This window comes from Lathamus discolor, chromosome 6 (assembly GCF_037157495.1).
Source record: "Lathamus discolor isolate bLatDis1 chromosome 6, bLatDis1.hap1, whole genome shotgun sequence".
Classification (NCBI taxonomy): Eukaryota; Metazoa; Chordata; class Aves; order Psittaciformes; family Psittacidae; genus Lathamus; species Lathamus discolor.
The window spans coordinates 76,065,479-76,642,194 of record NC_088889.1 but is presented as its reverse complement, the minus strand read 5'-3'; the positions used below and the strand labels follow the sequence as shown (position 1 = coordinate 76,642,194).

Below are 576,716 nucleotides of genomic sequence, written 5' to 3'. Positions count from 1 at the left end.
TCCCTCCTTACTTCTGCTCTCACTAGCCTTCTCTTTCTTCTTGTCCTTCTGAGGTATGGTCATGAGCAAGAGAATTAACAGGACTGCGACCGTATAATTTCACCCACATCTTAACCAGCAAAGATTTTGCGCAGTAAATGTATTGCATTTTCCTTTCCTTTGACAACACTGGGTTCCTCCTCAGCAGCATATGCAGTTTTCTCATCCTCTAGCATTTTGTTATTCTGACATAACTACATTACTACGGAGTTTGTGATGAGTGAAGTATCTCTGCCTTGTATGCGCTGACTAGTGGCTCAGTAGTAACAGCAGCATTAGTTCTTAAAGTGCAGTCTTATTTGATACTTTTTTTTTTTATCCATGTATATAGTACAAACTAATTACTCTTTACACAAATGACTAAAGTTTCTCCTGATAGCTTATTACTGCTATTTAATGGTGTGACAGTACAGGGACATAAATATTGGGTTTCCCATTCTGTACCGGTTGTCAAAAGTCAGGTCAGTGTCAGCTGGACTCCATGGCAAAATCCCTGCTCATACGTACTTTGTGATTCCGTATGTGCACCCTGTGCTGCCCTGTGCTACAAGTTCTTTCATAAAAGAGGCACTTAAAAGCATTAGAAAAAGTCAATGAAAAATGTGAAGCGGATGTTCATAGATTTAAATCCAGGAGAAACTTGGGCGGATGGGCAATTCAGGGATAAAATTCTGTAGCTGGCTAGATCATATACGGTCTGAAACACACAGAAACCTGCATTCAACATCTTTCATGCTTTACAAGCTGGGCGGGGGGAGGGGGAGAGAGAAAATGAGAATTTATGTGCTGTGGCTTAATGCATATTTAGCTGGTTACTTGACACTTTCCTAAAAGTCCCTAAAAATAACCTGAAAACATCTTAAACTACTTATGGCAAATAGAATGGCAGGAAAACTCTATTGTTTCCACATGCACAGTGAAAAAAAATGAGCAGACGTGAGGCTCCTCTATAAGAGAAAGAATCTTCATGGAAGAACTTACTGAACTCTGACTGAAGTCATATCAAAGTAGCACAGTGAGTCCTGCTAGCTTAACAAGAATTTATCTGTCAGTACAAAGGCTGTACCCCCTGTTAACTTCAAAAAATGTATTTCAAAATTCAGCTACCTCTTCTTAACTTCAAAATACGTATTTCAAAATTCAACTAACACACTCCAACACGTCATTTATTTCAGCGAAAACTTACTAAAAAGGCAAAACGGCCAGAGACTGATACAGGTCTGTCCTCTGTGCCATTTCTGCTTTGTACAATATGAAGACAAAGGCAGAACAAATACTGAAAAAGTTCACTGTCTGACCTGCTCTGAAATATCAGGGTTTTTTCAGGCCAAAATTCAGGCTAAAGGTGTGGAAATGTATCAAAAGGGAAGGAAAACGGAACTTCAGTGTCAAAGGTAGACTAATGACAGTCTGCATGTAAATACTTTTAAATTTTAGCTGATTTAGGACTCTTCCCTTGCTGCTGCAAATGAAACTGTAAAATCTTAAGGTCTTCTCCTTCCTCTAAATCTGAAAAACATGCTGCTCTTTGTGGACCTTTTTCTTTGCACACTTTCCAAAGTTAGTTCATTGTTGGGGGGACAAACAAACAACAAGCAATTAATGCAAAATTTCTGTGTCAGGCAATGGCCAGGGAGTATCATCCAGAAATGTAAAATAGGACCAAATACCATCCAAGGTACCTTTCCCTACTTAAAACATGTAAATTGAGAATGAACATAACCAATGTGTGATCATGGACAGTTGTTGCATGGTTCTTCATTGTGAATCTTACCCTGGCCAGTTGTGCTTGGAGTTTGTTCTTTGCATCAGCCACTTCAGCAATCCGCTTATTAAAGGCCAGGCTGGTACTGATGAACGGACTCCACATCTCCTCAGAGGTGCTCTCCAGTGCAACCTCTGCATCCTCCCGCAGCTTGACAGAGTTGGCCCTGGCATGCTGAGAGTACCTGATACTGTCTTCACTGAATTTAGCCCATGTTGCAGGAACTGAAACACTAGTAAGGAATTGAAAACAAGAGGAAAATTTTACAAACAGAAGCTTAGGTGAGCTGCTTTCTTTCAGTGAATAACACCAAGCGTTAATCCATTGCAACCCCTGCAATCACATGCATCAGGTGATTCAATGGGTTTCATAACCACTTTTTATTTTTTTTTTTTTTATTTTTCCTCTATAAACCAAAGATTGGGCAACAATGAGCAAATATTTTTGGAGAGCTGTTGCTTCAACAGTGTTTCTGTGGCTTGCTTAAAGATTGTAACTGCTAACTGAAGGTCTGAGTGGCCCTGGCATCAACTCCAAAAAAGTAGTTTTATGTTCTGTTGTATAAAGAATGGGCTTCTCTTGCATACCTTTTGTTTATTGAGGCTTAAAGGTGGTTTTTCAGTCTTTAATAGGCTAGGTGACGGTCTGAGTTCATACGTGCTTGTCGTGGTTTAAACAAAGTCACACAGCTCGTCCACTCACTCCCCCCCTTCTTTCCCTCCCTCTACACCCGGAGGGACGCAGAGGAGAATCGAAAAGAATGCAGCTCCCAGGGGTTGAGATAAGAACAGTTTAGTAACTAAGGTATAACACAAACCACTACTGCTGCCACCAATAATAATAATGATGAAGGAAATAACAAGAGGAGGAGAATACAACACCTCAGCACCAGCCGACCAATAACTCCCCCATCCCATCTGACTGAGCACCGACCAGTAACTCATCCAACCCCACAGTCCAAGCCCTTGCGGGTCACTCCCTGTTACATCCCTGGGCGTGACGTGCTGTGGTATGGAATACCTCTTTGGTCAGTTTGGGTCAGGTGTCCTGTCTCTGCTTCCTCCCGGCTTCCCCTCCTCCCTGGCAGAGCATGAGGCTCAGAAAGTCCTTGGCCAGAATAAACATTTGAGCAGTAACTGAAAACATGGGTGTTATCAGTGCTGTTCCCAGGCCGAAAGTCAAAACACAGCACTGCACCAGCTGCTAAGAAGGAGAAAAACAACTGCTACTGCTGAACCCAGGACACTGCTGTATCTCAGCCTGAAATTTGCCTCATTTCTCTGTGTCCAGCTTCAAAGGGCTTGTGGCTATGATGATTATTAGGTTATTCGGCATGATCTCCTGTACATTACGCACCATCAAATTACACTCAAATACCATCTACTTTTGTGAACTCAAATATTTATCTTGGGGAGGCAGAGTTGTGTGTCACCAGCCATGAGAGAACATGAGAGCCCAGCCTAGCTTAGAGAAAAGGAGCAAGAAGCATTCCACAGCTCTTCAGCCAGCTCTGGTCTGCTATCAGAGCAGCCCTGCCTCATGTATGACTTGCATAATAAAGCGTGTGGCTCCAACCTCGTAGAAGCCTTCATCACGATGCACAATAGCAGGAAAATGGATACAGCACTGACTTACAAGTAAGGAGGACAAGTTTCTCCCAGCCCCAGCACTGTCCCGCTCTGTCATTTGGATAGAGCTCTGTAGCCCAAGAAACAGAGACTCCTTCTTTGAGAATACAGTTGAAAGACCGTGGTTGTTATTTAATAGAATCTATGAAGGTTTGAGCATGTGGGTTCCAAAGCTAACTCCAACTCTGCCTTTTCGTATGCTTCCGTAAAATAGCCACGGCCTGAGGTGTAGTAGCCAGAGGTATTTGTGATAGATTGTCTTGTGGATGCGTTATGAGAAGAGAGTGTCCTTAAATGGCCTACCCTTTTCAAACTGCAGTTACAGGGTCTTCTGTGAAATGCACAAATTAGGTTTATTTCAGGACGTTAGCAATTCTGCAAAGATTGGTCTTTTGACAAAGCCTGTTTTTATTAAAAGCATTTTATGCTGTTCATTTTTAATGTAATGCTCCCCTGTTTCTAGATGGTCTCTGGCTCTCATATCCACTAGGAGGCAAACTTGAAAACTTGTTTTAAGCTGTGGAAGGAACCAGTCATCAAAGCCACTGTTGTGCACTTTTTTTCCCCTTTTTTTAAGTGAAGGTCTTATTCCCGTTTAAAAAGAGAAGTAGTGGTCAGCCAGATGTGACCTCTACTGCAGAAGATCCCGTCCTGAGCCAGGACATCTCTGGAGTTAGAAATCACGATTTATTTCAAATAAACCACGGGCACGCTGCGGGCAAAAAGTCTCCTGGGTGGTTTTTCTGCCCCTTTCCAGTGCCTATGAAGGAAAGTGAGGGGCAGCAGCACTCCGCTGGGGTCACCCCCAGCCCGGAGCAAGGGAAGGCATTCCCAGAACAAGTGCTACATTTAAAAATGAAGCTCTATTTTTTCACTTTTTCCCCCGCTCCTGCTTAAAATGTCTTAAAATTTGAGAGTGCAAGACTACAGTAGAGAAACCTCCTGCGGCCCCGACCCCGCACGGGCAGGAGCGGCAGTCATGCAGTCTGCGGCACCCATAGGAGACGTTTTGGTACAGCCTGGGAAGCCTGAGGATTCTTAGAGATGAGGCAGCCAATGCACTAATATGAGTGAAGCTGAAATAAAAAGAGGATGGAGGTGTCAGGCTGGTGTGGGGACTAAAAACGGGAGGGAAAACTAAAAGAGAGCAAACATTGCACATCTGCAGCAGTAATGCACCAAAGAGAAGCTTGTACCTTGGAATTAACAGCTCCTGAGACACCATCTACTCACCTACATCCGTAGAATTGCAGAAGAGTTTGGGTTGGAAGGGACCTTAAAGTTCATCCAGCTCCAACCCCCTGCCACAGGCAAGGCCACCTTCCACTAGAGCAGCTTGCTTCAAGCCCCATCCAACCTGGCCTTGAACACTGCCAGGGATGGGGCAGTCACAGCTTCTCTGGGCACCCTGTGCCAGCGCCTCAGCGCGCCCAGAGGGAAGAACTTCTGCCTAATATCTAATCTAAATCTACCCTCTTTCAGCTTAAAGCCATTCCCCTTGTCCTGTCACTACATGCTGTTGTAAACCTCAAGTAAACTCAATGACTCGAGAAGAGCCATGTAACTATTAGAGGGGAAACCTTGGCCTCCTCTTTCGGTGTTGAGAATTCCAGTCCCCTCCTCGTCACCCGCCTCGCTGGCAGTGTCAGCCACTCCACACAAAGAGCCAACAGTCCCTGTGCTCTGCAGATTTCGTCCTGGAGCCTAAGACTTTCAGGATGACACCACAACAGCAGTCACTCTGCCTGGGCTGCAAAAGCAAGTCAGTGTTGTTGCCTTCCAGAGTACATAAACAGGATCTGTTCATGGAAAGCAGGACTTTCAGCACCTTCAGAAAGGGCCTTTTCGAAAAAATGGAAGTGCTGACAAAGTTCAGGAAATTTAGAAGAATTACAGAACATACTCTGCAATATTTACCACTGCTCCTCAGCCAAGCATCTCTGCAGCCTGTTGAGAAAGTCTAGCCGGAGCTGTATGGTTAGGCTTGTCTACAAACAAGGATTCATAGCAAAGCATTTTGTGGGGGCATGGGAGAGGGAGGGATGGCAGGAGGCAGGGAGGGAGAGAGGCAAAACCCCATTCTCATCTAGCTGAAAGCTGGACATAACAGCAGGGAGAGTTCTTTGGGATTAGGAAACTCCACAGACCTGTTTAGTGAAGAGATTTGGTGTTGTGCTAGTTACTTCGACACAAGAAGAACAGCAGCTTTTACCCTGATTAGTACTCTGCACAGATGTGACACTGAACTGAACTCTTAACGGAACACCAGCTTTGCCCCTCTGCCACCACGCTCACTAACCTAGGCGATGAGGATAGGATATTGCCTATAGCCTTGTCCAGAGGGAAACAGAGCTGAAGCGTGTCAGAAGTCACTGGCAGCGGAGCGCATGATTTTGGGGGTGAGCCGTGAGGGCCAGGCCGGCTGGGTGGGTGGGTGCAGGAGGTCGGTCTGCAGGAGGTGCTGCTGACCTCTAGGGTAAGGACAATGCTCTGGGCCCAGGCCCTGATGCTGCCCCTTGAGAAAGGCAGAGGAGGAAGAAGCCAACCAAGGAGCCTGGAATCTCCCAGTCCAGAGACGAAGGGCCACCTTTATTGCGCCGGTAGAGGGGGGTCACAGCGGTCGCTCAGAGATGAAACACGGTTGGTCCCACTGAGGTGTCCAGGCTGTGCGTTGGGAGTTTGGGCCCGGTGTTGCGAGCGAGAGCGGTCTCGCACCCGCACGGGCCCGGTGGATCTTGAGGCGCTGGCTCTTTGTCGTGCTCCGGCGCCACGGGATGATGCTGACGGCCGCTGCCTCGTGGTGTGGCGGCTGCGGCTGCGGCTGCGGCTCGCACGCGCTGGTGAGCCCTGGGACAGCCTGGGCGGAGCCTGTCTGCGGGGGCTCCTCCCAGCTCGAGCTGCTGCTGTGCGGCTGCCCTGGGAGCGTCTTCTGGGCCGCGCATAGGGAGCTTGGGCCCGACGCTGCAAGCGGGAGCGGTCGCGCACCCGCATGGGCCCACCGGGCCTGTTGCTCCGGCTTCTTCGCAGTGGTGCGGAGCCACGGGATGCCGCCGATGGCTGCTGCCTGTTGGTGCTGCGCCTGCGGGTCTCACGTGATGCGGAGCACTGGGACAGTCTTGGCACCGCCTGGCGGCGGGTACTGCTCGCAGTGCGCGTTGCTGGCGGTCGGCCTCTCTCCCGCAGCCTTCTCGGCCACGTGTAGGGCGTCTGGGTCTGACGGGTGCACTGGGTTTGGCGTCGCCGTCGGTCAGGCCCAGGGTGGCTGGAGAGGCTGCTGCCCACACATATTGGGCAACTGTAGCATGGTGCTGATGGCATCTGTTCACTGCTGCTGGGGCTGCTGGACTCCTGTGCCTGAGGCTCCAGACTGTGCCCCGATGCTGCTGGGCTGGCAGTGCTGGGGCTGCTGGACTCCTGTGCCTGAGGCTCCAGACTGTGCCCCGATGCTGCTGGGCTGGCAGTGCTGGGGCTGCTGGACTCCTGTGCCTGAGGCTCCAGAGTGTGCCCCAATGCTGCTGGGCTGGCAGTGCTGGGGCTGCTGGACTCCTGTGCTGCGTGTCCAACAGTCTGCCCCGATGCTGCCTGGCTGCTGGGGCTGGGGATGCTGGACTCCAGTTCCAGAGATCCAGGAGACTGCCCCGATGCTGCTGGGCTGGCAGTGCTGGGACCAGCGAGCTCTGAGCTAGCACTGGGGTCTGCAAGGGAAAGCAGGAACATTAAGGGCTTGTCTCCCAGGCCTGGGGCAGGGTAGGCCAGAGAGGTGCCCCAGCCCTCCTGGAGCAGACAGGCTCTGCCAACCCACTGCCAGGGCTTGCCTGGCCCCTGGCCCCAGCCCAGGAGCACCCAGGTGCTTTGACACTTACAGGTGACCAAGCCAGCACAGCTGTCACACTCCCATGTCCATGTGTCCTCAGGCCTGTTCCCCAGGTTAGAGCAGTGTCTGTGAGTGCCCACAGCAGCGCAGGACTGGCACAGGATCAGCTTCCAGGGCCTGGGGAAAGAAATGGGTTCATGTCTCTAAGGATAAAGTGCCCACAGCATGGGATTGTCCAGCAGAGCTCTTGTTCTCAGCCCTTCTGCTTCGAGCCCCTGCTGAGACAGAGATCCCGTGCCGAGCCTTGGGGTGCATCTTTGGCAACTTACCCCTCTGACTCGTTTTCCTCCCTTCCTCCTGGACAAAGGCACTCCCTGGCATCGCAGCTCCCGTGCCTCTGGTACAGGTCTGCATATGCATTGTCATCTTCCCATGACGCTTGTCTGACGGAGAAAGGAAAATTGATGAGCCCCTGCTGCCACAGCCTAAGGCATATGCAGGGCCTCCCCGCTCTTCTTTCCCCCACACCCTGTTTCCAACGCCTGCATGGAGCTAAAGCCTGGACTTGGGGATCAGCGGAGGGCCACAACTGCACGGGCAGCTCCAGGCGTGGCACAGTGCTAGCCAGGAGGACACCAACCTTACAGGGATTCGGATCCCCATGCAGAGCATTTCTGTTAGGAACAGTTTTGTATTTTGACACAGAGGGCACTGCAAGCAAAAAGCGCCAGCTCGCGTAGCCTGCCCCTGCAGGAGAAACAGAAAGAGCGTGAGTGAGGCTCTGGTGCTGCTGAGAGCCTGCCGTGCCCGGAGCAAGGGAACGGCTCCTACCTGGATGCACGCCCTGTGGAACCAGGCATGTTTGCATGCTGGGCACACCATGGTCCCATAGGTCGTTCTGCCTTCAACAGGGTCCATGCAGATGAGGCAGTTGGTGTCCTCTGGAGCCGCCAGCTCTTGCTGTTGTGGGCGGTGCTCCCAGCAGAAGGAACTAGGGGGACAGGGAAGGGACGGGTGAGATGAGAAGCGCTGGGTCCTGCCCTGGTGACGAGGAGAAGGGTAGAGGGGGTACCTGTACGGCAGGAAGTAACGGGTGACGCATCCACCCTCCACGGCACAGGGGAGATGGAACCTGCGGCCGCAGCCGACCTCGTTGCAGGCGACGGTGGCCCCCGTCTCGCCACACACAAAGCAGACCTGGAAAGAGCAGAGCAGCTCCCATCAGCGGCAGCCTCAGGGTCTCCACAGCCAGAGCCACACCTCGGGGCAGGGCGCAGGATGTGGCCCCAGCTGGATCACAGGCCACAGATCCACCTGGCAGAGCAGGCTCCTGTGCTGGAGCCTGTGTGGAGCCGCTGGGAGCAAGACTGCTGTCCCAGAGCTGGGTGGAAAGGCTGGGATTCTGTGCTTGGCATCTGCTCTAAGCTCCCGCAAACCTCTCCTGGCACGAATCACCCTGATCATCTCAGATCCTCACCATCTCGGCTGCCAGCTGGATTGCATATAGAATATCCACAGGAAGAAATGCCATCTGTTCTTCCTCTTCGGTCCCTTGCGGTTGAAGGTCACTGGCAAAGAGCTACAGAAGAGCAGAGACAAGGAGCAGATGAGGGGCATGTGGCAGGGCAGGTGCGTTGCAAAGATGAAACCAGCCCCAGGGGAACTCACCAGGCAAAAGCGATGGGCACAGATCCATTGATGATCCTGTTTTGGCCCGCAGATGTCCGGGTCTGCCTCTGCGCGGCGACACAGCAGGCATGCTGGAGGGGAGAGAGCAAATGCCACTGAGAATGAGCACCTCTGTGGGGCCAGGGATGCGTCCCGGAGGGATTGCCCCCAAGGGCTGCTCTGTCCCTGCCTAGCTGGCTGCTGAGCAGGGCTGGAAGCCTTGGAGAGGAAAGGGCCCTGCAGGCATGGGTGTCCTGGAGGGTGCGCACTGCCCGGCCCCGGTCCCGCTTGCCAAGCAGAGGAGCGGCCCTCCTGCAGGGTGGCTTTGGAGCTCCTGCCTCCCCCCGCCAACTCTCCCGGTCCACGCCGACAGCCTCAGGAGTCCCTCTGCCTGGCTGTAGGAGGGGGACTTTGCTCTCACCCTGCACCATCGAGTCGCGTCTCCTACGCCTCCTTGCGGATGTGGCAGACATGAATGGTGGGCGTTTGGAGAGTCCCTGTCCCAGCAGCGCTGGGGCTTCTTCTCCAAATGCTCCTCTGCTACCTCTGAGGGAGAAGAGAGACGCGGGTGAGCTTGCAGCACAGGCCCAGAGCCCTGCGGTGTGGAGCCCCCTCCTCCCTCGGCAGGCCCCCAACAGCCCTGTCCCTGCCCTCTACTCCCCGTACCTCACCGGGTCGCAGCGATGATGCACTGTGCCCGGCGTTCCTGCTTTTATAGGCCTGCCCCCGCCACCAGTCACAGTGGCCTCTGTGACGTGAGCACCGCTGGCCTGCGTGCGCCCCAAATATGGGCAGGGCACCCTCGGCCACACGGCACCCACTGTGACACGGGCACTGCATCACAGGGCTGGATGTGGAGCGCACAGGCAGGGACCCGAGCCCTTGGCACCCGGGTCAGCCGGGCAGCTGCTCCACCTGCAAGCGCAGAGTCAAGGGCCAGCTCAGGGACATGGTTTCCTGGTGAACTTGGCACTGTTTGCCTAACGGTTGGACTCGATGACCTTCATGGCCTTCTCCAACCTAAATGATTCCTGTGACTCTCATTGCCATTCCGCTATTACTGTATCACCATTTGCTTACACTATGATTTTCCTTCAATCGTCGATTCCTTACCATTTGATCACCGCTTCATCATGAAGAAAGCCCTTTTAGTTAACCCACCAAGGATGACTTCCCTGAATAATTCACCTGCGACACCAGGACAAACACCAGACCGTGTCTGGAGCACAACCAGAGTAGAAGAAAAGGAATGATGGAATAGTTTGGGTTGGATGGACCTTCAAAGGTCCACTTAGGGGCTGGGGTATTGTTTATCCATAAAAATAGAGAAGCCGCTGTTGGTTGTGGCAGTCATCAGGACTCCGATAAACTCATGCGGTGAGCGCAGCTGAAAGAGGCAGCTAACAGATGAGTAGTTTCTCTGCTTTCCTTTGAGACCTCCTGGGAACTTCTAGGGCTGCCGGAGAACTGGGAACTCTTCAAGGGTTTTCAGGGTGAAGAAGCAAAGCACATGCAAAAGGAAAAAAACACCACAGACTCCTCAACAGAATGTGCCATCAGCAGGTAATGAGCTCAGATAGCTTAACAGTACTGAAGCAGAGTTAGAATCATTGGGAAGAGTAACTTTAGTGCGTTTGTTGTGTATACTGATACGGGACGACTGAGTTTTGGACTGAGGAGAAGTACTGATTTAGTTTGTGCCCAGAGAAAATATCTTCATTGCACAATTCATCAAGCATATCAGAAGAGGAGAGATTGGGTTCAGATCTGGGAATATTGTAAGCTTTTATATAAAACACTTTGTAACAATGGGAACAGCGCTGGCATAAATACAGCCAACAGATCTGAAAGCGAAAGCATTCACAAAAAAATCACAAGTTCTGTCTGTGCTAAAGGATGCCTCAAAATTCCCCAGCATTTTCAACTATCTTAAACATGACATTGCCATAGAAAAGAGGAAAACATCACAATGTCAATACCGTACTTTTAAAACAAAGGTTTTAAGTATACATCTGCACATTTAATCTGTGTCCTAAAGAGGTTGCTCTGATCTGCATCGACTGAAACGGAAGATGCAGGAACTCTGGGCCTGCCTTAACCAAAAGGTTAAGTGTAACAAGTTACAATCATACAAAAATCCTCCTACCACGGAATTCCAGTATGCATTTTTTTTTTTTTACTTTAATCTCTGAAAAGAATCAAAGCAATTTCACATTTATATGGAATCACTTTCTATTTAACTTTTCCGTGGGTGCTAAAAATGTACAAGGTGTTTGTTTTATAGAATCATAGAACAGTTAGGGTCGGAAAGGACCTTAAGATCATCAAGTTCCAACCCCCCTGCCGTGGGCAGGGACATCTCGCAGTAAACCGTGTCACCAAAGACTCCATCCAGCCTGGCCTTGAACACCGCCAGGGATGGAGCATTCACAGCTTCCTTGGGCAACCCATTCCATCTAAAGCAGCTTTATTAAAACCGTGGGGTCATTTAATTTGGCCTGGATTTTCTAAAATATTTTCAAAATAACAGAGGAACCCATAACTATACACAGGAAGATGCTCGCTGCATACTGTCTTGCTCCACTTTTGACTGCTGAGGAACAAGAATAAGCCTCAAGAGTTGTTACAGTTCTTCTCCAGTTTACACTCTATCACACGTTCAGGTGCTGCAGGACCAGCAATTTCAGAGTGCACCACGATGTAGGAGAACAAAGTAAATTACCATGTCATTAATGTGCTTTTGCTAAACCTAGTCAAAATAACAACGAAAGAGGCAGTCTGGGCCTTGGGCGTGCTCGTCTTGGGCGTCCAAGTTCCCATCTAAGAGGAGGGTATGCATCTCTCAACAGAGAGATGTCTCTAGAAAAACATGGTGCCAGAGCAAAACAGCTGTGGCTCCATACAGCTGCTTGGCAATTCTGTTTCTTGTCAGCAATGAAATCCTTTCTAGTCACTAATGAAATCTCAACCCAGTCACGGTAAGCTAACTTTGCCCTGGCTTTAGAGTCAATGAGATGTGTTTCTCTCGCGACTCTTCAGAGCCTGAAAATGCTTCCTTTCTAGAAAAGCTGCTGCAGATGATATCCATCTCTGTTTTCTGCAAGACAGTCTTATCTGAGAGCAAGGAACAGTTTTATAAATACTTACGGGCACTGCTGCCTTGAATTGAATCGTGTTTGCTCTGCCAAGCCCATGTGAATTGCCTCAGGGCAGATGGGTTGCAGGGGAAGGAGCAGTAAAAGTAGCAACCACCTCAGTTTCTCACCCATGGATGCTGTGGCAGACAGAAGTTACCTTCTCTACCAGTGACAGCAGTCTCTCACATCCAGGCTGCCTTTACTTAGCGCTATGTGTCTCAGTGTGAGAAGACATTAAGGTTATTTTACAAATGAAGACTCTTGGTTTCATGACAACCTGAATACATCCTGATGTGCAGTGGCTGTTACTGGGCGATGACAGCTCTAGCCTTCCCCATTTCATGTTCCCCTCAGGCTAATCCAGGAAGTGGAGCGTTGCTGCACGGCATGCTGAGGAGCCAGGCTTCTCCTACATGGTTTTGCTACATGACCGTAGTGAGTACTCTGATGTAGTTAGTCTATGCAGGTCTTTATGATTTCATGGGATCTGAGACAAGGGGGACACAAAATCGCAAAATGGAATATATAAATCTTTAGAATCAGTTTTAAGTAATGTTAAGTTTGATGGCTTTGTAACAGTAGCAATGGAAAATTACTAAAGTGCACGATACATAGAAAAAAACCCCAGAACGCAGCTAGAGAACACACTGAGCATTCTTGTACAAGATAAATTGTTATAGTTGACACAGTTTTAAGAAAAACAGTCTAGAAGAACAGGACACAGGGATAAGGAGTATCTGGGAATGGCAGGTGTCCAGGATGGGCTACAGTTAAACTAACTGATAAGTAGGAGGATAGGAGGATTATTATGTCTCTGGTGCTAACGAACCAATTAAACTGGTATGAGTATCTACTGCGCGTGCTCCAAAGGCTGCCAGAAGTGATGAAGATTGTTGGAAGAAGTAAACGACCCTCAGAGACCACCACCACAATGCTGTCCGCATGCGGGGCACTTTCTAGGAAATGACGTAATGTATGTATGCCCAGGGACTATATAAGGATGGCTTGTGTAGCAACGGGGAGACACACGGTAGGAGGAGCTATCCCCCGTGTCTCCCGGCACCGCAATAAAGAATACCTGCTTGTCAGCTTGAAAACTTTGTTGGCAAGTTTGTTCCTGGAGTTTTCTCCGAATCAGATCAAGCAGCAATTTTAGGAGAGAGAAATCTAGTTTTGGCTTCAAGTGAGTGTCTTGGATTTCATCTGTAATTTTGCTTGGTTTCTAGGTGAAAGTCTGTTCCTAGCTTAAGTAACTATTTCCTCCTTCAAACAGGTTCATCTAGGGAAGTTCGAGCTACCTACACCAACCAGCACACACCTTGCCAACCACTTCTGTGTCGGTCTCCATTAATCATCTGAAAGCTTAACTCTCAAGCAGGTTCCAATATTGAATGATAAGATTAACTGTATACCCAGCCGCCGTGAATGGGCACGAAATACTGTAAAGAACTGAAATTTTGAGGCATAAGGGAAAAAAGCAATCAACAAGACTGAGTTTAAAAAAGTCATGTGAGGATACACTGCGGTCTGAGATGAAAGCCTTTAATGGGGCAAGTGCCAGGGGGAAAGTACTCCCGCTGTTACACACATACCCTTCCCGCAACTCGCAGCATTGCTGCACCCTGCACCCCTCCTACAGGCTTCTTGCATGGGCACCTCCCATCAGATTTCAGTATCTCTTTGAGTTTCTGTTCATAGGAACAGGCTCTGTGCTTTCCAACGGCCGTAGGAGGGATCTGTTCAGCACTTCTCAGATAAAGAGTTTGAAAACTATTGGAGAGGCTGGTGGGCACTTTCTGGTTTTATTGCCACAGTTTTCCTGGCTTTTGCTCTATATTTTATGCAAGTTGTGAAATTAAATAGGTTTATCCCTTGAATTAGAAGAAAGCTCTGTAAATAAGATGTATTCAATTATTCTAGCCACTATATAAACGTAAGAGTTGCTAAGATAGGGAAGGTTTTTTTCCATACATTTATAAAAAAAATTAAGAAAAATGTGTGAGAGATGGAGACTCTCAGGGAGCAACTTATTTAAGAGATGGAGTAACTTACTGAAGCAATATACTGCGGGCTCTTCAGGTATTGACTACAAGTCAATATTCAGGTATAGCTTAAGAGTAGAAATACTCTTAGAATCATGGCGACTCATTTACTGGAGTGCATTGCTATTTTTTAATGGTTTTTACTAAACATGTACCTGTTTTTTTAGTCTCTTTCTGATCCCTGTGCTCTCAGGGGGTGTCCCTGGGCAGAGAGCTGATAACACCGATTGTTTTTAATTGTTGTTAAGTAATGTTTATTCTGGCCAAGGACTTTGTGAGTCTCATGCTCTGCTGGGGACGAGGGGAGGCCGCGAGGAAGCAGAGACAGGACACCTGACCCAAGCTAGCCAAAGAGGTATTCCTTACCACAGCACGTCATGCCCAGGGAGGTAACTGGGAGTTACCTGCAAGGGGACACTCTCTCTTCGGGGGGGTCGAACTCGTTCGGCGGTGGTATCGTATTCTCTTGTTATTTTCTCTTATCAATATTATCATTGGTGGTAGCAGCAGTGATTTGCGTTATACCTTAGTTGCTGGGCTGTTCTTATCTCAACCCGTGGGAGTTACATTCTCTTGATTCTCCTCCCCATCCCTCCGGGAGCGGGGAGGGTCGAGGCGGGGGGGTAAGTGGACGAGCTGTGTGGATCGGTTTAAATCACGACAGGGGTGGAACAGCAAGACCTGCAGGAAGGGTGGTGTCGGGCACACTTCTGAGCATGGCACAGGTGTTGGAGCTGGCAGGGATAATCTGCTATTGAGGTAGGGTACAAATACTGGACTATGCAAACATGTCACTTGCTGTCTGGTCTGACTGATTCCCAGAGCTGATGTACATAAACATCCTGCCCTATTGGTTATTTCCAGGAGATTGGAGCCAAGGTAACTATTTACATTAATAGTAACTTCACGGAAAAGAGATGCAAACATGTAACTGAGGGGCTGGCACCTTGATTAAAGGTTTTCCTTCTTTTCCTGAAGATCTGTGTACTTTTACAGCAGATGTAAAATATCTTTACCATAACATCTCTTGGCATGATTCGAGTGTTTCCGGAGGTATACTGAAGACAACATACCACCCTCTTCTACACTGAACTGCCTACACTGTATTTTCTGCTCACCTGCCTAAAAATCTGGTCCTACAGCAGCTCTGAGCCTGAGCAGAGTTATAACACTGTGATTAGACTCTTGCAGAATATTTGCGTCCCCAAACAACCACATGCTCTGTGAGGCCAGTGATGATGAAGCGTAGTGGAGCTGTAGTGCTGCCTTTGGTTTGTGATCCTTGCCACATACCTAGCTAGGGCTTCTGGGTTTCTGTCTCCAGCACCTCGTATTTCCAGAGTTCTGCTATCCAAATTCTGGATGAATCTCGCGTTGTTATGACCAAGATTAATCCCAGAATCAAGTATAATAAATTAAATCATAGACTTGTGCAGTTGGGACAGAAATGGAAATGAGGTATTTTTGATCTTAGGGTCAGAAAGAAGTCTTGGTTATGCACTAAGTCTGCACTGCCTGCAGGTCACTAGCCTATCCTGTAGAAATTCCTCTTTGTAAGCCAGTGCCTATAGAGATCAGAGCTTTCAAGGAGAACAGTGGTCTTGATTTGGAGTTCCTGATGCTAATGAAACCATCTATCTGTATGAAGCTGATTCTTTTTCCTTCTCTATAGGTACTTGTGGATTTAGCAAGTTCTCTGTCCCTTTACCATTTAAGTACAGCAATGCCAGAATGTTCCAGTAGATTGTTACTAGAACACTGCCCACATTCCCTTTGGATTTTTAGTGGATTCCCCTAAACAAATTTGAAGCAATGACACTCTTGGACAGCAAGTCAGGACTGTAAACCTGTGGCCACAAAGCCATTACACATGCAGCCATATGTAACAATATAAAATATATACCTATATGCGCCCATATAAAATAAATTAAAAAAAAAAGGCCAGAAGAAACATTTGAAGTATATATATGATGAATTCTAACCACAGGACACAGCACAGTCACCACCACAGTATCGGTGACGGACACTAGTAGAGCATACTTTGTCAGGGTACTGACTTCAGAAACAAACGGTTGCAGGAGATTCCCTGTAGGATTTTAGGGGTTTGGTCGGTTTTCAGGGTTTGGTTTTTTGGGGGTCTGGAAGGTATTTTGCTGTTTCACGAATCAGAAAATTATTTTTCATTCCAAAAAGGGCTCCAGACCTCATTAAAAGGATAGCTTTTCACGGTTCCAAGATAGCAAATCTTTTCTATGCTCATTTTCCTCTCATTTCATAGAGCTAGCCTGCTTAGCTAGGAAAATAATTTGCCAGAAAGAAGGATATCTCTGAGAGTAGCATTCACTGCTTGAGAAGTCAGTGCAAAAACAGTTAAATGAGCACTCCCTCCTTACTTCTGCTCTCACTAGCCTTCTCTTTCTTCTTGTCCTTCTGAGGTATGGTCATGAGCAAGAGAATTAACAGGACTGCGACCGTATAATTTCACCCACATCTTAACCAGCAAAGATTTTGCGCAGTAAATGTATTGCATTTTCCTTTCCTTTGACAACACTGGGTTCCTCCTCAGCAGCATATGCAGTTTTCTCATCCTCTAGCATTTTGTTATTCTGACATAACTACATTACTACGGAGTTTGTGATGAGTGAAGTATCTCTGCCTTGTATGCGCTGACTAGTGGCTCAGTAGTAACAGCAGCATTAGTTCTTAAAGTGCAGTCTTATTTGATACTTTTTTTTTTTATCCATGTATATAGTACAAACTAATTACTCTTTACACAAATGACTAAAGTTTCTCCTGATAGCTTATTACTGCTATTTAATGGTGTGACAGTACAGGGACATAAATATTGGGTTTCCCATTCTGTACCGGTTGTCAAAAGTCAGGTCAGTGTCAGCTGGACTCCATGGCAAAATCCCTGCTCATACGTACTTTGTGATTCCGTATGTGCACCCTGTGCTGCCCTGTGCTACAAGTTCTTTCATAAAAGAGGCACTTAAAAGCATTAGAAAAAGTCAATGAAAAATGTGAAGCGGATGTTCATAGATTTAAATCCAGGAGAAACTTGGGCGGATGGGCAATTCAGGGATAAAATTCTGTAGCTGGCTAGATCATATACGGTCTGAAACACACAGAAACCTGCATTCAACATCTTTCATGCTTTACAAGCTGGGCGGGCGGAGGGGGAGAGAGAAAATGAGAATTTATGTGCTGTGGCTTAATGCATATTTAGCTGGTTACTTGACACTTTCCTAAAAGTCCCTAAAAATAACCTGAAAACATCTTAAACTACTTATGGCAAATAGAATGGCAGGAAAACTCTATTGTTTCCACATGCACAGTGAAAAAAAATGAGCAGACGTGAGGCTCCTCTATAAGAGAAAGAATCTTCATGGAAGAACTTACTGAACTCTGACTGAAGTCATATCAAAGTAGCACAGTGAGTCCTGCTAGCTTAACAAGAATTTATCTGTCAGTACAAAGGCTGTACCCCCTGTTAACTTCAAAAAATGTATTTCAAAATTCAACTACCTCTTCTTAACTTCAAAATACGTATTTCAAAATTCAACTAACACACTCCAACACGTCATTTATTTCAGCGAAAACTTACTAAAAAGGCAAAACGGCCAGAGACTGATACAGGTCTGTCCTCTGTGCCATTTCTGCTTTGTACAATATGAAGACAAAGGCAGAACAAATACTGAAAAAGTTCACTGTCTGACCTGCTCTGAAATATCAGGGTTTTTTCAGGCCAAAATTCAGGCTAAAGGTGTGGAAATGTATCAAAAGGGAAGGAAAACGGAACTTCAGTGTCAAAGGTAGACTAATGACAGTCTGCATGTAAATACTTTTAAATTTTAGCTGATTTAGGACTCTTCCCTTGCTGCTGCAAATGAAACTGTAAAATCTTAAGGTCTTCTCCTTCCTCTAAATCTGAAAAACATGCTGCTCTTTGTGGACCTTTTTCTTTGCACACTTTCCAAAGTTAGTTCATTGTTGGGGGGACAAACAAACAACAAGCAATTAATGCAAAATTTCTGTGTCAGGCAATGGCCAGGGAGTATCATCCAGAAATGTAAAATAGGACCAAATACCATCCAAGGTACCTTTCCCTACTTAAACCATGTAAATTGAGAATGAACATAACCAATGTGTGATCATGGACAGTTGTTGTTGCATGGTTCTTCATTGTGAATCTTACCCTGGCCAGTTGTGCTTGGAGTTTGTTCTTTGCATCAGCCACTTCAGCAATCCGCTTATTAAAGGCCAGGCTGGTACTGATGAACGGACTCCACATCTCCTCAGAGGTGCTCTCCAGTGCAACCTCTGCATCCTCCCGCAGCTTGACAGAGTTGGCCCTGGCATGCTGAGAGTACCTGATACTGTCTTCACTGAATTTAGCCCATGTTGCAGGAACTGAAACACTAGTAAGGAATCGAAAACAAGAGGAAAATTTTACAAACAGAAGCTTAGGTGAGCTGCTTTCTTTCAGTGAATAACACCAAGCGTTAATCCATTGCAACCCCTGCAATCACATGCATCAGGTGATTCAATGGGTTTCATACCCACTTTTTTTTTTCTATTTTTCCTCTATAAGCCAAAGATTGGGCAACAATGAGCAAATATTTTTGGAGAGCTGTTGCTTCAACAGTGTTTCTGTGGCTTGCTTAAAGATTGTAACTGCTAACTGAAGGTCTGAGTGGCCCTGGCATCAACTCCAAAAAAGTAGTTTTATGTTCTGTTGTATAAAGAATGGGCTTCTCTTGCATACCTTTTGTTTATTGAGGCTTAAAGGTGGTTTTTCAGTCTTTAATAGGCTAGGTGACGGTCTGAGTTCATACGTGCTTGTCGTGGTTTAAACCAAAAGTCACACAGCTCGTCCACTCACTCCCCCCCTTCTTTCCCTCCCTCTACACCCGGAGGGACGCAGAGGAGAATCGAAAAGAATGCAGCTCCCAGGGGTTGAGATAAGAACAGTTTAGTAACTAAGGTATAACACAAACCACTACTGCTGCCACCAATAATAATAATGATGAAGGAAATAACAAGAGGAGGAGAATACAACACCTCAGCACCAGCCGACCAATAACTCCCCCATCCCATCTGACCGAGCACCGACCAGTAACTCATCCAACCCCACAGTCCAAGCCCTTGCGGGTCACTCCCTGTTACATCCCTGGGCGTGACGTGCTGTGGTATGGAATACCTCTTTGGTCAGTTTGGGTCAGGTGTCCTGTCTCTGCTTCCTCCCGGCTTCCCCTCCTCCCTGGCAGAGCATGAGGCTCAGAAAGTCCTTGGCCAGAATAAACATTTGAGCAGTAACTGAAAACATGGGTGTTATCAGTGCTGTTCCCAGGCCGAAAGTCAAAACACAGCACTGCACCAGCTGCTAAGAAGGAGAAAAACAACTGCTACTGCTGAACCCAGGACACTGCTGTATCTCAGCCTGAAATTTGCCTCATTTCTCTGTGTCCAGCTTCAAAGGGCTTGTGGCTATGATGATTATTAGGTTATTCGGCATGATCTCCTGTACATTACGCACCATCAAATTACACTCAAATACCATCTACTTTTGTGAACTCAAATATTTATCTTGGGGAGGCAGAGTTGTGTGTCACCAGCCATGAGAGAACATGAGAGCCCAGCCTAGCTTAGAGAAAAGGAGCAAGAAGCATTCCACAGCTCTTCAGCCAGCTCTGGTCTGCTATCAGAGCAGCCCTGCCTCATGTATGACTTGCATAATAAAGCGTGTGGCTCCAACCTCGTAGAAGCCTTCATCACGATGCACAATAGCAGGAAAATGGATACAGCACTGACTTACAAGTAAGGAGGACAAGTTTCTCCCAGCCCCAGCACTGTCCCGCTCTGTCATTTGGATAGAGCTCTGTAGCCCAAGAAACAGAGACTCCTTCTTTGAGAATACAGTTGAAAGACCGTGGTTGTTATTTAATAGAATCTATGAAGGTTTGAGCATGTGGGTTCCAAAGCTAACTCCAACTCTGCCTTTTCGTATGCTTCCGTAAAATAGCCACGGCCTGAGGTGTAGTAGCCAGAGGTATTTGTGATAGATTGTCTTGTGGATGCGTTATGAGAAGAGAGTGTCCTTAAATGGCCTACCCTTTTCAAACTGCAGTTACAGGGTCTTCTGTGAAATGCACAAATTAGGTTTATTTCAGGACGTTAGCAATTCTGCAAAGATTGGTCTTTTGACAAAGCCTGTTTTTATTAAAAGCATTTTATGCTGTTCATTTTTAATGTAATGCTCCCCTGTTTCTAGATGGTCTCTGGCTCTCATATCCACTAGGAGGCAAACTTGAAAACTTGTTTTAAGCTGTGGAAGGAACCAGTCATCAAAGCCACTGTTGTGCACTTTTTTTCCCCTTTTTTTAAGTGAAGGTCTTATTCCCGTTTAAAAAGAGAAGTAGTGGTCAGCCAGATGTGACCTCTACTGCAGAAGATCCCGTCCTGAGCCAGGACATCTCTGGAGTTAGAAATCACGATTTATTTCAAATAAACCACGGGCACGCTGCGGGCAAAAAGTCTCCTGGGTGGTTTTCCTGCCCCTTTCCAGTGCCTATGAAGGAAAGTGAGGGGCAGCAGCACTCCGCTGGGGTCACCCCCAGCCCGGAGCAAGGGAAGGCATTCCCAGAACAAGTGCTACATTTAAAAATGAAGCTCTATTTTTTCACTTTTTCCCCCGCTCCTGCTTAAAATGTCTTAAAATTTGAGAGTGCAAGACTACAGTAGAGAAACCTCCTGCGGCCCCGACCCCGCACGGGCAGGAGCGGCAGTCATGCAGTCTGCGGCACCCATAGGAGACGTTTTGGTACAGCCTGGGAAGCCTGAGGATTCTTAGAGATGAGGCAGCCAATGCACTAATATGAGTGAAGCTGAAATAAAAAGAGGATGGAGGTGTCAGGCTGGTGTGGGGACTAAAAACGGGAGGGAAAACTAAAAGAGAGCAAACATTGCACATCTGCAGCAGTAATGCACCAAAGAGAAGCTTGTACCTTGGAATTAACAGCTCCTGAGACACCATCTACTCACCTACATCCGTAGAATTGCAGAAGAGTTTGGGTTGGAAGGGACCTTAAAGTTCATCCAGCTCCAACCCCCTGCCACAGGCAAGGCCACCTTCCACTAGAGCAGCTTGCTTCAAGCCCCATCCAACCTGGCCTTGAACACTGCCAGGGATGGGGCAGTCACAGCTTCTCTGGGCACCCTGTGCCAGCGCCTCAGCGCACCCAGAGGGAAGAACTTCTGCCTAATATCTAATCTAAATCTACCCTCTTTCAGCTTAAAGCCATTCCCCTTGTCCTGTCACTACATGCTGTTGTAAACCTCAATGACTCAATGCGCCTCAATGTTGTAAAACTCAATGACTCGAGAAGAGCCATGTAACTATTAGAGGGGAAACCTTGGCCTCCTCTTTCGGTGTTGAGAATTCCAGTCCCCTCCTCATCACCCGCCTCGCTGGCAGTGTCAGCCACTCCACACAAAGAGCCAACAGTCCCTGTGCTCTGCAGATTTCATCCTGGAGCCTAAGACTTTCAGGATGACACCACAACAGCAGTCACTCTGCCTGGGCTGCAAAAGCAAGTCAGTGTTGTTGCCTTCCAGAGTACATAAACAGGATCTGTTCATGGAAAGCAGGACTTTCAGCACCTTCAGAAAGGGCCTTTTCGAAAAAATGGAAGTGCTGACAAAGTTCAGGAAATTTAGAAGAATTACAGAACATACTCTGCAATATTTACCACTGCTCCTCAGCCAAGCATCTCTGCAGCCTGTTGAGAAAGTCTAGCCGGAGCTGTATGGTTAGGCTTGTCTACAAACAAGGATTCATAGCAAAGCATTTTGTGGGGGCATGGGAGAGGGAGGGATGGCAGGAGGCAGGGAGGGAGAGAGGCAAAACCCCATTCTCATCTAGCTGAAAGCTGGACATAACAGCAGGGAGAGTTCTTTGGGATTAGGAAACTCCACAGACCTGTTTAGTGAAGAGATTTGGTGTTGTGCTAGTTACTTCGACACAAGAAGAACAGCAGCTTTTACCCTGATTAGTACTCTGCACAGATGTGACACTGAACTGAACTCTTAACGGAACACCAGCTTTGCCCCTCTGCCACCATGCTCACTAACCTAGATGAGGATAGGATATTGCCTATAGCCTTGTCCAGAGGGAAACAGAGCTGAAGCGTGTCAGAAGTCACTGGCAGCGGAGCGCATGATTTTGGGGGTGAGCCGTGAGGGCCAGGCCGGCTGGGTGGGTGGGTGCAGGAGGTCGGTCTGCAGGAGGTGCTGCTGACCTCTAGGGTAAGGACAATGCTCTGGGCCCAGGCCCTGATGCTGCCCCTTGAGAAAGGCAGAGGAGGAAGAAGCCAACCAAGGAGCCTGGAATCTCCCAGTCCAGAGACGAAGGGCCACCTTTATTGCACCGGTAGAGGGGGGTCACAGCGGTCGCTCAGAGATGAAACACGGTTGGTCCCACTGAGGTGTCCAGGCTGTGCGTTGGGAGTTTGGGCCCGGTGTTGCGAGCGAGAGCGGTCTCGCACCCGCACGGGCCCGGTGGATCTTGAGGCGCTGGCTCTTTGTCGTGCTCCGGCGCCACGGGATGATGCTGACGGCCGCTGCCTCGTGGTGTGGCGGCTGCGGCTGCGGCTGCGGCTCGCACGTGCTGGTGAGCCCTGGGACAGCCTGGGCGGAGCCTGTCTGCGGGGGCTCCTCCCAGCTCGAGCTGCTGCTGTGCGGCTGCCCTGGGAGCGTCTTCTGGGCCGCGCATAGGGAGCTTGGGCCCGACGCTGCAAGCGGGAGCGGTCGCGCACCCGCATGGGCCCACCGGGCCTGTTGCTCCGGCTTCTTCGCAGTGGTGCGGAGCCACGGGATGCCGCCGATGGCTGCTGCCTGTTGGTGCTGCGCCTGCGGGTCTCACGTGATGCGGAGCACTGGGACAGTCTTGGCACCGCCTGGCGGCGGGTACTGCTCGCAGTGCGCGTTGCTGGCGGTCGGCCTCTCTCCCGCAGCCTTCTCGGCCACGTGTAGGGCGTCTGGGTCTGACGGGTGCACTGGGTTTGGCGTCGCCGTCGGTCAGGCCCAGGGTGGCTGGAGAGGCTGCTGCCCACACATATTGGGCAACTGTAGCATGGTGCTGATGGCATCTGTTCACTGCTGCTGGGGCTGCTGGACTCCTGTGCCTGAGGCTCCAGACTGTGCCCCGATGCTGCTGGGCTGGCAGTGCTGGGGCTGCTGGACTCCTGTGCCTGAGGCTCCAGACTGTGCCCCGATGCTGCTGGGCTGGCAGTGCTGGGGCTGCTGGACTCCTGTGCCTGAGGCTCCAGACTGTGCCCCGATGCTGCTGGGCTGGCAGTGCTGGGGCTGCTGGACTCCTGTGCCTGAGGCTCCAGAGTGTGCCCCAATGCTGCTGGGCTGGCAGTGCTGGGGCTGCTGGACTCCTGTGCTGCGTGTCCAACAGTCTGCCCCGATGCTGCCTGGCTGCTGGGGCTGGGGCTGCTGGACTCCAGTTCCAGAGATCCAGGAGACTGCCCCGATGCTGCTGGGCTGGCAGTGCTGGGACCAGCGAGCTCTGAGCTAGCACTGGGGTCTACAAGGGAAAGCAGGAACATTAAGGGCTTGTCTCCCAGGCCTGGGGCAGGGTAGGCCAGAGAGGTGCCCCAGCCCTCCTGGAGCAGACAGGCTCTGCCAACCCACTGCCAGGGCTTGCCTGGCCCCTGGCCCCAGCCCAGGAGCACCCAGGTGCTTTGACACTTACAGGTGACCAAGCCAGCACAGCTGTCACACTCCCATGTCCATGTGTCCTCAGGCCTGTTCCCCAGGTTAGAGCAGTGTCTGTGAGTGCCCACAGCAGCGCAGGACTGGCACAGGATCAGCTTCCAGGGCCTGGGGAAAGAAATGGGTTCATGTCTCTAAGGATAAAGTGCCCACAGCATGGGATTGTCCAGCAGAGCTCTTGTTCTCAGCCCTTCTGCTTCGAGCCCCTGCTGAGACAGAGATCCCGTGCCGAGCCTTGGGGTGCATCTTTGGCAACTTACCCCTCTGACTCGTTTTCCTCCCTTCCTCCTGGACAAAGGCACTCCCTGGCATCGCAGCTCCCGTGCCTCTGGTACAGGTCTGCATATGCATTGTCATCTTCCCATGACGCTTGTCTGATGGAGAAAGGAAAATTGATGAGCCCCTGCTGCCACAGCCTAAGGCATATGCAGGGCCTCCCCGCTCTTCTTTCCCCCACACCCTGTTTCCAACGCCTGCATGGAGCTAAAGCCTGGACTTGGGGATCAGCGGAGGGCCACAACTGCACGGGCAGCTCCAGGCGTGGCACAGTGCTAGCCAGGAGGACACCAACCTTACAGGGATTCGGATCCCCATCCAGAGCATTTCTGTTAGGAACACTTTTATATTTTGACACAGAGGGCACTGCAAGCAAAAAGCGGCAGCTCGCATAGCCTGCCCCTGCAGGAGAAACAGAAAGAGCGTGAGTGAGGCTCTGGTGCTGCTGAGAGCCTGCCGTGCCCGGAGCAAGGGAACGGCTCCTACCTGGATGCACGCCCTGTGGAACCAGGCATGTTTGCATGCTGGGCACACCATGGTCCCATAGGTCGTTCTGCCTTCAACAGGGTCCATGCAGATGAGGCAGTTGGTGTCCTCTGGAGCCGCCAGCTCTTGCTGTTGTGGGCGGTGCTCCCAGCAGAAGGAACTAGGGGGACAGGGAAGGGACGGGTGAGATGAGAAGCGCTGGGTCCTGCCCTGGTGACGGGGAGAAGGGTAGAGGGGGTACCTGTACGGCAGGAAGTAACGGGTGACGCATCCACCCTCCACGGCACAGGGGAGATGGAACCTGCGGCCGCAGCCAAACTCGTTGCAGGCGACGGTGGCCCCCGTCTCGCCACACACAAAGCAGACCTGGAAAGAGCAGAGCAGCCCCCATCAGCGGCAGCCTCAGGGTCTCCACAGCCAGAGCCACACCTCGGGGCAGGGCGCAGGATGTGGCCCCAGCTGGATCACAGGCCACAGATCCACCTGGCAGAGCAGGCTCCTGTGCTGGAGCCTGTGTGGAGCCGCTGGGAGCAAGACTGCTGTCCCAGAGCTGGGTGGAAAGGCTGGGATTCTGTGCTTGGCATCTGCTCTAAGCTCCCGCAAACCTCTCCTGGCACGAATCACCCTGATCATCTCAGATCCTCACCATCTCGGCTGCCAGCTGGATTGCATATAGAATATCAATAGAAAGAAAGTCCATCTGTTCTTCCTCTTCGGTCCCTTGCGGTTGAAGGTCACTGGCAAAGAGCTACAGAAGAGCAGAGACAAGGAGCAGATGAGGGGCATGTGGCAGGGCAGGTGCGTTGCAAAGATGAAACCAGCCCCAGGGGAACTCACCAGGCAAAAGCGATGGGCACAGATCCATTGATGATCCTGTTTTGGCCCGCAGATGTCCGGGTCTGCCTCTGCGCGGCGACACAGCAGGCATGCTGGAGGGGAGAGAGCAAATGCCACTGAGAATGAGCACCTCTGTGGGGCCAGGGATGCGTCCCGGAGGGATTGCCCCCAAGGGCTGCTCTGTCCCTGCCTAGCTGGCTGCTGAGCAGGGCTGGAAGCCTTGGAGAGGAAAGGGCCCTGCAGGCATGGGTGTCCCGGAGGGTGCGCACTGCCCGGCCCCGGTCCCGCTTGCCAAGCAGAGGAGCGGCCCTCCTGCAGGGTGGCTTTGGAGCTCCTGCCTCCCCCCGCCAACTCTCCCGGTCCACGCCGACAGCCTCAGGAGTCCCTCTGCCTGGCTGTAGGAGGGGGACTTTGCTCTCACCCCGCTCCATCGAGTCGCGTCTCCTACGCCTCCTTGCGGATGTGGCAGACATGAATGGTGGGCGTTTGGAGAGTCCCTGTCCCAGCAGCGCTGGGGCTTCTTCTCCGAGTGCTCCTCTGCTACCTCTGAGGGAGAAGAGAGACGCGGGTGAGCTTGCAGCACAGGCCCAGAGCCCTGCGGTGTGGAGCCCCCTCCTCCCTCGGCAGGCCCCCAACAGCCCTGTCCCTGCCCTCTCCTCCCCGTACCTCACCGGGTCGCAGCGATGATGCACTGTGCCCGGCGTTCCTGCTTTTATAGGCCTGCCCCCGCCACCAGTCACAGTGGCCTCTGTGACGTGAGCACTGCTGGCCTGCGTGCGCCCCAAATATGGGCAGGGCACCCTCGGCCACACGGCACCCACTGTGACACGGGCACTGCATCACAGGGCTGGATGTGGAGTGCACAGGCAGGGACCCGAGCCCTTGGCACCTGGGTCAGCCGGGCAGCTGCTCCACCTGCAAGCGCAGAGTCAAGGGCCAGCTCAGGGACATGGTTTCCTGGTGAACTTGGCACTGTTTGCCTAACGGTTGGACTCGATGACCTTCATGGCCTTCTCCAACCTAAATGATTCCTGTGACTCTCATTGCCATTCCGCTATTACTGTATCACCATTTGCTTACACTATGATTTTCCTTCAATCGTCGATTCCTTACCATTTGATCACCGCTTCATCATGAAGAAAGCCCTTTTAGTTAACCCACCAAGGATGACTTCCCTGAATAATTCACCTGCGACAGCAGGACAAACACCAGACCGTGTCTGGAGCACAACCAGAGTAGAAGAAAAGGAATGATGGAATAGTTTGGGTTGGATGGACCTTCAAAGGTCCACTTAGGGGCTGGGGTATTGTTTATCCATAAAAATAGAGAAGCCGCTGTTGGTTGTGGCAGTCATCAGGACTCCGATAAACTCATGCGGTGAGCGCAGCTGAAAGAGGCAGCTAACAGATGAGTAGTTTCTCTGCTTTCCTTTGAGACCTCCTGGGAACTTGTAGGGCTGCCGGAGAACTGGGAACTCTTCAAGGGTTTTCAGGGTGAAGAAGCAAAGCACATGCAAAAGGAAAAAAACACCACAGACTCCTCAACAGAATGTGCCATCAGCAGGTAATGAGCTCAGATAGCTTAACAGTACTGAAGCAGAGTTAGAATCATTGGGAAGAGTAACTTTAGTGCGTTTGTTGTGTATACTGATACGGGACGACTGAGTTTTGGACTGAGGAGAAGTACTGATTTAGTTTGTGCCCAGAGAAAATATCTTCATTGCACAATTCATCAAGCATATCAGAAGAGGAGAGATTGGGTTCAGATCTGGGAATATTGTAAGCTTTTATATAAAACACTTTGTAACAATGGGAACAGCGCTGGCATAAATACAGCCAACAGATCTGAAAGCGAAAGCATTCACAAAAAAATCACAAGTTCTGTCTGTGCTAAAGGATGCCTCAAAATTCCCCAGCATTTTCAACTATCTTAAACATGACATTGCCATAGAAAAGAGGAAAACATCACAATGTCAATACCGTACTTTTAAAACAAAGGTTTTAAGTATACATCTGCACATTTAATCTGTGTCCTAAAGACGTTGCTCTGATCTGCATCGACTGAAACGGAAGATGCAGGAACTCTGGGCCTGCCTTAACCAAAAGGTTAAGTGTAACAAGTTACAATCATACAAAAATCCTCCTACCACGGAATTCCAGTATGCATTTTTTTTTTTTTACTTTAATCTCTGAAAAGAATCAAAGCAATTTCACATTTATATGGAATCACTTTCTATTTAACTTTTCCGTGGGTGCTAAAAATGTACAAGGTGTTTGTTTTATAGAATCATAGAACAGTTAGGGTCGGAAAGGACCTTAAGATCATCAAGTTCCAACCCCCCTGCCGTGGGCAGGGACATCTCGCAGTAAACCGTGTCACCAAAGACTCCATCCAGCCTGGCCTTGAACACCGCCAGGGATGGAGCATTCACAGCTTCCTTGGGCAACCCATTCCATCTAAAGCAGCTTTATTAAAACCGTGGGGTCATTTAATTTGGCCTGGATTTTCTAAAATATTTTCAAAATAACAGAGGAACCCATAACTATACACAGGAAGATGCTCGCTGCATACTGTCTTGCTCCACTTTTGACTGCTGAGGAACAAGAATAAGCCTCAAGAGTTGTTACAGTTCTTCTCCAGTTTACACTCTATCACACGTTCAGGTGCTGCAGGACCAGCAATTTCAGAGTGCACCACGATGTAGGAGAACAAAGTAAATTACCATGTCATTAATGTGCTTTTGCTAAACCTAGTCAAAATAACAACGAAAGAGGCAGTCTGGGCCTTGGGCGTGCTCGTCTTGGGCGTCCAAGTTCCCATCTAAGAGGAGGGTATGCATCTCTCAACAGAGAGATGTCTCTAGAAAAACATGGTGCCAGAGCAAAACAGCTGTGGCTCCATACAGCTGCTTGGCAATTCTGTTTCTTGTCAGCAATGAAATCCTTTCTAGTCACTAATGAAATCTCAACCCAGTCACGGTAAGCTAACTTTGCCCTGGCTTTAGAGTCAATGAGATGTGTTTCTCTCGCGACTCTTCAGAGCCTGAAAATGCTTCCTTTCTAGAAAAGCTGCTGCAGATGATATCCATCTCTGTTTTCTGCAAGACAGTCTTATCTGAGAGCAAGGAACAGTTTTATAAACACTTACGGGCACTGCTGCCTTGAATTGAATCGTGTTTGCTCTGCCAAGCCCATGTGAATTGCCTCAGGGCAGATGGGTTGCAGGGGAAGGAGCAGTAAAAGTAGCAACCACCTCAGTTTCTCACCCATGGATGCTGTGGCAGACAGAAGTTACCTTCTCTACCAGTGACAGCAGTCTCTCACATCCAGGCTGCCTTTACTTAGCGCTATGTGTCTCAGTGTGAGAAGACATTAAGGTTATTTTACAAATGAAGACTCTTGGTTTCATGACAACCTGAATACATCCTGATGTGCAGTGGCTGTTACTGGGCGATGACAGCTCTAGCCTTCCCCATTTCATGTTCCCCTCAGGCTAATCCAGGAAGTGGAGCGTTGCTGCACGGCATGCTGAGGAGCCAGGCTTCTCCTACATGGTTTTGCTACATGACCGTAGTGAGTACTCTGATGTAGTTAGTCTATGCAGGTCTTTATGATTTCATGGGATCTGAGACAAGGGGGACACAAAATCGCAAAATGGAATATATAAATCTTTAGAATCAGTTTTAAGTAATGTTAAGTTTGATGGCTTTGTAACAGTAGCAATGGAAAATTACTAAAGTGCACGATACATAGAAAAAAACCCCAGAACGCAGCTAGAGAACACACTGAGCATTCTTGTACAAGATAAATTGTTATAGTTGACACAGTTTTAAGAAAAACAGTCTAGAAGAACAGGACACAGGGATAAGGAGTATCTGGGAATGGCAGGTGTCCAGGATGGGCTACAGTTAAACTAACTGATAAGTAGGAGGATAGGAGGATTATTATGTCTCTGGTGCTAACGAACCAATTAAACTGGTATGAGTATCTACTGCGCGTGCTCCAAAGGCTGCCAGAAGTGATGAAGATTGTTGGAAGAAGTAAACGACCCTCAGAGACCACCACCACAATGCTGTCCGCATGCGGGGCACTTTCTAGGAAATGACGTAATGTATGTATGCCCAGGGACTATATAAGGATGGCTTGTGTAGCAACGGGGAGACACACGGTAGGAGGAGCTATCCCCCGTGTCTCCCGGCACCGCAATAAAGAATACCTGCTTGTCAGCTTGAAAACTTTGTTGGCAAGTTTGTTCCTGGAGTTTTCTCCGAATCAGATCAAGCAGCAATTTTAGGAGAGAGAAATCTAGTTTTGGCTTCAAGTGAGTGTCTTGGATTTCATCTGTAATTTTGCTTGGTTTCTAGGTGAAAGTCTGTTCCTAGCTTAAGTAACTATTTCCTCCTTCAAACAGGTTCATCTAGGGAAGTTCGAGCTACCTACACCAACCAGCACACACCTTGCCAACCACTTCTGTGTCGGTCTCCATTAATCATCTGAAAGCTTAACTCTCAAGCAGGTTCCAATATTGAATGATAAGATTAACTGTATACCCAGCCGCCGTGAATGGGCACGAAATACTGTAAAGAACTGAAATTTTGAGGCATAAGGGAAAAAAGCAATCAACGAGACTGAGTTTAAAAAAGTCATGTGAGGATACACTGCGGTCTGAGATGAAAGCCTTTAATGGGGCAAGTGCCAGGGGGAAAGTACTCCCGCTGTTACACACATACCCTTCCCGCAACTCGCAGCATTGCTGCACCCTGCACCCCTCCTACAGGCTTCTTGCATGGGCACCTCCCATCAGATTTCAGTATCTCTTTGAGTTTCTGTTCATAGGAACAGGCTCTGTGCTTTCCAACGGCCGTAGGAGGGATCTGTTCAGCACTTCTCAGATAAAGAGTTTGAAAACTATTGGAGAGGCTGGTGGGCACTTTCTGGTTTTATTGCCACAGTTTTCCTGGCTTTTGCTCTATATTTTATGCAAGTTGTGAAATTAAATAGGTTTATCCCTTGAATTAGAAGAAAGCTCTGTAAATAAGATGTATTCAATTATTCTAGCCACTATATAAACGTAAGAGTTGCTAAGATAGGGAAGGTTTTTTTCCATACATTTATAAAAAAAATTAAGAAAAATGTGTGAGAGATGGAGACTCTCAGGGAGCAACTTATTTAAGAGATGGAGTAACTTACTGAAGCAATATACTGCGGGCTCTTCAGGTATTGACTACAAGTCAATATTCAGGTATAGCTTAAGAGTAGAAATACTCTTAGAATCATGGCGACTCATTTACTGGAGTGCATTGCTATTTTTTAATGGTTTTTACTAAACATGTACCTGTTTTTTTAGTCTCTTTCTGATCCCTGTGCTCTCAGGGGGTGTCCCTGGGCAGAGAGCTGATAACACCGATTGTTTTTAATTGTTGTTAAGTAATGTTTATTCTGGCCAAGGACTTTGTGAGTCTCATGCTCTGCTGGGGACGAGGGGAGGCCGCGAGGAAGCAGAGACAGGACACCTGACCCAAGCTAGCCAAAGAGGTATTCCTTACCACAGCACGTCATGCCCAGGGAGGTAACTGGGAGTTACCTGCAAGGGGACACTCTCTCTTCGGGGGGGTCGAACTCGTTCGGCGGTGGTATCGTATTCTCTTGTTATTTTCTCTTATCAATATTATCATTGGTGGTAGCAGCAGTGATTTGCGTTATACCTTAGTTACTGGGCTGTTCTTATCTCAACCCGTGGGAGTTACATTCTCTTGATTCTCCTCCCCATCCCTCCGGGAGCGGGGAGGGTCGAGGCGGGGGGGTAAGTGGACGAGCTGTGTGGATCGGTTTAAACCACGACAGGGGTGGAACAGCAAGACCTGCAGGAAGGGTGGTGTCGGGCACACTTCTGAGCATGGCACAGGTGTTGGAGCTGGCAGGGATAATCTGCTATTGAGGTAGGGTACAAATACTGGACTATGCAAACATGTCACTTGCTGTCTGGTCTGACTGATTCCCAGAGCTGATGTACATAAACATCCTGCCCTATTGGTTATTTCCAGGAGATTGGAGCCAAGGTAACTATTTACATTAATAGTAACTTCACGGAAAAGAGATGCAAACATGTAACTGAGGAGCTGGCACCTTGATTAAAGGTTTTCCTTCTTTTCCTGAAGATCTGTGTACTTTTACAGCAGATGTAAAATATCTTTACCATAACATCTCTTGGCATGATTCGAGTGTTTCCGGAGGTATACTGAAGACAACATACCACCCTCTTCTACACTGAACTGCCTACACTGTATTTTCTGCTCACCTGCCTAAAAATCTGGTCCTACAGCAGCTCTGAGCCTGAGCAGAGTTATAACACTGTGATTAGACTCTTGCAGAATATTTGCGTCCCCAAACAACCACATGCTCTGTGAGGCCAGTGATGATGAAGCGTAGTGGAGCTGTAGTGCTGCCTTTGGTTTGTGATCCTTGCCACATACCTAGCTAGGGCTTCTGGGTTTCTGTCTCCAGCACCTCGTATTTCCAGAGTTCTGCTATCCAAATTCTGGATGAATCTCGCGTTGTTATGACCAAGATTAATCCCAGAATCAAGTATAATAAATTAAATCATAGACTTGTGCAGTTGGGACAGAAATGGAAATGAGGTATTTTTGATCTTAGGGTCAGAAAGAAGTCTTGGTTATGCACTAAGTCTGCACTGCCTGCAGGTCACTAGCCTATCCTGTAGAAATTCCTCTTTGTAAGCCAGTGCCTATAGAGATCAGAGCTTTCAAGGAGAACAGTGGTCTTGATTTGGAGTTCCTGATGCTAATGAAACCATCTATCTGTATGAAGCTGATTCTTTTTCCTTCTCTATAGGTACTTGTGGATTTAGCAAGTTCTCTGTCCCTTTACCATTTAAGTACAGCAATGCCAGAATGTTCCAGTAGATTGTTACTAGAACACTGCCCACATTCCCTTTGGATTTTTAGTGGATTCCCCTAAACAAATTTGAAGCAATGACACTCTTGTACAGCAAGTCAGGACTGTAAACCTGTGGCCACAAAGCCATTACACATGCAGCCATATGTAACAATATAAAATATGTACCTATATGCGCCCATATAAAATAAATTAAAAAAAAAAGGCCAGAAGAAACATTTGAAGTATATATATGATGAATTCTAACCACAGGACACAGCACAGTCACCACCACAGTATCGGTGACGGACACTAGTAGAGCATACTTTGTCAGGGTACTGACTTCAGAAACAAACGGTTGCAGGAGATTCCCTGTAGGATTTTAGGGGTTTGGTCGGTTTTCAGGGTTTGGTTTTTTGGGGGTCTGGAAGGTATTTTGCTGTTTCACGAATCAGAAAATTATTTTTCATTCCAAAAAGGGCTCCAGACCTCATTAAAAGGATAGCTTTTCACGGTTCCAAGATAGCAAATCTTTTCTATGCTCATTTTCCTCTCATTTCATAGAGCTAGCCTGCTTAGCTAGGAAAATAATTTGCCAGAAAGAAGGATATCTCTGAGAGTAGCATTCACTGCTTGAGAAGTCAGTGCAAAAACAGTTAAATGAGCACTCCCTCCTTACTTCTGCTCTCACTAGCCTTCTCTTTCTTCTTGTCCTTCTGAGGTATGGTCATGAGCAAGAGAATTAACAGGACTGCGACCGTATAATTTCACCCACATCTTAACCAGCAAAGATTTTGCGCAGTAAATGTATTGCATTTTCCTTTCCTTTGACAACACTGGGTTCCTCCTCAGCAGCATATGCAGTTTTCTCATCCTCTAGCATTTTGTTATTCTGACATAACTACATTACTACGGAGTTTGTGATGAGTGAAGTATCTCTGCCTTGTATGCGCTGACTAGTGGCTCAGTAGTAACAGCAGCATTAGTTCTTAAAGTGCAGTCTTATTTGATACTTTTTTTTTTTATCCATGTATATAGTACAAACTAATTACTCTTTACACAAATGACTAAAGTTTCTCCTGATAGCTTATTACTGCTATTTAATGGTGTGACAGTACAGGGACATAAATATTGGGTTTCCCATTCTGTACCGGTTGTCAAAAGTCAGGTCAGTGTCAGCTGGACTCCATGGCAAAATCCCTGCTCATACGTACTTTGTGATTCCGTATGTGCACCCTGTGCTGCCCTGTGCTACAAGTTCTTTCATAAAAGAGGCACTTAAAAGCATTAGAAAAAGTCAATGAAAAATGTGAAGCGGATGTTCATAGATTTAAATCCAGGAGAAACTTGGGCGGATGGGCAATTCAGGGATAAAATTCTGTAGCTGGCTAGATCATATACGGTCTGAAACACACAGAAACCTGCATTCAACATTTTTCATGCTTTACAAGCTGGGCGGGGGGAGGGGGAGAGAGAAAATGAGAATTTATGTGCTGTGGCTTAATGCATATTTAGCTGGTTACTTGACACTTTCCTAAAAGTCCCTAAAAATAACCTGAAAGCATCTTAAACTACTTATGGCGAATAGAATGGCAGGAAAACTCTATTGTTTCCACATGCACAGTGAAAAAAAATGAGCAGACGTGAGGCTCCTCTATAAGAGAAAGAATCTTCATGGAAGAACTTACTGAACTCTGACTGAAGTCATATCAAAGTAGCACAGTGAGTCCTGCTAGCTTAACAAGAATTTATCTGTCAGTACAAAGGCTGTACCCCCTGTTAACTTCAAAAAATGTATTTCAAAATTCAGCTACCTCTTCTTAACTTCAAAATACGTATTTCAAAATTCAACTAACACACTCCAACACGTCATTTATTTCAGCGAAAACTTACTAAAAAGGCAAAACGGCCAGAGACTGATACAGGTCTGTCCTCTGTGCCATTTCTGCTTTGTACAATATGAAGACAAGTCAGAACAAATACTGAAAAAGTTCACTGTCTGACCTGCTCTGAAATATCAGGGTTTTTTCAGGCCAAAATTCAGGCTAAAGGTGTGGAAATGTATCAAAAGGGAAGGAAAACGGAACTTCAGTGTCAAAGGTAGACTAATGACAGTCTGCATGTAAATACTTTTAAATTTTAGCTGATTTAGGACTCTTCCCTTGCTGCTGCAAATGAAACTGTAAAATCTTAAGGTCTTCTCCTTCCTCTAAATCTGAAAAACATGCTGCTCTTTGTGGACCTTTTTCTTTGCACACTTTCCAAAGTTAGTTCATTGTTGGGGGGACAAACAAACAACAAGCAATTAATGCAAAATTTCTGTGTCAGGCAATGGCCAGGGAGTATCATCCAGAAATGTAAAATAGGACCAAATACCATCCAAGGTACCTTTCCCTACTTAAAACATGTAAATTGAGAATGAACATAACCAATGTGTGATCATGGACAGTTGTTGCATGGTTCTTCATTGTGAATCTTACCCTGGCCAGTTGTGCTTGGAGTTTGTTCTTTGCATCAGCCACTTCAGCAATCCGCTTATTAAAGGCCAGGCTGGTACTGATGAACGGACTCCACATCTCCTCAGAGGTGCTCTCCAGTGCAACCTCTGCATCCTCCCGCAGCTTGACAGAGTTGGCCCTGGCATGCTGAGAGTACCTGATACTGTCTTCACTGAATTTACAGAATCACAGAATCCCAAGGGTTGGAAGGGACCTCAAAAGATCATCTAGTCCAACCCCCCTGCAAGAGCAGGGTAACCTACAGTACATCACACAGGAACTTGTCCAGGCGGGCCTTGAATATCTCCAGTGTAGGAGACTCCACAACCCCCCTGGGCAACCTGTTCCAGTGCTCTGTCACTCTTACAGTAAAGAAGTTCTTCCTGATGTTAACGTGGAACTTCCTATGTTCCAGTTTACACCCATTGCCCCTTGTCCTATCACTGGATATCACTGAAAAAAGCCTAGCTCCATCATCCTGACACCCACCCTTCACATATTTGTAAACATTGATGAGGTCACCCCTCAGTCTCCTCTTTTGCAAGCTAAAGAGACCCAGCTCCCTCAGCCTCTCCTCATAAGGGAGATGTTCCACTCCCTTAATCATCTTTGTGGCTCTGCGCTGGACTCCTTCAAGCAATTCCCTGTCCTTCTTGAACAGAGGGGCCCAGAACTGGACGCAATATTCCAGATGCGGCCTCACCAAGGCTGAGTAGAGGGGGAGGAGAACCTCTCTTGACCTACTAACCACTCCCTTTCTAATGCACCCTAAGATGCCATTTGCCTTCTTGGCCACAAGAGCACATTGCTGGCTCATGGTCATCCTCCTATCCACCAGGACCCCCAGGTCCCTTTCCCGTTCACTACTTTCCAGCAGGTCAACCCCCAACCTGTACTGGTACATGGGGTTGTTCTTCCCCAGATGCAAGACTCTACACTTGCCCTTGTTAAATTTCATCAAGTTTCTCCCCGCCCAACTCTCCAGCCTGTCCAGGTCTCGCTGAATGGCAGCACAGTCCTCTGGTGTGTCAGCCACTCCTCCCAGTTTTGTGTCATCAGCAAACTTGCTGAGGGTGCACTCAGTTCCCTCATCCAGGTCATTGATGAAAATATTAAACAGCACCGGTCCCAGCACCGACCCCTGAGGAACTCCACTAGTCACAGACCTCCAGCTAGATTCTGCGCCATTGACCACAACTCTCTGCCTTCTTCCTTTCAACCAGTTCTCGATCCACCTCACTACTTGATCGTCAAGCCCACACTTCCTTAGCTTATCTATGAGGATGCTGTGGGAGACAGTATCAAATGCCTTACTGAAATCAAGAAAAACTACATCTACCGCTCTACCATCATCCCTCCACCTAGTCACTTCCTCATAGAAGGCTATAAGGTTGGTCATACATGACTTCCCCCTCATAAAACCATGTTGGCTGTTCTTAATGACCCCCTCATCCTTGATATGCCTAGTGATGGAGTCAAGAATAAGTTGTTCCATCATCTTTCCAGGGATGGAGGTAAGGCTGACCGGTCTATAATTACCCGGGTCCTCCTTCTTGCCCTTCTTATAGATTGGTGTGACCTTTGCCATCCGCCAATCCTCAGGCACCTCGCCCATTTCCCACGACTTACCAAAGATGATGGAAAGTGGCCTAGCAATGACCTCCGCCAGCTCCCTCAGCACCCGTGGGTGCATTCCATCCGGACCCATCGATTTACAGATGTCCAGTTTGCATAGCTGATCCCTAACCCAATCCTCATCTACCAAAGCAAACTCCTCCTTTGTCCTGACTCCTTCTGGGGCTATAGAAATCCGGGGCCCTCGGGGAGAGTCTGCAGGAGTAAAGACAGAGGCAAAGAAGGCATTCAGCACCTCTGCCTTCTTTATATCCTCTGCCTCCAGGGTACCCACTTCGTTCAGCAGTGGGCCTATATTGCCTCTTGTTTTAGTTTTATTTGCTATGTATTTGAAGAAGCCCTTTCTGTTGTCTTTAACCCGACTAGCAAGATTGAGTTCCAAGGAGGCCTTAGCTGTCCTAATTGCCTCCCTACATCCTCTAACAACTGTCCTATATTCCTCCCAAGCGGCCAGCCCCTCCTTCCATAATCCATAGATTCTCCTTTTCCACTTGAGTTTGCCCAGCAGCTCCTTGTTTAACCACGCCGGTCTCCTAGATCCCTTACTTGACTTCCTACTCATTGGGACGCTCCGATCCTGAGCTTGGAAGAAGCGGTCCTTGAATGCTAACCAACTATCTTGAGCCCCTTTACCGCCTAGTACACTTTCCCATGAGACTTCCCTTAGCAGTTGACTGAAGAGGCCAAAGTTGGCCCTTCGGAAATCCAGAACTGTGGCTTTGCTAGGTATTCTATTCCTCCCACACAGGATCCTAAACTCCACCATCTCATGGTCACTGCAGCCAAGGCTGCCATTGACCGTCACCACTTCGACCAAACCCTCCTTGTTGGCGAGTACTAAATCTAGCAGCGCTGCTCCCCTAGTTGGTACATCCACCATTTGCATTAAGAAATTATCATCAATGCACTCGAGGAACCTCCTAGACTGTGAATGACTGGCTGTGTGAGTCTTCCAGCAAATATCGGGGTAATTAAAGTCCCCCACGACGACTAAGGCATGTAGTCGCGAGGCTACTTCCAGTTGCCTGTAGAAAGCCTCATCAACTCCTTCGTCCTGATCAGGAGGTCTGTAATAGACCCCCACAACTGTATCACCCGTGCCAGTCAGCCCCTTGATTCGTACCCACAGACATTCCACTTGCTCCTCATCCGACCCCGGACAGAACTCAATACATTCTAGTTGCTCTCTCACGTAAAGAGCAACTCCACCACCTCGCTTTGCTGACCTATCTTTCCTAAAAAGGACATAGCCATCCATGACCACATTCCAGTCATGTGAACTGTCCCACCATGTCTCTGTAATCGCCACTAGATCATAACCTTTAGCCCGCACACAGACTTCTAACTCCTCCTGTTTATTCCCCATGCTGCGTGCATTGGTGTACAGGCATTTCAGGGAGCCAGTCCTAGTACCCTTTTTCCCCTGCGGGACAGGGTCTAAAGAGCTATCCTTTCCCACAAGTGAAACAAGAGATTGATAGTCCTCCTTAGCCCGCCATCCTTCAATCCCTAGCCTGTTCCTCTTGGGCTTGTCCCCAACAGGCCCAGTTAAATCCCCTCCCCCCTTCATAACTAGTTTAAAGCCCTGTCAATAAGCCCTGCTAACTCCTGCCCCAAAACCCTTTTTCTTCTCTGGGACTGGTGTATCCCGCCTGTCACCAGCAAACCAGGTGTCCCATACAGCAGCCCGTGACTGAAAAACCCAAACCCCTGCCTTTGGCACCAGTCACGTAGCCATACATTAACCTGCAGAGTCTTCTTACATATCCCTTCACCCTCGCTTGCAACAGGTATGGAGGCAAACACCACTTGCGCTCCAGACCCTTTAACCAGCCGTCCCAGGGCCCTGTAGTCTCTCTTCATCGCCCTTACGTTCCTCGTAATAATTTCGTCACTGCCAACCTGAAAAACCAGCAGTGGGTAGTAGTCAGACGGCTGCACCAGTTCAGAGAGCTTCTTTTTAACATCTCTAATCCGAGCCCCAGGCAGGCAGCAGACCTCCCTGTGGGGTGGATCCGGTCGACAAATGGGCCCTTCTGTTCCCCTCAGAAGGGAGTCACCCACCACAATTACTCTTCTTTTCTTCTTGGTTGGGGAAGTTCTGAGGTATGTGGGTGAGTGACTAGCCCTGGGTGACTCACTAGATAGATTTGCCTCACCATCTCCATTCACCTGGCCCTGAATTTCCAAGACCTCGTACCTGTTATTCAAGGGCAACTGGGAGGGAGGAAGGGATTGTGAGGGTTTTCGCTTACCTCTCCGAGGAGGAACCTCCCTCCATCCATCCTTGTCCATTAAGCTCTCTCCTTCTGTCTGATGGTAGGAGGGAAGGGGATCCATAGCTTGTTGAACCACTTCCCTCTGCCCTTGCCTTAGGGTGCGGTTCCACCAATCTATTTCACTTTCACACTCTCTAATGGCTCTCAACCTTTCTACCTCCTCCCTCAGTTCAGCCACCTGCCTGAGCAGGTCATTTATTTGCTCACAGCGAACACAAGCAGTGTCACTGGCTCCCTCCAATACAAGTGCCAGGCTCAGGCATTAGCTGCAGCCAGAGACCTGCACAGCTGCATGTCTGCAGGAAGGCTCAGTCTGGATACCCACATTAGTACTCACTACATGTTGCAGGAACTGAAACACTAGTAAGGAATTGAAAACAAGAGGAAAATTTTACAAACAGAAGCTTAGGTGAGCTGCTTTCTTTCAGTGAATAACACCAAGCGTTAATCCATTGCAACCCCTGCAATCACATGCATCAGGTGATTCAACGGGTTTCATAACCACTTTTTATTTTTTTTTTTTCTATTTTTCCTCTATAAACCAAAGATTGGGCAACAATGAGCAAATATTTTTGGAGAGCTGTTGCTTCAACAGTGTTTCTGTGGCTTGCTTAAAGGTTGTAACTGCTAACTGAAGGTCTGAGTGGCCCTGGCATCAACTCCAAAAAAGTAGTTTTATGTTCTGTTGTATAAAGAATGGGCTTCTCTTGCATACCTTTTGTTTATTGAGGCTTAAAGGTGGTTTTTCAGTCTTTAATAGGCTAGGTGACGGTCTGAGTTCATACGTGCTTGTCGTGGTTTAAACCAAAAGTCACACAGCTCATCCACTCACTCCCCCCCTTCTTTCCCTCCCTCTACACCCGGAGGGACGCAGAGGAGAATCGAAAAGAATGCAGCTCCCAGGGGTTGAGATAAGAACAGTTTAGTAACTAAGGTATAACACAAACCACTACTGCTGCCACCAATAATAATAATGATGAAGGAAATAACAAGAGGAGGAGAATACAACACCTCAGCACCAGCCGACCAATAACTCCCCCATCCCATCTGACCGAGCACCGACCAGTAACTCATCCAACCCCACAGTCCAAGCCCTTGCGGGTCACTCCCTGTTACATCCCTGGGCGTGACGTGCTGTGGTATGGAATACCTCTTTGGTCAGTTTGGGTCAGGTGTCCTGTCTCTGCTTCCTCCCGGCTTCCCCTCCTCCCTGGCAGAGCATGAGGCTCAGAAAGTCCTTGGCCACAATAAACATTTGAGCAGTAACTGAAAACATGGGTGTTATCAGTGCTGTTCCCAGGCCGAAAGTCAAAACACAGCACTGCACCAGCTGCTAAGAAGGAGAAAAACAACTGCTACTGCTGAACCCAGGACACTGCTGTATCTCAGCCTGAAATTTGCCTCATTTCTCTGTGTCCAGCTTCAAAGGGCTTGTGGCTATGATGATTATTAGGTTATTCGGCATGATCTCCTGTACATTACGCACCATCAAATTACACTCAAATACCATCTACTTTTGTGAACTCAAATATTTATCTTGGGGAGGCAGAGTTGTGTGTCACCAGCCATGAGAGAACATGAGAGCCCAGCCTAGCTTAGAGAAAAGGAGCAAGAAGCATTCCACAGCTCTTCAGCCAGCTCTGGTCTGCTATCAGAGCAGCCCTGCCTCATGTATGACTTGCATAATAAAGCGTGTGGCTCCAACCTCGTAGAAGCCTTCATCACGATGCACAACAGCAGGAAAATGGATACAGCACTGACTTACAAGTAAGGAGGACAAGTTTCTCCCAGCCCCAGCACTGTCCCGCTCTGTCATTTGGATAGAGCTCTGTAGCCCAAGAAACAGAGACTCCTTCTTTGAGAATACAGTTGAAAGACCGTGGTTGTTATTTAATAGAATCTATGAAGGTTTGAGCATGTGGGTTCCAAAGCTAACTCCAACTCTGCCTTTTCGTATGCTTCCGTAAAATAGCCACGGCCTGAGGTGTAGTAGCCAGAGGTATTTGTGATAGATTGTCTTGTGGATGCGTTATGAGAAGAGAGTGTCCTTAAATGGCCTACCCTTTTCAAACTGCAGTTACAGGGTCTTCTGTGAAATGCACAAATTAGGTTTATTTCAGGACGTTAGCAATTCTGCAAAGATTGGTCTTTTGACAAAGCCTGTTTTTATTAAAAGCATTTTATGCTGTTCATTTTTAATGTAATGCTCCCCTGTTTCTAGATGGTCTCTGGCTCTCATATCCACTAGGAGGCAAACTTGAAAACTTGTTTTAAGCTGTGGAAGGAACCAGTCATCAAAGCCACTGTTGTGCACTTTTTTTCCCCTTTTTTTAAGTGAAGGTCTTATTCCCGTTTAAAAAGAGAAGTAGTGGTCAGCCAGATGTGACCTCTACTGCAGAAGATCCCGTCCTGAGCCAGGACATCTCTGGAGTTAGAAATCACGATTTATTTCAAATAAACCACGGGCACGCTGCGGGCAAAAAGTCTCCTGGGTGGTTTTTCTGCCCCTTTCCAGTGCCTATGAAGGAAAGTGAGGGGCAGCAGCACTCCGCTGGGGTCACCCCCAGCCCGGAGCAAGGGAAGGCATTCCCAGAACAAGTGCTACATTTAAAAATGAAGCTCTATTTTTTCACTTTTTCCCCCGCTCCTGCTTAAAATGTCTTAAAATTTGAGAGTGCAAGACTACAGTAGAGAAACCTCCTGCGGCCCCGACCCCGCACGGGCAGGAGCGGCAGTCATGCAGTCTGCGGCACCCATAGGAGACGTTTTGGTACAGCCTGGGAAGCCTGAGGATTCTTAGAGATGAGGCAGCCAATGCACTAATATGAGTGAAGCTGAAATAAAAAGAGGATGGAGGTGTCAGGCTGGTGTGGGGACTAAAAACGGGAGGGAAAACTAAAAGAGAGCAAACATTGCACATCTGCAGCAGTAATGCACCAAAGAGAAGCTTGTACCTTGGAATTAACAGCTCCTGAGACACCATCTACTCACCTACATCCGTAGAATTGCAGAAGAGTTTGGGTTGGAAGGGACCTTAAAGTTCATCCAGCTCCAACCCCCTGCCACAGGCAAGGCCACCTTCCACTAGAGCAGCTTGCTTCAAGCCCCATCCAACCTGGCCTTGAACACTGCCAGGGATGGGGCAGTCACAGCTTCTCTGGGCACCCTGTGCCAGCGCCTCAGCGCGCCCAGAGGGAAGAACTTCTGCCTAATATCTAATCTAAATCTACCCTCTTTCAGCTTAAAGCCATTCCCCTTGTCCTGTCACTACATGCTGTTGTAAACCTCAAGTAAACTCAATGACTCGAGAAGAGCCATGTAACTATTAGAGGGGAAACCTTGGCCTCCTCTTTCGGTGTTGAGAATTCCAGTCCCCTCCTCGTCACCCGCCTCGCTGGCAGTGTCAGCCACTCCACACAAAGAGCCAACAGTCCCTGTGCTCTGCAGATTTCGTCCTGGAGCCTAAGACTTTCAGGATGACACCACAACAGCAGTCACTCTGCCTGGGCTGCAAAAGCAAGTCAGTGTTGTTGCCTTCCAGAGTACATAAACAGGATCTGTTCATGGAAAGCAGGACTTTCAGCACCTTCAGAAAGGGCCTTTTCGAAAAAATGGAAGTGCTGACAAAGTTCAGGAAATTTAGAAGAATTACAGAACATACTCTGCAATATTTACCACTGCTCCTCAGCCAAGCATCTCTGCAGCCTGTTGAGAAAGTCTAGCCGGAGCTGTATGGTTAGGCTTGTCTACAAACAAGGATTCATAGCAAAGCATTTTGTGGGGGCATGGGAGAGGGAGGGATGGCAGGAGGCAGGGAGGGAGAGAGGCAAAACCCCATTCTCATCTAGCTGAAAGCTGGACATAACAGCAGGGAGAGTTCTTTGGGATTAGGAAACTCCACAGACCTGTTTAGTGAAGAGATTTGGTGTTGTGCTAGTTACTTCGACACAAGAAGAACAGCAGCTTTTACCCTGATTAGTACTCTGCACAGATGTGACACTGAACTGAACTCTTAACGGAACACCAGCTTTGCCCCTCTGCCACCACGCTCACTAACCTAGGCGATGAGGATAGGATATTGCCTATAGCCTTGTCCAGAGGGAAACAGAGCTGAAGCGTGTCAGAAGTCACTGGCAGCGGAGCGCATGATTTTGGGGGTGAGCCGTGAGGGCCAGGCCGGCTGGGTGGGTGGGTGCAGGAGGTCGGTCTGCAGGAGGTGCTGCTGACCTCTAGGGTAAGGACAATGCTCTGGGCCCAGGCCCTGATGCTGCCCCTTGAGAAAGGCAGAGGAGGAAGAAGCCAACCAAGGAGCCTGGAATCTCCCAGTCCAGAGACGAAGGGCCACCTTTATTGCGCCGGTAGAGGGGGGTCACAGCGGTCGCTCAGAGATGAAACACGGTTGGTCCCACTGAGGTGTCCAGGCTGTGCGTTGGGAGTTTGGGCCCGGTGTTGCGAGCGAGAGCGGTCTCGCACCCGCACGGGCCCGGTGGATCTTGAGGCGCTGGCTCTTTGTCGTGCTCCGGCGCCACGGGATGATGCTGACGGCCGCTGCCTCGTGGTGTGGCGGCTGCGGCTGCGGCTGCGGCTCGCACGCGCTGGTGAGCCCTGGGACAGCCTGGGCGGAGCCTGTCTGCGGGGGCTCCTCCCAGCTCGAGCTGCTGCTGTGCGGCTGCCCTGGGAGCGTCTTCTGGGCCGCGCATAGGGAGCTTGGGCCCGACGCTGCAAGCGGGAGCGGTCGCGCACCCGCATGGGCCCACCGGGCCTGTTGCTCCGGCTTCTTCGCAGTGGTGCGGAGCCACGGGATGCCGCCGATGGCTGCTGCCTGTTGGTGCTGCGCCTGCGGGTCTCACGTGATGCGGAGCACTGGGACAGTCTTGGCACCGCCTGGCGGCGGGTACTGCTCGCAGTGCGCGTTGCTGGCGGTCGGCCTCTCTCCCGCAGCCTTCTCGGCCACGTGTAGGGCGTCTGGGTCTGACGGGTGCACTGGGTTTGGCGTCGCCGTCGGTCAGGCCCAGGGTGGCTGGAGAGGCTGCTGCCCACACATATTGGGCAACTGTAGCATGGTGCTGATGGCATCTGTTCACTGCTGCTGGGGCTGCTGGACTCCTGTGCCTGAGGCTCCAGACTGTGCCCCGATGCTGCTGGGCTGGCAGTGCTGGGGCTGCTGGACTCCTGTGCCTGAGGCTCCAGACTGTGCCCCGATGCTGCTGGGCTGGCAGTGCTGGGGCTGCTGGACTCCTGTGCCTGAGGCTCCAGAGTGTGCCCCAATGCTGCTGGGCTGGCAGTGCTGGGGCTGCTGGACTCCTGTGCTGCGTGTCCAACAGTCTGCCCCGATGCTGCCTGGCTGCTGGGGCTGGGGATGCTGGACTCCAGTTCCAGAGATCCAGGAGACTGCCCCGATGCTGCTGGGCTGGCAGTGCTGGGACCAGCGAGCTCTGAGCTAGCACTGGGGTCTACAAGGGAAAGCAGGAACATTAAGGGCTTGTCTCCCAGGCCTGGGGCAGGGTAGGCCAGAGAGGTGCCCCAGCCCTCCTGGAGCAGACAGGCTCTGCCAAGCCACTGCCAGGGCTTGCCTGGCCCCTGGCCCCAGCCCAGGAGCACCCAGGTGCTTTGACACTTACAGGTGACCAAGCCAGCACAGCTGTCACACTCCCATGTCCATGTGTCCTCAGGCCTGTTCCCCAGGTTAGAGCAGTGTCTGTGAGTGCCCACAGCAGCGCAGGACTGGCACAGGATCAGCTTCCAGGGCCTGGGGAAAGAAATGGGTTCATGTCTCTAAGGATAAAGTGCCCACAGCATGGGATTGTCCAGCAGAGCTCTTGTTCTCAGCCCTTCTGCTTCGAGCCCCTGCTGAGACAGAGATCCCGTGCCGAGCCTTGGGGTGCATCTTTGGCAACTTACCCCTCTGACTCGTTTTCCTCCCTTCCTCCTGGACAAAGGCACTCCCTGGCATCGCAGCTCCCGTGCCTCTGGTACAGGTCTGCATATGCATTGTCATCTTCCCATGACGCTTGTCTGATGGAGAAAGGAAAATTGATGAGCCCCTGCTGCCACAGCATAAGGCATATGCAGGGCCTCCCCGCTCTTCTTTCCACCACACCCTGTTTCCAACGCCTGCATGGAGCTAAAGCCTGGACTTGGGGATCAGCGGAGGGCCACAACTGCACGGGCAGCTCCAGGCGTGGCACAGTGCTAGCCAGGAGGACACCAACCTTACAGGGATTCGGATCCCCATCCAGAGCATTTCTGTTAGGAACACTTTTATATTTTGACACAGAGGGCACTGCAAGCAAAAAGCGGCAGCTCGCATAGCCTGCCCCTGCAGGAGAAACAGAAAGAGCGTGAGTGAGGCTCTGGTGCTGCTGAGAGCCTGCCGTGCCCGGAGCAAGGGAACGGCTCCTACCTGGATGCACGCCCTGTGGAACCAGGCATGTTTGCATGCTGGGCACACCATGGTCCCATAGGTCGTTCTGCCTTCAACAGGGTCCATGCAGATGAGGCAGTTGGTGTCCTCTGGAGCCGCCAGCTCTTGCTGTTGTGGGCGGTGCTCCCAGCAGAAGGAACTAGAGGGGCAGGGAAGGGACGGGTGAGATGAGAAGCGCTGGGTCCTGCCCTGGTGACGGGGAGAAGGGTAGAGGGGGTACCTGTACGGCAGGAAGTAACGGGTGACGCATCCACCCTCCACGGCACAGGGGAGATGGAACCTGCGGCCGCAGCCGACCTCGTTGCAGGCGACGGTGGCCCCCGTCTCGCCACACACAAAGCAGACCTGGAAAGAGCAGAGCAGCTCCCATCAGCGGCAGCCTCAGGGTCTCCACAGCCAGAGCCACACCTCGGGGCAGGGCGCAGGATGTGGCCCCAGCTGGATCACAGGCCACAGATCCACCTGGCAGAGCAGGCTCCTGTGCTGGAGCCTGTGTGGAGCCGCTGGGAGCAAGACTGCTGTCCCAGAGCTGGGTGGAAAGGCTGGGATTCTGTGCTTGGCATCTGCTCTAAGCTCCCGCAAACCTCTCCTGGCACGAATCACCCTGATCATCTCAGATCCTCACCATCTCGGCTGCCAGCTGGATTGCATATAGAATATCAATAGAAAGAAAGTCCATCTGTTCTTCCTCTTCGGTCCCTTGCGGTTGAAGGTCACTGGCAAAGAGCTACAGAAGAGCAGAGACAAGGAGCAGATGAGGGGCATGTGGCAGGGCAGGTGCGTTGCAAAGATGAAACCAGCCCCAGGGGAACTCACCAGGCAAAAGCGATGGGCACAGATCCATTGATGATCCTGTTTTGGCCCGCAGATGTCCGGGTCTGCCTCTGCGCGGCGACACAGCAGGCATGCTGGAGGGGAGAGAGCAAATGCCACTGAGAATGAGCACCTCTGTGGGGCCAGGGATGCGTCCCGGAGGGATTGCCCCCAAGGGCTGCTCTGTCCCTGCCTAGCTGGCTGCTGAGCAGGGCTGGAAGCCTTGGAGAGGAAAGGGCCCTGCAGGCATGGGTGTCCCGGAGGGTGCGCACTGCCCGGCCCCGGTCCCGCTTGCCAAGCAGAGGAGCGGCCCTCCTGCAGGGTGGCTTTGGAGCTCCTGCCTCCCCCCGCCAACTCTCCCGGTCCACGCCGACAGCCTCAGGAGTCCCTCTGCCTGGCTGTAGGAGGGGGACTTTGCTCTCACCCCGCTCCATCGAGTCGCGTCTCCTACGCCTCCTTGCGGATGTGGCAGACCTGAACGGTGGGCGTTTGGAGAGTCCCTGTCCCAGCAGCGCTGGGGCTTCTTCTCCAAATGCTCCTCTGCTACCTCTGAGGGAGAAGAGAGACGCGGGTGAGCTTGCAGCACAGGCCCAGAGCCCTGCGGTGTGGAGCCCCCTCCTCCCTCGGCAGGCCCCCAACAGCCCTGTCCCTGCCCTCTCCTCCCCGTACCTCACCGGGTCGCAGCGATGATGCACTGTGCCCGGCGTTCCTGCTTTTATAGGCCTGCCCCCGCCACCAGTCACAGTGGCCTCTGTGACGTGAGCGCCGCTGGCCTGCGTGCGCCCCAAATATGGGCAGGGCACCCTCGGCCACACGGCACCCACTGTGACACGGGCACTGCATCACAGGGCTGGATGTGGAGCGCACAGGCAGGGACCCGAGCCCTTGGCACCCGGGTCAGCCGGGCAGCTGCTCCACCTGCAAGCGCAGAGTCAAGGGCCAGCTCAGGGACATGGTTTCCTGGTGAACTTGGCACTGTTTGCCTAACGGTTGGACTCAATGACCTTCATGGCCTTCTCCAACCTAAATGATTCCTGTGACTCTCATTGCCATTCCGCTATTACTTTATCACCATTTGCTTACACTATGATTTTCCTTCAATCGTCGATTCCTTACCATTTGATCACCGCTTCATCATGAAGAAAGCCCTTTTAGTTAACCCACCAAGGATGACTTCCCTGAATAATTCACCTGCGACAGCAGGACAAACACCAGACCGTGTCTGGAGCACAACCAGAGTAGAAGAAAAGGAATGATGGAATAGTTTGGGTTGGATGGACCTTCAAAGGTCCACTTAGGGGCTGGGGTATTGTTTATCCATAAAAATAGAGAAGCCGCTGTTGGTTGTGGCAGTCATCAGGACTCCGATAAACTCATGCGGTGAGCGCAGCTGAAAGAGGCAGCTAACAGATGAGTAGTTTCTCTGCTTTCCTTTGAGACCTCCTGGGAACTTGTAGGGCTGCCGGAGAACTGGGAACTCTTCAAGGGTTTTCAGGGTGAAGAAGCAAAGCACATGCAAAAGGAAAAAAACACCACAGACTCCTCAACAGAATGTGCCATCAGCAGGTAATGAGCTCAGATAGCTTAACAGTACTGAAGCAGAGTTAGAATCATTGGGAAGAGTAACTTTAGTGCGTTTGTTGTGTATACTGATACGGGACGACTGAGTTTTGGACTGAGGAGAAGTACTGATTTAGTTTGTGCCCAGAGAAAATATCTTCATTGCACAATTCATCAAGCATATCAGAAGAGGAGAGATTGGGTTCAGATCTGGGAATATTGTAAGCTTTTATATAAAACACTTTGTAACAATGGGAACAGCGCTGGCATAAATACAGCCAACAGATCTGAAAGCGAAAGCATTCACAAAAAAATCACAAGTTCTGTCTGTGCTAAAGGATGCCTCAAAATTCCCCAGCATTTTCAACTATCTTAAACATGACATTGCCATAGAAAAGAGGAAAACATCACAATGTCAATACCGTACTTTTAAAACAAAGGTTTTAAGTATACATCTGCACATTTAATCTGTGTCCTAAAGACGTTGCTCTGATCTGCATCGACTGAAACGGAAGATGCAGGAACTCTGGGCCTGCCTTAACCAAAAGGTTAAGTGTAACAAGTTACAATCATACAAAAATCCTCCTACCACGGAATTCCAGTATGCATTTTTTTTTTTTTACTTTAATCTCTGAAAAGAATCAAAGCAATTTCACATTTATATGGAATCACTTTCTATTTAACTTTTCCGTGGGTGCTAAAAATGTACAAGGTGTTTGTTTTATAGAATCATAGAACAGTTAGGGTCGGAAAGGACCTTAAGATCATCAAGTTCCAACCCCCCTGCCGTGGGCAGGGACATCTCGCAGTAAACCGTGTCACCAAAGACTCCATCCAGCCTGGCCTTGAACACCGCCAGGGATGGAGCATTCACAGCTTCCTTGGGCAACCCATTCCATCTAAAGCAGCTTTATTAAAACCGTGGGGTCATTTAATTTGGCCTGGATTTTCTAAAATATTTTCAAAATAACAGAGGAACCCATAACTATACACAGGAAGATGCTCGCTGCATACTGTCTTGCTCCACTTTTGACTGCTGAGGAACAAGAATAAGCCTCAAGAGTTGTTACAGTTCTTCTCCAGTTTACACTCTATCACACGTTCAGGTGCTGCAGGACCAGCAATTTCAGAGTGCACCACGATGTAGGAGAACAAAGTAAATTACCATGTCATTAATGTGCTTTTGCTAAACCTAGTCAAAATAACAACGAAAGAGGCAGTCTGGGCCTTGGGCGTGCTCGTCTTGGGCGTCCAAGTTCCCATCTAAGAGGAGGGTATGCATCTCTCAACAGAGAGATGTCTCTAGAAAAACATGGTGCCAGAGCAAAACAGCTGTGGCTCCATACAGCTGCTTGGCAATTCTGTTTCTTGTCAGCAATGAAATCCTTTCTAGTCACTAATGAAATCTCAACCCAGTCACGGTAAGCTAACTTTGCCCTGGCTTTAGAGTCAATGAGATGTGTTTCTCTCGCGACTCTTCAGAGCCTGAAAATGCTTCCTTTCTAGAAAAGCTGCTGCAGATGATATCCATCTCTGTTTTCTGCAAGACAGTCTTATCTGAGAGCAAGGAACAGTTTTATAAATACTTACGGGCACTGCTGCCTTGAATTGAATCGTGTTTGCTCTGCCAAGCCCATGTGAATTGCCTCAGGGCAGATGGGTTGCAGGGGAAGGAGCAGTAAAAGTAGCAACCACCTCAGTTTCTCACCCATGGATGCTGTGGCAGACAGAAGTTACCTTCTCTACCAGTGACAGCAGTATCTCACATCCAGGCTGCCTTTACTTAGCGCTATGTGTCTCAGTGTGAGAAGACATTAAGGTTATTTTACAAATGAAGACTCTTGGTTTCATGATAACCTGAATACATCCTGATGTGCAGTGGCTGTTACTGGGCGATGACAGCTCTAGCCTTCCCCATTTCATGTTCCCCTCAGGCTAATCCAGGAAGTGGAGCGTTGCTGCGCGGCATGCTGAGGAGCCAGGCTTCTCCTACATGGTTTTGCTACATGACCGTAGTGAGTACTCTGATGTAGTTAGTCTATGCAGGTCTTTATGATTTCATGGGATCTGAGACAAGGGGGACACAAAATCGCAAAATGGAATATATAAACCTTTAGAATCAGTTTTAAGTAATGTTAAGTTTGATGGCTTTGTAACAGTAGCAATGGAAAATTACTAAAGTGCACGATACATAGAAAAAAACCCCAGAACGCAGCTAGAGAACACACTGAGCATTCTTGTACAAGATAAATTGTTATAGTTGACACAGTTTTAAGAAAAACAGTCTAGAAGAACAGGACACAGGGATAAGGAGTATCTGGGAATGGCAGGTGTCCAGGGTGGGCTACAGTTAAACTAACTGATAAGTAGGAGGATAGGAGGATTATTATGTCTCTGGTGCTAACGAACCAATTAAACTGGTATGAGTATCTACTGCGCGTGCTCCAAAGGCTGCCAGAAGTGATGAAGATTGTTGGAAGAAGTAAACGACCCTCAGAGACCACCACCACAATGCTGTCCGCATGCGGGGCACTTTCTAGGAAATGACGTAATGTATGTATGCCCAGGGACTATATAAGGATGGCTTGTGTAGCAACGGGGAGACACACGGTAGGAGGAGCTATCCCCCGTGTCTCCCGGCACCGCAATAAAGAATACCTGCTTGTCAGCTTGAAAACTTTGTTGGCAAGTTTGTTCCTGGAGTTTTCTCCGAATCAGATCAAGCAGCAATTTTAGGAGAGAGAAATCTAGTTTTGGCTTCAAGTGAGTGTCTTGGATTTCATCTGTAATTTTGCTTGGTTTCTAGGTGAAAGTCTGTTCCTAGCTTAAGTAACTATTTCCTCCTTCAAACAGGTTCATCTAGGGAAGTTCGAGCTACCTACACCAACCAGCACACACCTTGCCAACCACTTCTGTGTCGGTCTCCATTAATCATCTGAAAGCTTAACTCTCAAGCAGGTTCCAATATTGAATGATAAGATTAACTGTATACCCAGCCGCCGTGAATGGGCACGAAATACTGTAAAGAACTGAAATTTTGAGGCATAAGGGAAAAAAGCAATCAACAAGACTGAGTTTAAAAAAGTCATGTGAGGATACACTGCGGTCTGAGATGAAAGCCTTTAATGGGGCAAGTGCCAGGGGGAAAGTACTCCCGCTGTTACACACATACCCTTCCCGCAACTCGCAGCATTGCTGCACCCTGCACCCCTCCTACAGGCTTCTTGCATGGGCACCTCCCATCAGATTTCAGTATCTCTTTGAGTTTCTGTTCATAGGAACAGGCTCTGTGCTTTCCAACGGCCGTAGGAGGGATCTGTTCAGCACTTCTCAGATAAAGAGTTTGAAAACTATTGGAGAGGCTGGTGGGCACTTTCTGGTTTTATTGCCACAGTTTTCCTGGCTTTTGCTCTATATTTTATGCAAGTTGTGAAATTAAATAGGTTTATCCCTTGAATTAGAAGAAAGCTCTGTAAATAAGATGTATTCAATTATTCTAGCCACTATATAAACGTAAGAGTTGCTAAGATAGGGAAGGTTTTTTTCCATACATTTATAAAAAAAATTAAGAAAAATGTGTGAGAGATGGAGACTCTCAGGGAGCAACTTATTTAAGAGATGGAGTAACTTACTGAAGCAATATACTGCGGGCTCTTCAGGTATTGACTACAAGTCAATATTCAGGTATAGGTTAAGAGTAGAAATACTCTTAGAATCATGGCGACTCATTTACTGGAGTGCATTGCTATTTTTTAATGGTTTTTACTAAACATGTACCTGTTTTTTTAGTCTCTTTCTGATCCCTGTGCTCTCAGGGGGTGTCCCTGGGCAGAGAGCTGATAACACCGATTGTTTTTAATTGTTGTTAAGTAATGTTTATTCTGGCCAAGGACTTTGTGAGTCTCATGCTCTGCTGGGGACGAGGGGAGGCCGCGAGGAAGCAGAGACAGGACACCTGACCCAAGCTAGCCAAAGAGGTATTCCTTACCACAGCACGTCATGCCCAGGGAGGTAACTGGGAGTTACCTGCAAGGGGACACTCTCTCTTCGGGGGGGTCGAACTCGTTCGGCGGTGGTATCGTATTCTCTTGTTATTTTCTCTTATCAATATTATCATTGGTGGTAGCAGCAGTGATTTGCGTTATACCTTAGTTACTGGGCTGTTCTTATCTCAACCCGTGGAAGTTACATTCTCTTGATTCTCCTGCCCATCCCTCCGGGAGCGGGGAGGGTCGAGGCGGGGGGGTAAGTGGACGAGCTGTGTGGATCGGTTTAAACCACGACAGGGGTGGAACAGCAAGACCTGCAGGAAGGGTGGTGTCGGGCACACTTCTGAGCATGGCACAGGTGCTGGAGCTGGCAGGGATAATCTGCTATTGAGGTAGGGTACAAATACTGGACTATGCAAACATGTCACTTGCTGTCTGGTCTGACTGATTCCCAGAGCTGATGTACATAAACATCCTGCCCTATTGGTTATTTCCAGGAGATTGGAGCCAAGGTAACTATTTACATTAATAGTAACTTCACGGAAAAGAGATGCAAACATGTAACTGAGGAGCTGGCACCTTGATTAAAGGTTTTCCTTCTTTTCCTGAAGATCTGTGTACTTTTACAGCAGATGTAAAATATCTTTACCATAACATCTCTTGGCATGATTCGAGTGTTTCCGGAGGTATACTGAAGACAACATACCACCCTCTTCTACACTGAACTGCCTACACTGTATTTTCTGCTCACCTGCCTAAAAATCTGGTCCTACAGCAGCTCTGAGCCTGAGCAGAGTTATAACACTGTGATTAGACTCTTGCAGAATATTTGCGTCCCCAAACAACCACATGCTCTGTGAGGCCAGTGATGATGAAGCGTAGTGGAGCTGTAGTGCTGCCTTTGGTTTGTGATCCTTGCCACATACCTAGCTAGGGCTTCTGGGTTTCTGTCTCCAGCACCTCGTATTTCCAGAGTTCTGCTGTCCAAATTCTGGATGAATCTCGCGTTGTTATGACCAAGATTAATCCCAGAATCAAGTATAATAAATTAAATCATAGACTTGTGCAGTTGGGACAGAAATGGAAATGAGGTATTTTTGATCTTAGGGTCAGAAAGAAGTCTTGGTTATGCACTAAGTCTGCACTGCCTGCAGGTCACTAGCCTATCCTGTAGAAATTCCTCTTTGTAAGCCAGTGCCTATAGAGATCAGAGCTTTCAAGGAGAACAGTGGTCTTGATTTGGAGTTCCTGATGCTAATGAAACCATCTATCTGTATGAAGCTGATTCTTTTTCCTTCTCTATAGGTACTTGTGGATTTAGCAAGTTCTCTGTCCCTTTACCATTTAAGTACAGCAATGCCAGAATGTTCCAGTAGATTGTTACTAGAACACTGCCCACATTCCCTTTGGATTTTTAGTGGATTCCCCTAAACAAATTTGAAGCAATGACACTCTTGTACAGCAAGTCAGGACTGTAAACCTGTGGCCACAAAGCCATTACACATGCAGCCATATGTAACAATATAAAATATGTACCTATATGCGCCCATATAAAATAAATTAAAAAAAAAAGGCCAGAAGAAACATTTGAAGTATATATATGATGAATTCTAACCACAGGACACAGCACAGTCACCACCACAGTATCGGTGACGGACACTAGTAGAGCATACTTTGTCAGGGTACTGACTTCAGAAACAAACGGTTGCAGGAGATTCCCTGTAGGATTTTAGGGGTTTGGTCGGTTTTCAGGGTTTGGTTTTTTGGGGGTCTGGAAGGTATTTTGCTGTTTCACGAATCAGAAAATTATTTTTCATTCCAAAAAGGGCTCCAGACCTCATTAAAAGGATAGCTTTTCACGGTTCCAAGATAGCAAATCTTTTCTATGCTCATTTTCCTCTCATTTCATAGAGCTAGCCTGCTTAGCTAGGAAAATAATTTGCCAGAAAGAAGGATATCTCTGAGAGTAGCATTCACTGCTTGAGAAGTCAGTGCAAAAACAGTTAAATGAGCACTCCCTCCTTACTTCTGCTCTCACTAGCCTTCTCTTTCTTCTTGTCCTTCTGAGGTATGGTCATGAGCAAGAGAATTAACAGGACTGCGACCGTATAATTTCACCCACATCTTAACCAGCAAAGATTTTGCGCAGTAAATGTATTGCATTTTCCTTTCCTTTGACAACACTGGGTTCCTCCTCAGCAGCATATGCAGTTTTCTCATCCTCTAGCATTTTGTTATTCTGACATAACTACATTACTACGGAGTTTGTGATGAGTGAAGTATCTCTGCCTTGTATGCGCTGACTAGTGGCTCAGTAGTAACAGCAGCATTAGTTCTTAAAGTGCAGTCTTATTTGATACTTTTTTTTTTTATCCATGTATATAGTACAAACTAATTACTCTTTACACAAATGACTAAAGTTTCTCCTGATAGCTTATTACTGCTATTTAATGGTGTGACAGTACAGGGACATAAATATTGGGTTTCCCATTCTGTACCGGTTGTCAAAAGTCAGGTCAGTGTCAGCTGGACTCCATGGCAAAATCCCTGCTCATACGTACTTTGTGATTCCGTATGTGCACCCTGTGCTGCCCTGTGCTACAAGTTCTTTCATAAAAGAGGCACTTAAAAGCATTAGAAAAAGTCAATGAAAAATGTGAAGCGGATGTTCATAGATTTAAATCCAGGAGAAACTTGGGCGGATGGGCAATTCAGGGATAAAATTCTGTAGCTGGCTAGATCATATACGGTCTGAAACACACAGAAACCTGCATTCAACATCTTTCATGCTTTACAAGCTGGGCGGGGGGAGGGGGAGAGAGAAAATGAGAATTTATGTGCTGTGGCTTAATGCATATTTAGCTGGTTACTTGACACTTTCCTAAAAGTCCCTAAAAATAACCTGAAAACATCTTAAACTACTTATGGCAAATAGAATGGCAGGAAAACTCTATTGTTTCCACATGCACAGTGAAAAAAAATGAGCAGACGTGAGGCTCCTCTATAAGAGAAAGAATCTTCATGGAAGAACTTACTGAACTCTGACTGAAGTCATATCAAAGTAGCACAGTGAGTCCTGCTAGCTTAACAAGAATTTATCTGTCAGTACAAAGGCTGTACCCCCTGTTAACTTCAAAAAATGTATTTCAAAATTCAGCTACCTCTTCTTAACTTCAAAATACGTATTTCAAAATTCAACTAACACACTCCAACACGTCATTTATTTCAGCGAAAACTTACTAAAAAGGCAAAACGGCCAGAGACTGATACAGGTCTGTCCTCTGTGCCATTTCTGCTTTGTACAATATGAAGACAAAGGCAGAACAAATACTGAAAAAGTTCACTGTCTGACCTGCTCTGAAATATCAGGGTTTTTTCAGGCCAAAATTCAGGCTAAAGGTGTGGAAATGTATCAAAAGGGAAGGAAAACGGAACTTCAGTGTCAAAGGTAGACTAATGACAGTCTGCATGTAAATACTTTTAAATTTTAGCTGATTTAGGACTCTTCCCTTGCTGCTGCAAATGAAACTGTAAAATCTTAAGGTCTTCTCCTTCCTCTAAATCTGAAAAACATGCTGCTCTTTGTGGACCTTTTTCTTTGCACACTTTCCAAAGTTAGTTCATTGTTGGGGGGACAAACAAACAACAAGCAATTAATGCAAAATTTCTGTGTCAGGCAATGGCCAGGGAGTATCATCCAGAAATGTAAAATAGGACCAAATACCATCCAAGGTACCTTTCCCTACTTAAAACATGTAAATTGAGAATGAACATAACCAATGTGTGATCATGGACAGTTGTTGCATGGTTCTTCATTGTGAATCTTACCCTGGCCAGTTGTGCTTGGAGTTTGTTCTTTGCATCAGCCACTTCAGCAATCCGCTTATTAAAGGCCAGGCTGGTACTGATGAACGGACTCCACATCTCCTCAGAGGTGCTCTCCAGTGCAACCTCTGCATCCTCCCGCAGCTTGACAGAGTTGGCCCTGGCATGCTGAGAGTACCTGATACTGTCTTCACTGAATTTACAGAATCACAGAATCCCAAGGGTTGGAAGGGACCTAAAAAGATCATCTAGTCCAACCCCCCTGCAAGAGCAGGGTAACCTACAGTACATCACACAGGAACTTGTCCAGGCGGGCCTTGAATATTTCCAGTGTAGGAGACTCCACAACCCCCCTGGGCAACCTGTTCCAGTGCTCTGTCACTCTTACAGTAAAGAAGTTCTTCCTGATGTTAACGTGGAACTTCCTATGTTCCAGTTTACACCCATTGCCCCTTGTCCTATCACTGGATATCACTGAAAAAAGCCTAGCTCCATCATCCTGACACCTACCCTTCACATATTTGTAAACATTGATGAGGTCACCCCTCAGTCTCCTCTTTTGCAAGCTAAAGAGACCCAGCTCCCTCAGCCTCTCCTCATAAGGGAGATGTTCCACTCCCTTAATCATCTTTGTGGCTCTGCGCTGGACTCCTTCAAGCAATTCCCTGTCCTTCTTGAACAGAGGGGCCCAGAACTGGACGCAATATTCCAGATGCGGCCTCACCAAGGCTGAGTAGAGGGGGAGGAGAACCTCTCTTGACCTACTAACCACTCCCTTTCTAATGCACCCTAAGATGCCATTTGCCTTCTTGGCCACAAGAGCACATTGCTGGCTCATGGTCATCCTCCTATCCACCAGGACCCCCAGGTCCCTTTCCCGTTCACTACTTTCCAGCAGGTCAACCCCCAACCTGTACTGGTACATGGGGTTGTTCTTCCCCAGATGCAAGACTCTACACTTGCCCTTGTTAAATTTCATCAAGTTTCTCCCCGCCCAACTCTCCAGCCTGTCCAGGTCTCGCTGAATGGCAGCACAGCCTTCTGGTGTGTCAGCCACTCCTCCCAGTTTTGTGTCATCAGCAAACTTGCTGAGGGTGCACTCAGTTCCCTCATCCAGGTCATTGATGAAAATATTAAACAGCACCGGTCCCAGCACCGACCCCTGGGGAACTCCACTAGTCACAGACCTCCAGCTAGATTCTGCGCCATTGACCACAACTCTCTGCCTTCTTCCTTTCAACCAGTTCTCGATCCACCTCACTACTTGATCGTCAAGCCCACACTTCCTTAGCTTATCTATGAGGATGCTGTGGGAGACAGTATCAAATGCCTTACTGAAATCAAGAAAAACTACATCTACCGCTCTACCATCATCCCTCCACCTAGTCACTTCCTCATAGAAGGCTATAAGGTTGGTCATACATGACTTCCCCCTCATAAAACCATGTTGGCTGTTCTTAATGACCCCCTCATCCTTGATATGCCAAGTGATGGAGTCAAGAATAAGTTGTTCCATCACCTTTCCAGGGATGGAGGTAAGGCTGACCGGTCTATAATTACCCGGGTCCTCCTTCTTGCCCTTCTTATAGATTGGTGTGACCTTTGCCATCCGCCAATCCTCAGGCACCTCGCCCATTTCCCACGACTTACCAAAGATGATGGAAAGTGGCCTAGCAATGACCTCCGCCAGCTCCCTCAGCACCCGTGGGTGCATTCCATCCGGACCCATCGATTTACAGATGTCCAGTTTGCATAGCTGATCCCTAACCCAATCCTCATCTACCAAAGCAAACTCCTCCTTTGTCCTGACTCCTTCTGGGGCTATAGAAATCCGGGGCCCTCGGGGAGAGTCTGCAGGAGTAAAGACAGAGGCAAAGAAGGCATTCAGCACCTCTGCCTTCTTTATATCCTCTGTCTCCAGGGTACCCACTTCGTTCAGCAGTGGGCCTATATTGCCTCTTGTTTTAGTTTTATTTGCTATGTATTTGAAGAAGCCCTTTCTATTGTCTTTAACCCGACTAGCAAGATTGAGTTCCAAGGAGGCCTTAGCTGTCCTAATTGCCTCCCTACATCCTCTAACAACTGTCCTATATTCCTCCCAAGCGGCCAGCCCCTCCTTCCATAATCCATAGATTCTCCTTTTCCACTTGAGTTTGCCCAGCAGCTCCTTGTTTAACCACGCCGGTCTCCTAGATCCCTTACTTGACTTCCTACTCATTGGGACGCTCCGATCCTGAGCTTGGAAGAAGCGGTCCTTGAATGCTAACCAACTATCTTGAGCCCCTTTACCGCCTAGTACACTTTCCCATGAGACTTCCCTTAGCAGTTGACTGAAGAGGCCAAAGTTGGCCCTTCGGAAATCCAGAACTGTGGCTTTGCTAGGTATTCTATTCCTCCCACACAGGATCCTAAACTCCACCATCTCATGGTCACTGCAGCCAAGGCTGCCATTGACCGTCACCACTTCGACCAAACCCTCCTTGTTGGCGAGTACTAAATCTAGCAGCGCTGCTCCCCTAGTTGGTACATCCACCATTTGCATTAAGAAATTATCATCAATGCACTCGAGGAACCTCCTAGACTGTGAATGACTGGCTGTGTGAGTCTTCCAGCAAATATCGGGGTAATTAAAGTCCCCCACGACGACTAAGGCATGTAGTCGCGAGGCTACTTCCAGTTGCCTGTAGAAAGCCTCATCAACTCCTTCGTCCTGATCAGGAGGTCTGTAATAGACCCCCACAACTGTATCACCCGTGCCAGTCAGCCCCTTGATTCGTACCCACAGACATTCCACTTGCTCCTCATCCGACCCCGGACAGAACTCAATACATTCTAGTTGCTCTCTCACGTAAAGAGCAACTCCACCACCTCGCTTTGCTGACCTATCTTTCCTAAAAAGGACATAGCCATCCATGACCACATTCCAGTCATGTGAACTGTCCCACCATGTCTCTGTAATCGCCACTAGATCATAACCTTTAGCCCGCACACAGACTTCTAACTCCTCCTGTTTATTCCCCATGCTGCGTGCATTGGTGTACAGGCATTTCAGGGAGCCAGTCCTAGTACCCTTTTTCCCCTGCGGGACAGGGTCTAAAGAGCTATCCTTTCCCACAAGTGAAACAAGAGATTGATAGTCCTCCTTAGCCCGCCATCCTTCAATCCCTAGCCTGTTCCTCTTGGGCTTGTCCCCAACAGGCCCAGTTAAATCCCCTCCCCCCTTCATAACTAGTTTAAAGCCCTGTCAATAAGCCCTGCTAACTCCTGCCCCAAAACCCTTTTTCTTCTCTGGGACTGGTGTATCCCGCCTGTCACCAGCAAACCAGGTGTCCCATACAGCAGCCCGTGACTGAAAAACCCAAACCCCTGCCTTTGGCACCAGTCACGTAGCCATACATTAACCTGCAGAGTCTTCTTATATATCCCTTCACCCTCGCTTGCAACAGGTATGGAGGCAAACACCACTTGCGCTCCAGACCCTTTAACCAGCCGTCCCAGGGCCCTGTAGTCTCTCTTCATCGCCCTTACGTTCCTCGTAATAATTTCGTCACTGCCAACCTGAAAAACCAGCAGTGGGTAGTAGTCAGACGGCTGCACCAGTTCAGAGAGCTTCTTTTTAACATCTCTAATCCGAGCCCCAGGCAGGCAGCAGACCTCCCTGTGGGGTGGATCCGGTTGACAAATGGGCCCTTCTGTTCCCCTCAGAAGGGAGTCACCCACCACAATTACTCTTCTTTTCTTCTTGGTTGGGGAAGTTCTGAGGTATGTGGGTGAGTGACTAGCCCTGGGTGACTCACTAGATAGATTTGCCTCACCATCTCCATTCACCTGGCCCTGAATTTCCAAGACCTCGTACCTGTTATTCAAGGGCAACTGGGAGGGAGGAAGGGATTGTGAGGGTTTTCGCTTACCTCTCCGAGGAGGAACCTCCCTCCATCCATCCTTGTCCATTAAGCTCTCTCCTTCTGTCTGATGGTAGGAGGGAAGGGGATCCATAGCTTGTTGAACCACTTCCCTCTGCCCTTGCCTTAGGGTGCGGTTCCACCAATCTATTTCACTTTCACACTCTCTAATGGCTCTCAACCTTTCTACCTCCTCCCTCAGTTCAGCCACCTGCCTGAGCAGGTCATTTATTTGCTCACAGCGAACACAAGCAGTATCACTGGCTCCCTCCAATACAAGTGCCAGGCTCAGGCATTAGCTGCAGCCAGAGACCTGCACAGCTGCATGTCTGCAGGAAGGCTCAGTCTGGATACCCACATTAGTACTCACTACATGTTGCAGGAACTGAAACACTAGTAAGGAATTGAAAACAAGAGGAAAATTTTACAAACAGAAGCTTAGGTGAGCTGCTTTCTTTCAGTGAATAACACCAAGCGTTAATCCATTGCAACCCCTGCAATCACATGCATCAGGTGATTCAATGGGTTTCATAACCACTTTTTATTTTTTTTTTTTCTATTTTTCCTCTATAAACCAAAGATTGGGCAACAATGAGCAAATATTTTTGGAGAGCTGTTGCTTCAACAGTGTTTCTGTGGCTTGCTTAAAGATTGTAACTGCTAACTGAAGGTCTGAGTGGCCCTGGCATCAACTCCAAAAAAGTAGTTTTATGTTCTGTTGTATAAAGAATGGGCTTCTCTTGCATACCTTTTGTTTATTGAGGCTTAAAGGTGGTTTTTCAGTCTTTAATAGGCTAGGTGACGGTCTGAGTTCATACGTGCTTGTCGTGGTTTAAACCAAAAGTCACACAGCTCGTCCACTCACTCCCCCCCTTCTTTCCCTCCCTCTACACCCGGAGGGACGCAGAGGAGAATCGAAAAGAATGCAGCTCCCAGGGGTTGAGATAAGAACAGTTTAGTAACTAAGGTATAACACAAACCACTACTGCTGCCACCAATAATAATAATGATGAAGGAAATAACAAGAGGAGGAGAATACAACACCTCAGCACCAGCCGACCAATAACTCCCCCATCCCATCTGACCGAGCACCGACCAGTAACTCATCCAACCCCACAGTCCAAGCCCTTGCGGGTCACTCCCTGTTACATCCCTGGGCGTGACGTGCTGTGGTATGGAATACCTCTTTGGTCAGTTTGGGTCAGGTGTCCTGTCTCTGCTTCCTCCCGGCTTCCCCTCCTCCCTGGCAGAGCATGAGGCTCAGAAAGTCCTTGGCCACAATAAACATTTGAGCAGTAACTGAAAACATGGGTGTTATCAGTGCTGTTCCCAGGCCGAAAGTCAAAACACAGCACTGCACCAGCTGCTAAGAAGGAGAAAAACAACTGCTACTGCTGAACCCAGGACACTGCTGTATCTCAGCCTGAAATTTGCCTCATTTCTCTGTGTCCAGCTTCAAAGGGCTTGTGGCTATGATGATTATTAGGTTATTCGGCATGATCTCCTGTACATTACGCACCATCAAATTACACTCAAATACCATCTACTTTTGTGAACTCAAATATTTACCTTGGGGAGGCAGAGTTGTGTGTCACCAGCCATGAGAGAACATGAGAGCCCAGCCTAGCTTAGAGAAAAGGAGCAAGAAGCATTCCACAGCTCTTCAGCCAGCTCTGGTCTGCTATCAGAGCAGCCCTGCCTCATGTATGACTTGCATAATAAAGCGTGTGGCTCCAACCTCGTAGAAGCCTTCATCACGATGCACAACAGCAGGAAAATGGATACAGCACTGACTTACAAGTAAGGAGGACAAGTTTCTCCCAGCCCCAGCACTGTCCCGCTCTGTCATTTGGATAGAGCTCTGTAGCCCAAGAAACAGAGACTCCTTCTTTGAGAATACAGTTGAAAGACCGTGGTTGTTATTTAATAGAATCTATGAAGGTTTGAGCATGTGGGTTCCAAAGCTAACTCCAACTCTGCCTTTTCGTATGCTTCCGTAAAATAGCCACGGCCTGAGGTGTAGTAGCCAGAGGTATTTGTGATAGATTGTCTTGTGGATGCGTTATGAGAAGAGAGTGTCCTTAAATGGCCTACCCTTTTCAAACTGCAGTTACAGGGTCTTCTGTGAAATGCACAAATTAGGTTTATTTCAGGACGTTAGCAATTCTGCAAAGATTGGTCTTTTGACAAAGCCTGTTTTTATTAAAAGCATTTTATGCTGTTCATTTTTAATGTAATGCTCCCCTGTTTCTAGATGGTCTCTGGCTCTCATATCCACTAGGAGGCAAACTTGAAAACTTGTTTTAAGCTGTGGAAGGAACCAGTCATCAAAGCCACTGTTGTGCACTTTTTTTCCCCTTTTTTTAAGTGAAGGTCTTATTCCCGTTTAAAAAGAGAAGTAGTGGTCAGCCAGATGTGACCTCTACTGCAGAAGATCCCGTCCTGAGCCAGGACATCTCTGGAGTTAGAAATCACGATTTATTTCAAATAAACCACGGGCACGCTGCGGGCAAAAAGTCTCCTGGGTGGTTTTTCTGCCCCTTTCCAGTGCCTATGAAGGAAAGTGAGGGGCAGCAGCACTCCGCTGGGGTCACCCCCAGCCCGGAGCAAGGGAAGGCATTCCCAGAACAAGTGCTACATTTAAAAATGAAGCTCTATTTTTTCACTTTTTCCCCCGCTCCTGCTTAAAATGTCTTAAAATTTGAGAGTGCAAGACTACAGTAGAGAAACCTCCTGCGGCCCCGACCCCGCACGGGCAGGAGCGGCAGTCATGCAGTCTGCGGCACCCATAGGAGACGTTTTGGTACAGCCTGGGAAGCCTGAGGATTCTTAGAGATGAGGCAGCCAATGCACTAATATGAGTGAAGCTGAAATAAAAAGAGGATGGAGGTGTCAGGCTGGTGTGGGGACTAAAAACGGGAGGGAAAACTAAAAGAGAGCAAACATTGCACATCTGCAGCAGTAATGCACCAAAGAGAAGCTTGTACCTTGGAATTAACAGCTCCTGAGACACCATCTACTCACCTACATCCGTAGAATTGCAGAAGAGTTTGGGTTGGAAGGGACCTTAAAGTTCATCCAGCTCCAACCCCCTGCCACAGGCAAGGCCACCTTCCACTAGAGCAGCTTGCTTCAAGCCCCATCCAACCTGGCCTTGAACACTGCCAGGGATGGGGCAGTCACAGCTTCTCTGGGCACCCTGTGCCAGCGCCTCAGCGCACCCAGAGGGAAGAACTTCTGCCTAATATCTAATCTAAATCTACCCTCTTTCAGCTTAAAGCCATTCCCCTTGTCCTGTCACTACATGCTGTTGTAAACCTCAAGTAAACTCAATGACTCGAGAAGAGCCATGTAACTATTAGAGGGGAAACCTTGGCCTCCTCTTTCGGTGTTGAGAATTCCAGTCCCCTCCTCGTCACCCGCCTCGCTGGCAGTGTCAGCCACTCCACACAAAGAGCCAACAGTCCCTGTGCTCTGCAGATTTCGTCCTGGAGCCTAAGACTTTCAGGATGACACCACAACAGCAGTCACTCTGCCTGGGCTGCAAAAGCAAGTCAGTGTTGTTGCCTTCCAGAGTACATAAACAGGATCTGTTCATGGAAAGCAGGACTTTCAGCACCTTCAGAAAGGGCCTTTTCGAAAAAATGGAAGTGCTGACAAAGTTCAGGAAATTTAGAAGAATTACAGAACATACTCTGCAATATTTACCACTGCTCCTCAGCCAAGCATCTCTGCAGCCTGTTGAGAAAGTCTAGCCGGAGCTGTATGGTTAGGCTTGTCTACAAACAAGGATTCATAGCAAAGCATTTTGTGGGGGCATGGGAGAGGGAGGGATGGCAGGAGGCAGGGAGGGAGAGAGGCAAAACCCCATTCTCATCTAGCTGAAAGCTGGACATAACAGCAGGGAGAGTTCTTTGGGATTAGGAAACTCCACAGACCTGTTTAGTGAAGAGATTTGGTGTTGTGCTAGTTACTTCGACACAAGAAGAACAGCAGCTTTTACCCTGATTAGTACTCTGCACAGATGTGACACTGAACTGAACTCTTAACGGAACACCAGCTTTGCCCCTCTGCCACCATGCTCACTAACCTAGATGAGGATAGGATATTGCCTATAGCCTTGTCCAGAGGGAAACAGAGCTGAAGCGTGTCAGAAGTCACTGGCAGCGGAGCGCATGATTTTGGGGGTGAGCCGTGAGGGCCAGGCCGGCTGGGTGGGTGGGTGCAGGAGGTCGGTCTGCAGGAGGTGCTGCTGACCTCTAGGGTAAGGACAATGCTCTGGGCCCAGGCCCTGATGCTGCCCCTTGAGAAAGGCAGAGGAGGAAGAAGCCAACCAAGGAGCCTGGAATCTCCCAGTCCAGAGACGAAGGGCCACCTTTATTGCACCGGTAGAGGGGGGTCACAGCGGTCGCTCAGAGATGAAACACGGTTGGTCCCACTGAGGTGTCCAGGCTGTGCGTTGGGAGTTTGGGCCCGGTGTTGCGAGCGAGAGCGGTCTCGCACCCGCACGGGCCCGGTGGATCTTGAGGCGCTGGCTCTTTGTCGTGCTCCGGCGCCACGGGATGATGCTGACGGCCGCTGCCTCGTGGTGTGGCGGCTGCGGCTGCGGCTGCGGCTCGCACGTGCTGGTGAGCCCTGGGACAGCCTGGGCGGAGCCTGTCTGCGGGGGCTCCTCCCAGCTCGAGCTGCTGCTGTGCGGCTGCCCTGGGAGCGTCTTCTGGGCCGCGCATAGGGAGCTTGGGCCCGACGCTGCAAGCGGGAGCGGTCGCGCACCCGCATGGGCCCACCGGGCCTGTTGCTCCGGCTTCTTCGCAGTGGTGCGGAGCCACGGGATGCCGCCGATGGCTGCTGCCTGTTGGTGCTGCGCCTGCGGGTCTCACGTGATGCGGAGCACTGGGACAGTCTTGGCACCGCCTGGCGGCGGGTACTGCTCGCAGTGCGCGTTGCTGGCGGTCGGCCTCTCTCCCGCAGCCTTCTCGGCCACGTGTAGGGCGTCTGGGTCTGACGGGTGCACTGGGTTTGGCGTCGCCGTCGGTCAGGCCCAGGGTGGCTGGAGAGGCTGCTGCCCACACATATTGGGCAACTGTAGCATGGTGCTGATGGCATCTGTTCACTGCTGCTGGGGCTGCTGGACTCCTGTGCCTGAGGCTCCAGACTGTGCCCCGATGCTGCTGGGCTGGCAGTGCTGGGGCTGCTGGACTCCTGTGCCTGAGGCTCCAGACTGTGCCCCGATGCTGCTGGGCTGGCAGTGCTGGGGCTGCTGGACTCCTGTGCCTGAGGCTCCAGACTGTGCCCCGATGCTGCTGGGCTGGCAGTGCTGGGGCTGCTGGACTCCTGTGCCTGAGGCTCCAGACTGTGCCCCGATGCTGCTGGGCTGGCAGTGCTGGGGCTGCTGGACTCCTGTGCTGCGTGTCCAACAGTCTGCCCCGATGCTGCCTGGCTGCTGGGGCTGGGGATGCTGGACTCCAGTTCCAGAGATCCAGGAGACTGCCCCGATGCTGCTGGGCTGGCAGTGCTGGGACCAGCGAGCTCTGAGCTAGCACTGGGGTCTACAAGGGAAAGCAGGAACATTAAGGGCTTGTCTCCCAGGCCTGGGGCAGGGTAGGCCAGAGAGGTGCCCCAGCCCTCCTGGAGCAGACAGGCTCTGCCAAGCCACTGCCAGGGCTTGCCTGGCCCCTGGCCCCAGCCCAGGAGCACCCAGGTGCTTTGACACTTACAGGTGACCAAGCCAGCACAGCTGTCACACTCCCATGTCCATGTGTCCTCAGGCCTGTTCCCCAGGTTAGAGCAGTGTCTGTGAGTGCCCACAGCAGCGCAGGACTGGCACAGGATCAGCTTCCAGGGCCTGGGGAAAGAAATGGGTTCATGTCTCTAAGGATAAAGTGCCCACAGCATGGGATTGTCCAGCAGAGCTCTTGTTCTCAGCCCTTCTGCTTCGAGCCCCTGCTGAGACAGAGATCCCGTGCCGAGCCTTGGGGTGCATCTTTGGCAACTTACCCCTCTGACTCGTTTTCCTCCCTTCCTCCTGGACAAAGGCACTCCCTGGCATCGCAGCTCCCGTGCCTCTGGTACAGGTCTGCATATGCATTGTCATCTTCCCATGACGCTTGTCTGATGGAGAAAGGAAAATTGATGAGCCCCTGCTGCCACAGCATAATGCATATGCAGGGCCTCCCCGCTCTTCTTTCCCCCACACCCTGTTTCCAACGCCTGCATGGAGCTAAAGCCTGGACTTGGGGATCAGCGGAGGGCCACAACTGCACGGGCAGCTCCAGGCGTGGCACAGTGCTAGCCAGGAGGACACCAACCTTACAGGGATTCGGATCCCCATCCAGAGCATTTCTGTTAGGAACACTTTTATATTTTGACACAGAGGGCACTGCAAGCAAAAAGCGGCAGCTCGCATAGCCTGCCCCTGCAGGAGAAACAGAAAGAGCGTGAGTGAGGCTCTGGTGCTGCTGAGAGCCTGCCGTGCCCGGAGCAAGGGAACGGCTCCTACCTGGATGCACGCCCTGTGGAACCAGGCATGTTTGCATGCTGGGCACACCATGGTCCCATAGGTCGTTCTGCCTTCAACAGGGTCCATGCAGATGAGGCAGTTGGTGTCCTCTGGAGCCGCCAGCTCTTGCTGTTGTGGGCGGTGCTCCCAGCAGAAGGAACTAGGGGGACAGGGAAGGGACGGGTGAGATGAGAAGCGCTGGGTCCTGCCCTGGTGACGGGGAGAAGGGTAGAGGGGGTACCTGTACGGCAGGAAGTAACGGGTGACGCATCCACCCTCCACGGCACAGGGGAGATGGAACCTGCGGCCGCAGCCGAACTCGTTGCAGGCGACGGTGGCCCCCGTCTCGCCACACACAAAGCAGACCTGGAAAGAGCAGAGCAGCCCCCATCAGTGGCAGCCTCAGGGTCTCCACAGCCAGAGCCACACCTCGGGGCAGGGCGCAGGATGTGGCCCCAGCTGGATCACAGGCCACAGATCCACCTGGCAGAGCAGGCTCCTGTGCTGGAGCCTGTGTGGAGCCGCTGGGAGCAAGACTGCCGTCCCAGAGCTGGGTGGAAAGGCTGGGATTCTGTGCTTGGCATCTGCTCTAAGCTCCCGCAAACCTCTCCTGGCACGAATCACCCTGATCATCTCAGATCCTCACCATCTCGGCTGCCAGCTGGATTGCATATAGAATATCAATAGAAAGAAATTCCATCTGTTCTTCCTCTTCGGCCCCTTGCGGTTGAAGGTCACTGGCAAAGAGCTACAGAAGAGCAGAGACAAGGAGCAGATGAGGGGCATGTGGCAGGGCAGGTGCGTTGCAAAGATGAAACCAGCCCCAGGGGAACTCACCAGGCAAAAGCGATGGGCACAGATCCATTGATGATCCTGTTTTGGCCCGCAGATGTCCGGGTCTGCCTCTGCGCGGCGACACAGCAGGCATGCTGGAGGGGAGAGAGCAAATGCCACTGAGAATGAGCACCTCTGTGGGGCCAGGGATGCGTCCCGGAGGGATTGCCCCCAAGGGCTGCTCTGTCCCTGCCTAGCTGGCTGCTGAGCAGGGCTGGAAGCCTTGGAGAGGAAAGGGCCCTGCAGGCATGGGTGTCCCGGAGGGTGCGCACTGCCCGGCCCCGGTCCCGCTTGCCAAGCAGAGGAGCGGCCCTCCTGCAGGGTGGCTTTGGAGCTCCTGCCTCCCCCCGCCAACTCTCCCGGTCCACGCCGACAGCCTCAGGAGTCCCTCTGCCTGGCTGTAGGAGGGGGACTTTGCTCTCACCCCGCTCCATCGAGTCGCGTCTCCTACGCCTCCTTGCGGATGTGGCAGACCTGAACGGTGGGCGTTTGGAGAGTCCCTGTCCCAGCAGCGCTGGGGCTTCTTCTCCAAATGCTCCTCTGCTACCTCTGAGGGAGAAGAGAGACGCGGGTGAGCTTGCAGCACAGGCCCAGAGCCCTGCGGTGTGGAGCCCCCTCCTCCCTCGGCAGGCCCCCAACAGCCCTGTCCCTGCCCTCTACTCCCCGTACCTCACCGGGTCGCAGCGATGATGCACTGTGCCCGGCGTTCCTGCTTTTATAGGCCTGCCCCCGCCACCAGTCACAGTGGCCTCTGTGACGTGAGCGCCGCTGGCCTGCGTGCGCCCCAAATATGGGCAGGGCACCCTCGGCCACACGGCACCCACTGTGACACGGGCACTGCATCACAGGGCTGGATGTGGAGCGCACAGGCAGGGACCCGAGCCCTTGGCACCCGGGTCAGCCGGGCAGCTGCTCCACCTGCAAGCGCAGAGTCAAGGGCCAGCTCAGGGACATGGTTTCCTGGTGAACTTGGCACTGTTTGCCTAACGGTTGGACTCAATGACCTTCATGGCCTTCTCCAACCTAAATGATTCCTGTGACTCTCATTGCCATTCCGCTATTACTTTATCACCATTTGCTTACACTATGATTTTCCTTCAATCGTCGATTCCTTACCATTTGATCACCGCTTCATCATGAAGAAAGCCCTTTTAGTTAACCCACCAAGGATGACTTCCCTGAATAATTCACCTGCGACACCAGGACAAACACCAGACCGTGTCTGGAGCACAACCAGAGTAGAAGAAAAGGAATGATGGAATAGTTTGGGTTGGATGGACCTTCAAAGGTCCACTTAGGGGCTGGGGTATTGTTTATCCATAAAAATAGAGAAGCCGCTGTTGGTTGTGGCAGTCATCAGGACTCCGATAAACTCATGCGGTGAGCGCAGCTGAAAGAGGCAGCTAACAGATGAGTAGTTTCTCTGCTTTCCTTTGAGACCTCCTGGGAACTTGTAGGGCTGCCGGAGAACTGGGAACTCTTCAAGGGTTTTCAGGGTGAAGAAGCAAAGCACATGCAAAAGGAAAAAAACACCACAGACTCCTCAACAGAATGTGCCATCAGCAGGTAATGAGCTCAGATAGCTTAACAGTACTGAAGCAGAGTTAGAATCATTGGGAAGAGTAACTTTAGTGCGTTTGTTGTGTATACTGATACGGGACGACTGAGTTTTGGACTGAGGAGAAGTACTGATTTAGTTTGTGCCCAGAGAAAATATCTTCATTGCACAATTCATCAAGCATATCAGAAGAGGAGAGATTGGGTTCAGATCTGGGAATATTGTAAGCTTTTATATAAAACACTTTGTAACAATGGGAACAGCGCTGGCATAAATACAGCCAACAGATCTGAAAGCGAAAGCATTCACAAAAAAATCACAAGTTCTGTCTGTGCTAAAGGATGCCTCAAAATTCCCCAGCATTTTCAACTATCTTAAACATGACATTGCCATAGAAAAGAGGAAAACATCACAATGTCAATACCGTACTTTTAAAACAAAGGTTTTAAGTATACATCTGCACATTTAATCTGTGTCCTAAAGACGTTGCTCTGATCTGCATCGACTGAAACGGAAGATGCAGGAACTCTGGGCCTGCCTTAACCAAAAGGTTAAGTGTAACAAGTTACAATCATACAAAAATCCTCCTACCACGGAATTCCAGTATGCATTTTTTTTTTTTTTACTTTAATCTCTGAAAAGAATCAAAGCAATTTCACATTTATATGGAATCACTTTCTATTTAACTTTTCCGTGGGTGCTAAAAATGTACAAGGTGTTTGTTTTATAGAATCATAGAATAGTTAGGGTCGGAAAGGACCTTAAGATCATCAAGTTCCAACCCCCCTGCCGTGGGCAGGGACATCTCGCAGTAAACCGTGTCACCAAAGACTCCATCCAGCCTGGCCTTGAACACCGCCAGGGATGGAGCATTCACAGCTTCCTTGGGCAACCCATTCCATCTAAAGCAGCTTTATTAAAACCGTGGGGTCATTTAATTTGGCCTGGATTTTCTAAAATATTTTCAAAATAACAGAGGAACCCATAACTATACACAGGAAGATGCTCGCTGCATACTGTCTTGCTCCACTTTTGACTGCTGAGGAACAAGAATAAGCCTCAAGAGTTGTTACAGTTCTTCTCCAGTTTACACTCTATCACACGTTCAGGTGCTGCAGGACCAGCAATTTCAGAGTGCACCACGATGTAGGAGAACAAAGTAAATTACCATGTCATTAATGTGCTTTTGCTAAACCTAGTCAAAATAACAACGAAAGAGGCAGTCTGGGCCTTGGGCGTGCTCGTCTTGGGCGTCCAAGTTCCCATCTAAGAGGAGGGTATGCATCTCTCAACAGAGAGATGTCTCTAGAAAAACATGGTGCCAGAGCAAAACAGCTGTGGCTCCATACAGCTGCTTGGCAATTCTGTTTCTTGTCAGCAATGAAATCCTTTCTAGTCACTAATGAAATCTCAACCCAGTCATGGTAAGCTAACTTTGCCCTGGCTTTAGAGTCAATGAGATGTGTTTCTCTCGCGACTCTTCAGAGCCTGAAAATGCTTCCTTTCTAGAAAAGCTGCTGCAGATGATATCCATCTCTGTTTTCTGCAAGACAGTCTTATCTGAGAGCAAGGAACAGTTTTATAAATACTTACGGGCACTGCTGCCTTGAATTGAATCGTGTTTGCTCTGCCAAGCCCATGTGAATTGCCTCAGGGCAGATGGGTTGCAGGGGAAGGAGCAGTAAAAGTAGCAACCACCTCAGTTTCTCACCCATGGATGCTGTGGCAGACAGAAGTTACCTTCTCTATCAGTGACAGCAGTATCTCACATCCAGGCTGCATTTACTTAGCGCTATGTGTCTCAGTGTGAGAAGACATTAAGGTTATTTTACAAATGAAGACTCTTGGTTTCATGACAACCTGAATACATCCTGATGTGCAGTGGCTGTTACTGGGCGATGACAGCTCTAGCCTTCCCCATTTCATGTTCCCCTCAGGCTAATCCAGGAAGTGGAGCGTTGCTGCACGGCATGCTGAGGAGCCAGGCTTCTCCTACATGGTTTTGCTACATGACCGTAGTGAGTACTCTGATGTAGTTAGTCTATGCAGGTCTTTATGATTTCATGGGATCTGAGACAAGGGGGACACAAAATCGCAAAATGGAATATATAAATCTTTAGAATCAGTTTTAAGTAATGTTAAGTTTGATGGCTTTGTAACAGTAGCAATGGAAAATTACTAAAGTGCACGATACATAGAAAAAAACCCCAGAACGCAGCTAGAGAACACACTGAGCATTCTTGTACAAGATAAATTGTTATAGTTGACACAGTTTTAAGAAAAACAGTCTAGAAGAACAGGACACAGGGATAAGGAGTATCTGGGAATGGCAGGTGTCCAGGATGGGCTACAGTTAAACTAACTGATAAGTAGGAGGATAGGAGGATTATTATGTCTCTGGTGCTAACGAACCAATTAAACTGGTATGAGTATCTACTGCGCGTGCTCCAAAGGCTGCCAGAAGTGATGAAGATTGTTGGAAGAAGTAAACGACCCTCAGAGACCACCACCACAATGCTGTCCGCATGCGGGGCACTTTCTAGGAAATGACGTAATGTATGTATGCCCAGGGACTATATAAGGATGGCTTGTGTAGCAACGGGGAGACACACGGTAGGAGGAGCTATCCCCCGTGTCTCCCGGCACCGCAATAAAGAATACCTGCTTGTCAGCTTGAAAACTTTGTTGGCAAGTTTGTTCCTGGAGTTTTCTCCGAATCAGATCAAGCAGCAATTTTAGGAGAGAGAAATCTAGTTTTGGCTTCAAGTGAGTGTCTTGGATTTCATCTGTAATTTTGCTTGGTTTCTAGGTGAAAGTCTGTTCCTAGCTTAAGTAACTATTTCCTCCTTCAAACAGGTTCATCTAGGGAAGTTCGAGCTACCTACACCAACCAGCACACACCTTGCCAACCACTTCTGTGTCGGTCTCCATTAATCATCTGAAAGCTTAACTCTCAAGCAGGTTCCAATATTGAATGATAAGATTAACTGTATACCCAGCCGCCGTGAATGGGCATGAAATACTGTAAAGAACTGAAATTTTGAGGCATAAGGGAAAAAAGCAATCAACGAGACTGAGTTTAAAAAAGTCATGTGAGGATACACTGCGGTCTGAGATGAAAGCCTTTAATGGGGCAAGTGCCAGGGGGAAAGTACTCCCGCTGTTACACACATACCCTTCCCGCAACTCGCAGCATTGCTGCACCCTGCACCCCTCCTACAGGCTTCTTGCATGGGCACCTCCCATCAGATTTCAGTATCTCTTTGAGTTTCTGTTCATAGGAACAGGCTCTGTGCTTTCCAACGGCCGTAGGAGGGATCTGTTCAGCACTTCTCAGATAAAGAGTTTGAAAACTATTGGAGAGGCTGGTGGGCACTTTCTGGTTTTATTGCCACAGTTTTCCTGGCTTTTGCTCTATATTTTATGCAAGTTGTGAAATTAAATAGGTTTATCCCTTGAATTAGAAGAAAGCTCTGTAAATAAGATGTATTCAATTATTCTAGCCACTATATAAACGTAAGAGTTGCTAAGATAGGGAAGGTTTTTTTCCATACATTTATAAAAAAAATTAAGAAAAATGTGTGAGAGATGGAGACTCTCAGGGAGCAACTTATTTAAGAGATGGAGTAACTTACTGAAGCAATATACTGCGGGCTCTTCAGGTATTGACTACAAGTCAATATTCAGGTATAGCTTAAGAGTAGAAATACTCTTAGAATCATGGCGACTCATTTACTGGAGTGCATTGCTATTTTTTAATGGTTTTTACTAAACATGTACCTGTTTTTTTAGTCTCTTTCTGATCCCTGTGCTCTCAGGGGGTGTCCCTGGGCAGAGAGCTGATAACACCGATTGTTTTTAATTGTTGTTAAGTAATGTTTATTCTGGCCAAGGACTTTGTGAGTCTCATGCTCTGCTGGGGACGAGGGGAGGCCGCGAGGAAGCAGAGACAGGACACCTGACCCAAGCTAGCCAAAGAGGTATTCCTTACCACAGCACGTCATGCCCAGGGAGGTAACTGGGAGTTACCTGCAAGGGGACACTCTCTCTTCGGGGGGGTCGAACTCGTTCGGCGGTGGTATCATATTCTCTTGTTATTTTCTCTTATCAATATTATCACTGGTGGTAGCAGCAGTGATTTGCGTTATACCTTAGTTACTGGGCTGTTCTTATCTCAACCCGTGGAAGTTACATTCTCTTGATTCTCCTCCCCATCCCTCCGGGAGCGGGGAGGGTCGAGGCGGGGGGGTAAGTGGACGAGCTGTGCGGATCGGTTTAAATCACGACAGGGGTGGAACAGCAAGACCTGCAGGAAGGGTGGTGTCGGGCACACTTCTGAGCATGGCACAGGTGTTGGAGCTGGCAGGGATAATCTGCTATTGAGGTAGGGTACAAATACTGGACTATGCAAACATGTCACTTGCTGTCTGGTCTGACTGATTCCCAGAGCTGATGTACATAAACATCCTGCCCTATTGGTTATTTCCAGGAGATTGGAGCCAAGGTAACTATTTACATTAATAGTAACTTCACGGAAAAGAGATGCAAACATGTAACTGAGGAGCTGGCACCTTGATTAAAGGTTTTCCTTCTTTTCCTGAAGATCTGTGTACTTTTACAGCAGATGTAAAATATCTTTACCATAACATCTCTTGGCATGATTCGAGTGTTTCCGGAGGTATACTGAAGACAACATACCACCCTCTTCTACACTGAACTGCCTACACTGTATTTTCTGCTCACCTGCCTAAAAATCTGGTCCTACAGCAGCTCTGAGCCTGAGCAGAGTTATAACACTGTGATTAGACTCTTGCAGAATATTTGCGTCCCCAAACAACCACATGCTCTGTGAGGCCAGTGATGATGAAGCGTAGTGGAGCTGTAGTGCTGCCTTTGGTTTGTGATCCTTGCCACATACCTAGCTAGGGCTTCTGGGTTTCTGTCTCCAGCACCTCGTATTTCCAGAGTTCTGCTGTCCAAATTCTGGATGAATCTCGCGTTGTTATGACCAAGATTAATCCCAGAATCAAGTATAATAAATTAAATCATAGACTTGTGCAGTTGGGACAGAAATGGAAATGAGGTATTTTTGATCTTAGGGTCAGAAAGAAGTCTTGGTTATGCACTAAGTCTGCACTGCCTGCAGGTCACTAGCCTATCCTGTAGAAATTCCTCTTTGTAAGCCAGTGCCTATAGAGATCAGAGCTTTCAAGGAGAACAGTGGTCTTGATTTGGAGTTCCTGATGCTAATGAAACCATCTATCTGTATGAAGCTGATTCTTTTTCCTTCTCTATAGGTACTTGTGGATTTAGCAAGTTCTCTGTCCCTTTACCATTTAAGTACAGCAATGCCAGAATGTTCCAGTAGATTGTTACTAGAACACTGCCCACATTCCCTTTGGATTTTTAGTGGATTCCCCTAAACAAATTTGAAGCAATGACACTCTTGTACAGCAAGTCAGGACTGTAAACCTGTGGCCACAAAGCCATTACACATGCAGCCATATGTAACAATATAAAATATATACCTATATGCGCCCATATAAAATAAATTAAAAAAAAAAGGCCAGAAGAAACATTTGAAGTATATATATGATGAATTCTAACCACAGGACACAGCACAGTCACCACCACAGTATCGGTGACGGACACTAGTAGAGCATACTTTGTCAGGGTACTGACTTCAGAAACAAACGGTTGCAGGAGATTCCCTGTAGGATTTTAGGGGTTTGGTCGGTTTTCAGGGTTTGGTTTTTTGGGGGTCTGGAAGGTATTTTGCTGTTTCACGAATCAGAAAATTATTTTTCATTCCAAAAAGGGCTCCAGACCTCATTAAAAGGATAGCTTTTCACGGTTCCAAGATAGCAAATCTTTTCTATGCTCATTTTCCTCTCATTTCATAGAGCTAGCCTGCTTAGCTAGGAAAATAATTTGCCAGAAAGAAGGATATCTCTGAGAGTAGCATTCACTGCTTGAGAAGTCAGTGCAAAAACAGTTAAATGAGCACTCCCTCCTTACTTCTGCTCTCACTAGCCTTCTCTTTCTTCTTGTCCTTCTGAGGTATGGTCATGAGCAAGAGAATTAACAGGACTGCGACCGTATAATTTCACCCACATCTTAACCAGCAAAGATTTTGCGCAGTAAATGTATTGCATTTTCCTTTCCTTTGACAACACTGGGTTCCTCCTCAGCAGCATATGCAGTTTTCTCATCCTCTAGCATTTTGTTATTCTGACATAACTACATTACTACGGAGTTTGTGATGAGTGAAGTATCTCTGCCTTGTATGCGCTGACTAGTGGCTCAGTAGTAACAGCAGCATTAGTTCTTAAAGTGCAGTCTTATTTGATACTTTTTTTTTTTATCCATGTATATAGTACAAACTAATTACTCTTTACACAAATGACTAAAGTTTCTCCTGATAGCTTATTACTGCTATTTAATGGTGTGACAGTACAGGGACATAAATATTGGGTTTCCCATTCTGTACCGGTTGTCAAAAGTCAGGTCAGTGTCAGCTGGACTCCATGGCAAAATCCCTGCTCATACGTACTTTGTGATTCCGTATGTGCACCCTGTGCTGCCCTGTGCTACAAGTTCTTTCATAAAAGAGGCACTTAAAAGCATTAGAAAAAGTCAATGAAAAATGTGAAGCGGATGTTCATAGATTTAAATCCAGGAGAAACTTGGGCGGATGGGCAATTCAGGGATAAAATTCTGTAGCTGGCTAGATCATATACGGTCTGAAACACACAGAAACCTGCATTCAACATCTTTCATGCTTTACAAGCTGGGCGGGCGGAGGGGGAGAGAGAAAATGAGAATTTATGTGCTGTGGCTTAATGCATATTTAGCTGGTTACTTGACACTTTCCTAAAAGTCCCTAAAAATAACCTGAAAACATCTTAAACTACTTATGGCAAATAGAATGGCAGGAAAACTCTATTGTTTCCACATGCACAGTGAAAAAAAATGAGCAGACGTGAGGCTCCTCTATAAGAGAAAGAATCTTCATGGAAGAACTTACTGAACTCTGACTGAAGTCATATCAAAGTAGCACAGTGAGTCCTGCTAGCTTAACAAGAATTTATCTGTCAGTACAAAGGCTGTACCCCCTGTTAACTTCAAAAAATGTATTTCAAAATTCAGCTACCTCTTCTTAACTTCAAAATACGTATTTCAAAATTCAACTAACACACTCCAACACGTCATTTATTTCAGCGAAAACTTACTAAAAAGGCAAAACGGCCAGAGACTGATACAGGTCTGTCCTCTGTGCCATTTCTGCTTTGTACAATATGAAGACAAAGGCAGAACAAATACTGAAAAAGTTCACTGTCTGACCTGCTCTGAAATATCAGGGTTTTTTCAGGCCAAAATTCAGGCTAAAGGTGTGGAAATGTATCAAAAGGGAAGGAAAACGGAACTTCAGTGTCAAAGGTAGACTAATGACAGTCTGCATGTAAATACTTTTAAATTTTAGCTGATTTAGGACTCTTCCCTTGCTGCTGCAAATGAAACTGTAAAATCTTAAGGTCTTCTCCTTCCTCTAAATCTGAAAAACATGCTGCTCTTTGTGGACCTTTTTCTTTGCACACTTTCCAAAGTTAGTTCATTGTTGGGGGGACAAACAAACAACAAGCAATTAATGCAAAATTTCTGTGTCAGGCAATGGCCAGGGAGTATCATCCAGAAATGTAAAATAGGACCAAATACCATCCAAGGTACCTTTCCCTACTTAAAACATGTAAATTGAGAATGAACATAACCAATGTGTGATCATGGACAGTTGTTGCATGGTTCTTCATTGTGAATCTTACCCTGGCCAGTTGTGCTTGGAGTTTGTTCTTTGCATCAGCCACTTCAGCAATCCGCTTATTAAAGGCCAGGCTGGTACTGATGAACGGACTCCACATCTCCTCAGAGGTGCTCTCCAGTGCAACCTCTGCATCCTCCCGCAGCTTGACAGAGTTGGCCCTGGCATGCTGAGAGTACCTGATACTGTCTTCACTGAATTTAGCCCATGTTGCAGGAACTGAAACACTAGTAAGGAATTGAAAACAAGAGGAAAATTTTACAAACAGAAGCTTAGGTGAGCTGCTTTCTTTCAGTGAATAACACCAAGCGTTAATCCATTGCAACCCCTGCAATCACATGCATCAGGTGATTCAATGGGTTTCATAACCACTTTTTATTTTTTTTTTTTCTATTTTTCCTCTATAAACCAAAGATTGGGCAACAATGAGCAAATATTTTTGGAGAGCTGTTGCTTCAACAGTGTTTCTGTGGCTTGCTTAAAGATTGTAACTGCTAACTGAAGGTCTGAGTGGCCCTGGCATCAACTCCAAAAAAGTAGTTTTATGTTCTGTTGTACAAAGAATGGGCTTCTCTTGCATACCTTTTGTTTATTGAGGCTTAAAGGTGGTTTTTCAGTCTTTAATAGGCTAGGTGACGGTCTGAGTTCATACGTGCTTGTCGTGGTTTAAACCAAAAGTCACACAGCTCGTCCACTCACTCCCCCCCTTCTTTCCCTCCCTCTACACCCGGAGGGACGCAGAGGAGAATCGAAAAGAATGCAGCTCCCAGGGGTTGAGATAAGAACAGTTTAGTAACTAAGGTATAACACAAACCACTACTGCTGCCACCAATAATAATAATGATGAAGGAAATAACAAGAGGAGGAGAATACAACACCTCAGCACCAGCCGACCAATAACTCCCCCATCCCATCTGACCGAGTACCGACCAGTAACTCATCCAACCCCACAGTCCAAGCCCTTGCGGGTCACTCCCTGTTACATCCCTGGGCGTGACGTGCTGTGGTATGGAATACCTCTTTGGTCAGTTTGGGTCAGGTGTCCTGTCTCTGCTTCCTCCCGGCTTCCCCTCCTCCCTGGCAGAGCATGAGGCTCAGAAAGTCCTTGGCCACAATAAACATTTGAGCAGTAACTGAAAACATGGGTGTTATCAGTGCTGTTCCCAGGCCGAAAGTCAAAACACAGCACTGCACCAGCTGCTAAGAAGGAGAAAAACAACTGCTACTGCTGAACCCAGGACACTGCTGTATCTCAGCCTGAAATTTGCCTCATTTCTCTGTGTCCAGCTTCAAAGGGCTTGTGGCTATGATGATTATTAGGTTATTCGGCATGGTCTCCTGTACATTACGCACCATCAAATTACACTCAAATACCATCTACTTTTGTGAACTCAAATATTTATCTTGGGGAGGCAGAGTTGTGTGTCACCAGCCATGAGAGAACATGAGAGCCCAGCCTAGCTTAGAGAAAAGGAGCAAGAAGCATTCCACAGCTCTTCAGCCAGCTCTGGTCTGCTATCAGAGCAGCCCTGCCTCATGTATGACTTGCATAATAAAGCGTGTGGCTCCAACCTCGTAGAAGCCTTCATCACGATGCACAATAGCAGGAAAATGGATACAGCACTGACTTACAAGTAAGGAGGACAAGTTTCTCCCAGCCCCAGCACTGTCCCGCTCTGTCATTTGGATAGAGCTCTGTAGCCCAAGAAACAGAGACTCCTTCTTTGAGAATACAGTTGAAAGACCGTGGTTGTTATTTAATAGAATCTATGAAGGTTTGAGCATGTGGGTTCCAAAGCTAACTCCAACTCTGCCTTTTCGTATGCTTCCGTAAAATAGCCACGGCCTGAGGTGTAGTAGCCAGAGGTATTTGTGATAGATTGTCTTGTGGATGCGTTATGAGAAGAGAGTGTCCTTAAATGGCCTACCCTTTTCAAACTGCAGTTACAGGGTCTTCTGTGAAATGCACAAATTAGGTTTATTTCAGGACGTTAGCAATTCTGCAAAGATTGGTCTTTTGACAAAGCCTGTTTTTATTAAAAGCATTTTATGCTGTTCATTTTTAATGTAATGCTCCCCTGTTTCTAGATGGTCTCTGGCTCTCATATCCACTAGGAGGCAAACTTGAAAACTTGTTTTAAGCTGTGGAAGGAACCAGTCATCAAAGCCACTGTTGTGCACTTTTTTTCCCCTTTTTTTAAGTGAAGGTCTTATTCCCGTTTAAAAAGAGAAGTAGTGGTCAGCCAGATGTGACCTCTACTGCAGAAGATCCCGTCCTGAGCCAGGACATCTCTGGAGTTAGAAATCACGATTTATTTCAAATAAACCACGGGCACGCTGCGGGCAAAAAGTCTCCTGGGTGGTTTTCCTGCCCCTTTCCAGTGCCTATGAAGGAAAGTGAGGGGCAGCAGCACTCCGCTGGGGTCACCCCCAGCCCGGAGCAAGGGAAGGCATTCCCAGAACAAGTGCTACATTTAAAAATGAAGCTCTATTTTTTCACTTTTTCCCCCGCTCCTGCTTAAAATGTCTTAAAATTTGAGAGTGCAAGACTACAGTAGAGAAACCTCCTGCGGCCCCGACCCCGCACGGGCAGGAGCGGCAGTCATGCAGTCTGCGGCACCCATAGGAGACGTTTTGGTACAGCCTGGGAAGCCTGAGGATTCTTAGAGATGAGGCAGCCAATGCACTAATATGAGTGAAGCTGAAATAAAAAGAGGATGGAGGTGTCAGGCTGGTGTGGGGACTAAAAACGGGAGGGAAAACTAAAAGAGAGCAAACATTGCACATCTGCAGCAGTAATGCACCAAAGAGAAGCTTGTACCTTGGAATTAACAGCTCCTGAGACACCATCTACTCACCTACATCCGTAGAATTGCAGAAGAGTTTGGGTTGGAAGGGACCTTAAAGTTCATCCAGCTCCAACCCCCTGCCACAGGCAAGGCCACCTTCCACTAGAGCAGCTTGCTTCAAGCCCCATCCAACCTGGCCTTGAACACTGCCAGGGATGGGGCAGTCACAGCTTCTCTGGGCACCCTGTGCCAGCGCCTCAGCGCGCCCAGAGGGAAGAACTTCTGCCTAATATCTAATCTAAATCTACCCTCTTTCAGCTTAAAGCCATTCCCCTTGTCCTGTCACTACATGCTGTTGTAAACCTCAAGTAAACTCAATGACTCGAGAAGAGCCATGTAACTATTAGAGGGGAAACCTTGGCCTCCTCTTTCGGTGTTGAGAATTCCAGTCCCCTCCTCGTCACCCGCCTCGCTGGCAGTGTCAGCCACTCCACACAAAGAGCCAACAGTCCCTGTGCTCTGCAGATTTCGTCCTGGAGCCTAAGACTTTCAGGATGACACCACAACAGCAGTCACTCTGCCTGGGCTGCAAAAGCAAGTCAGTGTTGTTGCCTTCCAGAGTACATAAACAGGATCTGTTCATGGAAAGCAGGACTTTCAGCACCTTCAGAAAGGGCCTTTTCGAAAAAATGGAAGTGCTGACAAAGTTCAGGAAATTTAGAAGAATTACAGAACATACTCTGCAATATTTACCACTGCTCCTCAGCCAAGCATCTCTGCAGCCTGTTGAGAAAGTCTAGCCGGAGCTGTATGGTTAGGCTTGTCTACAAACAAGGATTCATAGCAAAGCATTTTGTGGGGGCATGGGAGAGGGAGGGATGGCAGGAGGCAGGGAGGGAGAGAGGCAAAACCCCATTCTCATCTAGCTGAAAGCTGGACATAACAGCAGGGAGAGTTCTTTGGGATTAGGAAACTCCACAGACCTGTTTAGTGAAGAGATTTGGTGTTGTGCTAGTTACTTCGACACAAGAAGAACAGCAGCTTTTACCCTGATTAGTACTCTGCACAGATGTGACACTGAACTGAACTCTTAACGGAACACCAGCTTTGCCCCTCTGCCACCATGCTCACTAACCTAGATGAGGATAGGATATTGCCTATAGCCTTGTCCAGAGGGAAACAGAGCTGAAGCGTGTCAGAAGTCACTGGCAGCGGAGCGCATGATTTTGGGGGTGAGCCGTGAGGGCCAGGCCGGCTGGGTGGGTGGGTGCAGGAGGTCGGTCTGCAGGAGGTGCTGCTGACCTCTAGGGTAAGGACAATGCTCTGGGCCCAGGCCCTGATGCTGCCCCTTGAGAAAGGCAGAGGAGGAAGAAGCCAACCAAGGAGCCTGGAATCTCCCAGTCCAGAGACGAAGGGCCACCTTTATTGTGCCGGTAGAGGGGGGTCACAGCGGTCGCTCAGAGATGAAACACGGTTGGTCCCACTGAGGTGTCCAGGCTGTGCGTTGGGAGTTTGGGCCCGGTGTTGCGAGCGAGAGCGGTCTCGCACCCGCACGGGCCCGGTGGATCTTGAGGCGCTGGCTCTATGTCGTGCTCCGGCGCCACGGGATGATGCTGACGGCCGCTGCCTCGTGGTGTGGCGGCTGCGGCTGCGGCTGCGGCTCGCACGTGCTGGTGAGCCCTGGGACAGCCTGGGCGGAGCCTGTCTGCGGGGGCTCCTCCCAGCTCGAGCTGCTGCTGTGCGGCTGCCCTGGGAGCGTCTTCTGGGCCGCGCATAGGGAGCTTGGGCCCGACGCTGCAAGCGGGAGCGGTCGCGCACCCGCATGGGCCCACCGGGCCTGTTGCTCCGGCTTCTTCGCAGTGGTGCGGAGCCACGGGATGCCGCCGATGGCTGCTGCCTGTTGGTGCTGCGCCTGCGGGTCTCACGTGATGCGGAGCACTGGGACAGTCTTGGCACCGCCTGGCGGCGGGTACTGCTCGCAGTGCGCGTTGCTGGCGGTCGGCCTCTCTCCCGCAGCCTTCTCGGCCACGTGTAGGGCGTCTGGGTCTGACGGGTGCACTGGGTTTGGCGTCGCCGTCGGTCAGGCCCAGGGTGGCTGGAGAGGCTGCTGCCCACACATATTGGGCAACTGTAGCATGGTGCTGATGGCATCTGTTCACTGCTGCTGGGGCTGCTGGACTCCTGTGCCTGAGGCTCCAGACTGTGCCACGATGCTGCTGGACTGGCAGTGCTGGGGCTGCTGGACTCCTGTGCCTGAGGCTCCAGACTGTGCCCCGATGCTGCTGGGCTGGCAGTGCTGGGGCTGCTGGACTCCTGTGCCTGAGGCTCCAGACTGTGCCCCGATGCTGCTGGGCTGGCAGTGCTGGGGCTGCTGGACTCCTGTGCCTGAGGCTCCAGAGTGTGCCCCAATGCTGCTGGGCTGGCAGTGCTGGGGCTGCTGGACTCCTGTGCTGCGTGTCCAACAGTCTGCCCCGATGCTGCCTGGCTGCTGGGGCTGGGGATGCTGGACTCCAGTTCCAGAGATCCAGGAGACTGCCCCAATGCTGCTGGGCTGGCAGTGCTGGGACCAGCGAGCTCTGAGCTAGCACTGGGGTCTACAAGGGAAAGCAGGAACATTAAGGGCTTGTCTCCCAGGCCTGGGGCAGGGTAGGCCAGAGAGGTGCCCCAGCCCTCCTGGAGCAGACAGGCTCTGCCAACCCACTGCCAGGGCTTGCCTGGCCCCTGGCCCCAGCCCAGGAGCACCCAGGTGCTTTGACACTTACAGGTGACCAAGCCAGCACAGCTGTCACACTCCCATGTCCATGTGTCCTCAGGCCTGTTCCCCAGGTTAGAGCAGTGTCTGTGAGTGCCCACAGCAGCGCAGGACTGGCACAGGATCAGCTTCCAGGGCCTGGGGAAAGAAATGGGTTCATGTCTCTAAGGATAAAGTGCCCACAGCATGGGATTGTCCAGCAGAGCTCTTGTTCTCAGCCCTTCTGCTTCGAGCCCCTGCTGAGACAGAGATCCCGTGCCGAGCCTTGGGGTGCATCTTTGGCAACTTACCCCTCTGACTCGTTTTCCTCCCTTCCTCCTGGACAAAGGCACTCCCTGGCATCGCAGCTCCCGTGCCTCTGGTACAGGTCTGCATATGCATTGTCATCTTCCCATGACGCTTGTCTGATGGAGAAAGGAAAATTGATGAGCCCCTGCTGCCACAGCCTAAGGCATATGCAGGGCCTCCCCGCTCTTCTTTCCCCCACACCCTGTTTCCAACGCCTGCATGGAGCTAAAGCCTGGACTTGGGGATCAGCGGAGGGCCACAACTGCACGGGCAGCTCCAGGCGTGGCACAGTGCTAGCCAGGAGGACACCAACCTTACAGGGATTCGGATCCCCATCCAGAGCATTTCTGTTAGGAACACTTTTATATTTTGACACAGAGGGCACTGCAAGCAAAAAGCGGCAGCTCGCATAGCCTGCCCCTGCAGGAGAAACAGAAAGAGCGTGAGTGAGGCTCTGGTGCTGCTGAGAGCCTGCCGTGCCCGGAGCAAGGGAACGGCTCCTACCTGGATGCACGCCCTGTGGAACCAGGCATGTTTGCATGCTGGGCACACCATGGTCCCATAGGTCGTTCTGCCTTCAACAGGGTCCATGCAGATGAGGCAGTTGGTGTCCTCTGGAGCCGCCAGCTCTTGCTGTTGTGGGCGGTGCTCCCAGCAGAAGGAACTAGGGGGACAGGGAAGGGACGGGTGAGATGAGAAGTGCTGGGTCCTGCCCTGGTGACGGGGAGAAGGGTAGAGGGGGTACCTGTACGGCAGGAAGTAACGGGTGACGCATCCACCCTCCACGGCACAGGGGAGATGGAACCTGCGGCCGCAGCCGAACTCGTTGCAGGCGACGGTGGCCCCCGTCTCGCCACACACAAAGCAGACCTGGAAAGAGCAGAGCAGCCCCCATCAGCGGCAGCCTCAGGGTCTCCACAGCCAGAGCCACACCTCGGGGCAGGGCGCAGGATGTGGCCCCAGCTGGATCACAGGCCACAGATCCACCTGGCAGAGCAGGCTCCTGTGCTGGAGCCTGTGTGGAGCCGCTGGGAGCAAGACTGCTGTCCCAGAGCTGGGTGGAAAGGCTGGGATTCTGTGCTTGGCATCTGCTCTAAGCTCCCGCAAACCTCTCCTGGCACGAATCACCCTGATCATCTCAGATCCTCACCATCTCGGCTGCCAGCTGGATTGCATATAGAATATCAATAGAAAGAAAGTCCATCTGTTCTTCCTCTTCGGTCCCTTGCGGTTGAAGGTCACTGGCAAAGAGCTACAGAAGAGCAGAGACAAGGAGCAGATGAGGGGCATGTGGCAGGGCAGGTGCGTTGCAAAGATGAAACCAGCCCCAGGGGAACTCACCAGGCAAAAGCGATGGGCACAGATCCATTGATGATCCTGTTTTGGCCCGCAGATGTCCGGGTCTGCCTCTGCGCGGCGACACAGCAGGCATGCTGGAGGGGAGAGAGCAAATGCCACTGAGAATGAGCACCTCTGTGGGGCCAGGGATGCGTCCCGGAGGGATTGCCCCCAAGGGCTGCTCTGTCCCTGCCTAGCTGGCTGCTGAGCAGGGCTGGAAGCCTTGGAGAGGAAAGGGCCCTGCAGGCATGGGTGTCCCGGAGGGTGCGCACTGCCCGGCCCCGGTCCCGCTTGCCAAGCAGAGGAGCGGCCCTCCTGCAGGGTGGCTTTGGAGCTCCTGCCTCCCCCCGCCAACTCTCCCGGTCCACGCCGACAGCCTCAGGAGTCCCTCTGCCTGGCTGTAGGAGGGGGACTTTGCTCTCACCCCGCTCCATCGAGTCGCGTCTCCTACGCCTCCTTGCGGATGTGGCAGACCTGAACGGTGGGCGTCTGGAGAGTCCCTGTCCCAGCAGCGCTGGGGCTTCTTCTCCGAGTGCTCCTCTGCTACCTCTGAGGGAGAAGAGAGACGCGGGTGAGCTTGCAGCACAGGCCCAGAGCCCTGCGGTGTGGAGCCCCCTCCTCCCTCGGCAGGCCCCCAACAGCCCTGTCCCTGCCCTCTACTCCCCGTACCTCACCGGGTCGCAGCGATGATGCACTGTGCCCGGCGTTCCTGCTTTTATAGGCCTGCCCCCGCCACCAGTCACAGTGGCCTCTGTGACGTGAGCGCCGCTGGCCTGCGTGCGCCCCAAATATGGGCAGGGCACCCTCGGCCACACGGCACCCACTGTGACACGGGCACTGCATCACAGGGCTGGATGTGGAGCGCACAGGCAGGGACCCGAGCCCTTGGCACCCGGGTCAGCCGGGCAGCTGCTCCACCTGCAAGCGCAGAGTCAAGGGCCAGCTCAGGGACATGGTTTCCTGGTGAACTTGGCACTGTTTGCCTAACGGTTGGACTCAATGACCTTCATGGCCTTCTCCAACCTAAATGATTCCTGTGACTCTCATTGCCATTCCGCTATTACTGTATCACCATTTGCTTACACTATGATTTTCCTTCAATCGTCGATTCCTTACCATTTGATCACCGCTTCATCATGAAGAAAGCCCTTTTAGTTAACCCACCAAGGATGACTTCCCTGAATAATTCACCTGCGACACCAGGACAAACACCAGACCGTGTCTGGAGCACAACCAGAGTAGAAGAAAAGGAATGATGGAATAGTTTGGGTTGGATGGACCTTCAAAGGTCCACTTAGGGGCTGGGGTATTGTTTATCCATAAAAATAGAGAAGCCGCTGTTGGTTGTGGCAGTCATCAGGACTCCGATAAACTCATGCGGTGAGCGCAGCTGAAAGAGGCAGCTAACAGATGAGTAGTTTCTCTGCTTTCCTTTGAGACCTCCTGGGAACTTGTAGGGCTGCCGGAGAACTGGGAACTCTTCAAGGGTTTTCAGGGTGAAGAAGCAAAGCACATGCAAAAGGAAAAAAACACCACAGACTCCTCAACAGAATGTGCCATCAGCAGGTAATGAGCTCAGATAGCTTAACAGTACTGAAGCAGAGTTAGAATCATTGGGAAGAGTAACTTTAGTGCGTTTGTTGTGTATACTGATACGGGACGACTGAGTTTTGGACTGAGGAGAAGTACTGATTTAGTTTGTGCCCAGAGAAAATATCTTCATTGCACAATTCATCAAGCATATCAGAAGAGGAGAGATTGGGTTCAGATCTGGGAATATTGTAAGCTTTTATATAAAACACTTTGTAACAATGGGAACAGCGCTGGCATAAATACAGCCAACAGATCTGAAAGCGAAAGCATTCACAAAAAAATCACAAGTTCTGTCTGTGCTAAAGGATGCCTCAAAATTCCCCAGCATTTTCAACTATCTTAAACATGACATTGCCATAGAAAAGAGGAAAACATCACAATGTCAATACCGTACTTTTAAAACAAAGGTTTTAAGTATACATCTGCACATTTAATCTGTGTCCTAAAGACGTTGCTCTGATCTGCATCGACTGAAACGGAAGATGCAGGAACTCTGGGCCTGCCTTAACCAAAAGGTTAAGTGTAACAAGTTACAATCATACAAAAATCCTCCTACCACGGAATTCCAGTATGCATTTTTTTTTTTTTACTTTAATCTCTGAAAAGAATCAAAGCAATTTCACATTTATATGGAATCACTTTCTATTTAACTTTTCCGTGGGTGCTAAAAATGTACAAGGTGTTTGTTTTATAGAATCATAGAACAGTTAGGGTCGGAAAGGACCTTAAGATCATCAAGTTCCAACCCCCCTGCCGTGGGCAGGGACATCTCGCAGTAAACCGTGTCACCAAAGACTCCATCCAGCCTGGCCTTGAACACCGCCAGGGATGGAGCATTCACAGCTTCCTTGGGCAACCCATTCCATCTAAAGCAGCTTTATTAAAACCGTGGGGTCATTTAATTTGGCCTGGATTTTCTAAAATATTTTCAAAATAACAGAGGAACCCATAACTATACACAGGAAGATGCTCGCTGCATACTGTCTTGCTCCACTTTTGACTGCTGAGGAACAAGAATAAGCCTCAAGAGTTGTTACAGTTCTTCTCCAGTTTACACTCTATCACACGTTCAGGTGCTGCAGGACCAGCAATTTCAGAGTGCACCACGATGTAGGAGAACAAAGTAAATTACCATGTCATTAATGTGCTTTTGCTAAACCTAGTCAAAATAACAACGAAAGAGGCAGTCTGGGCCTTGGGCGTGCTCGTCTTGGGCGTCCAAGTTCCCATCTAAGAGGAGGGTATGCATCTCTCAACAGAGAGATGTCTCTAGAAAAACATGGTGCCAGAGCAAAACAGCTGTGGCTCCATACAGCTGCTTGGCAATTCTGTTTCTTGTCAGCAATGAAATCCTTTCTAGTCACTAATGAAATCTCAACCCAGTCATGGTAAGCTAACTTTGCCCTGGCTTTAGAGTCAATGAGATGTGTTTCTCTCGCGACTCTTCAGAGCCTGAAAATGCTTCCTTTCTAGAAAAGCTGCTGCAGATGATATCCATCTCTGTTTTCTGCAAGACAGTCTTATCTGAGAGCAAGGAACAGTTTTATAAATACTTACGGGCACTGCTGCCTTGAATTGAATCGTGTTTGCTCTGCCAAGCCCATGTGAATTGCCTCAGGGCAGATGGGTTGCAGGGGAAGGAGCAGTAAAAGTAGCAACCACCTCAGTTTCTCACCCATGGATGCTGTGGCAGACAGAAGTTACCTTCTCTATCAGTGACAGCAGTATCTCACATCCAGGCTGCATTTACTTAGCGCTATGTGTCTCAGTGTGAGAAGACATTAAGGTTATTTTACAAATGAAGACTCTTGGTTTCATGACAACCTGAATACATCCTGATGTGCAGTGGCTGTTACTGGGCGATGACAGCTCTAGCCTTCCCCATTTCATGTTCCCCTCAGGCTAATCCAGGAAGTGGAGCGTTGCTGCACGGCATGCTGAGGAGCCAGGCTTCTCCTACATGGTTTTGCTACATGACCGTAGTGAGTACTCTGATGTAGTTAGTCTATGCAGGTCTTTATGATTTCATGGGATCTGAGACAAGGGGGACACAAAATCGCAAAATGGAATATATAAATCTTTAGAATCAGTTTTAAGTAATGTTAAGTTTGATGGCTTTGTAACAGTAGCAATGGAAAATTACTAAAGTGCACGATACATAGAAAAAAACCCCAGAACGCAGCTAGAGAACACACTGAGCATTCTTGTACAAGATAAATTGTTATAGTTGACACAGTTTTAAGAAAAACAGTCTAGAAGAACAGGACACAGGGATAAGGAGTATCTGGGAATGGCAGGTGTCCAGGATGGGCTACAGTTAAACTAACTGATAAGTAGGAGGATAGGAGGATTATTATGTCTCTGGTGCTAACGAACCAATTAAACTGGTATGAGTATCTACTGCGCGTGCTCCAAAGGCTGCCAGAAGTGATGAAGATTGTTGGAAGAAGTAAACGACCCTCAGAGACCACCACCACAATGCTGTCCGCATGCGGGGCACTTTCTAGGAAATGACGTAATGTATGTATGCCCAGGGACTATATAAGGATGGCTTGTGTAGCAACGGGGAGACACACGGTAGGAGGAGCTATCCCCCGTGTCTCCCGGCACCGCAATAAAGAATACCTGCTTGTCAGCTTGAAAACTTTGTTGGCAAGTTTGTTCCTGGAGTTTTCTCCGAATCAGATCAAGCAGCAATTTTAGGAGAGAGAAATCTAGTTTTGGCTTCAAGTGAGTGTCTTGGATTTCATCTGTAATTTTGCTTGGTTTCTAGGTGAAAGTCTGTTCCTAGCTTAAGTAACTATTTCCTCCTTCAAACAGGTTCATCTAGGGAAGTTCGAGCTACCTACACCAACCAGCACACACCTTGCCAACCACTTCTGTGTCGGTCTCCATTAATCATCTGAAAGCTTAACTCTCAAGCAGGTTCCAATATTGAATGATAAGATTAACTGTATACCCAGCCGCCGTGAATGGGCACGAAATACTGTAAAGAACTGAAATTTTGAGGCATAAGGGAAAAAAGCAATCAACGAGACTGAGTTTAAAAAAGTCATGTGAGGATACACTGCGGTCTGAGATGAAAGCCTTTAATGGGGCAAGTGCCAGGGGGAAAGTACTCCCGCTGTTACACACATACCCTTCCCGCAACTCGCAGCATTGCTGCACCCTGCACCCCTCCTACAGGCTTCTTGCATGGGCACCTCCCATCAGATTTCAGTATCTCTTTGAGTTTCTGTTCATAGGAACAGGCTCTGTGCTTTCCAACGGCCGTAGGAGGGATCTGTTCAGCACTTCTCAGATAAAGAGTTTGAAAACTATTGGAGAGGCTGGTGGGCACTTTCTGGTTTTATTGCCACAGTTTTCCTGGCTTTTGCTCTATATTTTATGCAAGTTGTGAAATTAAATAGGTTTATCCCTTGAATTAGAAGAAAGCTCTGTAAATAAGATGTATTCAATTATTCTAGCCACTATATAAACGTAAGAGTTGCTAAGATAGGGAAGGTTTTTTTCCATACATTTATAAAAAAAATTAAGAAAAATGTGTGAGAGATGGAGACTCTCAGGGAGCAACTTATTTAAGAGATGGAGTAACTTACTGAAGCAATATACTGCGGGCTCTTCAGGTATTGACTACAAGTCAATATTCAGGTATAGCTTAAGAGTAGAAATACTCTTAGAATCATGGCGACTCATTTACTGGAGTGCATTGCTATTTTTTAATGGTTTTTACTAAACATGTACCTGTTTTTTTAGTCTCTTTCTGATCCCTGTGCTCTCAGGGGGTGTCCCTGGGCAGAGAGCTGATAACACCGATTGTTTTTAATTGTTGTTAAGTAATGTTTATTCTGGCCAAGGACTTTGTGAGTCTCATGCTCTGCTGGGGACGAGGGGAGGCCGCGAGGAAGCAGAGACAGGACACCTGACCCAAGCTAGCCAAAGAGGTATTCCTTACCACAGCACGTCATGCCCAGGGAGGTAACTGGGAGTTACCTGCAAGGGGACACTCTCTCTTCGGGGGGGTCGAACTCGTTCGGCGGTGGTATCGTATTCTCTTGTTATTTTCTCTTATCAATATTATCATTGGTGGTAGCAGCAGTGATTTGCGTTATACCTTAGTTACTGGGCTGTTCTTATCTCAACCCGTGGGAGTTACATTCTCTTGATTCTCCTCCCCATCCCTCCGGGAGCGGGGAGGGTCGAGGCGGGGGGGTAAGTGGACGAGCTGTGTGGATCGGTTTAAATCACGACAGGGGTGGAACAGCAAGACCTGCAGGAAGGGTGGTGTCGGGCACACTTCTGAGCATGGCACAGGTGTTGGAGCTGGCAGGGATAATCTGCTATTGAGGTAGGGTACAAATACTGGACTATGCAAACATGTCACTTGCTGTCTGGTCTGACTGATTCCCAGAGCTGATGTACATAAACATCCTGCCCTATTGGTTATTTCCAGGAGATTGGAGCCAAGGTAACTATTTACATTAATAGTAACTTCACGGAAAAGAGATGCAAACATGTAACTGAGGGGCTGGCACCTTGATTAAAGGTTTTCCTTCTTTTCCTGAAGATCTGTGTACTTTTACAGCAGATGTAAAATATCTTTACCATAACATCTCTTGGCATGATTCGAGTGTTTCCGGAGGTATACTGAAGACAACATACCACCCTCTTCTACACTGAACTGCCTACACTGTATTTTCTGCTCACCTGCCTAAAAATCTGGTCCTACAGCAGCTCTGAGCCTGAGCAGAGTTATAACACTGTGATTAGACTCTTGCAGAATATTTGCGTCCCCAAACAACCACATGCTCTGTGAGGCCAGTGATGATGAAGCGTAGTGGAGCTGTAGTGCTGCCTTTGGTTTGTGATCCTTGCCACATACCTAGCTAGGGCTTCTGGGTTTCTGTCTCCAGCACCTCGTATTTCCAGAGTTCTGCTATCCAAATTCTGGATGAATCTCGCGTTGTTATGACCAAGATTAATCCCAGAATCAAGTATAATAAATTAAATCATAGACTTGTGCAGTTGGGACAGAAATGGAAATGAGGTATTTTTGATCTTAGGGTCAGAAAGAAGTCTTGGTTATGCACTAAGTCTGCACTGCCTGCAGGTCACTAGCCTATCCTGTAGAAATTCCTCTTTGTAAGCCAGTGCCTATAGAGATCAGAGCTTTCAAGGAGAACAGTGGTCTTGATTTGGAGTTCCTGATGCTAATGAAACCATCTATCTGTATGAAGCTGATTCTTTTTCCTTCTCTATAGGTACTTGTGGATTTAGCAAGTTCTCTGTCCCTTTACCATTTAAGTACAGCAATGCCAGAATGTTCCAGTAGATTGTTACTAGAACACTGCCCACATTCCCTTTGGATTTTTAGTGGATTCCCCTAAACAAATTTGAAGCAATGACACTCTTGTACAGCAAGTCAGGACTGTAAACCTGTGGCCACAAAGCCATTACACATGCAGCCATATGTAACAATATAAAATATATACCTATATGCGCCCATATAAAATAAATTAAAAAAAAAAGGCCAGAAGAAACATTTGAAGTATATATATGATGAATTCTAACCACAGGACACAGCACAGTCACCACCACAGTATCGGTGACGGACACTAGTAGAGCATACTTTGTCAGGGTACTGACTTCAGAAACAAACGGTTGCAGGAGATTCCCTGTAGGATTTTAGGGGTTTGGTCGGTTTTCAGGGTTTGGTTTTTTGGGGGTCTGGAAGGTATTTTGCTGTTTCACGAATCAGAAAATTATTTTTCATTCCAAAAAGGGCTCCAGACCTCATTAAAAGGATAGCTTTTCACGGTTCCAAGATAGCAAATCTTTTCTATGCTCATTTTCCTCTCATTTCATAGAGCTAGCCTGCTTAGCTAGGAAAATAATTTGCCAGAAAGAAGGATATCTCTGAGAGTAGCATTCACTGCTTGAGAAGTCAGTGCAAAAACAGTTAAATGAGCACTCCCTCCTTACTTCTGCTCTCACTAGCCTTCTCTTTCTTCTTGTCCTTCTGAGGTATGGTCATGAGCAAGAGAATTAACAGGACTGCGACCGTATAATTTCACCCACATCTTAACCAGCAAAGATTTTGCGCAGTAAATGTATTGCATTTTCCTTTCCTTTGACAACACTGGGTTCCTCCTCAGCAGCATATGCAGTTTTCTCATCCTCTAGCATTTTGTTATTCTGACATAACTACATTACTACGGAGTTTGTGATGAGTGAAGTATCTCTGCCTTGTATGCGCTGACTAGTGGCTCAGTAGTAACAGCAGCATTAGTTCTTAAAGTGCAGTCTTATTTGATACTTTTTTTTTTTATCCATGTATATAGTACAAACTAATTACTCTTTACACAAATGACTAAAGTTTCTCCTGATAGCTTATTACTGCTATTTAATGGTGTGACAGTACAGGGACATAAATATTGGGTTTCCCATTCTGTACCGGTTGTCAAAAGTCAGGTCAGTGTCAGCTGGACTCCATGGCAAAATCCCTGCTCATACGTACTTTGTGATTCCGTATGTGCACCCTGTGCTGCCCTGTGCTACAAGTTCTTTCATAAAAGAGGCACTTAAAAGCATTAGAAAAAGTCAATGAAAAATGTGAAGCGGATGTTCATAGATTTAAATCCAGGAGAAACTTGGGCGGATGGGCAATTCAGGGATAAAATTCTGTAGCTGGCTAGATCATATACGGTCTGAAACACACAGAAACCTGCATTCAACATCTTTCATGCTTTACAAGCTGGGCGGGGGGAGGGGGAGAGAGAAAATGAGAATTTATGTGCTGTGGCTTAATGCATATTTAGCTGGTTACTTGACACTTTCCTAAAAGTCCCTAAAAATAACCTGAAAACATCTTAAACTACTTATGGCAAATAGAATGGCAGGAAAACTCTATTGTTTCCACATGCACAGTGAAAAAAAATGAGCAGACGTGAGGCTCCTCTATAAGAGAAAGAATCTTCATGGAAGAACTTACTGAACTCTGACTGAAGTCATATCAAAGTAGCACAGTGAGTCCTGCTAGCTTAACAAGAATTTATCTGTCAGTACAAAGGCTGTACCCCCTGTTAACTTCAAAAAATGTATTTCAAAATTCAGCTACCTCTTCTTAACTTCAAAATACGTATTTCAAAATTCAACTAACACACTCCAACACGTCATTTATTTCAGCGAAAACTTACTAAAAAGGCAAAACGGCCAGAGACTGATACAGGTCTGTCCTCTGTGCCATTTCTGCTTTGTACAATATGAAGACAAAGGCAGAACAAATACTGAAAAAGTTCACTGTCTGACCTGCTCTGAAATATCAGGGTTTTTTCAGGCCAAAATTCAGGCTAAAGGTGTGGAAATGTATCAAAAGGGAAGGAAAACGGAACTTCAGTGTCAAAGGTAGACTAATGACAGTCTGCATGTAAATACTTTTAAATTTTAGCTGATTTAGGACTCTTCCCTTGCTGCTGCAAATGAAACTGTAAAATCTTAAGGTCTTCTCCTTCCTCTAAATCTGAAAAACATGCTGCTCTTTGTGGACCTTTTTCTTTGCACACTTTCCAAAGTTAGTTCATTGTTGGGGGGACAAACAAACAACAAGCAATTAATGCAAAATTTCTGTGTCAGGCAATGGCCAGGGAGTATCATCCAGAAATGTAAAATAGGACCAAATACCATCCAAGGTACCTTTCCCTACTTAAAACATGTAAATTGAGAATGAACATAACCAATGTGTGATCATGGACAGTTGTTGCATGGTTCTTCATTGTGAATCTTACCCTGGCCAGTTGTGCTTGGAGTTTGTTCTTTGCATCAGCCACTTCAGCAATCCGCTTATTAAAGGCCAGGCTGGTACTGATGAACGGACTCCACATCTCCTCAGAGGTGCTCTCCAGTGCAACCTCTGCATCCTCCCGCAGCTTGACAGAGTTGGCCCTGGCATGCTGAGAGTACCTGATACTGTCTTCACTGAATTTAGCCCATGTTGCAGGAACTGAAACACTAGTAAGGAATTGAAAACAAGAGGAAAATTTTACAAACAGAAGCTTAGGTGAGCTGCTTTCTTTCAGTGAATAACACCAAGCGTTAATCCATTGCAACCCCTGCAATCACATGCATCAGGTGATTCAATGGGTTTCATAACCACTTTTTATTTTTTTTTTTCTATTTTTCCTCTATAAACCAAAGATTGGGCAACAATGAGCAAATATTTTTGGAGAGCTGTTGCTTCAACAGTGTTTCTGTGGCTTGCTTAAAGATTGTAACTGCTAACTGAAGGTCTGAGTGGCCCTGGCATCAACTCCAAAAAAGTAGTTTTATGTTCTGTTGTATAAAGAATGGGCTTCTCTTGCATACCTTTTGTTTATTGAGGCTTAAAGGTGGTTTTTCAGTCTTTAATAGGCTAGGTGACGGTCTGAGTTCATACGTGCTTGTCGTGGTTTAAACCAAAAGTCACACAGCTCGTCCACTCACTCCCCCACTTCTTTCCCTCCCTCTACACCCGGAGGGACGCAGAGGAGAATCGAAAAGAATGCAGCTCCCAGGGGTTGAGATAAGAACAGTTTAGTAACTAAGGTATAACACAAACCACTACTGCTGCCACCAATAATAATAATGATGAAGGAAATAACAAGAGGAGGAGAATACAACACCTCAGCACCAGCCGACCAATAACTCCCCCATCCCATCTGACCGAGTACCGACCAGTAACTCATCCAACCCCACAGTCCAAGCCCTTGCGGGTCACTCCCTGTTACATCCCTGGGCGTGACGTGCTGTGGTATGGAATACCTCTTTGGTCAGTTTGGGTCAGGTGTCCTGTCTCTGCTTCCTCCCGGCTTCCCCTCCTCCCTGGCAGAGCATGAGGCTCAGAAAGTCCTTGGCCACAATAAACATTTGAGCAGTAACTGAAAACATGGGTGTTATCAGTGCTGTTCCCAGGCCGAAAGTCAAAACACAGCACTGCACCAGCTGCTAAGAAGGAGAAAAACAACTGCTACTGCTGAACCCAGGACACTGCTGTATCTCAGCCTGAAATTTGCCTCATTTCTCTGTGTCCAGCTTCAAAGGGCTTGTGGCTATGATGATTATTAGGTTATTCGGCATGGTCTCCTGTACATTACGCACCATCAAATTACACTCAAATACCATCTACTTTTGTGAACTCAAATATTTATCTTGGGGAGGCAGAGTTGTGTGTCACCAGCCATGAGAGAACATGAGAGCCCAGCCTAGCTTAGAGAAAAGGAGCAAGAAGCATTCCACAGCTCTTCAGCCAGCTCTGGTCTGCTATCAGAGCAGCCCTGCCTCATGTATGACTTGCATAATAAAGCGTGTGGCTCCAACCTCGTAGAAGCCTTCATCACGATGCACAATAGCAGGAAAATGGATACAGCACTGACTTACAAGTAAGGAGGACAAGTTTCTCCCAGCCCCAGCACTGTCCCGCTCTGTCATTTGGATAGAGCTCTGTAGCCCAAGAAACAGAGACTCCTTCTTTGAGAATACAGTTGAAAGACCGTGGTTGTTATTTAATAGAATCTATGAAGGTTTGAGCATGTGGGTTCCAAAGCTAACTCCAACTCTGCCTTTTCGTATGCTTCCGTAAAATAGCCACGGCCTGAGGTGTAGTAGCCAGAGGTATTTGTGATAGATTGTCTTGTGGATGCGTTATGAGAAGAGAGTGTCCTTAAATGGCCTACCCTTTTCAAACTGCAGTTACAGGGTCTTCTGTGAAATGCACAAATTAGGTTTATTTCAGGACGTTAGCAATTCTGCAAAGATTGGTCTTTTGACAAAGCCTGTTTTTATTAAAAGCATTTTATGCTGTTCGTTTTTAATGTAATGCTCCCCTGTTTCTAGATGGTCTCTGGCTCTCATATCCACTAGGAGGCAAACTTGAAAACTTGTTTTAAGCTGTGGAAGGAACCAGTCATCAAAGCCACTGTTGTGCACTTTTTTTCCCCTTTTTTTAAGTGAAGGTCTTATTCCCGTTTAAAAAGAGAAGTAGTGGTCAGCCAGATGTGACCTCTACTGCAGAAGATCCCGTCCTGAGCCAGGACATCTCTGGAGTTAGAAATCACGATTTATTTCAAATAAACCACGGGCACGCTGCGGGCAAAAAGTCTCCTGGGTGGTTTTCCTGCCCCTTTCCAGTGCCTATGAAGGAAAGTGAGGGGCAGCAGCACTCCGCTGGGGTCACCCCCATCCCGGAGCAAGGGAAGGCATTCCCAGAACAAGTGCTACATTTAAAAATGAAGCTCTATTTTTTCACTTTTTCCCCCGCTCCTGCTTAAAATGTCTTAAAATTTGAGAGTGCAAGACTACAGTAGAGAAACCTCCTGCGGCCCCGACCCCGCACGGGCAGGAGCGGCAGTCATGCAGTCTGCGGCACCCATAGGAGACGTTTTGGTACAGCCTGGGAAGCCTGAGGATTCTTAGAGATGAGGCAGCCAATGCACTAATATGAGTGAAGCTGAAATAAAAAGAGGATGGAGGTGTCAGGCTGGTGTGGGGACTAAAAACGGGAGGGAAAACTAAAAGAGAGCAAACATTGCACATCTGCAGCAGTAATGCACCAAAGAGAAGCTTGTACCTTGGAATTAACAGCTCCTGAGACACCATCTACTCACCTACATCCGTAGAATTGCAGAAGAGTTTGGGTTGGAAGGGACCTTAAAGTTCATCCAGCTCCAACCCCCTGCCACAGGCAAGGCCACCTTCCACTAGAGCAGCTTGCTTCAAGCCCCATCCAACCTGGCCTTGAACACTGCCAGGGATGGGGCAGTCACAGCTTCTCTGGGCACCCTGTGCCAGCGCCTCAGCGCGCCCAGAGGGAAGAACTTCTGCCTAATATCTAATCTAAATCTACCCTCTTTCAGCTTAAAGCCATTCCCCTTGTCCTGTCACTACATGCTGTTGTAAACCTCAAGTAAACTCAATGACTCGAGAAGAGCCATGTAACTATTAGAGGGGAAACCTTGGCCTCCTCTTTCGGTGTTGAGAATTCCAGTCCCCTCCTCGTCACCCGCCTCGCTGGCAGTGTCAGCCACTCCACACAAAGAGCCAACAGTCCCTGTGCTCTGCAGATTTCGTCCTGGAGCCTAAGACTTTCAGGATGACACCACAACAGCAGTCACTCTGCCTGGGCTGCAAAAGCAAGTCAGTGTTGTTGCCTTCCAGAGTACATAAACAGGATCTGTTCATGGAAAGCAGGACTTTCAGCACCTTCAGAAAGGGCCTTTTCGAAAAAATGGAAGTGCTGACAAAGTTCAGGAAATTTAGAAGAATTACAGAACATACTCTGCAATATTTACCACTGCTCCTCAGCCAAGCATCTCTGCAGCCTGTTGAGAAAGTCTAGCCGGAGCTGTATGGTTAGGCTTGTCTACAAACAAGGATTCATAGCAAAGCATTTTGTGGGGGCATGGGAGAGGGAGGGATGGCAGGAGGCAGGGAGGGAGAGAGGCAAAACCCCATTCTCATCTAGCTGAAAGCTGGACATAACAGCAGGGAGAGTTCTTTGGGATTAGGAAACTCCACAGACCTGTTTAGTGAAGAGATTTGGTGTTGTGCTAGTTACTTCGACACAAGAAGAACAGCAGCTTTTACCCTGATTAGTACTCTGCACAGATGTGACACTGAACTGAACTCTTAACGGAACACCAGCTTTGCCCCTCTGCCACCATGCTCACTAACCTAGATGAGGATAGGATATTGCCTATAGCCTTGTCCAGAGGGAAACAGAGCTGAAGCGTGTCAGAAGTCACTGGCAGCGGAGCGCATGATTTTGGGGGTGAGCCGTGAGGGCCAGGCCGGCTGGGTGGGTGGGTGCAGGAGGTCGGTCTGCAGGAGGTGCTGCTGACCTCTAGGGTAAGGACAATGCTCTGGGCCCAGGCCCTGATGCTGCCCCTTGAGAAAGGCAGAGGAGGAAGAAGCCAACCAAGGAGCCTGGAATCTCCCAGTCCAGAGACGAAGGGCCACCTTTATTGTGCCGGTAGAGGGGGGTCACAGCGGTCGCTCAGAGATGAAACACGGTTGGTCCCACTGAGGTGTCCAGGCTGTGCGTTGGGAGTTTGGGCCCGGTGTTGCGAGCGAGAGCGGTCTCGCACCCGCACGGGCCCGGTGGATCTTGAGGCGCTGGCTCTATGTCGTGCTCCGGCGCCACGGGATGATGCTGACGGCCGCTGCCTCGTGGTGTGGCGGCTGCGGCTGCGGCTGCGGCTCGCACGTGCTGGTGAGCCCTGGGACAGCCTGGGCGGAGCCTGTCTGCGGGGGCTCCTCCCAGCTCGAGCTGCTGCTGTGCGGCTGCCCTGGGAGCGTCTTCTGGGCCGCGCATAGGGAGCTTGGGCCCGACGCTGCAAGCGGGAGCGGTCGCGCACCCGCATGGGCCCACCGGGCCTGTTGCTCCGGCTTCTTCGCAGTGGTGCGGAGCCACGGGATGCCGCCGATGGCTGCTGCCTGTTGGTGCTGCGCCTGCGGGTCTCACGTGATGCGGAGCACTGGGACAGTCTTGGCACCGCCTGGCGGCGGGTACTGCTCGCAGTGCGCGTTGCTGGCGGTCGGCCTCTCTCCCGCAGCCTTCTCGGCCACGTGTAGGGCGTCTGGGTCTGACGGGTGCACTGGGTTTGGCGTCGCCGTCGGTCAGGCCCAGGGTGGCTGGAGAGGCTGCTGCCCACACATATTGGGCAACTGTAGCATGGTGCTGATGGCATCTGTTCACTGCTGCTGGGGCTGCTGGACTCCTGTGCCTGAGGCTCCAGACTGTGCCACGATGCTGCTGGACTGGCAGTGCTGGGGCTGCTGGACTCCTGTGCCTGAGGCTCCAGACTGTGCCCCGATGCTGCTGGGCTGGCAGTGCTGGGGCTGCTGGACTCCTGTGCCTGAGGCTCCAGAGTGTGCCCCAATGCTGCTGGGCTGGCAGTGCTGGGGCTGCTGGACTCCTGTGCTGCGTGTCCAACAGTCTGCCCCGATGCTGCCTGGCTGCTGGGGCTGGGGATGCTGGACTCCAGTTCCAGAGATCCAGGAGACTGCCCCAATGCTGCTGGGCTGGCAGTGCTGGGACCAGCGAGCTCTGAGCTAGCACTGGGGTCTACAAGGGAAAGCAGGAACATTAAGGGCTTGTCTCCCAGGCCTGGGGCAGGGTAGGCCAGAGAGGTGCCCCAGCCCTCCTGGAGCAGACAGGCTCTGCCAACCCACTGCCAGGGCTTGCCTGGCCCCTGGCCCCAGCCCAGGAGCACCCAGGTGCTTTGACACTTACAGGTGACCAAGCCAGCACAGCTGTCACACTCCCATGTCCATGTGTCCTCAGGCCTGTTCCCCAGGTTAGAGCAGTGTCTGTGAGTGCCCACAGCAGCGCAGGACTGGCACAGGATCAGCTTCCAGGGCCTGGGGAAAGAAATGGGTTCATGTCTCTAAGGATAAAGTGCCCACAGCATGGGATTGTCCAGCAGAGCTCTTGTTCTCAGCCCTTCTGCTTCGAGCCCCTGCTGAGACAGAGATCCCGTGCCGAGCCTTGGGGTGCATCTTTGGCAACTTACCCCTCTGACTCGTTTTCCTCCCTTCCTCCTGGACAAAGGCACTCCCTGGCATCGCAGCTCCCGTGCCTCTGGTACAGGTCTGCATATGCATTGTCATCTTCCCATGACGCTTGTCTGATGGAGAAAGGAAAATTGATGAGCCCCTGCTGCCACAGCCTAAGGCATATGCAGGGCCTCCCCGCTCTTCTTTCCCCCACACCCTGTTTCCAACGCCTGCATGGAGCTAAAGCCTGGACTTGGGGATCAGCGGAGGGCCACAACTGCACGGGCAGCTCCAGGCGTGGCACAGTGCTAGCCAGGAGGACACCAACCTTACAGGGATTCGGATCCCCATCCAGAGCATTTCTGTTAGGAACACTTTTATATTTTGACACAGAGGGCACTGCAAGCAAAAAGCGGCAGCTCGCATAGCCTGCCCCTGCAGGAGAAACAGAAAGAGCGTGAGTGAGGCTCTGGTGCTGCTGAGAGCCTGCCGTGCCCGGAGCAAGGGAACGGCTCCTACCTGGATGCACGCCCTGTGGAACCAGGCATGTTTGCATGCTGGGCACACCATGGTCCCATAGGTCGTTCTGCCTTCAACAGGGTCCATGCAGATGAGGCAGTTGGTGTCCTCTGGAGCCGCCAGCTCTTGCTGTTGTGGGCGGTGCTCCCAGCAGAAGGAACTAGGGGGACAGGGAAGGGACGGGTGAGATGAGAAGTGCTGGGTCCTGCCCTGGTGACGGGGAGAAGGGTAGAGGGGGTACCTGTACGGCAGGAAGTAACGGGTGACGCATCCACCCTCCACGGCACAGGGGAGATGGAACCTGCGGCCGCAGCCGAACTCGTTGCAGGCGACGGTGGCCCCCGTCTCGCCACACACAAAGCAGACCTGGAAAGAGCAGAGCAGCCCCCATCAGCGGCAGCCTCAGGGTCTCCACAGCCAGAGCCACACCTCGGGGCAGGGCGCAGGATGTGGCCCCAGCTGGATCACAGGCCACAGATCCACCTGGCAGAGCAGGCTCCTGTGCTGGAGCCTGTGTGGAGCCGCTGGGAGCAAGACTGCTGTCCCAGAGCTGGGTGGAAAGGCTGGGATTCTGTGCTTGGCATCTGCTCTAAGCTCCCGCAAACCTCTCCTGGCACGAATCACCCTGATCATCTCAGATCCTCACCATCTCGGCTGCCAGCTGGATTGCATATAGAATATCAATAGAAAGAAAGTCCATCTGTTCTTCCTCTTCGGTCCCTTGCGGTTGAAGGTCACTGGCAAAGAGCTACAGAAGAGCAGAGACAAGGAGCAGATGAGGGGCATGTGGCAGGGCAGGTGCGTTGCAAAGATGAAACCAGCCCCAGGGGAACTCACCAGGCAAAAGCGATGGGCACAGATCCATTGATGATCCTGTTTTGGCCCGCAGATGTCCGGGTCTGCCTCTGCGCGGCGACACAGCAGGCATGCTGGAGGGGAGAGAGCAAATGCCACTGAGAATGAGCACCTCTGTGGGGCCAGGGATGCGTCCCGGAGGGATTGCCCCCAAGGGCTGCTCTGTCCCTGCCTAGCTGGCTGCTGAGCAGGGCTGGAAGCCTTGGAGAGGAAAGGGCCCTGCAGGCATGGGTGTCCCGGAGGGTGCGCACTGCCCGGCCCCGGTCCCGCTTGCCAAGCAGAGGAGCGGCCCTCCTGCAGGGTGGCTTTGGAGCTCCTGCCTCCCCCCGCCAACTCTCCCGGTCCACGCCGACAGCCTCAGGAGTCCCTCTGCCTGGCTGTAGGAGGGGGACTTTGCTCTCACCCCGCTCCATCGAGTCGCGTCTCCTACGCCTCCTTGCGGATGTGGCAGACCTGAACGGTGGGCGTCTGGAGAGTCCCTGTCCCAGCAGCGCTGGGGCTTCTTCTCCGAGTGCTCCTCTGCTACCTCTGAGGGAGAAGAGAGACGCGGGTGAGCTTGCAGCACAGGCCCAGAGCCCTGCGGTGTGGAGCCCCCTCCTCCCTCGGCAGGCCCCCAACAGCCCTGTCCCTGCCCTCTACTCCCCGTACCTCACCGGGTCGCAGCGATGATGCACTGTGCCCGGCGTTCCTGCTTTTATAGGCCTGCCCCCGCCACCAGTCACAGTGGCCTCTGTGACGTGAGCACCGCTGGCCTGCGTGCGCCCCAAATATGGGCAGGGCACCCTCGGCCACACGGCACCCACTGTGACACGGGCACTGCATCACAGGGCTGGATGTGGAGCGCACAGGCAGGGACCCGAGCCCTTGGCACCCGGGTCAGCCGGGCAGCTGCTCCACCTGCAAGCGCAGAGTCAAGGGCCAGCTCAGGGACATGGTTTCCTGGTGAACTTGGCACTGTTTGCCTAACGGTTGGACTCAATGACCTTCATGGCCTTCTCCAACCTAAATGATTCCTGTGACTCTCATTGCCATTCCGCTATTACTGTATCACCATTTGCTTACACTATGATTTTCCTTCAATCGTCGATTCCTTACCATTTGATCACCGCTTCATCATGAAGAAAGCCCTTTTAGTTAACCCACCAAGGATGACTTCCCTGAATAATTCACCTGCGACACCAGGACAAACACCAGACCGTGTCTGGAGCACAACCAGAGTAGAAGAAAAGGAATGATGGAATAGTTTGGGTTGGATGGACCTTCAAAGGTCCACTTAGGGGCTGGGGTATTGTTTATCCATAAAAATAGAGAAGCCGCTGTTGGTTGTGGCAGTCATCAGGACTCCGATAAACTCATGCGGTGAGCGCAGCTGAAAGAGGCAGCTAACAGATGAGTAGTTTCTCTGCTTTCCTTTGAGACCTCCTGGGAACTTGTAGGGCTGCCGGAGAACTGGGAACTCTTCAAGGGTTTTCAGGGTGAAGAAGCAAAGCACATGCAAAAGGAAAAAAACACCACAGACTCCTCAACAGAATGTGCCATCAGCAGGTAATGAGCTCAGATAGCTTAACAGTACTGAAGCAGAGTTAGAATCATTGGGAAGAGTAACTTTAGTGCGTTTGTTGTGTATACTGATACGGGACGACTGAGTTTTGGACTGAGGAGAAGTACTGATTTAGTTTGTGCCCAGAGAAAATATCTTCATTGCACAATTCATCAAGCATATCAGAAGAGGAGAGATTGGGTTCAGATCTGGGAATATTGTAAGCTTTTATATAAAACACTTTGTAACAATGGGAACAGCGCTGGCATAAATACAGCCAACAGATCTGAAAGCGAAAGCATTCACAAAAAAATCACAAGTTCTGTCTGTGCTAAAGGATGCCTCAAAATTCCCCAGCATTTTCAACTATCTTAAACATGACATTGCCATAGAAAAGAGGAAAACATCACAATGTCAATACCGTACTTTTAAAACAAAGGTTTTAAGTATACATCTGCACATTTAATCTGTGTCCTAAAGAGGTTGCTCTGATCTGCATCGACTGAAACGGAAGATGCAGGAACTCTGGGCCTGCCTTAACCAAAAGGTTAAGTGTAACAAGTTACAATCATACAAAAATCCTCCTACCACGGAATTCCAGTATGCATTTTTTTTTTTTTTACTTTAATCTCTGAAAAGAATCAAAGCAATTTCACATTTATATGGAATCACTTTCTATTTAACTTTTCCGTGGGTGCTAAAAATGTACAAGGTGTTTGTTTTATAGAATCATAGAATAGTTAGGGTCGGAAAGGACCTTAAGATCATCAAGTTCCAACCCCCCTGCCGTGGGCAGGGACATCTCGCAGTAAACCGTGTCACCAAAGACTCCATCCAGCCTGGCCTTGAACACCGCCAGGGATGGAGCATTCACAGCTTCCTTGGGCAACCCATTCCATCTAAAGCAGCTTTATTAAAACCGTGGGGTCATTTAATTTGGCCTGGATTTTCTAAAATATTTTCAAAATAACAGAGGAACCCATAACTATACACAGGAAGATGCTCGCTGCATACTGTCTTGCTCCACTTTTGACTGCTGAGGAACAAGAATAAGCCTCAAGAGTTGTTACAGTTCTTCTCCAGTTTACACTCTATCACACGTTCAGGTGCTGCAGGACCAGCAATTTCAGAGTGCACCACGATGTAGGAGAACAAAGTAAATTACCATGTCATTAATGTGCTTTTGCTAAACCTAGTCAAAATAACAACGAAAGAGGCAGTCTGGGCCTTGGGCGTGCTCGTCTTGGGCGTCCAAGTTCCCATCTAAGAGGAGGGTATGCATCTCTCAACAGAGAGATGTCTCTAGAAAAACATGGTGCCAGAGCAAAACAGCTGTGGCTCCATACAGCTGCTTGGCAATTCTGTTTCTTGTCAGCAATGAAATCCTTTCTAGTCACTAATGAAATCTCAACCCAGTCATGGTAAGCTAACTTTGCCCTGGCTTTAGAGTCAATGAGATGTGTTTCTCTCGCGACTCTTCAGAGCCTGAAAATGCTTCCTTTCTAGAAAAGCTGCTGCAGATGATATCCATCTCTGTTTTCTGCAAGACAGTCTTATCTGAGAGCAAGGAACAGTTTTATAAATACTTACGGGCACTGCTGCCTTGAATTGAATCGTGTTTGCTCTGCCAAGCCCATGTGAATTGCCTCAGGGCAGATGGGTTGCAGGGGAAGGAGCAGTAAAAGTAGCAACCACCTCAGTTTCTCACCCATGGATGCTGTGGCAGACAGAAGTTACCTTCTCTATCAGTGACAGCAGTATCTCACATCCAGGCTGCATTTACTTAGCGCTATGTGTCTCAGTGTGAGAAGACATTAAGGTTATTTTACAAATGAAGACTCTTGGTTTCATGACAACCTGAATACATCCTGATGTGCAGTGGCTGTTACTGGGCGATGACAGCTCTAGCCTTCCCCATTTCATGTTCCCCTCAGGCTAATCCAGGAAGTGGAGCGTTGCTGCACGGCATGCTGAGGAGCCAGGCTTCTCCTACATGGTTTTGCTACATGACCGTAGTGAGTACTCTGATGTAGTTAGTCTATGCAGGTCTTTATGATTTCATGGGATCTGAGACAAGGGGGACACAAAATCGCAAAATGGAATATATAAATCTTTAGAATCAGTTTTAAGTAATGTTAAGTTTGATGGCTTTGTAACAGTAGCAATGGAAAATTACTAAAGTGCACGATACATAGAAAAAAACCCCAGAACGCAGCTAGAGAACACACTGAGCATTCTTGTACAAGATAAATTGTTATAGTTGACACAGTTTTAAGAAAAACAGTCTAGAAGAACAGGACACAGGGATAAGGAGTATCTGGGAATGGCAGGTGTCCAGGATGGGCTACAGTTAAACTAACTGATAAGTAGGAGGATAGGAGGATTATTATGTCTCTGGTGCTAACGAACCAATTAAACTGGTATGAGTATCTACTGCGCGTGCTCCAAAGGCTGCCAGAAGTGATGAAGATTGTTGGAAGAAGTAAACGACCCTCAGAGACCACCACCACAATGCTGTCCGCATGCGGGGCACTTTCTAGGAAATGACGTAATGTATGTATGCCCAGGGACTATATAAGGATGGCTTGTGTAGCAACGGGGAGACACACGGTAGGAGGAGCTATCCCCCGTGTCTCCCGGCACCGCAATAAAGAATACCTGCTTGTCAGCTTGAAAACTTTGTTGGCAAGTTTGTTCCTGGAGTTTTCTCCGAATCAGATCAAGCAGCAATTTTAGGAGAGAGAAATCTAGTTTTGGCTTCAAGTGAGTGTCTTGGATTTCATCTGTAATTTTGCTTGGTTTCTAGGTGAAAGTCTGTTCCTAGCTTAAGTAACTATTTCCTCCTTCAAACAGGTTCATCTAGGGAAGTTCGAGCTACCTACACCAACCAGCACACACCTTGCCAACCACTTCTGTGTCGGTCTCCATTAATCATCTGAAAGCTTAACTCTCAAGCAGGTTCCAATATTGAATGATAAGATTAACTGTATACCCAGCCGCCGTGAATGGGCACGAAATACTGTAAAGAACTGAAATTTTGAGGCATAAGGGAAAAAAGCAATCAACAAGACTGAGTTTAAAAAAGTCATGTGAGGATACACTGCGGTCTGAGATGAAAGCCTTTAATGGGGCAAGTGCCAGGGGGAAAGTACTCCCGCTGTTACACACATACCCTTCCCGCAACTCGCAGCATTGCTGCACCCTGCACCCCTCCTACAGGCTTCTTGCATGGGCACCTCCCATCAGATTTCAGTATCTCTTTGAGTTTCTGTTCATAGGAACAGGCTCTGTGCTTTCCAACGGCCGTAGGAGGGATCTGTTCAGCACTTCTCAGATAAAGAGTTTGAAAACTATTGGAGAGGCTGGTGGGCACTTTCTGGTTTTATTGCCACAGTTTTCCTGGCTTTTGCTCTATATTTTATGCAAGTTGTGAAATTAAATAGGTTTATCCCTTGAATTAGAAGAAAGCTCTGTAAATAAGATGTATTCAATTATTCTAGCCACTATATAAACGTAAGAGTTGCTAAGATAGGGAAGGTTTTTTTCCATACATTTATAAAAAAAATTAAGAAAAATGTGTGAGAGATGGAGACTCTCAGGGAGCAACTTATTTAAGAGATGGAGTAACTTACTGAAGCAATATACTGCGGGCTCTTCAGGTATTGACTACAAGTCAATATTCAGGTATAGCTTAAGAGTAGAAATACTCTTAGAATCATGGCGACTCATTTACTGGAGTGCATTGCTATTTTTTAATGGTTTTTACTAAACATGTACCTGTTTTTTCAGTCTCTTTCTGATCCCTGTGCTCTCAGGGGGTGTCCCTGGGCAGAGAGCTGATAACACCGATTGTTTTTAATTGTTGTTAAGTAATGTTTATTCTGGCCAAGGACTTTGTGAGTCTCATGCTCTGCTGGGGACGAGGGGAGGCCGCGAGGAAGCAGAGACAGGACACCTGACCCAAGCTAGCCAAAGAGGTATTCCTTACCACAGCACGTCATGCCCAGGGAGGTAACTGGGAGTTACCTGCAAGGGGACACTCTCTCTTCGGGGGGGTCGAACTCGTTCGGCGGTGGTATCGTATTCTCTTGTTATTTTCTCTTATCAATATTATCATTGGTGGTAGCAGCAGTGATTTGCGTTATACCTTAGTAGCTGGGCTATTCTTATCTCAACCCGTGGGAGTTACATTCTCTTGATTCTCCTCCCCATCCCTCCGGGAGCGGGGAGGGTCGAGGCGGGGGGGTAAGTGGACGAGCTGTGTGGATCGGTTTAAATCACGACAGGGGTGGAACAGCAAGACCTGCAGGAAGGGTGGTGTCGGGCACACTTCTGAGCATGGCACAGGTGTTGGAGCTGGCAGGGATAATCTGCTATTGAGGTAGGGTACAAATACTGGACTATGCAAACATGTCACTTGCTGTCTGGTCTGACTGATTCCCAGAGCTGATGTACATAAACATCCTGCCCTATTGGTTATTTCCAGGAGATTGGAGCCAAGGGAACTATTTACATTAATAGTAACTTCACGGAAAAGAGATGCAAACATGTAACTGAGGAGCTGGCACCTTGATTAAAGGTTTTCCTTCTTTTCCTGAAGATCTGTGTACTTTTACAGCAGATGTAAAATATCTTTACCATAACATCTCTTGGCATGATTCGAGTGTTTCCGGAGGTATACTGAAGACAACATACCACCCTCTTCTACACTGAACTGCCTACACTGTATTTTCTGCTCACCTGCCTAAAAATCTGGTCCTACAGCAGCTCTGAGCCTGAGCAGAGTTATAACACTGTGATTAGACTCTTGCAGAATATTTGCGTCCCCAAACAACCACATGCTCTGTGAGGCCAGTGATGATGAAGCGTAGTGGAGCTGTAGTGCTGCCTTTGGTTTGTGATCCTTGCCACATACCTAGCTAGGGCTTCTGGGTTTCTGTCTCCAGCACCTCGTATTTCCAGAGTTCTGCTATCCAAATTCTGGATGAATCTCGCGTTGTTATGACCAAGATTAATCCCAGAATCAAGTATAATAAATTAAATCATAGACTTGTGCAGTTGGGACAGAAATGGAAATGAGGTATTTTTGATCTTAGGGTCAGAAAGAAGTCTTGGTTATGCACTAAGTCTGCACTGCCTGCAGGTCACTAGCCTATCCTGTAGAAATTCCTCTTTGTAAGCCAGTGCCTATAGAGATCAGAGCTTTCAAGGAGAACAGTGGTCTTGATTTGGAGTTCCTGATGCTAATGAAACCATCTATCTGTATGAAGCTGATTCTTTTTCCTTCTCTATAGGTACTTGTGGATTTAGCAAGTTCTCTGTCCCTTTACCATTTAAGTACAGCAATGCCAGAATGTTCCAGTAGATTGTTACTAGAACACTGCCCACATTCCCTTTGGATTTTTAGTGGATTCCCCTAAACAAATTTGAAGCAATGACACTCTTGTACAGCAAGTCAGGACTGTAAACCTGTGGCCACAAAGCCATTACACATGCAGCCATATGTAACAATATAAAATATATACCTATATGCGCCCATATAAAATAAATTAAAAAAAAAAGGCCAGAAGAAACATTTGAAGTATATATATGATGAATTCTAACCACAGGACACAGCACAGTCACCACCACAGTATCGGTGACGGACACTAGTAGAGCATACTTTGTCAGGGTACTGACTTCAGAAACAAACGGTTGCAGGAGATTCCCTGTAGGATTTTAGGGGTTTGGTCGGTTTTCAGGGTTTGGTTTTTTGGGGGTCTGGAAGGTATTTTGCTGTTTCACGAATCAGAAAATTATTTTTCATTCCAAAAAGGGCTCCAGACCTCATTAAAAGGATAGCTTTTCACGGTTCCAAGATAGCAAATCTTTTCTATGCTCATTTTCCTCTCATTTCATAGAGCTAGCCTGCTTAGCTAGGAAAATAATTTGCCAGAAAGAAGGATATCTCTGAGAGTAGCATTCACTGCTTGAGAAGTCAGTGCAAAAACAGTTAAATGAGCACTCCCTCCTTACTTCTGCTCTCACTAGCCTTCTCTTTCTTCTTGTCCTTCTGAGGTATGGTCATGAGCAAGAGAATTAACAGGACTGCGACCGTATAATTTCACCCACATCTTAACCAGCAAAGATTTTGCGCAGTAAATGTATTGCATTTTCCTTTCCTTTGACAACACTGGGTTCCTCCTCAGCAGCATATGCAGTTTTCTCATCCTCTAGCATTTTGTTATTCTGACATAACTACATTACTACGGAGTTTGTGATGAGTGAAGTATCTCTGCCTTGTATGCGCTGACTAGTGGCTCAGTAGTAACAGCAGCATTAGTTCTTAAAGTGCAGTCTTATTTGATACTTTTTTTTTTTATCCATGTATATAGTACAAACTAATTACTCTTTACACAAATGACTAAAGTTTCTCCTGATAGCTTATTACTGCTATTTAATGGTGTGACAGTACAGGGACATAAATATTGGGTTTCCCATTCTGTACCGGTTGTCAAAAGTCAGGTCAGTGTCAGCTGGACTCCATGGCAAAATCCCTGCTCATACGTACTTTGTGATTCCGTATGTGCACCCTGTGCTGCCCTGTGCTACAAGTTCTTTCATAAAAGAGGCACTTAAAAGCATTAGAAAAAGTCAATGAAAAATGTGAAGCGGATGTTCATAGATTTAAATCCAGGAGAAACTTGGGCGGATGGGCAATTCAGGGATAAAATTCTGTAGCTGGCTAGATCATATACGGTCTGAAACACACAGAAACCTGCATTCAACATCTTTCATGCTTTACAAGCTGGGCGGGGGGAGGGGGAGAGAGAAAATGAGAATTTATGTGCTGTGGCTTAATGCATATTTAGCTGGTTACTTGACACTTTCCTAAAAGTCCCTAAAAATAACCTGAAAACATCTTAAACTACTTATGGCAAATAGAATGGCAGGAAAACTCTATTGTTTCCACATGCACAGTGAAAAAAAATGAGCAGACGTGAGGCTCCTCTATAAGAGAAAGAATCTTCATGGAAGAACTTACTGAACTCTGACTGAAGTCATATCAAAGTAGCACAGTGAGTCCTGCTAGCTTAACAAGAATTTATCTGTCAGTACAAAGGCTGTACCCCCTGTTAACTTCAAAAAATGTATTTCAAAATTCAGCTACCTCTTCTTAACTTCAAAATACGTATTTCAAAATTCAACTAACACACTCCAACACGTCATTTATTTCAGCGAAAACTTACTAAAAAGGCAAAACGGCCAGAGACTGATACAGGTCTGTCCTCTGTGCCATTTCTGCTTTGTACAATATGAAGACAAAGGCAGAACAAATACTGAAAAAGTTCACTGTCTGACCTGCTCTGAAATATCAGGGTTTTTTCAGGCCAAAATTCAGGCTAAAGGTGTGGAAATGTATCAAAAGGGAAGGAAAACGGAACTTCAGTGTCAAAGGTAGACTAATGACAGTCTGCATGTAAATACTTTTAAATTTTAGCTGATTTAGGACTCTTCCCTTGCTGCTGCAAATGAAACTGTAAAATCTTAAGGTCTTCTCCTTCCTCTAAATCTGAAAAACATGCTGCTCTTTGTGGACCTTTTTCTTTGCACACTTTCCAAAGTTAGTTCATTGTTGGGGGGACAAACAAACAACAAGCAATTAATGCAAAATTTCTGTGTCAGGCAATGGCCAGGGAGTATCATCCAGAAATGTAAAATAGGACCAAATACCATCCAAGGTACCTTTCCCTACTTAAAACATGTAAATTGAGAATGAACATAACCAATGTGTGATCATGGACAGTTGTTGCATGGTTCTTCATTGTGAATCTTACCCTGGCCAGTTGTGCTTGGAGTTTGTTCTTTGCATCAGCCACTTCAGCAATCCGCTTATTAAAGGCCAGGCTGGTACTGATGAACGGACTCCACATCTCCTCAGAGGTGCTCTCCAGTGCAACCTCTGCATCCTCCCGCAGCTTGACAGAGTTGGCCCTGGCATGCTGAGAGTACCTGATACTGTCTTCACTGAATTTACAGAATCACAGAATCCCAAGGGTTGGAAGGGACCTTAAAAGATCATCTAGTCCAACCCCCCTGCAAGAGCAGGGTAACCTACAGTACATCACACAGGAACTTGTCCAGGCGGGCCTTGAATATCTCCAGTGTAGGAGACTCCACAACCCCCCTGGGCAACCTGTTCCAGTGCTCTGTCACTCTTACAGTAAAGAAGTTCTTCCTGATGTTAACGTGGAACTTCCTATGTTCCAGTTTACACCCATTGCCCCTTGTCCTATCACTGGATATCACTGAAAAAAGCCTAGCTCCATCATCCTGACACCCACCCTTCACATATTTGTAAACATTGATGAGGTCACCCCTCAGTCTCCTCTTTTGCAAGCTAAAGAGACCCAGCTCCCTCAGCCTCTCCTCATAAGGGAGATGTTCCACTCCCTTAATCATCTTTGTGGCTCTGCGCTGGACTCCTTCAAGCAATTCCCTGTCCTTCTTGAACAGAGGGGCCCAGAACTGGACGCAATATTCCAGATGCGGCCTCACCAAGGCTGAGTAGAGGGGGAGGAGAACCTCTCTTGACCTACTAACCACTCCCTTTCTAATGCACCCTAAGATGCCATTTGCCTTCTTGGCCACAAGAGCACATTGCGGGCTCATGGTCATCCTCCTATCCACCAGGACCCCCAGGTCCCTTTCCCGTTCACTACTTTCCAGCAGGTCAACCCCCAACCTGTACTGGTACATGGGGTTGTTCTTCCCCAGATGCAAGACTCTACACTTGCCCTTGTTAAATTTCATCAAGTTTCTCCCCGCCCAACTCTCCAGCCTGTCCAGGTCTCGCTGAATGGCAGCACAGTCCTCTGGTGTGTCAGCCACTCCTCCCAGTTTTGTGTCATCAGCAAACTTGCTGAGGGTGCACTCAGTTCCCTCATCCAGGTCATTGATGAAAATATTAAACAGCACCGGTCCCAGCACCGACCCCTGAGGAACTCCACTAGTCACAGACCTCCAGCTAGATTCTGCGCCATTGACCACAACTCTCTGCCTTCTTCCTTTCAACCAGTTCTCGATCCACCTCACTACTTGATCGTCAAGCCCACACTTCCTTAGCTTATCTATGAGGATGCTGTGGGAGACAGTATCAAATGCCTTACTGAAATCAAGAAAAACTACATCTAGCGCTCTACCATCATCCCTCCACCTAGTCACTTCCTCATAGAAGGCTATAAGGTTGGTCATACATGACTTCCCCCTCATAAAACCATGTTGGCTGTTCTTAATGACCCCCTCATCCTTGATATGCCTAGTGATGGAGTCAAGAATAAGTTGTTCCATCATCTTTCCAGGGATGGAGGTAAGGCTGACCGGTCTATAATTACCCGGGTCCTCCTTCTTGCCCTTCTTATAGATTGGTGTGACCTTTGCCATCCGCCAATCCTCAGGCACCTCGCCCATTTCCCACGACTTACCAAAGATGATGGAAAGTGGCCTAGCAATGACCTCCGCCAGCTCCCTCAGCACCCGTGGGTGCATTCCATCCGGACCCATCGATTTACAGATGTCCAGTTTGCATAGCTGATCCCTAACCCAATCCTCATCTACCAAAGCAAACTCCTCCTTTGTCCTGACTCCTTCTGGGGCTATAGAAATCCGGGGCCCTCGGGGAGAGTCTGCAGGAGTAAAGACAGAGGCAAAGAAGGCATTCAGCACCTCTGCCTTCTTTATATCCTCTGCCTCCAGGGTACCCACTTCGTTCAGCAGTGGGCCTATATTGCCTCTTGTTTTAGTTTTATTTGCTATGTATTTGAAGAAGCCCTTTCTGTTGTCTTTAACCCGACTAGCAAGATTGAGTTCCAAGGAGGCCTTAGCTGTCCTAATTGCCTCCCTACATCCTCTAACAACTGTCCTATATTCCTCCCAAGCGGCCAGCCCCTCCTTCCATAATCCATAGATTCTCCTTTTCCACTTGAGTTTGCCCAGCAGCTCCTTGTTTAACCACGCCGGTCTCCTAGATCCCTTACTTGACTTCCTACTCATTGGGACGCTCCGATCCTGAGCTTGGAAGAAGCGGTCCTTGAATGCTAACCAACTATCTTGAGCCCCTTTAACGCCTAGTACACTTTCCCATGAGACTTCCCTTAGCAGTTGACTGAAGAGGCCAAAGTTGGCCCTTCGGAAATCCAGAACTGTGGCTTTGCTAGGTATTCTATTCCTCCCACACAGGATCCTAAACTCCACCATCTCATGGTCACTGCAGCCAAGGCTGCCATTGACCGTCACCACTTCGACCAAACCCTCCTTGTTGGCGAGTACTAAATCTAGCAGCGCTGCTCCCCTAGTTGGTACATCCACCATTTGCATTAAGAAATTATCATCAATGCACTCGAGGAACCTCCTAGACTGTGAATGACTGGCTGTGTGAGTCTTCCAGCAAATATCGGGGTAATTAAAGTCCCCCACGACGACTAAGGCATGTAGTCGCGAGGCTACTTCCAGTTGCCTGTAGAAAGCCTCATCAACTCCTTCGTCCTGATCAGGAGGTCTGTAATAGACCCCCACAACTGTATCACCCGTGCCAGTCAGCCCCTTGATTCGTACCCACAGACATTCCACTTGCTCCTCATCCGACCCCGGACAGAACTCAATACATTCTAGTTGCTCTCTCACGTAAAGAGCAACTCCACCACCTCGCTTTGCTGACCTATCTTTCCTAAAAAGGACATAGCCATCCATGACCACATTCCAGTCATGTGAACTGTCCCACCATGTCTCTGTAATCGCCACTAGATCATAACCTTTAGCCCGCACACAGACTTCTAACTCCTCCTGTTTATTCCCCATGCTGCGTGCATTGGTGTACAGGCATTTCAGGGAGCCAGTCCTAGTACCCTTTTTCCCCTGCGGGACAGGGTCTAAAGAGCTATCCTTTCCCACAAGTGAAACAAGAGATTGATAGTCCTCCTTAGCCCGCCATCCTTCAATCCCTAGCCTGTTCCTCTTGGGCTTGTCCCCAACAGGCCCAGTTAAATCCCCTCCCCCCTTCATAACTAGTTTAAAGCCCTGTCAATAAGCCCTGCTAACTCCTGCCCCAAAACCCTTTTTCTTCTCTGGGACTGGTGTATCCCGCCTGTCACCAGCAAACCAGGTGTCCCATACAGCAGCCCGTGACTGAAAAACCCAAACCCCTGCCTTTGGCACCAGTCACGTAGCCATACATTAACCTGCAGAGTCTTCTTACATATCCCTTCACCCTCGCTTGCAACAGGTATGGAGGCAAACACCACTTGCGCTCCAGACCCTTTAACCAGCCGTCCCAGGGCCCTGTAGTCTCTCTTCATCGCCCTTACGTTCCTCGTAATAATTTCGTCACTGCCAACCTGAAAAACCAGCAGTGGGTAGTAGTCAGACGGCTGCACCAGTTCAGAGAGCTTCTTTTTAACATCTCTAATCCGAGCCCCAGGCAGGCAGCAGACCTCCCTGTGGGGTGGATCCGGTCGACAAATGGGCCCTTCTGTTCCCCTCAGAAGGGAGTCACCCACCACAATTACTCTTCTTTTCTTCTTGGTTGGGGAAGTTCTGAGGTATGTGGGTGAGTGACTAGCCCTGGGTGACTCACTAGATAGATTTGCCTCACCATCTCCATTCACCTGGCCCTGAATTTCCAAGACCTCGTACCTGTTATTCAAGGGCAACTGGGAGGGAGGAAGGGATTGTGAGGGTTTTCGCTTACCTCTCCGAGGAGGAACCTCCCTCCATCCATCCTTGTCCATTAAGCTCTCTCCTTCTGTCTGATGGTAGGAGGGAAGGGGATCCATAGCTTGTTGAACCACTTCCCTCTGCCTTTGCCTTAGGGTGCGGTTCCACCAATCTATTTCACTTTCACACTCTCTAATGGCTCTCAACCTTTCTACCTCCTCCCTCAGTTCAGCCACCTGCCTGAGCAGGTCATTTATTTGCTCACAGCGAACACAAGCAGTGTCACTGGCTCCCTCCAATACAAGTGCCAGGCTCAGGCATTAGCTGAAGCCAGAGACCTGCACAGCTGCATGTCTGCAGGAAGGCTCAGTCTGGATACCCACATTAGTACTCACTACATGTTGCAGGAACTGAAACACTAGTAAGGAATTGAAAACAAGAGGAAAATTTTACAAACAGAAGCTTAGGTGAGCTGCTTTCTTTCAGTGAATAACACCAAGCGTTAATCCATTGCAACCCCTGCAATCACATGCATCAGGTGATTCAATGGGTTTCATAACCACTTTTTATTTTTTTTTTTTCTATTTTTCCTCTATAAACCAAAGATTGGGCAACAATGAGCAAATATTTTTGGAGAGCTGTTGCTTCAACAGTGTTTCTGTGGCTTGCTTAAAGATTGTAACTGCTAACTGAAGGTCTGAGTGGCCCTGGCATCAACTCCAAAAAAGTAGTTTTATGTTCTGTTGTATAAAGAATGGGCTTCTCTTGCATACCTTTTGTTTATTGAGGCTTAAAGGTGGTTTTTCAGTCTTTAATAGGCTAGGTGACGGTCTGAGTTCATACGTGCTTGTCGTGGTTTAAACCAAAAGTCACACAGCTCATCCACTCACTCCCCCCCTTCTTTCCCTCCCTCTACACCCGGAGGGACGCAGAGGAGAATCGAAAAGAATGCAGCTCCCAGGGGTTGAGATAAGAACAGTTTAGTAACTAAGGTATAACACAAACCACTACTGCTGCCACCAATAATAATAATGATGAAGGAAATAACAAGAGGAGGAGAATACAACACCTCAGCACCAGCCGACCAATAACTCCCCCATCCCATCTGACCGAGCACCAACCAGTAACTCATCCAACCCCACAGTCCAAGCCCTTGCGGGTCACTCCCTGTTACATCCCTGGGCGTGACGTGCTGTGGTATGGAATACCTCTTTGGTCAGTTTGGGTCAGGTGTCCTGTCTCTGCTTCCTCCCGGCTTCCCCTCCTCCCTGGCAGAGCATGAGGCTCAGAAAGTCCTTGGCCACAATAAACATTTGAGCAGTAACTGAAAACATGGGTGTTATCAGTGCTGTTCCCAGGCCGAAAGTCAAAACACAGCACTGCACCAGCTGCTAAGAAGGAGAAAAACAACTGCTACTGCTGAACCCAGGACACTGCTGAATCTCAGCCTGAAATTTGCCTCATTTCTCTGTGTCCAGCTTCAAAGGGCTTGTGGCTATGATGATTATTAGGTTATTCGGCATGATCTCCTGTACATTACGCACCATCAAATTACACTCAAATACCATCTACTTTTGTGAACTCAAATATTTATCTTGGGGAGGCAGAGTTGTGTGTCACCAGCCATGAGAGAACATGAGAGCCCAGCCTAGCTTAGAGAAAAGGAGCAAGAAGCATTCCACAGCTCTTCAGCCAGCTCTGGTCTGCTATCAGAGCAGCCCTGCCTCATGTATGACTTGCATAATAAAGCGTGTGGCTCCAACCTCGTAGAAGCCTTCATCACGATGCACAACAGCAGGAAAATGGATACAGCACTGACTTACAAGTAAGGAGGACAAGTTTCTCCCAGCCCCAGCACTGTCCCGCTCTGTCATTTGGATAGAGCTCTGTAGCCCAAGAAACAGAGACTCCTTCTTTGAGAATACAGTTGAAAGACCGTGGTTGTTATTTAATAGAATCTATGAAGGTTTGAGCATGTGGGTTCCAAAGCTAACTCCAACTCTGCCTTTTCGTATGCTTCCGTAAAATAGCCACGGCCTGAGGTGTAGTAGCCAGAGGTATTTGTGATAGATTGTCTTGTGGATGCGTTATGAGAAGAGAGTGTCCTTAAATGGCCTACCCTTTTCAAACTGCAGTTACAGGGTCTTCTGTGAAATGCACAAATTAGGTTTATTTCAGGACGTTAGCAATTCTGCAAAGATTGGTCTTTTGACAAAGCCTGTTTTTATTAAAAGCATTTTATGCTGTTCATTTTTAATGTAATGCTCCCCTGTTTCTAGATGGTCTCTGGCTCTCATATCCACTAGGAGGCAAACTTGAAAACTTGTTTTAAGCTGTGGAAGGAACCAGTCATCAAAGCCACTGTTGTGCACTTTTTTTCCCCTTTTTTTAAGTGAAGGTCTTATTCCCGTTTAAAAAGAGAAGTAGTGGTCAGCCAGATGTGACCTCTACTGCAGAAGATCCCGTCCTGAGCCAGGACATCTCTGGAGTTAGAAATCACGATTTATTTCAAATAAACCACGGGCACGCTGCGGGCAAAAAGTCTCCTGGGTGGTTTTTCTGCCCCTTTCCAGTGCCTATGAAGGAAAGTGAGGGGCAGCAGCACTCCGCTGGGGTCACCCCCAGCCCGGAGCAAGGGAAGGCATTCCCAGAACAAGTGCTACATTTAAAAATGAAGCTCTATTTTTTCACTTTTTCCCCCGCTCCTGCTTAAAATGTCTTAAAATTTGAGAGTGCAAGACTACAGTAGAGAAACCTCCTGCGGCCCCGACCCCGCACGGGCAGGAGCGGCAGTCATGCAGTCTGCGGCACCCATAGGAGACGTTTTGGTACAGCCTGGGAAGCCTGAGGATTCTTAGAGATGAGGCAGCCAATGCACTAATATGAGTGAAGCTGAAATAAAAAGAGGATGGAGGTGTCAGGCTGGTGTGGGGACTAAAAACGGGAGGGAAAACTAAAAGAGAGCAAACATTGCACATCTGCAGCAGTAATGCACCAAAGAGAAGCTTGTACCTTGGAATTAACAGCTCCTGAGACACCATCTACTCACCTACATCCGTAGAATTGCAGAAGAGTTTGGGTTGGAAGGGACCTTAAAGTTCATCCAGCTCCAACCCCCTGCCACAGGCAAGGCCACCTTCCACTAGAGCAGCTTGCTTCAAGCCCCATCCAACCTGGCCTTGAACACTGCCAGGGATGGGGCAGTCACAGCTTCTCTGGGCACCCTGTGCCAGCGCCTCAGCGCGCCCAGAGGGAAGAACTTCTGCCTAATATCTAATCTAAATCTACCCTCTTTCAGCTTAAAGCCATTCCCCTTGTCCTGTCACTACATGCTGTTGTAAACCTCAAGTAAACTCAATGACTCGAGAAGAGCCATGTAACTATTAGAGGGGAAACCTTGGCCTCCTCTTTCGGTGTTGAGAATTCCAGTCCCCTCCTCGTCACCCGCCTCGCTGGCAGTGTCAGCCACTCCACACAAAGAGCCAACAGTCCCTGTGCTCTGCAGATTTCGTCCTGGAGCCTAAGACTTTCAGGATGACACCACAACAGCAGTCACTCTGCCTGGGCTGCAAAAGCAAGTCAGTGTTGTTGCCTTCCAGAGTACATAAACAGGATCTGTTCATGGAAAGCAGGACTTTCAGCACCTTCAGAAAGGGCCTTTTCGAAAAAATGGAAGTGCTGACAAAGTTCAGGAAATTTAGAAGAATTACAGAACATACTCTGCAATATTTACCACTGCTCCTCAGCCAAGCATCTCTGCAGCCTGTTGAGAAAGTCTAGCCGGAGCTGTATGGTTAGGCTTGTCTACAAACAAGGATTCATAGCAAAGCATTTTGTGGGGGCATGGGAGAGGGAGGGATGGCAGGAGGCAGGGAGGGAGAGAGGCAAAACCCCATTCTCATCTAGCTGAAAGCTGGACATAACAGCAGGGAGAGTTCTTTGGGATTAGGAAACTCCACAGACCTGTTTAGTGAAGAGATTTGGTGTTGTGCTAGTTACTTCGACACAAGAAGAACAGCAGCTTTTACCCTGATTAGTACTCTGCACAGATGTGACACTGAACTGAACTCTTAACGGAACACCAGCTTTGCCCCTCTGCCACCATGCTCACTAACCTAGATGAGGATAGGATATTGCCTATAGCCTTGTCCAGAGGGAAACAGAGCTGAAGCGTGTCAGAAGTCACTGGCAGCGGAGCGCATGATTTTGGGGGTGAGCCGTGAGGGCCAGGCCGGCTGGGTGGGTGGGTGCAGGAGGTCGGTCTGCAGGAGGTGCTGCTGACCTCTAGGGTAAGGACAATGCTCTGGGCCCAGGCCCTGATGCTGCCCCTTGAGAAAGGCAGAGGAGGAAGAAGCCAACCAAGGAGCCTGGAATCTCCCAGTCCAGAGACGAAGGGCCACCTTTATTGTGCCGGTAGAGGGGGGTCACAGCGGTCGCTCAGAGATGAAACACGGTTGGTCCCACTGAGGTGTCCAGGCTGTGCGTTGGGAGTTTGGGCCCGGTGTTGCGAGCGAGAGCGGTCTCGCACCCGCACGGGCCCGGTGGATCTTGAGGCGCTGGCTCTATGTCGTGCTCCGGCGCCACGGGATGATGCTGACGGCCGCTGCCTCGTGGTGTGGCGGCTGCGGCTGCGGCTGCGGCTCGCACGTGCTGGTGAGCCCTGGGACAGCCTGGGCGGAGCCTGTCTGCGGGGGCTCCTCCCAGCTCGAGCTGCTGCTGTGCGGCTGCCCTGGGAGCGTCTTCTGGGCCGCGCATAGGGAGCTTGGGCCCGACGCTGCAAGCGGGAGCGGTCGCGCACCCGCATGGGCCCACCGGGCCTGTTGCTCCGGCTTCTTCGCAGTGGTGCGGAGCCACGGGATGCCGCCGATGGCTGCTGCCTGTTGGTGCTGCGCCTGCGGGTCTCACGTGATGCGGAGCACTGGGACAGTCTTGGCACCGCCTGGCGGCGGGTACTGCTCGCAGTGCGCGTTGCTGGCGGTCGGCCTCTCTCCCGCAGCCTTCTCGGCCACGTGTAGGGCGTCTGGGTCTGACGGGTGCACTGGGTTTGGCGTCGCCGTCGGTCAGGCCCAGGGTGGCTGGAGAGGCTGCTGCCCACACATATTGGGCAACTGTAGCATGGTGCTGATGGCATCTGTTCACTGCTGCTGGGGCTGCTGGACTCCTGTGCCTGAGGCTCCAGACTGTGCCCCGATGCTGCTGGGCTGGCAGTGCTGGGGCTGCTGGACTCCTGTGCCTGAGGCTCCAGACTGTGCCCCGATGCTGCTGGGCTGGCAGTGCTGGGGCTGCTGGACTCCTGTGCCTGAGGCTCCAGACTGTGCCCCGATGCTGCTGGGCTGGCAGTGCTGGGGCTGCTGGACTCCTGTGCCTGAGGCTCCAGAGTGTGCCCCAATGCTGCTGGGCTGGCAGTGCTGGGGCTGCTGGACTCCTGTGCTGCGTGTCCAACAGTCTGCCCCGATGCTGCCTGGCTGCTGGGGCTGGGGATGCTGGACTCCAGTTCCAGAGATCCAGGAGACTGCCCCAATGCTGCTGGGCTGGCAGTGCTGGGACCAGCGAGCTCTGAGCTAGCACTGGGGTCTACAAGGGAAAGCAGGAACATTAAGGGCTTGTCTCCCAGGCCTGGGGCAGGGTAGGCCAGAGAGGTGCCCCAGCCCTCCTGGAGCAGACAGGCTCTGCCAACCCACTGCCAGGGCTTGCCTGGCCCCTGGCCCCAGCCCAGGAGCACCCAGGTGCTTTGACACTTACAGGTGACCAAGCCAGCACAGCTGTCACACTCCCATGTCCATGTGTCCTCAGGCCTGTTCCCCAGGTTAGAGCAGTGTCTGTGAGTGCCCACAGCAGCGCAGGACTGGCACAGGATCAGCTTCCAGGGCCTGGGGAAAGAAATGGGTTCATGTCTCTAAGGATAAAGTGCCCACAGCATGGGATTGTCCAGCAGAGCTCTTGTTCTCAGCCCTTCTGCTTCGAGCCCCTGCTGAGACAGAGATCCCGTGCCGAGCCTTGGGGTGCATCTTTGGCAACTTACCCCTCTGACTCGTTTTCCTCCCTTCCTCCTGGACAAAGGCACTCCCTGGCATCGCAGCTCCCGTGACTCTGGTACAGGTCTGCATATGCATTGTCATCTTCCCATGACGCTTGTCTGATGGAGAAAGGAAAATTGATGAGCCCCTGCTGCCACAGCATAAGGCATATGCAGGGCCTCCCCGCTCTTCTTTCCACCACACCCTGTTTCCAACGCCTGCATGGAGCTAAAGCCTGGACTTGGGGATCAGCGGAGGGCCACAACTGCACGGGCAGCTCCAGGCGTGGCACAGTGCTAGCCAGGAGGACACCAACCTTACAGGGATTCGGATCCCCATCCAGAGCATTTCTGTTAGGAACACTTTTATATTTTGACACAGAGGGCACTGCAAGCAAAAAGCGGCAGCTCGCATAGCCTGCCCCTGCAGGAGAAACAGAAAGAGCGTGAGTGAGGCTCTGGTGCTGCTGAGAGCCTGCCGTGCCCGGAGCAAGGGAACGGCTCCTACCTGGATGCACGCCCTGTGGAACCAGGCATGTTTGCATGCTGGGCACACCATGGTCCCATAGGTCGTTCTGCCTTCAACAGGGTCCATGCAGATGAGGCAGTTGGTGTCCTCTGGAGCCGCCAGCTCTTGCTGTTGTGGGCGGTGCTCCCAGCAGAAGGAACTAGGGGGACAGGGAAGGGACGGGTGAGATGAGAAGCGCTGGGTCCTGCCCTGGTGACGGGGAGAAGGGTAGAGGGGGTACCTGTACGGCAGGAAGTAACGGGTGACGCATCCACCCTCCACGGCACAGGGGAGATGGAACCTGCGGCCGCAGCCGAACTCGTTGCAGGCGACGGTGGCCCCCGTCTCGCCACACACAAAGCAGACCTGGAAAGAGCAGAGCAGCCCCCATCAGCGGCAGCCTCAGGGTCTCCACAGCCAGAGCCACACCTCGGGGCAGGGCGCAGGATGTGGCCCCAGCTGGATCACAGGCCACAGATCCACCTGGCAGAGCAGGCTCCTGTGCTGGAGCCTGTGTGGAGCCGCTGGGAGCAAGACTGCCGTCCCAGAGCTGGGTGGAAAGGCTGGGATTCTGTGCTTGGCATCTGCTCTAAGCTCCCGCAAACCTCTCCTGGCACGAATCACCCTGATCATCTCAGATCCTCACCATCTCGGCTGCCAGCTGGATTGCATATAGAATATCAATAGAAAGAAATTCCATCTGTTCTTCCTCTTCGGCCCCTTGCGGTTGAAGGTCACTGGCAAAGAGCTACAGAAGAGCAGAGACAAGGAGCAGATGAGGGGCATGTGGCAGGGCAGGTGCGTTGCAAAGATGAAACCAGCCCCAGGGGAACTCACCAGGCAAAAGCGATGGGCACAGATCCATTGATGATCCTGTTTTGGCCCGCAGATGTCCGGGTCTGCCTCTGCGCGGCGACACAGCAGGCATGCTGGAGGGGAGAGAGCAAATGCCACTGAGAATGAGCACCTCTGTGGGGCCAGGGATGCGTCCCGGAGGGATTGCCCCCAAGGGCTGCTCTGTCCCTGCCTAGCTGGCTGCTGAGCAGGGCTGGAAGCCTTGGAGAGGAAAGGGCCCTGCAGGCATGGGTGTCCCGGAGGGTGCGCACTGCCCGGCCCCGGTCCCGCTTGCCAAGCAGAGGAGCGGCCCTCCTGCAGGGTGGCTTTGGAGCTCCTGCCTCCCCCCGCCAACTCTCCCGGTCCACGCCGACAGCCTCAGGAGTCCCTCTGCCTGGCTGTAGGAGGGGGACTTTGCTCTCACCCCGCTCCATCGAGTCGCGTCTCCTACGCCTCCTTGCGGATGTGGCAGACCTGAACGGTGGGCGTTTGGAGAGTCCCTGTCCCAGCAGCGCTGGGGCTTCTTCTCCAAATGCTCCTCTGCTACCTCTGAGGGAGAAGAGAGACGCGGGTGAGCTTGCAGCACAGGCCCAGAGCCCTGCGGTGTGGAGCCCCCTCCTCCCTCGGCAGGCCCCCAACAGCCCTGTCCCTGCCCTCTCCTCCCCGTACCTCACCGGGTCGCAGCGATGATGCACTGTGCCCGGCGTTCCTGCTTTTATAGGCCTGCCCCCGCCACCAGTCACAGTGGCCTCTGTGACGTGAGCGCCGCTGGCCTGCGTGCGCCCCAAATATGGGCAGGGCACCCTCGGCCACACGGCACCCACTGTGACACGGGCACTGCATCACAGGGCTGGATGTGGAGCGCACAGGCAGGGACCCGAGCCCTTGGCACCCGGGTCAGCCAGGCAGCTGCTCCACCTGCAAGCGCAGAGTCAAGGGCCAGCTCAGGGACATGGTTTCCTGGTGAACTTGGCACTGTTTGCCTAACGGTTGGACTCAATGACCTTCATGGCCTTCTCCAACCTAAATGATTCCTGTGACTCTCATTGCCATTCCGCTATTACTGTATCACCATTTGCTTACACTATGATTTTCCTTCAATCGTCGATTCCTTACCATTTGATCACCGCTTCATCATGAAGAAAGCCCTTTTAGTTAACCCACCAAGGATGACTTCCCTGAATAATTCACCTGCGACACCAGGACAAACACCAGACCGTGTCTGGAGCACAACCAGAGTAGAAGAAAAGGAATGATGGAATAGTTTGGGTTGGATGGACCTTCAAAGGTCCACTTAGGGGCTGGGGTATTGTTTATCCATAAAAATAGAGAAGCCGCTGTTGGTTGTGGCAGTCATCAGGACTCCGATAAACTCATGCGGTGAGCGCAGCTGAAAGAGGCAGCTAACAGATGAGTAGTTTCTCTGCTTTCCTTTGAGACCTCCTGGGAACTTGTAGGGCTGCCGGAGAACTGGGAACTCTTCAAGGGTTTTCAGGGTGAAGAAGCAAAGCACATGCAAAAGGAAAAAAACACCACAGACTCCTCAACAGAATGTGCCATCAGCAGGTAATGAGCTCAGATAGCTTAACAGTACTGAAGCAGAGTTAGAATCATTGGGAAGAGTAACTTTAGTGCGTTTGTTGTGTATACTGATACGGGACGACTGAGTTTTGGACTGAGGAGAAGTACTGATTTAGTTTGTGCCCAGAGAAAATATCTTCATTGCACAATTCATCAAGCATATCAGAAGAGGAGAGATTGGGTTCAGATCTGGGAATATTGTAAGCTTTTATATAAAACACTTTGTAACAATGGGAACAGCGCTGGCATAAATACAGCCAACAGATCTGAAAGCGAAAGCATTCACAAAAAAATCACAAGTTCTGTCTGTGCTAAAGGATGCCTCAAAATTCCCCAGCATTTTCAACTATCTTAAACATGACATTGCCATAGAAAAGAGGAAAACATCACAATGTCAATACCGTACTTTTAAAACAAAGGTTTTAAGTATACATCTGCACATTTAATCTGTGTCCTAAAGACGTTGCTCTGATCTGCATCGACTGAAACGGAAGATGCAGGAACTCTGGGCCTGCCTTAACCAAAAGGTTAAGTGTAACAAGTTACAATCATACAAAAATCCTCCTACCACGGAATTCCAGTATGCATTTTTTTTTTTTTTTACTTTAATCTCTGAAAAGAATCAAAGCAATTTCACATTTATATGGAATCACTTTCTATTTAACTTTTCCGTGGGTGCTAAAAATGTACAAGGTGTTTGTTTTATAGAATCATAGAATAGTTAGGGTCGGAAAGGACCTTAAGATCATCAAGTTCCAACCCCCCTGCCGTGGGCAGGGACATCTCGCAGTAAACCGTGTCACCAAAGACTCCATCCAGCCTGGCCTTGAACACCGCCAGGGATGGAGCATTCACAGCTTCCTTGGGCAACCCATTCCATCTAAAGCAGCTTTATTAAAACCGTGGGGTCATTTAATTTGGCCTGGATTTTCTAAAATATTTTCAAAATAACAGAGGAACCCATAACTATACACAGGAAGATGCTCGCTGCATACTGTCTTGCTCCACTTTTGACTGCTGAGGAACAAGAATAAGCCTCAAGAGTTGTTACAGTTCTTCTCCAGTTTACACTCTATCACACGTTCAGGTGCTGCAGGACCAGCAATTTCAGAGTGCACCACGATGTAGGAGAACAAAGTAAATTACCATGTCATTAATGTGCTTTTGCTAAACCTAGTCAAAATAACAACGAAAGAGGCAGTCTGGGCCTTGGGCGTGCTCGTCTTGGGCGTCCAAGTTCCCATCTAAGAGGAGGGTATGCATCTCTCAACAGAGAGATGTCTCTAGAAAAACATGGTGCCAGAGCAAAACAGCTGTGGCTCCATACAGCTGCTTGGCAATTCTGTTTCTTGTCAGCAATGAAATCCTTTCTAGTCACTAATGAAATCTCAACCCAGTCACGGTAAGCTAACTTTGCCCTGGCTTTAGAGTCAATGAGATGTGTTTCTCTCGCGACTCTTCAGAGCCTGAAAATGCTTCCTTTCTAGAAAAGCTGCTGCAGATGATATCCATCTCTGTTTTCTGCAAGACAGTCTTATCTGAGAGCAAGGAACAGTTTTATAAACACTTACGGGCACTGCTGCCTTGAATTGAATCGTGTTTGCTCTGCCAAGCCCATGTGAATTGCCTCAGGGCAGATGGGTTGCAGGGGAAGGAGCAGTAAAAGTAGCAACCACCTCAGTTTCTCACCCATGGATGCTGTGGCAGACAGAAGTTACCTTCTCTACCAGTGACAGCAGTCTCTCACATCCAGGCTGCCTTTACTTAGCGCTATGTGTCTCAGTGTGAGAAGACATTAAGGTTATTTTACAAATGAAGACTCTTGGTTTCATGACAACCTGAATACATCCTGATGTGCAGTGGCTGTTACTGGGCGATGACAGCTCTAGCCTTCCCCATTTCATGTTCCCCTCAGGCTAATCCAGGAAGTGGAGCGTTGCTGCACGGCATGCTGAGGAGCCAGGCTTCTCCTACATGGTGTTGCTACATGACCGTAGTGAGTACTCTGATGTAGTTAGTCTATGCAGGTCTTTATGATTTCATGGGATCTGAGACAAGGGGGACACAAAATCACAAAATGGAATATATAAACCTTTAGAATCAGTTTTAAGTAATGTTAAGTTTGATGGCTTTGTAACAGTAGCAATGGAAAATTACTAAAGTGCACGATACATAGAAAAAAACCCCAGAACGCAGCTAGAGAACACACTGAGCATTCTTGTACAAGATAAATTGTTATAGTTGACACAGTTTTAAGAAAAACAGTCTAGAAGAACAGGACACAGGGATAAGGAGTATCTGGGAATGGCAGGTGTCCAGGATGGGCTACAGTTAAACTAACTGATAAGTAGGAGGATAGGAGGATTATTATGTCTCTGGTGCTAACGAACCAATTAAACTGGTATGAGTATCTACTGCGCGTGCTCCAAAGGCTGCCAGAAGTGATGAAGATTGTTGGAAGAAGTAAACGACCCTCAGAGACCACCACCACAATGCTGTCCGCATGCGGGGCACTTTCTAGGAAATGACGTAATGTATGTATGCCCAGGGACTATATAAGGATGGCTTGTGTAGCAACGGGGAGACACACGGTAGGAGGAGCTATCCCCCGTGTCTCCCGGCACCGCAATAAAGAATACCTGCTTGTCAGCTTGAAAACTTTGTTGGCAAGTTTGTTCCTGGAGTTTTCTCCGAATCAGATCAAGCAGCAATTTTAGGAGAGAGAAATCTAGTTTTGGCTTCAAGTGAGTGTCTTGGATTTCATCTGTAATTTTGCTTGGTTTCTAGGTGAAAGTCTGTTCCTAGCTTAAGTAACTATTTCCTCCTTCAAACAGGTTCATCTAGGGAAGTTCGAGCTACCTACACCAACCAGCACACACCTTGCCAACCACTTCTGTGTCGGTCTCCATTAATCATCTGAAAGCTTAACTCTCAAGCAGGTTCCAATATTGAATGATAAGATTAACTGTATACCCAGCCGCCGTGAATGGGCACGAAATACTGTAAAGAACTGAAATTTTGAGGCATAAGGGAAAAAAGCAATCAACGAGACTGAGTTTAAAAAAGTCATGTGAGGATACACTGCGGTCTGAGATGAAAGCCTTTAATGGGGCAAGTGCCAGGGGGAAAGTACTCCCGCTGTTACACACATACCCTTCCCGCAACTCGCAGCATTGCTGCACCCTGCACCCCTCCTACAGGCTTCTTGCATGGGCACCTCCCATCAGATTTCAGTATCTCTTTGAGTTTCTGTTCATAGGAACAGGCTCTGTGCTTTCCAACGGCCGTAGGAGGGATCTGTTCAGCACTTCTCAGATAAAGAGTTTGAAAACTATTGGAGAGGCTGGTGGGCACTTTCTGGTTTTATTGCCACAGTTTTCCTGGCTTTTGCTCTATATTTTATGCAAGTTGTGAAATTAAATAGGTTTATCCCTTGAATTAGAAGAAAGCTCTGTAAATAAGATGTATTCAATTATTCTAGCCACTATATAAACGTAAGAGTTGCTAAGATAGGGAAGGTTTTTTTCCATACATTTATAAAAAAAATTAAGAAAAATGTGTGAGAGATGGAGACTCTCAGGGAGAAACTTATTTAAGAGATGGAGTAACTTACTGAAGCAATATACTGCGGGCTCTTCAGGTATTGACTACAAGTCAATATTCAGGTATAGGTTAAGAGTAGAAATACTCTTAGAATCATGGCGACTCATTTACTGGAGTGCATTGCTATTTTTTAATGGTTTTTACTAAACATGTACCTGTTTTTTTAGTCTCTTTCTGATCCCTGTGCTCTCAGGGGGTGTCCCTGGGCAGAGAGCTGATAACACCGATTGTTTTTAATTGTTGTTAAGTAATGTTTATTCTGGCCAAGGACTTTGTGAGTCTCATGCTCTGCTGGGGACGAGGGGAGGCCGCGAGGAAGCAGAGACAGGACACCTGACCCAAGCTAGCCAAAGAGGTATTCCTTACCACAGCACGTCATGCCCAGGGAGGTAACTGGGAGTTACCTGCAAGGGGACACTCTCTCTTCGGGGGGGTCGAACTCGTTCGGCGGTGGTATCGTATTCTCTTGTTATTTTCTCTTATCAATATTATCATTGGTGGTAGCAGCAGTGATTTGCGTTATACCTTAGTTACTGGGCTGTTCTTATCTCAACCCGTGGGAGTTACATTCTCTTGATTCTCCTCCCCATCCCTCCGGGAGCGGGGAGGGTCGAGGCGGGGGGGTAAGTGGACGAGCTGTGTGGATCGGTTTAAACCACGACAGTTCTTTTTGGCGCCCAGCGTGGGGCCCGAAGGGTTGAGATAACGACAGTTCTGACCGGATTAATAGTCACTCATCACAATGCTGATTTATTGGCTCTCAAAGCTGTTCCTCTTGATCTCACAGGTTCAGAACTCTGTACATTACATACAGCCGGTATTTGCTGTGTTGGTGTTTTTCAAGTGTGGGGCTTGGGCTAAGGTTTTTGTCTCATTGTACTTTCTTATAATGATTTGTAATACAATAGAATCATTGATCATGAAACTGATCGGTCTTATGTTCCCAGTGTGGTCACTACCTTTATACTTTGGGAGGTATATAATAAAGGTGATTAGCAATTTCACATCTTTTTTCTCCTTCTCGGGTGGTCAACCTGTGAAGGAGACATTCTTTTACCCTCCTAGCCCCCCTCTCAGACCATTTACAGCATCATTTGAGAGTTTTGAAGTTCTTGAATGGCCTTTTAATATTGTTGAGACCTGTTTGCTGATTGTGATGGGGATCACCATGTTGGCACACATACAGAGTGTGTTTTGCCCACAACCATTTTGTCTGATTTCAAGAGTTAAGCACAGTCAGGTTTGAGCCTTGTCTGGGTTAAACGACGACATAGGAGGACCAAGAGATTTTCCCCGGGGCTGGACAGCCATGAGTGGCAGGGTGTGTGGGATAGTATGGGCAAGTATCTAGGTCAGTGGGCTCCTCCAGTACTTTGGAATTTCACCACCGAACAAGTGCAAAATCCAGAAGAATTAGTAAAACACTTAAATGAGGTGTGTGGTCAGTCTGGCCATACCAGAGACGGACAAATCATGGCAACGTGCTGGGGCTTGGCCTATGCTTACAGGGCCTTGTTCAACACTATCCAGCACCTTCAAAAGAAAAAAAAATGCCCCTGCATCTGAGGGCAAAGCAACAGTCAGCACAGCTACTCCAGCTCCAAGCACAGCAGCTACACCACCCCCAGCGACAAGTACAGTTGTTACACAAACTCTGGCTGCAACAGACAGCACGGCTACCCCAGCTCCAAGCACAGCAGCTACACCACCCCCAGCGACAAGTACAATTGCTACTCAAACCACAGTGATAATCACTGCAGCTAAACCAGAGGACCAATTTGTGCCAATATCAGTTGCCCCTGTATGCAAGAGAAAAAGCAAAAAGGAGGCAAGAAGGGTGAAGCAAGATGAAGAAACAATGTATTCACCACCTGGTCCAGTATCTGAGGAGGAGTCATCATCACATGATGACGAAGAAGAAGAAGAGGTGACTTCTCGACCTCGGACCTCAACTGAGCTACAGAATATGTGAAAAGATTTTACCCATCAACCAGGGGAGCACATCATCACCTGGTTGCTCCAATGCTGGGACAATGGGGCCGATGGTCACGAACTAGAAGGTAGGGAAGCCAAGCAGCTGGGATCACTTGCTAGAGAAGGGGGAACTGACAAAGCAATTGCAAGAGAGAAAAAGTCCCTCAGTCTTTGGAGGCGGCTCTTGGCATTTGTGAAAGAAAAGTTTCCATACAAGGACGATGTTATGAGTCGTTCGGCCAAGTGGACTACTTTAGACAAAGGCATCCAGTCTCTGAGGGAATCAGCCATCGTAGAGATGATCTATCACATCGTAGAGATGATCTATCACATCGTAAAGATGATCTATCACATCAAGCCAAAAAATAGGGATGTACCCATAGACTCAGATGAAGTTGAATGTACACGACCCATGTGGCGAAAACTAACACGGAATGCACCGTCATCATATGCCCATTCATTGGCAACAGTAACCTGGAATGATATAGTACCACTAACAGTGGATGAAATGATTCATAAACTCTGAGAGTTTGAAGACAACTTCACCCCTTCCATCATCTCAGCTGTGGAAAAACTGTCCCAGGATCTCAAACAATTGAGGGACGATCTATCTGATTTATCCAGCTCCTTATGTGTACCAACACACGTCTCAGCTATTAACAAAAGGTGTCCTACTCTTTGAGAGAGAAGATACAGGAGGTATACGCCATGGGCCACCCTATGGTTTTATCTGCGGGATCACGGAGAAGACATGACGAAGTGGGATGGAAAACCTACTTCAGCTTTGGAGGAATGGGTGGGTGAATTGAAGAGGGGAGCAAGGCCCAAGACTCATCATCCCATGAGAGCTGCGGCTTCAGTCTCTGGTGAGCAGGCCCCCAGATGGAGTGGAAGAGCTGACTTTACTCCAGCTCCTCTGAGAACGAAGAATAATCCCTTTCAATATGACTTAAGTGTTCAAAGTTGTGGTAACTATTAGAGGGGCCCCGCCTTCAGCCAGGTGGAGGTAGGGGATAATCAGATTTACTGGACTGTGTGGGTCAAATGGCCTGGCACATCAGTCCCACAGAAGTATAAGGTTCTAGTAGATACCGGTACACAGTGTACCCTGATGCCGTCAAGCTGTCAAGGGGTGGAACCCATCTATATTTCTGGAGTGACAGGAGGATCCCAAGAGTTGACTGTACTGGAGGCTGAAATCAGCCTAACTGGGAGGAAAGGCAAAAACACCCCATTGTGACTGGTCCAGAGGCTCCATGCATCCTCAGCATAGACTACCTCAGGAGAGGGTACTTCAAAGACCCGAAAGGGTACTGATGGGCTTTTGGTATTGCTGCTTTGGAGACTGAGGAAATTGAGCAGCTGTCCACCTTGCCTGGTCTCTCAGAGGATCCTTCTGTTGTGGGGTTGCTGAAAGTCGAAGAACAACAAGTGCCAATCGCGACCACAACAGCACACCGGCGGCAATATCGCACCAACCGAGACTCCCTGATTCCTATCCATCAGCTGATTCGTAGACTGGAGAGTCAGGGAGTGATCAGCAGGACTCGCTCACCCTTTAATAGCCCCATATGGCCAGTGCGAAAGTCTAACGGAGAGTGGAGACTAACAGTAGACTATCGTGGCCTGAATGAAGTCACACCGCCATTGAGTGCTGCCGTACCGGACATGCTAGAACTTCAGTATGAATTAGAGTCAAAGGCAACCAAGTGGTATGCCACGATTGATACTGCCAATGCATTTTTCTCAATTCCCTTGGCAGCAGAGTGCAGGCCACAGTTTGCTTTTACTTGGAGGGGTGTCCAGTTCACTTGGAACCGACTGCCCATGGGTGAAAACACAGCCCTACCATTTGCCATGGATTGATCCAGACTGCACTGGAACAGGGGCAAGCTCCGGAACACCTGCAATACACTGATGACATTATCGTGTGGGGTGATACAGCGGAAGAAGTCTTTGAGAAAGGGAGGAAAATAATCCAAATCCTGCTGAAAGCCGGTTTTGCCATAAAACGGAGTAAGGTCAAGGGACCTGCACAAGAGATTCAATTTTGGGGAATAAAGTGGCAAGATGGATGTAGGCAGATTCCCACAGATGTGATCAACAAGATAACAGCAATGTCTCCACCAACTAATAAGAAAGAAACACAAGCTTTCTTGGGTGCTGTGGGGTTCTGGAGAATGCACATCCCAAATTACAGTTCGATTGTAAGCCCTCTCTATCATGTGACCCGGAAGAAGAATGATTTTAAATGGGGTCCTGAGCAACAACAAGCCTTTGAGCAAATTAAATGCGAGATAGTTCATGCAGTAGCCCTCGGACCAGTCCGGACCGGGCCAGATGTTAAAAATGTACTGTACACCACAGCTGGGGAAAATGGTCCTGCCTGGAGCCTCTGGCAGAAAGCTCCAGGGGAGACTGGAGGTTGACCCCTTGGTTTTTGGAGCCGGCGGTACAAAGGATCTGAGGCCAGCTATACCCCAACTGAGAAAGAGATACTGGCAGCCTATGAAGGGGTTTGAGCTGCTTCGGAAGTGATTGGCACTGAAGCACAGCTCCTCCTGGCACCCCGGTTGCCTGTACTGGGCTGGATGTTCAAAGGCAGGGTCTCCTCTACACACCATGCAACTGATGCTACATGGAGTAAATGGGCTGCATTTATTACACAACGAGCTCGAATCGGAAATCCCAGTCGTCCAGGCATTCTAGAAGTCATCATGGACTGCCCAGAGGGCAAAGATTTTGGAATGTCACCAGAGGAGGAGGTGATGCGTGCTGAAGAGGCCTCACCATATAATGAACTGTCAGAAAGTGAAAAACAGTATGCCTTGTTTACTGATGGGTCCTGCCGTATTGTGGGAAAGCATCGGAGATGGAAGGCAGCCGTATGGAGTCCTCGGCGACAAGTTGCAGAAACTGCTGAAGGAGAGGGCGAATCGAGTCAGTTTGCCGAGGTGAAAGCCATCCAATGGCCCTGGACATTGCTGAACGAGAGAAGTGGCCAGTACTTTATCTCTACACTGACTCATGGATGGTGGCAAATGCCCTGTGGGGGTGGTTGCAGCAATGGAAGCGAAGCAACTGGCAACGCAGAGGTAAACCCATCTGGGCTGCTGCACTGTGGCAAGATATCGCTGCCCGGGTGCAGAACCTGGTGGTGAAGGTACGCCATGTAGATGCACATGTACCCAAGAGTCGGGCCACTGACGAACACCAGAACAACCAACAAGTGGATAAAGCTGCTAAGATTGGAGTCAATGAGTCAATGATTTAGAGTCAATGAGATGTGTTTCTCTCGTGACTCTTCAGAGCCTGAAAACGCTTCCTTTCTAGAAAAGCTGCTGCAGATGATATCCATCTCTGTTTTCTGCAAGACAGTCTTATCTGAGAGCAAGGAACAGTTTTATAAATACTTATGGGCACTGCTGCCTTGAACTGAATCCCGTTTGCGCGCCCCAGGACCGCAGCAGCGGCGGGTTCAGCGAAGGGGCATTTGGGAAGCGGCTGAGCAGCGCCCCCGAGTCCGGCTTCTCACAGGGCCGACACCCGGCCACAGCGCGCCCTGCCGGCAGCGCGTATCGCCTGCGCATGCGCGCGCGGTACAAGGCGCCCTTTTGGAGCCCCGCCTCTTTGGCGCCGGGTGGAAGTGACGCGTTGTGGGCGCTATGGCGGATGCGGCGGGTGGGCCGCAGCCGGAGGGTGAGGGGATCGGTCGGTCGGTCGGTCGGTCGGTCGGTGTGACCGGCAGCACCCATGCTCTAGCCTCCTTGTCCGTTGCAGACTGCCCAGGGAGCAGCAGCGCCCAGGCGGGCAGGGCCGCCGCCTGCCAGGCCTGCCCCAATCAGGGGCTCTGCGCTGCTGGCGCCGCCCCGGACCCGGGTGAGCTGGGGCTGGACGGGCGGGGTGGGCCCTGTGTGTAGAGGGGCCTGTGCAGGGGGCGGGGTCTGTGTAGCAAGCGGAGGCTGCGGGAGCTGGTGGGAGTGGGGTCGCGGCTCGGGTGAGGGCCGTTGTTTGTGCTGGCGGAGTTCACGGGGGCTTGGCCAGGGGCGGGGTTTGAGCTGGTTGTGTCTGCGCGTTGCTGAGCCTTGTGGCTGCCGCAGCGGAGCTGTCGGAGCTGCGGTCGCGGCTGCGGTCGGTGAAGCACACGGTGCTGGTGCTCTCGGGGAAGGGCGGCGTGGGCAAGAGCACCTTCAGCGCACTCCTGGCTCACGGGCTGGCGGCGGACGAGGCCAAGCAGGTGCGCGGGGCGGGCGGGCGGGCGGCACGGGGTAGGGCTCCGGCGGCCGCCCTCCGCTTGGACGCGCGGACCCGCTGTGGGTGCGCCGGAGCGTTCCCGGCGGCTGCCAGCGGGGGGGGGCTGTGTTCCAGGTTGCTCTGCTGGACATCGATATCTGCGGGCCATCTATCCCTAAAATGATGGGTCTGGAAGGAGAACAGGTAAGTGAACGCTCAAATGTGTTGATTAAAGGATGTCTGCCCAATTTTTCATTAACGTTTTAGGGTCTTGTAGGGTTTATTAGAATGTATAAAAGGACAGTTTATTGGGAAATGGATGTGGCAGTGGGCAGGGAAGTACAGGCAAGGTGGACAAGTTCAGCATGATGTGGTCTGTAAAAGAGTGGTCTCCTTTCAGGATGACCAGCTTTGCAAGCCAACTTTTGCTGTATATTGGCCATATGTTCATGGCTACATAGAACTTAAGTGATGTCAGCATGGTCAGCCCTAAAATATTTTATATCAATCTATAAAGTCATGGGTAAACTTCTTGCAGGTGGATTGAACAGTTGTTATTCACTTGCTAATGGAGATCTGGCTCTCCTGCAGTTTTTAGCTCAGCTGCTGCAGCACAAGCATCACTGCATCTATTGGCAGGGTAGCGCTTTATGTGTTTTGTGTGACATCTGTACTCATTTGCAACATCACTTGATGGCTCTTGTCCGTTTTCAGGTTCATCAGAGTGGATCTGGCTGGTCTCCAGTGGTGAGCTGGGGGATAACCCTTGCAGAGAGGCCATTGGGTTTGTTTGGGTTAGGCGCTGCCTGTTAGGGGGGGAAACTAATGAGGCAGGGTTACATGGGGTGCTGCTGTTGGTTCTTTTTCTAATGACATAAATTCCTAGACCCTATAGAACTTATAGACTATATATAAATCAATGTATGATTTCTTAATAATACTGTATTTCTTGAATAGTTTATGATTTTAAGTGTGTCTTGTTTACTAAATTTCTTACTATACTATGACTACTGTGCATATGCTGTTAAATACCACTGTAAATCTTACTACAACTGGATTTTTTCAGTCAGTGAATGTAGCTGGTCAGCATTTTGCAAAAGGTGCAGTTTCTAGTGCCCTTTGATCAGACATGTGTAGGTTCTCTACCTTTATTTTCTTCATGGTTCCCCTCCCCAGCTGCTTTTTCTACAAGGTCTGGTTTCAGAGTTCGTTTCACTAGTCTGTCTTTACTGTTCTGTATGTTCTAACTGAGTGTTTCTACTTCTCCTAAGTTCGTTGAAGAAAACTTAGGTGTCATGTCAGTGGGGTTCTTGCTAAGTAGTCCTGATGATGCTGTCATTTGGAGAGGACCCAAAAAGAATGGTATGTATCAAGTGGTTTTAATGGTAATTTATGTACTTGAAAGATTTCATGTCATAAGCACGTTTAATTAGGAACGTAAATAGTATGGTAAGCTGTAGGAACAATGAGTGAATAGTTACTTATTTTCTTTAGTTGAACATTCATTTGATGAAAGTCAAGCGCTGTATTTTTGTAAATTATAGAATCACAGATCAGTTTGGGTTGGAAAAGACCTTAAAGCTCATCCAATTCCAACTGGATCCATCCTGTCCATGGACAGGCACACCTTCTACTAGAGCAAGTTGCTCTAAGCCCCATCCAACCTGGCCTTAAACACTGCCAGGGATGGGGAAGCCACAGCTTCTCTGGGCACCCTGTGCCAGTGCCTCACCACCCCTCTCAGAGAAGAACTTCTGCCTAAGAGCTCATCTCAATCTCCCCTCTGTCAGGTTAAAGCCATTCCCTTTTCTGTCAGCACTGGCTTGTCAGAAGCCTTAGCAAAATAAATGTTCCTGTAGTTAAGCTGACATGTCAGCAGAATCTGCAGACCTGGACTGTAAAAGTTGAAAAAGACTCTAAACTTTTAACTACGGGGAGAATTTTTTTCTCTTCCACATTTTTTATCCTTTGTTTTAGGGTTGATCAAACAATTTCTTCGTGACGTGGACTGGGGTGAAGTCGACTACCTGATTGTAGATACACCTCCAGGAACATCAGATGAACATCTGTCTGTTGTGCAGTACCTCAGTGCAACGCACGTCGATGGGGCTGTTATAATCACTACCCCTCAGGTAGGAGAACTTGGTTTCTGTTGGTGGAAGCCTCGTGACAGTTACAGCTGATCCTTGGGTTAGAGGTGCACTGCAAAGAAATGACAGTCCAGAACCAAAGGGAATTGTCATTCCTGGTTTGTCCTACAGCTGGCTGGTTTGTGAGATATGGGTGTCTTGGGGGAGAGGGGGGGGATCTGAGCAGGTCACTAAATCACTAGGCAGTTCACAGTCAAAAGGTGTTGGGTTGTGCATGAAGGCAGGATTTTGCTTTGTTCTTTGAGCAAGATCAGAGTTCACGTCATCAGTCTGTAATCTGCTCACCAATGGCCTAGTGCGCAGGAATCAGGGGGAAGTATAATTTTTAAGTGGTGAGATGTGCACTGTTTGAGACCACATGAAGTAGCCTGTTGCCTCCAGTAGGCAACATTATGATGTGCATTTTTAAAAGAGAAAAGTCAGCTCCTGGAGAGCTGAAAGTCAGCAAACATGTTTTAGTGCTTGGTTTGGCAAGGAAGAGGAGATCAAAGTGGCAAAAGACATGTAGCATTTCCACAACAGCTGAAAGAATAAAACATGAAGGAAGCGAAGTGGTGAAGGCAGTACTGGATAGGTGGTGAGGGAAGGAGAGGGGAGCAGGAGAACTGAAAGAGGTCATACATATATCTGAAAAGTCATACATATATCTGAAAAGTCTGAGGGGATGATGAACTGTTTCCAATTGAATTTGGTGGTTCTTGTCCTTGCCTGCTCTACTGAGAATCCCAGGGGTCTTCCTGTAAACTGAAAATGTGAGAAAGTTACCTTTAAGGAACTAAAGATAGGAGATTAATACAGGAGATGAACATGGCTGAATCTCTGCTAGAGTCCAGTCAGATTTCAAAACAGAACCACGTTCAGTGAGCTAGAACTGCTGAACCTGTTCTACTGCTACGTTCAGAATTGTTGCTGGAGCACATAACAGAGGTTCATGGTCTTCAAAATACAAAGAGAACCGTAATAATTCATCATAAACTTACCTTAAAAATGCTCTAAGTGAGTTCAGCATCCAAATGTTACAGTCACAGTAGCAGTGTTTCCCAATGGTTGCAGGAAGTAGCGCTTCAGGATGTTCGGAAGGAGATCAACTTCTGCCATAAAGTGAAACTGCCAGTCATAGGTGTTGTGGAAAATATGAGTGGCTTTGTATGTCCAAAGTGTAAGGTAAGGCTGCCTGCATGCTACAATGGTTTTACCATGGCCCCAAATCCACCTTGCTCTCAAAAATTGCAGTATTTAACTCTGATTTTCATGTTGTCCCAGAAAGAGTCTCAGATCTTTCCGCCGACTACTGGAGGTGCAGAGAAGATGTGTCAGAATTTAAATGTTTCCCTCCTGGGCAAAGTGCCTCTAGATCCTCGAATAGGTAAAGCTACTGTAGTGCACTATGCTTAAAACAAGTTTTTTTTTTCTCCTGTACTGACATTGTTACTGGAAAACCCTGACTTGGACACTGATAAATTAGAATATGAAATATTTTGTCTTAGGTAAATATTTCCTTTTAGCTAGGACATTTTTATTTATTTTTTTTTCAGTCAGAAGTTCCTGGAACTGCAGCAGAGTGTGGTGTGAAAGGGGAAAGTGCTCAGATGACTCCCTTAGCCTGAAACATAATCTTGTTTAAGATTAGATTATGCGTCTTTTCAGCTGCATAATCATATCTGAAGAACAACATGTCTTTTTCTTTGGTTTCATCACCTGGAAGCGCAGACTGAACAAAATTGACACCACTACAAAGAATAGTATCTTGTGAGTGTTAAGTGTTAAAACTAGTGCTTTTAACTTCAGAGTTCCTGAACTTAACTTCCAGGTTCCCTTGTAGAGAGTAGGAAGGCTTGGTTCCTTGCCCACTAGCTGTTACCAATTAATACTTGATTTAATGACATCCAGGAACATGTCAGTACTCCAGACTGAAGTGAAGGTTCCTGCTGATAGTATTCCTTCATAGAACTGTAAGCTGTAGTTCTCAGTTATATTACTGACATAAGGAAGACATGCAGGTGGCTCTTTGGAGAGAGATAACTAGCAGTGGAATAAAGGATAAAATAAATTTCATCTTTTCCCATTGCTTTGCTTTTGTGTTTTTCCCTGTCCTTCAAGGAAAATGTTGTGACAAAGGCCAGTCTTTCTTGTCTGAAGCACCTGAGTCTCCAGCTACATCATCATACAGGAACATCATTCAGAGTAAGTCTGAAAATCACTGTGTTGAATGAGTCCTCCCAGCTCTGAGCAGTTCTGCAATAAGTATCTGTGTTAAGCAGAATTACGTTGGTTTGCCCCTAATAATAACAACAATAGACATGTGTAGTAGTTATGAAAGTAACACATGCAAATACTAATTCACATTTCTGGTCATCAGTTACAACAGGCTTTTCAAGCAGAAACAAAACTGTATTTAATAACTGGTTTCAACATTTGGCTTCAGTCATTAGTTTAGTTTTCAGAAAAAATGTGTGTGTACTTGTCCTCACAGAAACATCCCAGGATTCTTGATCAGGCCTGTTGCGGCTGAGTGTGACACAGCTGGCAAAGTATTGCCTCCACTTCTAACTGTAATGGCACAAAATCCCCATATGAAAGCTACCCGAAGAGCCAGGGATGGGCAGTTTGAAAAAATACAATGGCTGGGAAATTCGTAAAGCCATTTTCACTGTGATAAAGGCCCAGCTAGTGGTGTTTGTATTAACAGGGGACAGAGTAAGGCAGCAGTAATTAACTTGTGAAGTGCAACTGAAATATTATTTATATTACTTAATCCCTGTCTTTGCAGGAATTCAGGAGTACTGTGATCAACACCATCTTCCAGAAGAAAAGATTATTTAATCTAGGAATGGAATATAAATGTAATTCCTGTTTAATTATAGAAAAATAACTTAGGCCGTGATATAATAGAAGGAATGTATTCTTTTTTGTATATTGCAAATAAATTCTTAGTATAAATGTTCTTGCCTTAGGTTCTTTCCATAGTTGAAGACTCCTATAGTTCATAGGTGGTCTCAAACCTTGCTACAGTGCTGTAAAACTTGAGTCTTCAGCTGGGTTGCATAGGTGCAGTCTGCATCCTGTCTCATCGTATTAACAGCCTGAACATGCAGTTGGCATTTGAAGACATGCGTGCATGAGATTTTATTTAGAAAAGTGAATATAAAATACACTTCATTGGTACGGGGGTGTTGTATCTAATGTATCTGCTACACACACGGTAGCATGAGCTGTGACACCTGCTCTCTTGTGCTTTCACTGGATAACACCATTTCAGTGGAAAAGATTATATTTTGAGTGAGATTCAGTGCAGCAGTGTCTCTTCTTTTTACAATTGCCATCAGTTTTAAAGTAAAAACCTATTGGAATTTAGGTGAGTTAATTATAGTACAGTATTTTATTTATTATGGGTATCAGAATAGGGTTAACGGACCGTAACTACACGTAACTGGCTGCTCCGCACAAGTACTCTGTGAACTTGCTGAGTGACTTTTGTTTTTCCTTCTACATGACTGTAAGCCCGAACACTTAAAAATAATCATTTAGTATCTTTGAGAGGCCATTTGTGATTATAATTCCTCTCTGCTTTTATTGAGGAGTCAAAGGTTTGAGAAACAAGCATTGTGTTCCGGGGGGAAAGGCAGTTTGGTTTTGTTTATTGTAGTTCTAAAATAAAACAAATGAGCATTGTTTTCTGATTCCATGCTAATTCTTGGTTAAGATAATCCAGCAGTTTGGGGTTAGTTGACAGATGTGTTAATGTGCTCTGTATGAACTGTAAGCATTGGGTTTGTGACTATGTAAACCACTTTTTGATGAAGCTTGTAGGCTCTAAACCTTTCAGAATCTGAAGACTTGAACACAAATAACAAAATCATGATTTCATGCAGGTATAATTCTAGAAGAGCTTTACTTAAATACTTTCCTATGAAGAACAGTTTTCACAAATGAGTGTTTTTACTATTCATGTTTTTACTGTTCATCTTCCTTGTTCTTCCTTATTTGATTATCTAGTGCCTGTCTTCCCATATTCCTCAGTGTGGTCTCCTGACATTCTCCTCATCTGTCCTGTAGGATGAACACAGGACATGAGTGTGTCAGCACCCCTAGTATGTAGGAATCTTATATAAGAATCAGGGAAGAGCCAGGTGGAAGCCTTAGGGTTGAAGATGGGTCCTCAGCTGTACCTAACCAGAGGTACTATGAGACCTCAGGAGGCACCTCTCCAAAGGCTTAACTTGGAGGACATTCTTCATGAGGTTTGGAAACAGCTCAGCTGGGAAGCTTCAGCAGGCCTCCAAACACAGAGCAGAGTGAAATGGAGTAAGGCTTAGTGGATGGTCAGGACGTCCCTGCCAGGGTTATTGCAGGAACTACGACCTGGGAAGAGCCAAACCCAACAGTGTGGGGCAGGTTGGTATGTGGTACTTCATGGGTTGTAGCTGACAGACCAACTTGGTACTTACTCTTGGGAACATCTGCTGTCACAAAACATCTTGAGGTTACTCTGCTGATGCTTTTTTGTCCCCCTAATTTGCAGTGGATGTAGCCATATAAATTAGCAGTCTGAAGGGAGATCCCAGCTATCACAAGAGCCTGTGGACAAACAAAAGTTGAGCTGGGATAAATATACCACTATATAGAGACTGTATGTGTAGAGAATATATATATACAGGTGTGTACATATGTGCACATACTATATAGATGTACATAAATGCTACAAGAGGGGGATAGTCCTTCCAATAATAAAAGATCTTCAAACAGATCCAATCATATCAAACACAATAGTTCCTTTCTACAAAATGTCTCTTTATCAAAACACTGATACATATTTATTTTGTCACTGTATCTTGAAATATTTCATTACTTTCCTAAAAGCACTTAACCAAAAAGCACCTACTGAACAGATTCCATTTTTCCATATTCATTCCACTTTTGTTAAGCCCGATTTGTATCTGTAAGTTTCACATCCAGATACATAGCAAACCTGCAGTCTCGTTTAGCTGACAAATGCCTTATTAAATACAAATAAGATCCTGTAATTTGCATATTTCCAAAGAGGATCGATAGATAGGCATCAATATATAGCATTATCAGGCAGTGAAAATGATGTGATCCTTTTGTGGTACTGTAGGTTTTGCAGCAGGCAGAATCCATTTGATTGATTGACTAATGAAATAAGTTGTTTTTCTTGGAGCTATCATATTTTCATCTGTGTAACTTGCCTTTTGCAACCACCTGAACAACCTGCATCCAGTGCCAGTTAGGGTTCCACCTCCAACCAGCTCCTAATTTAGCAAACAAACTAGTCCTAAAGATAAAGCTGGAGTGGTGGAGAAAGGCTGTGGTTTAATTCAACTATTGTTTGTTTGGCTGTGCCATTCAGGGCAGCAGAAAGTGGTTAATGATTTGCAATTGATTCATACGCATAGCTAAATTTCCTGTTTTCATTTCATAAAATGTAATCTGTTACTGCTTATGTAGCTGCACATCTCCAAGACGCTTTGTATCTTTTCAAACTGAATTAAGAAGTGTACTGAGCAAGGCTAGGAACTTGACAAAATGAGTTCTATGGGGATTACCCAGGCACTTCATGTCTACAGCGGAGAATATGAAGATTTCATAGAAAAAGATAATACAGTTTATGGAGCAAATTTCCTTTTGTAGTTAGACAAATGCGTCAGATACTTTTTTCTTTTTTTTTGGTAGAGTAGGTTGCTTATTAAATACAGTAATTATACATACTGACAGCTCAATTTATCAAGGTTTTAAGCACTATGGTATTGATTCTTTCAAAAAGGAATGGCATCAGAGACTTATTTTTAAGAGCAAGTAACATTCCAGTCCCAAGGATATTTAAAAACCTGAACACCAGCATCACTGGTTTGCTTTTTGTCCTACCCTATTCGCTTTCGTTGACTGAATTAAGTTGGGGAAGGTAGGTTGCTACACTTAAAAAGAAGTCCACAATTTCACCAGCCACTTCAGGTTCTCAAGTTAGATGAAGGAGCTGACATCTGACAACCTGGCAGAAGTGGGGCTAAAAATTAATCTGTTCCAGTGTGCAGGGCTTGACTGCAGAAAACTTCTTGTGATCTCACAAAGCTGTTGTTACTAGAATTTTTGTACTGTTACAAGTTCTGTACTGGTTCAAAGACTGTTGTAAAACTAACAGATCTGGGGTTTTCTCTCTATCAACACTTTCTGTCAGCCACAGGTCTGTCAGTACCCCCAGACTTACCAGCCATTTCAGCTTCAAGGAGAACAACGTGCTAAAGAAAAACATGGTCCAAATCACTGGACAGATAATGAGACCAAGCCAAAAGATTCGAGCTTCAGCTTCGGTTGAGGCAGCTATTGAAGGCACCTAGAAGAAAAATTTTTGAAACCACTAGTCAAAAAGACAAAAGCCACAATAAATAATAAATCAGCAGCGGAGGAGAAATAGGTAAGATTACATCTTTACCTAAATTTCACTTATTATATGCACAGAAGGAAGACTGAATAAGCAGAGAAGTAGCTAATGCCAGGTTTTCTGCCTGCTTCCCTACCGTATGTTGACAGCTTTTTCTTTTCAAAATGTTCTGGTCTTTGTTCACATTTCAGTTAGAGAATTATTCCTTTTGTCACTGATAGCTCCCACTAACACTATGGATCAGTAGTATTTTAAGGTCAAAGCTCTGTTACACTGACAATTCCTTTTTAAACTTCAGAAATACTAAGTTAACTGTGACATTAGGTTCAAACTTTACCAAGGCCTTAGAGAAGTGTGAAACAAAATAGTGTTACAAGCAGAAGAACTTCAGTTCCAGTACTTCACTGTCTGTAGTGTAAATTCATGACAGGTGCCCTGTACACAAATCAAAAGCATGAGGGGGAAGGGCAGAAAGTCTGCAAAAAAACCTCAAAGCAGACTGTAAAAAACCCTGGTTGCAGGTATCTTCAGGTCAACACAACTCCTATGTCTTTATATACACTGAAAGGCTCACTGTTAACTCCTATTACCTAAGGGATACTAAAGAAATTGTACAGAAGGTTCTGATCTTTTCTAGGAGACCAGAATTCGAAATCTCACTCCAAACCTCAGACCACTCAACCACCACTTGTGCCAGCTTCTGAAATACAAGCTTCACAGCTGGATAAGAAAACCCTGGGGACTCTTCCACTCTGAAAACCAAAAAGCTTGTTAGTTCATTTTCAGTATCTTGAATTCTCATGTAAAAATAAGACTCATCCATCCATCTTGAGGCAGACAGTGGCATCCAACTTGTAAATACAATTAAGTTACTCTACCTCGCCTAAGAAAACCCTGAAAGATACAATAATTGCAAGGTGTCTTTAATTTTCTCATGTACCCTCCCAGCCAGTGATGTTGCAGAGGTCCAGAGAATAATGTTCTATGACTTCATAGTTACAGAAGAAGACAGATGTTCTGGATCAATAAACCAGTTTAATCACCTGTGTCCCAAACTATTGACAAATTACCCAACAGGACACTGGACTAGCACTGACTATTTAGGAGGAAAAAATGTCAGTAAACCTGAGGACTCTGCACCTAAAAGACCTAATTAACTTGATTGAGCAAGATTACAAAAGGCTGCAATCATCCTAAAAGAAAGGAGAGAGGAACTGTGGTAGCTGGAATTTAAGTGTAAGAATTACTTTTCTTCTAGCTAAATCTCAGCAGAAGGTAGGATTTCAAGGGTGAGCCCCTCTTGTACCAACATCACCCCAGGAATTAGCTGCCTGTTGTTGCTAAGTGATTTGGAATATTTCTAAGCAAATATACCTGTAAAGCAAGAGAACTTAAAGTTGCTAGAGAAGTAGCAAAGAAGGTGGGGAATGCCTGACTCTGAAAATTAAGAGAATTGCACGTAGTCCAGGACCTTGCCAAGACAATGTATTTCCTACCAATAAGCCATGACAAAAATACAATCCACTCTAATGATATGTCCCTTCTGGGTGCTGATTTTACATTAATCAAGCTACCATTTGCCAGAAGGCTTTAGCTCATACAGCTGAGTCAACTTTGTACTTCTAGGCTAGAACTAAGGAACTGTAGGAAGTGAATTAGGCTGGCTCATCTCAGTAATTTTGAGGTCAGCTCTTTTCATGGATGCTGCTGCTTTTAACTGCTAAGAAAGCTCTTGTCTTGACAGAACTAAGAAACTCTGAAGGTGCTCTACTTTCTTTGCTTCCATGCAGGCTAGCCTATGTTTCAGGGTTTCAGTTGCAGTACGTTAACATCTCCACACCCTGAAAGGTGCGCAGCCCTACTGCGGGTTGCGGTTTTGCTCATCCACAGGGCTACTAGAGGGCACTCCAGGCCTGCACACGGAGGGTGCCCACTCCACACTGTGCTGCTAAACAGGCTCTGTGTGCAGCTGGACTGGCTGCAAAGAATTCTCCTAGTGAGTAGCACCTGAAGTGGTGTTCTGCCAGGCTCTTGCCTGAATGGGGTTGTGGGGAGCACGATAGCAAGTGAAAGCAAAAGCCTGCAGTCTTGACTGTGGCAGCGATGCCCCGCCATTTCAGAGCATCTTTGCTCAGGGTGTTTGCGGGAGCACTGGCAGTATCAGAGTCCTCTGCGATCCAGGTTCTATTCCCCAGTATATTCCATGAGCATGAATAAAGTATTAATTTTACCAACCGGGATACAAACTATTCAGCATTGCTTTCAACATAGATCTTTCCTAAAGAGGCTTCTGCATAGGGATTGACTATGGGAAGATATGTTTATTACAAGATATTCTCACTGGAAAACAGAACTACCAAAGCCATTTCATACCAGTAGTGCCATGCTATGAATATTTATTCTGCTGATGCAAATGGTGACGATGTTATGAGTCTGGTTCTGTCCTAAATGTTTCCAGGATGTGACAATCCAGGGGCTTGCAACTGAATACTTAGAGTATATTCTATAGAGGCTGGATAAACATAACTACTACAAAGGTGCTCCTTGGTTACTTTATTTCTGGATAAACATAACTATTACAAAGGTGCTCCTTGGTTACTTTATTTGACTTGGTATCAGCTTTACAAGCTTTCCTATGGATTCTGTTTGTCCTGTGCCTACTTTTGTTAGCAGACTTACCCTTTTTGCTTCAAACACCCAGTGGCTTTTTCCATCTTCATCAATCTGGTTCCACCAATGCAAACCAACCAAGAGTCTTCCTGTCACATTCTAGTGACAGAAACAATTATTTACATTAATCAGTACATAATTTACTTTTCAGACTAACAAAAAAGAAATGCATGTCTGAAAATCATGTTATTTTGGAGCTAATTTTAGTATTTTATAAAAGCTGTGTCAGCTTGTGCACAACAGTCAGTAAGGATGGATGAGTTCCCACAAATTTAGAGGCTGCTCTTTTCTAACAAGATAATTAGTACAATAATATTGATTTAGATAAGAAATTATAGGGTGTATCTTTTCTAAGTCAGTTAGTTGGAGAAACCCCCAGTAAACAAATTTCCTCAGTAGGAGAGGAGGACTGCAAACAAAACCACAGTGGAAAAATGGATGATTAAGCTTGAGGAATCAAGCAAACAAGAAAATATTTCTGCACCTGGCTGAATACTAGGTTTCAGTATATTGAATATACATCAATGCTTCAGTCCCATACAACTTGTTCACATGTGTCTCTCGGAGTTTGGTGTTGGGACTGAATCAGTTCCACATCTTTGTCAGTAACATGGACAGTGGGATTGAGTGTGCCCTCAGCAAGTCTGCCAATGACACCAAGCTGTGTAGTTTGGTTGACAGCTGGAGGGTAGGGATGGGATCCAGACGGATCTTGACATGCATGTGAGGTCCAATGCCAATCTCATGGAGTTCAACCAAGCCAAGTGCAAGGTCCTGCATGTGGGTCGGGGCAATCCCAGGCACAGCTACAGGTTGGGCAGAGAAGAGACTCAGAGCAGCCCTGTGGAGAAGGACTTGAGGGTGCTGGGGAGCCTGCTTAGTCAGGTTCCATGGGATATAGCCCTGGAGGGCAGGAGGGCCCAAGACTGTTGGTTGATATTCAAGGATCACCTGCTACAAGCTCAGGAGTGCTGCATCCCAACTAGAAGGAAGTGCAGCAGAAGGGCCAGGAGACCTCCTTGGGTGGATAAGGAGCTGCTGAGGAAAATTCAAAGGAAAAAAGAGGTTTATAAAAAATGGTAGCAAGGACAGGTGGCCTGGGTAGAGTACAGGGATGTTGTCCAGGAAGCTAGGGACCAGGTTAGGAAGGCTAAGGCCCAGTTAGAATTAAACCTAGCCAGGGATGTTAAGGATAACAGGAAGGGATTCTACAGGTACATAGCAAACAAAAAACAGACTAGGGACAAGATAGGCCCCATGAGGAAGCTTTTGGGAGAACTGGCTACACAGGATTTGGAGAAGGCTGAGGTTCTGAATGACTTCTTTGCCTCGGTCTTCACTGGCAAAGGCTCTGACTGCACCACCCAGGTCTTAGAAGGTAGACGCAGGGACTGTGAGAATGAAGACCTTGGGCCCACTGTAGAAGAGGATCTGGTTCAAGACCATCTTAAAAATCTGAACGCACACAAGTCCGTGGGACCTGATGAAATCCATCTGCAGGTCCTGAAGGAGCTGGCAAATGAAGTTGCTAAGCCACTGGCCATCATATTTGAAAAATCATGGCAGTCAGGTGAAGTTCCCAAGGACTGGAAAAAGGGAAATATAACCCCCATTTTCAAGAAGGGAAAATGGAAGACCCAAGGAACTACAGACCAGTCAGTCTCACCTCTGTGCCTTGTAAAATGTTGGAGCACATTCTCCTGGAAGGCATGCTAAGGCACATGAATAACAACAAGGTGCTTGGTGACAGCCAGCATGGCTTCACTAAGGGGAAATCCTGCCTGACCAATTTGGTGGCCTTCTATGATGGGGCTACAGAACTGATGGACAAGGGTAGAGCAGCTGACATCATCTACCTGGACTTGTGCAAAGCGTTTGACACTGTCCCACACGACATCCTTCTCTCTAAATTGGAGAGATATCAATTTGATGGATGGACCACTCGGTGGATAAAGAACTGGCTGGATGGCCACACACAAAGAGTTGTGGTCAATGGCTCAATGTCCGGCTGGAGACCCGTAACAAGTGGTGTCCCTCAGGGATCAGTGTTGGGACCAGTCTTGTTTAACATCTTCATCACTGACATGGACAGTGGGATTGAGTGCGCCCTCAGCAAGTTTGCCGATGCCACCAAGCTGTGTGGTCTGGTTGATATGCTGGAGGGAAGGGATGCCATCCAGAGGGACCTTGACACGCTTGTGAGGTGGGCTGATGCCAACCTCATGAAGTTCAAGCATGACAAGTGCAAGGTCCTACACCTGGGTCGGAGCAATCCCAGGCACAGCTACAGACTGGGCAAAGAAGAGACTCAGAGTGGCACTGCGGAGAAGGACTTGGGGGTGCTGGTCGACGAGAAAATGAACATGGGCCGGCAGTGTGTGCTCACAGCCCAGAAAGCCAACCATATCCTAGGCTGCATCAAAAGGAGCATGACCAGCAGGTCGAAAGAGGTGATCCTGCCCCTCTACTCTGTTCTTGTGAGACCTCACTTGGAGTATTGTGTGCAGTTCTGGTGTCCTCAACATAAAAAGGACATGGAACTGTTGGAACAAGTGCAGAGGAGGGCCACGAGGATGATCAGGGGACTGGAGCACCTCCCGTATTAAGATAGGCTGAGGAAGTTGGGGCTGTTCAGCCTGGAGAAGAGAAGGCTGCGTGGAGACCTCATAGCAGCCTTCCAGTACCTGAAGGGGGCCTATAGGGATGCTGGGGAGGGTCTCTTCGTCAGGGATTGTAGTGACAGGACAAGGGGTAATGGGTTAAAACTTAAACAGGGGAAGTTTAGACTGGATATAAGGAGGAAATTCTTTCCTGTCAGGGTGGTGAGGCACTGGAATGGATTGCCCAGGGGGGTTGTGAGTGCTCCATCCCTGGCAGTGTTCAAGGCCAGGTTGGATGAAGCCTTGGGTGGGATGGTTTAGTGTGAGGTGTCCCTGCCTATGGCAGGGGGGTTGGAACTAGATGATCTTGAGGTCCTTTCCAACCCTAACTATTCTATGATTCTATGATTCTATGATGAGAAACTTAACATGAGCCGGCTCCAGTGTTCGCTTGCAGCCCAGAAAGCCAACCATATCCTGGGCTGCATCAAAAGCAGCATGACCAGCAGGTCAAAGGAGGTGATCCTGCCCCTCTACTCTGCTCTCGTGAGACCTTACTTGGAGTACTGGGTACAGTTCTGATGTCCGTAACATAAGAAGGACATGGAACTGTTGGAGCAAGCCCAGAGGAGGCCACGAGGATGATCAGGGGACTGGAGCACCTCCTGTATGAAGACAGGCTGAGGAAGTTGGAGCTGTTCAGCCTGGAGAAGAGAAGGCTGCATGGGGACTTCATAGCAGCCTTCCAGTATCTGAAGGGGGCCTACAAGGATGCTGGAGAAGGACTCTTCATTAGAAACTGTAGTGACAGGACAAGGAGTAATGGGTTTAAACTTAAACAGGGGAAGTTTAGATTAGATATAAGGAAGTTCTTTACTGTGAGGGCAGTGAGGCACTGGAACAGGCCCCCCAAAGAAGTGGTAAATTCTCTGTCCCTGTCAGTGTTCAAGACCAGGTTGGACAGAGCCTTGGGTGACATGGTCTAAGATGAGGCATCCGTGCCCATGGCAGGGAGGTTGGAACTGGATGATCTGAAGGTCTTTTCCAAGCGAAACCATTCTATGATTCTATGTGCAGCCCCTGGGATTCTGGGCTGGCCTGAGCTACCTGCCTGCATGTGCTTAGGGCACCAATGCCATAGCTGGGCTCCCAGGATTCTTCTGCAGTTCCTGTATGCTGTATCTGGGCACAGTATTGTGGCTTTGGACGTCCTTTGGCATCCACTACTGAAAGCCACTACTACTTTATTTCTGTATTTTTTTAGGGGGGGGAAGCATACAAACAGCTCTACTGCAAGCAAGGTGATTTTCTCACCAAATTAGTAGCTCCCATCAGGCATTGAGAACATGGTGATACATAGTAGCGAAGATATGTAAATGCCTTAATGAAAATGGACTAGACATTTAATGAATTAACAGATCACAATATCTTTGTCACTTCTGCCAGTGTACGCTTTTCCTTTTTTGCTTTATTTAATAGTACACAGAATCCTTCAAAGGTAGTTACTATTCAGGGACATCTTACCTTAACTGACCAAAAGTCAAAGGATAGAAGGAGGAGAATAGTGACAAAACAGGCAACGAAGCTGTTGCTGAACCAGTCACACAACAAGTAGGTGACAATGGCACTCACTCGGAAAAACAGGTGGAAAAAGGTAGCCAGTGGGTGCCTAGAAAAAAACCCAAACACAGAGCACTTAGGAAGTTATGGGACAAGAAGGAATGTTACAGTATTTGCTAACAATGTAGTATAACACAACTATTTCTAGTTGTGGTTCTTTTTTGCAGTAGTATTTTGGTGCATAGCTGGTATTATTCCATATGTTAATGTCTATCTTCATTATCAAAGCAATAGTATTTCCAACAGGCAGCCTTCAATCTAAAGCTAGAAAACGGAATGTGTTGTTCAAGTCAAAACTTTCTCAAAGACAGAACAAAATAGTCTTTCACCAGTTTCTTTAGTAATGCATGAAGGAATTTAGTGATTGTGTTCAACATTGTACCCTAAAATCCTCATTGCTTCATTAAATAAATCAGAACTGCAAAGCACAGAAGAATTAAAATGTGTCTTATGCCTTTCAGAACTGTTTTGAAAGCAAGAAGAGGAACTCTGAAACAAAAAAAAAAAAATAAAAGAAATAGCTGCTGGTTATAAGGCAAAATTAATCTTCATATGTAATGTCTGAAACCAAACACTTCCTTATATAGAGGGAGTACAAGCTGGAAGTCTAACAGTTCCTATTAATGAATGTTCATTAATTTAACTAGATATCTGTGTTTTGCTCATTAAACTAAATTTCATCTGTAACGAAATAAAGGGGAATTTAAGTGGAAGCAGCAGCTCTATAGCATGGAATACTGGCCTGTACAGTGAGACAGGGGGTTTGCAGAATGCTGTAATGAGCACAGGACAATTTTCAGGGTAATATGCCAAGTGCAAAAATTTATCCTATACAGTTGAGTTTGCATTAGTTTGAAGTAACAATTAGCTAGAGGTTGTTGCATTTAAGTAACTTCTTCCCTTGAAACTGGGTGACTAAAGCTTGTTTTCTGAATAGGATTTATTTTTAAAGTCAGCGATTCTCTCATCTAGCCCCTCTACCTCTATAAACAATAACAGTAGTATGGCCTAGGTCATAATTAACTATTCAAATCTTAAATTTGTTCTTCTATTATTGTGTATAATAAAATGATACATATATATGTAATTATAATTACTTATTACAATATATTAGAATGAGAAATAAGTTATAAAAGTTATATATTTATATCTAGGTTGTAATATTATTATTCTGTGGCTGTTTAACTGTCCTAGTAATCATCTTTTCTATCATGGCAATACTGTGCTTGTAGTACTGCACACGCATCACTAGAGAAGCAAGCATGAGGCCCAGCTGTAGTTTATATTTACTCTTGATCATGTCCATGCTAACCTCAAACTTTCCAAAAACTTTTTCTGACTTAAAACTAAACGTGGAATTTTAAGTAAAAGGAGCTTTTTCTGCCATAAGTGGATAGGTGGGTGGGTGGAGCCGAGGGAATATTTTAACTGTCAAAACCAGACTGTCTTGCTACTTCAGGTCTTGGTCTCAATCAAGAAGATATGAGAGTTCACTGAGTCAGTGGTATGATGTGTACCACACAATAGCTTGTGTACAAGCTATTCAGAGATCACAGCTCTAAAGCTTATCAGGGTAGACTGAGCTTTTATAACTATATCAGTGCTTCAGATGTGAAAGTAACTTTAGAGTAGTGCTTCATTTTGAAAGTCAGATGATGAATGACTGATTGGATGCTAAATCAATACCAATCCAATATCAAACTTAGAAGGGTGTTTACTAAAAATAAGCAGTACATGAACAAAAGGCTCACATTTCTTACAGCACTAAATTCTTTATTGAGACTACAGAGTATCAGTCCCCTCGCAAGTATATGGCTAGCCAAGCCACAGACAGACTTGCAAGTTCTTGTCCTAGGGAAAGAATATGGAGATATATTAAAACTTGCATCTCATTCTTTGGACAACTCTCTTATCTCAGAAAATGTCCACCTTTTTACTCTATAAAAAAAAAAAAAAATCCTGAAACTAACAGAATCCAGTAAATAAACTGTTCACTTCCTCAGTTAATAGAACAAATGTTTTCTTAATTCACAGCCATCAGATGAAACTTATAGCTCCTATCATACATGAACAGAATTTTTGATAAGGAGAAAATCCCAGATAGATAAAATTGTGTTTAAAACCTGAAGCTAAATCATCTGCATCCTTTTTGAAAGAATAAGTTTTATAGCTTTTCTTATGCATTTATATAGAATTTAATTGTACTTTATAAAATTTTTTAAAAGCTAATTTCCAGAAGTATGATGACATTAAGAAATCATTGTATAAACTAACATGATTTCTTGTACTAATGGAAGTCAGTATAGGCTTTAAAACATGGTAACTTAGGTTTTTGCCTTCAAATCCAGTAATGAATAAAGGTAGCTAAAATTCTGCACTGGCTCTGTTTGACATATTCACTCCTGGAAGCACAGAAACCCACTTGCTTGGACTTCTAGTAATCCTGCTGCATTTAAATCCATGTAGTGTAGACCTGGAGTCCTGAGGCTAAACGATTAACATTTATCTTGTTACAGTAAACTCCACTCAGTTGGCAAGCATGATGCCTATCAGGATAGGAATGAGCTGTTAGGAATTTAGTTGCATCCTATATTAAGGGATCAAATTCGATTAACCCTAATGTATACCACTTAACCACAGGAGAATCATTCCCAGTACCTGCTCAGAAGTGCACAGGCAGCACTATATGCTGCTTTTCATACCTCTGTCTGGTACCTGAGATATATCTAGGCAAATTTTGAACAAACAGGTTCTCTAGCTTGATCATGTTGTGTTACCTGAGTGATCTGAAAAAGAAGCTATCATATGCTACTAACTGTTCCAGATCAAATGTTGTGGTACTGAAATGAACTGCAAAGATGGTGTAAGTTAGCTTTTTCCTAATCTTCTTATGAAAGTAACCACTAGCCACACATCTTTTGCTTTTATGGAACACTTGCATATGCCTTGGAGAATCACAAAAGCACAAGCACAACTTGTCATGCAAATTCTAACAGAGTTCAAGATAGATGAAATTGGGATAAAGTTAAAGACAAATTATTGTAACATGTTGTTATGCCCTCTAATAGGACAAGGAAATTCAGCAGCACATTGGGTGTGTTCCAGACTTATTAGCACAAGATTCTTCAGAAACATAAAAACAAACTTCTGTGTGAACAATGTAAGGAGTTTCATTTCTGTATTCTATAGCAGAAGGTTTTTCAGTATGAGAGTATCTTTTAGTATTGTCACAATGAGGGTAAGAAAGAAGAGCAGTCTCTAATGAAATAAGTACCTACACAAAGTGTATCAATGAATACTGTGGTTTACTGATACTTTGCCTATCTACGTTATTGGGTAGAGTGAACCAGTAGGAATGGATCTCCAGAGTAAAGTAACTTATGCTGTAGAGCTCGTACAAACATTTTGGGGTGGTTTCACTTCATGCTAAGTCCAGTCTGGTCGCACAGACTGTATCTGTGGCTCAGGATACTCCTAAACTGTATTTCCCAGTTTGGTCCAATCCTTTCGGCTGTCTTCTCCAAGACTGCACCAAAATATAATCCTTTGGTTAAAAACTACTGCTGCTAAAGCGCAGATACAAAGCAATTCCAGGAATTATAATCTTGTGTTGTGGCTGACTCCTCATGTAGTGTCAAAGTCCAATGCACTGGAAGGGCAGAAATGCCTCACCAGGCTCTAGTAAAACAGAGTATCTGTATTGTAAAACTATGCGATTGCTTATTTGTGCATGTCAGATAACATTTGTTAGGCTTAACATGTCTTATTTTTCTTTGTTTGCACTGACAAGAAATACTGACATTGTCATGGTCCAGAGTAAACTGGGGATGGTGGAAGGGCAGAAAGCAATGTAAGTCAAAGCTGATTATATACACTGACTAGTGCATGCATATGTATAATTTCTTTTGACATAAAACTTTCCCCTTCACAGTCTTTGACTGGAGGTTCTTCCAAAGCCAGTGATGGAACAGCAGCTCTGTGGGACCTTGGTGTGGACAGAGCTGCACAGTGACACCTCTGGTAACCTAAGGGAAGACTGCTTTACCGTGACGGATCAACGGGTTGGGTTTTCTTAGGTAACAGCTGCAAGGGTAAATAACGTTATAATCCGCATAATATGACATCGCATGATAGGAGAACATGACAGTTTTATTTTGGATAACTTGATGTTTCCCTTCAGCTGGGTGTGCAATACAATGCCAGAGCACTCTGCTGCACAACTTGTTTTGCTGGAGATGAGCTCTTTCGAATTCTCTAGCTCTAACAAAAACACTGCTTGGTTTCTGGGGCTTTTTCCATGAAATGTTGGCCGTGGGTGTGTGAAATCTCCGTTTCCAGTGGCAGGACGATGCCTGGCGTGCCGAGCAACTGGGCCCACTGCAGCAGCCTAGCACTGACCAGCCTCCCGGGCACACTCCCCAGCCCCCCCGGCCAGCCTGTTCCAGCGCTTCCCTCCCTGTGAGAAATCGGAATTCAATGTTTAAATAGCGTTTCTGTGTTTCAATGCGGCAGTTCGGCCGCAGCAGCAGGGGTTGCCCATGCCCAGGCACCTCAGGCCGGCGCCGCGACGCTGAGGCCTCCGCGCCAGGCCCTCCGCGCTCCCCGCGCCGTTACCTGATCTTGGCTTTGCGCAGCGCCAGCTCCTCCTCGCTCCCGAAGTCGAGGGACACATCCTCGGTGTCGTCCACCAGCGCCTGCGGCGGGGAGCCCGTCAGCGGGGAGGGACCAGGGAAGCCGCGCCGCCGCCCCCCGCCCCGCACCGCTTGCCGGCGCCTCTACCTGCTTCATCCTTCGCCTCAGCCGCACCGGCCCCGCAGCCCCGTTGGCGGGCGCGGCGGTTGCCAGGGTCCGGGAAGTGTTTCAGGGAAAAGGGTCCGGGCTGCCGCCAGCCCGGGGCGACCCGCGGCTGGGCCGGAGCTCCTCACCCGGGCCGCGCTCGGGGCTTGGCTGTGCCTCGGAGCTTGGCTGTGCCTCGGAGCTGGGCTACCACAGTGGAATCGGTGCTCGGCGGGCAGACCTGCCTCCTCCTTTGTGTCCGTACTGCTGAGGTGGCTCAAGCTGCCATCCTGCTCCCCATCGCGGTTAGGCTCTCTGAGGTTGCCTTGGCCGAGGCCAAGAAAGCTTTGTGGGCCCTGATTCGACCGTGAGGAGTCAGAGCCCGAGGGGTAGGCAAAGGCTCTGTTTGGTTCAGAGCTCCAAGTTGTCTGCCTTGCTGATAAAGGCTTTGTGCTCCCCAGGAACACCAACCTGGATAGGGCTTGTGCTGAAGGTACTCCCCCAAAGGACAAAGCAGAGAGAAAGGTGAATGCACATATACACATATGATACATGCTTTGTTTGAGGACTTCCGTCCGTTGTCCTGTCAGTGGTGGGCCAGACTCTACGTACGTGCTGTCCCTTGCCTCACAGTGGGCCCTGTGCCCCTACTGGGCTTTTGAGGGATAGTCCAGTATGGGCATAATACTGGGGATGTGCTACTAGCGTAACTTAGGTAACTGGGCTGTTTAGTTAAAGGTTTCTCCTGCATTTATTTAAATAGCAGATGGGTTATGCAACAGAGTTAAGGAAGTAGGAAAGTGAAATGAGACAACTGCACTAGACAACTAGATCAGGTTGCCCAGAACCTCATCCAGCCTTAACTTGAATGCCTCCAGGGATGGTGCATCCACCATCTCTGTGGGCAGCCTGTGCCAGTGTTTTACCACTCTCATTGTAAAGAATTTTTTCCTCATGTTCAGCCTGTATCTCCCCTCTTTTAGTTTAAAACCATCATCCCTTATCCTATTGCCCTGCTAAAATGTATCTCCCCATCTTTCTTATAGGCCCCTTTTAAGAACTGAAAGGCACAAAAAGGTCTCCCTGGAGTCTTCTGCAGGCCGAACAAACCCCAACTCTCCCAGCTGTTCCTCACAGCAGAGGTGCTCCATCCCTCTGATCATTTGTGTGGCCTCCTCTGGACCCTCTCCAACAGCTCCATGTCTTTCCTGTACTGAGGACTCCGGAGCTGAACACAATGTTCCAGGTTGGGTCTCCCCAAGAGCAGAGGGGCTGAATTACCTCCCTTGACCTTCTGGCCGCGCCCCTTTGGATGCAGCTGAAGATACAGTTGGCCTTTTGGGTCTGCAAACACACACATGTGGGTCATCTCCAATCTTTCATCCACTAGTACCCCAAATCCTTCTCTGGGGTACTCTCAATCCCTTCATCCCCTGGCCTGTAATAACTTCCTTTTCTTTTCTAAAACCTCTAACTAATCCAGAATGTATCTGTTGAGTAAGTACAGAAGTCACTAAGGTAAAATTGTAAAGCAGCTTTGAGCAAGACAATACCTAATGCATCAGAAAAACTGGCAAAGCTGTTCTTAGTAGGATCTGTAACTGTAGGGGAGGAAAGGTGCATTTTATGACTAATAATCTTAATATTGTGCTAGTCATATTTTGGCCTTGGTAGTGTTAAAACAGTACTTCATAGTGTATCAGTAAGTGCAGCAGACTTGCACTACAAAACTGAATAGGCAATTTGATGGAATGGCTCACAGTAGCGTAGAACATTAAAATATCTAAGGAGGCTTTCACTCACAAAAAGGACATAACCTCTGTGAGTTATCATGAGATACAATTAGTAAATAATTATGTGCATACCTGAAGCTGACCTCTACTCCATTTACTGTATCAACATGCAGTTCTGCTTATGAGCAGCATATTTACAGTAACTCAAATAGAGCTGGCTTTCTGACTCAGAAGCAGTTCCTGGAACTGCACTAACACAAGCATTAAAGCTGTGGAGGGAAGTCTTGTATTTTCTTCACTGCTAGATTATCATCTCAGCTATTGCATCAGCTCTCCTTTCACCTCTCAGCACAGTTCTGCCAGCAAGTCTTATGGTTTGAATTTAGTAATGTTGCTGTATTTTCTGAACTGTTGCATTTTTATTCTAAGACACCAGAAAATAACTGTGTGCTATGTTCCTTTTTAGATAAAACAGTACTTGCTTCTGCAGGAGAGGTGACAATTAGCCTGCTACAGAATTAGATATCTGAGTGCTTACTCTGGTGCTGCTAGCTGATTTCATTAGAGGAGGAATGATGTAACTAAAAAGAGAAGCAGAACCTGTGTTTTGTTTTTTAATTTTAAAACAGATAAATGTTTCTTTAATTTTCCCTCCTTCCAGTGTTTGCCTCCACTGTTTCGCTACAGGGATTATCTGTTTTCCTAAGAAACTCTTTTGGATAATCCCACAGAAGACTATCACTATACCATGCAGATGGTTTTAGTAACATTCTCTAAAAAACAATGTCAAACTCTTGTGTGATTATTCAAGATATTGTATGGGTTATCATTTTCTTTGAGCAAATTAGGAGTGAGAAAGAATGCTTGTTTGCTAGAGGAATTGTTGGCTAAACCAAGAATTTCTTCATTTTGGGATTATTGGAAAAGCATTTTTCCTTGTTCTAAAATAAATGCATCCAAGCATAACCTCATTAGAAGTTCTCAGTGTTTTCTAGGATTTTGAAGAACAAATTGTCCTATTTTCAGCAGTTTTTCAGTATTTTGATTCAACCACAAATTATTTGAAGACTGTTATTAGGAACATCCTAAAGGTGATGCAAGTCCTCAATACCACTTCAACACATAAAATGTAAAGATAATTACACTGAATTTGTGAATTGTGGTTTGGTTTTCAGGTTTGTACACAGGAAAACCTTGACCTTTAGGAAATACATTAGGATTTTATGTAATTGCTGTCTGAAACATAGAGCATAAAATAGTTCAAAACTGATTCACTTGCTGCAGTGTGCTTATTACTTTACAGGCAGTCCTCTGCCCTGAATAAATAATGGCCTTTCTATCAAGGAGTACTATCAATGCCAAAGGCTTGATATGAATAATGAGCAATGTCTCACACTCGGTTTCAACAATAAGTAGAACCTCCTCCAAGTCGAATATGGTGTTTCATCCATGTGGTTAACATGAAGTCAGCTGATTTCTCTTTTTCTTTGGAGCGTTGCCCAGAATTGCACCCTCAAGCAGTATCAAGCCCTGTAAGCTGCACAAGGACATTCTGAGTAGCTTGACAGTTCTTCCTCTGGGAAAGCAGCTCGGTGTTTCTGTTTTTCTGAATACTGGAAAAATACTGTTAATCCAAGAATAACTGTTACTGTGCATTAGATACATTTACATGGTTTGTTGGAGGTTCAGTAAAATGTTTACAGTTTGAGGAGATAGGCCAAATTAGAGAAGGTATTAAACAGATAACTTTCTTATAGTGTTGCCCTCTAATTAACTTGTAAAAGATTATTTTCTGCTTTGGCCCAGAGCTAATTTATGTGGAACTTTTTGTCAGTACATACCTTAGTTGTTGTAATTGTCAGCTCTGTATTATCAGGAGAGAAGCCGCAGCATTTACTTGACAGATCAGGATAACGTCTTTCAGTTGGATGATGTGTAGCAGTACACTCTCAGTAGAGATCTAGTTCAAGAGGTTTGGGCTCTAAATATGAATGGAGATCCTTTATTTAAAAAAAAAAAAAAAAAGAAAAAAAAAGAAAAAAGAAAAAAAAAAGAAAAGCTGTATTAGGCCTCCATTCAATTATGTTTAAAGAGATTAAAAATATTTTTTTAGTATCTCGTGATGGGTATAAATACCCATTATTGCACAGTAACTGGTTTTGATTCTAAAAAGTACAGTAGTACCTGTATTCCTTTCAGACAGGAAAAAAAGAAAAGAAGAAAAGGTTACATGTTTTTATTAAATGGAATCCTCTGTATTCACTGTTTGTGTTTAGGCCTTATTTAACTGGTGGTGTAGAATTTCTTACGTGGTTACCTGGGAGACAAAATGCTTTGCAATTATTACCGAGTTTACTTCAGTATCTTTTTTCTGTTGAGGCTGTACGGTGGTCACTTAGAAACAGCCAAAACAAAGGCAGACTAAAGCAAAGTTATCAGCTCTCTTCCAACTTTGGGTACATTGTTTCCCAACCTTTGGACTTCTTGATGTGTTTAGTTCTCTGTGTATATCTTGATACATTCAAAGCTTCAGCCCTTCTCAGCTGCAGTTCTTGTTACTTGTTAGTTCTGCAGGTCATCTCTTATTTCTCAGTTTGGGAACTCCAGAAATAAGGAATTTGGATGCTGTTTGGACACCTGTCAAAAGTTTGATTTAAGCGGCTCTGTAGATCCACTGTAGTAAGGGATCTAAGTAAGGAGAGGACCCCTTTCCTAGAGTGGGAACCAGAGTCCACTCTAGAGTCCTAGAGTCTTCACCAGAAGAGGTGCTTGGGGTCCCTTCCTTCCTTTGCTGGATGAATTTAAAAGGCCTGTGCATCCTCACACAAGTATCCAGTACCTTTCCTGACTTAAGCTGGTCTTCTATAGGCTTGCTGCAGGGAAAGAAAAGGCCAAAATAGAAGTAATGTAAACCTATTAAATAGAAGACCCTAAGGGTTATCAAGCAGTTGAGAAACTTAGTACAACAGGAAGTTAATATGAAAAATTGAGTACTGTTGCTTCTACTGTTTTCTCTGCAGAAACAAAAGTTGAGGTTGCTTCTAAAAGCTGTAAGCTGCTTACTTACTAACCCCCACCCCCTTGCTACTAGTAATACCATCATAGTCGTGTTCAGATCCCTGAGGTGCTTGCTGGGCAGTTCATCAGCTGTTGCTTTCATTGGCAATGTCTACTTCATCTTTTGTTGTGGAGGCTGTGGAGGTTAAGCAGCTTTTGCTATAGCTGCTTGCATGTGGTGTCCTTATGTATTCTAAAGTGGTGTCAGTGGGGTGGTAAAGGCAATAACCTGTACCTACAGTTCTTCATTCTTATGATCCACAGATTTTTGTGAAGCACATTGTGGTCCCTACTTCTACAGCATAATTGTTTAATAGTGTCTTTCCTTAATTTGTTACTACATTTTTTTTCTAGTTCACTGAATAGCTCCAGCTCCATAAAATTCTTTGTAGTCAGTCATGAAGAACTTGATGGGGTGTCTGAGGAATTAAAATTCACAAAATTCATGCTATTTCTATAGGCCTGAATCATACAAAGTGGTAGAGGTGCTCAGGATTGGCCTTTAGGTTGCTGGGTCTCCCTTATAATCCATGGGAACATTAAATGCCTTGGGATGGAGTCCGGCACGTTGACTACACATTCTTTACAAGGTATACCAGGTGCTACTGGAGATAACTCTTGGTATATGCAGTGCACAGCCCTGAACCCCTCCTGTAGGTCGACACGCAACCTCTTTTGGCAAAATTGAAAGCATGGTTCCTGTCTGTGGCCTATGAGCCCTTTTTGCAATGGAGCCTGTGTTCAGGAATAGACCATAATTCCCTCTGCTGCCTGAAAGGTGTCAAGCCTCAACCTCACAGCTTGGATATGGAGAAAGTTCTGGGCTGTATTGGAGGCCTCCAGAGATCTTCCTGTGAAAGCTGTTCTGCTTGACTCCGCAGCTGGAGGTTTCTCCTGGAATGGGCCCAAATTCATAATCTACACATCTTCAAAATCTATATAATAATCAGCAATTAAAAATACTGAAATAAGCCTTGGAAAAAGGGCAAGGACCCACCCAAACCTGTTTGTTTCTCAAACCTGTTTATTTGAGAATACACCAACTGTCTGCCTTTCATTCTTTCATGCAGGTCAGAGCAGCTTTAGCAGAAGGGTTTGGGAGTTCCCAATTCCTGTGGCAGAGCACCCCAGAGATCACACTGCAGGAGTGCAGAAACATGGACCTGAAGCTCTGAAAAAGAAGGCGATGTGACTGTGTCTGATGATACATTCACTGTACGCAGTACAAGAATAACAGCACAGCTACTGGAGTAAAAATCATGGTAAATGATGGTTTATTCAAGTGACTAAAGGCAGAGCTACTATGTGAGGTAGATTTTAGTATCTTTTGTGTTTGATGTGTGGTTTAGTTGACAAAAATCAGAAATGTTCTAGGGAAGCCCCTAAAAATTGTGGCTTCAACTGTCAGTTTAGTATTTTTTGCCCAGTCTTCTCGCCTCTATCATTCTGAAACTTGATGTAGGCTGTGGTTTTGCACATACCCTTTTCCTTGTTGGTTTGGTTTTGTATTTGTATTCTGTTTCCCATTCTTGCTGTATTCTATTTTGATGTAAGGGGAATTAAGTGTTTTTTATCACATGCTCCAATGCATCAGTGTGCTGGACTAGTTATATGAAGAACAGTGGTGGTGACAGAAAGGATACGAACTTTTTTTCTTTCTCTAATTGCTCTCAGCTATAGATAAATGACAAATCCTTCTGTTAACAAGATGAGTACTGTAATGTGTTGTCTCAGAACTATTACTAAAAGATCTCCAAGGCAAGGAGTAAGAGCTTTTCTCAGTTGTCTTTTCATCTGTCTGTAGGCCAGGCAGCAGCTGGATATTGCTGCAGGTCCTGGTACTCATGATGTGAGTGCAAAGCATGCAGCTGCAGCCAACTTCTAGTGAAACACTTCACACTGCATCCTTGGCTTCCTGATGAAACACCTTACGCTTGTAAAAATAGCATAATAAGAAGAGCATACTTAGGAATCAGAAGTGCTTTAGCAAAATGCTGTCAACCCAGCAATATGTTGTTAATTTTCAGTTGTTTCAGGTTTTCTTGTAATTTTTTTCTTTTTTTCCCACTGGGAAGTTTCAGCATGTACCATAACACACTCATTCTAGTGCCAGTGAATGTAATGAATCACTAATGTTCAGGTGAGGCAGAAAGTGGTGGAATTCATAGTTTAAATGTGGGCCTATCAACACAAAGATAGTTTAGAAAAATATTTGACACCTTGCTGCAGGAAACAGCTTCATTATTTATCTTAATATATTTGCCCAACTCTGCAGGGAGCTTTGCAGTAGCTATGTCCTCCTGTCACAACAATCTGGACTGCACAAGCCAGTCTGGCAAAGTAATGTTATGTTGTTGCTATTTATGTTGCTAAGCTAAAAATGTGAGGGTTATGAGTTTTTAAACTCTAATATTTCAAGAAACAGAATTCCATCTAATGTTTATAGCAGACTGGCAGCAAATTTGTATATGCCAGCCTAATACGGGTAGAAACTAAAGCAACTTCTGCAGGAATGCCTTTTGGAGTTAGTCTATCAATCAGGATTTTGCAAAGCAGTCATCTAAACAGGTCTTCTGTCCAGCCTTCTGAGAATGCTTGTCCAAAGCTCTGTGAGGCTCTGAATGACCACAAATATTTGAGGTTCTAGTCTTTCTTTGCACCTACTAGATTGGAAGTTCCTAACCTTTTGAGTTCTTAACCTCACCTGAGGAAATAACATTCTGAGGAAGCTGCTAGCATGATCAGCAGTGTTGCAGTTCATTACCTTGGGCTCTATGCACTGCCTCACATATGGAGTCCATGCTACACTACTGAGGCTCATCATAGTGTTTGGAAAGCAGTATGGTTGGTAATACTAGAAGTGCAGGCATGGAAGGATGCTGAAGGACTTCTAAGCATTTCTAAGCTCATGGACATTGCTGCAAAGTCCCTGTTGATTTCAGTAGATAGCTTCTTATGAATGAACTGCACTTCCTTGAAAATTCCTTTCATGTTGTCTGAGCTGTTGACTCTGTCCTTGAGCTCTGATTTTTCTGTCAGCTAGTGTCTTTGGCATCTCTGGCCATAAACTGGATTCAGTACCAGAATTTCTGTTTGTGATTCCTTCTGTACAGGCTGAATAGGTTTGACATACTGCTGGATGAAAAATTTTTTTGTAGACTGGAAAGTCTGTTTAACAAATTCTCCTACTTTCTGATGGTAATGACTCAAGCCTGTGTAATACAGGCATCAGCATTTCACTACTTTGCTTCACAGATGAGTGTATGTATTCAACTGCACAACTTCCCTTCCTGTTCTAAGGATTCTCTTTAACTGCCACACAGCTTATGTAGATAAGAGTGATGTTTCAAAGCAGCTATATCTCTTTTTAAGTGTCATTATGGTGGTCTTTCTTTCAGAGTCCAAAGGAAAAGACATGCCTTAGCTATAGAAAGTGCTAAATGATAACAACATAAACAGCAACAAATAGTAAAAATGTGCAGCCTGACTTAGTTCTCTTTTTCACACACACTGTTTGTGCTGTGATACATTTTTAAAGAGGAAAGTGATACAAAAAGGAGAACTCATGCTTTGATTTCTTTGCATTGAAGGGAAGTATCACTTCTAAGTAAATATGATGCTGTCCAAAGTCTACATCTAATTTTGAAATCCAAACATTCTCAGTAAAATCATTTCACTGTTTTTCGTAGGGTCAATGAAGCAGCTGAAAGTGTACCAGTGTAGGCCAGATTATGTCCTTCAGTACTTGACATCTGGATATATCATGAGCCTTAGCAGATTTTATCTAGTGTCAAGGTAGTAAGATTTTTTTTTTTTTAATTATACAAATGCAAAAACAAAAGCAGAAATAGAAATAACATTTAATTATTTTCTAAAAATTGCAAATTAGGACTGTAGAGCACTAGAACTTACTTGAGTCAAGTTTTCAAAGCTTAAGACACTTGTAGTCCCTTTTCCTGTGTTTTGACCTCAGCAACAAAATCAGTTTTGAGGTCAAAGGCAGAGAACTTCTAGAATATTATTGCTTGGTATGTTTGCCAACAAAATCAACTTGAAATCTTTATATCTTAACCCATATGCAAAGACAAGCCCACTTTTGATCTGTCTCAAATCTAGACATAACAGAATAAACAATATTGTATTTGGGTTGAAAAACTTACAGTCTTCTGAAGAAATTGCTTCTGGAGGGAACTATTGCATGGAGGGGAGCTCTTTGCCCACAGAAAGAAATTCTACCATTCCCACTATTCTATGCCCTCAGTCAAACACACTTATACCCTGGAGTACTGGGCAAGACTTTCTGTATCTGGCTTTTGCAGAGCTAACATGCAGCAGGTCAATGAGTTCCAGAGACTGGCTGAGGATTACAGTTTAAATTGAGTTTCTTCTTTTAATATACAGCTTCCCATGTGGCTTGAACTGTCCACCTCCTGTTCAAGAAGGAGGCTTCCTAGTCAGGAGCACAGCTACCTAGAGGTGCCTTGAATGTGACTGATGATGCTCCCCAGCCAAATAATGGAGACAATACTTCTTTTTTTAATCTGTTCAACCCATTCAAGAGCACACTGCTTGCAGGAGAAGCTGAGATTGAGACTCTTTCTCCCCCAAGTTGTGGTAAACTCACTCAGATTTGCCATGATAGCAAGCAGTTCCCAACCTTCTGCAAGGCAAACACCTAGCTGCCTTCAGCATGTGTTCTGCTCCACGAGATGATAAAGTCCAAGTGAAGACATCTTATACAGTGCACTTTCATGTTGACAATACTAAGGGAAGCAATCCTTTTTGTGTAATATTTGAGGGGCAATGCTATTCCAAGTGAGTTGGAGCTCATTCCTACTCATAATTCAATAAAACTAATGTTGCCTCTTCTATTTTGAAACGATGAAGGAAAAAACTTTAAAGGAAAATACATTTAAAAGACAAATTCTGAGTGAGATAAGGACATGAATGAAAGATCCAAGGGATTTATTTTTTTCATAAAGAAAATGAATGTGCTTTTCTTAGTTGCCATTTATATAGTTGCAGTAAGGCTTGTTACAGACAAGTTGTTACGGTGGTATATAAGATTTGCTACTTATTTATACCAGGAACTTGAAAAATCTTCTGTTCAAGAAATTTAACATAGTATCTCTCCCTTGGAATATAAGTATGTTAACTTTTACTAAGAATATATGGAAGTCAAAAGCAACTTGTTTCCTAGTTATTTTTTCATCCTAGTAACTTCAGATATGGCAGCAACCACAGTCACCTGGTTCTAACTGATTTGACTTTCATTAAATCAGAATCAGAATTAATCTCACATTGGAGACTCCATGCTTTAAACCTATCTCTGTTGCAGAGGATGTGTTTTGTGCTGAAGCTTTTGGTACTGTTCAGATTAGATAATGACATTGCTGGGCCCGCTAATGGGTCCACACTTCACCTTGTCCAGGAGACAATGTTCCACCTATGGCAGTCCTTCTTTAGTGGGATAAATATTTTTTTTTAATTGTTTTTTCTAGTGACCATGTTGCTGGTTGGAGAGCCGTGTTTTATGAATGCTTGGAAGAATTGTGGTGTTCTGTCATTTCACCAAGAAGTTATTTGGTTTTGGACATGTTATTTAAAGGCATAATCAAATGAGAAAATACCTCTGCTGTTGCAGTCTCAACTTTTTTTTCACTTCATCTTTTTGATGCTGGGTGGATCCTTTCATTTTACTGAAACAGTTCAGATTTTGCTTAGACCTCCTTCAAGAGTCTTCAGATGCAGGTATGAATCTCTTTAAGGAGATCCTACCTAGAAGAAGGAAGATTCTTTCAACTAATACAACATCTGATTAACCTCATGCTGAAAGAAGATGTGATATCCAAGGAATACAGTCAAGCTTTGCTCCATGAAGAAGACAGAAGGGACCTTGAAAGGAAGATATCTCTGACATTTGTGGAAAAAAGGGACCTGTACTTGGAACGCTTTGGTTCCCCTCTGTTGTTTAAATTTCCATATCAGTAAGCCTCAAAACATGACAGATAATGAGCCAACAGGAAGAAATTACATTTCTGGTAAATCAGTTGATTTTTTTTCCTCCTTTTTTGCTTTGTTAAAGATTTACTTTTATTGCATGCTGAGATTGCATAGTGCAAAGTACAGCAGTGGAGAGCACGTTGGGAAGAGCCAAATGTTAATGCATGAGCAGCTAAAGAGAGATACATCCCTTTAGGTTATTAGATACTTATTTTCACAGCCAGGCCATAATAAAACTTTTTTTTTGCCACCCTTTACAAAACGAGAAATGCAAAGTAGATTAAAGAGACCAGGATGAAGTCAGATTTTTCTCAACTGACATATTAGTAACTGATAGTCTGAGCAGCATATATTGATGGCACATGCTGGCAGTTCATGTTGGAAAATCTCTTACCTTTCTCAATCATATATGGCAGGAATGTTCTCCACTTTAAATTCCAGATGTCTATAAGCAACAAAACTGCACTGTCTACAGGAGACTGCTGCAGATTTAGAAGCGGGGTGGGGGTAGGGAGGTAGGAGGGGGTGGAAGAAAGGAGGGAGAGGAAATACTTCATGGTTTATGATGCTGTATTCAAGAGGTTTGAGGGGTTTAGTAGACAGCAAGACAGAGAGAAATCTTATAACTCTGAGGCACTTCTTAGTCTGATGCACCAGAGGATTAATGCATATGTTGGAGAACAGGGATAGCTCTGGACAATCCAAACATTGTCCATCGTATGTAAAATTACATAAACCTATCTTAAATTATAGCTTTCAGGATTAGTTTAACAAAACCAAGCAACTGTAAATGAGCATAAAAGAATACCTAGGTAAACATCGGGGTAGTCCTTTAAAACAGATAGAAGGACCTTGAGCTGCAACATAGTAAGGAGTGTAAATTGTTTTCTCTTTTGAAATACAGTATTGGAAATCAATTCTCAAGGCATGGATGAAAGTACAAGAGAAAAGAAGTTAAGACAGTTCATGAGAGGATAAAATACTGACGTGGACAATTTTAGCTCTATTATTGCACACATTAAAGTTAATGCCAAAATTTTATATTTTAAATGTAGAATATCATAGTAAGAGGCCTGGTGTCACTTATGCTGGCAGTATGTATAGTCAGGTTTCTACTTTTTATTAAATCCATGAAATGCTTGACAAAGTATCTGCTCCTTCTCGTTTCTGTAATGGTAGCACCTAAAATCTCTATTCAAAGATCTTAGTCCTGTCATGCCGGCTCTCTCTGCGCTTATTTGAGACATGACGGAGGAAGCTCGTCAGAAGAAGCAATAGAATTAATCCATCACTTGTTCAACCCTTGTCACTGTTCTTTAGATTTTTGTAGTAGAGATGGGCTTTAAAAAGGTGGAACATTAATTCACCAAGAAGTGATTCAATTGTATTAAAGACTTCAGCTTCCTCTGAAGGAAATTGGTTTCTGACTTTATTTTTTAAATTTGGTAACTTTTCAGCCTTCTGTTCAATCATTGTTTCACTCTGACAAAGTCTTACAAAGAAATCTCCTCTCAGGAACAGGTTTATATCAGCAGGTTTCTCACTAACTACTTAAAAACAGCTCTGCAACTGTTTTTTCTACCACAAAACAGATCTTTCCAATTTCTGGACAAAATACCCCAGCTTCCCCTCTCCTACAAAGTGCACCATGACATCTGTTTTGCAGTGCTTCCAATACTAATCAATACATTCTCTTCCCTCCTTTTGCAGTAGGGCAGCTTATCAGCAAGCATTAAAGCAAAGAAGCTGGTGGTGACCTGAGAAGCTAAAGCAGTTCTCAGCTGTCTCAACCTGATGTTTTTGTGGACTGTTTTTCCTTTGTCTGTAAGACCATCTTTATAGACTAGTCCACTAGATGATAGAATCATAGGTGAACCAGTACTCTGATTTGCTCCAGCAATTCCTTTTTTCAGTTTCTAAGCAGCTATGGACGTTGTACAAAAGGTGGACAAGCAGTCTTTGCTACTGTTATACTGCTTATAATTTGCGGGGTTGTGCTGCACATTAGACTAGGGCTAAGAAATAACCTAAATTTTGTAGGGATCTCTCATAGAGTGATTGTATTATTGTCTTTTATCAAAACAGAGCACTAAAATACAGAAATCTGTATTTGTTCAGCATTTCATTATTTTCTGCTCTGAATGCTGTTATACTGAGATGTTGCTTTTCTTCTAATGTGCGTAGAGGAATTCCAAGAACACAGCTGCCTGGCAGGTTAGAGAGCCCAAAGAGGCTCGTGCTCTGTGCTGCAGCCTGGATTCCACATCTCTTTAAATACTGAGGATAGACCAGCCACTCCTGGGATGGGAAAAGCTTTTTCTCTTCCTGGGGAGCTATAGAACGTGGTGGAAGCAGATCACCTCTGCAAAGGGAAAAGGCTTGCACAGGTCAGCAGCTGCCTTGCTTACAGGACCTGCTGCCTTGTGCAGAAGCCATTTGTTATGAAGTATCTGATTAAAAACTTACCTTACTGAAGCAGCAAGTCCTGCATGTCTTTTGACTTTGCCAAATCCCACTTCCTTTCTCCTTCAGAGTCTGGTGGAACTTTTGCTGTAAGTTAAAGCCAATGGAATAATACTACAGAAAGTATTTGCTTGCTTGAGAATATATTATCATCTTTCACAGTTAATTACTAATTTGTAGGTCTGTGCATCATTCAGGAAAAAAAAACACAAACAAAAGCAAGCAAGCAAACAAACAAACAAACAACAACAACAACAAACAGAAAAAATCCACCAGAAAAAATAGTCTAGTAAGCTTGCTGAGCCACACAGAAACAGCTATAGGCTGTTTGTGGCAGGAATGCTTGTGAATGAACTTGATTTTCAGAAGGTTGTTTGTCATACACTGGCAGGGTAAGTGACGATTGGATGAATAAACAAACATTGTCAGATGCTGCTACAAGCAAACCCTGAACACCATGTGTAAGCCAGGCAAGATTTATGAGCTCCTGTTTCATAGAACATCCTACTTGTCATTTGGACCAATGGCAAGAAACGCTTGCTCAAGACACCAAACCAATTTTGGATTAGTAGTCTGTGAACTTGTGAAAGAAATACTTTCACTTCTGTTTCAACAAATGGAGCTGCAAGGTAAGTGTCTGCCTGCTGCTTGCTTTATTCTTACTGCGCTGCTTGCTTTATTCTCATTGATGGACTGTTTAACAGCATGATTTTGGACTGATTTGAACTGGAATAAAAAAGGAGAGAAAGAATTCTAGGGACCACCAGCAACGGTTACCACCAGCTCTTATCCAGTTTTAGTTTCCAACCAAATAAATCAATCTGTTCCTAACTAGTGACAAGTGCAAGCTCTTCTTAGCACTAACAAGTGATGGATAAAGGTAAGAGTGCTTATAATACAAAGGTTGCTAGAAAGGAGGTTCCTCTTAATTTTCCTGTTTGGAATTCCCCCTGTGTATTTCATTTTTCTGCAGTGACTGGTCTGGCTCATTTCCTCCTTTCTGGTGTCACTTTCTATAAGCCCTGGGCAGTGATACCAGCTCTCCTCGTATTTTGGTAGTGAATCCAGAGTAAAAGAAGAGGAACTATCCTGTTTTCTGAGGTCAGTTTTTCCTCAACTCTTGAATGGGGTAAATTCTTCTTATCTTACCTTCTGTAGATATTGTTAACTACAGTGTGTCAGTGTCTGGTATCGTGTTGCTTGAAGTATTAGTAAGATGAAGTCTGAATGCAGATGAAATTTTGGATAATTCTGAATTATTCTCTTTGTGGCTAGCCTGCTACTTACTCAAAAGGCTGCTGTAGTTTCAGTCTTTTTTTAAGAATGTACTTGGTTTTTTGCTCCTATAGTTGCTCCTATAGAAAGTGAAACTAAAAATCATAGAAAGAAACTCATTTATTTCCATTTTTGTCCACAGAGTTTTACTTTCCCATTTAGGAGGGCTAAGATTCTATCATGAAAAAAAGTCTTGGAGTACAAATGTAGGCAAGGTGTCTGCTGTGCTGTTGTGTTTCATGTTACTGTTGGGATGGGAGAGCTGGGCACAGCTGTGATGCATGAGCTGATACTGGATATGAAAAGGCAAATTCTGCTCTCACATCACAACTCTGGACACCTGCAGGACAGTACATTATTAGTCTGCCTGAAATCAGCTGCCTCCAGTGGAAGACTAGTAACATTTCTTTTATCTATTCTGTTGGTCTCTATACAGCTAAATCCATTGAAAGGCAGAAGTTCCTTTTACCTGATATTTATACTTCTAACTTCTTTAAACTCCTCTCTAAGGGAGACAAAGGAGAATGTGGCAGGATATAGGGCAGCTTTGTTTTCAGCATCATCTTTGTTCTTTGTTTTTAGACTATAAAGCCCATGGAACGTAACACTACATTGGCACAGTAAAGACTGTTGGTAAGAGCAGTATCTTTTGTTAAATCAGGTAATACAACAGGAAAAGTTAAACACTTTTCAGATGTATAAGCTTTTCAAAGATCTGAAATAGAAAATAAAACCTTCTAAGTTCATTATAACTAAGTTCTTTGTAACCTGAGCACCACTACTTGCAGTTTATGAATAATGAGGCTGTCTCTGACAGCAAAATCTGATATTTGTGGAGCAAAGGAATTGTTAGTGGTGGATTTGGGGAGAGGAAAGGGAAACGGGTGACTGTATCATGGAGGGCACTTCATCCCTCCTCACTGCTGGCTTGCCCACCTCCCAGCAAACATTGCCCCAAAACATTGCCTGCAGCAAAAGCCAGAAAGCACATCCTTGCCTTCTGGCGTGTGTGATGTGCACAGTGACATAACCCTTGGGTAGCACAAAAGAAGAGAGTCTTTCTAAAGCTGTTAACAAAATTTTTAAAAGGCTTTAAAAATGCAGCTGGTAGCTGATGTCATTGAACCTTTAGCTCCAAGTGCCAGTGTTTCACTGGACTCCTTATTTAGAGTTTGATAACACCCACTTCTTGTCAGCTTGGTTCATGTGTAGCACTTAGTCTGGAGTGCTGCAAGAAAGTAACATTTCTTCAGCAATCTTTGTGTTTAATGTTTTGACCTCTTGTCTTCACTGCAGTCCCACTCTCTTATTTTTCTTTAATGCAAGACTTGGAGCTCTAATGTTATGTCATCCTCTGCTTGAAAAACATGTGATTTGTGTGGCACTACTACTCTTTTCTATGAATTATCCTCAGCTTCCTAAACTGACACAAAAATTAAATTCTGGGGAGGAGGAGGGGATTTCCTCTGTTCCTGAACTGGCTTCAGATATTTTCATTTTCTTAACCTCTATACTCATGTGGGAGACTATTTTATTACCTGTCAGTTCAGATGTCAACAGAGCTTTGGGAAGGAAACCCCCCAACAAATCTCAGAAGCACCCACCTTATTTTTGGTGTAAATGTTACGTTATTGTCTATATAAACCTTCTTCGTTCTCTTAGCGAACAGTTAGTAAGTAGCAGACCCCATTGCCAGGAATTGTTAACATGTTGATCCTTTAAAATATAACACATGTTTAAATCAAATTATTGGGGCAAAATGAGAAATTGCAACCACTTATCTTTAGAAATCTAAACTGCCCTATCTAACTCTTAAGACTTGTATATGGTTTAAGTGAATACCTCTTCCTTCTTTAACTGGATTCTTTGTCCTGGTTTGGTGATGTTCACTATTTCTTTTACTAATTTTCCAGCATTTTTAATTCATATGCTATCACTTGGACTCTAAAAGAGCACTGAAAACAAACCATGGCGAATCTTGGAAGTGAGTCATGTTGTTGTGCTGTATGTGCAGAATACAGCAGTAAACCCAATGCATCATGAGTGGAAACCTTGCTGTAGCATGTATGCACTAAATCACTGCAGAGGTTTAAGAACACAGGCTACCAAATGCAGGAGAAAGGAGGTTTTATTTAAAGATTTAAAGCAAAAAGTCTGTCTTAACCAGTGTCAAAACAATAAAGGAAAATACATTCATGGAAATACATTCGTAAGTACACCCTGCCTTCCCCTACTCAGCATCTGCACTTTGTGCTTGGAGGCCTGCCACAAAGGAGGGCAGAGACACCTCTGGGGACTTCAGGACTTTGTCTTGCAGGTCTGTGCAGGCTCTGTCTTCCTCCAGATGTGAGCTGGCTCTCATCGTCACTGCCCTTATTCAGAAATTACTACAGAAATATTTTAGTCTTCTGATGAAGTGAAAACGTGCCAAACAACCGTTTTAGCAGCACTGTAAGGGACCCCAGAGGGAATGTATTATCAGTTAACTAAGTTAAAAACATGCATGAAACAACAGAGAAAGTGCTGGGTAGCATAGAGCTTACTTGTCTTTGCTCCCAGCCAGAAGACTGTTGGAAAATGCTGTGAGAAAAAAACGGAAGCCCTGGGAGAGGAGCTGCTGTTGTAAACAAGATCAATTATGTCTGGTTTCGTTTTGTGTGCTTCAGTTACTACATGCAGCAAAACACTCACTGTCCATGAGGTGTCAATCTCCTTACCTCTGGCTCTCTCAGTGCAGAAGCTTTCACCTCAGACACAGTGCTTTCAATGGTTGCACCATGATTTTAATGCAGCAAAGCACACAGCACACACGCTATTAGGGATTTGTTCATTCAACTACAGAAAGAAATTGCAGCATCCCAAATCCAGTGCAGTCAATAGGAAGACAGCTAGGTATAGATCTGTGTCAAACTAAAGTAATAAAAAAAAAAAAAAAAGAGGGTAAGCTGAGGGCCATTCAGACTGGTGAAACAAAAGAAGTAAGTACTCCAGTTTTTCATTCCTGAAAGAATGGCAATCTTCATTCTTCAGGTGGAAGGCTATGTTTCCGTTACTCCTACGTTCCTCGGCTATAACACTTTCTACATCCTAATTATCAGCTCTCTAGCTAGACTTGGCACTGGCAAGCTGAAAACATTTTGCATTACTTATGTATTTATCCACAGGGAATTGCTATTAAAAGAAAGGTTTAAATTAACAAAAGCTCTTACTATTATCTGTCAATGAAGAAGTTACAATTTTTTTTTTTATTTTTTTTTAAAGGGCTATGTGCATGGAAGCTTGAAAATCTTGTCTTTAGAGTTGCAGGTAGTGAGGAAAAACAATGTTTTCTTACAAGCTGACAGACCTTGAGGAAAGGGAGAAGGATGATAAATGAACCAGCTGGATCAGAAGAAGAGTAACAGCTAACTTCAGACAGATTAGGAAGGCAGGAGTAATTTTGAAAGTCCTAGCAAAACAGAAGATAACTGTGTTCCTAAAGGAACTTGGTTCATTATAATACTAAAAATCACACCCCTTGAGATAAGAGACTCTTGCCCACAGAAATCTTTACTCACTGGATGTGCGAAGTGAAATAAATATGTACTGTGTCTTTAAACACAGACAGAGAATGTGGAAGCCAAGATGTATATTATAGATATATAATGCTATCTATGTATATAGAAAACCCTGATTCTCACTGAAATGTATGGAAATAGGTAACTGGCAGACTGAGGGTGTGCTAGCTTCGTGAAGTTACCACCTAACACCCACCTCTGCATAGACACAGAATAAACAAATATCTCGACTTTGGGTACTAATCAGCTGTCTGTGCACCAGAAAAATAGCCCTGATTTTGGGGACAACATTATGACTATGACAAGTGAAGGTTAGTATTTACATTAAGTTTGCCTACTTAGTCTCTTTCTATAGGATTTAGCCTTTGTCTGCTGTAATCAAGCAGTTGACTGCCACTGGAATGTTGCATTTGCCTGCCTTGCATTCTCTTTACAGCTTCTGCCCAATTACTTCTCTGTCTCTAACCCCAAAATTATACTGACCCTGAGGTAGTGCTTCAACAGCATTATGCACAAACTCTGGCAACCTGACATTCTGAAAGGATGTTATGTTCATTTAGCAAGGGAAAGGGCAAAGCAAAATGCTTCAACAAACTGAAAATTTAATCTGGTATTTTTATAACCTCATTTTTGGTTCTTATGCAGATTTGACAACTTCTGCTTTCCATTTATAGCACAGCAGGCAATAATATAGTATTTTTTTTTAATCTTGGTAGCATAATGAGGCCACTGAACATGAGAAAGAAGTACCTGAGTGTAGGTTATTACTACTTGTGGAACTTCATTGTGTCCATCCTCTTCTAAGTTAAGGCTCTAGATTCTGACGTCTTCTGCAGCAGAACGTGGAGAGGTCCATTTTTAAGCTGTTCATCAGAACAGTCCCTTAGAGGAGTAAGAGGGATGAAGATTAGTCTATAACAAAGCAGCATGTAGTGGTGTGTGACTAGGTCTGCTCTGCCCCTCTTTAATCAGAGCTGCAATATTAGCTGTATTTCTCTTTCATCGTGTTGCAAGTAGGCTTCATGGTACAAGAGGTTGTTCCATATTTACACACCTTGAGAAATTAGGCATGTGCAACCAGAGTTATTGATGGCATTCTGCTAAAGGCAGAATATTTGAGCTGTATTATATTTATCGTTCATTTCAGATTATGGTGCTTGATGCTAAGCTGAAACTTTTCATGGTTGTGGTGTGTCAGCACCTTTTTTTTTTTTTTTTAACAGGATATGGCCTGGAAATTTTGCTGGTTGTTCATTTCATGCTGGCATTTTAATATTATTATGAACTAAATTTCTTGGATCACCAGCACAGGTGGCATTCATATTAGTGACCTGTAAACAGAGGGGCCAAAATTTGGTTTTGAAATAGTTTGATAAAGGTGATGAATGACCAACAAGTAGTGTTATTTCACTGGCTGTGGAATATCCAGAAGGAATGTTTGAGCTTATTGTAGTGCCTGGAAGCTTATTCTAGTAACTGGAAAGACATACAAGGGATTTAAAATGAGGTGGAGGAAGAGATAATCTTTATTGAGAAATGTAGCTGCAGTAGTAAAAGCAGTTCTCATATAAACATAGGTGACTGGAGCAGGGAGCGCCTTAGATCAGTCAGATTTGTCTAGATACTGTATGGCACTCTGCTTGAAAGGCTGTAGCAATTCCCAACTCACAGGTAGGTATGAGTTCTGAGGGGGACAGAACATTGATTAACAAATAATTGTGATAGATTCCAAATTGTCAGTGAGTGGCCTGTTACAAGAAACTAATTCCCAAAGTGACCATGCTATTCTGTACACAATCAACTATGGTTTGGAAAACAATTATACGAAACAAGTGTTCTACCTTTCACTGTATCTTCTTGTGCTAAGGGGATGTCTCCTAGTGTCACCTCCAGGGCTTAGGAACTGAGTGTAACGTCCCAGACAGAAGCTGCTTCCCTTAGAAGAAAATGTCCTGATGGTAATGAATGGGATTCAGCTTCCATCCTCTTCACTGCAGTCTTCTTGTTTTCCCCAGTAGCTGCTGGATTTGCACTTGCATCATTTATATCCTGATAAAGATACAGGACTTGTGACTTATTCAGTACTTGGCACTTTTTGGTTCAGGTGGTCAGACTGCAGTATCACACCCCCTGACTGAACTAAAAGATAGGTAAGTCTCATTGCAAGCTGTATCTGGATCTGTAAATTTAAGTTATGCAGAGTTGTAACCCAAGCAAGACTTGGTAAACCAATACCAGTTCCACAGCCTCAAGATCTCAATATTTTGTCAACAGAAGGCCACAGTGCAGGACTTGTAGTTTTGGTTGACAAAAAAAGTGGTTTTGTTATTGCTAACTGTTTTTCTATTTAATTTCAGACAGCAGGAGACAAATCATGGATTCAACATTTCTGTCTGAAAATGGTTATCTTGATTTGCTGCACAGTGATATTGACCCATTGCATCTGTATACTCAACTTGATCCTAAGTTATCTGGAAATGAAGAAGGTGACTTCTCTGCAGGTTAGTAAAACACTAAAAAATGCTTGATTAGTTTAGTCATCATGCTATAAGTTATTACCGTCTCCTCTCAATTACATAGCTATCTAATGGCAGTTTATCATGGTGGCCGAACTAAACACTGCTACACACGGTCTTATGATATGATGACTTTGTTCATATCTGTATGTAAAATAGTGACTGCATCCAGAAACTATCATGGTTTTGAAACTACATGTTTACAGCTTCCTGCTCAGTGAGTCTAAGAATACATACCATACATGTCACTCATCAAGGTGTGGGATTAATGTATTTGGTTTGGATATCGTTCCTGTAAGTAGTTCATATGCAAGTGTTCCTATTGTAAGCTGGTCAAATGTAATTGTCCACACTTTTGTAGCTTCAAGGTAAAAGCTTTGCAAAACAGAGACTTTCAAGTGAGTTTGTGATGAAGCCAGTCTGCAAGCAAACTAGCATTTTATTTCCTTCTGAGATCCTAAGGCGCCAACTTTCATTACCAGTTTCCATTTTACAGCTTTCGGGGGCACAGGCCAATGCTTTCACAATTCTTTGCTAGAGGAGAAAGCAGAAAGGCCAGGACATTAGGATGATAGTTTCTTCATGTAAGTTCCTACTGCTAATCAGATTAGGAGGTTGCCCTGGATCTCAGATATTCTGCTCCTGAATTTGTGTGGAGGCTGTGGAATGTTCTGCTCCCCATGAGTTTGCCAGCATGAGAGTACGAAAGTGAATGTGTGCTGCTAACTGTGTGGTGGAGCAATAGATGAGCTTATTTTAAATTACTGAGCTGGTCTGTGGGTTGAGATTGGTAATGAAAAGAGAACAACACATGCATGCCAGATATGAAGACCTGTAGCTCTGCTTGATAGGTGTAAGAGATTACCAAACTGGAGGATACCACCTCGCATCCTTGCTTTAATGAGAGACCAGTGTCAACAGGTACATGGGCAAATCAGTGGAGAACTGAGCACCAGAACCTAGAATCATCTTTGTGATTAATTATTTCCCAGGTTGAGCTTTGTTCTCTCAATTTCTGACTGTTAAAAAAACCTGCAGGAGTGTTTCTTCACTCCCATTGTCTTAGTTGCTCAGTGAAAGTAGGATGAGTTGGGTATCAAGGAATGGCTTTTGTTATATCAGAGATGTTTCACTATTTTGGATACTTCTAAGCCTTAGCAATGTCTGAGATGATGTAGATAAAGTAAATGTTGTCAGGACATGGCACCAGTTATTGAAAGCTGGGTGTCTCTGCTGTGAAGAAGAGATTCAGAGCAGCCCTGCGGAGAAGGACTTGGGGGTTTTGGTCGATGAGAAAATGAACATGAACCGGTTTTACTGTGCTCTCGCAGCCCAGAAAGCCAAACGGATCCTGGGCTGCATCAAAAGGAGTGTGACCAGCAGGTCAAAGGAGGTGATTCTGCCCCTCTACTCTGCTCTTGTGAGACCTCACCTGGAGTATTGTGTGCAGTTCTGGTGTCCTCAACATAAAAAGGACATGGAACTGCTGGAACAAGTCCAGAGGAGGGCCACGAGGATGATCAGGGGACTGGAGCACCTCCTGTATGAAGACAGGCTGAAGAAGTTGGGTCTGTTCAGCCTGGAGAAGAGAAGGCTGCGTGGAGACCTCATAGCAGCCTTCCAGTATCTGAAGGGGGCCTGTAAGGATGCTGGGGAGGGACTCTTTGTCAGGGACTGTAGTGACAGGACAAGGGGTAATGGGTTGAAACTTAAACAGGGGAAGTTTAAATTGGATATAAGAAAGAAGTTCTCTACTGTAAGGGTGCTGAGGCACTGGAATGGGTTGCCCAGGGAGGCTGTGAATGCTCTGTCCCTGGCAGTGTTCAAGGCCAAGTAGGATGAAGCCCTGGGTGGTATGGTTTAGTGTGAGATGTCCCTGCCCATGGCAGGGGGGTTGGAACTAGATGATCTTGAGGTCCTTTCCAACCCTAACTATTCTATGATTCTAAGATGTTAGCATGGTCTCTAGTATGTTTTGGCCCTGTTCAACTAGCAGCTTTACAGGCAATTTGTAGCAGTAGCTTGGGGGTTAGCATGGACCCAGCATTTTTCCAAACAGTGAGTCTTGAATGGTACCACAATATCCTGAAAAATAAGAAGGTTTAATAATATTGATGAGTCTGGGCCATGTGCATGGGCCTTAATGGCACAGAATGGATTCTAGAACTGTTTTATTTACTAGGAAAGATGGAGTCTCAGAGTTGAACAAAAGTGTTGATTTCTGTTGATACGTTACTGAGAGTTCAGTTCTGTTCCTGCTTAACCAACATAAAAAGAAGAGTCAAAGCCTTTTGCTGAAGTAACAAATCTGCCTTTTCTGCATGTCCTGAGATCTGTTTTTTACTCCTTTTTTATGGTACTCATTGAACCAAAGTGTTCTCCTTTCTACGTCTAGATTCTGAAGCTGATGCTAACTACTATGATCAGTTCAATATGGATTTCCTGTATACAATGGAAAACAGTGAAAATGGGGATGAATTGGATCTCTGTTCCACCAAAGAAGCTTATGCTAGAATAGGTATGAACATACTTTTTCTTTTTTTACATGCTTATTTTCCAGTCACTTGCTATAGCTATTTCTTATGAATTGTATTTTCAGTCTAAAGCAGTGGCATATACATAGTGTTCCATCCCTCATGCATGGCAGATCTAGCCAGGGTACATAAACCTGCACTTTGTGGGGAAACAGATTAACAGTAGCTTGTGGTTGTTGGGGGAAAAATCTCTCTATTAATGGCTCCTTCTGCTTAATACTTCCTGTCTCAACTTCTTCTTTTTCGTTTTCTTAATTTCCTGAACAACAATTTACAAGAAAAACTTAATTTACCTCTGCAGAATTCTGTTAAAGAGGGTAAGCTTACAGGAGTTTTACTGTGAAATTATTGCGCCCTTACTATGTTTCTTCTTTCTTTTTTTTTTTTTTTTTCTTTGTCCCCTTCTTGCTAGCTGGATTAGCAGAATATGTGCTCCAAGATCAGCAGGAGATGCAGGTGGAAGACACTTTTGGTAAGATTTATGTGGCAAAGATAAATTTTCTCCATGACACTGTTCTGGCTAACATCTGCACTGTACTTCATCCCAATGATTTGAACTGTAGTAAGGTTTTTATATATCTGGTATACTCTTCTTTCCCCCTGGAAACTGTATCCCAGGATTTTCATGGCAAACTTTGAGGATTTTCTGTATTGTTGCAGGCCTTTCTCAAAGATGGCAGTTTTATCTCTGAGCAGTTGCCGGTCACATCACAATGTCTATAGTGTATGTACAGCTAGTGCAGTAAATGCCCTCAGTTAAGAGTCTGACTTATTCTAAGCACAGCACAGGCGGTATGCAGAAGTTCATTAAAGCTGAACCACCCAGAGGACTTACCATGCTTTTAAATGCTGCTCATGCACACTCACTTCTGTCCAGGATGCAAAAAGCTGCCTGAGGAAGCATGTTAAATTTTACTTCTCTCCCTGATCAATGCAGCAGTGCTGTAGTATACATGTGGTAAATGATTCCTTCATTCAGTGCTTGACCAGAGATAATTGCTTGACTTTTTACTGTTCCCTGGTTTGTTTAAAAATCGAGGCTTTTTGCACCTAATGGCAAAATTTGTTTTGGTTTTAGAGGAAACAAGATACGGTATTAGTGCTGAATGATTAGCCAGTAGAAGAATGGTACAGATAACTTCACAGTTCTTACAACACAAAATATAGTCTCTTAAAGGATCTAATCCTTTCTGTACCAAAAATGAGTAAATAACTTTGCTAGCACTGAGATTATGCTGTGATACAGCTGTGATGTTTTATCCTTTTATCCTTTGCTCATCATTAAAGCATTGAGAAGTGTTTATTAGCCACTGAATTAATAGCGGTAGATTAATATCTTACAGTTCAGAAACCAACACAGGGTAACAGAACCTGCATTCAAAGCTCTGTGGGCTTTCTAAATCCTCTTGATCTAAATATGTATTTTACTGCATTTATTTGGAGCATGTTTTATCTTTGCCACCTGTTGGTATGTTTCTGTTACTTTTTCTCTTCCTATAATTTTTCTAGGAGAGCAAAGGTTGACATTTTTACATATTTTTAGCAGAGAACCTTATTTTGGAAGAAATAGCAGCTGAAAACAGTGAGATGCTTCCTGACGTAAAGGTGCAGAAATGTCACAAACGAAGTAAGTGAAAAACAGTAAGAGTTTGAAAGGCTGCAGAATTTGAATCCTAAATTTGCATTTCGACACTTTGGTTTTAACCCAGCCTCAATGCATCTGTCGTGTAGTTCTTCACTGATACAACCAGATGTGCTTCATCCGACTTTGCTTACCCTCTGTGGGCTGGAAGTAAAACCAACTCCCACAGGCACATTCTTTACAATTTGCAGAATTTGTTGTCCTGTAACATGACATTAAGTATGCTGTATTTCTTCCCTTCATCTGTGTGACAGTGTTAATTTTGTTTTCAGTGACTCTACTGCTTAGCAAACATAAGCTGAACAGTTCCCTCTTCAATACCAAGAGCAGCAGCAAAAATCTTTGATTACTGGTACAAAAATCTGTAGCCTAATTGAAACTTCACAGTCAGAGTGAAATAATATGAGGCTTCTCACATTCGTATTTTATATATTGGCCCCAAACAATTCTGAAATAGATGAATTAAAACTGATAACATCTCATTCTACTTTAAAAGGTTCAAATAAATTTCCATGGTGCAAACTTAAACTTACCAAACTGCTTCAATTTTTGTCTTTTATCATCACTTCTCTTTCAGCGTTCTTAGCCTCTGCAGAGAGTTGCTCTGATGCTTCAGAACCCAAATACAGGAAAACAGGTAAGTTGTTGGCTGAATAGGAAAAGATTATTGAACATATACTGTCTTATGTTCCAAAGTCTCATCCTCTGTTAGGTATTTGATGATACAGCATCATCACGCATTTTCATGTTTTTACTTCCAGCAGAGTAGAAATCATTGTAGAATCACATTCTTATGCACCTTGACTAATTTATGATGCAATGAATCTGTGCCCTCTTAGTAGTAACTATTAAACTGCATCTTAGGACCAACTACATGATAGCCTGGGAACCACTGGATCCTTATGCTTCAGAAGCACATGTTCCTGATGTGTGATAGAAAAATTACTTCCTTAGCATCAGATGAGGTCTAGTTGAACTTCTCTAAATATGTCTAAAATCTTAGAGAAGAAAGCAAAACAGTGGAGGATGGGGTCAGGGTCAAATTTTGTCAGTTTTATCATGTATACCTTTTGTTTATGACGGGGAATGTGACCCAGGCCATCGTTTGTTATCTCCTATATTTGATCCTCTTTGTTCTAAGCATGTCACCTCCCAAAAATCTAGTCAAACATCCTAGTGAAAATAGTAACTGTGAAGAGATAGCTTCTTGGCCCAGCCCATGCTATACAGTTCTTTAAACCAAAGTAAGCATGAGAGGAAGGGAAATGTCAAGGTGCTGCATGCTGTTTGACCACCTACAGGGCAGTAACTGTGGCCAGCAGACAGGCTGCAACTTGTTTCCTAGGTGTAAACTGGTGCTAGAATTCTTATTCTTAGTCTGGAGCCTAAATGCGTGTCTCAGGCATAGATAAACCATCAAAATACTCTTGTAAAATCCATGTGAGAGCAACCGTCTTAGGGTGAATATACCATACTGTGTTTTGAAGTGATGTATGCATTATTGTATGTTAGCACACTTCCTGAGAGGAGCTCTGACTGTATGAAACCTGATTGGCTGTGTGCATGTCAGGGTGGGCAGCCAGAACCAGCATGTGTAACCTAGAGAGCCATGCAGAGAATGCTTGGATTATGGGACTGCATCTCAGCAAAATTCAGCCTGGCAATTGCCCAGCAATACTCAAAGGAACTGGCATAGACTGGCTGAAATTCAACGAGAACACACACATGCACTGGGACTGTGACCCAAGCTGTTTTTCCAATGTTTGTGTGAATTTCAGGAGGAAGGAGGGAGAATAAGCCTCCATTTATGCCACACTAACAATGAGAGTTTTCATTAAGGAAATGATACATCAATTCCTGATTTAGAAAGAAAACCAAACCAGCAAAAATGTCTCACCCTACAGGACTTGCATTTCAGTCTACAGTATCATCACAGAGCTATCAGGTGCTTTGTAAAGCTGTGCCTATCCTTTTCTTGATAGGTGGAAAGTGCTCAGAATATTATCAGTCTCTCTACCTTACTGACCCATTGAGAGTGCTGAGGGAAGGAATATACATGTCAGGTAGTATACGTACTGGGCTAATTGACAAAAAGATGAGCTACATAACAAAATCAGGAATTTATTTAACCTGTCATAAAATGAGTGTCACAGAATGATCCTGCAAAGGGAAATGCATCAGGTCTTCAGAAGTGTAAGAACATGTGCAGTAAAGAGGCTAATGTGTACTAAAGTTCAGAGTGGTAAGCCAGGGATGAGATTCTTTCAAACGAATTGAATAGAATTCAACTTTAGATTTGCCCAGCTATTTGCAGCTAGCTGTAGCAGTACCTGATCTCCTCTGACTATATCAATGCGGCAATACTTAGATGGGGAGTACATTGCAGAAAGCTATTGTGAATTGGCTTTGCTTTTGGAAAATCAAAGCACAGCTGATCAGAATCAAGTGATTTATAATATCAGTTGAGACCTCTTCTTTGGCCAGCTTAACTTTTAGCAATGAAATAACTTTCTTCTTTTTGGTTTGCCTTTCTTTTTTTTTCTCAAGTGGAAGTCCCTGCAGTGTCTGCAGGGAACGGCAGTTTCCTTACTATGCCTCTGAACACCCATCCAGCTAGCTCCACCTCACTAACTAACCAGCACATGTCCTTTTCTCTTCTTGCTGCCAATGCGTTGGAAAGGAGTTTCTTAATTTCTGGTACGTACAGTAGAGCTACAGGTGTGCACCTGTACATGGGTTGATTTATACAGGGGGAAAGCTCTCTCATAAATCTGGTTGTTGACCATGAACAATGGTGAGGAAAACAAGCATGGCAGCTGATTAAATCGAGCACTGGAAATATGGCACTCACTAAAAGAATGAAAAATATTCAAGGGAAATTAAAAGCCCCTAATGAAACAGTGAGTCTTTCATTTAACTGGTGAAATGCAGGTTAATATATAAGAGAACAGTTATTTGCTGTATGCTAATCTAAATAACTACTTGCTTGTCTTAATAGGAAATCACAAAATTTTCATTCCTAAACTTTGGGTTAGTTCCTTTCATCCAGGGGCTATCCAGAGGACAATTGTATTTATAGTAGCAGAGAAAAATCTAGGTTGGAATTTTATTTGTAAAACCTGAATACCTATCCAAGTGATGGGCTGTGTAGCCACCTTGCCTTGATAATGTTGAGTAGCAGCAGATGCTCACGGTACACTGGCAAGTGCTAATGACAAAGACAGAATTCAACACCTTTCGCTGTTAAATCTGTGCTGGAAATGAACCAAAAAGTAGTGGATATGTTAGAAGTCTTGAAGTATGTAATGACAGCTGAAACAGCACAAAGGAGCAAAAGAAATTCTGTCACACTTAGTGAAGCGCAGAACTATGGCTGATTAAATTGCAAGCACTGTATCATCAAGAAAATTTCCCAGTGCAGGTTCAGAAGGAGGATCCTTGCTAGCTGCTTGCACAAGCAGCATGATGTGCAGTTATGTGGGAAAGATGTAGTGCAAAGGATGGTTAAATTAATTCAGATACACAATATCTATACATTTCCTCTCTTCTGGGTCTCTGGTCCATACATTTACAGATTTTTCCTTAGGCACCATTCGTTATATTAATAGGATTTCTCTTTAGACTATCAAAAAATAGTACTTACTAAAAGCTGGGTAATCCCTTGTATTTCGCATTCATTGTACCTGTTAAGATTTTTTGAATAATGGATTCTGTAGACTTCATGTGAGCCTATGAATTCTGGTTCATTAACTCTCCACTGGGAATATTTGCCCAGAAGCTGCCAGAAAGGATATTTTCTTTAACTTGAAAACCTTTAGAAACCAGGAGCCTTTAAAAACAGAAGAGTAATTGCTCTGCACTCATTTCAGGACCTTCAGCACCTCTGATTCCAGAGTGTCTATTTGTTGGCATGAAAGGGAGCCAACAGAATGCAGGCTTTGCAGATCCTCCTAAGCAGATACTTGGCTTTGTTCTTGGAAACGGCACATCTGATGTTCTAATATATCCAGGTGAGAGCAATACGCTTTTACTCACAAAAGTAGGCAGAAAGTACTGGAAAGACAATACTGTCAACAAAGTACAAAGTTCCTTCATTTCAGATACTGATAGCTATGATAGGCTGAAAACTATCACTTTTTTTTCTTGCCATCACTGACTTCTCCCACTGAAACATTGATATCCCCAAGTTTTCTAGGTAGTTTATGTGGTATCTAGAGAACATATTTGTATGTATGCAGTACTCTGGATTGGGAGAGGGAGCAGATTGCTTCTGTCCAAAGCCAACTTTCCCCTTTGGGCTTTACTCATATAGACCTTATAGAGGAAAATAAAAATTAATGGTATTTCTTTGTATTGCTCACTGGCTGCTTAGTCTAGTTCAAAATACAGAGCAGATAAAGGGTTGTAGAACTAAGGATTCAGCTATATGTTAGCTGCATGCTACAAGATGAAGTCTTCTTGTCCAGTTGAAACAATACAAAAGGCCAGTGTGCATCATCAGAAGTGGAAGTTGTGCTGGTACTGGCATGGCCTGAGCATCTTAAATTCTTGGTGCTGGAAGCCATACTGCAGTCAGTTAAAATTGAACCTTCAAAGCCAAAATGATGACTTGACTAAACAATACAGAAGCATAATATATAGAAAGGCTTATAAAGAAATTGGAGCCTTGGTCAGGGTGTAACAGTCCCACCTATGGTAGCAAGCTTTCCTCACTTTCCTTCCAGCCCTCAGGGAACTGTTAGCAACAGTTTGATTTCAGGGGGTGCTTAGTTTCTGGTCTCCCTGTACTCGGGTAATTATAGCTGCTTGCTGCAGCGTTCTGTTGCCCTCTGGTGGCAACAGAGCCCACAATAGCATAATTTTAAAGTGAGGATTAACACGCAAATACCCATGGGTTTAGGGAGGTACTTGTACGTTATGTATACTGTTTATGTGAACACACAGTACTAATAATTCCAACTGATTTACAGCAGCACAACGTTATATAAGTATGTCACAAACCTCAGAATTCCAAATGCAGCAGAAAAATTGCTTTATCTATCAAGTCAGTTTCCTTTCCTTTTTAGAAAATTGTTAACATCTGATTGATTTGACCAATGCTGCTTCCCATCTAAATGTCTAATTACAGTTTTTCTTGGTTTTCCATTCTGCTGTGTTTATTTAATAAGTAATAAACCAAAACAAGACATTTGCCTGAAAACAGGCATGTCCCCTTGTTATTTAATATCTTCAGTAGATTTTTCTTCTACAAGGAGGCGAACTCTTTCTATCAAATGTATTCTTTCACTGGAAAAAGGACTTGCTTATGAGAAGTCTGAGACTGCTTCCCTGCTAGAAGCAGCCCTGAATTCTAACCATTCCATCTATTGCTGGCATGTGGGGTAGGAATTAGTTTTCAGATCTCTGAAACTTTATTTTGTTTTTTAAATAACTTTTTATATCAAGATAAACCAAATCTTATTGTAATAAATCATTTGTCCAAATCTAAGTAGATGAACCTGTTGTGGTTTGGGTTTTTGCCCCACGTCTCTGCTAAGTGTGGTTTCCACAAGACTAGTGATGAAGTTGGGTTTGTTACAGCCTCTGTCAATTTAAATTCTGTCCTGTGTCTACGAAGCTTTTCCTACCAAAAGTTTTGTCAGAACAGATACTGTCATCACAAATCTGTAGAAAATACGCTTTCCCTGAAAAATTCCCAGTTATGTGTTCGGCAAACGTGGCTTATCTGACCAAGTGCAAAAGACTGCAGTAGTTTGAAAACAAGCAGGCAAAAATAAAGAAAATTGGACAGTGACAGTACTTCATCAGGAAGAGCAATGGGTAAATTCTGCAACCAATAGTAATTTCTCTGTGACTTTCATCCTTAATGCTTGGTTACAAGATGTGGAATAGTAAAAGGAAGTTATTGATTTGATGATATAAAGAAGTCCAGTGTGTGAACATGAATTTATGCAAACCCCTGACATTTTAAAAGAACAGTGGATGTCAACTTGTTATGATATGTCTTCTGCTTCTTACAACATTGGATCAGCTGTCATCTTTTGTGGTGTCGTGCTGCCTGTGACAGTTCATGTCAGCTGAATTGTATGGCTGAGGACATTTTTCCTTTCCCTTGTAAAATAAACAAGACCTCTCTTTCTCTGGATGATTCATACTATATATGTTGCAATGAACTTGAAAATTTGCATTAGTCTTAATGTTCAAATTAGTAAAGCTGAATCAGTGACTATCTAGGTGTCTTCCTCAAGTATATTGTTTTGGTTTTTTTCAGGTTTAGAAATGCTCAAAGAAGTCCAAGTTCCCATAATTCCTTCTGAAGAACCTCTCAAAAGACCAAGTGAGTTTAGGTCTCTTGTACTTAAAACTTCTGGAGTTTTTTGGCTATTTTTTTCTGTGTTTCATTGCATAAAGAAAAGCTACTTGTAGGAATTGTCATTCAACAGTTTGTGAAGCTGTTCCAAGTTTTTTAGCACAGTTTCTATTTTTAAAATGTTAGATTTGTCTACCTTTAGATATCTAGCCCAGAAGGTCAGTGTACTTAGCTGCTTATATCGTATGTGTGGATACCTCCAAACTTTTTCGTTTCATGGTGTAAAGGTGTCTGTTGTGCCTGTACTCCAAATTTAAGTACCTGCAGTTGCATGGGATAAATCCAGACACAGGCTCTTTATGGGAACTGGTGTATTTTGACCATATTACAATTATGTACTTAAACCACTAATGTTGTCATGTGTGAACAGTTTTCTGGAGTTTATGTGTGCTTTCTATTTCTTTAGAGCCAGTGGAAGCCTTCTGTACATCACTTAAGCATTATTTCCAAGATGTCTGCAGATCTGTGGCCATGGAGCGTGAAGTAGCTCTTGATCACCTGTTTATTGATGGGACACTTGTCCAAAGCCAAACTGAAACCAAGACTGGGAAGAATAGCATTAAAGCAATGGAAAAGAAGCTGGTAACATGCAGTCTGCAAGAGAAGGAAAAAGCAGCCCTTAAAAGAAGCCAAATATTTCAAATCCCAGGAAGCAAAGATTTAGAGACTAAAGTGATTGTGGTTCTGGGAAAAGCAGGAATGGGCAAAAGCATTCTTGTTCAGAAGATCTGCCAGGACTGGTCCAATGGAGAATTTTCTCAATTTGAATTTGTGTTTTGGTTTGACTGCAAACAAATAAGCTTGCCTGAGAAGCAATATAGCCTGAAGGATCTGCTGCTTGAATTTTTTGTGAAACCTCAAGAGGGAAGCAAAGAGATCTTTGAGTATATCTTGAAAAATCCTGCTAAAGTCCTTCTGGTTTTTGATGGCTTTGAAGGGTTGCATGATCATGAAAATTTTCTTCGTTGCTCAGCCAGCCAGCCTGAACAAGACTTGTGCACTATAAAGGAGCTGCTTTCAGGGCTCATTCAAAAAAAGATACTCAATGGTTGTACTTTATTGCTAACAGCAAGACCAAAAGACAAGGTGTACCAGTGTGTGTCCAAAGTGGATAAGGCTATTGAAATAACAGGATTTTCCCCTCAGCAGAGAGAATTGTACATAAACAAATACTTTGAAGGATTACCCTACAGTGATAATGCACTGAAATTAATCAAGGAGTGTGAGTACTTGTTCAGTCATTGTTTCAGCCCTGTTATGTGTAGATTTGTTTGTTTTCTCTGTGAGACAGTACTTGAAATGGGAGACAAGTGTCTTCCTTCAACTCTTACTACAGTCTTCCTGAAATTTTTTCAGCAGAAGATAATACCTATGCAAGCAGATGCTGTAGCCATTCAAAATCAAGAAAGTCTTGCTAAGCTGGCCCATATAGCCTGGTATCTTGGAGAAAAGCACCGAAGTGCCATAAAAAGTGATCTTCTTCCTTCTAAGGAGGTTAAAGAGTTTGCTCTGAAATACGGATTTTTCCTGCCATTTGCATTCCCCAAACATTCAGATAGTGGAGAAGAGGCATTTGGGAGCACATTCGCTGATTTTATCATTCAGAATTTCTTGGGTGCACTTCACCTTACGTTAGCAGAAGAGATCAAGGATAAAAGTCTAACAAAGTACCTGTCTTTTCCATCCAAGAAGAAAAAACCTTATAATTGGTTAGATTTAGTGCCTCAGTTTTTGTCTGGATTGTTGTTCCTCCAGGATGACCCCTCCTTCTGCTCCCTTTCAAATAAGATTGTAAAACAGTCAATCAAGAAGCAGAAAACACTGTTGAAATGTATTAGAAGGCTGCAGATAAATGAGCTCTGTCCAGAGAGGTTACTCAAACTCTTACAATGTATTTATGAAACACAAAGCAGTTATCTTTTGCAGCATGTGGCCTTAAGGCTCAAGCCAGACCTGTCTTTTCTGGGTGTAGTTCTAACACCACCTGACGTCCATGTACTGCACTCTATTTTAAAAAGGTCAAGAAAAGAGTTTTCTTTGGATTTGCGAAACAGCAGCGTTGACATGCAAGGACTGAAAGACTTGGTTGGCCTGAAGAATGTGTCATCTTTCAGGTAGGTCATTCTTTGTAGATAGTAGTGTCATTCATAGACTGTATGACTCGCTCATGCAACAACAGCAATCATATCTGTTGATTTCACTTCACAGGGCCTCCCTCAGTGACACAGTCAGGCTCTGGAAGTCTTTAGAACAGGCAAAAGACTATGAACTGCTGAGAGCATCAACAGAGAAATTTGTTCTTGATCCCTTTAAGGCAAAGACAATGAAGGACATCAGTGACCTTTCAGACCTTGTGGATATACAGAAGAAGATGATCAATTGGTAGGCTCATTTATGATCTTAATATACTAGTGATTTAAGAAAATGGGGGTTTACTGACAGTGCTGGAAAAACGGAATCCTCTGCTTGTCCAAAGGTGAAGTGACTAAGGCAGTACAAGCTCTTGTATCATCTCAGGGTGTTCTCCTACCCCAATATGTGGTTGTTGTCAGGGCAGGGAGAAGCAATGACAGCACCATGCAGAACATTTGTCAAAACTGCCAATAAAAAAAGCTGGCTCTCATTTTTTTCTTCAGATTCCTTTTTAATCTCTGAGAATGCTGCTATCTTCCAATCTCTTTCACTTACACAACTTGGGCTAACTGATTTTTCTCCCCTGTAGCACCTGGGCCATAAATGAAGGCTTGGTTTGCACCAGTCACAAATGACCTGAGTTGGCCCTTTAGCTCAGGAGGTAAAAGCTTGTGTTATGTGAAACCCTGTGTTTCATCCCTGCTCATAATGTTGCATGGGGAATGGTTGCAATTAATAGCATGCATAAAGAAAGTATTTTGGTTGTTTTTTAAATAGAAATGGGGACTTCCATTTTAACATCAGCAGAATATTTTGATTAAAATATATGGAAATTTTATGTTTGACAGAAGACACTTGATTTAGAAGAATGTGTTTTTAAGTTCTGTTGGAAAAAGAGCAAATGACTGCACTACAAAAGGTGCGGTCATTTGAAATTCATTTCAATCTGAAAATTGGAATGAATTGGATGAAGGAAGGCTGGAGCAGGAGTTATTCTGAAATTTCTGGTTCCTCAGTTAATGCAACAGTGGTTTATTTCTTGTAAAAGTTTACCATGAATTTATATGTAAAGTGCTGTTTTGGTTGCTAAAATATTTATCACGCTCTGGTTCTACTGTGATGTTTTTAGTGTGCAAGATGCATCTGGTTGCAGCAGCTATGAAATTCCTGCCATCAAAAACCTCAGGAAACTAGAATTTGCGTAAGTAATACATCTCTCTGTTGATTGATAGATGATTGCATTTAAGACTCAGAAGAATTATGGATATTGGCTACAGTAATTGAACTGATATACAATTAGTTTATGGCAAAGTATTAAGTAAACCCCATTTATTGCTATTTTGCTTTTCTCAACTTGATATGTTAAGTTATGGCCCAAACTCACAAAACATAATTTCTGGCTCCTGCCATGATACAGGTTAACACGGTTTGGTCTATTTTATTCCATTTTCACTGCAAGATAGCTCTTTATCACCAGGTGTAGATCTTGTGCCATAGGGTATAAAGTATCTTGATCACAATCCAGCATCTGGGAAATATCTTTTCTTCCCCAGAACTGCTCAACATTTTTATCTGAGTCTTCTGATGTAATTTTCTGCCCTATCAGAGCTTAGGCCATGAGAGAATAAGGTCAGAGAATGCCTCCCAGGTAAAACATTTATCACCATTTTCCTGGAAGAAGGAAGATTGACTTGGAAACACTGACTTTAAACATGAGGTGTAGTAACATTTCTTCTTCCCTACAAACTGTAAGCAGCTTCCAAGGCTGTTCTGCTGCTTAAAATTCCCTACCATAGTGTGTGAATTAGTTTGGGCAGAAATGGCACCAGTGCAATGGCGTACTCTCATCAGGTCCTCATCTGTTTCCTGCTCTTCACATCTGACCCAGTCTAGAGGGTATGCTTGGCCTCACTTCTGATTTCATGCTCCTTTCCCTTCCTGCTTCCTCTCCTAACTTCCATTTATTTTAATCTTTTTTTTTTTTTTTTAATTCCAATCCTTTAACTAGGCTGAGCTTGTTCTGATACCAAGGAAACTCCAAATAAGAGGTTAATGTCTGAGGGACAAATGCTTGGAGCTGGAATATTCAATTTCTGCTTCAAGCTGCAGTAAAATGTTGATCTTAAGTTAGTGTGAATTGCCAACAGTGGGGGAGGGGGGGTGGGGAGGGTGGGGATAGAGAGAGATTTGTTTCATCTAGATTATCAAGATTATAATATTAAAAAAAAAAAAAAACTGGAAAAATAGAAAAAGATAAAAAATGCAGGAATCTAAATCAGGTAAGATGAGTCTTGCAAAGAGTAAAAAAAAAGTGGCAAATGCATGTTCTGCTGTTTCTGTGCAAGCAGCTCTGTTCTGTCTCATCTTGGCCTTGCGGGGTTCTCATCTGGAGGCTTTGAAGTAGAAATCTTTGCTGCAGATAGTAGGGAATGGCTGTTTCTGAGGAGTGTAACTGGCTTGCATTTGGGACTGCAGGGGAAGAACTGAAAAATTCATAACTTCTGCTGTTTCTGAGCATGTGAAAAAGCTGCTGCATGTCTGTATTTCTTTTCTTGCAGCCTGGGTCCAGTATGCGGCCTTCGGGGATTCTTAAAACTCGTGGGAATTCTTGCAGCATTTCCATCACTTCAATACTTAGAGTGAGTAATACTAAAGATGACGTTTGCTAATGTTGCTCCTCAGCAACCCGTGATGATGGGGGAGCCAAGAAGACTACTTGCTTTGAACAAACTAACATAAAAACATTCAGAGAATACAGCAGCAGACTAAAAGCTAGCACTCTTCATCCTTCCTTAAAACACTCGGTAGTGGTTTGCTCGATACTCTTTCAGTCACTTTCCTGTGTGTTTCTCAGTGGTTAAAATCTTTTGGGAAAGGTTTTCTACAGAGTCCCACTGGGTGCTCTCCCCTCCTGCCACTGCACTGCCTGTATATTACTTCTTCATTCAAGCTCCACTATATGCCCGCGCCTCAGGCTCTCTCCTGGTGAGGGACTCACAGTCCTGTCTGCCACAGGAGAGAACAGGCTCCCTCTGGAACCAGAAGCAGTGTTAAATATAGGGGTTAATTTCAGTATTTGTGCCAGTGCTGTGCACCTTCCAGTGTCAACAAATATCCTGAATGTCTGGTGGAACTTGTAAGAGATTGAGCTGTGTGGATTTGATTCATATGAAAGATAGAAAAAAAAACATAGCCAGTATCTGCTTTGGTTCTGCCCATGTAACTTCACGCAGCCTTTGTCCCTTCCTTTACCAGGAGCAGTATTACAAATATAATTTCAAGAATTCCAGTTACTCTTCATTGTCTTGTATCCATGACAAACCAGCTGTCTCTGAATTTTAAGCTGCTTTAGGCTAGAAACAATTGTAGCAACAATAGTCAACATTCTGCTGCCGTCTCATGGGAAGATTACTGGGTTTTGAGAGGGTCTTTGGCCTTACTGGCTCAGCTCATGGACCATTTGTCTGTATTGTATCTAGCGTTTCCATGATATTCTGGGAAAACAATAAAGCTTGAAAACTGGAGTAAGTCCGATGTATCTCAGCATTACCTGTCATACTAGAGGGGATCCAGTATCTAAAATTGTGACTGTAAAACTCTTTCCATCTTGATACCTGAATGAGGAAGAACTTCAATTCTAATACCCCCTATCTGGAGAAGGAGCTGGTTAGGCAGAGATTTACAGCATCTGCTGGATTTTCAGTTCTATATTTTTGTGTGCACAGGAAATCTTATTTCAGCATATCTGGAACACAGCTATTTCATAACCATGTAAATAATCTTGCATTTCAAAGGAAATGGGTCAAGCCATTCAACTAGTAAAAAAAAAAATAAATCTTAGGCTGTAAATTTGGGAAGCAGAAAGCTGCTTATTAGGGAAGCTGTAATTTGTGTGATGCTTCTTGCTGATTGAGGATACTGCAGAGAAGGAGCTTCTCAAGATACATAGAGCGGTCTCTGAGGTGAATAAACCACAAAAATTTAAATTAAAAGGGAAGCTAATTCTTTTGTTGTCATCACCCAGCCTTGATGCTCTAAGTGAAAATGGCATAGGAGATGAAGGAGCAAAAAGTCTATCTGAAGTCTTTCCAACCCTCACATCACTGGAAACATTAAAGTAAGTGCAAGGTTAACAATTCTGGGAAATTTTGAAAAGAGAGAGATTAAACCTAGAGCCTTAAGGGACTGTGTGTTAACAATTATGGGCACAACTAATCCATGGGGATGGAAGACCAACGAGTCCATGGACATACTTAATCTACATTCATTAACAAATAGGTTAATCCTATAGGAATTCCCCATTTCCCTTCAAGGGCTGTACTTTATTGTTTCCCCTGCATTTGGTCTAAAGAGACTGTCCAAATTATACATAAAAAACCACAAAAAAATAATTGTCTCCACATTGTAATAAATCAGAATAAAATGTGCTCAACTAATAAAGTGTTCTCACTTACCTACTGTAGTTTATCACAGAATAAGATAACTGATGTGGGTGCTGAGAAGCTAGCTACAGCTCTTCCTTCCCTGTCTTCATTAAAGACACTAAGGTAAGTAGTTGTGTCCTGTTCAGTTGTTTTATACAATATACCTCACTATCTCTGCCAGAAATAGCTGAACATAAAGCAATTATGTGCACTGTGCAGCAGCCGAGCTTTTGACTTCATTCTTGCATAGAGCCTTTAGAAAGGAGAGGGATGTATGACCAAGCATAGACATATGGAAGGATATCTCAGGAATATAATGAGGACTGTTCCGATTTTTAAATCCGATCAGTAATACCCACTTATGTACAAATGTGCTCCCAGGGCCATGATCTGCTGCAAGCTTATGTGGAGCTTACTAAGCCCTAAGCCAGCAATAAGGTGATGTGTGTTTGCTGATATGAGACCCCTGGTTCATCCCACTTAATTAAATATCTGGCATAGGCCTGAGTGAAGCAGCTCGGTAAGGAATGCAAGAAATGCAAGAAACTGTGGTGTGCAATTCTGGAATAATATGCTCACGTGTAAATTTTCTGAATGCTGTACCCCAGATATTTGAGCTTCATTTTCTTGCAGATTTTTAATTTGATCTAATGTAGGCAGAAATGCCTCATTATTCATTAGGAATCTAGACTTGGTTTTGCTGTAGCTGTGCTAGCTGAAGAAGGATGTTACCATTTGCATTACTTGGTACAGAAAGCTGTTTTAAACTAACTGCAATTAGATAAGGATAAATTGGAAGCTTAAATGTACCAACCATATCTGAAATTCCTTGATCTAATATATAATCTGTTTACATTATCCATTATTCAGTTGTGACTGTACCACTTTGCTTTTCTGCAGCTTATACAACAACAGCATTTGTGATTTTGGAGCAGAAAATCTTGCCAAAGTTCTTCCTGCGATGGCATCTTTGAGAGTACTAGAGTGAGTATGAAATCTTTTGAGGTGGCACAGAGAAGTTAACTTGCTTGGATAATGAACATTCAAATCTTCTGTGCTCAGGGTAAAGGAATCAGAAATTGAGGAAGAAAACTTTAGGGAAATTTCACAGGGAAAATGTACCTATGCGGAGTCCAGATAGTGGTTAGAAGGGATTAAGGTTAAAAAAATGAAAAAAATCTGGCTTAAGATGAGAGAATAGGATCATGGGGAGTTGGAGAAGGACCTTGGGTACACAGAATAAGGAATCCTTCAGACGAATTAACTGAATAAATTTCCTGTTTGACCTTTTGAGTATTTTATTAGAGGTTTTTGAATCCAGGATCTATTTTGGTATTTTTCTTTTCCCTTTCCCCCTCATCTGCAGATAAGCCCATATGGTATTTTTTATTTTGAATGAAATGCTTGATTACACCACTACATGTTGTGATCTGCATTAACAAAGTTGGGTTTTTCCTCAGAGTTCAGTATAACAAAATAACTGGTGCTGGAGCCCAGCAGCTGACTGAAAGCCTGCGAAAATGTCCCCATATAAAGAAATTGGTGTAAGTTTCTTGATACGCTATTTGCTGTGTCTTGATTCTGTATATTTGGTTAAAATTCATGCTAAAGCTGTGTTCTGCATTTGTCAGTTTTATAAGAGACACAAAAGAAGACACTAAGATACAAAAGCAGTTACAGATGTTAAAAACTTCTGCAGCTTCAGCTGCATTAATTCCCATCACCCCACGCAAGCAAGTTTGTTCTGCTTTAACCATAGTTTACATTGAGCCTCTCTTCATTATCTTCTACCCTCCCAGAGTGTGTGACCTACTCTGTGCTGCAGGATTTGTATTTGAATGAGCAGCCATCATTAGAGGTTAAATAGACTGAAGCTGGCAGTATACATTCAGAGGAAGGGAGTTTGATAGTAAGCTGAAGAACAGTTATGGAGACAGGACTGTAGTGTGTTCTGTAACTAGAGTGAGCCAGGTTTTGGAGGAGTGAACTGCTTTCTTCTAAATGAAAATGCATTTTCATTTGTTCCATAGCTTAAATACTTTTACAGAATGATACTCAAAAGAAACAGGCAACTTAACAACAAAATATATTAAAAAAAACCCAAACACAAATATACCAAATCCACCAAAAAAACCTGAAGCAAATTATTCTTAAAATCTCTTTCCCTTCTGAATTTGCCCTTACAGGATGTGGAATCCCACCATTCCCTATGGAGTTCTTGAACACCTTCGGCAGCTGGACTCTAGGATCAGTGTGTAGATTCCAGATGATCAGATGATAAAGGTAACGTAAACCCTGGCTCCCTGAGACAAAAAGATTTGTTTCTGTGGCAGCTGTTGATTGTGGTCTCACTGGTAGCAGGCACAGTAACAGCATCGACATATACATGGCTGAGTAAAGAGATGCTGCCCTAGAGTGGTACAGATCAACATCACATCGGGTCCATTCCACCCCACTCGCCTTGCACACTCCCATTTTGCTGGCACAAGCACTAGCAGATTGCAAGAGCTGCATCACCAAGAACGAACTTCTAAAACTCCTAGTTCAGGCTTGTTGAGCATCTGGCAGCTGGCCTGCTTACCTTCTCTTTTCTGTTGCTGAAAATTATGTATTCCTGTGTACTTGTCATGTTTAATAGATGAGTTCTGTGCTTCTTAGAGATTGTTTTGTGTTGGATTTTGGTAAGTTCTTTCACTTCTGTTTAGCACAAAATCCCCAATAGCTGCTTGTCTCACGATGAAGCTGGGCCTATACTGTACTCCAAGCAAACTACTAGTTCCTGCCTGTCTTGTTCTCAGCCTGGTTTGTGTGGGTTTCTGCTATTTCTGCTACTTTTTTGCTGTGTGCTTCCTCTTAAAACTACACACAATGCATCAGTGAAATGGTTGCAGTGAAGAATGAGGAGCCAGAATCAAGCCAGACACAAGATGCCCTCCAGCTTTCTTTGAGATGGCAAAAAACACATTGCAGAGTGATCACCAGCTGCTTCAGCTGTGGTTTGCATGGTCCTGGCACTGCTGCAGTTGGCAGTGGCTCCCTAAACTATGCAGTGAGCCAAGCTTTTGCATGACTCTGCTCTCAGTGCACTCATCACCTGATGTAGACTGAGCTGTATATATGGCACTGATGAGGCTATGGGGTGTGGAAGACTCAGGTACCACATCAGCTTCACAGACTAGCCTGATACAGCAGAAGTGAAAAATTGTAGTGATCCTTAATAGCCTACAGTATAGCTAACTCTGTCTTGTTGAATAACTACAGCTACTTGGAAAAGAACACACTAGGTATATGAACACTGTCAGAAAACCTTACAAAAGCAAAGCTTTCTCTAACCTCCTTTGTCAGTCATTTGAGGAGAGCACGCACTAAATGTCTGAACATGTGGGTCAGCTCTCAAGTGACCCTGGTTCTCCTCTGGCCACAGAGCAGTGGCAGTCAGTGGTAGAGAGCTCTGTCCTGTGAAAGTCGGTGGTTCTTGGATACTGATCAACTTTCGCACCAAGCAAAAGATGTGTTTAACACAGTTCTGCATGAACAACCCCTTGCATCTCTCTCCACTACTGTTCTTCCATGTTTGCAGCATGTGCCTTTGGCATCAGTCACCACTTTAGTATCTGAGTATGTGAGGAAACACTCTTCTTCATTAGCACTGAGGACAAGTAACAGCAGGAAGTCTGGATGCTCTCTCCTAAACTTGAGACATCCACTATCTACCAGTCACTGTTGTCTGTTTTAAGAGCATATCAGACATATGGTTTTGGTAATGTTCATCATGTATAAGCTGATGGGCATACCCCTTATACTCTGTTTTCATCATTTCACAGGTAACAAAGCAGAGGGGAAGGACACCTTCCTTCTCTGTATGTTCCCATCTTCTTGCTACTTTATGAATTTTGGTGGCTGATTTTCATGATGGTGGCAAGATGAAAAAGGTCACATTCAAGCTTCTGAGTGATGCTTGAAGTGGGTGAATGATGGAGTTAAAATTTTTTAAAGGTCATTTAAAATGCTACTCAAAGATCCAGTTGTGTTTCTACTGAAGTGATGAAAAGTTAAGCAACATCACATTTCAAAGTTGAAAAGAGCATCTGGAACTTGTGATCATCATTAAAGGTGACCAGGAATCACCAGGATATTACAGTATAAAATTTCATCATTGATTCATCAAAGAATAGACTGCAAGCTGCTGGACCTGCAACATCTGAAGCAGTGACAGATCAAATCTAGATGTTTTCTGGTGCGAGTGGTAACTATAATCAAATTTGGTTTGAAAGCTCCATGTTACAGATTTCACTTGTCTGTCTGGACTGATTTGAAGCATTAGTGCCAGGAGCATAAACAGAAATGATCAGTCTTAGAAAACAGACTGGGATTGCAAGATTATCCACGAGAATCACAAAGTGGCTCGTTTCTTGATGCTAATCACCAATGCTCTCTTAAGAGACAGAAAAATATTTTCTATCACTCTCTTGTTATAGAATCCCTTAAAAAGATTTGGGGGGGGGGGGGACGGGGATGGGGAGAGTTATTAGTAAAGAGAAGAAAGGGATTAAAACTTGAAATACATTAAGGATTATTCTGACATCATCACCGAAGTCCAAATGCATGCACATAGGTTCAGTTTATTGCACAAAAATCCTCAAAGTGATGACAATCTTCAAAGGTATTTACTCTGTCTCAAATGAGAACTTTAAATTCATATGACTGGATTTGGATTTAGTTTCTCACTTGTATGTGGCAGCATAAATGTACAAGCATTCATTTTATACTTGGCAGTGCAATCACTACTGTGTGGGGCTTATGTGGCCCTTCTTTCACAGAGCTACGAATAACTAGGCAATGACAGCCAATAATGTATTCTAAAGCATTATCATGTGTCTGTGCCGCTGGTCTCAATCATACGTGCGCCAAACACTGGCTCTGCTGACTGCGATAGCAAACCAATTGTCTCCTTGTGTCTTTTATTTCAGCTCCATGAACATGGAGAGAACTTAGAATTGTACAGAGACAGTGGTCAGGACTAGCATACTGACTCCCTGTCCAGATACACTCCACAGATCAAAGCTAGGAATATTTGATATGTAACAAATCGGGGTGGGATGTCTCTACTGCATGGTTAGCTCAACAGCCTTCTTGAAATCTCTTCTAGGAAGCACTGACAATACTGACCCAAGGATCTATGGAAACTGGAGTCTCTCAACTAACCTCTCAAATACTGTTACTTGCTTTTCAAAAAGTCTCTAATTTAAACAGTTCAAAACCACAATCTGTGTGTTCTTTCTGGCAAATTATACTTCTCTGCTAAAGTTTCAGTGTCCTCCAGAATCTTGACAGCAAGAATAAAGGGTGAACAAATTAAAGAAGGAAGGAAGGTCTGCTTTGTTTACTGTTGATCAAAGGTGTGCAGAGAACCAGCCATAGGACGTGAAGGAATAGTATGAGAGCAAGGTGGAAAAACTCTATGGAGAATATAACTGTAACTAGAAAATGGTATTTTTCTAAACTTTCTGCATGGTTCTTCTCACTAGCCAGAGTGATGGAAAAAAACCTCATTTACACTCCCCTCTTTCAGCTACTTGAATGGGAGATAGTTTGAGCCAAATCTTGTGTGGGGCTCCCATCAGCCTGCAGCACTCCAGTGTGCATCATCTGTGAACCTTTGTCTTGGCTTAACTAAGCTCCGGATGACAAAACGCACTTTTAGGCATGTGTTCTAGAGCTACCCTCCACTGTGACTCAATCTGAGGATGTGCTAAATATTACACAGGCAACTGAATGTAACAGAACCTTGTCTGGACTGATCAAATCATGTTGGTTATAACGCTGTTCTCTTTCTGTGGGTTAGTTGGAGATGTTTGTTTATAATACAGGTTGTAAATCACGACGCAGTGTTTTGACTGTCTTTATACATGTTGTTTTAAAGTATTAATAAAAGTGAGAGCTCCTTTTTACAGTACCTTGTAGTACCTGTTGAAAATTATTTTTTCTGTTGGCAACACTACGAACCCACTGCTGGCTTCTGAACAGAACAACATGCTCTTCAACATATTTAATTAAGAACTGAGGATGACAGAATGAAGTCAAAATGAAACTCGAATGAAACGTGAATCAGAGCAAACTAAACTAGAAAATTTCATTTAACAGAATTTATGGCAATGAATACATCTAAGAGCCATGCATTTTTATATTCAGATAGCATTACAAAAACATTAGCCTAACTCAAAAAACAGAACAAATATTTAATATATAACCTATTCCACGCTACGAAACAAGAGACAGTGATAACTGAAAGGGATGATTTTTTTTCCAAGAGTTTACTAATTGATTGATCTGCATTTGGGAGAGGTGTTAGTTCCCTAAATGTATCTTTACATGTCAGAATATGACATATAAGTGTCATCTTATATGTGACTTCATGTAAGTCCCCTAAGTGACTTCATCCAGGACTTGCAGGACAGGGATTGTATGGAACAAAGCACTTGTCAGTGTTTTAAGACCCCAAACTGTTTCTAACGGGACCTATCTTGGAGGAAAGATACTCAGTTCAATGACAGTGCTTCACCTCTTGCAGAAGCAGCTGGAAATTGCATTTGGAGCACAGAATTATGGGGACTGGGAGCTAATTTCTACTGCAGTAGGAGTTAGAAAATGCCATTTGAGTGCAACAAACTGAGAGTACAAGGAAAAAAGATTTTGATATGCAAGTTTCTTTGTCATTGTCTCAAGAGGGATCTGAGCCATCACCCCCTTGTTCCCTCATACTGGCTGTCAAGAGACTCATGACACCATCTGTCTGGATCTGAAAGCCTGAGCTGGGAGCAGATGGTAGAGACACAGACTGCACAGGACAGCATAACACAGAGCTCAGGGAAATGCTTTCATTTCTGCTTTATCTGAAATGTTCTTGATGCATCGACTTGGCTTACCAACTGCAGTTATGAAAATCAGAATTGAGGTCTGATTTAAACACTTGCTCCTGAGAAGGATTACCTACACGCTGGCCATCTCAACAACCTGGAGCTATTTGCAGGTACTTTTCCTGGAAAGCATATTTCTGTTAGTTTCTGATCAAACTGGAAAAGAACAACTCCAACACATGACTGCTTAACTTTTTCATGGAAAAGGTCAGTCTTTATTGTATTGCTTTCACATCTGTACATAGGAACATGAGCTTAAACAATCTGCAAAGTATCTCGCGTTAGATAACGAATTCATCCAACATATAAAATTCACTCTCTGATCTATGTCAAAACTCACAATTTAAATAAAATATCTTACTAGCACAGTTCTTGCCGTAATGCTGCCCTGAACAGACCCTCCCTGCAGTCACTCCTGCTGATTGTCCCCTGAGAAAGCACTGTCTTTGAACTATACTGGCTGGTAGAGTTTCAGTGTGTGATTGTAACACTTGCTTAAGCAGTATGTAGAGTGTGTCTGGGTAACATGGTATTTATTCAAAAGTTTATCGACTCTGAGTAACATCTTGATTTTCTGTTATAATAGAACATAGCTTATATTATTTGTTCATACAGTCCATCCCAGAATTACCTATGAAGCCAAGTACGGTGCATGAATCACTGCGGTTACTGCACACTCAAGAGGCAATGACCATGGAGAAAAGTCACCATGACAAGGTCTGATGACAACTCTTCTTGTCCCTTTGTCCTTCTTTTCATCTTCACATTTCAGAGTATAATTTCTTTCCATGACTTGATCCATGCACCTGGTCATAACCCATTTCAGGTGTTTAATGAATCTGTTTAAAAGAAAACACATAAATGCAGAGTAACCCTCTATACTTAAAAATGAACAGAGAAGTCAGTGTGTAGGTTAGATACAGCATCGTGCTGTATCTAACTTTATTTAAAAAAAAACAACCTACCACAACAAAAACCTCCTGTGAACATGGATAATAATTCCGTGAGAATCACATTTCAGAGAAATCAAAGTAACAGTTTCTGTTCATGAGAGGGCACACTAGTCCTTACTGTAATTTTAACAGAGGCATGAAGATGTTAGCATGCAGGATATGAAAAGAAGCTGTCAAAACACAGGCCATCAAATCAATTATAAGGGCTGCTTTTAAGAGATTACAACCAGCTGTGACATACAGTGGGACAGCCTATTTCATACTAGGTTTGATAAATCAGGCCTATCAAAACTGATTTTTGAACTGGCTACATTTTCTCAGCCAGATACTGTTCATTAAGACTGTTGATATTATTTGTGTAACTGTGTTAGTTAAATATTGCCTATGTTTGATGCTGTCTGATTTTGGTCACTTTCTCTTCTTTAGAGTCACTTTGTTCAAAGCATTTTGGAGCCACTGGTAAGTAGTTACAGAGTTAAATAATGTGTAAATTCTTGGTCTTACTGACAAGAATTAATGTCTGCTATAATTGCTTTATCCCAGTTTACCTAATTTGCCTTGACTGGATGAAAGTATCTGGTGGCTATTAGGAGGTGACTTTTTTACTATCATCAGAGGTAAACACAAGGCCTGAGAAGCCTTCTTTAACTAGAACTAGAGCAGTGGACTACAAAAGTGCTGGCCACTAGTGACTGTACCCATTTGAATCACAGAATGATAGGATGGTTTGGGTTGGAAGATACCTCAAAGCTCATTAAGTTCCAGCCCCCTGCTACAGCCAGGGACAGCTTCCACTAAACCAGGTTGCCCCAAGCCCTGTCCAACCTGGCCTTGAACACTGCCAAGGATGGAGCAGCCACAGCTTCTCTGGGCACCCTGTGCCAGCGCCTCACCACCCTCACAGGGAAGGACTTCTTCCTAATGTCTAATCTAAATCTATCTTCCTCTACCCCTGGATTGGTATTGTGATCTTACAGATGAGTAATTAACGTAACATAGAATGGTGTGGCTCTGAGAAGGGATGGTTGCCTGAGGATGAATCTGTGCTGAAGAAGAGGTGAGGTAAAGAAGAGCAGGTCCCTAGGCTGCCTGCAGCTCAGGAGATCATCTGCACTGTGTGTCTTTGAAGGACAGCTCTTCCCTCCTTCCACTCTGTAGGTATGACAGGCCTCCTGCACAGTGTGGGAAGGCAGGGGACCCTGCATGGGAAGGGAGCTAATCTGGTTGTATAATGGAAGAGTTTGTGGTACAGCAGTAACAGACCTGCTAACAGATCTGTAGCTCTGTGAAAAGGCTCTCGCTGGGCTGATGGCACAATACAGCCCCCCCTCCTGTTCTTCTCCTGCTGTGCCTGGAGCAGTGGCTCAGCAGATCGTATGCCAGGGTGTCTAGCACAAGGGACCCTGAGGCAGGAGAGCTGCCACCATTTTGGGTGCAGAGGGTATAGCAGAGTCTACAAGAAGTCTGAATGAAGAATGAAATGTGATGGTCACGTTCTGCATGAGCATGAAGAGACTGAGGAATGCGGCATCGTGAACAAGAACATTACAGGCACCCACAAGCAAACAGGTTGACACAGTACTTGGGGAAAGCAGACTGAAAGAGTGACTCCTATGGATTGAAAGCAGACTTAAAGACTGGAGGTGGAGAATAAGGCTTGGGAGGAATGAAGTCGGTAGCAGCTGTACCAGGGACCAGCTTTTATTCAACATCACTATTAGTGACCCAGAGAAGTGAGTGAATGGAGAAATCTTCCTTCCAGACTGCAGAAAATAGGCTCTTTCAGGTATTCAGATGCCGTACTGACAGCAAGGAACTCTGGAAGGATTTCATGAAATGCAGTGGGCAAAAGGTGGCAGGTTCGGGAAACATTTGCAAAAGGGCTGGGCAGCAATGTGCCCTCTAACATCCCCCATTCCACCATTGTGGTTCTGAGAAGTACAAAGAGAACAGGCTGCAGATTTTGGTCAGGATCATGTGCTCTCCTGGAGAGCATCCTCTGCTGCTGTCAGTGGCGGAACACAGCGCTGGCTGAGAGTGGTCTGACTCATCCTGACATTCTGTATGTTCTTGTGTGTCACTTACTGTAGATGCTAGGCCAGAAACAAGAAGCACTTTTGTGTTCAGTGAGGTATTTCTGTCAAGTGTCTACCAGCTACAGCACTCTGCTAACAGTAATCATGTGCTCAAAATCCTGTCTTTCACACTAAGAACAAGAGAAGGGGAAACAGCAGCTGAACAGGTTACACATTTGGTGTTTATCAGATTGCTTTCCAAGTTGATTTAAAAACTCTGATCTACAGCAGGCAGTTAAGGGGAATTGTTACTATTCTGCATTGTAAATCTAATTTTAGGCTGGCTTAAAAATAGCATTGCAAAATGTAGTGGGCCTCCAAATTAAAGTATAAAGCTTTCTAATTGAAGTTTCAAATGCTGCTGTAGGGCTGCTAGTCTAAGATTGTAATTTGTAGTGGCAGATATTAAATGGGGTGTGAATGATACAATTGACCAGGATATTCAATTTTGCCTTTCTAGTCAGCTGATTAAAAGTCTTCAAGTTTCATGTAAGTCTGTTTTTTAACAGAATTTAAAAAAACACTGGGAAATGAAAAGGTAGCAAGTATTTTTAAAATCTCCAAACTATGGTTTTCTAGTAGCCTAAAAGATTGCTGTATTTAATGGTAGGCTATCATAAGCCTAACTCCAGCATTAGAAGAAGAAACTCACTCATGGTATTATTGTTAATTGTCTGTGAAGTTACTGCTCTTCACAACTGAGGCTGGACCAAAGGAAACACTGTGGCTCTGTTTCACATCCTGACATTGTCTGCTTACAGTTTCCTGGCTTCCTGCTGGAGCTCACTGCATTCACTGCACTAGAGTTTGTACCTGCCACGGATCTCTCAGTGCACTTCATAATTTCCCATTATACTGTTATCTTTTATATATGGCTGCTATTAGTCTATACCCTTTTTATCACATATATTAGAAACATGTTTGTGTTCTCAGAGAGCATAATTCAAACTCTTTAGCTAATTTCTTCCCCCAGGTTTGTAGCCGAAGTACTAAAACTCAGCTGGGAAAAGACAGTTTGATAATTTTCTTGAAGAACTGGAAAAACTTGGCCACTTCTGTGTCCTATTTAATTCTCTGAGACAGTTGTATTCCATATAAACTAGAATCATTACAAGGGGTCAAATGCCAAGAGTTGGACTGGCCAAATACACAAAGCGTCTCTAGATGGCTCTTTTCTTCTTTTTAGGACTGCCAGTTACTAGCTGAGCTACAGCGTCATTCCTTCAGAGGAAACAAACATGAAGAATTAAATCAGATTCATTTCTTAATTCCTTTGGCAGCTTAAAACTGGTAACTGGCTATTGCCTCCTATTGAAGCAAGTTGATTTTAGTAAGCTTCATTTTTTGTAGGGAAGAACCACAGACTATTATTTTTTAATTATTCTTCTTTAAAATTACTTGTGGCTGCGGCTTTTAACACATGAAATACTCAGGCCTGAACTATTTCTATCCTAAATGGAATGTGTCTCTATATTCTATACCTCATTTCATGTTATTAACAACAGCTTTTGGAAAACTTAAAAAAAATCTGCCTCCGCTCTTTGCATTACATAAATGAATGCATTTGGTAGGAAATCCCTTAGGACTGCCCATGGCTGTGGTTAATGAGTCTGTATAGACAGTTTATTAGTTAACCATGATTTTGTCTTCTCTCCGTCTAAGATGGAATTCCAGTTAAGAAGAGTCAGAGTACAAAAGTCTCTTTAAAACAGAGCTATCAGGTGAGTTTGAGCACTTCTATTAACTTTAAGAATTCAAAACAGTTCTAAAACCCACAGCTACGGCTCTTAAGCCTGTTGTTACTCTAACTCACATAAACTAGCTGACTGACTCAAAGCCTGAAAGGGAAGAAGTCAGGAGGTGTATTCTGACGCGCCTATGTGTATCCTGACACTTCTAGTGGTAACATTCTTCTGATTTGTTCCTTCACATGGCACCTCCATTTTAGAGACGCGGATCAGAGGCATGAGTTAAGCTCACAGCAGCCATCAGTAGCACACACAGGAAGGAGTTCAGCATGCTTACTTCCCTCTCCACTAGGCTATGCTGTCTCTCATAAACACTGAGCCTACATTTCTGATTGGCACTATATTGATGAGCTAGTGAGTAAAGCTATGTCTTTGATTCAGGACTTAGGTGCTGGCATTCAGCAAAAGTTCTGAGACACAAGATTTTGAGTTCTAAATTCTGCTCACTGAAGATGTGTGGAGGATTGGCTTGTCGAAAAAGGTCAAAAGGTCACGCTCCCATCAACGAGCTGAAACAAGACATCTGTGTAGAACATGGTGCAAACCTCTCACACCAGATAATGAGGAAATGAAGGACACCGGCAAACAGCAACATACTATGACCAATCACAGCCAAGGCCACTAAGTGATAAGTGCATGAGAAGGAGGATGGTGGGGGGGTGCACGGTGTAGCTGCAAAAATGTAGAAGCTATAAACCAATGATCTTGTAACATGTAGAAGCTATGAGCCAATAATCTCTCTGTAACCAAACTATAAACATGCAAGCAAGGTATATAAGTATCCATCTGCTTAGCAATAAACGAGACTTGTCGGTCATCATCTGATGAGCTCGTCTCCCGGCGATTCCCACAAATGGTGACCCCGACGTGATCCCTCGAACACCACGGTGGGACGACGTAAGTTGTGCTCGGGTCCTGATCGCAGCCACAGGACGGTCAAAGCGCCAAGATCTCGGGATTTTAAGCGCCGGACCCTGGGTGACCGTATAGACGAGCCCGGCCGATACGCGCCGCCGAAACCTGAAGGGGCTGCAACAAGCGCGCTAAAGGTATGGAAAAGCAAGCGGCGTATGATTTATTTACTGCCTTCTTACAAAAGCGGCAGGTTAAAGGGATCGACCTGCAGAAAGAGCTGCAGGGACTGTTAGCTTATGGACAGTCTAAGGGATGTTTTGTTAACCCTCACACTGTCCATAAATTAGCAGAAAGGCGAAAATTTGGAGATAAGATTTGGCAAGCTATATATAATACCCTGTTAAAACAAAAGGCTGGGAAGACAGCAGGGATCGGGAAAGCTCCGAAGAACGCAGCCACAGAAGGCAGTGACACTGTGAAACATTTGTTGGTCATTTGGAGAACTATTTTAGAGATGTTAAAGTCAAAGTTAGGTAAATTATGGTGGGTGGTACATAATGAACTTTTACAATATCAGGCAGAAAAGAAAGCTGCCGAGCAGGCACTCACGGCTCAGGCAAAAAACAGAAGTTATGAAATTGACTGGCCTTCCTCCATTCCAATGCCATCTGCTTTTTCACAAGTAATGTTGCCATCTCCACAAAATGCAGATGACACCGGAGCAAGCCCCTCAGTTTCGGAACCAGCAGCTCCCCCCACCACTACGACTCTAAAACCAGAAAAGCCCTCTGTTAACCCTCTTTCAAGCAATGAGCCTATCCCTGGGGCAGAAAGTGACCTAGTGGAGGCCATAGCTAAAGAAAGAAGGGAGGCTTGGGCAGCGGTGGCTAAGGACAGCCTTGAAAAGGGGGACGATGAGGTGGCAACCTCGTTGGCATGCCCGGTGACTTTTCAGCAACACCAGGGTGGTTTGATGGCAACTGTTACCCCTTTAGATTGGAAACTGTTATCACAATTACGAGCGATGGCCAGTCAATTTGGAGTCACCAGTGAGCCGGTAAAGCAGATGTTAGATTATATCTGGACTGCTCATATCTTGCTACCATCCGATTGCAAGAGTATTGCTAAGCTTATATTCTCACAACATCAGCAGTTGCTTTTTAACGCTCATTGGCAAAATGATCTGGCTCATGGATTCGTAGCTATACAAAGACAACCTGGGGATCCCCTTTACGGGGTAACCCTGGATGAGTTAATGGGTACAGGACTGTTTTTTAGAACCGAGGCACAAGCTTTATTAGGACCTGATAAGTGTAGAGCAGCTATGAATTTAGTACGGCAAGCTATTAACCAAGTTAAGGACCCAGGAGGTGTGCCTTCATATATGGCTATCAAGCAAGGACGAGACGAATCATTTGGGTCCTTTATAGACAGAGCTGCTGCAGCTATTGAAAAAGCAGGCGTCCCAGACTACATGAAGGGAGCCTTGTTAAAACAATGTGCTTTACAAAACTGCAACCCCATTACCCGAAATGTTATTCTTACTTTGGGAGCTAATTGGACTATAGAGGAAGCATTAGAAAGAATGGCCTCACAACCAACAGGACCACAAGCTATGGTAGTAGATGCCATAAAACAGCTAGCTGAGGGAATTCAGGAACAAGCTAAGGCTTCACAGACTCAGGTGTTAGCCGCTCTTGCACCCCTTCAAGCGTTGGCCGCACTTGGCCAGCGCAACCGCGGCCCTCTACGCTGTTATCGATGTGGAGGAATGGGACATCTCCGCCGAGAATGCACTGTCTCAGGAGTGTGGTGTCAGAAATGACGAAACAACTCACATAACACCTCTATGTGTCGGCGAGGTTCGGGAAACTGCAACAGGAGCGCGTACACCAACGGCCGCGTGCAGAAACAAGTTGCCGCTGCAGCTCAGATGACTCCACCCCCTTGCAACCCGCAACCAGCGGAAGCCTCGGCTTGGACCTGGCAACCTCTGTAGAAATAACACTTGTAACTTCACAACCTCAAAAGATCCCTACAGAAATTAAGCAAACGGAACCCAGTGTCCCCCCGCCACCCCTGGCCACCCCTGAGCCTCTGCCAGTTGCCGTCGCAGCTGCAAAGTCTGGAGACAGAGATGAAGACACTCTTTTTGACCCAGACCCTATTGACCCCAAGAAATAGCCTGTGCGTGCTCATCAGGCTGCTGTTGCTGCTCCTGAAGTTCTGACGCCTGTTAATTCTGATGCTGACCTGGATGATCCTTTTGACATGGAGCCAGAAAAGAAGCCTAATTTATATCCCCCAGATCCTCATGATAAATGGACAGCTGTAAAGGGAGAAGCGAGATGGGTGGGGGATGCAGATGTATTGTGTGCTTTCCCTGTGATGTATGTGCTGGATCAAGACCTGCAGTGGAAAGGTCTCTCGTATGCCCTTATCAGGGGTATCGGGAGGACTGTGACGGACCGTGGACTTGGGGTCCCATATACAACTCATTTGATACAGTCTGTCTGTGATACTCATGTACTAGAAGTTAGCAAATATGTCTATGATTCTATTGATGCTTGGAAACCTTTATAGATATTGCTGGCCACTTCTTCTGACATAGACTGGCCACCTGTGTCAGAATGAGTGTGCATTTTGATCAGTATAAAAGCCCTAGCCTCATGCGATGTGAGGGAGGCAGAGCCTCTGCGGGGACGCTCGCTAGGGCTGAGCCTGCCACCTCACACTGGGATGATGCTTGTTGGAGCTGGTTTCCTGATAGTCTTCACAGAGTCCTTATGCCACGTTCTGTACGTGGAACTGTGTAGTGTGAGTAATGATTGTCTGGATCTTGTCTGGATTTTGTCTGGTTTTTTTGATTTTGTGTTTCAAACATTGTAGTTGTGTGAAATGTGCTTGTGGGATCCCATATGCATACGTATGCGTGTGTGTGTGTGTGATGAGAGCAGATGGTGTGCTATGTATTTTCTTTGTTATCGTGTTCATGTAAAAGTTTTTAACAGGTAGTGGTTTAACATTTCAGGCAAGAAAGGGTTAACGCAAAAGTGTGGTTGCTGACAGGTATTTATGGCTGCTGCTGAAGCAGGCAGGCAGCTGTGGCTGCTGCCGAGCAGGCTGCTGTTTGTAGCCGTGCGAAGCAGAGTGAACAACTTTTGAAAAAAAAAAAAAAAAAAAAAAGGTGGGGGGAGAGAAGAAAAGAAAGTAAAGTTGCAGAGCACAGGCAGACAAATGCGAATCCAAGTGATAGACTGGAAATCTATTCAGAGAGAGGCTCTGTCAAACAATGATTTTGATTGTTGCAGGAAAAGATTCTCGCCTTTCCTGTTAAGTACCAGATTAACGCTCAAGGTCAGGCAGTAAATGCTGAAATGTCTCCCTTAAACTGAAATTGCTATCTCAGTTAAGGCAAACTGTTTCTTCTACAGGCATTCAGTTTGAACCCACTAGGCAGATGTCGTCATATATTTGGGGAACGGATTTGCTGTTATATTAAAAGTATTGTGAAATTAATCCTCACCCCTTCACAGTTGTTGTTATGGAACATGTATTGGCAGAAAACCTGTCAAGAGGCAGTTGCAGTTCAGCGAGGCCAGGGAGATCCCCTGATTGGGGTGCAATTACAACACCTTATGGGAATTGGACAGTTCTCCACTAAGGAGGCTCAAGTCCAGCTAGGTCCAGAATTGTTAAAAGAATCTATGAAACTAGCCTTGCTACTGGGGAGATCATCATCTGCGTTGAAAGGACTATTCATTGTTCCAGGTGTCATCGATGCTGATTACATGGGTGAAATTACGTTAAATTATTTATGCATCTTTGGTGATGAACAAACTCCAGCAGTTATTAAGCACTTTGTATAAACAGAAGATAAAGCCTTCTTTTAAGGCGTACTATCGAGATCCTAATACAGATTTGTGGCAGGGACCGGCAGAAGTAATATATCTGGGCCGTGGTTACGCCCGTGTTTCTGCTCCTGCAGGACCCTTGTGGGTACCATCCAAGTGACTAAGACCGGCTGTTGCAGAAGCTCCAGTGACGGCGTCTTCGAGCTAGTGTATGGACCCTGACTCACAGGCCCGGGAGGAGCGTTGCTTGCGCCAAGCGCTACAGCCACTAATAGAAGAACTTAACTCCTTAATCAACACAGAGCTTTCGTTGAGCACGGTTGCCCTCCTAGATCCAGTCCATGGCCACAGGCATATAGTGGTACTACTGAGATTGATGATACAACAAGTGCTTCGATAACTCTGTAGTTTTTGTCATCAGTGTGACCCTACAGTAGAATTGTATTGTGGTGGTTGTCAGTCTATAAGGCATCTTTGCCAGAGTCAGCTGAAACAAAGACCTTTTGTATAGTCTGTCAAATTATCTTTTATGCAACCCGCTTATAGCGCTTCAGAAATATTTAGCTGATTTTAGAAGTACAGATTTTGAATTACTCGAGTTATTTGAAAATCGAGGTTCACTTCATAGAGATGCATATACGTTTGCTTTACAAGCTGCTTTGCCATTATAGGTCTCATAGGGGGTTTGTTACTTTGTTATGCTTTGCAATGTTGTTCTGCTTGTTTACAACGACTCCTGACTCAGTCCTTATTCCTTTATAAAGAAAAAGGGGGAATTGTGGAGGATTGGCTTGTCGAAAAAGGTCAAAAGGTCACGCTCCCATCAACGAGCTGAAACAAGACATCTGTGTAGAACATGGTGCAAACCTCTCACACCAGATAATGAGGAAATGAAGGACACCGGCAAACAGCAACATACTATGACCAATCACAGCCAAGGCCACTAAGTGATAAGTGCATGAGAAGGAGGATGGTGGGGGGGTGCACGGTGTAGCTGCAAAAATGTAGAAGCTATAAACCAATGATCTTGTAACATGTAGAAGCTATGAGCCAATAATCTCTCTGTAACCAAACTATAAACATGCAAGCAAGGTATATAAGTATCCATCTGCTTAGCAATAAACGAGACTTGTCGGTCATCATCTGATGAGCTCGTCTCCCGGCGATTCCCACAAAGATGTTTATCATAAATCACATTGATGAAAAATATAGATAATGCTTGTACTGTAAGATTAAATAAATCCAGTATTTCATATTCAGTCTTCATTACTGATTACTTTTGCTCATTTTCTTTCTGATTAGAATAGTTTGTGATGAGTCACATCTGATTTTAATAAAGTTCAAGGAGAACAGTTGGATCACCTTATTCCAGGGGGCTTAAAATGTAATAGGGAGCCTGGCACACTCACACTAAAACAGTAGATGACATGAGCAAGCTCAGTTCTGCTCAGTTTACACAGATGGGTCTCTCCATCTGAATAGGACAGGAAGCTTCTTTCATCTGCTTAGTTGTCTACCTTCAATCTCTGCCACCACTTATGGCCAGAAACTTGGACGTAATTTTGCTTCTGTTGAGTTCTGTCAGCTCAAGAGAGGGGTTTGCTGCAAGAGAAAACATGGTCCATGTGCTCTCTTATTTTTACATCTCAATTAGCCTATCCACATTTGCTGAATTGCCTCTTGGGATTTCCCCCCTTTGTCTTCCTCTCATGCTGCCACTCACCTCCTGGGTGCAAGGCATCACTGCAAGGAGTACACTGCAAGGTTTCAGCTAAGGCTAATCGCAGCTTTTTAGTTTTTCTCAGTAATCACTGGTGAGTCACATGAAGAACACTCCTCTTATATTTAACACAAAGCATATGCCTATGGATTTCTCATCTCTGTTGGTTAGATTCTCATCTGAGACCCATTCTTCCTGTGACTTCTTGTGAATGCTCAGCACATCTGGGTCCAAGTGAAGAGGTCAGGTGGGCAGCCTGTGCTGAGACTCAGAACAGTACAGAACTTAGTACAGAACTTAGGGCATTGCAGGCTAGGCACGACAGGGGTTTAAATCTTCTCTTTCAGCACCTGCCTTCTGCTCCCAAAGCAGAAAACACAGCTCCAAATTAGGGTGCTCTTCTGCCTGCCTTCCTAGGATATTGGTGAGGAGGAATGGCATGGAACAGTAAAGAAACCTGTAACCAGGATATTAACACAAATTCCTTTCCATGGTGACATGTTGAGTCTTTGCCTGGTAGCTATATAATTATGCAGTTTGTGGCCTGGCTGCTGCATACACAAATATCATTAAATATATAAACAGACAAAGCACAGTAATAGTGCATTTTTTTGCTCCCTAATAACTGATCTAGCTTTAGGCATTTGTGGTTTGATTCTCAGTGGCAACCACCACTAACATGACCACTTCCAAATTAAATGATCAGTGCTGGAGCTGGGACGCGTGCAATGCTCCATTACCTCAAGGTGGATATAAACCAGAACTCCTGAACTTTTTAAACACCTCTGCATTTTGATTTCTCCATGTGGAGGTGATATGGTTTTATAGTTAGAATATCAAGAAGTCTGCAGAGCTGCTTATCCCATTGAGGGAAAAAATTAAGAAACCTATTTATACTGAACAGAACTGAGTTCAAACTCTATGCTCTGTTAAACCATGTGTTCATGTAGTAGGAAAATTATGTCTGTTTTTCTCCTTGGGTCTTCCTGAAAACTAGATGCAACTCATCATGACAAATCCTAGTCAGCAAAAAAAGATTAAAATAAATGTTAATGCCTGCATTAGAATGGTGTTGGAGTAATTAAGGCTTGGAGAAAGGGATTTTTTGCATCAAAGATTTTGCTTAAATTCCATTAATTTTTATTAATTTCTTCCCTGGAATATAGAGTATTTGTTATGCTCCATGTGCTTTAGACCAAACTTTGTTCAGCAGTTTGTGCAATTAATGCTACTCCAATACCAAAAATTTCCACATTTCGCTCTGACCAAAATCAGCTACAGTTGCTTTATATGGAATCTGAATAGAAATACTTAGGAGGTAGTTTTAATCCGTATGAAGGGCAGGGAAAGTTTGTTTCTTGGGGTTTGGTATTGGGTTTCTGGTTTTGTTTTTTAATTAGAAGTCTGATTAAAATAGTTTGATAGTTATATGGTATTTGTATAGTATATTCACCAAGGTTATGTTTGCAACCTTGCAACAGGATTTCCTATTTCCATAATTTCAAATAGAAAATAAACACGTATCCTGATCCATTTTTCAAACTTACAGGCAATATTTTGCTAGAAATTCTACTGGCAGATTTGCTAACACATTTTAATTTAAACTGTGAGTGTTTTCATGAACATACATTTGGCACAGAAAGTCCTAGCTAGAAACAGCGATTTTCTTCCCAACTGCATTTCAATGTTTAAAAATGTTAAATCCTTACAACATTTCCAGAGTTTTAGAATCACTCAAAACTACAATAAATTGATGAAGCAAACCCTCCTGCTAGGCTTACCATGAGAAGAACAGGGAGCTGGGTAGGTTTCTTATTATCCAAGAAAGAGGTTTTAAAGGGCACCTGATTGAGATGTCTTTCTGTCTCGATTATGGGCTCTGAATTTTAATGAACATTAGCCTGGATGTTCAGTTACGTTCCGAGCTGCTGTCAAGAGTGGAGGAGCAAAGTTCATTACCAGCTGTAAAGATAACACCGAGCACAACAGCTGCAGTGGCCCACAACTGCTAATATCAGGCCTTAGAGAAAGACATTCCCTCGACATGCCGCAGAGGACACCGAGCGGGCACTGCACGGTGGCGCGGTGGCGGGAGGGTGGCGGAAGCGCAGGGGGCACCCCGACCCCTGCCCTCAGAGCGCCAATCCCGGCCCCAGCCCGCAGAGCTCCAGCCAAGCCCCGGCCTCGGCTCCCGGCCTCGGCTCCCGGCCCCGGCCCGCAGAGCTCACTCACGTTGGCGGCTGCGGCGGTGCGTGTCCCGGCGCAGGGCCCGCTCCCTGCCCTTGTCCTCCGCCGTCCCGGGAAGGGCTGTCCCCAGCTCCGATGGCGGGCCGGGGGGCCGAGCCCCTCACTGCCCGGGACGAGATCGAGTAAATGACTTACTTCCCCGGCGAGCCTTCGGCGTGCCCGCGGCCCTGCCCGGCGGCAGTGGGTCCCGGCCCCGCGCCTCTGCGGTGAGGGGAAGTGGAACTGTAAGGGAAGATGCTGCAGAAGGAGCCGAGCCGCAGCGAGGGTATCCCGGGGCTGCGGCGGTTCCCTAGCTGCGGCCATGCCGGGACACCCAGCCCCAGTCCCGGGCCGGACGGCGTCACCCCGCAGTCAGTCGCTTCGGAGCGCCCCGAGGCGTCACTCCAAGTACCCATCAAAGACATCCAGCTCGCTGTCCGTCTCGTAGAGCACTGAACCAGGGTCAGAGAGCACCCCAAGATCCACCAGAGCCTGGTCCATATCCTCGGGCAGGAAGACGATGCCTACATTGAGAACAATGTACTCCATCAGGAAGGCATAGTACAGGATCAGCACGTTGACAAAGAATAAGCCCACGTAAAACATATAGGGCAGCACCAGCAGCGCATGGAAGGCCCAGGACTCTAGCGAATCCAGACGTGCCGAGACCGCGGAGGGCATGCAGCCGCGCGGGGTTCCGGCACGGGCACCGACCTGCCCGGCCGGCCCGGGGAAGGAGCGGGGAGCGCAGGATCGCACTCCGCAGCCCCAATGACAGAGAAGGGCAAAACCCCAGGGCCGGAGCTGGATCCGGAGCCGGGGAAGAGGCGAACCCCGCTGAGGCAGCACAGCCGCAGAGCGCCCGGTCGGTCTCCTCCTTTCCCGGAGGAAGAGGAGCCCCCGCAGCCGGGTGGCCAGCGCGGCTTCAGCGCCGCTGCCGCAGCCCCGCCGCTGGTAGGAGGCTCCGCAGGGGCATCTCCAGCGCGGCTGCTGCAGTCCCGCCGCGGCTCTCCTCCTCCGCCCGCCCGCCCGCCCGCAAACTTTGCGGAAGGGGCCCGCAGGCGCGCTCCCGCTGAGCATCTGCTGCCCTCAGTGAGGCGCCAGCCCCGGCCTGCGCTGCAGGACCCCCTCCTGCCCGCCCCTCCCCTCACCTCCCACCGCTACCGCCTGACCGCTCACCCGCGCCGCATCCCTCCTCAGCGCAGCCGGCCCGCGGCAGGGCTGACGGCCTCTATGGAAGCGCCGCCTCAGCCGGGTCCCGCGCCGCCTGCCCGGTCTGGGGTGTTGGGGAGTTGGAAGGTCTGGGGTGGTCTGGGGAGTTGGAAGCGTCGTGCGATACCCGACCCCCGCACCCGCCGCAGCCGGAAAGTGGAGGCAGATTTGGGGTGTTTCTGTGCCTCTGGAAGCCGTTCTCTGTCCCGGGGGCCTCGGTGGGGGCGTTTCTTTGCTGATCAAGGCTTTACTCGTATCTACGTGCTGCTAAGGCAGGGTTAAACCTGATGGCTATCTTGACAGTGGCTGACAAACTTCTCAGCTGCACTAGGTCTAGTTTATTTATCCAGTTGAAGTAATAATTCTAAGGGCAGACCAAGACGGTCATAAATGGTCTCTTCGTCCCGCTTCCATTAGGTTTGTTTTGAAGCTGGTTCAAAAGTATGCGAGCATTACTGGAAGAACTTCGGCGAAAGCAGCGCCAGCAGCCGCTTCTCGTCGTGCCCCGCAGCTGCCACGGCAGCATGGGCCGCGACACCGCTGCCAGCAGGGTCCCGAAGGCGTTCGGCGAACGCTGGGGGCCACGTTCCCCTCAGGTCACCGCGCCTGTGGTACACAAAGGCGCGCTGAAACGCTGTTGTGTTGTTCGGACTAAACGCGGCCTGCGGTACACGGCAGCGCGTCCGACACCCCACAGCTTGACGGGGCCAGGCCACCGCTGCCGCGAGGGGGGCAGAGAAGCTCCTCTCCTACACGGCACCCGAGAAGGCCCCGCTCCACCCCGTCACGTGGTTCACCCTGAGGGGACCCGCGGCGGCGCTGCGGTAATCCCGACAGGAAAGCAGGAAGCGCTGCGCTTCCCGGGGACCTGCCCGTTTCCTTGCAGCTGGGTGCCGCGCCCCGGCGGACGCCCTCCCGCAGTCCGCGTGTCCCTGACAGCGGGTGCCTGCGGGAACCGCTGGCCCCGCCAAGCGAGGGAAGACGCGGCTGTGGCACAGCTCACGCCACTTCCCGCCCGGGTGACAAGCAGCCGCCACGCCGCAATGCCTGCTGGGACCTGCAGTCCGCGCGGCGCTGCCGGGTCTCGCAGCCTCCCAGCGTGCCCCTCCGGCGCATGCGCCTTGGTGCTGGTGTCTGCCGGTGTTCGCTGTGGATCAGGCTTCTTCCTCATGTCGGTCTGCTCGGGCGTCGCTTGGTCTTTGCCCGTCCTTTTCCCCGGGGCCATGAAGCACTAGAGCCCTGTGGGCGCAGTAATCCTTCGCTGCCAGCATGTTCGGCCGCTCCCGCAGCTGGGTGGGCGGCGGGCACGGGAAGGCCGCCCGCAGTATCCACTCCTTGGATCACCTCAAGTAAGCGTGAGGCCGACGCAGGCTTGGGGCAGCTGTGAGGGGAGGGGGAGCCTGGAGGCGCGTGACCGCTGTGGTGGCGAGCCGGGGCCGGGCGGCCGGCTGCGGCTCTGAGGGACTCGGAGGGTACGGGGTGGCGGAGTTGCTCGGGGCAGGACTTTACCTCACAGAGGGCTTCGGAGCAGGGCTGGGGGAGAAGGGGCGCGGAAGTCGGCGCTAGCGCTCCCGGCGCTGTTCACCTGAACCGGTTCAGCTGAACAGCCCCAAGAGCAAGCTCTGAGCGGTGCGGGTTGGTGTTTTTATCACCTGCCTCGTCGTCCCAGAATGTCCTCAGGGCAGACGCAGCTCCCTGACGCCATACTACGCTCAGGGCTGCGGTACATGTGTGTTTGATTTTTTTTTTTTTTTTTATTTTTTTTTTAATCATGTCACAGACTCATTCAGCGGAGTAGACTGTGAGAGGTGATAAATACAGGAAATAGCACATTCCTCATGAGGGAGAATTTTGTTTCCTGGTAGTGGCAAAGATAGGGAAGCAAGGGGCCTGATCCCATCCTGTACAGTACAGACCTTCTGAAGGGTGTGTACATTTTAATAGTCAGCAGTGATTCATGGTAGCCAGGTTGGTGGTTTTGCAGGTCCAGGGACCTGCCCTGGTTGGAGGGCTCAGGAGCTGGCAAAGAAGTACAGCTTTTGAGCTGGAGGATCGTAACGTTCGTCTCTGGAGGCTGACAGCCTTGTGTTACTGCTGTCTGCAGAGTGAGGAATAGTGCTTTTCTCTAGTTCTGCCACAGGGGAGTTGGAAGGGTGGCAAGGGATAAAACATTCCATGTTCAATTTCAAGCATTCTGCTATTGTGAGAAAAATAGGATTTCCTGTTATAGCTTCTTTTTGTACTGAAAAAGAAAAGGAGGTCACTGAGAGAGGAAGCGTTTCCAGATTAAATCAATGTGGATACATAGCTCATTGAGAAATAAGTGGCTGGTAGTTTACAAGTTTTGAATCTTGCAATTACTTTATGAAGGTGATTTATAGATTCTGGTACTTGTCTTCAGCTAGAAAAATGTTTAAAACCTTCCAGACTAATTGAAATGCATTAATTTTTACCAAGGACTGGGAAATCGAGTCCATAAATACAAAACTGATGAGGCAGTAGCACTGCAGAAAGTCATTTTGGCAGGTCAGACTAGTACATCAACATGATCTGGCATTGCCGGAAAAAGGGAAAAAGTCATGTTTGGATATAAACGTAGGAATGTTCTATTTAACATACAAGGGTATGTTAAATACTGGGTACTACTCATTGCTTATGGAGTTTTAGGTCTATATGGTTTTGATGTTACCCTTGAAAGTAGAGCAAGAATGCTGATGCATGATGAAATCTGAAGCAACTGAGTAAGTTTAGAAAAAGTAGGCAGGTGAGGGGGAAACTTTCGGATGTTGGAATCTTTCAGGCAAGAAAAATGTGATCATATGTTCTCTTGGGTTCCCAAAGGGTCAAAAAAAGGGATACTCTGATTTGCAGTTAAAGGGACTTAGGCTATAAGTGTTGTTGCTTGTGGTTGACTTCTTGTTTCAGAATGAAGTATATCGTTCTCTGCTAAAATGTTAGCTTTCATTTGTTTGACTTTTTTGCATGTGATTTCTTGAATCATAAATTCTAAAACAGTAGTAAGTAAAGGACAGCCGAGACCTTTGATCTGTTTAGACTGTGTATTTTAAGTGTTTCTTTATCTGTGCTGTATTAATTTCAGTTTGCAGCTACGTGTCAACAGCAAAGGTAGCTGCCTACTGGTAAAGTGAAATTTAGGGCTTTTCTAAGGTAGCAGTCAAAGTGCGTAAAGCAACAGAAAGAAAAATAGCGAAGGACCTTTGTTCTGGGATCATGAAATGAAGTTTGTGAGCTTTCTGCATTCTCATCTCAAACCACCACGTTGTGTTCCATGTGAATGAGTTGAGTAGAATGCACCAACCTTGCTATTGCAGGTTAGCTTAGCCTATAAAAGTGTATTAGGCTATGTTGCAAGAGTGAAATTAGCCCAGTCTATCCTTACAGGAATACTTCCTTCTGCAAATAAGCAGTAGAATGGATTGGCTGGAAGAAAATCATGAGGCCGCAGTAAGTGTTTTGATACAGTCTCTTTGTCTAGTCAAAAGTTACAGTATAATCTAGCTTTCTAATAGTTGCTGAATTGCAATCTAGAGAGGCTGTAAAACAGTACTATGCACTGTCAATAACAATAAATGGAGAAAGTCTAAATATTCTCAAAACAATGTTAAAATGTTGTGAAAATGGTGTGAAATTACTTTTTTATCTTTACATTAGGTTGTGTCTGAAACCAGGCTGAAATATACTTCTTAAAGTTGGCATCCAGCAGTTTAAAATGAAACCCTGTTTTCCCTGCCTCTATGTAGTTCTCTGCTCTGTTTATTTTATGTTTCCGGTTCTAAAAGCAAATACATCAAGGCTGGTCTACCTTTGCACGTAGGCTGGGAGTTCTCCTGTAGGTCAGGTTTTCTTACAATTCTCTGCAGCCGCTGACTGTGATAGTCACTGTACTCTGATTCCACAGCTCCTCATCTTCGGAGCACCTATGGTTAAAATACCAGAAAGTCTTTCATATTGCCCAGTTGAGGGTAGTCTAACCTTAGCAGATGCATGGTGAGGATTTATTGAAAGCATAATGGTATCTTAATTCCCCTTCTGTCTACAAACTTTGACTTTGCATTGGGACAGACGAAGAGGATTGATGTCAGTTCCTGCATATATAAGTGGTGATATCTGAAACATTTCTGAGGAGTTCATCTGATAATACCTCTGGTGTTCCTGCTAAAGTGAAAGGCTTTGGAGTTTAGGATTATTGTTTCTAGATGCATTCCCCCCCCCCCCCCTTGTCTCAGAAGTATTTTACATAGCCCTGTTGTTATGTTCAAGTATGCTTCCCATTATTGCTGCTACACTTGGTGTTTTAATTCCATACTGATTGCACAAGAGGTTTTATAGCATTAGAGATGGATGCTGAACATTTCTCATGACTTGGTCAGATGCAGTGTCCATAAACATGTATGGTTGAAGACCTGCTTCACAACTGATTCATTTCCTGCAGTACTGTCCATGCTATAAATTGAATTTCTTCTATAAGAGCAATATGTGATTGCATAGTTACAAGCAGCATGAAGAAGCAAGCATGTTATGTTTAAGTCTGGGCATTCTGACTGTTCTCTGTTCTAGTGCTTTTTTTTTAAGTAATAAACAGAAAACTCATTAATACTCACTTTCTATATTCATGAGTTATGTTATCCTTTTGAACATGGTTTCTTATCATAAAATGTTCAGAATTTTGTTTGTCTTGTTAAGTTACTGCAAAATCTCCCACAGATTTTGGTGATATCAGGTGCTTTGATGCTTCCTTTATGCTGATTTTTTGATGGGTTTTTGTTTGTTTGAACCAGGTTTTGAGATACAGAGAGAGGACAAAAGCCTCCTTTTTGAGCGTTTACCATTTTGGAGCACAAACTTGACCCTTTTATAATAAGCATTTAGGCATAGGCTTTAAGGATTTATGTAAATACAAAAATCTTGTTTCTGTCTGATACTTTATATTCTCAGATGTGGTATGTCGCATGTCTACTGAGAGGGGCAAGCGTGTGCATGGTTTCTCATGTATTTTCAACTAAGTAGACAAAGGAATAGCTTGAAAGTGAAATCCAAGTGCAGCAGATCAAAGAACTTTGCAGTAATATTGATATTAAGTAAATTAATTTGGAGTTAATATGTTCCTGACTATTAAATGTTTCTTGCTTTTTGCATCTCAGATGTCCTATGTTCCATAGATTCCTGAGGTGAAGTAATAGCACATAATTCTTTCCACTGCTTCCATTCTCAGTTCTGCTGTTGGAGTAAACTTTATTCCCATGTTTGCATAGTGTAATTTATTAATGAGAAATACATGTTCACAGATGCAAGAATTTTTATATTACTTCAAATAAATAAGCTAAAATAATTGAAGTAGTATAGTACTAATTACGTTAACTATCAGGAAAAATACTACACAGATTACTGTGGAATGAACATTTGTGATTTAATTGCCTTCTGTCTTCAGCTGTTCACTCTTCCATTAACTGATGCATGCTCAGAGCAGTGACTTAGCTTTTGCTCTATTTTTTGGTTCACTGTCCTGACAATGCATACAGAGCCATAATGGGAAGCTTTTGCAGGCCTTGTGTGGTGTTTGATTTTTTCAGAAAGCCCTGGGAATTCTCACGTATGCTAACACTTCAGTTCTCATAGGTGCTAGCACTTCAGTTCTCACATCTCCACAGTGAGCCATCACACCATCAATCTCCATAGAAGGAATCTTGAATTGTGATCCTCAGATTAAAGAAGATTTGCAGGTGCTCTTTGACTTGCTATTTAATGACTTCTGTTACGTACAGCACGTGATCGGGCAGTTATGACTGTAGGATATAGCTACAAATCAACTTTTCCTAGAATGGTTTCAAGCTTCACAGTTTGTGTTCTGGATTTGGAAAATGAGTATTGATTTATGAGGGGAAAAACCAGCATGAAGAGGGAGAGAAAACTTTACTGGAAATAGAAAGTATGAAAAGACAGTACTTTTCCCTCTCCTGCAATCTCTTACATTTTTCTTCCTCTTTCTTCTGCTGTGTGGTAGGTCAACTTTAATACGATGTAGGCTTTATCACACTGCTGATTCTTGGGGGGAGGAAGGAAGAATGTGGTATATCGAGTTTATTAACATGAAGTTCTGAGGTTTGTTTACCTTTTAGTATCCTTGTACAGTAAAATCGGTGTTTATGATTAAGCAGTACCAACATCAGCAAGCATATGGCATATTACTATCACAGCAACATAAACTTCTCTGAAATAGCCTCTGCTTCCTGCATTCCACATGAAGATGGCCTATGTCATGCAACCAGTCCTGTGAAGCTTTGGCCAACTGAGTGGCAGCTCAGTTGTTGAAGATTCCCCAAACCAAATTTTGCAAATGTAAACTAAACTGAAAATATGATAAAAAAAAAAGCAACAACACAACCTTAATTCAAGCATGAAAAAGGTTCTGAAACTGGGTAATACCTTGTTTTATCTTTGTAAGTCTGATAAGTAATTAGAACAGCCTGATACACTTGTTCAGTTAAATGACATTTTAGTCTCCAACTGCATGTTTGCCCTGTGCAGTGGGTTCACTTTCCTAATGTACATAAGATTGATGGGAATACTGTTTTTTTTTTTTTTTTTTTGAAATGTGATTTCAAGTCTGGTTTTGACCTGAATTTCTAAAACTTAGCCTTAAATGAGATACCCCAGCATTTTGTGTCAGAAATGCACACTGTTTCCTGGAACCTTACAGTAGCTTGGCAAGATTGATGTTTTTATCTTTTACATAGTGGCTGCTTGAGGTCTTTGGGTCTGGTGCTTAAGAATTGGCTTCTTGAACTTCTAAACTCCTGCGTCTTACTAATAAGATTCCTAGAATTTCAGCCTGAATCATAGAACAAACTTTCATGGAATCCAAAACAATAATAATAGGCTGCCCCACAGTCAGGGCACTCAGGCTGTTTTCCTAGAAATAGATCCTGGGAGTTTTATTAGCTCCAGTTTTCATGGAAAGGTTGATAGTATGGAAAAATCTCTCTTCCTTCCCAAGCACTTGTGAGTTTATTGCCCAGATAGTCCTGAGCACTCAGGATTATCCACAGATTTTGCCCAGATTGCAGTATAGCAATATATGATCTGTGTTTAGTAAGCTAAACTCTTGCAGTTCTAATTTAATGCAGTTTCTCAACATGAAATTATTTTTAATAATGACTTTCATAACTGTGCACCTTTCTTTCATCTGTCCTTTTTGTTTATTACTCTGTAAATAAATAAAAAAAAAAGGCACCAAACAGAGGGAGAAAGCAGTGGTGATTCTTGTGCTTTTATTAGCATCCCCTCTTTTGTTTTTAGGACAAAAAGAAATAATCTTTGTAACATTTTATTTTGAAGGAAAAAAATAAATGTGCTTTGTTGAGTGAAATGAGACTTACAAGCCTTTCCAATTTTATTTGGCTTCGTGTCTGCTGTGTAAATCAGACATACGCTTTTGTAAACTTCACTGGGCAGCCTTAAACTTTGAGACGGTAAAGCTGGAGTCTGCCGTCTTTCCCATCAGTAGCGCCTTGCTTGAACTTTTCCGAGATGAATAGCCTTTGACAGTCCTGATTATTGATCATAGAGTTGACATGAGTCAATCTGTAAAGTGTCTCTGCAGACAAGAGTAGGGATCTAACTTTTCTAGTGAGATCTGCATGTGTTTCTTTACACAATTGCACTTTTCACACTGGCTAGTTATGGATGTTTTGTTTGGCACATACTCTGTTTAACAATTACTTTTCTCTCTGCATCAATAGTAAAAGGAATTTTAGGACTTTTAAGTTGTACAATGATGAGGCATAGTATGTGTGTGTCTATATTAAATTACAGTGACTGAGGATAAATGTGGTGCATGTGAAAATGACAGAGATAGCCACATTGATACTTATGATTATTTTCTTCTTTTAGATACATGTATCATGTTTTGACTAAAAATACAACAGTAACAGATCACAACCGCAACCTGCTGGTAGAGACTATTCGTTCTATAACAGAGATCCTTATATGGGGGGATCAAAATGACAGCTCAGTATTTGAGTAAGTATTCCAAAGAATTTTGACTCTGGTTTGTTTTTGAGAAGTGATGAAAGTTGCATAGAGATCTAGTTCAAAAGGCTAACTCTTCCAAGACTGTACTTCATGAACGTAGGTACAAAGCTATGTCCTGTAATAGACAGGTAGGTGGGATCGTATTCTTGTCATACAAAGCAACAGAGAATTTACTACTTTTAATAAAAAAGCATTCAAAGCCCCTTTCATGTGCTGCTTTTGTTTGACTCTGAAATCTTCAATATAAACACAAAATCAGGCCTGTTTTAGGGCCCAGATTTTCTCAGTGCGTCTATTAATATCATATGACTTCAATTCATTCAATTTATATAAGATACTATAAATAGATATCTTATTCTAGCTATGATATTTAGAGTTTTTGTTCAGATCTTAATTCTCATACAATAGCATGATAGAAAAACTTCAAAACAAACATTCACAGTTGCAAATCTGACTTTATTAATACCCATTGCTTGGCTGTTTGCTTGAAGACGCTTGCTGTTTGATCAAGGCAATTTGTGATTAAGTAGAGCTAAGGTGTTTGTGTTTTTAATTACTTATTTAAGGAGTGGTTAGTTTCAACATGATTGGGTTCAGAAAACTAACTCTGATTATTCATGCCTATACTGTAACTCCGTCACATTCCTTACTGTTTTCTCTGCTTGGGGGAATTTTAGTAATAAGGAGGTTTTTCTGCAATTAAGGTAAAAAAACCCAACATAGATATGTGTTTGTGATGTCGTAGTAGGAAAGAGTCCGCACTGTTCTTTTTAAATTGAATGCATTTCTGGTTTAAAACACTGCAAGTATTCACTTCTGCTTGAATTGTACAATAACCCATGAAATGCTTGCTTCTGGTGTGGGGAAAAATAATTAAAGTGGACCTTTCTACAGTGTTGAAGGCAAAAAGTGTATTAGCTTAAAAGGGGCAAGTGAACAAGATGTAACCTTCATTTAGAAGCTCCCCCCTTCAAAATGATGATTACGAGGTGGGGAAGCTGCCTGATAAATTGCATATACTAAAAATAAAGAAGTCCCTGATTTCTTGACATTCCTTTTCTGCATAATGCGAGTGTTGAAGTGACCTTGTTAGTATTTAAGGTTATTGGAAGATACTCTTCTGTTGTACAGATAAAACTTTGCAAAATAATCCTTTATGAATGTAAAACATGCTGTTTGTTAAACTTGCCTAGTATCGTCCCTGATCTTAGTAAAATTATACTCTCATTAAAGACAATAAGTAACTTCATGACACCTCTATTTTATTTCAGCTTTTTCTTGGAGAAGAATATGTTTGTTTTCTTCTTGAACATCTTGCGTCAGAAGTCTGGTCGTTATGTGTGTGTACAGCTTCTGCAGACTCTGAACATCCTTTTTGAGAACATCAGTCATGAAACATCACTGTGTAAGGGCATGCTTATAAACTGTTCAGGATTAAATGATCAAGATGTGATTAAATTCCCTTTCACTTAATGAAATTTAGTCCTAGTGCACCTTCACAGAAGAACCTTATGTACTCTTGAAAATCCTTGTAATTGAACACTGAAAATACAGTGTAATTTGATTCCAAAATACGTTTTAATGTAAACTTTCAGTAGTACAGAAATAGTTGTTCAGTATTACTGAAACATTTAGCACATTTCAGGGGGTTCTTTAAGTCAGCAAGTTCCTTGTGGTCTGAATTGTTCACCTTGCTACTGCGGATGACGTGGTAGAACTCTGTTGTATCATTTGTACTGGGACTGTTCTGAGATCATAAGGGCTGGCATTCAGCTTCCTACCTTTACTTCAGAGTTTAGAAACATGTAAAGAGCGCAGAGAATTAATAAAGTACTTGACAACTATCCTGGAGAGAAAGTCAGAAGCCTTTGAATTGTTACAATTTTGGGAGGAAAAGAGAGTTGTTTTATGTGTTTTAGTTGCAAAGCCTGCATAAATTGAGGAAAGTCAAGTGTATTCTTAGTTTTCTTATTCTTAGCAGCAGAGACCTTTGTAGGGAACGGTTTCTTTACGTTACTGCTTGAAGCCATCACTTCAGTTGTTTGGCTAAAAATGTGGATCTTCAGTCATCAGGTAGTTTATTGCTAGCAGGTACTTTAGATACAGCTAGTTAGCATAATTTTTTCTTTCTGTTAACCTGTGTAATGTCTCTTATTTTTCAGACTACCTGCTCTCTAATAACTATGTAAATTCTATTATTGTCCACAAATTTGACTTTTCTGATGAGGAGATCATGGCATATTACATATCATTTTTGAAAACTCTTTCCCTAAAACTCAACAATCATACTGTACATTTCTTTTATAATGAGGTAAGTGAAAAAAGAGTTGTAATATAATGATGAGAGGACTTTAATTAGAAATAGATAGCAGTTTGGTATGCATTCTAGTTAGTCTCTTCTTTTGGCATGCCCTATGTTTATTTTTATAATGTTAATATAAGTGGTTGAGAACTTGTTTGTGGGGATCTCTGCAAAAACATGATAAAGGTGGTCTTTGTCCTTATACAACTATAATAAAATAATAATCTGTAAGTCGGTTTATATTGGACTGTTTTGGTAGTTCTGAAGTCTACTTCCTTGAGAATTTAACTTGTTTATGCTTCGTTTTCTTGTGCTTTTTTAGACAGGATCTTTTCTGTTGCATCACTTAGTTCTAAGAGTCTTCGTCGTAGTCTAAAAAAGCCTGAGTAATCAAAAGTCAAGGTGGCAATGGATTTTTCCTCACTCCATTCCACATTTTGCCAGAAGATGGCATTATAGCACTGAATATGTGCAGAGTTAACTTGGAAAGCTCTGACGCTTAAAGCAGTTTATTTTTACTGCAGAGCTACAAATGCAGCTGGCCGTGCATTGTAAAATCATTTAAAACACTTAAGTAGAAAGTAAAAATATCAGAGCAGTACATGGAAGACACCTTTCATGCAGAATCCCAACAGATACTCTGTACATGTTTGGTTAATGCATAAATACTTTCTTTCCTTTTGTTACAGCACACTAATGACTTCGCTTTGTACACTGAAGCTATTAAATTTTTTAACCACCCAGAAAGCATGGTCAGGATTGCTGTTAGGACTATAACTTTAAACGTCTACAAAGGTATGCTTTTTGCATATTCAAAAAGGCATGCGTACAAACTGCTTGTTTTGTGATAGTTTAGTTTTCAATTATTTACATTTAAAGGTTTTCTGTCTTTTATGAGATTGAAAAGATTGGCATGTTGACATGCTTCAAATACATTTTTTTTTTTTTTAATGAAACAGTACCCCGAAGTTACAGTATGTACTTGTAAATAGTATTGTTTCCTCAGAGATTAAACTGGTTTGAAAATCAAGCATGCACAAGGGACTTCAGCTTCCCTTCCAACAAAGATCAGAATGTGGCTGTATTTAAACAAACAAACAAAAAAACAACCCCAAACATGAAGTGTTTTAAGCCTATCAACTACTTTTGACTTATGAACTTGAGCTTTATAGTGTGAAGTAGTAACCTTGCTGGCTACATCACTTCCTTTTGGATTTTAAGTGCATTAGAATAAGATTATAGAGCTCGTAGGTGCTGCAGTCTGAAGAAGAGCTAAACCATTCCCAGAGGGCCCCAGTCAAGGCCAGGAGGCTGCTGTCACAAATTTCCATACTGGCCATTCCAGTAGGACATCAGGAAAAAAACCTCAGACTTCACTGTGAGAATAGTTAAGCACTGCAAGTAGGTTTTGTGGAGACACTGAGTGTTCTGTACTGAGATCTTAAAAACATAACAAGACCCTTAGCAACCTGGTTGAACTTCAAAGTTAGTGCTACTTGGAGAATGGGTTTGAACTAGACAATGTCCAAAAGTCACTTCCCCCTAATATTTTAGGTGGTGTGTATGAAATCTGTAATAGGCTAAAAATATCATAGTGATCTCTGTAGAGAAATTGGTGTATATTTAGAACTTTTACCTCTGAAATCAGCATGCTGTAAGATAGGATGTATTGTGGAATATGTTCATGCAGGGCTTCTTTAATCCATTTTAAATTAAATTGCATTTTAAATTTACACAACTTTCTATCAAGAGAAACAGTGACTTGATAAGTCTTCATCATAGAAGAATATAAGATCTGTTTTTTAAAACAATGAACAATTTGCTGTGCAAATAACTGAGTAGCCTGTGTGGCTTAGAGGTTCTTCATAGTGTTGACTGAAAGGGACAGAAATGTCTTTCTTTTGTATGTTGTGAAATGGGCACTTTGTACATGTTTCTACTTCAAGGAGCTGTAAACCCAAGTATGAGTTCACAAAAAGAGCAGAGTGCAGGGCTTATATCCTATTAGTTATGTATTTATGTATCTAAGTATTTTTATGGTAAAAAACCCCAAAACGCACTTGTCTAGAATTTTCATTGGATGTTACAGTGATAAAAAGGTTAGAGTTGAAAAAACACAGCTCAGATGTTCAGGGTTCATAGTTTTCTGACTATCCATTTGCATATATTCTGATCTAACGCCTACCCTGTATCTTTCAGTTTAGATGCTTTGTGCTTTAGCTTTTTAAACCCTTTTGTAGGATGTCACTATCCCAGTTCCTAATCTTGTTAACTGTTGTCTGTTTCTTCTGCCCTTCCTTCACTGATGATTCCCGTGTTCCTTAATGCAGTGTCATGTAAGTCTAACTAGCTTGACTTTCAGCATTACTGCTTTATTCTTACGCTTTTTTCTCTTCTTCTTAATACAGAATGTGCTAAAAAACCCTTTCTCAATTCCATTAGATTTATCTTCAGACCGTTGTAAATATATCAGTATTAGGCTCATTCAAGCCAATTAAGAATTGGTACGAAGCTTATGTAGCTGTCCATTTCATGCATAAGATCATGTCAGGTATATGCACGTATGAAAAGCTAGCATGTGATCAGATCGAGAAGATACTTTGTTGTATTTGTTAAAAATTAATTGCAAGAAGTTGGCAACTGATTTTTTTTCTTTTTAACAATTTCTCTTCAGTGGACAACCAACCTATGCTGCATTACATTAGAGATAAAACTGCTGTCCCTTATTTCTCCAACCTCGTTTGGTTTATTGGAAGCCACGTGATAGAACTGGATAACTGCGTGCAGACTGATGAAGAGTAAGGTTTTACAAATGCTGGGTATTGAATGAAAATGCTTTTTCCCTGGTCTTGATACTCTCTTTATTTTGTCTATAGTGGTCAGATCAAGTTAGTTTCTGAATACGTTCCACTGTAGACAGCTCAAGCTTTTCATTCTTGCAAGGTTTTTTAGTGATTATTTGAATTGGTAGTGGTTAGTGCTGTGTGTCCTTTACATGATAACATACAAATAGTAAATTAGTGTTTGGCAATATGCTTTTTCTTCATCTTTATTTTAATTCTGCTAAATTTAGTAGATATCCAAAAGACACAAAAGGTTGTGATTTTTTTTTTCCAATTTTATTAACTGTATCTTTTTCATCTTCCTTTTTTTGTGTAGCATCACAGTAGAACAGCTTTCTCAAAAGTTCCTATGAAAAAAATTCAAATTGAAAAGATGAACTCATATTAAATACGTGAACTATCAGACCTGAAATGCATGTGTAATACTCCACTATCATCTACAGAAATATTTTGTTGGTTTAGATTATTCTTGGTTTGCCTTCCCACCCCACCTTAGCACAGGTCTCTGTTTCTTGCTTTCTTAAAGTGTAAAAGTGAACGTTAAATACAACATAGATTTCTTCTTCTATTTTTGGACACAAATCTTACAATTTTTTTTTTTTTTTTTTATGATTGGCTTCTGGAAAGACCCTGGCAGTTGAAAGAAGCTTTAGAACAGCCACTGCTTCTGAAAATTTGGGGAAGAACTTGATATGTACATTCTAAACCACATCTAAGCCTGATGTGCTGGCTGCATTAGCTGACTTTACTAAGGACCTCTTTAGACAGTTATCTGCATGAGGTGCTATGTGGAAGGGATGCACATTAATACTTTCCTCAAGGTTTTTAACACTTCAGCAGTTGATTATATCTCAGACTTTCTTTCTGCTCTTTTTTTCAGGCACAGAAATAGGGGCAAACTGAGTGACCTGGTAGCGGAACATCTTGATCATTTACATTACCTTAATGATATCCTTATCATTAACTGTGAATTTTTAAATGATGTGCTGACAGACCACCTACTTAATCGGCTATTTCTTCCCTTATATGTGTATTCACTAGTCAATCAAGACAAGGTAAGTTAATACGTGCAAACAAGTAAAGGTATTACTTCCAGTATGCATAACAATTTCTTCAGCAGGTGCATGCTGTAGTATTGTTAATGTTGTTGCTATCTATGTATGATTTACGTGAAACAGCTTAAATAGGATTAGTGTAGGAAATATCCTGAGACTGAATTTTAATGGCAGAATAGATAAAATAAGCAAATTATAATACATTTTCCCAGTATCCCTGCAAATTTTCCATGCTGTAAAATCCACTTCAGGTAGAAAATACAAATTTTGGTTTTGATACTTGATTATTCTTTCTCCAGATAAGCTGTATTTGAATGTGATACACTTGATTTTATTTTTCTTAGAATCACAGACTGGTTTGGGTTGGAAGGGGCCTTAAAGCTCTTCCAACTGCAACTGCCTGCCACAGGCAGGGACACCTTTCACTAGACCAGGTTGCTCCAAGCCCTGTCCAACCTGGACTTGAACACTGGCAGGCATGGGGCAGCCACAGCTTTTCCGGGCATCCTGTGCCAGTGCCTTGCCACCCTCACAGGGAAGAAATATATCCAATTTACATCTACCCTCTTTCAGTTTAAAGCCCCTTGTCCTATCACTAGTTGCTCTTAGAAAAAGGTGATTTTTTTTGTTGGGTTTTTTTTGCAAAGCATAGTTGAAAGCAAATTTTTAATGAAGTAGAAGCTGTTCTTTTAAAACCTGTACAGGTTCCTATGTTCACTTGTCTTGTAAGAAAATATTTTTTTTTTTTTTTTTCCTCAAATCTTATGTAGTGGTAATTGTTCTGAAGATAGACGTGCTTTGTGAACTTCAGCATACTTGCATTAGCCAGAGGTCAGGTTTCTTGCAAGTTAATGAATTCAGTATGTTCCTTTGGCACTGAAGATTGAATAACAATAAGCTTCTTGTCTCGCCATTGAAATAGGGTGAAGCAGACTTTCCTGGCTTTTACTTTCATTTCAGCTCTTTCAACTTTTTCCATTCACACATGTACAGAAATCTGCTTGTCTTCCTGTTTTCAGGCACTTATGTTGTAAAATGGGGCTGTTCTTACATCTTGCAATAACTGATGAATTTATTTGGTTGTTTTTTAAGGTATCACTAATTCATTTTTAAAAATGTTTTCATTACTACTGGTATATCAATTTAGCAGCATTGTGCTCAAATTATACTTCAAATGTTTTTGTCCAATGTGGTTTACTTGATTTAGAGAAGTGTCTATCAGGAAAATGTTTTTTAATATGTAGGTAATATTTCATTATTTCTGAAGAAGTAATTTTAAAGCAATTTTTTAATGAAGGTTAACTGAGAAGTACTTTTTGAAGGAATAGTAGCATTGTGAAACCCTGTGTGCTTCTCAGATACTTACCTGTTAAATTTAAGTTACCAGAGTGACTAGGAGAGATGGCAATCAATAGCAATTTTTTTTTAAGCATGTAGATTAAGGGACATGCTTATTCGGAGGGTCTTCAGTTGAAATAGTTTACAAGAAGTGAATGATAAAAGGTGTGTTACTTTCTGAACATTTAATAGCAGAATGTGTGGAACAGCACCCTATTAAAAGTTTTGTTTTAAATAAAATATTAAACTGTAGATGCTTTGACTTTGTGTAAATGAATCAGCATTTTTCATAATTCTTTTCCATAGGGCGGAGAGCGTCCAAAAATAAGCCTCCAAGTTTCTCTCTATCTTCTTTCGCAAGTAAGTATTTTAAGTATTTTGTCCTATTGCTGAATGTATTTTTGTAGTAGTGTTATGATTTATAAATTATTTTTGGCAAAACTATTAAAGACAGTTTGGCAAGTGAAGATTTAAACCTATCAGTTTCCTTTTTAAAAGGAAGACTTTTTTTTTTTTATGGACAGATCAAGCAGTTTTCTTACTTGAGCTAATATCCTTCTGAGGATCCCATAGCACAGGGTAGCCTTTAGAGCAGTCGGTGAGCATAGTTTGCATACACCACCTGACACATGGTGTGTAACAGAGCCATGCAACACACTAGGACAAAACTTGGTAATATTTCATGTGAAGTTTAGCTAGATGCTGCATTGCACTTTGAATCTGCCTAAGCAATGGAATATTCCAGGTTTGAATAGAAACAGGAGGAGCAGTGATCTCCTGGGTTTTTTGTTTGTTTGGTTGGTTTTTTTTCTCCCCCAAACAACCACCCCGCCACCCCACCAAGCCACCACCACTTAAGCCTCAAGCTTTCTCACTATTTGAATAGCATTATGCCTATACCTTAAATCTATATTTAAATACTTGAAATTTCTTTTAGTTACTCGTGCCACCTCCTTTTTTCATATTGAGTTTCACAGTGGGATCTTTTTGTTATTGTAAATAGAGAAAAAGAATCTTTTCTCCCTGTAGTCTTCAGTGCATGGGTAGGAGGCTAATTTTTTTAAATTACCTTCTCTGAAAATAGTTTTGCCTTGTATTCATAGAGTTTATTCTTTTTTCCTTTCAACTTACGATTTTACGTGAGTCATTTTCTTATGGTCTAGCCCATAATTTCATCTTCTTTAAGAACTTTTCAGAAAAATATGATTTTTAAGGATAATACAATTTGATGCATCTTAATTTAAACTTAAAAAATGGTGATGTGGTAGTTATTTACCACAGATAAAACATCGGGAGGAGCAACTTGTTATAGCTAAAGGGGTCTGCATCACAGGGCTGTGTATGTTGACCTCTTTTAACTTCTTTGATTTCAGTGGAAGTATTGCCTAGGTATCACTTCAAGATTTAGATCCATGTTCTTTATTCTTTTAAATGGAATTGCTTTCCTAACCATAAAGAACTGGGGAAAAAAAATTTGTGTCAGAATGGGATGTGATGTAGCAAATCACTTTTTCTGTAACTGACAGAAATACATCTTTTTCTACCTCTTTTTAACCTGAAGCCTGTCTTTGGAGGGGGACCTGAAAAAGTATACACTGAGTATCTGAAAAACCTTCTTAGCTCCTGTTATTGAGACCAGGCATACACTTCAGGCATTACTCATATTGGAGACAAGTTCTTGAAAGAGTCATACTAGCAGATTAAATTCTGCTGTGGACTTTCGTTGACTGTTCACAAAGTGAACATGTAACATACTTACACCAAAACATGCCTGTGTGTAGTTAAGCTATGTTTTCTGACTCAGAAGAAGCTGGAGTGGTTTGTGAGGTTGTTCAAAGTGTGTTGCAACTTTCCAAGATTTACTTGGTCACCACTGCATGCTAATAAGCACTTCACTTTTGAAGGTCTGTAATGGTTGTGACTTTAACCAGAAACCTGTGGAGGGCATGTTTAGCTAAATATTGTCAAAACAATGATAAGGTTTACTGATTTGGGAATTACTTGGGGATTTTTCAGCTAGAAGCACTGTTTAGGCTTTGATACTCCTGTGATTATAAGCTGACATAAGGCTATTGCGGCTGGATCTGAGCTGGTTCTGTTCAGGAGCCAGTTGTTTGCTGGCCCAACCTTGTAAGCCTTGCCTCAGAATAGAGTGCTTAGTGTAGAGAACTCTATTAAAGCACTGAAGCACTTCTGCAAAAGTACTTTAATATTCTAAGCAGTATGGCCCTTATTCCTCTGTTATGTAGCCACTCTGTAGCTAGACCATAAGTCATTGAAAATAATAGCTAATTCATAGCAAGTAAAGCTGCTCCTGATCCAGTTCAGCTTCATTTACTCATGAATCACTGCAGAGTAATTGTATGCATAACAGAGAACTTATTGGAGTCCTTCCAGTTGTTGGCATACAAGAAGGTCAGTGAATGCTCTGTACCAGGATCAGCGGAGAGTATGAAGAATTATTTAAACTAGGTAGCTTAAAATGTGGAGAAAAGTCGAAGTAGATTTCATGAATTGTCAGGGTTACCAATTGTACTTTGTATGTAAAGTTACCAGTTTAACAAGGTCAGAGTATGTTCAGTGACTGAAATTGTGAAACTGTGTTCTGTAATAGATGTCTGATATTTCTTTCCACTCTTCTTTTAATAGGTTTTTCTAATTATACATTATGCCCCTTTGGTGAACTCATTGGCGGAGGTTATACTTAATGGTGACCTCTCAGTGTTTTCTTCTAAAGTTGAGCAAGATATACAGAAAAACTCGGTAGGTGGCTGACTAATTTTGAATATCTTTGTTTTAGAGAAAACATTTGAGAAGTAGAGTCAGGCACCTGGAAACTGGTAAGCTAAGCTGATTGTGCTTAGGAGAGAAAAGCAGCAGTAGATTTCAGCTTTTGTTGTTGGTTATGATAGCAGAAAAATACTCTCTGCAACTTGGTGTATTCTGTTCTTGTCAAAGGTGCAGTATTTTTGTGCATGAATATGTATTTCCAGTAGTGGTGTATGCATGTGCAGAACACGTATAAGAATACTTAGTTGCTTCTGCAGGGGTCAGGAACTACACAAATGCCTCTGTTGTTCTGATGGGACTCTCCTGTAATACAGTCAGTCTTCTGTGTTACAGAAGTGAGTCATCACAACTTTCCTGTGAGATTACTTCCTTATACAACTTGTAGAAATGAGAGACTTATCAAAAAATACATGGCCTTATGATAAATCCTTTGGATATAGAAGGAATTAAGGATTTTGTCTGAGTAGTCCCACTGGTTATCAGTAAAACTGATCATCTCTGAAAGCATACATCCATGTGCATAAGAGAACATAAGCAAGCCACAAATAGGTGAGAGTGCTATCATTTTGTCACTGCCCTTGTACCTTCAGAGTTAATCCTGTGTAGATGTTGCTAGATGCTGCTGCTGCTAGTGTTTCTTCTAAGTGTTTTGTGTATATGATTTTTTCCCTTTTGTCTGGGTTTCACAATTTGTTACTTGTTAAAGGCCTGATGGGGGATGGTAATAAGAAGGGGTACAACCTTACTTTCGTTAAGAGGCTTATGACTGTAGTTCTGTCTGAAGATTGAATGAGTTCCTTGATTTCTGACTGGCCAGCAAAGAGTTACTGCATATTTAATTTATCACAGGCAATAGATTGTTATGTTCTTGTGCATGTTCTTTCCCAGCTATAGCTGTGAGAGTTTCAGGGCGGAGATATGCTTCAAGTCTTCCACAGTACAAGTCAGCTTTTATATGTTTCTTCCTACTGCGTAGTGGAAGCTGTGTGGATTTAGCCAGTAGCTTTTTGTACTGTTGACCTTGATATTTAGAGTCTAATTTTTAGAGTAAACTGCAGTGGAATGGTAGAATTGGCTGAATGCTTTAAGATAAAGCTATCTTTTGTGTTACCAAATGTCTGACCTTCTGCTAACTGTGTACTTAATGTTGTGTGTTATTACTTGTGCAGAAGCAGCTTTGTTACTAGGAAATTTGTGGCGAGAGGGTGTGGCACCAGATGTCACAGAAGTGAGATCTTCTTTTTCTGTCATAGCTGCTCTAACAGTTGCAAAATTTCTGTAGCATGTGTTTGTGTGCTTGCACTAATGTTAGGAATATTAGGGCTTTCCCATGAACTTCTGTTCCTCTATTCTTTTATGTTTGTAATACTGTTTAGATTGCATCTTATTACTGCTCTTAAAGGTCCTCACGGCATGTAAACTAGTACTAGTACTAGGCTTTCTAGGATAGGCATTTAGCAAAACTGCTAGAGGTGGACATTTATTACAAGGAGAGGAGAGTGGTGGCACTTCTGGTCGCGGGAAAAGCTTTCATGGGAGAAATTTAGTTTTTGGTAAATTCAACCATATTCTTCAGTGAAATCTTAGAGAGATGAACCTGTACTGTCAGAAAGGCTACTGGTGCAGAAAGAGCAGGGAGTAATCTTCAGCAGAATTGCTCCACGTGCTGCTTCCAATGAGGGGAGCTATCAAGTGAGCTGTTCTGCTTTGAGTGTGAACAGCTGCTGCATGTGTTGCATGGTGTTTTCTACTGGTACACAACTCAATGCAGTGAGGCTAAAGTCAGCTGTAGATGGGGAGGCATGGACAAGTAAAGGTGAGGCAGTTTCTTCTTGCTCTATGATAAGACTTCTTAGAGCAGAAAGTTGATTTTTGAGCAGTTGGCTGTTTCAGGGGTGCATTAGCATCATTGCAAAGTTATTGCTGTGGTGTATTCTGTTGTGAAGAAATTACAAACTTCCACTGAATAATGGGAACTATTTGAGAAGCTACTTCAGAATTTTTTGTTTTGGGGTTAGTAGAGAAATGTGATGAGTAAATTTTTTTAATTGTTATTTATTTATTTATTTTTTATTTTTGGCGGAGTTTAGATTTGTGTTTGTTCGTAAGTCAAACCCAAATTTATCCTTTATTACTTCTTTTCTGTTACAATTTCCCATGGTAATCATTCTGATACTCTCCCAAGCTTCTTGTTTCGGGGATATTTCTGTGTGTTATTGTGAGGCACAGTTCTCTCTAAACCACTTCTCTGTACCTAATACTGCTTATCCCTTGTAACTGAGATGTCTTTATATATTTAAATTCAAGTGTGTCAGTTTCTAACTAACACATAGTTTCTAAAACCTGAAGTAGAACCTCATGTCTGTATTAATCTTTCTGATAAAATGAATTAAAGTGGAATGAGCAGTAGAGAACATGGACTGAGATTACCAGAAGCATGTGCCCTCATATTAGGAGACTGAAGAGTAAGGAACACTTAATAAAACTAAAAGGTGAGAAGGATTGCGGTTGCTGTGTATAAATGCAACATATCTAGAGTTATTTAAGGCAAAAGAGCAGTGGTAATTGTCAGGAATAAATGGTACTGCTTCCTGCAAATCAGTTTGTTGAAAAAAAAATCACTAACAGATCTAACTTACGATAATTTATGAATTGGCAATAACCAATCTGTGGAGATCTGCTGAACATCATAGGGCAGTAGTGATTGCCCAGCCTCCATTGAGCAGGTTCTTCACCTCAAGTATAGCAAATGAAGATGCAGTTTTCTTTCTATATTTTATCCCTGTATTTCTGGTTTTAGGTGGCATCAGAAGAAATACTGTCTCTTACCTCATTATAAGAGTTGAGTATGTGTAGCCAACAGAATATATTTAAACTTGTTAGCAGTCATCACACTAAGGTTTACCTTACTTCCTGTGTGATCTGTTTCTCTGCATTATTCTGATGTGGGCCAGTTCCACCTCTTTCATGTTTCTTTTTTAACCTACTTTCTCCTTCCCGTAAAAGCTGTTACAGTTACTGCCTTATTTTACCAGCACACATTGCACAAGATAAACCATAATTGAAAGCATGGTTGAAAGACATTTTAGAAGTATGAAATAGCAGTATCTCAAACTGTATAATCAACTTAGATAAAGCATATACTATGTAAATTGTTTTTAAGTCTGATTTTAGAATGTTTTAAATATATAGACTTGTTATATTTAGCAGGATAGCATATGTTGACTTTTCTCAGCATTCTGTCTTGAGATGGACTAGACCATGTCTCAGGGCTTACAAGCACATTGCTATCTACTGGTCTTGGTTATTTTGCTCTTACAGCAAACAGCATCTTCAAAATGCAAGGATGGTAAGTATGGGCATAAAGCAGCTACAGGATTCTAGGAAGCAATTTTCAGAAATGAGTGCAAGAAAAGAAAAATGCATTATGCAACTTGCGCGGTACTTTTCCTTTTTCCCCTAAAGAATAGGACTTAATGAGTTCTTCCCTTTTCTTATGACTTTTCTGACCAGAAGCCATCAATAAAAGGTAATTTGGTTGTAACTCTGGTTGGTTTAAAACCTTCCTGCATTGCAGTTTGATCAGTCTAAAAATACATTGGAGAGGTTACTTGGGGACATGAGTGTGGTAAATTTCACATTGTGGGTTTTTTTGGTGTTGTGAAAGATACCTCCTACTGTCTGGTTTTTTTCAGTGCCAAGCACAAGGAGGTTTATGCAAGATTTCTATGAAACCTATTAAAAAAGTCAGAAGTTTCAGAGAAACATTTGACTTGTAGAAGGCTTCTTCCCAGATCTCTTCCTAATGTCTTACTTTTTATGTGTAGGTGTTCCTTATTCAGTGAAGGGAGGGATTTTTCTAAATGTTTTGTGAAGTCTCTGTTGTTAGGACGGCACGGATAGTGCAGACTCTTGGAAATAACTTACTCTGGGAGAAATTTGTCATCTAAATGAATTTTCTTGCTCTGTGAATTAATAATCAGTAACATCAGGTGGTGATTGCTTACTGTTTGAATTTGTGTATACTCACTGTCTCACCTGTTCAGGAAGTTAAAAGGAGGGGAAAAAAATTATAAACTTTTCTTAATGAAATAGGTAGTTCTGCATCTTCTGTCTCAAAATGGCATACTTTTTAATGAGAGATCTTTAGGATATATTACTTCGGAGGTGATTGTTTTACTGAAAATTTGATACATCTTGAGGTCTGCCTTTCTGTAGTTTGAAATGTATTGGAGAGTTTTAATGGCCTGCTAATTTTCGTTCTAAAACCCCTCTTTTATGTGAACTGAAGTTTCTTTATCAGTTGGAGTTAAAAATGTGTTGCTGTAACTCAGTGTAAATTTTTCAAATTTACAGGCAAAGTCAAGTATCAGATGTTTCATAAAACCAACAGAAACACTTGAGAGGTCTCTTGAAATTAACAAACAGAAGGGGAAGAAGAGAGTGCAGAAAAGACCCAACTATAAAAATGTTGGTGAAGAAGATGAAGAGGAGAGAGGATCTGAAGATAACCAAGATGACCTAGATAAAACTAAAGGTACAGAAGCGAGTTCAAAGAGCATCCGAACAAGCAGTGAAAATGAAGGTGAGTACAACAGCAAATTAAAATGACACAATTTGGATACTTTCATTTGGTGTGTTTATCACAGTGCTAGCTGTGATCTGTTGTATCACTTGTTCTCTTGTTGCACTGGGTGAATGTGGGCATATTAAATTTGTTTCAGTCTTTGGCTGTAATTTTTTTTGTCATGTTAAATTATTCTGACAGAGCATGTGCTTCTAATCTGATTAAAAATTATGGAAGTGTTTTCATGTCTTCTGTAGTCTTCAGCCCTTATCATAAGTGCATGCTTTGCACCTAGGTGTACATGGTTATGGGGCACTTTATAAGTAGACTTCAACTTTCTAACTTTTCCTTCTGTGGTAAGGGAAATGGTGTAGTCACTTCACTTACATGGTAAAGGTGGTCAGGAGTATTTTATGTGTGCTAGAACTGACGCTACATGATAGAAGGTGGTATTAAGTAGTTCAGAACTGAAAAAAAACCCCATACTTTTTTAATTCTTAATTGAATGTTTGCAGGATTTTTGATGTAATGCTGACCTTAAGAAGAATTGATTTTATAGGATGAGTGGTCTCACAGCATATTGTAGCTGTTTAATTTTACTAGTTAGTAACTGTTAGAAGAATGTGTGCTAGAAACTAGTCTTTACTTTAGACATAAGTTGAGAAAAATGTGGCAGAATTTCATGCAAGTAATTCCGAACAAGACTTTTATGCTTTGACAGACCTCTCTAAACATGGTTGCATTTTGATTTTAACAGTCTGAGAAGGAATTTCATTAAATGGTGTCAAATAACTGATAATTTGTTGCCCACCATGATTTGAAGAAAATACGACATGATCTACTCCTTAAACAGGAACCTTTAGTGGTTATCTTTGTCCAAATTCTTAAGCAAAAGCTAGACGTGGTCCTAATGCTTTTACTTAAAGCCAATAGGAATGAAGCACTGGGGTCCAAATAACCTGTTTGCTGTAATTGTAGAGACCTATTTGCAGCCCTCTATGAAACTTGATATCCACCCATGCCCCAATCTCACCAGCATTTTCACAGAGATATTTCTTTTTTCCCAGAAAGAAGTTCTGTGTGTTTTCTTCCTGTGGTTTGGAGGGAAGGGGGATTGCTGTTTCTTGTTTATATGCCAAAATCTATGTATTGTCTTTACATATGTTATGTTTGTGCATAATTTTTGTATAGCAGTTAAATTCCTTAAAGAAATGTAAACAAACTTTTAATTTATTATTTTAATGAGAAAAAATTTTGCCTATATCTATGAATTCATAGACCTTTCCAAGGTTCTGGTTGCACCTCTTAAGATGTAATTGCATCAGTCACTTTTAATGCAGAATGGAAAGTACAGAAGAACTTGCATAGCTATTTGTTAAAAATATGACATTTTTTGGTTTGGTTTTAGAAATAGAGATGGTAATCATGGAGAGATGTAAACTGTCAGAATTGCCCGTCTCTTCTGTGACAGAACAGAATACAACAGATGAAGAAAAGAGTGCAGCGGCCTCTGGGAGTGAAATAACAAACTGGAATAGGTATAAAGATACTGCAGTGTATTTTGCTGGATTTTGTCCTTATTTGCACTCCTGTTAATTCTCTCACTTCTCTTAAAGGAAGTTTCAAATCTGCTTCCAATTAAAATTGCAGGGGGTTTTGTGGATCACAAATAAGTGAGGCAACTTGTGGGATGAGAAAAATGGGATAAGACCTCTACCTATCAGTTTTGGAAATAGTCCTGTTCCTTTGTGCCTTCCTTTATGGTAGCTGTGATGCCTTAAGTTACTAAAATTAAATTACAGAATATTAACACAATAATACCAGAATATAAATGTTTTAATTCCAGAATTTTCTAAAACTCTAAATTAAGAAGTTTCCTTAATGACATATATGGTCATGTCTGCCAATTTTGTATATCCCTGCAGGGAGCAAAAAAAAAAAAATTCTTCTGATCAGGCCTGAATTTGGCAGAATTTTAGAAATAGTAGTTGTGGATAAACCCTGCTAACCTATGAACAGTTTCCAAGGTCCACCAGCGTATCTTAGGGTTATTAAAGACTTTTGGAAACACAGCTTTTAAGCGTTTTGGGGAGCAGAAGTTGCTCTGACTTCAAAATTTAAACTTGGATATATTTAATGCCCCATAGGCACTCTCAGTATGAATTTTGCACTCTTTATTATTAGAATGCTAAAGAAAAGAAACTGAATGTGCCATCTCTATCCCAAAAGCAATTGCAAATGTGTCCCTTGGGGAAATGCACATGTTTAATAGGATTTGAAATTTATTTTTAAACTTGGGAAATGCTGCCTAGTATTCCCAGAATTTCATTCCGTCTCCATTATAGCTTTGATGTAGCTTAGATTACATTCATTAATAAAGATAACAATTTCACTGTGAAAGTGAAATTGAACCTTGACTTGAACTGGCTTTAAAATAGGTTTTTCTAGATTATTGATATTTTGACTAAAATATGTGCCAAATGGCTTTTAGAAAGAAATTGGCAATGACTTCACTGAATACTAAAACAGCTAAGGTGCTCGGGTGGTGAAAATTGCAAAATACTTATGTGTGATGCCAGTGCATTTGGCAAATATCTGCATTTCAGGATTCTTTTGATCTGCAGGTATGATCTGTCAGCATCCTCCATCTTTCTTAGATATAAACAGCATCAAAGAACGTGCAGAGCTAAAGATAGTTTTAAAATAAGGATAGATCTTGTTTGTGTAAGGCATTTCTGGCTTTAGTTTTGTACAAACATTTTTGGAAAATGTTTGGTGGATAAGCTGGTACAGCTTAAGATTTTGTGTTACTCTATATGGCAATTGTAATATTTGAAGCAGTAGCTAAATTTCTCAAAATATTTGCTCAAGTGTGTGTGTAGCTTCTTTCTTACACTGGAGTTGCTGAGTCTTGTGAATAAGGTGAGCCATGTGGTAATGGAAAATACAGTAATCTTTTATGTCATGCTTGAAGTAGGAGAAACTTTCATAACTGGAATAATCGTTAATGATTATGATGATAGTGATTCCTAAAATTTTGCAGTTTTCAATTCTCTCCTGTATTTAGGCTATATGAGGACCTGTTGGTGAGTGGGATTCCAGGAGTTGTTCTGGCCTCAAATCATTGCAGTTGAGACTTTGATAATGCAGATAGATGCTGTGAAGAACTACCTGGAATGTTAATTATTTTGGTCTCTGCTGTAATCATATTTTCTTAAATTCTGTAATCTCACAAATCTAAGTAGTATGTGGGTGAAAACAAGGAAAAATGAACTAAAGATTATAGACATCATTTAATACCATGTAATATTAGTGTTAATAGAACAGCTACTGATGTTTCTTTCAGCTTTGACCTCCTAAAACGTTTGGTTTATAGAATTAAATATTACTTTTACATCATATGTTAGTTTTTAGGGTAATTACTATCTGTTGTTGGTTTGACAACAGATCCAGTGCTGTAGCATTTCTGTATTTTAGTAGTCTTGAACCTGGATATTTTGGTCCTCTTTCTTCTTCAGACCAGGAAGCTGGACTCCCTTTGCTGTGTGTAAAGCACCCCTTTTCAGGATGTCGTGAGGCTTTAGGGCTTCTTTAATGCTTAGGAAGACTGAAGGCACTCTTGGTTTATTTTCAACATTGTTAATTCTTCAGGCTGCTTTTGCATGAATAGTTACTTACTTTTGAGACCTACAATAGGAGTATCTGTACCTAAGCAATTTGGCTTAGGTATGTAGGGCGATGCTGAACTTGGGCAAAGAGAGAGCACAGCTCAGTGGCAGTTATATCATGGAGGATGCTTGTAGTCCAGCTTCAGAAATGCCCAAGCATACAACTGTGATGTTGTGAACTGAGCAGAGGAACAGTGTGTTTGGTTATTCTTGTCATAGCGTTGTTTTAATAAAAGAGAGTGTGTTGTTGAAACGTGTGTGGAGGGGAAGTGTTAAATACATTGTTGTGACTTTGGTTGAGTGGCTTACTGGGATACATTAAGTGTGACCATCAGGGTGCCACAGATCTGGGATCAGTATGTTGTGTTCTAATGTTTGATAGCTGTTAGGCCCCATCACTAACCACAGCAATGAGTTTGAAGTGCATGCTTTTGTCTGCTAGGTCTGAAGATAGGAAAACGTACTTGGTTTTATGACTTGGGATGCTATGTTATTGTATTTTATTTGGATATAATTTAGGTAACATAAGGATGTTTTTAATTTTCACTGTTAAAAAAATTCTTTGAGAAGTAAAAGTTCTCCCTTTTCAGTCAAGGTTCTAAACTCTCTTCTCATCACTTCCATGATTTTTAATTTTTTTAATTATTGTCTGTCTGGACCACCTGTGAAAACTAATCTCATTTCTACTTATTCTCTGAGCTGACTGGGTGCAAGCCAGCTGAAAACAAGAAGCCAAGTTGCCTTACTATCAGGTTTTTGCTAGTATCAGTTGAATCTCTGAGCTGTCCAAACAGCTTCTGGATTAACTTGACTTTTCTGGTCTGTTCAGGGTACAAATGAAGGGTAACCATGATGCTATTTGTAGCTTCCTGTATATATGTCCTAGGTCACTCATGCTTAAAAGTCATGGGGGGATAAAAGCTTATCTGCAGCCTGAACGTTTCTTTTTTTCTATTCAAATATTCCATCCCTGTTCATTTTCTTCCTAGAACTGTTTGAAGTTCAGTTTTTGACTGATTCTTTCAGAATAACCTAGCTTCCTCCAAACTTCTAGTGAAACCTGCTTTCTTGTAATAGTAAGAACTTCAAGTCCATTTAGTACGTGAGATTTAAGATAGGGGTTTTTTTAATGCAACAGTGATAGCAGCTCCTTAAAGTTACTTATGTAAACATTTAAACCAGCTTTTGCTTACACACATGCTAAACATGCTACAGACAACTTAGTAAATGTGTCAACAGCCACTTCTTGGAAAGTATTATGTAGCAAATCCCATTAAAACATAAGAATTTGTGTCAGGATGTAATAATATAATACAAAGCTTAGCTATGCTCTGAATACTCTTGAACAGGTTCATTTTTGTTTAATGCCTGCAAATGTGCATTACTGTAATTTTGCCTCTTCCATTAGCTACGTTTAGAACAACATATAGTTACTTGTTTTTCTGTAGATGTCTTTTTCTTCTGAACAATTGTAAAATTACTCCTTCCCACAGGCCTTTTCTTGATATGGTTTATAATGCACTGGACTGTGCTGAAGATGATTACTATGCCCTCTTTGTGCTCTGTCTTTTATATGCGATGTCACACAACAAAGGTAAGCAATGTTTGCTTCTTCTAGGGAAACCAGTGAGGCACATGGTTTTAGACAGGCAGGATCTGTCTGTAACTTCTGTTTATGCATGCCTTAAAGGATGAGAAATTCTTTACATGGGGGAGAAAGAAATAAGTATGCTGTAAGTAGAAACAGTTGCTAAGGATCACATTTTAAGAACAATTTGGTAGAAAGCTTTGTGAACATCAGATAACTTTTCTTCCATTGGTTTGTGGGAAGTGGAATAGGACTGTTCCGTTTAATTTTTCATCTCTTAATATCAGTTGAAGTCCACTGTATTCAATCTGCAGATATATGGCATCCATTTTTTTCCCCACTTTGCATATGCTGTGATTGCTACATGTAAGCCAAGTATAAAATGTTCCAAAACTTGCCGCCATATGTTAAAATTAATGTTTGTATACTTTAAGCATATAGATATTGCCCGAGGCCTGAAAATCAGATGTGATTATGAAAATCATGCACTGCCTATTTCTATCCAGCTTTGGCAGTCCTTTAGTAATTCTTTTTGAAGTCTGCAACTCCTCACCAGCTGCCTTATCCATTGTGCCATAATTGATTGAAAGTTTATTTAGGTTGTCAGTGTTCTATGCCATAAGACATCTTGCAAGTCTCCCAAGGAGCCTGGACTATGTTTATAAACTAGCAAACCTATGTTAAATGTGTACTTTGTTATAATTCAGGCAGTATGGGAATACATAAGGGATGGTTATGATTAGCTTTTGTGCTGTTTATCTTTCTGTGCATTTTGAATAGATTCCTTATGGAACAGTAATGTAAATAGCTCATACATGGGAATAATCATGTATGTCATGAACTGAGAGCAGAATTTAAATTATTTTTAGCTTATGAGTATAGTTTCTATGACATACTAGTTATTTAAAAGAATTAACTGCTACAGTAAACTTAGCACTAAGTAAACTTAGCAAGAGAGCCATCAGGTGTGATGGCATGCTTGAAAGCAAGGATACCATTTTAGCTTCAAGATACCTCTAATGGGCAGGTAGAGTGGAAATGGAGTCTTGAGGGAACTAGCTAAGATAAGGGTCTCCTGTTCTCCTCCATCCTCTTGATGGCTTTATCTTTTTCCAACAATGCTTCTCTGAGATGATAATTTACAGACAATTCCAGGGCTTTCAAAATCTTTTATGACAAAAGATAATAACACAACTAATATCACCCAAGATAGCACCACAGCCTTGCCATGTTCTAGCCCTCTCTGACTTGCATCTCTTATTTCCCAGCCCGCCCTGCAACCAGTATACCTCTTGCAAAAAATGTCTTTTACTAAGGGCCTTTTGAGCATCATTGTGCTAGAAAACCCTGATGTCAGAAATTGATTCTCTTTGCTTAAAATTCATTAGTTGAAGCTGTGAATAGCCAAAATCATTAGCTGTAGCTGTTGCAGCTTCAGAATGTCCCCAGAAGCCTTTCAGTGTCATTGTAAAGGAGTGAGTATGTACTCTAGGGTTGTATTTCTTAAGAATTCTTCTATTTAAGACTATAGTCCTTCAGCCCACTGTTTTTTTCCTTCAGTATAATAGTCACTATTCAATCTTGTTCCCAGAAAAAAGTCTGACATCCTCTCTTGTTTCAAAGATGATTTGCTTACATCTGTAGTATCACTGTAAACAGTGAGGAATGCAGCAGATACAGCCTCTTGCTGCTTAGTTTTAGCAATCTCTGTTTTCTTTATTTTCCACCCAGTATCCAGGGTTACCAAGAGAAATACAACAGGCAGTGAAATATCTAACTTTCAAGACATTAAACATATCCTTTCCCTAAACTGGAGGTACCTGAGGTCAAAATACACACTTCTTTGGTCACATCAGCCCTTTCTAAATGAAAAATTCTTTAGGCTATGTTCATTGGCTTTCTTTGTCAATAGTTTACATTAGCCTGGTGCTCTTTGGAAGCTATTTTCTCTTCTCCCCATATCCTTGGCTCTAGGTCTTAGGTGCTAGACAGGTAATGACATCCACGTTTGGTGGTCTTGTCTTTCACGAGCCTACTCCTCCTGTGGCCTGTAATACTGCTTTCAGCCTTAGAGGGCCAAAGAATCAGTGCATCTGTCTTGAAGAAGAGGAGTTTTACAAGTTGTTAATTTAGTGCCCCTGTTGATGCAAGAACAAATGTTCTTTAAAAGTTCAGGAGCTGTTAAAGAGCAGCTCTTCCATTCTGCCCCAGATTCAATATCAGTCATGGAAGGTGCCTCAGGATTGAGCTGGAGTCAGTGTGTTTGTATCTGAATTCAATATAATGCAAGAGATCTGTCTGCTTACAGACTTTCTCAAGGTATGGGTCAATGACCCTTTTCTTTTACAAAAGGGCATGAAGGTCCAAACATGGAGAGTTGTTTCCCCAGTTTTCAGGAAGCAATAACACTCTAAGAGTTGTGTGTCTAGGATCTGATTACCTGTCTACTGTCTGACAGAGATGGTAAATGCTGTAGTGAGCACTTGAATCAGTTCAAACAGGTAATGAATTGGAAATCTAGGATGATTTCTTGTGACTGAATGCAGTACAAACTTGTCCTCTCTACACCACAGGAAAATGAGTCGCGGTTTTCTATTTCAGTATATTAGCTGTTTCAGGTACATTTCTGATTCCCTAGCTGGTCAGTTTGAATTTCACCGTTCCCCCCAGTCCTGCTCACTCTCGTACAGTGGTGAAGGCTAAACCAGAATACATTCAAAAAGCACTGAATTGCTCTAGCTTAACCAAGAACTTTGATTTGGGCCTTGCTTCTAAGGGAGCAGCCTTCTCAGTCTTGGTCAGTAAATGTAGACACCTTTTTGAGGCTTTTGATCATGACTCCTTCCATTTGGATACTGAGTCTGCATTTTGCATCATGTGCTTGAATGAGTCTAAAGAAAATATGCTTGGTCTTCACCAGCAAGAAATATCTGTGAACAATAAAAAAGAATCACAATTTGTAACACATCTATTTAGGTGCATACATGTACCTCTTGGATCTGAGAGATCTTTAATCCCAGAAGGAACCCTTCATATATGTTGCTGCAGCATGTGCTGTATCTCAAGAATGCAGAACTTGATGTCCTTGGCAGGCAGACAACCAAAAGAAAGATGCTGAATATGAATTCTTTCACTGTGATTTCAATTTGGCCACTTTGTTGAGTACCTGTCTGGTCCTGCCTTACTCCTCCCGCATGTTTTCTTAGTCTTCTTGATGGTTTTATACTGGTTAATGACTATGTCCTCCTGTGAAAATTTAATCTGCATATAGGTTTTCTCTAAGAAATGTTACTTGTAAGTAGCTTTTCTTCCCAGAAGGAAAACTGTTTTGTAACATTTCACTAAACTGTTAGATTGTTGTGAACACTAGTACTCTGATTGCCCTTGTTCCTTAAATGCTTCCCCTCCTGCCCCCCTTTCTTTAGTCTCATCATGACGTTTGTAATACTGTCATTAATCTTCAAACAGACCTTGCTTAGTGAAGAAATAATTCAGATACTACGAATGGTGGTGTTAATTTGCTACAGGTACAGGTTTGGAAGAAACTATAAACCCCGAGATAGTAATCTCCTGTTTTGTGGGGTTATTACCATTCTTTAAAACAAAGGACAAGGGAGATCCTCAGCAGTCCATAACTTCATTCATTTTTAAGAGTCCTTACAGTAACTAGTCTATTCTGAGAAATAACTGCTGTTTTAAAGGAAGAAACTGAAGAAAGATGGGTTTTGTTTCCTTATACAAATCAGTGAGAGTCTGTTGGGGAGGGTACTAAATAAAAAGCCACTAGTTACTAAATAAAATTCCTATTTTCTTTAAACATAAATGAACTGATCACTTATTCCCGGAGCAGAATTTCAAATCGGACTTCCATCTTTTCCCCAGTAGCCATTATGCTCTTCAGATATATGACTTGACTTTGATTTAGATGCAAACAAATAGTCTGAGAATTCCAGATGCAGCAAAATGGCTTGGATGTCACCATCCACCTGGGCTTTGAGTGCCTTCACCAAATAGGCTCCATGTAAGACGGAGTTTTTTCCATGATACGTGAATGCGTTTAGTCTTTCTGTTGTTCAAAACTGAATTGCCCAGGTTTATATTGCTACTTCTGAGAAAACTACTGCAATATATTAAATACTTGCCTCAAGGCATACCTGTTTCCTCATTTACCTTTCTTCCTTCATCTCCCACAAAGGAATTGACCCAGTCAAGCTGGAGAGAATTCAGCTTCCCGCTCAACATACTGAAGAGAGAAATTCATATAACCATGTACTTGCAGAAGGGCTCATCAGGATAATGAATTATGCTGCACAACCAGGTTTGTGGTGGTGGGGGAAAAAGTAATAAAAAAGTGTTGCTCCCTAGCCTCTTGTCTTTTAGGAGGAAGTATCTGTCTCTTCCATGAACAATAAATAGATACAGTCTGTGAGAGGCAGCAGTCAGGTTTTTCTTGGTTGGTGAGGAACCAGGAACTCTGGATTTCTGCTGAACAGTTGCTTTCATACTCAGAGTATTACATGATTCTGTTATCTTAATTCCTACTTTCTGTGGTTTTGAATAAAGAAAAGTGATGAGGTATATAGTGATTTCACAACCGTCTGGCAGGGACAGTTGTGGTCTCCTGAGGCCCTCCCCTGGGCTTCAGACTTCCCAGTGCCTGGGGAGAGTGTCTGATGCATCATGTTTAACCCCAGTTGGCAACTCAGGACAAAGTCCTGAAATTAGGACAAAGTGTATGTGCTTTTGGGAAATCAGAAGGATTAATAGAAAATTATAAATGTGAGGGTGGTGAGGCCTTGGCACAGGCTGCCCAGAGAAGCTGTGGCTGCCCCAGCCTGGCAGTGTTCAAGGCCAGGTTGGATGGGGCTTGGAGCAACCTGCCTGTGGCAAGGGGTAGGAACTGGATGAGCTTTAAGGTCCCTTCCAACCCAGACCATTCTGTGATTCAGCATGCTGGATATATGATTTGTGGCACTTTTGCTTGTGAAAGTAGTTCCAGTGGAGTAGTATTCTTGAAAACTGTATGGTAGTGTTTGCTTATAGCATCCTTTGTCTCTAGAGGTGATAGCGTATTTTCCCGTGATTTTTTTTTTTGTTTGTTTGTTGGGTTTTTCTACATTGTATTTCAGGTTTCTGAACTGTTTTGCAGAAAACCTGGGGTTTTTTCCTGAGTTTTACTTTTTTTGTGAAATGAGGGATAAGGCTCCGTGACCTATTCCATGGAAACATGATTCTTGTTTAAGCCACAGCTCTTCTCACTTCACTTCCCCTATTAAAACTTCAAATGAGTAGACGTGGTTTTCCCCTGAAACTGACACCCAGTCAAATTCCTGGTTGTCTGCAGGGTAAAATCTAATGCTTATTTGACTGATTGACAGAGTATTAACTTGAGCTGATGTGTCAGTCACAGATTAGGAGCATGTTTATATATAAAGAGTTTGGACATACTGGAGATGGAAAGAGTGCAAGATGGGAAATGCATTTATTTAAACAAAAGCACTTCTGGGGAGCTGTGGAAATAGGGGTGTGTAAGCTTGCTAAATGCTGTGTAGAACATTTCCTGTTCTCTGCTTTTTGGGGGTACTGACCTTTGTCTAGTTTCTGACAGCATGTTGCAAACTTGTAAAATAGTAGATGGGGTTGGGGTCGAAAGCTAAGATGTTTGTCTGTCTCTTTAGTATTGATCGCTGAACTCCAACTGTACATTTCTTATATATAATATTTATCCTAAGGGTTATACGTATATTAATCCTTCTGAAATACAAGCTTAAAATCTCAATGCATTCTTTCACTCTGATTTCACCAGATTTCAGGCTGTATTTGAATCCTGTGGACTTTTTTAAGGAAAAGCTACGCCTTTTTAGTATGCTATATGTACAACTTCCTTTTGTCCTGTAATTTTATGCATTCCAAACACCTGTGAGTCTTTTGTAATTTTAGTGTAATTCAGTTCTCCCTATTCAGATTGACAAAGGCATTGTTTTCGGCTTCTTTTCTAATAGTGTTTATCTTTATTGCCTTCCTGTAGCATACTTCTGCTTTAAGTTTTCTTCTGCTTTGAATTACTCTTCCAGTATTGGGATATTTTTTAATAACCATCAAAATTGTAAGTCAACGTTAGCACTCATCCTTCTCAGATACTGTGTGTATGACAGAGGAGCAAAGTTTATGATAATTGCAGAAAAGAGTAGAAACATTTAAGAACATCTGGTAATGAGAAAAGCGATACTTGGACTGCTGCTATTTTGTATATTGAAATTTTATTTTCATAGATGGAAAAATCCGTTTGGCAACTTTAGAACTTGGCTGCCTGTTGCTGAAGCAGCTTGTGTTCTCTAGAAACAGCAGCATCATAAAAGATGTTCACCTTGCTTGCCTTGAGGTAAGTATTTTCTTTCACATTACTGGTCACAACCTCACTTGTCTTTGAGTCTTATAGTTGAATAAATTTGTTTAACTTGTGATTGCAATAAGCATAAATGTGAAATTTGAGCTTCTAGCACATCTTTCCATTGGTGACTCCATGCAGTGAATATAGAGACTCAATACCCTGTGCTGTGTTCTCAGCTTTGCTGCTATCTTTCTTAACTTCTCTAGCAAGGTTACGTTGACGTTTCTCTCTGAAGTCTGTATGTCGTTCATCTGAATGATATGGGGTGCTTTTTAAACTAACAAGCTTGCATAAACAGTATTTTTGTGAGTGCAAGAATTGTGTTCTATCAAATTCTGGGCTGAAAGCTATGAGACATTAATAGATAGTCTCTTATGTATGATTTTTGGGGCATTTTTTTGTTTAAATGTGACTTTTGAGTAAATGGTGCATTTACTCCCTGAAACACAGTTATTTTGTTTTTCCTAGGGTGCAAGGGAGGAAAGTGTTCATCTCCTTCGTCGTTTCTATAAGGTATATATGTGAAATGCTGCAAGAAAAAAATCTTTTACATAATGTGGAATTAGAAGCAAGTCTGCATCCCAGTCTTTGCAGAGTGCCCAAGGCAGCACTTTTTAAGAAGGGTGCTCCAAATGTGTGATAGAGAAGAAAGTGGTTTTGGAGGATTCCTCTGCTTTCATGCCATTCCCATACCACACTGGCATAACGTCACAAAGTCCCACAGGGCTTGTGCTGGAGGTCAAGTTAGCAGCCATGTGCTTTTGCTGTAACTGGTGTGTATTTTATGCATTTCATGGAACAGAACCACACTATTAGAACATTTCTAATACCGAATGTGGTTTTTTTTGGCATTGCTTTTTATTCATATCTTATCTGAAATAATGATCTAAAATTTTACTTCTCACTGGAGGCCTCTGCACTTCCAGGCATTAACTTCTGTATAATGAGGGGTAAATCCATGACAAATTTCAGGTGTATAAAGCCTCTTTGTATTGTTCTCAGAATTCTCTTGAAGGATGTGTTCTCAGTGTGGCTTACATACAATAAGTAATTTGAGGTGGTGGGTGGACCTTGGCTGGCTGCAGGACCTCCACCTAGTTGCTCTCTCACTCCCCCTCCTCAAGAGGATGGAGGGAGAATGTAAGATGAAAAATCTTATGGTTGAGATAAACAGGGAGATCACTTTTCAGTACCATCATGGGTGAAACATAACCAATTTGGTGAAAATTAATTTACTGCCAATTAAAATAATTTTAGATAGTCAGAAACAAAGACAAATTAAAACCTTCCCCCAGCCCTCCATTTTCCCTAGCTCAACTTTGCTCCTTCATTCCTGACTCTTCTACCTTCTCCCCCTGAGTGGTGCAGTTGGGTGGGAAAGAGGGGTTTGGGGTCAGTCCATAGCAGTTCATCTCTGGCCCTTCTTCCTCCTCACTCTTTTCCCCTGCCCCAGTGCAGGTTTTCTCCTGATTCAGTGTGGGTCTTCCATGACGACAGTTCCTTCAGGGCATACTCGCCTGCTCTACCATGGCCCTCTCCGCAGCCTGCACAGGAATCTCTCTCCCTTTCCCAAACATGTCCCAGAGGTGCCATGACTGTTGCTGAGGGGCTCAGCTGTGCCCTGCAGTTGGTGGTGGTACTGGAACACCCAGTACATGATGAAACAAAACAAACATGGCTTCATGGATTTACGGTCTGTCCCTATCCCTCTTTTTGAAAGGGAGAAGAAATTTTTCTGGATATGTTTGAAGATGAATACCGGAGCATGACCGTAAGTGACACCACTTCTGCCCTGCCAGATACTCAAGCCCAGATACAGCACAGCAGCAAGTACTGCTAACTACTGACAGTGCTGGTATCTCTTTTTTCTGGGAATAGAATAACAAAATGTGGGTGGCTTTTTTGTCTCTGAGGAGTTATCTCTACAGTTACATGAATAGTTTCTGTGAAATTTTACATCTCTTTATTTAATAAAAGCCCATTGCTTTCAGAAAGTGATTATATAAAAATTGCTTTATTCTGGGAAATGAGACGTTGGATTTTATTTTTTTTAGGTGTTAAACAGTGTGAAAATCTTCCTATATCTTACTTTCACTTTCCTTTTTTTAACATTCTTCACCTTTATGTTGTAAAATACTGTTTAAACCAGCATACACACATGTCAGTTGCATCTGAAGTAGTTATTTATTTGTTAGGAATTTTAGTTCTGTGTTCTCATTTGTTCATTTTTGTCATGGTTTAACCCCAGCCAGCAACTACTTACCACAGAGTCACTCACCCCCCCACCCTTCGCATGGGATGGGGAAGAGAAATGGAACAAAGGGTAAAATCCATGGGTTGAAAAAAGAACCGTTTAATAAGAGAAATAAAGTAAAATATAATAATAATAATAACAATGATAATGATAATAAAAGGAAATAGCAGTAAAACAAATAAATAAGGGAAACCCAGGTGATTGATGCACAGCACAGTTGCTCACCACCTGTTGACTGATACCCAGCCTGTCCCTGGGCAGCCATCAGTCCCTCTTGGCTTACTCCCCCTAGTTTATATACTGGGCATGATGTGCTGTGGTATGGAATACCCCTTTGCCTAGTTTCGGTCAGGTGTCCTGTCTCCTCCCTCCTGGCTTCTTGTGTCTTTCCTCATTGGCAGAACATGAGACTGAGAAGTCCTTAACTTAGTGTGAGCACAACTTAGCACCAACTAAACCATCAATGTTATCAACACTTTTCTCAGACTAAAGCCAAAACGCAGCTACTAGGGAGAAAATTAACTTTTATCTCAGCTGAAACCAGGACAATTGTCTATGTTGGCTTCTATATCTTTTTACACATTATTGAATTTTTAATGCAGTGTTTTAGACACTGAAGATGAATTGTTCTGAGATCAGAAAAATTGGCTAAAAATTATTTTAAAGTCTGTATGTGTGCAAGGCAGCAGTTAAAACTGCGCTGTGAAAATTCTGGACCTTGTTTCAGTCTGCTACTTTTATGGTATGTGACCGTGGCAAAGTGGCCGGGAATGCTTCCAGTTACAGTTGGCTGTTTTGGAATTCCCACATGACTGCATTTTTCTTTTGGTCAGAGTATTGTACAAGCTGTGGAATGGGCTTTTGTATGTTCTTGCCATTCCAGCTGGCTTCCTGACAAAAAAGAAGCTCGTGTCTCCAGTACATGTGTATGTAATAAGTCTTGGATGAAATTGCCCAAAGGTATAGAAGGATAGATATTTTAGACATCATTTATTCATGAAAACAGGCAGACATGTAAAGGAGAGACTCTGTTAGTGGCACAGTTGAAGGGAAATGTCTAGTGTGAAAGTTACTGCATTACGTGATACTTGAGAGTTCTTTTGGAGAGAGAAAGATATGGATAACTTTCTTATGATTGAAGTTGCAAGAACGTGACAGGCTTTTGTTTTTAGTACTCATGAAATAGCTTTTTGTCTGTAATTTTTCCAGAGTTATTTTCCCTGTGGGTTCTTTTCAGTATTGAAACTTCAACAGTGTGTTAGGGAATGATAAGCAAATAAAATAGCGATTGTGTGTAAGGATCTCAAAATAAGATAGATGGTATTAAAAAAAAGTCTCAGAACTCTGACAATTCCTTCCTGTTCAAATATGCAACCATGAATTGTATTTGAAAGTAAAGATGCAGATGCTTGTTGTTCTGTATAGTGATCAATGTTAAAATATTTTTATAGATTAAACCCATGAATGTAGAGTACTTGATGATGGATGCCTCAATCTTACTGCCTCCAACGGGGACACCACTGACTGGTATTGATTTTGTGAAAAGATTGCCTTGTGGAGATGTGGAAAGAACACGAAGAGTGAGTCATACTATTTTTCTTATTTTTTTTCTTGAAAGCTGCTTGGTTAGAAGCTTCATCCATAAAATCATGAAGATTTTATGAAGGCAGATCTGTGTGTAGAGTATATAATATTTACCTGTCACAATGAAAAAACTTTTTCTCTACAATTTCTTGTGTCTGATCAATTCAGTGTGTTCTTGCACTGGGGATTTAATTTTTTAGACCATGTGGACAACTCCATAAGAAGGCATAAGAAGTTGTGATGACATATGCTGGCAGTTTCCTTTTGTGATCTGTTATTTCAGTCTGTCATTATATTCCTATGGTAAGAATTGCCACTGAAAGGCTGGCTGACTTCATATTGATTGTCTTTCTTAGATATTGGAAAAAAAAACCCCAAGCAGTCTACTCAGGAGTGTTCATCTTGCTGAAGTAATTCATGATAGGGGTCTTGAGAGTGAGGAGAAAAAAAGAAAAATACTTATTTTTGTGACTGACACAATCTGTAGAGGTGATACTGACCTGAATAACAACATTTTTATCAGCACGCTTGGGATAATCCCTTCTTGGCCCTTATCTGGCAGTGTCATAATAAGCCTTGTGGTGCCAGTAAGTCTATAAGATATCTTATTGCACAACATTGTCATTTGAAAAGTGGTGTTCTTTGGGTAGCTTTGCACTTGCATGTCTGCATAAGTATATTCAATATGTGCTCTTGAAGAAAAAAATGTATTTCCAGGAATCTTCAGAAAACTTTTGCTATAATTACTTCTTATAAGCCGTGAAACTTTTGTTATCACAGGAAGTTTGATAAAGTACAGTGAATTATCTTGAAAAGTATTGTTCTTAGAAAGCAAAAATGTTTCGTAGAATTTCCTTGGAGACATTGAACAAAATGATACTTAGAAATGTGTTAATAGAAAATTGATTGCTCCATGGTTTTTCATATGCTAAGTAAGGAGTAGTTTAACTTCTGTTGGTGGAAATTCAGAAATCAATATTAATATTCCTGTAAATCCTTTGGGATTGAAGGGTCTTTCTTGTCAGCAAGAACTCCCAGAATGCTTCTTTGTTGGTCCTCTTCCCCCTGATTGTATTGCTCTAAAAGGTTTAGAGTTTGTTAGAATTCCTGTGCTACATTTTTCGTGCTGGGCTCTCCTAGGCTGAATTGCCATAGCAATGTGCTGAACTTCAGGTGTATCTTGTGACAAAGTGTATCTTGCTGCTGCCGCTTAACCTGCGAGAAGTCCTTTTTGCTGACAGGTTCAGATGGATAGTGACTCAATTCAGAGAATCCCATGGCATGATTCTAAAAACGCTTTATTTCACTAGCAAGTGAAAAAGTCCCGTACTTTGATTATATCGTGAGTTCTTAGCTGTTAGTGATCAGATCCTTTTAGGCTCTCATTTCTTTTGCTATGGGAAGTGCCTCTAAGTGGCAGGTCTTTTGCTGTTTAATTTTAGCAGGAACTCTCAGAAATCAGAACTCTCGAGTTACCAAATGCACATCTCCAAAATCCAGACAGCCAACCCCTCTGCCTTGAAGCGTTAAAATGACTAGAAGTTTCTAGGCTGCTTTCTGAAATCAACTATTACTACTTGATTGAGCCTTCTGCCCAGAATCAGCAATTCAGTTACTGTTTGTTGGTTGCATTTCTTCCTTCTGATTTCTATAGTCCTAAAGATGGTGTTGCTACCAATCACCTAGAATAATGCAAACTCACTTATATGCTGATTTGGGAAGCCAGGAACAGTATGGGTCATGCACCTCTGCATTTCGGAGTGCATAGCAAAGGCTTTGAGAGAAGGTTTTGAACTACCTGTAAGAACGCTACTTCATGGGAATGTAGGAAGATACTGGAAGGTTTCCCTTAAAACTGCTATTTCTTTGCCTGTGGTATGTATATGGATGAAGGAATCACTGCAGGGTATATCTCATCATAATGCATAGTTCTTTAGTGTAGATAGCAATTCATATTTGTTCATACTTAACCAAGAAGACCGAAGTCAGCTGAAAGAAATTCTAGGCCACTGCTCTGCTGTTTTATTGAGATCTAATAAACTGCTATAGGAAGTCACAAATCACATGCTTTTGGGTTTGTATTGCTGCTAGCAAAGTAAGGGATGCCAGTATTGCAAGAAGCACAGTGTAGTTCCCTTTTCATCTGATGTTCTTGATTATTCTTTTCTTGCAAAGGCTAAAATTCTAACTTTTTTACCCACTCCTGTAGTAAATATGATTACATGTTTGGAGATGAGTAACATTAGTTTTATAGGGAATGTGAGGAAAACTAATGCTCTGTGTAGGAGGGAAAGAGTAAAAGCAAGCTAAGTGATGGCTGCCCTCTGAATTTTTAAACCCCTGGTGGATTTGACTTCTTTGAGTTATCAAATATGCAAGGATGTTGCTCTTTTTGATTGAACTTGGAAACTTTTAAACCCAATACCATGAATTCCTCTTGAAGCATCTGGTAGTAAAGCTGCTTTATAGTAAGTGATCCTGTTTAATTTCAGTAAATGCACAATATGCAGTCTGCCTAAATGGGAGAGATCATCTCCCATGAGGAAGTGACTCTGCTGTTATTCATAAGGCAGTGTTAATATCATGGTTTTGTTAGATACCCTTGACATTCTCTGCTTGGAATCACCATTTTGCCCTGTTAGGTTTCAACAGTATGCCACATTGGTCTGCTCTGGGACAGTTTATGGAAGAGCCATATACATGGCTTCCTTCTCTTCATCCCTGTTCTGTCAGAAGTTTCTGAAAGCACCACCAGGATGATATTAACTGCCAAGGATTCATTTCTGCTTCACAGGAGCCACAGTTTTGTTGTTTTTAAAAATACAGGGCTGAAAGTTTTTGCCTTAAACCAGTTTAGATTTGTTTTTCCTAATACTTACTGCATTCCAGGGGTTCCTAGGTACTGCAGCTGTTCCATGAATTCAGTGCTTTTACTGTAAGGCAGCAGTTAATTTAGACTATGCCACAGAATTACTACGTAGAAACTGTTTGAAAACCAGAAGTAATAAAAAATAATATTTTTTTCATTTGCTGTACTGAAAATACAGTTGTTTTAAGGGAATAGGATTATAAATGGTGCACTTCAAAATGTGGCTAATAAAATGATGACACTTTTTTGGCACTTTATCTAGTCTTTGCATACTATTTGTCATTGATTTCTAAATCAAACCAAGAATATTAATTTCTCACAGCAGCTGTTGGAAGTTTCTTGGGACTGGTGCAGCTTTTAGAATGCTTTGCCCTCATATAGACCTTCTGAGAATGGAGATGAAGTTCTCTGAGAATGCTGTATTGCAGATGATTAGTTTTGATGAATACAGCAAATTAAAACTCAAAAATCCCCAGTTTTCTCTGAAACTTGTAGATGTCTTGGCTAGACTCCAACAGAAAACTTGTTGCTGTTTAAAGTTCAAATTGTGAGAGTCTCTGAAAGTTGCTTGTATGGTTGTCTGTAGTGTACATGTAAATACAATTAGTCTTCAAATAATGATAATTAAAAAAAAGTCTAGTATTGTTGGTTTTGCTTTAACAGCTCCTGTAATCATTCGCCTGTCAGTCACAATGTGTGTAAGTGTGCCAGTGGGATAAAAGTTCTGCTTCTTCTACTTCATTAAAAATAAATAGCATGTTTCTACTACTTCTGTGTCCTTTTTAACTGACTTTGAAATTCCATTCTACTTTCTCAATTTAAAAAGTAGATTTCCTGCACTGTAGCAAACTCCAAGATGTGAAAGCGTAAGACTCTGTTAAAACCTGTATTACTGAGTGCAGTGATATTGTAATATTCTTTCTCCAATTTCTCCAGGCAATCAGAGTTTTCTTTATGCTCCGTTCACTATCACTGCACTTACGAGATGAGCCAGAAACTCAGTTACCACTCACGAGGGAGGGAGATCTGATAAAGGCAGATGATGTACTCGACTTGAGTAAGTAGTCCCTTCCTTGATTTCTCAAATAGTCCATGACTTGGAAAAATTGCTGGCTTTTGGTTGTTTTTTTTTTTTTAAGTTATATTGCTACATTGTTTGTGTACTGACTACCAAGGAGGATGTTATTAAGTTTGTTTTCTATTTCTATTTCTATGGATTTGGAACACTTCTTGTGGTGTGTGTTTGTTTGTTTGTTTGAAGAGGCTGTTAATAAATATTCTAGAGTTTAAATATTAGCACAGAAAAGATTTAGTCTCATTCGCCTGGTTTCCTGGTACATTAGTTTTCTAAATGAACTGATCTTAGGAGGATTTTCATTTATCCTGCTTTCACTTAAACAATTCATTAATTTTAAGAGACTAGAGGTAATTGCTCCAACAGCTACACTATGCTGGTTTACTAATACTGGGATTTGGTCACCATCGTGTGTGTGTGTGTCATTGTTACCCTGTCCTGTCCATCCCCCAGAGTTCTTTTTCTTCACATCTCTTCTGTCATTTTCAAGTTGGTGTATGGAAGATATACTCCCATAACTGAACAGGATCCTAAGCTATTCCCAAGGGGAATCAGTTTGTAATGTCCAGAATGTCATTGGGATACTAAGTAGTACTTAGAAGGTAAAGTACCTTCTTTCTGCAGTATCATGGAGAAAAAAAAAACAACACCCAAAAGAGTTGGAAGGAATAGAATCATGAAGTATGTATTTGTCCACAAAGTCAATATACCGGTGTTTATTTAATATCAAAATATACATCTTCAGATGACCTTCAGTGTTACTAAACAGTACAACTTCTAGAGTCCAGACTAAATCGTAAAGCTGTAGTTCCACTGTCTCTAGCACTGACATTGTTTAAGAAATAGTAATATGTCGTGTTCAGAATCAGTCCTATCATAGTCTGAGACATTTGTTTTTGTTTAAAGGCTTAAAATATTTAGAAAAGTGTACTTTTAGGCTAGAATTTAAAAGAAAGCACATGACAATGTATATAGTATTAACTCTATTGCCTGTAATCAAGACCTAGAAGATTTTGATATATGGGTGTTAAGTTCTATAAGTTGTTAACTTCTGTTCAGGCAGTTGTTTTATTCAGAGCTTGGAGGTACGATTTGTAGCTTTAGAGGGCATATGATTGCAAAAATAGTGTGTGTATTTGCTAGGGGTTTAATCTTTGAAGGTTCTTGTTCTTTAAAAATTAAAAAAGGGGGGTGCTTGATGTTTCAGATGTTAAATTTTTTATTGTCTTATGTTTAAATGCCTGTTGAACATACTTCAGCTAAAAAGATAGTTGCCCTAGTTGCCATAGTAGATGTTATATGATTATATCCAGTATCTCAGAGACCTTTCTGTGCATCAAGTCCATCAAAATATTAATTACCCTGGTAAAGGGAAAACCAGCTCAAGTGTTGTCATTGCCCAGTAGAGAAGAGAATATCAGTATTTTGGTATGCTGTTGCTTGGTGCCGTATCTTGGGAGGAGACTTAACAGCTGATGAAACGTGACCCAAAAAATTACACTTGTGTGCCTTTTTTCAGTTATCACTTTGGAGATATTTTCAATCAGACAAATTCTCCTCAATCTATATTTTTACAGTGCTTTTTAAATTTTTCTGAACATTAGATACCGCCAGTGGTTATGCTCATTTGTATACATATAGTGACAAGAAGCAGAAGTTAATAAGATCCAGGAATTTCTTCAGCTACCGTTCGGATTTTAAAATCTCTTGCAAAACTCATGTTATCAAAATGCCTTCCCCCCCATACTGAATGCAATGTTGGTGTTTTATGGGAGATTGATAAGAAAGGTTAAAGTTTCTTGTGCAGAATCATTTTAATGTTTTGATGTACATATGTTCATTGTAACCCTTTTAAGTGTAATTGCAAGGTTGTCAGCACTCTATATGACTCTGCGTTTAGAAATGAGTCAAGTATTCCACAGAAGGCTCATTCCATGTTGCTGGGTATGCTGCTACCACAATGATATATACTGCTACTGTTCAGAGTTGTTTATTACTGTAAATAGTTTTGAAGCACTCATGTATTATGTGATAACTGCCTGCCTTAGGCTGCATGTGAGTTTGTAGGTGTCTCATGTAGGTGGCTTTTTAATCTTGTTCAGCATTTCACTGTTTGTGTGAAGTTCACTGGCAGCTCAAATTAACAGTCATGGGGCTTGGTTTCAGGCTGCTGATTCTATTAGTGACAATGTTTTAAATGCCATGGCCAAGAGGTTAATGATGATACATTGAAAGCCATTATTTCTTTGCTAAACTAGGAAAAATTAACATTATAGGTAAGACTCCTTGTTCACTCTTGTCTCTACCAAATAAATAGGTTTTATAAATAAAATCATAATGTTTTTTTCAATAAGATTTGAGGCAAATTTATCATAAAATAATTGAGGTTGGAAGGAACATCTGGAGACCATCTAGTTGACTTCCATGCTCAAAGCAAGGTCAGGTAGAGCAAGTTGCCCAGGGCCCTCACCAGTCAGGTTTTCCATCGTTGAGGATGGAGATTTGACAGTGTCTCTGGGCAACCTGTTTTACTGTTTGACCACCTTCACAATAAAGAAAGGGTTGTGGGGTTTTGTTGTTGTTTGCCCCCCCCCCCCCCCGCGTTTCTGTGAAATTTCCTGTGGTTCATTTTGTGCTCAGTGCTTCTCATCTTGTTGGATACCACTGGCTTCAGCTTCTTTACTCCCCCCAGTCAGGTATTTGCGGAAGTTGTCAAGGGATTTTATCATAGGGCATATAATTTTTTTGTTCTGTTAAATATCTTCCAAGGAATATCATTTAGTAGTAAAGAAGAATAGCATACCAAATGGGCTACATGCTGTTGGAAAAAGTTTTTTATGTAAAGTAGGAGGTGGTACATTTACTATCTGCAGCCTAATGCTTATTTTAGACTGCCAGCTAAGCACACAAAGTGCTGAAAGGTTTCTGTAAGAGCTTTTAGTGTCTACAGATGATTTCTAGAATTATCATGACTGTAAATTATAAAATCATTAAAGATCAAACCCTGGGGTAGGTGAGGCACATTTAGACCATCTCCTAAACTAGCTGTTACATTTGTAAAGACTTCATATAATACAGTCTTCACAGGCAGATGTGTGCACCTCATTTGAATCTTCTTTGCTGCAAGCAGTTGAAATCTTCAAACTCTCCTTCCTGGTCTGTATTTCCTAAAAGTTGTATTTTTCTTGGACAAAGTCCAGAGAAATCTTGGATCCATGTCTTGGATGTGTATTGTCTGAACTGGCCGCAGGCTTCATTTTGCATGAGATAAAAATGAGCATTTGTGTTAGTCTTGGAAACGGCAGTACACTTCTTTGCAGCAGTGGCATGTCAGTGAACCATTCAGTCTGTGGTTCACTTTAATCCCCTGATCAAATTTCAGTAGTATTTAAGTTTACTGGGCTTGAAATTTTTACCTAAATGTGGTTGGATATCTGTAACTGGTTTATAGCTTAGCTGTAAGCTCAGATCAGTTCACTGGAAATGTGTTTAACCACATTTTTTCTTCTGTTTTTGTCATAAAGGATGACTGTACTTTATGACCCTTCAGTAGCTGTGAACAGTCATGTAAATGGGGTACATTGAGTTGTATAAACTCAGAAGATTCCTGTAACAGTTTCCTAATAAATGAGTAACTATTTCTTCTGTTCTTTGATAAACTTTAACAGTAATGCTTTACTTGAAGTTTTTGTCACACCTAAAATGAAAACTTTCTGCTCTGGAAAACAACTGCTCTTGAAGTTCTTTACCTTATGTACTGCATTTCTGTAGTCCGCCAGTTGAATATGTACAGCAGTTATTTCAAGTACGTTAATCTGCTTGCAGTTGCACTAAAAACTGCATAAATACTAGACAAAACCAAGTATTTGAGAACTTCATGACTATATTGCGTGTTGTAGCCTATGTGTTGAGAATCTTGCAATAAATTAGCCACAGAATTCAGAAACCTCACATTACTTATTTGGAGGTGTCAAAATCCAGCTTCTTCAGGTCTAGAGAAGAATATGGCTGTTCCACAAACTTGTATCGATGGAAATAAATGTGTTGATGAACTAATTGGATTAAAGAATGAAAGAGGCAATAAATGAAGGGTCCCAAGATAAGCAGTAACCAGACATGTTCCAGAGTCCTGTTTTGAAATACAGCTGTGGAAAGCCTTAAGGGCTCATTAACACTGGTAAGACTTTATGCTTGTTACTGAGACAGCCTCAGAAAAGATACTGGCTATAAGAGCTCGTACAATGTGGAGGATAAGCCGTAATAAGCCCATCCAGTTTAGTCATACCAGCTGTTTGAGAATTAATTTCTTCTCAGTTAACAGCTATAAGGATTCTCTTGGGTTTTTCTGGTTTCTATGTCTTGGAAAAAACATTGTGTACATTACGTATGACTTCTGGGGAGCTAGTTCTGTTTTACCCAAAGTGTATTCCTAGAAAAATGTTTGTTCTTCACTGGAAACTTAGTCTTGTGAAGGGGCAGACTATCAGTTGTGTAGGTTCATTAGTCACTTATTTTCACCATGGAACTGCTGCCACTTGTAGCTTTTGTCTATTAGACTTGGACCTGCATTGAATTTCTTACCCATTTGTACTATTTATGCATGGATTAAAATCTTTCTCCTAGGTATTCTTTAAATGAAGTTAATTGAATTATTAAGGGTTTTGGTTTTGGTTTTTTTTTTTTTTTTACGTAAATCTAATTTTCATGTCCGTTTTTATTGTAGTAGTCTTTACAGTTTCTTTCAGCCTGCTCCTTTCAAACTGTGTGTACTTCAGGTGGCAATACAATCAAATATGTTTGAGTGTTTTATGCCTAAATTCACAGGCCAGTACAGAATAAATGACACTTGAAATATTCTTGTTTTACTATGACTTAGAAACTTTTATAATAACTTCAGGCTTTCTAGTTATTAATGAAAAGGTGAAATAATTTAGGTATTAGAAAGTATTTGAAGTAAAGGAAAAGCTACGATGAAGTCTGCTGTGAGGTGTCAGTGCCAGTTTATGGGCAACTAGTATACTCTGATGAAAGAATGTGATTTAGATTTTCAAGATTGATGGTTTGAACTGGAACAGGTGCATTGAGGAGATGTAGGAGGATCAGGGAATGGTGTATTTAAAGCTTGAGATCTGTATGTTGGGGCTTGTCTGAGGGGTACTAGAATGAATGATTAAGAGAGGATATGTTTATTCAATGTAAATTAATAAAGTTGGTTGGGTAAAGGAAAGAAACATCACCTCATTTAACAAATACTGGCAAAATCCTCATTCAGTTAATCTGGAGCATCCCTGTAGTCTTGAAGCTGAAAGGCTTCCAACAGTCAGAAAGTCAGGTTCTAAACCTGTAGAAATGGAGCTTGTGTCAGAATGGAGGTAAAGTTTACACTGATGTACAGGCAGTTGCCTGCAGTGCTGCTGTGCCTCATACACGGCGGGTATCTCTGGTCTTTGGACAAGACTCTGGGACTTTAAGTTAGTGAGACAAATCAACATTGTTGCAATTTCTCCCCTGAAATGAAGTGACCTTTTATACTAAAAGGTAATGAAGGCAGTAAAAGAAAGCAAGGTACTTATAATACACATCTGATACATAACTTGTAAGATACCTCAGCCACTACTATTGAAATATATTCTGTCCTTTCTATGTAACTATAAATATGATAGGGAAATGCAAAGTATTTATTAAAAAAAACAGCCTTGAATAACTTCAAATGTGTGTTGTAAAGATGATTACACTTTTATTCATTAAAATTATGTTATGTAAAACAAACAAAACCCAGAATCCTTAACTTCAGTAGCTAAGTTATGGAATTCTTTTTCCTTCCTTCAGATAACAGTGATCTAATTGCTTGTACAGTCATAACAAAGGATGGGGGTCAAGTTCAAAGGTTCCTGGCTGTGGATATATACCAGATGAGCTTGGTTGAGCCAGATGTTGCCAGACTTGGATGGGGTGTAGTTAAGTTTGCAGGCCTTTTGCAGGTAGGAGGAGTTTTAATATGGGTGGTTACTTTTTCTTGGCTGAAAATCTACATTTATATTAGTAATACCAATATTAGCTTATATATTTAAGCTCTGTACCATGCTTACTTTTTTCTTCTGTTACTAGTCTTTTTTTTCTAGGTTTTACCTTTTAAACTATTTCTGATTTTGTGAGGAAATTTGCATACCTAACTAAAGACAAACTTGAAAATAAGGTAACTTAACTTCCCCAGTATATATTGGGCTGTGTTCATTTGAACACTGGAATCATATGCAATTAGGATTGAGTCCCAAGCACTTGCCTTAAGTAGCACAGTAATGAACTCTCCTGGAGTTCTGGTCTTACTACACAGGTAGGGAAGATGACATGTTGTAACTTCAAAATCATCTGTGCTTCTCTAATTCATTTCAAAAGCTTTAAGAAGTTTCCCTCATTTGTATCTTTCTTGCCTTAGCCAACACTGTATTTCCTTAAAACTTGCTATGCCCAAATAACTCAGTTGAATTTTAAACTGACAATCTCTGTAAGTACTAATTTCTGAAGAGCTAAATTCAGCATTGTACAACTTGTACAGTCCTTTTTCTTAACACAGAATCTGTTCCTAGGTGCTTTACTGAACCATTCATAGGGTTTTCTTTTAATGTTGGTATTTATAGTTCTAAAATGCAAACTTTTTTATTAGCAACTTGTGTTCTGTTTCTTTTTAGGATATGCAGGTGACAGGAGTGGAGGATGACAGTAGAGCTCTGAACATAATAATTCATAAGCCTGCCTCAAGTCCTCATTCTAAGCCCTTCCCTATCCTTCAGGCTACATTTATTTTTTCGGATCACATCCGCTGCATTATTGCAAAGCAGCGGCTTGCAAAAGGCCGTATACAGGCTCGGCGTATGAAGATGCAGAGGATAGCAGGTGAGCTGTTAGTTCAAAATGATTCTGAGGAACAAGATTTGGATGTCATAGCAAATCACTGTAACACAAGCATGTGTTAGAAAAATCTAAATAGTGGTGTGCCACAGAAAACTGTAAACTAGTGTCTAGTTTCCAAGCAATAGATTTTATTGGAGTAAAATGTGTTTTCACATTTTGTGATAGATGTGTCAAAGGAAGGACAAAAAAGCAGTCCTGTTTTGTTGCCACTAGCTGCCAGTCATCTCACAAAACTCAACATTTCTCTTTAAATGTCATTCAGTGATTCAAAATTCAAATGCCCTTCTTAAAAAGTAGATGTTCTATTGCCTTAGGACTAAATTGGAACTCAGCTTGCCTGAGTCCCGAGATGGATGGTGTCCCAGTGGTGTTATCGTAATGTTTAATGCTTGAATGAGCAATCCTAAATGTTGAGTCAGCAGCTATATTTCTGTGAGTGAAGGAAATGCATTCAAAGAGATGAAAGAAAGAGTTAATTTGAGTAAATAGCAAAGAGTGATTAAAATATTAGTCTAGTATTAAGTGACTGAAGAATAAATTGAAGCTTACCAGTAAACTGAATGTACTGGAGAGTTTAGAAAAGGCAACTCTGAAATACAGGAGGGAAAATAGCTGGGCAAATTAAGAGACACCAGCTGTGTAAGTTACTTGGATTGTCCAGTAGCAGTGCTGAACTGATCAGAGCTGTGAAAAACACAGTTGTAGCTGGTGTTAAAATTACTGAGTTGGCCAGAAAATTTCTCTGAGTATAGATGGTTTAAGATCATTTTAGTGTCTTATGGTTGTGTAGGAATCTGAGTGTTTTATGCTTTGAGTTTACAGAATAGGTATGTCATACGTATATGGCTTGCTTCATGTAAAAAAGTGCAAAGCAAGTTTGAGGTTAATACAGGTCTATTTTGATACTAAAATTTCAGGTAGACTGGTAATGGAAAAGCTTTTTTTTTTTTTTTGCCAGTTGGCAGTAGATTGTCTCTTTACATGGGTTTCTGCAGTGTTCAGTTGTAACTAATGAATATTTGTACAGTGAATACCAGAAGATTTATTTTTTTATCTTTTAAATAATTCCAGTGGCTTACTTCATGCAAGGAGCTTACTTTAATCCTTTTTTCCTCCTCCACTGTATTCTGAGGTTTCCTTAGCATGCATGTGTAGACAGCGGTGGTAGGAAAGGTTGCTATAAATGCTGTGTCTCTTCTTTTTCTAATACAGTTGTAACCATAATTAAGAGGTAAATGCAGGCAAGTGATGTCAAACATTAGGGTCTCTTCTCAAGATTCTGAGAAAACTATCAATTTTATTTTCACCTACTCTTCCTTTTATGTATTTTTGAGTAACAAAAATTATCAATTGTGATTAAACATAGTTCTGCTGGATCTTCCTGTTCAGCCTTCAACCGAAATTATGGGGTTTGGACACAGCTCTTCAGCTACAGCCCAACACCTTCCATTTAGATTTTATGATCAGTCACGGCGTGGTAGCAGTGATCCTACAGTGCAACGCTCTGTTTTTGCATCTGTTGACAAAGTTCCAGGTAAGATTAACATTTCTTAACAAGCAGTTTCTGCTTTGTGATTTGAATCTGCAACAGCTGAACTGTAACTTGTATGAGCAATGAAAAGCTTACTGTGATAGGTTTCCGAACACACAACTCCAGGATAAGACTTATGGAAAAAGTTACTCTTAGAGAAACAAGTGAATTCCAGGTGGGTGTGAATTCCAGGTACGTTGTGAGCAGTATCTGTGGCAGTTTGTCCAACTACACTGGAAGTGTCTTAATGTGTTGCCTTCCTTTACAAATTGAGTTAGTTTAAATTGTTCCACATACTCTGTATTTATGCAACGTCTGTCAGTTGTGCATAGTTCCTCCTTTAATTTGCTTATAATCATTTTCTTGCCAGTTTGAAAAGTAGCTGGGATACTGTGCGCTGCTTCATTTACCTTAGAGGTAGCAAAACAGAAAAGGGGCACAGCTGCTTAGCTTGAACATTAGCACAGAGCATCAGCTTGGAATTGGGATTAAAGGTAGTTTGTTTAACCAACCACATGGTTACTTTGAATTCCAGGAAATGGAAACTTCCATTGTATGCACATGCAATTCAGGAGGAAAAAGTATTTTGAAGTTTTATTTGATACTAAGTACAAGAAACCGGGCACAGAACATGAACTATTTCAAATCCTGCGTTTTTGAAATGCATTTTATGACAGCCAATAGTATAATGAAACTGAATTGCTACATTATTTTACATCTGGTTACAAAATTAATATCAGAGGCCTTTTCCTTCTCTCCTTTTCTTCACTAATAAGTGTATGAGGTTTCCTAGTTCCAAGTGATTTTCACAGGAATCTCTTTGTGTTTATCCTTTAATCAGGCTTGGAGTGGTTTTCACTTTGAGAGTGATTTTGCTCCTTTTAAAAAAAAATTGAACAAGTTGTAGTTACTACCTTTGTGTATTCATTTCTTAATGCTACAGCTTTAAGTGATGCTTGAGAGTTCTGCAGATGTCACATAGTCTGTTAACTTGATTATACTTGTAAGCAACAAGTTACGCTTTCCTTCGATGATGGTGGGTTTTGCCAATTTAAGGGAGAGCCATTGTTTTGGCAATATTTTTAGAAGATGAATCACTTTCCTTAGTAGGACTATGTCAGCTGCACATCCAGGGTAGGTTTTAAGAAATTGACAGTGATATAAATGTTTTCACCCCTCCTGCAAATTTGACTCTGTGGAGAATTTTAGTACAACTGTTGAATGAGTTTGCTAATCTGTCTTCTCATTGAATGTAGAGTTTTCAAGAACTTCTATTTCAACCTGGTCTGCCTCAGTCTCTGTTGTAGTGCATACATAAAGCTCTACATATATCACTGGAGAGCATGTAGTTATCTTATTGTAGTCAACCTGTGTTTCACTTTGCTTTGTTGTTTCATGGTCCAAAGATAAAATCTGATTTGAAAGCGCTTCTTGATACCTGGGAAGAAAAGAGTGGGAGTTGTTATAGCTTAAGACCAGACTTTGTGCAAGGTTGGTGAAAGGTGGCAAGAATATAATGGACCACGCTTCAGAGCATACCAATTCAGAACATGCTAATACTCCTTACAAAAAGTACAGGTTAAGCAAATGCAGTGAGATGATGTAACCATCCCAGATGACTGGCTTAAGAAACTGGGCAGTTCTGATCAGAGAACAGAAGGAAAAATCCTTATCTTGATCAATTTTAACTCCTTGAAGTCATTACCATTAATATAATTCAGGATCTGGTTTAGGTTAATGGACTTTGCCAGAATGTTAGAGCATTTTAGGGATAGTTTTGCTGGCTGGACTGCTCATCATCTTGTTAGCTATGTATATGGTGCTCTTGAAGCTCTCTTTATAAAGAATTGCACCATTTTCAAAGAAACAAGCAGATTTGGTAGATGTCCTGTGAAGAGAGGTCTTATATTGAAAGAAATCACCACTTGCTCTCCAAGCAAACTCAAATACTAGATTCAAATCAAAGCTGTTTACAGATACATACATATATATATAATATATATATATACACACATACACACGCGCTTGGTGTGTCTAAAGGGTAATCTTGATGATTTCCTGCAAAATCTACATCTAAATATTTTAACAAGTGAAGTCACTTCCCTACTGAGAAAATTATTTTTGAAAGCAAAATGAATCAGTAGATCTCTCTTAGTTTTTTCTTAATTTTTAATACCTTAGTATATAGAATCATAGAATAGTTAGGGTTGGAAAGGACCTCAAGATCATCTAGTTCCAACCCCCCTGCCATAGGCAAGGACACCTCGCACTAAACCATCCCACCCAAGGCTTCATCCAACCTGGCCTTGAACACTGTCAGGGATGGAGCACTCACAACCCCCCTGGGCAACCAATTCCAGTGCCTCACCACCCTGACAGGAAAGAATTTCCTCCTTATATCCAATCTAAACTTCCCCTGTTCAAGTTTTAACCCGTTACCCCTTGTCCTGTCACTACAGTCCCTGACGAAGCATCCCTGTAGGCCCCCTTCAGGTACTGGAAGGCTGCTATGAGGTCCCCACACAGCCTTCTCTTCTCCAGGCTGAACAGCCCCGACTTCCTCAGCCTATCTTAATACGGGAGGTGCTCCAGTCCCCTGATCATCCTCGTGGTCCTCCTCTGGACTTGTTCCAGCAGTTCCATGTCCTTTTTATGTTGAGGACACCAGATCCAGGTGAGGTCTCACGAGAGCAGAGTAGATGAGCAGGATCACCTCTTTCGACCTGCTGGTAACGCTCCTTTTGATGCAGCCCAGGATACGGTTGGCTTTCTGGGCTGTGAGAGCACATGATGATGGTAAAATTTTGGGGGGAAAGGTTGGAAAGCTACTTCTTGTTAGTGTCAGTCTGCAAGCACAGTACGGCCATCCTAATTTTAAAATATAAAGGAAATATCATCTTCTATAGCTATGTAGCCCTTTAAATGAAAAAGAAAATGTAGGCAAGAATTCTGTGTAACTTTTTCATCACTTCTTGGGAATAGGAAGGCTTTAAACAAAGCCCAAGAATTGTTTAAACAGTGCTTGAGATTGTTCAAATTTATGTGAAGAAAGTTTATTTTAGTGTTGTCAAATATTATTCATTCTAAAAGCATATTATGCACTTAAAAAAATAGTGTGCCTTTCTTTAGCGGTTCACTACAGGCTGGTATAAAATCATAGATCATAATTTGTGGGTTTTTTAACTAATACTGTGTATGCTTGAAATAGTCAGGCTTTTGTAATTTATTGCTGCCTTCATCACCAGTAAGAAAACAGATGCTTTTGGTCAAAGTACTAATGAGGAGCTTGACATTCTCAGCTGATGAGCATCTACTCTTGTTACTGATTTTATGAGGTTAGATTGCTCAGCACATTTGAATGTCATACAAGTTATTTTGGAACTGCACTGTGGGACTCTTATCAACACTTTCATGTTCATCATCAAGCACAGCTACTGGAGGAAGATCAGATTGGAATAGTTGAGTACTACTAAGTTACTTCCAGTGTGAAATAGTTCAAGTATCCGATTCTCCATAATTCTAGGATACAGTTGCTTTTACAGCCCATAAGTATACATAAAGTATTTTTTTAATCATTTGTTCTGTGCAAGAATAATGGAGGACAACTGCTAAGTCAGTTTGTCACCTCATTTTGTTGTTGTATTTTTAATTAATATTCTTTGAACCATTACTTTTTATATTTAGTTAGATATTTAGTTATGGCTGCTACTTTTAAAGACCTAACTCTGCTGCCTTTTTATATGTATTTATATTGCCTAGTCATCAGTATTGTATAAGCTATATAGTAATCTTCCTGTCATGGTCTGAATGATGTAGAACTAATTACCTCTGTGCTGAGGTATTCAAGCAGAAGTGCCTGTTTGAGGTAGTTTGACAACACTAAGACTATACAAGCTACAGCTAATTTGATTTATGTAATACTACTGCATGTAATATTACTTGCTTGTGTGCAAGAAATTAAAGATAACATTGAAACTGAGTTAAATAAGCAGGGCTACAATTTAAGATTATTTGGAAGCAAATGTTTCAATGTAAGGACATGAGTCTGTGAGCACTGTTCTGCAAAGTCTTTAGGCAGGCAATCCTCCTGAATCCAAGCAGCTTTTCACAGGATTAATCCTTGTTTATTTCTTCTACCCTTTTGGTGAGGATGGAAGATTTACCCTCCCTTGGAAGTGCAAACCATTTGTGGATATAGAATGCTTTGGATGGGTACAGCTTTTTCCAGCACTATAAGGGAAACAAAATAGATTGATGTAAAAAGTCCTATACCAATAGCTTTAGTAACTGTTCCAAAACCAACTTTCATTCACTTTAAGAGATGTCTTTTCCTCACTTCTGTGGTCACAAGTCCATTGATTATTCCTTGTTTCCCGTCCTAACTGGTATTTCAAAATATGAAGTATGTATGAGAAGCCTAATGCATGTTTGCTATATTAAAAACTATATGTATCAGTGGCCCTGAGTGCTATAGAAGTCTTTCACGTTTGAGGTAGTTTAGTTTGTGGTTAACTTTTTGCAGACTATCAGGCGTCACTGTGCGTGACCTCAGTTTAACTTACCTAAATGATTGTAGAAGATCAATCAGTTGGGTTTCTGAAATAAAATACATGGGTTTATTAACACTTATGAAGTAATTAGCTGCTTCACAAACTGTTTTATTTTTAAATAAAATAGATGTCTCCTGCAATGGGGGTTATTTAATTCTTTCAAGTGGTGTTCATCTTGGACATAATGAATTGTAACTTCAAATAAGGGAAAAGCTTGATAAAAGTGGCATTTGCCCATCTAAAACTGTGATGCAAGTACTATGGCTATTCAGATGGCATTGTGTTTCTGCAAGTGGTTTTGGGTCTAGTTCTTGTGTATAAGGATGGGAAGTAGAAGGTAAGAATTGGGATTGCAGGTTAGGTCAGATTGTTAACAGCACTGGTGTTAGCTTTTGTTTCTTCCTTTCTTCATCCATTCTGGGTTTTTTTTTCTGTGCAACACAACCTGTCAGTGTGTGTTGCTGCTAGCAGCATTTTCCTGACATGCCATGTCTGTGTATTAAAGCTTTCACGTGCTTCTTGTAATGAGTCCATTTAAATTGTTTTGACTGGCTGCCTGCTGCATGGTACCAGCAAATTCCCCATATAGGATACTTTCTGAATGAATCATCCATCCAGTGCCATGGGAGATTCCCCATATAAAAGAATAAAGAAATGTGCAATGGTGCATTTGCTTTCATACCTGATTGTCAGATGCTTTCCTCTTCAGTGTTTACTATGCAGTTGAAGGCAACGAGTTAGGTGTTTCACAGTGCATATTGTGGCTACTTTAAGTAATTCAGGGGACTGCCAATAAGAAGTCAATTTAGCACCACTCTGATGCAATATTTGCACTTCCGCTTTCTCAGTTTTTTCATGTGGGTTAGCTCTTCCAAGCTAATTATTAACTCATAAACTTCATTGTCCTATTTTGCAGGTTTTGCTGTAGCCCAGTGTATAAATCAGCACAATCCATCACCAGTCTCATCACCATCACCTTCCAGTGGCAGTGGGAGTACGGGGCGCTGTGATTCAGTGGCTGCAAGTTCAACGTCCACCCCTTCTGCTGCGCAGAGCCCATCAGGTATTCATGATTTTCAGCCTTGGCGAATTAAGGGATATAGGATAAATCTATAGGATATTGTAAATTTAAGTTAGTATATTACTAGATTAAAAACTATAGGGCTTTATGGTTTCAGATCATGTGATCATTCAATTAAACTGGTTAAAGTAAATTGTGGAGCTTTCTGGAACACTAATAAATACTTTGCATCTTTCAGCAGTGATCTTAAGTAGTGGTGAAAAAATGTCCTGCTTGTCTGACTTGTCTCGTAGCACATGCAACTTAAAAGGTTGTTGTTTGTTTTTAAACTGAAGTATTGCTTTGCATGAATTTGTAATGTATACTGTTAGCCTTTCACCACAGTGGCTAGCTTGAACTCCACATGAAGCATCTTTTTTGAACTGGGTGACATTTGCTTCTATCTGATACTCGTAACAATGGCTCAAATGTGAAATACTTGAGAACAGTTATTTAGGATGCTAATGTGGTAAAGCTTTTGCAATAACACTCTTTGGCTGAAGCCACCACGTTTGAGGAGGCTGTTTCACTGGTACAGAAGCAGCTGTCATATATGTATACTGACTGTGTAACTTTCATTAATGTAGCTACTACCGTGTGTTTGCGTGGTCAGTATATTTAGTGAGTATGTTTATACTGGGACTTCTTGTTGCATTAGAATGCCTTCATTCCGCCTTTTTTTTTGTGTAGCATTTATAGAGAAGTTGTAATGGTGGTTGTTCTGAGTGCAAATTAAGTGTGAGGTAAAGCCTCAAGCTGGAGACTAAACAAGAAGTAACTCCTGAAGGATACATACCGAAGTGCTTTCATGCTGGAACAGACCTCCTCTACCTCAGTTTAGTTATAATGCAGTAGAGGTAGCTTGATTCTCAAGAACCTTTAAAACAGACCCCTCATTTAACAGTCACTTCCAATGTTAATGACTCCTTGGAATTGTTGTTCTGGTTCCCCCTTCTAGGACATACATTTTGCCTTTATTGGAAAGCTCATGTAGATGTAAGCTTTATTGCAGTTCTACAGGAAATTGTGCAATCTTTATTGGGCATTTAGTATATTGTAGATTTCGTTGAACAGCATCAGGAGATCAGTGTACATTTTATGTCCAAAGTGACCATCCCTGCAAAAAATGTTGCTGGAAAGGGTAAGAAAGGTTACTTAGGAAGTTTATGAATGATATGCAAAGCATTCTAGCACTCAGAATCTAGATTAAAACAAACCTATTTCTGTGAGAGACGTATAGTCAAAATATTCCTGCAACACATGTAATTCAAGAACACAATTTGGAATATTTTTCTATGTGCAGTCTATTCAAAAATTTGGAAGGACCTAATTTTTTCTCTGTTGGTAAGTGACTGCTGTTACCCAGTCTCCTGATGGCCTAGATAATATGTGGTGTTTACCCAGAGAAGTGGTACCTTTTGTCAAAAGTCTCAGTATAGGTTTGCACCACAAGAAATAATTTGTTTGACTGCATCTTTCTCCTTTGCAGTGTAAAAGTCTAATGTATTATGGCCTTTCTATTTACATCCTCTATTGATGAGGAAGTGAAATGCAACTGCAAGTTCTTGGCAGCAGTGATGATAGAAAACTGGGATAAAGGCAAATGAAAATTAAAAAAGTAAATTATTTTTCTTGCTAGAAGCAACATACTAGTTCAAAGAAATATCCAGCAAGACCATACTCCATGTTTCAAGCTGAGTACATCCAGAGCATATAATTGCTTATCTAGCATAAAAAGATAGTGCCTTATAACCAGAGACTATAGTTAAAATCCACTTACACAATATGTTGGCATATGTATAACATAAAGTTCTGTTTGTTTCCTGGAATTGAAAAAGCTTGGTGGCAGGAGGCTGCTTATTGTTTTCAGAAAAAAACCCAAACAAGTAAATTCTCTCCCTAGCCCCAAAAAAAACCTAAAAAATCCACAAAAAAAACCCAAAACACACACACACACAAAACAAACAAACAAGCCACCACCACCCCCCAACCAAAAAAGAGGGGAAGGTTGGGGTTTTTTAAATGCCTGGTTTCAGTCTGCGCATTACCAGTTAGGTTGCATGAACTGTCCACATTTAGTATGATTTGTGGCTTAATCATAAAGTATGTTCAAAATGGAACAGGCAGGAAAACAGTCTTTAGGTGAGTTTTGGTGTTTTGCACAGGATCTAGGTGCAGTGATATAGATGCATTAGCAAATGTAGTTGTGAAAATACAGTTCTGTCCCCTACCAGTATGAGCAAAGTCCATGGAAATGAATGTGAAAATGTGCATTAGCTACGTAAGTCCCAGGTCAGCAGCTTACATTAGGCTGCTGCAGGGATGACTTCTGAGCTCAGCTCCTGGATTTTGTACTGCTAACTACTTGGAGAGCAGTAACAAAGAGGAAGCAGTGACCGTATGTGCACGAGCAGGTAATTCAGTGCAACTGGATGATGGACAATTGGTAGTGAGGTGCATGTATCTGATCTGCCTGTAGTTTACAAATTTTGTTGTGGACCATATTTACCCTTTAGGATCAGGCATCATTGCCATGTATGTGATTGTCTGAAGGACCAGTTATTAGGTCAGATGTGTGTTGCTATTCAGATTTGAAGTGTATTTGGTGCACAGTTGCAGCATATCTTATAGTTTGGTTTCCTTGTGAATGCACAGAAACTGTTCCTAAAGTCAGACTAAAGCAGTAAGTGTACATAATTATTCAAAGTTACTCTGTTGGTTAGTACCAAACTGCTAATGTAACTGCAGCCAGTGATAGACAGCTAATGTTTTAAGTAGTTATAGCTGAGTGGTTAACAGTGTCTCAAGGTCCTTAGTATGGACTAGAGAGGGTGTTGAGATCCCCAGAGCTGGGTTTTTTGCGGGGTGGAGGGAGGATTTTCTCCAACCCAGGGAGCTTTGTTGACACTTTTTGCTGATCTTCAGTGTCAGATTAATTCTTTTGTCAGTTTCTGGGAACAGTGCTTCTGCATGAACTGATTTGACTGCTTCACTGCAAGTTTGTAATATTTACAGTGTTTATATGTAATAGTGATCTAATACTGGGAACTGTTGCCAGGAACATAAGCAAGAAAGAGATTATCTGTTTGGTATATCCAGATAGCTGATCCATAGGCTTCTGGGTGGACAGAAGTACACTGCTGAAAGAAAAGATAGTGTCTTGACCACTGTCTGTGTTGTATCAGGTTTTACTGACCACTCACTGATTTGGGGAAACAGTTGTTTGGTATTCACCCACTTGAATATAAAACAAAGTGATTTTCCCTTAACCTGTTGAGGACAATTGAAAATAAACTGCCTTGCTTTGCTGTGAAGCAGAAGAGGAGGCTTGCATGATGTGAAGTGGCTCCTTCAAGGAGAAAGTTACAGGTAGCTGGTTAACAGCAGTTACCTAGATCTGTTTTATGTCCCAAGGTAGCACTTGAATGTTGCCACCACCTGTCACATTTGAATCTCTCTTCTCATTTCCTGTTCCATTTTAAACACACTCATGTGAGCACACATATGTGCTCTCTATCCCTCCTTCCTTCCCTGCTCCCATGTTTGTTCTGGCAACTGCTCAGGCTGTTGACCATGAAGAACCTGCTAGATTACTCAGAAACTTCAGTCAAGAACACCAGACAAGGTAAAGGGGAGAGGTGTATGTGGATTCCCTCAGCTACCTTCCTTCAGAGCAACATCCTAAACCACAACAGCTGTTTCTCCGGTACCCTTGTGTTTATAGTGTCCTAAGTTACTGTCTGCTGACAGATTTAAAAATTTTGGAGCTTGATACATCTGAGGTGTACTTGTAATGTTCATAAAGTTGTTTCAGGACATAAGATTTGGAACATACACACTTTTATTTAAAGCTGATAAATGAGAACAAAATACAGAAAAATTGCATAATGGTTAGTTGAGAGAAAACAGTGTTATAAGATAGAGTATATATTAATAGTTCAACAGCAAAAAAGCCTTCAAAAATGTTTCACAGAAAATAAATTAATTTTGTGTTTTATAGAAATCCTTTGCTTGCTATCACTTCTGCCTGCATCAGTCACACAGTATTTTAATGTGAGGAGGGAGTTTAATTGAGTTTACATAAAATTACATGACTGCTGTGCATGTTTCAGTCATTGTAAGAGAACAGTTGTGACATTAACAGCACTGTCATGAGTAAAATAAGCTGTCATGATTCCTGAGTTTATCAGCTATCCTACCTGCTAATTTTCGCAATACTTCCTGGCACAGATACTTTAAAGCCTAGCAGCTCCCATATTTGGGAATTAAAGCTGAGCCCTTTACAAGATCTCCATTCCTTAATATTGAGAAAGCAGAAGTCATCCCTTAGAGGTAGCAGAAGCCCTAGCAAGACAGAAAAGGCAGTGTCAGATTCTGCAAATGCTGCTATCAGGTTGGGGTTTTTTTCTTTGTATTTACATGTTTGGTTTTTTAATTTAACATGTCCACTTGAAGTGTTGTGATGCGTAAGGTAAAGATGTTCTCTTGCTAGGCAGATTTTAATCATCAAGCTTCTGAGCTTGGAATACAGGCTCTTCTTGGCTACACTTGCTGGAGCCATGTTCTTCTTTAAAGTGCTTATTTATATATATGCCAAGGGTTAAGATAAAGAAGCTCTCTTCCTGTAAGTGAGCAGTCTTCCAGAATTATGTATGTGTAATGTCATCTACGCTGTATTTTATCACTTTTGAAGTTGTCTTAAGCTTTAAAATGCAATTGGCTTCAATACTTAAGAAAATGTTTACATGGGAGCAGTGGATATTGAGGACTTCAGAAGGCATTGATCTTCTACGCTACTTACACTGTATTTCACACTACTGGCAGGTATTGATGGTAAAAGGTCTAAAATAAGTACAGAGAGCTGTCGCTTGTTGCAGAGAATATATTCAATTCCAGTCAGTAAATTAAAATTTATATATTGCAAAGAGAAGAGAATCAAGCATGGAGAGCCTGTAAGAGCACTGCTTGCCATCTTACTGAAACCATCCCTGCCTCTTCTCTGTATAATCAGTAATGTAAATGTGGTTTGATCTCCGCTGTTCTATGATGCTAGTGATTTTCTAACTAAGTGAAGAAATACTTTTGTTTCTAGAAAATTCCTTTTCTAGAAACTTACTATGCACCAAGCATCATCATCTGAACTGCTGCTATCTTTAAAAACACTATCATAAACCAAATCTAATACTTCAGTTTCATATCATAGAGTATTAGGGCTGAATGGTCTGAAGTATTGCCACAGGCATGGTAGTGCACCTTTTGTAATTGTGGCCAGTGGATATCAGAATAATTCTCTGTCACCAGAATTGGTGATAAACAGCTGCTCTAAAGATTTCTAAAGCATGTGAATAGACCGTAATGCAAAAAAGTGCCTGCCGGTCCTTCCTCAATGTAAATACTGTTGTTGTTGCGAGACATAGCCCAAACCTCCTTTTATGAACATTTCCAGATAGGTAAGCAAAAAATTATATTCAGTTAAACTCACGTATTCCTAAAGAATTAATAATTCCAACTTCAGAAGTATTTCCCAAACTTACAAAACTCTTGGTGTGGTTTCAAGTTGTATTCAAGATACCAGCAGTTAAGGATGTGTCCTTGTCACTTATTCTTGTTGCTACTCTTAACATTTATCCTTTGTCTTCATTCCAGTTTCACTTCCTTGTTTCATTGTTAAAGCCTTCATATGATATATCACTGTGTTTTCCTCTAGTAAGGTCTGGCAGGAAAGGACGTCGGCGGGTGTTTAGTCTGTCGGAGGCTGACAGTCACGGTGGACACTGGGTTTAGGTCTTCAAGCAGCAGCTGCAACAGAAACTCACGCAATATCAATTCAGGCAGGTTCCTCCATAAGCTTTCAAAAGGCCATTGACAGTTGATAGAACATGTTTGGTTTCCATGCTGACACCAGTGATGGTGAGGTGGGAAAGTTAAGAAAGCATCATAAATCTTAGTCTCTACTGTGTTTTTGGTGGGGGGGAATTGTAAAACAGTAATTAGCTGGTTCTGAAAGCATTATCTGCAGTTTCTCCCATGTTTCTTGATTCTCTTGACAAAGATGGAAATTCTGCTCTCAAGCCTCCAGCTTCAAAGCAGCTATGTCTTCATTTGCACAGGGGCAGCCATGGCTGTAGTGGAATGTAGTAAGTCACAGACTCCTGAATGGACAGTAATGCAGGCATTTGGCTAGCAACAAGAAATCTATAGCTTGGGTAAAATGGACAAGCATTCAGCGTAAGACTGTCCTTGGACTATGATGGCACAAGCTTAATATTTCTATGATCATCAAACTCAGGCAGATGGGTTTATGGACTGTTTAATTGCCTGAGGAGGTGCGGATGAGAAGCAGATGCAAAAACCACAGAAATACACTTGAGGCTACCTTCTTATTTATATAACCTGTTTTAACTTGTGTCTAATTTAATTATTTTTCTATCATGGCATGAAGATATTTCTTCTGTTAATATTATATAAACATCCTTTTTCATCTTTATTAGATTTACTTTGCATCTTTTCACCTAATGTCCAGTTGTTTATATTTTTGTTATCCTTTCACAGTATGTTGCTGTACAGCTTAGGACATGTCTCTGTAGATCATATCCATTCTTTCCTTTTCCTGTTCTTTTCTGTCTTCTTTCACTAATGAGCATCCTTAATGTAAGTTAATACAACAGAAGTTGAGTGATTTTGGTTGGATTTTCTTGCTGTAATGGTAGTACTGGTAGCATTACAGAAGTGCTGAAAACCATCTAAGGTTGCTGAAGCCACTGCAACCAGAGAGAGCTAGTAATACCCCAAAACTTGCTAAATGACACCCTGTTTTCAAACCTTGTTTGGTATTTAAATTTGGGGATGGGTGGGGGGTATTTGTTAGAACTAAATGTTCATATCACAACTGTTTTAAGAAACTGATTTCACTTTCCCTGATTTTATTGCAGATCTAGCTTTTTATTTTTTCCCAGAACACTTTTGCTTAAATGATGGGGGTTGGGGAGAGGTGAATAGAAGTGCTGTTCTCCCATATTAGGTGATATTTTTTTGGTATTTAAAAAGTAGAACATAATTTAGTAAGTGGAGATTTTATTCAGGTAAAAATTACAATTATTTTTGCTCTTTTTGTCCAAAAGTCAAGCTGGAACCCAGTGTTAGGAGTTTGGGTTTTTTTTGAAAGCTAGTTAGTATTTTTATGTGCAATATAGGCAGAAATTCCAGAATTATCCTAAACGTATGATATATGTTTAGAGAACAAGTATATATCTGGATGCCTTGAAACTTTTGAATCAAGAGCTTAATACCTATCTGGATTTGATAGACATTCTTTTAATAGTCCCTTCTTGAATTTTTGTTTCAGCTGTGGTACATCTTTTTGCCAATTGTTTATTCCAGATTCAAAGACTAAGAATTCAGATCTCACAAAGTGTAAATTTATCTACTTGGATCCTTCTCAGAATTGACTATGACTTCAAAAGGCTTTGAGATTTTGAGCCTCAAAGATTTTCTCATTATTAACTACTTTCCTGAAGCCATGTATTCAATTAACTGGGAGATGTTACATGTGAAAACTTTTTACATCAAGAGAGTGGTCTTACTTTAGATTGGAGATTTTCATCCCAAAATGTGGGATCTCTGTATTCTATTTTCTGTTTAATTTCTTTCATCTGTAGACTAGGGTTGTTTTTCCCCATCCTTGTATCCAGAAGATATGGGAGATGATCATGACCTGGCAGAAGCATATAGGTGCAGTTTCAAGCTAAGTATAAGCCTCAAGTAAGGGTCTTGGTTGCAAAGGTTGAAGTACCAGTCTCACAGACGTAGTTTATAGCTGTGACTGAAGAATAGGATTTTTAGTTAAGCATTAATCCAGAAGGGACAGTATATTGCAAAATAGTAGTGAAAGCTTGTTGACCTATTCTAGACAATGTTAGAAATCCTCTCTCCCTCCCCTGCCCCTTTGTGTAGTGGTATTTGCTTTCTGCCCCTGCAGGAACTAGGGGCAGCTTGCAAATACCTTGTTATTTTGGCAGTAATGCCAAAATGTTGGATTACAGAAGTCTATCACCGCTACCTTTAAATACAGTAACAGAGAAAGAGAAATGAAGCTTGGACAGTGACTAAAGAAGTAGTGAGAGTAGAAGAGAGACATTTAATTTCTATCGATAATAAGTAAAAGCAGGAGGGAAACATAGAAGAGTTCCAATTTTGTATTCTGTATAAATGCTGCAGCTAAAATACTGAACAAGAGTATGTTTAGATTTTTTGATATTTTCATCTTTTTTCTGAATGTTATTTCAGCCTTTTGGATAGAAAATTTGGACTTGTTGACTCGAGACTTTTTTTTTTTTTTGTTTAATGGGGACTTTGAAAAAAGCATTTGAAAAAAATGCCTTCTTTTTCTTTGTGGCAATAAGAAAGGAGTCACTTTAGCATTAATTTATATGCTGTGTGAAAGGATTTGGGAACAGTACAGCCTAACAAAAGAGTATGTACATCTCTCAATTTCAATAAATGAAAGTATTGAGAAAATGTATTAATATTGGGGGGGGGGGGGTGGGTGGAATTAGGAAATGAACTGCAGAGTCAGAAGTGAAATAGCAGGACTGCAGTAGAAACGTGCTGTATATAACATTCCTGAGCAGAATGCATTTGATTGCTCATTTACCAGAATGTCTCAAGTTTCTGAATCCTGAATTTTGATGCATATTCATACTAGAATCAAGGTTTTACAAAAATATGGAAAAGAGCATTTTATATCCTTTTAAGATTTTATAATTTCAGAAATGAAAATGGCTGCAAAGAGGCACACTGTGCATACTTAAATGTTAGTATTTATCTTGGAATTCAGAAAAATGAGACTTCATGTTTTTAGCAGTTAATTTTCCATGCAAGTCTTCCATCACTTCCTGTTATCAATCACTACATTCTCACTAAAGTTTCTCGACAGCTAAAAAGAAGAATCTGCAGAGTCACTTTCAATCTGTCCTTGTTTTTCAGAAATAACCAGTGATATCTCCTTTATTTAAAAGGAGACTTTTTTTACAATCTATAAATTCTGGTTTTGTTAAAGTGAGAAGCTTTAGCCACTGATTCAACAAGTAAAACTGAGTGGTTTTCTTAAGTGAGAATATACCATTGTTTGGGGTTATCTTACCAGAAAGGTTAAAACCCCAATAATCTTACTGTTGCCCACTGAAACCTTGCTGATATCCATTCCATTTGCATCTTTGTTCTTTGTTTGTTTGTTTGGGGTTTTTTTGCCTTATGTTCATGCTTTCTGTTCTTTTACAGGATTATTTGGAATCAAATTGAAATGGAAATATTTTTAAGGTCACTGAATATTAAAAATAGAACCTAATTCTTCTGTATTCACTACATTGCCTTGTAGACTTTTCTGCAGATGCCTGTACACTTGAACACATGCTGTTTCTTACAAGAGCTTTAAAAATGATCTGTCTTGAAGCTGGATACCTGTAACTTTAATGGCATCTATTACTGTAGTCTGAAAAGAAAAAAAAAATCCCTGACTTTTCTGGGCATACAGATAAGGCTGCATTGCCTTATCCCCTCCATTCACTATTCATCTGAACCAATTACTTGTGAGTTAGCTAGGATTTTAAGGGGGAAAAGGGGAGTACAAATAACTGCTAATGTTTTTTTGAAGTTGGGGAGGGCGGATGTCATTGTGTGGGAAGGTGCAGTAGCATCCCAGTTTTCTGTGGTAAGAAATGCTTATTCCTCATTTCGTCTGGGCTGTATGCTCCACGCTTAGGAGCACCAAAAAAAAAAAAAAAACATATAACACAAGCCTGTATAATAACAGGCCTGTTTTGCAACACCTTTCAGTTACAGTAAGCACATCACTGTCCTTCCTGTTTTTCCGTAGTTCTGCTTTCTATGGTTAAGGTGCCACTTAAATGTGTTTTTTTTCCAGATTCTGAATTTTTGTAAGAAACAAGCCACTTCTTGGGAAAACTAGTTATGCAGGGGTTTGGCTTCTTAATTTCTAGAGAGCTTCCTGCTTCCTGGTATGGGGTATCTATTCATTTTAGTCTGTACTAAATACTGGAGAGGCTTTTTTATTCTTCCCCTCAATTTCCTCACTCTAGGAGTATTTCTGATATCGCTGCATATTCTAATACCAAATGTGTAAAATTTTCTGGTTCCTAATTTGAGCACATTCCTGCTGGCATTTTATGTTGTGCCCTCATAATGTTTTGTTTCATTTCTAATTACTAAAAAGTTAATGCTAAGCATAGTGCTTCACAGAATTGCACTTCCCACCCAATTATTCTGAAATATTTGTAAATAATAGCATACTGTTATCCTTAATGTACATAGTAAGTTGAATGCTGATTTTTTTTTTTTTTTTTTTTTCTTCGTGTTTTCTTTTATTAGATGATGCTTCAGCTCCAGAGCAGCCTCAGATGACAGTTTCTGGTCAGACAATGTTGACTGATGAAACTCTTTCAGCTGTCTCAAAGTCTAGCAAGAATGCTGTAAAGAACAGTGACATAGAAACAGCAAACCTTTCTCCTAGCCTGATTCCTGCACAGCAGCCCACAATATCATTAATAACAGATGACAATACAGATGCACTAAGTGTAGAGTCACTCACACTGGTGCCACCAGTTGATCCACACAGCATTCGAACATTTAGCTGCATTCCTCAGTCCTCTTTGCAATCTGAAGCTGAAGTATGCAAGGTAAAAGAGGTGGAGGAAGAATGTTCTGACTAAAGCCAACCTGCAGACTGTGATAAACAGTGAGCAAATGCAACCAAATTTTTTGTTGTTTTTCCTTTGGGAATGCAGATATTTCTTGAATCCTCAGAGGCAGTCTGGTCCACAAGAAGAGGCCCATCATGAAAGAGAATGTGGGCAGCTTTTAGAGTAAACATCAGAGAAGAAAAAAGCCCAACTTTTAAATCTGGACTAGTTATTTCCTACTAATTATATAATTCTTATATAAGAACATGAAAGTATTTCAGAGCACCTACTTTCTTTCTAGTGTAGAGTTCCAGCTGCATGAACTAAGTTAATTGTAAAAGGTCTACAGTATTATGGCAAAATGAAGACATTTTTCGATAACTGACTTCAGGATATTGTATCATTACTTCTCTGAAACTGGAGACATACCACTGACCAGAAAAAAATTATATATTATAGTACAGAGATAACATTTGCTTTTGAGACATGGTGTGTTTTTCAGCTTGGGTTGTTTTGTTTGTATTTCAAAATCCTGATCTCATTCATTTTGTGGAAGCCTGCACAATACCAGCAGGATTGGCCACTTTCAGTATTGTCTTTGTTTGGACTCCAGTCTTTAGTATTTGTATTTTCCATGTATAATATTTATTTCCAGGTTTGATCCAAAGCAAGATATATATCCAATGATTTTTTTTTATTTTTTTTTTTTTAAGCTAAAAGCCTAAAATTTAATGACAAATGCTTATACAAATTAACATAAGGGAGTTTTGAGACTACTTCAGTCTTTGGTTAATCAGCTACAGAGAAATGTGAAATATCTTACGAGTTTGCTGTAACTTGTTTCTTTGCTTCTGACAGTCAAATTGCTACACTTCTGAGGAGTTATGATATCCTTTCCACTAAAGGACAACTTCCAGATAGAAGCAGTTTAAAGAGGTTTTCTGAATTTTTCATTTTCACGTAGGAAGGAGGTCATCACATCTAATTGATAATTCCTTTACAAGTCTGAAACTTGAAAGGTATTGTGTAGTTCTTTTCCTGTCTGGGATAGTACCGCAGTTAAACAACATTGCTACATAAAAATTGTTCTGAGTTTATGCTTGTCTTGCTTTGCTGCCTAGATCCTGATACCAAGTTGACAGTAGTGGAAAAAGTGTTGATTAATGTTTTAGAATGTTTGGAATGCTCCTTGCTGATGTGACACATAATTTAACGTTAATGGAATCTGAGATTTCTCATCAATTTCAGTGTGTGTTAATTAAAATCAGTAATAAAATGAGCAGACTTTCTCTATTGCTCTGCTCCTGGCATTGAGTGCTTTCTAGCTGCCAAAGACTGAAGACTAGTGTTTACTTGGTATTATGATTTCAGTCATCAGTGCAATCTGTTTCCTCATTCAGTCTCTACTAACATTGATTTCATATCAAGTGGGTGAATCTGGAAAGTTTTTACCTACTTCACAGTCTCTTATTTTACCACTTCCTGGGCTGTCACATGGAATACTTGACGGGATTTTGAATGTTATATTTATGTGTGAGATTGACTAATCCACAAGTGTAACTTTTGTCACTTCTTCAGTCTTTTCCTTCACTTAATAATCCTTGTAAAACGTGTATACAAGGTGTCTTCTATTGAACACCAGCAGGATTTTTTTCTTCCCTTACTAATTTTTGCATGCAGTTCTGCTGATTTCTAGTTTTCTGTGACTTCTACTTTGTCTCAAATTGGATTAACCAATATTCCGACCATTCCAGAGTGGCCCAAATTCTAAATGAATTCTGAGAGTTGGGTGTGCTCAGCACTGCTATGGATATGGGATGAGAATTTGGAATTGCTGGAGTAGGAGCATACTTTTATTTTTCATCATATGCTTAGGGTGAGTTTATGCCTGCAGTCACTGTTGCAGCTGATGTGCATGTACCTGAACAAGCTTAGACATCAGTAGTAATTTGGGCACAAGAACCACATTAATTTTTGTTAGCTGAACTGATTACAGTTTAGACTTCTGTCTAGTATGTTGCAGCATTACACTTTAGCCTCAGTAATATTTTGAAGATCATTATAGAAAATGCCTTACTTAATTTGAAAGCATTTTATGTTAGTTGTTCACCTTAACTCATGACCTAGATTACACAAAATGCCACTGTGCAAGCTGAGTTCCCTTAAATAGAATTAATTTTAAACAGGAAAACCTTGATCTTTCTTTATCTAATTTCAAATTCAGTTCTAGCAAGACTAGGACCATGCACAAGGAGTCTTTATAATGGGGTGTATAATCTTACTCATGAGCTGTACTGCACATGAAGTGGAATGGAGAGAAAGCTGACATTGTGCTTTTCATTGCCTTTGAGTGGTTTTTAAATTCCATGACCAGTTATCTACTGAGAGCTTCACAGGAAATGACTGAGATAGATACTAGTTTTAGGAAAATGGAAGATTTGTCTACTGTCTAGTCCATTGCTGTCAGAGCCTTGCTGGTCAGGGGGTGGTAACGTAGGATCTCTTCCAGGAGTTCTATCCAAAAGCTCCCTGCAAAGATGAAGTTACACTAGAAAAGCTCTGATTGCACCAGCTCTACCACTGGTGTTTTATAGACACAACTGATACAGACCAAACCTATATCTCTGGTTATGCCACAAAAGCAACTGATTTTTTTTTTCCCTGTTATTTGCTTTTTATATTAAGACTGTTCTTCATGCTGCATTAGGAGACTTCAGAATGCAAAAGCTCTGGAGATGCTGAAGTAATCTGTCATCACCAGTCTGTTATCTCTGCAAGTACGGTGTTATTCGTCTGCAGTTCCTTGAAGAGTATCACGTGTCTCATCCTTACCAGAAAAACTGTAGGGCTGTTTCCTTATCCCCCTTTCACTGTAAAAAGGAAACTCAACCAAGAAAGCATGAGCACATCAGCCACAAATGTAATTTTTTTCTCACCAAAAGTTGATGTCAGTCAGTGTAACATCGTCTTTTTAACCAAATCCAAATACCAAGTTGCAAATGAGAGTAGCAGCTAAACAACTGGCTATTCAAAAAGCTAACTGTTTTGGTGTAATACTGCAGAGGGAGGTAGAATCACTCTAAAATGAATGTAGCAGTGCTCTAGAGAAAAATGCCAATATTTTGGAGATGCTAAATTCTCAGTGTTTGTAGAGGCTATGCGTGTCTTCAGCCATATTCTCTTAACGTAAAACAGTTCTATTTTTCTCTTCCTTTTGAGAAGAGAAGCCAAAGAAGCTAAGGCACACTAAACGTTACTTTGCTATTTTATGGTGTCTGTGGCTCATTTTATCAAATTTTACCAAAATATCACTTAAGAGAACTGTGTGTCGCCTTCACTGTTAGGTCTCACTGCCTCTTGCTGGTTCCTTGGCTTTTCTGTCATGCAGTGTTAACGACAATGAACAAGACTCAAGCTTTTCATCTGTGAAGGTGTAATGGCAGCATACACTTGGTAATTTGGTAAAGAAGGGGAGGGAAGAAACATTAGTGCCCATTTCTGATGTCCATTTCACCATGGAAGTAATACTTGCAGTGTGAAACCTGTGTGTAAAAATTGTTTTGCAGAAGTTCTTTGATGTAGGAAGAAACCAAAGTTTAAGCTTCCTGTGTTCCATTTTACAAGCTGTGTGGATTAAACCAAATTCATTAGAACTGTGCTCACATTTATTAATACTGAAAGCTGTATTTTGTGTGTGAAATAATGAATTATATCTAAGGACTGAGGTCTTTTGCATTCCCCACTGCTAATTGATGATAAACTAAAATTCTGACTTCTCTTCCTTAAATTAAGCTGAGTTAAATAAAAAAGTAAATACAAAGTGACACCTGTTAAAGAAGCTCCTCAGTGTTCTTTGCTTCACAGCACAGTTGGAATTTTCCTTGAGGTCGCTTGGTAAGGGAAATTTGGGAATATCTTCCAGAATTAATTTATCCTTATCCAGTCTTGTTGCTAAAGAACAGGTATGTGACATTTAAAAACTCTTTTTCTGTATCCAAAATTTAAGACTCAAAGCTAAATCACTATTCAGAGTTTAAGTCAATGTCCAGTGATTCATATGACTCTTTTGTCTAACAGAAATAGAATATAGGGTGAAATAATGGGTTGGTTTTTGGTGGGTTTTTTTGTAGATTTGAAGTATTTTTGTGTAGAATTTGAAAACTGGTGGTTAAAATTGTTTGTAGCAAAACTGGCAACTTTAAGACTGAAATTACTGGTAAGGTTTTTTTTCTAATTAAGCAGTAACTGTAACTTCCACACTTCCTGCACGTGGCCTGGGATGATTACTTTAAGCAATCTAAGAATTCAGTATTTGTCCTGCATTTGAGTGTCATTTTGCTAATAGTAAATTAAACTTCAAGCAGTATGCTTGAAGACATAGATAAGCTATCAGACAAGCAAGGCAAACTGTATGTATAAGTACGAAGCCACTTTATGAAAGTAAACAATTTAATACCATGGGCTGCCAATGCTCTGGTGTAATCAGTCACTGGTTTTGCTGCATGCGGTATAGGTAAATGACTACAGAATAGCCTAATGCATAGTTTCAGTAACCTGCACGTAGTACTCTTAAAAAAAAAAACCAAAAAAAAACAAACAAAAAAAACCCACAAGGCTAACCATTCTGATGTTGTCTTCACTAACCAGCTAAAGTTAAAAGGGGAGTTGCTTTTAAAGGAGCATTGCACAGGCAGCTGCTATATAGGAAACTGTTAGTCAGTTGAGTCGAAGGAGCATTACACAGGCCCATCAGTATCAGTGAGATCTAGACATTGTGCCTCAAAGATAATGAGTCTCCTTGATGAGTCTTCTTATTTTTAGGCAACCTAATGTTAGGCATCTAAATGTAAGTTGAAGATCCTCTTTCTATCTGTTACTCTTCTTGAAACAATTTTTTGCTATGTCACTGTTTAACCATCACTGGCTTACCCTAGATGTCACTAACCTGGGCACTGCTCTTCTGTTTCCTAGAAGTCTTTGGAGTATTTCTCCTGTGCTTGCCTGCTCTATTGCTCTGACCTTTCCCAACATTTGCAGCATGCATTAGAAAGAAATATAGTAATTCTTACTGTCTCCGAATAATAACTTACTGTCTCCTATTGGCTTCTGAAAAGCAGATAGTGATCCAAGCAGGGCTTGTGGGGGTGGGATGTTTTTAAGGATGGGTGGGGGGAAAGTGCTTTGAGTTTTTTCCTACTGCTCAGGACTTTCTGAGCAGCAATGAAGACATGGGAGATGCAGTTCTGGACTGTCAAACAGAAGGTTCTTTCATATGGAAATGTATTTTTATATTACATTTGTACAGAATTTTCCCTATTTTGATCTCCCAAAATTTTTAGACTTGTGCATTGCTCAGATTTTATTTCTTTTGCGAGTTGTTATAAAATATGTATTTTGTTTGTTAATGTATTATAAATGTAAAACTGTATTTTGCTTGTGTAATAAATGTGCACTGTGGCGGTATCTGTTTTATTGTTTTGCTAACTTGAATTCATTCTTAATACGAAAAGGCAAAACTTGAGTCATTGTTAGCATAAATGTGTGGAGTGCATTTACTAAAAAGGGCTTAGGAAGCAGGTAATGACTAAGTATACTTGTTGATAACAAAAGTTAAAGTTCAGTAAGGTGCAGACTAGTATATAGCATTCCCAGGATTCTATTAGATTGCAGTCTTAAGATATGTGAGGGTTGTTTTTTCATCTTGTTCCCCATTACTTTTTGGTTATGGGTATTCATACTAAAGTGAGTTTAAGACATAATAAGTACTGTCTTATAACCGAAGCATGTATGAGCAGATGAGAAGGTCTGAGATTTTGTGTTTGGGTGTGTTTAAGAACGAAGTGTGGCAGAAATATGTACAATGAACGTGAAGATCATTTTGAAAAGGATTGAGAATAGATTCACGGGTGCAGATTTAGAGACACTCAGAATTTCTCAGAGCTTTGTTTTGTCTGGTGATAGCACTGAATAATACATTGTTACGGCTCTAGGGGACCTGCTAGAAGCATTTTAGGGGATAACTTGAAGCATCTCCACTTGTGAATAGAAGTGTGGATAATTTTGTTGCAGACTTTTTGCTTCATTTTGAGCTGGTTTGTAAGTTTGATTGTTTTAAGTGCAAAGAGGAGCAAATGTATTTTTCTAGAAGAATGAATGTACCTGGGATATAAACACTACATAAAGCATTTAATGAGCATGAAGGACTGTCTTCCTATGGAATGTATTTCAGTGAAGTTGTGTCCAAAATGTACTTCATTTGAAAAAAAAAGAAAAAGTCCTGAACAGGCATTTACATTGACATTGAAAAAAGCCCAAACACAGGGTGAATTGAAATCTGAAATGTCTTTCTACAGGCAATAAGTATTAATTGTTTAATGTAAGTTATGTTAGACATTTGGAGTAAATGTGACAATATCTTATGTTAATTTAAAGAAAAATGTAAATAAGTGAGAAGGGAGCAAAATTAGAAAATACTGGTGTATGTTTCTGAAATCCAGATTTCTATAGCTGAGTCTGTATTTGCTGGCATTAATCATGTGTTGTGGCTATTGAAAACCCGGGCAAGAATGAAAAATAGACCTTTCTCTGTAAATGGATCTTGGCAATAAAAATGGTGTTACTAAGAAAACTTCCTTCCCTTTCATGTTCTGTTGCTGGATTTGATGCACAAGGACTTTCAATAACAGTGCAAATGTGCAGAAGCTTGCTTTTGTTAAGACTGATGCACATTTGTGAATGTCAAGTATTTTAATCTTTAAGTTGAAAACTGAAATAGCCAAGGCATCTTTGCATTGTGTGTGCAGGAAAGACATAGCATGAGAAAAGAAGCCTGCAGAGGTGATGGAAACTAGATGAGACCAAGGGTTAAGAGTGTCTGGGCAACATTTAAAATGGCTGTGAACCACTTTGAAAGGGCCTGTCATGTGTGATTTCTTCCCCAAATATATCCTTGCACCCACTGCCTCCTCCTCCTGGTGTGTGTTGCCAGTTCAGTATATGGATTGAATCCAACCAAGTTATTAGTTGGATTCTTGTTAATTAGCCTCTCCATCTATAGGAATTAATTGCAGTCAATGTACATTCCTTGTTAAATGTTATTTCTCAAACTATGCATTGCTCCAGAAGCTTTCTTAAGAAGAGATTATTTCACAGTACAATGTGATTTAAGCAAGCTAGGTATCATAGGTAAGAGACAATACTGTGATTGACTGTAAGATGGAAACATTCAAACATGGTGTACTGGAGAAAAGGAGCATAAATCTGCTCCTGCAGTTGGTCTCTCCACATCATGCCGATAATACTGATGTAAGCATAACAATTTTCTCATTTGTGGCCAGAAAGTTCCCTTCTGTTTGAAACTGTGGTTCCTCTATCCTTCTGGTGCATTAGAACTTTTGCAGACTTTTGTCCTGTCACTTTTGCTCATTCTTGTTTTTAGACTTGGACATTGAGTCAGGTTCAGCATCTTGCCCTGTGTTACTAATGATCAGAGATGGAATGAAAGCACAGCCTCAAGCCCTCTTCTCATTCTGACTGAAATTAAATTGGCAGAAATGCAATACTGTATTAGTGCACTCGTAGTCCTTGTGAACATGTAAGTGCAGCCACTTGAACAGTCCTTTAATATATGAATCCACATCTTTATCATTAAGATGATTCATTCAGCATAGTTAGGTAACTAAGAAAGTGAAACTGTACCAATATATATGTCTTCATCAAAGTAACTTTTGTAAAGATGCAGCATTTGGAGATTGATGTCTTTATTCCTTGACACCTAAACTGTTTGGCTTGTTTCCATATGGAGGCAAGAGTTCACTGAGATTGCATGGATGCAGCTGCTTGGCAGGGGGGAAGAAACTGCATCCCTAAGTACATGTTTATGCTGCCATGTCAGAGCTGGTGTTCTTTTTGAATATGTGATAGTACAACTGGGAATGCAAGCTCACTGTTTTAGGTAAGTGTATTCCCTGAAAATTCCGTTGAATTTTAAGTTGCTATGTTTTATCTTGTAAATAAGGAGAGGTGGTGAGAGTTGCAACACCTGGAGTTCTAAATCTTCACTGGCAGAATTTGAAGAAAGGTCTCGGGCAAGTCCTCACACACAGTTATGGCAGCTGAGCTGATGGGGAGTAACTCAGTGTGGTTGGATGGTGTTCAGTTGTGTGTCTGATTTTAGTTCAATGATTCTCTCAAAGCTTATCTGGAAATATGTCTAGGTCCTAAAATTGTTACTACTTTTGGATGCCAGTTCTCTAAAATGAATCTTACGAGGTGAGATTTTTAGCTTATCAAGTGCCTTATTATTCAGCCTTAGGTTATGCGATCTTATGAATTATGTTGAAAGCTTTTGCCTGTCCTCAGAGACTCATTCTACAAAGTTGGGAAAAGTCATGTTTGTTGAATGAGAAATACTGATCTCATAATTCCATCTTCACTGTTTTGCCCCCAAATAAAGGTTTATATTTCACATAAGCCACAGTTTAATTATTTTTTGCCCTGTTTGGATGACCGATAAGGACAGATGAATATTTGGGCTGTGTTTTCTGGTTACACATCATTTTTCTCAGCTTTAGTTTGCAATAAACATTGTGACACAGGATGGGAAAACAAACTGTTGTTTTATTGCAGAAATAAATTTTGACTATTAGTTGAAGACATCTTTCTGTAAATTTGTCGTCATTTTGGATAATTTGTTTGAAGCAGATTTAGGTTGCTGAGAAGCTTAGAAAAATGTCTAAAACTACAAGGTACACTTAAAACTTGCATAGATTGACTACTATGAACAGTTGCAGTGACCCAATTGTCTGAGCTAAGCAAGTTGCAGGAGTTAATGTGATTGGCATAGGAGCAAAGAATGATAATTTATTCTAGCCTCTTGCCAGAAGACTTACTAAAACAATTGTTAGAAAATTTGGAGAGGAGGTTTATTTTAGTACAGTTGTTAACAGTAGAGTGTTTCCTGAGGCTTCCTACCTCTGTTGCTCTTCCAAAATGTGTCATTTATTCCCAGGAAACATTTGGCTCTTTACTGCGACAACATTGCTCTTGTCAATGATTTAAATGGGCTGAGACTTCTAGATGAAGCTGAAACAATAGAACAAAAGTCTGCACAAAACTAAAAACTCAACTGAAATTTGAGCTACCTTAGTGTACATACGAGTACCAATGTCCCCACAAGCTCTTCCTCAATGTCACTGTCCTGAATGATAGTGAAAACAGCCTGTCCAGCCTCTGACATTGAGGGGAAATTGGTTTCATCTACCCTCTCCTAAACAAAAGCAGTAAAGAAGCCAGTAGACTATGCAGTAAGAATCAGACTTAGTGCTGGCTGGCACTTGTGAATTGAACTGACTGTACTCACACTTATCCAATGTGCTTTACTCTTCTGACACATCCCAATAGACTACCAGTGAATAGTATAACATCGTTAATATGCTATTAAGGCTAGTAGGTAAGGTCTTTGAGATTACGTATTGCTGAGAAGGGGAAGAAAGAAGCGGAAGTCATCTCTGTGGATGATGACAGGTACTTCTGTTGAATTTTGATAGCTTGGTAACAGAAGTTTTTAGCAGGTGAGAATGCCTTACCACCAACTGCGGCATTCCCCACTTCCAGTCCTCTTGTTGTCCTAGTTCAGACTAAGGGAGCTAGAGGCAAGAGGTCAAGACCGATTCTGCAGTTCCTGATTAGTGAGGATATTCCTCAGAGCAGCATGAATTTGCTCAGAGATTACTTTGTATTGATGCACTTTTGTGAGAAGATTACAGTTTTTGTTTTGGAGTAGATTTCTGGATCCTTGTTTTTCTGACTTGTCACGAAGGTTCAAAATATACTTATTCAGCAAGAGATGAGGTTTTCGGGTAATACTGTTCCAATGTTAGGACTCTAAGAACCTTTCCATAATTAAAAGACTTAAAATCACAAGAGTTTGCAAGACCAGATGTTCTGTTAGTGCTCCTTTGACTCTGTTTTGCATCTTGTCTTAGGTGTAGGAAGGATGTAACCATGTATCACCTTTTTCATTCCAACAGGCTTTACGCACTTGGTAAAGCAGAGTTCCTCTTGCCATTTTTGCCACATATCAGGGTGAGGTGACTAATAACATGCACAAGATGTTCTACTCAGTACTATGTACCAAAAAATCAGCTTTGGAGGTGGATTCCTCGGTAGGGAGATGGCATACTTAGGACAAGCTGTTTGAGTGGAAGGTGAGACTGAATTACTGAGATAAGGCTTGTGTTTTGAGTGTGTGACAGGGACACTGGGGGTTTTGGTGGCTGGCTTCAGTGTTTCAGTTTCAACAACTGTCGTTCCTAACCTTCCTTACAATAAGCGGGTGGAAGGAAAGTCTCTTCAAAATGATCAAAGTAGAAATAATAGAAAATTCTCTGTCAGCCTCTCCTTTACTTCTAGTTCCTCAGAAGGGGTTACTGCAATTTCTAGTTGCCCTTCTCTGCTTTTAGGTCACTTTTTTTTTTTTTTTTTTTTCTGGATGTAGACAGGAAGCTTGATAATTTATTTTTTGTAGTAGTGTTTGTTTTGCTTAAGGCTTTAGAAAAATCACAAGGTGGGAATCCTTTCATGTAGGCTGGTAAAATTAGAAGAGCAGTTTAGGAACAGCTGCTTTTTAATTTTCTTTTTCTATCAAAACACTTCATTCTCTGAGTTTCTTTTGAGGAAAACCTTCTCAGCTTGTTCAAGCTACAAAATACTAAAAAGGAGAAAATATGACAAGAAGCTAATAAAAAAATACTCAAGAGTGGTGAAATACCTGAAAATGGTTTTGAAAAATTTTCCTGCCAGTTCCAGGCTCTAATAAACAGATTTGGTTTGTATAGTTTTGCTTTAGGATAATATTCTGAAAGTGGAAATTCAATTTCAGGTGGCTAAAAAGTGAACAAATACCCTAACAGTTCAGCTACAGGCTGTAGGCAGCAAGGGAAGCTTGCTTTGGAGGGAAGCATCTCTCTTAATAGTAGATGCCCCTCAGTAACAAGTACTAACTGGGAAATTGTGATTAAGGTGAGAACTTCAACAGTTTTTGCAAATATCTGATGATGAGTAGATTTACCTTCTGAAGTTCAAGACGGGGGGGAGGGGGGCGTCGCTGGAGAATAAAAAGAAAAAAAATCACCAATACAATTGATTTTTTTAACCAATAGGCTGCTATTTCCCATTATTATTTCTTAGCATATCTTTTATTGACCACATTAAGTAGAGGATTTATTTTTTCTTCGTGATGTTGCTTTATTCTCTGGTATGTTGTGAGTGTTGTGAATCATGGTTGATTCAGTGCGTGAAATGGTTTGGCATTTTGCTTTTGTTACTGGTTTCTATTTAAGATCTTTATCCTCTCTGAGGACTGAGAATGCAGCATTGCAAATGTAGGTAACTGTTCTTGAGATGTGCTTTGGCTGGCATGCTCTGCAGTGGAGTGGGTTAACAGTCATCCAGGCCTGCATGCAGGAGAAATAGCACAAGTGGCTATTATAGCACCTCTCGTGAGAGGGGTTGCCCATGATTAAGAACAAAAACACGAATAAAAAGACTACAAAGTAGATTCAGAATTGTGCTGGTCTACCGCCCAAATGTTTCTGATTTGGAGACTCCTAGCTTTGTAGCCCTAAGGGGAGGCTTAGATCAGAAAGGAGTTACCTTTGTCCAGATGTTCATAGAGAACAGTACTGGAGAGCCTTGGAGTTATTCTCCTAAAAAGAAACTAGACATTTCTGTCGACAGTGTTGTCTACTCAGGTTGAACTGAGTTTGAAAACTCTTAGGTTACTACACAGGTCTGCTGTGATTGGGTGGTCTAATAGGACCCACTGCATCTGGTCTGTAATGAAGCTGTGTGCAGGTTCATCTGTTTTGTCCTTGTAAGAGTTTACAAAGCACCAAAGCAATCATGCATAGTTTAAAATGATCTTTAATGTCCTATTCAGGGGAAATTTTCAGGTCAGATAGTAATTGTTTTAATATAATTAATTTTATATACTTTACCTAAGACCTAAATGGTTCTTGCCCAGCGATTCATTATTGCTAGTGATATGTGTTGAGATCCCTTTAAATGTTTTGGAGTGATTTCAAGAATTTATACCAAAAATTTTGGCTACTTGATGTGTAATTTTGGTAAAATGGAAGAGGCTGATGGAAAATTTGAAGTTAGTTTTTTTGGATCATCTTTTCTGTATAACCAGCCCAGGAGGTTTCTACATACAGTTCTAGTGGATGAGAGTTAAAAAGTTTCTTATGCTTAAAAAGAAAAGCTCAAGTGTCTTAATAGAATAATTTCCAGAATCTTTAACAGACACTTAGTGTTGCTTATGTGCTTACAACCTTTTGAATGTTTAGGACGTCTCTCAAAACAGAGCTGTTTTCTCCAGTATGCTTAGGAATGCATTTTTCACAGTACGTCATAATCTAAAATTAAGTCCCTTTGCTTTGACTGGTCACAGGCTTTGTTGTTCCATTTCACAAACCATTCCACAATGCCAGATTGGATAGGGCTTTGAGGAACCTGTTCTAGTGGAAGGTGTCACTGCCCGTGGCAGGGGGTTGGAACTAGATGAGCTGTAAGGTCACTTCCAATCCAAACCATTCCATGCTTCTTTGATTTTGGCTTCTCTCTGATAAGAAATTTCATACCCTTATTTAGCTTTCATGTAACTAGGTCTTGTTTAGGTATTAAAATCTTGAAGCTTTTGAAGAGAAGACTTCCAAGTCATACAAAGAATGAAAATAGTAGCTAATTTGGCAATACAGTCAGAGAGAAAAGGATGTAGCATTTTATATGTTGTCTTGACCTCTATTCAGGGTATCAGTTACTTAACTGATACTATTAAAAAAAAAACACAAACAAAAAAACAAAAACAAAACAACAACAATCTGTAAGAATATCGGATTTAACCATCCAGAGCCACACTTGCAGTTAAGGCATGCTCTTTCTACACCACATACATATTATCCTATGCAAACCCTGTTGCTGATGTGAGGAGGGTACAACTTGATTCCAGAGTTCTTGGGAACAAGATGTGAGTGGCTTGGCTTTGCTATTTCTCCATCATGCAGTTCACTTGAATTTTCTTATCACAGTTCATCAGCTTCAAGGCTTTCCTGTGAAAGTGTTGTTTGCGCACAGACGCCAAAATGATTTGGAGGGAAAGTGTCTTGCTTGGCTAAATTTTGGTTAAAATAGGTCTTGCAAGCTTATTTGTGGGTTTCTGAACAGATCTTTGTATTAGGTGTTTTGTGAGGGAGGGAAAATTGTCAGGTTTTTTTAAAACCACAAATCTCTGAGCCGGTCTTAGAGCTAAGCTTCTCTGTGTTTTTCTTTGAATCTGAAAAGAAATGCAGACCTTTTTTGGGAAATCAGACCTGACTCTGCATTTCAGAGCCCTGTCAAATCAGACCTGCATTTAGATTAGTTCACGTGGAGTGCACAGTGTATGTTACCCTGCTGTCAACAGGCTTCACCTTTGCTTTAGCATAATAGGACTTTGGCCAGTTCATCAACCTATCTCTTAGTTCACCCTTTTCAAATATATTAATGGGGCACTTGCGAAATGCTATTCATGTTTATAAAGCACTTTGATGTTGATGTTAAGCATTATTTTTTTAACTCTTTGTCATAAAAGAATGTTGTTAAAATTACAATTTCAGTCTCAGTGCTTGCACCAGGTAGTGTAGTTCCTGGTGCGTACCTGTAACTTTGAAAGTCACCACAAAATACTTGTGTGTTTTTGTTTGCATCATAAATCTGAGTCACCTGAACAACTTCCAGATGTTAAGGAAAAAAGACTTTCTCCAAGTTCTAGAATTCTTTGACTTAAGTTTTGGTCATAATGTGCAATGGTTCACTATTGTCCAGTCTGATTAATTCATGGAAAGAGTTTTGATGTTTGAAAAAAAGCCTGTTTTCTTTTTATTTTAAAAAGGAGGAAAAAAAAAATCACTACTAGAATCTTGGCCAACTTTCCTGCTTCATACTACTGATAATAAGGAAATGATTTATCCTCTGAGCAGTCAAACAATGTGTGAGTCAGTCTTAGAATGTTGAAATTGTTTTAAGAGTCTGTCTTGTATGTAGGCTAAAAGAAATGCGAAACTTAAGAAAGAAAAAGAGATTCATAAGAAAAGCAAGATATTGTGGAAAATTTGCCTTAAATTCACCCCTAGCAGCATGATGTACAGGCCATCTATGCACAAGCCTTGGGTATTAGTTCCACCAAAAAAAAAAAAAAAACAGAAAAAAAAAATGCAAAACTGGCACAGTTTAGGATGGTACAGAAGCAGAGTTGCTGGAAAGGAAGTTGGGAACACTTATCTGCTTCAGTGGCAGTCAGGTGTCTTAGCTGCAACTGATGGGAAGTGTATTCTGAAATAATATGTAAGGGTTGGTGTAGGTGAGCAGCCCTCAGATAGCCCCTTTTGCTGTCTCCAAGTTGTGACTGTGACAAAATTCACTTTAGTAGGGCAAAGCAAGAACGTGTTAGGTGTTAGTAACCATGAAGAAATCTTGAGACTGCTCAGGCTTGATCAGTAACAGCGTTGAAAGTATGGCATTCAGGAGCATAAGAACCCACAACAAAGGTCAAGTACAATATATAACTGTTCATCAGAGTAACTGAACAATCCATTTGATGAGTCTGTTGCACTGAGTATCTGCCAAAAACCACGGGAAGTTTGGTTTATGTGCAGTTTTTCACATGGAGCCTTGTCTTTCAGAAAAAGATTTCTCAGGAAGTAGCTGAGAATAACTGAAATGGAAATAGAAAGTGTATACAGAAAGAAATAAGTAATTCCTTGTAAAGCATTTTTAGATATTGCAAAATGAAGAACCAGAAGTGGCCAGCAGTCCAGGTCCTAATAAGGCACCATTAGCAGTGAGACTTAATCAAGACTCATTCATTATGTATTCCTTAGACCAGTAATTCAAACATTATACTGAGTGAATGAAGTGAATGCTTCTGAGGGAAGCTACTCTGTTGATTTGCAGCTTTTTCAAGAAAACAAACACCCAGGTCCCCATAGCCTGGTGTTACAATGTACCCCTGTCTGTTCACGGGTTTTCCTCAGCTCCCTTGTTGATAATGTACCCTTCCTTCTGGAAGCTGAAATTTCTGGTTAGTTCCATGACCAACCTTACTAATGTGAAACCCGTGGTGCTGTATTCTTTCTTAATTCCTTAGTGACTGTGAGCTGAATGACCAGAAGCCGATTCAAGAACTTCGCATTCTCCACCACTGTATTGCACAGATGTCCCTCATCACACTGAAACTGGAATAGTGTTGTACTAGGTGCTGTACAGACATGAATTAAACCCTGTTACAAAGAGTTCTGCAGTGATGACATTTAGGCTAGGGTGTGTGACTGTAAGGTAGTGGTATTGTTTCCTTATTAAAGATACAAAAACGTATCACAGGCTGCTGATTGCTCAAAATTGTACATAAAGTCTGTGGATGACTCAAGAACTGAAACCAAAGGAACTGCCTTTGCTGATGACTGTTTTGTGTTTCCAGTGGTAAGAGAGATTATATGTAATAACTGAAGTTAAAATAAATCTTCTAGACGAGTTTTTTTTTTCTAGTATGTATGAGGCAACTTTTCCATGTAATGGTATTTCTTAGCATTGTGGTTTAGGGATGAGTAAATAGATGATTTAAAAATGGTAATAGGACAAACCCAGAGAAATCGTTTAGTCAGTCTGCATGAGGATCATCTGGAATATTGCCTCAGCTGCCAGTAAGAGCTGATGGAAGAGCAGTTTCCCATCTCCTCTGTTACCTGGAGGATTCTGCAGATCCTCATGGGAATAGTAGCTCGGAAGTCTTCATACCTTTATGATCTTCATACCTTAATGAATGTTTGCATCCCTTCTTTCCTGTGTAGACTATTTATTTCATGTCATACAGTATGTTACAGGGAATGGTGCTGGACCTGAGGCACAAGGTGCCTTTTAGAGTTCAGTAGGATACACTTTCCCTCTAAAGGGAGCCATTTGAGGGGCAAAGGCAGGCAGACATACAGATAGATTCAGTTCTGGCTAGGGACACGTTAGCGCTTGTTATTCTGTTTTAAACATGGAACTGTTATGTCTCTGAATTGCTTCTAGATTAGGGAAACAGTAGGAAAGAAAACCACAGTATTTCTCAACTTTGCCAAACTATATTTTAATTCTCAAAGAGACAATTTTCAGACATTGCAGTACAAGTAATAAAATCAGCTATTTTTCTTAGTGTCTGAAGTGCACCTTGGGCTTGAGTTCCAGGTCAGTTTTTTAGTTTACTGTTGAGATCTTAGTCCTTTTTTGTTTGGTTGGTTGGTTTGGGGTTTTTTGTTTCAAATGATAGAATAGTGAGGGTTGGAAAGGACCTTAAGATCATCTAGTTCCAACCCCCTTGCCATGGGCAGGGACACCTCACACTAAACTATATCACCCGAAGCTCTGTCCAGCCTGGCCTTGAACACTGCCAGGGATGGAGCACTCACAACTTCCTTGGGCAACCCATTCCAGTGCCTCACCACCCTTACAGTAAAGAACTTCTTCCTTATATCTAATATAAACTTCCCCTGTTTAAGTTTTAACCCATTACCCCTTGTCCTGTCACTACAGTCCCTGACGAAGAGTCCCTCCCCAGCATCCCTATAGGCCCCCTTCAGATACTGGAAGGCTGCTATGAGGTCTCCACACAGCCTTTTCTTCTGAAGGCTGAACAGCCCCAACTTTCTCAGCCTATCTTTGTACGGGAGATGCTTCAGTCCCCTGATCATCCTCATGGCCCTCCTCTGGACTTGTTCCAACAGTTCCATGTCCTTTTTATGTTGAGGACACCAGAACTGCACACAATACTCCAAATGAGGTCTCACGAGAGTAGAGTAGAGGGGCAGGATCACCTCCTTTGACCTGCTGGTCATGTTCCTTTTGATGCAGCCCAGGATACGGTTGACTTTCGGGGCTGCAAGAGCACACTGCCGGCTCATGATCAGTTTCTCATCAACCATTTTTTGTTTCTATATAAGAAAGCAAAATGGAAAACATAATCCACCCCACCTGAAACCAGAAGGCTGGGACATGTTTCTACAAGCTCTTGAGCTGGGCTTTTGTAAAGATACACTTAAGTGCTTGCACTGGGATTTAGATCTGCAGCTGTATGCAGCTTCAGTCCACACAGAGAAGTAAACTTGTACCTCTTCATTCAGACACACCTTTGACTGTGAGAGAGAGTGAGCCAGCTTTTTGAGGGATTTTGGCTCACGGTGTGGAGGGTTCATTTTGATGGATTTCCAAATGTATCAGTAGCATGTTTCTGTAAGATGTTTTGGTTTATTTTTAGGTGGTATATCTAATAATCACTTCTGCATGGTGAACCAAATGAGGTGGGAATCTGTCATTCAACCTGCTTAAGCCAAGACAGAAAACAAAAACCTCTTGTATGTACAGGACATAAGTATATGGCCCTCAATGAACTTTGCAGTGTTGGAGCAAACAAAGCAGCTTGTTGCTCCATGCTGCTTCCAGAGTCAATCTAGAACATGTAGTAGTTGGAAGGTGATGGGAGCTGTACACTCTAAACAGTATGCAGTAGAGATGGTTTGTAAAATAAGTGGGGATTATCTTCTTATGCGCAAGTATCAGTGCTGAGCAGCAGTAAGGGAGAGGCATCCTGCATTGTACTGTCTGCTGTGCCAGGAAACTCCTGGACTTACTTGCTGCCTCTTAGGCAGAGCATTAGGCAGAGCATCCTAGCTTTGTGGCTAACAATTGAGTTTATGTATAGCCCCCACTGATTACAGGACCTAGCTGTGTAAAAACCATTTCAATATTTCTCTCATTCACTTTGAGGATTTGTTGCCTGTCACAGAGGACCAAGAGACAAAGAGTGTGGTTTGGTTTGGTATGGTTCAAAAGTGGTCCAACCATACCAGAACTGCAGAACTGCATTCCAGCTTCCACAGTGTAGTTGCTGACCTCCATTGTAAGATCCAGGTGTAAGATTTATGGGGGACAGTAATTTTGACATGTTTATTCATAGAGGCTATTTATTTGTGTTTATATTAGTGAACTAGCTTTACTAACACTTTCTTCTTTTTTTTTTTTTTTTTTTGCCTTGGGTAGTGTGTCACTTGGTGCACAAGATTATAGCTTGAAGTGAAATTGCATATCTTCTTAAAGTAAAAATACTGGGGTTTTTAAAAGAAGTAGATTAATAGCATGATGGTAAGTACACATGTACATCCACAAGTACATACAGACTCAGGAATGTTCTTTGTGTATCTCTGACTTCATGTAAGTCAACAAAAGCTAAAGTAGAAACCCAAGAGAGGAAGCATAGCATTACCTGTCTTAGACATTGGGTACAGCATTACTTCAGTGGAGTGGTTCTAATTTTTACTCCAGAAGGGAGACCTGCTGGGCTGCTCAGTTTCCTTTTTTTTCTTTTCCAGCTCCTCTAGGATGTGGTTAATTCTACAATGTTGCAATGTGGCTACAGGAGCGATTATTGTTTGTATGAAACTGGAGAGAAATGGGTGGTTAAGTCTGCTTCAGATGTAATTAAGCCTGAGATGCCTCAGTGGTCACATTAGAAGCACTAATTTTAAGCTCTCTTAGGTTTAGCCCATAGCCATTTGTTACATAAAAAGGCAAAGGCTGGTTTGTTGTTGTTTGGGGTTTTTTTTTTTTTTTTCCTCTTCTTCAAATGATTTTCTGTGGGAATATAAAAAAAGAAAAAAAATTTCAAAGCATCAAGGCAGTGATACCCACTACAGCCTCCTTGTCCTGCCAAAATAAATGAGCTAAGAAACCCCAAGCCATTTTTTGAATGGAAAAAGTATCTAATCATCCCTTTTTGTCTGTTGGTGAAACAAACCATGAAGTTTATCCTGTGGGTGCCTGTTTCACTATTTGTGTTCCAGAGATTGACTTCATGCAGAAGCTTAAATTTAAATTACGCTCAGGAGTGTGTTGTTTCCTTGCAGGAAATGGTTTAAGAGGTCCTTTGCTCTTGCCTTTACCTTGCACATTTCTATGTCCATGTAGAAACTGATGCAACTCTTTTTGGATTGTGTGTGTTGCAACCAGTTTCCATTAAATGAGATGGATTTGAAAGTACTCAAAGAGATGGGGGGGGGGGGGGGTGGGGAAGAAGTGGAAGTATCTCATATGGAATTGTTGGTAGGAGTATTTTTGTTATGCTTGATCCACCAGTGAGACAAAATGTAACACCAGACACAAATTTAGCTTAGATAAATGGATCTGTGTCCAAAATTAAAATACTGGAATTTCTGTATTTTGAAGTAGCTGGGGGGAGAGAAGTCTGTTTTATGCATTCCCTGCCAGTGACCTTGGGACACAGTACTTATGCCATGGAAGTTTGTGGTTCCTATCACAAAATACGTGTTTTGGGCTGTTTCAGCAAAGGCAGAATGTGTATAAAGACATTCAAAGCTGACCCACTGCACTGAATTGCTGTGAAGGAATGGCCTTGCACCTGCTGATCCATTACTAACAAGAATAAATGCAGGTGGTCAATGTTCTTGCTTTTCTTGAGTAACCTGGGAATGTTTGTGGAAACGTTTCCAAACTGAAGGATTCTTAAACATTCCTTGTCAGAATGCCCAAAACTAAGAGTGAAGAGGCTATTGCTGAGAAATAGAAACAGAACTTCTCCCTCAGCAGCTGAACCCGGAGAATGAAAAGTGAAACTACCGTTAACACTGCAGGGATTGTGACAAATTAAGTCGGTGGTAAACAGCAATTTGAAGTTTTACCTGAGTTAGAACTCGGAACTGGCTCAACTCCTACAAATTGTTATTCTGCTCACCAACCATCTAGCTTTCTGCTGGTGCAGCTACAGCAGCTCAACTCAAAACACAGGAGTGTGGTGAATAATAGGTAGCAAAAAGCCTGTCTGCAGACTGTGCTGCTGCATGCCCAGCACTGAAATAGGTATGTAATCTCCAGGTTATTTTAGTTCAGAGTTGCTTTTTTTTTTTTTAAGTAAACCACCTGTGAAAAATGTATTAAAACATGTATTTATTTCTTTTTAATGCAGTGTTTGAATTCCAAACAAACTAGAGAACTTTTATATTAGCTATCTTTGGCCCTGGATAGGTCATGCTGCCGCTAACTTTAATGACACTAAATGCGTAATTTCCCCTGCCTTGCAGCCTTCACAGAAGTTACTTCAATCTTTATATGACACTACATGCTGATGTGGTTATACCAAAATGTTCACTCAACACAGATTATGGAATTAAGCCTAAGTATCATAAACAGAATTGAGTTTATAATATTCCATCTGATAGAAAGACAGCCCTACAAAGGTGTCTTTAGAATCCAGTCCTGTAATCTTGCAAATACCGTAAAGAGATGAATCACTCAGCCTCCAAGTGGTGGTGGCTTCTGTTTCCATTCTATCCCCTGGCAAAACTGAGTACACCACTGGATATATTTCTAAGAAGGCAGCACTACCAAAAGAATATGAATATGATAGCAAGTAAAATGAATGATAAATAACTGAAAAGGCATAAGGGGCATAATCAATACTAGAAAAAGTCGGGAGCTGACTATATCTAGAAAGCCAGCCCTGGGGTTTGTTCATTTCCAGAATGTTCTGCACATGTGTGCTGTTGCTTCTGGGCAGTCCCCTGCAGTTCGTTTGCACGGTTTCTCAAAAGTTCTGACAAGTTTGAGTGACAAGACAAGGCATGGGACTTTTTGCTCTTTGTTTTCTCCCACCCCAACTCCACAGTGTTAACTTCCTTAATTTGGTGCAGCAGAAGCAAAGACTTAATGGAAGGAAGGAAATGAGTGCTTTTTTTCTTTATTTTTTTTTTCTTTTTTTTCCCCTGGAAATCAGAAATATCACTGCAAATGTCTGCCATCAGATTACTGACTGAGCATCCATTTAGCTGGTAAGTCAAAATAAAGATGTCATCAGTGTAATCTCCAGAAGCTGAGAAGGGCATTTTTACCTGGTGAGAGCTTAGATTACAAAGGTCTGAGGAATCTAGGAGCCAGGTATTCTACCACTCATTTAATATCTTCCCCTTTCTAGCAGCACAAGGCTTTTTGAAAAATGAAAGAGCAAAGCAAAGGAGGCCAACTGAAGTCTGAAGAGCAGCTGCTGAAGCTTTTTGGAAAACAATCCATTGATTCTGTTGAGTTGCTTTCTAAAGGTTTCGTGCTAATCACCATCTCATTTTAGCTGTTTGGTCTTCTGCTTTCTCACTCCAACCTTTTGTTTAGCTAATGTACTTTGACATGTTTTCCCAGAGAGGATTTAATTCTAAAACCAAAAAGTATTTAGAGCACATGGGCACCATCACACTGGTGTAGATCTGCTTGTCTTTTGTCCCTTCCCCAGCCTGGGTCTGTTCTGCCTGCTTAGATGGGATACTACTTGTACAGCATCTAGGAGTCTGTAGTGACAGGACAAGGAGTAATGGGTTAAAACTTAAACAGGGGAAGTTTAAATTGGATATAAGGAGGAAATTCTTTCCTGTTAGGGTGGTGAGACACTGGAATTGGTTGCCCAGGGAGGTTGTGAGTGCTCCATCACTGGCGGTGTTCAAGGCCAGGTTGGATGAAGCCTTGGGTGGGATGGTTTAGTGAGAGGTGTCCCTGTCCATGGCAGGGGGGTTGGAACTGGATGATCTTGAGGTCCTTTCCAACCCTAACTATTCTATGATTCTATATTGGTTTTTGGGTCTCAGACCTCTAAGAAACAGTGCTCTGAGTGATCAAGTGGGAGGGGTAGGATGGAGTGGAGAAGACTGAAACTTTTGTTTCTTTTCTTGCAGGTTTGTGGGTATGAATTGATCGCGTGGAGCAGTAATGCAGGAAAGGGAGAAGGCAGAGCAAGGGAGCTGTGGACTTCAGGGCAAAGGAAGCAGAACAGTAGGAGAAAAAGGACAATGTCTTATTTAGATATAGCAGCCAGAACATGCAGGTTAGTAGAAAAATAGATACAGGTATTTATGCCAGTGAGCCCAGCTCACTCACATTATTTAATATATTGTCTTCCAGTCACTGAAGATAGGTCACAGAATTCTGGGGAGAGTAGAGTAACATGCATCGGATGTTCAACTTTCGGCACTGAAGGGGAAGCCTTTGTAACACTGGGAGTAGTTAAACTTATTAAATAATTTTCTAGGAGTAGAATCATTCAGCTTCTTACCCAGGAAATGTTCATTTATGCTGTCTGCTCAGGCAGGCACCTCCTGAGGGTACAGTTTCAGCTGACCCATGTAAGCAATCACATGCCATTCTCTGACAGCACTTGTTCTTTATCAGCCCATTAGGCATGGGCTTTTAGCCAGTGAAAACATCAGATATTTGGCAAAGCATTTATAATTAGTAAGTGTTGTGGCAGAATAATAGAATCTGAGGTCTCAGAAACCATCAAGTGCCCTCTTCCAGCTGATAATCCCATGGGGACAACAAAATGGAAAGTAAAGAATACCAAACTGAAGAAGGCAGTATGCCGTGTTTGGATTTACTGCAGAGTTTCTTGCAGCAGTCTGAGTTTTTTCCAAAGTGTGATACTCAGTGCCTGAAGACCTTGCAGAGAAGGAGATTTTCTCCACCTACCTTGCCTGTCTTTCACAGGCATTACTGTGCCATCTTGCCTGCACCATTTTTTCACATCCTGTTCAGAAAGCTTTCTGTGTTTTGACAGATGTGCATTTAGGAAACACGTTCTCATAACCTTGTATTTGTTTGATGTTGAGAATGCAGTCACATTGTCAGGAGAGGTCAGACAAAGGCTTGTATTATGCTTTCTCTAGATATGGCTGAGCAGGTTTCCCCTCAGTCACAACATTTATAATAGTGGGAATCTCCTCCATTTGTTTTTGCTGATGATGTAGGACCTTTCTTGACAGCCATCAGCCACTTTCTCCTCTCAGGCATGAGATATCAAGACATGGCCACTTTCTGTCAACCATGGTTTTGTTTTTCCCTCTCTTAGCATGCATTTGACAAACTTGCTTTGGTATTACCCATGACTCACAGCCTGGCTTCCAAGCTTTTGACATTCTCTGGCTAGATGTCATCTTCCCATAGCAGAAATGCTTTTCCCCTCACATCACTCTCCATTTGGTACTGAGAGTTTGCCTGTACAGCTCAGATGAAAAGCTTCCTGCACTTAACTTTAAGAGTCTGAAGACAGCGCGCTCCACTGGTTCAGTCTGTTAAAGCAATGCTACCTCTGTTGGGCCAAGTGGATTGTCAGTGTTTGAGATTTGATTTATTTTATGTTTTTTCTAGAAGGGTGTGAAGAAAGGACTTTGTCTGTGAGCTTATTTACTAGCAAAGATGTTCAATATCTCCATTCTGTGAATAAAGAATCAAGTGACAGCAGCATGTCTTCACATCAGCTTCAGCTGGTTGCCTGTGGGTCCTGGCAACTCACTCTTCTGGCATCCACTGTACAGCACTGCTTCTCGTCTCTTTTGTGTTCATAATATAGCTCTTGGACTGTGGTGAGGGACCTAATCTGCCTGAACTCTAACTGGAATGGGAAAAAAAATCCAAAATAATTTATTTCTTCTTACTTTGCCAGACCTTTTAATTATAGAGGAACATAAACTTTACTGCTGGCACAGGAGAGAGATGGGGAGGTAGGGACAGGCACAGGACTACAGCATCTTGGCTGAGATACACTTAAATTTCTGTGAAATCTTACTCAAAACTTTCAGCATGTCCCAAGCACTGAGTGCCAGGCATGTGCTTTCTTCTCTGAGCCTATGGTCTTAACTATTACTGCTGCAGCTTTCTGCTGCCTCTTTATCTCTAGAATGAAACCTATCGTTCATTTTGTGACTACTGCATCATTATCCAGTTTAAAGGAAACCCTTAAGAGCTATGATTGTGTCCTCGTCAGGACTTGGTATGTGTAACAGTGCTGTGGACTGTAGCCTTCCCTTGTTTTTATCAGTCATACACATATCTGCATACAAAGGGACAGGATTACTTCTGTTCTTAGTATGAAATATTGAGTGAAAGGTGCTGAGCAGATCTGTGGGGTTTGCACTGGCTAGGGATCAAAGCTGTACTTGCAAACAGTCCTTCATGGCACGATGACAGTATCCTTCCCATTCAAAATAAGGGTGCAAATAATATAAAACAGATTTATTCTAAATGCCTAGATAGGGAGGAAAAGACGGAGAAAAGCAGAACACTTTATTTTTGAGTCACTGTATCCAGCCTCAGAGCCAGCAGTCTATACTCTTCTGCTGCTTGGTTTGGTTTGGTTTGTTCTTGGGAGCATGAGTGACATTCTAGAGGGGGAAGGCAGTGGCTCAACAGATATAGAATATGTGGCCCCATGGCTTAGTGCCAAAATTAGTATTTCTTATATGCTTGTTTCTGCACGAACACAACAGGCATGACTGGGATGTGCAATTAAATTTAGCCTTTTCCCTTTGAAGTCTGGACAGTGTCTCCATCTCTGTGTTGCCCACAGAATCCAGGTCCATCTAAAGCATACTGAGGTACAGAGCACTCTGAGTCTGTACTCCACAGCAGCACGTAAGTTAGAGTGCTGGAGGAGTTGTCTGGCTGGTCATATGAATATTTAGTGAAACTTTAAATGCAGGAGCAGCAGCATGACCTGAATACAACTGTGCCCATAAACTGCACTTTTTTTCTTACAAATGGGGTGAAGCTGTTCTCCCTGTTGAGTATTTGGCCCAGTCCTAGCTGTTAGAGCAACCTCCTACAGAGCAAGCCCAGTTGTGATTTGTAGTGCTGTTTTATTTTCAGGACTGGTGAGAGGATGGCATTAGTACCGTCAAAGGGAAGGTGTCATTGGACAGGAATTGTAGGGGTTTTTAGCAGGGTAATGTCAGTACTGGCTGGTGCTGTAGCCTGGATGTAATTAAGCCAGCAGAAAACTAGGCTTATTTATTTTCCTTGCCAAGCTTGTAGCTGTATCACGTTAACCTTGATATAACCAACAGAGCCTTGTCAGGGCACTGCAGCTGTAGTGACAAGCCTCCTTTTGCACAGTCTGGGTTTTAACCATATCAGTGTATACTTGCATGACTATGACTTCGGTGCAGTTGAAGTGATCTCAGCATGGGAGACTTGTTCATCCAAACTTTTGTCCTCTTGTACCTTGGCACCAAGCAAGGCTGCTTCTAGCATAGAAGCTTTCCCCAAAACTGATAGGAGAGTTATTTTTCCACTGAATGCTTTCTTGCTTACATGCTGGTTGGTTGATTTAAGGCGTTCCTTTGCGTCATATAATCAGAATGGTTTGTGTTGGAAGAGACCTTAAAGCTCATCCAGTTCCAACCCCCTGCCACAGGCAGGGACACCTTCCACTAGACTGGGTTGCTCAAAGCCACATCCAAACTGACCTTGAATACTGCCACTTCAGTGTCACTACTGAACTGGTTTATAGCAGCTTTTGGGGTGGGAAGCCATGTGAGTTTTTCTGCAGCTGTTTTGAACATGTCTGGCTGTTGAAACCACTGTGACCGTGTTCTAGTAAATGCCTCAGTTTCTGTTCATCAGTTCCCAAGATGCTGCAGCTCAGGGAGTCAGTTATCTTTTTATGAGACAGCAGGTTTCACTTTCGGGTTCTTGGATTTGCTGCATTTCCCTGATGCAGGGAAGGGTAGGGCATTTGTTTAAATAGAACTTTTCTGCTCAAGTTTTAAAACAGAAATAGTAATCTAAAATCATTCTGTTTTGTTCAAATAAATAAAAACTTGCTTTTATGAAATAAAAAGATGGACCTCTCCTGATTTCAACATGCACATTTTATTATTTTTCTCTTTTAAAGACAGTTGTTTAGAAATATCTACTGCTGTGACATTTTGCACTTGGCTCACAATTTAAACTAACTTTTATAGCCTTTTATTTCTCAGTGCAAAAACTCTGAGCAAACCTTGGTTTGTCCTAGGGCCGTCTCTTTGTCTTTCCCCTCACGGCTCATAGGTACAACCTGATTCATTCTCTTTGAGTGAGTGGATGGAAATACTGATGTAGTCATAATTGCAGGAGGAAGCAGATAGAGAAAAAGGGTAAAAGCAGAGACAACTTCATTAGGAGAAAACAGTAGATAAGCTTTGGGATAAATAATGAAGTAAAAGTGATCAGGTAGGATAAGGGGCAAAGGCCTTACTTGAATATGGACAACCTTGTTCTGGAAAATGGCTGATGAAGAATGGATCACAAGAGACCAAATGCTGCAGAGAAACATATCCACTGGTGCTTAACTATAAACATTCTACCTCTGCCACACTGATGGCATTAGCAATAATTCAGAACTCTATTATAATCCCACCCTTAGACCCAAAGCCAGCATGCTGTCTGGAGAGCTGCTCAGCTCAACACACAGTATTTAAAATCTTTAGAAGTAAAGCCAAAAGCTATCTCTGGAGTTAGGAACATTTTCAGGACAGAACGATTGTTGAGCAGAATTGCACATTCATGATCATAGTTTTGAATTTAGGCATCTTAATTCTGCCATAATCTCACTCCATAAAACTGTATTTGTTGCTCTATATGCTGTTTTTTAAAAATGTCTTATGAGAATGGAAACATCCTGTGAAAGACAGACATGAACTTAATTCATGTAAGTCTTACTGATTGTATAAGCTAAGAAAGAGCAAATATACATAATACATGCAGAGAGCAAGAAAGATACTAGTACTACCCATCCCCATGCTTTAGTTTGTCTTAATTTTAATGTTCTTTGGAACAAGGTGAAATAAATATCTGTGTAACACATAGTTGTACCTGAAGGACTGCAAGCAAGTAGCTAGAGAACTTAACCTTATACTGTAATGCACCATCAACAGCAGGCAGGAAAGGCAATTGTGAATTTGCTTTGTGTTCTGTTTTTTCTTCTCCATAAATTCTTTGTAAATCAATCCCTGGTAAAGAGAGGAACTACAAAATGAGGCAGTCTTTTGAAACTGTACAATGCTTCTGTCAGTGGTGCATCAGTATTTATTCAGGAATTATTTTACCAGAAGTAGAGGTGGGGGTGGGAGGGATACATGCCATATTACTCCCTCACAGAAAAGAAAAATCAATCCATTCTCATAAATAATATACAAAATTCTCAGCAAGATCTAAATTCAATACACTTAAGATGTCACCAGGGTTCTAGGCCTGACTGGCCAAAGAGCTGGCTGGGGAAAGGCTTTATTCAGTTCAGTTGCTGGCAAAAGCTGGGTGGACATGATCATCCTCACTATCTACTGCAGCCCCTGAGAGAGAACAGTTTTACTCTCTGGACAGCTGAACAATCAATCAGTGGCTGCAGTAGGACTTGTGGGGGAGGGCAGAGGGTTGCTCCTGCCTACTTACTCTAGGAGATTAAGCAAAACATCCAGGTGAATAGACTCTAATGGAAGGTTTTCTACCTTCAACTGAAAGAATGCCAGACTTGCATAAACACAGAAATTATCCAGTTTAATTCCAGAGTTGATGTGCAGTGATTTAACACTAGAAGAAGTTTAATCGTCCAAAAGCTTTAGTGTTCAAATTAAAAATTGCAGCAGGCCTTGTTTACTGGGGTTGGGAGTTTTTAACCTGCAAATCTGTTAATTGTACCATTTACTACCTGCCTTGCCACTTTTCTGCTGTATTTGCAGAGCAAGATGACTGAGCTACAGGTTGTTACGAAAAGGCCATATACAATGCCAATATATTTAGTTGTTTTCTGGATAACTGGCTAAATCAAAACTTGAGTACATGAAAAATGGCAAAATGTTGGCTTTTTTGCCCCTCTTGGCCTTCAGTGCCTTTATCAGAAATTTCATTGATAGCTCCATAGCCTTGTTTCTGATGTTTACTTTTAATTTATGTCTTATAATGTTGTAAAAGCATGGGAATTTAAATCTAGCAGTATAAGCAAAGTCAGTAGATCTTAGGTTTTCCACCAAGTGTAGTTAATTTTTCTGTAGATTCTCAGCCTAATTGCCTGTGATGGCAAACTAGGAGCACATGGGCTACTTAAATGGGTATGTTCAGGTGTTCCTCAGTGACCCTCCTTTGAGGGCTAGCTTGTGGGACTTTGGTGTTTTGGGGGTTTTTATGATTACTGAAGTAAGCTTGTTGCTATTGGTGCTGGTCCATTTGTGGTTAATCTATTGTTTATCAACATAAATTGTAATACGGCAAGATAAAGTGATCCTTAATATTCCATGGCTAATTAAGAAAGAGTCAGGGCACTCTGCCTCTTGGATGGTGAGCTACATCTCCCTGTGATTTTATCCTGCATTTCTGAGCTCTGCCTCAAGTCTTGTGTAAACTGCTACATTGATGTACTTTTAGCTCCCTCCCTGTCTCAGCATGTAGTGGCCTAGCCTCCTACTACTATCATGCATATATGTGCATGCACATACATATGTATGCCAAGAAAGCCATCCAAACACATCCCCATAGCACTCTCCACCATCTTCACCGACCTTTATTTAGCTTGCTCTCAGGGCAGGGAGCAGTATGTCCTATGGCTGGTTAAGAGCTAAGTAGATGCTGGCCATTGCCTCCCATGTATGAGGTGGGCCATTGCAGACAAATCTAAGTTGAGCTATTTCTGCTTTTTCCTTTGGGATTAGATGAGTAGTGAAGAATGGTTTCCCCTCTCTTCACAACTGCAAGTCTTCAAAGGAATGGAGACAGCAGGTAATGCAGGCATTTCAAGCTTTGTAGCAAGCTGGAATTAACCGATGCATTGAAGCCTTTGTGGCAGGAATAGGAAGCAGAAGAGACAGTGCAATCACATGAATTTAATTTTCTTCAAAAATCAAGACCATAAACCAGTAGGCTTTGGCAAAATACTGCTGTGTGTGTAAGCAGCTGCCTAATTTAAAGCAAAGGAGCAGTTCCACTGAAATTTCCTGGCTGTCCTATGGAACTGCAAATCTGCCTCTACTGGATTTCTTCTCCAGCTGTTTTTCTAGCCTAGATACTCCTTCTATAGTTAGCTAACACTTCCTCCTCCTTCTTCACCCCCCCCCAAAAAAAAAAAAAGCAAATAAACCCTCCATTGTCATTTTCTAGAAATGACTATGTTGCAGGTGGTTTTAATACCAAGTGTCCTTTTGTTTAGAAATTAAACCCTCTCCCTTATCTCCAGGCTGCCAGATCTGTGAATAATGGACTTTTTTTCCCTGTACTAGAAACTTGTTTTAAAGCTATTCAAAGAGTCTTTGGCAAATATTTCTCTGTCAGGAAGTCATTGAATAAAGACCGAAGTTGCTTTCCCCCTGAGTTTTTTGTCTCCATTGCTTTTTGCCTATAAATAACACAGAGATAGCTAGAAAGGGAAACCTTTTTTGAGAGCAGCTGTTGTCATCTGGCAGCTTCCCAGGAAGGCCCTATTGGCTGTAAGTCATTGCTGAGCTTCCTGAAGAAAAAGTTAATGTTAGTTTAAAAAAAATAATTAAACAAAACAAAACAAAACAATAAAACAACCCAAAACCTATCTTGTGTTTGCTGTTTAAAGGGGAAGGAACAGAGAATGTTTTATTGGCTTGTATAAGCAGGCATGGACAGACTTTAATGCTGCAGCTGAAAGCACTTTTCAATCCCTTCTATCACTGGAGATTATGTAGAGCTAGGGATGATACTTACTGTCAGATAGACAACAGCCATGCAAATGGGCAGCCAAAGCACAGAGAACAGTTATAAGGTTTTTGCCTGTGCAGTGAATTCCAAGTGCTGGGAGCAGAAACTTCACAGAATCCCAGACTGGTTTGAGTTAGAAGAGACCCTAAAGCTCATTCAGTTCCAGCCCCCTGCTATAGGCAGGGACACCTTCCACTAGAGCAGGTTGCTCCAAGCCCTGGTCTTGAGCACTGCCAGGGATGGGGCAGCCACAGCTTCTCTGGGCAACCTGTGCAGTGCCTCAGCACCCTCACAGGGAAGAATTATTCCTTATACATAATTTAAATCTCCCATCTTTCAGTTTAAAGACATTGCCCCTTGTCCTGTCAGATTTACTCCGTGCATCTGCATGAGACTGTCTGTCCCTTGACCCTGTGCTTCAGTTGCAATGCTGCAGTTAAAATGAGATTCCCAGCAGACCAGAAAGTCGTGATGTTTACCTGTAGCTACAGGATATGTCTTTTGTGTTACTGACACTGCCTCTGTGCTCAAAAACAATACAGCAGAAAACTTACGGGCCTATATGCAGACCACAAAATACAAATTAGCATTGATGTAATAGTTGAAAACAGCAGGTCAGCTTACTGCCAGTAGTTACTTTTACTTCCCCATGCCTAACAACTGAAGTTGCACAATAATCTCTTCTGGCCAGCTAGGCATCCAAAACACACTGACTACTTCTCTCATATACTTGTCCTGTTGTTTTCTTAGTTGCTGTTTTCTGAAATACTGTTCGTTTCTATTCATGCTGGTTTTCTGAAATAGCCTCACTGGGTTAGTATTACTTCATCATGTATTAGGATCATAACAGCAGCAGTTTTAAAGATTCTTGAATTCAGAAGCTCCTAGTAAGAGTGAAATAGAATCATAGAATCATAGAAGAGTTAGGGCTGGAAAGGACCTCAAGATCATCTAGTTCCAACCCCCCTGCCATGGACAGGGACACCTCTCACTAAACCATCCCACACAAGGCTTCATCCAACCTGGCCTTGAACACTGCCAGGGATGGAGCACTCACAACCTCCCTGGGCAACCGATTCCAGTGTCTCACCACCTAACAGGAAAGAATTTCCTCCTTATATCCAATTTAAACTTCCCCTGTTTAAGTTTTAACCCATTACCCCTTGTCCTGTCACTACAGTCCCTGACAGAGTCCCTCCCCAGCATCCCTATAGGCCCCCTTCAGATACTGGAAGGCTGCTATGAAGTCTCCATGCAGCCTTCTCTTCTCCAGGCTGAACAGCACCAACTTTCCCAGCCTGTCTTCATATGGGAGGTGCTCCAGTCCCCTGATCATCCTCGTGGCCCTCCTCTGGACTTGTTCCAACAGTTCCATGTCCTTTTTAAGTTGAGGACACCAGAACTGCACACAATACTCCAGTGAGGTCTCACAAGAGCAGAGTAGAGGGGCAGGATCACCTCCTTAGACCTGCTGGTCACGCTCCTTTTGATGCAGCCCAGGATACGGTTGGCTTTCTGGGCTGTGAGCACACACTGCCGGCTCATGTTCATTTTCTCATCGACCAGCACCCCCAAGTCCTTCTCTGCAGGGCCGCCCTGAATCTCTTCTTTGCCCAATCTGTAGCTGTGCCTGGGATTGCTCCGACTCAGGTGTAGGACCTTGCACTTGTCGTGGTTGAACTTCATAAGGTTGGCATCAGCCCACCTCACAAGCGTGTCAAGGTCCCTCTGGATGGCATCCCTTCCCTCCAGCGTATCAACCGGACCACACAGCTTGGTGTCATCGGCAAACTTGCTGAGGGCGCACTCAATCCCACTGTCCATGTCAGCGATGAAGATGTTAAACAAGACCGGTCCCAACACCGATCCCTGAGGGACACCACTCGTTACCGGTCTCCAGCCAGACATCGAGCCATTGACCACAACTCTTTGTGTGCGGCCATCCAGCCAGTTCTTTATCCACCGAGTGGTCCATCCATCAAATTGATATCTCTCCAATTTAGAGAGAAGGATGTCGTGTGGGACAGTGTTGAACACTTTGCACAAGTCCAGGTAGATGATGTCAGCTGCTCTACCCCTGTCCATTAGTTCCGTAGCCCCATCATAGAAGGCCACCAAATTGGTCAGGCAGGATTTCCCCTTAGTGAAGCCATGCTGGCTGTCACCAAGCATCTTGTTGTTTTTCATGTGCCTTCACATGCCTTCCAGGAGAATGTGCTCCAAGATTTTGCCAGGCACAGAGGTGAGACTGACTGGTCTGTAATTCCCCAGGTCTTCCATTTTCCCTTCTTGAAAATGGGGGTTATATTTCCCTTTTTCCAGTCCTTGGGAACTTCACCTGACTGCCATGATTTTTCAAATATGATGGCCAGTGGCTTAGCAACTTCATTTGCCAGCTCCTTCAGGACCGGCGGATGGATTCCATCAGGTCCCACGGACTTGTGTGCATTCAGATTTTGAAGATGGTCTCGAACCAGATCCTCTCCTACAGTGGGCCCAAGGTCTTCATTCTCACAGCCCCTGCATCTGCTTTCTAAGAACTGGGTGGTGCAGTCAGAGCCTTTGCCAGTGAAGACCGAGGCGAAGAAGTCATTCAGAACCTCAGCCTTCTCCAAATCCTGTGTAGCCAGTTCTCCCGAAAGCTTCCTCAGGGGGCCTATGTTGTCCCTAGTTACAATGGCTTTGTGAAAATGGCTTCCTTACAACTTAAAATGTTAAAAAATGAAGTACTAAAGTTGATTACTTCTTAGTCAGCTGGATTTTACTGTTTTTTCCTCTTCTTTGCCTAGATAATATAATGCAGTGGTCTTAGCACTCAAAGCAGCCATTGAAGTTAATGAGCTTCACACCTTCTCTGGCCTCTCTTTATTGCACAGAAGCTTACCTTGGATTTCCAATTAGATATGTGAATGCTCCGTCCTTGGCGGTGTTCAAGACCAGGTTGGAGAGAGCCTTGGGTGACATGATTTAGTATGAGGTGTCCCTGCCCATGGCAGGGAGGTTGGAACTAGATGATCTTAAGGTCCCTCCCAACCCTAACTATTCTATGATTCTATATTACTATAGATATAATAAGATTATATTTCTTTTTTTTTTAATGTAAATATAGGAGGAGCAAATCACACAAACCTACTCTGCATTTTAGACAGTCTTCTAGCCTGAAAATAACTCTCTTTTTGTAGTAGAGCTCATGGTAAACTTAGATAATTGTTTCTGTGCTCCAGGAAAGAAAAGAAAATTGAAAAAAGTAACAGACTTGGAATCACACAGTAAACATTATGTTGATGGTGAGGCTGTAATTAGATTCGAGCAGAGTCAAATAGTAATTCTTGTTTGAACTTGAATTCTTTGTCCAGTGCTCCACATTAAAATTTAGAATTCTGAAGCACAAGAGTAAGTACTTGCATTAAAATCAAATCTCTATATCCATATGATGATTTATGCCCCAGTACCTTCAAACTCCTAATGAGTTCTGTAGAGCTCATCTCAAGTTTGCCTTTCCATATATCTTGTCCTTAATATGAAGACAGCCTTATACCAACTGCAGATGTTTCCATGCAGTCAAGGACCCAAGCGCTGTGAAGGTTTTCTGATTACAATAGATTTCTGATTATACCTAATAAGATTCAACACATAAAAGCTCTTACTGGGGAACAAGGAGGCCATAGAATCCATACAACAGAAGGGCACGTACCAGTGGTTATGTTTAGAATCAACTAGAGGGAGATAGTGGCTCGCAAGAGCCATATGAGCTGCCACCTCTTTTCTTCCATCTATATAATCTTTTCACCATACCCACGCCATTCACACTCTGATGCCTACACCTTGAATGCAGCAGTAAGATGTTCCCCATGTTCTCTTATACCATATTTTCCCAAGGCACTTCTAGTCACCAGGGTAAAGGGAGGAGAATTGGAACCTAGATGAGATGGAAGAAGGAAATAATAGTCTGAGATGAGAAGTCTCTGGAGAAGGGTAGGCTCATCCTCATATCCAGAAGGTAAACAATTTTAAGAGGATGCCTTGGGCTGCCACTTGATGTTTGAGCTAGAGGTTTCCAGTGCTAGTGAAATTGAAGGGGACTACAGTCTTGACGGGTATCTGGTGTGCAGGAATGTGTGTGGATTAGCCTTAACAGTAAGGAATATATTCAGCAGAGACTTTGTTAACATAAAAATACAGAGTCTTTCATGATTTCAAAATTAAATCACTGCTGCTTCCTCCTTCCTGGTTAATATCACCAAAATTCCCTAGGAAATATTTCCCAAAGAAGGACTTTACCCGCATGCTGTTTCTGCTAATTGTTTTCATTCTGTGAAATGAGCAGATTATTACTTGCTCAAGTGAAGCATTTGGAAACTCTGAAGTAGTATTATCTGATTCATCAGAAAGCGAAATTTGCTTTTCTTAATTGCTGTTAGGTAATAAAATGTAACTGTATAGGCTTTCAACCAAATCCTCAGTCCATGATAAGCAAATATGGCAAAGCCAGGGAATAGTTGGCGGTTTAGACAGTCTTTTCCTGGAATGATAAGGCAATAGATTTCTTTGTTAAAGCTGGGACGAGTCAGGGTTTGGTAAGGGTGCATGACGCTGCAAGGTCAACGCTGAGACATGCAATTGCATTTTAGGAACATAATACCCTGGCTGTTAAATGGAAATCATAAGCTAGGACCAACACTTGATTATCATAAGGAAAAGGATAAAAATAAGCCACATTTTCTGTTAACTTCTCAGGAAGTCACTAAGATGAAGCCTGTAAGGGAGAAAGTTTCCTTTCTGCAAGCAGAGCCACGACAGGAGCATTCCTTTCAATGCTACTGCAATCCCTTGCCAGAGAGAAAGACTTTACCTGCCCACTTCTGAGGCTGAACTCAATATAAGCATTATGACTGGGGGAGGAGAAATGATCCTGTTCTTCATAAAAGAAAGTACTCTGTGTATACTGCAGTCAGCCTCAGGATCCTTCTGGCTCTGATAAGCTTCTGTGTCTGCTGAGGGGTGAACCTTCCTCTCAGTGTGTGAGCATTCCCTGGGCTCCAGCTGCCCTTTAGAGGCCACACAGATACTCACGAGCTGTAACTGCATTTGCAAATGTAATTTGGAGGGGGGGAGAAAAGGAGGGATGAATTTTGAGGCATGGGCTAATTTTCTTCTGTTTTGGGTTGGTTTGGGTTTTTTCTCCTTTTTCAGTTGGATAAGTAAGCCAGCAGAAATCACAGAGAGTAATGCAAAGGAACTGAAACTGTGCCAGAGATACTGCTGGAAAGTAGAGCACACAAGCCAGTTCAGCCTATATAAATATGAGATATGTGCATATCTCTCTTTTCAACAAAGCATTTTATCCAAAGCTAACTAGAGGGAAACTTCTGCGAGACAGAAGGCAGCAAGAAGCCAGAGGGGAGTAGGACTGGGCACAGTGATCACGAGACCATGAAGCTCAGAAAGCTACTGAGAGAGGCTTTTAGAGGATATCCTGTAACTTCTCAAAGAAGACTTACCTGCCTCATCCAGCATACCACAGTCTAGCTGAGCTCTGCTGTGCAGCAAAATACCAATGAGCAAACAGTAAGCAAATAATCTCAATTTGAATTTGAAGTACATCCTCAGACTAGTAGTTTGGGATAACTAATTAATAAGATAGAGTGAGAGGCATGAGAACATTCCTTAGAGAAGATCTTGTAAAACTCTTTGTATGTGTCTGCAGTCCGTTAGGTAAGCTTGTTTTTCCCCATCATATAATGTGTAAAGTTTATATAGCGTCCTAAGAGCTGGAGAGCTTTGGTTCAGACAAGCACAGGTTAGAAAGTTATCAGCCAAAACTGTTAAAAAGTTCTTTGACTTTCACCTAGGACAGTTCTACTCTCCTTAACATTCTTTCTTCAGTAGATTCACTGAAAAGAATTGAGCTGCTTCTAGTAATCTTTTGAGTAGAAACTGGTGCACACAAACTACTAAGCAAAGTTAGAGAGCAGCTTGTTACAGACTGTCTTGTTGTGAACTTGATATTGTGTACTGTGCGAACTGTTTCTCAGGAAGGAGCCTTCCAGCATGGCAGCAGAGGTCTAGCTGCTTCTGTTAAAGTCCACTGAAAACATCCCACTTAGCTCTGATTTCACGTATGCCAGACACTGTTACGGTATCTGAGGGAAGTCCTGTAAAACCAACAGGACTTACTTCCTCCTGACTTAGTGGGAGCTATTGTATCTTGTTAAAGAAATCAGTAAAAACTGTGTAGTTCCTGCTAAATTAAGGTTTATCTGGTTTGAACTGATCTGTGCTGACCACACCACTGAACACTAGAGCCTGTGCTGATGTTGGGTTCAGCACCCTCCACAGTGCATAGTTCAGGCTAAGCTCATGAGGCTTGTTTCTCTACCGCTTGATGATCCTCTGACTGCTGTCTCTTATCCTATGGCTAGTCTATTAACTTCCCTTAAAACCAGCCAGTCTGTGGCCATAAGATTAGGTCTGTGGCCATTGGTTAAAAAACTAGGACGCTGTTCAGACAATTGCAAAAAGCCCTTGTTAATAAAGTGGTGATCATGCAGCACTTGAGTGTCCCAAGAAGACAAATAGATGTTACATCCCTAGCCAGCAGAGATCTTTTTTTGCAGAGATCTTTTCATGTTAAAGGCATTAGTAGCTGGATGAAATTCCCCTGGAAACTAGTACAGGCTTGTTATCCAAACATTTCTAGATATCTTTCAGATATATCCATTTACATATTTTTGTCTTCTCAGCCTGGGCAGTGCCCATAAGTTAATTTTAAAGATAATTACAATTTTTGGCTCTCTAAACTTTCTTTGGGAGTAGAACTGTTTCCTGAGAAGTTTCATAGAATGTTTGGCACCACAGGATATAAAACACTTCGTATGTGGTCTAATTTTGGTGTGTGTCAGCGCTTCCAAGCATCTACTCTGCTGGGATTGTGTTGTGTAGGCATTACCATCCTGCTTAAATACTGCCCAGATCAAGCTATTTACTGGTGCTTTTTCTTGGAATTAGCAGTGTTTTGTCATATTTATCCTTATACATTACAGAGAGCAAGGTATGCTACCAAGCAACCTGCCATGAATGCTGTAGAACAGAATACAACTGTGATACAACTCTTAAGATTCTGAGCTAAAATTCTGTACCAAGCAAGACCAGGGAGAGGAAAGGCCTGTGAAATCTGGAGAGGTTAAAGAAAAAAGTAAATAAATAAATCATTATAAGACAGCCAATAAGCTGTTGCTGAAAACAACTGTGTGGAACCACCCCCAAGACGCAGGATGCTCAGCAATGTCAGATTGAAAGTAAGTGGCAGATGACCCACCAAAACGTCCAAACCCTCGTTGACTAGTACTTGAAAGAAATACGAACTATAACATATAAAAACATTTGGGCTCTATCATTGCTGGAAATATTTGTTGTATAGCAGTTACCACAAGGAGTTGGTTCCTCACAGTCTGTCTCTGATAAGAGAGAACTCTACCTATAGGTAAGTCTGGAGGTGTACAGCACTCTCAAGTACTTCGCATTAGATCCACCTTTACTGATTTTCTCAAAGTAACTTTGCCTCAGGCAAGCTTTTTTCATTCTTAACATCTTTCTTACTTCTTTACAGTTCCGCGTATCACTGGAATGAGTTCTCATCTCCTGGGAAGAACAAATTTCACTGCAATTCAAGACATCTTCATAACATCGTACTGTATGTCAGATTCAGAGGTGCTGTGTCCTACCAACCCAAGAGACTTCAGCCAGTAAGTGTGTTTCTTGTTCCATACTGCACTGTCAGTGGTGTGAAACCTGACTCACCAGGTTTTTTATGTCTGCTGAGTGCCTGCTGGATGCTGCCATCCTGTTGAATCAGTTGCCTTTCTGAATTCTGTTTTCATCCACTTCCATTAGAATTCACACAACATGGGAGTTTCTGGTTGTAAAACGGTCTGTTGCGATGAGAATTACAAAATCTACCAGTCCCAGTCATGGCATTCACCCACAGATGTTTCTGTTCTTTGTCTGTTACGATTAGGTTTGATACTGTGCTACACAGAAAGGTGATTGTTATGGCTGACAAAGGAACTATGGGGGGGAGGGGGGTGTATGTATATGTGTGTATATATATATATATATATATATATATATATAAAGACACAGGTGAATGGGAAATTTGTTTCAGTTTCTATTACTTTGTGCTTTTGGATCCTGCCCTTGCCAGGAATTAAGTCTTTAAATACTGAATTGCAAACAGAGTTCAAATTGCTATTCTTTTGTTTATGGAATTCTTCTTGTACATGACAATTAGCTTTTTAAGTTCATGGAGATATAGTTGCACTACTTGGTTCCAGCTAAGACAGAAATTTGTTCAGCCTTGATGGAATTTGAATGAAAGAATTCTTTACTTAGAATATGCTCAGATGTGGCTGTTAGTTAGGCTGACAACTATTGATAAGCAGAGTAGGCATAGGAGTGTTTGCACTGGGTGATATTGTTACCAGAGAATCAGAATTGTTACCACAGTTGGGGTTGGAAGGGACCTTTTGGAGTCAACTGCTCAAGCAGGGCCATTTAGAGCTGGGTGCCCAAGGCCATGTCCAGACAGCTTTTGAGTCACTTCCAGGTAGACTCCACAGCCTCTCCGGGCAGCCTGTGCTGGGTCACCCTTCCGATAAAAAGGTGCTTCCTGAGATTCAGAGAGAACATCCTGTGCTTCACTTTGTATCCATTGCCTGTTGGCCTGCCACTGGCCCCCCCTTAAAAGGGCCTGTCAGCTTTGCACCCTCCCTTCAAGTATTTATATATATTGATAGGATCCTCCTAAGCCTTATCTTCTCCAGGCTGAACGGCTTTTCCTCATAGGAGACATTCTCCAGTTCCTTAATTATCTTTGTGGCCCTTCACTGGGGTCTCTCCAGCATGTGCGTGTCTTTCTTGTACTGGAACTGGACACAGTGCTCCAGGCGTGTCCTCACACGTGCTGATCAGAGGGGAAGAATCCCCTCCCTTCACCTCCTGGCAGTGCTTTCTCTAACACAGCCCAGGATACCATTCATCTTCTTCACAAGGGCATGTTTCTGGTTCATGTTCAGTTTGGGGTCCACCAGGACCCCCAGGGCCTTTTCCAGCTTTCCAGCTGGATGGCCCCAGCATATATTTATGCATGGGGTTGTTCCTCTCCAGGTGGAGGACTTTGCACTTCTATCCTTGTTGAACTGCATGAGATTCCTGTCAGCCAAATCCTCCAACCTGTCGAGGTTCCTCTGATTGGCAGCAGAAAATATTTTATAGCTGTATCCTCAAACTGAGGAAACAGACTCCAATTGTTTAAAATCCTATGGGAACCAGAGAGCCCTTGACTTGCTTTCCTGTAGGATTTTTCTCCTCTTGGTGAAGCAACAGGAGAGGTGTTTTGTGTCCAGCTTTTCTGCATTAGCAATCACAGCTGCATGTCAGTGCCTGCCACAGTGCCACCTGCATAGCCACAGCATACTCCTTCACCCTGATCTCTTCATCTTCCACTTCCTCTTTCCCTGCTGCTTGCTCATCGCATCAGAGAGCTTCAGCCTCAGAGAAATATTAAGATGACCGCATTTCTATTCAAACCACTGTTGGTTTTAAGAAGTGCTTGAAGGAACCGTTGAAAATTCTGATCACTTCTCGGAAATGAGGCTGAATTGCAGAAATGCTGTCAGTGGAATGGTTTACTGGTGTGCTCAGCATCAGTGCAGCCACCACAGCTATAAAGGGGTCCAAGGCAGAGCATTGCATAGCTGTGGGAGGGAACATCACATTGTATGGAGCTCACCACACAAAATATCTTACAAGGCTACTTGCTATGATTTTCTTACACAGCTCAAATGTGTAACCTGAAACATTTGTTTTATTAATTAATTTGTCTGAAGGAAAGGACAAGAAATCTTTTAACATCCTACTCCCAAAAGCTAAGTTCTCTGCATCAAAACAGCTTATAAAGCAAGGTGTAAAGACATTTAGATATATCTCATGGTTTATTGTGGTATGTATAGGATGAGCCATGATGTCTGTGTGTATCAGAAATTACTGGTGGCCTATGGCTTAGCCTTCCACCCTCAGAAACAAGGGATTGAGCTTAACAGAGAAATTAATCATTCTGGTAGAGGTGAAATCCTGGGATGGTGACCACAGGCTCTGGATAAAAAGGCTGAACCAAGGACAAATCTGGGGCTTTAATAGCGAGTTCTCTCTGTGACTGGTAGAATGAAGGGTCTCGAGGAGCAAGTCTGATGAATCATCAAATTACTGACTGGCCTGGGGTGTCTTTGGCTTGCAGTGTAATAGTAACTTGGGACATAGTGCACAAGAGTGCATTAACCCCCTCCACACTGCCTTCCCTTCAGTAAAAATAAAGCCAGCAAAGTCAGTCTTGCTAAGAGAATCTGCAAAGTATGAGTGACAAGTGTTTAAAAGACGTGTTTAAATGACTACATGGAGAGTCCTTTGATTGTTTTCTGCTGCTTCTTTCAAAATGTAGCTGCAGATAGAGGTCAGAGTAAAAGACGACTTGCTACTCAAGAAACCAGCCATGCAAGGGCTGTGGGCCCCCTCCTGCTGTGTGAGAGGGGACCAACACTGACTCAGCCCCTCCCAGGGAGCTGAGATTGATTGCATGTGTGTCAAGCCAGCACCAGGTCTGGCTGCTCCCATCTGGGAACATCATCCAACCACAAATGCTGGAGCTGTATTGGTCTTCCAGGCCAGTCAGTTAGATTTATGCCTGCTCTGATCTGCTTGCACTTACTGGAGTTATTCAAGGACAAGTGTGACAGCAGCATACCTGGCAGAGCTGAACATCAGGTGTGAGGATGGGGGAACAGGGTGATGCGGGAAGAAGGAGGGAAGGTTGGAAAGGAGCCTCTTTCCTCTATGTTATCAGGCAGCCAGAGATCCCTTCCCCAGACACAGTGGATCAAGGACTGCTAAGATTAATGATGCTTCCCTTCCTCTACACCTCACAAGTTAAGGCTTTCATTTTGAGGGGTTTACACATAATACTATGAGTCATTTTTAATTATCTTACTAACTGTTCTCACTAGTTCAAAGCTTTGACCCATATTGGCACCTCTTCTAAGTAAAGGCAGGCATTGGCCTTGACTGCCAGGGGCAGAGCAGCCACAATTTCTTTGGAATTGCTGTGTCTGGACAGGGCAGAATGGACGGTCCTGGTTTCACTCTGTGCTGGCTGCAATCTGCAGGGAACGGTTCCCTTGTGGCAGATGCAGAAAAGCCCATAAACTTCCTCCTCCTATTTCAAATTAAAAATCCAGCTCTGGGTTTGTTTTTTTTTTTTTTTGTTTTGTTTTTTTTTTTTTTGTTGGTTGGTTGGTTTTGGTTTGTTGTTTTTTTGTTTTTTTTTTCCCCTGAATCCAAGCCCAGAAATGAAGAATTCTGGCCAAGATGCTGATTTTACCCACTGACCACAAATAACAGTAGGAAGAATGCACTAGTGGTCCTCAGTCCCAAAAGACTCTGGCCTCTTCCTTATTTTTAAAGAGCATATTTATGTGCTCCAAACCTCATCCACAGGAATGAAAACAGCTTAAATTCAGGTGGTGTGAGCGTGAATGACTTCATAAAAAAAAAAACACAAACTAAAATGTGCTTAGTTTTCTAAGTACGCTGTACCAGTTGGCTAAATAAACCTTTTTTGTAGGCGAAAGAGGGGACTTCAACACTCCCTGCCCCCAGCACAGGCACAGATCTCATGTCATGTGAATGAAATAGGCTTGATGCCCTGGTGATAGAGATCCCAGCTGTTTCAGGATTTTCTCTTGGCTGGGAAGGGACTTTCAAAGCAGTCATGTTTGTGCAGGGATGTATTATGTCAAGAGCAGGGAGAAGAACTCAGTGTTTGTCCTGGCTTAACAATGACTTGGCATGAGCTCATTTCTGCTCAGCAGCTTCATTTCTGGGCCCAGCCTATAAGCTCAGGAGGAAAATATCTGATCAGCTGGTCCAACTGCTGTAGGGCGGTTTCTTTTTAAAACTGCCATCAAGTTCTAACATGTGATTTATCTTCTAATGAAATAACATCTCCACCCTTAAATCATCATTTAAGGACACAGAGACTGATGAGCCTTTTATAAATAAGATTCATAAAATCATTTACATGTGTGATATGACTGTGTTGCAGGTTGCTAAGGCATTACTCTTCTCTTGAGAGGAAGAGACAGCATTTGAGTGTGCATGTGGGTAGTATGACACATAGGTACATTTGTTGTATCCCAGCCACCTGAGCTGAAACACTCCAGAAGCTTTAACGGCTGTCTGTCCAGCACTCTTTTTGTTTTACTTATTTCCTTTTTCAATTAAAAAAGAAGATAAATAAAGTAGAACTGAAGAGATAACTGACATTGCAAACACTGAATTAGCAACAATGGGGAAAGCTGGAGTGCCGGCCGTGCAGAGCAGGGAGCAGAATACAACACAGCAAGCAAGCTTGGAAAGGAGTCAAGGAATAGGAGGTTTACAACATTCTCTCTGTCTTGCTTAAGCCTGCCTGTACATGTGATCAGTGAAGGTAACTTGTGACTCTGAGCAGTGTGCTACAGGGCATTATCTTTCTGCTCATTATTGAAATGGTGTCCTCTGCTGACAGAGTGCCAGCAGTGGGAGGCTCCGGAGTCACTCGTGCCATGTTTTGCTGACTGTGTTCCAGCAGTGTTGAAGGAAGATTTCCTTGCAGAGCGCTTACAGCTGTGCTGCTATATCAGTTGTGCTGCTCCCCACTCATTTGTGGCTTATTTCTAGGCCTCCTCTTGGGGCCCAATGTCGTCATAATTGATGCATGACTCAGACCTCAAGGTTTAAGAAAAAGGGAACTGAATTTCTTATACCAGACTTCAGTTTTCATCACCACAGAAACAAAATATTCTTCCCTCCTCCCCAAAATATGAAGACTAGCTGCAGCTAGTAATACATCAACTGGGGAGCTGAGCTGATCACCTGAAGGGATGTTAGTTGTATACCAGCTGCAGCAGAAAGCAGGTGGTTCTGTGTATACCTGTTAATGGCTTTCCAAGGAAAACGGGATCATTAATATTTGGAGGAGCCACCTAAAGAGCGGGATGCTGGCATGCTCATCTTTGCCATGAGCTCAGAAAACTTCTCAGAAGAGAGGGCAGTGTTAGGAATACCAGTTTCCCTTGAAAGAAAATTCAAATTCCTTTAAATTACATGTTCTAACACAAAAACTGAAGCAAACCATGTGCCTCTCATACCCATGTTTTTCTTCTTCATCTTGGTTCCATTGTTTTTTAGAGACAAGTTTTCCCCAGGCTACTGTTTGGTTGCTTTTTCCTTCAATATAATGGATTCTTCTTTTTCTTCTCAAAAACTTCTTCCTACCCCCATTGTTTTTGTTTTCACTCCTTTTCTCCTTTCCTTCTCAAGAAGTGTAGCTGAAACAGCTGGTGCTACCACACAGTGCCTGCTTCTGGGGTAGGAGAGACCACTGGACACTGAGATGCGGGAGAGCAGAAGTGGGATTCCCCTCCTTAGCCATGAACTATTTACACTGTGAACTTGTGCACCCTAAGTTCTCTTTATAGTCAGCAGAGAGAAATGAGCATTTTGAGGGCACAAATGCCCCAAAGTGTGTTAGATGCTGCCAGATTATGCTTTAGGTTCAAACGAAAAGCACCTGGACTGTCTGTGTGCAGATCAACCAGGGTCGTGACTATACTTACTCAATACCTCACTCTCTGAGTCTGCTATTGACCTAGTGGATGACTTGGGCAAGTCACTTACCAAGCTCCAAAGTGGAATAATGTTGTGATTTTACCAAAGTCTATAACTTGGTTAAGTTTTACTTTGGCTAATGCAGGATTTGGCTGCGTGCAGTGCTATTATCCCATGTTACTTTTGCCTTCTTTTTTAACCTTTGGACTCTTTTGCAATAAGAAGTTGTGTCATTCCTTTAATTGGCAAGGGCTGGTCCAACATCTACAGTCACAGAGAGCAGAGCTGGAGTTTAAGACCCCTCTCTTTATAAGCTATATCTTCCTTCATCCAGAGAGCAGCTAACCCCTCTCTTCCCAGAGGGCTACTGCTATTCTGGGGAAGAGAGTGACAGCGGGTGTCAAGTACTTTCCTCTTTGCCTACCAGCAGTTTGGTATCCTCACTACCAGAGGATACTAGAAAGGTCCACTGCAAAACAGCCCTCCAAACTGAGGCAGGTAGGAGAGGTGGTGGGCAGCAAACTGGCCAGGGTTTCCATGAGGGAAGGTGAGGGTAGGTCAGCTGGAAGCATCGATAGGTCTCATAGTGCCCAGAGCACTGCAGCTGGGCAAGAGTACCTGAACTCAGTCAAAGCACAAGGCACGGATGAAGGGCTTAGCAGAAAACCTGCCTGATGTAGTGGTTTTGGCAATGTTACCAGATCTCTGTTACATTATGGATTCACAGTATTTAGTGCTATAAAATTTTCAGTCTGCTCTCAAAACCAAACAAATTCCCCAAACAAAACCAAGTTTTTGTCAAGGAGAAAAAGCTGCTATTACAAACCATAAAGTCTGAGACTCCAGACCAAAAAAACATTGTTTGCCAGCAGGATCCAAAGTTAACTATAAAGTTTCACAATTTTACTAGGTTATATAAATTTTGAGAGTCCAATTTGGAGATTCTGAGCTTTCCTATCTCTTCTATTTTGTTGAGTGTTAAGACATATTAAGGTCTCCTCATACTTTCTCTCCCACTCCTTGCTTTATCTTGTTTTATAATTGGATCTCAAATCTGAGGTCAGCAGTTGCAGCTGTGCTTGGTTTTGCACAATTAATGAACTGCAGATTAGCACGATTGAAACCATTCTGCCATTTTCATCCATGCTGACTTTTACCTAACAACAGTTATATTCTTATTTTTTCATCCCCCAGCTTTACCACATTCTTCCTTACCATGCAGTTCCCTGCTAGGATGGATTATACCGTGCATGATTTCACCACAGGAACAACCTGACATCTAAAGGGAAGGACTCTTCATCCTCCACCTCAGTGATTGATTGGGTTTACAGCCTCTGTAAGTTCCCATAGGTTCAGTTCCATGCAGGACAGACAAAATAACAGGATATCTGGTTATTAGTTTTCTTACACACTTCCGGCTCTTGGTACAGGATGTACCCTAGGAAAAGATTCTGCTCAGTAATCATTATGGTGACAGCTTTGTACATCTGCTCAAGTGGAGGCATTTCCAGGGAATCCCTGCTTTTTGACCTCTTCACAGTGTAAGTAGCCACAGTTGGCTGGCACTGTGCTGTTTGAGCAAAGTGCAATCTAGCCCATGGATGTTAGACCACAGGCATGACAGCAGCCTTCACCTTACAGAGCATCAGCATTTAAATAAGACACAATGGTTCTGATGTTGGCAGTGTGCTGTGGGACAGCATTTCTAAACTTGTCAGTTAGGTCTGCAGGAACTTTTGATCCTTGTTAGCCTGAAGATTTACAACTTTTAAAGCACACTGCTAAAAACATGATGAAAGAGAAAGCATGAGAAAGGACAGCTTCTCAATAACCCTTTTGGTTATTCTCTTCTTCTTTCCCATCACCTGAGCAAAAAGCAAACACAGAACAGCAAGGACCACAAAAGCAATAGTAGTGCAGGGAAGCTGCTTATACTTCTGTCATGGTTTAACCCCAGCTGGCAGCTAAGCCACACACAGACACTCTTCCTCCCTCACAGTAAGATGGAGGAGAGAATTGGAAAACTAAGAAGTGAGAAAATCTGTGGGTTGAGGTAAAGGCAGTTTAACAGCGAAAGTAAAACCCATGCATGCAAGCAAAGCAAACCAAGGAATTCAGTCACCACTTCCCATGGTCGGCAGATGTTCAGCCAGCTCCAGGACAGGCCGGCTCCTTCACATGTAACAGTTGCTTGGGAAGACAAATGCCATCACTCTGAACATCCCCCTTTCCTCCTTCTTCCCCAGCTTTATATGCTGAGCATGATGCCATATGGTACAGGATATCCCTTGGGTCAATTGGAATCAGTTGTCTTGGTCGTGTCCCCTCCCAGCTCCTTGTGCACCCCAGCCTTCTTGCTGGTGGGGCGGTAGGAGAAGCAGAAAAGGCCTTGACTCTGCATACACACTCCTCAGCAATAACTAAAACATCCCTAGAAACAACACTGTCTCCAGCACAAATGCAAAACATAGCCCCATACAAGCTACTATGGAAAAAATTAACTCTATCCTAGCCAAAATCAGCAGCTCACCTGACTGGTTCAGTTCTTCCTACTGGTGCATTCAAGCTAAAGGAGAAGCTGATGGCAGAAGGTATGTTTTCCGTATCCTCAGATTTTTGGCAGTTGCATGCACTAAAAATATGTAGAAGAGGACATAGTCTGAAATCACCAAGAACTGCCTAGATTTGATGTTGAAAAGTGACTTGTTTTCTTGTATCATTCCAGAGTGGACACCAGGGCAGGCTGTGTCTGTTAGAGTCCTTTCCTCAGTTACATTTGAGCTTGTGGGTTCAGTTTTGATTCCTAGTAGTTAGCCCTGCTTGCAGAATTTACTCTGCTCCTACTCACAGATGCCTTTCCTCTATAGAGTTCTTTAATTATGTGGAAACACACTCCAAATATGAATATAAGTTAACTCCTACTCTTTATGCTACTAGGAAAGCTGCAGCTAACATATGGAGCTGCCTAGCCTTAAAGTGTTGTGTTCTATATCACCAGCTAATTTTCCCAAGAAACATTCCTGGAAAAGAATACATCAACAATTTCCTGCAAGACATTTGACTAAATCATATAACATATGCAATCTTTAGCCTTATCTTTTAGAGTGCTGTAACATCTAGTAATCTGCAGTTGCCTGCACAGAATGTACTCTTCTGGCTGAAGTTCTTGTTAGTACCAGCTGAGCTGTACCTAAGTGTGGAAGCAATCTGTGTTTCCTGTAGGTCAGCTCTGCTGCGTTTGCCACAAAGGCACTTAGGCACTGGAAAATCTATCCTACTAGGACAGCTGATGGCTACCCCGTGCTTTTTAGGTTCTGGGATTTTCTGGATCACCTTGAAAGAAGATATATGGAACACTGTTGTGAACAGATGTGCAAGCAGCTTTGGTTTGGTACCATAAGCCTTTAGGAGAAAGATTAGTTCCATGCTGATGCAGCTACGCAGCCCTGCAGGCAGTAAAGAAAAGGTTCTGTGAATGAAAGTCTGTACCACAGTTAGGAGTGGGACACAGGAGTGAGAATCATTGAGAAAATTTGGGGGTTCAGGTTGAAGCTAGCCAATTAAAACAAGGTATGTTCCCAGAATGGTTGAGTATGAAAGTGAAGTACGTAGAAAGGTCATTAATAACATGAAAAGGATCTTGCAGCTTTCCCAGGATCCAGGAAAGTAAATGTGGGAATTTCTTTCTAAATGTCATAGCTCATTTTTAATTGTGCATGTATAAAACCCTTGTTCTGCAGTTTAAACAAATTGGTACCAAAAGTTAAACGGAAAAGGCTGTTCTCAAGCAGAAATGTACTTATATAAGAAGTATGAAGCTGTTACCCTTTTAGTTTCTATTATCTTGCTCTAGAATAGAGACCAGTGCATCTAAAGGCAGAAGTCCTTGTTCATGATTATAGGGTTATAACGAAGGGATTCCAGCAACATCAGATGATGAGAAAGGCACTGAGCTGGAGAGGCCTTAAGCTGGAACAGTTAATTCCAACTGGAGAGTAGACTCCATATTGGGGCATATACTGGTGTGACTATTTTAGCACAGTAATTGTAGCAGTGTAAAACCAGCCTTGATTAGCCCCCAAAATAGTGTGGAAATTTGTTAGTAACAGGTAACTTTGTAGAACAGTTTGTGCTTCAACTCCAGGTTCTTACACAGTTGTCGTTCTGAATTGTCACCTTGTAAGGCTAAAAGTAATAGAATCATAGAATAGTTAGGGTTGGAAAGGACCTTAAGATCATCTAGTTCCAACCCCCCCGCCATGGGCAGGGACACCTCACACTAAACCATCCCACCCAAGGCTTCGTCCAACCTGGCCTTGAACACTGCCAGTGATGGAGCATTCACAACCTCCCTGGGCAACCCATTCCAGTGCCTCACCACCCTAACAGGAAAGAATTTCCTCCTTATATCCAATCTAAACTTCCCCTGTTTAAGTTTTACACCTTGTCCTGTCACTACAGTCAAAGACTTAGAAGACAAAAAGAACTTACTGTAAGGAGTCTTTTGATACACTCATATCTTTGAAGCAATTAAAATGGTTTAAATGTTTGCTTGCTATTTTTTCCCTTCAAAGCACAGGCTGGATTTTAGTTTCTTGCTCTGTTAGGACCAGTTTAAAGCCATGGGAAAGGAATGAGGTATGACACTTAGGAGACAAGGCTGAGAGCAGTGAGCTGAAGAAAGAGTGTCCCATATGAATGATAAGTTTGTGCTGAAGTCTTTCTCTTTTCACCCACAACCAAATCTCTGACTTGTCCTTTGCTGATTGTCAGCCTTGTGATTAAAGAAGCAGTTTAGCTTGAGGATAAGATTTAATGTCCTAGGATAGATGAAGCCTTTCATAATAAGTTTGATTTCACTGTGGGAGGGCTAATGCCTACTTTCAGCACCTAATATCAAGAAAAGAGTACAAGTTTTATAAACAGTGGATTGTTTGCTTTAGTTTTAGCCTAAAACAATGGCCCTTAGTAGATTTGAAGATCTGCTGCTGTCATATATAGGATTATCTTCATTGACACACAGAGATGTGTGTCCCTGAAGCAAACAACTGCTGCCTGTGTGCTCACTGGTACCATTTCTGATGTCCGCTAATGGGTGTAGTCAACCTCTTACTTGTTTAATCGCAGAGCATGTTCAGCAGATGTCACTGAGTCAACCTCAGCAGTCTACTGCTTATGCTTCAAAGCCCTCCTAGATGTATACACATTGTCTTCTGATACAGTTAAGAACAACACAACATGCATTCCAGAAATCTATTTTAATGCACCCTGATATTCAATAATATTTTCTGTACCAGATTCCTTTAAATGTCACTTACGAGGTAACCAGGCCAAATTTTGAGCTGTTCAAGTACCTGTGCCCTTTTAAGTTTCACCCCCGGTGACAGAAAAGTTCTGTTATGTTAACTTTCTCTGCAGCATACATTCTTCTTTTATACTAAAGTAAAAAAAAAAACATCTTTAGAATAATAAAATAAGAAAGTGTTTATACTAAAATAACTGCAGAAGAATGGGAATCCTTGTAGGGTTCATAGTTCGGACATCTTACTGAGTGTTTGCAAATTAACATTGGATTCCTTCTCATCACAGACGAAGCTATAGTAAAAATGCCAAAGTAAACTCAGGATAACAGCTTTACAATGGCTGTGTTCCTGGAAGCCACTCTTTCCTTATCTGTGTACTTTATATTTTTTTCTGCACCTTCTCAGTTATCTCTTTCTCATCCCTATTTTGACCATATCTGGATTATATTCTCTTTCAGTCCCCTCAAGCTTTTTGCTCTAGGGCTCACTGCAGACTCTCCAAACTCAGATCTTCCCTTTTTCATATAATCAGTCTCTTCAAACATTTCTTTTTTTTTTTTGCTTATCTGGACCTACGTGCATAGAATTAAACTAGGCCAGGGATGTTAAGGATAACAGGAAGGGATTCTATAGGTACGTAGCGAATAAAAAACAGACAAAGGACAACGTAGGCTGCCTCCAGAAGCTCTCGGGAGAACTGGCTACAGAGGATTTGGAGAAGACTGAGGTTCTGAATGACTTCTTTGCCTCGGTCTTCACTGGCAAATGCTCTGACCACACGAACCAAGTCTTGGAAGACAGACGCAGGGACTGTGAGAACGAAGACCTTGGGACCACTGTAGGAGAGGATCTGGTTTGAGACCATCTTAAAAACCTGAACATGCACAAGTCCATGGGACCTGATGAAATCCATCCGCGGGTCCTGAAGGAGCTGGCAAATGAAGTTGCTAAGCCACTGGCCATCATCTTTGAAAAATCATGGCAGTCAGGTGAAGTTCCTGACGACTGGAAAAAGGGAAATATAACCCCCATTTTCAAGAAGGGGAAAATGAAAGACCCGGGGAATTACAGACCAGTCAGTCTCACCTCTGTGCCTGGCAAAATCTTGGAGCAGATTCTCCTGGAACGCATGCTAAGGCACATGAAAAACAACAAGGTGCTTGGTGACAGCCAGCATGGCTTCACTAAGGGGAAATCCTGCCTGACCAATTTGGTGGCCTTCTATGATGGGGCTACGGAACTAATGGACAGGGGTAGAGCAGCTGACATCATCTACCTGGACTTGTGCAAAGCGTTCAACACTGTCCCATGAGGCATCTTTGTCTCTAGATTGGAGAGACATCAATTTGATGGATGGACCACTCAGTGGATAAAGAACTGGCTGGATGGCCACACACAAAGAGTTGTGGTCAATGGCTCGATGTCCAGCTGGAAACCAGTAATAAGTGGTGTCCCTCAGGGACCGGTGTTGGGACCGGTCTTAACATCTTTGTTGGTGACATGGACAGGGGGATTGAGTGCACCCTCTGCAAGTTTGCCAGTGACACCAAGCTGTGTGGTCCGGTTGATATGCTGGAGGGAAGGAATGCCATCCAGAGGGACCTTGACATGCTTGTGAGGTGGGCTGATGCCAACCTTATGAAGTTCAACCACGACAAGTGCAAGGTCCTACACCTGGGTTGGAGCAATCCCAGGCACAGCTACAGACTGGGCAAAGAAGAGATTTAGAGCGGCCCTGCAGAGAAGGACTTGGGGGTGCTGGTCGATGAGAAAATGAACATGGGCCGGCAGTGTGCGCTCGCAGCCCAGAAAGCCAACCGTATCCTGTGCTGCATCAAAAGGAGCGTGACCAGCAGGTCGAAAGAGGTGATCCTGCTCATCTACTCTGCTCTCATGAGACCTCACTGGAGTATTGTGTGCAGTTCTGGTGTCCTCAACTTAAAAAGGACATGGAACTGTTGGAACAAGTGCAGAGGAGGGCCACGAGGATGATCAGGGGACTGGAGCACCTCCCGTATGAAGATAGGCTGGGAAAGTTGGGGCTGTTCAGCCTGGAGAAGAGAAGGCTGCGTGGAGACCTCATAGCAGCCTTCCAGTATCTGAAGGGGGGCTATAGGGATGCTGGGGAAGGACTCTTTATCAGGGACTGTAGTGACAGGACAAGGGGTAACGGGTTAAAACTTAAATGGGGAAGTTTAGATTGGATATAAGGAGGAAATTCTTTACTCTAAGGGTGGTGAAGCACTGGAATGGGTTGCCCAGGGAGGTTGTGAATGCTCCATCCCTGGCAGTGTTCAAGGCCAGGCTGGATAAAGCCCTGGCTGGGATGGTTTAGTGTGAGATGTCCCTGCCCATGGCAGGGGGGTTGGAACTAGATGATCTTAAGGTCCTTTCCAACCCTAACTATTCTATGATTCTATGATTCTGTTTCCTTGCTCTTAAAATATTAAAGTGGTGTCCTTTTAGGTATAAGTTAGCTGAAAGTACTGTATATTAGTTTAATTGACTATGTTCTATAAAAAGCTGTCATAAATACAGCTTTTTCCAAAGGAAGTATAAGCAAGCTAAGAAATTAAGATCTGTCAGATATAAGTATAAATATCCATCTATATTAAACATACACAGGAAGCTGTGAATAGGAGTATTTACCATGTGTGTCATTTCAGTTTGTGATTTACTAAAGCTAGACTTTGTGCAGGTTTTCTGCTGAATGTGATTTTGATATTAACTGAAGATGTGTGTGTTTTGTCAGTAGGAGTGTGTGGTACAGAGTGCAACCTAGAGTGAAAACAGAAGTGATGTTCAACTTGTCTATGGCATAGCAGCAGGATTTCCCCTTCTCTCCAGCAAGCTTCCTTCTGCTTTTTCCAGTAATTTTAACTACCAGATAAGGGTTATTCCTCTGGGACATTTTCCCAAGCTAGTTAAACATGAAATTCAGTGCTAATTAAGTATTTATAAGTTTGGTGATGTTGAATTCTTCTTTGCTTACTTTTCTATTGCTCTTTAATCTCTCCACCAGACCAGTTGTCCTGATCATTGGTTAGTATTTACTGCCTCAGGAGGATTTGTTCAGGAGAGGTAGGGTCTCTGTAATCAAGAGGATTTTCAACCCACAACTGGTAGATACGCATCTGAATGAGCAGCCAACCAGAATTAGCACCAATTAGCATTCCCTTCACACCTTGCCAGCAGCCTGGTTTGGCTGAGTGGCCACTGTGTGGTTTAAGTATCCACCTGGCTGAAGAACTTGAATGAGAGACAGGATGTGTGTGCATGAGGTATAGTCTGAGGTAAATAACTTCATGTTCCAAAATAGATGAGTGAATGAGCACTAGGGCATGACAGCAATACATTTCTGAATATTCCTGGTAACAGGGCTGGAATGCTCTTTCCTCTAACAATGAATAAAGTATTTCCTTCCTCCTATACTCAAAGAACATATAAGCATGTAATCTACCTTTGAACCTTGTTATCTGTTACTAAGATGTGGATTGTATCTCTAGCTGCTGCCAATTTCTGTGATTTCTATTGCAGAATCGAAATAGCATGTCAGGGAACAACCTGAGAAGAATAATACTATCTTCTGCCACTTTTCATCACTCTGAATCAGTACCATAGAGGATATGTTTTTCCTGCATAGCTTTTTTTGGTCATAAACCAAACCCTTGTTCCATTACTGACTAGTTTTGGTGCTTAGGTCCAGAGTTTCCTCTCTCCAACTAGTGAACATACAGATCTCAAAAAATGGGTAAGTTTTAACTGAAAATGGTGCTTAGATCAGGGCATTTGAATACAGGAAGAAAAGTAGAATGTAAGTCAGATGTAAACTACTTTGGAACATTAGTGAAGGTGACATTCAACATGCTTGGACTTTGAAGTGCACTGGATAGAATCATTAGGTGAGGTATGAATTCTGGATGTGGGCTGAAAATAGCTGAGTTTGGAGAAAGCTAGGCTCAAGTCCTGGTTAAAGACTTCAGTTTAGAATCTGTATCTTACAAGCTTCCATCAAAAAAAGCATTTCAGCAGCTCTGCCCCAATAAGGCTAGGCTGCAGAACGCTATGGTATGTTTGTTACTGAGTTGTGTTTATCTCCTGAATGGAGAGGGGGTGGGGGGAATTCTCAGCTTGCCTGTACTTTGCAATGAATTATTGCTTAAATGAAATTTTCATATGTCTGGATGTGCTTCAGAATCCCCCTGCATTTTTGAGGAAGAACAGTATTTGTCCAGAGGAGGACCACAGAAATGATCAGAGGGATGGAGTACCTCTCCTGTGAGGAAAGGCTGAGAGAGTTGGGGTTGTTCAGCCTGGAGCAGAGAAGACTCTGGGGAGACCTTATTGTAGCCTTTCAGTTCTTAAAAGGGGCCTACGAGAAAGATGGGGAGAGACTTTTTAGCAGGGACTGTTGCAAAAGGATTGCAAGAGGACAAGGAGTGATGGTTTTAAACTAAAAGAAGGGAGATTCAGGCTGGATGTGAGCAAGAAATTCTTTACAATAAGGGTGATAAAACACTGGCACAGGTTGCCCAGAGAGTTGGTGAGTGCGCCATCCTGGCAGACCTTCAAGGCCAGGCTGGATGTGGTTCTGGGCAACCTGATCTAGTTCAAGATCTCCCTGATCAATGCATGGGGGTTGGACTAGATGAGCTTTGAAGACCCCTTCCAACCCAAACTATTCTATGATTCTGTTTGTATCAATCAGTGCTCCTTCAATGATCATCGCAATTCTATAAAGCTGCCAGATGAGGTGGCTTTAGAGTCCTGTGTTCTGCAGAAATTGGCACTGAGAGAGATGCTCACTTAGATTACTGAGCTTTAATGGAGCTACAGGGCCACGAGGATGATCAGGGGACTGGAGCATCTCCCGTATGAAGATAGGCTGAGAAAGTTGGGGCTGTTCAGCCTGGAGAAGAGAAGGCTGCGTGGAGACCTCATAGCACCCTTCAGGTATCTGAAGGGGGCTTATAAGGATGCTGGGGAGGGGCTCTTCATTAGGGACTGTAGTGACAGGACAAGGGGTAACGGGTTAAAACTTAAACAGGGGAAGTTTAGTTTGGATGTAAGGAAGAAGTTATTTACTATAAGGGTGGTGAGGCACTGGAATCAGTTGCCCAGGGAAGTTGTGAATACTCCATCCCTGCCAGTGTTCAAGGCCGGGTTGGACAAAGCCTTGGGTGACATAGTTTAATGTGAGGTGTCCCTGCCCATGGCAGGGGGTTGGAACTAGATGATCTTAAGGTCCTTTCTAACCCTAACTATTCTATGATTCTATTCTGGGATCTGGAACTCCTGCATATCAGCCACACACTTCTGGGCTAAATCATTTTCTCACCAGATTGTTTACCAGTAAGTTATTCTGTCTTTAATGCATTGTGGGCATTGCAGAGTAATTCTGGTTTGAATGAACAGACACACAGCTAAGTGACTTATTGCTACATAGATCTCCAGCTTTATGTGTATTTCTGATATCAGATCATATGATCAGCCTACATATAGGCTAAAGAGAAGTTTGCTGTTTCTTTCTCATGTTTACAAGCCTACTGCCTGAACCCTCTCTCATCTGCTTTTGAAAATGAGATGAAGTGGCTGTACTCGCCCTGGACACCATATCTGGAATACAGCCTTGTTTCTCTACACTTAGAGAAATACTACTACAGTAGTAAAGGCACTTTTGTGTCATGTTAGCCTACTTTTGGTTTGTCATTTCTTCCCGTAGAAGACACTGAAAGCCGCAGGTATTACCTAGGCGGTGAAGCAGCATCCTAATAGGATGTAACTTCAACAGAGATCTAGGGTGCTTATGGCTGCCAAAGGGAAGGATGGAGGGAAGAAGGGAGGAAATGTAGTCCAGGTATTGTAGTCATAGCTGTGGCTCTTTGTGAGTTTTTATCTCCAAGCAGCAGTGCCAATGTGATGAGGGCATCTGCTTGCACATTTCAAAAAAGCAGATGAACTAAATTTTCATTTAAAACAAGACCCAAGACAAAGCAATTGCTACAGTTTGCTTTGCTGCAGTCCTTTGCCTACAGCCTCCTCCCTCAGCCCTGGCACTGTGTTTCTAAGAATATGCCACTTTCGTCTTTGCAAGTGTCACGTACACTGTGAACTCCTTAGAAATTTTATACACAAATCAACTTCACAGTGCTAACAGGAATCTCTCTTGTCTCTGAGGTCATTCAATGTTTCAAGTAATTTGGATTATGAAAACTATCAGCCGTCGCACATTCACTTTTGGTGCTGAGTTCTTTGAATCCGTGCTGTGTGATTCCAGGGAAGGATCAGGCCACACAGCTGCACAGCTGTGGTTGCGTCTGTGAGACCACCCAGAGTCTTCATGGAGTGAGGCTCTGGCCCTATCTACTGAGAGACTTTGTTAAACCATGTCCAGACTTTTGCAAGGCCAGCTCTTCCTCACAAACCTGAAACTTCTCAGGGAAGAGGGAGGGGGGTCTCCTGAGGCCTCTCATGTGTCTGTCATGATGAAAAGTTTCTTTAAAAATGCAGTAGGATTACTATAACTTGTTTAGAAGCCTGTTAATAGTAAAACAGAAATTGAAATTATACATGCAGGTCTGCTAATGAGAGGTCTGAGGTCGTTTTGTTTTAATTCAATGGCCATTTGACAGGAATAAAATCCACTGACTCAGAAGATTTAGAGACTCCGAACAAAAAAAAACCTTTCTGAGTTTTCTTACCCATACCACTAATATGTCACTTGAATCACTTGATAAAAACCTAGGGCTGATCTAATGTTACAAGTAAACAGTGAAATGCTAGAAAAAGGCAGCTACTTTACTGGAAGCTCTTCATCCAAGGGTTATTTCTGCTGCACAGGCTCCAAGCAGCGGCTTCACAATATGACATGATTATCTGAAAGGCTGTACCTTGGAGGAAGAGGAACACTATTGATTTTCATTTTGAAGAGTTACTGAAGTCTAGGAGGAAAGGGAAGGATTGTTAAGTTCCAGGTAAAGTAAAACAGAGGTAATGACAACTGCACGGAAGGCAAGTGGATGGGCAGCCAAAATGTCTGGTTGCCTTTAAAGCTGCATAATTCTATACCAGCAAACTTCGGGGAAAGAGTCAGGTTTGTTTTCCAGGAAGAGATAATAATGTAGAAACCTCTTTCTTGTGGCTTTCTTTAATCACATTTAGGGATGGTGTTAAAAGCCAAACACACCCAGAGAGACGATCCCTTTGAACTACAAAAGCCCAACATATCCCAGGCTCAGTTCACTGAATGGGTGCTTTACAGAAAGTTCCAGTGATCTCTGGTGTTGAGCTGACCTGCTGAACCTTTCTCAAAAACAACTCTTTCAGCAGCCTTTGGTGTTGCACCATTGTCAGAACAACTCAAGAAAACACATCACTGAACTGCCATCAACATGCATGTGCCATGTTGGACATTTCTCTTCAAACATTTTTGAACACATTTGACAACAGCTGTACAAATCCAGTTAAAACATTTTTCCCTAGCTGAGTAGTCATTTCTCCAGAACTGTGCCTGGGAACATTTTGCTGATATACCATAGTATCCCATTTCGTTTCAGATTTGTAGGTCACCACTTGTTTCTAGTACTGATTGAGCTGTCATTTTTTGCAAATGGATGGGTACGAATAAACCCCTGTCTTGCATCCCTTCAGTGTTTCCTAGGAAGTCTGAGTTGTTTGGTGCTTTGTGTGCTACATCTGTGAAGCACCTTTAGAAAGCAAGTAAGTTCTGCAAGCAGAAACACAGAGACACATCTCTGATCCTAGCAGGGATTTTTGTGTCACAGAAGTTCACTGCTACTCAGTGGAACAGTGAAAAAGTTAATTTGCTTTAGCTCAGCCCATCAGGGGGTGATTCCGTTACACTGAGATAAGGTAGGGCTGTATGGTGACAGAGCAGTTGCTTTGCGAAGTTAACACGGGGAATGGGTCGCAGCTGCTTTTGTTTCCTTACTTAAATCTATGCTACCTTCTTCAGCCAGGAGTAGCCGAAGCATAGCAGACTCAAACGCACAGCCTGTCAACCCCTCCCCGCTGGTTTCCTACCTGGGGAAAAACATTCTCCAGTGAGTAACTACTGCCCTGCAGGGTTCTTCTCACAGCTACTCTTTTACCTCAGGTATGTGCCAAATACTGAGAAAGCTAAAGTTTTAAAGAAATGTCCTGCGGCAAGACAAAAGGTCTTAACAGCTCCTGTGCAAGAAAGTAAGAGCATGCTGGCCTAAAACCCACTCTTTCTTTTTAGGGAATTACCACCAGGCAGATTACAACAATCATTTTCCAAATTATAGGAACATATTCTGTGAAGATGACCTTGGATTCCAGTAAATGCAAAAAGTTACTGTAGTTTCCTCCCCCCTCCTTTTTTCCTTCCTATTTTTCCAAGAACTCAATATTGTCTTGTATGTCTGCTTTGAACCAGTGATGGTCTGTATGTACAAGGCTTCCGAATGAAGCTTTGTGGTAGTCCCTGCATATGCCTGCTGTTAGCCAAAAGTTTTAATTCTTCATGCTCTGAGGTCAGAGAAGACTGCTGTTTCTTCCTGCTCTGAGGTCTAAAGCTCCACAGATCATTGGAAACTTTCTCTCCGTTGTCAATGGCCTTTGGATCAGAAGCTCAGGCTCTTACTCAGCTGCAGCCCTTTCCCTGAGGAGAACTAGTTTCTGGAAAGCTAACCTCTGGTGGCCCTACCTGTGAAATCACAAATTAAATCTGATCTGATGCAGAAGAAGTAACTAGGCAAATAAAACAGGTTGTTTTTCTCCAACCTCTCGCTACTTTTTGTGCAAAAGAGGTTTCTTAGGTTCTAGCAAAAACTCAAATCCTTTTGAATTCAGTTTTGACCTTTTTTTTTGTCTTTTGAATTCACTGTCAACTTTCTACAGCAAGTCTGAGAGAAACTGAGGCTTTAATTCTGTATTGCTTGCTAATGCTGTTCACTGTAAATCTGAAATGTCCTTGGATTAGTCAGTGGCATATTTTTTCTCTTTGTCAGTCTTTTATTTTACTCCAGAAATATTCAACTTTGATTGCAGCTATTTTGGTTTGGGTTTGGGTTGCTGGTTGATTTCTGGTTTTGTTTTGTTGCACTTGGGGTTTTGGGTTGTTGGGTTTTTTTTCCTCTAATGAAATCTAAATTTAGCATTTAAATTTTTAACTTATCCTTCCTGGAGAATTAATGGAGACAAAGTTCCGTACTCAACTCTTTCTTCAGCAGTCTTTTCATATCAGTAAGGCCATTTCCTTTTTGTGACAGAAGTAGCAAAGTCAATCACTTTACCTGTTTGGATCTTACCTGCCACATTATTAATAGATTCTGAATGATTTCTCTCAGCTATTGTGTACATACTTTCAGTTCAGCATTTTGTTTCCAGTATGGTCCTGCAATAGCTGTTCAGTGACTCTGGTCTAGATTGAGAAATTTGTCTTTTATTGACATTCTGAATGACTGATTTGCTACATCTGGTAAGCAAACAGGAGCTGGTACATCCTAGAAGCTCCTCCTTGAAGATCTGACTTATTCTGTAGTACACAAGGGAGTTTCTTATTTACAGCAGTGTGGAGGTTAAGACAAATAACGGAACAACCAGAAGACCTAAAATAAAAAGAAATTCTAATCTAGCCCAGCCACATACTCATGCTGCTGTTTTGCACTGATTCTGACGCTTGGATGCTTTTTCTAGCCACTTTAGCTCCTTAATGTGAAATGACTGTCGTATTTTGGGTTTGGGGTTTTTTTGTCTCTAAAATAGCAAATTATCTTGCCTCTGGAAGGGTTCAAGAGCTACCACAGAGGATGAGGTGTAATTCTACAACCCAGAAACAGAGATGGAGAAAGGCCAAGTTGTGGGGGAAGTTGCTGGATTATCTCAGCTATCTGTGACACCACACTCTTGAGCTGTTTAAGTAACTCCCTGCCTACATTGTTTCTATCACAGGATATGTAGAGCCAGCAGCTTTCTAGTTACTAGCTTGCAGGAAAGAGCTAAAAGCATTCAGAAAAAAATCACTTTTAGGAAAGCAAAATATAGATTGGGACTGATTTTACTTACCAGCCTTGACCAATGTGCTAAGAGAGAATACGTTTTGATTTAGAGTAGCCCATAGAAAGGTTATACTGGCCATGCTGTTGAGGTTCAAGCTAGTTAGAATAAATCACTCAGGTTACTTTTAACACTTCAGTGTGGGGCTACTTGAGCAGTATGGATGAGCCTGCTTTTTCAGAGAGTGTCTTTTACATGCTTATCAGTTTGGAGGTTCAACCACTCAGAACAATATATGTATCACAGGAATGTACTGAAGGCACTGTAATGTTTATGTAACTCTAGGATGGAAGTGGAAAGAATTATCTAACATAGGCAGAAAGAGGAGCAACATCTGCCATGTATGAAAGGTTAAGGGAAAGGCTCCATGGTTGAAATTAGACCCTTTTTCACTTCCCCTGAATAAATGCCTTGCCAAGTAAGGACTTCAAAGTGTATCGAATCACTTTTTTAAAGGAAAATCATGAAAATTTCACACAGCAGCATCATAATGAGTGAAGCAACAATCATAATGAGTGAATGGATGCCACTTTCCCAATGCTAAATGTTTCCATTATTACTTTTGAACAGCTCGAGCAATCTCTGCTTTGGCTCTCACTTACCTGAGTATACTCCCATTACTTCACCAGATATGGGAAGAGTCAGCAGCCTGTCATGTGTCTATGTGTGCCTACATACACCATCTTCACCTCCTCTCATTTGTTTTCTCCCAGTCTCTGGCAGCATATGTTTCAGCTAGTATGGGTGCCTGGGACACCTGCTGTCAGAAGTTATGTCCCTGGCAGGTAGATTCAAGCTTGCCAACTACCAGCTGGGTGGCTGTATTTAGGCTTTTATCAAACCAAAATGACTAATGCCTGCTGAAAGCCAGAGTGGGGTGGCTAAGAGCCAGCTCTTCCTGTACTACATAACTTCTTACAGATGCAGTACAGACACAGAGGGAGGAAGACTACCTACCTCTGTCCTTTGCTATCACCCAGCTCTAGCAAGTCTGTACTTGCTCAGCTCCCCTCTGAAAGGACAGGGCAGCTTTCACAACTTCTGTAACAACAATTTTGGAAAGCCAACAGGAGGAGACACACAGATAGGGAAATGACACAACTGTTTCCTTATAGATTTCTCCTTGGTAAGCTGGCGGAAATCCCCTACTCCCTCCTTCCAGGTGAGGACGTGTCCCCTCACCCGCAGATTTTCCAGCTTTTTGAGGGTGAGGGAGCCATGACAGCCACTCATGGCACTCTGTCCTTTCTCTGCCTTGCTTACTTACAGCCTGATTGCAATGCAGCAGTTTTACGAGACTCCTGAGGCCAGGTTTTTTTTTTTAAAGGGGATTCCCATAGCACAGGTTGTGAGTGCAGATAAACTCCTGAAGTGTTACTGGGGTAGGGAGAGGGCAAAGGGTGGAGAAGAGAGAATGGACTTGTGACATGATTTCCTTGTGTTGCCACTGTAGAGTTCTCTACAAAGCCTTGTTTGTCCACATACAGGGACAGAGCCCCTTCCCATAGGAACTTGTAGCATGTCTCCATGGTAAGGAAGAAGTTGTTTACTGTGAGGGTGGTGAGGAGACCAAAGAAGCTGTGGCTGCCTCATCCCTGTCAGTGTTCAAGGTCAGGTTGGATGAGGCTTGGATAACATGGCCTAGTGTGAGGTGTCCCTGCCCATGGCAGGGGCAGTGGAACGAGATGATCCTAAGGTTCTTTCCAGCTCTAACCATTCTATGATTCTGTGATCCACAACAGACCAGATTGTTTGCACAATCAGTAGCAACGTATGAGACCACAGAGCAGAAAGAAGTCTACATGGAACAGCATAAAAGTATGATGTATCTCTAACAAGAACTTCTACATGGAACAGCATAAAAGTATGATGTATCTCTAACAAGAACTTCAAAGAAGGGGCCTTACCCTCAGCATGGGAGCTTAGTAGTTGTCCTGGGTTTACCAGGAGCCATTTTGCTCCTTCTTAGTAACTGGTGCAAGCTCTGTGTTTTGACTTCCAGCCTGGGAAGACAGCTGATAACTCTGATTGTTTTTAATTGTTGTTAAGTAATGTTTATTCTGGCCAAGGACTTTGTGAGTCTCATGCTCTGCTGGGGACGAGGGGAGGCCGGGAGGAAGCAGAGACAGAACACCTGACCCAAGCTAGCCAAAGAGGTATTCCATACCACAGCACGTCATGCCCAGGGAGGTAACTGGGAGTTACCCGGAAGGGCACGGGCTCTCTTTGGGGGGGTCGAACTTGTTCAGTGGTGGTATCGTATTCTCTTCTCTTGTTATTTTCTCTTATCAATATTATCATTGGTGGTAGCAGCAGTGATTTGTGTTATACCTTAGTTACTGGGCTGTTCTTATCTCAACCCATGGGAGTTACATTCTCTCGATTCTCCTCCCCATCCCTCCGGGAGCGGGGAGGGTCGGGGGGGAGGGGAAGGAAAAAAGAGGGAGAAAGAGAAAAGGGGGGGGAGGAGTGAGTGAACGAGCTTTTGTGGTTGGGTTTAAACCACGACAGTAGTTGTTTCTTAAGTCATATGGCAAAGTGGTCATCCTAATGACCATACCTAAGCCTGAAGTTCCTTGTGTATTAAGGAGGGCGTATATGAACTGAAGAATTAAAGGATTAAAATTATGACAGAGCCTTCTGGGAAACAGAGGAAGAGAAGAAGGGAAGGAAAAAACTCAATAACACTAACAAAAGCATGTTCAAACAATACTATTCCCAGGCAAATCATCTTTCCAAGAGAATGAATAATCAGATGTGAAAATCCTGAGCCAGATATGACTATGGCTTTTAGCCATGTCCTTTGGGGTTTTAAAAATAAAGGAAAGAGCAAAATCCTGAAATGAGATCTCTGTGTTACTCATATAACGTGCTAAAAGCAGAACAGAGCATCTAAATACTTGAGCACTCAGAAGCTGTTGAAGTACAAGAGCAACCAAATTCAAGTTTATCGTTGATGAAGTGGCAAATAGAAGACTAATATCCTGATCTGCACTCTGATTCTCTTAATTTAGGTCATAAACTTTCTGTCTGTGCAAAGCCAAAAGTTGGTGAGGAAGCATTTCTGACTTTCTTGTACTCTTAACACCTGAACTTCCTGTCAACTATCGACATCCTGTTTGTGTTACTGTCAGAGCTATGCGGGCACTTTACAGTCATATCTGATTAGTACGGGCTGGGCAGTGTTGTTTGATGGGTCATACAGTGAGTAAGCCTTTCTACTGAAATCAAGGCTCTTAACTAGTCCCTAGGTGGGAGTATACCTGTTGTGTCAGGCTTACACATGCACAGTCTAGTTCAGCTCTCGCTGCCTTTACCATCAACAGCAAAACTCCAACTTCAGTAGAGACTCATGACAGTGCTTAGGTCTTGAAAAGTTCTCATTTTTATACTTTTGCTATTGGAAGATGGTTGTGTTAGGTGTGGTCTCTCTCTTCCACAGCATTCTACAATCTAACATGAGAATCCTCAGGTAGTTCTATTTGCCAAGAAACATTTTGGCTTGGTTTGGGTTGGTGGTTTGGTTTTTTTTTCCCAACAGCCTAGTAGCCAGAGCACTCGCTTCCAAGAAGATTCAGTCTGAGAGAGAATTGGCTTTAAGTCCTTGTTGCCTCTCTCAGAGGCAAAGGTCCTGCACTGCATAGGCTTTTGTGGAGGACAGGAAGGCACTTTGATCTGTAGAGGCTGTACCACGAGTAGTGCATCTCTCTGGGCTGAGCAGAGAGAGCAGGGGAGGTCTGCTTCAATTGCTCCCTGTGCCTGAGAAATCCTGTGATTTAGTCATATTCCAGAACTATTTCTGGATTTTAGTTATTCACTGTTAAATCCTTATTCATTCTCGTATGCACGCTTAAGTCTCCAGATGCTTAATTCCTTTCACTGGACTTGCTCCTGGGTTACCAGCTCAGTTTCTGAAAGGGGCTGAAGCAGAAGTCACAGACTGGAGTATTTCCAGAGCAGGACTAGTATTTACAAGTCTGAGCTTCAGCTTGATCATATGAGGATATTTCTTTCATTTAGGCTTACAGTAAAATTAACAAAACTGGACCAAATTTGTAATATTGACTAGCTTGTTCCCCTTAAACCTCTTAATGCTGAAGCATACAGAACAGAAAACCTGAACTGATTTGTAAAGCAAAGACTGAGATCAGTGAAAAGCTGGTTATTCCCCTCCTCCACTATCAGTAACATTTGTAAGTATTATTTGGTGCTGCTCTCTTCTTCTTCTGAGCCTTAAATTTCCCAAAGGATCATATCTGACCAGCAAATTCAGAGGACTGTGACATGTATTCTTTTAACTGCAGTGGTTCTGGTGTAATTGTTTTACATTAAAATGCCTCGTTTGTTGCACACCCTGAATGGAACAGGCCACTGGCTGTTCTGTTCAGATATGTAAGCAGTATGTCTCTTTAAAATGACATTAATAGCAAGCAGCATTACCACATGCAATTTAGCTGCTTATTAGTTACCAAGAGCAGATAATATTTATGCCAGCATTTTCATGGCAGGTCAATTATTTTGTTAGCACAGGCAACAGTCTATTTGTATTGTGCAACTCTTCTTAGGAACTGAACTGTGCTGGAGGACAGGAAATCATGGGAAGCAGGATGAACTTGAAATAAAAAGAAGGGATTTGTTTTTCTTGTGTTCGGATGCCAGTGCGTGTTGAGCTAGAGTGACATACGGTACAATCTGTGCTTCTCATTGTATAGCTAAGCAAAAGGAAGACCTGCAAGAGATTAAAGTAAAAGTGAGTAGACTGTAGTTGTAATGATTTTCAGTTTAGTTTCTTTTCCCTTGATTGGTTTTGACGTGGTGACACGTGTCTCCACAGGTCAAACCTCCAGATTCTTGAACAGTTTTGAAAGGTCCTATTTCACAGATCTTCCTGAGCTGCACCTGGCCAATGCTGTCCTAATTTAAATGTATAAATGACCACCTAACCCAGTGGACAGTATTTAAAATTCAGCCACTTCTGTATGGTTTATAGCTAGTGATGCCACACTACTTTCATAATCTGCCTGCTACATGAAGACTTTATGACTCAGACTGGGGAGTTTCATGAATCCTTTGCTCGGTTATGTAAAAAGGACACAGTCTTATGAAGGTGTTTAATAGGTGTCTCTTCCTCCTCCTTTTTTTCCTCTACAGTCAGCACATTACCTTAATTGTGTATTTAATGTGGATTAAGTTTGAATAAAAGAGAATGCATTCATTTCAGCTCAAGCACTAGGGGCTGCTAAAACTCACCTGCAAAAAGTTCAAGCTGTAAAAACTGGGGCAACAGTAGCATAATCTGTATGGTTATTTAAGTGGCTTCCCCAAGTCCTCAAGGGCTAAGGCCTTCACTGCTCTCTGTGGGAACTGAACAGTTTTGGGGCTATGCTGGATTATGTACCATGTCTGAATCTTGGGGTAAAAAGCTCTGAGCTAACTGTATAATTGTTCTACACTTGGGACTCCTCTTTTTTTATACGAGAGATTCCATCTGGCAAGAGAAGCTGTGAGAACCACCTGTTTGTCCTTGCAGCTGCTATTCCCCCTGTGCAATTCTTTCAAAACCCAGCTCATATTTTCTCTGGCTCTCTCGAATGCATTACCTCCTTCCAAAAGTTCACAGCCTTCCAGGATGCTTTCCTCTGACGTGCTACAGTCTTCCCAGATTTCACACAGAATTTTCCTGTAGAGAGAAAACATATTCTCTCAAGGTTAGTTTTGAGCTCAGTTTTGCTGACCACTAGAAATTGAATTAGGCTATGTAAGAAACCCTGAAGACCGCTGGCCATTAGTTAAACCTGGCATTTGCTTCAAGCTAGCCCTGCAGTGATTTTTTTTGTTCCACCAAAGGCCAGCATTCAAGATAGTGGAATTATACATGCACTCATAAATTCAAAGCCTGTTTATACCAGCTTGGAGTATGCCTGTGGATTGTGTTTAGCATTTATATGCAATTGCCTTTGGGCTTCAGCTGGGCTTCTATACAAAATTAACAGGTAATGGTTTGTGTACAGTGTAACTACAGCAGGCTGTATGCAACAGTCAGCTTTCCCTTTCATTTGGGTCAGAAGTTCAGGTCTGGCAGATAAACTGTGGTATTTTAAAATTCAAGGTGTAAGACGAGATTATTCTGGCCCAATAGCAATGCCACTGCTAAAACCTATCTATTTGAGCTTCCAGTCCTAAAACATACTTTGGACTGATGTGAAATGTGCTGCATTTTAAAATCACTATTGTCTTGAAACTCTATTGAAATTACAGAAGAAATGAGATATGTAGGAGAGCAAGGGGAAAATAATATATGGATGGCCAAGAAAGGCAACCCTGGAATGCGTAGTCCTCACATTATACCTAGTATACAGATATAGCCTTAATTGTGAGTCTTTTAATACAGATTTGCAAGTCCTAAAATATTTCAGTATCTATGATTGAAATTGTCATCATATTCACCTTGGCAATGAGCTTGTGTATGGTTAGGCATACAGTGCCTAAACTGCACTTGTGAGGAAGAAAGATTACCAAAGTTTTATTAGTTCCAAAGGACAATAAAAAGATACCCAGAACAGGTTGTGCAGTTCACGTGGACAGCTTCTTCAGTCATATTTGTTTGAAAAGTACATATAAAATAATAGACGCGAGAAAATGCTCATAAGAGCAAATACTTCCTGATACCTAGGCCTTTGTACTTCTATTCCCCAGAGTTAAAGACTTTTCCTAAATATGTGTGTGTATTACAGTAAATCTTCCAGGACTAGAGCATAATACTCATTTAATAAGCAACGGAATGAAGACATGGGGAGGTTAATAGAGTCAGAGTTTGAACCAAGAGACTTTTATCCTATTGTCAGAAGAAGTGGCATTTGTTGTGGTTTCAGCAGGACAGCTGTAAAAAGACTAGAAAGAATGAACTAAAAAAGACAAAACTCTCTTTACTGAATACTCTGTTACTGAAAACCTTGCAGTGTTGCCTAATGGTCCAGAAAAGATGATACAAGTTCTGTTATGTGCTCTGAAAAATCAGTCTAAATTATCCATACAGGTAAAAGCTGGGTGGGAGATTACAAAGTAGTAGGATTTATAGAATAATTTGTTCGCAGAGGCCAGAATGAAACTATAGGTTCCTGATGCCTTGGAAAGGGCTCTGTCTGTGAACCTGAGCTGTAATAGCTTCAAACTGTTTACGAATAGGTATTTTGTACAAACTATGTAATGCAAGATTAGAGAATCACAAAGCAGGAGATAATTTCCTTGTTTGGAGTTAAGAGCTGTAAGTCTCATTGCAGCAGCACTTCACCCAAAGGCTGAATTTTATTTTTTTTCCTTTTTATATTCTTTTCCTATCCCAAGTACTTCTGTGGCTAACTGGAGCATCCTTTGTGCTTTACAGCTTCAATAGGCCCTGCTGTTTCACACTCCTCCTCATTCTCTGCTCCTGAAACAAAAGCTATTCTCCTTTATTTGCAAGTAGACTCAAGAGAAAATCTCTCTGACCAGTATGTACATGGCTTCTATTCAATGCCAGATGGGTATGTGGGCCACTTGCTCAGCTTTGAATATTAGATTTCAAGTGTTGCCAGTGTGTTCTGTACTAAGCTTCAAGTCTTCAAAACTGTGTGTCCCTGGCAGAAAGTTGAAGACATTTAAACTCTCACAAGTGCTAGAGACCTTTACAACTGCAACACACAAATCAGGTGAGATATTCTTATTTAAATCCCAAGTAGAAATGTGCAGCCTGTTGATAAAGCCATCCCTTAACAGCATCCCTTAATTACCAATCTGACCTGGACTCCCATCGTGGCAGTCAGTTTGGCCCTAAAGACTAACAGGCTGGCTGGGAAGTTCATCCCACTGCCCATGAGATGCTTCCTGTGTTTGGCTTCTCAGGCTTTAGAGAAAGATGGAGAAAGCCAGAAATCACAGTCCCAGTGTGCAAACACTCATGTCATCGCTGAGCCACCTTCTAGACTCCTGCTGCTTCAGCTATCCACTCCAGAATAGAGTTAACTGCTCTTTACAGTGAGCAGATGAATTCCAGCAGCAGATATACATAGACTGCTTTTGGAAATGCGTGCAAACCCAGTACTGAATGCTATAAACCAGTTTGTGAATAGGGCTTGAGATGGTTTAGACAGCTCTGTCCTCTGGGCCAGTGATGAATGCCCTGTAAGGTCTAAGATTTCTCTCATTAAAGCCTTTTTCTTTTCTTTACTGAATGGAAACTTAAAGGAATCATTTGGCATAACTGTCAAATTATGAGAACAGTATTTGTTGTAAATGCCAACCTGACAACTTTGTAATTAATGTCTATAGAGAGGAAAACTATAGCAAACTGAAAGTGAACAGCAGGTTGAACACATGCTCTTTTATCACAGCACAGCCAGTCACTAGCTTTTTCTGTGCAGCAACAGTTACAAGAAAATTGAAGTACTGAACTGTAGTTTCAGTTTGTTTTAAAGAGAAAGCAACTGCCATGTAATACTTGTAAAGCTTTCATGGCTCACTTAATTTTACCTTGTATAGCTGGCCTTGTTGGGAACCAGGAAGAAACATGGGGAAGGGTTCACACAATGTCTTTTAGGCACCTCATTTACAGAGCTAACTGCCCCCTGGCATTTAGGCATATCTCTGAAAGCTTATGATTTGCACCTAACTCAGCTGTTTAAAGTAGCTGGTGTGAACTGGTGTGAGCAAATAGGAGTGTAAGGGGGACAGAAAACCTAAAATAATCTCTGAAGCATTTGTCAAAACTATTTCTGAACAGATTGTGTATGTAGAACACATGCCAGAAGAGTCAAGCAAGAAGGTTTACCAGTTTTTAATCTGGGGAGAATTAAGAAAGTAGTTAGTAGCCTTACTCTTTGTGAAGCATTGAACATACTCATCTGCCATTACACTGGTAAGTTTTCACTCTATCTTGACTTAACCTGTGAGCATTGTAACCAAATTAAAGGATGGCTTTATAGCTACATGAAAAGTACAGACTTTGAGATTTGATCCCACTTGTGTCTCTGTTCTCAAGCTTTCTCCCTGTCCTCTGACACCACCACTCAATGTCCCAGCATTCATCACAGCGAAGCCACCCTTTACCACTATCTCCTCTGAAAATTTGCTGATTATTTTTCCATTGTTTTCTTGGCTGCTACTAAGTTCATTCTTCTCCTTTCTCATCATTAACATGCTCACCTGTGTACCTATTATGTGTCCTGACTACTGAAACCACTGATCTCTTTCCTGCTTCTCAAAGTCCGGAGTAGAGTATCAGGAGTCCCGTAAGTGGTCGAATAAGAAGGGGCCAAATAGTTGTTTCTTTTTTAACAAAGCCAGGATTTCCACTTATACTATGAAAAGCAACTAAAATAGAGCACAGAAATTCCAGGAGATTTGACACCTTCTAGGTAAAGGCATAAACTACTTATCCTACTTCCCTATCCAGCTGGGTGCATCTCTCCAGGTCTTTTGTTTGTGTGGCCTGCACATCTTATTTTAGTACAGTAGTTACAGTTTCTTCACTATCTGCATTTCAGCATCCTGAGAGAGGGAGGAGCTTGATTTATAGCAACTTCAGATTCCTCTCCTTTCCCAATGTGTTCAACTAAGACTGGTGATCAAGACTTCAGTCTTTCTGCTCTTGTTACCAAGCTCACCAAGTCCAGGTGGCAAATAGCTCACATTACATAAAAGAAGGTAGCCTAGTCCTATTCAGTCAGGTAAAGAGAAAAGATGTCCCACCATCTACTTTAGGGCTTTATTCCCTCTCCACCTGCATTCATGCCATGGTGCTGTTGGAATCTCAAATGGAAAGAGAACTGTGGCTGCCTGGACATGCTGATGGTTGCAAAATCTAAGTTGCATTGTAATGCAGCAAGTGTGTTAACTGGTAGAACACATGGAAGAGCACAGTAAATTCTTTAGTGCTTGACATCCTTCAGTTGCGATTGGATGTCTGCCTAAAACCTCTACTAAGTTTAATTGCACATAACTGGCTTTGATAATGTTCTCTGACGCAGCGGGCATAACTATGCACTTTGCAGGAATAACTCTGCACTGCGGGAAATTCCTGGTAAAACTTCTGAAGCCTTTATTTATGTACAGAAAGTCAAACTAGATGAAGGTATTGGTAAAATATAAGCAAAGGGGCTTTGTTGAACTAATGTCTACTGATGATCACTACATCTGGTCCACAAGTTGCATTAAGCTAACAACATTGTGCGTACATCCTGAGCATGTGCAGTACTACGAGTGCAGAGCTGATCAGGTCAGAGTGTCCTCTCAGGATTCCCAGCACCATTCTGAATCTGCTCATGGCATATCTTACTGTAAACCTGAACTACAGGCTGTAGAATTCAGAATCATGTGTAAACGAGGTAGTATTAAGATTAAACCAACTAACCCTTTCCTGTAACACAAACAGAACTAAAAAGGTATTAATTATGCTGGAAGGAAGAGGCATTTAATGAGTATTTCGGTGGAAGAAGCAATAAGTGTTTGGCAATAGATAAGTGTGTAAGAAGCCTCTGATTAAAACCATACTAATCATGTAAAGAAAGTTCCTTTTTTTGCCACTCAGTCAGCTCTTTACTTCCATAGACATGTCTAAAGGAATTATGCACACCTAAAAACACAGCAGAGAGGCCAGTGGATCTTATGTAGTAAAAAATAAGTAAATCTTCACAGTTGCTTTATTTCAGTTAGCAGTAGGGAACAAAAAAGCCCCAAACTCTGTTAGTGAAGATGAACCTTTGTGTTCACAAGCAGAAGCGGATCACAATGTAATAATTCACAGAAGGAGACAGAACTCTGAAAGAGTGATGACTGTATTTATCATTCTTCTACATGGCTGGGAACTACAAAACATATACTTACAACTGAGATTAAAATGACAACAGAAAGGTAATCCTACTTTGTCTTGCTAATAGAATCAAGATGAGTAGAATGAAGGATGCTGAGGAAATGTGGCTTGTGGAAAGGCTGGTTATTTTCTTTATTCTGTTTGACTGCTATTGCATCCTCACGATATCTGCTCCTCTCATAGCTGAAGATTATAGGGTAATTGCTTTGCTCTGCAACAGCGTCATCTCTGTCATTCTTGTCTTTGATAACCACACCCAAAGCATGTCACTGAGGTCCAGACACAGGGGAAATGTTTTTGGCATGTGGCTGACTCACCCATCTGTCAGTCAGGAGTTTATAGTCTGACTTTTTGGCCTTTGCTGTTTTGCCATGCTTGAGCAGTGGTTACATGCTGAGGTATGTGGGAGAATTTGGGCTTTTCTTTATACTCCCTGCTGGCCTGTGGTTCTGTTATTTCATGGTGACACAAAGAGCAAACTGGACCCACATACAGCAAACTTGCTATGTTGGGAAACAGCTGTGGAGGAAAAAGTCATGTATGTGACAGGATCTGAGTACTGTGCAGCAGTATGACAACAGGCAAGTGAGTGGTGATGAGAAGTCCCGAACAGCACTTCTTGGCAACTGGGAGAAACATCCTGGGAACCTACTGCACATGCAGTTGTTAGCTTACATTTTGTGCAGAAAACAATGCAGAGTCTGAATTATATTGCTGTTACACAGCCTTTGTCTCAAAGCTGGAATGTATGAATAAATGCATTGCTCACATGCTGTTAGCACCATGAACGGAGGGGTGGAAGGAGACCCAGGGGCTGAATGACAGCCCAGCACAATGGAAAAGCTGACACTGGATCTGAAGGAGAAGGTTCAGGAGGTGGATACACTGTTCAATAGAGGTTTAAGTACAAGCTGGGTGAAAAGTATTGATGGCTAGATACGATCAGTGTGTTGCCCTAGGGTACACTTTTTTCTTGACTGTTGAAAATAGCATCAGTGCTGACTGCAGCTGAAGCATCATTTCTTGTAAATGACTTCAATCATAACAGAATTAGTGTAACCACAGCTTCACAGTGGGTAAGGTTATGTGTGTCATTCAGGAGGCTCCTCCTGAGCATTCAGTAATTCTTCATGCTTAAATTAACCAGGTTCTCTGAACATCTACAGTTCTATTAATCAGCTCTATTCGTTAGTAAGTGTTTTGCAGCTGCAGCAGGGTATGTAAATTAACTTACTCTGAAAGCAACTGTGTGTTTCAGTCTAAGAAGAGAGAAAGCCTCAGTCTTGCTGCCTGTGGTCATAGGAGTGTTGCGCTGGAGCAGGGCTGGCTAGTGTCCCAGAAGGACCCTGCTGCACAGTTCCCACCCTGCTGTTCTCTGTGGGACAGGGACCCCCAGGGTCCTGCGGGTGACACAGCCATGCTGCAAATGGTATCATTTTAAAGCTGTCGGTTCCCACTAACTAAATACTGCAGTCTCTTCAGAAAAGAGCTCCACTCAGCTCTGCTCCTGAGCATGGCTCAGATTCTTCTGTAATCCTTTATCGGATTGACTATTTACTTCACTTTCCAGCCACAGGCAGGAGTGAAAAGGTCAGAGGAAAGAGCTGGGAAGCGGGGGAGGGACTGGAAACACCACTCTTCACATACTGTTTAGCAGGGAGGATTAAAATCACTGCACTGTTATGTGCTTCCATTGATTTAGGTGCAGAATCCCGCAAACTCCCTATTTGACCTTGCTGGTACTTTATTAAACAGAGGATGAGAGATTTGACAGCTAGAATTACTGCAGAAATCTTCAGGAGACTTCTAATATGGCCCTTAGATGTGACAGAGTCCTTAAGTCAGTGCATACAGGTAAGAAAACATTTTAGAGAACCCTTCATTAGCTCTTACAGAGGGCAAGTCAGAGTGACATTGTGAACACACATACTGTGGGTAGGGATTTCTTAACTGCTTTGGACCAAGGTACATAGACCTGCTAGAGAGAGAATCTGCCTGGCCACTGCATTGTTGTATGCTGAGGGGGGAGAGAAAAGGTGAGAAGGAAAGGAAGGAAGGAGAAGAAGAATAAGGCAGGTGAAAAAATACACAGCTTAAAATACAAGCCTGCTTTGTCTCCTGTTTCCTTAAGAGACCTTTTATACAATTCTAATGTTCTTGTCCTTATTTACAGTTTTGACTATATATTTTTCTGAAGTAGCCCACGTTTACATTTCATATGAAAGACAAAATGAAGGCATTTAGGAGGGAGTGTATGGATTATTTCTGCTAAACTTACTCTAAAGCAATAACGGAGAAAGAAAGTAGGTTTGTTTCTGCCAGGAAGGAAATGAAATGGGCTCAATCCTTATGCCTTTCATTCCCTGCCTCTCAGGTGGAAGCCCCTTACTGCGTATCTAGGTCTAGTTTTGTTTGGTTTTGCCAGGGGTAGTGGAGAGCCTTCTAAGCTACATCGTGCTTGTTCTACTACTAATGTGGTAAAGTGGACACTCATTCATACAGCAAGGCAAGAGTCATTAGTCTGGGGCCTAAAGGGTTAAAAGGTACTACAGTGTGGGGCTGGGAAAAGCGGACAGGGAAAGGGATAACAATCTCTGCTGACAGCAAAACAGTTTGGCAGCCTTCAATCTACAAAGACTCTTTTTTTCCCCCCAGTTTAACTTCTTAAAGCTATTCACATTCAGGTAGTTTTGCTCTTTTGCTCCTCTTTCTTATCTGCTACTTAACACAGCATTCACTACTTTCCCAGTTTATATCCTTGCAGCTGCTGTGGGAAAATGCATCATTCAGCAATGAATTCCAGCTTTAGAATGAAGCAGAAATGCTGTCCACGAATCTCAACCAAGGATGCCTGACAAGCTAATGGAGACTGCTAGGCAGAGCCAATCCAAAGAACATCTTTAGGGAAGCACCATAGTAAAGGATCACATGATACTGTCTGTATGTTCTTTCTTTTTCCCTTTCTCACAGTGTCCAATGCACTGTGAGTGATCCTTAGTCATGTTTGAGGAGGTAGCCTATTTATTCAAAAGAAACATCAACTACCTAAGAGCTGATTCTGTAGAGTAAATGACTTAACAGATTATTCAGGGAGGAACTCTATATAACACGTACTCAGTGTTTCATAAAAGTAGATTTAGCTTTAAAAAGAATGTGAATTACAGCCAAAGGGGAGACCTTTTATCTTCCAAACTCTAAAGATGACTTCATTTACTGCTTACAGTTACTGTAAGCACTGTAGATCTGTGCTGATAGAGTACATTTCTGTGAAAGACTCTCTGACTTCTTTTAAGTGATTTGGTTCAGCTGGTTTTCTAAGTCAGCTTCTCATGGATTTCAGGAAATGCTTGGGGGAGGGAGAACCACTTAATCATAATACAGGTGACATTTTGCCACACTGGGCCTCAGTCATTTACAGTTACAGCTTTATGGGGCACAGATTTTGCCTTTTATGAGCAGGTAGAAACTCAGTAGTGCCTTCACTAATCTTCTACAAATAGTAGTTAAAAACAGTCTGATACATTTTAACTTCCTGTGAATGAAGTTTAGCCATTAGAAATTATAGCTACAAATCTATAGGCTTATGCTTTCTTGGTATTGTCACACATTCTTTCAAAATATCACATCTATGCTCTGTAGATCACCAGGAATCTGGGACATCTTTCTGAAGTCTAAAGTTGTCTGCACCTTTGCCATTTTGTGTATGCCAGTTTAAAGAGAGAACTAAGCTATCCTTCCCTCAGTGCGTCATAGTGACACAGTGTTCACAGACCTTTCAAGTGTGAGAATGGCATTTCTGGACAGTTTTATTTTTCCCTGCTGACATTCATGTGGTTTGTTATGTCAGACAGGAGCCTCTGCTTGCTCACAGCCTTGTAGCTTTTAATAGAAATAAGGCAAGGAGAGTTGGTGCAATTAGCTCAGCCACGGGTTCAATTCTCTTTCAAGTATTATGCACCGCTCTACTCTTAACACACTGCTCCTGCTCTCATGGATTTAGAAGAGAGCTAGATTCCAGGGCAGATTCATCCTGAGGACATTTTCTACTCACTTTCATCTTTCTGTTTTAAGCTTTTTGGGCAGGAATCCTCTGTCTGTTTGGACTAGCACTAGAACAGGCTAGTTCAGTAGGGGGAAAAGCAGGCCCACGTGGAAATCTGTCTGCACTTACACACTCAATCAGCAGTTCATCAACAGAATAGGTACCCAGAATCTTTAAAACTAAAACCAGAGATGCTACTTTTTTTAAAAACTTTCACAATAAAATTTATTATGTTAATATCATTAAAAATATTATAAAATAATAAAATATTCTGCATGGCAGAAAAATTATGCCAGGGTTTAAAAACCCCACGTTTGTGCAAATAGTTTTTGTAAACATAAGAAGTCAAGTGTTCAAGTTCCATCCCAAAATACAGTAAATTGCTACAAAAATAAGTTTGCTCACTGTCAAACATGGTTAAAAACCCAGGAAGCTGGATTTCTTCACACATCTCTCACACGTCCCTATACAGTTAATGCTGTACTTATATCTGAAACGGGAAGGATTTCAGATAGTCCTTTAAAACAGGATTGAGGGGAATCTGGTTCAAGTTCTCTCTTCCAAAAGTTTTCACAATGCTTTTCCGGCAGAGCTCCTGCAGGGGCTGCATGCGGACTTTGCGCAGGGGGGTAACCAGTACCTTCCTCGGGGAGCTTAGGTAATGTTCCAGCAGCTTAAAAAGACAGTCAAAAGTCTCTTTACTGCCATCCAAGCTGAAATGCCCAGCCTGAAAGTTTATCCGGATGCTGGTGGGCCCAGTTGCAGTCTTAACACTGATGGCAAAGAAGCAATTCTTCTGTGTGCTGTCCCTGATGAGGAAGGTGCCCTCAGGCTCAGACTTCAGCTTCTCATGGGCAGCATTGACAGTCAGAGGTCCCCAGTAGAAGCCACAGGCTTCCAGCAGGCTGCTGGCTCGAGTGATGCTACTGAAATCCGCTTGCGAGCGAAAGGTTCGGAAGTGAGTGTTGCTCTGTGCCTGCACAGTGCCGGGCCGGCCTGGGCCCTGGTAGCTTCGAGCCTGTGAACGATCCTGTGCCGGAGGGTCAAGTAGACACCTTGGGTCTGCTGCAACTGCATTATCTGCTGACACCTTGCTGTGCGCTACCATCCTACAGCCTAGACCAGCGGATGCGGTCTTCCATAGCGTCAGCGGCTACGGCAGGGAAGCTTTCCAGCAGCCAATCTGAAATACCAAAGAAACACAGTGTGAGATCCCCAGAGAAAAGTGGCTGCAATCTCTGAATGACCATGTCTTCCATTCATACGCCTCCCACCCATTATAAAATAATGAAATATTCATTTGCCAATTCACACTGGGCAAAAAACCTGACAGGATTAGCAGAGATGGCAAAGTCCAAAGATCCAAAAATATTCAGCAAGAATCATTAACAGCTATAGAAGAGAACACAGTTTCCCTGCTATAAGCCCACAAAAGCATACTGGGACCTGGAGCGAGTCAAACAACATAAGTGAGCAGTTTTCTTGTATACACTATCAGGTTCTCAAGTTTTTTAGAGAACAAAGCAAGGTTTTGCAACTGAGTTACCAATTTCTCATCACCTCTCTTTCCCTTCCCCAATACCAACTTGATGTCACAACTCAGACAACATTGTTATTTGGTGCACTGTGTAAAAAAGAGAAAGCAGGTGAAAGAAATGTAAACTCTGCAGGCAGGTCTGGCCCTGGATAATTGGGGAACAGTGTAAGGTGAATAGGTGCCATTGTGTGACTGGAGTGTAATCTGGAAGGGCAGCCTGTACCACTGCCAGTTTACACAGTAATCCTAAAACTACTTTCCTCTCTCCTGTTAACCTGAGGCTCAGCCATAAAAGGCAATTTCCCATTCCCCTAACTTTCCCTTGGGACAGCAATGCTACAACCTCACTAGCTTACACAAATCAACCTCTATGAACCCTTAAAGCATTACTCCTCAGTCTCTCTCTTTTTTTGTATTACATGCACTTTAAGTGGCCCAATCTAAATTGCTTCCTATTGATATATCTTTCAGCATGAGGGACTAAATTCATCCCTCGTGTTACTTCAAAGGAATTAGCAGTGCTGCACCAGGAATGAGTTTGGCCTGAAATGTCTACCTCTGACAGTGTGGTTCAATACATCTCCGCTGGCTGCCTTGACCTTACTGGCAAGCATAGATTTTAGGATTTATCCCTACAGTGAGATATAGATCTGCAGCAGCAGCTTGTTGAGAAACCTTCAAGTATTCTCAGAAATGAACTCCTCAGCCATCTTACGTTTCAGGGTAACATGCTAATGAGGATTTCAAAGAAAGCACACAGCTGGATTCCAGTCTGTGCTAATTTAACAGCTTAATGTTTGGTTTCATTTAGGTCATCTTACCTTCCGAAACAGCAAAAAGGGCTGTAAAATCCTTATGCTGACAAATAACTTAGCAGGCTGAAAGCAGCACTGGGCTTTCTTTATACAGCTGAAGGAAACTGATGTCAGTTTTTCCAATTACTGGGCCAGGATTATTACTCACTATTTAAGTTAACAAAAATTAAATTTCATGGCACGCTGGTGAGAAATAACCACAAAACCCGCGATCTCGAGCTCGCAGGGCTCCCTAGCGGGAACCGTCCGTAGCCAAGGAGTTTGCAGGGCCTTTCTTAAGGGCACAGAGCAAACTCGGGGCACGCCAGTCTTCAGAGCCTGACAGCCAGCGCCGGTAGGCGATACCGGGGTGCTTCTCTCCTCTGGGGCACAACCCGGCACGGTGCCCACCTGCCCGCTCGCTCCGGGCTGGGGCTGTGCGGGGCCTTGCCGGGGAGGGTGCGGGTCCTTGGAGGAGAAGGGTGCCGTGCAAAGCTCGCTGCGTGCTCACTTTAGTGTTGTTCTCGCTGTTTTATACCGAGCACGATAGCTGTCTTGAACGCAGACATTGAGCCAAAAATGGAGGGGGAGAATAGAACCAAAAAAACCCAAAAAGCCCCCCCCCCAACAAAGCCACCAGGCTCGGCACGGCTCCCTGGCCGTGCCTCCGGAGTCGCTCCTCTGTAACCGCGGCGCAGGAGCGCTGGGCTCGCGAGAACCCCGCAGGGAAGAGCTCTCCCTCCCTTACCTTCGCCCGGCGGCTACTCCTGGCCCCGGCGGCCGGCTGAGCATCCTCGGCGCGGGGGCCGTGCCTGGCGCCACATGAGCCGGGGCTCCCACGGGCGGGCGGCACCTCCAGCGCTCTGGGCCCGCTCATCGCCGCCGCTTTCTATTTAACGCGGCGGCGCTTTTCTGCGAGCAGCTCCTCCCCTGCCTTCTCCGAAAACACGTGGCTGCAGCTTCACTTTCACTTTCCGAACGAGTTATGGCGAGCGGAGCCGAGCTCAGCCCTGCCCTGCCCGCGGCTCCCGGCACCCGAGGAGCTCGCCTGGGGCTGCTGGTGCTGCGGAATGCCGGCGGTGGGGGCTGCTGCGCTCGGCTCCGCTCCGCCCCGCGTGTCCCCGTCTCCGGTTCACCCCATGTCTTCTGTCCGACTAAACCAGTGGTTGCTCTTTCTTTTCTCTTCCTCAGACAGCGCCAGCAAAGCGGTGGTGCGCAAGGCGCCCATGGGTAGCGTCAGGCAGCTGCTGCAGGGTCAGGCTGGCTCGGCTGCCTGGGAAGCCCAAGCGCAGGAGTGCTCCGAGGCCAAAGGGAAGCGAGGGAACCCTAGAGGTAGGTGATGGACAAGGCTCTGACCTGGCAGCTAGCTCAAAACGGGGTGGAGGGGGGAGGGGGGAAACGGCAAGAAAAGCGAGCAAGTAACCAACGTGGAAAGCGTTAACTTGAAGATAGCTGCTGTCCTCAAAGCTAAAAGGTCAACATGGACAGAACAGGTGAGAGAACCTAATATGTAACTTAAACGTCTGAGAAGGGGAGTAAATTTAGACAAATAATAATTTTAAAGTGAGAAAAGTATTCAGAGAAATCTGTGGTACTTCCACAGAGAGGACCGTGCAGATACTACCCTGGGATTTGAGTTCTTGAAACAGAATTTCCCTGGGGTTTTCTACAGGGTAATCAGATTTAAAAGTAACTGTTCAAATCCCCAACTGTATTTATAACCTTTGCCAGAAGCCAGTGCAGGAGGCTTGAGATGCTGTTCTGCTCGCCCAGAGGGAGGTTTGAAACACCAGGTACCAAACTAGCATCTTATGTCCTCTCTTAAGTGGGTGATTCCTAAAGTAGTAACCAACATCTGTCTACAACACCAAGAAGTTGTTCTTCTGATTATTCCTTATCTCTTTGGAAGCCAAGTGGCCTTATCAGTGCCTTACACAGTAATTCATCTGCTCAGGCATGTGCAAAAATACGGAAACTCCTTGAAGAATTCCACTGACTCTTGGATCTGCCATGGCTACACTCATGTACTGCTTCCAGAGCACATGTGGTCAGGGGCAGGTAGTATGATATGGATTTTGCAGCCAGAATGCTTCCTTATATTGGGAGCAGGGAAAGGATGTTTTTCCCCTTGCAGTCAACAGTGTTTGTGACAAGGAAATGTTTCTGTCAAATTCTGAAGGGGACAGAGACTGGGAAGCTCTTGTGAGTTGTCCTTTGGGATGAAGTTGAGGGAATGTATTTCCTGCTTTGCGACTGAATATTCTTTTCAAAATCCACTGTGGTCACAGACTGAGTTAACCTGATGGCAGTACAGCGCCTTAGTGATGTGCAGCCAGTGGACAACAGGTCAACCTGGAAATTTCTGATGATGCTTTCTCTACCAAAATTTACTGCTCATGGTCTGTCATGTGACAGTATAGTTGTCATGAATTTGGAGAAACAGAGCTTGCCATTGATTGTAAGACCTGGCACAGAGATTCACTTTGTACTCAGAATCCTCTTTCAAACAATTTCTGAGCAACTGAGCTTAAGCCAAGGTTTGGAAAAGCAGCTGTGGGAGGGAAGCTCACCTGCTTTTCTGTGTAAAACAAAAGCGTGGGGGAATGGTGGAACTGAAACTTGCTTTTGAATTTGAACCTGCAACAGTGGAGAAATGTTTTGCCAGTGTTTGCTTTGGTGTAGTGTGCTCCATGCAGCAAGGAGATTCAGTGTCTGTTTTGTATAAGGCATTGTTCATGTTCGGGCAGGTTATACAACCAGGCCTTGCCCTTAACAGCTTAAACTCTACTTAGTCAAGATAAAGTCCCCTTCCTCCTTGCCACCCCTCCAAAGAAAAGAGAAAATAAAGTGCTTAACTGTGTCACAATAACGTAAATCTGAGACAAAAGTGCAGCTCAGATCCTCTAACTCCTCACCTAGACTCTGAAGGCCCCGCTAAGCTACCTTCTGCTACTGCTGGCTCCTGCCATCATTGTGGCTTTAAGAAGTGGAGCAGCATGTCTGTAATGCACCACACTGGTAGGAGTGTTTCTCAGATGAGATGGAGGTTGGCTGCAGTTTGCTGCAGGCGTGCCAGGAAAGCTGTTCCACTCTCACATAATTTTTAATTTTGTAAGAAAGATCCTTCAGGTGCACGTGCAGCCTGTCAGCCGTGTACTGAGCAGCACAGCTGACAAACAGCTTGTCCAAAAAGTCTTCTTCATTGAGCAGGAATGCGGTAATAACACTTAGTTGCAAGGCGTCAGAGTTTGGCAGGGCTTGGATGGGTAGGTGAGCTCCCAGCACTGAGGAGAGCATTGCAGTGAGGCTGCCAGCTCACACACCAGCAGCCAAATGCTGCTGCCTGCAAGAGCTTGGTACTGGCTCTATGTGAATCACAGGGAGAGTGGTGCAGGCTGGCCATAAGGTGCTTAAAAAGGCTTGCCCAGAAGAAGTGGTTGTCAGTCATAATTTGTGAAGGAGACTTGTACAGTGAGTAAAGATTTTGTGCTAGTTAGAGCTGGGGTTTTAGACTTGAGGGTCCCACAAGTTGAGCTCTTTGGGAAATCTTCAATTTTACCACTGATGTTTACTTTTGCAACCCCCATTCCCATCCTTCTCTTTCCTTTCTTACCTCCTCTCCCTCTACTAAAAATCCCCAAGCCTGTGCCTTGGGAAGAGCTCCATGTGCCGAGGGATGGGTGAGACAAGGTGACCCTACCCATTAGAAGGCAGAGCATAAAGCTGGAGCTGGTGTGGAGCTGTTGGGCAGAGCACCCATCGAAGGGGGGCTCTAGGAACGACTGAAGGTGAAAGCTCTGCTGCCAGTTCAGGGGATTCTGTCACTCAGCTTAATAAGCATTTACTGCTTATTGCAAGGTGAATTAGACTTAGAGCCTGTTTGGTAAGTAAAGCCTTCCTGTGAAATGCCGTTTTCTCTCATCTATGCAAAGTACCATTTCCCATGGAGAAAGAAACTGTCGTGCCTTTCTTCCCTGCTGATGGTCTCGGAAAAGAAAAGCAAGGTCTGGAGGGAAAGAAAACAGTTGGGAGACATTATACAATACCCCCTTCTCCCCTGTAAATGCTTTTGATCTGAAGGGTTGTATCAGTAAATCTCCAAAGCCTAGGATAAAGAACAAACTCAGCTTTCGTTAAGAATAGAAGTCCATACCCTTATTTTTTAAATATTGGTTTGGAAAATGATAGAAAATTCAGAGGAATCATTAGGCATTTGGGCAGCAGGAGCACAGCTTACTGGCTAGAAAGAGGGCAAAGGCTAAAGGGAATCTGTTCAGAAAGCACTGGGAGTATGGATGCGAGGAAAGGTCTGCCAGAAGGCAGCAAGGGAAAAAACATGGTTCTGAAGATAGGAGAGTGCTGTATCTGTTGGGGATACAGGAGGCATTTGCCTGTTGGTTAGTTTGTTTTCCAGAAACCACATTCTTGGTGCTACTAGCAGCAATGTAATGCATGCAGAGCTTCCCTTATGCTCCAAGCCTCTCCTCACCCAGTGAAACCACCAAGAGGGAGGAGGTTGTGATAGTACGTGTGGTATTCCCCAGTATAAATTCCCTTATGGGGCACTCCACACCCTGCTGAATTCATCCCACTTGCAGGGACAGTCCTCTGGAAACAAATAAATCAAAAAACTTGAGAGGTTTGACAGTCAGCAGGCACTCCCCATTTAGCTTTTGCCTGATTTTTGAGAACGGAAGCAGACACCGATTCTGTTATGAACCTGGATTAACTGGCAGGCCAATGTGTCTGTGGAATAGAACACTGTTTAGAATTTGGTATAGTAAGTGGGTGATCAGTGTGGGAATTAATAGGGAATTGCTCTTTTCTTGTGAGAACAGTAAATAAGGTCACATTTTATTATCAGTGCTTTGAGTTAGAGCCTCTCTTGTGCTGATACTGTAATGGTAGCTCTTATGTGAAAGTGCTCATTATCTAAAATGACCAAACCAGCAACACCATCTACAGAAAAGGGGAACTGAAGCACAGAGATTCAGTGATTTGCTTAAGTCAGAGAGTGATACAGTCTGCAGAAGGGCTAGGAATGGAACATAATTCAGGTCTTCAGAGCCCCACACTAGAAACTTAACCACAACGCCATCCTTCCTGTTTTAGTGGGTTTTGTTTTCTTCTCCAGAATCTGAATTTTCATTTAAATGAAACCCCTGAAATCGGAATTTTTTGATTTTGCAAGTAAATTAGACATCACACTGCTTCTGAGTCTGCTTTCAGATGCACTGAAACCAGCAGCACTGAGAGGTGTGAACCTCTGTCACCCACTTTAACTAAGGTATTAAGGTCAAAGTTTGACATATTTAAATAGGACATGCCCCAAAGATGTAACTATCGTGACTTGACATTTCCTTATACATCTCCTTGTCCATACTATCCACACTATAATTTTCTAAGAGATAATAAAAGTAGACCTGATGAATACAGCTCATCTTCTGTTTCTTTTAGTCATTTACTTCCAGGTAAAATAGCTATAAAATGACTCACTTTACACTGATATGAATTACCACTGAAGAATGATGTGTGTATGGCACAGTTATCACAGCATACACAAAATCAATTTTGAGGTGTCACCAATTTTTAATCAAGCCTTGATAAACATTATACCTATACCTATACAAGGGCTAGTCAGTCACTACAGAATTAGTAATTTCTGTCTGAACTGGAATTTGTGCTGTTCTGCAGATAAAGTACAAGTCAGAGCCCATCCAGCAAGGATGGATGATAGAAATTTGTGATTTTGTCTTCTAAAAAGGATCTCTCTGAGTATTAGTTGTGAAAAAGTGCATGTGTACTGGCTAGGATGAAAAGCTGTGGAGTTTGGAAGTAGATTAAGCTTATCTGTGTACTAAAACAGTAAAAGTTGAGCCTCTCTCTCCTCTGAAGTGCCTTTCATTAGTCCACATTGTTTAAAATATATCTCTGTAAGAGATACAAACTCTTACACTTCAAATAAGTAATAAAATAACTGTCTGAGGCTGTGAGGAAGGTTTCTTTCTAAACTGGCTATTCTGGAATTGTTTATTCTTCTGTGACAGGTAATTCCGGTTTCCTTGAGCCCAGACTAAATGGACCCTGCCTGGAAGTTCTTTTCTTGATATTACTTAAGTCAAATGAAGATTCACATTAGTCTCATTAATTCAAATGCTGAACAGTTAAGCATATAAAATGTGGTTTGGCTTTTCTACATTTCACTAGTTTAGACATCCTTCTTGGTAATTAGTTGAGTGCAAACAAACAAAAAAGGAAAGCGTGAAATTGTGGGTAAAAGCATTGTGAAAGAGCAGCCTGCTTTCATACGAATGAGGAATCTGTGTTGCTTGGGTAGGGGGATGAGTATGTGTGTGTGCATGCTCTACAACTGATGGAGGAACTTTGGATCCCTAAAAATAATGTTGGTGTTAATTACAGAGGTAGCTGGCTGCCATTCATACAGGGGAACTGCTGCTATAAATACTGAACTGGATATTTTAAAGCAGAACTATATGAAGGTAGTTTGGCTTCCAGATACACTTACTGGACCACAGAGGTTTCAGTGCTGGCTGGATGAACATAGACCTTGAATTTCAGAACCAGCTGCTAATTTTACTTCAATCTGGCTACCGCAGTACCAGAGTGATCCTTTCCAAACTCAGCCAGGAGAGATCTCTGGTCCCTTTCTATTGCCTCTGTCACTGCTCCAGTGGCTCTTCCCCTTGGTATTGAAGTAACATTCTCTGTTTCTTCAGTTCCCTGTTCTCATGTCTGCAAGCCTATGAAGGAGCGTGGTAACACTGCACAGGGAAAATCAGCCAAGGCACTGAACCGTGCTGTGGGTTTTGGAGTTGAGCTTACTGCCTGTACGTGCAGCTAGAGTCCTGAGGCTGTTATATATCCATATAATGTGGGAAACAGATGCTGGTTATAAAGAGAGAACAGGAGAGTTCATAAGCTTTGGGGAGCAAAACATAAATTCATAATCCCGAAAGACCTCCAGTACATCTTTATTACTATTTTAATAGTGTCTTTACCTGCTGCTTTTATGGTTTCCCATTCTTACAGGCATTTTTTACCACTTCTCTTTGTTTTCAGTGCCTGTTTAGATTGTATCCTGCATGGTTTACAAGGCTACAAATCTGCATTTACTGCTGCAGGTGTTGATGCCCATTCTGGTGCTCCCACAATCCCATCTATTCAAACCACATGCAAATGCTGAACTTCTGCTGAAGTAATTCAAAGATGGTGAAATCAGTTTCTGATGCATTTCATTCATGGGCATAATCAGCACATGAGGAGATTGTTATGGTTGGGGTGACTCAAATATTCCCTTGCCTTTGGGTTTTCGGTCTACAGAAATGGATTAAAATGAATTCTTAATATGGTCAAACTGACCCAAATCTCAATTATGTTTCCTTGAATGGAGAAAGACTCAATGGTCCAAGCTAAAGCTTTTCATCCAGATGGACAATAGTATTTCCTTTGCAATGCACTGAGACACTTTCAGATGACTTGGTTGGATTTTTAATACTTGAACTTAGGGAGCCCGGACCTGAGTAAACTACTATTAATACTCAGCCTTGAGAAAACATCCTTTGTGGGCTCTCCTCCCGCTTGATATGCTGACCCTCTATATTCCTACTATGATTGTAATCTATGTTAATTGACAGATCTTTCTTACAGCTGCTGTCAAATCTCAAAATCATAAACCACCCAAACTTTTATGATGATGGATATTAGGGTCTTGCAGTATCTAATAACTCCTATAACCAACAAATAAAAACTAGGGAATATGCGTATCTTGTTCCACTGTATGAATAGATTCTGTATAGATTTTATTATTATCTTATGTCCTTGGCTACTTATGTAAAATATGTCTGCAAAGGTCCAGGCAAGAAATGGCTAATATGAATGTTAATTTCTCTGTTTTCTAAGTACTGAGAAATTAGCCAGATTTCTGTTCCTCCCCTGTCCCTGGAGGAAGGATAGGTCCTGATAGGTGGCCCAACAGTCTACTTCTGAATGCAAATATTAACTCCCTTTTTGCCAAGAAAAGGAAAGCAAAAAAAACCAACCCAACCTACCCACCATATTTGCTTTTGTGGAAAAAGAATTGGATTTTTTCCTTCAGACATTCTCCCTCTCCAGATTTACTGCCAACCTCAGCCAATTTTACATGTGAACTCAACAAGCTGTGTTCGGAATAGATCAGCTTCACCATATACCAGCTCCAGCAGAATTTCTAGGAATCAGGAGAATAAACTCTCAATTTCTGACACAAGATAGAAGTCCTTTAGATGTAGAATTTTTGGCATCTGTTGTTAAAGTGGTAAATTAGAAACATCATCCGATGATATTAATGAAGCATTCTCTAATTTTAGAAAGATCTATATTAGTTAGATAAAGACCTCACCACACACACTTTAGATTAATTAAGAAGAAATATTACATTATGTAAAATCAGTGCAGCTTAGCATGCAGGCCTTGATATCCCCTATCAGTAAATTAGGTAATTGAGAATATGAAAGTGGGAAGAGTGCCCAGCCTGAAGGATTTCCTTCTAGAGTTCTGGAGACATCCAACTGAATTGCTCTTTTTGGAAGGTTTGACGTCTGTGGTGACTCACTTTTTAAGGGTAGCTTTGTCCACTGACACTGTGAGAAGTCCTGTTATCAGTTGTCTTAAATTGAAAAGAAATGCCATGCTGTATGTCAATTGCAGATCTATTTCAGTTCATAATAACGTCAAAATACTGTCAAAGTGTCTGATAATAAGTCTAGTGGAAGCATTAGGCTTAGTCACATACACTAATTGAATTGAGCCTGCCAAGGTGACCTTCAAAACCCTCTTGAATTCGACATACAATGACCTCAAACCACATGATATTCTAATGCAAGTTTACTTACAAAAAACCCTTCTGGTAAGGTGGCTGGAGCAATTTGTATATGTAAACGATTTAAATTTGTAAATCTCTTTAGTTCTTTGCTCTCCTGTTTGGCTCTGTCTTATTCCATGATTTGGAGCATGGCCTGTAACCTCTCAATTTCTGCAGCAGTACCAGAACTGTCCATGACTTTCTCGGTTTGCTTCTAAGCAGAAAGATCTGTATATTCCTGATATTACAGCCCATCCAACATAGAATCAGAATCATAGAATAGTTAGGGTTGGAAAGGACCTCAAGATCATCTAGGTCCAATCCCCCTGCCATCCCACCCAAGGCTTCATCCAGCCTGGCCTTGAACACTGCCAGGGATGGAGCATTCACAACCTCCCTGGGCAACCCATTCCAGTGCCTCACCACCCTAACAGGAAAGAATTTCCTCCTTATATCCAATCTGAACTTCCCCTGTTTAAGTTTTAACCCGTTACCCCTTGTCCTGTCACTACAGTCCTTGATGAAGAGTCCTTCCCCAGCATCCCTATAGCCCCCCTTCAGATACTGGAAGGCTGCTATGAGGTCTCCACGCAGCCTTCTCTTCTCCAGGCTGAACAGCCCCAACTTTCTCAGCCTGTCTTCATACGGGAGGTGCTCCAGTCCCCTGATCATCCTCATGGCCCTCCTCTGGAATTGTTCCAGCAGTTCCATGTCCTTTTTATGTTGAGGACACCAGAACTGCACACAATACTCCAGTGAGGTCTCACAAGAGCAGAGTAGAGGGGCAGGATCACCTCCTTCGACCTGCTGGTCACGCTCCTTTTGATGCAGCCCAGGATACGGTTGCCTTTCTGGGCTGCGAGCGCACACTGCCGGCTCATGTTCATTTTCTCATCGACCAGCACCCCCAAGTCCTTCTCTGCAGGGCCGCTCTGAACCTCTTCTTTGCCCAATCTGTAGCTGTGCCTGGGATTGCTCCAATCCGGGTGTAGAACCTTGCACTTGTCATGGTTGAACTTCATGAGGTTGGCATCAGCCCACCTCACAAGCGTGTCAAGGTCCCTCTGGATGGCATCCCTTCCCTCCAGCATATCAACCAAACCACACAGCTTGGTGTCATCAGCAAACTTGCTGAGGGCGCACTCAATCCCACTGTCCATGTCAGCAATGAAGATGTTAAACAAGACCGGTCCCAACACTGATCCCTGAGGGACACCACTCATAAATTAATGCGGCCTTGAGGTGATTGCTATTTTAGTATGTATTTAAACTGAAGTTCCATAATTAGATTTCTCTAATCACCAGTTTAAAAATTCAGATTAGTTGGGTGATAACTTGTCAAGAAAAAGTAGCTATAATGCTTCAAGTGTCAAGTGTTGGGGCTTTTTCCCTCAGGAACTTTTATAGGCAAACAGATGGAATTAAGCACCTACTACAGTACTACCAAGAAATATTAATAGACTGCTGACTCTGAATTTAAATACTGTGCCTCTCTCATGATTTCCAATACAAACAGGTTTACATCGCCTCTCCCTGAGTCTATAGGGATAAGTTAAAATACTAACAGGGAGTATGGATTTTCCAGTTAGTACCTTTCTCGTGTTCCTATGGTACTGTGACTTTACACATGGAAAAGTGAAGCACTTACAGACAAGGTCCTGCACATCCTGAGAGATATGCTTGGCTTCAGAGGTCTGCCAAAGACTCATAATTTCTGGGTACATTAAAAATGCTCCAGCAGCTTCTCAAGTGCATGCTTACAGTACATGCTTTGGACAGGAGGAAATCTTTTGTGAGTTTAGATTTTTTTTGCTAAAAGTTTGGCACAAGCTTCATCAGAGCCCTTTAGAAGTTTTCCAGTTATAGTAGTATACAAACACAATAACAATAGTACTGTGTCTGTGACCTTAGGAGGTTTCTCAGGAATTTTGTTCTTTGTTGAGCAAAGTGAACATTCTGTTCTGTAGTATATGCTGGCTCTTCAATGTGATGCGATACAAGAAATCTGGAGAGAGACTTTTTACAAGGGCATCTAGTGACAGAAACAGGGAGGATGGTTTTAAACTGACAGAGAGTAAATTTCGGTTGGATATAAGTTCTTCCCTGTGAGGGTGGTGAGGTGCTGGCCCAGGGTGCCCAGAGAAGCTGTGCCTGCCCCATCCCTGGCAGTGTTCAAGGCCAGGCTGGACGAGGCTTGAAGCAACCTGGTCTACTGGAAGGTGTCCCTGTGCATGGCAGGGGGTTAGAACTAGATGAGCTTTAAGGTCCCTTCCAACCCAAACCATTCTATGATTCTATGACACACTGTGGCTATAGAAGGGTGCAAATGGGACTTCACGTTGGACTTGATTTGTGCATCCAAAATGCTGCTAGTGGCAGTTGGGCTAAGATCTCCAAGAGGATGTTTTTATCAAAATGGAAAAGTAGATTTTCACCCAGCATAGAGAGGTGAGGTTCAGACCTCAGCTTTGCTACTAAAACCAGCTTATTTTTGAAGAAATTAAAACCAAAGACATTCGAAGCTCACTTCTAGATACATTTGTGTTACAAATTTTGAATTAGCTGAAAGGATATCCCGAAAGTCCCTCCCATCTTCCTCCCTTCATTCTGGCTTTTTATTCCTGTTGTATTTTATTCCTGCTTTCCTAGTGTCCCGTTTTCCCCAGCATAGTCATTGACCACTGTGCCACAGACTGGGAAGCCCAGGGCAGGCTTGTGCACTGTGCCTGTGGATTAATGCCAAGGATCCCTGCACTGAGGCCTTCCAGCTAAAACAGCTTGTCTGCTTCAAGCACTGGAGAAGCCCCCATGTCCTCACTCCTTGCTTGCTCATGGGCCATAGTAAAAACATGAGAAGTTATATCATACCACTGAGAAGTCTGCAGTGTGGTATTCCAGCAGTAAGGTTTGTAGTGTTCTACACCTTTTTCCTGTGTTTCTGTATGAAACTAAAGGAAAAGCGTAGTCCAACACACACACACAAGAGAATACATTTACTCTCAGTGGCTGCGTTTACCATCAAAGTTGGTAGTGTTTCCTGAAATTGGTTTCTGATCCCCCTGAAAGCCTGTGGGGTTTTCTTGCTGTTTTTTTTTTTTCTAAAAAAGGTTAGTTTCAGGGAAACTGAACGACATACATGGAAACTAAAATATCAACTGTGCAAATTCAATGTGGTATAAAAAGTTTAATGCGAGTGATCTGCCTCCAGTTCCCTGAATTCCAGTGAATTCCCAGTTTCCATTAGCGGGTGGCAGGCATATCTGAGTGTGGTTATTTTCTGTTCATTTTGTGCCAACATGTGGTTGTGGTGGTGGTAGAAGGGGTGTGACTTGGGGGGCAGAGGGAAACACTAGACTTCAGTCTGGGGAGCTAAACTCATTGGTTTTTACGGTGCTGTGCTCACCGAGTTGTTTCAGATCACATATGAATCCTTTTCATGTGACAGACGCATTGCATGAAATACCAAGAATGGTACAGCCTGCAAAAGCTGTGGTAAACAGATCATCCCTTGTGATTCATCCAGCATCCTTTCTATGCTCTGCATCTAATGAGCTCTCAAACGTGTACTTGAAAGGCATGAATAAAGCTGAATCTGCTTTAAAAAATGAGCCACAAACAGTGTTTTGTGCAGCAAAAAACCCAAAAAGTGATCCTGAGTGTTCAAAGCTGCCAACATGGATTGCTGAAGCAAGAATTAGCATCCTTGCAATTGCTGCTGGATGGAACTGGATGTATTTACTGGCTATTTAGAAACAGCTTTAAGAGCCTTCCCTCTATTTCATTCACACCTTACCTTTGAGACACTGTCACTGACAGCTTCCCAGAAGTCCTGTGGCTGATTCTAATTTGCATAAACTTTTCTGTGTACTGGTATATGCAGAGAGAAATAGGTCCAAGCGAAATATCGTCTTCTCTTTATGTCTCTTCCCTTATCTCCTCTCAGCCTCCTTTTCCAGGGCTGGGAAAATATGATGGCATGCTTGTGCAGGAAGAAGCAGGTCGGGAGGATCTGTGTTGTGGCATTGTACTTGGTTGGGTTTACTATGCCCAGGAGCACCCCATGAATGGAGCAAGTCCTCATCACTGGGGACACAGTAGCCATTTCTCTCTGCAAATGGGGTTTTCATGCAGTCATGAGGCTGTGCAGAGACCCCATCGCTATTCCAGAGAATCCTTACCCTATTTCCTCTTCTGTTCTCCTAAGCAACAGTTTGCACTTCAGTACAGCACATACCACAGCCTTCGTCCCGCCTTGCACACTGCCACGCACACTGCACTGATGACTGATGTTATGTGGTTTACAAAGCCCAGAACTGAAAAACTGAGCAATATCAGGTTTACATTAGCACATGTAACCTGAAATCTGCCCACTCCCACATTTGTGCACTGAGTGACACGGGGGTGCTGGTGTATGATCTTAACTCTTGCACAAAACTGGGGCAGAATTTGCAGGAAAAGACAAGGAATGTCCTGCCTGAATTTTAAGGGCTGGAAATCACAATTACAAATTTTAACAAAGTTTTATGTAGATAATTCTGTATTTTGCAAAGGAGGAAAGTATAAAAAGAAAGTTTGTTATCATTACGGAACGGGTTTTTTTATACAAACTTATTATTGTTTTAATTAAGTTAATTGCCAGAAAGATAATGTGCTATATGTGGGAGAGCAGTACCTGTGTCCAGGTGCTGAATATAGAGCTCACTGAGTTGAGGCAGGATAGGCTGACAGAACTGTGGTTTTCCACACCTTTTCTGCATCTTTGAGCTCCTGCCTTACTTAAGACTAATGATGAGACACCAGAATTTCCCAAATTTTGAAGACAAGTGGTTTTGTACTACTGTAAGTGTACATATGTGTATATATTTTCTTTGTAAGGTGTACAGTGGCAGCATGCTAGTTTCTAAACAGATACAGTACAGCACCATAAAGCATGCATGCAGGCTCAGGTATGTCACAAATCAGAGTGGATGGAGAAAAGGTACTTTTTTACGGAAGGTAGAAGGGTAGATGGGGCAGTATTTCTTCCATCTAAAGCGAATATAAAGACACCTTGTGAAAAACCATCGCTAAACATATGTGACCTTTTGGAAAGTGTCTCTGTGCAAATGCATCCACAACATCTAGAGAGATAAAAATCATCTACTGAGCTGAGTCGAGTGGCATAGTTGAAGTGGAGCTGTAAATAAAAACGTAGGCGGTTTCCTGCTAAAACTCCCCTGCATGTCCAAGAACCTGCTGTGACTCAGCCACCACAGTCACTGGGAACTCAGCTCAGACACCCTTTACTACTTGGGTATTTTTACTTCTATTTTTGCACTTTATCAAGAGAGCTCCATTCATCTCTGGGGGAGCCAAACTGACCATATGACCCATCATTTTTTGTTGTCTTAAGGTAACGATCTCATAGTAGACCAACAAGAGTGGATTTCTTGTTAAGCTGTCTGATTATCAGTGACCCATGCCTGCTAAACAGTCTGCTTGAATCTTTGTTAGACCTTCATGTATAAGTTTTCGGGACTTACATTAACATAACTGGACTCTTACCTGCAACTCTTGGTGACCTAAAAATTGACTTTTCCTTGTTTTCATTTCATGTGCAAGAAGACTCAGGAGTGACTGGGGAGTTTATTTTAAAGAGTGTGTGTGTGAATATGCAATTATGTATTTGCTTATAGTTTTCTACATTTTCTACTGTACTACTGTTCCTTCAAAGAATTAGCATTTTTGCAAAGATGAACTGAGCTTGAAGAAACTATGGTTTTGTTCAAATAACAGAAATAGCAGTCATAGAATCAATCATAGAATGGTTTGGGTTGGAAGGAACCTTAAAGCTCATCCAGTTCAAACCCCCTGCCATGGGCAGGGACACCTTCCACTAGACCAGGTTGCTCCAAGCCTCGTCCAACCTGGCCTTGAACACTGCCAAGGATGGGGCAGCCACAGCTTCTCTGGGCAACCTGTGCTAGCGCCTCAGCACCTTAATATGAATAAGTTTTAGTATGTATAGTAGTAGTTTTTGGTCAGCAGCATCTAGAGGCTCACCTGCCCTAGAATATTTTGTGTTCAAAGCTGTCAGATGTCATCTTACTCCTCTGGGCTCATAATTTTGGTACATTATTATCGTTATTACGATAATGCTTTCCCTACTCCGTTTTGAACCTGCCTCCCCATGTGAAAAGTTCTGTGCCCACATGGCTTTGAACTTGGCATTATTAGTTAATAAAGCAGATTTGGGAGATTTGCAGTTTCCCATGAGCTGTGTTAGAATGGGCTGTTCTTTATCCTATGTGACATTTATTCTGTTGCTCCTTTCTTTCCTCTTTCCTCATCTAGTGCATCTTGTCTCCTCCAGTTCACAGTCCTTTTGCTTATTTTTTCCAACTGACTGTGCTCCCTCTGTGCTAGTCCTTGCTAACTCCTTATTGGCTTCTTCCATTACATTGCTGGAGTTTGTCTGCACCTGACCTTTCTCTGTGAAATCCCAATGCCCCAGGTTTAAAATTTACTCCGCTCTTTGCTTTTTTCTGCTTTCCAGCCTGATAATTTCTAATTGCTTCCTGTAATTTCTGTTGAATACCTCTTTCAGTTTCAAGATGCTCTCTGTCATTTGCTTTCTCTCTCTGATACTAAGTATCCTTTGTACAGATTTTATTCTGAGAATTAAAGTCTATCTTCTCCTCCAGAGTTTTCAGTTTAGCATCTGAAAGTTATCTGTGGTTTCTCATTAGTGAACTTCCTTTCCGGGAAGTTCAGCCTCCTTGTATTTTGACTCAGGTCATAACATCAAAGTAGAAGCTTTTTTTTTTTTTCTTGCAAATTCCCATAACTGCCCACCTTTCTTCTCTTTTCTCTTCCTCAATCTTCTCCAGTACTACACAGGGGGGTGCTATGTGGTGCATCAGCTTTATGAAAGGTGACACCAAGCTGCTTTCCTTTAGACCAGTCCTCTTTTGCTGCTCTTACAGCTATGAATGCTGGAAGATTTGTTAGGTTTTGAAATCCTCCATTTGAAAAGCAGGAGGCAGAGTTTTTACAAGTGCATCCGAGGAGGGAACACCCAAGGAGCTGGTGCCAGGAAGCAGCTCAGATTATTGCAAAAGCCAAAGGAGCCCAGTGGCTGGCACTGGGGGACCTGACACTAGGGAGTGACACTGCAGGGACAGTGCAGGGGGTGCCTGAGCATTATGAGACAGCAGCTCTGGTGTGATTCCAGGCAGGCAGAAAGGGAAGGTCTAGATAGGATACGTAGCCCAGGGTTGTTGGGTCATGGAGGGGATGCTCTGGTGTGGAAGGCTGGATGTTTTTATTTTGTGAGCAGAAAGGCAGCTCTATAGAGAAGGCAGAGGTTTTGAAATGGGTTTGGAGAAGTGGGGTAAAGAATGTGGAGGACTCCAGGTACAAGGAGTGGAGGAACTGAGAGCAATGGGTTGCGGATGTGCTATGGATAAGGGGAATCAAAGGCAGGAGGCACTGGGGATCACCATCTAGCAGAGCTGGTGCACTGGGACCCTGGTTTGGGGACTGAGGACACACAGTGACCTGTCGCATCCCTCTCCTCCCAATGGACTGCTGTAACCCTCCGAGCCCATCTTTTCTATCAGAAATATGGTGGTATATAGTGCGCCAGTAAAGTTCCAGGGAGAAGGCTTAACTTTAGGTCTTAACTTTTAGATCTGGTACCCACACTAAATGATAGTTTAATTTCACCAGCTGACCAGAATTCTCCTCCTCCTCCTCACCCACGTACTCTTTTTAAAAGCATATTAGTACTTCAGGAAAATGACTGGGCTACGTGGGAGGCGACTCCGGTACCCCACAGACAGGGAGCGGCTGCTGAGATCTGACCTTCTGAGAAGAGCTCACCAGAATGACCAGCGAGGGAAGCTAAGAGGCAGGGCCCAGGCTGCTGCAGGGCTGCACCTGCCGGCAGCCCTGCAAGGGGACACTGGTGCATGTATAACAGCACAACCCTGCTCACATCAGCCAGGGAAAGTGTTACAGCCTTGTTGGTCATGGTGAGTCATTTGCACCTTCTGCTTCATCTGGCTTGAACTTCATTTTAAGTTACTCTAGTGCATCATTATTTTCAATATCTCCTTCACCAGAAGCTGGAGCCACAGAGCTGAAAATAATTATATTTACCAGAACCTGTCATTAAAATTGGCAGCTAGTTTTATTTCTCACTAGAAATAAAAAATCAGATTTTGAACAGGATTGAAAAGTGCCATTCAAGTACTCACACTAGTAAAACACTCTTCATCGAAACTAATAAACGAATATAATTCCCAGGTGTTCAAATGCATCTGCCTGCACTTTTCTTCTATGTGAACAAATTGAGCAAGGAAACAGTATCTGGGGGGACAAATTCAATTAACCATGTAAAACAGGAATTTACCAGAAGACTAGCCAGCCTGTTTCGATTTCAAGAGAAATTTGTGTCGTTCTTTTGTCTTGAAGTAACACAGTGCGCAACTTAACGCTGAGCATTAGCTTTAAATGTGTTTCTGTACACCACCACCTTGGATTACATCCATGGTTTTGGTCTCACCCATATTGTGAGGTTGCCAGTGGCTCTTGTGGCCATCCAGATTGAATAATTTAATTTAATAATTAGATAACTGCACCATAAACTCCTGGACCAGCCAGATGACATGTCTTGCCTTCAAATACACACCTTTGTGGTGACTTGGAAAACTTTCCACCAGGAGTTTACTTCAATGTCTTCCCTGTTTTTTTCTTGTACATGTATTACAGGGACAGGTTTAATAGAAACTTAGCTATTCAAAGGAATTAGGAGCAAAAGCTTCTTTACTTGCACACTGTGCTTGTAAGGTATAACTGCAAGGGCTTTCTGCCAAAACAGAAAAGCCACACTGAGAAATAAGGGAAACAAAGATAGCTAGAACAACACGCAGTTTGAATTGTGTCTATTTATATTTCCATCTGTTGTCTGTAGGGAGTTCTGGTTTTATCTATAATACTATGCAAGTTCCTATAAAAGTCAGTTTAATTTTAATATTAGCTAATTTCCAAAGAAACCATTTGGGTTTGTGTTTAGAAAATTTACTGCCAAGCCCCCTCTGCTGGATGGCAAAATCGTGTTTTCATCCCTGCATGCTGAAGACTTCTAGTAAAAGCATTCCAGCATATTACTGCTCAAGTAATTACAGGCTCAAAGCTCCCAACATCATTACTATCTTTCTGTTACTGGTTATTGTTGTCTGTCACGAGTTGATCTTTAGAAAAAAGTCAGCATGATCGCTGCAAATGTGTGAGTATCCAGTCAATCTATTGAAAATTCTTTCTGTCATCTGGTTATTTTATCATCCAGGTTATTTTCAGTAGTGCCTATTCTAGCTTGAGCAACAAATTAGCACATGGATTTAAGCCCTGCTGTGAAACAGACTGGTGATCTAATTAGTTAGGCTAAAAGCCAAAAGTATGCCACAACATTGAGCATCGCCCTACAGAGTTTTGATGTTTCTAAGATAAAGTGTTGGGCCTATTTATGGTTCTCTGTGGTGCACATTGAGAGCTGAGTTTCCCTGAAAGGAGATCCAAAGCAGCCAGTATGCCATGCAAGCAGCCAGTAAGGAACTGTTGCCTACAGACTTGTGTCTGAGGCTTTTCCCCCTTGTGAGCTGTTCAAAAATTGGTCTTTGAAGAATGTCAGCCCTTTAAAACCGGAGCAAGCCAAGAGAGCGTTGCTGGGGCAGCTGATAGTGCACAGAAGACCTCTTCAGTATGTGGACAAGTGAGCTCTGTGTCCCTGCTCAGCAAGAGGGCAGGCAAACTTTGGTTCCTCTTTTTCTGGAAGGTGTCTTGACTACTAAGTAGAGGTCTCTCCGTTTTGAAAGGGAAGGAGGAGTATTAGCCAAGAGAGGCTTGGAGATTAATCTTGGAGATAAACAGTGGGTGGGAAACACTGGATATGTAACTGAGTGCAGTTACATATTGTATGTTAAGCAATTATTAGATAAAGTACATAAGTGGTATGTGAAGCTGACCCAGAATTCTGTGGCTCACCTCTCAGATCAGTGTCCCAGTCTCAAGGCTTAAAGGCAAGTCCTGTTCTTTCTGTAGGTGAATGGCTCTTGAATGCCTCTCTGTGAACTGAAGCAAGTTCATGAGAAGACCAGAGAATGTTTCCTTCTATAGGCTTATGGTGAGGTCATCATTTCAAAATGAGCTTGACAAGCATGTCCTTGAGTCCCTTTATGCCAGGAGGGAAACTGAGCCTGAATTTCTCTCATTTAAACCTGAAATGCCCACATTCCCACAAATGCCCTCACCGGTAAACTGTTGGATAAAACTGATGAGGTTGAAAAGGTGATGGTATCCCTTTAAAGAAAATGTCTCTAATGAAGTCCCTAAAGGGCTGAGAACTATTTCAAAGCCCTATTATTTCATTTAGCTTGAAAAAATAGTGACAGTTTTCCCATAAAACTCAAACTCTTGCAAAACTGAGAAAAGGAAAAACATACTGAATTGGTGTTTTCTGTTAAAAAAGTAATTTTTAATGTAACTATATTTCAGATGAAAATGTGAACTAATTAAAGTTTCCTAGAATATACTGTAATGTAGCATGTATCCTGACAAGGTTAAATGAGTATTCCCCATGTTTGGAAATGATGCCCAACCTGTTCACTCATGAGGCAGAGAGTAGTCTCAGTTTTTACGCATGCAACATTTTGTGACTGTGCAACATTTCCTGTCTGCTTTGCTGAAAAAAAAATGCCTCCCAGGTTTAAGTCATCTGTTGCTTTAGAATTGCAGCACAATAGAGTTCCCTTTCCTTCTGAAGGAGAAGGTTTTAATGTGGGGCCTGTGCACACTGAAGGAAAAAGGAAGGAAGCAGTAAGTACTTAAGTCCCAAGCAGTGGGTAATCAGAGACGGCTCTACAACCAGGGGAGCACTCCTTCCTCCTGAGGCATTTGGCAAAATTAGATAAATCTCACAATTTTCTAGATCTGCAATCTAGACGTCTCATCCCACCTTCACAGGAATCTTGTGCTTCTATGATTAGAGCTAACCTGCTTCCACAGAGGTCAAACAGTAGCCAGCCAAGCTGTAGCCCTTGGAGAATGGAGAAAGGAGGGAGAAGGGAGAAGGAAGGCAGAATTTCTCCCTGAGTGGGACGGAAGACCAGAGCTGACCCAGGATACAACTTGCCACTTTTCAGAAGCCTTTTTGTTCAAATCCTGTTCGTTTCTCACCTTCTGAAATGCACAGTCTGTCCATTTATGCAGAGCTGCAACATAAAGATACAACTTCAGAGCTGTTGATAGTCAGGCTTTTACAGATAACGTGTGAATGAAAACCAGTGAAATGAAAGCAATAATGGAAACTTGTTCTTCAGTACGTGCCTGCATGAGAAATGGCTACCAGGAAAGATAAAAACATTGCTCCTAAATGTTCTGCCTGTAACTTTACTGATGAAACAACAAAGCAACAGTACACACTTTCCTACTCACATACCAGGAATTTCATGAGGCTTAATGAAAGATTACAGACCAGAAACTGCAGTTAGAGATCATTGCAAAACTGCAAACTGCTTTGAACTCAAGAACAGAAACTTAAACTTTCCCCACAGTTTAGGAGTGAGAACTTCATGGCAGTGGTGCTTTTAAGACAAGTACTCTTTACAAACGTTATCAGCTTGCACTACTCCACAGCTGTGTGACAAAGATTCCAGAAGTACTGGTGGAGGAAGCTCTATTGTTTTAGAGCTGGGAAATGCAGCCTTTAGAATAAATGTATCTATCTATTTTACAGATCAGAGGATGACTGAGAAAGATTCTTCAAGTACTTTCAGTTATGTTTCTTTGTCTGGAATTTCTGCTCTCCCCAGCCAATCGTGTGCAGCCATTATCCAGGGTAGTACAATGACATTTATAAGAAACAGAAGGGAAAGTAGCCAGAAGCAAAAGGCACATTCACTAAATACTGCCAGCTTTGAGTAAATCGTGGCACTATTTAAACAAACACTCCTGTAACTGAATTTTAGAGATTTTCTTAATAAGGACTGTTCCTCCCAGCCTTTATTTTACAAGTCCGTTTATGACCATTACTCAGGCTGATGCAAAAGAAGGTTTAAAGTCTGTAGCATGTCTCAGAAGGCACTGTGTACTATTAGAACAGGGCTTAAGTCAGAAGAATCAGTAGAGTGATACCAAGCAGTGCTGGTTTTATAGCTAGTATATACTGTAATTTAATGGGGCCAGCCACAGTATTTCATGAGCTCTATCCACATTATATATGCTGAATCTGACCTATATATACCTGAATGTTTAATTTTACCAGGCAGTGGAACTGGGCAGTGATTGGGACCAACCCAGCTGCATTTGAAAAACATCTGCCATAAGCTATTAATTCCTTCATCAGTATGGTTAACCAACATGGATAGAGGAAAGAAAAGGGGCCTGAAGGATATTTTTGCCATCAGGCAGATATTCACCCAAGTTTTTGATTTAGCAGAAATGGGTATAAAAGCGGTTGCATCAAATGCCAGTGTGAACACAATACTGAGTGTGCTTCAGCCTTGTTAGCTCCACTGGTGATTGTTGGAGGCGCTTGTGGTCTGAAGTGGACTGAAACACCACTGAGTTCCCAGCAACGAAAGAGGCAGAGGTACCAGAATGCAAATAAATCAGTGGTCTGTGTCAGACAAAAGGTTCAACTATTCAATTCTCACTCTGCCTTAAAATCTATGAAAACAATGAAAATGAAAATACTTTACCCACATCCTTTAGGAGTGTTTGTTAGTAATCACAGTATTCTCTTTTAAGAGTTTAGATTAAGTAGTCAGACTAGAGATCTGTAGATGAGAAAAAGGAACTGCTTTATGCCTTTCACTTTCACCCTGCAGTTTCTCATAAATGAAGCTGTAACTGGCAACTAAGCTGGAGTACTCTGATGAACTTTGCCTTGCAAATTGAGGTGGCATGCCATTACTTTCCATTTTGAATTGTCTATTGCCAAAACCTCGTATCTGTTCAAACTGTAGCAGAGCTACATGTCTTCAAATGCTCCTGTACAAAATCTGAACTTATTTGATTATACGTACTCGATGTTTGGAATGTCTGAACTCCAAAAGTGTAGGCAAACATTGCACACGTCATGCCAGCTCTGCACAGCCACTTTATGCTGTGACATTTGCATGAATCTTAGACACTATCTACGCTGAACTGATGTCTCCTATTCAGCTCTTTGATTCGGAGAAAACTCCAGGAACAAACTTGCCAACAAAGTTTTCAAGCTGACAAGCAGGTATTCTTCATTGCGGTGCCGGGAGACACGGGGGATAGCTCCTCCTAACGTGTGTCTCCCCGTTGCTACACAAGCCATCCTTATATAGTCCCTGGGCATACATACATTACGCCATTTCCTAGAAAGTGCCCCGCATGCGGACAGCATTGTGGTGGTGGTCTCTGAGGGTCGTTTACTTCTTCCAACAATCTTCATCACTTCTGGCAGCCTTTGGAGCACGCGCAGTAGATACTCATACCAGTTTAATTGGTTCGTTAGCACCAGAGACATAATAATCCTCCTATCCTCCTACTTACCAGTTAGTTTAACTGTAGCCCATCCTGGACACCTGCCATTCCCAGATACTCCTTATCCCTGTGTCCTGTTCTTCTAGACTGTTTTTCTTAAAACTGTGTCAACTATAACAATTTATCTTGTACAAGAATGCTCAGTGTGTTCTCTAGCTGCATTCTGGGTTTTTTTCTATGTATCATGCACTTTAGTAATTTTCCATTGCTACTGTTACAAAGCCATCAAACTTAACATTACTTAAAACTGATTCTAAAGGTTTATATATTCCATTTTGCGATTTTGTGTCCCCCTTGTCTCATCTTAAAGTACTGACAGTTTCTATTTTGAATAAATGGGCTCTGTTGGCTTTTGCAGCAGAGTGCACTACAGCAAGTCTGGTTTTGTGGGCTTGTCAGGTTTCGAAACTAAGGCGTACTGGTTTTGCATTTATCGTTTATTGCCGCTTTTCATGATAAGATGAAAGCTTGCTAAAACTTTTGGCTTCAATATTTTTGATACTCCAAAGAGTTGCTTTTTGGTTGTATTTGAAGTCCAAGTTTTGTTGTTTGGTTTGGAGGGCTGCCCTACATAGAGCTACATTTAGAAACAGCCATTGTGTTCTACAACTATGTTTTGGCCATATATATATTTAATATCACTCATTAATAATTGTTTAACTTTATTCAGACAAATAAACATTTGTATAGTTGCCTCACTGCAGTCTTCATCACAACCACTAGTGGGACCTTTTCACAATTTCTTTGTATGTTCCTCTGGTTCATTTTGTTTTCCTGTTTTAGTTCCTAACACAAGGTCTGGAGTCTCACTGGAAGGAGCTGATGCAAATGTTTTAGCACCAGATTTACTTACCTTAGCAGAAACTAAGTACTTGTGGATCAGTTGTCAGTGATGGTTATTCAGCGCTTCAAATGTCAGCAATAAAAGCCTGACCTTCATTCCAGCAAGTTCATATTTAACCCTGCATGGGGTCAAATGGGCTTAGTGGAAAGAGATGGGTCTTAATTAGAGAGTTTCAATATAGTGTTTAATATGGAGTTCTGTGCAGACTTCAAACTAGAACCTGTGATTAAAATCACTTAAGTCAAGAGGCGGAGGCAGTTTGTGACATTTGTGTCAAATCAGATTTTAAAATGTGACATTTCCATATGAGTTGTAGAGGTCTTTCTAAGCTGAATTTATGAGATGTCTCCCAGTTGACTCATGCAATCTTGTGTCTTGATTTTTTAACAAAGAAGCCTAAGAATGTGAAAATGTATTTCAGCAATTATACATTGAATGTCCTGATTTAGGAAGAATTCTGTGATTTTACTTACCGTTTTATACCCTCTCTTAGACCTGTTAAGAGATAAACAGGCCTTGTATAGCTCATATGCTAATGTGATTTTCATCCAAAATTGACGTTATTGTACATGCCAATATTTGTTCATTCATACCGGTAGCTGGGGGATCGAGTTGCTATTTGTAGGTGGTATGGCAGTAAATGTCATGCCTGGGCTTGTAACTACTGCCAGTTTTGAACCTCGCACTACCAAATGCATGCCATAATGTAAGAGATTGAAAACTGAGCTTATTTAGGCCCAAGTCCATCTAAGTACATAATAGCATGTGAGTGCTATTATTGAGCAACTTTAAACAAAAGTTTCACTGCTGTTGATTTCCTCTTCATATGTTTTTTGCGTTTTCAGTCATTCATCTGTTTGTTCTGAGTTCATGCTCCACTTCCCTGCTGCAGAGCAGCACAAGGCCCGTGTTCCTTCAGCTATGATTTTAGCTCATGCTTTCTGAAATACCAATGCCAGTGCCTTCCCTCTCAGCACTTAGCAGCATTCTTCCCATTCAAGGCCATTTCTGCTTTTCATCCCAGTATTACTGCTAGGACCAGGTGAGTGTGGAGACCAGTTTTTCAGCATACCAGAAAATAAATGCAACCATTTTACATAGAGATTCTCTGACCTCTGAGCAAAATTTAGTTAAGGACAGCCACCACATCTGTGTCTCTGGTGATGCTCCATGGGATTACAAGTAAAAAAGCATCAATTAAAGCATGGGGAATAGTGAGAAGTATTCACTTTTCACGTGAGTTTTCAGTTGCTAGAAAAGCTGACTGGTCTGCTTGGCTGTGTGCCCTGCAGCTGCAACCAAACTGCTATCAAATATCTGTCTTCTGGAGACTCTACAAAACACTCCCTCACACAGCAAGGTTTGTGCTGAGTGTGAGATTGGTACAAAATTCCTGAGTCCTTGTATGGAAGCTCTGAACTCCTTTCAATGCTGTTCTAACCTTTTATTAATTTCAAATTACCTTCATTGGTAGTGATGTAGCTGTGATGGTTTCAGTTTAAACAAGATAAGGCATGTAGAGAAGGATGGTCTCTTTGATCAGACCTGAAAAAGATCTTGCCTGCTTGAAAATTTGACTATTAGTAAAAGCCTCTCCCTTCTAAGCAGCAGAAATTCACTTCATAAGTCTTCAAACAGGCCTTGAATATTGCAGAACCCTGCCAGTGGATGCTCTGAAACAGCTGGAAGGTCTCAGCCTTACTTGCCCCTATTTATATTTCTAATGTTTGATTTCAAGTTTCAAAAAAATAAAATGCCACTCTTCCGGTTACTTTTCTTTAGGAAAATTATTCTGCTGTCACTCCACTGGACAAACTGGATGCTGACAGTGCTGATCAGAGTTATATTTATGCAAAGCCAGCAGCTGTCAAGGGAGGATACTGTAATCTGTATTCCCCTACATTGCTTATAGGGTTAAGTTTCTTCTAAACATCCAGTTCTTTTATGAAGTGAAATGAAGTCAGAAAGGCTGAATGACTGAAGTTCTTTTATGAAGTGAAATGAAGTCAGAAAGGCTGAATGACTGAAGTAGCCTAGCTACTGGCTTCACTTCAGTCAGAACAAAGATATACTGCTTTGGATGACATTCATATTTTCTGTTTTAAAAGTTCTTTTTTTCTTGGACAGGAGTTTGAATAAGTTCATCTGGAAGCCAGCTGTACATCCTATTTCCAGAGCAGCAAGCAGTACCAGTTAAGTAAAGACTATGATCATCCTTTTTGGTTTTTTCTGTCATCATGTGATAGTCCTATTCCATAGAATGCTGATTTTGTTTTAGTTACATGCCAGCATAGTTATAGCATGGAAAGAAATAAACAGGTGACACCCACTTCTGTACAATGTGCCTAGAGCTCTCTAAGCATTTCTGTTAAGTATTCTTTGTAAAGGAGATGAGTCAGCTAGGCTGGAGAGCACTGCCATTTTCATAGCCTGTAGGTTACTGTCAGTAGGGATTTGTGGTGAGTGACAGGAACTGGTTAAGTTTGCGTGATGGTGAGAGCAATGAAATAATTTCTCATGTTAGGGCTGGCTGTACAAGCTGAGGTTTCCACTGAGGAAGTGCCTGAGCCAGATGATGTTTTTCCTCTGTTTTTCCAGGAGATACTGGGTGCAACTGGCATCTCTGGCAGCTGCAGGAAGATCCTTATTTTAATCCTCTACTAACTCCACTGAGCACGTGCTAACATGTAACGTATAACACCTGTATTAGGTTCTCATGAATGAGCAGCAGGAGAGGGTGCCTTGTGAACGCTTTACTTGATAGCATTTGCCACAAAAGTTAGTTCATCTTATTTTAGAGTGACTCCCATGCAGTTTTGGCAGGATGACACTACAGGTGAGGCCAGACTCTTCTTGTTGTTAGTAGTCATATTATGATGGCTGTCACTCACATTTACCTGCCTTGTCCAAGTAATTTCTAAAACTTCCCTGCTAACTAAAGCTTTGGCAGGTTGCACCTAGAGTTTTCCTGCTTTAGCAGTCAACTTGCTTGGCTCCAGGTCTTTTGAAATTGCTGCTCAAACATAATTTAGCATCCATATGCCAGACTGATCAGTCCCAAAGCATAAAATACAAGCAGCTGAAGTTCAGGGTAGGGATGCAAATATGACCAACTTCTGACCCATTAATTTTATCCCATTGATGCATTAATTTAAAACCATTAATTAACTTCAGTGATGATAAGATAGACTAAACAAAAAGATAAATGAAGGATGAGGATAGTTATCCAGACTTCATCCAGCATGTCAGCTTAGAATCACAGAATAGTTAGGTTGGAAAGGACCTTAAAATCACCTACTTCCAACCCCTCTGCCATGGGTAGGGGCACCTCACACTAAACCATGCCACCCAAGGCTCTGTCTAACCTGGCCTTGAACACTGCCAGGGATGGAGCATTCACAACCTCCCTGGGCAACCCATTCCAGTGTCTCACCACCCTAACAGGAAAGAATTTCCTCCTTATATCTAACCTGAACTTCCCCTGTTTTAAGTTTGAACCCATTACCCCTTGTCCTGTCACTACAGACCCTGATGAAGAGTCCCTCACCAGCACCCTGCAGGCCCCATTCAGACACTGGAAAGCTGCTAAGAAAATAAAATAAATAAAAACATGTCCACATTGCATCTATTATGCAGTGAAAAACACCAGGAAGCAAGTGAATTTTATATTCCTGTGATTGCTTCATGTAGTTCTGTGTTCAGTATAAGAAAATAAGCATAAACTAGGGTGGTCTCCTAGAGGTGAAACTTAAAAGAGTTCTTGTCTGTGCTAAAATTAGTCCTTGAGTGAAGTTTCATATGAATACCAGGGAAAGGAAGACTGTTTGTCTCAGATCCCTCTTCTTACTTATGAAGTTTTTACAAAGTATTGTTTTCTTGTTTCTGTCATGCTTAGCTCCTTAGCTGCTTCCTCTTACTTAAGGAGTATATAGAAGACACAACCATATCACTTTGCAGTTTACTCTGTGCCTGTGGGCAGCCAGTGTCTGCAGGAGATACTAATACAGAGCAGCAGGTTGCAGCAGGTGAGGAGCTGCCCCATCACACTCAAATACCTCAGCTTCTGGGCTACCACAAACAAGATTTTGTATAGGATGTGTTTTATGGGCATCTGTGGGCCATTCTAACATTGCCATTATGATCCATGTATTTATCAGCTCCACACTTCATGACTTTTCATCCATTCATCTCTGGAGCTTCCAGGTAGCCTTGTTTCTAAAGCAAGTATTTAGAAAACGCTAAAATTATTTTTCTTTAAACTATAAATATTGATCGGATTCCAAATCTTAAAAAAAAAAAAAAAAACAAAAAACAACAAAAAACCCCAAACAAAACCAAAACCAAATAAAAAACCCCCACCAAAACCAAAAACCAACTTTTTTTGAAATCCAGTTAGTGACTTCTCAGTACTAGAAAAGAGAAACTGAGAAAGAAAACTGAAGAAGGGGGCCTACAAGGACGCTGGAGAGGGACTTTTCAATAGCAACTGTAGGGGCAATGGGTTCAAACTGAAACAGGGAAAGTTCGGAATACATAAAAGGAAGGAATTCTTTACTGTGAGGGTGGTGAGGCACTGGAACAGACTGCCCAAAGAAGTGGTAAATGCTCCAACCCTGGCTTCAAGGCCAGGTTGGACAGAGCCTTGGGTGACATGGTCTAGTGTGGGGCATCCCTGCACATGTCAGGGGGTTGGAACTGGATGATCTTGGGGTCTCTTCCAACCCAAACCATTCTATGATTCTGTAAGAACCTTTTCTGTACACACTGACCAGTGGACTGGGAGGGAGATCTTTTTTAAAACTCTTCTGAAATATTGTAAAATATCAGAATTTCTGGCCAAGGGAGAGAAGGATTTTTCTGCTTGTGTATCAGCCTTTTACCAAAACTAAAGAGGGGGCAGAGAATTGGTTCCGTTTTAAGTAGTACTGTCAGTGAGGGGGTGAAAAGGTCTGAGTTGGAAAGAAAATTTCAAGTTGCTAATTCTTTGAAAATCTCTGTTCATGGGTCAGATTTCTAAGTTCTCTTGACACCATACCAGCAAAACAGTGCCAGAGTAATTGAGGAAGATCTGGCTCCTGCTTCACTCTGGACCATCTTAATCTGTCTGTAGTCTGACCTTTTTTTCCTGTACTGTGACAGCATCTCATGCATGTCAGCATGAGGAATGATATCCTTGAAGACTGCTTTGAAGAAAGGCACATATTGTAGCAGCAGGCAGAAGAAGATTCCTTCTTTTTAATCTACGCAAACCAGAACTCTGTCTCACCCAGCATGCTCTCAGAAAATGTGCTCACGTTTAATCCAGTGTGATTTACAGCCTGCCAGCCACCTACTCATTGCCTTTTCTGAGTGCTGAGCTTCCTCTGATACCCTTAAATCACGATGAACGCTGTGGGATCACCTCCAGAAAACAGTCTGTTGAGGCATCATCAGACATTTTCCTTGCAGCTGCAGAATGTGTCTCCATGCTGAGCTGAGCCAGTTCTTTGATAAGACCTTTGCGGATAATTCAGTATAACTTCACATTTTACTGAAAGAAAAGGATTTTCTGGTTTAGGAAAACAAATCCATTTCTTGGTGCATATCACCAGTGCTTTTGCTCTTCTTCTTCTAATAGTTCCTTCAAGGAGAATCTTTTAAAAGGGACCTTTTAGCCTCTCCTGGAGATTATACCCTTGCAGGGGTCCTGCCTTCATCTGTAGATTTAATGGCTTAATAATCATTAGACCCTCCTATTATACAGAAACAAATAGGAATACAATACTTTTATCAATATTTGGCGCAATTAATTTTTTTTAATGTGAAACTAAATATTGATGCTGTCAAGTGACTACAGCTTGGGGGCATAAATTACAAATACTCCCGTGAGCCTCGCTCAAATTTGCATTCATATACAGTAACCATCTAATGTCTTTCTATTCCTGTAAGCCATATGATTTGATTGCCAGATTACATGATTCTGTATTGTGCTTAGATGTTTTTACTGTTATTACCAATACTATCTTTTATTCTTACTGTAAATGGTAACAAAAAGTTAACTGCTTCCTTACCCTATAAAAGGAATGAAGTCCCATTTACAGAACGTCTCTAAACAGAAAATATTTCTGTAAAAAAGATATACTGAATAAATAATTCATAAGATGATGAGTAAGTAGAAAAAAAAGGCCTTTCAATGTATTTTGCTACTCAAAACACAACTGGAGATTTAAATTAAAGTAAGTGGCTATTTTAATGGAGAACAAAATCTGCTTTAAAGAAGAACTATTGCAGGGGAGTCAGATCTCTGTGCATTTTTACCCATTTTGTACTTTTGTGGGTAACAACTTGTGAAATTGAGGAATCTGTCCTCTTGATTTTCCTAATTCGCGTCTTTTTCTTCATTCCACTCTCCTGTTTTTCCATTAGCTTATTTCTTGGCTTATTTTCTAAATGAAATGTCAACCCACCCACCCAAAGGAAACCGTATCATTTCAAGGATTTCAGATTACAGCAAAGTCCGCCTGTAATATAAACAGCAAATAAATTCTCAAAGGCCTTGGAATTAAAGTCTCCCAGCTTAAAGCTTTCATTAAAAACTTAAAACTTTCAGTGCATTATGCTTCAGCTTTCCACATAAGAATATACAATAAAAATATATCCTGAAAGCACCCCTGAGGAAATCAGCATGTGCATTTTCTTCTCCCTTTCCCCATGAAGCTGGAGGATCTTCGTCAACTAAACGTAAACATGAAGTCATCATTTCTTGCTAGCTACTGAAGAAATGTCGCATGGAACCACCCGGGAGGGCTCGGGCAGCCTGTGGGGAGGTGCGGGCCGGTAACCCTGTGTCCCCCTTAGGGCAGGGGCAGAACCCGGGCTGCAGGGCGGCCCGGTCTCGCTCAGGTGGTGTTGGGAGGCACCAGAAAGCGCTTTCTGCTCAAACCACACCGCTGGGTCAGGTGTTCGCTGGCTTTTGGGCGTAGAGGAGTCGATCCCGGGCTGGTCTGAGGTGAAATGATTCAGGCGGGGCTCTTGCCACGTCCCCCGGTGGAAGGGGGGGCTGCTGGCCGCGGGCAAGCCCTGGAGCAGCCGTGGGCTTGTAGGGAGGCAAAGCCCCTGGGAGTGGCCTGCCTTGACCGCAGTTAGGACCGAACGCAGCCCACCCCCGGCAAGTACTTTATTTCCCGCACAAGCCTTTTATTCGTTTCTAACGCACAAACGCTGGCTGCGCGTGTCCAGTGCTAAAGGAGGGGTGCTGCTGCTCCTTCTGCCGCCATCGGCGACCGGACTACCGCACCCGGGCGGCGACGGGCAGGAGCACCGTCACGATCACAGCGCCGCTGCTCGGAATGCCGCCCCTTATGCGGCGGTGAAACGCGGGGTGCAGCTCAGCCGCCACGTAGGCGGGACGCTACCCGCGATCCCCATTTCGAAGCTCCGGGGCCAGCCGCCGCCACCGCTCCCCTCCGCCGCTGCCGCAGCGCCCGCCCAGCTCCCGCCGCCCGTTACGACGCCGACGCCGCCCGCCGCTGGGGCGGGGCGTGCGCCGCTTCCCGCCTTTCACGTCTCCTCCCTCAGCGGGCGCCGGGGTTGTGCCCGTGGCACAGCATGGCCGGGGGCGCTCCCGGGCCGCCGGTGAAGGTGCTGGCCTCCCAGCTGCGGGCCGCGGTGCGGGGTGCCGGTGGGACGTGGCAGTTGGTCCGGGCGGAGGCGGGCCGGGCACCGCTGTGCCTGCGGGCCGTGTGGATGCAGGGCACCGTGCTGGAGGTGCAGCGCGGCGGCGCCCGCGGCGGCTCGGCCCGGCTGCGTGACGACAGCGGCCCCTTCACCGTGCTCGGGGTGGAGGAGGTGCCCAAGGGGCGGCCCTGCCTCAGCGCAGGTACCGGGAGGCGGGCGCGGTACACAGCCCCTGCGGGGCCGCTTTCCCTTGGCTCGTGGGCACGGGGGTGCAGCTGCTCCCCTGGTCCCAAAGCGGGGGGCTTGCAGGCAGCGGGTGTGCGTCGAATACTTGTCTGGGGCGCGCAAAGCTGGCGCAGCTGCGGAGGCATCATTTCACATACACCAGCCTTCCTACAAGAGGCATCCTGACAAAGCTGTGCTGCTATGGCAGCCGGAAGGAGCCGCGTGTGCTCGCGCAGGGGAGCGTGTTTGTGGCTGTCAGTACTAAGACACGGCCTTCCTCTACGAGTTACAGTAAAGATGGGGCCTGTTTTCAGTTCTTCACAGTTAAAGCCAGTGGTTGATCAAACTGGGATGTTGCAGAGCTGTGAGTCTAGGAGCAAGGATAGTATTTACTTGTTTGTTTTCTTTTTACTTCCCTTCACCGGTACTGCTAATTCAAGTGAACAAGTGCTGGACTGCAGCATTGCAGGAGCTGTGGTACAAAATAGTCTTGGTGCTAAATGTTCAGTCTTCTGAATCGCCCTCCCTCCACCTGCATGGTAGAAGGGGGAATCGTGCTGGTTTTGACTGCTAGTGGATGTGGAAATCTAGCAAAATACTGTAAAACAGCTGTACAGATCATGAAGCCTTTTTCAGAATTCAGATCCAAGCAATCTTAGTTCCTTGAGTTTTCTTGCAAGTATTGGCAGCTTCAATTCAAACTGTTCAACTACTTGGTTTAAAATACTTAGCTTTCTGAATTAAAATAGAGGCTAATTATATTTCACACTTTCTTGTTTTTTTAGGGAAGTATGTAATGGTAATGGGTTTGGTGCGGTCCTGCAGTCCTGAGCCTGTGCTTCGAGCCATAAAGATGACAGATCTGTCTGAAAACCCTGTGCACAAGGATATGTGGAGCCTTGAAGTGGAGGATTTGCACAGAATCATCCCCTAGATATTTTTTCTTCTGCCAAAAATAACTGGAAATGTACTTCCCCCCCCCCCCCCCCCCCCCCGCTGCAGAGCATTGAGCCATTCTGTATATTTGCAGTTTCAAACAAGCACCAGTCACTCTCCTGGAGTAAACCAAGGTGAGAAGTCAGGCTGAGCTAAGTGGAGGGATCAGTTGCATATGTGGTAATAATCACAGTGTACATCTCTTTCACAGTCTCTTTTTATACCAACAGTTTTGAGAAACACTTGATGTACTAAGATGTGCTATTAAAATTACTACATTTCTACATATATTAGTTGCTGTTTCTAGGCCCATGTTTAGATAGTTGTTCCTGTAGTGGTGTATTCTTGGCAGCAAGGGCTGAATAGAACTTGTGTAACAGGTGAATTCAACACATGGAATACAGGCAAAATGCATTTCAGTCCATCTAGGTTGGGGTCGGAAAGAACATCTTCACTTGTTTTCTCTTTCAGTAATAACCATGTAAGCAAATTGTGCTTTCAAGACAGATGTCTCTTTCTAACTGTAAAAGCAGAGTCTTGTACTTAAACACCTCTCTGGTTTCTGTGTTTCTGAAAGTAGTACAATGATAACCCCTGTGTTCCAGCGAAGTGAGAATAGTTGAAAAGACGTGATGCAGGATTCCTTGGAATAGGTTCTCTGGCTTCAATATGCAAATACTTTTACTGCCTCATGAAACAAGCTTGCTGTGCCTAAGTGTATTTTTCTCTTTTAAGGTTTCCTTTGTTGTTCCAAACTATGCTATTTTTAGTTGTTTACATAATTCTTAAATATATTTTAATCTTTTTTTCCTCCTGTGGAAAAAACCCTCAAACTCAAACAAGCCAAACCCCATATAAATGATGAAATCTGATAAAGAAAAACCTTTCAAACTCAGAGTTGCTGCTACTTTTTTATCTTCCTTCTTGTCTATAGAGAATTTGAGTCCTGAAGAAAGCATTGCATTATCCATGTGATACGGCTTCATAGTTTGGGACTCTATTGTCCAGCAGGAGTTATGTTAATTAAGAATGCATACAGGAAGGGAAGATGTGCTCTGAACAAACAAGGGAAGATTGTACTCTGTACAACTGAAGATGAGAATCCAGTGGGGGTAACTAAATTTTAAAACTGGGGGATTATGTTTTCAAAGTGCATGGAAATGAAATGCTCTTTTCAGTAGATCTTTAAATGAGACCTTTACAGATGGAAGACTGGCTTTCAGAGTGCAATCCCAGCCTTGAGATCAGTATTCCAAACCAGGCCACATCAGAGGCACTTGCATAATGGACATCCTGTGCTCCGAGACCCTGCTGACAAAATGCGAAAACACACATACATATACAGAATTTTGGCAGTCTGTTTTTTTTTATTGTTTTTAATGCTGGGGAAAAAAAAAAAAAAACAAACAACAAACAAAACACTTGTGGAATTCTGTAGCCCTTCAGGAATGATCCATGTGGTCAGGATATTGGCTGGCAACTTTTTACCTAGCAATAGATACTTTTCCATTTGAATACTTCTTTTGCCAGGAACCTGAAGCTCATTGCATGTAAATTCACCTTGCCATGCCTTCTAACTAGGCAGTGAAACCCTGAAAGAGCTAAAAGGTCTGCTGCATCCTTGCTGGTGTAAGTAAATTTGTGGCAAAATTAAATATGGCTTGTAGCCCTGTTGGTGGGTGCAGAGTATAGTGGTTGTCAGGAGTAAAACTACTGTCAATCCATCTGGCAGTGATGCATATTCACTGCATGCATCCAAAAAGTTACATTTCTGTAGGAGTGGGTTGTATGTACATAGGGCTGGAATGGATTTGTAAAGGATTTCTTTGCATCTTTCACCACTCTGCCATTCAGAGGCTCATGAGTCAAAGCATCTGGGGTTTCTTTGTTTGCCAACAGTCAGTACCAAGCACAATAAGATCTAGATCCTTTCACTGCTTGACTTACGGTGTTTCGGCATCTTGTCTGGCTCTGTACTGTACATGTGACCTCACTAAACACATGAACTGGCTCTACTCCGCCTGGCAAGTTTTTCATGTTTCATCAGCACAAAGCTATACATGTTTGCTTAACAGTTAATGGGAAGGAGAACTGTTGTTGAACTGAAGTACTGCTTTAGAAAGGCCTACAATTACATTAGTGAATTTAAAGGGTTTTAAAGCCAACACTGGATGCTTCTATGACAGTTCTCAGTAAAAAGTGCTTTCCTAGGAATTCAAAGCAAAAAGCAGTCTTCAGAAAGTTGAATGCTGTATTTCTAAACAAAAGACTTCTAATGATTGCTCATGAGTGCCTGATGCTTCTTATGGCTGTTGGTAGCTTCAAGTACCACCCAGGGCTGAGTGCCTCATCTCTGGGTTTCCAGAGTTTGGCACTGTAGTGCTCTTCTGAGCAGTGTGAATTCCCCATTTTCCACATCTCAACTGCAGCAGGCAGAGTGTGTTTGTGGCTATCAGTATGAAGACTTACAGTCTTCCCTTGTAAGTCCCAGTAAGGATAAGGCCTGGTTTCAGATCTCCACAGTTACAGCCTGTTAGTCCTGCTCTGTATAAACAGTGCTTTGCCCAGACTTCTGTTGCTGGTATGATTCACTGTTTATGGTTGATGTGGTAGGTGTGTGTCAGGGACCATGTTTAGAACCCCAGGGCATGAGGGGCTGTGGTTTCTGTTGCCTGAAGTGCTGGCTCTATTGCTGCTCAGTGTGTACCAACCTGCACCCCATGCTGACAAGTCTTCTGCTGCCCTTCATGGGCATCAGGTGTGGGTTGGAGGGCCAGTGCAAGTGCTTGCCTTGCTTGTCAGTATCTGTACACAAGCCATGCAGTTGCATGACCTGGGAACAGCTCAGAGACATCTATCAATGTGCTGAACACCATGGCTGTAGCTCAGTATGTTCACTGGTGGTTAAATGGCTTCTCTATATGCAGCTTCTAGGGGACCCCATATCTGCACCTACCCCAGCGTTGCAGTCGACAGCTAATACAGTTTAAGCACTGTTTCTTTTCTGTATTGCTGCATCCCTGACTGCACTGCCTTTAGCTGAGAAGTATAGCCCTTCTAGGTCTTTTGCTCTTCTTGTTGACATGTATTTTGTTCCTGTAGCTGTCATCTCAGTATTTTTTCAAAGGTGTTTGGTGTGTTCAGCATGCATTAAGTGACTGGGGAGAAGATGATGAGGTTTTTAATTAACTGGTGTAAATACTTTTTAACTTTCAGAAATACTGCATACAATTTTGGCTTCATTATAAAACATCTCTCTAAGGAAGCAGTTAGAAAATCATTACACAGGAGGGTCTTATTTCTACTATGTTTTTACAGCACCATCTCCTACCACTTGTAGGAATTTTTCCTGATCCATGTTAGAATCATGTTTTACTTGCATTTGTGTAAAACTACAGTGTCTCTGTTGAGGAAGCGAGTGCAGTTGAAAGCAGTACACACAAGGTACCTAGGGCATCTGCTACTTTGTGAACTACTGGAGGCGTTTAAACCCAGCCGGTTCCAACTCTGTAGAACAGTACAACTTCCTCTGAATAATCAGTAAAAACAAACTACGGCATAAAAATAAGCAAGTCAAAAGTTTATTAACAATTATTTCAATGGTTGCATATTATGCAAAGACATCTGAAGGATTTTGAATCATTACAATTTACTAAGGAATAATTGTGTTTCTGGTACTGTGTGGAGAAAATGTAATGCTTTCTTTTTTTTAATAAACAGACCTACACTATAGAAAGTAACAGGTGAGACACTTTCACACATCGATGTGTAGCAACTTAAGACTACTCTGTGGACAGGATAGGTATTGGTCACCCCTTCCAACATGTAAACTGGTTTCTGAGAAGGGGGCTGGTTTTCAAGACACAAAGGGAGACTATGAAACTGATGAACAGATACCAAGAAGGCTGGTTCTCCTTTAACAATGTACACGGTAATAAGGGAAAAATCAGCCAGCACAGAAATGAGAAAATGATTAAAGGCTTTCAGTTATTTATTTAGCCATCTTACTTCTTGCTTAGCCTTCTTGGGTGCTGGGGCACTTCCCTGGAAAAAGGGCACTTCCTCCAGAATTTACTGGTTAGCTGAGTTACAGTTCTGGAGAAAAAGGAAGTCAGCATCTCTGCCCAGTTCAAAGCTGACATGCTGCCCTCACAGAGGAGCCCACTTGTACCAGTCTGCGCTGACAGAGACCTTTTGTCATCTTTACACATATTCCTGCTGTGGTTCAAGGCTTGTCAAGAGGCACCTTTGCCACTGAATGGGAGATTTATTTTTTATTCAAGTAACTGATAATCTTATGTCCAGTTTCTTCTTGTCACTGTACTGAAATCATTCCTCTTACCCCAGGTGTTTCTGGGTGAAAAGCTTTCTTTCTAGACTATATATGCTTCATTATACTCATAGTCCTAACACAAATTCATTCCCACTTTTACTGGTCTCCCTACTATTGCTTCTAGCTTGTCTACCTTAATCAGCTGTTTTATTTTGGGTGCCGAAAGGGTTCTTCCATCTTCAGGGCTGGTATCTGCCATTCACAACTGGCTCAAGCTGAAATGAAAAGGAGAGAAAATCCAGTTAAAGAGTTAGTGGTTACTTGAAGGATGGGAAGAAACAAGTGACATGTAATACAAGCTGTTACTATGCTGAATTACAAGAAATCTATGAAGGGGAAAAATAGCATCAAATATATTTATGACATTATAAAGAAGCTGTGGGGGAAAGTACCCTAGCAGTTTAGATACTGGTTTAGCTACACTAAACTGAAATAAAGATGTATGGTTCTTTCTTTATGTTTGATGATAAATTCACCTTTAGGAGGAAAAGAGCGGCATTACTGCTAAGGTTTATGGACTTTGGGTAGTTCAGCTAAGCAGATCCTTGACAAGACAGGGTTTCTAGAAAGCAGTGGTAGCTGTTTGTGACCAAAATGTTCTCTTCTGTTCTCCTGACCTTTGACAGCTGTCAGTTACAGTGTGTAACCAGCCTGGCGACTGCAAATGCTTTCACAGTATCAGACCTAATGCTCCGCTGCTGTAGTCTGTGCTGTGGCACTTCCTTCTCTTTACTGTGTTTACATATTTGAAGACTTAAATCATGTCCTTCCTCAGCCCTTCATTTTGCCCCCATAGAGAGACCTCTGGACTTCTATCAACTATTTCACAACTAAATCATGGTGTTCAAAACTGGGCACGTAAAACAAACTAAACAGAGAAGAAGTATTTCTTCAGTAAGTTTATTCATGTGTACATCCCCAGTGCACGGTGCTTGTTTTATAGTATGTTCTTGTTCTTATCTGAGCTTGTGATTATTGCAGTTTCAATCCCTTTTCTCGGAAACAGGGCAATGTAAACCAGAGGACGTCAAGTCTTTTGGCTACTGAGCCATTCTAAACCTCTGGTTCCAATTGAATATTCAGGCTCAGATTTAACAGAATTTGTAGTTCAATTTCTATGTTGAAGAGTTTATATAAACAATTGGAGCTAAAACCACTTACTGCCTATTAAGATACCACCCAGAAATTTCATGGTCACCTACTGCTTACACACTGGCTGACCTGAATACATAAGGCAGACAAGGACAGGTGGAATTACTACTGCATAGGTAAGTCTATGCTTGTGAGGCAGTAATGTATGTACTGGCTGTTCTTATTCTAGGTTTTTATTTTATGGCTAACTCAATCATCTACAACTATGTGATAGTTATTCCTTCCCTTACTGGGTGACAGTTCAACAAATACTTGCAAATATATATATATATATTTTTTTTTTTTTTGAGCATATCACAACTGTTCGTAGTCAAGGAACTCTTTTGAGGTAGTAGTGAGTTTACGAAGGCAAATGAGTAACATTTTATTGCATATATTAAAAACTCTCATTCCTAAGCCACACCAGGAGAGGCAGCATGGAAGTTAGTGCTTCATTTCAAGCAAAAGCGTAAGTGGCTCTTCCTCATGATTCAGTTATTTACATAGAGAAAACGTTTCCATTGCAGTTCTGCAAAAATGTGATTACATCTGAAGTAATTACTTGGGCAGGTGAATCAGTAATTAGTATGACAGTAATTTGTAAGTGTGTTTCCTTTCATGTGCTCATTCAGTGAAAAGATACAAGCATGTAGCAAATTTCAGAGAAGCTCTGTCCTTTTTTTGGTCTAAACTAAGGAATAACAGAATGCAGATGAATAAAAAATAAGTTTTGACTGTCTCAAGACAACAAGATATGAATAGCCTGTATCACTCAAGGGGTACAAGTTATCATAGTTTAGTTATCATTATTTATATAGCAATTTGTAGTCAGTAAATAGCAGAATTCAAAGAAGGTAGTGTATGCAGAATAGCCAGTGGAGACAGCACTTAATAAAAAAACGTGTAGGCAAGATGTAGAGTGCAGATTAGTGACTATATGTAATACATAAAACACCCAACAAACATCCATCCTGAAGCCATAAGGTGTCTCACACAGGTTACTGTGGAGCTCTAGCAAAGACAGGGGTTTGTCCCTTGGGGACTGACACTCCACAGCAGCCAAGCTGGACTGGAGTACAGTAACACATACTGGAAATGGCAACTATCCAGCTGCAGTGTGCAGCAGCTGTGGTAGCTCTGAGGAAAATTAGGGGAATAAATTTTACTACTAACAGGTATGTTGCGGCTGGAGGCTTACATAGGACTTTTCTTTACACAAGAAGAGTAATTTTCTTAAAATGCTGTACTTCCCAAGTAATACAGGTGCATTCAGCAGCACACATTTCCTTTAGAGAGTAAGTTTCCTAGTCTGGTTTCTGCATCAATGTAAAGATCCATAACTAACTTACACAGTAACACCAGAAATGGGCAATTTTACAGAAATGGCAAAAATTCCAAGCCAGTACTTGTGCTCTTTTCAGCTTTCTGTGTATTTTCAAACAGATTCCTGGAAGATGCTACCCAGGTGGCAGCTGCATTAAATGCAAGTACTGATAATCTTGAAATCCTAGGTTAAGTTTGAAGATAGATCAGTTTCATTGAAAAGTACAAAACCAGGTCACTGAGTATGTTCAGGGTCTCTATATAATATGTATTATTGTTATCGGGGGTCCAAATGCATTATTCAGACAGAAAATTGAAACAAAACCGGTATCTGAGTAGTGGAACACCTGGGGACAGTCACACCGTACTCGCCAGTGTCCTGCCTCCTGCATGGAGTGAGGAGGCAATAAGCAAGGCAGTGGGAGCAGGTACTGATGGGCTGTGGTGCACTTCTGAGACAGCAGCGAGAAGGAGGAGGTAGACAAGAAGCAAGAGGAATAATTCCAGGAGTAAGTTCATTTTTGCTTGAACCCACAGTCAGATTCACTGGTGGGTTTTTTCCTCTCATGTGCTCTTGAATAACAGACATGTAAGTATTGGAGCAACGCAGCCAGTATGTTCTGGATGAAAGGAAATGAAACTTACCACTGAGGAGGAATTTCTACAGGGACAAAGTTTTGGTTGCACAAGTGAACAAAAGCTGCTGCTAAACTGCAGGCAGCCTTCACCTCATGTGATCCACAGGAGTCATAAGTGCACATGCTGTAGAATGGTGCAGGGTCCACCTTTTAACACAAAGCGGTTGTTAGAGGAAGTGCTGTGCAGGACACACACACATCTCTTCTGGAGATGGCACTCTGGCCACACACCTCCAGGGAAACTGAAAGGGAAGTCTGATTTGTGTCATCCCTCTCCCCCCTCCGACAGGGACTATCACAAACCTTTAGTCTCTTCCCAATATCAAGTTGTTCTGATTATTTCTAAAAGTTATCTGTAAGTAAATTCTTATATCCTTGCAACAATTACGTGTACCCCTTGGAATTGTGGCATCTGGTGTGCAGGTAGTCTTTGGTGTCTAGTTATACTTACAACTCTGAAGCAGTTCCGAAGAAGTGAATGTGGTTCCTCAAAAAACACTTTACAGACTTTTTGCTTATTTGGACATGGCTCCGCTTTCTTCTGTACAAGCCTGCATGTGTTCACCTGGAGAAACAATTACTCGAGCAGTTTGTTTGTTTTTTAAACATCAGTGTACTGTGATTTCTTCACATTTCCAGTGGGAGATGGTTTGGAGGAAGACAGGGGCAGCTTGGTTCTCTGGTTAACATTTACTGTTCATCAACATTAAGAAGTACCTTGCACTCTTGATAAACAAAACTGTATGTCTCAAATATTACAGATTATGGACACTGGTTCATTTTCTGTTTATTTTGTTATTCACTGAAGGATTTTGGTGTGGCTGCTGACACAGTAAGTATTTGACCAGTTGTCTTTTATTATGTATGACAGGTCAGAGTTGTGCTTTTACTAGATTTTTTGTTTAGTGAAAAAATTGTCAGATGCTTGCTGGATTATTCACAGGTAATAACAAGACAGCTTAAAACCCACTCCCAAACCCAAATGGGACTTCCCTACAATTACAAGCATTTTTGGACGATAAAAATCTGAATGTATTTTTATTGTCTGTGATTCAGGTTGGGCCCCTTAGCACACCACTCAACAGCTGATGATACCAAATATTAACAGAACTAGTCATGAGCAGCATTTGCTTACATTTCTTAGGTTTTGTTTTGACTGAACACTGGGTTTAGTACTCTGTATGGATCACCAACTTACTGTTTGTTTTTAATCAGTAATTTCCCAGCAAATCTTTTAAGATTTTAGAAGTTTTTTCAGCAGGTGTGAACCAAAGTAATTCTAGTTACTAAGAAAAATTAACTAACTCCCAGTTTAATCTCTCAGATAACTCTCATCCTGCAGGAGTTGGACACTTGCAGTCTCCTTATTAACCTCACTTTGTACAGCGGCTGCTATGGTAGCACTGGTGTTAACGTGTAAGGTCAGTGGGTGCCAAAGGCATGTTACAAAGCCCCTGGGAGCGAGCTGACAGTCTGTGCTCAGAGCTGAGTGCTGGGTGGCTCCAGCAGTGTGGGATGACTGCTGCTATTCCAGGCTTTGATGCCTAGCCAGATGTAACCTGACTGTGTTTCATTTTCTGTATCATGTATAGTTGTGCTAAAGCTTCTGGTCAGGATGGGTTTTTGCAAGCTCCATTTTACCAGCACAGCTGAATACACTGCCCATTTAGACTGGGTATTTCCACAGTGTCATCTCATCCTCCTGCTTCAGAAAAGTTCGTGAGACTTTGCAGGAACTCCTGACTTGGCACGTTTGTATTTCTGGCCATTGCTTTGATGCTGTATGACAGCAGTACAGTATTGGCAAGTCAGTCCATTTATTTTTTTTTCTGAGCAGGATATGACTACAGACAGCCCAGAGGTCAGCCAGAGACATCTACAAATCCTTCTGGGCAGTACACAGAAATGTCCGAATCAATAGTGTGAGCACAGCCATTATACCACTTAGAGAAGGACATACGTGACTTCCCAGCTTGTTTATGACAGTGTCTTATGTGTTGCTTTTAATTGATTATTGGGTTTAGTTCAGTGTCTCTGGTAGCTTTGCATTAGATGGTTGCATTTTCATGAATATATTAAAGTTAATATTTGTAGCAATTAAGAAAATCATGCCAAGTCTGTCATGTCATGATCCCACCCCATTATTAACAAACTCATGAGCAGTATCTCAGCAAGGAAAAGTACAAACACTCAAAGCAAAACTCTTCTTTACAATAAAGTCCTACCAGAAAGCTGAAAATAGTAGTCTCTGTACGCAGAGCCCAGACATCTGGTGAGAGAAGGTACAGGGAAGTGCCACAGAATCGTAGTAGTAATAAGATGCTGGGTTTTTTTTTGTTTTTTGTTGGGTTTTTTTTTTTTTTTTTGTAATAGATTCTAAGAATGAGGCTTGAAGGATTTAGAGGATCCTGTCAATGTGGCTTGAGAGCACATGAAGGCTACTTTGTTAGGTCAGTGGTATTTAAAAATAGCCATGTACACCTGCACATCAGTGTCTTCTAATAACAGAGGCAGCCTCTATTTTTACCTTACTACTTAAACCAAAACTGCTCAACGCCTGTCTACAAGGAATCCTTGCACTGTTTTAGCAACTATGTGCAATTGTTACCCTGGTTAAACTCAGGAAAACAAATTACACGCAGTATGCTGCTGTTTTCACTATCTAGCTTTAGTTCATCTAAGCAAAACCAGCATGTGAGATGCTGGCATTTGTGCTCCAGCCCTGCTGGTAAGCTGCACTGGGAGTAGCCATTCCCTCATTACCTGCCAGCTCTGTGTGAACTCCTGCAGGTTGTCAGTGATGGAACCATTAGGAAGGATCCATTCATTTCCAGCTTCATTGTCATTGGTACCAAAAAGCCCAGCTGAGATGCCTGGAATGAAATTGGAGTCAGTCAGTAATTGTCACAAGTAGATGTAGGAACAATTTAGAAGCTGTCCCAGGGCTCTGATTATTCTGCAGTAGAGCTCAGCTGTAATGCGGAAAAAGGAACACATGCCCAGGCATCCCTTACGGATTTTCCTCCAACTGCACTGCCATCTTGTTTGTTACCTCTTACTTTGCTTCTCATGAGCAGATCAAGGCATCGTATGCATTCTCTGCTAATCTCAGGGGTCTGAGTTCTAGAATAGTGCGAGGCAATGCGATAGAAATGTATTCCAAGTATACCGAAAACCCTGGAAGCTTTCAAGACCTCCCTCTTTCATGCTCCTGCAGGTTTGATTCTCAGACAGGGCCTGGGCCTGCGCTGGCTGCATTCCATCTTCCCCCTAGTTCTGTCTGCTTTAGTGCACCAAAGTAACAGAAACCTCTGTAAGCACTTTCTGTTCTTAGTGGCATGATACATACTGTACTTGGCAGTAACTGGGAATGCTTAGGGCCATTTCCAGGGCGTGTATACACAAGGAGAGGGAAAAAGAAGTGAAAGACAACCCATGTGCTGGTACTACAGGTGGTGATGTTCAGAGAGAGAGAAAAAATGACTAACAGCTGGCAAAGCTCTGTCTGGGATTGATACTCACCATGATGCCAGCCAGCCAGAGTGACAGTGCAGAGATCATACTGGAAGTCACAAGAGACAGAAACTCCTTTCTGATTGGACACTTCTATTTTGTTGGTTTCTCTCCTTGAATTAATGGTATTCTTTTCAAGGGACTGATCCAGTGCTTGGCAGTTCTCTTCCATAAAGGAGAAGTTGTACATCTTGGATACCTGTTTCAACATGAAAACACAATTTCCAGTTCATTACAGGGCAGGGTCAGTGCCTGGCAAGCTCAGCCTGCTTTTGCAGGTGGGGTGGGGTCAGCTTTGCTCAGCCCAGAGCTGGGGAATAAGAATGAGGTTGAGTTAAACTTTTCAAGAGTAGGAAAGCACAACTCCTGACAGGTACACTGAAGCCAGGGGCCCAGTCTGCTCTCCAGCCCTTTGTAACTGTCACTGAAGTAAGAAAGCCGAAAAGTTCAGTGAGCCTCTCTTATTTAAGTACCCAGAAAGCAAAGAGGCAACCCTGGAGTTAAAACTGATTTTGTTTGGGGGAATTATTTCCTGATTAAAAAGCGGTTGCTTTCTAGCACTTACATCTGCCAGCTGTTCTGACCTGTGTCTTGAGCATTAATATTTTGAAGACTTTTTTTTTGTTGTTGGCTGGTTTATGATAATCTCTGGTCTAGAATGTTTGACTTCCCCCTCCTACCTTCAGTCTTGGGGAGATGCTGATCACGGTCTGGTTCATCTCCACAAACAGGGATCTTGAGTTACCACTTTCCTCATTTAGTATTACAGTGAAAGTATTGTGAACAAAATCCTTGGCAAGAAGTACACTGCACTTTGATGCCAGATCATAAATTTTGCCATCAAAAGTCATAAGATGCTTGGTCCCCATTAACATAGCATGATCTAGAGAAAGACATTTCAGAAGCAGCATCAGAGAGTTTCCCACAGAACAGTAAATACTGTGCTACTACCTGCATACTCTAACACAAAGAGCTGGCCACCTCCTAAGATAATTTCTCAAGCTATTATTACATTTTCATTAGTTACAAGTTAACTCTGCAACAAAAATTTCTCCTGAAAGGAACCAGTCTAGTAACTTTTTCATTATGGATCCACCCAAGTGTCCTAAAACTCTGAGAAACATGAATTAGGATTCAAAGTTCATCTTGATCTACAGTCATGTTACTTGATATCTGTGTTTGTGAGTCTATCCCTGCTCCCCTCCCCATACACATTATACATTCCTATGCAGAAAACAGCAAGAATATTTTAACTGTCTCAAAACAAGTACCCAACCAGAGCATCAGAGTAGCAGCCCAGGAAATCCTGCTAATATATCACTCAGACGATGTGGTCACTAGGACCTATTTTCAGTGCCCTCTATTGAGTCTGCCTGCTGAAAGGAAGCCAATAGAAGTGGCTCTTTCTGGAAAACCCATTATCTAAGGGACAGCTGGGACTGTTAAAGCAGTCTTTCAGCATTCAGCAATGCTTTTTCAGGTAATGCTGTCTCTGAAGTTTTGGTGGCACTGAGCTTTTCCATACTAGAGTCAACAGAAGTGATGTCAAGTCTGGACAAAGCGTCCACGGCAAGACCCAGGGCCAGCAGGTATGGCAGGCACTGAACCATAATGTCAACTCACAAGAGGATATTGATAAAGCAGACAAATGCCACCTGCCAACTGCTGGTCTCAAAAGGACTAAGTGTAGAGTTGCAAAATTAGCATGAATATTAAGTAAAGGAGTGTTTACCGCATGTCGGCTTTACCCAGAGTTGTTGTTACATGTACAGTTACTGGTTTGCAAGAAAGTCTATATATCAAGTTCATAGGAAAATTAATAATTAGCAGCCATATCTATGTAAACTGCTATTCCAAATATGTTTTGTAGGATTTGGAATTAAATGGACATAGATTCAATTACAAACCAAAGCAACACTTTGAAACGGCTTACATTCAAAGGGGCTCTCCAGCATCCTCTGTTTGAATCTATAATACTCTGCAACTATGTTGATATTGTAGAGGTCCTGGAGAGGCCTCATTAGCTTTTCTTCAATGAGATAATGAGTGATACTTCCCAGATCCAGGGATCCAGTTTTAGGAAGTACTGGCAGTTTTACTGCCACCGAACAGTTCCTGCAGAATACAAACAAAATAGTGTATGCATGCTCTTAGCTGCTAAGCTGATGAAAAGCAGTTGCTTTATTATTAGAAATGTGGAAGTGAAATATTCGTAAGAACTGCAGTCTGGTTAGAATGGCAAAACAAAAGATACACCGTGCCAGATAAGGCAGTTATCATAGCTACTGCCATTCTGTTTACTGCTGAGTCACTTCTTCTGAAGTACAGCCCATCCTGGTAGCCAACAAAAAAACACATTATGGTGTGATGCCATGTGCCTAAAAAAGAGTCAGGTAGTCCCCAGCCCCCAGCATACACGCTGCTATGAAGACCACCTGTGCACACAGCCATTTACAATGGCACCCAGCAGCAGAGATCCTGCAAAACCACGACTTACCTGGCTGAGAAACTGTACAGGTTGAGTAAGGGCTTCCGGATCTTGCTCACAGCTCTAGAAAACATGGCCTCTGCCCACCTGAGCATCTGCTGTGTAGTCTATTGGAGAGCCAGAAAGGGAGATTACAAAACCTGCTTCAGGGCAGGGTCAGTACTGGATAATGAGTTTTAAATCAGTGGTCAGTGAAATAGCACTTTAGTCTCTCTTGCATTTGTCACCTGCCTGGCATCTTGTCATTTAGAGGTTAATATCCAGAGGACAGATACTAGTCATTACTGCAACAAATAATGGGCAGAAATAAAAAAATCCTAAAGTAACCGAAGTATACCAATACTTCATTAAGTTAATGTCCTTCAGTAGTGCCTTGGTATCTTTGTTAATATAAATTAGTGTCATGATATAACCTTCATGCTCTTCAACTAGACGAGCCCAAACTTTTTGTACATTATTTGTTGGAATCACAATCCCTCCTCCCTTCTATGGTAGAACAGCAAAAGCTACATGCATGAAAGATTACCACTGCTGTGATTTCAACCAAAACTAGTACAAAACCCTCTCCTCTAGCTGGAAAAGTACTGCTTTCAAAGCAGGACAAGTATTTCAGGAACAAGCACAAGCCTGTTATGTAGCAAGATAACCACACTATATTTCAGGAACAAGCACAAACCCGTTATGTAGCATGATAACCACACTATTTCTATAAATAAAAACATGTAACTATTTTTGTATATACAAAATTCAAAGCTGAGACTTGAATTTGTAGGCCTTGTCTTTCAAGGCATTAAAAATGGAGAATTGACTTGTACCAACCATGTCCAAGCCCACTTTCACAGCCTTCAGTGCCACCTGGATTGGTTCCATTAGCCACACATCTTTTACTATCTTGGGTAAAAAAGCCTGGATTTTCTTCATGTACTCTTCTGTCTTCTCTTGCCAAACTTCATCCAGTGGTTTCAAGGTTATATCGTAGTAGGCATCCTTCAAAGTTGCTAGTGGGTCTGTAGCAAAAGCATGAGATGAAGCATTACTTAGTATGTTACAAAGTAGCGGTTTGTTTCAGCCTGTGTTTGTTTCCCGACAGCTTCCGGCACAGTGAAGGAGGGACACAGAAGAAAGGCACGGGCAGCTTGAGTTTCCTGGCAGGCACTTTTCACAGCTGTGTGTGTGGACACAGTGTTAAAAAACCACCCTGAAACATGTATTTAGCTGTAACCCTGATCCACTCATACGCCCTACAAATACTCTGCTGCTTTCCAAAATAAATGTAACGCATGCTTTGCAATATGCCACCATTAGAATCATACAGATCAACCTGCATCTGCTGGAGGAAAAACTGAACAGTTTAGTCACAACTGATTCCACATACGGTGTATCAGCTAAACCTCACTTTGGAGTGGAAAGCATCTAGAGGTAAGTGGAGTGAGGTTTTAATCTTGTGAGAACTGGGGGTTCTCGCTGCCCATTACAGCTGACCGTATTTCTTCATAGTGAGAAGTGTTGGGCTATAGACCAGCCCCACAGTGAATTAGCAGCTGCTGGATAGACTTAGAAAAAACAGTTCAAGTGAAATCAGATTAGTACAAGCATCCAAAACTGAAGGATGGATATAAGCAGCCCTTTAGGAGGGAATGCTTGCAGGGAGCTGTTAGCAGAAAGGCTTCGGACTGGGAATCAGGGCTCTGTTCTCATTTGACTGACCCAGACTCCTGTGTCCAAGAGAATGCTTTTTCAATTATTTCATTACAACAGTGCTCACAGTGAGCTTACTTACAGCTTATTGCATCAAGGCTCCCACTCTGTAAACTAAAAAGCCAAGGTTGGCACTTTTTGTTAGATCAAAATAGAAACATTTGTGCTGTTCAGCATCTTTTAGACTCAAGTTTGTTTTGCCCTGCACTGACATTGTCCTTATTCTCCTTGCTGTGCACAGTTTTGCTTACTTTGCAATTCATTCTGCATTTGCTGGACAGTGTCTTGAATTTTATCCAGGTAAAGTGGGAGTTTGCTTCTCAATATATGCCCAATTCCACTTTGTTTCCACACCTGGGTGACGGCTCTACGCACACTGTGGAGTAATACCGCTACCTTTTGCAAGGCTATGGAGGGCCAGGCAGCTGCTTCTGACAGAAAATCAATTTGCTGCACCTAAAAAAGAAGAAATACCATATTACATTGTGATCACAAGCAAAGTTTTGACTCCATTCCAAGGCAATTCTGAAGCCCATGGTGGTGGCGCAGAGATAGATACAGAATCTTTAGCATGAAAAACACTTTTAGCCTGTGTGAATTGCACAGGAGGAACCATTTAAATGTTTGAGCAAAGCAAAACAAAACAACTGCAAGTAGTATATTTTTAATAATAATGCAGGGACATTTCATGGTGCTTTCCCAGATGATGTACAGACACTTACTGAGCTCCTGAATCTCCACATATATCCCTCAAACTTCTTTATCTTCTCCACCAGTTTGGCTTTCAGAAGGCTCCCAATTTCATTAAGTTTGTACTGTGAAAATATGAATAAAAACTTTGAATTTATGATTTAGAATTGCTTGTGCTGAGTCCAAATCAAAGTTTGTGCTAGTTTAAATGTCAGCAAAGATCCACAGTGGCCTTCCATTTCTCAGGGGAAACAGCTTCTGGTTACAATGGGTTAGAAATAGGAACAGGAGAGTGTAAGGATGAAAAGCCAAAAAGCCTCCTCCAAGCAGAGGATGTGAAACCCTATTAAGAGTAAAAGCACATTCAGGAATTGTAATCTCAGTTTTGTAACCAACATGCTGAAAGGGGGCTATAAGGATCCTGGGGAGGGACTCTTCATTAGAAACTGTAGTGATAGGACAAGGGGTAACGGGTTCAAACTTAAACAGGGGAAGTTTAGATTGGATATAAGGAAGAAGTTCTTTACTGTAAGGGTGGTGAGGCACTGGAATGGGTTGCCCGGGGAAGCTGTGAATGCTCCATCCCTGGTGGTGTTCGAGGCCAGGCTGGACAGAGCCTTGTGTGGCATGGCTTAGTGGCATGGCATCCTCTCCCATGGCAGGGGAGTTGGAACTAGATGATCTTAAGGTCCTTTCCAACCCTAACTATTCTATGATTCTATGCTGAGCAGCCCTGGCACATTACTACTGCTCTTGCTTTACTTACTTACCCTCTTCAAATGATAGATACACCCTTTAGGAGAGGGTCCCATATTTACTCTGCTTTCTAGGTATGGCTGCACTTTTTAATTCTCACCATGGTATATTTTCACACCAAAGTGAAAAATAATGTTACTATGAGCTTAAAAATCGCGTAATTCCCCTATCTGCCTGGTTACTCACCGAAACTGACACCTGAAGCCTACCTGGATGATGCTCCGTCAAAGTGAAAAGATGAAACAATATTCTGGACAAACCACACTGCAGTTAACTGCCATTGAAGGGTCTCACCTCAGCCTTAAGAACTGGATCCCCACAACCATGAGCCAGAAAACTCAAGCTTCCATTAACAGCTGATAGAGTCATTTGTCCCATGTTTTCTTGCCTTTCACCATTAATGTTGAGATAGGTATTAACAGTAGCCATCTGTTGCCCATCAGTACAAGCACTGACTTCCATTCCTTCTTCTAAATCCCCTTAGAGAATGAAAAGCAGGAGCATAATTTACAGGAACAGCACCGATAGATACTGTTTCAAAGGTAGCTTTGTAATTAATCAGGCAATCAGTGTCTGCGAGTGTTGTGTGTTTATGGGGAAAAAAATCCAAGAGGAGATAAACAGGAAAAATTGTCAGCATTGGATTTTTCTCTTCTGTGGGGTTTGTGAACGATTTACAAATACAGATTTACCACTCCAAATAAAACACTGGATAAATATAATCTAAATAAATACAAACAGCTCCCTCAGTCACAGTGATTTACAGGCTTTTTTCTACTTCAGTCTTACGCTCTCCCTTGTTGATGATGTTTCAGAATAGCTCAGACCATAAATGAAAGTGTGTCAGTCACTTATCCACAAAGCACACATAGAATCTGGGTTGGGAGAGTCAACTTGAATAATTTCTACAAAATTTTTACTTCAGTGATTCACAGACTAATGGTGTTAATCTCAAATGCATCACAGCATTTGAGATCACCTACAAGTGAGGCCATAAACCTGAGAGAAATTCTACTGCAGAAGTGGGGAAGGGCAAATCTGTAACTGAAGCTAGGACTGGGATTGTCATGAGTTCAAGACAACTGTCATACCACCATATTGACTGGTTTGCACATAGATCTAATGTACTTGAAAGGTAGGTAAGTTACAACAGAAAGCACTTGCAGTAGGTCTAACTTTACTCATCTACACTTAGGCACAGTCTGAGCCAATAGCCCTGTTTCCTCTTTGTTGTCAGTCAAAACCGCTGCTGAGAGAGTCAGCTGCAGAGGGTGACTGCACACACCCTGTTGCATGCCTCTGGAGGTGCCTTCCTTTGTCCTTTCATTGAAACTGGAATGCAATGATTATCTTAAATGATACACAACTGTAAGATGGCTAAATGAAGAAGAAATTAATTCTATATTTGATCACCATCAATTACAATCCTTCCCTGGCTAACAGTCATAAAAGTGTTTCCCAAACCGACCCTTGTATAACTACTCTGAAGTTTCACCTTTTCAATATCTGAGAGACCACAGATTGAATTGTCATGAAACTGGGCTAGCTTGGTGCTAGAGTTACACAGCCTTTCTTCCTGCTTCTTCACACTAGTGAGAGCTGTGAATCACAGAATATCTCAAGTTGAAATAGACCCATAAAGATCAAGAATAACTACCTGCCTAAAATTAAATCTTATGACTAAGAGTATCATTCATGAAGGTACATACCTTTCAAATACCCCACGTAGCACTGGAAACATTCCTTTCCTTTAGAAGCAGCTATTTTTACTTTCTCTTTCTGATCAACAATCCCCTCCACCAGGATTTGGCTCTGCACAGATGAGGAAGCAGCAGTTCCTGTCAGGCCTAGCCAAATATCTTCAAAGGCTCTTAACTGTAGCCATAAAGGAAAAACATGTATTTAAAGCCACCACACAGAATTAATGCATGTTCAGGGATGATGCTCAAATATCAATGCTGCCCACAGAAGGGTAAGTGATGAGGGAAATATTTCCCAACAGGAAACAAACAGGAGTTATACTCTCAAGTGAGGCACAAGTATTAGGATGATGGGCTCAAGAGCTGTATGACCAGATTCCACAAGAGTTGTGGACAATATTTTAATGGTACAATACTGTAACAGTCAACTCCCTAATGTGGGCCATTTAACCTAAAACAGGGAATACAGAAAGCCCAAGCAGAGCAGCTTATACTTCTTCCATCTCCTTTCTAAACAGAGAGGGAAAAATAACTATTTTTCTTAGCCTGCTACTGATTAAATCATTATCATTTTGTTAAGGGATGGCCTATTGTCTCAGTTAATTATGACTAACTGCCTACATTCCTTCTAATGAACAGTTTGGATGCAGCTGACCACATTACTCTTCTGCTTCACTCTGCTGCCATCATCAGCTTCTCCACCTTATTCACTACACAGCAAATTGAAGGCAAATACAAAATAGAGGGGAGAGAAAAACGAAGAGATTTGCCTCAGGATGAGATGAGCATCATATTAGTTGTTCTGTGCCTTTCTTAATGCCAGTTCTTTTCTCTGGCAAATGATGCTTTGTGCCTTATCAAACAAGTCAGTCATGCTATAATAACATGCAGCCTCTTAAAACTTTTATATACCTTATACACTCTAGTTAATAACACTTACTGTATTTGTCACTGAGCTCTGCAGATAATTAATGCTGGTGCTTTCCCTTCTCTTTCGATCGTACTGCATGCACATTGCATAATTGATCCTTTGACAACAGAACTAAAGAAACCAGGAGTGTTTTTTGTTGCCTGTACTTGCCTGCTGTTTTACAATCACTGCCTGCACCCGATCAGTTGGAAGCTAGATGGCAGTAGGCCTTTAAAGAACAAAACTCAAATCCCAGTGGCACTATACTAAAATAAAAACTCACTTCAATTTCCAAAGAATAGTTCTTCACATCAGCTGTACTCTGATTTTTTAAGGATATTCCAATCAACCCCTCATCTCTCCCATGATCAGCAAGGTGGAACCTGCTCTCTGACTGCAAAATGATGTCATCTTTGTTGAGCTGGTGTTTTCCAGAGAAAACAATTACCTAGGTACAAACAAAAAAAGTGTTAAAGCTTACTTCTTCCAAAGAAATGGGCTCTGCATAGAGCAGTAAGAAGCTGTACAATGTCAGCATTCTCATAAAATTAAACAGTGAAGTGATGAACAAGACTTGTCCTTTCAGAAACCAGCACATCCTCCTCCTCACAGCATTGTCTTACTTTAATACCCCTCCAGTTCCTGTGGTGTAACAAAACATGGTCAGTGATTACAGCCTAGGACAAGATGAACAGCTATAACTATCTTTCATTAAAACAAGTTTATTGGGTTTCTTTTTGTCTTATGCTTCTCAGCTACTCTAGCTGGCATTTTGCTGCATGCCTTTGAAGGGAAGGATCCATAAGAACACAGAGACTTTTGCCATGAAATGCATACACATATTTGGCATTATAAACAGGCTCTATCAGAGTTCTGGAAAAAGGTTTCACTGGCACCAAAATCTGTCTGCTGATCCCTATTGCTAACAGACTGTGACCTTCTCTGATTGATAGTGAATGAGGAAACAACTGGGATGCATTTCAGTATCTGGGAACTGAAAGAGACCGCATTCATTACAAAGTAAAAGTTTTGTGTTTGCTGTGATTATTTCTCATAACTCTGGGGTTCAATGTGCACCTAAAGAAGACCATGGGTGTGTCTTTGGTTTATGTGTGCAATATAAAAATAAATGACAACTACAAGGTTACACTAAGGTTCAAAAATCCATCACTGCCAGCAGAGCAGCCATAAAAAACAGTAACCTTTTACCTACAGGGGAAGGAAAGCACTTTTACTCTGCTCTAGTTTCCTTTTTTAGAGCTAGTTTTGATATTCTTCACAAATATGAAATTAAAAGACCTTTGAGAGAGGAAGGAGAAAGAAAGAACATGGAGGAAGTGGGACTATTTACACTAGGAATTGTAACAGGACCTAAAGAATATACTACAGTGGCAATCAGAACCTTCTGCCTTAGCCCAGCAAAAGATATTTTCTATTTATGGCTTGTTAAGTTACAGAAGTATGGCAATTTTCATGTAAAGTTACAGCTGAGGAAAAGAGAGTCTCCAAATGAGTAACTACATTTAAAGTGAAGTACGTTCAGTAAGTTTACGTGATACTTACATGTGGAAGGTCACAGAACTCAAAGCTCATATCATAGTCCAGGCTGGACAAGTAGTTTGTTTCCACTTTACCCAGAATCTTCTGTTTGGTGCATGAGGTCAGGAATATATTTTCCAGAACAGCTACTAACTGAAACTTATTAGGATACAAGAATTGATTTCTCTGCAATGAACCAAGAAAACAAAGTTAGAACATGACAAAAGAATCTTAAAAGACTCCCCTATGCCCACTCATCCTAGCTCTCAACCTCATGCTGTCCCTGTGCTGGCTTTTTTTATTCTAGTAGCTTCAGGGTTTTAACCTAACATTTCCAAAAAGTCACTTACACTTGACAACATTTTGGGCAATCATCACAGTTACTGGTTCCCATCCTACAGAATTAACTCAACAGTTTTGCAAATTTAGGGCCTCTAAATTTTCGGTCTCAAGTCTGCAAGAACGCATTCTTTCTTATTTATGCTACATTTACCTTTCTTCCTATAAGTAATATATGTAAAAGGTAAAATGAAACAATTGTATGCCACAGAAAGTAGTACCCTACAGACACTTTCCTAAAATCCACTCAAAATTACATATAAGAACTAAATAAATTCCTATTTATTACAAACAGCTTCCCTAAAAATGGTGAGTTAACAGATACAACTGCCTTCTCTTACCTCAAAAGTTAAGTTGTGTTTGAATTTTTTGTTATCCCAGCTCAGATCTAGATATTCATTAAACAAGGCTGATCTTCGCTCTAGAGACCCACACACATGCAGGTGTTCCATATGTAGGAGTCTCTGAAGCTGGAAGAGGGGAAACATTAAGCCATCTATATTAGTAATATTCAAAAAAATGTGTTCAGTATATCCCAGATGAGTGTGTTTTCTGGGCAAAAATACACCCCTGTGAGAACACCATTGTGGTCTATATCCATAAAAGACTTCTTCAGTCTTTGCCAAGAAACCCAAAGGGATAATGATTCTGTCCTGAGGGAAAGCTGCATCCCAAATAAAAACATACCTGGTGACATGAACAGAATTATTCAGAGGTTTTGTTTTTCTTCCTCTGAGACAGGAAAAGAAAAGGCTGACTTCAAGTAGAAGGTTTTTCATATGAAAACAAGTGCAAAAAAAAAAACCAGATTCTGTGGGATTCAAACCCAGAAATTTAGCTACAGCCATCCCTTCTTAGACTCAGACTCCTACCTGACCTGAAGAGAGCATCATACAGCCAACCCAGGCAGTGCTGTCCATCTTTGATTTATCCTCCAGGGTCAGCTGGATGTTAGCAGGCTGCCCACCATTCCCTGCCAGCTGCAGCTGAAACCAGAAAAGAAGGACTGTCCAGAGAAGCAAGACTAGAACTAGCAGAGAAGCCTGAAGGGTGATCTACCAGAATGATCTTTACCCAGTGGAGATGAAAAGAAACACGATTAACATTGTTCTATTAAACAGTGTTAAACCTCCACCGAACTCCACGTGGCCTGGAAACTCAGGGCCTTAGATAAACACACAGGAAAACCGTTTTTACAACTGAAGAAACAGCAGTCTTTTTGTTATCTTCTCTGGAAGCTGTTTGGTCTACCATGCATAGCAATTAATGACACCAGTAGAATAATGACACTGCAAGAGAATTTATTCCTCTGAGTATGATGCTTGAGCCCTGTTGACTGAAAACAACCAGAGACCACTCTGTGTCATCACTATTGAGTACCAAAGATGAACCAACAGAACACTGGACAGTTTGCACAACTTGTTATCAAGCAGAAAGTCTTCAGCCTTAGCAACAGGAGTATCCTGTCCTCCACAGAGCATTTTCAGACAGAAAATATTCTGTAGTCTGATTTAGTAGGATGATTTGTTGAGTTGTTCTTTTTCCCCACAAATGCTTTGCAAGCACACCTCAAAAATGTATTTTAAAACCTTTCTAGTCATACGCAGCCCTTTCTCATGATCTCACCTGCTGGTTGTACTTTCTGCCTCTTCTGTCTGACAGGGAATGGACCTCCAGCTGCTTCAAAGTGTAATTAAATGGGTGGGCAATACTAGCTCTGCAGTTCGTACGGTCTCTTCCAAACTTCAGAGAAGATGACACTGATATCTGATCCAGATCAACAGATATAAAAGGAACTTGTGAAATAAAACACCTCTCACATACTGTCCTCAAGCACACACCCAGTAAGATTTCCCTGCACCTTTTCCTCAGGTGAATTACCTGTGCAACCAAGTCCTTTTTGAAGTAGTGAGGCACATTCATGTTTAAATGAGGATATTTTGCTACTTGAATTTCCTACATGACACAGCTGAAAGTAAAACTATTCTCTGTATTTTACTAAAATCATGAATCATGCTTGAGTTTGATAAGGCTTAAATTTGGTCTCATCTTTAGGCCTTGCAGGCTCCACTGGCTGTGTGTTAGACACAGCTTGAGAAGCTGAAGCACAAGAAAAAGCATCTGCAGAATCAGGAACTAAACTCTGTGATGTTGCTGGGAGCAAAACATTTTTGTGGCAATTTAAATAGTGGTGGCATTTAAATAGTTGTGGTAATATAAGCATTAGTACAAAAATACATTCTATACAACTTTTAAAGTAAATTTTGGAATTTTAGCACTTCTAAAGGAAATTAAGAACTTCCAATTCTTTTTGCAGACAAATGTATGTTTCTGCAGAGTAACATCTTTTACACACTGTCTTTTATCTGTCATTTATTCAGAAAACAATGTAACACTCGGGAAAGATGCTGCCATTTCAGATGCACATATAAAGATGGTGTAGTTAGTTGCAAGTCAGTGAGCTTCCCTGTCTAACATTTGGAAATCAACTTAACCAAAATTCTCCTAGTTCTCTTTTTTTTTGCTATTTATGTTTTTTAGAAAACAATGCTGACTTGAATATATAGCATCTAATATAGCATGGCCTGAAAATGCTTTCCACAATAGTATCAATCAGCTGCTCATCTTTCATAGTCATAGCCTTTTATATGTCCAAGAAAGATAGTTTGCCTCCTACTGGAATACCCTTGGCTTGCTTAATGCCTATTTTACAAAAAAGAAAATAAAAAAAAGAAACATCTGCTATTGCTGTAATTCTCCTGACGTTTACGTGCTCTGGGCTGTTGTACCTGGTCCTTCTCATTCCAGATGACAGTAAGATCATCCTGGTGACTACGTGCTGAATGTTTCACATATAAGTTGACTCTGGTGTGCCATGGAAAAGGGATGGAGAGGGGATGGAAAAGTTCCACTACAAGGGAAAAAAACAAGTAAGTTTTTGCCACCACAAATCATGACCATTCATTTTCTGGTAAAGGGATAGGACATATTCTCCCACAGGTAGCAGGGCAACAGTTGGTTCCCAGAGAAAACATGGTCTTTGCTCATACACACATCCAACAGCCCCAGTGTAGTGTGCTGATTTCTGCTGAATATGAAGAAACTTAAAGGAAAACAGGAGTCTTCTATTTAGCAAAACAGTAATTACCTGCAATAATCCAAAGATTATTGCAAAGATACCTACTATTTCCACCAAGAACAGGCAGGAAAGTAATCTTTATGAATCTGAGATAATCTTACACAGCAAGAGGAACAGCTTACAACTCAAACACTGACTACAGTTATTTTCTCTATTTTCAGATAACACAGCCTCAACATAAGGGCTTAGCCAGCATGCCCAGTGTTCCCTGCAGTACCAAGTGCAGCAGAGGAACAGAATTCACTACAGTTTCTGAAAAAAGCCTCAGAAATAGGTGACAAGTAATAACAAAACATAAAACAGTATTCAGAAGCTACAAAAACATACAAAGGAAAAAGAAAACAGAAAACCAAACAGAAGTGCCTTGGCTACAATAAGAGTAGCTGCAATACTTTAACTCTCTTCCCTGTTTACAAATGGTATCTAGTCCAAAACTAGTTCCTAAGTTTCCTTTTCTTTTTATGAAATACTTAAAATATTCAAAATATAAAAATTCAAATATAAAATAAAGCAAGATATGTCATTTAATCCCAAGCACATCTGAAATTTGTTGTAAAATAATAACATTTTAATTTGCTGATGACTTTTGACTCTGCCCAGACTTTTCCCTGGCACTGCTAAAGCTTATTTAAGCTTTAAATTCCATATCCACAAAGCAGAAATAGTGTTCAGAAGTGGACGTTTCTAACAGCCAGACTTACAACGAATTTAAAGTAAATAAGATCTTAAAAGGCCTGGATTGAAACCATTTAAATAAGCATTTTGAAATGAGATTCATATGGTCTAGTTTATTTTATAGTCTATCAACAGTGGCAAAAGACTTTAGAAACCTACCCTGAACATGATGACCTCCAGGCAACTTTGGGAAAAGTCCAGTGTAAGTGCCTGTTACCTTTATCTCCTTGCCATCCCACAGAGCAATGTGCCTCAGCATATGTGTTCTGTTGCCTTTTCTGTAATCCATCATAACCACAAGCTGCCTTGGAAGAATTTTTAACTAAAAATAAAAGAAGGGAAACATACTAAATCCCAAATTCTCTGAAAAGTTAGAAACCTAAGTGTGTAACTCTGATACTGTACAGCCCTGTGGAATCGAGCTTCAGAAATGTGTTTATAAGAGGTCTACTACAATAATACCCTAAAGCCCACTGCTTTTGTACAAGCAGCTATTAAATTCTACTTAACTTCGATTCTACAGTAAATCATGTTCTCACACAATGGAAAATACATAAACAATAAAGTATTCCCTTTACAATAGTCCTGGCTTGTTACATATTTTCATCTTCTATCTGTCTTTTACCTCAATGAATAATTCTTACAACATCAAGAGGCCCATTGTTACAGAATGAATATAGCAGACAGCATAAACAACAATATCTATGTAGGAAAAGAAATGTGCGGTACCTGCATAATAAAAATTGGCAATTGGTCAGTTTGTAATGTTATTTTTATTATTTGCTATATATCCTATATATGTGCTTTTGTCTACAGAAGGAAACAAATATAAAATCAAACAACAGTTTATACCATTGGACACTCAACTAACCTACAGTTGAATGTTTGCTCATGCTACTGCAGAAATCAAGGGCAAAACACCTCACAGCAGCTGGAGCTGTATTTTATCTTCACTGTTTGGCAGCCAGCATCCTGAACACCATACTCTAGAAACAGGCCAGTCACAGCTTGCCTTTTGCCTTCTGAGTTGATGGTACCAACCTGGGACATTGTCTGTATTACTTCAATGACATTAGTGTAGCTGGTTGTAGTGACAGTTAGCGTAGCTGTAACATTGAAATCCCTTTCTTCCATCCTGAGGTAGAGTTTGCCTTTTGCTTCACTCATATCATAATTTACCTTTTCAAGTTCCCATAAAATAATAAAAAAAAAAAAAAGAGAGAAAGATAAAATAAATATTGTGCTCACATTCTTTACACAGTATGTTTGTTACATTATGGTCCTCAGGACCTGAGAGATCTGATTGTATATACATCCTCATTATACAAGACACAGCTGCAAAACAGCATAAATTGAATAAAACACATAAGAAAGTATCTTTTTATGTGAGCAGGAGTAATTGTGCCCTATTTGACTGACAAACACCCCATTCAGCTTAACTGCTTATACTGCTGTTGAGCATTCCTGCACTGCAAATAGCCAACATCCAGCACTGCTCTCTGTCCAGTCTCTCTTTTCTTAGAAGCCAGAATAATTAAAATCATTCCTGAGACCAGAAGTCATAATGAAGGCAGATGCATGGAAGCAGAGTCAAATGGAATAAGTCTTTTCCAATAGGTTTTTTAGTCCTTTTCCAACAGGGACTGTTAGCATCTTTGAAAACACGAACCACCTCAACAACAAAAAGGTCAGAGATAATAGTACTAGAAATAATGCAGCTTGAGTACTAAAATATCAGACAAGTCGAATTTGTAGTGATGTATGTGACAGATAACCTGCAGACAGTTACCTTAGAAGACAGTTCTGCTGTACTGGGGAAGTACTGTAGAAAGCAGGGATGAGTCTGGAGCACTTTTATAGTCAACTCTTCACTAAAGGGAAGAAATGTACTTTTGTTGAACAGTGTTTCAGAAAGTCCACTCTCACTGACAGCCCAAGTTCATCTGAGTAATCTGAATCTGCCACAGCTTTAGAGTTACAAATTGCAGTACCTCCCACTGAACACTTGTCCAGCTCACGTTTTTTGATGCATTTAATACAAAGGTAAAGGAGACCAAACAGCAGCACCACTGTTTCTCTCTGATCCCAGTAAAAAATCTATGTATGCATCCCAATGACAAAATGTGGCTCCCTGGATCAGAAATTACTTTGGCTAGTAATTTATTAACCATAGTAAATGCATCATCAGCTTTTTAAAAAATAGATAGGTATTTTGGAATCTGACTTTGCAGGTATTGTCATGGTTTCCAGACATAGAATTTACACTTATTAGAGAGCCTGACAGAACTTAGAAGACTTTTCAGCACAAAGGTCTTTTGCTGGAAACTTAAGAAATATTGAAATACCCTAAGGCTGAAAATACTACCTTGAACACCCTCAGAAGCCTACAGTTTTGTTTACATGCTATACCAAACATTTCTGTCTAGATGCTGACTAGCAGACACTTTCAAAGTGAAGAATTATTCTATTAATTCTTCGTTATTTTAAAGAACTTTGAAAATTTTATAAGATAGAAAAGAAACAGAGGATTAGTACAGCAGCTATAGCCATACTGATACCAACTTAGAAAAAACTGAGAGAGTCATCATAATTTTGCAAGGTTCAACTGTGCCAAAACAATTTACTAAGACTTAATCAGTTATGTCATGTTAAGGTCTATTTTTAAGTAGCTGTCTGGCTCAGACCTAGAGCTTTCTGGATTTTTTCACTGCCCGTTAACTTCAATGCTGTGGGGACACGCAAAAAGTCAAAGCATACTCCTATGAGGAGGGGAATCTCTGTAGCCCTTCATAAACTTCTTGAGAAACACAGACTGTATGGTGTGACTACTCACTTTCTCAAAGATTTGTTATCCATTTCACCTGTGCTTTGGTGACTAAACCAGTAACTTTTTCCATGGAAAAATAATAGCCTCATGACATTTTTACAGTTCTCAGAACGATACTTTTACCCTTGTTGGTCTTTTTTTCTACTGATGGTAAATGAGAAGTTTGTGTTTTGTTCATAGGTCAGCCTCAGAGCTCCTTTGATTTCATTTTCAGTCAGGACTTCCTGAACTGTCATCTGTTAGAGGGAGAGAGAAACAAACAAATCACACACCATAGCTTCTACCCAGCATTTCACCTCAAGTGAGCACAACCTCTTCACTGACTTAAAGCCATCATCTTGACTGCACTTTTCTAGACTCAACCCAAAAGCATCAAGAGATGCCTGCCTTTTTCCCGTGTTTTTCAATAGCTATTCATTTGCATTATTAACAAATACTAGCCTTACTATCAAGGCACCTTCATCTGTTTTAAGTCTAGACCCACTGGTTCTTGTTTATGTCTCCTCCACCCTTCTTTTTATAGACTGTAAAAAAACTGCTTTTCCTTTTTTCTTTTTTTTTTTTTTTTGATTAAACAGATGGAGCTCTACAAATCTTTTACTCCAGGGTATTTTCTTCCTCCCACAGCTGCTAACTCATCTACAGCTTTATGCTGAAACTGCTAAAGAATCCCTTTGGCGAAGATGAGTGCTTTCTCCTACACTTAAATTTCAACATATTTTGTGTATACTGAAGTCCAGTATACACAAAATTACAGGAACAGTAATTTCTGAAGTCCCATGGTTACACTCATACTTTATACATGAATGAGGCACCTAAAGAATTACTCTGTTTTTCTTTATTTCACCTAAATATTTAGAGAATAAAAGACATTTTGCTCAACAGTAAGGGGGAAGAAGGGGAATATATCTAATACCTTTCAATGGACTGTTGGCATTCCCCTGAAACACACTTAATATGCAGGTTTAATATTGACCTAACATCTATTTTCAGAAAATTCTAATCTTGTATTCTAGCTATACACCCTCTTACCTAAAGATAAAGTGACAGATTACTTGGACATGCTGTTCTGTGTACCACTCTTCAAAAGGGAAAGAGACATTTTTACTAACACTGCTTTCTCCCAAGGGATGAACAGGTACAGCCTTTGTTGATCCTACCAAGTGGTTTGGAATAGAAATCTATTTCTGTTCATTCAACACTTAAACATTTGGGGTATCTATGCTACAAATGGTTTAACCAAGTCAAGGAATTCTCTAGTTATAGAGGTGTCACGGATTAAGCCCAGCCAGGACAGAAGGACAGGGGTAATTCTACCAAAAGTCCTTCCTACTTCAGTAAGCTGTATCAGCTACGAAGTGACTCGTAGATGAATGCCTTCCTGAAATGATCTTGAAATTTGAAATTGGGGATTTCAGGTACCTGCTGAGTTTCCTTGGAAACAGACCATTAACTGTGTTCTTAAGATAAACAAGGATTCAGATAAACTGAGCCAAGTCACCTCTCATCTGCCCTTGTATAAATCTGGAATAATTTCACTGAGGTCACTGGAAGTGCTCTGGATTCATGCTAGTATAACTCAGATGACAGCTCAGATGACAGCCATAATCAAAGCACAACAAAAGATCCATGGTTTATTACCTTGAGAAAGAAGGGAAGTCCCAGATGATGGAGAAGTGATATTGAATGCTTCACCTCTGCCATGAATTCAAATATACCATAAGGCTGAAAGTCTGTGTCAATATCCATAGACACACATATATCTTTGCCATCATACTGGATTTCACAGATAGTCTTGGTTTTGTTTTCTAAATAGCAAGAAAAAATAGTGCCATTTTGAAAGGCTCATTCTCAAGAAGTTTCAGTACCACCTGCATAAAATCAATCCAGCTAGCTTTTGGGTTAAGATATTTGTCATTGAAATGTCATCCTTTCAGGATGGAAAGAGCTTTGGCCTGTGACTGGAGGAGTGCAGAGTTCTCTGGTTGTCCCTGCACATACAAAGTCTAGTTAACAAAGTTGTGTACCACATACAAGTGTTACATGACAAGTCAGTTCCCAACAGTAGTGTGTTTTTGCAGCTTGAGCTGAGTAGCTTATAGAGCCAACTATAGCAGTTGGCAGGTAGTAGTGGCTTTTTGTAGAGAGTTTCTGAGCTGTTTTGACCTCTTCTGACTTCTTCAGTTCCTACAGCAGACCAGCCATGCCCAAGCAACATAACTTGAAGATCTTTCCCCCACCTTCCTACCAGCTTTTCATATTTGAAGATGAAAATACAGACTGCTAAGAGATAAAAATGAGAGACGTGAAACCCTAAAACTCTTTACAGAGAAGATAAAATCACAGACATGTATGCAATCATACAGTGACCACTCTGGTGGGTGTCCTGAAAGCCACTTGTCCTGTTGCTTTTTTCAGAGTGGGTGAAAGGGCACTAACATTAGCATTGATTCAATCTCTGCTAACCTCAATAACTCCTGCTCTTTGGTGCTCTCACAGTTGGGTTTTTTTTCAACATGAATATACTCCCGTGTGGGCATTGAAGGTACTTGACCACAATGTGAATCAGCAGTTGAGGGATATGCAGATAGAATTTATGCCAGAGCAAGTTTTGAGGACTGGCTTATTCAGAATGGGTCTGTCTCCCCTCCAGTTCAAACAACAAAAGTAATTTAGAATTATTTTCAAAACCCTTTTTAAACTACACAAACTACACTGGAATTCACACTTCTTGTGCTCTGTAACACAGGGGGTTTTGTGTGATACTGGAAATTTATTTTATGCAGCTATGTTTTTGGGGGATCACCTGTTTCAGCAGGTGTTGTACCACATGAGATCTTTCCTGGAACTAAGAAAACCCAAACAGATGTTATATAACTAATAACAGATGCAGTTAAAGAATGACAGTTTTACTTACATACAAGAAAAAGCTGTTTTCAGGCACTACCAGCAAATCTTAGTCAGTTTGTAGCTGTTGAAGGAATTGGTGAAACATCCTTAAAGAGCTATTATCTAACAAAGAATATGCAAGGAATGGTAGGTTCCTACCTGATTTCTGTAAACTGAGAATCAAGTTGATTGCCTTAGGGTAGCCAGATGCCTGTAGTTCCTCACTATTATGTACACTTTGGCATAAGATAGCCACGTGGTGACCAACATAATAGGAGTTTATTATGTATGTGATTGATGTTTCTTCAGCTGCAATGTGCACGTAGCTTTCTTGAGTTGTGTTTCCCCCTTGAAAAACTACATCCACCTAAAAAATTACATGTAGATGAAAGTTCTTGAAACATTTAAATACTATTTAATTTTAAAACAGAAGAAAAATGGAAGTTAAATAAAGTTCTCTCTAGTCAAACATCTATCCATTAACAAAAAATCTTGGCCTTTTATTAATCATCTATGACTTTCCAGTATGAACCCAATCAACTGAATGAATTACAAACCACACCAGCCTCACTGGTTTATTTCAAATTCTCATTATGTTCTCTTCCATCCCACAAAAACACGACTCCCTTTATATAAAGGATCCTTGATCGATGCACACTTCCAATATCAATCAGACAGTAGGCACTCCAATACTTCCCTGAAAACAGCACTTGAAAACAGTACTTCTTTAAATATAAAATTCTCATTAAAGAACATAGGAGCAATATTCCAATTCCTGATGCAACATGCTAAAACTGTTTTCCTATAATTACAGTATGAATACACACTGTGCTAACACTGATCAGAATGGCATAATCTGGTCCAGAAAGCAGCCAAAAAGAAATTTTCTATTTCAGTAGTCCATGTTTTTAATAGTTCAGAGTTTTTAAATATCAAAAAATATCAGCTTCCATCCTGTACATTACAAAATGGTAGCTCTCATTCAAGCCAGGGGCTATTACATTATAATAAAAGACAATCATTTGTATTAAAAAACAAAACAAAACAAGAAACTACCTGTAAAGATGATGGGACTCTGGCTTGCAGCAGCCATGGCCAAGTATGATGGAAATTCCCAGTTATGTTGGTACCTGTTCCAAACTCCTGGATTTGTCCCTCAAGAGCTGTTAGGTGAGCACCAAAATGTGCTTTCATACTAAAGCTCTTGATCACATTCAGGTTCAGGATAGCCTGTGTGCAACAAAGGTAAACTGTGAAAAGACAGCTTTGTAAATGTAAAGCTCCTGTCAGTTAGGGCTCTTTCTTTGGTTCAGGCAGTATCATCTCAAAGACGTGTCAAAAAACCTAATCGCATATAATTTTATAACACAGCATAGTTATAGATATCCTTTTCATTTTTAAATCCATCATTTTAACACACATTCTCAGAATGGCCATACCTTAACCCTGTTCAAGGAGTTAAGTGATAAACAAAGAGTAAGTGTTGTGCTGTAAGCTTAGGTATCTCAGATAAAAAAAAAATACGCCAGGCAATCAGAGTCTGTGAGGAAACTACCATTTGGAACGTAAACCATGAAATCATCTCAGTACTCACCTCTGTCTAGCCTACACAAGGTACACTGCAGACAGACTAGGCATATGAGCTAAAATGCATTTCCCTCCTGATGCACTGCATGCTGTAAGCTTAGCTGTGGCTTGGGCATTAGGAACCAACCTCCTATTCCTATGAAAAGTCCTGGTGCAGCCAATTCTCCCAACCCCTCAAGAACAAAGTGAGCATCTGGACTCCCCTCAAGAACAAAGGGAGCTTGTGAACTCCCCTGCATCCTGAACTTTAGGGGGAAAGAGAGAAAGAAAGCAGGAAGTACGAAGTCACATCTACACCCGCTGTTCTTTGCCATCTGACTTCTACAGCTACAGCTTCCATCTTGGCATGATTCCAGGCTCGATTCATGTCTCCCTTGTCACTGTCCAATAACTTACCTGCAGCTCAATCCTGTCTTTTATTTGAAAAGTCTGCAGTGCTTCTATGTTATGAGTAAGTTTGTAGTTAAGAGACACAACATCCAACTTCTGGACAAAGCTCAGTTCTTCTGTAATCTGTTCAGTCCAAATAAGACAGAAGTTAACTGTGGCATATCTCTGATACTGAGACTTCTCTGATTAATTGTAAAGATTGCACCAATTACACATTTGAGTAAAATTATGAATTCTATCAAAAATTTATGGTGAAGAATTGTCTAATTTTTATTGTAAGTCCCAACTTTGTACTCTAATAGGGAATATGCTGTACCAAGTGAAGATACTTGGCAAGAAAGGTTTGATACAGTTTGCAAATGGGATCATGGATCACTGCTTGTGTCAAATTTGTTGCTAGAAGCAACAGGGACTTGGGGGTCTCCAATATCAGTTGTCCCAGAGACAGGGTTCAATTCCTTTGTTTTGTATAGAAATGAGACCATACTGCACACAAGCTATTGACAGATATTGCTTTCATTCAGTTAAGGCCTTTAAAACCAAACCAGCCCCTGCAGAGTATTCCTGTAAAGGCCTTAGCTATTTCAAATGGAAAAAAAAATATTTAACCAAATCAATTCATTAGTTCATTTTAACCTTTATTTCACATCTTACTCGTATGGAAAAAACACTTACTTGCTTGCTGTTCACACAGAAGTGAATAAGTCTTTTATAGAATTCACTGTTTTTTTCCGATACCACATCAACTAGCATCCTCATAGGAATGCCAATGTCAGCAGCTCCTTGAATGTTATGGGTTAGCACTGCATCCAGCTCTTGTCTTTCCTGTTAATATTTCTCAACGTAAACAGCAAAGCATGTGTAGAACCAAAAGCTTGCTACAATATACAGCTTGAAATAGAAATATAGCAAATCTGTCTGTTCTACTTTTAATATTAATCAAAACCAATTGCACTGAACTTAGGGAAGTTAAGGTGGGAAAGAGGAAAAGATCAAGCCTAACAGGACTAAAACGGCCACATATTTCAGCTAAGAGGGAAGAAGGTGTAAATGTTTCTCTCTGGTGGCAAAGAACTCCCACTAGCTATCAGTTTACACCTCAGAAATACACAGAAATTACAAGTTATGTCAAGAAAGCAAATGATCGCAAGGAAGAAGATACTTCTGTCTGTGAGTACTCTACTTTCCTGCACAGATCACAAGGGAAGCCAAACTTGTAATTGCCAAAAGGAAAGCAAGTTGTGCTTTTGTATTACTGAAGAAACAAACAGCAATTTTAGTCTTAAATTAAAATCTTAATCAATTGCTGCCTATTATTCTGCATAATCACGGTGATTCCTCTATAAATCACCACCTCTTTTTCTTCTTGTGCATTGCTGTATGCTTTCATGCTGAATGAACAGTGTTACCGTGGAGCACCTGTAATATATCTGGAGCAAGATCAGCATTTGTGGGTTTGCATGTCTTAACATATTTGCCACATAATATAAGGAACATCAAATAGCACAATTAAAAAAAGGACACACCGAGAGCATAACAAGGAAATTATTGAGGGAAGTGCCCCAGCATGTATCCTATTATCTTATACATCTGTTTTACTGCACATTACAGGTGCCAGATTTTCAAAGATTTTATTTTTATTCTCACATTTATTACTAAAGCTTGATTATTTGTTCCAAATAAAATAGTTTAAAGAGTATGTTACTCAGTACTGTGTACATGCAGTCCAACAGCCTGCAGGATACTTACATCAGTGACTTTAAGTATAACGAGTCCTTGTAATTTACTTTCATCGACAGTGATCCAAGTCTGTGAATCTAGGTGCATTTTATCCATCAAAACATAGCCTGAACCATCAATTGTTACTGGCACTCCAAGATCCTGTACAAGCAAAATAAAATAAAAATTCACCACTTTTACACTTATCCATAATATACTATACACCTGAAACTTTTTAGTCCTAACAAGTAGCTCTAATAGCACCTAGCTGTAAATCAAGTGTATGAGGCAGCATATCCATACGATGTTTCAGAAATCTCGACAGCTTTTCATTACATTTTACATATTTTGTCTTTTTTATTTTGAATAGGTCTGACATTTCTGATGACTGAGCCAGCATAAGCAGATACAGGACAATATGCCAACCTTTTCCTGCCTAAGTGAAAAGTCAATTGATTTTCCATGCTTGGCACTGCTCCAGTGGCCCAAGACATCCATAAATCCAGTGAAACCAGACTGTATGCATAGGTTTATTATGGCAGCTCCTTTTTTGTAAGAGGGGAGGTGAATCTTGTCTTTGTATATTCAGATTTACCCTGATTTGCACGTTGAATCCACAGATCTTTCTGTGTAACAGCTCTCAAACTTTCTGTACACTTCTGTCCTTTACATTCCTGCCTATATAAAACTGACTGGTGAGATCTGTGAGAGGCCAAGTGCCATGATATCAGGATTTCCAATAGCAACACAAATTTTCAGTGGGAAAAGTCTGCACAATCCAGCTAAATTCAGAACTGTCACCTCAGGAAATCCTGCTATAGAGTTTCTCCCCCTCCAGTCACCTGCAACAGTCTGGCCTGGGAAAACAAAGTAGTGGGCAAGATTTGAGGGGAAAAAGTGCCATTTTTCACTCCATCATAAGGCAAAAGGAGCTCAGTGTGTCATGCTACATAGCTGAAAGAGGTCACGGCACACTGACTTTCATTACTTGGGAAGCACTGAAGGGATTAGCAAGGGACCCCTTCAGAGATGGAGACCTCCCAGGTCAGTTGTCCCAGAGACAGGGCTTCAATTCCTTTGTTTTGTATAGAAATGAGACCATACTGCAAATTATGGCACATTTATACGATACAGAGTGATATCCTTCCACAGAACTCCAGTTTCTGCTGTATTTTTCTACTGGCTAAATCTTTCCAACAGACACTACTATTTTTCTTATCCTGCTAGCTGCTGTTCGCTCAGCATCTATAGTAATATTCCCACCAAACCCAAAGTTAGATCTCATTAATGAAACAAAAGGTGTGATTTGGTGGTGCTCAGTTAGACACTGTCATTGGTAAGGTTCAGCTTAAGGGCAATTATATGGCCAGCATCTGCAAGAATTACCACAGACAAATGGCTCAACAGGGCAGTCCAAAACAGCTTGTTCAAAATGTCGCTGTTTGTTTTTCAACTAAACTCCCCAGAGTATTTCTCAACTGAGGTCTTACAGGAAATCTGTTTAATGCTGGCATTTTCACTCTGTGTCCTCCACAGTGTTCTTCATACATTGCATATCAGTTTGTTAGCAATTTCAGTTTTCTGTAAAGCTGAGTGAAAATATTCTGACCTGAAATTCCCCATTTACTTACATATTTTAAACTATTCCAGAGTTTGGTAGGCAAACTGCAATCACCGACAAAGCCAAAGAGAACTTTGAATGCTTTTTATTTCTAAAGATGAGAAATTCCCTGCAGATTTCTCAACCATGCTTTTAAAAAATACATCAGAGTTAGTACAAGCAAGTCCACTAACTGTAGGCAGATTCACAGAAATTTGCCTTATGCCATAGAAAACTATACTTTTCAGACTTTTTAGACTTGCTCCAAAGGTAATGTGAAGAAAAGAAAACTGAAAGAAGAAAATTTCAGTTTCTTCAGAAAACTGAAGAAACTGAAAGAAGAGAACGTTTTTCTTGTTTCTCTGCTACCACTGAAATCATGAGACTTTTCTATTTTCTTTTGACTTTAGTAGGAGCAAAGATCCTGGTTTACATGTATAAATTCAAGAGTAAAGTGAAGAAATTCCTTCCAATACCTGAATTGTTTGGCATTTGTTTTCTATAACCATTTTCCACTGAAGCTTCTTTTCAGGGTCAAAGTCTCCATTCATTTGAAGCTCACAGTCACCTGATTTCATTCCTATTCCCATATGATATTTTAACTGTTTTCGTGCAGTAATAGACAGCTTATTTTCCCTTGGGATTTCCTTCAGTTGAGGGAGGTCATGCCTGAACTGAATTTCTAGTGTAACCTTTGGCTTGCACTCTGCTCTCACTTCAAGATGGGCAGTCTTGCCTTCTGTTTCAAGGACACAGAAAAGTTCTGCTTGGCACTTGTCTTTCTGAATAGATCCTGTGAGCCATGACTGGGTTGGAATACGGAGATCCTATGAGGATTTAAAAAAATACATATTGTTTGTATTAGACATACACCTTAAGACAAGTCAGCATTGAGACATTTTATTCCTCCCTTTAGCACATGGAAAAGGACATCTTACATTACAAGTTCACAGACAAAACCTACAATCTCTGCACTGCCATTTTCCTCCCAACACTAAGATTGCAATTTTGCCTGAACGAGGTCTGGGGTAAGATTTTAGGATTGCCCTGAAGAACTTACAGCCTCTGTATCTATATGAAGTTTTACATTTACAAAAATATAAAATGCCTGTTTCTTTAGAATAGCAAAGTTTACTGAACATCCTCTGTTTCATTCAGACCAGACCAATCTGTTTTCAAACAACTAACCCACAAAAACTAACAGGACTAACAGACATTCTTGCATCTGGTGTTACAAGGATTATCTTTTTTTAATACTAAAACTTCAAGCTTGTCTTGTGCAACATCCCAATGAAATGTTTCCTTTTATTCTTTCAGAGTATTTGTAAACAACCTGAAAATTCTACTATTTTTAATATTTGAAGTGGTTTTCATTCCCTCTTCACTATGGTTGACACACACTTTCCTGTAATTTTGGGGTTTATATTGCTACTGTGTAGTTGAAGAAATGAAAACTGACAAGTTAAAAGCAGAACATAAATGCCTCTGAACATCTGGAAGTAACCCCTAAATTTGCAATACTAATTCTTTCTAATGTCTTCAGTGAGGTTAAATGGAAAAAAAAACCCAAGGAAATTTCACAACTTTGATAAAAAAGACAGATCAGAGAATGTATTTTTTGATGAATAGTTCAAACTAAAACTGCTGTTCAACCTTAGATGGCAGTCTTGGTCTGCAAAGGCAACAAGCAGCAAAGACCGAATTTGTCTCAGTCTACAGAGAACACCTATGAACACGACACATTCAACTTTTTTTTTGCCTAATGCTTTAAGACAGGTGTGCCTTTAGAGTGGCTTTCAAGCACTCAAACACTGTAGTTTTAGCTAAAACCGTCTATGACCTGCACTTGATCCCAAATCTCTCTTTAATACCCTCCAAGATCTACCTGCAGAAGCTGACATTCTGTTTCCGTTTCCAGCGTCCATTCAGTTTTATTCTGAATAGAGAGATCTCCTCTAGCCTTAAGTTTGCACTTGCCAGCCTGCAGCAACAAAATGCCCTCTGTGGTGGAGTCTGTGGCTGCAGATAACAAGACAGAGTTGTCAGAAGGCAGCCCAAGCTGACTCAGCCAGTGAACTGAATGCCTGAGCGCCCCTTGCAGTGTATATTCCTGTTCGCAGGAAGTGTCTATCTGCACATTAACTGTTCTGCCATCACACTGGAGGTTCATTAACAAGCCCACATCACAGATGTTCTGATGAAATGAGCCCCCGAAGGCTACAGCATGAGGCAATCCCATTCTCTGCAACAGAAAAGATAATACCATTTAAAGCACACAAGGTAAAGCAACTGTCTTCTTAATTTGTTTCTAATTAACAAGAAAGTATTTCTTCTTTCCAAACCAGTATGCTTTTGGAAAGAAGCATACAAGACTGCTTGTTTTAAAGAAAAATCAAAAATTTCTCAGTGAAACAAGAGAAAAAAAAAAACCAACCCAAAAAAATGGCATGGAAAAAAATAATCCTACAACAATCCTTTCACAAGTACTGTAGAAGAAAAAGTTCATAACCATAAAGAAAGCTTTCAAAATTTCAAACTGAAAGGACATGTTTTTCATTATATTCTAGGACAATAATTTATTTTAATTAAAAAGCTATTATTAAGCAACTATTTTTGGTAACAGCAGTAACAATTGTATATTTCCAAATTTTCATCTTCAAATACACTCCCTCTGCAAGTGCTCTCACTCACGGCTCTACCAAAACAACCTAAATGACCAAACCTGTCCTCTCCATAAATAATTGTGTCAGGAGACAGTTCTCTGTAACTCATAATGATATGAAACACACAGACTACAACGCCATGCAGAAAACAACCCAGGCTTACCTCTAGACTGACACACTTGTTTCTAAAAGTAAGCACCCATTCTGTATCTGTTTCATTGCTTGCCAGGCTCACTTCTCCATCAGCTTTCAAACTGCAAGGCCCAAGGACAACATCAAACATGCCCTTATACTTGTCACTTCTCACAGCTGACACCTTCACTTGGTTTTCACCAGCAATTCCCAGAGACTGGAGCAAAGGCAAAGAATGCTGGAAGTCAATACTTAAATGAGGCTGGATGTTAGTGGTGGCATGGAGTTGCAGGCAGGCAAACACGTTGTGAAAAGAAACATGTCCAAAGAAGATGACAGTAAAGTTGCCGGTAAACACTGACCCGTTCAGTGAAACTCTTGCTGGAGTCTGGAAAATTACAGGAAAAGCTGTTGTCAAGTTTGTTTTCCTGTCAGGCCATATACTGTTTTTAAATGCTCATGTTACTAAAAGAGAACTATTTACCTACTACACTGACACCATTTTGGTTTAATACCATGTATTTATAAATGTCTAAACAAATGGAGAGATGGCCTAAAATCTTTTGAGTTTCATAATAAAATTAACAGAGAAGAAACCCCAACTCTGCAACTCCATTAAAACAATTACTAATGCCAGAAAAAAACAACTGCTACTGCTTTGCTATTATCACTTTTTTTCTACTATGAGTCAACAGGGCTCTAGCACTGTGGGAATATGTTCTATGCCCCTCAGACCTCAGCAGAGCTGGCACGTGTCATGCATACTATACCCATGTTACGTTAGGGAAAAACTGAAATGCATTTGTCTTTTTTGTCATTAGAACATACACAGGAATCATAGTCCCTGTGACCTTTTTAGAGACAAATGCAACCTTTTGTACTGTCACTCACAGATTTTTTTTTAACACATTCTTAAGAATATGTCAGATTATAAGGTGTATCTTTCTTGAACAGTTCAAGAGCCATAGGACTTTCACAAACAACTCGTCAGCTAGAAAGAGCAGAAAATAGAGTAAGTAGAAGGAAACTGACATTCTCAGCTTGTGCTTTCTATGCTCCCTTGTCCAGTTTACATCAGATTGGCTGCCCAATAAAGATCATTTACACTGAGTTCAGTTCTACCTGGCAGCAGAAACAGTCTGGAGACTTCAGCTAGAAGCATTAATGTGATTCTTGCCTTTTGCCTGGTGCATACTTCTTATCTCCTGATACTAGTTTCCTGCTAGGTGCGAACTCTTGCAATGAGTTCTGAAGCAGCACAACTCAATTCTTTGCTGTAGGACCCAGGAATATCACCTTTAAAATTGCACTTGTTGGGCCCATAAATACCCCTTTCCTCCACTTTGTACTCCTCACAGCTGTGCACTAAAGACATAAATCTGTAGCACTTGAAGCCAAGCTTGCTGACAATTCTGATTCAGAATAAACAATCCACTGCATGAAACTGAGTGCAGCCTACCTCACTGATCAGAAGTATTCTGATCTGTTTGTGAATATTAATGAAGTGAAAATACCTGACAGTGCGTGCAAAACTTTCAGCTAACTCAAGTCCACTTCTACATCTCTGACATCTTCCAGTACTTAGATTCCATTAGTGGTAGTTAAGACAGTATGTTGTTGACAGCAGAGTTTATAAATGAAGCCAGTACCTCAAAATGATGAAATGCAATCGCTCCATTGCAAAGACCAGAAAGTTTCTCATTAGCAGATTCTCCACTGCAAGCAACCTGTTGGCATCATCAACAAAGCACATTCAGAACATGAAGAAAAGCAGAGGGAACTAAAATAGAAATTAGCAAGCTAATAGACTTCTTTCAAGATAAAAAGCATAAAGATACTAAAACAGCTTTGATTAACTTTTAGAAATCAGTTTTGAAAAGATAAATGGTTTAGTGGATCTGAGGCTAAATTATGTCTCTAATCTTGCATTATCATGCCAAAATATTATCATCATAGATAAAGGCAGAAAAATATCTTCAAACAGTAGGAAACAGTTACTTGCTAAACAGGACTATTTTTGAAACTCTAGCTTTTGATTTTGACAAAAGATAGTTGCATTTCTTATGTCTGGCACAGAAAATACCACCATCACAAGCAGACATTCTGTGTTTCAAATGCCATCAGCTGTCCTCCCTGTCGCAGAAAGGGAAGTCCTTGTGGATAATTGTTGGCTGCATGAAAACTATTGCCATTAGCATTCCCTCTGCTCTCCATACCCACCTACAAACAGCCATGTCATTCACCTGCAAACCCTGCTTTAGCAAGATTGTCAAGCTGGGACTGCATATTACTGTGTCTGGGCAATACCCACCCCAGCTTCATGACATGAATATTTTGTCACCCACGACATCTTGAAAACCTGCTTTTCATTGCTAAGAAACAATTTTTAGGCTTTCTGTACTGCCCTTCACAAAAATCTCTCTCCCTCTGACCTGCTAGCTTGCTCTCAAGCAGTAAATCAAGAGTTAAGAATGCACAGCAGAAAACTCCATCAAATACACTATACAGCAGGATTTCTGCTAACCTCTAGTACACGTGGAACAATGTAAATCAGTCCTTCCACATCATGGTGAAGTGAAAGAGAAATTTCCATTTCACTGCCAGTGGCTTTCTTCTCTATTTCAACTTTGAGCTGTTTCATCTCCACTGTGGCTGTTATCCCTGCAGCAATCTTTCTGGTGAAATTCTGTGCACAAGAGAAACGAAACAATAGAAAGAAACAAACAAAATCCCAACAATAACTGGCAAAGGCAGAGTATGTTTCACCATGCTTAAACATCACAGCCTGTGTCAGGGCAGCAGCATTAGTAAAATAAAAGTGCAAAGTTAAAGTGGCTTCACTTCAAATAGAGATTTTCCTGTTATGCTAGACCTTCTGAGTGCTGTGCACCAATAATTTCTTCTGGCTCCAAAACATATTGAGAGTATTTAGTACGCTGGAGGATTTGAGTCCTAAGGCATACATGATTAAACAGTGAAATTACTAGCAAGCAGGGCAAAGGGAACTATACAGAGCTCTTCCTCCGCACACCTGTGTTTCCCTATACCACAGTAGCTGAACCCACCACAAATGTTAGTATGTTAGTGAGTTCAGCCTTTCAGCATGTGGCAGAACAAGTCAAATGTTTGAACCCTTCTTTTATGGAAGGGTATTTTGAGATACAAAATAGCTATATGCTATTCACAGATCTATAGCAGAAATGCTGATAGAAGAGTGGCCAAGCAACATTTTATCAGGAAACATGATCTGTGATGCTTCTTTGAGTAGAGATTTCCAGATGGAAAGCCATGCTATACAGTCTTCTGCTCTTTAGCAGACGTCCAAAGGATGCCATCAGAACTAGTTAAATCCAGTACTAGATGCAATGCAGTACCTAGGATTGCTAACACCTAATGGCTACATATATTAGATCTGCCAGTCCGCTTCCCATTTATAGAGGGGAAAGAAAATTGCCTCACTTAAATGAGAACTGAACGTAGCATCTCATTTAGTCTAGATTCAGCTCTAAGACTTCAGATGACAGGTACACAGTATGACAAGAAGCAAGGAAACATCTTTCTTTGGTACACCTCAAAAAGCAGACGCTTTTGGAGTAAAATGCAAAGGAATAAGTTACATTATTAGAAATGGTTCTGCCAGGAATTAAATAATCACAGGCAGAACTCACCTCATAATAGCCAGCAGCTTCCACAACAAAAGGGATCCCATGCTCCTTTATCTTTGAGATATTGTGCTTCAAATTCACAGATATCTCAGATTTAGGATGCTCTGTGGACAGTCTGTGACTTCCAAACACAGTGGTAATCCTGTCACTGCCACTCTGCAGGACTACCATAATGGTGTGATTTCTTGTGTCATGATCACACATGGCAGTAACAATGACATCCAAGGGCAATCCTATTGACAGGGAAGGAAGCAAAATCAAAACAATACTTCTGGGTTGTCCCTGTAAAATACAGAGCAGATGCATTAATAAAAGATTAATAAAAGCCGTCTATAGTTTTTCATAAGAAAAGACAGACTTCTTTTAAACTGCAATCATCCAGTTAGCTGCACTTACTGCTATTTAGAGTGAGAGAGTACATTACCTACCATATGGAAATCATATTAAAAAGGGACTGTTAAATTAAAATGTGGCATAGACTTCAGAAGTCAAGGATTTTTCTTTTCTCAATAAAGGATATCTACCAATGGGTATTGTGCCCAACTCCAGTATTCACCCGTTAGAAAGTTTCAAAACAGATTTCTTCAGTCCAAAAGGACAAAGGAAATTTACCCATTCAAAATTCTTGATAACTTCATATTATGAAAACCCTCAGTTTTGCTTAGGAAACAACACATGACATATTTTAGTCCTCAATGTTTGAATTCTGGCTCAAATTAAAACAGCCATAAAATATGCTCAGAGGAACCAAGAGGCATGCAGGAATAAAGATGTCGAAGAGAGAAATAATTTACTCTGAAATAGTTCAAAGAGTTTGTAAATAGCTTTGTACCATTTTGTTGCATTTTCTCAACAATATTAAAAATAATATTGCTAAAACTGGATTACATTTTTCTCTTAATGTGAGCAAATGCAAACCATTTATTTCCACTGGTCTCCACTCAGATGAATTCATCTTGTTACACCACACCATCAAGTCAGTTATCTTCTTACCTGCATTTTGTAAAAAGCTGATATTATGTGTGAAAGTCCCACTGAGGCTTCTGTGCCCATGACTCATGATATTGGAAAAATCTACAAAAAGGGCCTTCTCATCCACCTGGAAGCTAGCTAGCCCCCTTTTCATCTCTTTGCTCAGCTCCAGGTGTCCTTTCATTTTTGCCTCCACAGGGATTACCTGACTGCCATTCTGAAACATAGTAAAAGTGATACTGTGTACGGTGGTATTCCCAAACACATTTCTGTTCCTGAGATGGAGCCCATACAGTGTTTTGTTGACCATCACATTGATGTTACCTGTAACAGGCAAAAATGGTTACTGTGGGGACAGTTCTTCGGGACAGAAATAACCAGATTTTTATAAGCTACTTGTAAAATAGCCATTAATTTAACAGCAGGAGGAAATAAAAGAATTGCCATTTATTATAATAGATCATTTAGCCTAATCTAGAGAGCAAATCAGTTTATGGTTGAGAATTTCTCTACTACTGTAAGTGTCTGTGCTTAAAACAAATCACGTATTATTAATTCTGGCAGCTGTTTCTTTTTCTTCACCAAGCTGCTTGTGCCTTCTGGCGATGGACTGCACCACACTGCCTTCTGGAGGAAAATTTACAGTGCAACTATGACCTAATACTTGCATAACTCCAGGTTAAACAATCCCTCTAGAGCTCTGTAGTGACCTACTCCACCTATGGAGCCATTCAGAAGATGAAGGGCCTGAAGTCAGCTTCCTCTACCCCTCATCCTTAATTTCAGAAGAGCTGGATAAGAAAGATGCCACCTACCACTTTCTTCAATCAGTGAAAAAAATTATAGATCTATGTTAGTTCACTGAAAAGTAGTAACAACACATAGACTAAGAGTTCATTTTTCATGTTAATTATTCTCTTCTGTATTACATATAGAATCATAGAATGGTTTGGGTTGAAAGGGACCTTAAAGCTCATCCAGTTCCAACCGCCTGCCACAGGCAAGGACATACTCCACCAGACCAGGTTGCTCCAAGCCCTGTCCAATCTGGCCTTGAACACTGCCAGGGATGGGGCAGCCACAGCTTCTCTGGGCACCCTGTGCCAGCGCCTCACCACCCTAACAGGGAAGAACTTCAGCCTTATATCCAATAAAAATCTCCCCTCTGTCAGTTTAAAGCCATTCCCCCTTGTCTTGTCCCTACAGGTCCCTATCCAAAGCCCTTCTCCAGCTTTCTTAACCCCATTAGGCACTAGCAGCTGCTCTAAGGTCTTCCTGGAGCCTTCTCTTCTCCAGACTAAACAAGCCCAGTTCTCTCAGCCTGTCTCCAGAGCAGAGCTGCTCCAGCCCTCACAGCATCTCTGTAGCCTACTCTGGACTCACTCCAACAGGTCCATGTTTTTCTTATGTTGGGGGCCCCAGAGCTGAATGCAGTATGCAGTTCAGGAAGGAAATCATATTGAAGTTAAGAAGCTTCCTCAGACAGCTGCAGACTTAATAGCAAAAGATAAAGTAAAAAAGTACCATCATGAATGTTGTTTTTGCACATCAGTAATCCATTCAGAGAAAGATGATGAGGTACAGCCTTTAATCCAGCAAATGTGTGTTGTACTTTTCCATATAGGGACAAAACAAGACCAACTTTCTGCTCCCTGGCTCCCATGAAATCCATGTGAAGCTTATTTTCATTAAGCTTCATCTCAGAAGATATCAAAAGTCTAAAAAGACAGAGATAAAAATATTAACATCTTATTATTATGGTTAATTCATTATTGTCAAGACAACCCCTGTCTCACTTAAAGCAGGATCAATGAAAGCAGGGAACTCAGGAGCGTGTGTGGCCAAGTTTTGAGTATCTCCAAGTATGGAGACTTCACAGACTTTCTGGGCACTTATTCTGGTGGTTGGAATCAGTGAATCACATGCCTTGCAATGAATATATGTTATTCATCAGGTGTTTATAAAACTACTAAGTAAAGCCTCACTTGTTGGCAGACTGATTTTTCTTCAAATTTCTTGGATGCTTTTCTCATCCCTAATAAAAGAAAAAATTAAGAGTTGGACAGAGTTAGAGTTGGAAATGAACTCTTCTCTGTCACAATATCAAAACTCTTTGCTGCTGATTTAAAAGCAGCACTGAGAATTCAGCTCAAACAATAATTTTAAATGCCACCACCATCTGAGTATGGCAAATGAACCAACAATTATTTCTTTGTATTTTGGCCCTGAGTTGAACAATGCTGGAGAAACACAGTACAGGTTTTCAGGGAAACCTGATAGAGCAACAAGAAACTCAACTTTTAGTGTTTCAAGAATAAGACTGAGACACAATTTTTACATTGCCATCAACAAATAGTACATTGAAATGTCTGACTTTCTAGACTCAGCTATACCACACAAAATACCTACAAGTGAGGGAATCATATTTTCATACTGTTAGACATCCCTCCTAGAAACTGGAACGCTCTTGAAAGACTGATGACAACCTCAGTGAGAATCCACTTGACAGGAAGAACTGAACTACATAATTCAGGGAAGTAAGATTGATTTCATCAGTCAGTGACTGAAGTTTGTATAGACTGCATGTTTATAGCTATTCCCCAGAAACAGTCAATCTTTTATTCCTCTCTCTTTTCTCCCTGTAAAATAAATTCAAGTAAATCATTCCAGAAATTTTAAGTGTTCTATTTTACTTTCTGAAGTAAGCTATAATAAATTGCTCTGTTACAGCCTACTCTGGTATTTAAATAAATTAATTTACTATTGGAAGTTCAGAACTGCAAGTAAGCTGCAGAAACACATGAAATGTCTTTCTTGGATCTTTATTTTTTATTTTGCTTATCTAATTTTAATATTTTACTAAATCTAATTGCAATAGGACAAGGGGTGATGGTTTTAAACTAAAAGAGGGAAGATTTAGGCTGGATGTGCGGAAAAAAATCTTTACAATGAGGATGGTAACACACTGGCACAGGTTGCACAGAGCGGTGGTGGATATGCCATTCCTGGAGACATTTAAGGCCAGGTTGGATGTGGTTGAACTAGATGACCTTTGAAGTTTCCTTTCAACCCAAACTATTCTATGATTCTAATGAGCTTCTACAGAATTGTAATAACTTCTGATTTCTTTGTCTCCTCTTTATCCAATCCAACTCCTAATCTGCTAAACACTGACACCTCCGCAAAAACATCAGCTCCTTCATTGCACACTTTCACATTCATGAAATTTGAAAAATGGCTGAAAGACAGCTGAAACTTGGGAGGGCCAAATTTCTATTTCCCACCCCTGTCACCTCAGAGCTTTCCACAATACTTAGTAAAACTTTGTAATAAACACTAGCATAGCTTGTAAATATTAGTTCCCTACTTCTGAGAGGACAAACCATTGGGGGTGGGAGGAAAGGAGAAACAACTGTTGATCTAAAATGAGTATTACAGTACCAACTGTTCATTCAAGTTATGTCCATACAAAGTCCTAGGAAAGCAACTAGAAAACATGAACACAACTTACTACATCAACTTATGAAACAAAGAGCAAAAGTATTTCAGTAACACGAATAACACATGAAATAGCATTTCCTTAGTGGCTTCTGCTGCAGCTATATGAAAGTAGCTACTTCTAAATACATATTACAGAAAACACTAGCTCCTCTATTGAATAAGATTCTGATATCTCTACCTTGAAGGAAATACTTTGCCTATAAGCCGGAATTGTATTGATTCTGGATTTGTCAGGATTGCCTGATGGAGGAAAGCCCTCAATTCAACAGCTCTGTTTTTTCTCCTGTTTTCCTTGTCCATATCAACCTCCAGCATCAGCATGTCCCTTCCATTGTAATGAAGGTAAAAAGAGCTATTGAAACTGCTGTCACCATAACTCTTTAGGGATGCCTGGGCCTACACAGAGAAAAAGAACAGGACATTAAGTTTGAGGAATAAGACTGCAGACAAGTTGGGCTCGGGAAAAAGCAGGGAGTGGCAGAGGGGAAAAGGTGCTTTTATTTCTCGTCTTTGTTTCTCACATTGAACATCATTATTATTTGGAAATAAATTTAATTAATTTTTCCAAGTTGAGTCTGTTTTGTCTGTGAAGATAACAGGTAAGTGATGTCCCTGTCTTCACCTCAGCCCACCACACAGTATAAAGTTAATCCTAGAGAAAGAACTTTCTGAATTGATAACAAAAGCTACAGATGGCAGCTGATTTTGCACATCAGCCTGACACCATGCTAGAACTTTCAACAAGAAATTAACAAACTAAGCTGAATTTTAAGTACATTTTAACTTGACTCTCAGAGTTTTCTGAATTTCAGTCAGAACACAAGCCACCTATTCCAGCCGGATGTAGCCATCCAGCCTGAACAAACTCTAACCATAAAAGGTTAACTGTTTCCCTAACAATTTACACCTCTCCGCTACACTCACTGAACTCCGTATGAGTTGACCAGCTCTGTAGTATACAGATACATTTGTGTTCCCATGCTTGAAAGTAGTTGCAGAGCAATTTACAGCACAAAGTTAAACAGCTGCCAGGCTGACATGCACTCCTAATGCATGCTACTCAAGATTCAACACGGGTCTGAGTGTATGAACTGCAAAAGCCACAACTTCCAGCAACAAAACTGTAATAATCAGGGAACTGACCTGTGAAGACATGTTCTTGTTTATGACGGCTTTTACACTCACACTGTAGTCAAAGTGTTCCAGTTTAGTCTGCCTGGAAAACAGCTCCCCACTTAGGCCTATTGCTCGTGGAAACTCAAGCTATTTGACAAAGCAAAATGTAAACAAAATCACTGCATTCCCATCAACTGCCTCTTGTGATTTGATTTTTGAACTTTTAGTATTAAGTGAAGGATGCATATAAGCAAATGTGTGAACAGAATTTCACCAATTTTACTCAAAGACACTGAAAAACAAACAAACTATGGTAAAAAAGTATGAAAATGAAAGGTCAGAGTCTTTCTTACAAGACAGATTGATCCAAATTATGATTTGATCTGCTGAAATACTTTGTGAGGGCAAGGACTTTATTGAACTAGGAAAGTTAAAAGCATAAAATTACATAAAAGCATAAAATTACAATTTAAAAAGTTAAAAGCATAAAAGCATAAAATTACAATTACTATTCTAAAGACAATGCAGTAAACCAACTACCAATAAAATGCCATAAATGAGAAGCACCAATACCTGGAATGAATGCGTCGCATCCATGTATAAAAGATGTCTAAGACCTGCCTCGCTGGATTTGTCCTCGTATCTCCCCAGAAAGCTGAGAACATCTTCCTTATTGACCTTCAAGGCAGTCTCAAGCTCATGCTTCAGCTATGTGTTAAGAATAAGCAAATTACATTGAATAGGAACCCTGTATATCATGAAAGATGAGAGAAGTCATCCCTACATATTATGAAAAATTAAAGTGTTGCAAGCTATTATATTGTTGTCAGAATGGAAAATGAGCAAAGCAGGGAAAAAGACCCTGTGTTTGGTAAGGAAAATTAATAGATACACCTATATCAGGATGAAAATCCTGAATCCATTCCTTTCCCATACTTAATAATATTAATGCATAATAGTATTTAATACATTAAATATTCTTATATTAGCACACAATGTATGATTATATATTATTATACAAAGCATTGCATTAGGGAGGCACCAACCACATCACTGCTCTTTGGACTTTTTGGGTGCAGCATTTACATGGTGAGAAGATAAAGAGAAGCAAGATAGGTCTGAAAAGACAATGCAGTGTAAATTAATAGGTAATGAATGTCTTCTACTAACTGAATTTAATGGGAAATTTACTTACATTTTGGTGATTTTGAGTTAAAATGCATATTTCAACTTCTTTGGGCAACAACTTGTAGCTATATGGATGAACTAAGTCAGCACAAATCTAAAAAAATGAGAGGAAATGCAAGGAATATAAGGTATATACAGTAAATCACTCATTTGCTGACTTTTTTATATGCCAGGTTAAAGGAAATTGTTGTATCACTCACATAGGGCTTTTCAGGTTGGTAACCAAGTGTAAAAGTTTGAACTGTTTCCTCCAGCCCATTTATCAGAACTTTTGTTTCCATTAAATAGTGCTTTTGCTTTTTGTCAACAGTAAATGTCTCCTGCAGAAGGAAGCTCTGCAAAATAGGCACTTTGAAAGGGTGCCTGGAACAGAACAAGGATTAAGCAGTATAAAAGATCTTGACAGACAACTACAGAAAGAAACCATATAGAGTTCAACCTGAACTACTAAATTTCAGCTGCAGATACCACCAGGGTATCACAGAAGAGAAACACACAGGACTAGAACTTCTAATAAATTACTAGAGCATAACTGCAACTTCATACAAGCCACACACACTTACCAGAATTTCTGACGAAGAGTTTCCATCCTGGATTCAGGAAAGGTTTGGAAGGGCATGGAAGAGGGTGATGCTCTAAAATTCTGACATGTATTACCAGTATATATACTTTATATACCTGCATTGCCAAGACTTATTTCCAACAGGAATAGTGTCCAAAAACTTATGGCAGCTTTGAAAAATCTCACTATCAACCACATTTTATACTCTCTGTGGAAACAGTATCTGCATGCCAAGAATCCTATGCAACAGATGTTCAGCCACTACATAGTTCTTGGAGTAGTTTAATGTAATGTTTTATGGACCTTATTCAAAATTTCTGCACATATAACCTGGTTGGTTTTCTTGGAAAAATATATTAACTTTTATAAGCAGGCCTTTATACATGTTAGGATATCTGGTACAGCTCTTTGTTCTTTATTTAGGTATTTTTTCCACTATTGAAAAGGCATCTCACATTATTTTTTAGCCATCTCCAAGATGTACAGTGGCTCCTGAGGGAACCCGTGCACTCTTGTTGACCCTACTATGACTTAAGAAAGCTGAGATGTCCTCAGAGAGGATCCAGATGTCTCAAGTCTGATCATATGTTTTCACGAAGGCCTTCAAGCTGTATTTTGATAATGGGTAATGAAGAGAGAAATTTCAGAACCAGTCAATATCTAGAAGCAGTGCACTTATTCTCATCAGGAAATAGAAATGTTCCAAAATCTAAACAAGAGCATTTGTTGTGTTTCAAGAGGGATACCTTTGCCCTTAGAATTACTATCTTATTCCTAAGAACTAGAAAAAAGGCATCTGGATGGCACAAAGGATCAGATCTGAATTTTGGAACTTCTCACCATTTCTAAGTTTGAACACACCATAAGTCTTGCTGTTTTCATGAAAGGAGGCTAAATGCCTAATAAGAGTTGCCAATATACACGTTGCCACAGCATACACGACCGGCTGCCTTTGACAACTTCATTCACTATCCTTTCAGTAAAGAGGGCAAAAAATAATGTATGCAAATAACTAGCCCATGAAGTCCCTGTGCTCAAGCAAGCCTTGAGAGACAGATGGGAAGATAGGCTTTGTATATGTGGCATTTCCACTTTGTAAAACCCAGAACGTTTCCCAAGGGCATCACAATATACATAAAATTTAGGCAAAACAATCTTCAGAGATAAAAATAATTCAACTACTGAACCTGAAATAGAGGGTTCCATGTTTTTGATAGAGCATCTTCTCCTTCTTCAGTTCTTCTATCTGGCCTTCAAACTGCAGCACAGCAGGCAGCCTTTTATAATCTCTCCATACAGTCTTTACCGAGAAGTTTGTCTTCTTAGGCTGCACTCAGATCATGAGACCAGAAGGAGAAAGGATAATTGCATCAAGTTTACTTCATTCATACTCAGGAACATCAATATACAAGCCACACTCTTCAATAGGCTGCAGCAAGGCTATCAGTTCACAGATCGACCCCTTTCTGCTTCAGTTTCAATGCTGATCTGCATTTATACAGGATTAGATTGTGTAGAAAACTGACTTCAGCAGAAGACAAATGCCCTATAATGTATCACTTAAGTGCAACCTATCTGCAATATGAACAAGCTTTAGCTCTGGTACCAGTACATTTACATACAAAAAGTAATCGGATTTGCAAAGCATGAAACCTTACGACTTGAAAAACACTTTTTGTTTTGATACATCCTGCAAGGAACTGACCAAAGTAACTGATAAAACTATCTCTTTGAAGGACAAATTGCTGATTACCCTTCCTGTGCTACAGACATCAAGCAAGCAAATATGATTTTAAGACTGGAAAGGATGTAAAGGCTAAAACTGCATATAAACGAAGGCTGGTGATATGTTCACTAGCAGGAAAGATATTTTGATTCTCCAAGACAATAGAATTTTCCACAACTGTCATACATCTGCATCAACATTAAGTAACCGTATCTATACACCACTCTCTCTAGCAATGTGGTCTCTCGTTGTCCTCTCCTCCCTTTCTGTACACCACACAAGTTTCTGTTCATTTTCTTTTTGAACCTAGCTTTACACAGCATATTGCCAAAGCAGAGAGAAACAGAAACAACATTAGAAGTGTTTAAGTTTCAACACCAGCAATAACATCTCCAGAAAGGTGGCAGACCTGAAAAACACAGTGCTGAGTCAAAGAAATTGCATTTGTATTTCTGTCTTACCACTGCCAGATTCTGATAGCTGGCTGTGAAGTTAAATTCCTGTTTTGGACTCTTTATCTTAAAGCAGAGAAACTTGGCTCGTTCATTATTCTCCAAATGAATCTCATTCTTCACAAGCTGATTCCACAGAGATACCATTTCACTATAGCTATGCAGAACATTCCTCCCAAGGTGATTAAATGTAGATGCCTGAAAAAGAAAGGCAAACACATTACTCTGGCTGAGTTAAGACAGAAAGCAGCACAGCACAGAAGTGAAATTAATGCATTTTCTTGGCGATGAGGATTACAAGAACTATTAGAAATACAGTGCAGCTCTTCAATTACCAAAATACTCTGAACTGCCATAAAGACCTCAAAGTTTATTTTATCCCCTCTAAGCAAGGGAGAGAGGAAAATCTAAATAGTTTAAAAGAAAACAGTTGATAAGCATTTTTTTCTCATTCAAGAATGTTTCTCACAATCTTTCACACTGTGTCTGAACCAGCAGTGATACAAGAGGAAAAGCTGCTGTTCAGAATAACGGAACACCTTAAACATAAACCTAAGTTAAAGATTTAGACGATTGCAGTGGATTCCAAAAGAAAGGCAAAAATTCCAAGCTCTCATGTCATTTATACAGAAGCACGTAAGAAATTTCTTCAAGACAAATCTACACTTTGCATAGTGACAGGTTTATCATATTGCTTAATGCACAGCAACTGTGATGAAATCAGTTTTAAACCTCTGTTGCATAGAATAGTCTAAAATAAATTAGGAGGAAGCTTAGAATCACAGGCTGGTTTAGGTTGGAAGGAACCTTGTAGCTCATCTAGTTCCAAACCCCTGCCATGGGCAGGGACACCTTCCACTAGATCAAGATGCTCCAAGCCCTGTCCAACCTGCCTTGCTACACTACCAGGGATGGCGAAGCCACAGCTTCTCTGTGCCAGGGCCTCATCACCCTCACAGGGAAGAACTTCTGCCTAAGTTATCATCTCAATCTCCCCTCTGACAGTGTAAAGTCATCCCCCATCCTGCCACTACATGCCCTTGTCCAAAGCCCCTCTCCAGCATTCTTGTTGGACCCTTTAAGCACTTGAAGCTGCTCTAAGGTCTCCATGGAGCCTTCTCTTCTCCAGGCTGAATAAGCCAGCTCTCATTCTGTCTCCAGAGCAGAGGTGCTCCAGCCCTTGCAGCACCTACGTGGCCTCCTCTAGTCTCACTCCAACAGGTCCACGTGCCTCTTGTGTTGTTGCACCGGAGCTGGATGTCATGCTCTGGGGTCACAGTTTCTAGGCTCAGACTCTCAGAGCTGGGTCATGGGAGAGCTTCTTGCTAATCAATGCCTCCAAGTCCTTCTCCTAAGAGTTTTTTTCAAAGCTAATAAAAAGACCCTGGCTGTGCCGATTTATCTGCCCCAGAGCAAGCTGCTCATAATTCAAGCACAGAGAACAGATGACCATAAACATTTCAAGATCCTTTCTTATAAGATGGCACATAATGCATGAGTTTCTCAAAAAAGCTACTTCACACAACATGCCAAACAAGTGTTAGCTCAGCATGATGACAGTTCTGGCTGGTACCTGTCACAAAGCTCTATCATAAAAGCCATATACTATAGGAAGCATCATGTTCTTTACCTGTAGGTAAGTGGCAGCTGGTGTGTAAATGTGAACTTTCCCTTCCTTTTCATTGCCTTGATCTCTATATAATAGTTCCACTACAAGATTCTTAATGGAGAGAGATTTTCCAGTTGTCAGCTCCATAGTCAACAAATAAGCAGAATGCTGAGGCTGATGTAGTTTGTGAGCTGCATGCAGATATAGCCATGGGGTGTCTATATTTAATACACCTGGAAGGAACACATATTAAAGCTGGCAGAAAAAGTGAGATTTCAGGCTTCCTGAATTCTAACTCTGCAACAAAGCTGGTAAGATGCTGGGGTTTTGAAATAAGGATAAAATGCTCCTCTCAACCTATTCTCTTCCTGGATGGTATATAATTAAATGTATGTCCTTCACTAGCATAACATGCCTCATAGTGTAACACATAGGGAGGTTTGTTAATAAATGGAAATTTATGAAGTCCAGTCTGTAACTGGCACCAGGAACAGGTTCTACTGCATGATCTGCAACAAAATGTGAAATCTTTACCTGAACTGTAAGTTTGTAACATATAAATATTTGCATAATTAGAATGGCCTTAATCAAAACTGTTCTGACATGGGCGAACACTGAAATTCAATCCTGCAATACATACATTTTAAACAAGATTTCATGCTGCATTAAGTTCAGTAAGATGTTTCTGTATGCATATTTTTTAGTGCTTTCCTGTATCTTTGGCCATAAGCTTTTTAATTGCCATGTGAAGAAATGTGAAATGAAATTCAATAAGAAATAATTATTTTGTCATTTGGCTTCATGTGATGTAGTGTTTTTCAGATAATGGAGTCAATGTTGGTTGCATGTTTCGAGAGTAGGGAATTTTTTTAAAACATGGTTCACTTCTTGGTCAGGTATCTCAGTCAACAGCTAACAGGACATTACCGGTCTACGTTAGGAGTACAGCTATCAAAGTTATCCCACTCTGCACAGCATAGGAGAGGTTATGTCTGCAGCACTGGATCTGGTTTGGGAGCACCAAGATCAAGGCGGATGGTGAGAAACCAGAAAAGCTACAGCAGAAGGCTGCTCTGATGGGAAAGGGGCTAAACAAGACCTGTGACAAGAAGAGAAGGAGCAGGCTTGTTTAGTCTGCCAAAAGACCAGGGGAATCTGTAGCTGCCTACAACTAACTTAAAAGTAAATGGCAAAGAAGAGGAACACAAACTCTTTGAAAGAGGCAGCAATACAATGGACAATGGCTACAAACTGCACTTTGAGAGGCTAAAGGCTCTTGCTGAAAGAGGCTAGCCAGCTATGCTGTGGGAAGTTGGAGGTTCCAAAACCTCTGCTAGGCAAACCCACAGGAAGTGCAATCTTGTGTTAGGAACAATCGTGATGGAGAAAGAGGCTGGTCTTAGCTTCCAGGATTTGTCTCTTCTAACCATTATTTCTATGACTGTTACACCCACACAAAGCTTGCTCACAAAATCCCAGCAGCAACTTCCAATGCCTGCTTTTCTACTCACAGACTTGAAACAATTCGTGGTACTTTACCTTCCCACTTCTTCAGGCCATTTCTGGATGCATCTTTCCACTGCAGTCCAGCCACAAATGGCACGTGGTCATTGTACTGCACCTCAAAATTGGTGCTGCTCTGTAAATAAACCTGAGAGGTGTGCGAGTGCTGGAGCTGGGTTCTATAATTCACCTGTTTTTCCAGGACTTGCATGGCAAACTGGAAAACAAGTTAAGCACATTAATTAAAAGCAGGATTCTATCTTCAGGGCTGTCAAAGCTAACACACACACAGAGTAGCAGAAACATCACAAGTAGCATCTCTGCTCTGCACATATGCCATTCACCTTAAAGCTTTTCAGGAATGCTGAGCAATTACAGATAGGGGTTTCTTTAATATGCATTTGTTACACCTATTTGGGATTCAAAAAGGAAAATTCCCATTAATTTTTAGATAATTTACTTTGTTGAAAAAAACAAACCAAAATCTAGGTCAGTCTATGCTGGAATCGCAGATAAATTCTATACTTACAAGTACTCCATATAGAAAGAGAACAATGACTCAGAAAACTATTACCTAATCTAAGAAAGTAACAAAGACCTGCAACTTCTAATACCACAGAAATTTACAGGAATACTTTATGGAATTTCTGTAAGAACTTTTTACAAATAAAACAAAAGATAAGAGGGAATGCCAATATAAATAATTATTTTATTTTTGTAGCTCACAGAATGTGCCTCCAAAAGAAGGCATAAACTCTCTCTGAGGTTTTTAATTATACCTTACTATGTGGGAAAACTTTTTACTGATCCAGAATAGAAATCAATTTATTAAAAAACCCAAAAAAGCAACAAAACCCAGGTCCATACCGACTTCCAGCTAAATGCTGTAATATTCAGAGTTATTATAACCTGTACTTTCCTTCTACATTGTGTGAGAAAAGCAACCTTCATGAATCTCTGCAAAACCTACAAAAACCTCAGACCACATTACACCCAAACGCTTTTAGTATTTGAAAAATCCATCTACCAGCTTTCTCTTGCTCATTTTAAATGTCAGCGATTTCTACAAGTGTGGGTTAAGACTGTACCTGATTCAAACTTAGCAAATTTGGATATCTGACTTATTAATACATAACACAAAAGTCTTAATAAACAAATTCATCCCAAATTTTCTCTTACTTTGTCTTACTTTGTTAAACATTTGAAGTGAAGGTCTTACTCTTCAATACATTATTACCTCCATGAAATAGTTGACTAGAGATGAACTGGAACTGTTCTTAAATGCTTGGCTAATCAGCAGTTTCTTCCGGTTGTTTATTTCATCCCAGTGTTTCCCATAGCTAACTTCCATCTGGGAGGAAAGCCAAGATGCACTTGTTTCATGTTTCAGGTGAACCTAAAGAACAGAAAACCACCTTTTCGCTGTAAACCAGGCTCTTTAATTCACTGCTGTTAAGTACATGTAGAAATAGTTCCAAGCAGCAAGCAAGACTAAAGCAGAAAGGGTTGCAAACTTTCCAAAGAAAAATCATACTCCATCAGAAGAAAGAAATTCAGTGTACAAAGCCCCAAACTATGGGCTTCCAGTCAAATTGCTTTTCTCAAAAGCTAAGGCAGATGGACTCAGGTACTGGATGGACTGGCACACAAGGATTCACTGGGCAGCTGCAAAGCCTGGAAAGATCCTGCTTATGGGAAACCCTAACACTTCTTGGCTTCAGTCCAACTTGGACCAGAAGCAGATCTGAAAGGATACAAAATTTCCCTTTAATTCAGAAGCTTATTCTTCAGCCAGCTCTCTGTTCTGAAGTAAATACCCAGTATTCATGGTGATTTGCCTTTAAATTAACCTTTGTTTTTGTGCCATCTGTAAAGGATGAAACTTTAAACATATCTGCTTTTCTGCATGAAAGGGTCGCAAACACAGAAACTTGTGAGAAAGCACACAAATCTGAATGAGAAAATTAATACAGAACATGTTAAAATGTCTTATTTTCCAGGACATGTAACTGCTCCGTTTAAGCCCCTCAGTACTGAGTTACACCAGGATACTTGGCACACAAGTACTAAATGCTTCGGTCAGTATCTCTACCTTGTGATTGTAGGTTGGAGTCTGCATACAGTGAAATTCATGCCCAGTATCAAATTTGTACATGCCATGTGCACCTGTCTCCACTTTCATCTTTTGCCGCATACTGCATTCATGATGAAGATTCTTTGCCTCTCCTGTTCAAGTTAAATCACAAAGTTACCTATTTAAATAAATCAGAAGTAAACTTTCAAAATGTTAATAGCATAAATCTAGTGCTGGCTTCAAGGTTTCTATTTTTTCCAAAAACATTAAAGTGAGATGTGTCAATTTTTTACAGGTATCTTTTCATTGATTTACCCTATGAATCAAAAGGAAAGCACAAATTTAATGAATCTGCATTTAAGAACATTTAGTTTGTATTTGCTAAATAAGTGATTTACACCCATGAAAATGAAAACATTATTAGAGTAAAGAGTATAAGACAAGTAGACATTTAATTTATGTAAAAGGTCTGGCAGTCTTAAGGTACTGACCAAAGTTTGTGCAGTTTGGTACCAATAATGGCATAACTGCATTACCATGAAGTTCAGCTCAAGAATTACTTCCACTAACTGCTCAAGATCTAGACACATTTTACAACAGTGTTGTTGTCAAAACAGTTTCTTAACACCTGAACTTATTAATACCTAAACTTAACCAGTGAGTAAGATTACTTCTACAAGGGATCACTTGCTGACCACTTCAGACAGAAGAGATACCAAACTGGGTTTGTATATATATGGCTTAGGATCTAAGTATGCAAATTCATACTTATATAGCTATAGCTAGACATCATTCAATGCTGTTGTATGTGTTCAGGTATGTTTCTGTTTGTTTGTATAAAAAACTCTGATCAGCATGTCATTTTTTGCATAATTATGGGCTCATACTGGTGTAGGTTTAAGAAAGCTTTACTACTTATATTGCTATAGGCTTTCTGAATGTGCAACATACTTTACACATACAACTACCCTACAATGTTTATCATGACTAGCTACTATAAGTATTCAATACCTTGATATAAGTATACTGATATTCACCTGCTTTGTCCAATAAAATTAATGTACAGTTCATATACTGCAGCCTGGAGGGCACAGCCAACTCTTTCCTACAACGAGTCCCCCATTTTTTTGTGTATGTATGCAACAATTCATTTTGTATTAACACTAGAGAACACAAATTAATTAGGAGCAATTCCCATTAAAAAAGCCAAGTATTGGACATGCTTGTGGAAAGCACATCAGAAAAATTAATTCTCTTTTTTATACGCAGAATCAAAGAGTAAAGTTTATCCAAGTGTAAACAGAATCTCACCCTAGGTCTCAAATCAGAGTTTAAAAATCAAGTGGGTTTTTTGTTTACTTTACACTCTTAACACTTGTTACTTACACTCTTTTTTACTTTACACTCTTAACACTTGTTAAGTGTCCCAATGATACAGCCAAATAACTTGCAGAAAAATGAGACTGACAGAATGCTTTTACTTTCCCTCTTTTTCACTGTACCTAGGAGTCCATATTTTATCCTCAAACCATGAGACCACAAGCCTTCAGTTTGCTTGAGAAGACTGATGACATGAACTCCAACAACACCTGGAAGGTAAGTCTCCCCTTCCAATGAGTATTGTCTCAGCTTATCATCAACCTTCTTCTCCAGAAACACTACAAAAAGAGTAGAAGTGATTACGCAGTGGTAAAACACAGAGTTAACTTTAACCAGAAAAGTAATGATGCAGTGTGAAAAACTGAATGCATTCAGTCTCACGCTCTCTAATCCATGCTGTACTCCTTGTGTAGTAAACAAAAAGACAGAGCTGGATGTCCAGTGTCTTCCTCTGACTATGTATACAGCCTGTAAACCATATTTCTCAGCTACTGCTTAAAGTTTAGTCAAATGAATGCAGTCAAAGCTGCTTCTAAAAGGAAATAAACTCTAACAGACTCATCTTTTAATTAATTAAGACCTAATAAATGAACATGTGCATATTTCCTTCTACATAAACTAGAGCAAGGTTGTGGCTTTGTAACAGAATCGGTGCATTCTAGGTCTCAAGGGACAAGAGTTTAAAATCAGACCAGAACTGTTTTTCAAGATACAGTCACTGGCAATCCATGTGAAAGCTAAAGATAAAAATTTCACCTAAAGTTGATCTCCCATAAACCAAACTGGCATTTTGAATTCCTTAAAAGCTAGTTTTACTTGGAAACATTGCATAATCCTATGACATTTCAATGTCCTTGCCACATGGAGACTAGAGTAAGAAAAAATTAGAGCCTTACATTAAATTATTGGTTTATTCCACTGTATTAATTTACCTTTAAAAAAAATTATTTCATACAAACAGTAAAGCCCTCTTTCTGATACTTTCATTTTCCTCTTAGTGTATTTGTGAGAAAAAAAAAATTAAAGATTTTTAGAACAGGTTTAAGAGACATTTAGCTACATGTATGTCTCTGCAGTTTTGAACTAACAAAAGTGAAAATGAGAAAATACTTTAAGAGCCATTATTGTTTTGGCATTTTTTGTCAGGTGGGATTCCTTACATCTTATTTCCTCTACCCTCTTCCACAGTAATTAAAAACAGACTTAAACAACAAGGTGTTTTATAATTCCTATTATTCTGAAATACGTATTCATACAAATTTCTGAAAGATAGTAATCTTAAAAGGCAGTCTTACCGATTTGAAAGGAGTTTTAGAAATGCATGTCCAAAACCAGGCAAACATACAATATAAGGGCTCCAGAACTTACATTTATATGGCAAATACTTATTATTCTCTAACCTGAAAGAAATGCAGCATCCTTCAATAAATTATTCAGGGTTACTGAAAAAGTTATCTTCTTGCCAAGTTGTTTAGTGATGTTTCCTGACAGAATGATAGGACTGCTTTCCTTTATCAGCTTTACCTCCAGCTGGGTCACATATCTCTGCTCTCCACCTAGCATCTGCAAATCTGTCATTCCCTACAATAAACAAACAAATAAAAAACAAAACCAAAACCCAAGCCACTCAACAGTACAAACTGATCTAAGAAAACAATAGCATACACTTCGGCATTTCAAAAATGAGAGGAGGAAGAAAAGAGAGGTTTTTTCCATACACTCAACAACCCCCTCTTCTACCTCCCAAACCATAGAACTTGTTGTAGGTAAATAATGGGGAGGAAGGATGGATGTGTTTTTCCAGTTACACAAAAACCACAGTGGTGTGAGATGCTATTTCCTTCACCTCTTGCTAGCTTCAATAGTGACTGACGTCATCAAGAATGTTACAATACTGGGCCAAAAAGTAATATGGTGTTACTGGAAATACTGGCAGTCTCACAGAGGTAACTAGATTTAGGTTGGACTAGATGCAAACAATCTTCAATGCTAATTGGTGTTTAGATCAATGAGAAACATCCAAAAAGTCTTTGCTGAAATACTACTCTAGAAAAAAAAAACAACAAAACTCTTAAATAACATGTTCACTGTTGGAAAATGCAGTGTTTGAAACTAACTGGCTTAGGAGGCCCCCATAAAACATGGCATCCTGCTATGGGTATCAACTGCATAATGAAAAAATTGTTCAAGTCCTGGAGTTTCAGTAACAAATTCCCACCTGCATTTTTATTTGCTTTTTAATTTCAGAGTTCAAATACTGGCATTCTCATGCTTATTCCCCAGTGCTTTAAAAAGAAAATAAATTCTTGTGATATAAACAATAGTATCTTAGAGATTCCTACAATTATAGAGTCCACACAAGTGAAGAAATGGGCCTAGGCTTACTCAGAGTGTCTTTATGCATGGTCAGAACATGGTTCTGAAAAACTGTGTGACTCCATATGCACATAATGAGACCAATGTGATCTTCTCTACTGATGTAACACTGGAAGCAACCCAAGAGCTTTGAGTACATCTGAATGTGAAAAAATTGCTTTAGATTACTTGTAGAAGCCATGCCTTAAAAGCTTTTGAAACACAATTTAGCACTGAGTGTATCTCAAAAATATGTAATAAAGAGAACTGGTAATTTCTCTGATGGACTGCTGGCAGAACTATTTTTCAGTATGTGCGTTTTTCCTTGCCTTTCTTTTTTGTGCTTTTATCTAACTATTCATCCTACTACGAGAGTTCATGACCTGAAAACATACCTTAATGTAATATACATCTTGATCATCTACTATTAGCTCCAGGTGTCCAACTCGTGAACTTCTAGAAAAATCAATTCTCCCTTGGAGAAAAATAGAAGTGTTTACTTTTTCTGGTCATGTACTGATCAATGATGCTTCATAAAACTGCACCCAAGATGATAGCTGCCATGGTTGTGAACAATACGTTTACAGAGTGAAAACATAAATATCAGAGCAAAGGGAAAAAGTCAGGAACAGTTTGCAAAAATGTCCTCAGAGTACACATTTTGTTTTGGAAGGATATTTTGAGAACACCAATTGAAAAGAGACAACGAAGCTGCCTCCAACAAACCAGCTGAGCTCTTGAACGGATTTATACACTTCCTTTAGGCCTGTGCTAAACTGTCATCAGCCTGGAACACTGCACACAAAGCTTTGCACCATACAGGTAAATCCTCCATGCAATCCATTTGAAAATAACCAAGGTAAACAAAAAAAAATATATATATATATATGTAAGGACAAATTCTAACTACGGGATATGGTAGAATACATCAAAACAAAACAGCACTTGACCAGCATGTCAGGGAAGTTGAAAGATGTAATTATGCTGTCATACCATTACCACATATTTATCAGTTTATATTTCATCAATGTATTTGCTTTTGTTTTCTATGTTACACTGTGATTGAAACGTTTTTTTATTATAATGCATAGAAATATCATGATCAGCACTTAACTGATTTGGCAGCAAGTAATTTCATACCATAACTAATAGTATACAGTAAACTAAAATTCAGCAATAGTAAAGCCAGTTCAGCTTATGTAAAAATTTACACAACAATCCACTGTGCTCCTTAGCCTTAACTTCATCTATACTAGTATCAGCTTTCCTCTTTAACTTGAGCTTGTGAACCAGGCACTGACCTCTGACTGCACAGAATAGTCTGAACCAAGATGCAAATACCACTGGGAATGGCGCGTTTCCTAAAGTAGTAAACTGACTGGCTATTACACAGTAATGTAGTTTTAGCATCAGATTATTGATCGAAACATACTGGCATTTCTCTGATAATTCTAACGAAGGTCTAACGGACATTAACTGACGATCTGGTTCTCAGCTGAAAAACCTACCATCAATCACAATTTTTTTCTTAGGTTGCATAAATTGGATTCTGAATTTCTTCTGTGGGAGGCTAAAATTTAGGTCAATGCCAACATCCCTTTTCAAGTCTGACTTTGGAGTCCCAATGAAGAAGTGAAGGACAGCTTGATTTGGGATCCATGAATTCTCCTAGAAGGAAAAAGGGATAACCACGTTTGCAATTGGTACAGCATTCACAAACCAATATATCACACCGAGTTACATCATATGATCACAGCCACCTTCACTGCTACAATTTTTCACCTACATGCTTTTCAAAATTTTCACCACAAAACAATCTGTTTTTTCCATTCCCTGTCCAGTGCTTGTCTCAGAAAATCTTATCTAAACACCTTGCATTTCACAGCATACTGACCTTCTCTTGAAATTGTGCTGAATCCTGCCAAATGGAAAATCAGATCACCCTTCCAGTTACAAATTCAAGCTGTATCACTCAGGCCTAAGTGACTACAGTTTGGCAGAGTTGCCTTAAGCCCTTACAGTCTGGCGTCAGCAGTGGGATATGGTGCACAGTGCCATGACCCTGCAGTAGGTGCCTTAGATGACAGTTTGTGGCTCGCCCTGCCTACAGACGTCAGATTCTCTTGCAGAGGAAAATACCTATTCCCTTTCCTGCTTTTATTAGAGATAGTCAGGAAAACAACATCACAAAGGAAAACTTCCTCTGTTTATTGCTGTTATCTCGCTGTCTTACAGATACTGAGCAGTGTTCGAATATAGCTAAAGCCCAAATTATCTCCCAGTAAAAAGACTCAGCTTAAGCTCAGCAGCATACTTGGTCTGTGACAGAAGGTGAGACTCCACCCACCACCCATCTTAAACACCTATACTATCATTTTAGAAAAAGCCATAAATTCTTATTGTCCCCTGCAGAAGCTGAAAGCCATTCCTTCCCCAGGCTTGCCCAAACAAACATATTAAGAAAATGACAGCCTTCTGGAGTGGATTTACTGGAGCCTAACTTCTGCTTTTAAATAATGTGCTTAATGTAAATTAACAGTTTGGGGTTTGAGGGTTTTTTGTCACAAACAGAAACAAGTCATTGAAGTGAGGCCAGGTTGTCTAGCACTGGGCACCAAGTCAAGAAATCCTGGTCTCTAATACCAGCACTATCACTCTTACCTAACAAAATGATTTAGTATTCATGTGTTCAGTTTTGTATATGGAAACATACACCCATATACGTATTCACATGTGTGATTTCATATATATTTTCCCACTATAATGGGAATAAGAAATAACAGTGTAGACCCTGAAAGCCAGTTAAGCTGAATATGTGGTACTGCGATACATCATTCTTTCATCAGCATAATAAACTAAACCAAAGTAAAGCATGCCATAATGGTACCTGAGCAATATAGTTATATGCAGCTTCCACAATGTACTGCTGCAGGCCTCTGTCTTGCTTAGTTAATGTGACAGCCACTCTCAAAGGTCCAGTAAGAGGGAAAACCAAACCACTGGCTGGGGCAGGATATGACATTTCAGAACACAGCTGCCAGCCAATAATCTTAGACACTGGTGGAAGACAACAGTTGGCCATTCAGTTAGAACAACAAAGAAAACACACAAACAAACTTTGCACTGAAGACCTTAGAATTAGTATGTAAACAAGAACTTTTACTAAATAAAATTATCTGTTATGAATATTTCAGAATGATCAAGCTTTCTAAGACAAACATAGTAACTATCTAGACTCACCTTCCTCCCTAATGCAAGATCTGTTTTCTGTGTGGTGTTGGAAAACATCTGTATCTTCCATCTCATCCACCATTGTGAAGTATAGCTTAGAGCTACAACCAAGAATTTCAGTCAGTCACCTTAAAACAATTATGCTAAAGTTATTGCAATATTTAAACAAAATTCTTAGTTATATGCCACCTTCTCCCAATGAGAAAACAAGAAAGATAAAGTTCTGCTAAGATCAGTCTACATTTCTACTAATTAGCACTGATTTTTACCCCCATTTTTCCATGTTTAATCTGTCACTATCTTGAGATTCCTCTGCAGTTCTTCGCAGTCAAAATTAGATTTCTCTGTTCTGTGCAATTTGGTATGGTCATCTTATTGCAACTCCACTCACTTCCTGGCTTCTAGACTTTATTCCCTTCCCCCCACCCCGTCCCACCTTAGGCTATGTATGGACATTAGTTTTGTCCTAGTCTTGAAGTTCTTCCAGAACACCACTAAACTGCTTGTACAAGAATCATGGTCTCTGCACTTGATGGTAGCAAGAGAGTTAATGCAATATCTCATAGACTTTACAGTCAGTCTTTTGTTCAAATAATACGCAATACGGGTTTGTAATTACTTGGACTTCCACTTTGGTCTGTCATCCATCCTGGCTTACAGAAACAGAACTACATTAGTAATTTCTGACTCCTAAGGGAATGGATGGTTAAAATTTGAAGTCCAGAGCATTTTAGCTCTTTTCTGAGCTGCATATCCTATGGTACCACAATGTCCAAAATTAAGGAATGACAATCCACGTACTGTAACTACTTCGTTCATCTGTTGTCATGTCTAAAAGGCATGTAGTTGACATATCATTTACAGTATGTGCCTTCTACCTGGACTTCTATCAAATCTAAGAGTCCAAAGAAAAGAGAAAGCCAGCAGAAAAAAAATAAGCCAAAAAGCCTCACTTGCATTAACACAATTAATTTGCTTAACATCTGACAGCTGTTGAGGTGATATTTTACAATGTAAATATTGTAATGTTAAATATTAATATTTAATATTAAAGAACCTAACTAAAAAGTCACCAGACGGGTACGAGCATACCTTGTTAGCACTATACTCCAAATAACTCCAGTGTCTTGCTAAATACCATTCTGTACCAAAATAGGTAAATTCCTAAATACCATCACCTTTTCCTCCACAACCTTAATACACTGAACTAGATTCTTTGGACACTAAAGTTCCAGAAACAGCACTGACATTAGGAAGGAAAAAACAGGGGAGTATGAAAACTTCATTTACATCATTTATTATCAAGCTCTAATTCAAAAATATGTTTTTATGGTAAAACAATGTAAAATGCACAGAATAATTTCCCTTCCTTTTCTTCTGAATGGCAGATTTGGACGGTAAGTCAGACTGAAACAGTTTGTTTTCTGACAAAATATATTCCCACTCTACTAATGAGCCTGCCAGTTACATTCTGATTCAAGGAAGTTACCACGGTTACTGTTTTAGGAAGATGTCCTTCCTTAATCTTACCTGAAATTAATTATCTCCATAGATTCTTCTGGAGTGTTCAAAAAAACTTTGAGCTCTTGCCCTTTTTTTACCTGGATTCCTCCATCAAGACTAGAAGATGTCCTCACTCCTATTACCCAGTTTAGGCCAGCTTGTCCCAGAGTCCCCACAGTTCCCATCTGAGCAGAAAGCTGGACAAATGCACTGTTAAAAGATTCAGATACATATTCTTCTATGAAAAACAGTTTCTTTTTAAAGCACTTAATTTAAACCATAGGCTGTTCATTCTCCTCTATAAATACAAAGTACTTGATGCTGTAACACAGTATATTCTAACATTAAAATCATTACTATTTTGTTTCAGGAAATAACTGAAAAAAATTGTAGCTACACAGATATATACTTTCTAACATGACTTAAAGTATAGTTTTACTGTATCTCCTAAGGGATTTGAATCCAGACTTCAGCATGAAATATCAGGAAAGGGAAAGTGATGCAGATTGAGTGCAAGTTTGTCTATATCATGGTGTAAGTTTATTTCTGTCTATACAGCACCTAGTGAAGTTTAGCAAATGTATACAGTATGTACAGAAAGCTAAAATAGAAAGGTAAGGGTTAAATCATCCATTGTTTTGTAGATAACCTGTAACTACATGACTGATCCTGAGAAAAATCCAAAACAGGTAAAACATTCAAAACATCATCTGCATGCACGCATTTAGGAATTTGATTTACAGATAACGAGGAACGATCAGCTCAAAATAGTACTGGAAAAGCACAGCAATAGAGTTCAAAATCAAACAGGCAGGATAAGAAACCACTGCTGTCCTTATAGTATATCAGCAATTCAGTAACATAAAGCTGACGACTACTTGAGTTCTTTAGGAATCTCCTAGTCAGTCACCACAGACATTCACACAAAAGTTTCACATCAGGAACTGCTACTTGACAGACATCACGAATATGTGAAAGTGGCATATTTGAAGCAGTTATTACCTTGGCTTGATATACCCATTTAGAAAGAAATTTGACTGTTGTTTGAAATCCGCATTCCCTTTGATTTTTATGTTGACTGCTGCTGAGGCATTGACTGCCAGCTGAACAGGAAAGCCTGAAATTGCTGGGAACTGCAATTCCTCAGTGGCCAAACTCATCCTTTTATTAAACTGGACCTCTTGCCCCTACAGTGAAAAAAAACAAACAAACCAATGCCAGAATTTTACTTTGCATAGTAAAGTCAGCATTCAAACATTTTTCCAGATATAACTCTCCACTGCATTTGCTTGCTATGAAAGTGGGTTTTTAATTGAGCTGATTTGGGAAATAAGGTAGAAAGCAGCCCAAAGCTTGCATCTGGTCAGGGCATGAGTTAGACATTAGTCCTAACCCAGTTAAAGAAAAAATTATTTGAATGAGAAGGATTTGAATGAGAAGTAAGAACCATCAGACAACAGAACAAGCTCTTGCCTCATGTATTGTATAAACATTATCTACACAACGTTTAAGACAAATACATACTGGTGTCTTTTACAGTTCAATTTAGGGAAACAGTAACTAATATTTTGTATCTTTTACATATCTGTAAGAAAGTAGTTTCTCAAGGCATTTACTTTCAGTAGAAGAAAAGGTTCATATTACCTTCAGAAGTTTGACAGCCAACTCAGCCAAATTTAAAGAATAATGTTTCATTTGTTTTCTTAAATCTTCACAATTCCAGAAGCTAAGTTCATTTCCAAAGATTTTCATGCTTAGTTCACATTTCAGTGCCTCCTTTCCCACCCTTGTCTCAGTAAACTGACATGTCATGAAGAAATAAATCAGGAAGAGAATTATGTTTATATTAATTTCCTTTCAAAGTCATTATAAACAATTCCTCAGTGCAGGTTATGTTCTTAGTAAACAGTCATCAGGCTCCCTTTTATAAATATTTCAAGACCACTTAAAACCCTGGATTAGTACCTGTTCTTCCCAGCTAAACTTCACCTCCATACCACACAAGCTGACTTCCATTGTGAACACAGGTAATGTCTAGCCCTAAGGTGAATGAGCAAAAGAAGTATTGCAATATATACCCAAAACCAGATGAGGCTTTGAAAAATACAATCTCAAATAATACAGCATTATGGGTGCCACAATTGCTAAATAAACTGCTAAGAAGTAAAAAAGTTTACATTTTCCCTTTTTATGAATCAATAAAAGAGCAACAAAACATGAACGTGAGCTTACATGGTAGTAAGAAACTCCCACAGAGCCCCAAGAAGAGAGATGGTTTAAGACAAACTAAATATATCATGGTCCCCAAGTTTTTCAGGTAATATAACAACAACTGAAGTCAATTCCCAAAGCTTTCCTGTTACATACATAAAACATAACTCTCTCCAAACAAATTCACAAAGGCTCAATGTGACATCTGACATCAAACTGGGAAGTCAGACTGCAAACAGCATGACTAAAGAACTTAACATCAGCAGCTGTTTATAGTGCTACAGAAGTCAACAGACAAAAGCACATCAGTACAAAGAGAATCAGAGCTCAAAACAACAAGGAAACCCAAAGTACAGGCATCACACTCTCCTGTGCGAGAGTCATCGTTTTGAGACAATAAATCTCAAAAAACTGAAGATCTGACTCTTTGTTGATCTGTAGGGTTTAAGTTCTATGCAACAAGTTACATATACTTTATGCACAAGAGTCAGTACCACAGAACATCTGTCCAATCCTAGACGGGGCCCTAAGTTTAATTGGGGAAAATCATTAATTTTTCCAAGATCTACAGTGTCAGTTACCTTTTTGACTAACTCACTCATCTTACTGTACTTTCTACTAGGACAATTCTGGTTAGCTTTCCTCAACTTTGGCTTGCCAGACTTGGTCACAAGATGATCAGTGGAGCCATACTGCTTCAAAGTCAGCTTCCTCTGCTTGATTTTTCCTGTTGTTTTCACTGGATTTTCTGACTTGTGGTTTCTTTCATTACTGTTTGCAAAAAAGTAGTCACTGAAAGTAGCAGATTTCTGCCCAAAGATCTTCTGCACAAGAGCCTCAGCATTCTCTAATCGTACACCAACCTAGGGGAAAGTATATTGCGGTGAAAAGCCTGACAGTGACATGCATAAGCCACATCCAGTTCTACAGGCAAAAAATTAACAAAATATATCCAGATGCAACCTTTAGGTTTTTATACAAAGGAAGATTTGCCATACAAGTTTAAGCTACTGCTGTTTTTGCATGTTACAAACAGTATTTTGGTTGGAAAACAGCAACATACCCTTTCAATGCTCCTGAAATAAGATTCTGTTTGGAAGTTTGACTAAAATAGTATCACTAACACACAAATCCAGGGTATATGATGCTGAAAAAATATTTTGTTCCTTTGATAGTGTAGCCAAACCAATCCATCTTCCACTGTAAGTAGTAAAACAGAAACTGCAATACTGTTAATAGAACTGTTTTCCCACTGTAAATGGAAAATTTTTCTTTTTACTTTAATACACCAAGTATCCCTTGATGAGGGAGATTAAAAACAAAACCAAAACCAAACCAAACCAAAAATCCATAAACTTGCCTCCAGCAGATTTACAGCCTGCCCCATAAAGTGAACCGTCAAATTTGTCATGACTGATCGTGGTAGAAAAGATGCAGGAGAAAAGACCACTGATGCTTCCATATTTGCACCTGCACCAGCTGCAACAGAAAATACCAGATGTCTGTCATTTGGAGATCAGCTATTCTCATATACTTTGCAAATCTCATCATTCTTTGGCAAACTGCAACTCTGCTCATTAAGAAGATGGTGAATAAAACATTAAGTCAACAGGTGAAGTGGTTTAACTTTTTAGTATAATAAAGACTTTAATGGACATTACTGAAAGGGTATTGTTTGGCAGACACTAAAAGAGCATTTACAACATGTATATTACACAATTGCACTGGAAGAGATGGACAGAAAATCAAAATGTTACTCTGAAAAACATTATCTAGCATTTTTGCTAGAAACAAATGAGGAACAGATAGCAAGACCGGAAGGAATTAATCTGTATCATTTCATATACCAAGGAAATAGCATAAATCAGAAGAAAAAATACATCCCAATTCCCTGTTGCAGCAAAGGAAGCTCACTAAGGAAGGAGTCAAAGTTGATATTCACAAAATAATCTAAAAAGTTCACTGGTTCTTACTCTTCCCTCACTAGAGGCAAGTTGCATGGTATCTGGCTTGCTGGAATTACATTGGATATACTTCAATTAAGGTCAGATCAGAATCAGCCTACGTTGGGTACTATTAAGCTATAAAAAAGAAAATTCTTTGGAACAAGATGTAAAGGACCAGAAAAACCACCTGGGGTTTTAACAATCTATATGCTACAAAGCATTATGTTCTAAATCGCTACATACCTGAGTGGAATGTGGCATCAGAATATGAGGAGTATTTCCATGTCTCCCGGTCAAAATCTCTGCTCAGGATTTCATCAGGAATAGAATCTTGAAGGTGCTCCTTCAATGGGTCATCTGTCTCCAGGAGCTGAGAGAGATGACTCCAAACAAAGGAGCCCACTTAAATCAAAGAAACAAAAGCATTTGAAATTAGAGAAAAACTAAAAGCTTTAAGCACTGATACAGAGAACCTTTTTATTTATTTATAGCAAAATTAATCTTAAGCCATTCCCCTGGCCGCAAGAGAATTCATTCATTTTCAGCACCATTCAAACCAGTCTGGTGCACCTCTCTTTACCATAGTCAACTTATTGAAATACTGTCTCATTCTTTCCAATATGGCATGTGAGAGGCCAACTACCCAGTTTCATCTATGCTTCTCAGCTAACCTAATACTAAAATACAAAAATACTAACCTTAAAAACTATAAGCAGGAATAAACAAAGCCCTTCAAAGGCAAGCATTAAGCAACTTTAAATACATTGATGGCTACTAACCAGACACCCTGCACAAACACTGGCAACAACACTGGTGAACTTGTAAGGGAAAACTGGCAAGTTTCTTCACATACAGCAAACAAACCAGTCCTATACAAAGAATCTTTCCACGCTGTGCAATATACAACTCTTAAAAAAAAGCTCATAAACAGCTGTAATTCAAAATCAATATTTCTGCATGACACTATACTGATTCATGGTCTGGCCATATATGTGCTGCATTGTGGGGGCCAAACAGATTCCATGTGTTCTGGAGTCTGGTTCTTAAACAGAGGCACTTTTTTCCCCTCCAGATAAAAGAGACATTAGGCTCCAGTACTAGTGCAATGTACAACCCTGAACACTGACAGAACTACATTTTTCACAATACAACTTCTTTGTTTCATATTGCTTTTTCTGAGTGTGGCAAATAAAAACTAGTATGTGCTCTATGCCTTCAAAGCACTTGTGAATCAAAAACCTATTACATGAATTATTTAGATGCCAAAGTCAAAGGAAGAAAATGAATGAAATTCAGAAGTACTGCATTAAATTGTTTAAAACATAAAACCTTTTGGATGGACTTACAGAGCTCCTTCATAAATCAAACAATTCACTTTTTCTGCATGGAGCCATGGGCAGAAGTGTCACTGATGGTACACCTTGACAGTATTTTGGAGGCTGATGCAATTTGTCTCTGTCTGAACTCTAAACACAGGTGAACAAGTCGACTCCCAACCACTAGACACATCATCACGTGAACAAAATGCTGGGCCTGAACTCAATCACTGAAGGATACACCTGCTTGGATGTAACACCCTGATAAAGTGGATAGGATACACTGCTTCAAGTTCAGAGCTGGCTATGATCCAGATGCAGAGTACAGACGGAGCCTGCTTTCATCTGCCTGCAACCAACCTTATATATACCCCTTTCATATTTGCTCCTTCCTGACAGATTTAAAAGCAAAGAATTAGTCTAGAGATATTCTTTGTTGAATGTGGCAAAACCATTTCGAAAAAAATCCCTGCTTCACCCAAATTATGGGATCAGCTTAAAACTGTGCTTTGGTAATAAAGAGCTGATAGGATTCTGTGCTCTTATAGAACTTACAGTTTCATTTTGTACCAGTCCAAACAGCTTCTCCTTTGAGTAAGCTACCTCATAAAATACATTTTTATACATAGTATAGAAGATTTTCTACTCAGCTTCAGTTCCCAGTTCAGTAAACAATAATTCAGGTAAAACAATAATTGATCATGGAACCACAGAAGCAGGAAGCATAAATCAGAAGAAACTATCAATAATTAAGACATTATACTCATGCTAACCTTTTTCCCAGATGACTGCTTGACTGTTGGCCAGCTATCATACATTTGGATACATGGTTAACACTCCTAAAAGTCCTTTTCACAACATTCCTAACACAGCATTTCCTAGTACCCAAGTTTTGCTTTTTCCCTGTGTTATAAACAGTTTTTTGATGCAAATTTGTTTGCCATTAGATCCACAGCTCTCCAACTGTGATCCTTAGAGGACTCTCAATTGACTCGAAGAACCGATTCTAGCTCAGTGATGAAGCACCTCCCACTAAGCCTTGATGCTAACAGCAGGAAGCCTGAAAGTTCCTACATGTCTGAAATAATCCAAATGAAAATCAACAGGCCTTCCTTTGCAGTCTTCAGATCTACTCAGTTTTTGTCTCATGCTAATATTAAAATGACATCAAAATTGACGTAAAATAACTGCAAAAGAGGACAGTACCAAAGAAAGACCATGGCAGTTAGTAATTATAATTACTACTTGTATTACCTCAAGTAAACAAGTAGTAAATGTGGAATTTAGGAGCAATAAGAAGGTAAACGAGAAATAGCTTACTTTATACATGCAGCTTGCAATATTCTTTTCTGCTACTTGCTTCTTTCTCAACTTAAGCAAATGTAATTTGCAGTTACCCATTTGTATTTCCAATGTGCTAAACATCAAAGACATTCCATACATCTATTTGTCAAGAGTTTTCAGCTAATTCAATGTTGCCACTATAGGGAGCTAATTCCACTCCTTACTGACTATTGCTAAAAGAACAGTATCAAGATTGCAAAACAAACTGTGGCAATCATACAAACAATCTTTTGCAAACAATCTGCAAAGTATTAACACTAAATAAAAATTTATATAGATTGGTACCATCACATCTGTAAAGTAAATGTTACATTAAAGTATCTTTTAGGAATGTGCAAGACTTCAGTAGCTGTTTGGCTAACCTTGACTGGACGGTTCTTTCAGCAAAGTCTTTTGTACTTGTTTAAATAACTCTCCATGTGGACATTTCATTGCTATATAATACGCAGCAATCCTTATTTCCACATCTTCACTGGTTTCTTGATACAGCTGAACTAATACAGTATTCTAAGAGAGAAAGATAACAAAAATAAAAAAAAATTTAAAAAATTATTATTTACTCTCCTAAAACACCCCATGTATGCACATTCAAGTACAGGTGGGTTTTCTTTCTGCAACACATAGTTATTGCTTTATACCTGAAAAAGTAATTTAAAATAACATACATACAAATGTGTGTACGTATTCTCTATACTACCTTACCTAGAAATCTCCAGAACAGTGTCATTATGACCTGAATCCTATGCCTAATTTATAATATACCAATTTATAATATTTTATAATATATAATAACTGTATAATATATACAGGACTATGCAACACAGAGGCTTACTCACTAGCACTACTGTTAATGATGGTTTTATAGACCACAGGGGAGATCTGCTCTATTGTATTTAACACATGTACCACAGCTAATACAGACAACAATGGATACATTTTTGTCACCAGGCTGTTAGATCACTTCTAGTCTCAATCAAAGGGTAGGACTGTTACAAATTTGTTCTGTTTATTACTTCCCTGGTAACAAAAAATACAAGTTGTTTTGTGAATTGCCAGGAATCAAGACATTGGTGACTGATATTAGTTACATCTAACACTCCCTGTTCTCCCACACTGTGTCAGTTTAGTAGTTCATTTGCTAGGCAATAATGGGGGTATATGACAACATATAGACTTCATAATTTAACAGGTCTAAGAAGCAACACTGAGCTCCATAACTACAGAACAAGCAGGTTACACCAGTCCATGCTGTGTTTAAACTTTAAAAAGCCACAGAAAATGTTTCTCCAAGTAAAGTCCATGTGGAACCTCTTGTTCTTCTGGAGCAGGACTGCCAACTTTGCCCAGGCTAGCAATCCTGGCTTTGCATTTAATAGAAGAAAACACAAAAAACCCCAAAGTTTTGTGGTTTCTTCCATGAAACCATTAACAAAATGTATCAAGTATGAGTGTATTTGCCAATCACAAGCTTCTCACATTAACACTTAGCATTTCAGAGAATGATACAGTGGAACAGACTACAGGAAAAATCAAGTACTGTGGGTTTTCAGCCATAACCCAGACAACTGAAGTAACTTCTTAAGAAGTCATGAACATTATCTCAGTCACTGGATGTGTTACCTCAATTATAGTAAAGCATATTATACGTCCATTCACCAGGGTGGTCCTATCAACCTCTCCAAAGCAGAGGAACTCTGCTGGAAGACACATTTATGACTGTTCCTTATTCGCTTGCATGTTTTGTAAGTATTCCAGAAAGTCAAAACTCTAGCTTAGGGCCACGAAGCCATCAGTCACCTGCTGGCAATATATCACTTACCCTGCCAGAACAGGGAATGCGCCTGAAGGCCTGGATAGCAGCTAAACGAATGTGGATTGCATTGCTTTTCAGGGAAGCACACAAGCTCAGAGCAGGAGCTAGTGAAGCTGCTGCCAGGCCTGCGTTTCCAATGGCTTTTAACACCAGCTGCATCTGTAAATACAAAGCGAGTTGGAATCAGATATTCTCTAAATGCTGTCAGCTGTACTTGAGATTTTATTGCATTAACATTTTCTGTGCAAATTCTCTGTTTAAAATGATCACTGATCATTTGCGGGGGCGTTGGGGAGGCTACTGCAGCCCCTACTGAACCAGCTATTCTCCAGCTGTAGTATGAGGACAAGACTTATATGAATACAGACAGCTGTTTTAAAGCCATGTAGCACTTGTAAGTAAAATCTGGCTTAGACCTGGAGGGAAAAAAAAACATTTTAAAAAAACTTCATTGCAATGGAAAAGCATAAGTCATGGATTTGATGTACAGTAAAAGTTTTTCAAGTACTTTAATACTTTGTCCCTTTTGATCACAGACATTTTGACCATTTAGCTATTCAATATGGAGTTCTGAACACAATAACCAGTTTTAAAAAGTAATTTGTCAGTAGATGCCATAGTTTTCTTTGCTAAACACACAGGAAACTTGTGCAGCCTTAGAAGCCAGAAAACATGTCACTGCTGGCAATCAACGATTTTTTAATGAAAAAATCCGTATTAACATTTAGAACCCAGAGACTTCCAATGCAATATGGTGGCTGATTTCCCTTGTACTGACAGTCCCATAGAAACAAGTACAACTTCACTAAAGCCAGTACAGTTAAAATGTCCAAAAAGCCTTCCACAACTCCCATTCACAGTTGGTTTGAGACATCAGGTGGTAAGTCTCTCCTCTTCTGCTCTGCATATTCAGTAAAGTTGTCACAGCCATCTGGTACACTGCCACTGTTTTCGAAGCATGATAGTAAGAAGTGGTTCTTTAAGCAGATCATCAGACAGAAGATACAAAGGTATTTCTTCAGCAGCAAATATTAATTAAAGTCTACCAGTATCATGACTAACTTACATCAGTAACACTAACTCAACAGAACTTACTGACCAGCAATATCATCCAACACTAACTGTACATGAATTTGAGACAATAAAGGAATAGCTGATCAGCAGTATGAAGTTTCCTTCATCAGAAGACACAAACTTTTCCTTACTCAATACGGAACACACATGCTGCTAGGTTGTACTTGCTAGCTTACAAAATTTTATTTGCCTATTCAACCAAAGAATATTCATTTACAAAGCTTGCATTCAGGGCTTTTTGGAAATCCACTGAACGTCTTTTTCATCAAACAAGTTCTAGGTCATAAAGGGAACAGGAAAGTGAAGCACTGTATCATACGCTTCTGACTGATACCTTGCTGAGTTGTTCTGTATCTTGCATGGTACAATTTCCTCCTAAAAATTTCCCAAGAGTCCTTATCACACTCTGCACAGCAGGTACACCATCACAGGAGTTGTAAGCTGAACAAAATCTGTGTAAGAGAGCAGTTACTCCTAAGAAACAGCTCTGGCTTGCTCCTGGTGACTTCAGCAATGGCTGGAAACAAGCGCAAAAAGAACAGGGTGCTTCAGGAAAGTCATTCTCATGATTACTGTAACACACGACAGAAAACAAATGTACCAAAATATTTACATACTACCTCAATATCAACAATGCACACTTTCAAACAGCTCTTAGAGGATTTAAACAGATACACAATGTGAAGTTCTTCTATGTTCCTATGTAAACACATGGGCTATTTTAGTGCCAACATGACACAGACCACAGTTCTTTCCACAAGAAATCATGCCCTGTGTGGTTAGGATAGAGTAAACAAATCTAAACCATTTTCCAGGACCCTCAGAAGAGTAAAACCCTCACCAGCACAGATTTCTCTAAGTCCTACCTTATTACTTGGCAAAAAGCACTGACAGCTCAGAAAGTTACAGGCAGTTTACCCATTTTTAGGATGAAAATTAGTTTTTCTGTCCCATAAATCTGCAAATTCCACATTTCTGCATCCTATGAAGCAAGCCTGTTACTGCTGAAAATCCCACCACTTCAAAAAGCATTTGCAAACCTGTGAAAGCCTGCTAACACCGAGAGCTGGTATTCATAATCCTAGTCAGAACCTGTATGATTGGGAACAGGAGCTGTGATATACTCTGCAAGATTGTTCATGGCCATTCATTAGAACACAAGCCAAGCAGGCATAACATTTGACTTACATAAAAATATTCTTAACAACTTAATCTACAAGACTATCTCTGATTTTACCACCCGGAACATAGCAAGTCCAGCTTCAGCCTCTAAGAGCATGATAGATTGCCCTGTACAAACCCAGCAGAACCACAGATTTTTAAAGGAAAAATAAACTGCAAAATAGAGTCAGTATTAACTCTCCATACAATTAGCTTAGTTAAGGAAAAATGTCAAAAACTGCAATAGCACTGCATATACAAAAGACTGAAATGTCTCCAGGTACTAAATACAAAGCAACATACCAAATTGGAGAATAAAGCTCTATCCAAAGCAGGGAGAAGATGCAACAGCATCATTCTCCTCATATTGACCTGACTTTGACCCTCACAACCAATTAGCCCAAACCAGTCTCTGGAATCCATAGGGTAGGGTTTTTTTCTGAAGTCTTTTTTCTTTAATGCAAATCAAACTCCAGTCACCAAACATGACTGCATCCTCTTTTGGAATCAAGATTAAAATAAACAGTAGTTTCACCACCAAAATTAACTAGACATTTTGGTAAAGTTCTGGATAAATCTGTGAAAAAGACTATTAATGTAAAACACAAAAATTACAAGCCAGCTAGACCAATGATAAAAATGAAAAAACAATATCCGCTCACAGCAAGAGATTCAATCATGCCTGAGGTGGGTTTAGGAATGAATGACAAAGACCAGAAGAAATACTCCTTTTTGTCTTCCTCGACTTCTCCAGAAGCTATGATTTCTTTCATTAGGATAACACATTCCTCTGTAGCACAAGATGGGAGAGCATCTATTAGTGGCTGCCTGTAACACAAGAAAAAAGTACAGCAATAACCAGAATACTCAGGAATCAAATAACAGACACTCTGAGACTGGGATTATTTCAAAGTAAATACAAGTCCACCGGTTTAGCAAATGCAAGATTCTGCAGAAATCTGTATAATCTTTTGGTTTAGTGATAGTAAGTATATATGCCTCAGCCAAGATGTGAAGAAATGTATTGGTGTTTCAAGAACTGCAGGTAGCCAGGCTTTCAAGAAAATTTTCAGTTGCCTTTTCTGAAAATGAAGCCACAACATATCCCAGGTTTGACATCTAAAGACTGAGGTACCTTAAAGCACTAATTTTTTATTTAGGTGTTTTTTTCTTTCATTTCACCAATAACAAATTAAAATACTAAAACTGAATTGAGTAGCTACTACTTCCTCTGTTTTTCTAGACCTTATTTAAGTAGAAAGGTTACACCAGCACAACAAACAACACACATTTCAGCTCTCAGAGTCCCTCTGTAAACATTCTGTACTCACCTCTGATACTGGTGAATGGACATTTTTGCATTAACTAGAAAGCAGTTAAAATTAAACTGGATAAAAGCACCTGCATCAAAGTAGGAGAGTAGTCTGCATGGGATTCTTTTTAGCTCCTGAAGTTAATAACCTTGTCCTGAGTAAAATTAGCCTTAAGGTATCATACAAAGAGGAAGGGTAGCTAGATTACTTTCTAATATCAAAGAATGTTAGCATGACTAATTGTCAACACGTGAGAATCAACAAAAGCCAACAAAATTTGCACTTTTTACATTGTTTAAGATACTGCTTCATACATAAAACCTGGCATTAAATTAACTTCAAAGAGGCTGATGACATTTTGTAGTGAAGCCAAGTAAAAAATTTTTTCTTTATTTACACTTTTCAGACTATTGACTTCAGAGGGAGAAATAAACTGTATAGATTTTAATAATACTGGACTAGTATTTCTGACAGTCTCAAACTGCTGGATCAGAGCTACTCCTGACTGCAGAGGAGTGGGGCCCTTGATCTTTAAAGCTGCTGTTCAGTGATTGGTATAACCCATCCTGAGATCAGGCTGCTACTGAAATGTCTGGCTCTACCACACCTATTCTCCCAGCCTAACATTTGTCTCCTCTTATGTACCAATGGCACTGTAGGTAGACCTAGGTAAGCTTTTTCACAACAAATGGAGTAGCAGCATTGTTTTCCATCTAACCCATTACTCAAGTTTCCTTTTCACATTGTTTCTGAAAGAGGAATTCTGTCTGTAGGAACAAGCATGTGACAAGAAAGTCTATTTTGTACACAACGTACATTCAGTAAGGAGAGAATATCATCCTTCTGTCACATAAACAAGATCTGCAATACATATTCTTCCTTTACAGTGCTCCAAATTCAAAGCCAGTATTTGGGCATGGATTTAAAACATTAATCCATTTTAAATATTTACAAAAAAAAATCTTTTTTATTTTTTTTAAATACAGTTACTGACAGGGCCTTACCAGTTGTCTCTGCATTTAAACGAAGATCTTTGCCATAGTGCTTTTAAGGCTTCAAGAGAAAGATGTCGAAGCTCAAACACAAGAGTCATGAAAAGGTCTGCCGTCTGTACGAGAGCACAACAACAAATGTAATATTACTGGATCTTTTGTCTTTTTTTCAGATTATTTTCATTTTCATACACTATTAATCACATTCTTATTTTGGCCTAAGTACAAGCTTTCTGGAAAATGGTACTTTAAAGGCTATATAGTAGATGTGTTTCTCTGAGACCTGATCCAAAGTTCAAGGAAGATACATCTCATTACTTGAAAAAATAGCAGAATGTTAAAAACAGTAGCTTGTATGTTCATTTTAACCTAACTTTATGGTGTACAAGTTTTAATTATGGTCTATGCCATACAGATTAAATTCAATTCTTTATTCACTTCAGATGTGAAAAGCTTATGCATAGAACTACTGCTCTGCTTCCGAAGAAAATATTTTTTGTCGTGTAAAAATGATGCAAATACAGGATAATTCCACTAAGTCACATTTCCAAAGATCTGGAGAGAGACTTAGTTTGACTTCCTGACCTTCCAGGAGCTGCTTCCAAAAGCAATGAAAAATTGGAACAACCCAGTGCCAGCTTTTGATATTAATTCAAGACAGCCAAGATATTTTCAGGAAAAAGAAGTCGTCTTTCAGTAAGAAGATGGAGTAATTGCCAAGTATAACCCAATGTAATTGTAAGGGAGGTTGCTTTGAAAATGTGTTCAAATGTACACCTTTGGTTTTGCCTATTGAATTATATTCTCAATGAAAGTGTGAGGCCTTCTCTCCTGTAAAGTTATTATATCTCTTTGGAATTACATAGCCATCTCTTCTGTACGGAACTTCTGGTTTTCGTCTGTCTGATTTCTTTTTTCAATTATACATATAATAAAGAACAAGTGACTTCCTTGAATTGAAGACCAAGTGTGAAATCAGATGGAGGTGACACACTCTTCTCCCTGAAGTCTACTGGTTGAACGGCTATGGTTATTCTCTCCCTGCCATGGCATAACTTTCCTTCTTCCTGATCCTCATTGGTTCTTTCTTATTTGGTGTCTTACTTTGTCAGACAACCTTATTTCACCCACAATTTCAGGAAGGATGTAATTGTGCCTTGCTATTGACCAGGTTTAAGTGACCTAAGAGGGCATTCCCAACATTATCTTCTAAGGCTTTCCAGTTCAAAGCAGACAAAGATGTCTGTTCCTGGTAAAGTTATTATACAGAAAAAGAAGAGTTGAATTTCAAAAAGCAAAATCATCATGTAACTACAGTATCTTAATTCATCTTGATAATCAGAACATCTTTCTTACCTGGGAAATTCTGTTATATACTTCCTATACCACAAGTTAGAAATGCAAAAGTCCTAACACCCACCTAGGTAGTACCTAGCAATTAGAATGACTTGTTAGAGAAACAACTGGTGAGACCATGCCCTAAAGGTAAACTCTTTCGGGTCCGACTGTGGCACAGGAGTTGGGCAGAGTGAATCTGACATATTCTTGCCCACTTAAGGCATCATACACAGCCACATTCACCAGAGCTACCAATACAGCATCAAAATCCAGAGACACAAATGTAAATGCAGGCCCCAACAGAAGCTGTGTGACAGGCTTCCTTCAAGCTTCTCCCCATCCCTTTGACCATTCTTTGTCGGTATGCGACTTGTTCACTTAATGGTCCATTAGCTAATCTACATTCACATTGAAATTCAATCTTGTCTCATAATAGCATTAAAAAATTAAACAACAACTTTGCTTCCTTGGAAATGACACAGTCTCCACCTCCATTTTCTCATCCCTTCACTGTTTTTCCTGGAGTTGGGGATTTTCCCTTCCATTTATTCTTGGTTTTGTGTCCTGAAAGAAATGCATAATCTCACCTCATTCAGAGGCAAACAATAAAAGGACAAACAAGCTATACATGCATAACAGTGGAGCCGTCTCCCAAGCAACGCTGCGGGCATTCCCACAACTTTTTCCTGGCCCAAAGGGCATTTTATCGTTTGGAATGAGGGATACTAAAGATCCCTTTTGAAATGTCTCATCACACAGAAGGAACACCCTGAAACAGTGAAAATGGCTGACAATCAATTGAACTCTGTGCTGGGACCCACATATGATGAATAATTCACCTCTGGTTTAGGCAGTGGCATGGACAGCAGCCACTTGTGCTAATCTTAGTAATTTACAAAACAAATTTCCCACACATGAAGCCAGGGGGCCTCTCTGGCGACAGAAGTGACATCCGACTGTTACTGGGAAAAATTATCTACCACTCTTTCAAAGAAGTGTTTAAAAGAAAGCAGGATTTGGAGAAAATTTCCCAGGTCCACTACAGTAATTAATTTTTTCCAACATTTTCCAAGAAGTATGTATCCCTCTAGTCCACTGCTAAATGCCAGCACGTACTGCTGTTACACTGACGGCCACATAGAATTAAGCACTGTCACACACAAAGAGTCTGCTTTTATTCTGCATTAGCAAGAACCATTGTATTTATGGCTGTGTTAGCTCTCTACAACCCAAATCTCTCTAGCATGAACCTAGAGAAGATGGCAGATATGCTTATAAATCAGAGAAACCTATCCCATATACTACCACCCAGAAAGGCCACCTGCTTTCTCCTCAGCCCTGTACTGAGGTCTTTGTCAGGCTGTGATACCAGGTCAGTCTGATGATCACAATTTAATAGGTTGGGAGTAGCTGCTAATGGTTGTGATTTATCACAGCTCACTGAAGTTGCCCACTTCAACTTTTGTGACTATGATCCTCTTCCACCTTGTGCCTTTGCCTTAAGTTTCACATGACATTACACAAACACTTGTGCTTACTAATCACAGCTGATGTTAGGAGAAATGTGAATGTCCATAGTATTTTAATTTCTAAATAGGCACCACTGGCCTGTAGAGCCGTAACCCAGCATTATACTCTTCTTTAGTCCCATAAAGCCTGTACTCCACCTCCTTGTATCTGTGTCCCCCCTAAGGAAGAGACAAGGCAAAGCTTTTTATTTTTGCATGGGACTTAACCTAGACAAAGGAAGATGATGTGTGTCTGAAGCTTTTTGTTAACATCACTTGTACCTAAGTGGGTTTACAGGAGAGATCAGGGCCCTGTTGCACATGAAATAACCTTGCTCAAAAGTACGAGCAATCTAACAAGACAAGAACATCAGAGGACAGGGAATAGATCAGGAATGAGATGACTAAACTAATCAGTGGCAAATTCATGGAGGCATCAGTTCAGTGCCTTCCTGATTAGACCATACTTATTTTCTGGTAATATCCTGACCATGACTGACTTAAATACAAAGTGGGTTCTTCTATTTGCAAATTTACTTTTTTTCATTCTATACAGGAACCTCACTACTAGCAAGAACAACTCCATCTGAAGGATAATAGGATATGAAGCACCCTCTCTTTTAGGTCACTGCCCTCAGTTCAACTTGGGCCACCAATGATTAAGTACCACCATCTGTTGATCCTTCTGCACTGTATATAATAGGTGTTCTTGATAATCTTCAAACTTCACAGAAAATAGGGATGTTCATTGCAAAGGCAGTGATAAATTCAAACTGATCCAGCTGCTGTCAGTTATCAAGAGAAATTACAAGACCTAAGGGAGCTAAGGAGACAGGCAGATCCTCATCTAGAATTATGGTCATTACACAAAAAAAGTTAAGCCACTGGTCAGTTCCATATGATCAGAATATTCCACCCTATCTTAGTAGCATTCACCCATGAAAATTATTTAGATGAGAAGAGATTATCTCTGGACCCAAGCAGCATCCCCAGAAAACACAGTGGTTACTTCTAGAACTCATCAGAAACACATGGAACCAACCAGCCAAGATCCAGAGGCAAGGGTTTCATGTGCAAAGGGGAGGGGATGAGGCAACAGCAGGACTGCAGAACTCAAATAAACATGGAAAAAAACAGCATTACCAAGGGTAGTATCTCACACTAAAACTGTAGAAAAGGGTTTTTACAATTAAGCATCAGTGATAAGCCACACTAGACACCTTTTTTGTTTGATTTTCCAGAGCAAAACAAAAAAACACGAACATTTTCTTTCAGGTTAATTTAGAATACAGTTCAAAATTGCTTTTGCACAGTATTCCAGGGCCATGTGACATTTTGAGTCTTCAGTTTAATTTTATATAGGAAATAAAAATATATTCAATATATTTTTATACAGGGCACTTCAAAGCATTCTATCTTCCTGCAATACCATATCAAAAAATGCCCCAAACAATGGAAGGCTTCAGTATTTACAGCTTGCTGCCCTCCTAGTCACGTCTTACCTGTGTAGGAGAACCCTCAGATCACAAAGGGCCTGATAAGGAAATGGAGGTTATGTGTAAAAGCTTACCTCAAAACTTGTACTATGTGCTAAGCAAAGCTTCCACACTAGTTCAGTCACTTCCCCTCCAGTGACCTCCCTCTCAGTTTCTTCTCTTTCATAGAGCATGTTGGTCACATACAGATCCTCAAAGTCCACTGGAAACGCATAATGAAAAATGGTGGTTCCTGGTTATTAAGGTTAACCCTAAATGCTAGGAGAAAGTTTCTCTCTGAGCCTTTATTTCTACATGTAAAAATCTCTCTGGTCTCAGTAAAGCCAAGGGATGAATAAGAATGCCTGCAGTCAGGATGAATTTAAGAACAGAAGAAAGGCCTAAGGACAAATGTGACCTGAAAGAAAGAATCAGAGAGACAAGACAAAGATGCCTGAAAAAAGTGTCACTTTACATCAATATCCCTCTTTTAATGGACATACTACTTCATATTCATCACCTTTTCCAGCTTTATTTCCTCTCTTGCTCCCTTTCACACTTCAGCCTCCCAAAAAATCAACAGGAGATCGAGGTGCCAAGGAAAATAAATGGCTCAGCTCTTAACCTCTTCCTGATGAAGAATTCTGTCATCTTATGCCAACATAACTATAAAGGAGTCCTGGAAATTTGGATTTTCCTTTTAGGAAACCACTATTTGGAAGCAGACAAAAAAACAAAACAAACAAACAAACCAACACAAGAACAGAACAAACAATACCAACCCCACAAACCCCAAAATGTTTCTCAACATCTAGAGCTCAACTTTAACATTTTTCATCAGAGAAGCATCCACTGACTTCAGTAAGATCACTCTCCCATGATATTTCTAGGAAGTAAATTTACTTTATTTTAGCAGAAACATCATGTTACCTTTTCTATACAATGTCTCTGTTTCCACTTGAAAGAGTGTCAGTGAAGACTCTGTCTGTGTCTTTGCCCCACTGCCCTTCTGAGAGAACAGCGTAAGCAGGTTCGACTCAGTACATTTGGCCTCTGCCAGGACTCCATCCTTAAGGCTCTGAACACACTCCAGTTTGGAGGACAGGATCTTCTGCTCAGACTGTGAAGAACAGATACTTCAGATAAAGTCCTGATGACCTATTTCAGCCTGCCCAGTTCTTTCTCTCCTAATTTCACAGAGGATTCCAGTTCTGTCATACAGTCTCTTGCCTAGACCTTTGGCAGCACCCACCCTGTGAAGGTTAATACATTATTTTCAGTCTAGCTTCTCCATCACTAAAATGTAATTGTGACTAACTTCCAGCATCAAATGGTCCCAATTCAGTTCACAAAGCATAGTGTTAAGCAAATCTTTTTGGTCAGCAGAGCTAAGAAAAGCAAAAGGCTGGTAAATTGTAACTAGCTAGTACAATGCAAGAAATTAGTAATATTCACCTAATAAGAATGACACAAGATAGAAATATTGACTGTATTTGCTGTGGACAGTGGAAAGCTGCAAGTCTGGCTTTTAGATAAGCTTCTATCTTTTCCAAGGTTTTCTGCAAACAACAACTTTCTCTGCATAATGTATTTTTCCTATATATATCTCTCTCTTTCATGATCTACTTTCAGTTTACAACCGTAACTATATTTTAATGACAGAGTTTAACCCAGGCACGTAACAACTTCTTGCATTTCTACTATGATGTTCATCAACTACAATGCAAATTTGCAATAAAAAACAAATTCTATGAATAACAGGCATTAAAGGGGCAATGACATTCATCATTTTTTGATGGGAATTCATGTTTGGGCACACACAAATATAATTTGAGCATAAATGTCTATTCAAAAAATGTTTTCATTTACATTTTGACTCTTCAGAGAAATTAAAAGGCCCTGTGGAAGAATCAGTGTCATTCCCCAACACTTACATGAGGAAGAGCCACAGACTGCACAGAAGTAAAGCCAGAATACCGATGAGAGCAGAGGTTTAAGTCCCTTGTCTTGACAAAACCAGAACCTTTGCGCTGATACCTGGTTGGGCATATTCCCAGAACATCCACCTAGTAACAAATGTACAGTGTTGAATCACACATACTGCACACACAATACAAGCAGGAATTATGGCCTATTAAAATTGATTTTAATAATTGCTTTTTTGTAATAACACAACAGAGACCTAAATTCTCCCTTGCAGGACACTGGCTCTGCCACAAAAGACATGGAAAGGCAAATAATTTTAAAGACCTTGGTCAGACTTTATAATAGCCAGGGTTTGTGGATTTGTTTAACTTCACTGTGCTATCTTGCATCGGATAATTTATAGACATGAGCTTTTTTCATTTAAGATTATGTTGGTTTGCAGGGAAGCATTACTTCAGAAGAACATTTCTACTCAGAAAAGAAGTACATATGGGTGTCCCAAACCTGACTGCATAACATCCATTTAAGCACTGGTACGTAGCCATAGCCTGAGAATGAGGAGGTGCACATCCCACTGAAAGTCAGTCTAGAGACTGCTCTCATGCCAACTGCTCTCATGAGCTGCACTCATGCCAACACAAGGGCAGCAGTGGGGTACGCTGTACTATTACTTCAGTGTAACACAGCAGAATTTGAGCTTCAGTATGCAAAAAATGTGAAGAGCTCTTGAAAAGCCTGACTTAAAACCTCCTAAAACTAATGAAAAAAATCACAATAAATCATCATGAACAATGAATACTGTATCTTCCCCAGAGAACAGGTAAGGCTCTGATGTTCCTGCTCCTCAGAGAACTCTGCAATACACAGGTTTTCCTCAGGTAATGAAGTAGTGGATTCCAACCCTCAACATGAATGCAAATTGTAGATCATTTCATAACATTCACTACAAAAAGACATCAGACTACCACCACTGGTTGCTGACCAGCCACTGAGTGGCAAAAAACGTTAGTGATTTGCAAAGGGAATATACTTAACGTGTCCAAAGGCTAACAACCACCCTAGAGCATGACCTCTACCAGTGGTCTCACCTCTTCAACAACAGTGGATGCTTGTGATGTCTGCAGGACACTGAGAATGCCTCGTTTTATGTTCAGAGCCCAGGTCTGTTCACTCCTCACAGGACAGAGCTTCACAACTTTCCCATCATGGAAAGAAAAATGGAGAGGATGCTGTTCTAGTACTTCCCTGCAATAAAACAGTTTTTAGTTTCTTGCTTCAAACAGTGGCTGCAAGTCAGTTCTAGCTGTTCTTCCAAAATGGATCTGTCTTCTTCTCTACCTCCATTCTTTATAACAAGCAGCTCACCCTGACACCAGGAGCCTTTAAAACCTCAACCAGACAAAAAAACCCCAAACCCAACCCTATCGAGACAATCACTGCATCTTTGACATAACTAACACTTCAAGCCAACTCCTTACAAGTAATTATACTTAATGGCAACAATTCTTGTTTAATATAAGAGAGAAATTCCATTTTATGATTTAGCATTGGTAAGCATGTCTCAGTTGCAAAGCAACTTCATGTAATCTTTATCATTACTCTTCAGCTGTGGTACACACAAGAACAATTGCTTTCCAATCAACCCGTATGTTCCTGTTCTGCTAGGTGTATGTACTTGGGCTCTATCCCAAAGTTATTTGTTGTAAGTGCATTCCCTGATTGCTTCTGCCATCCCAGATTAAGAGTACAGTCTTTTCTACTTCTACAAGAGGTAATTTTAAAAACAGATTTTCACTCCTAATATAACGTAATTTAATCATATATTTCCCCTCCAAATGGGGAAAAACAAGCCATCCAAAGGAAGAATTCTACAGTAGCCCAAAGGTCAGCTCCCATACAGCCAGAAACAGAGTTCATATGAACACTAACTGTGGAACTAACTGTTCATCTAATCAACTGCTGCACAAAGACAATGTAAGAGAAAAAACGTGTAATGCACCAATACCTGGATAAAGTCCTTCTAGGAGAAGAGGCTGTGCACATGGGATAATGGTTTCTGAACTCCTAGGCAACTGTGGTTGCTTTTGCTACTATTTCTGGAAATTACATGCATGTTTAGAGGACAAGCTAGACCACCATATATTCACAATAGGCTGAGGCAAATGCTAATAAGGTTCACTCATCTGAATAATTATTTTCAACAACCAAGCTTCACTGGATGCTTTCTTTGCTGCCTCTGATTGGCTTCTCTGCAGAGAACAAGACACAGCTGATCTTACATCTGTGAAAATCCTGCAAAAAACTTCACAGATGTGCTTTTCCTCTGAATTGAACCCTAATACCACTACTGACACTGTGGAATGCAAAGCTCTTCCTGATTAATATAAAAAGCAATGCATTTATTCCAAATTTGCTCTTTTCAGTCCTTCGAGTTGAGTCAATTACCACAGCTCGCAGTGTCTTTAAATGTTGAGAATCCAAGTGACAGGACAAAGAGGAAGATTACAAGGGTTAGCTTAATCAGACAACAGAACTCCCTTTTTCTGATGACACAAGAGGCATCAGCTCTTTGGGAAAATACCAAAGCTCCACAGTTTGAAGAGACCTTTTTGTGCAGGCAACTTCACTAGAGTCTATACCTTTGCAAGTCAGAAGAAAACACACTGACATATGTTGTGAATGAGCAACTAAACCCAGAAACATAAACGGAAGAATATTATATTAGATGAAAAACGCAGTTTAAATATCCTGAAAGAAAAAAACAAACAAACAAAAAAACCAAACAAAAAACAACAACAACAACAACGAAAAAAAAAAAACAACACAAAATGAAAAAAGAAAAAAAAACAAGAAAAAACAACCTACAATGTTTTGCATCATGAGAATCCTCCAGACCAAGAACTTCTGAAACGTACTTCAAAACTCAACAGCCTGTACAAGTATCAATCACAATTCAGAACTGGAGAGCTATCCATGCCCATGGCAGGGGATTGGAATTAGTTCATCTTAAGGTTGTTTCCAACCCTAACTATTCTATGATACTATGATTTATGCATGCTGCTGTCCAGCTAGAGGCCTGATAATTTTACCCAGAGCAATTATAATTGTTTACTCACCAAATCTTTTTTACATAAAAAAGGATCAAAATTAGGTTAAAAAAACCCTTTTTGGACCAAATGCTGCTAAGCCATATAGCTTCAAAAATCCAAGAACTAGACCAGATTAGACATTTTTCTACCTTAGACTGTCCATTTCCTTCAGAGGCTCCTCTCTGGATGCAAGATTTTTCTTAATCTGTACATCTTGCACCTAGGAAACAAGATTATAGAGCAATAAATACTACTGTCAATAGGAACTTGTGGACTTTGTCACATTAGGATATCTACACAGAACGTCACAGACTATGAAAAGCCATTCAGCGTTGCAAGCAACACAACTGAAACAGCCACATCTTCAGTTTGCATATCCAAGGTAGTTTTCAGAAATTTCTTCTACAAAGAAGTTTCATTCATTATTAAATACATTTTATACTATTATAACCTTTTCATTTTCAATACAGAAGCAATCATCCGCTATGGGGTAAAGCAGATAGACATAAGTCCTTTCTACTCCAAATGAAAAGCAAAATAACTGGCCACTTCAGTGGACTCTTGAGACTATGCCTGGTGAAGTTTCTCAGTGGTCAGTAGCCATTTCACAGCTTGTTTTCACTGAATTCAGAGGAGAAAATGCATACCTAAGTACATTACAGAATTTCCTAATGTACTTCCAGTTTGGCTGGTTGTGGTAAGGAAGAACTGTTCTCAAATGGTAGATTAGAAATGGTGGCTATCTGCCCCATTTTAAGTACAGCACAAACTGCAACTATTAGCACTTGTCTTTTTCTTAATATCTTTTACTTTTATTTATAAAGACAAGCATTCAACTACACGCTGTCTTGCACATCTTAGGAGGCCTCAAATTAAGATAAGTTAGAAGTTGGGGAATCTTGCCACTGGTATTTCAAGGCAGAAGAAAGTGATTCAATCTGAAGACAACATACTCAAATTCTTAGTTTTCATGTAAAGTCACAGGACCACAGACGAGTTAATTTTATCCATATGGCCATGTTAGGACAGGGATAACTATCCTATTCTTTATTGGCCTTGTGTGTATGTTTATATAGTACACACGTCAATCCCTGCAGAACCTATGCATTATCCCCTCTGTTAACCTGAAGGAAAACCAAAGTAGATGGGAAAAGTTTATTTTCCATGCTCCCCCTGATAAACCACCATCGTTCTCAAACTGGCCTACCACAGGGCTCACCCCACGAAAGGCCTGTAATCTGAAACTGCTCTGATCTCCTGTTGAGATCAACAGAGTGTTACAAGACTGGATTTGACACCAGGCTAGGAATGGCACCAATCCAGCACATCACACAAGTTTCTCAAGTTCTTTTTGAAATGCCTGCTATTTTTAAATTACTGCCACAGATCTGAAAGTGCTTAAAAATAAAGAGAGTTCCTTTCAAAGGGCCTAGCTTCATCTCCAGTTCTGCCTTCATGTAACAAAACAGTGAAACTGCCATGCCACTTACGAAATAAAAGAACGATTTACTTAATCTGCCCTTTAAAACTGGCAAATACTTAATTTGAAGCCATAACATATTAAAGCAATTCTGCAACTCTAATTAGGAGATCCAGAATTGAACTGGCTTTTAACTACAAGAAAAAAAAAATGTTTGTAATGTAGCAGTCAGTAATTGCGACAAACAATACAGCTCCACATCATTTCAACCCCATCACTCAGACGATTATGACAATACTCACTTTCAAAACCAGCTGGCAATTCCCCAGTACCTCAATGATCACTGTGCTCTCCAGAGAGATGCCACTGCTTCTGTAAGTATTTCCCTGCAAGAATGTGTTGGTGACTGCTGTATACCTGTAGCTGTATCTAGCCCTTCTGGGGAAGTACGATGTACTGTGTCCTAGGAAATAAATGAATGGAGTTTTAGTCTATTAGGCTTCCCCCTGCTCCCCCACTCCTGTCTTTTTTTTCTACTTTTAAATCTTTTGAACACTGAAATCAGCTAAACAAGGGGCTGGATATTCAGAACATTCCCTTCCCACTTGGACTTACAACTGAAAGAATTAGGTTTCCAAAAGCACCATGCATGCTACAATTAGCTCCTGTATGGGATGGGAAATGAATTTCTAAGAGCAGAAAAACAATGCAATGCATTTACGGCATGGTGCTCTTTTGACACCTTTCGGCAGCAAAGCAGGACCTTTGCAACAGCAAGATGAAAAAGATCTGCTGATGCATTCAGTGCTTTTCATGCCCATGCTCTGAGCTATACGTAGGCAGACGAACTAAACTGTGGGTTTTAAAAAGCTTTGTTTTTTAAAGCCTGCCCAGTAAGATCTGCGCTGAGCAAGAGAAAACATGAGAAGACAAGGATTATTTGTATGCATACGAAGACATTGGTAATGACCTGGCAAGTGTTCATGGGTAACACTGTCATCTAGTAAATATAGCATCAGACACCCTCATATGTCACTGTATTCCTCTAATAAAAGAGACCTCTTGCTCTTTCAGACCAGGTGATAAGAATTAACCTTGAAAGGATGAGAAGTCATAATACCTTCAAAACCATATGGGCAAGATTTTAACACAGTGTCCCTAAAAAATAAGGCATCATGGTATAACCCTAAGCGGGACCACTGAAGTGCAGAAGAGGGGAAATGTTAAAGTAAATATGCTCCCTTCCCTCCAATGCAGAGGGCAACACCTAGGAAAAGTGACCCCTGTGGCTCCTATAATACAGAGTTTTTTCTCTGCCTCACAGCAGCAGTGCAACACTTGAGCACTTTCAATGACAAAGCCACACAGAGATGAAGTAATGTTGAATAAATTAAGAGTCTCTGAGCTGCGCTGTCTGTGTATGTAGCTACGAGGCCAGGGCAAGATCTCCTTGGAGGCAGAACATCCATGTGCTCCCTTTGCTGTTATACTGAAAACCACTTTGCACATTCAAGTACCTGCTGGCAATGCAAATGAGAAGCATAAGTCATAAACTACACCTCAAGACGTTCAACCAAACCTTTCAAAGTCAGTTCAATATCCTGTCTTCCCATGTGTTCCTCCTTTCCAGAATGTAAGTTTTGTGCCCACTTACTGAAAGGGCAGGCTTTCTTCATGCATCTTTCAGTATGAAAGGAGCCAACACTGGGTACTAGTGACAAAGACACTCATACATGGCTGGGGTTTGTCCTGCACTTGTTTAGTAGTGTGCACTTGTTTAGTAGCTCCAATGTCTGTGAGTTTTCTGAACTCACAGAATGTGAACTTTGAGCAGGTCTGGGCCTGGCAAAGCTTAGTGGAACTTCTCCACTACTTCCATGAGTGCTAATCACTCAGACTTAAGTATCGTTCTTCTAAGAACACAACATCCCTCATGAAGAAGAGTTTTCGAATCCCTCCTTCCTTATCACATACAAGCCCTGAATATTGTCTTGTTTTACTCACCTACACACTCCACAAAACAGGAAGCTCCATAACTTAAACTCTCCAAGGAGCCTGCAATGACAAGTAAGATAATAGAAAAACACTGAAAATTTGTGTGCAGCTCAGGACAGATCTGCTGCCTTTCAATGACAATGAAATTAACTGAAACCTAAGCATGGCCCTCAAAATCAAAAGCCCCTGAGAGTTTTGCTACTGAGTATCCAGGAACAAGACTTTGCTCTCACCCCTTTCCACATGCCTATACAACACAAGCACATACACTAAGGCACATGCCTTAGTGTATTTATTCAGGTAGGTATGGAAATGCAACAATACCACAGATTACCAAGCCAATACAAAAAAACGGGGTCTTAATCCAATTAAAAAAGGCCTGATCCTGTACTGACAGCACTCCCTGGCACTCAACTCTGCAAGTTATCTGAAGTCCTAGATATCAACAGGAATATGCACAGTGGCAAGATCAGTCAGATCCCAAGTGCTCATATGCACTGCAGCGATATGTGAGAACAGCCAGTATCAAGTATGTGATCCTGCTGCATTTCAACACATAGCACTTGTATCATTGCAAAAGAAATGCTTCTTTATTAAAAATCATTGCATCATTTAATTAGTACTAGAACCATTCAGTCCTACACTTGCCAGTATTCATAAATTTCTTAAAAAGAAATTCCACAGGAAGTCCAACAACAGTACAACAGCCCCCAACCTCTATGCTGGTCTATATGCTAATGTACCTCCCTGTTGAGCAGTAACTAACATCCCTGTGTTGCTCAGCTTCATCTCCCACTGGAAATAGAAGCTGAAAGCGCCTCTTTATTCTGGTCCATGCTTCTGGAGGTTCTATATATGCTCTATGCCTGAAGAAAATGCTCTTGTTAAACTGCAACACTTAAAAACTACATTTGTATTATTTATTGGAACCACATTTTGGCAGGAGAAAAGAAGTGAATTCACTGGTTTTGGAACAACAACAAAAAAAGAAAGGGTTTGTTTCTTCAGCTCAAGCTTATACGCCCTTTTATTCCCAAGTTAAAATTTAAGTTTCTGGAGAGCAGAATTACATTTTCCTTCAAAAAGGCCTTACTCCCACCTGCATATTTTCCTCCCAACAAATGCTCCTTTTTACTTTGCAGAATCAATTCTCTGTACAAAAATTCAGATTTTACCTTTATAAAGTATATACAAAAAATAACATGGTATTTTCAAGCAAACTAGTGCTACGGCTATCTACAAAATTATCAAACTTTCTAGCACAAAGAGACCAGGTCATGTTACATATGAGAATTATCAGTTGATTATTATTTTTTATAAATATACCTATCTATACATAGAACATATGCATTAACTTTAAAATTCCAAACACATTGCATGTGGGGAGAAAGAAATACACTAATCTCTTTCCTTGGACAGAAAAAAATGATCCCTAAGTATCTTGTGGATCATGAAAGAAAAGAGCTATTCTTTCAAACAGCAAGAAAAGGCAGTGTTCAATTAATGGTTTTTAACAAAGAAATGAGTACAACTTATTCAAGAACCTTAACATAAATATGGTAAGACAAACCTGGAAAATTCACCTCTGCTCTGCAGCATCAGATTTTCAAGCGGTTGAACTCTGCAGGATCAGATTTGAGCTCTCTCAGATCCTGCGTGATTATCTAAAAGCCATGCTCAGGATTTTTGCATGTGTTCATCGCAGTCAGACAGTGTGACAGGCTGAGCACTCTGGACAACCAGGCACTTTGTTAACTTCGTTAAGCTGCCCAAGTTCAGAGTTTCTGCTGTTCACTTTGCTCTTTTAAAATTTTACATTTTCCTCCCTAATTTATTTCGGTTTTAGAAACAGCATGTGTTTAGCTCTTTTCAGTTGACAAGAGGAACAAAGGACCACATCATTGACATTTCATGATCTAATCACACTTTTCAGAATCTTTCATCTGCCAAGTAGCGAAGTGAGTACAGTTTCAGAATATGATACTAACATGTTATTTTCAGGAGAGATACTGAACTGACTGGCACAATCTCACTGTTCCTGTTGCTTTCCCTAGTAATGCCAAAGGAAGAGGCACTATTTAACTGCACTCCTTTGTAGGTAAGGTGCCCTCCCACCTGTCCTGTACCACCCAGTGAGCTCAGTACAGTGAATTGCTACACCACACTGAAAAGCAAGACAAAGCTTCTACAACAATTACTGCAAACCTGAAAGTTGTAACATCACTTACAGGACCTCCAAGTTTTGACAGTAAGATCATTCCTCAACAGAAGTATTTTGCATTGAGAGAGATCAATCTTAGCAGAGGAAAAAGTTTGTTCTACTTACTGCCTGAAGCTCCTACCACCACAGCACAGAGTAAAATGATGGCATGCAGCCCCATGGCCTTTGAAATCACCTCCTCAGTCCAGAAGTTAACAAAACAACATCAGTTTTCCTCTCAAAGGCACCTCTGAGCAAGGCAGTGAAAGAAAATTTCCTTCACAAAACAGAAGCTCACTATTTCAACTCCCCTCTTCCAGCCAGAGGAGGGGCTCTGGCAGAGCAGTCTGCAAAGGGGAGGGTGAGCATGTGTAGCAGGAGGGAGAGATAGACACACACAAGCATTTACCCAACCTCATTTTAGCCTTTTTGCTAAAAAGGGAAAGAAATTCACCTACTAGAAATCCCACTGAAGTGCAAGGAAAAGGAGCTAAGCATACAGCACCACAATACGGCAAATGCTCAGAATGATCCCACACCGTAAATTTTAAAAAAATCAATACATTTTAAAAGTCACCTAGCAATTGTCCCCTGATGATTAATCAATCAAAAAGGACACAGGATGAAAGCAAAAGCATTGGGGCTTAAGGCAAAGTGTTTCTATTGTAAGCAAGCAAGTTCACAGGAGGCAGCACATCCCTTCAACCAAAGTCCCAAACCCAAGATGGATGAAATGGCGCATAAATAATACACAAACACCAAGAACTACAGTCCTTCTAGTAGTAATTCAATTTTTACAATTTGTCAGACAGAGGTCTTCCAGGGTTCACTGAACTTGTGACAAAGATGTTCCACTCCTGCTTGAGGGAGATTCACCATATACGTCCTGTCCTACTGACTCATTCTTCTAGAACCAGATTCTCGTCATGTGCCTTCCCCAGTAGCCTCTGGCTGTGTTTGCTCGACACTGTTCACTCACAGGACAGAGGCATTGTCAAAACTCTGTTATGCTTTCCCACCAACACCTTCTGAAGGAAGCTGCTGTGGGCAGGCAAGGATTTATTCTCTCCCGCTCCCATGTCTCAACCCACTGCAAGTCTCTCTGGTTTAACCTGAACTACTGCTTACTTCAAACCAGATTCACAAGTAGAAGTCATAAATAACAATCCCAGTCACAGTCACCATGCTTCCCCAATAAGCTTGTGTTGTCACAGCCTCATGCCTGAACTTACTTCCTCCATCAGGTAATATCTGCTTGGTTCAAAATGCTTACAAATTTTACTTAAAGGGAAAGCGACTTCTTGCATGTGCTCTGCATAGATCAACGGCCAAAGAAGATCAGAAAGACCAAGTCAAGTCTAAACAGTTCATAAAATACTTCATGACAAATGCTGGGCCACTCTATCAGAATCCCAGATCTCTCAAATGCCAAACCTGGGGACAGCTCAGGTCTGAAACTAAATTAAAAAAGCAAACATCTCGCAGGTTTCATACAGCAACTCAGGTTTCCTTTGATCAACCCAAAGTACAAACTGAGAAAGCTCTCTTCTGCCCACAGAGATTTTTCAGAATATTCTAATTCTGAAACACCTTCAAAAGATTTAATTGTGGAAAACTTGCAACTTGCTCGGTTTGACATTTTTAATCAGTTCTGTATTAATTCTAACTTTCAGTATTAAGATTAGAGCTTATCTGGGCATAGTACATGCTCTGTACGTTATCCTGCAGTCATTCTGCTCTTGAATCGCTACTACTGCCTGTTCTCCACAGCAGTCTGACTTTTAACTACTTATATAGTAATATTTTTCAATATATTTCACACAGCTATTGCAAAATGACCTATAAGCATAAAACTTATACTGAAGTCAGTGGGAATATCAAAATTGGAATTAGAAGGACTTTTTGCCTTATCACAACTCTCTCGCATAACCCAAGAGCAACAAGCTACAAGAAGTGTTTGTGTGCTGAGCATTTGTAGCTCTTCTCTCTTACTAATAAATCTGACACTTCACAGTAAGTTTTCCACTTAGTTTATGTTAGCCTCATGTATGGCACCAATGTCTGGAGTCAGCAGAGTACATGAATATGTCCTTAACTTTAAGCATAAGCACACCCCAAAAAATAAGTACATGCTCAAATTTAAATGCCTTCTTGGAACAAGACTGGTTTTAGTAATTTCTTCCCCTACTCAAACACCAAAAACTCTTTCAGAAACCTTTTGGCCTCTAAAATAGCCAGACTTCCCTTAGAGAGCTGTGAGCAGGTTTCTCAAAAAAAAAAAAAAGTGTTATATTTTTCATTTTCACACAGAATAATTCTTGCAGGTTACAGGCAGCTCTTTTTTCACAAGGAAGGAGCTTCAGGAAAGGTGGCCAGGAAAGATTGTATGAACTATGCCGAGAGACAGCCTGTATCCAAAGTCCCTGAAACAAAGCTGAGTCTAACCAGATGGACCAAAAATGTCAGACCTGTTCACAAGACTGCAGCACATCAGATTCTGAGATGCCTCAAAGCTGCTGCACATGTGGAGACAAACAGCACTGCATGTATGTCTTACCACGTGGCAAAACAGCATGTTTCTAGAAGGTTACACAACAGGCATCACACTGAAAAAACTGGTCTCTTCTGACAAGCTTTTTGATAAGGTGCTGTAGTGCTTAGTGAGAGACATGGTTTACAGCTTCAAGACAAATACTTAGCTACAGATATCAGCATTTCAATCACAATTTCTAGAGTAACATCTTCACGCAAAAACAGCTAATGTGTCATAGAAGAAGGGTTCTCTTTAAGGATTAACAAACAAACTTTCTCAAAAAATTCAAAAAGGGAGCTACAGTTTTCATTTGTAAACACTGGACATTAACGCAGTTATATATACTTAATTTTAAGCACAAGCACTCTTGTTAAATGTGAAGGGTCAAATAAATACAGACATATAACACATGCTCGAGCAAAGTTAAGAGAAATTCAAACATCTGTAAGAACAAAGCAGCAACTACTCAGAAGTCTCCATCAGAAGTCACCAGCAATCTTGCCGTCTGAAAACTGGACAAATCCAGCTTCAGACATCAGCATGATCAGAGAGTAGGTGAGTGTCCTGGGTTTAGCAGTAGCAGTCCATTTTTCTCCTTCTCAGTAGCTGGTGCAGCGCTGTGTTTTGACTTTCAGCCTGGGAACAGAGCTGGTAACACCAATGTTTTTAGTTGTTGCTAAGTAATGTTTCTTCTGGCTAAAGACTTCATGAGTCTCATGCTCTGCCAGGGACGAGGGGAGGCCAGGAGGAAGCAGAGACAGGACACCTGACCCAAGCTAGCCAAAGAGGTATTCCATACCACAGCACATCATGCCCAGGGAGGTAACTGGGAGTTAAAGAAGGGTACAGGCTCTCTGCGGTGGGGGGGGAGGGAGGGTGTCGAACTCGTTCAGCGAGTGGTATTGTATTCTCTTCCCTTGTTATTTTCTCTTCATTATTATTATTGGTGGTAGCAGCTAGGTGATAACAACTAAGTTATACCTTAGTTACTAAACTGCTCTTACCTCGACCCGTGGGAGTTAAATTCTCTCAATTCTCCTCCTCAGCCCTCGGGAAGCTGGGGGCGGGGGTGGGCTGGGGAAGGAAAGAAAGAGGGGGAAAGGGGGGGGGAGTGAGTGAATCACAGAATCCCAAGGGTTGGAAGGGACCTCAAAAGATCATCTAGTCCAACCCCCCTGCAAGAGCAGGGTAACCTACAGTACATCACACAGGAACTTGTCCAGGCGGGCCTTGAATATCTCCAGTGTAGGAGACTCCACAACCCCCCTGGGCAACCTGTTCCAGTGCTCTGTCACTCTTACAGTAAAGAAGTTCTTCCTGATGTTAACGTGGAACTTCCTATGCTCCAGTTTACACCCATTGCCCCTTGTCCTATCACTGGATATCACTGAAAAAAAGCCTAGCTCCATCATCCTGACACCTACCCTTTACATATTTGTAAACATTGATGAGGTCACCCCTCAGTCTCCTCTTCTCCAAGCTAAAGAGACCCAGCTCCCTCAGCCTCTCCTCATAAGGGAGATGTTCCACTCCCTTAATCATCTTTGTGGCTCTGCGCTGGACTCCTTCAAGCAATTCCCTGTCCTTCTTGAACAGAGGGGCCCAGAACTGGACGCAATATTCCAGATGCGGCCTCACCAAGGCTGAGTAGAGGGGGAGGAGAACCTCTCTTGACCTACTAACCACTCCCTTTCTAATGCACCCTAAGATGCCATTTGCCTTCTTGGCCACAAGCTGTGTGGCTCGGTTTAAACCATGACAGTGAGTCTCTCCCTTTTTTATACCAAACTGAAGATCAACAGCCAGTAACAGCACTGTGAGCCAAAGACTGAATATTAACATATCATAGAATCATAGAATAGTTAGGGTTGGAAAGGACCTCAAGATCATCTAGTTGCAACCCCCCTGCCATTGGCAGGACACCTCACACTAAACCATGTCACCCAAGGCTCTGGCCAACCTGGCCTTGAACACTGCCAGGGATAGAGCATTCACAACTTCCCTGGGCAACCCATTCCAGTGCCTCACCACCCTAACAGTGGTTCTTCCTTATAACTTCTTCCTTATACCCAATCTAAACTTCCAGTTTAACTTTTAACCCGTTACTCCTTGTTCTATCACTACAGTTTCTAATGAATAGTCCCTCCCCAGCATCCTTATAGATCCCCTTCAGATACTAGAAGGCTGCTATGAGGTCTCCATGCAGCCTTCTCTTCTCCAGGATGAACACACCCAACTTTCTCAGCCTGTCCTCATACGGGAGGTGCTCCAGTCCCCTGATCATCCTCGTGGCCCTCCTCTGGAATTGTTCCAACAGTTCTATGACCTTTTTATGTTGAGGACACCAGAACTGCACACAATACCCCAAGTGAGGTCTCACGAGTGCAGAGTAGAGGGGCAGGATCACCTCCTTCGACCTGCTGGTCAAGCCCCTTTTGATGCAGCCCAGGATACGGTTGCCTTTCTGGGCTGCGAGGGCACACTGCCGGCCCATGTTCATTTTCTCATCAACCAGCACCCTCAAGTCCTTCTCAACAGGGCTGCTCTGAGTCTCTTCTCTGCCCAACCTGTAGCTGTGCCTGGCATTGCTCTGACCCAGGTGCAGGACCTTGCATTTGGCATGGTTAAACTTCACAAGGTTGGCATCAGCCCACCTCACAAGCGTGTCAAGGTCCCTCTGGATGGCATCCCTTCCCTGCAGCATATCAACCGAACCACACAGCTTGGTGTCATCGGCAAACTTGCTGAGGGCGCACTCAATCCCACTGTCCATGTCACCGACAAAAATGTTGAACAAGACCAGTCCCAACACTTATCCCTGAGGGACATCACTCATTACTGGTCTCCAGCTGGATATTGAGCCATTGACCACAACTCTTTGCGTGCAGCCATCCAGCCGGTTCTTTATCCACTGAGTGGTCCACCTATCAAACTGATGTCTCCCCAGTTTAGAGACAAGGATGTCATGTGGGACAGCGTCAAATGCTTTTAAAGTCCAGGTAGATGATGTCGACTGCTCTACCCCTGTCCATCAGTTCTGTAGCCCCATCACAGAAGGCCACCAAACTGGTCAGGCAGGATTTCCCGTTAGTGAAGCCATGCTGGCTGTCACCAACCACCTTGTTGCTTTTCATGTGCCTTAGCATGTCTTCCAGGAGAATCTGCTCCAAGATTTTGCCAGGCACAGAGGTGAGACTGACTGGTCTGTAGTTCTCCGGGTCATCCATTTTCCCCTTCTTGAAAATGGGGGTTATATTTCCCTTTTTCCAGTCATCAGGAACTTCACCTGACTGCCATGATTTTTCAAATATGATGGACAGTGGCTTAGCAACTTCATTTGCCAGCTCCTTCAGGATCTGCGGATGGATTTCATCAGGTCCCATGGACTTGTGTACATTCAGGTTCTTAAGATGTCCTCAAACCAGATCCTCTCCTACAGTGGGCCCAAGGTCTTCATTCTCACAGTCCCTGCGTCTGCCTTCCAAGACTTAGGTGGTGTGGTCAGATCATTTGCCAGTGAAGACTGAGGCAAAGAAGTCTTTAAGAACCTCAGCCTTTTCCAAATCCAGGGTAGCCAGTTCTCCTGATAGGTTCCGGAGAGGGCCCACATTATCCCTAATCTGTCTTTTATTTGCAATGCACCTATAGAATCCCTTCCTGTTATCTTTCACATCCCTAGCCAAGGTTAATTCTAACTGGGCCTTAGCTTTCCTAACCTGGCCCCTAGCTTCCCGGACAACATCCCTGTACTCTTCCCCGGCTGCCTGTCCTTGCTTCCACCTTTTATAAGCCTCTTTTTTCCTTCGAATTTTCCTCAGCAGCTCCTTATCCACCCAAGGAGGTCTCCTGGCCCTCCTGCTGCACTTCCTTCTAGTTGGGATGCAGCACTCCTGAGCTTGTAGTAGGTGATCCTTGAATATCAACCAAGAGTCTTGGGCCCCCCTGCCCTCCAGGGCTATATCCCATGGAACCTGACTAAGCAGGTTCCTGAAGAGGCCAAAGTCTGCTCTCTTGAAGTCCAGGGCAGTGAGCTTGCTGCACGCTCTTCTCACTGTCCTAAGAATCTCAAACTGGACCATCTCATGATTGCTGCAACCAAGGCTGCCCTGGAGCGTCACATTTCCAATGAACCCTTCCTGTTGGTGAGCATGAGGTCAAGCATGGCACCTCTCCTCGTCAGCTCCTCTATTACTTGCAGAAGGAAGGTGTCTTCCACACAGTCAAAGAACCTCCTGGATTGTTTGTCCCAGGCCATACCATCCCTCCAACAGATATAAGGGTGGCTGAAGTCCCCCATGAGAACAAGAACTTGTGAGTGTGAGGCTGTTCCTGTCTATAGAGTGCTTTATCCACAGAGTCTCTTGATCAGGCGGTCTGTAACAGATCCCCACAGTAATGTCTCCCATTGCTGTTCTCCCTTTAACCCTGACCCACAAACTCTCTGTTGACTGCTCACCTGTCCTCAGACAGAGTTCCATACTCTCCAGCCTATCCCCAACATAAATAGCAACTCCCCCTCCCCGTCTGCTGGGCCTGTCTTTTCAAAAGAGCCTGTAACCTTCCATTCCAACACTCCAGTCATAGGAGCCATCCCATCATGTTTCTGTGATGTCTATTACATCATATCCCCATAGACATGCACACATCTCTAATTCATCTTGTTTGTTCCCCATGCTATGGGCCTTTGTATAGAGGCATCTGAGCCAAACTCCAAATGAAGCCAGCTCATTGGCTGGAGTGGCTGGAATATCTCTACATTGCTCTGAGCATTTATTATAGGTGCTGGCAACTGACTGGGTGTGTTGGGATGGAATGATGCCCTCCCTCCCCCAACACATCTAGTTTAAAGCATTCTTGACCAGTCTGGCAAGACTCCTACCAAAACCGCTGTTCCCCTTGTCAGACCAGCTCCACCAGCCCCAGTAAACCTGACCTACTAAATTGAGTCCCATGTTCTAGATACCCAAACCCCTGACTATGGCACCACCCTTCTAACCATTTATTAACCTGGCCAATCCTCCTAGCCATTTAAGGTCCTCCCCTTTATCCCAGAGAATTGACAAAAAAGACAATCTGAGCTCCAGACCCCCTAACCATCTCTCTCAGGGCTCTGTAGTCCTTCTTTATGTTCCTCAGGCTACTACTATCTATATCTCTAGTACCCATATGGATCACTAGAAGTGGGTAATAGTCCGTGGGACTTACTAGAGCAGGCAGCCTCTCTGCAACATCCCTGATCCATGCCCCTGGTAGGCAGCACACCTCCCTTGAGGCTGGGTCAGGCCGACAAATGAGTGCCTCTGTTCCTTGCAAAGTAGAGTCCCCTACCACTACGACCTGCTGCTTTTTCCTGGCAGCACCAGTAGCGATATTCTTTACCAGTGCATCAGCCAGTTGCTCATGGTGCGAGTGTGTTTCCTCATTAGCCCTCTGCAGGACAGCAAAGCAGTTCTGGCTGGGGACAACATATTTAGGAGGAAGCCCCTTGCTTTTAATTGTCCTCTTCCTCCTTTTTTTGCTGGTTTTTTTTTTTTTGGTTTTTTTGGGTTTTTTTTTGTTACTATTTCTCACCTTCCTGGGTTAACAGCCTCCTTCTTTCCTCCATGAGCTACAGCGGACGCTTGAAGCCCCTGCACAGTTTGGGCCTGGAGCAAGCAGTCCTGCTTCCTCTCAGCTTCCCTGACATCTTTCAGCCTATTGATAGTGCCCCGCAGCTCAGCCCCTGCTGCAGGAGGACCTTCACCAGGGCGCACTGAGTGCAGCCCTGCCCATTGTGCACCCTTCCCTCATGAGTCCAGTGCAGGCACTCTCTACTCTCCGAGCTCTGCACTGCAGCCTCCCTGGGCTGCACTGCAGCTCTGTCTGGGTGCCTACGCTGGCCACAGCTGGGGCAGCCGGGGCAGCCAGAGCAGAGCTCCCAGACTGGGCCCTGGTCATACAACGGGTGCTCACCATTCCGCTCACCTGCCCGCGCAAACTGCCTCGACCCGCTTTGTTCGCCTCGCTCCTGGTCACTCATGCTCCCTGGGGCAGGTTTTTAACCTGTCAATATCATGCAAAATAAGAGATACAGAGAATTTCTATGTATAAAATATTAATTTCAGAATGGGTTACATGTCAACTTATGAAGAGACTCACAGGTAAGCTTCACATTCAAACTTGGATTCAGGCTGCAATCCTGAGGTATGCTACAGATGGAAACGGCTGCTGGGACAGAGAAGCTTGAAGATTTGGGCTTTGGCTTGGAGAAAGAAAACAGAATTTGCTGTTACCTGGTAAACGCATTTCATTTTCTATTCGCTCAGATTATCTTGCTCTGCTTTTTCAGTTGCAGCTGCAAATCACACTTTTCAAAATAATCAAATTTGCATTGTAAGTTCAAGTTTTAGTTTTGTGGCTTCCCACTTCTTCGGAAAGAAGTTATATTAATAAAAACAAAAAAAAAAAAAAAAACAAAAAATCCCAAACAAACAAAAACATCTTATTGCAAGTGTATGAGCACACTCACATAAATCTGAGCTTGCCTGAATCTCATACACCAAAGAACAGCGAAATTCACAAGCAACACTCCAGGGCTTTTTTGTTGAAAATATTTCAAACAGCTTTTTTCAGTGTATCACAGATTTTAGGCCCTTTGTACTGAAACTTTTAAGTTACAAATTAAATGCCTGATTTGTGGTTGACTCTTAAACATATGCTAAAGACAAGTCTTTAAGCTAATGCGTAACACTAGTGTCCTATGTACTTGACTAAGTTCACTCATTTGAGTGGGCAGCTAATACAAAGAACCTCCCCAACACAAATGTCTACCATGGTGCTGTCCTAGACCTTAAAATACTGAAGAAAATTAGGCACATGTGCTGCAAACACACTAGTTTAATGACTCACAGGAGACCAGCACTGGCAGTAAATCTGAGCAAAGCATCCATCCATTTTAACAGATACCGTACTCAAGTTTGCAAATGAACTTAATCAAAACTTAATCAAAAATACCACCTAACACACAACACAGCAAAAACATCTGTGGACACCTGTGCAACCCAGGAAATCTGAACTTTAATAGGCCTCAACAGTTCTTTTAGACGAAGAGACTGGATTGAGAGCAGCCCTGAGGAGGAGCTGGGGAGTGGTGGTCGACAAGAAGCTCCCCATGACACGGCAGTGTGCGCTTGTAGTCCAGAAAGCAGTGTGCTGAGCTGCATCCCCAGCTGCGTGAGGAGCAAGGTGAGGAAGGAGATTCTTCCCTTTTACTGCAGCTCTGGGGCAACAACACAAACAGGACATGAAGCTGCTGGAGCAAATCCAGAGGAGGCCACAGAGATGCTCCAAGGGCTGGAGCAGCTGTGCTCTGGAGACAGGCTGAGAGTGCTGAGCTTGTTCAGCCTGGTGAGGCTTAGAAGGCTCTGGGGAGGCCTTAGAGCAGCTTCCAGTGCCTAAAAGGGGCTGATAAGAAACCTGGAGAGGGATAATTTACAAGGACACGAAGTGACAGACAAGTGGGAATTTAAACTGACAGAAGGGAGACAGAGATGAGATCCTGGGAAGAAGTTCTTCCTTGTGAGGATGGTGAGGTGTTTGCCCAGAGAAGCTGCAGCTGCCCCATCCCTGGCAGTGTTCAAGGCCAGGCTGGACGGGGCTTGGAGCAACCTGGTCTAGTGAAATGTGTCCCTGCCTGTGGCACGGGGTTGGAGCTGGATGAACTTTAAGGTCCCTTTGACACAAATCAGTCCGTGATTCTATGAAGAAACTCACGTCTAACAACAGCCAAAAGCAGGAGGAAAAGGTCCCTGGCATGGCCCCATTCTTGCCCCTCTATGCACAAGCCCTGGCATGGCCCAGGGGTCGAGGCACACCCGCTCCCACCTACCTGTCCTTACAACCACCTTGTGTCTGCACAGGTTTTCCAAGCCCCGGACCCTGCAGCGAGGCTGAGAAAAGCCCACCACATGCTGCTGCCGCCCCAGGGGCGGCCACGAGAGGCAGCGCGGCCCGGGCCGCGGGAGCCCTCACAGCTAGAACGCTTCCCGGGGCAGAGCTCAGGGAATACGGTATTCCCTTGGTGGCGGGGGGGATAAAAAAATCGCCGCCAAACCAAGTAGCTCTTTGAGACACATGCGTTTCCAGAACGCATACTACGAGGAGATAAGGCAACGGAGGGCGCCGCCGCCTTCCCCAGCGCTGTGGTAGCGCTGTGGTAGCGCTCCGCGGCCGCCGCACACCACGCATCCTCCCGCAAGGACAGACCCGGACTGCGCCCCTCACCCGGCTCCGGCCGCTGCCCCGGGAAAAGAGGGAAAGCCGAGAAACCCGCGGGACGGCGGGAACAAGGGAGAACCGCATCAACGACCTGAGGAGGAGGAGGGAGGGCGGAGAGCCAGGACGGGGAACCGGGACCTGCCCGAGGCGGCAGCGCCTTTGGCGGCCCCGACCGCCCCCTGGCGTCGAATAGGGCTAAGCTCTGGCTGTGGGACGGTGAGGGCCTGCGCCGGGACACGTGGTTATCAGCGCAGCGCCGTGTTGTGAACAGCGAGAGAGTGATGTACGGCCCGCAGCGCCGGCACGGGCGTTGCGTTCTTTCCTCCAGAGCCATTCAAGGCAGCGTGCCCAGAGAAAGGGCCTCAGGGACCTTCTGGAGCAAGAAGGGGCAACGACTTTAGGTCTTCCTCCCCACAAACACTTTTGTGAAAGCGCTACTGTCACCTTCAGGTACATCATGGGTTTAAAGCAGTGTCTGTCACATACACCCTTAATTCAATAATCTCTAGTGTTCAGTGAAGCTGCTTCCCCCCCCCCCCCCCCCGTTGTCACAAATTGAAAATAAAACAGCCAACCACAAATGGGCTTTTGAAAAGTCACCTTCTCACTCTTGGTTTATTCTAGACTTGGGCACAACTATTGTTATCATCTCCAAACCACACAGCCACCTGTGCAAACAGATGCTAGATTTTCAGATACTCAAAACCCCCATGGTAATAATGCTAATAAGAAAAATCAAGTGGTAATACAAAGCACTTCCTTTAAACTCAGGAAGTTTCACCACACACTCGGTTCGAAAACATAGCAAGACACTTGGAGAATTTATTTCTATACTGGAATCAGATCCAGCACATCATACACATCACCTCACAAAAACACAGTAAAAGTCATCCTAAACATAATGAACTTGAATCGTGTTGCAGAACCTTTACAAAGAAGAAAGGAACACAAAGGTTAATTTGCTATAAAATAAAATACATGAACAATAGAAAACAATTAAAACCAGAAATCTAATAGAAATAACACTGTTAGAGTGTAACAGAAAGCAATGCCATCCTGCAAAGTGAGTGAAGGCGGGATAAGGGAAGGCTTCACCCAACTCTGTCATGTGAGGCCAGAGGATTTCAGATGCCTCATGTCGCTTCCTTATTTGTAGACATAACATGAGCTCATGAAGTCAGCATGCCACTTCATTTTCTATCAACAGGGGAAAAACTATTTGTTCACCACAACTTGCTTCTTAATAAAGTGTTGCTTAATGAAAATATGAATGCACTAGAACAAAGTTGAGGTAATCAATCCTGCCCTTCTGTATTTTCCGCAAAGAAAAAAGTGCTTCAGTCAGTCAAAAAAGTAGGGCATTCTCACAGGAGTAATAGGGATTCTTTCAGACTGAATATGAGGATATTTCAGATTTATTTTCTCCCTACCACTTACTGGTACATAGAAGCTTATTTATATGTGTGTTTAGTTATATTGTAAGCAAAAAAGTTTTACCCAGAGGAATTTGGGGGGAGGGGAGGGGGGGAAGGAGGAGTGGTGGTGATAAAAAGAAAAAACAAATAAAGGGCACAAATTGAAGGAAAACAGCTTTTCAGGTGTGGTTCTGTGTAAACAGGTGGTCTGCAGGCCAGAGACCACCATTTATCAGAGACCTGGTCCAAGCAAGACTGAGAAATTTCACCCTGCTATTACATTTCTTGACTTAATGTTAACATTTCAGCCATTTGTGTGTTTGGACACATTCTGAACATTACAGTTTTCTGGTTAGAAGCACTAGATATGAAAGACAGAAGTTTTATTTTTAATATAGTGAGGATTAAAAACAAAGAGCAACTTCAACACAAAGCACTTTCACACAAAATACTTTCACAGTTATATCCTGCATTTGTCCATCTAAAAAGTTTAACAAAGCAAGTTACTTTGGCACATTCTGTAGGTAATTCCATACACTAAAGAAATCTGTATTTAAGGAAATTTAAGTACAGAAGGGACAGCAGAAAGTTTTGCAGAATACTTAACTAAATGGAATAGCTGCCAGCATTACATGTCCTATTCTCAATCTATATAAGGAATTTAAAGAGATGAAGTGGACTGTGCCCATAGAAGAAAAGTTTTTTGTGAGTATTCCTTCTGCATTCTGGTGTCACAACCTCAGACTTGCCAGCCATCGCTTTGTAGAGAAAAGGGGAGCTAAGGGAATAGCAATTTCAAGACTTACTCGCTACCATGCAAGTAAACATTAAGTTTAGAAGCACTGCATGCTTCATTGCTTCTTCCTGTCTTGCTCTGATGATAAACTGACAAGAAGTACATTTTCTGTAAAATCCAGAGGGGTGGGAATACTGGTTTACAGCAGCACATGCTATCTGCTTAAGGTTAGAACTGTTACCTGTGTCATCAGAACAGAAAATTTAGTGGAGCAACACTCAGGCTATTAAAGAACTTGGAGAGCATTGCAGTGGTGCAGCAGCAGACAAACAAAAACCAAACACACACACACACAAAAAACAAACCAAAACCACAAGATAATTCTGCATCATCACAGCAAAAGCTACAAAAGTACTACCTTTTTATCCCCATCGCTCTTGTAAGTTAATAGCTACTGATGGAAATTCCTGTGGCACAGGGAACCATATGATCAGAAACCTTTTTCAAATGCACAAGAGAGCTATTAAGCTACCTGCAAATGATCCACAAGCAACAGCACTTTACAAAACCTAATTAACACAAGGCCTAAAAGTTGTATTTGTGATCCGCAAAACTCCTGGATTTCAAAAGTGAAGTGTTGAAAGACTTCTCAAAAGTTAACTTCTACCAAATATTTATAGAAGGCACATTTGGCAAAAGCAGTAATTTTTAATTTTTATTTTAGCTTTTACAGAGCTTAATACAGTGCATCACAGCCTTGTATAAACACCCATCTTTTCTAGACAGATATCATTTAAATTCATCAAGATTTTATTCAGACCAAGTCCACTACTTATGGCAGAGTAAAATACTTCAACCTTAAGAGCCTCGTTCCCTAAATTTTTGTGATCGTTGTCTTAAATAAGCATATCCAGCTTAAGCCTCTGAAAACAGAACTTCTTTCACGTAGAAAAATCACAGTACACACCTAAATCATCATAGAAACTCCTTAACAATCATGTTACCTTCTTAATGAAGAAACAGTAATTAACAAACAGATCAACAATTAAACCCCCAGGTCCTGAATCTGTTTTGCAGGTGGAATTTAAGCTTTAAGATAAGGCTGAGGTTTGTTTATGCTTTATCAGTTGACTTGCGTAAATGTACAAGGAAGTCTTCCAAGGCTATAACTAAGGCTATATGGGCACTTTCACTGGGGTGGAGCAAAGAGAACACTTGACAGGCGTCTAAATCAGCAGTAAAAAAATCCCAACCAATCAAAAACCACTGAACAAGTAGCTATTAATAATTCCTGTATGAACATCTTCACTGTAGAGTAGAGGTATGACTAGAATTGAAACCGGAAAGGAAACTCAGGTACTAGGTTGAATCACCATTAACACATGATAACCTGAGTTGTCCATTTGGTAAAGTAGTCTCCAAAAAAGGATGTAGCCTCTAGGTTTGGTTCTCTTTCAACTAAAAGTTTTAAAGCAAATTTTAGGGCTCATGAACAGATGCCAACAAATCACTTCATTTGTCAAAGAGGGGCACTTGTCCCAGAGGCAAGGAGCTCCCTGCCAGTTTGCAAACGGTTCTGTTACAAAAGCGTCAGCACCAAGCACGAGACTGTCTAGCTCTCCATAGATGTTCTTCTCCATGTCCGAGCTGACTATAAGCAAGCACACCAGTTTGCAGCATAGTTGAAATGAGATTAACTGAAGAACACCATGAAGCTGTTCTACATAAAGCAGAAAGGGAAAACATAGTTGCCATCAACTGGTTCTGCACTGAGTGGCCCTTAAAGATTAAATACAGTTTTTATAGACTTAAGTCAGAATCCCCTCAAGCAAATTCTTACTTAAACAATCTAGCAATAAACATTACTTTTGATTGGTTTCCAGTGACAGGATGCACAGAAACAACCAAAAGTCTCCCAGAAGCTTCAAAAAGGGCTTGTAGAGGTGCTAACCAACTTCATCAATCAATTATCAATGTTTAAACACTGCCTATAAACGTTTGTAAGACCCAAGAAGGGTATTGCAGTTTGGACAACTATGATCCACATCCTTTAGGGCATCAATGCAGAAGGGAATTAAGCAGCAGCCAGCTACACACCTGCAAGCAAAACAGAAACAAAATCAATCTCTTTTACCACTTGTTACATACATAGGAAGATAAAATTTATTTCCTGCAAAAGCCATTAGGAAAACTGGTGCCTTGAAGCTGTAAGAAGAGCACACATGGTTATGGAATCCATCACTAGTGTTCTTGAGCCACTTTAAGGTCATATGGGACTTAAAGCAGATGTAGGCTATTCAAACCTTCAGGGTCAGGTACAAGACAGAATGAGACTGCAACAAAGCTGAGAGCTTAGTCACTCCTTAGAGCTATAAAAAGAACATGTAAGAAGAGAAAAATGAAGTGCAATCAACCTACCCCAACAGGAAGAGGCCACCACATGACAGCCAAGTCAAAGCTCCTGAGTCATACGAGAGACGTGTCACTATAATCTGGTTGCAGGAAGGGCAGCACATCTGAATTGGGCGGTCACAATATACTACTGGTTGCTGCACATACACTGTCTGAACTGTAAGTGAGCAGAAAAATACACTATACGCAATGAGTAAATAAGGGAAAAAAGTTAATCAACTTCCTCTGAGCTAGAACCAGCTGTTAACTCAAGTATTTTGAGGCTTAGAGCAGTGAAATGCACAGTCACAAGAAGAAATTACCATAGTATTTCCTAATCCAGAAACACACTGTCTTAAGAATAAAGCTGCATTAAGAATACTTCAGAGTGCCAAATAATATTATTGATACTAGTGCACACTGAAGGATTCACAAGAACTTATTCACCTTATTCCCTTCAAAAATATGTCTGGAAGGTGGAGAGCAATTCTGAACCACAATCTTTCATGTTCTGTACAACACTTATTACGCAGCCACTCAACATCTCCTTAACATGAAGTACAGTACAGTTTGAGGCTTACTGGGGTTATGCATTGATGAAGGCTGTCCCACATACGGGGAAGGGTTCATTCTTTTCCCATCTGGTTTCCAGCCATGTTCTGGGGTAGGATAGGGCTGAGGATAGTTCACATTGATTCCTGTTGTTTCCTCATAAGGAGGTGGTGCAGATGGAACAGGGATGCCACTCGGCGCAGACATTGTATCTAAAACATAAGAGAAAGTTATAACAGAAGACATTATTTATTGAGGGCAAGTGACAAGTAATTAGGCTGTATTCCGGCAGAAAGCGAGAAGATAGCTAGATTAAAATGTACCTTCACTAGCATAAATTGTGTTGACTGTTAATTCTGACAGTGTTAAATGTTAATTTGGGAAGCGTTGTTGCTTCCTCCCCTTTTCCTTTTCACAGAGTAGTTTTTACACTTTACACAGATTAAAAATGCTACAACAAGGACATCAGGGCATCTTCAGTGGCATACTATGCTATCTGGCAGTTTCTTCTAATTCTCCAAGAACAGTATGTCAGATCCCTCTTGTTCTACTGGAAAAAACAAAACAAAAACAAAACAATCAAGTAGTATGATAGGCCACATGGTAGCTGCTAACTAATGTGAGCCTGGTTTGTGGTTAAGTTCAAGTATTTAAGAGGCTATTTATCTCTGCTGTAATTTGAAGTAACAATAATAATAATAATAAAGTTATAATGAAGAAAAAAGAAACCCCATAGCACTAGTGTGAATGAGTAAGAGAAATTGCAAATATGAGGGGGAAGAAGGAAAACAAAGCATGTTAAGAAATAAAAATACCCACAACAATATAACACTACTTTCAAAGCAACAAACTTTCTAAACAGCAGCTTACTGGATATATGCAATGTCTTGTGGTACAAGACATCAGGCGTTCTAAACTCAACCATTCTCCCCACTGTTCCTATCGCATCTTGGGACACCACTGCACTGGAGGGTTATAACAGGACCTAAACATACACAACTTAGCTTTCTAAGTTGGTAGTCACACACCTCAGTTATCTGCAAGGTACACAGCCCAACTTCCTTTTCTACCTCACAAGATAATGACGCCTCCTCCCAGAGAGGAACCAAAGAGGAATGGGTTGAGTGCAGACACAAGCTAATTCAAAACTGGATATTAAAGATCAAAGTTCAGACCCAGTTAAACTCTCAAGGCCAACCAGTGAACAATCCTTCTCTCACAAGCTATGCTGTTGATTTTTACAATGCAGGAAGTATGCTGTAACTTGGCTGCCCAATATGCAGGGTCACTATAGAGAAGGATAAGGAAAAGAATAGTGAAGAATCAAGAGAATACCATTGCCCATGAAGACCTTGCTGCTTTTCTGGCCCAGAAGACAAGGGGAAAAGGGGATAAAATCTCAGCATAAAACCTGGCTAATCCTCAAAATTTTTGAATGGCCTTTGGGGATTTTAGTTCCTGAGTAAATAGAAGATCACAGCTTCTTTCACGCTGAAATCAATACACAGTCACAGAGGACAATGGAGGAACAACAGTTGGTGGATAACCAACTTAAACTGTTATACAATGACTTAGTACACAACAGTTTCCCCACAGAGTGGCCTGAATAATCCTTTAAAGCTAGAATGATCTTTTTATCAGAGACAGTATTATTTCAAAGTAGAGAATACTCTTGTGAAACTATGCACCTACAACCACCTTCTCCCAGATTACCTCATTCCATTCTGTTTACATGTGAGCATGATATCCATAATTCATTTGCTGTTTTCAGTATACCTTAATGCTTAAAAGCACCAGTTTACCAACCAATTCAATAGATTCACCACTGAAATGAACATAGCTATTTTATCACATATCTGCAACTTTTCCACTGCACACTCTAAAAAACGATCCCTCATCACCCCTTTAAGATATTTGTGTAGCAGCCACCCTGAGGTCAAAGCATCCCAAACTTCTAAATTAACACATGGAGTCCCGCTATTAGTGAGCTACAAAATAACTGCCCAATAAACCCCCCTTTTTTTCTTTTGGAGTCTTAAAATCTGGATTTTTGTAGTGTTTAAAATGTACCTCTTTTCACTTATCACCCAATACATACATCACATTCTTCATTCAGAAGAACTTTCTTTGGCAGCTAGACTTCTGAGAAGGATCCATCAGCTGAATATAAGCTGACAGTGTCATGAAAGTGGCAAGCACCATGCAGGGGTGCGTAAGCAAAACCAGCATCCATAGGGAGCTGAAAACATTCTGCTGCTCTGGGAAAGCCCCCATGGGAGTACAGTATTTAAGAGACAAAAGGTGAACAGATTCCAAAGAAAAGCACCAAGAACAATCACAAAGGCTAGAAAAGGAATTCTGGGAAAGAAATGAAAGAAACAAAAGGAACTGAGTTTCCTTAATTACAAAAAGACAGAGAGAAGAATGAAGATAGATAGCAATGAAAACCTAAAACTCCTGAGAGTAAACTTGAAGAAAAACTGTAAGAGAAAGTTTAATAAGCTTTTCTCAATGTCTGTTAATAAGACTGTTTAAGCACTAGATGAATGGGCAAGAGAATTAGGAAGCTTTCCCTCCTGAAAGTTTTAAGAACAGAAACACATGACAAATTATAGATCATTCATGGATTCATAGATCATTCAAATGGATTAGAGACTCACTTCATATCTCTTCCAGCTGTATTTTCCATTGTTGCAACACTTGCTTTTGAAAATAAATGCAATGCCTTTTAATTTTAAAACATCTACTTTTACATATGCTGTTTCAGAAGTGAGATGCTACATCTTCAGAAGAAAGCAAGGCCAAATCCTGAACAGCTGCTTGCAAACCAGCCCCCTACCCCTAGAGCACATTGCAAGACGGGGCCTAGAACTAACCGAAAACCAGCTTCCTCTGCTTACAAAACAAACGCACATCCCCAAAAGCCAACTAACCAGCCAACAAACCCTACAACCACACACAAACACAACCAACAACCAACAAACCCAACAACCCATGCAATGCAACTATAAAAAGTTTCTCAGTATCAAATGTATTCAAGTTTCAGATAAGATACAGCAGTAAATTGATCTGGCAATAAGCATTAACTCAAGGGTTAGATAGTAGTGAGAACAAAGGTGAGAGGGACATTCTAGAAACCATTCTATTTATTAGGTAAGACAGCCTGGGTTAGTAAGTAAACTGCGTGTTGTACTTCGCCATGCAATCTCTCAAGGTACTAATAGACTTTCTACTGTTTCCATTTGTACTTTGCTCATTGCAAATAGGTACAGAGCAACTTATGAAAATACCACTGATAGAGACATATCTGGGAAGATAATTAAGAAGTAAAACCTGTTTAAAAGGAGAAAAGATTAATATTACAAACCAGTCCCAGATCATATAAGAAGTGATGCAGGATCTTAAGCATCCATAGGGAAGACTTGAACTTTTAACACCTTAAGAAACTGTACCCACCTACTTACAAACCAGCAATTTATGAATTGAGAGATAGATGGGCACAAAAACCAAGCTGATAGCAGAAGGAGTAACTGATCCCACAAGTTTTGTCTTCTTAAAGCAGACTCTCAAAAGCTGCTTACAAGTAATCTGAAGGGAAGACTGTTTAGTGACAGGTACCTGACTGCAAGACAAGACAAAGGATAAGACAGGTGACAGGGATGTCAAACACACTAAAAAGTTACTGGGATGTAGCATGTATTAAAACCATTAGGTACCATTAAAGCCATTGCAAACATTGTAAGACCAACAAGCACACTAGTTGCAAGACCAGGGCTTTAACACTGATATACAAGAAGTTTCCACTTAGATCTGGAAGTTTCAGATCTAAACATTATTAAGCAGATAACTAAGCAGTTCTAGATTCTGTTCCCAGATTCTCACTACTCTCTTGCTTCAGGTCTTTGGAAATGCTTGTGGCAAGACAAAGACCGATAGCTTCAGCTACCTCTCCCACATCATTCTGCTCTTCAGAAGAAACCCTCTCGTATTTCAGGTGCACAATGGTAAGGTGGACAGTGACTCACTGTGCCCATGCCCAGCTGCACCCTATCTTTGGGCAGATGAGTCACTAAACTCGATTCATAGAGCAACAAATGCACCAGCTCCCTCCTCCAGATTTTTATTGTTTGTTCATTTGCTCAAGAGAAAGAATCATAAGCACTTAAAGCTGCAAGCACTTCTCAGCTAAATCATTTCCTTCATCAGCACACATTGGAAAACATTGACACAGGACAAAGCACCGTTCATTCCGTTCTGCAGAGGTCCGTTGCTCTACATACAGCGGAAATCTGCCATAGCATTCACAGACCACTCTATTCAGATGAAACCAGATTAGTTACTTATGCTAGCTGGGGGCACCAGTAGGATAAGCAACAAATCCCACTGACACAACAATGCATGGATACCCTTCTCTCCAATGGGGAGTGCAGCACAGCTCTATGCCACTTCTACAACTGCACTAAAGCCACATGAATTTTGGGGCATGGAGGCCTTCTGAAACTGTTGAATATTCAGTAAAACTCTGGGTGAGCAGCAGTTTTTGCAGGGTTTTGCATTTTCCAAGATGGTATTTCAGTGAATTTAAACACTGCTCCCACTTTCATTCCTAAATTCTAACTCTATACAGTAATCTGAAACCAGAAGTAGGGTCTGCATTTGCTCCCCACCCAGAATTGCCAGTCTTAACATGGTAAAAGAAGTTGCAGCCTGTACATGAAAACCTATATATGTGTGTGTGTGTGTGTGTGTGTATACTATATACCTGTAGAAAAGGCACAGCACCTGACTAAACTTTCCTTTTATCTTGTTATTGGAAAAACTTAAGTGAATCAGAATTTCTAACATAACTTATCTGAAGAACTTAGCAACCAAGCATTCATTCTAAAGGCAAAATTCTTATCGCCTTCTATCATCATTGGCTTCAGGGTTTGTATCCGACTACACTCATCCAAGATAAAACTGACTTGAAACTAGTAGCATGCTCAGCACCAGCTACAAACTCAGAAGAACTCAATAGGGTTGAATCCCAGACAAGATGACTGCACAATAATGTTTGTGTAATTAATTAAAATATAGACTATGACCTACACAGTTTTTTAAACAGCTGCATAGCATCCCTCAGGACACCCTCTCACAACATGGGTTTGCAAAAAGCTGGGCAGTTTCTTCAGAATGCTAACTGAAATATCAAACCGGAAAACCTACTATAAATGAGCAAGACTCTTACACTGACCTTCATCAAGATATAAACAGGCATTACAGGGAAAATAAAAATGTACATTTATCTTAGTCCAGAAGCTACTCAGGTCTTACTTAACGTGCTCAAAATGACAGGCTGCCCTGTCATAACCTATACCTGCTACATCTGCCAGGTAAGACACATTCACGTTAACTTAATGCTACCATCAGCTCTAGGAAGGGAAATGTATTCAAGATTCCCTTCCTCCCAAGGGGCAAATTTACTGTAAGAAGATTAGGGTGCCATGTTCTGTGTCATGCTCCCAAGTACAGAGACAGACAAAGTTACGGGGCTGCAGTCAACTCCCCCTTTCCTCCTCACACTCCATTCCTGATGCAGACCAGTTAGGGGCAGAGGCTGGCTCACATGCCTTTCAGACATCTTCATGTTGTGATAACCTCGAATTGTCCTCTCCACACCCAAAACCCAACACGTTTATTACCATTTTCTCACCATAGCATGTATCCCCCATCTTACAAAAAATTATATTGCTCAGATGGGCATGTTAATGTTACGCAGTTTAAAACTGCAGCCTTCGTCTGAAGACAGTATGCAAATGTGTATTCTTCAGAACGCAGAAAAATACCTTTTGCTCAAGGACAAATGGAAAAAAGGAAAAAGAAAAAAAGAGGAGGAACAAGTCAAAAGTGGAAATGTAAGTCAAGTCATTCATGCCTTACCCAACAATCACAGATGAATCATTAGGCAATAATTTTTTTTAATCCCAGCTAGTTTCCTGAGCTGCACAAGAATCTAGGAGAAATGGATTCCACAGCAACAGCACTTCAAGGATACCTGGGGGTAGATAAACTCTGCCCCTTATCAGGAGGCAAAAAGAAAGACGTCTGTACAGTCCCCCCACTAACACACCATGTGAGGAGAAACTTATGCACAGATGAGGTGCTACTGGGAGGCTGGAGGAAACTACAGTCATCTGTCTCTCCCTGTCCAGCCAAATCTGAGCCTGGCACCTGCTTTTAGTGCAATAGTGAGTACTGCTCTTCCACAAATGGAAAAGCAAGTACACTTACTACCTTACAAAACAGTTTTCCTTATCTGAATTCTTTGTTAGCCACTCAGGTACAGACCAAAAATACTCTGCTTGCTCGTAAATGGGCTCCCCTTAAGCTAAATAATTACATCCCTATTCCCTGAAATTCTTCCAAAACAACCTTTAGTATAAAGAAAATCTAAATTTTAGCTTAAATCAGAATGTATGTCTGTCATGAGACATTTTTATACAATATAAGCATAGTTAGCTATATGAAAATTTGAACTAGGAACATTTTCATTATTTGGCATGGATTTGCAACCTGGGTTTGATCAAAATGAATTTATAGCCTTAAAACAGTGCAATAGAAAATGCCTCAAATAAATCTAAGACTATTTTTACCAAAAGAAAGATCCCACTTGCAACTTCAGCTGTCTGTCATCACTACAGAGCAAGTTTTAATCAGTTCCTTAGTCTCCCTGGCCACACAACAGCATAAACACGAGTTTATGTTACAAGAGAAGATGGCAACAACATTCATGCAAAGGAATGTAATCAGATCATGAATCCAGACCTAACATCTCAGACCATCTGGTTTTATTTTCATAGAGCATCATTCCAAACCTCAGAATCAATACATGCCCACTCAGCAGGAAAAAGGACATTTCCATTACACATATTTATTAGGAGGACTTAGAAAAATAAGTACACAGTTTATTTTTATCTTTCACTATAAGGAATGTTGTTGAATGTCGGTTTATCTGAACAGATTACATTAAACTGACTTCTAGAGATTTGTTACTGAGATGTACAATATCCTAGCAAAGGTGCCAGGCAAGACAAGAACAAGTAAAAGTAAGCCTGCATCTTGCTACTCAAATGATTAACAATGTGGCAATATCATCAAGCAAGCAAACTTTTTATAAGATCATATGAAGAAGATTATTTTCGCAATGTTTCTTAGCAGTTTTCATCTTTTCAGGACTTTTATTGAATGGTATGTATCTTGAATGAAAAGAAACAAGACATACGTAGATTCAGTCATTCACATTTGGGTACAAGACAGCAGATCTCAAGCAGGGACATACTAGCTTCTACCCAGGACAAAGACAGTGCTGGGCACCACCTGTTTGGAGCACAGCAGAGGAGTTGGCAGGAGAAACGGGGCTGGAAGGCTGCAAAACTGTGTGTTAGGTGAGGAGTTTCAGGTGAGCAAGGGATCAGGCACCAAGAACAAAACCCAAAGATGTGCACGGCTGCCAGCAGCACAAGAGCCAAGCCACTGTCTCCCTGCCATTGCCATCCAGCCCTGAAAACCTGAGGTTTGTCTAAAACTCCTGCCAGATTCTTGGCCTCCGCTGCTCTATTCCCAGCCCAACCATCATTCTATGATGGTTATATAACTATGGTTATATGGCTATAACATCATTCACATGTCCCCATTGTCCACGCTTATTCCAAGCGCCTCTGCCTCTCAATTTGAAAGATATTACCTAAGCAGCCTCAAAGCACGGAGTGCAGCACAGCTGCTCTGGGTGGGGAGAGAAACATGGGGAAACAAAAGTCTGAGGCACCAAGAAAACTTTTAAATAGTCTGATTTACCTGGATTGCAGCACGTTTGTTTCACACAGCAGAAAGTTGCTGGCTGTAGACTGTGGGATCTGGTCTTTTCAGTCCAGGAAAACACACACTGAAAATAGCAGCAGAATCTGTAACCAACACACACAAGGACAAACAACAGATTAGTTGGAAGGAAACAGAAGCTACAACTGGACAGTTTTTACTAGAAGCAGACAAAAGGAACAATAAACAAGCCAGATAATAATGCAGAATTTCCCCACTGGGACCGTAGCTGCTGTTAATAATTCCATAACAAAACCACAAGTAGGAGACACACTTTGGAATAGAAAGCGGTAACAGATACAAAGTCAAAGGGCCTTGAACAACCTCATCTAAGTAGGTCTTAAACAGGTGGCTGATCCAAATGACCTCCAGAAATACCCCGTCCAACCTAAATTCTCTATTAGTAACCCAGAAAACAGAAGTTACTGTACTAGAAAAAGATGCCAAAAGTTCAGTTTCGGTTTTACCCATATACCAAATACCAAGTTATGAAAAAAACAATGTAAAAGATACCAGTCATGCTCCCAGTTTGGTTCAGGTCAGAAGCACTAATTCATTCCAAGTACAGACACCACTGGCAGCAGCAATAGGAATTGCATGACTATTAAATACTCTTGCCCTAAGTACTGTTGTAGCCATAGTAGAATACAGACTTGGGATCAGTGTCTTGGTATCAAAGGAAAGCTGGGTTTCACCAGTGAACCTGACTTCACAAGACAAAGTAAGCATGTCTATTTGAGAACACAGGAATTTCAGACCATTTTAAGACAAGTTTGATTTTCTCATTTTTGTGAGATGCTCTAGAAATTCTACATGGTTCCAAACTTGACAATAAGTTTTAGCCTTAACTCATAAGCAGTTTCTCTTGCATCTACATCATCCTTTAAGCAATTCTATACCCTAATGTTTATCTCATATGCTGCTACTACCATAATTTATCAACTTGAGTTGTCAGCCACTGCCTCCTGCCTGGTGAACCTCTGCTGGTCTTACAAACATCCATGTTGGTCCTCACCACTTACATCTGGATCTGTCCATATCAACACTGCTGCCCTCTAGGGTTTCCCATCTTTTCATTTCAATGCCATCCCTAGGAATAATCAACTTTCACTACACACCAGCTGAGCCAGTACAGAGCTCAGTTATGCAGCCAGGCACCCCCAGTGCTTCTGTAGCCATGCTGGACAATGCCTCTGATGGGTCAGTAGCCAGGGCTTACCTCCCTTACTGTATACATCACCTACACACTTGTCTGCTTACCAGAAGTAATCTAAAATTGCTGTTGGTTCCTACTCTGGTAAGCTATTGATTCAGCCTTTTCCTCATTTACCATTCAGAAAAAAATCTTTCCCTTAAACTTCCAACTACAAGGGCAAGGCTCTGCAGACAGACATCTCCAGACTCCAAACCTCAGAGAAGTTATTATTTCTAAATAACATAAACAAGTTGATTTGTAATCTATGACTGCTCTCTCCAAGCAAGGCAATTCCTGTACATGCCATTGTCATGCTTTAAAGTTTTAAATAAGCCTCAGGAAGCATCTCCTGATTTTTACACTTTCTCTGACCATGTCTCTCAAGTCAAAGAGCCCTTTCAACACCTGAAAGATCCCTACAGAGAACATCACAACTACAAGGACAAGAGGTAAAGAAAAAGAATTCCAGGCTAAAGTATCCAACTAGGAGTGGAATCATTCTGTCCACCCGAAGTATGGCTAAGACCCAATTCACAAGTCTTCCAACAATGACACAAGCCTCTTCACTTTTCTGGACTGCAGAAAAGTCTCTGGAATACCACTGATTGCCTTCCTTAAATGACACAGCTTTTATCATGATTTCAGTGACGTCTATAAATATTTCTATATAGAACTTGTCACAAGCACGTTCAGTCCTGCGTAACCTGGAATTGTGATCTGCTACACTGGAAGTGTAGTAATACATCAGTAAACACCACTAATGTTTATACATTTCAGTAGTCCCATATACATTTCAGTAGTCTTTCCAGTAGACTAAGTGGAAATGCAGAAAGGTTTATTAGAGAGGGAATTGTTTACACAGCCCAGTGTGGGTTTTACAGTAGCCACATAGCTAGGGCAAACACAGAAGCTGGTACGGAAGGACAGCCGTGCCTACAGGTGCAGTGTGTACATAGGAACAGTAGTCGTGGTAACCCCACTTCCTTGAAGACAGGCATTGTTCTTGCACACTGTTCTCATGCTCACAACTCAGCTTTGGCAGACTGAAGAGGGAACAAGACAGCAGTCAAAGACTAATAAACTCAGTAAGTTTTCATAACTATATTTGTAGTATCCAGTATTCCACAGCTTTATTTTTAAAAACCACTGACCTCCTGTTTTCTTTAGAAAAATCAAAATTTCCCCTTGTAACTAAACTCAGAGCTGAATGCTGATACTGCCCCCGGTCCCACTATGCTGGCTCTGGCTGGGGGAGCACAAGTTGTTAGGAGAGGACAGTGTCGGGACAGCTGACAGCAACTGCCCAAAGGGATATTCCAGAGCATATGATTTCACGCTCACCAATGAAACTAGAGGGAAGCCCCAGCACTGCTCAGGGACTGGCTGGGCATCACGTCCTTTGGTGGTAAGCAGTTATTTTCATTTGCATCACTTACCTTTCATAGGGTTTATTTCTGTTATTTTTCTTTACAATTATTTTTATTATTTTGATTTACTTCAATTATTAACCTGTTTTTATCTCAACCTATGAGTTTTCTTACTTTTACCCTTCAAATTCTCTTCCCCACCCCACCTGGAAGGAGCAGGTGAGCAGCTATGCAGTACTTAGCTGCCAGCTGGTGTTAAACCACCACACACAGCTGCTTCTGATGCACAGACACTGCTTGACCAAAAACCATCCTCACCTCTGCTTTGCTGAGGAGCAAGTTCTAAGAAGTCAGCACCTCCTCATAGATTTAAAAATGTTTGCAATCACAACTTTGCACATGAACACCTCTAGTCATGATATTTCACATTCAATCCTTACTTTTAAATGGTACTGCATTTTAAAACACCACTTGCACCACTGACTAGTTTTGGACAGCTGGTTCAATTTTAAAATTACTGCTATGCTTTTTCACCTTTTCCTACCCCCCTTCCTGAAAGCAGATGCAAGCATGTCTCAGGTCTTCGCAGCACTTGGCAGTATCCCTGGCTTGGCAAGCACCTCTCCTGTGCCTTCCTTCTCACCTTTTAACATTTAAGTATGAAGCACAGATACTATTTACCAAGTACTACAGTGAATGGTATAAGAACATGAGAAACATGCTCACTTCAAAGAAAACAGCGCTGGGTGCATGACCAAAGCCAGAGGCGCACCATTATACCTGTACACAAGCTTTTTATCCGTTCTATATTGCATCAGCCAAATACATATTCATAGTTATCCTGGGAACAGGAAGGAATTATTACAATTGCTTCTCCGAAAGGATTTCCTCAAGTCCACCCCGGTCTCCCCCGTTTGGTGCATGCTCTCTGCCTCCTGGTGGTCGCCTCGGGCGTCTTTGGGGATGAAGTAAGATGTCTTCCTCCAAGGTGAGCTTTTCACCCTGGGTCTTGAGCCAGTTCTGACCAGTCCTGTGGGTGCTAGTTCTTTCAGTTTCTCTTACTGGTGTTACATTACAGGATGGTCATGTTTGATAAGCGTTTATCTTGTGCAGGCCACATATGCTTGGCAAAAGCAAAACTTCATTAACCCTTTTATTACTTCTCACAAAACTAAAACCATGTATCAACCCCTTTAAGTTAATTATTAAAACAGAAATTAAAGTACAATACATCAAGACTACAACACAATCTCTTCAAAATACTAAGTATTGTGGAGGTAACCACAGCTTCAGCTTCTGAACTTAATTTTGCTAGGATTTGTCATGCTTTAAATGTCACCTCTGAAAGGGTATTTGAACTATTCCTTCATACAGCCAGTGCACACATACATCTCAATCCTGAGCACTACTTGAAGATTAGCGTGGGGACAAGAGAAAGAAGGTAGTGACGCACCCCTCTGCTTGGTACGAAGAAAACAAGGAAAAAACCAAACCAAAACAAAAAAACCAACAAAAAGCCACCCTGGGCAAAGCAAACACGTTGTTGCCTTTTTCTTACTCTCTTACTAAAGTTTGGCATTTGATTTAATTCTTTAAAATTCCTACTCGTGTTCTTCACTAGAAACCCGACGCTGCTTTCTAACACCAGAGGTAATTACAGGGGCTCCCTGCACAGCAGGGTTTGAGGCAGCTGCTAGTCAGCAGCGCCTGTAATCGAACACAGGGTGAAGGCTAATTCTTTTTAAATCATCAGGCAGGACATACAGATTCATCGGAGCACTTGAAACTTTCACGGCAAGACCTAACAGAGCACTTTATTAGGCCACTATCCCGGTTATCTGAACTCCAGACGGTAACTTCCTAGTTTAAAATACTATTTCTCAGCAGGTTGGTAAAGTAGTGTAAATTCCCCAGGTGTTCATGAGAGAATAAAATTCAGTAATAATTACTCAAAAGACTTCGACATATTACTATTTTAGGACAGCAACCGGTGCTACTTGGGTCACACTGCCTTTTACGATGACAAAATCGAAATAATCTTGTGAGCGGCTTCAACCCGGGTCCCAATAACCTCCTTCCCGGAGCAGGGCAGGGCCGTTTTCCTAGGTCGGCTTCTCAGCGCAATCACTACACACCGGGCGGCTTCCCCGCCGGCTGCCGCCCGCGACGCTGGGGTTTCGCTTCCCTCAGCTCCGGCCCCGCCGCCCACAGCCTCTCCCGGCCCGATTCCCCACCGGATCCCATCCCCCACCCCCCCCCCCCACCCCGCGGCACGGGCAGAACGGGGGTCCGGGAGCGGTGGTAGGCGCTGCGCCCCCCAGAAAGCCGCGCCGCCGCCTTCCCTTCCCAGCCCGGCTCCCCCCCGGCATCGCCCGTAGCAGCCGCTCGGCCCTCACCGCTCCCAGCGGGCTCCTGCCTCTCCTCCTCGCCGCTCGGGTGAAGCCCCCGTCCCGCAGGGGCTGTCACGTCCTTTCCCGTCTGCACCTTGCCTTCTCCTCCCCTTCCCTCGAGGCCGGGCCAAGTGCCGCGGGACCTGCCCCGGGGAACATCCCGCCTCCCTCCGCTCCCCTGGACCTACCAGCACCGCCCCGGCACCGCTCCCGAGCGCCGGCGGCAGGTAAAAGGAAGAGCAGAAAGGTCCGAGAGAAGCACAGCTGTGACCGAAGCCCACAGCCGAAACTGGCGTCAGTGCTGCGGGCTTCGCAGTTCCTGCTACAGGGTCACTCGGGTAAAACAAGCAATCTTCAACTTCCCCTCATCAGCGTTGCCAGACTGCACATTTTGTAGGACAGGAGGAAAAACCCTCCCCTAATCCTGCCATACCCCTTATGTTAACAGGATCGGTTATTTCAGACATGCAAAAACCACATAGTGATTAAAGGAACAGTGATTTTAACTAGTGCCTTTACAGGCAATTAGACGGCATTCAGTCTTTGGAAGATACAGAGCACATCACTCCTAGCCAGCCCAACAGCTCAAAGATCAAACAGAAAATTAATTACTGGCCAGACCCCTGGAAAGGATTCAGCAAGGACTGCCTCACCTGCTAGAGTTTAGGTGCACCCGTTGGCAAGACGAGGTATTTAAATTCTTTAGTCTACTTTAGCCTGAAGGAGTCAATAAGCCCTTGGGGCTTCAGCAGGGATCGTGCCGTTAGACTTTTGGCTGAAAGCATCTAAAATCCGTTAAAATCTAATTTTTGCGGTTAAATTCGTTCTCAGACCTGTCCCTAAGTAACATGTATAAAGCTTCAATTCAAACCCATGCCAGAGCCAGGATTCAGGTTTCATAGCACAAAAGGGGCTCTGTCCCCAAGTGACAATAAGCTCAACAGTGAGCTCTGCAGTCAGTGACCTACTGAATTGCCTGATGGGCACTTGCAGGGGGTTCATCAGTTGGAGTATGAGGGCTCTTGGCATCATTAATATTCCCAGTCCCGTGATTGGAAAGGCTGGGGGGTAGGTGGAGAGGGGAAAGGGGAAAGGGAAGTGGAGTGAGGGAGGAAAGGGGTCGATTAAGCAGCATTCAGTCCTTCCTATGAGTTAGCATTTGAACCTGAGAGTGGGAAAAGACTTGGACGTAAGTTTTTTTCATAATCAAGAAGCCTGTGTATTTTGTCATCACACTAATTGCAGAGCACAGTAGATGTCAGTTTAGCCCCCAAAATGAATGAACACCGGGTTTATTAGCTTTTGCTCTTACAAGAGCAAGTTTCCACCAAAGACACTAAATGAAATTTTGAAGCTGACACACATTTAAAAGCCTTTAGCTACATTTTACATAATGCAATATGCCCTCAATGTGTAAAATCAGTAAACTATAATGTCAGCTTGTTTTTCTCCTGCTTGGAAGTTGTAGAGCTTGCACATGTACAAAGCAAGGGAGGGTGTCATTTTGCATAAACTGATTTTTGAGGCTAGAAAAGAATTTTTATGAGGTTTGATAGTTTCAGTACTGGAATCTTAAGGAGAGTTGTGCCATAATGCAGTTTCAGACCACTAATCAATGTACACATACAGATTCAGAGAAAGCAGCCCAGATAAAGTCAAATAATATGAAAGAATGTTTGTTACACACACACACAGTTGCAATGTTTTATGGGGGGAAGGGGGGGGGAAGGTGGGGGAAGGGGAGGCCCAAACAGCAGTACCACCTAGAAGAGTAACACTTCCAAATATTTTGGAAGATTTACGGTTAGTAAGCCAAACCAGACCAAAAATCCAAATTTACCATTTCTACATAATTCACTGCTGCAAGCATCAATTAGTTAAAGAAAACCTACTTCAAAGTCCCAAGGGCATGAACTTCCAGATGGAATCAATACTGATGAAGAAAAACTTATTTACATTTACAGTGTCAGGTGGTGCTCCATCAAAATTCAGCTGCTGCCCATGGGAATGCCAACTGCCCGAGAAAGCAGACCTTGAAGTTTGATTTAAATAGTATAGCTTAGCACAGATTTAGCTAATCCTACATCTTCTAACATGTCTGACTGCAGAGCTAATAATCGCATCTGATGTAAGAAATAATGCATCAATTAAAAACAAAACAAAAACCCTATACCACCACAAACCAGTAGTACCACTTGCTATTACATCATTCGATTTCTAGTGACTTGGGTCAAAGTTTTTAACCAATAACAAAATACACAACTGTCAGTACCATAAGTGTAAATCAGTATTGTATTCTACAGGTCCAAATGAAAATGTTCTGCAGCCTCTCTATCTAACAGTGGCTAATCTTCAAAGGAGATTTTTCCTCTCTGACTAGCCAAGCAACCATGTGACACAACCTGTGAGGTTCACACTCCAAGCCTCAGGCCTGAAAACAAGATACATGTTCCACATTTCAGTGTAAAGTGTGCATTCACATTTCTGAGATGACCTAGAAACATTGGTAATACTTGGATGTCATCAGCTGGACACACTATTTTGCCCAGATAAGATTCAGTTACTTAAGTAGTTCCTTCATAATAGATGGGAACATAAAACCGGGAATTTTGGCTCTTTTGAGAAAAGCCTCCCTGTTGGGGTGTTAGCTGCACTTGGACACCAGACCACTGGAGGGAAGATACGAACCTCTGAGACTGCCTGCTGACAAACCGGAAAATCACATGCTAACCACAGCAGCAAACAGACACCCTTTGAGAGGCACTAGGACTTGACAAAGGTGGTGTTTGCACACATACATAGCCACAAAACTCAATTTGAATATCCCTACTAAAGTACCAACAGCACCCTTATTAGCATCCAGTAATTATAAGTTAACTTTAGTGCAGGGAAAACTAATTTCCACTTCTGCGTGTTCCTCTCCAAGCCTGTTGGGCAGAGGAGCAACAGCTAAAGGAACCTAAACAAAAAAAAAAAAGGAACTTAAACAAAAGCCTCAAGCTTTTGTTGAGCTCAGGGTTAACGGCTTCAGCAGCTTCCAAATCCACACTATAGTAACTTCAGCACTTCGACTGTACTATGCAGACAGCTTCAGTTTTATTCTCCAAGCTACTTTTAACAGTGAGTGCACATAAAAATGTCTGCAGTAAGGAAGACTAAGTACTGCCATAATATACTTCCTCAGACGTACTACTACAGAAATACTAATAGCAAAATACTTTGGAGCTATAACAATGCAATTATTAACAGCTTGTAGAGACAGACATAGGTAATACTGCTGTGTTGCTTCTGCTTGGGTGAGCACTGGCCCTGTTCAGCATAAACAATTATATTGGCACATCTAGTTTTTCAAGAATTTGATATTATAATTGCCAAATTCATTTGAAAGTACGGTCCAGTTTATTGGGTGAGCAAGAACAGAGCCTGAGTTTTCATGCTGCCAGGACTTGAGTTACCTTGAATGCTGGTTTCCAAACACTTGGGCTTTGAAAAAAAGATGTGATGGGGGCTGTGTAATGTTGCTGTGGGAGTTAATAACTTCAACTTACGTTCTCTCCAAATAAATTCTGTGTGTGACAGAGGTGGGGAGAGAGAGAGAACAGAATGCCCCCAAATACTCCCTCTCTTTCAGAAGTCACTTTGTGAAGATAAATACCCCATGACTGACTGCATCATTGCTCACATTCATGTATCAAAACAAAACTATTGCTCCACATCAATATGGAACTGGTAGAGAAAACAAAACAAAACACCTCTTGACAAATAAATGACTGTCAGCTCCCAGGCACATGTTATCTTACATAAAACCATCTTCTTTCTCAGTTCCCACTTTCTTTCAGTGTCTTTTACACTTTCCCTGATGATTTTCCCCCACACCCCACCGTTCAAAGCCAATGGAATGAAAAGGGTGAATTCTGAAAAAGTTTTGAGCTTTCCAATTGCTCTCAGGTCTCCTCACCCCAAACCTCCCTTCACACGAACCACTTGGACACTTCTGCTGGTGCTGTCTGGGGAGGCTGAGCTTTTCCTGGCTGCAGCTCCCCATTTACTGACACCTTGCCAGGTCAGGAACTCCTTACCCTAGAAGCTGTCTGTGTGCTGGGTGAATGCATGGAGGTGGGCTTCCCTACCTTCACAGAGCAGGGACAGAGTCCAAGCCCCTTCCCAAGGAGGCCAACTTTTAGCTCAAGGTACTGCAACAACTCTTCCAGGCACTAAACATTTGCCATCATCTTTCCCAAGCATGCATCCTCCTCACTATACGTACCTTGCTTAGCATGCCCATTAAAGAAAAAAAAAAAAAAGACTTCTTTCTTTCATCTGCAAGTTGGTAATGTGTGGTAATATGTTTGTGGGAGATTAGAATATGAATGGATTTATTACATGGAACAGAAGTGGCATACCAAGTCCGAAACTGCAAATGATCTCCCAGGATTGCAGTTGGTTGACAGCACTGCTAAATGAATCCAAACCTAAATATTAACACTTTACTGTTTTTCTTTTACTATTCCTTCCTTCTTAGTTGCCAGCTCCCAGTGTTATTTGATCATCATAACAGCTAGTAACAGCTGCCAAATTGTAAAACACTGTTCGACACTATAGCAAAACATTCAAGTATGTAAATCATATCATCTCTCCTAGAGAACAACACAGCAGTGTGGTGTCAAAAGAGGCAATGATAGATTTATTTTTACCCAGAACACTTGGCACTACGTATAAAGAATTACAAGAATAGCCATTCATTGCCAGTAATGGTTCTCCTAGTATTAACAATCAAAAAGAAGTAGCTATAATAGAAAAATTTCCCATTTTAAAAAGGCAGATCTGTCCTGATTAAGTGATCACTATTTGATGAATTCTCTAATGCAATCAGAAAACAGAGAAGAAAATTATGATTCTCCAACCATTTACCCTTCAAATTCATCTTCCTACTGCCGTGACAGGGTGCAGGAAGGAGAAAATTTTAAAACTGAAGCTGTCTGATTATTTTTCATGCAGACAGAATTGAAGCATGATTTGAACTGCTGTGAAATAGCTGAACGAAGCGGTGCAAAAATCCTGTCCTCTCGCCCTTCCTCCAGAGTAATACCTGACCTACTGTTCAGTCAGGCTGTGGCATAGTCTTGGCTTTGCTGGCTCGTGTTGTATTTGGCCACTGAAGCCACTCACCTAAATCTCATATTTAAGCTTTCTATTGTTGTACTTAGGGCAGCTGCCATACTTACTTTAATAAGCTGCTAAAGTCCAACTTTGTGGATCTAAACACGCAAGGCATGATTACAGTAGTCTCCTGTGCATAATTCTGACATAATGATCTTTCATACAACTGTCATCTGGACACCAGAATTCTTGCAACCTCGCTGGGATACAGGCAAGAAATACAGAAATAGAGAAAAAGATTAAGATGTTATTGCAAAAAAATTCAGTTATCCAATGAGGCTTTCGTTAAAGCCTCAAATACCTGCTTCTCCAAAACTGTTCCCAGTATCTCTCACACACATTATGGGCAAAGCTGGGTGCCAGTAAGTACTTGTTGTCTTATGCTCCACTCACTTCATGCTACAAACATTTTAACTTAGCAGTAGTAATACTTGCTGCAGTTTTGGCAGTTGCAGTTATTGCCATTGAATTCTGCCTCAGTTTATAATCTGTAGCTGTCATAACTTACATGATTCAAGAATAGCTTTGACATAATATTTAATATTTCAGTTCCCCACCTCTGGAAGGACTGCCTTTATTAAAGGCACTTTAGTGAATCACTCAAGTTCACATATAAATTAAATGGCCACAGTCTTAGCTAGAAAGGCATCAGTTCCTGTTCCAGAAATTCAGGTATCATATCTTGTCACTTGATACTGCTTGTCTGCAGGAAGAAGTGAACCAGGAAGCTTACCATCTGGAGACCAAATCAGCCCAAGAACTGAAGAGCTGGAACAGTGATAGCAATGTGAAGATTAATATCTATTTACCAAAATGGTGAAACGTTAAGAAAGCACTTCACCAAATCTGCTGGCAGCCTTGAGTGGTTTGGTACGTATGGACGCCAAATGTTCAGGATACTCCTCAGATGAGACGAAACCCATCTTTTCAGACTAATCGTTTGTGACAAGCAGCTCAGTAAACAATTGACCATCCATACAGACAAGCACTAGTGATAAAAGTAAGTGAACTAGAAACCCTCACGTGAGGGTTGAAAGCCCTTTGGGGTGTTAAGAGCTGACTGATCTGCTGTATGCATTGATTCCGTACATCTCGATTGTGTGGGCAGCTCCTCCTGGTCCTGCCCTGCAGCAAAATCATGTGATCTGTGCCATAACCAGCACAGAATTTATAGTCGCTAAAAATAAACTGTTTCTCTGCAAATTCATGGCTCAGCTCTTAAATAACTTCCCAGCATTGTTCACCAAATCGAGATCCTTATGATTATCATAATGTGCATGACCTTGTTAATTGTCACATGGTGGGAGATGTTAGTATCTTCAGATACTTGCAACACTTGGTTTTGGTCCCATATGTTTGTTTAGCAAGTCATGAGTTCCCTTATCAGCTTACATTGCCCACATTTGTGTATCTCAACAGCAGAGCCATCTGACCCAGCTTGCTTGATAGCTTTTAGTGCTTCAGAGGAACCTGGCAATGTTGGGTTACTAATCTGTTATTACCAGAAGCTGCTTTCACCTCTGTAGCACTAGTTCTGTTATACAAGAATGGTGCGAAAGCTTGTTCATTAGCCACCTTTCCAGTGTCTCTGCATGAACGGTTAGCAAGAACATCTATGCTAAAGCTGGAAATGACTCTGCCTACCTGCAGGACAGGCAAAGCTATCAGCACATTGAACATCAAAGTTTCTTTAATCAGCATGTGACTGACACTACTTTATTTGCCCAGCAATTTTTATTCATTAAATCAAATTTAAATTAGTTTGCAAAAGCAAGTATAGCCAAGACATTTACCACAAGCTTGCCTTATTTTAGAGGAACCAGGCAGTGGGCTATTTCTTAACGACTTTTACAGGACAAGATCTGTTGATCTCCAATCTCTGCATGAAAAGGGAAATGAACTCATTCAGCAAACATATTATTTTGACAAATGTTAGAGCCTTCCCTGTAAGAAAAATGCTTACTGCTTCTGGAGAGGACTTCTCAGCCATTGAGGAATGCCTTAAGAGTTTCACTTGCTTTCTACCAAGAAAGAATCATACTAGTATGATTAAATAAAAATTATAGATATCTTAATTTCAAATAAGTATTTGTACAAGTTGTTTATGTCTGTAATAAGAATATTTTTATCTTCATTCTTGAAGCAAGGGAATTCCTGATTTTTTTTTTTTTGCTATTATTGGCATGTAGCAATTGTAGTGCTTTGAGAGATGCTTCTCAGAATAATTTCCCAGATAGATATAATTCTAATTCATTGCTTTAAAATTAAGTATAAAACGGCAAACAATTTTACCTCAATAGTTTTACAAGTAGTACCAAATGATTCATATCCTAGCAAAAGAAACTCAGCTTCCTCAAAGCAAGGGAACCAAGCAAATTGAAATAACTACAAAATCAGTATCCAAGAGGAGTGATTATGTGCACTGAGCTACAAATATGTGCTGGTTTACATATTGCACAGCTAGGCAGCTTTAGAACATACACACACAAAATATCCTCATCTTTAAATATTTGTCTCAAGGATTCAGAACTAATGAGATTGTCCACAAGATGGCACACATTGTGCCCAAAAAGAATTTACACAGGAAAATGCGTTGTGACCTCTACCGGACAAAAAAGCTTCAATGTAATTATCTTTCTTCGTTTCATTTTCCTTCTAGACAAGCACAGAAGAAAATCTGTAATTATTTTCATTATATGCTTACATAACCTAAATCTCTGCATGCCTCAGAGGAAGGGAGAGACTGCAGTTTGCACAGAAAACTGGGAATATCTGTCATCCAGGGGAAACAGTTTTTCCCTTTGAAATTTCAGGTGGCTGTAACCAAGCTAAGTCATACAGAAAAGGAAAAAGCATTGCAGGGAGAAGGATTATAGCCTTACCAAATATCTACTTTGGCCACTGTCTATCTCATTGCCTAGGAGATGCAGCAAGAGTGGGAAGAGAAAGAACCTAGGGTTTTGAAAGGACTGACCAACCCTAAAAACCTCAGAATGTAGACAACAATGCTTCATAGGAGGATAAAACAAAGAACAGTCTAGAATAATTTATCTCTATATACCCCCCCCCCAAAAAAAAAGAAAAAAAAAGCAAGCATCAAATTCTCAGAGCTCTCCACAGGTTTGTTCGGACCAAAAAAAAAAAAACAGGAAGCAAAATATACCCTACCTATCCAACTGCCACTGATGCTGCTGGAAATAGAAGCAGTAAATAAATACAAGTGACCTCGTGGATCTCAGTTATGTTGGACTATACTTTCTGAGATAAAGTTTGCACAGGGAGGTAATATTCTTCTGTTAGACTCACCAGTGAAGCTGACTTTCAAGTCTACATGCTTGTCTTCAGATGAGGTCCTACGTACCTAAAGTCACTTCATGTCAGTCAGCCTAATAGAAGGACTTACCACACTGCAGACTTGACCTTGTTTCCATCTGTCATAACCTCAGCACTACTATTAGAGACAGCATTGCACTTTTTTTTTTTTAATGGAACCACTACCATTTAGGACAGTTTCAAAGCCACAGCTAAGGCTGACAATCATATGGCTGTGTCCTCCTGGGCCAGGTTGGAGAGCAAAAAGGACCTGGAGCTATCTAGGCTCTCATGCAGAGTAGTGCTTCCCAGCTAAACTCGGCAACACTGGCACCAAGCAGCTGAAGCATAAATATTCTGACAGATACACTCGCCAAGTTGCCAAAGTCTTGCAGGTTTGCTGTTACTACAGTGTATTTTCCACTCTTTTCTTACAGTGATTAAGCAATAGTCAACCCCCCTTATCATTCATCCTCCAGCCTTCCTCAGCTGGCTGATACTTAGATACATCTTCAACAAAATTTAAAGAAATAAATTACTTGAACATATTCAACTAGCTTGAAGCCAAAACTCCCCTAAAACACATGAAATATTAATCTGAAGAGTGAGATTAATTTTAAGATGGTTGAGTCCTGATGGACTTGTGCAAAGCATTTGACACTGTCCCACATGACATCCTTCTCTCTAAATTGGAGAGATATCAATTTGATGGATGGACCACTCGGTGGATAAAGAACTGGCTGGATGGCCGCACACAAAGAGTTGTGGTCAATGGCTCAATGTCTGGCTGGAGACCGGTAACGAGTGGTGTCCCTCAGGGATCAGTGTTGGGACTGGTCTTGTTCAACATTTTTGTCGGTGACATGGACAGTGGGATTGAGCTTGCCCTCAGCAAGTTTGCTGATGACACCAAGCTGTGTGGTCCGGTGCATATGCTGGAGGGAAGGGATGCCATCCAGAGGGACCTTGACACGCTTGTAAGGTGGGCTGATGACAACCTTATGAAGTTCAACCACGACAAGTGCAGGGTCCTACACCTGGGTCGGAGCAATCCCAGGCACGGCTACAGGTTGGGCAAAGAAGAGATTCAGGGCGGCCCTGCAGAGAAGGACTTGGGGGTGCTGGTCGATGAGAAAATGAACATGGGCCGGCAGTGTGCGCTCGCAGCCCAGAAAGCCAACTGTATCCTGGGCTGCATCAAAAGGAGCATGACCAGCAGGTCAAAGGAGGTGATCCTGCCCCTCTACTCTGCTCTTGTGAGACCTCACCTGGAGTATTGTGTGCAGTTCTGGTGTCCTCAACATAAAAAGGACATGGAACTGTTGGAACAAGTCCAGAGGAGGGCCACGAGGATGATCAGGGGACTGGAGCACCTCCCGTATGAAGATAGGCTGAGGAAGTTGAGGCTTTTCAGTCTGGAGAAGAGAAGGCTGCATGGAGACTTCATAGCAGCCTTCCAGTATCTGAAGGGGGCCTATAGGGATGCTGGGGAGGGACTCTTTGTCAGGGACTGTAGTGACAGGACAAGGGGTAATGGGTTAAAACTTAAACAGGGGAAGTTTAGATTGGATATAAGGAGGAAATTCTTTCCTGTTAGGGTGGTGAGACACTGGAATCGGTTGCCCAGGGAGGTTGTGAATGCTCCATCCCTGGCAGTGTTCAAGGCCAGGTTGGATGAAGCCTTGTGTTGGATGGTTTAGTGAGAGGTGTCCCTGTCCATGGCAGGGGGGTTGGAACTAGATGATCTTGAGGTCCTTTCCAACCCTAACCATTCTATGATTCTATGTCCAAGTTGATCCAAATCCCATTTTTACTTTTGCTGGTAGAAATGAAGAACCTTCTAGTAGCACATTTGATATGAAACATTCTCCTTGTGAATTATGCAAAAATAACAAGCACCCATCCTTTACCTCCCACAGTTGATTCCACCACTCACAGCTGTTCAGTGCAGCTATTCAAGTCCTACAGTGAAGCACAACACTACCCAGCCACGCTTTTTTTGCCTGAAAGGCCAGATGTGGATTCCAGCCCTGGTGATTCCAGCCTAACAAAAGTCCTACAATGTCTTTTTTTTTTCTTCCTCCAGATTGACACTGCTGTTACTGGAAATTGGCATTAGCCCAAATCAAGACCATTGGACAGGTTTTCCTAACTTTCAAGCAGCATGAAGAGAATTAGTGTAATTAATTATCATTGATGGCTCCTCAGAAACTGAACTAAGTGGTTTCTGTCCTGTAGGCAAACTTTCAAGGGAGTAAGAAACTACTGCTAGAACAGGCCATTCTATTAGAAGTCTCAGAGGCCAACAATGGATTTGATGTATCGCTCATGAGATTTCCAGCTATGTATACGTGAAGTGACTAAACTCTTCAGAATTATGAAAACAGTGATTATAACAGGTATGATAAGTGATAAGTACACCTCCACTCCCACAGGACAAGATCCTTTTCCAATAATGACGTAACATTGTTGTTCACTCCTAGTCATTCACAGAAGAGACTGAAAAATTGCTGGTGTGTTGATGGACACCTAGATCGGAAGTCAAGGGTTATTCTGTGCCAAGCACTGCTTCCCGAAGTAGAAGACTTGAGAAGAAACCCACTGGGCAACAAGGCTGTTCAGAGTCAAAGGGTAAGTTTCCAGTAACACCAACAAGGGTGGCTCTCAACTCAGAAGTTACAAGGGACAGACATATAGTCAGAGCTCTGAGCTAGCTAATAGTGAGTGTGAGCAAAAAAGACACTTGGAAGACATTTATTTTAAGCTTAACAGCTCTACAGAACTTGTGAAAGTGCCCAGCAGTGCTATAGGAGAAACAGATATTCAGTAAAGGCACTTTTTTGACATTTAAACTAAAAAGACTGTGGAAGCCTGGAGCTAAATTTCATCTCACACAAGTTTAGGGCTCTTTGTAAGAGTGAAACGATATTATTGCTTATCACTCATTCCAACTTCTACTTTGCATCCCTATGCTTTATTCCATCTAGAAAGTTCTCTTAAGCATACATCAGGTCTGCTTACAGGCTTGGGGAAAAAAGGAACAACTGAAAACTCCCAATACCAAGTACTTAAAAATAAGAAAACTACTTGAAGGGACAGCTGATAGGTAAAATAAAACACAGTTAGTATATGCACGTTTAGCTTCCTGCTTCCTTTACTGAATGGCTCAATAACAGAGCAAGTAATTCCACTGCGCAGTACTATCACTGACAAAGCAAGATTACCTGCCTTTACTTAGAGAGCCCAGAAAGCTGACCTCCAGCTCCAGCAAAGTACATGGGGAAGCCAAGTCCACAGATGCAAGTCAAAGTGAATCAATAAGAGAAGAACATGGAAGTTCTTCTGTTGCAGGTTATTATTAGGGGACTGTGTTTTCAGCAAGTGTAATGGACAGTTGTGGAGGCGTGGCTAACAGAGAAAGGTCATGTTCCCATCAACAAGCTGAAATAGAACATTTGTTTAGAGAATGGTGCAGACTTACTAGCACCAGATAATGAGGAACTGAGGGACATCTGGAGGGAAGTGCCATGCTCTGGCCAATTACAGACAAGGACACTAACTAATAAACAAGATAAGCACATAAAAATAGAGGAGATAAAAGTACACAGTTTATCCACAAAAATAATGAGCTTACGCAATGCCTTACTTATGCCAGAACCAATCAAGCACCTAGTATTTGCATATTCGTGTATTACTGTTGCTGTATTAACCAGAGGTAGAAGCCCAATAAACGAATCACGCTTATGGGTCACAATAGTCATGTCTTGATTCCTCCCTGCTGCGACAAATTGGCGTTCGAACAAGGACCCTCTTGCTGTTGCTTGACTGAGCGAAGAAGACAGCTGGAATAGGAGGGGAGCGGACAGATTGGAACAGGGACCCAGGTACCTTTAAAGGCTGGGATGGCAGCAGGGATTGGGAAAGCTCCGAAGAAAGCAGCCTTCGGAAAGCTAAGAACGCTTTGCTGCTGGCAGCATTGGTTCTGAGAGCCTGAGCAAGATTCTCCTTGTCTCACCACCCATATTTCATCTGCCTCCCGGTGAGCTGCACTGGTGCCAACACCTTATGTGTTGAATTATAATGGATAGAGAGGCAGCATATGATTTATTTAAGTGCTTCTTAGAGAAGCGGGGAGTGGGTAAGGAATTGGACTTAACGAAGGGATTAAAGGCTGTTAGAATACGCGAGAGAGTTAGGTTGTTTCCGAGATCCTAACGATGTATTTGATCTACCCGAATGGAGGAAGTTTGGGGATGAGCTTTGGAATAAAGTAATTGATGATAACAAGCAAGCGAAAAAATGTGCTAAAGACTGGAGGTCAGTTATTAATTGCCTACATAAGTATGCAGCTGAGCGGAAGGTCGTGGCTGCAGCTCAGGAGAAACTTTCAGCCCTTTCTTCTCCAGCTCCTCCAGCCAGTCCGACTCACTATCAGGTTGGCAAGGATTACGTTTCTGATCCGCCCGTAACATCAACAGTCAACCTTGATATAAAGATAGACCCATCCGCACCCCCGGCAGAATCCTCGGAAGAGGGGTTAACTCCATCGGAGGAGGAGACCCTGGAAGAGGAAGCTGCTCACTATCAGAATAGTGGAGTATTTTTATCTGCACAGCCGTCTTGTTCGACTGATAAAGACCGTGCAGATCATGTAAAGAAAAAAGGGGAGCAAGAAGGTCGTTGTAAGGAAAGGGTTAAATCGCAAGAAGATCCTTGTAAGGAAAGGGTAAAGTCACAGAGCAGGGATAGACAAATGCGAATCCAGGTGATAGATTGGAAATCTATTCAGAGAGAGGCTCTGTCAAACAATGATTTTGATTGTTTGCAGGAAAAGATTCTCGCCTTTCCTGTTAAGTACCAGATTAACCCTCAAGGTCAGGCAGTAAATGCTGAAATGTCTCCCTTAAACTGAAATTGCTATCTCAGTTAAGGCAAACTGTTTCTTCTACAGGCATTCAGTTTGAACCCACTAGGCAAATGTTGTCATATATTTGGGGAACAGATTTGCTGTTAATCGAGGATATTAAAAGTATTGTGAAATTAATCCTCACCCCTTTGCAGTTGTTGTTATGGAACATGTATTGGCAGGAAGCCTGTCAAGAGGCGGTTGCAGTTCAGCGAGGCCAGGGAGATCCCCTGATTGGGGTGCAATTACAACACCTGATGGGAATTGGGCAGTTCTCCACTAAGGAGGCTCAAGTCCAGCTAGGTCCAGAATTGTTAAAAGAATCTATGAGACTAGCCTTACGAGCTCTATCACAGATTAAAGATACTAGTGCAGCTCCTGCCTACTTGAAAGTGACACAGAAAAAGGACGAGCCCTTCAGTACCTTTGTGGTTAGGGTAGCTGATGCTATAAGGAAGTCAGGTACTCCAGAATACATGCATGGTATTTTACTGCATCAGTGTGCAATACAGAACTGTAATGATGCTGTAAGGCAGATACTTGTTCAGTTACCTGCGAATGCCACTGTAGAAGAGATGTTAGAACGCATGACACGGGTACCTATGGGGCATCAGGCAATGTTGGTTGAGGCAGTAAAAGCAGTGGGAGAGGCAATTAAAAGAAAAACAAACAAAAAAAAAAAACAAACAAAAAACAAAAGTCAGTCACAAGTATTAGCAGCCTTGGCACCTTTGCAAGCCACCAGTATGGTCAAAGGTCCTCGATGTTTTAGATGTGGTCAAAATGGGCACATGAGAAAAGATTGCCACCACTCGGTTTGGTGCCCTAATTGTCAAATGGACAACCATTGTGCTGCTACCTGTCGACGTAAACAGAACCGGCTGGGAAACAGGGAGTGGAGCGCCAAGACCCGTCGCGCAATGATCCCAAGTACGGGTCCTACAGCCCCCGCGCCTCAACATGTGTACGCAGCAAGTCAAACTCCATTGCCTTGCAACCAGCCACACCTGTCAGCCTCGGAATGGACTTGGCAACTGCAATAGACACTACCTTATATGATAAGACTGTGTCGTTGCTCTCTACTGGAATATATGCTCCTTTGACTTTAAATAATAAGCCTGTGGGAGCCTTGCTACTGGGGAGATCATCATCCGCGTTGAAAGGACTATTCATTGCTCCAGGTGTCATCGATGCTGATTATATGGGTGAAATTAAGATTATGGCAAAGACTGACTATCCTCCACTGCATATACCAAAAGGCACACGCATAGCACAACTTGTGCCCATTTCGCAGTTAATATCAGGAGCACATCAAACCGTTTGTGCCACCGGTGGTTTTGGATCTACTGGAGGACTCGCCCTATTTTCTCTACCTATGGCAACCCGCCCAGAGATTACAGCAATATTAACTTGGGGAAATCACTCCATAACTTTGTCTGCATTGCTTGACTCTGGTGCCCATATTACCATAGTTTCTCTAAGTGGCCATCCGCTTGGCCATTAAAAGAAACATTCAGACATAATAGATGTTCAAGAGCGGATTTCCTTAACATTGTATACGTTAAATTATTTATGCATTTTTGGTGATGAACAAACTCCAGCAGTTGTTAAGCACTTTGTACAAACAGAAGCGCAAAAGATAAAACCTTCTTTTAAGGCGTGCTATCAAGATCCTAATACAGATTTGTGGCAGGGACCAGCAGAAGTAATATATCTGGGCCACGGTTACGCCTGTGTTTCTGCTCCCGCAGGACCCTTGTGGGTACCATCCAAGTGGCTAACACCGGCTGCTGCAGAAGCTCCAGTGACGGCATCTCCAAGCTAGTGTATGGACCCTGACTCGCAGGCCCGGGAGGAGCGTCGCCTGTGCCAAGCACTACAGCCACTGATAGAAGAACTTAACTCCTTAATCAACACAGAGCTTTCGTTGAGCATGGTCGCCCTCCTAGATCCGGTCCATGGCCACAGACATATAGTGGTACAACCAAGACTGGAGATACAAGTGCTTCGAGAACCCTGCAGTTTTTGTCATCATTGTGACCCTACAGTAGAGTTCTATTGTGGTGGTTGTCAGTCTATAAGGTATCTTCGCCAGAGCTGGCTAAAACAAAAGACCTTTTGTGTAGCTTGTCGGAACAAATTTTATCGCAAAAGTGACCCGCTTATAGCGCTTCGGAAATATTTAGCTGATTTTAGAAGTACGGATTTTGAATTACTCGAGTTATTTAAAAATTGATGTTCACTTCATAGAGCTGCATATACGTTTGGTTTACAAGCTGCTTCGCCGTTATAGGACTCATAGGGGGCTTGTTGCTTTGTTGTGCTTTGCAATGTTCTGCTTGTTTACAATGACTCCTGACTCAGTCCTTATTCCTTCATAAAGAAAAAGGGGGAATTGTGGAGACGTGGATAACAGAGAAAGGTCACATTCCCATCAATGAGCTGAAATAGAACATTTGTTTAGAGAATGGTGCAGACTTACTAGCACCAGATAATGAGGAACTGAGGGACATCTGGAGGGAAGTGCCATGTTCTGGCCAATTACAGACAAGGACACTAACTAATAAACAAGATAAGCACATAAAAATAGAGGAGATAAAAGTACACAGTTTATCCACAAAAATAATGAGCTTACGCAATGCCTTACTTATGCCAGAACCAATCAAGCACCTAGTATTTGCATATTCGTGTATTACTGTTGCTGTATTAACCAGAGGTAGAAGCCCAATAAACGAATCACGCTTATGGGTCACAATAGTCATGTCTTGATTCCTCCCTGCTGCGACAGACAGTCAATTATTTAATAGTGTGTTTCATGACAAACAAAAGGGGAAAAAAGATCAACCTAAAAACATCACCCAGGTGCAGAGGTGGAAGTTACACAAATCATTATCTGAAAAATAAAAAAACCCAACCCACTCTACCCTCAAGTCTCCCAACGACTTTAGAGCACACACAAACGTATATAAAAATACATAATCTGCATTAATTACTCCAGTTCTAAGGTGGGAGCTACATGTTTGCATAATGTCTCCTCCCTGTTTCAAACAGATTTACACAGTGTGCAATGGAAAGCTCCTATCAGAAAAATCTTTTACTTGGGCACACAGCTCTTTTTGGCATCCCATCTTATTTGAAGTTTTTCTGTTCCATGAGACTATTGTTGCCAGCAGTATTGATACACTGTCTATCAAGAGCATAACAAGAACTTGAAAAATCAGATTAAAAGTTTCTCTAACAAACCAAGTATTTTAGTTTCTCTTCTATAAATCAGTAGGTGTGGATGTATATCTGCCTACAATATTTTTAACGTGTCTACTTTTTAGATAAGGGAAACTGAGTGGTAACAAATCACTTGTTTCTCTCTTAGAAAAAGAGAAACTGTAAAAAGGATGTTAAGATATATGTTAAGACATTCTGGTTGAGGGTTATATTCAGTAAAACAGAACCCTGCTACTTACCTCCATATTCCCTCTGAGCTCTCATGAAACAGGACAGCCTCTGTCTATTAAGGAGACACACAGAAACAGCTTTCTAGATGTTTGCTGTCTTCCTGGTTGTTTCTTCTATGCTGTTATACAGACTGCACACCTTTTGTTGTCTTTTATGGCATATGTCAGAGCACATTTCTGCTGTGACATACTGTAGTTTAGTTACTGTAGTGCCAGACCATTGGATAAGTAACCGAAGGAGCTGTGTTAGTCAAAAAGCCAAGTGACCACATTGTCGCCAGAATGCACGTCAGTTGGGAAGTTGCCTGCCTGTTTCACACAAAAAACAGACTCACTCAGCGCCAGAGGCTAGATTGCTCATTCCCCTGTCCTCTCATTACGCTGTAGCCTGCATGCCAGTAAGGAAGCATATTATGGCCAAACTACCAGCTATTCAGGAACTGTCAAGCCCTACAAGGCTACAAGGTCATGCAGCACAGAGGGACTGGTTTGCCTGGTCTTTGTCCATGCAGCAAGAAGTATTTTTAACTCTGCAAGATTGTAAACAAGACAGATGCACCTGCAGCCTGAGCTGGAAAGCTAACTGAGCATTTTTACCTTCCTTGCCAAAAGAAAAAACACAAAACAAACCAACCCCAACACCTTCAACCTGTTACATTCAATGTATCTATAAGGTGCTATAATATAAATAGATTTGTCTCTGTTGAAGAGCAGTCACTACATGATTTAGGACCAAAAGCACATATAGAGCTGTAGCTTCTCCTGCCCATTTTGTTTTGCACTGTTTGCCAAATAACGGCAGTGCTGCACTCAGTAAGCAAAGCTCCTTTATGCCCTATTGCCTGTTTTAAGCTCAGCTCCACTTTCTAGCACAGAGTTTTCTTCAAACTGGGTGTTTCTGCTTAGGTGGAAAATGAGATTCCTTTGCCCAAGATCCAGGTTTTTTAGGCAGTTTAACTAAAAAAAAAAAAAAAAAACAAACAAATTAAAAAAAAAAAACCCACAACAAAAAAAACCCCTCCATTTTATGCTATCTTTACAAGTAACTCTGCAGTTATCTTTGTATTTTAGATGCAACTTCCCAAAGAAAAGACATGCAAAATGCTAACTATAGATAGCTGCAAGAGCTCTTTGTAGCTACCCATATCTACTAGCTTCCTAGAGAAGTGTTCTTCCCCATATCATCTCTCCCCCTTTTGTTTTTTAATTTTAAAACTTTTGCAAATAGAGTATTTCCAGATGATAAATGCTATTTCCTATGTGTAAGCTCAGTTATCTTTTTCTTCCACCTCTAGAAGGATGGCAGAACTACCATCACCCTCTTTTCCTTTAGCTCTTTTAATAACTAGACACAAGTACACAGCAGCTACTAGTAACTAAAGTATAACAGTAAGAAGTGATTTCTACTTCATCCTTTGCTTCCACCATGTTCTAGATATTATTGCCACTCCTGACAAGACTTTTAATCAACTCCTGATGCTTCAGTCATGTTTCCTCCTCCACCTTGTGCTCTATTCCATCCAACTTCTGCAACCCCAGTAGCTTTTCTCTGACCTCTGTCCCATGGCTTACAGCCCTTGCTGGCTGCAGGGCCCACAGCAGGAGAGCTGTGGGAGCCAAGGGTGGGACAGACTTGTATAGACCCATTACACAGAGCCTGCCTGAAACTCCACAAGGGACTGTTGTTTCTTCAAACCATTACATGTGTGTTCAGAGGTGAATTTATAATTTCAGGGATCCCTGCTGACAACAAGATTTTTGCAGGTTGCAAGTTAAAAAACCTATCTGCAGGAAATTAACGTGCAGCTCTTGAACAGGAATTACTCTGAGAATTTCTCAATCATCTCTCTCAAAAAGACTAAATGCAAAGTTTAATACCTGTTTTAAGATCATGAAAGAATAAATAAAACCAAAAAAAAGAAAAAAGGTAACCACATGGAGACATTCTAGATCATCAGTAATACAGAACATTATCCTCCTAGGCAATGAAAGTGTCTGGAACTCATCAGCTGCCTCTAAATAATTCAGAATGCTGTTTGACTACATCTAAGCTCAGTGTCAACTTGTAGTTTTGCTTTTCTCGAGTAAGATATAACTGAGCATTGATTAATTCAGTGATTAATTTCAAGTAGAAATAAACAGCTTGAAGGGGGATGTAACATAGTCAAAAGTGGGTTTAAGCATGATAGTATCCAGTCATTTACCAGCGACATTCAATTTCAGTTCCTTAAGTTTTTACTTAGATTCATCCAAAATCTTCCTCCATCTTTCTCTTTAGAAACCTGCAGGGTAATCTGGACACTGTAGCCACAGATACAGCAATTTGAAGAAACTTTATTGTAAAGGGATATTACAAATGCATACTCTTCTAAACTAAACTCTTCCTGAACAAAAAAAAAAGAAGTTTCACCAGTATTTTGAACTTTAAAATTCCTACAGATTTACCAAGCAACAGTAGAAGATGAAAGAGAATTTACTCATTAAAGTGAGCATGATAAAAGATGTTCATCAAAAAGGCAAGTTTTAGCCAAGAAGGTATAAGAAAGCAGTAAGAAAATTCAGAACCAGCAATACTTAACTTTGCCTCTACAGTACACACATTATTTTGCAGTTTAGGAGAGAATTTGCTTATCGCACACAGATGGATGCTTACTGAAGTCACGCCACAGTAAACAGAGTGGATGAAGCCCATGCATCAAAAGTAACAGAAATAGCATTTCACCTCAGATCTTACTATAAGCAAGCTTTGCAGTCCAGGGGCAAGTCCTCAAACAAATGACTACCGGAGATATATTCTGAGTCACAAAAAGAGAACACAGCATTCTGACAGAATTTGGTCATACTTCCACAAAGAATGGCAGCATAAAAATACCTTCTTAGATTCTTAAAGGATGGGACATAAATACTTTCTTCATAGCCTTCATCAACTTTACAGTGCCACTGAGAAGCCTCCCCAGTCACAATTCTTTTGTACATATAATACACACCCCCCAGTTCTCACCACCAGTTCCTACATGCATGTAACACTCACCCTGTATCCCAGCCTAGAACACTGAAGACTGTTCTGCCACCTCCAAGACAAACCCCTTGACTTCTCAGAAAGCTGCTGGGCTGGGCAGCTCTTTAGAGTGGATGACATAATAGTTTGCAGCTGAAAGGATCCCTTTGGAACAAGCTGTTTTTTTCAGATCTGTATACAGCCTATTTCCTCTGATCCAGCCCATCTGGAAAAGAAGAGATAATACAAAATTTCACTTTACTCTCCCATGAATTGCCTGAGTTATTGAAGTCCTGGACATAGCAAAAAATGGACTGCGTAATTTTAGCTGTTAGGATTGCTTATTTTAAAATATTGTCCTTTTAATCACAGGAAGAACTAGGGGGAAGAGTTGAGAGTTGAAAGCAGATGTGTTTATTAGTTTTCTTTCTAGGACATATAATTCCCCATCAAACATACCTGGATAATGCCTTGCAGGCAGTAGCACCAAGACACATACCAAGCTTTGTAGTTCAGGTAAGCAGAGAACAGGGTAGTTTGTATCTAGGACATAATTGCTTAGCAATGTTTCAAATAACATGCAAAAACCTTAAATAAAGAGAAAAGTAGGCTTTGATGTATTGAAGTCTGTTTAGATTTAGAACTTCCAGAAAGCCGCAGTGTACACTGACAAAAAATTAGACTAGAAAAGCAGCATCTGGTACACAGGTTTGCTTGGTGGTAGGAAAACTTGACAAAATAATTTAAAAGAGCTTCAAAGCCTTCAAGAATTGTCTCTTCTCATAACCACAGCATTCATCCGACACTTTCAAATACAAACCCAAACCACCACAGATAAATCTCATATACCTCTCTGTTATGTTCCATACAACTAGGCTGTATACAACCTGTCTGTATACAGGTAAATAGTTTGCTCTTTCCAGATTTTTAATCATAAAATGAGAGTTTTCACATGCAGTTTCTGAATACAAAAGTTAGTGAATAATAATACTCCATGAAACAGACCAACAAAACATCTGAAGACAAAAGGAAGAGCTACACTTCCAAACCCAGTACCCAAGCCTAAGTAGCTGTAGGAAATCAATAGCATGGCTTTTTCAGTGTTGCCCCTAACAAAACCAGAAGATAGCACTACAGGCTTGACCAGGGATGAGAGCCAATGCAAGTCTCACAGAAATTATAAAAAAAAAATAATCAGGTTATTTGTATAAGTACATTTCATAGTTCTGGCCTGAAAGCATTTTTTATTCCACTCAAAACAGCTGGGCAGTATGGCATATGATAAGATCACCAAGTCACATTATGGGCTGTGTGCATTTTTTAGATTAGAGAAATTACTCAAGCTTTTCACAAACCAGGCTGAAGCTTTTCTAGTTTCATTGTCAAGATTGCAACAGTCAGCACTTGTCGTGGTTGAAGCCAGGACAGCACTGAGTTCTGCTGTAAGTGCAGGCACTTGTACAAAGTACTACTAGTACTTAGCTCCCAATAAAACTGTAACGGTAACAGCATGTCTCTGCCGCCCATTCTTGTCAGTTCAAGTACCTGTTCAATCAGAACTATTCCATTCTCCTTCCATGGAAATAAGCACTGCCAGTACAGAACTTGCTGCAGTGCTCACAGCAGCACCAGCACCTGTACAATGATCCAGCACTGAAAAGAGTAGTGACCGTTGTTTGGCATAAACCTCAAACATTGCTGTATCTGTGTATTTCACTGTTTGCAGACTTTGTCTTTGCTACAGTTATTTTAAGCACTGTTAGGTGCAGAAGCCATAGCGAATCACATAATCAGCTTTAACTGGTTTAGACCTCTACCCAATTTCAGGCATCTGAAGTGTTAACAGAGTCACCCACATTGCACAAAATAGGTGGCCAAAGACAAACTTAACCCAAGCACTTTTCTGTAAGTATTTGGCTTTGAAATTTATGACTTCTTTTAATATATTCTCTCTGTATTTATGTTTTATTTAATAAAGGCTGAAAGCTACTCTTTGCTACAGCAGTTCTATGATTTGCAGTTAGAATTTACTGCATTACTGAAACTGGCATGTTTGGAAAGCACTTGAAGACTGTACTGCAACAAACACAGGTGCAAAGTGCCCTAAAGAGAGCAGACCCATGCTGTAAGCTCAGACCACAATCTGCTTCACTTCTAAGAAGCTTCTGGGAAAAATCTGAGCATGTCTGCAAAGAAACAAAAGGAGACAGATGACTTTTGCATTGACTCACCCAGTAGAATCACATTGCCACTTTCATTTCTGCCAGACTGTAGAGATGACTTAACTATGGGTCTTGTGTTGTGACTTGCCACTGCTCTAGCAGCTCCACACCCTGTTAGAAAAAGAGATGCAATTCAAAACCAAGTGATATTGAATGTGCTGGGCTGAGCTAGGCTGCATTCCAGTGTACACTTAATTCTGAGGTCTCGCTCACACAAGAAAGTTGCAGAGTTTAAATGTCAGTAAAAATAAAATGAGTCATATCCAATTTAGTAAAATCAGTGGAAATCACAGATACTAATGTCATTACTACAGATTTTCTCACTGCAGCTGAGCTGCTCCAGGTACTCATGGTTAAACAACAATAATTTATTTTCAGAAATCAATTTCAGTGTGATTTGGGCAGTATGAAAATTCTATTTATTCTAGGCTGTAGATATCAATATACCTTCCTGTACTCTAAATGCTCAAAAATTACAAGCTAAACACGTGTAAACAGCTTGTACCTGGTAATAACCAAAATCGTTACTGGTGCTTCTTCATTAAAAGATCTTCCAGTCTTTATACACATCTAGTGAGCCTGTGTCCCTTGACTTACATTCAGGGTTTCCACTTACTGTGAAAGTGGAACTTTGCTCTTCTAAGTATGGATGACATGAGTACAGAGACCTATGTACAACGTAAGTGACAGAAGAATCTCTGTTAAAATAGGAGAGCGTGATAAAAAGTATTACAGAAATGGACACAGTAAATATAAAGTTAATATCTACAGACAGGTCACAGAGTTATCTCCAGCTTGAAGAGTGGTGATAAAGCTTCATATCTGTCCCACTTCTGCCACATAGGAATGCAAAGCATTAGACCTCCAACCCACACAGGTTCTTTCTTCTGAAGATGCAAGGCCTCCAAAGGCTTCTGCGTGAAAACTTCACAAATGCTTCCAGGCTCTGGTCACTGCAATAGTGTGTTGCACAGCCAGCCACCTCTCCTTTCCACTCCTGTCTGTAGATTCCCCTCTTTCTGCAATTTTCTCCACAGTCGCTTGCCTCTTTCTCGGTAATATCACTTCATCTTGTTAGTTTTCACCATGATTCTTGGTTTTTATTTGTTTCTGATTTTATTTCATTATTTTCAAATTCACTGTACTGGATCCAACAGAGGCTCAAAGGAATAGTGAGTACATCCTTCCTCATGCCAGTGCCTTTGCAGTGGTCACTGTGTGCAGTGGTCACATACAGCGTATTGTGTTAGGATTCTTTCTCCTCCCATTCCTTCATTTTGGGAATGAAGACACAAATTCTGCCTGATCACATCAGTGTAAATCAGGCTATGCTAGTGCTAACAGTATTACTACAGATTTACATTGGCATCAAAGAACTTGGCTTTAGATATTTTCATACACTTATCAGACTCCTCTTTTTGATGACAGCAACTATATCATTCACGGTTTTCCCTCAAGAGTACTACAAGTCATATCCAAACTTTAACAGAAGATTTAAAAGCTTTAGATATATAGCATATTGCCTACTCAGAATGCCTTAATCTTTAAATTGTTCCTGCTTGCATGTTTGTCTTAGAGAAGTGGAGCACAAATCTACTTTTGATGTTTATGTAGGGCTCATACATAAGTCCAACTGAATTGTTTACAAAGGTGGGTCTCTCCGGAAGTAGTAAACAATGTTCAGAGGCTAATCATGTTTAGAGGCTAATTATGTTTAGAGTTGTGCCAAAGTTCAAGACCAAAGTAATACTGGAAAGACCTGCCTCTGTTTCTCTTCATTGCATAGCTGGATCATGCAGAACAGCAGCTACCTGTCCCCCACCACAGCCAGGAGCTGTTAGAGAATGAGGACCAGAGCATTCTGGAGCTCAGCACTGATTAAGGCAGGAAATGCATATGCTTGTACCATAAGAATCTTCTGCCATTAGCAAAGGGTTAAATAACTTATCCAACTGCAGACTTCTTAGACAGCATTCATAAAAAGAAGTACTACATTGGAGCCAACAAAGCATTTTCCCCAACTGCAATATACGTACAGGGCACATGTGCTTTACAGAAGAAGGCAAGAAAGAAGCAGTACCGTAGCAGGTCTGACTAAAGGAATGGGTCTGACATTACACAGAGGTGTGAAACAGGCCTAAAACTGAAACATGGAATAATTCAAGATCTAAGGAGTTCAACAGTAATACACTAGACAGGATCATAAATCAGGAAGTGAGCAAACTGTGTCATTCTCCAGTATGAGACAGGATTGTGCACACTCCTTAAGCCCCAAATAATTTCATCCCAGAATTGGCAGGAAGGGTAGAATCTTTTCTGTAGTCTCCAAAGCACCTGGAGACACTCTGGGAATTAAAGGGAAATACATAAATGTAAGTTTTTTCCCCTGCCTGTTAAGAGAATTGCCATTCATCAGCTCTCACATCATATACGTTGGGCTCAATTTCCTCAAGCACCTTTAGATTCTCTGGCAGAAAGCTGGCATGGAGGAAGAGAGCAGCACAGTAAAGTTGGAGATCTAGAAGAAATAGGATCACTTTCAAAAATACTTCAGTGAGAACTTTAAACGCTTCTACTTTATATCTAAAAGCATACTAAATTTGGGAAAAAAAGGTGACTAAATATATAGTGTACTAACTGTGCTCCCTATCTGATAAATTATATCTTCTGTTTGGCTGTAATGAAATCGGAAGTTAAATGACAAGCTTTGTTCATGCTGCTAAGATCCTAATGAGCTGAATTCCCAGCTTTCTGAATGAGGAGAATGAGGAATTAGATTCCTTTCCCGTAGAAAATGCTGGGGAGCGGAAGAGCAGCAGAGACAACACAGCAGTGGCAGAAGGACTGTATAAACTGCAGTATTGGGCAGGGAATTCAGAAGGCAGTGCAAAAAGAATATTGTTTCCCTCACAAAAGAGGTGGTTATAATGACAGAAGACTCACAAGTAAGGATCACACATTCCCATGCCAAATGCACAATACTCCATTCATTCCTCTTGAAGAAATGAACTACTTTCACCCAAACACAAAACAAAACCTGGATTCCCTACAAGAAATATTTAGTGTATGTCAAAGCCTACATCACTTTACCACTGATAACAAGCCTTGAAGTATCAAAAGTATCAACCTCTTATTTTGTTGATGGATTGAAGAAAAATTTCACTGCCTGTGTAAACTGATAAACAGGATGATAAACAGGACTTTGTTTACACACACAAACATACATAGAGACTGCTATGCTGTATTACCTAAACTCTACAGAAAACTGGCCAAATGCTACAGGAAAAAGTTAGGATCTGTCACTTTTATGACAAAATCCCTTCTTTGTAGAGCTCCACTTGAACTGTATAAAACATGGCCTCAGAAAGAAGAGCTGAGGAATAACATCCCTAGAAATTTCAAATGAAGGAGGTCTCTTGTCTTACTGGTTTTTATAGGTGTAAAGTAGGTAAGCTAGACCATGGCCTTCCTGTGTCCATGAGCCAAGCCTACATTCACTACTTCCATAAAACTGAGCATGGTGGGTTTAGATCCATGGGGATTCTTACATAACAAATTGATTCCATGTGTGTCATGAGCTGTATGTACGTCATATTCTTTGGAGAAGCCTAATACACAGACTGAACAGATAAAAGCAATGACTGTACTAGGCATTGGCTAAAATACTCTTCTATTTATCCACCTTCAGTGGACAGTTCAGCTTAAAAACAAAGAAGCAAGGAATTTATGGAATAGTTTTGCACAGGTACTCACAGTTTCTTACAGTTTTCAGAAAGGGACCATCTAACTTCTTTACTAGGCAATTTGGAAGGAAATACTGGAAACAAACTATGGACATTTGTAATATCACTGTAGAGAGCAGAAGACAGGCAGCAATACCTATTGCTGTACCTACCTTAGAAGTTCCTAAAACAAGAGATGTCCATCAGTGTCAATGAGCTGCCATATTCCTTCTTTCCTAATGTTCTGTAAATCATTTCCGACAGAGCCTACAGGACAGCAACAGTAAATCCTCCACATATTATTTTGAACATAGTTTATAAAAAGCTTTTTATACCACATCATTTACAAGAAAGATGAATTAACTTGTATCAGCATTACATTATAGGTTGTGGTAGTATTGTAACTGCTGCTGGAATATCTAAATCATGAAGTTCAGTTGCTAATCAGATCTTCAATTTAGTAAAACTGTTTCCATTTAATGTTAATCACATTTGCAATTTGCTGCTGACAGAGTTTCTAATTGCTGTTAGTAAGGGCTTTCAGGACACTGGGGGACTGCACATTCAGTTCTTGATTTGATCCTAATTTTTGCTCCATCACAGAATGGGCTACTTAAATAATTATTTTTAAATCACTGTGACTATTCAGCTGGAGTTCTATCTCACAGATTATAGGGAGATTGGACACCCTTTGAATATTGATGCAAGACTCTATTTACTAGCAAAAATATTTCTGGAAAGTGAATTTCAAAGCAATTGCAGCATATTGCAATCTGTGTGGGATCATTTAAATCACTGAAGTGCCCACCACAAGAGTCTCAATTAAGCACTAATGCCTAAATGCAGAGATTGTGATTGAAAAATTGGAGTAATAGTTTGAAGCTATTTCAAGACTGCAGGAATTTTGAATAGATACAAATTCATAGATGGAAATAAATAAACACCAATTCCATGCAAAAAAGCCACTAAATTTGGAATAGTTTCCTCAAATCTTAGCATCTGTAGCTCCACAAAACTGTGGCATGACTTCTCCCCTTACACAAGAACGGTGTGATGAGTAGAACAAGGACATCCCTCATCTAATAAGGGTGCACTTGAATTCTTACACCTTGTGCTTGAGAATGTATGACAAAAGCAGTCATGAATTTATGACATACATGAATGTATAACAGAAATCAGTCATGGAATGGTGCTAAGGGTTTGCTCAAATACTAAGCTTACCTATGCCTTCCTTACTAAACCTGGTCATTCTTGATGTCCTTACAGCAAAATTATGTTCAGGCTTTGGATATGAAATTAGCCCTGTGTCAGCCTTCAACAGGGCTTCATCACAGACACATAACTGTACCTTTGAAATCGGTGAGAAGACTAAGGTTTCTACAGGACTGTTAGCTCAGCCTATTGACTTCTGTCTTGTTTGCAAATTTCTGAACAAATTGGAGTTTATTTATGATACAGCCTTAAATTTTGCAATTAAGATATTGAATGTCCTGTGACTAATTCAAAGTATTTTTTGTTCCACATAATCACAAATGTACCACTCCCTCTGACTCTCCAAATACTGGAATTAATGTTGCACTCTGCTGCATCTATTCAGTTTCCACATATTATTGCTGCAGATAGAACTGCAAGGGCCTTGTTTTGCTCCACTGAAATCAATGCTAAAACAGCAATTTAGTTCAATGATGATGTGCACTAAAATAGGCACTCAATCTTTGCTATCTAGTGAAGAGAAAGGCTAGGAAACAGGGTCATGCAGCTATCCTGCAGGAGTCCTGGCTAGCTATCCATGTATGAGCTCCTGCATGACTGCTCAGGTCTTCAGCTTGATGCTATAATGGCAAGAGTATTAGCAAAGAGATGGTACTAGAGACAGCCTGCCTCAGAGTTTCTTCAAAATGCCTTGAAAACATCACTGAAGAACTCCTATTCCTTGCATTTTGCTGTTAAACGTACTGAGATATCATCCTATCCTTAGGTTTGTGGAGCTGCTTTTTAATCTCTTGCCATGGAAGATGCTTTAGAAACCTTTTACTAAGTATAGGTAAAGTTGACAGATCTCCCCCTCTCTCCCCCCTTTAATTCTGTTTTATTCTGACAGAGTACTTTCAGTGCCTGTCAGGACAAAAATCCTCACACTGAAAACCACCAAAATAAGCAGAACAGAATGCTGATGGAATCTTAAAGAGATAAACAAAATATTGGGAGCCCAGTATTAATACTATACTAGTTGCTAGTTTCTCTTGCTTCAGAAGTTACTTCATTGCCACAGAACTACTCAGGATTCCTTTCCTTGAGAAATAACTAAATCTACAGTTACAGCCAATACCAGACTTACCAATAGAAAGAAGCAGCTGAACACACCATCCTTCCTTCAGCACCCCTGAGACAGTGAAGACCTAACTAGTGCATCAGGATGGATCCAGTGTGAACGTGCCACCTGAACTGATTGTGCTCCCCTGGTTTCACCAGAGTGGCTGCAAGCTATAACCTAGGGTCAAGGGAGGGCTATTGCTGTTCCTGAGGCACAGTCTACTGTGTTTCTGAATGACCACCATTTATTTAAAGAAACTTAAAGGAAAAGGAAATTAAATTAATTAATTTTGAGATTCATTGGAAGTCTACTGTGAAAAACTCCCAAGTCATTGGCATTAAGAATTCCCTTTTAATGCGTGCGGTAGAGAAAATGTTATCAGACAGGAAAACTATTGGATCAAGTTACAACTGAGACGAGAGATAAGAATCATTAAGATCCCAGGACCACACCAAACCACAAAAGTGGGAGCATTTAAAAAAATTCTTCGAGTTCATTGCATAAGGTCCTGTGCCATGCCACCAGTTATGTAGAAAGAAAAATTTTCCTTTATTTTACTTACAGCTCTCTGATCACAACACGATGGCACTGCATTCACTGAGTATTCAGAAAAGCTTCTTTCCTCTGGGACAGCAAAATCCTCATTTCTAGTGCAAGTTTACTGCAGTCTGAGAAAGAGCTGTGGGCATTGCCTTCCATGCTCTCCATAAAGGCTGCAGCCAAGAGGCTGAACTTGAAATCAGAACATGACCAAGGAGGTTTGACTCTCACTTGGGTTCTGCACTTTAGAAATTAGCTATAACAGTACATAAATGACATATATTTGCTGTTTTTGTAGCCAACACTTGCTTTCTTGAAAGGTGAATAGTATCTTGTGTGCTTTTTCTGTATATGGTCCTTTGACTTATATAATACTGCCATATTGACGCAAAATGTTTTGAAATGGACCTAAAAGCACCATATCAAAACATTTCTCTGCACTAATATTCTACAGGACAACAACTATTATCCACTCACTTTGCCATCATAGATGCACACAGGTAGTACTGGACACAGGCCAGAAACATTCATGAATCACAGGATCACTTAAGTTGAAAAAGACCCTTAAGATCATCAAGTTCAAATGAAAAAGCTTAGATGCCCTGTGCAATATGTATGCATCTCTTAGTCTAAAGTCTTTCCTTCATTCAAGCCATAAAACCATTGAAACTCAGGTAGAAGGAAAGCAAAAAAAGGAAGCATTTTCTCTGTACATGACACTCCCAGAAATTCAGGGAGAAATAGACGCAACATAATTGACATTAGTATTCTAGGAGGCACTAGTCACTAATCTATCTTGTCTCTATATACATGTATCTTTACCTGTACATATAGAGAGAGAGACAGTGCAGGTGCCCCTTGGTTTTCTTATGTTAACATAACATATATGAATGCTAATATAACAAATATGTATGCTAACATAACAAAATCAAGGGGCACCTCCACTGTCAGAGCACAGATATTCCAATTACATGTTAGCTCACTCCTGTTTCCAGTCCTAGGTCCCTCTATAGGAAACTCAGATGTGAAATATAAAGACATTTCTCTCTTTACTTGGCTTTGATATGTGGGCACTAAAGATACGAGTGGCTGACAGTCAGGGCTTACGGGGGACATGGGTCTCAAAGCACAGTTAGCACACACTACAGCTCAGGACAGACACCCTGCAACTCACTCTCCATTGCAAAATCTCTGTCAAGAATATCACTACAAATATCAGAAGTTGCTTTGTCAAAAAAAAAGACAGGACATCAAAAGCAACAGAAAAACCCCACAGAAGTGCTAATATTATGTGCCCACAGCTGGGCTTTGGTCTGTAGGTAAAGTAGCAAAATAGGCTCTGTTAATGCACAAGTTTTAAGGACTCACAATTTCCACTACAGTTGTTTAGTTTCCACTATCTACTTAATAGAGGAATGACATTTAATTGAGGCTTGGAGTGCTCATAGTGCAAATAATAATTTGGATTCCCTGTCCCCACTGTCTCCAAATACATTGGCAATACCTGAACTCTCAAATAAATAAAATTTTTAAAAAAGCACTAAAATATATGACAAAATATGTAAGATGTTTGCCTCATATTTTAAAGATATATACAGACTTTATTAGTCAACAAGTACAATATTAAGTCAAGAAGTCCCTTAAATAATGTGGCACTCCAGCACTAAGTGTTACTATCGTTATTTCATTTTTATTCTGTCAAGATATGCAAGCCAAAACAGATCATGGGAACACTTGTGACTTGAAGCATTAGTCATAGCCTTCTTCACGGAAACCACATCTTTGATCTCCGCGTGTGAGATGACCATGCTGTGCAACTGGTTTTCATGATAAAGTGATGCGGAGTGGGTTTATAATAGCAAAAGATCGCTGCCAGAAATAGCACAATGGAAATAGGTCTATGAATCTTTTATTCTCTGCTATTGGGTCACAAACTGGGTTTTGTTTTGATGCTTCTTACCACTTGGGGGATAATGGTTAAGGACTTCTTGAACTTTGTACATTAGAATAAGGCATGTGCATTGTTAAACTTGCAGTAAGATTTACCTCATACATAATTCTATGTATGAATAGAAGCAAGCATTGATTTTGCTCAGGTGGCAGCCTGAGCTATTTGCTTTCATGTGAGAGAATGAGCAACGGTATTTGTAGGAATCCTGACTGCCTTTAGACCAGAAAAGATTAAGCAACAGCAGGAATGAAGATGTGTTTGCATACTCTACTCATTGCTAATAACCTGTCATTAGGCAACATACTAGCATTAGTTCTTTGGCAAGCTGAGGGTCCATCAGGATTTGATGAGGCTTAGTAGCTGCCAATGGCACAGCAGTGCTATTGAAGTGGGAATCTCATTTTTAGAGACTATCTCAAAGTTAGCATCAAAGTTTCAAAGAGGTTTGCTTTTAGTGTGGGACTCTGGAAATTTTTACCCAGGGAACTAAAAATTTTTGAACATGAGTGTTTTCTACTCCAAAATCTTTTCTACTCCCAAATGCTCCTGGTGGGGAGAAAGAATGACTTCCCTAACACATCCACTGTGGAAGCACAACCAAACTGTCCAGCTCATTACTGTAAATATGAGAGTGACTGGTGATCTCCATTTCTTGGGAAATCCAGGTCTGCAGAGGGATTTAGTGCTAATTGGCATGACTGGGAAGTGAATCAACCACATTTTTTCCTGCTGCATATGATATAAATTTCATACAAAATGCATGGGAATTGTAGATCCTCAGCAATCCTATTTAGACGCTGTTTATTCAGGTATGAGTGAGTGCTGGGGTAAATTCAAACCAGAGAGAAAATCTGATTACTATTCTGGTGGCATTCATTTCTAGCAGTAATCTCTCAGTAATCTAACAGTGACACACCATCAAGATTTTGTTTTGGCTGGGGACTGACACTTAACCAGTATCTGTTAAGACAGAGAATATTTGCCATCCCCTACATGGGCTGTTCTGTTGCTAAGCTTCCCAGTAAGATATAAAAAGACTAACTGTAACTGCAAGGTGCTTTCTGCAGTGCTGTGTGAATGCAATGCTTTTGAAGTCAATACACCTAAGGGGATATAACACCTTTGAGTTCATTTGCTAAAGGAATTCAAGCTGTTTATTTTATATTTGCTAATCACTGATTGTTCCTTTGGCAAATTTACCCATGATGGATGGTTACTGAAGAGTTAATTAGTTTTTTAGGAATAAGCATTATATATAAAACAATGCTTGGTTATTTTTGTATATCATTTACAACTTCTCCATCTGCTCTGTTCTTTCTTTCCTCATATATAGTTGTTTGCTTTTTCGTTTGTGGGGGGTTTTTTAATATAGGAGTAAAGGAGTAAACAGCTGATCCTAGTTTACTTTAATTGCCATATAAATAAATACGTATTTTAGAGATCTCAGTCATTGTGAGGGGTGACATGTGAATCACTGTAAGGGTGGTGAGGCACTGGAACAGGCTCCCAAGAGAAGTGGTAAATGCTCCATTCCTGGCAGTGTTCAAGGCCAGGTGGGACAGAACCTTGGGGACATGGTCTAGTGTGATGTGTCCCTGCCAATGGCAGAGGGGTTGGAACTGGATGATCTTAAGGTCCTTTCCAATCCTAACTATTCTATGATTCTATGAACACAGTGCATAATTCAGAATGCCAAAGCCTAAGTAAGCTAAGTGTGCAAGTGGTACAAATTATCTCCTTCCAGAAAACCTAACTCAAAACAAACAGGGACAATTTTATATGTTCTTACATACATTAACTTAAATCAAATTATTTTTTATTCCCTCCAGACATGACAGCTCCAGAATATAACTTTATTTTATAATTCAGCTCCATCAGTCAGACTGTGCCCGCTCTCCATTAAGGAACCATAATTAAGGTCAGATATCAGAGCTAAGTGAGCTTTAGCATTTGTCACAGAGATGTCAGTAGTTCATATCACAAGGGCTTAATATGTCTCCTCTATTAGAATCATAGAATGCTTAGGATTGGAAGGGACCTTACAGATCATCTAGTTCCACACCTGCTCCACCTTACTCCCGTGCCTTTTTTTGGTATGTAAGAAAAGTTTGTTTATTTCAAAATTTTAATTATACAATTTCCAACTTTGCTTGATATAAGCAAAATTAGCATAAAAGTAATACTAGGATGTACACAAGATTATTTTAAAAATATCTTTCCATAATTACATTAAAAATTAAAAGAGCTCAGTGGTGTCAGTGTATCTCCAAGAAGAAAAGGTTCTGCAATCAAAATTCTGTCTTACAGGATAAAAATTTCAATCTTGCTAAATTAGTCCAATTACATATTATTCATCTTTCTTTGAATAGTAGACCAGTGAGTGCTGCACTATATTAAGACATTCATGATTACAGATTGGTTTAAGATTAATAGGAAAAAAAAATCAGCTATCATTAGACAATACTAGATTTTCTTATCATAATACTGTGTCTTCTTCAGGTGAATGCCACAACCTCCATGTGCAATACCCTTGTTTAATTTTCAAGCCAGAGAAGACAGACTAAGCAGTTATATTAATAGGTTTTTAGGCAAAGCATCTTGCAGACTAAGAGTATTTAGATGAAACCCTTAGAAGCCCTTAACATACAATGAGTCCCTCACAGGATTTCCCTTCATCTGCCATAACTCAGTTTTTGCTTCAGTCAGACCAAAACAATCTGGAAGGTGGCTTCCTAGTGAGAGAATAGAAGTTTAATTTCCACACTATAACACTATCAGTATTTTTCTCCCTTATGCCAGCTGCCACCCCTGGTTCAGGCTTTGGCTTTGTCACACTGCTGCAGCAGCCAGGAGCACTTTCAGAGCTGCATGGTTCTTACTGCTGTTGTGGAGGTTCTTCATGATGAAGGGAGTAAATGAGTAATTCAAATCATACACAGTCACCTGGATTTCTACCCCTCCCCATTGTATTAAGCAGGCACCACAGCCACAAAGCTTATCTTAATTACAAGATGATATTTTTTCTTCTAAACCCATCCTTGATCCTTCTCCAGAAAAGCAGTAGCAGCTGCCCTTTCCTAATAGCTTTTAAAGGCAAGATAAGAAAGCAGTGGATTAGTTTCAGATGATCTGTTTACCATGGACATTTAAAAGAGAAATGCAACACTGGTCTCAAGGCACTCAATTCATGCTTCTACATTAAAGACCTCTAATAATGTTCTCAGTAATGCATGCATTGTGCAATGTCAATATACAATTACTTGCAGTGAGCATGGAGGGCTCTTAGACTGGTTTACACACCTGCGATGATTTAATCCATTTTGCATTTTCTGAACCAGATTTTTCTGCTGAATTACAAACAACTACAGTGAAAAAATACAGCTGCAGCAGTAAAAACTTAGACCATCTCTATCCTAACTGTGAAGGTTTACCTGCTCTAGCAAAACTGAGTACCATCATTATGTGCTGGTGAGGCAGCCAGAGCCCACAGGTTTGAAAGGTGACAATAAATTTAAAAAACCCAAAACCACTAATTCGCCATTTTAACATTTATAAACCACAAGCTCTGATAACACTTCTTTTTATCTTTGCCATCTAATCACTGCTTGCATAGCTGGAAGCTAAGTATATTTTAATCTATAAAATCTTTCTTTTATATGCATACATACATTATATTAATGAGAGACAAGATAGGAGATTGAATTAAAAAATAGAAAATGCCAAATACATTATAACATCTCGCTTATGAGATTGCTGGATGTAAATCAAGGCCATTCTTAGATCTTTGCAGCATGATTTTTTTTCCTTAAAAAACTCCTCAGGTTACCATCTACATTATTGACTCAATGAAACCGCAAACTGCCATTTGTTAGGATTCATATTACATTCCTGAGTATGACTGAGTAATTGAGCCTGACAGAGGTGTAGATAGCACTGGAGAAAAGTATAGCTTGAGCTCTTGTTAGAGTAGTGTATCTTACTGGAGTTTCAGATTGTATTTCTGAAAGTGTATTCTTCTGCAAAGGAACTTCTTTTAAAATCAGGTTTTTTATTTCTGGAGGATTTGGCATGGCTCAATTTCCTCCTGTGGTACACTCTGACAGTTATTTAGTGAAGACTTTAGAGTATTTGATATTCACAATACATCCTTCTGTATTTCATACATACACCAAAATATTTCTTCCTGAGGCACTGACAGAAAGGCTGAAAATTTCCCAAACACGAAGCACAAGAATTTCATTCAAAGGCAAATGCTAGATTTGTTTGTTTTATTCTGCTGGCTTTATGTTTTTTTCCCATGGAATAGTGTATTAAAGAAAACAAGTGAAATATGTTCTGATCCACAGTACAAGATGGCCAAAGTGGCACTGGCTACGTATGGACCCTCCTTAACATGGTTGTAACAAAGTTTAGCTCAGCCTATGGTAGAGACTGAGAAAAGTGAAAAACATCCTTTGAGCAGCTAGGCATTTACAATGTTATATGTAATTATACCAAGAGAATATGTGCACGTAAACTTTGTATGAGGAAGAGTCAAACACTCAGCAGCAGAGCCATTACTAGTAACTACATATTCAATGTAGTAATGGAATATGTCTAATATAGGGTCTTTCAATATGATTTAATCTGCTGCATTCCTACAAAGGTTTATTCACTGAAGTAAAGCAATGCCAAAAAGTTGGTTATTTTAAGCTGTGTGAATTTTACCCTGTTCTAAAGCATACTTTCATATCCTTTGCCCATCCCTTGTGAGATATCACTTTCTGCTTTACATAAACTGAAATTAGGTGCCACACGCAACCCATAAAGAGCTATCAATCAGGGTTTTTTTCACTTGCATTAAATAAGCTGTAATTCTTCATATTACCTGTGGAGCAATTTTATATCAATGCACCTGTTTCAAAGTGGTTCATATTTATACATTATGAACAGTAACCTCGCTATGACAGTTTGGATGCAAAAATCTTGCTAATGCCAGACAAGTCGATACCATAGTGCACCAGCTCTTTTCTGATCTACTCCTAACTTCCAAAAGTTTTGTCTGAAATCTGAAGTTCATCAGTTCAACTAACTGGATAGTTAGATCAGATATGAAGGCACTTCAAACTGAGCATACATTTTTCTGTACTCCAGGCATATTGATTACACAATGTCCCAAAACAGCCTCCAAGTATTTCATACGGTTTCCACAGGCATTCAAAGCAGAGGCCCATCCTGCATCTCCCTTGGCAAGTCCCAAAATCCACATGGCGAGAGTCATGTTCTGTGAAGTTAACTTTTTAAAAGCAATACATACAATAATGGGTCTGTGTGCACCATTTAAGAAATGAAGGCCTTCTTTAAATTAAAATCCGTTTTTTAATTTAAATTACTTAATTTAATGGAAAACTGTTGAAAATCTACCAAAAATTGCTTTTGCTGTAGACACAATGCAGTGGAATTAATTTTTAATTTGCCTTCCACATCTGGAAAAATTAGACCTCCTAAATGAAGCTCCAATAAGCTGAACAGATCTTTTGCAACCTTTAGAAACAATTTGGCATGTTGTTTAAAAGCATTAATTATCCTTGGTCGTGCCATAAATAGAAAGGAACAGATGAAGATTGAACACTGTCCCTTTGGGCACTGACTGGAAAACAAAGTGCAGGGCTGATGTTATTTTCCACAGAAAGGAAACAACACAGTGATAATACCAAAATATATTTTAAGCTTTCTCTTTGGTTTAAAAGACTTTCCTCTTCTTTCGAGCATGGCAAAAATAGAACAAATATATTGGTTGTAAATCTCTGGTGCTAAACTTCAGATTCTTGTGCAAAGCAGGGCCAGGCAAGTTCTGGGAATCCTCTGCACACTGAACTCTTTCTTATCAAGTTCTGTGGAGCAGAAAACACAAATGTATTTTGCTAGCTGGGATATTTTAAGCAGTGGATGAGGGGAGGGAAGCAAATAAAAATAGCTTTACTATCATAGCCCTTGAAAGGCTCAAGTGACATACGGCTGGCTGAAAGATGTTCAGTAGATATATTAAGAAAATTAAATCTTTTACTCTCCTACACGTATATTTTACGTGGTTTCCTTTGGTTTTGCTGCATATTTTAAGGTTAGTCTTGCAAGCAATGCATTTCACAGGTAAGCTAAATTTACACTGGCAGAGCCCAAATTCACATTAGTCCAGGGTTTTTTCCAGGAATTCCATGGAAAAGGAAGACTTTTTCCTGTGTCACACAGACAACATCTGCAGTAGACTCCATGTTCTTTGACCTCCTTTCTGCTACCCTCCTCTCCCCTCCATCAAGTTTAAATTAGTGATGACTGTCTTCAGCCACAGACTGATGAATAACATTTCAGATCTCCTCTTTTTTTTAATTCAGATTGTATTTACAGTTCTGACCTGATGTGAATGACTGAGAACTATACTTTGCAAAGAATTTATCAGTTTCAGTACAGTATTTTAGATACTTATCATCAAGTCTTCCTTCTGAATGTATAAACTCAGTTATTATATCTGGGTATAGATATTCCCTGAAATTGCAAATGAAAGTTTTTTATTTGAAAATAAAATCAAATCATCTGTTGAGACTGCAAAATTAAGGTTTAGTTTGGAACTGGTCCAGGCAAAATAAATCTTTACAAGTGAAGGATAATATGGCAGCAGAGGTAAATCTAAGCATTAGGAACCAAGTGGGTCTTTTTCTGGAACTGACAGATCTGTATATCTTACATAAGTTCTTACTGGTCTGGACTTCTCAATATAGTATCTATATTTGGAATAAAACATTGTATGGGAAAGAGAGGAAAGGGAGAAATAGCTAATCTTTGAGATACGTTGTTCAGAAAGGGAAAGTCATTATTACATAATCTAAAAGACGGAATTAAAAGACATTCTTTACAAAAAAAAAAAAAAAAAAAACACAAAAAAAAAAAAACCCCAACACAACTATCAGAACTATAAAGTTATGTTTGAAATTTGCGTTTTATTTCACTAGTTTACCTTATATTATGTATGGACTTCCAGAGGCCAGAGAATCATAGAGTGTTTTAATTAAAACCCTCTGCACTGACGGAGTGCATGAAGTTCTGTGTACCACAATAGCTATATTGGTACAGCCAATACAGTTTGACCTACCATCCCTGGATAGGGTAGATGGAACACAACCAAAAAGCACATTAGGACAACACAGCTCAATAAATATTGGATTCAAAGTCCAATCTAGTTCCCTTCTTGCACCAAGTAGGTTAACAAAACTGAAATCTAATTGGTTTAAAAACAAATAAAATTATGCATTCTAAAGGAGACTATTTCACAAATATAAATCTACTCCAGTGAGGACTGAGCTACCCTCTTCACAATTATTTGGATGATGGTTTTTCCTCTAATCACCCTGGGTTTTAATTCCCACAGGCAGGATTATAGTAACAAAGAGCTGTTCAACACAATGCATTTATTCAGATCTGCTGGCCATTGAGGAATAACAGTGTTTTGAATAAATAATAATTTAAATTATTCATATTTTACATTACATGGTCATAAAAACACGTGCGCTTATGGTGCCCATGAAGTCACCATTTCAGTTTCAAGACATTCTTAACGTTCAGAAGGAACATCAGGTACGTGTTTACTGACATTGCTGTTAAAGAAGTAGGAATACGCCTTTTGCATTTCATGTTTCTGTTATGTCAATGGATAGACAAGACAAAACCAGGAAACCTATACTTTGAACTTTTCATCTGAAGGTTTGAAAATAAACGTATTTTTAATGGAGCACTTCCCACATCTCTAATTGGTATGTAAATAAACACACTGGTTTATTAACAACTCTTGACAACTCCAGGAAAGGGGAACACTGATGGATGACCTGATTTAAATTAAACCCATGGATGGTATCATTCAAGGCCAAGTTGGAGAGAGTCTTGGGCAACATAGTCTAGGGTGAGGCATCCCTGTCCATGGCAGGGGGTTGGAACTGGATGGTTTTAAGATCCTTTCCAACCCAAACCATTCTATGATTCTATGGTCACATACAGATTATTCTAGGGACAGAATCAGAAAACAAATTGTGCCCAAGTCTTAGCCAAGAACCAAGAACTATTCCTCCAACAGTCTTCTGAACTGGGTTTCCTTGCTGTTTGCCACAGCTATAAGAGAGTCAAGTTAAAACATCTCATGGATGCATCAAGTAAATTTTTAACACTTATTTGCGAACAAGCCCCATTTAGGCCATACTTTCTGGAAATATTTAATAAGAGGATAATTTGATTGGATAATGTGAAAACTAGTACCCATCCAAATGAAGCAACCTACTTTCATTTTTATTTCATGCTCCAAGGAAAGATTTAAGTGTTCTAGCAATATGCTATATATCCTTCCCCCTGCTAACAGAGTCCTGCATTTTTTAGTTGAATTGAATACTTTCAAAGGTCATGGCTTAGATCTGAGAAGTAAATTTTGTTACCTCTTACTTTTTAATTCCTAAGGAAATCTACTACTCTCCAAATCATCTCCCTTCTCTCTCACCAGCATACTTAAGTCATAGTATATACTTCATCAAATATACACAGAAATTATCTTAGGGTTTTTTCAGCCTGGAGAAGAGAAGGCTCAAGGGAGACCTTAGAGCAGTCTTCCAGTACCTAAAGGGGGCCTGCAAGAAATCTGGAGACAGGCTTTTTACAAAGTTATGTAGTGACAGGATAAGAGTTTGAAGGTGAAAGAGGGAGATTTAGATTAGATATCGGGAAGAAGCTCTTCCCTGTGAGGGTGCTGAGGTGCTGGCACAGGGTGCCCAGAGAAGCTGTGGCTGCCCCATCCCTAGCAGTGTTCAAGGCCAGGTTGAACAGGGCTTGGACCTTTAAGATCCCTTCCAACCCAAACCAGTCTGTGATTCTATGATTACCTGCCCTGCCACTTTTATTTTCACTTAACTGTTACATAGATGCAATTGTAAAAATAAAGGAGTAAAGGTAGCTAGTGTTAACTAAACTTTTGAACTTGCAGAATACTTATGCTTAGCGACAAGTTTTCAAGTGGATTTAAATAGTCTCTAACCTGGTTAATCTAGACTCACATCTTCTTGATAATATTTTGGGGTTTTGTAGAATTTTGTGAACAGAATTAATTTAGGTAATGCAGCATTAAAATTTTCATTATCATACTTTGGTATAGAAGAAATCCAGAGAAATCCTAAGTTCTTAGAACACTCAGATCAGAAATAACACCCAGGTATACTGAGACCTAGTGTATTTTTCTAGCCAAGGCTGTCCTGCTATTAATTTCATACTTCTATAATTTCTGCCTCTCTGGTGGTGGTGCACACATTGCAAAGCTGCTGCTTTTCCTATGGCAAATCAGCTCTACCTGAAGACTTTCCTTGTTATTTATAACTTCTGTTGTTATTTTGAAAGGACAGAAAAATCTTTCACTATAAAAAGTCTACAGAGGGGAATGAAAAGAAAGCATATAAGCTTTTTGGAAAGACACATTAAATAGAAGAGATACATAGAGCAGTTTTGTGGAAAAAAAAGTGCTTGTTTGCTTTTTTATATTAATTTTTCATTCTCTTTTACACCAGAGAGCTTTGATCATGACAAACTGAATCCAGCTGGCTAGGCAAAAAGAAATAAGGCATTAATGGCTATCAAATCCAGAGGAAATTCTTCTGGTTTTAAGAGAATATTATAGTTGTTGGCAGTAAATGCTTTTGTATTGTAACAAAAAATGCTTTTTTGTTAATGGCAACTAATTTGAATAAATGTTAAATCAATCAGATAGCTGGCTATTATCCAGCAGAAAACAGTCAAGGCACTCCCACCCTGTGGTGGACTGTCTGGGACTAGCCACTGAGAAGGATGGTCAAGTTTAAACTGACTCACCTCCCGGGGGGGGAAAAGATAGTGGAAAGGGAGATGAAATGGTAAACAAGCTTTCCTTGATACTCCCTATACACCACCACTGCTGCTCAGACATTCAAGCCCAGATGCTGCCTTTACACCCTTCAGCAAGCACTGTTACAGCCCCAGAAGAAACTGCAGAATATTTTATGTGTATCAATAAAAGAATGAAACTGGTTAATGAGGTCAAGACGAATGTGTAGATTTTTCCCTCTAACAACTCACTCCTTCTCTGGACTGACTTACGCACATTGATTTTTGTATGTGTAATCAATAACATTTTAAATGGCTTCCAGCAGTTTTTTTGTTGCTGTAGGAGCTTCCAGTGTCTCTGAGCTATACTGACGTGCAGTTCATCTGACTATTTATTCAGCTTCTCCTGTTAAGTCCATGACATTGAAATTACCTCAGTCCAAATGTTTTAATTCTACTTTCTTTGCTTGGCCCCTTGCATGCAAGCACTATAAAAACCTCCCATGCATAGTGGCCTTAACACATTATGAACTTCTCTTGGTTTATTTACCAATATTTTTTTTACTTTTGTTTTGCCTCAAAACATTAAGGCTATAACTAAAACAGCTACTTCAGCCTCTTCATACTTGTTGACTTCCTTCGACAATACTTTTTACTCTGTTAGGTTTTAATCTATTCAACCAAAAACTGCTTCAAATAGAATTTTCTGGTTCTCCTATCTGCACTGGATCTTCATTCTCCAAAACCTTTTCTAACCTACCCCTGCTTCATTTTCAACTCTTATTTTCAAATTATATGCTCCTACCTCTCTGATCTGCCAATTGTTCATATCCAGATATTCAGCAAGCTTCACTGTTCACCACTGCAGCCTCCTGTTCTCCTTTCTTTTGTTCATCATGAACAGGAAGGATTCATGCAGAATTCCGCAATTGAATATCATCAAACATTTACTTAACATTCTACTGTGTGTGTTTAAAAAAAGCAGCCAATAGATCTATATAGTTTCAGTTGCATTCAGATCACTGTCTAAATCTTGAGCTTTCTTTCCTCATTATCCTCTGCTGTCTTCTGCCTTCAAGAATTTGGGGCAGCCATGAATTTGTCTGTACAGCACCCAGGATTCATGTCTGAACCTTCTGAAGCCACCACAAAACCAGTAAATCACAAGCACTGGTACTATTTGTTGTAAGTGTGTACCAGCTGAGGACAGCCATATTCTCTTTCTTCCTTCTTCATTTTCAGAAACAGTTTCCTGATACACACTGTCTGTTTTTTAAAATAATCTTTTTTTTTCCATCTATACAAAATCTGCCTTTTTAATTCAAAACACAGTATTTTTGTTCAACATCTTTGCAGAAACAGTTCAACTGCTTCCAATAATCCTATACATAATTAAAGCCTTAAGTCCATAATATAATTATGAAACAAGATTGTGCTATAATAAGACCAGCTGAAGTACTTGTCAAGTGCAAACAAAAGCATAAAATCAATTTCATGCTGCCTAAAGCTTCTGCAGCCTTCATAACACTAGGACCATTTTCTCACTGTTTTTCCTAAGATCTTTCCCTAAGCTAAGAAAATTAGTAAACCTCAGACTGTTGGGGAAGAGTATCACGAAAAAAGCCATGTGTGCAGCTTTTGATACGCTATTTACTGGGACAGAATAACATTGTTATTATCTCTTGGTACAAGAGAAATCAGTATTAGACTAAAAAAGGCCTCATTTTGAACAGGATCTCAAGCCAGTTTCTCCTTCTGCCTTTACGTCTAGAAACAGTTGGTGATGTTTGAGCTCTCGCTCAAACCTGAAAATTATGCACATAAATATATATTTCAGTTCTAAGGAGGGAGCTAAATCAGTTAAATGCTTAGTAATACATGCAGAGCTATTGACAACATTAGTGTTTGTATACATGCAGCTTTCTGGGGCCTTTTACACTTTCATGCAGGAGACAGAGTAATAAGCAGCAATATTTACACACAGAACGTGCCATATTGAACTGCCTGTATTTCAACCCTGACTTACTTCCTCTACAAAGGAAAAGAAAGCATGATTCTGGATTCCTCCCTTGAGCTTGTCAGTACACTATTAACTTGAGAATCTTTTAGAATCAGCAATCAAATGGTTAGTCAAGGACAAAACAAACAACTATCAAAAATAAGAACTGCAATACCCACTCTTTGAAATGAATTAGCAGACTTCTGGAAACCTTTGAGTCCATTATTCCTCTGTATTCTTCTAAAGGATCATAGTAAGCAAGATTTATCAGAATTTAAGGGTTTGTAGTGGATATACTAACTAGAGATAGGCTGGTTGCTTGCACACAGCTCTGACATGACATTGACATAAAATATTTCATGCAACTGTGAGAGTTGCCTTAAAAAAGCCCAGATGCACAAGAATCAACAGTTGCACGTTGCAGCAAGGAAAATTCTGGTTAAATCATTAAAAAGGATTCTTCACAGTGAGGGTGAAACACTGGTACATATTGCTAACTGAGGCTGTGCAGCCTTCAGCCTGGAAGATATTCAAAACTCAACTGGGCAAGGCCTTGAGCACTCTGTTCTAACCTTGAAATAATCCCTGCTTTCAGAGGTGGGTTGGACTAGAAACCTTCTGAGCTGCCTTATATAACTATACTAATCTGGTGGTGTGTCTGTTATTGAGTAAATGAACCACCTTAACTGATTTATGATACTCTTTTATATGCTCTAGAATGAAATTTGTCTGTAAAACCAGTTCTTACTGTCTGTTCTCTCAGCCAGTGATAGACTGTGCACTATAGACCTATCTTCCTTTTTTGCAGCTCGGTTGACTCTTAGATGGTTCCCATTTGCATGTATTTATAAGCAAAGGTTTTAAACTACTGTCACAGGTGTCTTGATTTCTCCTATTTACACAAGTGAACATGAGCTCAATTCATTTTACTGGAATAAGAGAGATAAAGTTATCACAAGAAAGGTGAATATACAAAATCTGCATGTTTGCAATCCTATGCACAAAACTAAACCTGCACGCAACCTGGTCTAATGGAAGGTGTCCCTGCCCATGGCAGGGGGGTGGAACTGGATGAGCTTTGAGGTCCCTCCCAATCCAAACCATTCTGTGGTTCTATAAATATATATTGACAGTCCTAAGGGCTATCCACACCCTGAACAGGAACACAAGGATTACAAACTCTGCATTTGCACTGTCTCAACTATTTCCAGTAAGATCAGCCTCAGGACTGTGTTCAGCCTCTTTGTCTATTTAGTCTATACATTCTTTGCTGACATTGACAAGTATGGGGATTGATATCCACCATAATGCAGTGGTTTTTTCTGATTATACTTTAGCAGCTGAAGAAGTGAGAGCTGAGATGCTCTGTTCCTGTCCTTCTGTACAAAGTGCTGTCAAATTGCTCAGAATTCCATCACAAAACACAAAACAGCCAAGATTTCAGCCCCACAAAGCTCTGCTTAGGCTAACACTCCAGCATGCCTGTAGAAGTCTCCTGCAGGGCAGAGGGCACCAGAAATCAGCTCCTTGTGATGCAGGATATTGAACCATCACTAGACATAGTGCTGAGATTCCAAAGCTCATACTGGCTAAAAAGGAGGGCAGCAGAGCGATGATTGCTGCTGGCATCCCACAAAGCAAGTATAACTTGACTGAGGAGCCAGCAGGATTGCCTGTCAACAGCCTGCAGTGAAAAATGTATGTCATCATCCCAGCTGGTAAGCAGAGTCACTGTCTGTCTGTTTTCACTGTTTAACATGGTGAGCTTTCTCACCCTGTGCTAGCAAGTACCCATTCTTCTTAACATGTAGCGTTTTTTATTTTCTTAGAAAAAAGGTAAAAAAGGTTTCAGCCTTGACAAGTTATTACAACATATAAAGGATGAAAATGTCTCTCCTTGAACAGTCCCTTCCATTGACTGTCAGCCTAGTCATTTGAAAGTCTTGCAGCTCACATTACCTTAGTAAGCTTAATTGTTTTGGCATAGTTAATTTTCCTGTTAATACAAAATAGTATCTGACAGCCATCAAAACCGCCAGGATACTTGTGTTCCCAATAAAGGACTGAAAAAAAATATCTCTGCTCACTGTGCGGGGCTCTGATATTCTAGGCTATCAAACAGTGCTGCCACAGTACATCTGCATAGCCCCCTGTCTGCTTGAATTGTGCAGCCATTCACTGAATTATCATTCTTCATCTGCCATATCCCACTTCAGAGCCTTGGGAAGAATTTAATCACTGTTTCTGCCCACTGAGGCCTTAACATCAATGAGAATGCAAAAGCAAATACTGGAGAATAAAAGGGCAAGCCAGCTAAAGCTGACTCACAGATACAGGAAAGGGAATGCTAATCTTTCCTTAGGAATTGTCAGTTTATCTCCCTTTCTGCCAGCAGCAATATTTTAGGCCCTTCTTCAAAAGGATGCTCTGACTATGAAAATCCTCATGCTATTATCAATTTTTTTTTGACATTAACTGAGTGCCTCTGAGCAGTTTCTTGCAAGCACAGGGTCAGACACCGGCCTACAGTCATTGGCGCAGGAGATCATCTGGCTCACTGCAGACTGCGGATTCAACACAGAGCCTTAAAGGTTTCTGGAAACATTGTAACACAACTATTACTTTTTAACCTAGTTACTTTTACTTCTGCTACTCTGTGCTCTTACCAACGCAGGTAGTAAGAGTATCAGATGAGGGGCCTGGTATTGCCTTAAAATAGTCTACTTAAATGTAACTATAATTTGGATATATGAAGCCATACAACCAGCTTGTGGATAACCTTGGGATAAAAAGTAATACCGGTTTGTTTGAGTGCCAAAATACAGAGATGAATGGTTAGAGCTGCCATGCCATGATCACAAGGTACCAGCTGCAGAAATACACAGGGATAGGTTGGTGGGTGCCTTCTCTCCTTTGAGAAGCAGGCAGATAGCAGTATTTCTGTTCTTACATGTAAATTTCTTCACTTAATAGATAATAGGACTGATACCTTTAATTTAAGAAGTAGCAGCCTCTGTGCTATTTAACACTGCGCAGTCTCTCCCCAGTACCCATTTAGGTAGTTAGTTATCCAGGGCAGCCCTGGGTCATTGCAGGAAGTCTAGGGGGAAGAGACTTAGCACAGCTGAGTACAGAACAGTCTAGAGAAAATCAAATAAATCCAGCTTCTATATTTAAATCAAGTAAATCCAACTTCTAATATTTAAAATTAAAATACCAGTATTGTGCTACTGTAGCACTACTTAAACTCCTTATTATTTTCAGAGAACTTTAAGTTCAGGTCCTTTCAGTCAGGTCATTCCAGTAACACTTATGTCAGCATTTCTATTCTAATAGCCTCTTATTATAGAGGTTTTATAACTCACCTACATAGAAAAATATACTTCAGACTCAGGAAGTACAGTCTCCTCTTCTTGGTATTACTTATGAATACAGAACAAATTTAATTTTAACCCAATTCCCCATTAGTTCACAGGTGAGTTACAAAAGCAGAAATCTTTAAGATGGCACTGAAATAATATCAGTTGGATAAAGAGGGAAAACAAGTCAGACAAGAGGAATGAAAAGGAAAGTAATGTCAAATTAGTGTGGAAAAGACATAAAAAATAAGTGGAAGGAAAAAGTTAGTCAATGAAACATTGTTCTCTACATGTTGAAAGTGGCTGGCTGTTTTCCAACCATTAACCAGTATCCCCATGAAACAGATCATTATTCCCTAAGGCAGAAGAGAAAGAGGACCTCCTGTGTGTTAGAACCAGTGTGAAACATTCAGCACTGTATTGGCAAAGTGGCTGGCTCCTAAGCCCTTGCCATACATTAAGTGAAGTCTACACAGAGCTCAGGGCAAACTGCAAGTGAAAGAGGCTTTCCAGAAAAAGCCAACATTGCACCCTGTTGCCTGAAGGGCAATGAGTGTTAAAACTTCAGCTTTCTATCTGGCAAAGATTTAAACCCACTGATTGTCTGTTACATTTACAGGTGACTTAAGATGCCCTAGTAACAACAAATCATTTTGTGGAACCTGAAATGATGTAGAGAAAGTCTGTCCATCAATTTTCTTTAATAGACGGCTGAAACACAAGTGAAGACCTTGCAAAACCCAAAAATTATGGAAACTTGACTAAATGAGGGTGCTTGAGGCTTCCAGATGCACTTGCCTGGTACTGAGAAACCCTGTGGGTTTGGCTGTGTAGCTGCTTGTACCTTTAACTGTCAAACTGGCTTCTTACAAGAAGTTTCCTTCAGCATCAGAGGGAGTTGAAATGCCTTGAGTAAATAAGACAGTGACAGCAACAAAATCTGCTGCTACTTCCAAAGAACTTTGTTGAGATCTTGTAAAGCAAAAGAAATCTGGGCCTAGCATCAAGGCTGCAAAAATCTGGAAGACACACCTGAAGTGAAAATAAAGTGAGAAAAGAAAGTATTATCCCACCCACTGGGGTTTGGGTTGTTGCTTTTTTGGTTGTTTTTGTTTGGTTTTTTGGGTTTTGGTTTTGTTTTTTTTTTCTGAGCTATTCAGAAGGAAAAGCATAATTTTATGCTGCTACAGGGAATTGTACACCTTCTGGGAACTGAGGTATTAAAAGGAGCAAAATGTATCAACACAGATTCTTCACCATTGTTTCTGGCCATTTGTGTCCTCCATGACACAGGTCCCTGCCAACTGCATCTAGAGGGAGGGTCCATCCTCTCTATCAGCTTTGGCTATACTCCAAATATCATCTGGAATGGAGAATTTCTATCCCCATTCTGTCCTACTCTAACTGCCATTTTCCTGCTGCTCTGTTTTTACATTCCAAGGTCTAGCTTAGCCAGGCAAAACCGTGCAGCAGTCAAAGAGCAAGTTTAAAATATAACCCCCCTAGTCCTCACAAACACAGCAGAAACAAACTGTGTTGTCAGCCCTTGCTCTACTTTTCACATATATTTCTTCTTCAGAAAAGAAGTTCATAATCTCAAGAAAATTCTTTTCTCCACATAAAAGGACAATTATTATCTTATTTAATGGCATCTTGAAACATGGCAAAAGGCAGGTTTTATTTAAAAGCCTGTAAAATATTCTTCTTCTAACTAAAGGAAAACATTGTTAAAATGGGACATTATGAGATCATTAAGAGATATGCTGCTAAAATGATAGCCTCACATCATGCTCCCCAGTTCAAATTTCTCACCCAGTATTCCCTTCTCTGTATTTATAGTACAAGGTTTCAAATATTTGTTACAGTGAGGTTTTAACTTGAAACCAAATAGGCAGAAATTTCTGTACTGGAAGAAATGAATGAAGTTTACAGTAGCTTGATAATGACAATCTCTCTCTGACCTGTCACCAAAATTAACATAAACTGTTCTTTGGGCTTTCAATTAGTTTGCTGTGGTGCCAGAAACATGTATTCTTCTTGAGGCCTGGGGCCCTGGGACATCCCTGCCAGGCAGGCTGCCTGCTGGCTCACTGTGCCATCCTGCAAGCCAGCTGACTCAACAAACTGCTAGCTATAGTCCCTTGGCTACAACAGACTGAGCACTGCTGTCCCTCTTGCTTCATTGCCCAGAAAACTGGAAATAAATAGCATTTTAACTGACATTAGAAGCTGCTCTAGTGTTCTACTGCTTTCATCTGAAAATACATTTAATCTAAACCAAGTCCAAATATGACAAATTTTCTAAGTTGTGTACTTTTGTTATGTAGCAGACATCAAACGGTGAGAAAAAAATCATTTTGCTTGTCATCACATGGAAGACAGTCACTGCGTTGTCCCACTATCTGGACTAGGTTATTAAAAAATGTTGTCCTGAAAAGGAAGCCTCAGATTGCAAAACAAGAAAAGCTTCGCAGAGAAGCAAGATCCAGAGTCCAATGTACCTAATACCATGCACTTAGCCACATTTCAGAACCAGGTATGTTCTCATTAATGACACAGACTGCCTACTTAGGCAGCAGTTGTATGGATCTTAAAAAAAAAACAACCCTGCCCCCAGCTTGCTTTTTGTTTCTCACAGAAGCTTGGAAAGATGAGTGCACAGGTTGACAAGGAATAAATCTCTATGTTAAATAAGGATGCCTTTTATTTCAGTCTCTCAAATACTACCAGCTACTGATATTAAGAGCAAACTTTAGCTCCTGCCCCTGTTTTTTTTCTTGTGTAATGAGTGCAAGTGAAATTTCTTCAAGCCTTTAAAGAATTCCTTTCTCTCCTTTTAAATTGCTTTTTCAGTGAATGAGAATTTGATCATTAGTCAACAGCTCACACTGGAAAAGTCCTCATATAAAATAATAAGGGTAAAGACATATTATAGATAAGGATGATAAATATTTCACACCTGAGTTGTCAAACAAAACAATTTGAAGTAAAACTCCTTAAGTCTAGACATTAAGAGACACTAAACTTATTGGGAGTATTGTGTTTTCTAAGGCTGTGCTTTAAAAGATGTCCAATTAAATGGTGATGTGGTCCCACTGGATTTGAAAATAATCTACAAACATCTAACAAACAATCTACAAATAACTGCTTTGAGGATGATCTGCTGCTTTCTACTTTAGGACAACCTGCATCCTTTCTTTGGGCATGAGAAGAGAGGCATGAATGAGCAGTTCCCTCAGCATATGATTCCTTTTGTTCTCAGCCAGTGCTAAATCACCCCGAGAGTCAAGTTAAGGTGAGTATCATTCAGAGGAGGTGACAAGGAACAAATGCCTCTGCTTGATAAAAGAATGGAAAAATAAATTTGGATGGGTTTGGCTTTTAACTTGTTGCAATCTACCTCAACTGTAGTCCCTTAGGTAGATTTATTATTTATTTCATAGGGTTTAGCATTTTTCAGAGTGTCTACTAAGCAAGGTGATTTCAGCAGCAATTTCCTTTCCAAGTTTCCCTAAATAGGCAATTATGAGTATGCAATGGCCACAAAATTTCTTTAAATACACATTCTTGATAGTTTACTATATCTTCCTAACCTTTATGACTCAACAAACCTAAAGGAAAAATCACCAAGCAGCATTATAATATGAAGGGAAAGCAAAGGAGTTATATCTCTGCCACAGGAGACTTTAGACTGACACTAGCACTTCCAGAAAGGCTCTTTTCAATGCTGATATGGAGAAGAAGAAATTCCAGTTCAGTTCATCCAAGTGGCTAATCTAACCAGTACACTTTGGAAGACCAGGAACCACAAACTGCTACCCCAAACTCCTTTCTCTGGTTCAAAACTCAAAAAAGATCTCATATCCATGGCCAAGCATGTTTGAGAATATCAGTAACAAGTTAATCATGTGGTTCAGCCAAGGCTCAACTGTTATTTAACTGAATGTATGGTCCATTTATCCTTCTGCTCTCAGGAGCTTTTTGAAGCATGCTATCAAGCCCACTATACAGACAACAGATTTTATAAGTTTAGTGCTTGTCATTTTATCTTCAAAATGCTTCTATTTGAGACCAGCCACACATTGGTTTACTGTCTAAAACAAAAGTGTGTTTATAGTACCACCTGCATGTGAGCATGAAGGGCATTAGTAATTAATATTTCTGTTTCAAGAGATTAAAGTGTGTTACGTTCATCAAGAGCCCTTGCTCGCCATTTAATCCCTGTTCTCTGTGAAGGAAACAGCAAAATGATGGCAAGAAACTCCAAATGAGCAAAGCTGGTTGGCACTGTTTCCCATTACAATTTATTAAAACCAGCAGAACTGTGTGGCCGTAGGTACAGTCCAACAGAAAGCTACAGCATTAACACTAGCTTTTGCTCTTCTTCAGGTGATGACAGTATCAGTGCAGCTTTATTTCCTTTAGTTCCTTCAGGAAAGCAATAGAGAGCAGCCTCCTGGATTTTGCTACAGGAGTTTGGAAATAAACATGGTTATAGATCAAAATGAGTGATTTTATAAAAGGAAACTGAAGTGTAAATGGATGTCATGATCTGAAATAACCTCTCTCTTCAAGAGTGTCATACTGAAAGCAGATCCCCATTTGTTTGTGATACTGTCTAGTAGATATATGTGAGGTACTGGTGTGTGACTCTGTAATTGGTCTTTCAGTGTGCACCATCAGTGAGGAAAAGCAAATTCACTGCATTTGCAAAACATACCAAGGTCTTACCAAGACTTCCTCAGGGGAACTGCGTGTAAATTTTAGGCCCTGCTAACATACATTACAGTTTAAACATTTATTTCATAGCAGTATCCAAAGAAGAAATCCTTTCTTGTAGGAAGCATAAATTCTGAGAACTTTATCCCTTTCCTGTGAAATTTCCATAATCCAAGTTGTAGATGGAAAAAACAACCACCAACTTTTTTTAAAAAATGACATCTAATTATTTTCAACTTAAACCACAACATTTAAAGAATAGGAATGTCCTTCATTGTGCATATTAAGTATGAAATTCAGCACAACTACTCTGAAGAGTTACTGCTAGTGACATTAATTTGCTATGTATCTAGAGCCAAACTGAGATGGTCCCAGGTTTCCCCTAAAAATAACATAAAATTAAAATTAGCAAAGGTAGTCACAAATGAATGGTTTGAAAACTAGAAACATGTATTTACAAAAGTACCTAGAGGAGAATGCAAAATACAGAGAAATTCATTGGTCTTTATAGAAATTATATGCAGGTTTTAAGTGAAATGCTTCAGAAGTTTGAATTTCAACAAGTAATGTTGGCAATTTTAGTGAAAAAAAAAAGGACTTGTGATTATAACGGAGTTAAATTTGTACTAGGTATACTGTGTGTAAAAAGTTAATGTGAAGTGACATCGATCAGATCAGTACTCCAGCATGCTAAGCAACAAACCTAATCCCTACTCCAAAGAATTTATGTACTACAGAGTTGCTACAGCTAAGAAAAGAAGGTGCTTAAGAAAAATACACTGAATTTGGCCTGCAGACTAGTGTGCAGCAGTGAAAAGAAACAATTATTCACATGAATAGAAGGATAGACAGAAAAGTTTGAATTTAAGGGCCCTGAACTGGCTTTTCTTCTTGGGCATGTTGGGATGAAAAGGTTGCAGAACTGTCTGAAGCGGCCTTTGGCACTTCGCTAGCAGGTACAGATGCTTTAGAACAGTTCCACTTCTCTTTTGTCCCCACACCTCCCATCAGACAAGTGTTCCAGAGATAAGTCAAAGCACTTCTAGTCTCAGTCCTCAGTGCAGAGAGAACAGACTAAATAAAAGCAGCACTCTGGAAAGCATTTTGAAAACTGGCAGCTCAAAGAGAGTCAGGAAGTTCAAAGCTGCAGAGTCGTAAATTAGTAAATTTTCATTCAGCACATAAGTGTTATGTTTTTACTGTGCTGCTTCTTTTGATGTCAGCAGTCTACCATATCTGTGAAGCACAGCAGCACACAAGTTCATTCCCCATGACAATAATCTGACACTATTCATTTTGCACTCTATAGTCCATTTTAGAAATACATAAATGTCACAGCTTCTCTGTGTTGACATTTTGTTTGGGCAACTGTGATGAAAATAAAATAATGAGCTGTTATTTTCCTCCACTCCACAAAATACTGATCTTAATTTTGCATTTCTTTCATGTTTATGTTAGCATTTGCTTTCCTAATTCATCAAGCTTTCAAGCCTGTCATGTTGCAAAAATAAAGGCATTTTCTATTACTTTCCATAAATTTAATCCCTCTCAGTCATTTTAGTAGCATGTGAGAGGGTTCAGTGTTATTTCTGCGCTGTTAGAAACAGGGGAGGAAAATACCTTGCTTTCAAGTAGCAAAAAGTGGCAATGGCTGGGATGATTTTATCAGTATTCTTCTAATTGAGGTCAAAGTAACTGGAATTTGTGCCTGATATCACGCAGAACAGGGATGTGTTGTGCTTTAGAGTTATATTGCAGTGGGCTGGGTTTCTAGATCTGAGCACCTGGAGGTCTCAGTGGCTGCCTGGGGAGCTGAGAGAGCTCAGCAACTTCAGAAGTCAAGATGGGTGGGTTCTCTAGGATCACATCAGCAAGCCATTTCATTCATGTGAATGTGTGCAATAATACTGTACTGAGTGTGGTACACTAGCACCCAAATCTGAATCTTGAGTTAGTAAATCTATGTTTGAAGTCTCCATTAGAATGTTGGGGTTTTTTACAGAGTCAGTAAACAGAAACCTAGCTGGCATGTGACATATCAAATAGAAGCACTAGAAAATAGAGTTTATCTATTAATTAATAATGTGCATACAAAAAATTGTTTATGTGCTTGACAATTCTAACTGTGGAAAAGCCTGGCTTCCTCTCTCCATAGTTATAATTCATTCTTCACACATCAGACAATCATAGCATCAGTCTCATTCTTATTCCAAACCCAACAAATGCACATATTTCTTGTGATTAAAGCTACTGCTTTTGACCCTCTCGATTAGTCACACACAGCAGTCATTAGCTTATTTGCTTAATTTAGCAGTATAAAAGTCTGGACAAACTAGCACATAGTATATAAAGGTATATTCCTCCTTTCATATTGCATTTGAGCACTTTCTATAGCAAGGAATGTTGGAGTTACAGCCACATTTCCCAGAAAAATCAGTTTAAAGATCCTGTAGTAATTATCGCTTCCATGTAGATTAGAGGGATTTACTTTTATTAAAACTCTCATTAAAAAGCCAAGTTTCTAACTAGCTAAAACTACTTCAAGTTTTCTTTCTTAGAAAAACATGTCATCCAACAATTTACTTTGCATTTATTATCTGAGTTTCAAACACACGCTAAATGTTGTAAGAGTGAAAACAATGAGCATGGGATTGGCATGGCTGTTTCTTTGTACATCCAAATGGACTCTAACTAACTTTGATAAAAATACAAACATATTCCTAAACCATGGATGCAGTACATAAAAATTCAGGTATTTTTCTGGTGACACACAGAGAAATGAGCTGTTAAATGCATTCAAACAGCAAAAACCAAAGCAAGATTCCCCTCTAATTCCAGTCATATCAAACGAGTAACAAAAGTGCCTGCAGGGCAAACACTTTACCTGGCTTTACTTCATTGTCCTTTTCACTGGAGTTTGAATCTGCTGCTACCTGTCAGTCATTTGCATTCTCATCTTTCCCCCATATTAGTTTTCTGAAAAGGGATCCAAGCAAATGCCCCTTCCAAGCAAGTAAGGGCAATAGTCAGAGTGAACAGCTGGAAAGGAAGCCAAAAAAGAATTTACGCCATTGATAAGCACAGCAACCAATTGGTAGTTGCCCAGTGTAGATGAAGGATCACAGAGTGCTCACATAGCGTGTAGCTTAATTTCACCTAATGATCATGACCAGGAGCTTGTCACCAACATGAATTGCATTTCTTTTTTGTGTATAGTCTTAGTAAAATAAACAGTTATTCTAGGGGAGCTTGTATTTTAATGAGACATAAATTACAAAACCAGCAGACATATCACAGATCCGATAAGGAACCTAAGTCTTACAGTTCCCGTATCATGGTACTGCTGGACCCCAAAGGGAGCTCCACTACACTTTGTCCTGTGTATGATAGGTTCTGCTCTCTAATCAGTTTGTTCCTGGATGTGTCACCACTCCAAACACTAGTGAAATGCAGAGGTAGCTGGAAATAGCCAAGTTATTTCGAGTTTCTGTAGCAGCACAGAGCTAAAGCTTCCCACATTGAAGCTTGGATACCTCTAGCACTAACGACAAAGTAGAGGCAAGTTCATTCTTACGGGAGGAGGCAGGTGGGAATGTAGTGTTGAGGTGTATTATGTAAAAAAAAAATCATCACCTGTATTTGTGTAGGTCACATCGTAGTCTTTCATGCTGTGAAGAGAAACTATCAGTTTCATTTCCCAGATTAAGGTACAGAAACTAATGTTTCCGTGGGACTTACTGTCAGGCACCTAAATCTATTCAGGGCTGTGAAATACTTCAGTGACTGTGTGCAAGGTCACACTGAGGCAGAATGGGGAAATAAGTGTCCATGCCCTGACCCCAGTTTCTGAAATTAATGGCATACTCTGTATTTCTCTAGGTTCATGTTCCGGTGAAGTTCTCTTCATAAAAGACTCATTGATAGCAAAGATAATTACAATAATTTGAAATGGTAATTCAGGATATGCCTTTTGTTATGTAACATACACAGAACTTCTGTTCATATCCGTAATTTACCCCCCCCCCCAACCTTTCTGAATTACAAATGGAACCACTTACAAAATGGGACTTTCAGATATGAAAACCTGTAATTCAGTAAATCCAAGTAAGGACCGTGACCCTGCTGCAGTAAGGACACTGCAGACTCTGTCCATATCTGTAGCTAAACACAGTCTGTCTTAATACCATCCTACACCATGCCCATATTTTTCAGGACTCTTACTCCAGCTTCAAGAACATTACATAATTGTGTTACACCATGACCAGTTCTCTGCCTTCAGAGGTTTGTGTATGCATATAATTCTATTCTTACACACATAATGGAACATTTTGTATGAAAAATCCTTCTCTAGTCACACATAAAGGAAAAGCATCTTTACAGATATATAGTTGATTAATTGCATTACTCTTTCACCTAGGTTAATTAAAACATTTAATGCACTTAATATTTGATAGTAAATTCTGTGTTTCAGCTTCAAAACCTAAAGTGAAAAACCACAGCAGCTGAAATTTTTTAACAGAAACTACAAAAATTTATTAAATGTACAGTCTCAGAGAGGCTTCTAATGCATTATTTGGTGTTCTTCTGCATCCCTTTGTAAATTTAAAAGCCAGTATTCATTCCTCTTCGGTATATTAACATACAGCAACTCCATTTCTGTAAGTGTTAGTGCATAAGTAACTCATCTGGCATTAAAATATAAGCTCTCCCAGGAGAACTGTGTATTTTATTAAGACTTTACACACAAAAAAAGAAATGCTGCACTAGAGAAAGACATCTCATTCTAACTCAAAGGTTAGAAAAACATCTACAATCACAAGACACATCTGGTCAGGTATTGTTTGGTTGACCAGATGTGCTATTTTGAAGAAGGTTTTTCTCAGTGACAGTAAATTATTACAGAGAGAGCACTTGATCTAAACTGTTAAATGTTATGAACGTCTCACAGAGAAAAGGTTAATTAATATAAATGTGAATTTTCCTAATAAAGGCACAGACCCCATCCCTGAACAAAACCTGGAGAGAATGAGTAAAGGAACAGGTAAATATTCTTACACTCACAATTTCATATTTCAGAAAAAGTTTCATTTATCTTCATTTGCACAATATCCACACAAGGTGAAGAGATGTTTACCACAACTGCAAATTGTTTTGTCCTGTAAAGGGTTATGCTATGGAGAGGAGTAAAGGAATAGGGTAGAAAAACCCCTCTAGAATTAGGCATGCAGTAACACCAGTCTTTTCAGTACAGATCACACAGTTTGCAAGTACTGAATGTGAAGTATAGGAAACAGAAGGAAATTTTATAGCTACATAAGTAATATTGCCTTATTAGCTTGCATAGCAGTGACTAGTTCAAAAAATAGCACTCTAGTGCTATAGTGTAAAAAATTCCATTATTTTGCCAAACAGGTTTTCTTGCTGTTTATTGCAGGGTCTGTTCAGTCTGAAAATGCCTCTCTGGTCATATTAACCTTCCTTACAGCTATTTTTTACTGCATGGAGTAGACTGCATTTAGAAGACTTGGTAATATCACTAGTAATTTACCTTTCACAAAGCTTCCTAAATATGCCCCATTTCCAGACCTATGTTCTCTGGTCTGCCTTGAAAATATCACTAGAATTATATGGTTTGGGAAGCTTACACTTTTGTGTGTCTGTTTTATTGAGTAATTTGGACTGCTAGAAAAATTCACTGTGCAGTTGGTCCTGATGTCAGAAAGTGCAGGTGAAACACAAGAAATGAATGCAGTCTTAGCTGGCAAATTTCTCTTCTTCCAAAGATCACATTCAACATGAATTGCACTGAAACAGTTGATGTGTTCCTTATGAACAGTTTAGTATGTGAGCTACAGGAATCGCATGAATCACATCAATAGCTGCAACCACAGCTTTCCAAAGCAATGCTGGCAAAACTCTTCAAATGCTAAGTATAGTTTTGAAGAGAAATATTTTTGAACAGTAGGTAGTGTACTGCTGGTACAATTTCTGTCAATGCATCAGTTCTAATATTCACTCAAAAGAACAGAATGATCTTGTGCAAAGACTGTAAAGCTCCTAATCTAGCGTAGCAAGCATTCCTTGACTTTGCCATTCAAAAAGGATAAGCTATTTTTATTCATTCTAAATAATAGTATTTTCGAAAGTACTTTTGATAGTACTTTCGATAGTACAATATTTTGGTCTTCCAGGCCAATTAATTTGTCAGATAGTTACTCACCTGCATACATAATGTGGTTAAGGGCTAGATATTTTCTTCTCCATATCTATCACATCCTGAATAATAGGGCAAGATTTTTGCAGGATGAGAGCTTATGAGCTCACTCCGTGAAACCCTGCTCTGGCAGCCAGTCCAATGCACAGACCTGAGCCAGCAGATACCAAACTTGTCAGCAAACTATGAAGCCCCTTCAAACAACACAATGTTGCAGTAGTGTTTCTAAACCTTCACTATTTGAGGTTGCGTTGTTACCTCTTCATATCTGCATTTTGCACTGATTTTTTGCCCTTGATTCACTCGTTGTGTATGCATAGTAATCTGCTTTGGTGTGGTTCAGTGATTACTTTAGCTCATAATGAGCTAAAGGAATGTGCAGAAAATGGAGGTATCATATAAAATATTTTTCCAGAAGAGATCTGTGTGAAGGCACATCAATTGAAGAACCCAAGGAAAGTTTCCATTTATAATAACTGGGCTGCTGATCCAGTTTTAATACTGTGCCCTAAACTGATTCAGCATCAACCAAAAAGCTGAGCCAAGATGGATTTAAGGTGTCACGTTCTTGATCTCTGATTCTGCTGTTAAATGTATATAGTAATTTGATGTCCTAATTGCAGCTCTTTCTTTATAGGTTGTTCTCTGCTTATTGAAAGGGGAAGATGAAGCAAACACTGGGAGAAGGGAGAAATACAGGACCTATGAAAAATGGAAACTGCTTAGGTTCATTGGCATGATTAAATTACTTCAGAACTTACTGGTGTAAAGAATATGAGAATGATTCGTATCAGGAACTTGGGAATCATTGTTACCAATGCACCTGTGACCAGTGTACCATGTATGGCATGTATAAAAATGACTTTGATTATAATAAATGTTGCTGTCAATATAATGAAGGGAGAGAAGAGGAAACAAAGGAATAGAATAGTCTTTAATCATTTTTGACTGTTAAAATAATAAGGTTTTGTTTTACTGCTTGAATGCTCTAAGGAAGGGGTTTGTGAAACCTATGCTTTGACCAAATAACCATATAAGGATAGAACTAGGGCTGTGATTAAGCTTGTGATACATGATTCTTTATTAATAAATTACCAAGGGGCTCAGTACCTCTTCCAAGAAGTTTCTTCACTGAAAAGCAGACCTTGGCAACAAGAAAAGAACAATGAAAAAGGGGCCGCGTTGGCATCCGGGTACAGATGAAGAAGGGACTGGCTGAGACCCAAGACCAAGCAGTATAAGAGACTGGACCCCAAAGACCCTGGCGTGCGTCTTGGTGGAGCAGAGACTCCCCTGCGCACCCAGCGCTGCTTGCTTATTGCCTCTCAATATTAATCAATTGTAATAAAATAATTAAATCATACTATGGCTAAGATGGAATTTTTATAACACTGGGAAATTAAAGTGGAACAGGGCAGGATTTGAGACTTCCACAAAAGCCACTTGTGCCAGAAGAACTCAATTGCACCATTTGATAAATGTGCTATAAAGAAATAGAAGAAAGTGGTAATTATCACTGGAATCATGTAGCATCTATTTTATGGCTTTGCAAGCTGTAATAGTATAGAATTATAAAATCTATGATCCTCACTGTTTTCCCCTCCTGCTGTCCACTATGAAACACAAGTGACAGCACTTAGAAGAGCATATAATGTGTGGTGAAACTAGCTACTATCTCAAATACAACAGTCTCAAAAAACAGTGGTGCTCCCAACAAGCTTTCCTCCAGGTCCCATGTGCCCCAGGCATTGCTCCACAACCAGGTGCAGGCAAAGGCACACCAGCTCTTCTCATAGCCAGTTCTGACTACGCTGGCCTGACAGCCTGTGTTACTGTGTGTATATGGTTTCCTGAACAGAAGTCTGTCACACTCCACATGCTCAGAACCTAGGTAAATCTAATATGTGGCTATCTCTGCTTGACACTATAAACATGTCTTCTGCCATCTTTGCTTCTCATGTCCTGAAAGGCTTAAACAGATTAATTGCTTAAAAGTTCCTACATACAACAGGGTAGAATGGCTTGCTGCGTAGCAGGGTGGGGTAAGTGTTTAAAGTTGACTCCTCCATAGTGCTAAGGAATCTCTTTGCTGTACCCTTAATTAAACATACCTCAAAGCTTTCAATTTGCAGTTTGGATTTGCAGAACACAGCACATGCCATCTTGAAGAAGCATCATGTCATAGTATCTGAACAAAACTATGCTACAGGCAGTGAGCTGGAAGATGCAAAACTGAGTGAGTAAAAACCCCACTGCTCCTTAGTTAAACAAGCTTTAAATCCTTTCTACTGTTTGCATGGGCACTGTCACCTTATTTTCATGAACTCAATAACAAAGGGTTTGACTAAGGAAAAAGAAAAAAAGAAAAAAAAGAAAATGGGGGGGGGGGGGAAGAAAAACTGGGCTTATACTAGTTAACTTTAAATGTGGTCTTCACTGGAAGACCCTCTCATGACTTGCATTTACCAATTTGCCTTTTCAGTACAGTGACATGACAGTGGGGCCACAGGTTCCGTTACCAGCTGCCGCTATGTAGACAGAGGTAAGTGATGGGTTTATTTTTACTAGGTTGTGTATTATGTAATCAGAATACAAATGTAATTTGGTTTTGTTCAAGGGTAAGGATAGGTTTGGAGACAAGGAGAATTAAAAAATCAAATCTCTAAAACTACATACACAATTGATAGTCAACTAATACAATAGGAAAGAGGATTCTAAAAAAATCCCATCCATAGGTTTGAGTCCATCAATCTGGCTGCAAAACCAGGATTCTGTCTAATTCTAGGGTTGACTAAATATGGTACAACTGCAAACTGATGCACATGCAGCTTGAATGCAAAGTCCAAGTATTGTCCAGCTGGCGCCAAAAGCCACTGCTCTGCCAATTTTTATTGCGCACACAGGGCGTGCTTGGCTCAAACAATCCAGGCTTAGAAGAAGAGGGTGTAAGTGGTTGCTTTTAACACAGCCTGAGCTTCAGTGTGAACTGTTAGCATCTTGTGGCAACAATGTAACACTGTGTGGCTGCTGGGCACAAACTGCACCAAGCTCTGCAATTCGCAGCTAATGTCAATCAGGAGGCGCTATTTCCACTATAAATCCCTCTGTATTCACACACTTTAAGAAACAGACTATCAAATTTAATCTTGACAACTACCAGAATGTGTGAAAAGCGTTTGCAGTCTTGCTGTTGATCTTCTGAAAGTGTGACAGTCACTTTATTTAAAAACAGTGCAGGCAAGGATTCCACTCTTCTCACCTTTCTTACACACACAAAATTGTTTGCAAGGAAAAAAGTCAATTTATTCCAGGGAACACAACCAGCCTGCACTGGAATAACACTGTTTCTGCCAAGAACATACAGGTCTGCAGAGAGAGGAGCTAATGCAAAGAAAAGGAACAGCCTAAGGAACAAACAAATTGTCTTTCTAGAAGTAACCGGGCAATGCCAACAGATCCCTACATAGATTTGAGTAAGAATTTTGATTACAATCTATGGACATGTGACTGAAACAAATCAGCAATGGAACCAATTTCATCACTTATTATTAGCCTAGCAGTGACACAGAGCTGCTAGCTCATCCATGGTCATTCACTCTACACTTGGGTCAAATACCTTCAAAGACCAAGGCCTTTATCACCAGACTGGGCTCTTCACTCCCTATCAATAAAAAGGGCAAAGCATTAGCTATTGATTTGTTCCAATTCTATTTTTTCTTCAGAAGGGTTATCCTCCAACTAAGGTTTGGGCCTGAATTTGCCTGAAGTTAACTATTAATCTTATTTCACAGAATGAGCAGCCTGCACATACTACTGCTAGATCCACTTAGGAATAAGAAGGGTTAAGTATGAGTCTGCTTTGCTGTTGTGCTGTTTCCCCAACTGTTTTTGACAGTTTGTCCATTTACTCGTAATATAGGACTGTTCTCTAAGCAGGAAAAAATCTTAAAGTTGACTGAGGCATAACTCGAGGGGTTTTAGGCACTGCTACAAAAGTTTTCCTGAACAGAAATTCAGTGAGCCTTGAAACTCCTGATAGTAGTTGGATACCAATGCCTGAATCTGAAATTGAGAACAACTTAGTCACATTAGATCTTTGGGAAAATTTAGTTTAGCAACTCTATTTATAACTGTGGTCTCATGCTGCTGCATCAACCTTCCTGTTTTTTCAAGCCCTTGGAAAGACAAGAATCTCAGTATCCATTATTTTCAATGTATTCTTTAATCTTCCAAATTACAAAAGAAATTTTGAATATCTATTCAGGATAATGCTTTAAATGGAAGGAGATAACCTAATTATTTTTTTTTCCTGGCATTTAAATCCGCTCTTTAGGGGCATATTGACTCATGGGTTTCTGAGTTTAGCAGTATAGACTGAAATGCACTCCTGTAAATTGATTTCTTACAAATTCTTGTAGGAGAGCTGGAGATGGATTGTCTAGGTCCTGGCAACTTTTGAAGTTAATTGGAGCAAGTCATTAGCTTTCTACAAAATAAACTAGAGAGGGTAAAGAGCCTGGATACACATAATAGTAGTGAAAGGAAAAGTTGAAGGTTCTGAGCAAGCTAATTTTTAACTGTTATATGCTGCAACTTAACAGCCAAAAGTTACGTACATGCTTTTTTGTCATTTTTGAAGCTAAGAATAGTTCACAGAATCTTGGCTCATTTTGACTTTGTGATTTCACCTTCTTCCAACCTGCAAGTACCACTGTGGGCCTCTCAGCAGAGTCCGCAGTGCAGGAAAGATGTGTCTTACAACACCGAGCAGCCAGGCAATCTTCTTGTTTGTTGCTTGGTTTTGTTTTATCTGTTGGTTTCAGTTAATCAAAGATGCCAAGGAAATCTGATAGACAGTAAATGTAAGGGACAAACATACACCACCAAGAAAGGTAAGACTCAAATAGTTGTCTCTGCAGTTTATTCTGGAAATTCTGTTCTGCTTAGTACTGCTCATATTAGAGGCACCAGAGTTTGTAAGACTGGCTGCATTGTTACAAGTCCTAAAATGTTCACTAATTCAGAAAGTGAGACTAACTTTCCAAAATGGGAATCAGTAGATTTGGGTTCTGTTGCTAGATCTGCCACAGATTTCCTATCTGTACTAGAAAAATTTGCTTCTATAAAAATACTTAAGTGTTGCCGGAGGACTTGGAAACCTACAATAGGACTGGTTTCTAGAACCAAACCCCTTAGTACCATATACTTTTTTCAGAAGTACTGAATATCCACAACTTCTCTATGTTTCTGCTGTTCATTCATCATCTTTGGCATGCAGTCCTACACACCAAGTTGGGCCCGCAGTTGATGGAACTTCAAAACTGTGAGCTCATACTTATCTGGGTTTTATAATCCATAGCAACTTTGCTTCATCCAACACAGAGAGAACATTATTAATTTGTTTAACATTGGTAGCAGAAGACTAACTATTAATAATTACAAGTATTGATAACCTTGAATAGTTCTATAGAAATACAGTGGTAGAGCAATTTAGCACCCAGTACCTGCCAAACACACTCTGTACATGTGCCTGGGTAATTTATTTAACCATACTTCTATAAATGGATTTTTAAAGCAAATAAGTACAGGAAACAGTAACTACCAGGAAAGCAATGCATAAAGAGGCTGAGGCTTTGTATGTTCAGATAGTTTACAGGATCATCAAAACCAAACCAGCTACAGTAAATAAATATGCAGCTGAGTGGAGAATACTGCAAGAAATGGACATCTTATTTGAATAGTCCCATTCAGCATGCAAAAGAAGCAAGATATCCAGAAGCCTGACTTTCATGTTAATATTACTAAGGTCTGCAGTAACATGTTGGGAGATGCTGATTTCATCAATTTATCATGGAAAATGTGTTGAAAGACACAGAGAAAAGCTGGTGACTTACGTATTTTTACTATAAAGTTACTTCAGACCACGTGCTCATTTGACATACAATGTAATCTCCTTGGATTTTAAGCAATAAAATGGAATATGGCTGAATGTGACATGAGATGCAGAAGAGGTTGTAGTGCATATGTACTGGTCACTGCTCAAGAGCGATGAGTGCAATTTCTGCAAGGTTAAGAAAGAGTTATCAGGGTTAGGAACTTAGAACAGGAAAAGGCTGTTAGTGAACATTTTGTACCTCTGAGAAAATATGAGGAGGTCAGAGAACTTAATTTTCCTGTTGGTACAACTGAATAATTCTTCAAGTCAGGCGATGGAAAGTTCTCCCTCACTTGCCGCTTTGCTCCCTCTTTTCCTTCACAGGACAAAGAGGAACAGGCACTTTTCAATTAACCCTTTGAGACAGTTAAATTGTATGACTCTACTGCACAGACTCTGATTTTGGCAAGGTGTGTTTTAGCTAAGGATATACTTTTGACCAAAGACTAAGCTGAAACAAATCAATGTCCCTTAAGTTAGCACATTTACTTTCCTGAGCAGCCTCTCCTAGACAAGCTTATTCCAACTACAAGAGGCAGGGCTTGGAAGCACTTGATGTGGCCTGACCATACATTACAGGACTAGGGCTGGTACTGCAGCACTCCCAAACCCCCATCAGCACAGCAGATGAGACGATACAGTTAACTACAGAAGATAATGAACCATGAGGAGTCTGAGAGCAAGGGAGAATAATAGAAAATGGAGGTTTAGCAGATCTGCGTGTCTGGTAGGTCTCACTGCCTGCCTTGTCTGGCATCTTCCTATCACAGAATAAACACCTTTATAGCCTTGGCACATCTACACTGCAGATGTCTGTAAGTGACACTCCAGATGTCAGATTCCCATTTACAAGGCTTTTTTGTAGTAACTCAGTAAGAAACAGGTCTTTCTAGAATGATCTGTTTAGATTTCCACCTAGCATTGTAAAAAGAAGGATATCAGTTGTGTATAGGAGGCTTTCCAAGTGTCTTGAAATTAGCTGTAAACCTGGTCTAAGTGCTGTGTTGGGTCTGTGATAATCTCTCATGTCACTTCCAATTTGATTCTCTAGAGAACTGGCTGTCGGAGTCTTCTCTGCCACAAGCTAAAGGTAAAACCACTGGATTCTCTATGTCTACAGATAATAGACTGACCTCTATTCCAAACAGTTTTCAGTTTTGTTTGTTTTAAATAAAGCTGAGTACCATTTGAATGGCTGGAGAGCTGTATAATAGATTTCCCTAACAGCTTCTTTTAAGCTTTCCAACACTCTGAACTGTAGTTCCGGCTAGTCCAGCGCTCACACTCATATTCTTAGTGTTTTGACCCACTATGTACACTTAATTTCTATCAGCCATTACAGCACATTGTACCTTCTCCCAGCCACAGCTGTTGATCTGTATTTCATAAATCAGAAAATACATACCTTGGTCATATACCACACGAACCACAGAAAGAGCATTTCAGGCATGTCTGCATCCTAAGAGGCTGGAATAGCAACTCCATTAAAGCTGTTAGTTTAAATTTTATCTCTATATTATTCAAGATTCATAGACAGGTTAAATGTATCTTTGAAACATATATATGAACACCAACGGGCTAGAGATGCTCTGCGCAACTATACAGGCTTGAGTAATGACTAGTAACCTGAATAGAACACTGAAAGCAGTTTAGGCTATTAATACAATCTAAGCCATATATGTAGACACGCAGATTATTTGTCTACACACTGACACTCCGGCAAACAGAAGTAACCTATTACTACTTAAAATGAAAGTATGAGATACAAATAATCACACCAGTCACAGACCTACTCAGACATCTGATAAGAAATAAGCTCCAAAGGAAATTTATATACACTACATAAAGCAAAGCTGTTATAACTGTTCACAGATGTAAACTGCACCTTACTAACACCTTTCATGTTTTCATGCCTACAACTTTTGGTGATTTTTCTGTTAAAAAAATATGTACCTAATGCCAGAAGACTGTTTCCAGAGACATCCTATATCCCACCTGAACTATATAGAATCTTTCTATAGTTACAATGCTCCACCAAGAAGTCTAATGGAAAGGGGCTGTCATGGTTGGGATAATCTGCACAAGCTGCTGGGGGTGGTAGTGTCACTGTCTCCCAGTGCTCTGTATTCCCCTTCAGCTTTTAAAGCGTTTTTCTTGTCCTTCAGGTTGCCTGTTCTCTGTTTTTTCCTGCTAATATTCTATAATTTTCTATTCTAATATTCTAATATTCTCATCATAGAGTTCTTGACTCTTGACAAGATTAAAGGAATTAGGGGGATTGCCCCGTATTCATAAATAACTGCTCTGTCCAGCAGCACCACTCACCGTATGTTCTGCTATTCAGTTTGCAATATCCTACACGGGATAGCTAGCATGGGAACAACTACAGTGTCTAACTCTGGGGAGGTCTAATGCTATCCAGATTATCCATTGTTAGTGTAGCTGAAATAACGAATAATAGCAGAGAAGCTCCACAGGAAAGTCTGATAGGCAAGAGACTTTTAAGAGACACAGAGGTCTCTAAAATGGGGAGCAGGTATTCAGCCAGGCTGTAAGAGCACCCAGGAAATACACAGGAATATGAGACATGTCTTCACTGTGTTTAAATGATGACAGGCTCTTCAATGTAGTAAAGTGATCTGATTTTTTACAGCAATAAATACCAGCTTCAATGAAGTTTTGAATTCTGAAACACAGTGGAAGAAAAAAGTTCAAATATTTCCTACAAATGTTGCCTTCCCGGAAATAACTGCTGATTGGAGGCCTCACCATATGGAACACTGTATAGATTTTCTTTTACAGAAAAAAGCAGTGCTGCTTTGAAGCCTTGTGCATTCACCCTGGGGAATCTGCAGGGTACTTTGCATTGTAAGAAAGATACCTTGTCAGTAACGACTAATGACTGGTGGGTAATGCTTCAGCACAGCCTCTTTATCTGACAGGACTGCACACATGGATGACTTGCAGCGAGATTACCCTAGCATGGTTGCTAGGCAGTGAATGTGCTGCCTAGAAAACATTTGATGCTGACAGCTACCGTAAACTGTTTTGTCAGGAGCAGCTTTACCAGTGCATTAATTCTGCTGCAATAAAGGACTTTCCAAACCAAAGATATTCCAAACACAAACATCATAAAAATCAAATTTACACTGAACTTTTGACATATACAATGTAACCTGCATTTCTCAAAAGGAAGATTTATAAAAGCAGAATTCTCTAAAAGCTGAGTTAACAAGACAGCTGGGTCACTATAGAAAAGGCTGTTCTGCTCCCTGCCCACAGATGAGAGGCCTGGATCACAGGCACTCACAGCTCTGCTCTCCCTGAACTTTGGAGGGAGTTGGCACTGCTCAAATAAGCATATTTGCTGATGAAAGAAGAATGTAGAATTTTACTTGCAAAATAATCACAAATGCACGCTTCCTGTGCACTGCTCACCAAGCAGGGTTAACACCTTGAATTCCTTTATCTTCAAACTGCCTCTCCCCTAAGAATTTGTGGATGTCAGTAAGTACAGTACTCTCCCTAGATTCACGCTGTACTCTGGTATCCTTGCAGCTTTTCGGCCTTCTTCAGGAGATGTGGTATTCCACACAGTAACTGGTGCACCAACTTCCACTTAACACACTCTAAGGCCCTGCTACCCCTGTCTCAACTGGCCACAGAATACTACCAATAATTGTAATGTAGCAAAAGTCACATAATCTGACATTCATTATTCAACACAGCATAATGCAGTTAATGCAAAGCAGAATCAGTTCAAATCATGTCCAGCTGCAGATTTTCAGAGGGAGAGTACACCTTAATCTAAAAACGACATAAAAATGTTTTTAATTGAGACTTGAAACAATGGAAGTAAAAGTAAGAGGGGAGAGTTACAGATAGATTAAGCTGCAGGAATGCAAAGGAGAATGAAAGCCTTTGCACAAACCACATCAGAATAACTTACAGTTCACAGCTTCTAGTATAGTGAGTAATTCCTGGTATTCAGGAAATTAATCTGAAGATCTTAATTGCAACTAAAACAATTACTCATGATCAGACTACTGTATGTAATAGTCCTTATTACTAATAGATAAAATAGGTACTTCATGTATTAAATATTGACTATGTTAAATGTTCTGATTGTTCTCACGCAATATTCCTGTCCCGGTTTTCATAGGTTGTCAGTTGCCTTCCAGGATCCCAGAGGAGTAAACAACAATGTCCAGGCAAAATTTACCAAGAAAACTGCAGAAAAACTTGGTAACCAGAGATATCAAGGGACTAGATGCAGCCATCTGAATTGATGTGTCAAATCGGGTTTAGGTTTCCAGATCATTTCCACCTTCCCTGTTTACATCACTCAAAAAGCATTTTGTCTGTAAATCACCTCTAGCTTCTCTGCTAACAGCAGGTAGATGAGATCATTAAGTGCAGCAGCAAATGTTTTCATTAGATTTCTATTCTTTGTAGGTATCACCATATAGTACTTCCTGGTTTTCTGTAATGGCTAACACTTCCAATTTGAATTGTTTACTGTGATTTCATTTCAAAAGTGCTCCTAAAATTCAAAGCAAAATAAGGCAAGTTGGCACAAATGTTGAGATAACAAGGGATTTATTTTTCTCTTGGCTACAGTAGGGATGGCTCAAACTAGGCTTCATTTGGAGAGATGTTCCCCTGCAAGGCAATCTGTCACAATGAATGCAATACACTCATTTAAACTATGATGTGCATTAGTGCATTTACACCGTTTCAGGAAGTGCTCACTGAAAAAAGCAGAACTCTGGTAATAAAATGTACTAAGACTGTCAAGAAGTTACTAAACATTTTACTACCCAGCTTCAAAACAAGATCACTCCAATATGAATTTATACATGAATGTAGATCAAGAACACCATGAAGCATATGAACCAAATAACTTATTGTACTCTGTATGCTGAGAAAGTAAAAAGTGTGTTTTAAGCATGCAAATTAGCAATCTAACCAGATTTTCTTTGGATTTCCCCAGCTAACACATTCAATACACGCCTTGAAGACTAGACAAAAAGTACAGCCCAAGTAGGGGAAGCAGTAAAAAAGGGGAGGGCTAAACACCTGGTAGATGTTCAAAATCACCTTCTGTTTATTTGATCAAATGCACGTATAGTGGTAAACTTGAGAGAGAAAAGCTTCAGTTCCAGTGTACAGGACGGGCTGTTTACCTGTCCATACCTTCAAAACTGGCCTCCCCCTTGGGAGAGGGGATGTCACATTTACTAATTTTACAATCCTGATAAATCCACCATTAATATTATCTAGTAAAAGGAGGATAACGTGCTTTCTTTTTACATATTTCCTAGTATGGAAACATACTAGTGCAGTAGTGTATGTGGCCAGCTCTTCCAGAAATTAGCTCAAGCATCCCATTTATCAGGAAATGTTTCTTCATAAAAAATGTAAAAGAAAAAGCCCCAAACCAGCAACCACACTTAACAGCATTGTCGTTTTTTAAGACAATTTGTTTAGTTTTGGTTCCTGCCCCTCTAGAGTATCTGCAGGCTACGAAGGAGTCTAAGCTCTT

General features: G+C 42.2%; 8 protein-coding genes across 52 annotated transcripts; 3 read left to right on the top strand and 5 right to left on the bottom strand.

The window, feature by feature from the left end:
- The first annotated feature begins 131,024 nt into the window (after window positions 1-131,024).
- On the top strand, window positions 131,025-137,460 carry NUBP1 (NUBP iron-sulfur cluster assembly factor 1, cytosolic). 2 transcript variants are annotated; one of them, XR_010613642.1, is made up of 11 exons: window positions 131,025-131,104; window positions 131,186-131,284; window positions 131,506-131,642; window positions 131,774-131,842; window positions 132,353-132,385; window positions 132,910-133,000; window positions 133,616-133,770; window positions 134,842-134,952; window positions 135,052-135,154; window positions 135,324-135,537; window positions 135,889-135,973. XR_010613642.1 is itself a non-coding variant. In XM_065683858.1 (11 exons), exons 1-11 carry the CDS (start codon window positions 131,071-131,073, stop codon window positions 136,609-136,611), a joined length of 969 nt encoding a protein of 322 aa, XP_065539930.1. In that variant the 5' UTR covers window positions 131,025-131,070; the 3' UTR covers window positions 136,612-137,460. The 2 variants fall into 2 exon arrangements, 1 of the variants encoding a protein (XP_065539930.1); XM_065683858.1 differs by lacking the exon at window positions 135,324-135,537 and adding an exon at window positions 136,559-137,460 and having other exon boundaries at window positions 135,889-135,972.
- Window positions 137,461-137,661: 201 nt separating this feature from the next.
- TVP23A (trans-golgi network vesicle protein 23 homolog A) lies at window positions 137,662-151,863 on the bottom strand. The gene is given in 7 exon segments (XM_065683860.1): window positions 137,662-137,838; window positions 138,237-138,366; window positions 140,012-140,137; window positions 142,865-142,954; window positions 146,980-147,124; window positions 151,690-151,806; window positions 151,808-151,863. Coding segments are annotated over 7 exon segments (726 nt in total). The 3' UTR covers window positions 137,662-137,776.
- A 13,833-nt stretch (window positions 151,864-165,696) lies between these two features.
- Window positions 165,697-207,215, top strand: CIITA (class II major histocompatibility complex transactivator). Of its 11 annotated transcripts, none has more exons than XR_010613628.1 (23): window positions 165,697-165,736; window positions 166,081-166,208; window positions 166,965-167,015; window positions 171,955-172,089; window positions 172,297-172,440; window positions 174,851-174,973; window positions 175,402-175,461; window positions 176,533-176,616; window positions 177,209-177,268; window positions 179,179-179,328; window positions 180,501-180,641; window positions 182,903-182,968; window positions 183,408-185,115; window positions 185,210-185,383; window positions 186,264-186,335; window positions 187,693-187,773; window positions 189,159-189,251; window positions 189,598-189,681; window positions 190,459-190,542; window positions 191,019-191,102; window positions 191,745-191,841; window positions 193,383-193,795; window positions 194,708-195,514. XR_010613628.1 is itself a non-coding variant. In XM_065683842.1 (19 exons), the coding sequence occupies exons 1-18, from the start codon at window positions 165,724-165,726 to the stop codon at window positions 191,815-191,817; spliced, it is 3,294 nt and encodes a 1,097-aa protein (XP_065539914.1). In that variant the 5' UTR covers window positions 165,698-165,723; the 3' UTR covers window positions 191,818-191,841; window positions 194,708-195,514. The 11 variants fall into 11 exon arrangements, 2 of the variants coding, with proteins under 2 accessions (XP_065539914.1, XP_065539913.1); XR_010613629.1 differs by having other exon boundaries at window positions 166,965-167,043; XR_010613627.1 differs by lacking the exon at window positions 171,955-172,089.
- Window positions 196,663-210,987, bottom strand: DEXI (Dexi homolog). Of its 11 annotated transcripts, none has more exons than XM_065683862.1 (4): window positions 209,462-210,987; window positions 207,684-208,137; window positions 207,370-207,562; window positions 196,663-197,314 (listed from the first exon to the last, which is right to left on the bottom strand). In XM_065683862.1, exon 1 carries the CDS (start codon window positions 210,984-210,986, stop codon window positions 210,306-210,308), a length of 681 nt encoding a protein of 226 aa, XP_065539934.1. In that variant the 5' UTR covers window position 210,987; the 3' UTR covers window positions 196,663-197,314; window positions 207,370-207,562; window positions 207,684-208,137; window positions 209,462-210,305. The 11 variants fall into 11 exon arrangements, with proteins under 11 accessions (XP_065539934.1, XP_065539935.1, XP_065539938.1 ...); XM_065683863.1 differs by having other exon boundaries at window positions 207,684-207,947; XM_065683866.1 differs by having other exon boundaries at window positions 207,684-209,608; window positions 209,913-210,987.
- Window positions 210,988-212,247: 1,260 nt separating this feature from the next.
- CLEC16A (C-type lectin domain containing 16A) lies at window positions 212,248-400,783 on the top strand. 22 transcript variants are annotated; one of them, XR_010613637.1, is made up of 27 exons: window positions 212,248-212,467; window positions 219,030-219,158; window positions 220,442-220,575; window positions 221,333-221,481; window positions 222,162-222,267; window positions 224,147-224,270; window positions 225,196-225,370; window positions 227,015-227,068; window positions 229,358-229,471; window positions 233,855-234,083; window positions 235,474-235,603; window positions 239,227-239,327; window positions 243,517-243,639; window positions 245,594-245,703; window positions 246,181-246,225; window positions 247,433-247,483; window positions 249,418-249,546; window positions 253,356-253,476; window positions 259,324-259,475; window positions 260,184-260,388; window positions 261,773-261,940; window positions 267,404-267,550; window positions 315,449-315,584; window positions 355,295-355,435; window positions 378,210-378,406; window positions 379,492-379,556; window positions 379,963-379,985. XR_010613637.1 is itself a non-coding variant. In XM_065683848.1 (26 exons), the coding sequence occupies exons 1-25, from the start codon at window positions 212,388-212,390 to the stop codon at window positions 380,015-380,017; spliced, it is 3,033 nt and encodes a 1,010-aa protein (XP_065539920.1). In that variant the 5' UTR covers window positions 212,248-212,387; the 3' UTR covers window positions 380,018-380,051; window positions 382,504-384,011. The 22 variants fall into 22 exon arrangements, 13 of the variants coding, with proteins under 13 accessions (XP_065539920.1, XP_065539916.1, XP_065539921.1 ...); XR_010613635.1 differs by lacking the exons at window positions 378,210-378,406; window positions 379,963-379,985 and adding an exon at window positions 386,031-386,053; XR_010613633.1 differs by lacking the exons at window positions 355,295-355,435; window positions 378,210-378,406 and adding an exon at window positions 382,504-384,011 and having other exon boundaries at window positions 379,963-380,200.
- Window positions 351,971-355,377, bottom strand: SOCS1 (suppressor of cytokine signaling 1). Its single transcript, XM_065683873.1, has 2 exons — window positions 354,852-355,377; window positions 351,971-352,955 (listed from the first exon to the last, which is right to left on the bottom strand). The coding sequence occupies exon 2, from the start codon at window positions 352,878-352,880 to the stop codon at window positions 352,257-352,259; it is 624 nt and encodes a 207-aa protein (XP_065539945.1). The 5' UTR covers window positions 352,881-352,955; window positions 354,852-355,377; the 3' UTR covers window positions 351,971-352,256.
- Window positions 389,755-488,370, bottom strand: LOC136017503 (uncharacterized). The gene is made up of 71 exons (XM_065685816.1): window positions 488,226-488,370; window positions 487,923-488,115; window positions 487,557-487,806; window positions 474,353-474,423; window positions 472,203-472,359; window positions 471,123-471,254; window positions 470,119-470,308; window positions 469,284-469,411; window positions 464,880-464,983; window positions 463,225-463,390; window positions 461,736-461,918; window positions 460,334-460,486; window positions 458,877-459,021; window positions 456,098-456,256; window positions 455,269-455,387; window positions 454,490-454,771; window positions 453,342-453,497; window positions 452,700-452,884; window positions 451,725-451,907; window positions 450,204-450,295; window positions 449,851-450,020; window positions 448,472-448,631; window positions 447,359-447,438; window positions 446,009-446,189; window positions 444,731-444,886; window positions 443,247-443,380; window positions 442,392-442,550; window positions 441,191-441,371; window positions 439,673-439,884; window positions 438,052-438,240; window positions 437,052-437,191; window positions 435,503-435,665; window positions 435,310-435,396; window positions 434,688-434,822; window positions 434,142-434,261; window positions 433,177-433,394; window positions 431,022-431,215; window positions 429,519-429,821; window positions 428,529-428,758; window positions 427,385-427,546; window positions 426,510-426,587; window positions 424,892-425,248; window positions 420,496-420,627; window positions 419,422-419,571; window positions 418,753-418,869; window positions 417,826-417,999; window positions 416,929-417,136; window positions 415,522-415,688; window positions 414,004-414,116; window positions 412,843-412,924; window positions 412,095-412,232; window positions 411,213-411,375; window positions 410,029-410,150; window positions 408,866-409,006; window positions 408,112-408,225; window positions 407,581-407,709; window positions 406,925-407,086; window positions 405,645-405,809; window positions 404,461-404,626; window positions 403,046-403,230; window positions 402,028-402,120; window positions 401,557-401,761; window positions 400,427-400,614; window positions 399,617-399,714; window positions 399,053-399,234; window positions 397,800-398,002; window positions 397,129-397,318; window positions 396,370-396,479; window positions 394,058-394,171; window positions 393,614-393,753; window positions 389,755-390,729 (listed from the first exon to the last, which is right to left on the bottom strand). The coding sequence occupies exons 1-71, from the start codon at window positions 488,368-488,370 to the stop codon at window positions 390,714-390,716; spliced, it is 11,169 nt and encodes a 3,722-aa protein (XP_065541888.1). The 3' UTR covers window positions 389,755-390,713.
- Window positions 488,371-493,460: 5,090 nt separating this feature from the next.
- LITAF (lipopolysaccharide induced TNF factor) lies at window positions 493,461-528,463 on the bottom strand. 3 transcript variants are annotated; one of them, XM_065683815.1, is made up of 5 exons: window positions 528,369-528,463; window positions 503,535-503,641; window positions 495,731-495,913; window positions 495,177-495,327; window positions 493,461-494,855 (listed from the first exon to the last, which is right to left on the bottom strand). In XM_065683815.1, exons 3-5 carry the CDS (start codon window positions 495,906-495,908, stop codon window positions 494,747-494,749), a joined length of 438 nt encoding a protein of 145 aa, XP_065539887.1. In that variant the 5' UTR covers window positions 495,909-495,913; window positions 503,535-503,641; window positions 528,369-528,463; the 3' UTR covers window positions 493,461-494,746. The 3 variants fall into 3 exon arrangements, with proteins under 3 accessions (XP_065539887.1, XP_065539886.1, XP_065539885.1); XM_065683814.1 differs by lacking the exon at window positions 528,369-528,463 and adding an exon at window positions 508,696-508,842; XM_065683813.1 differs by lacking the exon at window positions 528,369-528,463 and adding an exon at window positions 508,514-508,665.
- Between the last annotated feature and the right edge of the window lie 48,253 nt (window positions 528,464-576,716).

Excerpts from the sequence above, each read along its gene's own strand:
- NUBP1 (XM_065683858.1), top strand. The coding sequence starts at position 131,071 with ATGGCGGATGCGGCGGGTGGGCCGCAGCCGGAGG. Across the intron at positions 131,105-131,185 it reads GGGTGGGCCGCAGCCGGAGG|ACTGCCCAGGGAGCAGCAGC; the intron begins GTGAGGGGATCG and ends TGTCCGTTGCAG. Across the intron at positions 135,973-136,558 it reads ATACAGGAACATCATTCAGA|GAATTCAGGAGTACTGTGAT; the intron begins GTAAGTCTGAAA and ends CTGTCTTTGCAG.
- CIITA (XM_065683842.1), top strand. Across the intron at positions 185,384-186,263 it reads CAGAAGAAGATGATCAATTG|TGTGCAAGATGCATCTGGTT; the intron begins GTAGGCTCATTT and ends TGATGTTTTTAG. Across the intron at positions 189,252-189,597 it reads ACATCACTGGAAACATTAAA|TTTATCACAGAATAAGATAA; the intron begins GTAAGTGCAAGG and ends TACCTACTGTAG.
- DEXI (XM_065683861.1), bottom strand. The coding sequence starts at position 210,986 with ATGCTCAGCGGGAGCGCGCCTGCGGGCCCCTTCCGCAAAGTTTGCGGG.
- CLEC16A (XM_065683857.1), top strand. The coding sequence starts at position 212,388 with ATGTTCGGCCGCTCCCGCAGCTGGGTGGGCGGCGGGCACGGGAAGGCC. Across the intron at positions 219,159-220,441 it reads AATGACAGCTCAGTATTTGA|CTTTTTCTTGGAGAAGAATA; the intron begins GTAAGTATTCCA and ends ATTTTATTTCAG. Across the intron at positions 229,472-233,854 it reads AAGATATACAGAAAAACTCG|GCAAAGTCAAGTATCAGATG; the intron begins GTAGGTGGCTGA and ends TCAAATTTACAG.
- SOCS1 (XM_065683873.1), bottom strand. The coding sequence starts at position 352,880 with ATGGTAGCGCACAGCAAGGTGTCAGCAGATAATGCAGTTGCAGCAGAC.
- LOC136017503 (XM_065685816.1), bottom strand. The coding sequence starts at position 488,370 with ATGAGTGACCAGGAGCGAGGCGAACAAAGCGGGTCGAGGCAGTTTGCG. Across the intron at positions 410,151-411,212 it reads TGGAGGTCATCATGTTCAGG|TGGAACTTTTCCATCCCCTC; the intron begins GTAGGTTTCTAA and ends TTTCCCTTGTAG. Across the intron at positions 396,480-397,128 it reads TCTGGCTGGCTGGCATCATG|GCATCTCAGCTGGGCTTTTT; the intron begins GTGAGTATCAAT and ends ATTTCATTCCAG.
- LITAF (XM_065683815.1), bottom strand. The coding sequence starts at position 495,908 with ATGTCTGCGCCGAGTGGCATCCCTGTTCCATCTGCACCACCTCCTTAT. Across the intron at positions 495,328-495,730 it reads TTCATCAATGCATAACCCCA|TTCAGACAGTGTATGTGCAG; the intron begins GTAAGCCTCAAA and ends GCTCACTTACAG. Across the intron at positions 494,856-495,176 it reads GGTGGCCTCTTCCTGTTGGG|GTGTGTAGCTGGCTGCTGCT; the intron begins GTAGGTTGATTG and ends TTTTGCTTGCAG.